Here is a 576,716-nt window from a genome sequence, read left to right on the forward strand (position 1 = left end):
AATCATCAGCAGTGCAGGTTTGAATCATCAAACCTTGGTAAACCCTTAGGATTTCAAAATTATTAATAAGTACCTCTAGGGGCAAGACATGTTATTGAGTTATAACTAATTTTCTAACATGAGGGAAAACAAGCGTACCAGCCATCTTTAAAAAATATCCCAACCACTGCTTCTCAATATAGAAAGACTATAAACTACATATGGTTTATCATACAACAAATCCCATCTCTGTCCTCTGAAATTCCTGAATTACATTCATTAGAAAGGGATTTAAAAAATATAGCTTAATGAGCACTTTCCAGCAGCATTTAGCGGCTCCAAGATGGCTTTTATAGATAATCCCACAACATATTTTCTGCCTTTTTCGGTATGTAAGATCTAAAAAGGAAAAAAAAACTGGTATTCTGTAGAGCCAGAAGCCTTTTCTTTATCTGAGCCATCATCTGGTTACTGCAACAAGGAGATGGAGCTGAGGAGGCCCTTGAAATCCTACTGTGAGCATCCATATTGTGACATTTAAATTCTTTCTGCAGTATACTGATCTGGTTACTTTTTATAATGTTTTCAGATAGACTATTGTGCGCTTTTTTGTTATTGTTGTTTTAATGTAGTCTTTAGACTAGGTCCTGTCCTTGCATCTACCACGATTCCAGTTTTGTGGGTTTTGTTTCATTTTGTTTTTGTTTTTTGATCCTGATGGTAACTTTTTCCATCTTTTTATAAGCAGAACACAGGCCTTGCAGATGTCTCCTGAATGAGTCTCATGCAACCCAAAACAGCTCCTGGAAGTCATTTTCATAACGTTTACTGTCAGTAAATTGAGAACTGGAGGACTCGGTTCTGCAAATACAGCAACCTTCTATACTTCAGTACATCTTTGGCTTACAAAAACCAAACTCAATTCACAATAGCTAGACTATGGAATCAACCTAGGTGTCCCTTAATAGATGAATGGAATATTACTCAGCTTTAAAAAAGTAAAATTATGGAATTTGCCAGTAAATGGTTGGAGTTAGAGAACATCATGCTAAGCAACATAAGCCAATCTCACAAAACCGAAGGCCAAATGTTTTCTCTAAAATGCAGATGCTAATACAATATAAGTCAGGGGGCACTAGAGAAGAATAGTGTTACCTTAGATAGGTAGAGGGAAGTGATGGGAGGGGATGGGAGGGGATGTGGGGATAGTAAAGATAGTAGAACAAAACAGACATTATTACTGTATGTATATATGTGACTATATGACCAATATGATTCTGCAGCATGTGCACTGAGAAAAAAGAGAAATTATATCCAATCTACATATGATATATCAAAGTACATAAATGCATTCTACTATCATATGTAACTAATTAAAATAAATTAAAAAATAGTATTCCCAAAGCAGCCGATCCACATGCAATAGCATCTCCACCAGGCTTACTATCCTTTAAGCACTCTCTCCTTCTCAAATGCCTTATCTAAGAAGATTGTCTCCTGCAGTTCTGCAGTTGCTATGGCTGGACAGAAGGTGTAGATTCCTCCTCTCTCTGTACATGTGTGGCTCCTTTATAATGATTGTGTGTGTGTGTGTGTGTGTGTGTGTGTGTGTAACTTTTTTATTTGTTCTTTTTAGTTATACATGACAGCAGAGTCTGACATATTTATACAAACATAGGGTACATTTTATTCTAATTAGGATCCCAGTCTTGTGGATATACACAATGGTGAGATTCACTCTAGTATATTCATATATGAATATAGGAAAATCTTTCTTATTCCTATCCCCCCACACTTCTCTTCATTTTCCCCTGTCTAATGCACTGACTTTCTGTTCTTCCTCTCTGAGCCTTGTGAGTTAGCATACAAACTCAGAGACTGTTCAACCTTTGGGTTTTGGGATTGGTTTATTTCAATTCTCATGATACCCTGCAGTTCCATCCATTTACTGGCAAATGTCATAAAGTCATTCTTTGTGGCTGAGTAATATTCCATTGTGTGTATATATACCACATTTTCTTTATCCATTCATCTGTTGGGCAGTTAGATTGTTTCTTATAAGAAACTAGGTAGGCCAGAGGAAGTGGAATAAATTTTCAAAGTGCTGAAATAACTACCATCTCAGAACTTTATATCCATCTCAGAACTTTATATCCTTCATAAATTAAATAAAAACATGAAGCAAAAACATTCTTACCCTTAAAATAAATACTGACAGATGTTTTTCACACAGAAATGAAATTATAATAGAAATAAAAATAGACCATCAAATGCAAAAAAAGAGCAAAAGAAGTGGTAAATATCTGTATAAATATAACAGATCATTCTTATAATAAACTATTTAAAATATATTTGACACTTGAAGAAATTTATACCATTTTCTGATGATGGGGTTTTCAATTTATATAGATGTATTTAATAAGACAATTGCAAAAGAAGTAAAGGAAGGTAAAGTGGTTTTTAAAACTATAAGATTATGTATTGTTAAAAGTTACCTATGAGACAAGTGCAGTGGCAGACACCTATAATCTCAGCTACTTGGGTGGCTGAAGAAGGATGATCATAAGTTCAATGTCAGTATCTGCAACTTAGTGAGACTCATTGTAAAAAAAAAAAAATATATATATATATATATATATATATATATATATATATATATATATTCTAATCGATAGAGCAATCGCTAAAAATGCAGAAAAATATAGCGAAATTAAAAAGGAATGCAAAAAAAGTTGAGAAGAAGGCAGGAAAGGGAAAACAGAGGAATGAAAAATAGAAAAATCAGAAAAAATAATTAATAATAGTCCTAAACCCAAACAAATCAATAACTCTACATTGACTGTAACTGTTTAAACCAATTAAAACTTAGAGATTGCCAGAAAGGATAAAAATAATAATAAGGGCTTGGGATGTTGCTCAATGGCAGAGTTCTTGTGGGTTCCATCCACAGCACTGATAGATAAACAGATAAATAAATAAATAAATAATAAGGTAGTCACCTGTGGCCCTAGCATCTCAGGAGGTTGAAGCAAGAAAATTGAAAATTCAAGGCTAGTCTGGGTATCATTCATACATAGCAGGACCTGCCTCAAATAATAATAATAATATCAATAGATATATCATCAAAATACAATTAAACTTATAGTAGTATCAGAAAAATTATACCTCAGAGTACACAAAATGATCATGAAGAAAAGATAATATTATATGATGATAAAAGGATCAATTCCTAATGTGTGTGCATTTATAAATCATGGTTTCAATATATATGAAACAAAAACTGATAGATAGGAAATGAAAAATAGATGAATCTACACTTAGAGACTTTAACTCTGATCTTTAAGTAGAAGACTAGAAATAACACTTTCAATCTGAACTCAAATTATTTGCCTGAACAGATTTTTGCCAATATTCATTCTCTCCCTTTCAATTTGCATTTATTTTATACTCTTTTCTTGCCTACTTGTTCTAGATAGGATCTCCAAGCACATTGCCAAATAGATGGGGCAAGAGGAGTTATCTTAGAACAAAAGTTCCTGATCTTAGAACAAAAGAATCCATCCTTTGAACATCAAGTAAGATGTTAGCTGTGGAGTTTTTGTAGTTGCCCTTTATCAGTTTGGGGCCATTCCTTTCTATTCTTTGTTTGCTGGGTGCTTTTTTTTTTAACATAAAGATGTGTTGAATATTTTCAAATCCTATTTTTACATCTTTGTAGATGATCAGACAAAATATATCTTAGAGAATAATGATCATGTGCCTTTTGTCCTTTAGTAATATGGTGTATTATATTTATTTTTATTTTTAATTATTTATTATTTTTTTGTATGGATCTAGGGGCACTTATCCATGGAGTTATATCCCCAGCCCTTTTTAAAAATATTTTCTTTAGAGACAGGGTCTCACTAAGTTATTTAGAGTTTTTTTCAGTTTCTGAGGCTGGATTTGAACTTAGGATCCTGTTGCCTCAGCCTCCTGAGCCACTGGGATTACAGGAGTATGCCACCATACCTGGCTCTATTGATTTTTATATGTTGAAACAATTTTACATTCCTGGAGTATATCCCACTTTACCAATCCCAAGGTCACAGTCATGAAGATTGTATTGTATTAGCAAAAGAACAGATGGAAAAACCAGTAGAACTGAGCTGAATCGAGAAACAGCTAACATAAACACGGCTGATCAATTTTTTCCCATTGAGTTTTTGATAAAGTTATAGAGGAAACTGAACAGAGAAAGAGAAGCCTTTTCAACAAATATATCAGAACAATTAAACATTCATATGCAAAAATAAAACTTGACCTAGAACTGATACCTGATACAAGGTTAAGTTAAAGAATTCTTTAACACTTTAAGGGTTTCTTGAGCCAGGCAAAAATGTCCCTGGTTAAAAACCACTAATCCCAATATTTTTAGTCTTCTTTGGCATCTCTCTGACCAAAAAATACCTGACAAAAATGATTTAGAGGAAGAAAAGTTTATATGGGGTTATGGTTTCAGAGATTCAGTCGGTGGTTAGCTGAGTTCATTGCACTGAGCCTAAGGTGAGGCTGAACATTATGGTAGAAGTGGAGAAAAGCTGCTTAGAACATGACAACCAAAAGAAGAGAGAGCTCTGCTTACCAGGGACAAAGTATAAATCTCAAAGACACACCCCCAGAAACCTACTTCCTCCAGCCATAACCCACCTGCCTATAGTTATCACCTAGTTATGCATATCAGTGATTTACATCGCTCATAAACTAATCATTTCACTTCTGAACAATCTTGCACTTCTCTCACACATGAGCTTTTGGGACACACCTCAAATCCAAACTTTAATACAAATAGAATAACATAAAGTTATACATCTTTTTGCAGAAAATATAGGAAAAAATATTCATGACCTGGGGTTATGCAAACAGTTCTAGATGTGACACCAAAGGTATGATTGATGAGATAATTAATAATTATTTGCTCTGTGAAAGATACTGTTAAAATGGACAAAAAGGCAGGCTTCAAACATGGGAGATAAATCTTGCAAAGCATACATTGTACAAGAGATTTTTGCGCAGAATAAATTTTAAAAACCCTCAAAACTGAACAGAAGCTGAATGTGGTGGTGCACAGTTGTGATCTGAGTGACTTAGGAGGCTGAGGTAGGAAAATCACAAGTTTGAGGCCAACTAGGTAATTTAGTGAGACTCTGCTCAAAAAAAAAAAAAAAAAAAAAAAAAAGGTAAAATTGTCAGGGATGCAGCTCAGTGGTAGAGTGATCCTGGCTTTAATCACCGGTACTGAGAAAAGGAAAAGAAAATGAGCAAAAGAAATGAAGAGACATTTCACAAAAGGTATGGATGGCAAATAATTCCATGAAAAGATGTTAAAGATGATTAGCCATTAGTGAGATGCAAATCAATGTAGCCATAAGATACTATGACACACTTATTAAAATGACTAGAATTTTAAAATACTGGCAGTACAGAGTGCCCTTGACAGGTTGCAAAGCAACCAGAATTTTCCCACATTGCTGGTCAGAATACAAAACTTTATAGCTATTTTGGAAAACAGTTGACAATTTCTTGTAAAGCAAACTATACATTCATAATGAGACTCAGCAGTCTCACTCCTAGGTAATTAACCTAGGAAAAAATATATTCACACAGACACTCATAGAATAGTCATAGCAGTTCTATTTGTTTTGTTTTGTTATTGTGATGGTGGTGGTGCTGGGGCTGGGTCCCAGGGCCTTGTGCATGCTAGGCCAGCACTCTATCACTGAGCTATATCTCCAGCCCCTAGCTCTATTTGTAATAGCACAAAACTAATAACAACACTATGTCCTTCAATTGTTGAATAGATTAACAAACTGTGGTACAACCACATCACTATTCAGCAATAAAAGGGAACAAAGTGCACATTCACACAGCAACATGGATGAATCTAAGACGTATTATAATAAGTGGTAGAAGCCAGTCTCAGAAGATTACATAACATAGAATTTCATCCCTTAAAAGACAAACCATGGTTGATAAAGAATAGATCAGTGGTTATCAGTGTTTGTGTCGTAAGAAGCAAGTGTCATTATAAATGAATAGCACTACAGGGTTGTTTTGGTTTTTTTTTTTTTTTTTTTTGGTTGATGGAAATATTCTGATTATACAAATTTATTCCTATATTTAAACTCATATATCTGTCCCCCAAAATCAATTTTACTGTATCTGAGTTTAGAAGCTGATAAGTATAAAATATGTTCCCATTGTTGAATATTCTAAGGAATACATTTTAAATTTACATACCACTTTATAAAATGCTTTCATGTATGTATTCATCCTCACAGTGAAATGAGAAATGGGGACATTATTTCTATACCACATTTTTATGGGGAATGTGGGACAGTGCAATTGACTACCCCATTATTACATATGTATATAGTCAGTGGCCAAAGCCAAAGTGAAACTCAGCTTGTCTGATCTCCCATCCAAAGTTTCATCCACTGTTCATGCTACTTCTTCTGACTCACAGACCTCTAACTTCACAGGTCTGTCACTTGCCCTTCTAGGGAAAATCACTTTAATTTTCTGGGCCTTAGTTTCCTTCTCTGTAAAGTGGAAATGATGGCATCCATTTGTCAACGATATAGTGAGACCTGTTATGTTTTTGATGCTTCTTTCTTATGAGAGCAGCCCCTCCCCCACTGTGTAATTCCTACCAATTATGAATCAGCAGGAGTCCATTTCCACCACCAAAGAGCAGGACATTTCACTCAAAACATTCAATCTTATGGTGCCTTTCTTCTGGACACAGTGATTCAAAAGAGTACAAACTCCTTCATCAGAGACCTCTGGGGAAGAAAGTTGTGAGAAAAAAGGCCCCTGTCCTTCATAGCTTGACTTGTTCTTTAAAGACTGTGTGCACACATTAAGAACAGCTGGGCGACATATTTGCCATCATATGAAGAGTCTATTTGAGAAAGATGTCAACCCCAGAGCTCACAGAAAAAGGGAAGACACACAATTTCTTCTTTCCTTTCTGCTGGTGTGCTGAGGACAGAACTCAGGGCCTCACACGTGCTAAGTAAGCACTTCACTCTGAACCACAACCCAGTCCCAAAGTCTTAATGACACTGTTTGAGCATTTCAAATCCAGTTGTACCTGAAGCCAATTTTTTTCTTAAACTAATTAGATTTCTTTTACTTGTAACCAAAGGCTTACAAAGGTTGTAGACAGATTTTACATATATGTAAAATATATATATATATATATATATACACACACACACACACACACACACACACATACATGTTTAGCCCAACTCCTGACAATTAGCTAACACAGAGTAAATATTAATTCCTTTTGATATCTAACCACCTTCCCTAAATATACATAATTAAAAATAAATAGATCCAACACTATGAAATTTTCCCCTTGCTCCTCAACTTAAACTACATTCTACTTGTTGCCTATTTTTTTCCAGAATTTCTGAATGTATCCAGATGGAAGTTTCAAAACAATGGGACAAGGCACAGAAGAACACATCTCCACACACTGGTCCTATCCGGGACCTGTTTCCTACAAAATATTACTAATTATTCACTGTTTAGACAGTTTAGAAATTACCTATGCTTGATATTTTATTTAACCAGAGTCATACAATATATTACCTTTTTTGTCTGGCTTCTTTGCTTTACCACAATGTTTAGAGTTTCATCCACATTGAAACATGTACTTCATTTTTTTATGACTAACATTCCATTCATATATTTACCATACATTTTTTATCCATTCGGAATTCATTGGTTGACATACAAATTGTTCCCACTTTTTGGCTATTGGAAATGGTGCTGCTCTGAACATTTGTGTACAAATATTTGTATGTTTTACACCATTTTACAAATGTTTATAAAGAGTGAGCTGCAGTTGGACATGGTGGTGTACCCCTATAATCCCAGCTACTCAGGAGACTGAGGAAGAAGGATCACAAGTTTGGAGCCAGACTGGACAACTTAATGAGACCTGGTCTCAAAATAAAAAGTAAACAGGTCTAGGGATGTAAGCTCAGTGGTAGAGCTGGATTCAATGTCTAATACGGGGGGCAGAGGTGGGGGGAGAGTGAGCTGCATATATAGTCTCACTTTTTTTTAACTTTCAGAGCCTTAATTATATACTTGTTCATTTATATATCCATTTATTTAGCATCAATTTATACAAAACCCTGTTCCTCATAGCATTAATTTTATCTATTTTCCTAATGCTTTATCTTTCCCCATTTCTTTCATTCTTTTTTGTTTATTTTATTTTTACAACTCTCTTTTTTATTTTACATTTATTTATTTATTCTAATTTGTTATACATGACAGCAGAATGCATTTCCATTTATATTACACATATAGAGCACAATTTTTCATTTCTCTGGTTGTACACAAAGTAAGTCACACTATTTGTGTTCTTTATACGTATACTTAGTTACCTGTAATGATGTTCATCTCATTCCACTGTTTCTCCCACCCCCCTGCCCCCTCCCTTCCCCTACATCTCTTTTGCCCTATCTAAAGTTCCTGCACTCCTCCCATGCTCCCCTACCCATCCCCATTATGGATCAGCATCCTCATATCAGAGAAAACATTTGGCATTTGGATTTTGGGGATTGGCTAACTTCACTTAGCATGATATTCTCCGGGTCCATCCATTTACCTACAATAGCTATGATTTTATTCTCTTTTAATGCTGAGTAATATTCCAATGTGTATATACACCACAGTTTCTTTATCCATTCATCTATTGAAAGGCATCTAGGTTGGCTCCACAGTTTAGCTATTGTGAATTATGCTGCTATAAACATTGATGTGACTGTGTCCCTGTAGTATGCTGTTTTTAAGTCCTTTGAGTATAAACCGAGGAGTGGGATAGCTGGGTCAAATGGTGGTTTCATTCCAAGTTTTCTGAAGAATCTCCATACTGCTTTCCAGATTAGTTGCACCAATTTGCAATTCCACCAACAATGTATGAGTGTACCTTTTCCCCTAAATTCCTGCCAACACTTATTGTTGTTTTATTCTTAATAGCTGCCATTCTGACTGGAGTGAGATGAAATCTTAGTTTTGATGTGCATTTCTCTCATTCTTATCATAGGCAGTCTCATAGGGTAAAAGAAGCATGCACCTTTTACTTAGGCAATCTGGGGTCAAATTCCAGCTTTGTTAAAGGTTAACAATAAAACCCTTTGTAGGGTTAAGAATTATGGTGATCAATGATATCCAACTATATATGCACTAGAATGGCTAAAATATAAACACTTGGTGTTTAAAATTTATAGATATAAACTTATACTACAAATTTATAAATATAATTATAAAATTATAAATATATAGTTGTAAATATCAAGTGTTACTAAGAATATATAGAGAGCAATGGATTTTTCAAACCCTGCTGTGGTAGTATAATTGGCACAAGTGTTTGGGAAAATGATTTGACATTTTTAAAAATATTTTTTAGTTGTTGATAGACCTTTATTTTATTTATTTATATGTGGTGCTGAGAATCAAACCCAGTGCCTCACACATGCCAGGCAAGTGTGCTACCGCTGAACCACAACCCCAGCCCCGATTTGACATTTTTTTGATAGTCAAATATATATTTACCATGTTACTCAACAATTCCCTTCCTAGTTATCGATCAACGGAAATGAAAACATGGCCCACTAAAAATCTTAAACATGAATACTCATAATGCTGAGTGCGGTAGAGCATGCCTGTAATCCCAGCAGCTTGGGAGACTGAGGAAGGAAGATCACAAGTTTAAATCCAGTCTTAACTGCTTAGAAAGGCCCTAAGCAATTTAGCAAGACCCTGTCTCTAAATAAAAAATAAAAAAGGCTGGGGATGTGGCTCAGGACTTAAGTGCCCCTGGCTGGGTTCTCTCTCTCTCTCTCTCTCTCTCTCTCTCTCTCTCTCTCACACACACACACACACACACACACACACACACACACAAATGCTCATAACTGTTTTGCTTCTGATATCAAACAAAAAATAATCTGTGTTAATCTCATCATCTGAGAAGTCGATGTAAAATTAGATCAAATATGCGAGTGATCCACTAGGGAAAATCCTGTGAAAGCAAATGAAGGGGAAGCTAAGAGAGACTGGGAGGGTATCAGATCATGATGCAGGTCTTATCCTGAGTGAAAAAGAGTGAACCTGTGCAGTAGTGCAGTTCCTAGCAGCTGTGGGGGCTGAGGCAGGAAGATTGTGAGTTCAAAGCCAACTGAGCAACAGCAAGGCGCTAAGCAACTCAGTGAGACCCTGTCTCTAAATTAAATACAAAACAGGGCTGGGGATGTGGCTCAGTGGTTGAGTGCCCCTGAGTTCAATATCCGGTCCTTGACATACACACACCCCCCCCCAATGAGAGCGAAGGAGGAAAGTTGGGTGGAAACATCTTGGACTTCAGTGCAGTTCTAAGAAAAGTCCCCCATGGTGAGACCCTGTCTCTAAATTAAATACAAAAAAGGGCTGGGAATATGACTCAGTGGTCGAGTGCCCCTGTGTTCAATCCCTGGAACACACACACACACACAAAAAAAAAAAAAAAAAAAAAAAAGAAAGAAAAGAAAAGTCCCTCACACTATTGAGAAGTCCTTAAACAACAATCACCCATCAGAGAGGACCCCCTTCTCCCAGGAATGGGCCTTAGAATCCCGCTCACACTCAGTCACTGCAGGGAGCAGCCTAGGGGAAGAGCAGCTTTGGTGAGAACTCAGTGATGAATTTTAGAGCACAGATGAAACATCCATTAACAGAAGAATGAATTCATACAGAATGACACTACTTTGCAAGAAAAAGGAACAGACTGATGTGTGCAACGACAGGTATCCCAAACATGCAGAGTACAAGAAATCAGATGGGAGAAATCATACATAATTCTAGAATAGGAAGAATTAATCAAAAGTGACAGAAAGCAGATCACTGATTACCTGGCACCAGGAATGGGAGGAGATGGATGATAAATGGACACAAGGGACCTTTTAGAAATGATGAAACTATTCAATATCTTGATGGTGGTTGTGAAAATATTTAGAGTTTCATGTGACTCTTCACAATTGTCAAAACTCATCATCAGCCTGTGCTTTGAAAAATGAGTATTATAAAGCTGGCGATGAAGCTCAGTGGTAGAGCAATTGCTTCATATGCATGAGGCCCTTGGTTTCATCCCCAGAACCACAAAAAATACTTATATTTAAATTATCCTTAAAATAGATTAAAACAAAGGAGGATGTGAGCATGAGTTACTGCTGTATTCAATATTCAGTCCCTCTTCTTTAATAGCCATACTCCAATATTATTTGGGGCAGCAATGAACTAACCTGTCAGTCTGCCTCTGAAGCTATTTGCCCATGTAGTTCAATTCCCTAGCAATGAGATATAAGTAGAAGTGCTGTGCTCAGCTTCTAAGAGGGTAGCTCAAAGGGAGTTAACTAAACTGAGAAAAACTGCCCTTTTGTCCTTCCCGCCTTCTAACATTGTTCTGCTATGCAGATAAAATGAATTGGGCACCTGCGACTAGGCAGTCACCTTTAGGAAGGAAACTAATACTATAATTGGTGACACAAAGAATTTGGAGCTTAGGTCCCATGTTGCCAGGGAACCACCATGCCAGCCCTGGAGTTCTTCCCTTTAGCCTTTTTTTTAAATATGAGAGAGAAATAAATCTCTATATTATAGAAGCCACTCTTGTTTTGGATTTTTCCATTCCATGCAGCCTATGTTTGGCTAATTCTAACTTAATGTGTTCTCCAGAATCAGACCTGATTTCAAGTCTCAACTTTTGTCACTGACTAGTCATGTGGCCTTGGGCAAGTCACTTCACTTCTGCATCTCTGCTTCCTTATTTGTGAAGTGATGATAATGATATATGTATCTTGAGGACTAATATCAAGAAGGACTCAGTGAGAGTATATACCAATGCCTCTCCCTTGGAGAGTAGCAAGCTTCTTACCTGGAGAAGACTGTCAACAGACAGAGCAAGTGATTTCATGGGCTGTCAATACCTGAGCACAGTGAAGTATCTCTGGGCTGAGGTTGTGGCTCAGTGGTAGAGTGCTCACCTAGCACGTATGAGGCACTGGGTTCGATCCTCAGCACCACATAAAAATAAACAATAAAATAAAGGTATTATGTCCACCTACAACTTAAAAAGACATTTAAAGTATCTCATCTCTGGGTTCCCACTGCCTTTGTTCATACCTCTATTAAAATGCTTTGAATATAATAGTTAAATCTCTTTACCTGCCTCTATTCCCTTAAATTTCTGTCTTTACTTAATTCTTCATATTTTCTGAAAAAAATCAAGGTAATGACCCCATAGATTTAGTTTCAGATGAATATACTGTGAAAATTCATTGCTTGTTTTTGCTTCATTACCTCCTCCTCTTTCTGGTTCCTTTTAAATTCCTGCCCTCTAGCAATGCTATTCTGGTTGTAATCAAGACTATGTCAGTGATATCATGTCCTCTCAGTATGAATGGCATCTATTGACTAGAATTTACATTTTTAGCTATGACTTCTACCCTGCAGACTCATATGTCCAGTTGTCTGTAGAATATCACTGCTTCTGTAGCCAAGTCAGCACCTACACAACTATTCTTTTTTTTTTAGTTGTAGATGGACACAATATATTTATTTTTGTGTGGTGCTGAGGATCGAACCCAGTGCCTCACATGTGTGAGGCAGGCACTGTACCACTGAGCTATAGCCCCAGCCCCTACACAACTATTCTTGGCACACCTTGCTTGTAGGCTTCTGACTTACAGATTCAAGACACTGATCTTTCTCTCTTCCCTCTACCTTCCTCCCAATCCAACTGCTCACCATGTCCTCATTTATAACTTTGAAGTCACGTTTGGTAAGGCAGTCCCTTGTAGACATCCTATTTCCCACCATGGTGAGCCCTAACCACACGAATTCTCTGGTTTTCAATACTTAACCTTCAATTTTGTCTCAGCTAACTCTGAATTCACTTCAACATTTGAGTTCTCGTTAGAAGGCTTATATTAATATAAAGTACAATTTTCCAACTGCATTTTTTAAAGTGCTGGGGATGAAATCCAGGGCTTTACACATGACAGCCCTCCCTCCCATCAGCCTTTTTAAATTTTGTGACAGGGTCTAAGATGCCCACACTAGCTTCAAAATTGAGATCCTCCTGCCTCAGCCTCCCAAGTAGCTGGGATTATAGGTGCACACCAGTTTCCGGTTTCCAATTGCATTCTTGAGACTGACTTTGTAACCTAGGACACATTCTTTCACTTTTCTGAGCCTATTATCTTAGCTCTAAAAACTCATTGGTTATATTTACTTTGCAGAGTAAAAGATATAAAATTATACACAGGACAATATGCCACACTGTCAAACGTGCAGTATACAGACCTACTCGCTCCAGATTACCTTTGCTCACAAGGATCCTCCATTTAGAATGCTTTTCCTCTTCTCTTCTCAGATTACACCAATTATCCCAACTCTTCAAAGGCTCCCTCCTCTGATATTTTAGGTACCAAAATTAAGAACCATGACTTTTCAACTATGTTATGTAGAACAACAGAGAATTCTCTAAGTTGATTCTAAACTAAAAAGACAAGCAGGTGTTGTCTCCAGAAGACCAAAATCTCCGTTTCTCACCAAGTTCCTAAATTGACCGATTTACCTGAATTAAATTCATTTAAGTGAGTAGATATAGTTTTAACTTGGCAAGGAATTGACGTAGGAAAGAGGCTTTAAGAGTCATTAAAACCCAAGTTTGAATACTGGTTGCACCATTCCCTACACAAGTGGGCGATTTAACTTCCCTGAGACCCAGATTACTTAAGATAAGGCTAATACCACCTACCAAAAAATGTCAGCCCTTTGGCAGATACTTCTAGGGACAATCACCTATGATTGAAGTGGGGAGGACTGCCCCTTTAAATGACTGTAAATGTGCTTCTAACTTACAAGAAATTATAAGAACCCAGCCTAAGTCATTGAAGTCATTCTAACTATCCACATTTAGATGACCTAGAGTAAACTTTGCTCAATTTAATATCAAATTCTCCGTCAAGAAGGATTTCTGTCCACCATTTTAATCTCACAATGTGAGAAGAAGCATGACTTCAAACTGAGTATGTTTAAGAATGTGCCCACCTCTACATGTGATGAGTCTTTTCTGTATGAATATGTATGATTTTCCCCATTAAAAGCCCCATGCTTGCTTTATTGAGGAGATACTGCTTTGGGAATTACCCCCAGTTCTCCTTGCTCCAAGTTATAAACTTCACTTAAGTTTTTAGTTATAGATGAAAACACAATGTCTTTAATTTTATGTGGTGCTGAGAATCAAACCCAGGGCCTCACACATGCAAGGCAAGTGCTTTGCCACTGAGCCACAACCCCAGCCCATAAACTTCACTTTTTTATCTCCTGGTTATCCCTTTCAGCTGCTGTGATTAAATGTGCTGATAATAGGCACTCAATAAATGTGACTTCCCTTTCTAGTGTGCTCCCTGTGTAATCCTACACAGCATTCAATACTGTCTGATGGCCATATGCACATCTGCACATATATATGTATCTGATACCAGTATGCAGTAATATCTCTGTATCTTCAGCACAAGGATAGGCACACAAAACCACTCATTTTCCAGTGCTTTTATTTACATATTTAACATTCACAAACCAAGTTACAGGTTTCTTCTTTTCACAGGTTTATTATTTATAGGAACAATCAGGATTAAGATGGGAGTACCGGAGAGGACCACAAAATTACCAGCAGTGATGGCGCAGAGTATACAGGCTCTGCAAGGACAATAGAGTGAATAAGAGTGGTGTGTGGCCACTTCCTACCAGGGGTACACTGACTTCATTAAGGCAAAGTCTTGACTCTGACATTTCTTCCTCTTACCTAGTTTAGCCCATCTAGAAAGGTATTCTATTCCTGCATGCCTACTGAGGTGTTAGGAATGTTAAAAGGTATGAGAAATAAGTATATGCATCCCTTGACTATAAACACCTGAAGAGATAAGTTACATCTGATGCATTTACCATCCCTCTGGGAAATTTAAGAGGCAAAAGTTTGAGTCTTAAAACTTTGAGAAAAAAGGTTAAATGTGTGTGGTGGTAGTGGAAGAGACAGGAAAGAATTCAAAAAGAGGCGAGGGCAGCAAACCGAACTCTTCTTAATGTACAACTAATTTCGTGTTCTCAGAGGCTGCTGATGTGTAGTGTTCCACTACTCAGAAAAAAGGATCAGCATTATCTACCTCCAATCAATTCTAAGGTGGAAAGTCTAATAACAAGGGGGCAATCCCTGGGGAAGGGGTGTGTTCTTTTTCATGTATACAATAATGCAATCCAAAATTGTGTACTACTATGCTTTCATCTGTTATTCCTATTGTAAATTAATTTCCTGTGTGACCTCAGGCAATTTACTTAGCTTCTTCTGTGCCTCAATTTTCTACATGTAAAATGAGAACTCTGCTTGCACTTTATGTCTAGGAGTAGAAGAGACACACCATGCACTGAAGAACAGTGCCCAGCCAAATCAATAAAGACAAAGCAGATTGGTGGTTGACAGGGGCTGAGGTGAATAGGTAGTGGAAGTGACTGCTCATGGATGTGGGGTTCCTTTGTGAAGCGATAATGGTGTTTTAAAATTAGATAGCAGTGATGTTGTGCAACTCCATAAATACACTAAAAAACACTGAGTTGTACACTTTAAAAGGGTGAACTTCATGGTAAAATGTATCTCAATAAAGCTGTTATAAAAATCCTTAAAAAAATAGAATAGTGCCTGGTACACAGTAAGTGCCCAATAAATGTTAGCTAAGATTAGTAATATTATTGTCATTATTATTGACTTGGCCATCCTATGGTCTAAGTAAATCCCTAGAAAGTCTCTATTTTTAATAAAAGCCCATGGAATCTAGAAAAATGTGTCTAATTTACATACATAAATTAACATTCATACATTTACTTCCATCCAAATGTCTCAGAAATTAACAGTCTAGTTAAGAATCACAAATCAGTGCTTTGTACTGGACTAATAGCTGCATGCAAAGAAAGTCTTATGAAATCATGATAAGCTTTAGATAAATTCTGAAGACTTGATGTTCCCCAATTTGAGCTGACAGATTTTTCATTTTCCTCTCTGGGAATAAACAGGCAGTCCAAACAACAGTTAAGTCAATAGTATAAAGTACACTGTTAAATCTCCAAATACAGCCATGCCTGCCTTCTGATCACATTTTGAGGAATACTGTTTGTAAAAATAAATAAACAACCCCCCCAAAAAAAAAATAAGTGGAATGAAAAGAGAAATGCTTACCAGTCTCATGCTCTGTGACCTTATCCAACAGAAAAATCCCCCCACAATAAAAAAGATCAAATTCAAATTCAATTCATGTAATGAAACTTTTAAGAGGCAAAAGACTTAATGATAATGGTTGACTTTTAAGACCAAACTGCACATTCAAGTATGTTGTCATCAACTGAGTTTTAAAAATCTGAACAGCAATTGTCAAATCTTCACCCTTCCTATTGCTAAAGAAAAGAAAATGGTTCTCAGTCTCAGAAGTGGGAGCAGCAAGTGATCATCCTTAATGGTGATGATGGCTCATGTCCTACAGTGATGCTCACATGCTTCAATTTCATCTCAAGCATAAAACTTTCCAATTCCTGTAACAGGGCTTCCTCTCTTTGAGCCTCCTACCCTTTCTAGCCCTCATTTCTATTATCAGCCATTGTGCCTTTGCAGCAACTCAGGGAAAGTTGTGCTGAGGGCTACAACTTCCAGACACTTAGGTCTTCTGAGACAGAAGACCAGTGCACTTTCTGCATATATTAAAAACGTTTATTTATACCTTCTAACTGACCATTCACTTTCAGAAAAAAATTAAACCTCCAATTTACCCACCTTTCCCCCACCACATTGCTGGGGAGGGGACCCAGAGCTTTGCACATGGTAGGCAAATACTCTACCACTGAGCCACCCCCCAGCCCTACACCTTTGCTTTAATCATATAAAACCATTTGCTGAGTCCCCCCCCAGAGAAAATAGACTAATATGCAGATCAAGCCGCCTTAATATCCATTATGTATAACTCCTCCATTGGACACCTCCCCCCCCAAACACACAAGTTGTGGCCTTAGGAGATTCTGACCAAATGTTTCACCTAAGTAAAATTCAGGAAAGACTTAATTCCCTTTTAAAAGCATGGTTACTTCTCTAATTTTACATTGTAATCATTGGGGCAGATTACAGAGCAACTTTGGGAGAGATATATTAGTAGGAAGTTAGAAAATTTCAGATAATGGAAATTGATAACTTTGAAATTAGGATCAGTTTCAAAGTATTTTACCAACTCAAGACTGAAACATTGGGTTTGTCCTTACTAGGGTTTACTTCACAATTTAAAAGCTAAACTGAAATAAATACAAATATGTAATCAAAAACTCTGGACTAGCTGGGACAGAGGGGATCAACGCTGCAATGCTTTGTGTAATTGAGAATCATTTCAACTAGTTTAGCCTAGTATTGTTGTTCACTTGGTTAATCTGGGCATGGATAAATTATGCTCTTAGAATCATATATCTATGTGTAGGTAGTCTTTAAATACAAAACAAATAAATATTTAAATTCTATGATAAAGAAAAAATGTGGAGTAAGAAATTCCTATCTTTATACGTAACGGCATATTTACAACGAATGTTTTCTGCCTGACTCCTAATCTTCATCTATTAAGAGTTCTTTAATGTGCAATTTATAGAAGGCAACAGCTCATATTACCTTAAAGGAGGCCTGTTTAGCTCAGAATTAGCCTGTTCCAGATGCTCTGCTCCCTGAAAAGCCTTCACATTTGTGTGCATAAATAGCTGAGAGTAAAAGTAGGTGCACATGTGCAAAATGTACTTATCTATAAAGGGGAGGAACTAATAAGCTTTATAAATAAACCCTAAAAACCCACAAAATAAATTTCTATTCCCCAACCTGAAGAAAACATCTAGTGAAAAAACTGCTAAGCCCACTATGGAAAGGCAGCAGCTGTAATCTCAACTTATTCTACACCATGCTGTAAGTGCCTGTTCTATTAAACAGCCATTGGAACATTAAATCTCTCCATGTTCAATTGGTTAAATGAAGAGAAGACTTCTGCTTATGTTATACCTTCTGCTCAGAGGCTAGATTACACAAAATCATAAAGAACTCCTTGTAGCTGTGCTATATCCAAACTCCTATACTTTAATGCATAAGCATTAAGAGAACCACTAGTCTAAATGTCTGAGGCCTTCCACTTGGATAAGCACCAATATTGGACCACTGTTAACTGCTGACATCTTAGATTGCATATTAAGAACTAGGGAGAGCAAGATTAAAAACTAGAGTGCCAACTGAGATGCTGTTAAGCATGACAGAAAGGTGACTATATGAAAAAACAAAAGAGGTTGATTCTTTACCTATACTCTGATCCTTTTTTAAAGCAACTTGTGTAGAATTTCCTTTGCTCAAAATCTGAACATTGGGTTAATGCATATTTTCTCCTCCCACATCTATAAACCCCCTTCCTAACCTCTGTCATTGCCTTTTTAAGCTAGAGAGAGAGAGAGAGAGAGAGAGAGAGAGAGAGAAAAGAAGTTGGATATAGATTATTCTTCTTTATGAAAGAGAGGCATATTCTAATAGTCATAAGGCAATGTGTTGAAGAACTGCACCTGAACTGGAATTCACAAAGCTGAAAATAGTCACCAACTCTATTCAACTTGTAGGATGTATCCATGTGTTTCCCCAGTCATTGGTTATCACCCAAATAGACCACAGTGACCCCATCATGCCTTAAGGAGGCATCATACTATGTGTAGTATGCACATGTATTTGAAATAAACATTAAGAGGAAAAGACAGCCTTACAAACATCAGTTCCTTACATAAGTGACCACAGTGCTGCACGGCTCCCTTTTAATACCACCTCCAAAACTAGACAAAAGAAGGTTAGTGTCAAAGTTCCATGGTGAATCGTATCTTTCAGGTGAGCCTTGAATTCACTGGTTTCAATTTTCTGTCTCCTGATTTATTGAGGAGTGAAGGTGAGAATCATCCAACTAATGACAAAGTAAAACAGGAAAACAGGATACACAGCAAGGGCCTTGCGGTTTGGAGGTTGGCTATCAGCAAGAAAAGCTGTAGAGGCTAAACAAAACCAAACAAAAAGGAATATTTAATACAATAATTTTATCACAACTATTAATATTTACGAAACTTCAATCTGGAACATAGAATTAAAAGTTCAGTTATATCTGTGACCCACAGAGAATCACACTATAAACTTTTTATGTGGCCTAGGGGTGTAGCTCAATGAAAGAGTATGTGCTTAGCATGTGCAAGGTCCTGGGTTTGATTCCCAGCACCAAAGGGGGAAAAAAAAAAGCTCACTTAGATTTGATAACCTCAGAGAGCTTAGGGCTTCTTGTTTCAAGTTCTAAAGCTTTAAATAGTTTGACCATTTTGAAGAGAAAACTATCTAAAAGAGGTTTCTTAAAACCTTTTTGAAAAGTTAGTGAACTGTGTTGAACAATTATAAAAGACATGTGAGGTTATTTGTTCCCATGGTGAATACCCTCTTACTGTTACAGATTTTAGGTCCATTGGTCTTTTTACATCATTAGCACTTTTAAATACCATCTCTCTGTTCACCCAAGAAAAGTCTCACTCATCTTTCTATTCATCAAGGATAAGACCTCTAGGAAATCTTTCCTGAATCACTTGGTACCCTGTGATCTAAGGAAAACTGCTCACTTCTCTCTTTGGGGTCCTCACTGTACCCTGAATAGATGTCCATTTCCCATATGGAACACTACTGCCCTTGTGTATTTTTGTGTCTGCTGCTCCACCAGACTGAACAAGGATCATGCCCAGCATAGGGGCTAACACTTAGTTTGTGATTACTATTCTTGCAAAATTCAAGTCTCTCTCTCCTAAAATTCTACTTATCTGCTGTGGGCCTGGACACTGAATATATAAGCTAGTTAGAACTACGTGTATAGTTAATTACCTAACTCTGAGGGAAAAAGGGCTTTCCCGTGGATAAAGCACCCAAGCTTTTAAACACCAATTCTTTGGAACATCAATTATAGCTCTCTCAAAAGGTTTTTCTTATCAACCATGTTCCAAGTAATGAGATATTACTGTATTTAAAAACATTAGGTAGTCTGTTTATGCTATTAAACCAGAAGCTAGTGAATACTTCTAGTTTAAGCTGGAATTTAAAGAAAATTTTAGGAATGTAAAAACAATGGGCATAGTGTTCACTGCCATTGCCATGTCTTTCCTAAACTTTCTACTGAAGCAGAAAACTACTATGGGTACTACTGTTGTTTTTTTCTAAGGTGGGGGAGTGTAACCAGGAATTGAACCCAGGGGATCTTCGGGGATCTTCACAACTGAGCCACCTTCCCAGCCCTTTTTATTTTTTGAGACAGGGTCACACTAAGTTGCTTAGGGTCTTGCTAAATTGCTGAGGCTGGTTTTGAATTTGCAATCCACCTGCCTCGGCATCTCAATTTGCTGAGATTACAGGCATGCTCCATCATTTCTAGCCACTACAGTACTTTTTAAGATTTCTAATCTGGAAATCTGAAATGCTCCACAGTCCAAAATTTTTGAGTGCTGATATGTTGATATGAGTGGAAAATTACACACCTGACTTCATGGCACAGGTCAGTGTTAAAACAGGTATACTAAAAACAGGTGAAAGGCCTCTACAATGAAAACTACAGAACACTAAAGAAAGAAATTGAAGAAGACCCTAGAAGATATCAAGCTCTCCCATATTTGTGGATAGGCAGAATCAATATTGTCAAAATGGCCATATTACCAAAAGTAGTATGCAGATTCGATGTAATTCCTATTACAATTCCAATAACATTCTTCATAGAAACAGAAAAAGCAGTTATGAAATTCATTTGGGAAAATAACAGGCCCAGAATAGTTAAAGCAATACTCATTGAGAAAACTGAAGCAGGAGGCATCACAATACCAGACACCAAATTATACTACAGAGCTATAATAATAAAAACAGCATGGGGTTGGCACTAAAATAGACATGAAGACCAGTGGTACAGAATAGAAGACACAGAGACAAACCCAGATACATAGAGTTATCTCATACTATGAAAAGGAACCATAAATATATACTGGAGAAAAGACAGCCTCTTCAACAAATGGTGCTGGAAAAATGGAAATCTGTATGTAGCAAAATGAAATTAAACCGCTATCTCTCATCCTGCACAAAACTCAACTCAAAGTGGATCAAGGATCTAGGCATTAGACCAGAGTCCCTGTGCCTAATAGAAGAAAAAGCAGGCCCAATTTTTCATCATATTGGCTTAGGAACTGAATTCTTCAATAATACTCCTAAAGCATTAAGAAGTAAAATCAAGAATCAATAAATGAGATAGTAGCAAACTAAAAAGGTTCTTCACAGCAAAGGAAACAATCAAGAATGTGAAGAGAGAGCCTACAGATGGGAGAAAATCTTTGCCACTTGTACCTTGGATATAGCATTAATCTCCAGGATATATAAAGCACTCAAAAATCTTAATACCAAAAAAGAAAAAAATAACCCAATCAATAAATGGGCAAAGGAACTGAACACACACTTCACAGAAGAAATATGATTGGTCAAAAATATATATATAAATGTTCAATATCTCTAGCATTTCGAGAAATGCAAATTAAAATTACACTGAGATTTCTTTTAACTGCAGTCAGAATGGCAATTATCAAGAATAAAAGTAACAGTAAATGTTGGTGATAATGTTGGTGATAAGGTACATTTCATACATTGCTGGTGGGACTGCAAATTGATGCGACCACTCTAGAAAGCAGTATGGAGAGTCCTTATAAATTTGGAATGGTACCACCATTGGACCCACTTATCCCACTCCTCGGTCTATACCCAAAGGATTTAAAATCAGCATACTACAGTGATGCAGCCACATCAATGTTTATAGCAGCTCAATTCACAATAGCTAAGCTATGGAACAAACCTAGGTGCTCTGTGATAGATGAATGGGTAAAGCAAATGTGGTATATATACACAATGGATTTTACTTAGCCATAAAGAACAATAAAATGATGGCATTTGCCAGTAAATATCATGCTAAGTGAAATAAGCCAATCCCCCAAAACCAAAGGCCAAATGTTCTTTCTGATATGTTGATTCTAACACACAATAAGTGGGGGGAGGGAAGAACAGAAGTTCACTGGATTAGACAAAGGAGAATTAAGGGAAGGGAGGAGGGATGGAAGTAGAAAAGACAGTACAATGAATCAGACATAACTTTCCTATGTTCATATATGAATACATGGATCAATGTAACTCCACATCACGTACAACCACAGAATAGGAAGTTATACTTAATTTATGTATAATATTCCAAAATATATTTTTCTGTCTTGTATAACTAAAAAGAAGAAACAAAAAAATTTAAAATGCAGGTATAATAGCCAGGCATGGTGGCATACAACTATAATCCCAGCAATTTAAGGGACTGACTGGAGGATAGCAAGTTTGAGGTTAACCTCAGCAACTTAGCAAGGCCCTAAGCAACTCAGACCCTGTCTCAAAATTTAAAAAAAAAAAAAAAATTTAAAAAGGGCTAGAGATGTAGCTCAGTGGTCAAATACCCCTGGGTTCAATCCAGAGTACTCTTCTCCCAAAAAACAGATATACAAAAAAAGATTGTATACAATTACTTTTAATCTATGTGGATAAGATGTATATGAAACACAAATGAATTCTACAGCTGTGTTATCTGCTTGGGTTTGAATCTTGACTCTGATACTCACTAGTTCTGAGTTCCTAGGGTAGGTGTTTAACCTCTCTGTGACTATGCCTCATCTGTAACATTGGACTAACAATAGTTATTTGTTCATTAGGGTTGCTATGCAGGTTCAAGGAGGAAATACATATAAAACAATGTGCTGTGCCTGGCCTAATGAGCAGTCTATAAGTCTATAAGTGCTATTACTTTTGTTAAGAAAAGGTCCATGTCATTTCACAAGTATTCCTTATTCCTGTTATATACCAGTGCTGAACTGAACATAGTATAATCTACTTTCACAATCTTGCACATTATTTAAGTGAAAAAAAAGACATGTGACTCTACATAAGTCCAGATAATCAACTCAGATAACAGACACCATCCCCATTGATGCTTGCTTAGAGCAAAGGGTTCTACAGATGATACTGGCAAAAATCATATCATTCATATCTGACTTTGGAGTTTCACTGCTCCTCATCTGTAACTCAAGTTTTGGTCTGTTCTGCTACTACAGAGAAATGTACACACTTACCCACTATAGACCAGACAAACATCACGATCACCACAAAAAGCCGAACCATGAAGTTCACTGGTCCTGGATCTGCCAATAGTACCAGGCGGCAAACCAGCATTGCCACAGTCAAGGGAAGTATACAGTAACCCAGCACACAGAGGCTCTGAAAAAAAGATCTAAACACAACATACATCCACAAAGATCATAAATATAGCTGAATGGTAACATGACACAACTTATTACATAACTCTCTGTATATTATGGACTGCTGCTTCCTCCTTGTTATATTATACCTACACCCTAACATTAATTTTATAAGGTTAGTCCTCTCTATTAACCACACATTTTCAGCTTCTTTCCCCATATTCTTCCCTCCTCCCCTCTTAAGCCTCTTAAGATTCAACTTTCTAATATCAGATGATCTACTCTAATTCCTAGAGATCTCCTTCCTCCACTGAACCTCTAAGATGGTGGTCCTTAATCCTTCTAGTTACAGACTTACTTGATAATTTGTTGAAAGCTATGGCCCATCTGTTTCCCACAATGTATATAATTTTTTAATACACACACAAAAATCCTGCCTGTGATTTTAGGGACTGGTGAAAACATCTAAAGCTTATGAAAGGATCCCAAATAATTTAAGATAACATCTGAAACTTATCAAAGGACCCCACATAATTAAAGTTAATTTAATTGAGCTAGGTTATATCTGCTCAGTGTTTTTCGTTTTTCTTTTTGGTGGTGCTATGGATTAAATCCAGGGCCTTGCACATGCTAGGCAAGCACTCTACCACTGAGCTACATTCCCAGTCCCTACTCAGTGGTTTTAAGATAACTTTTACTTTGTTCCTCATTAATTTTGATTTGTCTTCTCTTTTCTTTTGAGACAGGGTGTCATTAAGTTTCCTAGGCTGACCTTGAACTCCTGCCTTAGCCCTGAGTTGCTGGAATTACAAGCATTCACCACTATGGTCAACTTTATATCAGTTTTTCTTTGAAAAAAATCTAAATAGGCCAACTTCCTTAAAATCTAAGACAGTTTACCTTGCAAGGGAAAAGTGGTATATTTTAATGATACTCACATGTTTCCTCCAAGAAGTTTTGAGTTGAGGGTGATGGTAACCGCACCAAACCAAACAATGACAAATACTTCCGCAAACTGGGGCCCTCCATCGTTTTCACCGTCCACAGAACCTCTTTGCAGCATCCTGAGACAAGGAAACATGAGAATTGCCTGATCTTTAACTTAGAACAACAAAGTTAAAGTATGGGTTATCAAATTTTGAACCAGATTGCTGTGCTATACCTCATCTGAACATCGGTAATATGTAGGATGTGCTGAAAAGAAAATGCAAAAAGTATTTGGCAAGGATCCCTTACTTCAAATTCCAAATGCTGCAGAATTATAAGGGGTTCTCCATTTGACCTTGCTGGAATATTTAAATTAATTACTGTAGACTTTTTTGTTCAAGCAGAGGTTATAAACTGAAAGGCCGAATGTGACTAACAGACTTGAAGTTTGAAATTCATACAATACTTAAAATAGTTTTAAATTTGAATTTGTTTTAAAATCTGGAGGTTTCACATATTTACTTCTGAGGCTGGTAGAGTGCTTCTCTAAATAACATCCATGAGCCCTGGGTTTGATCCCCAGCACCATGCATGCACACACACACACACACACACACACACACACATACAGAAGTCAACATGGGGAAATTCAGTAGTCCTGATTAATTATGTGCAGGCCCTGTGTTTAATGTAGAGTAGCAAAAAAGATGAAAATAAATAACAAACATTTCTGGATTTTCTTGAAAAGTCAAAAGACTTTCTCACACTGGGCCTGCAATCCAATACAGCAACAATCAGGCACAACTGTCATAGCAACAAGAGCCAGATCACCACTATGTGTATTTAGGTTACTTCTATACTTCTTCTCTCATTCTATGGCACCATTGGACACATCTGTATTTGTAATTCTTTGGTTAAGGTTTTAGTTCAGATTCTTAAAAACAGAAATTGTCTATAAACCTATTTAGGTATTGATTTTGTATGTATGTACATGAATGTTACACTAAACCATGTTAACTTGTACTTACCATCCAAGTTAACCTGCACTAACAACCTGAGGTTTTCTGTCAAAATAGAAAACACTACTGAGTTCTTATTATGAGGATAAAATAAGAGAAATATTTAAAAGTTTTTTGAGAACAGAGAAAGTCATTTTATAAACTTGTGCACACTAGGCAAGTGCTCTACTACTGAGCTATATCCCCAGCCAAGTTGTAGATTGTTTTACTCAAAACGTACAGATCATTAATAGACTTTACTTTGAACTGAGTAATTGAAGAGTCACTTAAATATCATTTCTTTGTGTATGAATTTTACAGATAAAAAAAGTTTTGAATTCTAAACTTAGAATACTTGAACATGGTGTTATTTTTTTTTTCCAGAAAAACAGTGTATTCATAACCTCTTCTTATTACACAGTATAGAGAAGTCGCACAGTAAGTCTTGCCAGCCTATGCTACGTGCCAGTATGTGCAGGGTTTTGTAGCTATGGCTGTGCATATTCCATTCCAAGTCCTGACAATCAGATGCAAAGAATGTGCTGGCACTCATCATTTGTTGTCTGGAATTCTGACTACTTTAGCATGGTATGATGGAAAGAATATTAACTAGTCTGGAAGGCTGAAGAGCCAGATAATGATCCTGTTTCTGTCATTAGATAAGGCACTCAATGTCTTGGGACTCCAGTTTTCTCTGTAAATAAGTGGGGTTAATCTATATCATATCTAAGAAAGGTTTCAAAATGTGTGTGTATGTGTACAATATAAGCCCTTCCATCAAATTACAGAAATGATACCTGTGATATGGTTTTTAGAGGCATAAAAAATAAGTCAGGGGCTGGGGTTGTGGTGCTCAGTGGTAGAGTACTTGCCTAGCATGTGTGAGGCACTGAGTTCGATCTTCAGCACCATATAAAAATAAATAAATAAAATAAAGGCCTATCAACAAGTGAAAAAAAAAAGATAAGTCAGATGCATGCTTGAAATCCCAGTGAGTCAGGAGTTTGAGGGAGAAGTATGGCATGTCTGATGCCAGCCTCAGCAACTTAGTAAGACCCTCTTCTCAAAATAAAAAAATAAAATAAAAGGGCTGGAAATATACTGAGTGGTGGAGTGCTACTGGGTTCAATCCCTTCAAAAAGGCATAAGAATTAACAAAATTATGGTGTGAATTAGTATTATTCTCATTTATGTTAAAAAATTAGGGGTAGGTGTATAGATCAGTTGGTAGAACACTTGTCTACCATGCCCAAGTCTTCCAGATTCAATCCCCAATACAGCCCCCAAAAAATTCAGTAGAGAAGCCAATAAGGAATTTGTTAGAATCATAAAGGGTTTTGCCTGCCAAAATAAATCCTTTTACAAATATAGAAGAAGCGACCCAGAGTGGCTAGGTGGTAAGAGTTGTAATAATTACAGAAGCAGAGAATAAACCAGTCAGGAAACCTGAGGTTGTGATTTTGGTTAAATTCGCAATCTCTGTGAACCTGAGCTTATTTTTCAAAATTGAAAATAAACCCAGACGGTCATCATTATATAAAATTCATGTATGAAGATGTGAATTTGGTGTCAATATACCTTATTTATACAGAGATTTGATAAATTGTGGTATAAAGGTATATTAAGAATTGCATGCAAAAAAATTATGAATGTAATGCACTCCTCTATTGTGATGTATGTAAGAAATAATAAAAAATAAATTTTTTAAAAAGAAAAGAAACCCAAGTTCTCATTATAAGAATAAAATAAGAGAAGGTATATACAGCTAGCAATAGGAGAGTAAGGATGATGACCCAGAATTGAATCCTAGTGCACTATTTTTTCCACTCTATCAATGGCTACATTCCCCTCTACAATGGAACCTTTCTCTCCTCCTTCAGTCCTCCTTCTTTATATACACCATATATAGGAACACATAACAGTCTGAAACATGATCTTGTTTTCAACTCTACCACTTCTATTCTTATTCTCATTCACACTTCTAATAAAATTTAAAAAAAATATTTGTTTGCAAACAATGCTTAAATCTATAGATATTTTATTCCCTTGCTTCAATGATAGGGAGGCACATGAAAGTAATAGATATGTGGTAAATAGACATGGCTAAAATAAACTAAGAAGTCATTGGTCAATGAAGTGGGCATAATTTTCATACCTTTAATTCCATCATTTTTAATTGATTTGCAAAGCTTCTTCACTTTTTTTAGGGTTAAATATATAAGGAGTACTATAAGCTATAGAAAAGCTATAGAAATCCTAAATGAACCATTCTGTCAAAATCCCCCCATAATTTTGAAACTCCACCAAAAAGTCTAGTCTAGCTCAAATTACAAAAAAAGGAAATGTAAGTACTTACAATGCCAGTGTCACACAAAGGATCAAAGGTCCCCACAAGTCCCCTATAAGGCAAGGAAAGACAGAAGATTTCTAAAAAACAATATGTAGTATTTTCCGTCTTTATTCCAATATCTACTTCCCCCACACCTGGGATTCAGACAGCAAGGCATTCTGTCTGCCTAGACCCACCCACCTCTCTGTCCCTCTACTTATGTTTCCTGCTCCTCAATTCTAAATGCAGTTACGCCGATATCCTTTGTTTCATTCACTTCATTACCTTGCAAGTCACTATTCTCCCCATCTACTAAGCCACATTCCAGCATTCTATAACTAAAGTCCAAAGAAGAAGCAGTTGGAAGACCTATGTGCCTTACTTTGCATCCTCAGGAAAAAAAAAAAGACTACAGTCAAATCATTTCACCAATTTGAGGCTGTGTGAGAGAAGGCAAAGATAAACCTGTTCACTTCAAAAAATGATAAATGAAACTGAGAAGGAAGTGGCTTGAGCTGGGGGTGGAGCTCAGTGGTATAGCACTTCCCTAGCATATGAGGTCCTGAGTTCAATGTCCTGCATCACAAAACAAAGAAAAAAAGAAGGGGTGACTTGAACAAGTTTACATGTGGAGGTGGGACCAGAACCTAGGTGTGCTAATTCTTAGTCCAAAACTCTTGCCATTCTTCCAGACTGCTTCCCTTTCATAATTATTACACTGAACTAATACAGAATTGCTATTGTTCTAGGTGAAAAAAAAAAAAACTCAGCCCAATATTGGTAATTTCATAAGGTTAAATTTTAAAAACATGTTAAAGAGCTTTCTGAAAAATATAAAAGGCTCAATCAATAGCTGTTGAGTGATTAGTATGCCAACAATTCATAAATACATGGCTCAGAGCACAATTACCTTCCTCAACTAATCCAAAAAGGGTCCTATGTCTAACCTGAACCTTATACATACAAACACACACACATACACCACACAGATAATTTTACCTAAGAGAGGTATGCATATGTACATGTTTACACTGTTTCTTTTTAATGATATAGTAATTTGTATATCAATGCAGAATTTGGAAGAGGGAAAAAAATCACAATCCTACAATTCTAATCAATGTATTTAACTGCAAAACTATATTAAAATAAAATAATATTAATGTGCTGTTTTTTGATGCACTGGAGAATCTTTTAATTCATACAAAATCACTCACAGAAGCTAGGTATGGGGGCATACACCTGTAATCCCAGTGACTCAGAAGGCTGAGACAAGAGGCTCACAAGTTCAAGACCAGCCTCAGCCACTTAGCAAGACACTCAGCAACTTAGTGAGACCCTGTCTCAAAATGAAACGTAAAACATAGGGTTAAGGATATAGCTTAGTTGTAAAGTGCTATTGGGTTAGATCCCATATCACAAAAAGACAAAAAGGTACTTTTAGTTATTTTCTTATTGTAAAATATATAACACAAATTTATCATTTTAACAATTTCTACATGTATAATTATTGTACACCCATCATTATCATCCATCTCCGGATATTTTTTCATCTTCTCAGAAAAGGTAAAATGTTTTAGCGAAGATCATACACCTAGTGATGGGACCATTATTCAAATCCAGATTTACCCATGCTCTTTCCATTATACCATCGATAGCAAATCAGTTTCAAATTACGCATCAGCTCCAACCCACAGTGCAGAAGGATTCTGATGCTGCATCCAATCTCCACACACAGCAATGGCATAATTGCCACTTATTTGACATTCCTATATTATAGCTGAAATGCTGCCAAAACAGAAGGCCTACTCATGTTACATCATCATTACCAATGACTTGGTTATTCTGACAAAGAGTAATAAGAAAACCAAGGCTGCTTAAAAAGAAAAATGAGAAACCTAATAATTTCAAGAAAAAGTTCTAAGTACATAATTTATTACACTGTATTGATAGACCTCTTTAACAAAGAAAGATAAACATACTAAATGATAATTTTGAAAAGAGAAAGAAGTTAGGCTTCTTTGAATATACATTGTTCTCTGCATATGACCTGAAGCAATTTTTTTTAAGTTGAAGCACTTTTAAATGCCAATAAATATATTATTAATTTGTTAATCAAATTTGCTAATGGGTATTTGTTGTTATCATCATTTAACATTCATACATTTGGAGATTGTTAGTTTTTTGGGAGAAGAAAGTCCCTATGTGTTAGCAGCTTCTAGCAGAGGCCGCTAAAGCCCATAGAGCAGAAGTGCAATAAAAGTATGGTCATTCCAACAGGAGATTGCTAGATTACTTTTTTTAAAAATATTTTTTGTTCAGTTGGAGATGGACACACAATATCTTTATTTGTATGTGGGGCTGAGGATCTAACCCAGTACCTTACACATGCCAGGCAAGTGCGCTACCACTAAGCTACAACCCCAGGCCAGCTAGATCACTTTTTAATAGCATTTTGACATCATCTGCTACAGCATTTTCCAGGTGAAGGTAGGCACTATAGATGAAGATAATGTGATAAATAAAATCTTCTCATCTTTAAGTTTCCTTCTAAAGTTCCTCCCAAAATTTCATTTACATATATTTTCATCTTGCAAAATGGTGTCAGTTTTATTATTGCACAGTCTTTGCCTTATAAAGCATTAACCCTAAGGTATGATAAGATGAAGTAAATCCTCAAAAACCACATACTTGGGCTGGGATTGTGGCTCAGTGGTAAAGCGCTCGCCTAGCACATGCAAGGTCCTGGGTTCAATCCTCAGCACCACATAAAAAATAAATAAATAAAATTGGGCTGGGGTTGTGGCTCAGTTGCAAAGCACTTGCTTCACACATGTGAGGCTCTGGGTTCAATCCTCAGCACCACATAAAAATACACAAAATAAAGATATTGTGTAATAAATAAATAAATAAAAGATATTGTGTCCAACTACAACTAAAGAAAAATTAATATTTAAAAAAAACACATACTTACAGTCTCTCAAAAGAGTATTACTTTTCCTTGGATATAAAACATGCATGAATTTTTTCCCAACAGCTTTTAGATCACGCATCTGAAAGACATAAACAACTCGTATTGTGATGACCAAGGCAGCCCCCTCACTTAATTTACTGTTTCTACTCTTTCAGTCTCCTCCAAACTCTTCATTGAATTGTGCAGCTACTTTTAGTTTGACTCCTTCATTTCTTTGAACAACTTGGAGAAGTAGGACATGATTTTTCTATTAGCTCCTTAAGCAAACATCTAACACTTATTCCACATCTACCAGTTCTACTTTGATTTTGAAAACTCTGTAAATGAGAAACAAAGTCCTCCTGATATGCTACTTAATTTAAAGAAACTAAAAACCACAGCATGTGACATTTGGTTTATACATGATGCAGTCCCAAGGGCCATTTAGCCAGCTCCCTACCTACTGAATATAAATAAAGTTTTTACATTCACACTTTACCTGATAAATGAATAAATCAAGACATTTGAGCTCATTCAGTAATGCAAATATAATCTCTCAAAATACAGTGGAGATAATTCCACCTTAGTCTTCAATTTTTAATTGTTTGGCATTTTACTAAAATTATTTACTTAACCAATATCCCATCTTGTTGTTCATTGAAGATGTTTCCAAATTTCCTTTATTATAAAAATGCTAAAATGGACATCTTTGCATATTGAATGTTTCTGTCAAAAATCTTTGTTTTATTTTTCATTAGACTATATATACTATATTTAGTGAAGCAGAATTATTGGTTTCAAAAGATTTGGACATTTTAAGATTCTTATACCCATTACAGCCAAACTGTTCTCCAAAAAGACTATATCAAATGATTCCCTAGGGGAGAATCTTTAAATTTCAATAAATAAAATACACCAAAAGTCAATGAATTAAACAAAATATCACGAAGTACTGTTAGTTATTTAGTCCCACGATGCTGAAGAGATAGTCTCTCATGTCATCTAACTTACAATAGTGTTCCGAACAGATTCATTTAATGTGGAGCTGTCTGATTCTCGAATGCGAGATCTCACAGGAATGGTGATTTCTCCTTCTATTGGGATATCTTGTGAGATGGAAATATCTGAAAGGCCTGCAAACTGAGAAGAGTTGGGGGAGAAAATTAAGCCTATAGTAAACTGTAGAATTCCTCAAAGACATCATCATTTCCTTTATGAGGAACCATGTCTTTTATAAGGGTTTTTCCCAGTAGTTACAATGGGTGTTAGTTCAACAGACATTAAGTAATGCAGTTATCTCTAATTATCAAACACTTCTTTTTAAAGGAGATGTAATATAATAAAACAAATATTGAAAGTAAATGCCAGAGACACTATCTTGCCCTCCAATATTTAGTTTCTTTCAAGTATGAAATCTCTACATGACAGAAACTAGTAAGGTTGAGATGATAACTGCAGAGCTATTAAAAAGTGATCTAGCAATCTCCTGTTGGAATGGCCACATTTCTATTGCACTTCTGCTCTAAGGGCTTTAGCGGCCTCTTCTGGCTAAGAACAAGCATTACATGAAATGGAAAGTGAACTGGGAAGAACAGTAAAAAAACAACTTTATGAATATTGTTTTTACCAGTTTACTTGGCAACCACAGATCAGGTAAAATTTTCAAAATGAATAAAGAATTTGAAACTTTGAGTTCTTATGTTCATCTGCCACATTCAATTATTATGACCAAAACTCTGAAATCAACAAATTCCTAAGAAAAATGAAGCAATCCCATCTTATATAGTTTTTGGTCCAGTGGATACAAAAGACAAGCAACTTATCAAATACATTTAGAATGTTTTCTTTAAAAAAATAAGGAATAAACTATTTTTTAAGGTTTCCTATAGAGGAAAGGAGGAAATTTCATGGTAGAGCAGAAATGAAATTCAACAGTCAGACCCCTTTAAATATTTGCTGTTTTCTGTGTATGACTTGAAATCATTTAGTTCACATAATGATAAAACAAAATTAAAATTTAAATGAAATGATCTCTGAACTAAGTGAGGGCTAGAGTTGTAGCATCAGTAGTGAAGCGCTTGCCTGCCTTGTGTGAGGCACTGGGTTTGATCCTCATTACCACATAATTAATTAATAAATAAATAATAAATAAATAAAGCTAAAATATTTTAAAAAGAGAAACTAAGGGAAAGATTGAACAAATAAACCTACTCTATACTGAATTAAATACACAACCACACAGAGAACAACTATTTCAAGTGACTACATAATACTGTAACTTGACTTCTGACTAGAATATAGAAAGCTGGAAAGATCAAGCCCCCACACCAGAATGATGAAGAAAAAGCTAGATTAAACTATAAATCATAATGTTCCTTAAACCCAAAGAGCTGAGGTTGTGGATCAACTGAGTATAATCTGAGGAATAACAGGTGCTTCCAAGAAGAAACAGGACGCCAGCACTGGCTCAGCTGTAGCAAATCCTGAGAAGATGATGCCATCAGGCACCACACAGATAAGTAAGAATTCAACTAAAATTGTAAATGAATTGCTAAAGGTCAAGTATGTGTGAGCACAAAAAAAGTACAGAACTCTTGGAAGTGACAGACACAAGGGGCATTCATACTCACTTGCAGAGTTCCATTGGGAGTTCACAAGAAAGACTAGATGGGGAACAGTATGGCTGGTGTAGGGAAAGGGAGGGAGGAGTTGGCATTCTAAGAACAGTACTCCACCAATTTCCAGGACAGGAAACCACCTGGGCCCAGACCATTAGAGTTTCCTTCAGCTGAGGAAGAGACAGGATCACTGGGAAAGTCCCACTCAGGGCACCCAGAGACACATGATCTGCCTAAGATGGAGGCTGGATCTTGATGACAAGGAATCGCCAGCACCACCAAGTAAGCATAGAGTAACAAGTAATAGCCAGCTACTGCTGAGGGAGTAGAGCTTAGACAGGCCCATTCTGAGGTGCAAAGTCAAAGACAGATGAATGAACAGGAATGTTATGAAAAAAATCAATAAAAAGGGACACTTTTCCTACTATATGGAATAAAGTGTTCCTGAACTCTGGGATCAAAAATAAAACCAATGAAGATGCTTTAACAGAAAACTACTGGAACAACCCAGCACCCACCCTAAGCCCAAGGTAACATTAATTATATTTGAAACCCGTGAATCTTTGAAGGTCCCCTTAGCAACAAAACCCAAATAAAATTCAACTCCTTACTAGAATGACCTAATTCCCACAGTGACAACTTCAGCTATCTCTTCTGTTCTATACACAATATCTAGCACTCTATTAAAAAACTGCATTTGGGGCTGTGGTTGTGGCTCAGTTGTAGAGCACTTGCCTACCATTGCTAGGTAGCACCACATAAAATAAATAAATAAAATAACCTTTTAAAAAATACTGCACCGATGAGGCCAGTTTTTAAATTATAAAGACATGATTCAGGAGGTAACTGAAAATTTGAATTCGATGACTTCATTGGGGACGTAGCTTAAGTGGTAGAGCACTTGGGTAGCATGAACAAGGCCCTTGTATTTCTTAATTGTGTGAGGTCAATATTAAGAGCAGCATCAGTAAAGGAGCCTAATTACAAAAGATTGAGTGGGAGAATAAAGAGAAGTTGGATCAGGAAAAAGCAATGGAGAGTAGTTTGAGAGAACAGTAGAAACAAGGGAGCTAATTCCTGCTTTATGCTTCCCCTTGTTGTTGTTTTTTTTAGAAAGAGAGAGAGAGAGAATTTTATTATTTATTTTTTTAGTTATCGGCGGACACATCTTTGTATGTGGTGCTGAGGATTGAACCCGGGCTGCACACATGCCAGGCGAGCTCGCTACTGCTTGAGCCACATCCCCAGCCCCTTCCCCTTGTTGTTGATTCCTTCCTCCCTCGCTGGCCCAAGGCCCAAGGATCCTGAGGTGGGGCTGTAGTCCAGTGGTAGTATATTTGCCAAGCATGTGCAAGACCCTGGGTTCAATCCCCAGCACTGAGAGAAACGAAAGGAAGAAAGCGAAATACAAAGTTCTTTTCTCAGTTTTCATCCTCTGAATACTCTGCAGCATTTCATGCAATTTTTTTTTTTTTTTTTTTTTTTTTTGCAATACATTGGGTGGAAGCCAAGGGCAATGTGCCTGCTAGGGGAGTGCTAGACACTTAGCTACATTCCCAGGCCTAAACCACTCTTTTTTTTTTAAAGTCATACTCTCTCTTTTTACTAATTGGACACCATTATTTCAAACTCTAGGATCTTTTGATTTGTGTCTTTGCTTCCTGCTATTACTAGGTAGGTGGGGCAGCTGGCAAGAAGGACAGATTCTAAGGACAAACAGGGTTCTGTTCTCACCTGGTAACAATATTGCCATAAAAATCAAAGTAACACCTGCAGAACACCCAGCACACAATGTTTACTCTATTATTTGGAGAATAATGGTGAAGATTCTAGCTGGAGCCAAACAGCTTGGGTTCAAATTCCAGCTCCATTGTTTACTTCCTGTGTGACAGTGAGCAGATTACTTAACCTCTCTGTGCTACTGTTTCCTCATATGCAAAATTGAGACAGGGTACCACCACCATAGGGTTGTTGTAAGGAAAAATGTACTAATCCATGTAAAGTACATAGTATCAGACACACAGCAGGAGATAAATATTAGCTCAAGATTACCAAGGGAGTCAATTCCACTTCTTTTACTATTATCAAATAGTGGCTGGTCTTTGTCCTGTTTTCTGGGATGTAGTCTCTAAATTCACAGAATATGCTAAATGATAGGAGTATTTTTGTTACTGATGGTGGGCTCTGATAGTTTATGCCAACAAGTGAGTCATGGCAGCCCTATTTAGATAATTTATGCTAAGATGATGACGACTGAGGAAAGAGGCAACTACTACAGAAAGACCAAATATATGATTAGAGGATTGGGGCTTCAGTACACAAGATCAAAGCCCAAGCTTTGAGGAGAGAAGAGGAGAGGAGCAAGAGATTGAGTTCATTTACGTAGCCAATGATCCAATAAATCATGCCTATATAAAGAGACTCCAATGAAACCTCAAGACACAAGGGTAAGCTTTCCTGGTTGGCAGTGCTCTTCATATGGTCACGTGGCAGGGGATAACATGTTCTGACCCCACAGGGAGAAGACAAAGAATCTTTGTGTTTGGGATCTTACCAAACTTCACCTTATGCATCTCTTCCTTTTGCTGGTTTGGATTTATGACATTTTGTTATAATACATCCATAAAGTGTAGCACTGTCCTCTGTTCTGTTAGCCATTCTAGTGAATTATGGAGCCTGAGGGGATCATAGAAACCCCTGAATTTGTATCCAGTTAGAACAGGTGGTTCTGGGAACCATCGAACTTGTGGCTGGTGACTGAAGTAAGAACAATATTAACCTGTAACATTTGCCCTAAACTCAAGTAGTTGTGGTACTAAAGGGCCACTTGGGTCTCCACCTGAGCTCACATTCCAACCTCTCCTAAATATCACCTCTCAAGAAAATTAGTGAAACTGTTCCATGGGCTGAGTCAGGATCTATGGCAGCCTCATAAGAAAAATAGGACTACCAGGCCCTCAGCTAGTAGAGACCCTGTCCTCTGAACTAGTCCTCAATAGGAAAGAAAGATTGGAATTCATGACCCTCACCTTTCCCATGTGAATGCAGGCTCCTATACATATACACACATTGAGCAGAGAACACATGCATTTTACTGACTGGCTTGAGCCAGTGAGGGAGAAAGGGATCCACAAGGGGGAAGCATGAAGCAGGAATCAGCTCAATGACACAGTCTCCGGCCAGCCCTGTCACCTGGGCCAGCTTCCTTAAAGACCCAGCTTGCAGCCATTATTATAGCTCTTTCTCCTGGCCCCTAATCATGGATGGGCATTACCCAAGATTTTGTCTTTTCAACTCTGTGTAGATGAATCTTACATCAACAGTTCTAGTTCTGACCTCCTCCTCCTTTTCTCCCCTATGCTAGAGATGGAATCCAGGGCCTGATACATGCTAGGCAGGTGTTGTACCACTGATCCACACCCTCAGGTCCTGACCTCTTCTGAGCACTTAAGAGCAGGTTTGAAAATCTGACTGCCTATTGAATATCTACTAAATGGCCTGCCTTTATGTCAAACTAAACATATCCAAAAGTGAAGTAATCACTTTTTTTTTTTTTTGAGATGGAGTCTCACTATGTTACTCAAGCTAGTCTCCAACTCACCACTGAAGTGATTCTCTTGCCTCAGCCTCTGGAGTGCTGGGATTACAGACATGTAATGTGCCACCATGGCTGGCTTTGTCATGCCCAGCTTTGAATTAACAATGTTGAAGGCCCTCATCCAGCTAACCTTCCAATGTAATTTATTTTTGTTCAGGTTATCACTATTCTCTCAGATGTCTATATAGCCTTGTTTTTTAAAATGTGGCACTGAGAGCAGCAGTAGCAGCAACATCACAGGAAACTTGTTAAAAATGCAAAATCTTTGGCCCCACCCCAGACCTACTAAATCAGAACCTACAATTTAACAAGATTCCCCAGATGACTGACATGCATGTTAAAGTGTAGGAAAAACTGATTTTAGACAGACCCTCATGGATTCTGCCTTGTTTTTTCAAATCCTCAAATCCCCCACCACTGTTGTAGACTAGATTCCCCATTATTCCCTCCCTGAACTTTCTGCAACTTTATTGATAGATTGCAGACATCCCCATTATAACGCAGTTCCTTTATGTTGTCAAATTCTTGATTTCAAACCCTTCCCTCCTCAAAAATTTCTATGGTCTCTTTTTAGCCTAACAAACCTGCCAGCTTAGCAGTCAAGAAGAGGAGGGGTTAGGGTATAGCTCAATGGGTAAGAGCACTTGCTTAGCGTGTAGGAACTGTAGAAAGCCCTGGGTACAATCCCCAGAACCAAAAAAAAAAAAGAAATAGAAATGACATTGCATGATTACTATGTGCCACCAGGTACTTTCTTATTTAACCTACCTAAAATCCAATGAATTAAGTACTGCAATAGTCCCATTTTACAGATGGGGAATAAGCATAGAGGGGTTTGGTAATTTCTCCAAGTGATAGTGATTTATGCAATCTGACTTCAGAGAATACATCCCTAATCTCCATTCCATACTGCCTCCCTGATTGAGTAGGCTTATTTTTTAAGTCTTGCCTCCTAGTAATTTCCTGCACTTCACCCAAAGTTATGTTGTTCTGTAAGAACATCAGTCCTAGCACAGTGGCCCAGCAACTTGGGAAGCTGAGACAAGAGGATCACAAGTTTGAGACCAGCCTCAGCAACTTAGAGGGACAGTCTCAAAGTAAAAAATAAAAAAGACTGGGAATATAGCTCAGTGGAAAAGCATCCCTGAGTTTAATCCCTAGTTAACCTCCCCCAAAAGTATCTTGGCACCTACCTCTGTGCCTTTGTTCAGAAAAGCCTGTGTAGCATAACTGAAAATGGTCTGGGTTTCAGAGTCATACCTAGGTTCAGATTTCAGAACTGGCCACTAACAGGATGTAGATCCTAGGGAAATCAAACCTCTCCGTTTCGTTTCCTCACCCATATATAAAATGAAGTTAAATGCCACCTAATTAAAATGGTTCCTGTGAAATTTAGAAAACATGCAGATGTTTAGCACAATGCCTGCCACCTAGCACTAATAATTCCTATGCTTAGCTGGAATTTCAAATCCTATCCATCCTTTGAGGCCCTCTCAAATACAACTTCTATCATGTAGCTTGCTTGGTTACCCCAAATGAACAGGAGTATCTTCTCTTAAATTTCACTAATATTTTAATGTGTGACTTACTCTTACATACTCCCTTATCTTAGCATTGTATATTTGTTATCACCCCCTACAAATTAGACTGTAAGCAACCATAGGGGCAAGCCCTTCAGATTCCCTGAGTCAACAAGCACAGTGCATTAAACATCATGGGAGTTCAATAAGCATTTGTTGACCAGAAGTAGATTTGATACTGAGTAACGAGTGATCAGAACCACTGACGTTAATTGGGGATAGTTTCACAGAAAAAAGAGCGGGGGCAGTTTGGATTAAAGGAATTGGAAACAGCTAAACACCTAAACACCTCTAATTACTTCATGGTAGGTACTATGTGTATATTAGCTCACTTAGTCCTCTCAGTAATCCTGTGATGAGTATCTATTGCCAATTTACAATTGAGGAAACAGGTTCAGAGTGATTTTACTCAAGGTCACAACTGCTCCATCAGAACTTGCCCCAACTCATTTTTTTGGTGTGTGTGTGTGTGCATTGTTGGGGATTGAACCCAGGGTGTTGCACATGCTAGATAAATGCACTACCACTGAGCCACAAACCTAGCCTCAACTTACTTTTCATCGTTATGTCCCCAATTCCTGAAAGTGTGTCTGGAACATGACTGATGCTCAATAAATATTGCAAGAGATGAACAAATGAGATGAAGGAAGAGATGAGCAACTAGAGCTAGTAAGCAACAGAGTCAGGACTAGAATCAAATTCACTTGAATCCCAGTACAGTTCTTCACTATACTAAGTTGCCAATTTAAGAGAGAAATGGAGATGTCATTTATTGAGCAAATAAATGAACACTGGGAGAAAAGACATGGGGTAGAAAGTTGACTTAATTAAACGCTGCAGTTCAAGGCACTGATTGTATTATACACTCTGAATAAACTATGTTATTTTATCATCTTAACAACCTTTGAGGCAGATATTTTCATCTCCATTTAACAAAGGAACATCTCCCTGAAAGGACTTGCCCAAATTCACACAAGAAGCAGAGTGGATGGAATGAAGCCTAGGTAAGTAACTGCAAGGCTTGTATTCTTAAATAGTAGCAGCTTTGGAATTGTATGCAAAAAAAAAAAAAAATAAGAGAGCTCATGTATAATGGCATAATTTGGCGTGAACATACTTTATATACAGAGTTATGAAAAATTGTGCTGTGAATGGATAATTATGAATGTAATGCACTCCACTATTGTCATGTATGTAAGAAATAAATAAAAAAATAGTAGCAGCTTTGGGATTGTACTTGGAATAGAAAGTCTATCCCCTATAGACAGAGCAGCAAGAGTATCCTGAAGAGGATGGCAAGGAGATTGGATTAAACCTAGCCTACGTGGGTCACTAAACAAGTAAAGACTCAAATTATAAGCAATAGAATGTTCACGTCCCATGAAAAGTAATCTCTCATTTCTATTCTAGAATGCTACTATTCCAACAAGGGCTTATGACAGGTCTTGATAAAATCAGGGGTCAGTGGAAGAAATCAACTTAGGCTCAGCATTTAACACAATGTAGGAGACAGAGGGCGACCCCTGAGAGTATGGGAAAGGAAACAGGAGGGGAGTTTGAAGAAGAGATGGAAGGAACGAAGAGGGCAGGGGAAAACTCCTTAGCCCAAGGAACAGGTGCGGTGTTGAGGCTGGTTCTAGTATTGGGTACAGCAAACGCCTGTCGGGAGAAGGGGCTGCGGCTATCTCAGGCCTTGAGCCCATCCCCCGACTTCTTAGGGGGCACTCTGCCTCACCCACGGTCCCTTTTATGTCGCAATTCCCCAGCTCACCAGGGGCCTGGACGACGTTGTTCCCGGGTCTCCAGGAGACTCCGCCGCTTCCGCCATGACGGCCCTCCTTCTGCCGGGTCGCTCCCACAGGCCTTTGCGGAACCTGAGACGTGGAGGCCGCTGCCCGTCAGAGCGTCGTCGCGTGGAGGCGGCGTCACTGAAAGGCGCCTGGTAACGGCTGGTGACCCAGATCAGCGGTCCGGACCGTTTGCTCTCCCTCGTCCTGGGGGCGTAGGGGAGAGAGCTCCGCCGTCGCCTCCCTTCTTCGGAGCCACGGGTCCCACTACGCACTCCACCCCTTTAACATTCAAACCTGATCTCAAATCGCTCCTTCCGCCTCCGGACCAGGACGCACTCCTCCACCCCACCGGTTTCCACGCACCGGTTTCCCCTTCTCCGGAGGTGGCTCCCACGCCAGTCCACCGAGCACGCCGCTTCTCGGGAAAGGCCTGTTCCCTCCCCCACCCTACCGCGGCCGCCTAGCAACTTCAAGTTTTCGTGCTCCCAAATGCAGACATCATCCCTTCCCGGACAGCTCCCTCCACCGCTGCCCCTGCCCCGCTGATTCCCAGCGCTTCTCGTCCTGCTGCCAAGCCGCCTCCTAGTGCTTTGACTTTTCCAAATCTCTACCGACTCTGCCTACCCTCCAAAATTACTTTTCTCCCTCAACCCCCCCCCCGGGGGGGGCTTCATTGGGCAAACTTTTAAATTCCACTATTTGGGGCAAGTAGTGAACACGTTCTCAGTCTAAAAGACGGTGACTACTGTGAGATTCAACTTAAAAAATGAAATAAAACCCTGCACATTTCAACTCTTTCACATACCTCATCCTTGGGCTGTGTAGGTGTTTCTGACTCTGGTTTGCCTCGGTACACCTTGGCCTGTGGCTAAAATGAGGTAGGACAATATAGCCATTGTTGACGTAGTTTTTTTTTTTTTTTAAGGATATTTAGATGCCCTTAGGAGGAGTGTTTACCAATTTAAGCATTTGACCAACAGAGTACCACATGTGGTGTGAAATTACTTTGTATTTTTTGCTGGGCAATCCAGGAAGGCACCCAAATAGTGAATCTTAGGAGGAAAAATGTGAAATGTGGAAGGAAAAAAAACTCCCAAACTAATGGAGTGCGTTTTTTTTTTGGGGGGGGGTGGTGGGGGGGTTGTGGTTATCATATTGTTTTAGATATTGTTACAGTAATTCTTTTTCAGACCAAGCACAAATCCAGTACTTACATAAATACTAGTGCAAGTGATATTAAAATTTAGGCTAGTACATATGAAAACTTTTAAAATTTCATGAGAATAGCATGTACAACTGACTCAACCCCAGGGATGTCCTTCTACCCCATCCACCCTTCCCCCACTCCCTCCCCATTCCCCCTCCACACTTATAATCCTATCCCCAAGTTCCTTCCTACTTCTCTGAAGCCACTGATAACCCTTCCTATTTCCTTGCCAACCTCCCAAATTAGTTCTTTCCCTAACCACAAGCGCTCAACTTCTACGACAATCTTATCTTTTGACCTCTTAACCACTCTTTCAAGATGGTCTTAATGCTGTTAAGAGGAAAACAGGCAACTAAAAAAAAAAAAAACAGTGAAACAGTGTTAAGCCAGTGTTCAGATTACCTGATTCCAGACAATCAATGCTCATTTCCTCATTTAACTGATAGGATACTTGGTTGGTTGTCACACATTGAAGAAAAGCAGGAAGGAAGGTTATGAAAGAAGGGGGCAGAATAGTGAAAAACTCCTAAAATAGGAATTCATGTATGTTTTCAGTTGCAAATGTATATTGCAAAATTTCTAAACTAAGTAGTTGTTTTCCTTTGGGTATCCCTAACTTGACAAGGCTAGCCACATATTTGCGATTCTCCTGCCTCAACCAAATAGCTTGGATTACAGGTGTGTCCCACCTCTCTTGGCTCAGTATTCTTTAATATACCTTAAAGTCATTCCTTTCTGTCATATCATGGATATCCACAGAAGAACTGTCATGACTTGCCCAATATTGCTTAGAAACTTTGTGAAGCAGGATTAATAATTAAGCCAATAGGTATAGAAAATTTTGTTGCTTGTTCTGTATTTCAAGACAAAGTAAATGTACAGTTCTAAAAAAGTCATTGGAAAATACTGAGGAAATAGTTTCCTAAATGAATAGTCAAAATTGACTTAAAGCAAGTAATTAGAGCAAAATTTTGGAAGAAAAAAATTAAGTATATGAAAAGATGCAAAACAGTTTGTTAGTATACTACCATCTGGGTTAAAAGTAGGGAAATGGAAATATAACTACATACACATATATATAAATATGAATACAAACATATATTTATATTTCTATATACCTAAATATTCATAAACTACTACAGAAGGCTACCCAAGAAAGTGGTATCTGGTTGCACAAGAAACCAAGTGTCTGCAGTTATCCCACTCCTCAGTATATTCCCAAAGGATTTAAAAATCAATATACTACCATGACACAGCCACATCAATGTTTATAGCAACTCAATTCACAATAGCTAAACTATGGAACCAACCTAGGTGCCCTGCAACAGGTGAATGGATAAAGGAAGTGTGGGGGCTGGGGTAAAGCACTTGCCTAGCATGTGTGAGGCACTGGGTTCAATCCTCAGCACCACATAAAAATAAATAAATAAAATAAAGGTATTGTGTCCATCTACAACTAAAAATTTTTAAAAAAGAAAATATGGTATATGTATTCAATGGAATATTACTCAGCCATAAAGAACAATGAAATTATGGCATTTGCAGGTTAATGGATAATGAAGTATACTTTGGATTAGACAAAGGGGAATGAAGGGAAGGATGGGGGGATGGAAATAGGAAAGATAGTAGAATGAATGGGATATTACTTTCCTATGTTCACATAGGAATACAAGACTAATGTAATTCCACATCATGTACAACCAGAAGAATGAGAAGTTGTACTCCATATATGTATAATATGTAAAATACATTCTACTTTCATGTGTACCTAAAAAAGAACAAATGAAGAAAAAAAAAAAAGAAACCAAGGGTCTAGCAATAAGGGATGGGTTGACTTTCACAGGGAGATCAGTCCTATGTATGGCTGAGAGGCTCATTCTTCCCGTGACCTTTATTGCAATTTGAAATATGTACCATATGTGTTACTTTTTAAAAAAAAAATGAGTTGTAAATGAACACAATAACTTTTTAAAAAATATTTTTTTATTTTTATGTGGTACTGAGGATCAAATCTAGTGCCTTACACATGTTAGGCAAGTGCTGTGCCACTGAGCCACAACCCAGACCCCCATATGTGTTACTTTATTAAAGTTACCAAATTTACCCAGATGTTATCACAGGCTATTCATTCAAGCTGTCAAGAAAGAGATACTTCCAATACTGTATAGATGTTTCCATTTAACACAAAGTTCACAAATCTATTTTGGGGACCTAGTGTAAGCACAGTATCAAACCTGACAAAGATAGCACTAAAAGTCCTATATGTTAGTCTCACTTATTAATATAAGTAAAAACATATTAAACCATTGGCAAATAAAATCTGTCAGAATAATATAATACTCCATGACCAAAAGGAGTTTTTCTCGAGAAGTATAAAGTTGGTTCAAAAGCAGGAAATGTAGTGATGAAAATTGATCATCTTATTACATCAGTTCTGGGGATTGAACCCAGGGCCTCACACATGCTAGGCAAATGCTCTACCACTAAACTGCATGACCAACCCTTTTAAAAATATATTATTTTGTGACAGTGTCTTGCTACCTTGCCCAGGCTGGCTTCAAACTTGCAATCCTCCTGCCTCAGCCTCCCAAATAGCTGAGATTACAAGTATGCATGACCTTGCTTGGCAAAACCCATCATCTTGATTTTGAAAATTCTATTTTTTTTCCTGAAAGAAAACACATTTAGTAGGATTAGAAAGCTGCTCACTTAATGTGACAATAAATGCTGGTCTCCAAACCAACATAGTATACTTGGCATTCCCATTAAAACCAATAATAAGACAAAATGCCTATTATAGAAATTATTAACACTTTTCTGGAAGCACTAGACAATGCAGTTAGTTTCTTCCTCTTCTGGGAAGCAGGGTCAGCCTTATCTATGCTCTTTAAGACCATTGGCTTCACTGGGTCTTCTCGCCCTCTAACACTGGCTTCGCATATCTCCAGTACACAAGCAACCCTCCAGACCTGTAAACTGCACACATCTGTTTCCCTATCACTATTCCCTTTTCTTTGCTCTTGCCTTTCCCAAAGTACAGCACTTTTCTCTATAAACACTCCACCCTTCCTGGGGTAAACATAGTTTCTCTTCTCTTCAGTCTCAGAGAATTAGTGACAAACTCCTCTCTAACCCCTCTATTTGTCTCCATTTCCTTACCTTCTCCATTCCTGCCATAGAAAAATCCACTCCTTACCCCATTCTCTAGGCATTTCCGCCTCCCATGAGGTTTATAGTTTTATTTCCATATCAGCCTCCAAACTAATTTTTTTCTCTAGCCCCTCTATGGTATCCTCCAATCCTTGGGCTTTTTCAGTATTCTGGACTCAAGATCACCTTGCCCCTAGGCTAGGAGGAAGCCAGATTATAAGGCAATGGTGGGTGCAGGCAGTATCTGGGTTACCTGGGTACTATTTCAGACTATGCGTATCTGTTCCCTGCTGTCATGCAGGTCCTCAGAACCAGGACACAGATTTGAAGTTCTGGCAGGTGGAAGATGATTCAAGACACTTAGGATAGTAGACATGCTTTCAGAGGTGATAACAGCCTCCAGCTTCAGCTTCAGCTTCAGCCCCCAGCCTGTTCCATTTTAGTCCTCTATTGGCTCCTGAGTCTTTTACATAGGCTCTTTTTATATGCAGGCCAAACAAAGAAGGCACACTGCCAACAGATTACATCAGTGGGCACATCACACAAGCAAATGTTTATGACCTGGAGTGTTGAATACACTGAATCAGAGTGTTTTGGGCCTTGACTAAACATAATATAGCCAGTTCCCAGCCCTGGATACATACTAAAAACATTACAGCCCACCAGAAGCCTTGGTGAGAGAGCTTAATTATAGCCATTATGGACCTGCCCCAACATCTGCTTAACCAAAAGGTAGGAGACAGGCATTAGAGAAAGTTGAATGCTCTGTATTTTTGCATAGGCATCCCTCAAAAACTCCAAAATACCTCTAAAGCTAAAAGGATGTGAATAAAATGAACAAACAATAGGAATTACCACAATATTTTTGTCAATTACACATATATCCAGGAACATTTGTAACTGTATATTCATTTTAATTACTCTTTCAAATCATGGACATTCTCAGTGGAATAGTTGACATTTGCTTTTTATTTTAAAAATTTACTTAGGAAAAAAATACATATTCAAGGGATAGTGCAGGCTCTCTCAAGAGAGAGACACCTTTTGGGGTAAAGCAAGAAATATACATTCAAGGAATAATGCAAGCCTTCTTGAGAGCAAGAGACAGCCAACATTTTCTTTTCTTTAATTCATAAAAATATATCCAAAAACTTTACATGTATCCTAGTTCTAATTTTGTGCAAAAGTATAATTTTCCAATTGATTTTATACTTATACATTTCTGTGAATGATTATTTAATTTCATTAATAATTTCTGTCAATATTTTACAATAAAATATTCAAATAAATGGAAAGTTGAAAAAATAGTGTAAAATATGAAAGGATAGTATAAAGAAAACCCATGGATACAGCACCTAGATTCTATGATTCACAATTATCTGTTTCTGCTTTCTCACAACTTGACCATTTATCAATGCATCCCTAGGCATTTCTCCCCTCCCTGAGGTTTACAGCTTTTATTTACATATCAGCCTCCAAACTAATTATCTCCCTAACCCCTCGATCATATACTCCAATTCCTGGGCTTTCTCAGTATTTTGGACTCAAGATCACCTTGCCCCTAGGCTAGGAGGAAGTCAGATTATAAGGCAATTGTGGGTGCAGTCAGTATCTGGGTTACCTGGGTACTATTTCGGGCTATGCATATCTGCTCCCTACTGTCATGCAGGGCCTCAGACCATTGATCCATCACCCCCTAGCTTGTTTTTTGTATCTTTCAAAGTAAGTTTTGGGTGATAGTACACTCCTAGTATGAATTATAGATATTGGTGTATTGACATATTAAATGTGATGTATTAAATGAAAAATCAGCTTATGAAAACACTATGTAAATATAAAGACTTATTTTCTGGGTTGGAGTTGTGGCTCAATGGTAGAGACACAATATTATTTAAATATAAATAAATAAAATAAAGGTATTGTGTCCATTTACAACTAAAAAAAAAAGAATTTGCTTTCATAAGCAATATCCATTTTTCCTTATGCTTCTTAATAGAACTCCACTTTTGTTTAATAAGGCAACATGTCTAGGCCCAGGCAATGAATCATGATTGATTCAAGTCAGTTATAGTAATCATGTGCTCCAATTTCCCAGCTTCTTTTTCCAACAGGGATGACTATATGATTTGATTTCTGGCTAATTAGAATAAAACAGAAGTTATGCAGGGAGTCTTCTGAAAAGTTTTTACTTTATTGACTAGATGAAGACAGACTCAGCTTGCATAGCTTACCCTTCTCTCAATCTTCTTGTCTTGACTACAGACATGATGTCTGGAGGTGCAACAACTGTCTTGCTAGCAAGAGAAGATGAAGGTGAGGACAAAAGCGCATGTGCTAAGGAGTTTCTCTGCATGGTCTATGTAAATTTTTGGAAAGGAATCATCACATATATTCTTTTAAAAAATCAATAGCAATATCTTCACTAAAAGCGGGGATATATGAGCTTAGAGTATAGCTCAGTGGTACAGCGCTTGCTTAGCATTCACAAGGCCCTAGGTTTCATCCCCAGCACCACAAATAAGTAAAAATTTTAAAAAATTAATTGGGATATAATATTAATACTATATTCAGAGGAGTTTGGGGAGGTTTGAATGATAAAATAACAAAGTGCTAAAAATAAAGTTAAATACATCTTATTTTAGTAGTAGTCTGTCTATTCCTGGATTTTCTTCAGAAAATAGAGCCTGAGACAATGACTTTCATGTACACGTTGATGTTGGGAAGTAATCCACACAGCAGAAGTAGGGAACTGGAAAGAATGAAGCAGAAAAAGAAGCCATTAGAAGAACATGTTTTCCAGCTGGGCCACTTGGGGTCAATCCTACTGATGAACCATGTAGAACACTGTTGAGAGCCACAGCCGAAGGGGCCCCAGCAAACTTTCAGACTGCCAGCTGATGATTGGCTCACAGCGGCCCCAGCAACATCTAGCTGATTGGCTCCTCTGCGGTGATGCTCATTGGGCTGTTTCCCTGCCCTTTCAGGCCACGGAGCTGCTCATTGGGGGACTTTTTTGGCTCTGCCCATGCGACCCAGCCAATCGGCCTCAAGAGCAGGAGGATTGTGGGAGGAAGAGGTTGTTGGGGTGTGTGGCTTGTGGGAAGCCGGTGGTGGCAGTTGGGCTCTGAGGGTTTTTTCCTGAGGAGCTGTTTTGTTTATCGTGTGTGGTTCTAAAAATAAAGTTAGTTTCTTTTGACAAGTGGCTCCTGAATTGTGCCCAGCCAGACTGCGGCATTTGGTGGCCCGTACGGGGAGCGACTGAGGGTAAGTAAACCGCTCACCCCTGAGGGCAGGGTGAGAGGATGGGGAGCCATTTTAAGATTCCTCTTTTGTTTTGCTTCACTTTTGTTTTAAGTTGCCTGTCCCTGGAGATGAGTGAGACGGAAGAAAAACCGCTCACTTCTGAGGAAAAACTACTTACGTCTGAGGAACAGATAGGGAGAAAGGACGGATGCACATGTAAGGAGGATAGAAAGGCTATAATGAATTTTTGTTGTTCCATTTTTATTTCATTCTGTCTCGGTTTTGTTTGGTGTTATCTTGTTGGGTTGTATTATAGTAGAAATACGGGATCAGAAACTAGTAAAAAACAAACTGAAAGAGTGTTAAGTAAATTGTTAGAGGAAGGAGGCATCTCAGTAAAAACAAGAACAGTGAGGGCATACGTTGATACAATGCAAAAATGTAGCCCATGGCTTTTTAAGGAGGAGTTGTTAAATATATCACAATGGAACCATCATGGTGAAGATTTAAAAAGAATAGAAAAGAACAGCCCAGGAACTCTGCCAGCTGGCACATTGGCATTGTGGGCGTTGGTATCTGGTTTTCTTAGTCCAAAGCCTTCAATTCAGACAAAGGTAGAGGAAGGAGAAGACATATTGATTCAAGTAAAAGAGGAGGTCTCTCAAGTTAGTCAGAAAGAGGAAAAGATTCAAGTAAAAGAGAAGGTCTTTCGAGCTAATCAGACAGAGAAAGAAAGTTTAGAGCAGAAAAAGCCATCAGGGGGAAAGTTACAAAAGGAGACTGCTACTAAAACCTTTCTATCACCAGAGGACGTAAGTGTCCAACTGACAAGGCCACCTCCATATGCTGAGAGGCCCCCAACCCCCGCAGTGGATAGATCAGATCCTGAGACAGGATCTCAAGTATTAACATGCCCTGTATTTGAGGTAGGAGGGCAGCAAATTTACCATACTTTAAATTTCAAAACAGTGAAGCAGCTAAAAGAGGCTGTAACAATCTATGGTCCTCAAGCACCCTTCACTGTAAGCTTGGTCGAATCCATTACCAACTTGAACATGACGCCACCAGATTGGGCTAATATGTGTAAAGCTGTGCTAAATGGAGGACAATACCTGTTATGGAAGGTTGCCAATGAGGAATTTTGCAAGGAGACGGCTAGGCGAAATGCAGCAGCTGGTTATCCTCAGAGAAATCTAGATATGTTGTTAGGAAAGGGACCTTATGAGGATCAGCAGCAACAAATTGCATATGATCCTGGTATATATTTACAAATTGCTGTAGATGCAGTTAAGGCATGGAAGACTTTACAAGGACATGGAGGTTTACAAGGTCAATTATCTAAGATAATACAAGGAACTAATGAATCTTATGCTGAATTTGTAGATAGGCTTATTCAAACAGCTACCAGAGTTTTTGGGAATACAGAACAAGCAATGCCATTAATAAAACAACTGGCTTATGACCAAGCGAATCGTTGGTGCAGAGATATCATTAGACCATGGAAACATGAAGATTTAAACACATATATTAAATTATGTAGAGACATTAATGAACAAGGGAAAATTGTGGCAGCTGCAGTAAAACAGGCTTTAGATGCCAGAGACATTAATGAACAAGGGCAAATTGTGGCAGCTGCAGTAAAACAGGCTTTAGAGTCCAGGCCAAGAACATGCTACAATTGTGAACAAACAGGACATTTTAAAAGGAATTGCCCCATAGGAGGAGGGTTTAACAAAACTAGGTATCAAAGGAGTAGAATACCGGGTATTTACCCACGATGCCGTAGAGGGAGACATTGGGCTAATGAATGCCGTTCAACGAACAAGGACCAAGTGTTTATCCATGATATCGTGGAGAAAGGCATTGGGCTTCATTGCCAAAAAATGGACAGGGGGGCCAATGCTCCGGGGCCCAAAACCACAAATATACGGAGCACTGGAGGAACCCAGCAACCCCATCAGGGTAGTGCCCAGGACACATTGTCCATCAGATCCCTCATCAGACAAACCAGAGGGAGCGCAGGGTTGGACATCTGTGCCTCCGCCAGATCAGTACTAACTCCAGAGATGGGAGTTCAAATCATTCCCACAGGGGTGAAAGGACCTCTTCCCAAAGGAACAGTAGGCTTATTATTGGGACGCAGTTCTTCTACTCTAAAAGGACTTATGATAAGTCCTGGGGTAATTGATCCCGATTATGAAGGTGAAATAAAAATTATAGCCAGTTCTCCAAATGGTATATCAGTAATTTCACCAGGAGATAGAATAGCACAGTTACTAATAATACCAAGCCTACATGATAAATTTTCCAGTCGTGCTATAGAAAGAGGTTCCAAGGGATTAGGCTCCACAGGTGTAGATTGGGCTATGCTGTCTTTAAATTTAGATTCTCGCCCCATGCTAAAACTAAATATTCAAGGACATGAATTTAATGGGCTACTGGATACAGGTGCAGACCTTAGCATCATCTCTCGTCAAGAATGGCCAAAACATTGGCCATTACAACAAGCCACTCAAACGCTTCGAGGCCTAGGAGTGGCGACTAATCCCCATAGAAGTGCAATGCTATTAGATTGGAAGGATCCTGAAGGATGTGAAGGAACTATACAACCATATGTATTGGATCATCTTCCTATAAATTTATGGGGACGAGATGTCCTAGATCAATTAGGTTTGACATTAACAAATGACATCAACCAAAATGCACCCACTATTATGACTAGACAAGGTTTTAGGAAAGGAAAAAGATTAGGAAAACAAGAACAAGGTATAGCAGCACCAATACAAATAGATCAAGGAACAGACAGACATGGGTTGGATTTTCAGAAAGGGCCACTGAGACAATAAAAAATACTTGGAAATCAGAAAGACCAGTATGGGTTCCTCAGTGGCCCCTGACTAAAGAAAAGATACTAGCAGCCCATGACCTGGTCAAACAACAATTAGCAGAAGGACATATACAACCTTCTGTATCTCCCCATAATACTCCCATTTTTGTCATCAAAAAGAAATCTGGCAAATGGAGATTATTGCAAGATTTAAGAGCCATTAATAATGAGATGGTTATTATGGGACCTGCTCAATCAGGGATTCCTCAATTGTCTGCTTTGCCAAAAACTTGGTATGTTTTAGTTATAGATATTAAAGATTGTTTTTTTTTTCAATTCCAATTCATCCTGAGGATAGTCCACGTTTTGCACTTACTATCCCTGCACTGAATCATGAAGGTTCTGATCAGAGATATGAATGGAAAGTACTCCCTCAAGGGATGGCTAACAGCCCAACTATGTGTCAAATTTATGTTAACAAAGCAATCCAGCCACTTAGAAATCAAAATCCTGAACTACAAATATTTCACTATATGGATGATGTATTATTAGCACACAAAGCTAAAAACACATTGCTAGACTGTTATGCCACACTTACAAACTTATTAAAAAATTATAATCTAGAGATAGCAATAGATAAAGTACAATTAAATTTTCCAATTAATTATTTAGGAGTTCTATTATCCTCAACCATGGTCCGTCCACCAAAAATTCAAATACGAGTAGATCAACTCAAATCACTTAATGACTTTCAAAAGTTATTAGGAGACATAAATTGGATAAGGCCTTATCTAGGCATACCAACAGGAGAGTTGGGACCTTTATTTGATATCCTAAAAGGTCCATCAGATCCAAATTCACCCCGAATGTTAACGCCTGAAGCAAGAAAGGCATTAAAAATCATTGAAACATATATGGAAAATATGCATTTGGATAGAATCGATATAAGTTTGCCTTTATTATTTATTGTACTACCAACAAAAAATATTCCTACCGGAGTATTTTGGCAAGAAGGCCCATTATTATGGATACATTTATCTTATTCTCCTAACACTATTCTTACTAGGTATCCTGAGGCTGTAGGACTGTGGTGAGCCGCTTCTGCAGATTATGGTCGCCATTGCAGGATGGCGCTGGCTCCACTGTGGTCTGTGACAAACAACTCCTTGTTTGGGAGAGTTGGTGCATGGTTTTTCAGCACCCTGTGAGAAAGTTCCACGTGGCAGCTTCGCATTGGGGCTTGGGATGCTTTATTAAGGCTGGGAGGGGCATCCGACCAGGAATTAGAAGAAATATCAAGGGCCTGAATAAACTGCTGAAAGAAGATTCCTGAGTTGCGACTTCCTTGCGGGCAAGGGGTCGCGACAAGTGGTGCTGAAAACCCGGGAACCAGAACTTTCAGTAGTCAGGGGTGGTGCACCGGTTAGTCCCAGGTAAGTGGGATCCGCGATCAAAGCGGGGATTAGTCCCAGGTAAGTGGGATCTGCGATCAAAGCAGCAGCTCCTCTGTAAAGCCAGAGAGAGCATTACATCTTATTGCAGCTGCACTGTGTACTTTCGCTCTTACTTTCACTTTTGTTTTTTGTGTGTCTTTTGTTGTGTCATGGGTGCCGTATCTTCAAGTCCGCTTCTCCTGGCCCTAGATGACCTGTTACGTTCCAAGGGCCTAGAAGTGAAACGTAGTACTTTACAGAGATTTTTACAGAAGACAGATATTGCTGCACCGTGGTTTGCGTTCTCGGGCAGCCTTACTATACCTAGCTGGGATAAGTTAGGCACAGATCTTGACTTTGCTTCTGAGCAGGGCATATTAGAGGGTGGGGTGATACCCCTTTGGAAGATGATCCGTAGTTGCCTCGCAGATGGCAGATGTCAGGAAGCACTTACTAAAGGACAAGAAGTTTTAGAGCAATTACATGAGGAAAGATCAGAAACGGCAGGCAGTGAGGTATTTCAGGAGGGTGGGAGTGTGCGGAGCGAGAAACAGGGGAGGAGGCGATTGTCTCTGGCACGAAGTGAGGTATTTCAGGAGGAAGGGAGTGTGCGGAGCGAGAAACGGGGGAGGAAACGCTTGTATCCAGATCTCAGTACGCTGCACACACTCCCATGCAAAAGTGGGTCAGAAGAGGAGGAGGATGAGGAGGAGGAGCTCGGGAGACTGTCTCGTCAGCTAGGGAATCTATCTATAGGAGAAGGGAACAAAAATAAACAGGAGCTCAAGAAAAATGATCCTCCGGATCCGCCGCCGTACGGTGGGGGTGTTTCGAGGAGAGCTTTCCATGCCCAAACATGGAGGGCTGTTAACGCTGAGATGGGTCTTGCTTATCCAGTTTTCCAGGATGACAATAGGGGAAGATTCCATGAGCCCTTAGATTTCAAAATTGTGAAGACCCTGGCGGAGTCTGTGCGCACTTATGGGGTGGATGCCGCCTTCACACTAACTCAGGTGGAGAGTCTGTCTAGATACTGTATGACTCCCTCTGATTGGGCTAGCCTTGTTCGGGCTTGTGTCTCTCCAGGTAAATATTTGGACTGGAGAGCCTTTGTGCTAGAGGGCGCTGTAGAGCAGGCCACCCAAAACTATGCGGCGGGACACCCCCATTGGGACAAGGATATGCTTTTGGGACAAGGCAGATTCGCTAATCAACAGACAGGATTCCCTCCTGAGGCATATGATCAAATTAACAACATTTGCATTCGGGCATGGAAGTCACTTCCAAATAGAGGAGAGGTGTCTGGTAACTTGACTAAGATTCTGCAGGGCCCCACAGAACCCTTTTCAGATTTTGTAGCAAGGATGGTGGATGCCGCTGGAAAGATTTTTGGGGACCCTAATAGGCACCTACAGGGGCGTAAGCATCCTGTGCAAGGTCATCAAAAGCTTAACAGGTTTGGTCTGGGTTTTTCCTAGGGGCCACTGGGGCTCAAATACCCATAACATGGCTCACCGAGGAGCCTGTTTGGGTGCCTCAGTGGCCTCTTCCCTCGGCTAAACTGGCAGCAGCCCATGATCTAGTCAAAGAACAACTTGATTTGGGTCACATCCAACCTTCTACTTCTCCATGGAATACTCCCATATTTGTCATTAAGAAAAAATCAGGGAAGTGGCGCCTACTGCATGATCTATGAGCAGTTAATGCTCAAATGCAACTTATGGGGCCCATTCAAAGAGGGCTGCCTCTGCTCTCCTCTGTTCCTCAAGGCTGGCATATAATTGTTATTGACATTAAAGACTGTTTCTTTTCCATTCCTTTGCATCCTAAAGATTCACAACGTTTTGCTTTCACCCTTCCCTCGTGTAATCATGAGGAACCAGATCAAAGGTTTGAGTGGGTGGTGTTGCCACAGGGGATGGCTAATAGTCCCACGATGTGCCAGATGTATGTGGGGAAGGCACTCGCACCTCTCAGACGTAAGTATTCTTCCACCAAGATCATTCATTATATGGATGATGTGTTATTGGCCGCAAAATTAGAACAGACAGTTAATGAGGCTTATAAAGAACTCGTGATGCTGTTGGCTCAACATGGACTGCACATCGCACCTGAAAAGGTTCAAACGGGGGATTCTATCAGGTATTTGGGAGTGACAATTGGGTATGACAAATTAAAACTGCAAAAAATTACCTTCAGGACTCAAGATTTCCAAACTCTAAATGATTTTCAAAAATTGCTGGGAGATATTAATTGGATAAGAGGATATTTACATATTCCTAATATTGTGCTCCAGCCTTTGTATGCTACTCTTAAGGGTGATCCAGATCTTGCTTCCCCTCGTAGCCTCACTACTGAGGCTAGAGCAGCCCTTATAAAAGTAGAACAAGCTATACAGCATGCCACTCTATGCAGGCTCCAGAGTGATAAACCTTTCCAGTTATGTGTGCTTGCCACTATGCGGCAGCCTACTGGGGTACTGTGGCAAGATGGGTCTTTACTATGGATCCACCCACATGTATCCCCAGGAAAATCCTTAGAATATTATCCTGATGCTGTTGCAGCGTTGGCACTTAAAGGGATTCAACAAAGCATTCAATTTTTCGGCCAATCACCTTCTTCTCTTATCATACCCTACACTAAAGCTCAACTTAATGTTTTATGTGCTACTCTAGACAACTGGGCTATTCTGTGTTGCTCGTTTCAAGGGGGTATTGATAATCACTACCCTTCTCATCCATTACTCCATTTTGTTAAAGAACATCCCATCATTTTCCCTAAGGTAACTTCATCCAGTCCAATTCCGGGGACTGTTAACATTTTTACTGATGGTTCCAAGTCTGGAATGGGAGCTTATGTAATTAATGACTCTCCCCCTATCCAGCATCAATTTGCTCCTGGAAATCCACAATGGGTAGAACTACAAATTGTTATTGAAGTTTTTACACAGTGTTCTTTTCCTTTTAATCTTATTTCGGACTCCAGCTATGTGGTACAAGCACTAAAAGTCCTGGAGGCCGTGGGAGCTATTAGTGATGCCCACAATGTGTCTGCTTACTTTAACTCAGCTTCAACAGCTTATCTCTAACCACACTGCTTCTTTTTATCCAATGCACATCCGGGCTCACACCTCTCTTCCTGGTCCGTTATCCCAGGGTAATGCCTGTGCGGACTTAGCCACTAGAGGTCAATTGATATGCTTGGCTTCCTCCTTAGAGGGGGCTAAGTTGTTTCACCAAAACTTCCATGTTAATGCATTAACGCTGCGCAGGCGTTTTTCCATTTCAAGAGCGGATGCTCGGCAGATAGTATTGCAATGTCCCCATTATGTCACATTTCTTCATCCCCCTAATTATGGAGTAAACCCACGGGGATTAAAGCCATTGGTTGTTTGGCAAATGGATGTGACACATATACCTGACTTTGGTAACCTTAAGTATGTGCATGTTTCCGTTGATACGTGCTCTGGAATTATCTATGCTTCTGCTTTATCGGGAGAAAAGGCACGTAATGTCATTACTCACTGTTTAGAGGCATGGGCAGCATGGGGTGCACCTGCATCCCTTAAGACTGATAATGGACCTGCTTATACTGGCAGACAATTTACAGCTTTTTATTCTACTATGGGAGTGCAACTTACTCATGGTTTGCCTTATAATCCTCAAGGACAAGGCATTGTTGAGCGTGCTCATCGCACCTTAAAGGAAACTTTACAAAAACAAAAAGGGGGAATAGGAGCTGAACACACTCCTAAAGAACGCCTGTCCTTAGCTCTCTTTACCATTAATTTTTTGAATTTGGATATTCATGGTCGCTCTGCGGCCGATAGACATGTGTCCCCTCAGCCCTCTGTGATTGGCTATGTTAAGTGGAAGGATGTTCTTACGGGCCAATGGAACGGCCCTGACCCCGTGCTGACATGGGCACGAGGATCTGTATGTGTTTTTCCCCAGGATCGTACGGAACCGTTGTGGGTCCCTGAACGCTTGACAAGAAGAGTCTCGACATCAACTGACCAGCAACAAGAGATACCACAACAATCCTGTGATGAGGATCTTCATTCTGCTAAGTGCTCTGGCTCTGGTGCTGGTGCCGATGGCACAGGCAACACCAATGCGGTGGTGGGCAGTGGCACGGGCATGGCCAATGCCGATGCCGGTTCATGGTAATTCTAGTGTCCTCCCCACTCTTTTTTCTACCTCATGTGAGATGTCTGCTCCCTGTGCCTCTCCTAGAGGGGACATGGAGAGAATTTTTAATCAATCTCAAGTTAATCTCACAGGAGTTTTTTGTTTCAGCCTTAGAAACGCTAATTGCATTAGCCTTAAGACCAAAAATTTGACTAACTGGGAGGACCCATTGCGGTCCAATCAGGTCTCAGGAAGCATTATCAGTGCTGTATTGAGCAAGGTAGTTTCGGGGAAGCAATCAGGCTCAGGGACCCCTGCAAACAGCGGCTCTGCTCTTAACATAGCTACCTTGGCTATTATCTCCGAGGTACTAATCCCAGTGCCTCCTTCTTCTAGTAATATTCATGATGCCACTCATTTCAAGGCCTCTCCTTACTGTTCCCCTAATCTTGGTTTCCCCCCAACATTTACGCCTTGTCAGGATCATTCTTGGGAGAAACATCAAGTTGCTAAAGGTTTCTCCCTTTCCCCCTCTCTTAAGAGGTATGTTTATAACTTTAACAATAGTGCCAGCTCCTCTACAGGAGTAGGTTGGTCCTGGTTTCAATGGCTGATTTCCAATGAAAAGGGGGCTTCAGCCGATATTTCTGCACTGGCTCAGTTGGTAGGAGCCAAAAGTTGGCTGGCTAATGTTTCTGGTACTGTTAGGGAAAGTGAACGAGGTAATAGACTTACATCTGTTTCATTCAACTCTGTTGTATAATGCCACATTGCCTCCTGCAATGGTCTGTGTCCAATCCCCCTTCTTATTCCTTTTGGCTAAGGCCACCTCGTTGGGGATGCTGGATTGTTCTCATACTACCTGTCTCTTATCTGAGTGTTGGAATGGTTCCTGGACTGTAGCAGTGGTTATGAAAATTCCAACTTTTGTCCCAATCCCGGTCACTGCGGATCCTGATAAATTCCCTATTGTTGAGCTACTTAGAGTCCGCAGAGATTTTGGAATCACAGCGGCTATAGTGACAGCCGTGGCGGTATCTGCTGCTGCAGCGGTTACGGCCGGAGTGGCTATGGCCAATCAAGTACAAACTGCTGCCACCATTAATCAAGTTGTCCAACAAACTTCCACCATACTTGAATCTCAAAATACAATTAATCAACATATTTTGTCAGGGATTTTAGCTGCCAACCAAAGAATAGATTTACTCCAAGCTCAGGTAGAAGAATTGGCTGACTTAGTACTTTTGGGTTGTGTTGACCAACGTGCACATTTATGCATAACCTCTGTCAGATTTAATGATTCCAGGAATGCTTCCCGCATCATTGGCGAATATTTGGCTGGAAATTGGTCCATGGAAGCAGAAGACATGATCCAGTCTCAACTAACCCAGATAGCTGTCTTGAATAACACCCGTGTTGATCCCGTGACTTTGGGTCAATTCACCGATTGGATATCTTCTGCTTTTTCCTTTTTTAAAGAGTGGGTGGGGGTAGGCATTTTTGGTGCAATGTGTTGCTTCGGTATGTTTCTCTGTTTGTGGTTTCTCTGTCGCCTCAAGGCCCGCAATGCTCACGATAAGGCTATGATCATCCAAACTCTTGCAGCTTTAGAAAATGGCAATTCACCTCAAGTCTGGCTTGCGCATCTTAAACAGTAAATCTTTGACATGGTCGTTGCACCCCAAGTTATTATAACATTGCACTGGGATCGGCATGTCTTTCCTCGTTATTCTCTTAGTGTTGGAAAGCCCTTGCACTCTGCCGGTCTCACTGCCATTGCACGCAGGTGGGTTTCCACACTAATGCTTCTCTATCGCCTTAAAGTCCGTGCCTTTCTTTCAGGGTGCTGTCAACTCATTTGTCATTGTGTACAGCCACAGTTCAGCCTCAGCTGTCCCCCTTCATCCACCTTCGTCACGATACAGGATGCGAGGCAAGGCACTGCACTTGAGTGATCCTTGAAGTGGACCTCAAGGAGAGCATGTCCTATTGCATGCGGGTTTGATGTCCACGCCCCGCCCCACGAAAAAGGCGTCGGCTGATATGGCTTCAGATCTGGGGAAGGGCCCTCCTTAGGACTGAGCCATACTATGCAGCCACTTCTGCACAGTGGGATAGGACCTCTACTCTCGCCTGTATTGTTTTCAGAAAACAGAAAGGGGGAACTGTGGTGAGCCGCTTCTGCAGATTATGGTCGCCATTGCAGGATGGCGCTGGCTCCACTGTGGTCTGTGACAAACAACTCCTTGTTTGGGAGAGTTGGTGCATGGTTTTTCAGCACCCTGTGAGAAAGTTCCACGTGGCAGCTTCGCATTGGGGCTTGGGATGCTTTATTAAGGCTGGGAGGGGCATCCGACCAGGAATTAGAAGAAATATCAAGGGCCTGAATAAACTGCTGAAAGAAGATTCCTGAGTTGCGTCTTCCTTGCGGGCAAGGGGTCGCGACATAGGACAATTAATACTCAAAGGAATAAAAGCAGCAAAGGGAGTGTTTGGAATTTCTCCCAATAAAATTATTACTCCATATACTATGAATCAAATTGATGAGTTAGCTAATGAGTTAAATACTTGGGCAATAATCATGTGCAAATCTAATGTTTCATTTGATAACCACTTACCATCTAATCCTTTATTGTATTTTTGGTCATCGCATCCTGTAATTTTTCCAAAAATGACAAGAAAAACACCTATCGGGAATGCTCCAAATATATTCACTGATGGATCAAATAATGGTACAGCAGTAATAGTTACACCTGATCAAACTTTTACATTTTTAGTACCCAAACAATCAGCTCAAAAGGTAGAGCTTAAGGCAGTATTACAGGCTTTTGTGATGTTTAAATATTCTGTATTTAATTTATTTTCCGATAGTCAGTATATAGTTAATGCTATAGTATCCCTTGAAGATGCTGGTAGGATTTCCCCTTTCTCTACTATTTTCTTTTTGCTTTCCACTATACAAAGTCTAATCTGGGACAGAAAAGATCCATTCTTTATAGGACATATCAGGGCACATACAGGATTGCCTGGAGCCCTTAGTTTGGGCAATGATTTAGCAGATAAAACTACACATGACATACATATTTTCTCTACACTAGAAGAAGCTATAAATTTTCATAAAAAGTTCCATGTCAATGCTAATACTTTACAAAAGCATTTTAAAATAACTAAGGAACAAGCTAGACAAATAATAAAACAATGTCAAAATTGTGTGACCTTTTTACCACAAGTTAATCTTGGAGTCAATCCTAAAGGATTGATACCTAACCATATTTGGCAGATGGACGTCACACACTTGCCAGAATTTGGAAAATTAAAATATTTGCATGTTACAGTTGATACTTCTTCTGGATTTTTGATGGGCTCCCTTCATGCCGGAGAAAAAACTAAAGATGTTATAGCTCATTGCTTACAAAATTTTGCCACTGTGGGTGTTCCAAAACAGTTAAAAACAGATAATGCCCCTGGTTATACTTCTACCTCTTTTAAACAATTTTGCTCATCATTTGGCATTACTCATATAACAGGAATCCCATACAATCCACAGGGACAAGGCATAGTTGAAAGAGCTCATCAAACTATTAAAATGTACTTATTAAAGCAAAAAGAAGGAATTGGGAAGGGGTATATATTCCCCAAAGATAAACTTAAAAATAACCCTTTTTACTCTAAACTTTTTAAATTTGGATTCATCAGGGCTTAGTGCTGCGGAAAGGCATATGTGTCCAAAAAATGTATATAAGCCCAAGGTACTTTGGAAGGATATTCTAACAGGACAATGGAAAGGTCCTGACCCAGTAATTGTCTGGAGTCGGGGGTCTGTTTGTGTGTTTCCACAGGGAGAACAGCAGCCGATTTGGATTCCAGAGAGATTAACTAAGGTCCTGACCCAGTGATTGCCTGGAATCGGGGGTCTGTTTATGTGTTTCCACAGGGAGAACAGCAGCTGATTTGGATTCCAGACAGATTAACTAAAGCGATTTCTACAGACCAAAAAGAAGATGTGATATCCAGAACTCCAGTTTGGTTATTCTTACATCTGTGACAGAACCAGAATGCTTTTTTCAATATCTATTTTATTATTGCCCTTTCCCATATTTTTTTTTTTTGAGCTCATACAGACCTAGGTTAATGTTTTGCTGATCAGTCCTATTTTTTGACTATAGAGTTTTTAAACATTGCAATGAAGATTTCACCTGTAAAAAGTTATAAGGCCTTTACTATTATGTTATGTGTCGTATGTATTATGTGTGCACACTTGTGTTTTGTGTTTGAATGTACGTATGTCCATATGTCATATATGATGAGCGCTCATAATGTTATATAATTTTTCTTTAGCCATTATTGCCAGAATTACTAATTTCATCCCAGTGCATGAAGACAAAGATAAAACCAATCTACAGCTTCTGCAATAGCCATCACTGAACTGCTTGCAGAACTTGCCTGGACTATGTATCACTTATATGCATTGTGAACTCACTTGTATGCATTGTGAACTATCTGTTGGTGCAGCAACTTCTGGTAGTGTTGGGGTATTTATGCTGATGGTGTCATCGGTGGTACAATTTTTCCAAAAGGAGCCGTCAGCTGGCTTGGTGTATCTTCCTCCCTTCTGTTTGTCATGATCATTCAGCTAAAATTTGGGGGCCAACAGAGGTGAGGCAAAGAACCTCACCCCCCCGCTGGTACGAAGACCTCTACACAGGTGTGGCTGTATACTGGACTGGTAGTCAATGACGGGTCAGATCCAATTACTATGGTACCAACCTAAGACAGGAGGCTGACGCCTTGAGGTCAGCTCATCCGAAAACGGGTAAGGACCATATGTACTATTGGACAACCTAAGGCAGGCACAGTCCCTAAGCCACATGCTTGTTGTTTAAACAGAGAGGGGGAGATGTTGAGAGCCACAGCCGAAGGGGCCCCAGCAAACTTTCAGACTGCCAGCTGATGAGCTGAAGGGGCCCCAGCAAACTTTCAGACTGCCAGCTGATGATTGGCTCACAGCGGCCCCAGCAACATCTAGCTGATTGGCTCCTCTGCGGTGATGCTCATTGGGCTGTTTCCCTGCCCTTTCAGACCACGGAGCTGCTCATTGGGGGACTTTTTTGGCTCCGCCCATGCGACCCAGCCAATCGGCCTCAAGAGCAGGAGGATTATGGGAGGAAGAGGTTGTTGGGGTGTGTGGCTTGTGGGAAGCCGGTGGTGGCAGTTGGGCTCTGAGGGTTTTTTCCTGAGGAGCTGTTTTGTTTATCGTGTGTGGTTCTAAAAATAAAGTTAGTTTCTTTTGACAAGTGGCTCCTGAATTGTGCCCAGCCAGACTGCGGCAGAACACAATTCCAAATTGTCCACTGGAAGGGCAAAAGAAGGGAAGACCTTTCTACAGTTCTCATATCTCATTGGTGATGGGTCACTGCATGGAATGTTAACTCCCTTTCACCTTCAGGCTGGCAGAATGGGTTCCCACAGGCAAGAAGAAACCCTATGATAGAAAGAGAGAGCCAGCACGGAGGACATGTACCATCAGATTCAATCTGCTTGTAGAATAGCAGCTGAGAGAACATGAGGCAGAGCATGAAAGGTGTTCAATGCCTTATATAAACAAAAGTTGCTATTTGGGAAATAGTGGTGGCAATAGGAGAATCAAGGAAGAAATTTTGTGTTTGTTTTCTTTTTTCTAACTTTGATTAACATATAATAATTTTAACATATTAAAGGGATACAGTGGAATATTTCAACACATGAATATGGTTCACCCTGATCAAATCAGGGTGATTAACATTTCCCCCTCCTTATCATTTGTAAATATTTTTGAGGCTTTGATCTCCTCTGTTATAGTTTGTTAGAATTTAGTTCATGAATGGCCTCTCCAATGGCCTTTGTGTTAAAGGTTTGACTCCTTACCTGTGGCACTACTGGGGGTGTGAAACCTTTGGGAGCTGGCAGAAGGAAGTTAGGTCATTGGGACCACATTCTTGAAGGGAAGGTTGGGACCCCAGATCTGCATCTTCCTTTCTGTTTCACTTGCTGGCTGCCATGAGTTGAGCAGCTTCCTCTGCTACTCACTCTATTCATATTGTGCTGCCTTACCACAGATCCAAAATTAATAAACCAAACAACAACGGACTGAAACCTCTAAAACTGTGATCCAAAATAAACCCTTTCTCTTCTTAAATTTATTATCTCAGGTATTTTGTTATAGTAATGGAAAACTGACTAACACTTAGTTCTTTATAAAATATATACAAGGTTATTGTGAACACTAGTCATCCAACTGTGTTGCAGAACACCAGAATTTATTCCTTCTACCTAACCATTTTTTACTTATTTTTAGTTTGCATTTTCAGTGCTGGAGATTGAACTCAGCTCCTCATGCATGCTAGGCAAGTATGCTACCATTGAGCAATATAATTAGTCTGTCTTTAATTTTTATATTTATTATTATTTGGTACTGAGGGATTGAATTCAGGGGCACTTTACCATTGAGTTATGCCTCCAGCCCTTTTAATTTTCTTTTTTTTTTAATTGAGAAAGGGTCTCATCAAGTTGTTGAGGCTGGCCTCAACCTTGCAATCTTCCTGCTTCATCCAAGTTAATTCTCACAAAAAGAAGAGATTAATAAAGTGAATAAGCATTTAATTTCTGGAGCCAGACATGTGGATTTGAAATTCAACTCCATCATTAGTAGATCATGTCATTTTCATCAAGTTACTTTACCTCTCTGTGCCTCAGTTTCATCATCTGTCAAATGGTGATATGACCTACGTTATAGAGTTGTGAGGACAAAATGAGTTAAGTGTTAGATATTAATATTTACAATAAATATAAATGTTTACTGTGAGAATTCAGAATACAAAAGTTTATTAAATACAAAGTTAAGTATCTTGTATGTGTTGGAATGTGCTTTTAAAGTAAGAGAAAATCAATCCATACTGAAAGTGATGGGCTTGAGAGAGAAAGATCCATTGATGGAGCACTGAGGTGGGAAAACTTGGGCTCAGGCAGTTGGACATAAAGGTATTCTGTCAGCAAAGTCAGGTCTAAGGGATGAAGGAACACAAGGAGTGAAATGGAACTTGAATAAACTAAGTGATAAAAGTTAATATCTAGCTAGTCAGGGGAAGGTGTTCCTTCCCCTACTGTCTTCCATAGTTCCTTTTGTTTCTTTTTCTGGCCCCTTCACTACCTTGCTTCTTAGCAGCCATAACTTTCCCTTTTGTAATTAGGGGAAAAGTGGGTGCATAGTGACACTGTGGAAGAATTCCTTGGCTTAGTTGGTAAAAGTTAACTGAGAAAATAGAATGTCTGGTCAATGTTTGTTCTGAATAAGTTCATCTGAAAAGTACACATCTGAAAAGCAAACAAAACCTACACAATTAGATTGCCATTAAAACTACAGAGCAAAGAGCAATGTACCTATTGGACTACATATTCCTACTACCCATTCTTCACCACATCTCTTCCTAAAGAAGGAAAAGTATGAATGAGAAAAAGGAAGAACAGAAAAAGAATGGATACCCTATGTAGTATGGAACAGCAACTCTTCCCATTTTTTTGCTGTAAGTAAACTTTGAAAATCACTGTATAGGAGTCATTTTAAAGTAGATTTCCTCAGCCTTAGAGAAGAATAAAATTATGGGATTTGCCAGTAAATGTATGGAACTGCAGAGAATCATGTGAACTGAAATAAGTCAATCCCAAAGACCAGAGGCCGAATATTTTCTCTGATATGAGGATGCTAATTCACAATAAATTATGGGGAAGAATATTAGCATTTTTGACTAAACATAGGGGAATAAAGGGAGGGGAAAGTGCATAGGGGTAGGAATGCTATGTGCATCTGATTACATGACCTGTGTAATTCTACATCATGAACAACCGGACAAATGATAAGTTATACTCCATTTATGTATGATGTGTCAAAATGCATTCTACTGTCAAGTAAAATGATAAATATTAATTTTGAAAAATTTAAATTTAAATTTATTAAAAACTATAATTAAAAAAGTATTTCCTCTCTAATAAGGCTGGAAAATGGGAATGTTATGTGTGGGCATGGCAAAAGGGGGAGGAGGCCACTTGTTTTCCTAGTCCTTATAGTCCCTTAGATTGAATAGGTGATTCACTAATATCTGAGCTCCTTGTATGTACCTTTAAAATATAACTAAGGGCCATAAACAGTGGTTAATGCCTATAATTTCAGAGACTTCAGAGGCTGAGGCAGAAGATCACAAGTTCAAGGTCAGACTTAGCAACTTAGTGAGTCCCTGACTCAAAAATGAAAAATAAAAAAAAGTTACGGGTGTAGCTCAGTGCTAAAGCAACCCTGGGTTCAATTCTTGGTACCAAAAAAAGGTATAAATAAATCTTTAAAATTACACACACACACACACACACACACACACACACACACGGTTACATGATTTGTCTTCCCTCCTTACTCAGCTTAACTCTATTTGCAATCTCTAAAATGATTCCTTTGCGGCTCTGTCCATTCTCTTTGATATTATCAGACTCATTTGATATAAATCCAACCCTAGTTAAACCCAGAACTCTATGTATGTATGTGATTGATATATATATATATATATATTAGCAGGTATAGCTGAGTAGCAGAATGCAGAATGGTTGCCTAAGGCCATGGATCTGATTACTACCACTGTAACAAGTAAATAAAGTTCTTCAGTCCACCCCTTCAAATTATTTCCTGCTTTTGTTGATGTGTGAATTCTCAAAAAAAGTGCACTGCTTTAGTGTATTTGGGGCAAGGTCTAAGAAAAAGTAAGCAATTAAAACTCATGCAAAGAAACAAGACCACATTGCTCTTTCTATACTTTGATCCTGATGGGACCTCAACCCATTGATCTACTAAACTTTCATTCTCCCTCATTCCCCTATGTCCTGTTTTCCCTCCTTACTCAGCTTACCTCTATTTGCAATCTCTAAAATGATTCCTTTGCAGCTCTCTCCATTCTCTTACACCTCTTTGATTTTATCAGACTCATTTGATAGATATCCAACCCTAGCTAAACCCAGAACTCTATGTATTTGGTGCCTGCACAGCTGGCCAAATGTGAGCAGAGTAAATAAAACACACAACTATGCTGACTGGTCTCACTTAAAGTGACTACAAAGCTTCAAATACCCTTAACACTGGGTGTGATCACACACATTTCTTAAATCTATACACTTGTCCACTCTACTTAAAAGACTGTATCATACCTTCTTTTTTCCTCAAAAACTTTAACATCTCCTCATCAGTCCTGAATTTCACATGACAACTTTACTTCTTACTTCACTGAAGTAATAAAAGCAATCAAAAGGCACCTTCTACAGATTCCCACCACCACATCTATCTATTTGATAACATCTTCAGTCACATTTCAGCCTTTGCTTTTCATAATCATGAGTACTATCTAAGGCTAACCCTTTTACTTGTGCCAGAGGCCCCATCTTACATCTTACCAATAATGTATAACATCTGAAAGTTAAAAAGAATTCAACATTAATGAATGACTTGATTAAAGTCATCTAGCATGTTAAAAAATAATAACTAACATCTACATGGGTTCTATCAGTTTTTTGTTTGCTTTTGCAGTGCTGTGGATAGAATCTAATGCCTTGCATGTGCTAGGTAAGAGTCCTATATCCCCATCCCTCCACTATTTCACAAACTAATTTCATATACATTATTGCATCTGATCTTCACAAAATTCTATTGGTAGGTTTAATTATTATCTCTATTTCATAAGAAAACAAGACTCTGAAGAGATAAGTGATTTGCTCCAATTGCAAAGAAATTTTGTTAGTGGTAAAGGTGGTATTAAAATTTAGGTCAAGAGTAATAATTGTGAAATAATTTTATTTTTAATTGCCATAAGTATGCTATGAACGCATGGGAAGAACAAAAATGTTTTCAACAAACGATGTTGGGATAACTTCATATCCAGCTATAAAGTTGAACTTAGTTATGTATCTACACCATACACAAAAATTAACTCAAAATGGATTGTAGACCTAAAAGTAAGTCCTAAAACTAAATTCTCAGAGGAAAATATAAGAGCAAATCTTCATGACCATGGGTTAGCTATGACACCAAAAGTATATGCAACAAATCAAGCTTCATCAAAATATAAAACTTTTGTGCATCAAGAGAGAGAGAGAGAGAGAGAGAGAGAGAGAGCGCTCAGTGTTCTACCACTTAGCTACATCCTCGGTCCTGTTTTAAAATTTTGCGACAGAGTCTCACTAAGTTGCCCAAGCTAGTGTTGAACTTGAGATCCTCCTGCCTCAGCCTGCAAGTCACTGGGGTTACACATATATGCACCACCATACCCAGTGAGACAGATGTTTTGTATATATTTTCTCCAAGTCTGTGGCTTATCTTCTCATTGCTATAATGATCCTTCCTTCCTTCCTTCCTTCCTTCCTTCCTTCCCTCCTCTCTTTCTCTCTTTCTATCTAGTACTGGGGGATTGAACCAGCTACATCACCAGCCCTTTTCATTTTTAAGATAGGGCTCACTAAGTTGCAGAGATTGGCCTCAGACTTGCAATCCTGTGCCTCACTGGAGTTATAGGTGTATATCATCACACCCATGTGTAATGTGTGTAATGATATCTTTTGATGGTATGTATGCATTATCATCATTCAGTTGGGTATATTGAATCTATTGATCTATGTATTCATCAGTTTTGATGATTTCAACTAGTAACTCTTTATTCTCTGTCCCAATATCCTTGTTTTCTTCATTTGGTCTCAAATTAATCATAGTCAATGAGATAAAAAAATAAGGGCTCAACACTTCCCAAGAGGTACTTTTTGTTTTCCTATCTTTCACCTATGATTTTTGTTTTATTTTTCCTTCCTTCCTTCCTTTCTCTCTCTTTTCTCCTTCTCCTTCTTCCTCTTCACTGGGGATGGAACACACGGCCTCACACATGCTGGGCATGTGCTCTTGATCTGAGCCCCACCCCTCTTTCTTCCATCTTTGACAGTTGTAGATGACCCAAACACCTCCCAGCTGGACATAGCTACAGCAGACACTCCACAACTGCTCTGGAAGATTTTTGCTTTGTCTGCTTCAGTCAAAGGCCCATCCAAGATGAGTCTGTCCCTCAGCATCTCTAGATAACTCCGACCCTCTGCAACTGCTTCAGAAATCCTCACTCTGGTCCAAACGGAGCTGCTTCCATACCCATGACTAAGTAGAAAGTTGGTAGTTAGCTGCCACAACACTGAGCATATATGTGAACCTACTTTTTTTTTCTAAATAAGCAAATTTCCCCTTACCCTTATTGGACTACCCCTTATGCTGTATCATAAGTCCTAATAAAGGCTCTTTCAGATCATTTTATTTTCTATATTTATAATTTCTCTTTTTTGTTACTGGGGATTGAACCCAGGGGTGCTTAGTCACTGAACCACATCCCCAGTCCGCCCCCCCCGCTTTTTTTTTTTTTTGTATGTTATTTAGAAACAGGGTCTCACTGAGTTGCTTAGGACTTTGTGAAGTTGCTGAGGCTGGCTTTGAACTTGTGATCCTCCTGCTTCAGCCTCCCAAACTGCTTGGGATTACAGGCGTGTGCCACTGCACCCCCCCCCCCTATTTGTAATTTCTGTCTCAAGTAGAGCAAGTGGGCTGACATGGTTGTACTAAGAGTTAGTAATGCGGAGGGTATCTGGCACTGAGAGTTGCCAGCAGCCAAAGCTGATAACAGCAAGGGCTGAGAATGGCTAGAAGCCATAGAACTATAGAGAGATACCAGAGGCTGTTGGGAAAAATTGCTAGCTCTGGCTCCAAGAGGAGATGTTAGCTCCAGCTTCTAGAATAGCAATGAAGAGAGCTGATAACTCTCAAAGCTCAGAACTGCTAACACTAAGGGTGCTACACTTGACCTATTTGTGATTTCTATCTGAATTGAGAAAACAACCTTCAGCTGATTGATGAAAACTAGATTTTCTCACTGAGTTCTCTATTTTGTTGGGCTTTGGAGAGAATACCCCAAAGTTTCGTACTTTGAAATAAAGAAGCAGCCTTAGATCCAAGGTCTCTCTAACTTCCTATTCCATACCAACCCTCTGCTTTTCCTGAAACACAAGCAGGGACTTTCTCTGAAGTTTTTTTTTTTTTTATCTGACTAAGGGAAGTTCTTCCAGAAGATATGCAATTGTCATAAGCCCCTATTCTTAGGCAAAGGAGTTTTTTGTCATGAGTAACCATTTATTTTTCTGAGGGCTGTTACCTGGGAAACTTTATTTCCATAGCAAGACAGTTTTGATTCTCAAGTGTATCTTTCCATCACTCTCTCATGGCTTGTCTTTGTCACTTGTCTCCCCAAAACTCTAAGCCTCTATTTTTTTTTGGTAGCTCTGAATGCTATTTCAGCTTCAAACATCTGGCCTTCTTTGAGTCTCATATTTTGTTTGGTTCCTGTGCACATAAACATGTACGATATTTGTATACATTTTTCTCCTGTTAATGTGTTTATCGTGTTTATTTCATAAGGCTCAAATATTGAAACTTCAGAGGCCGAATCACTACAATCTCTCTTACCTTCCTTTCTGTCTTTGATCTTTCTCTGATGGTTTGTGGATAGTTTCTTCTAATTTCTTTTTCAGTATACTAACTCTTTCTTCAACTCCGTAATCAGCTATCAAATATGTCTACTAAGTTTTCTTTTTCTTTCATTTTTATTTTAAATCTCAAACTTGTTGAAAGTACAGCACATAGCTTATTTTTTCTGGCCTATATGGAATTAAATTTTCAATGAGCTGCTCTAAGAGTGCTGAATATTTTAGTGTGTATTTCATAAAAACTAGGACATTCTTCTACATAACTACAATGCAATCATTAAAATTAGGAAATTATAATTGATACATTACTGCTTTCTAATCCTCAAACACACTAAATTTATCCAGTTTCCCAATATTGTTCATTAGAGCAAAATTATCCAATTCAGGATCATGTTCTGTATTATTATCTCTCTAGATTCTTTTCTTTCCTTGGTCTTCATAATCTTGATGGTTTTGATTGTAGGAAAACTATTACGTAGAATGCCCTCCTCAATTTGGATATTTCTCATTTTCTTCTTGATTGTCATTAGTCTGTCACAAATGATATATTATTATTGCATCATATCAGATTTCATTTGATTTTTCAGTTGTTCCATTACAAATTATATTCACATTGATGTCTTGATTAAGCTGATTTCTGGCAGGATTTTCCAAAGTAAAATTACACTTTTCCTTTGCAAGCAATAAGTATTTTGTTGGAGGCACTTTGAATCTATGTAAATATCTCTGTTTATTGTACTTTTCAGTTTACTTTTTCAGTATAAACTGAGCTTTGTTTTAGTCAATTTTTCATTGTGGTGACAAAAACTCTTGAGAAGAACAACTTAAAGGAGGACAAGTTTTGGGGCTCATTTTCAGGAGCTAATACTGATTCTCCAGGTCTGAAGTGAGGCTGAACATCATGGCAGAAGGGTGTGGTGGAGGAAAGCAACTCAGCTCATGGCATTCAGCAAGCAGAGTGAAGGGGTTGGGGGGAGGGGCAGGGCACAAAGAATACCCTGCCATGAGCTGAGCAGCTCTTATTCCATCCCCCTGAAACACTGCCTAGAGGTCTCTAGTCATTGCCCTAAATCTGTAGTCACCTTGCATTCCAGGAATAGCAGAGCCTTGAAGACAGATCACCCTAGGATGCAATCATCATTCTAAGTTGGAGCAGGTATCCCATGACAGGAACTGAGGCTGTCCCCTTAAGCAGGAGTAATAAGAGGAAACAGATTGCTCCCTTAAGCAAAAAGGACTTCATCAGAGCTACCTTGCAGATCCAGAATTGAGATAATGACCAAACAAATCAGAGTTTAGCCAAGAATGCTAAATAATGCATACCTATTGCCCTTGCACTTAACATCATTTCAACCTAACACTCATGTCAGTACCCTTAAAAACAGGGCTGAAACATTTGATCTCACTGGCCTTGCCCATATAACCATATTGCTCAAAGTTCCTTTCCTGCTTTTCACCAATACTTTTTCCATCTGTTTTTTAGAGCAAGTGGCAGGAACTGAATTTAGGGAACCCCCAGAGTTGGGCCTCTGACTTGGGCCACCACAGTTCTGGTTAACTCTAGTTCAAAGCCTACCTTTCCTTGTAGCTCCTAATGTATTTTGGACTGAATTTTTCTGGGAGGAAAAGGAAAAAAAAATATAAAAGGGAAGGAAAGAATAGAGTAAGAAAAGGAAAAGAGGAAAGGAGAGTGTTGAGGGCAGGAGAGGGTGAAAAAACAAAGGAAAGAGAAAATGGAAGGGTAAAATAAAGTAGAATAGGAAGGGTTCCATTGAATTCTTATTTGCACTTACTGTACTTTTTAGTTCTTTCTATTTGGATCTGTTTTTCAAATCTCCTGTGACCTTTTAAGATAGTTATTATGGAAAATGTCTACCCATCCCTCAGCTTTGACAGTTTTCAATTCACACACAATTTTGTTTCACTTATTTTTCCTACTTTCTCTGACCTGGATTACTTTGAACCAATCCCTGACATCCTATCATTTTTTAAATAAACTTTTATTTTAGAACAGTGTTAGAGTTAAATTTACAGAAAAATTGAGAAATCAGTCCAGAAAATTCCTATGTACACCATGCCTAGTTTCCCATATTATTAAAATTCTATATTACTATGATGCATTTTTAATGTAATTATGAGAGTCCATATTTTGTTCTTATTTTTTTCCATTTTTATCTAATGTCATTTTTTTGCTATAAGATCTCATTTAGGATACTACATTACATTTTGTCATCATGCCTTCTTAGGTCCTCTTGATTGTGATAGGTGATTTATACCTTTTTATTTTTTCATATTTCTAAGTATATTTATAACTATAAGGACTACATAGAGGAGAAAAAGTAATTTTTGTCTCTAGCCCCCATAGTTCTTAGTTGGGATTAACCCTTGTAACAAAGACTGAATAATAAGAAAAAACAAATAGGGGTTTATTAATACATATATTTCATGTATACATGAAATATTCCCAGAAAATCTCAAGTAGGTGGCTTTGAATTTTATGTTAAATGCCATCATCTACTGAAAACAAGAAAGAAGGGTGTGGAGAAGGCATATTATGGGTAGATGGCTAGGAAAAACACAATAAATAGGAATAAGTTTTATGTTATGGTTTGGATATGAAGTGTTCCACAAAGAGTCCTGTGTTGAATGTTGGGGTCCCTAATACATCAAGGTTCAAAGGTGAAACCTTTGAGAAATGATTGAATCATTAAGGCTCTGGTCTCACCAGTGAAATTATTGGTAGTGGGAAGTGGTGGAAACTACAGGCAGATGGGGCATGATTGGAGGAAGTAACACACTGGGGGCATGCCTATATGCTTATGGGGACTATATATTATCCCTGATCCTTCTCTCTCTCTCTCTCTCTCTCTCTGTCTCTATCTCTATCTCTATCTCTCTCTCTCTCTCTATCTCTGTCTCTGCTCTGGGATGCTCTTAGCTGAACAGCTTTCCTCCACTGGTACACCCTTCTACCATGGTGGCAACAGAGCCCACTGACCATGGAATGAAACCCCTGAAAATTTTTCCTCCTTTAAGTTGTTCATGTCAGATATTTTGGTTACATCAATGAAAAGTTGACTAATACTGTTCATTAGGCAGATTTAACTCAGTGCCTTCCCCATTGATGACGGTCTTTAGCGGCTTAGTCACTTTTGTCTTCCCGGTATAGAGAGGAAAATATGCTCACAAAGAGAGATTTCCTTTGTAGACATAAATTTCCTTCACATAAGGGTAACTTCCCTTTTTTCAAGACTTCCTCTCTGCCTGCATTTTCTCAAAATAACCATCTCAAAATAATCCTATGCCAAGAAACTGTATTTTAGGGTTGGTATATCCTGGTTTCCTATAACCCTATTTGGGGGTAGCATTATTGAGGTCTCCTGCAATTCCTTGTAAAAATACCCATAATTAAATTATCTTTATTACCCTATGTTAAAGAATGAATCCTTAACATCATTGAATATCTAATTAGTGTTTAAATTTCTCCAGTTGTTTCAAATTTTGTTTTTACTGTTTGTTCAAATCAAGATTCCCAAATGGCCCATGTTGTGTGATTGATTGATGCCCTTGAGGTTTTATTGTTTGTTTGTTATTTTTCTTTTTACTTTTATTTTGAGATACAAGAATGAAACTCAGGGTTTCCCACATGCTAGGCAAGTTGTTCCATCTCTTAATTGTGCACCCAGCCACTAAGTTCCTATTAGTCTGTAAGTTCCTCGTCTGTTTTTTTCCTGCTATCAATTTTTTGCTATTGAAAAAACTATCCTCCATAGCTCCCTACAACTTGGATTTTGGTAATTTTGCTCCTACCAGGTTAACATGTGTCTTTGTTTTCCCCAAACTGGTAGTTGATTCTAGAGTCTTAAACAAATACAAATTAGACTACTTCCTAGGTGTTCTTGGCACTTCCATCAGGAGACACCTAATGTTGTTTCTCTTTCTGTGATGTTAGTAGCCAGTGAAGATCATTGTCTAGAGCCAGTATTCTATTAAGGAGTTGCAAAATTGAGAACTCTAAGTCAAGCAATCTTTTCAGTGTGTTAGCTGGAGTACCTTTATAAAGAGAAGCCCCAAATTGTCAATATTTGGTCACCTTGAATTCATAGAAAAAGTGCAGAATGGGTGTTTGATTCTTTCCCTTAAGTTATTTCAAATAGTGAAGTTATTCCCCAACATCCTCTAAAGGTCACTAGTGAAATTTTGTTTTACTATGATTATTAACTTATATATTTAAATATATTTGATATTCTTCAATCCACTTCAGCTATGATTTTTGTTCATGCTTAAATTGTCCCATTTTAGCCAATGGGAGTCTCTTTACATTAGCTATGAGTCAAGTTGACGTGATTCCAATAATTTTCAGGACCTTCATTTCTTTCTAGTATGATAAAATATTTCTGGCTAATCTTATACATTTCCTAAACCAGAATCATAATTTGTCCAATGAGCCATAGTTCCTTCACACTGCTATCAAGTGTACCATAGGTTCTAGATTATTTTTGTGGTCAAAGTTCAGAAAAATATATGTATGTATGTAGATAGGTAGGTAGATAGACAGATTCATAGCCTTTTGTATCCATGGGTTCTGCATCCATGAACTCAACCAATTATGAATAGAAAGTATTTGAAAAAAATTGCATTTTTATTTTACATATACAGAAACTTTTCCTGTCATTATTCCCTAAATAATGGAGTATAACAAGCATATGAATAGAATTTACATTGTATGAAGTATTATAAGTAATGTAGAGATAATATGTGAGAAAATGTGTTTAGGTTATATGCAAATACTATGCCATTTATATAAGGGACTGGAGCATCTGCATATTTTGGTAGCTGAGGGTACCAAAACTAATCCCCCATAGGTACCAAGGGACAACTGTAGCTATAGATATATATATACACACTCATACACATAGATAGACATATATGTGTGTGTGTGTGTGTGTGTGTGTGTGTGTGTGTGTGTCAATGGATATTTATTTATTTATATGCAGTGTTGAGAATTGAACACAGTGCCTCACACATGCTAGGCAAGCACTCTACCACTGAGCCACAACACAGCCTGTCATACAGTGTTAAGAGAAAATGTCACAAATTAATCTGAAGTTTCTAAGGTAAACACATTTTTACTTGACCTTGTTGATTTTGTAGTTTCAACTCTTTTCTCTTATAATGAGAACCTGGGAGTTTCCAACATTATTAAGATAATTATATATTTTCTTTATCATACTATTAGCTTAAATATTATTACTAAAAATATAAATATGGACAACAGCTCAAGTTTTTTGTCTATTTGTTTGGTTTTTGCAGTGAAGGGGATCAAAACTAGGATTTCAAGAATGCAGTCTACTAATAGGCTATACATCCTGTCCCCTTATTTTTCTTATAAGAGACAGGATCTTACTATGTTGCACAGGCTGGCCTCAAACTTTTGATCCTCCTGCTTCAGCTTCCTGAGTGTCTGGGATTGCAGCAGCACACATCTGTGCCTGGTTTAAGAATTGTTGTGGGCCATTATGTTGTTTTAAAGGTAGATATGTTTAGGAATGTATAGTTAAATGACTGTATTTTCAAGTTAACTTGATAAAATTTCCATTTGTAGATTATGTCACCAATTTGATGAATGGGTTAGTTAGTAACTTTGGGCTCTCATGAGCTTTAAAATTATTTATAAATAAATGTTTACTTGATTCCAAAGTGAAATCTACAAAACAATATATATTCAGAGAGGTGTAGCTTCTGTCGTGCCTCCCCTAACCTCTATTCTCTTTTTTCTCTTCTTCTATAGTTAACTACAGCTAACCCTTTTTGTTTGTTTGTTTATATTTATATCCACAAAGTATGTTACTATTACTCTCTTTTCTTTCTTTTGAAAATAGCTGCATACTATGCACACTTTTCCTTGTCCGGTTTAAAACATATGCTGGTCAGATGCTATGGCACATGCCTGTAATCCCAGCTACTCAAGAGACTGAGGCAGGAGAATCATAAGTTCAAAGCCAGCAGAATACAACAGTTACTAATATGGCATTATGTAAAAATGTGGATGTGTAACCGATGTGATTCTGCAATCTGTATTTGGGGTAAAAATGGGAGTTCATAACCCACTTGAATCTAATGTATGAAATATGATATGTCAAGAGCTTTGTAATGTTTTGAACAACCGATAAAAAAAAACAAAGCCAGCCTCAACAACTTAGTAAGACCTTGTCTCAAAATAAAAATAAAACATAAAAGAGCTAGGGCTGTAGCTCACTGATGAAGTGCCCTTGGGTTCAATCCTCTGTACTGCAAATATATATATATATATATATATATATATATATATATATATATATATTTTTTTTTCCTGGAGATCACTTTACAGTAGCATCTGGAGATATTTATTATTCCTTTCCTCAGTGGTTTCATTGTTTCTCAGTAATTCATTTTGAATATATCATAATTAGTTCAATCTGTCCCATATTGATGGGCAATAGTGTTATTTCCAGTTTTTGATTGTTATTAGCCTTAACAGTCAAAGTATGTGATTGTTGCATGTGTCTTTTCATAAGTGCCTTTGTGATAGACTCTTAAAGGTGAACTTGCTAGGTCAAAGGCTAATCATATATGTAATTTTGCTAGGTCTTGTCAATTGTCTCTCCATAGGAGCTATATCATCTTACATCCTGACCAGCAATATTTGAGAATGTCTGTTTTCCTACTGCCTCACCAACAATGTATGTTACTTGACTTTTGGAATTATTTCTAATCTGATAGTTAAGAAATTATATTTCAGTGTAAAATAGTTTTGTTTCTCAGTACTGGGGATTTGAACCCAGGGGCTATTTACCACTTAGCTGCATCTCCAGCCATATATATGTATAGAATCAATAAATGGGATGGACTCAAATTAAAAAGTTTCTTCTCAGCAAAAGAAACAATCTGTGAGGTGAATAGAGAGCCTACAATTTGGGAGCAAATTTTTACCCCTCACACATCAGATACAGCACTAATCTCTAGAATATATAAAGAACTCAAAAAGCTAAACACCAAAAAAAAAAGTAAATAAATAAATAACCTAATCAATAAATGGGCCAAGGACCTGAAGAGACACTTTTCAGAAGATGATGTACAATCAATCAACAAATATATGAAAAAATGTTCATCATCACTAGCAATCAGAGAAATGAAAATCGAAACCACTGTAAGATTTCATCTCACTCCAGTCAGAATGGGGGGTATTATGCATACAAAGAACAATAAGTGTTGGTGAGGATGTGGGGGAAAAATACACTGGTGGGACTGCAAATTGATGTAGCCAATATGGAAAACAGTATGGAGATTTCCTGGAAAATTAGGAATGGAACCACCATTTGACCCAGCTATCCCTCTCCTCGGTCTATACCCAAAGGACTTAAAAACAGCATACTACAGGAACACAGCCACAGCAATGTTTATAGCAGCACAATTCACAATACCTAAACTGTGGAGCCAACCTAGATGCCCTTCAGTGGATGAATGGATAAAGAAAATGTGGCATATATACAAAATGAGATATTACTTAGCAATAAAAGAGAATAAAATTATGGCATTTGCAGGTAAATGGATGGAGTTAGAGAAGATAATGCTAAGTGAAGTTAGCCAATCCAGAAAAACTAAATGTGGAATGTTCTCTTTGATATAAGGAGGCTGGATAAGGAGCTGGAGCATGGGAGGAATAGACTAACTCTAGATAGGGCAGAGGGATTGGAAGGGAAGGGAGGGGGCATGGGGTTATTAATGATGGTGGAATGAATGATCATTATTATCCAAAGTACAGGTATGAAGACACAAATTAGTGTGAATATACTATTTATACAACCAGAGATTTGAAAAAATGTGCTCTATATATGTAATAAGTATTGTAATGCATTCCTCTGTCATATATAAATATAATAATAATAATAATAATAATAATAATAATAATAATAAAAAATTGGGAGTCCATTAGACTAAGGCAGCTCCAATGCCTTGGGTTCCTACATAAGTAAAGACAAACCTAACCCTGACTCAGTGTAAATTATCACATTCTGAGAAAACAATGCTTAAGTTGAACCAACCAGAAACCACTAACTAAACTCTAAGTTGGTACTTTCCACTAGAATTTTTTAAAATATTTTTTTAGTTGTAGTTGAACACAATACCTTTATTATTTTTAATTATATTAGATGTTGATAGACCTTTCCTTTATTCATTCATTTACATGCAGTGCTGAGAATCGAACCCAGTGCTTCACACATGCTAGGCAAGCACTCTACCACTGAGCCACAGCCCCAGCTTCCACTAGAATTAATGCAGGACTCTGGGAATTTTTGACCTGTTGATGATGGAAATGAAATTAATTCAAGCTAGCAAACATGAAGGCAAGGCTTTGATTGGGGCTTCCACTTAGGAAGGTTGACAAAGTTCTGACAAGAAGATGTTAGGCTGATTCCTTGAAAAAAAAAAAAAAAAAAAAAGGAAGGAGGAGGTATCCTTGTATTTCTTTTCCTTTTCTTTTTTAGAGAGTGAGAGAGGAGAGAGAGAAAATTTTTTGATATTTATTTTTTAGTTATCGGCGGACACAACATCTTTGTTTGTATGTGGTGCTGAGGATCGAACCCGGGCCGCACGCATGCCAGGCGAGCATGCTACCACTTGAGCCACATCCCCAGCCCCCTCCTTGTATTTCTTATTTGCCGGGGTGGGAATGGGGAATGTTTATTGGCTTTAGGTGTACTCAAATCAAGAATTTTGTCATGTAAATCTTTGCCACCTGGACCTCAGATAGAGCATTAATATGCAGGATATATAACAAACTCAAAAAACTTAACATCAAAAAAACCAAATAACCCAATCAATAAATGGGGAAAGGAATTGAATACACACTTCGCAGAAGGAGAAATATGAATGGTCAAAAAATATGTGAAAAAAATTTTCAACATCACTATCAATTAGAGAAATGCAAATTAAAACTACACTGAGGTTCCATCTTACTCCAGTCAGAACGGCAATTATCAAGAATACAAGAAACAATAAATGTTGGCAAGGATATGGGAGAAAAGGTACATTCATACATTGCTGGTGGAACTGCAAATGGGTGCAACCACTCTGGAAAACAGTATGGAGATTCCTCAGATAATTTGGAATAGAACCACCATTTGACCCATTTATCCCACTCCTCAGTATATATCCAAAGGACTTACTACGGTGACACTGTCACATCAATGTTTATAGCAGTTCAATTCACTATAGCTAAACCATGGAACCAACCTAAGTGCCCTTTGACAGATAAATAAACTGTGGTATGGGTACACAATAGAATATTACTCAGTCATAAAAAAAGAATGGAATTATGGCATTTGCCAGTAAAATGGATGGAGCTGGAGAATATGCTAAGTGAAATAAGCCAATCCCCCCAAAACCAAAGGTGGACTTTTCTAATATGTGGATGCTGACTCACAAGAGATGTGAAGTGGTATGGGATAGAGGAGTGGAGGTTCACAGATTGGACGGGGCAGTGGGGGAAAGTCTGGTGGAAATGGGAAAGACAGTAGAATGAATCAGACATAACTTTCCTACGTTTATATGTCAATACATGACCAGTGTAACTCCATATCGTGTACAAGCACAAGAATGGAAAGTTATACTCCATGTATATATGATATGTCAAGATACATTCTAATGCCATGTATAACTAAAAATAACAAATTAAGAAAAAGAATTCTGTCATGTACTGAAGATAAGCTGATGCAGCTATTCAAGTGAACATACCTGACTCCAAAAAAGCAAAGCTGATACTGCTTGAGGGTGGCACAGACCAAGTCTCCCAGGGTCTAACAGTCAGGACATGAGACAGGCTAAGAACTGCATTTGTCCTTTGTCTCTATGGTGGTCCCAGTCTCAGAATGATCCTAATAAGGCTACTTCACCATTTCTAACTAATCAAATATTTGCTTTGCTTTGCTTCCCTCATTCAACTTATAAAGGATTTCTCCTCCTGCTCCTTGGAATAGTCTGATTTTAATTTTTTAAAAAAAATTTAATTTTTTTGATATTGGTTATTGAACCCAGAGGCTCTTTACTACTGAGCCACATCCTCAGTCCCTTTTATTTTTTATTTTGAGGTAGGGTCTCACTGAGTTACTTAGGGGTCTGTGTTAAGTTGCTGAAGCTGTCATTAAGCCCGTGATCCTCCTCCCTCAGCCTCCTGAGTCGCTGGGATCACAGGCATGTGCCATCCGGCTTGGAGCTTGCTGGTTTCTGTTGGTCAAATAAGGGCTTTAAAATTTTAATATGGCAAAGTTTACATTTTAAAACTATTTAAGGAACTGGACACAATGGTACAAGTTCAAAGCCAGGGTCAACAACTTAGCAAGGACCTAAGCAACTTAGTCAGACCCTATCTCTAAAAAATAATTAAAAAGGGCTGGGGATGTGGCTCAGTAGTTAAGTGCCCATTGGTTCAATCCCTGGTACCAAAACCAAACCAAAACAAAAAAACCCAGCTGTTTTAGGTGAGTTTCTTTAAGGTTGCCATCTTTTTTTTTTTTTTCTTTGCAGTGCTGGGAATCAAATGGCGGACCTCCTAGATGCTAGGTAAGTGTTCTGCTATTTGAGAAGCACCCTCAGCCCACAGTTGCTACCTTAAAGGAACAGAAAGGCTGGTTAAAGATCCCTTTGGCTGGAGCCCTACATTTTGACTTTTGCCTTCTTCTTCAAACAAGTCTACCAAACACCAACCTCATCTTTTCAGTTGTTTACTAGGAATTGGCTAATGCTCTCAGGGTGAAAGAGTTGTGGAGTGAGAATCTTAACTCTGAGATTTTTCTTTTTTTAAGTATATTTATTCATTTATTTAGGTGCTGGGGATCAAACCTAGGGTCTTCAGCATGCTAAGCATCTGTTGTACTACTGAGCAACACTCCTAACTAGCCCCTGAATTTTTCTTTTCTCCTACATTTTGACCCAGTAATTTTTAGTATCTTATGAACATTTTATGATTTTAAGAAATTGGATATTTTTAAATAATTTTTTAGTTTTAAATGGATGCAATACCTTTATTTTGTTTATTTATTTTTTTATGTGGTGCTGAGAATCAAACCCGGTGCCTCACACATGCGAGGCAAGCGCTCTACTGCTGAGCCACAACCCCAGCCCCAAGAAATGGGTTGTTGTTGTTATTGTTGTTGCTGTTGTTGTTGTTGTTGTTGTTGTTATTATTATTATTATAATATTTTGGTACCAGGGATTGAACCCAGGGGCCCTTAACCACTGAGCCACATCCCCAGTCATTTTTATGTTTTATTTAGAGACAGGGTCTCACTGAGTTGCTTAGGGCCTCATTTAGTTACTGAGGCTGGCTTTGAACTCTTGATCCTCCTGCCTCAGCCTCCCAAGCACCATTGGGATTATGGGCATGCACCACCACAATTGGCTTGGGTATTTTTTCTTAAGTTTCTCAGTATTTCTTTTATGTGGTGCTGGGCATTGAACTCAGAGTCTTATACCTGCTAAGCAAGTACTCTATCACTGAGCTACATCCTCAGAAACCTTGCTCAATTTTGTTTGTCTTTTGAAAGAGAGTTCATTTGAATTATCTAGTTTGCCTTATTGAAATTGGAAATCCCTCTTGTTTCAATTTGTATTTGGTTTATTAAGGAATTTAAGCATCTATTTAAATGCTTTTCAGCCTTTTGGATTTCCTTTTAAATAATTTGCCTCATGTTATCCTTTGTCCTATTTCTTTATCAGAATTCCTCTTTTTCTTGTTGATTTGTAGTTATTGGCATATTCTAGAATTAGTTCAATGATTTAAGAAACTAGAAATACCTTCTGCCAATTTGCTGTTGGCCTATTAACTTTATTCATGCTTTCCTATATAAACAGAAATCCATAACTTTTACATAATGAAATTCACCAAATTTTTTTTGCCATGACTTGATTTTAAAAATAATAAGTCCTTCACCATCTGTGGATCATGAAATAGTTTATATTTTCTTCTGAAAGCATACTTTCACCTTTCACATTTATATTATTCATATACCTGAAGCCATAATTTTTGTGTGATTTTTAGATAAGAAAAAGCAGTTAGATAAAGAGAATATTTTTTTTCCTGTTTTTATAGTGAGGCAAAATTTCCCATACTTTCTACTGAAGAGCCTATTTTTCCATTAATTAGTAATGTCCATTTATTAAATATTAAAATCCCATGTATGTGGTTTTATTTTTAAAGGGTCCATTTTGTTCCATTAATCTATGTTTTTATATGACTTTACTACTTGGATAGTTACCTCTTTCCTTTTAGTGTGTCTGGTACGGCAAGCTTCTCTTCATTCTTCTGTTTCAAGGTAAACTTAGTGACCTTTATTTTTCTATGTAAAGTTTACAGCAAGTTTATAAGGTTATTTTTTGTGGTGCTAAGGATGGAACTCAAGGCCTCACACATGCTAGATGAGTGCTGTATCACTGAGCTAACCCTCCAGTTTCTTGTTAGGTTCTTTAAAAAAGTTGGAATTATTAGATTACATTGACTTCATAGATTAATTTGGGGAGAATTGATATATTTATGATTTTAAGAGCATTGAATGCCTCCCAATTTATACAGAACATATACCATTTATTAATAAAATGGCATAAACTCTTTAAGATCTTTATAGAGGTGTTGTTTATTTTCAGAAAAGTTATTTCAGGATACTCTAGGTTTTGGTGCTATAGGAAATAGTATTTTTAAAATCATATTTAAACATTTTAATTTTTGTGGACTTGAAATGCATTAAATGGAGATAATCATATCATTGCTTCATGACACATACGCTCTAAATGGTCCATGCATAAAGTTGTTTATATTATTCATATTAATCAATTATGCTTTAAATAATGATTATTAGAGTCCCTCAATTTGAAAACTATTTCATTAATTATATTTTATACCTACCTAAGGTTTTCTTCCCTAAACCACCTTTTTGTCTCTCGTCCCATGGCTATCTGATTTTGGTGTTTACCATACTCCCAACTATTGTATTTATAGTGCTGCATGTTAGGCAAGCTCTATCACTGAGCTATCCTACCTCACCCCAACTTGCCTTTTTTTTGAAGGATCTCCCTAAGTTGCTGGCCTCAAATTCAAACTTATAATCTCCCTGCCTCAGCTTCCACAGTAGCTGGGATTATGTGAGTGGGACACCACATCCAGCATGGGTTTGCATTTTTGATTCAACATTAAAGGATTAATCCTCATTAATATGTAGAACTACAATACCTTTGTTTCATGTAATGTATAATGTTTGTATAAATAAATACTTGTAATTTATTTTCATAAATTGTTTCATCTGCATTTGGGCTATTATAAACAGTGCTGCTATTAACAGTCTTATATATGTCTCCTTATATACGTGTGCTAAAGTTTTCATCAGTATCTAATTAGAAGTGGAATGCAAAGTTCAGCTTTACATAAGGCCACACAGTTTTACAAAGTTGATACATCAATTCACAATGCTAGAAGTCATATTTAAAAGGTCATATTCCAAATTTGATATTGTCAGAATTCACAACTTTTGGAACTAGTAAAATGGTATCTCAATTTTGTTTGTTTGTTTGTTTCCATGAGAAATCTTTCCAGTGATTCAAGTAGGTCTCAAACTCCTCCCAAGTGGCTGGGACTATATGTACTCACCACAATGATATTTCTTGGCTACTGGTTCAGTGCTAATTCAAATGTTGATTAAACGTGTATTTCTTCTCTATAGTGCTTGCTCAAGTCTTCATCAAGTTTGTCTCTCTCTTATTGATATATAAAACTTTATTATAAGGCTTCATTATAGCTCAGTGGTAGAGTGCTTGCCTAGTATGCAGGAAGTCCTGGGGTTTATTCCCAGAACCCCAAAATTTATTATATATTCTCAATATTCCTCCTTTTTACAAATTTATATATAAGCATATATGTATGTATGTATGTATGTATGTATATATGAACTCTTGATCCTTTGAATCTTTGAACTCCTCCTGTCTCAGCCTTCCAAATAGCTAGGATCACAGGGGAGTGCCACCACACCTGGCCTAAGGGCTTATTTATGAATATGTGATTCTATTCCTAAATATATGATTCCGTTAACTATTATTTTGTTAATTTCTAATTTTATTTCATGATTGTTCATTGATATATCTTTCCTTTCTTCTCCCCCTCTAATCTGTTGGAAGTTTGTATATATATGTTAAATATGTTATTATACATATATGTATATATGTTTTTAGTAGTACTCTCTTTAAGGTGCACTTTTGGGATGGGGGTGTGGTTCAGTGATGCAGCAGTTTCCAAGCATTCATGAAAGTCCTGGGTTCAATTCCCAAGACTGGAGGGAAAAAGCAACAGAAGTTCGTGTTTTTAATATAAATTTTTTTCTTAATCATATATGTTAGTCAACTTTTCACAAGTGTGACCAAAATACCTGACAATTACAACTTAGAGAAAGAAATGTATTTTGGGACTCATGGTTTCAGAGATTCAGTCCATCGCTGGCTGACTACATTGTTCTGTGTGTGAGGTGAGGCAGATCATGGTGGAAGGGCATAATGGAGGAAGGGGCCATGGGCAAAAATAGTCCATGCCATGCCCTATCTGCCTACAGTTAACACCTAGTAGTTCATTCAAATTATTCATCCTTCAAACTGATTAATCCATTAATTAGATTACAACTCTAATCAGCTAATCATTTTAGCTCTGAATATTCCTGCATTGCCTAGCTTTTCAGGAAACATAAAAGATGCAAACAATAACATAACACATTATACATTTTGAGTCTTGTTTATGAAATCTTTTTCTACAACAGTATCCAAAAGATACTGACCTCTAATTATTTCCAAAAGATTTAAAGTTCTTGATTTTGTGTATGATTTAAGTAGACATCTATTTTCATTTTCTTCAATCTGGATAACCAATTTTTCCAGTATGGTTTGTTGAACATTCTGTCTAATCTACAGTTTATCAGTGATCTGTTTTGATGTCACAACCAAAATGGAGCAGTACAAGAATGGGAAAGCACAAGCCCATTTCACTTACGACTTTCTGTTACTAAATTTCCCTCGGTATATGCATCCATTTGTAGGCATTAGGATCTACACCATTAATTAACTTGTCACTGTGCATACTTGTTTCCAAACACTGTCCTAATTGATCTAGTTTGAATAAAATTTTTCTTTTTATTTTCTTCTCTATTACTGGGTATTGGGCTACATCCTCATTTTTTTTTATTTTGAGACAGGGTATTACTAAGTTGCCCAGGCTGGCCTTGATTTGCAGTACCTCGCAATGTTGTCCAGGCCAGTCTCAAACTCTTGGACTCAAGTGATCTTCCTCTCTCAGTCTTCTGAGTAGCTGAACTATAAGCATGCACCATGTCCCCTGGCTTACTAAGAGTTTTTAATCAATAAAATGTGTTGAATTTTCATCAAATAATCTTGTTTACAGAGATAATCTAATGGCTTTTCTTATTTATTCTAAAAATGTGCTGAGTGATACTGAGATTTATTTTTTTACTGTGAAATTGTCTTGCATTTCCTGATGTAGGCTCCCCTTAGAAATGATCTGTTGTATTTTTATATCCTGTAATATTTACATCTTTAATATTTTGTTTAGGCTTTCTGTATCTATATTCATAAGTGAAATGGGCTTGTGCTTTCCAGTTCTTGTGCTGCTCCATTTTGGTTGTGACATCAAAATTATTTTCACTGCATAAAATGAGAAACTGAAATATTTTGTGAACATTGAAGTGAGATTTTTGTTTAATGTTTAGAAGAATTTTCCTGTAAAAAAATGTGATTTTTGTGTTTTATTTTGGGAAGATTTTAAACTTGAGCTTCATTTTGTAAAATAGTTATCAAATTAACCAATAGTTCTATTTTCTTCTTGAGTGAGTTTTAGTAATTTCTACAAAAAAAATTGCCATTTCATTTGAGCTTTCAAACTTCTCTGTTGCTAACCCCCTTTCTTAGCCATATTGTTATATCTTCCTGTCCTTTTTTCCCCCTCTAATTTCCAAGAAGTTTGTATACTTTGTTAGCTAGCTTTGAAAACTAACTTTGAATTTGGGTTTTCCTCTTCGATTCCTTGTTTGCTAAGAGTTATTTAAGTCATAAATTACTATACAATTTTGCCAAATGTATTTAACAGCATATGATTTTTTCATTTAGTCTATTAATGTGTTAAATTATACACATAGATTTTATGATATTAAACTTCCTTTTATTCTTGAGAAAATAGATACTTGATAGTCATGATGTATGATTTTTAAAAATATATTCTTTTGTTGATTGTATGGCATTAAGGATTGAACCAAGGGCATTGTACGTGTACACTGAGCTACAACACCAACCCCAAAATAAGTTTTTTAGGATTTTGTATCTCTACTCATTAGTCAATTATTTTTTCCATTCTTGTATTATTGCTGCATCCTTATGGAATCAAGAATTCTGGTGCCTTATACAACTAATTGGGTAGGGATTGGGGTATTGCTCCTTGTTTTAGTGGAATAATTTGTATAAAATACAAGTTTAGAGGTCAGCAAAACTTGGTGGAGCTCACTTGTAAAACAATATGCACCTGGGAACTTGTGACACGGAATGTCTTTGCTTACAACTTTGGTTTTTCTATTTAAGTTCTCTTTCTTTCATGGCATTTTATATATTACTATGAGTTTTGTATTTCATCTATGCTTTAAAATTTATTAGCACATAATTGTTCATATTACATTTTTATTATTTAAAAATATTTTGTGGTTATTCTGCATTTTATTAACCTGTTGTTTTAATTATTTGTATTATTATCATCATTTCTCATGTGTATGGTTCTGAGAATGAGATGCAGGGCATCATGTATGTTGTACAAGCACTCTACCACTGAATTATACCCCAATCCTTTAATCATTTAAAAAATTATTTTGACAGTTCTATCTTTCTAATCTTTGTACAGAGCACAAGCTTAATTCTATAAATATGTTGTTTTCCTCTTCTCTCTTATTTTCTCTTACCATTATTTCTTCTCTTTTATATTAGCTTTATGTACTTTTTTCCAATTTAAGAATTAAATTTTTGGGTGGGTGTGTGGTACCCGTAAATGTGATAGACAGCTCACCTAGTATGCATGAAGTTTTTTTAACCTTTCTTATTTCCTGATCAACTAGTTTTATGACAAATTTTGCCCTGTTTACCTATGAAACTTCATAAGGCATGGCTTATATGTTTTGACACGTGTAGTTTTTTTATTCTGGTATTTTTAACTACCTTTTTAAACTAAGGACTTATTTATTTATTATTGTTTTCAGTATTGGGCATTAAACCTAAGGACACTCTACCATTGGGCTATATCCCAGTCTTTTAAAAAATTTCGTTTTGAGACAGAGTCTCCCTAGGTTACTGAGGCTGATACTGAATTTTCAATCCTCCTGTCTCAGCCTTCCAAGTAGCTAGGATCACAGGGGAGTGCCACCACACCTGGCCTAAGGGCTTATTTATGAATATATGATTCTATTCCTAAATATATGTGATTCTGTTAACTATTATTTTGTTAATTTCTAATTTTATTTCATGATTGTTCACAGAAGTATTATAAAATAAAAATAATAATGAATACTGGAATAGCTTAATACGTTAAATGACTCAAATGTCCATTAACTGATGAATAGGTAAACAAAATATGGACTATCTGTACAATGGATTATTATTTGGCAATAAAAAAGCATATTGAGCTGATGCATACTCTAACCTGGATGAACCTTGAAAACATTATGCTAAGTGAAAGAAGCCAGACACAAAAATACTACATGTTATATGATTCCATTTATATGAAATTTCAAGATAGGAAAATCTCTAGAGACAGAAAGTAGATTAACAATTGTAATACACGGGGTGGGAAGGGAAATTTGGGAGAAAGGGGATCTGATAGGTAATGGGTATAGTTTTTTGTTTGTTTTGAAGTGAAAAACATTCTAAAATTTGCTGTGATGATGATTACTCAAATTTTTAGTATACTAAAATTCATTGAATTTTACATTTTAAATGGATGAGTTGTATGGTATATCTCAATAAAATTATATATTATAAAAGTCTAGGGGCTGGGTTTGTGGCTCAGTGGCAGAACACTTGCCTAGCATGTGAGGCACTGGGTTCAATTCTCAGCACTCATATAAATAAATAAATAAAATAAAGGTTCATTGACAGCTAAAACATATTTAATTAAAAAAAAAAGTCTAGGGGCCAGGCATGGTGGCTCACCCCTGTAATCCCAATGGCTCAGGAGGCTGAGGCAGGAGGATAGGGAGTTCAAAGCCAGACTTGCAAAAGCAAGGTGCTAAGCAGCTCAGTGAGATCCTGTCTCTAAATAAAATACAAAGTAGGGCTGGGGATGTGGCTCAGTGGTTGAGTGCCCCTTAGTTCAATCCTTGGTTACCCCCCCCCCACCAAAAAAAAAAAGTCTAGGGTTGTTGCATGGAAATATTTATAAGACATAAGATTGACAGAAATTCTCAATTCTCCCAAATTGTTATAGGTATTTAAAGAACTGAAGAATGTACCTATCATATTTGTTTAAAGTAATGGTTTCAATTTGCTGCTTATTGATAAAAGCAAGATAAATAAAATATTTTATATTTTCTCCTCACAGTTCTACTAATTTATTTTTATTTTACTAATATAGTTTAGTAAGGTAGTTTAACCAAAGATCACATCAATAATAAAAAAATAAATACATGATGTAATATTTTAAATTTGGCTCTTCATTGAATAATGCTTATTTCTAAATTTCCTTGTTAACCAAACTCTTCCTACACTGTTGGGTTTAGTTGGACTTTTAATATGTTATTGCTTGATACCAAGAAATAAGGGACAGAGAGGTGGCTCAGTGGTAGAGTACTTGCCTACCATGGGCAAATCCTTGGGTTAAATCCCCAACTATCAAAAAAGTAAATAAATAATAAAAATTGGTTATGCAAACTGGTATTAGTACATTTATTACATTGAGAAGAAAATGTAAAATCGTGTTACATTGAATGTGCAACAAAACCAACTTCTTTTAGTTCCATCGTGACTTAAATCAATGTTTGTCCATCTACAAATTATCAATGGGTTTTTAAATAGAAAAAATATAAAGTCTAAGAATGGAGTGTGTGTGTGTGTGTGTGTGTTTGTGTTACTGGAGAGTGAACCTAAGGGCTGTTTTACCATGGCCCTTTCTTCTTTTTATTTAGAGTCAAGATCTCTCTAATTTGCTGAGGCTGACCTTGAACTTGCAATCCTCCTGTCTCAACCTCCCAAGCCACTGGGATTACAGTCCTGTGTTACCACACCCCATATAGTTAAGTACTGAGTGAAAAATTTGTACAAGACAGGAAACCCAATGAAGTACATTGTCTGGGTATGTTCCAGAGTTTGAGACTAGGAAAAGGGTGACATAGAGTAGATCTTTTATTTTTTTATTTTTTTTAAAGTGAGAGTGGAGAGAGAGAGAGAGAGAGAGAGAGAGAGAGAGAGAGAGAGAGAGAGAATTTTAATTTTTTTTTTTTTTAGCTTTCGGCGGACACAACATCTTTGTTTGTATGTGGTGCTGAGGATCGAACCCGGGCTGCACGCATGCCAGGCAAGTGCGCAACCGCCTGAGCCACATCCCCAGCCCTAGAGTAGATCTTTTAAAGTCAAAAGATATTCATATTCATCTGTCCTAGTTTAAGAAATTATAATCTCTAAAGTCTGAAAAAGTAGCTCAGTGATAGAGTACTCACCTAGCATGTGCAAGGCCCTGGGTTCAATCACCAGTACTGAAAAAAATTAAAAAATGAAAATGTCTGAGTTGTGCTGAATAGTTTGAAAAACCTGGGCTTGTGGGTTAGATAAGTATTGCGCTGACTGGAGGTGGTCTACTGTATACAATAGGGTCCCATTTGGATAATGGTGTCTAGTAGGGCCTGCACCTATATCAGCGGAACAAGTTGAGGTCTATTTTGGGATATTAAATTATTTAATGGGTAGTGACCAACATTTTCAAAATGAAATAGAAAAGAATAAGATGGAATCAAAAATATTAGACTGCAATGCATGTAATAAATACTATTTTGTGAAACTTGTTTTAGCTATGTATACACATACACACACACACACACACACACACACACATATATATATATATGCATTTTTTGGTATATGGAGTAAAATATATTTCTTCATATGCTCATGGTCAAAAACATTCAAAATTTACTGAATTATTTTTTTTATTTTATTTATTTTTTTTTCTAAGCAAATTTCTAATTTTATTTTTTTATTGGTTATTCAAAACATTACAAAGATTGCAGAATCACATCGGTTACACATCCACATTTTTACATAATACCATAATAGTAACTGTTGTATTTTGCTACCTTTCCTATCCTCTACTAATTATATGATGTTCCTTGAATTTTTTTGTTTTTATTTTATTCTTAATATAAAAGACTTGCTCACAGTAAAAATTCAAACAGGAAGAGTATAAAGTGACAGTTCATTTACTCTGCCTCATTCCCATTCCCACATATCAGAGCCATTACAATTATTTGTGAGGAAATACATATACACACTATTTTTCCCACTTTTATTGCAGTATCATATATGTATATGTGTGTGGTATGTGTGTATATTCATATATATGCATATATACATCTTAACACACAACAGATGATTATAATATGGATATAATGTGCAACTCTTTTTCAACTAGTTTTGTTCACTTGTATTCTTTGGATGTATTATTATATTAAATCATTCTTTTTCATATGTGTGTAATTTCCCAATATATGGATATACATCATTTACATAAAGAGTCCCATAATAAAGGTCATTTCAGAGGATTCCAGTTTTTGCTACTATAAAAAGCTCATGTTGTAGCTAATATACTTGTTCATCTCCATGCATGCTTCAGTAGTGAAATCTTAAGTACAAATTCCTAAAAATAGAACTGATGGGTCAAGGAGTACCTGCTTTTAAAAATTTGGTAGATATTGACAAATTATCTTCCAGAATGTTCACACCAGTTTACATTATCACAATTAGTCCATAATGCTTGTGTTTTATTCCTTGTTAACATCAGCTTTTAGCAAACTTTTGAAACTTGTTCAATGTGATGAAAAGGGTATTTCAATATAGAGACAGGCTAATATAATAGCTAAGAGTGAGATTTGGCTGGGTGGCATATGCCTGTAATCCCTTGTGATGCTGAGGCAGGAGTATTATAAGTTTGAGGCCAGTCTCAGCAGTTTAGCTAGTCTCTCAGCAACTTAGCAAGACTCTACTTCAAAATGAGAAATATAAAGGACTGGGATGTAGCTCAGTGGTCGAGTGTCAATGGGTTCAATCCCCATATGAAAAAAAAAAGTTTGATTATTAGGTGCAATCACTTCCAAGCTGTGTGACTTTGAACATGTTGCCTCACCTTTCTAAGCTTCAGCTTCCTCATCAGAGAATAAGAATGACATAGTAATATCTAACTCATCGGGTGGTGGTTGTTATAAAGATTAAGTAGGTGCCTCATACATAGTCAATGCTGGTATTAGTGTTTTGTTAACTTTTCAATATTTAACAATATTAACTTATAATTCAAAATTTTTCTTAAGAAAAATAAGCAAAGTAATTGAGTGTCCTAATCAAGTTTTTTTTTTTCATGGTTGAAATGTGAATTCACCCACAATTAATTTTTAGTAAAGGTTGTAAAACCAGTTTCCTTCCTGTGGTAATGTTGTTTTAACATGTGATAGGGAAAGCATGATTGGCATGTATTGGATCCTTGCCAGGGCATTGCCACTGATGCCTTCTTATTTATGTGGTGTTGTGGATGGAACCCAGGTCCTCATGTGTGATAGGCAAGCACTCTACCACTGAGCTGCACCCCCAGCTCCTACTATTACCTTCATTGGACAAGCATCTCAGTGTCCATTGCCTTGAGTGCTATATCTACTTTAAAAATTACAGATTTAAAATGTATTAAAGATTTGTGGACAGACTAATATTACTCTAGAATCTTTTGTTGAAAAGCTTCATTTTGCATCTTTGTATTTTACTCTACATTAAATATAAATGCATATTCATTCACAGTCAGCAATGTTATTCTGAGCATTTTTCTAATGCCAATTTTGTTGCTGAGAATTAGAAATTGGAAAGAAATGCATGGTTTACTTTATTTTATTTTTTGTGGTACTGGGTATTGAATCTAGGTCCTTGCACAAGTTAGGCAATATTCTGCTACTGAGCTCGATCCCCAGCCCTTTTAATTAACTTGTTATTTATTATTATTATTTATATATATTTATATATTTTATATACATATTCTATTATTATTTATTATTATTATTTATTATTTTGAGACAGGTCTCACTAAGTATAAAAGGCTACCCCTGAACTTGTGATACTCAGCTTCACAAGTCTCAGGGATTACAGGGGCATGCCACCATGCCCAGCTCCTCATGTGGTTTTACTTTAAGAAAAACTAAAAGGCTCAATTGTCTGAAGACTTTTTTATATCTTCCCACTGTAGGGTCAGAAACCTGTTGGAAAATACTTCAGTTTTTAAATTTTTCTTATTATTCTAGTAATTCTTTTACCTGTTTATAATGTGCTATGCTATGAGTGAAAATGACCACATATAAAATGTTATGTAAATGCCACAGTTATTTAATCATATTTATTCTATTATTAATGTAGAGTCAGATGTAAGATGACCTAGTACGGAAGCTACAAAGCCTAATTGTTACCAAATGATGAATGGAAAATTTCACCCATTTTATTAATCAAAACCATTGATGTAAGGAGACTCTCAAGTGTCAACCAGTTTTTAGTAGATAAAACCTTGGGTCAATGCAGAAAAATTGTATGTTTGGATTATGGTCCCCCTCTATCGTAATCACCTCTAGTACTTGTTAAAAATTCAGATTTTAATCCCAGCTATGTGGAAGCTGAGGTAGGAGGACCAAAAGTTTGAGACCAGCTTCTGTGACTTAGTGAGACCTGTCTTAAAAGAAAAACTAAAAAAGACTGGAGATGTAATTCAGTGGTAGAGCATCCCTGGGTTCAATAGCCAGCACTAAAAAAAGCATATTTCCCAAGGCCTTGGTTACATCCCCCTTCACTATTTTCTCATACTTTGTTATTTTCAGATCTCCGCTCATATCTCAACATTTTTCATACTATCAGAATCTCTGGGAGAGGGTTTCAAGAAAATTTACATTTCACAAGTACCCTTGGTGATTCTTATGCAAATTCAAGTTCAAGAACCATCAGTAGAAAATTGTAAATTAGGTTTCTCTGTTCAGCAGGAGGTTCTAGGAACTCTTGAAAAATCTGATCTTTTAGTAGAACATAAGGTAAGAACATCTTACCTTCTAAGATGCTTTAAATGGGAGAGCACAGTGGGTATCAATATTTTCCTGAGAATTGGAAAGTAATATACCTCTGTCTTCATTACTTGTGCCTTATAATGTCTCTTAGATTCAAAATAGAGTTTGTTTGTATTTTCTTTTGTACTGGGGATTGAACTCAGGGGCAGTTTGCCACTGAGCTACATCCTCAATCTTTTTAAATTTAATTTTATTTTTAAAGAGGGTCTCACTGAGTTGTTGAGGCTGGCCTCCAAGTTGAGATACTCCTTCTTCAGCCTCCTGAGTTACTGGTATTACATGCATAGGAATCAAAATGGACATAGCAAAATGTCACAAGGAAAAGACCCCTAAGTATTTACTAGTAGATTGTTTCCATATGGACCTGCTAATGTGAAAGTGTCATGAAAATAGTGAATTCTATGAATAAAGAGGTTTTTTTGGTAGAGAGCTGGGGGTTTATTGCTCAGTGGTAGAGTGCTTGCCTGGCATTTGCAAGGACTTGGGTTTGATGCCCAGCTCCATAAAAATGAAAACAAAACATAAATAAGGGTTTTGGTGGCCATTTAATCACTTAAATTAATATATATATATATATATTTTTTAATGGGACCTAGATATATTTCCCAGGGTAATCTGGAACTCTTGAGCCAAGGATCCTCTGACCTCAACCTCCTGATAAAACAGATACATTTTAAAGCTATAAACTGAGTAATTTTTTTTTTTTATCAAGGAACATCTTAAGGGTGAGGGCAATTGGACAGTTGGATATATGAAGAATTATGGAAGAGGATTTTTTCCTTCCTTCAAACATTTACCACTTCTAGCTCCTGAAAGTTTAAAAATCTTTGGCTTAGGCTAAGGAAAGAAATTAGGCCAACTCCAGTGAAAGCAGAGAACTAGCCAAAGCCAAGACTGGAACTGGGAATGGTGCCAATAGTAGTAAAGGCTTTAGGCCAGGCCAGAATTAAGGGCAAAACTAGAAGTGTGGTGAGGCTGAGGGGCAGTTATGCACTTTATGTCCCATGCATTGCAAATCTGGAAATTCTAGAGAATTAGCTTATGTAGTAGCATGAAAGCCAGTTCTGTCAGCCAGCTCTTCAGTGACTTTCAACATAAATCCTTTATTAATTCTCATATCATTTGCTGTTTTTACCAGCAAGTGACCATGAACTATTTTTTCCATATTAAAGTTCCAAGTACATTCAGTCACAAAGCAGGAGAGAATGGAGATTAGATGTTGATGTGTTAGAGTGGAAGCCATTGTAATACAATGGCAAAAATAATGGCTTCAGATGCAAACCTGGATTTAAATCTGTTACAGCATTTATTAAATATTCCCACCTCAGCCCAAGAGTATAACGTCTCTGAGTTTCAGCTGCCCCCTAAATAAAATGAAAACAATAATAGAACCTTCCTCATAGAATTGTTGTGCAAAATAAATTGGATCATTTATTTAAAGTGCCTAGCATGAGAGATGCCATCAATCTTTGCAGCCCTTCTCAGTCCCTTCTCACCCTAGAATTCTCCTCCCGTTTCTCTTGTTATAGAGAAACATGATCCATTACAGAGAAACTGTTAACATCTTTATCTTCTTTTGACGGAAGTACTGTAGCATTTCAACACAAAGATCTTTACTGTCCTTTTAAAGAAGCACAAAGATTAGAAAATATTATTTCATATCTTTAGGATAAAACTTTCTTCCTGAGTTCAAACTCAGGGCTAGGCAAGGACTCTACCTTCAGCTACATCCCTATGTTTCTGTTAAGACACATTTGATAGAATAGATTACTGAAGCCTAAAATGTTATTTGGAAAATTACCGTTTCTTTCCAGCTCCACAGACCAGTTTTTTTTTAAGCTTCTTCCATTTTTTTTTTCATGTGGAGAAGAATAAATGATTAACAAGCATTACAAAGAAAGATTGTAATGAAGCTATCCTTGATCCTAAATGGAGAGACGAAGCAGAAACTAACATAATGAATTAATATTGGGTATTTACTTGGCTTTTGTAGGCAGGTCCATTACATTTTACTAGAACTGTAACATCTGACTTCTTTGTTTCTGTTTCTTTCAAGTTGAGAAAATGATTTGCAATTTATATAAGGCTATTCCTGACTGTGCTGCTTCTGCTTTATTAGGCCAAAGGGTTTTGGTTCTTATTCCAGAATGAAGGTCGGGTAGACACAGCAAACTACAAGCATCAAGACCACAGTTGGTTGGGCTGGGGGATGTAGCTCAGTGGTGGAGAATTTGTTGAGCATGTGCAAGGTCCTGGATTTAATCCTCAGTACTTTCAAATGATAAAAGAGTGATGAATTTTGAATAGTTTTTTTAAAAAAACATCCATTAAAAAAAATGAACATCCATTAAAAAAAGCCCGTAGCTTGGTAACACAGGCTAAACTGTATAAAGTCTCCTGTCCATCCTATGACTCCACCTTAGTCAGTCTGCTTAAATGATTGACTAGAGAATTTCAGGTGCTAGTTCTTAAACCCCCAAGGAGGGTATTGACCCATGTAATGCTGCAGGCCCTGGGAATGACTGGGAAGTTGAGATAGTAGCATATTAACCAGATCATAAACCAGGCCACAGGAGTGTGTGTGTGTGTGTGTGTGTGTGTGTGTGTGTATGTGCGTGTGTGCCGTTGTTGGAACCCAGGACCTTATGCATGCCAGGCAAGTGCTCTACCATTGAGTCACACCCCCCTGGGCTATAGTTTTTATTTGAGTCAAAATGTAAATGCTTATAAACAGAAGCATGGCTTTTAATTTTCCCATAATGATAATGAACAGGGGTCACCTTGTGTTGTTACATCAATAGGAATAAATGCTTTTCTAAGAATATCATTGTGAGCAATCTAATTTCTTTCTGCTACTGGTGCTATCAGATCAAGAACCATGAAAAGGCATGGATTCAATCAATAGTTAATAAGGAATTTTTATGTGCTAGAAACTTCTGCATACATTATTTATAATTTAATCTTTGAAACGTTTTTGAAGAAGGTTTTATTCCAGGTGTGGAGAATTTAGGTGCTAGAACTTCTAAGGAGTTTACCTGACTTTAGGACTGTATTGCTGCAAGCTCAGTGTTCTGTGGGTAGCATAACATAATGTTGTAGGAAAGATACTGTGTTGTATTAAGGTTGTGTGAGTGGTGTTACCTTGACATACAATAAACACATAAACACATGGGAATGGGATTTCCCCCCTCCATCATTTTATTATGAAAAATTTAAACAGAGCAAAATTGCAAGAATTCACTTGACATATCCCTCAATTTCTCCATCTTTCTATTGATAAACCAATGCAACTTATCCTTTAGGCATTTTAGAGTAAATTGCAGACATTAATACTTTCCTTTAAATATTTCAGCATGAATACCATTAATAGAACTCTATATATATACATATAATTTTTCTTTTGGTGTAAGGCATGAATGAAATGTAAACATCTTAGATATCCATAAGTTTTGACTAATGCTTACATTTATGTGACCTAAGTACCTACCAAGATGTATAGAACAGCCAGGCATGGTGGTGCTGGCCTGTAATCCCAGGGGCTTGAGAGGCTTAGGCAGGAGGGTTGCAAGTTTGAGGATAGCCTGGGCAACTGAGCGAGATGCTGTCTCAAATTTAAAAAATAACATAAAATAAAAGGGCTGGAGATGTAGCTCAGTGGTAGAGTGCCTCGGGGTTTAATCCCTCATAGAAAAAGAATGTGTATAACATTACCATTACTACAAAATGTTCAGAATGGGATTGCTTTTGCTACTTTGTCTAATGGTCATAAATTTTTCATTTGTTCTTTTTAGATACATGACAGTAGAGTGTTTTTTGACATAGTATACATACATGGACTATAGCTTATTCTAATCTTGTGTTTGTATATGATGTGGAATTACACTAGTCGTGTAGGAAAGTTATGTCTGATTCATTCTGTTATCTTTCCTTTTCCCATTCCCCCTCCCTTCTCTTCATTTCCTTTTGTCTAACCCAATGAACTTCTTCTATTCCCACCAGCCTTATTGTGAGTTAGCATCCGCATATTAGAGAGAAGATTTGACCTTTGGTTTTCTGGGATTGGCTTATTTCACGTAAAATGCTAGTCTCCAGATCTATCCATTTACTGGCAAAAATCATAATTTCATTCTTTTTTATGGCTGAGTAATATTCTATTGTGTTCATGTACCACATTTTCTTTATTCATTCATCTGTTGAAGGACACTTAGGTTGATTCCATAGTTTAGCTATTGTGAATTGAGCCACTATAAACATTGATGTGACTGCATCACTGTAGTATTCTGATCATAAGTCCTTTGGAAATACACTGAGGAGTGGAATAACTGGGTCAAATGGTGGTTCCATTCTAAGTTATCTAAGGAATCTCCATACTGCTTTCCAGAGTGGTTGCACCAATTTGCAGTCCCATAATAGTGGTCAAATTCTGCTTCCATATCCATGCACATGTGTATTCTTTCTATTGCTGCAGACTCACATTCCATCTAACTAGTGGAACAACTTTAAACCTTTACTAGCTGCCTCAGATTGGGCAGTTACAGAAACTCTTTGAGACAATTGTTCCTGGAGTGTAAACTGAGGATAATAATATTTTAGTAGCTGTCGTTTTGTCTGGAGTACACCTAGCCCTGGGTATACTTAGTCCATTCGACTCAGAAAAATATAGATTGGTTGACTTATAAACAACATAAATTAATTTCTCAGTTCTGGAGGCTGAGAAGTTCAAGATCAATGAACTGGCAGATTCAGTGTCTGGTGAGGGTCTTCTTCTCAGTTCTCATACAGTGGAATGGACAAGGGAGATTCTTGAGCCTGTTTTATGAGGGCACACACTAATCCCATTCATGCAGATTCTGCTCTCATGACCTAATCTTGGCCATACCATCACCTTGGCGGTTAGGTTTTCAGCACACTGTAATTGAATGCAAAAGTTTTACCTCTTGGTGAATGCAGCCTATTAGGCACAACCAGGAGATTAAAGAATGAAGAGAGGTTTATTATTGCAGCAAGTGAGGAATATATTGGGAAAAATTCCCAAACAAGTGTCTCCTGGAGCAAAGAAGGCAAGGAATTTTTGTTGGGGAACTCATAATATTCATACAGAAAAGATTCACCATGGCATGTAGAGGCAGGCATATTCTTGAACATGTTTAATGAGATGTCAGTGTTCAAAAAATGGAATATTTAGCTAGGCATGATGATGTGTACCTGTAGTTCCAGAGCTCAGGAGGATGAGTTGGGAGGATCCCTTGGATGTGGGAATTGAAGAACAGTATGGGTAAAACAGCAAGACCATGTCTCAAAAAAAATTGTAGATGGGCATGCATCTGGGCAGAGAATTCAGTATTATAATAATCAAATTTTCTCTAGATCATCTAAAAGTGGTAGAGTGGGATGACTAGCAATTTTGGTGGGCTACTTGTAAGTTTCTCTGGAACAAAAAGCAACTTTAGAGAAAGGCTTATAGTAATGTAAAGGTGCAGGAAGTTTTTAGTGCAAGCATAAGTTATTGACTCTGGAAGTACCTAGTGGCTAACAGTGTGAATTTAGAGTTAGGGGATGCAAATATTCATTCCATATTAAGGTACATGAAGACTCTACAAGAGTTATGAGGTCATCATTGCTTAAAGGGATCCAATTTCCAAATCCTCAACTTTTTTAGTAGTATTTCCTAAAAATAATTTGCTAAGAAATCACTTCCAGGTTTTCCTTCACAATCTAAGAAAAAGCATAGCTCTCAGAAGTCAGCAATATTACTATAACACTTTGGCCCAGAGTGTCAAAACCTGTGGGGCCAAACAAAGTAATAATTTCAATACTGATGTCTAGGAATCTTCTTTAACTCAGGGTGCTATAACCTACTCCTTCTCTATGCATCTCACTAGGAGGTCTATTTCCAATAAAAGTTTATGTTTAATAATAGTTGCAATACATAATATTTTCATGTTATTATTTATCTATATTGAATGCATAATTGCGATTATAACTTAATCTAGAAGATCTTTTTATACTTGGAGCCTTATGGTCAGAAGGAAATAAAAATATTTTCTATTTATGGACATACTTTTTTTGCAGAGAAAGTCAATATGGTAATCAATAGCAGACTTTCAAGTATAAATATAGATGATAGGATAAATTCTATGGGGAGAATATAATGGACATTTGATTTTAATGAAAAAATGAACAATGGAAATGTTTTTAGAGTTAAAGATGTGTTTACACCTTGTTTTACTTCAAGTGTTTGATGGTAGGCACAAAACTAAATGTATATGTATGTGTGTGTGTGTGTGTGTGTGTGTGTGTGTGTATTTGGGGGATTCTGGGGATTGAACCCAGGGGTGCTTAACTACTGAGTCACATCCCCAACCCTTTTTATATTTTATTTAGGGACAGGGTCTCACTAAGTTGCTTAGGGACTTGTTAAGTCGCTGAGACTAGCTTTGAACTTGCAATTCTCCTACCTAAGCCTCCCAAGCCACTGGGATTACAGATGTGTACCACCATGCCTGACCAAATTAAATATCTTTAAAAGAGTGATGAAATTATTTCATTTTAGAATAGCAATATTTACAATTCCAGAAATGAATCCTTTTGTATCTATTTAGCCATGATGAAAAAAATTTGGATGTCAACCTGAATATGTGTAAGGAAGTACATAGCTTCTCAAAATTCTTTTGGGGTTTATGTGAATAAAAATCTAAAGGCCACAGGGCTGGGGATGTAGCTCAGTGGTAGAGTGCTTACCTAGCATACAAGGGCCTTGTTTCAATCTGTACCACTGCAAAGCAAACAACAAACAAACAAAACAAAACAAAACAAAACAAACCCAGTCATATAGGGCTATTGTAAAGGTTAGGGATAAAGAATACAAAGTACCTAGCAAAATGCTCAATTAAGACAGCTAATTGAGCTGAATTCTAGTTTTAATTCTCTTTCTTTTTTGATATGTAGTCCAGGGCCTTTTTCTCTGTGTTTTTGTTTCATTGCCTAGATGAAGGATAACAAAGATGACTGTAAAACCATTTAAGTATAGAAGTTAAATGAGCATAAATTTACCTGACTTCATTAATGTTAATGGTGACTTTCATAGTGATGCACTCTATAAGTCAAAACATGTAGCAAGTAAAAAAAAGAAATGCTTATAAGAGCTGGGCACAGCAGCACATATTTGCAATCTCAGTTGCTTGAGAGGCTGAGGCAGAAGGACTACAAGTTCAAGGCAAGCCTCAGCAAGTTGGTCAAATCCTATCTCAAATAAAAAGGCATGGTAGAGCACTTACCTAGTGTGTGTAAAGCCCTGCGTTTATTCTCCAATACCAGAAAAAAATGGTTATCTAATGAGTGAAAGAATGACCAAAGGAAACTTGCTAGAGTGAAAGCTCTATTCATTGGGCACCTTCTTTTTATTTCCACATTTTCCACCTGGGGTGCACTTAAAGCCCATTTTGGACATTTTCCAATAAGTTAAACTTGAAGATAAAAACAGAGCTGGTCAGTGGTAGAGCACTTGCCTAACACATGCTAGTTCCTGGGTTTGATCCTCAGCACTGGAAAAAAAAAAGTTAGGAAACAAAATCTTTCCCTGGAATGTGGCTATGTCTTATTTTTCAGAGTATGTTCCCTCAGTGGACTCTTCATTTTGCAATATAGTGAACTAGTTAAGAACAGTGCCTCTAGAATCATCTGGGTTAGGCACAATTTTAAGCACTATTGCATAACTAGCTGTGTGTCCTTGGACAAGTCAATATATTTGACCCCACTCTCCATCTTTAAATGGACATACTAATATCCTCATAAGATTGTTTTGAAGATTATGGGTTGTGTGGCAGATAGAAGAATACCTCTACAAATATACCCATGTCCAAATCCCTGGAATCTAAGAATGTGTTATTTTAAATTGCAAAATGGGACTTTGTATGATTAAATTAGGGATCATGAGAAGATATAATTTATTATCCTGTGGATTTGATGTAAGTATAGGGTCTTTAAGGAGAAAGGGGGGAGATAGGAGAGTCAAAGTTATGCAGCATGAGAAAGATTTGACCAGCTATTGGTAGCTTCTTCTCCTCTCCTCTCCTCTCCTCTCCTCTCCCCTCCCCTCCCCTCCCCTCCTCTCCTCTCCTCTCCTTTCCTTCTTTTTTTTTGTACCAGGGATTGAAACCAGGGGCACTTAACCACTGAGCCACATCTCCAGCCCTTAGAAAACATATATACATATATATATATATATATATGTGTGTGTGTGTGTGTGTGTGTGTGTGTGTGTGTGTGTGTGTAGGGTATTTCTACATTGCTGAGGCTGCCTTTGACCTCCTGCCTCAGTCTCAGGAGGGGCTGAGATTACAGGCATTGCTAGTTCTGAAGTCTGAGGAAGGAGGCTATGGGTAGAATGATGGGGCAACTTATGAATTCTCCCCTAGAGTGTTTGGAAAGGAACACAGCCCTTCTGACATCTTCATTTTAGCCTAGCATGATCTGTTTCTGATTTCCAACTCCCAGCACTGTAAGATAGTATTTTTTTGTTATTTTAAGCCACCAAGTTTGTAGTAATTTGTCATAGCAGCAATAGAACATGGCTGGGTAGCCATTATTATTCTATTGACAACCCTCTTCAGTTCTGGCTTTTCTTGGTTTTCTTCACAGGACAATTTAAACACTCCTCAAAAAATAAAAATGAATCTCTTTTTTCCCTAGTACACATTATTTTTCAGTTTGAACCTCTGTCTTAATCTCAAGGCAGCTGCCTTCACCAGTAGCCCCAGTTCTCCAACAATGGACAAGAGGCCTTTTAGTTATACTGCAAGACAACTTATAATATCCTTTTCTTAGGTTTTCCATTTACATGTGGAAAATCTTATGATTTAATCATCAGCCTATGCAATGATTTGGATCACACACACACACACAAACATGGTCTGAGGTGATATTGAGGAATAATTTAACTCCTAATTATAGTCTCCCTTTCTTTGTCAGGGGCTCTGAGTCTAACAGCCCCTTTAGATCGAAGGCCCATGGGAATTAACGCTTTGAACCAGGAGAAATAGGAAAGAAAAAGAATTTGGTAGGTCAAAGGGAGGCTGGGAAGAGAGGAAAAAGGAACATACAATCTAGACTAATAAACGGGAAGTGAGAGAGAATCTCCCACCATCCATTCCTCCTGGGTTCTTGATCCAGATGCAGAAACTTTCCATGGATTCTCCCGAGCTTCGCACCTGTCCCTTGGGACTGGGTGCTGCCAGGGAGCCTGGCAGAGACTGGGAATGCCGATCTGGGAGAGCGACCGCCCTAGTGGGGTGGTGGGGAGACCGCAGGGAGGAGTCATGAGACTTGCAGACTGAAAGACTACATCTCCCAGGCCGCCACGCTTTCCAGCTGGAGTCCTAGGGCGCTGACTGCTCCCCAGTTTCCGTAGGGAAGCGCCGAGCTACCGCGGCTATTGTGTGCCGCGTTGTTGCCCTCCGCTTCCCGCTTTGGTGTCTAGGGAGGAAGGCTACGTTTCATTGCCGCCCCCGGGCTTAACCCTTCTGGCTCCTCACAGGACAGCAAGCTTGGACTAGGAAAAACTCTCAGCAGCTGCCGGACCCGGGTAACGAAACCCTAGGGTACAAGGAAGACAGTTGAATAGAGAGCTTGAGCGCCCAGGCTGGGATTTCGGGCTTCGCTGGGGCGGGGCGGAGGCGCTGGCTTTAAGAAGGGGGAGGGGACAGTGCGATCCGGGTTGCCCGCGGAGTTCGGCGTAGGAAATCTTCAGCTAGCTCTGGAGCGAGGAGCGAGGAGCTAGGGGAGGCGGCTCCCAACCCCAGCGCTCACCCCCGCCTACACCCTGGGCGGGCCGAAGTGTCACGTTTGCGAGTGCTCAGGAAGGATCCGGCCCGTCTTCGGAGGCAAGCCGGTCAGGCTGCGGTTTCTGCTGCCTATAAGGAGAGGCGATGCCAAGCGGGTATGCTGCTTACTAGGCAGCACCCCATCAGGATCCGACTGCATTAATAAGCCTTCCCAGTCACCTGAAGCCACCGACGGGCTGCGCGTTCCTCGTACGCACCAGCCACTGCTTCCCAGGAATCTCATTGGAACAGGTACTTATTTCCAAAGGGAGGGAGGCTAAGAGCCTCCTTAAGGTTGTCCAGCGTTCAGTCCATCCCTTCTGCTCCCCACACTGTGCCACTGATGCTCTTGGTCTTTGTGTTTTTCCTCTCTCCCACAATCCCGGTCATCAGAACCATGGGGCATCCTCCGCTGGAGTTCAGCGATTGCTACTTGGACAGTCCCGACTTCCGTGAGAGGCTCAAGTGTTATGAGCAGGAGCTGGAGAGGACCAATAAATTCATCAAAGACGTGATCAAAGACGGCAACGCGCTTATCAGCGCCATGAGAAGTAAGTGGAAGGCTTCCACGAGCTGTTTCCCTGAGCCGGTGGCTCTTGCCTTTAAATCTTTACTCACAGCAGGGTGAAGGAAGGGAGGCTTTAGGGTGACTCCTTCCAAGCGCGTGAGGCAAATGGGTTTCCCACCCTTTGGGATGGGGGTCAGTAGAGGTGGAAAATGGTGGATACAACCAAAACTTTCAGCCTTTTTCTTTAGTGGACTTGACCTTATAAGACATGATCTGTAGCTGTGCCAAGAACTCTCTTGCTCTGCAGTTAGCCTTACTTAGGCAGATGGTTGTTTGAAAGGATAATCTGAAGGTACTGTGAGACATATTCACCACCCTTGTCAGGTGCCAGATGACATCCAGGCTGACCAAGGAACTCCCTCAGGCTCCTAAAGATTTGGGGATTAAGGCCAACAGCTGGAGTCATGATTTTGTCCTGACCTTTGGTTACTACAGATAAGTAGTACAGTAAAAAAATTCCCATGGCAAGTTATTTTCAAAATAAAACACCTTTGCCCTAGTGATTTTTTTCTTTAACATACTGAGCTATGGCCTAGGTCAAGGTCAGTCTAAGTTCAGAATTATTGGTTGGCTTCACATGCCACTGAAGTCTGCTTGAGCTTGGAACAAAGACCTGCCTGCTCCCTGGCACAAGCAGTCTAACCCCCAGGGAATAAAATACAGTGTTAGGGATGGGGGCCACTACACTGAAAGGAACCTCACCTAACTTGGCTTTTCTAGTGGTCACAGCTGACTTGGCTGTGGGACCCTATTTCCCTCCCCCTCTGTGTGTGGAGGTTTTTATTTCTGCTGGTTGGCAGGAGGCTTGGAGTAAAAGAAAGAATAATAAACATCCCCAATGAGAGTACAGCAAGCCAATGCTTTGTGCCAAAATATATACCCAGAAGAATGGAGGGTAATGATTGAGTGGAGTGATAATTAATTTTTTCTCTTCTTGGCTGAAAGATGATTGCAAAAAATAAAGTCACTGGCATATATGTCCCTCTATGCTTATAACTTTTTTCAAGTGGATTTATTCCCAAAATAGTGTGTCTATGTTCAATGTGGGGACCTGATTGTAGCCAAGCAAGAGATGGGGAGAACCTTAGGAGCTTTAGTGTGATGGTAACTGCTACCAGCTGGTATTTCTTGTGCAGTTTTTTTAGGATTGGCCCCTTGAATTTTGTGCTTTCTCTGCACATCTGTCATCTCTCCACTTTTGGTCAGAATCTATAAACCATTTAAGTTCCTGCAGGTCCTTTGGTTGAGTTCAATCATCTATTGTATTCTTATCAAGAGTAAATGCCTAGTAGCACCTTAAAGATGGGGTATTTGAAATGCTGATCCTTCCAGATAGACATATAGATCAGGCTTTGGGGTGTGTCTCCACTTAATAGAGTTCCTTGAGAGGTTAAGAATAGATTGTGCCACAGAAATAGAAAGGCAAGGTTTCTCTAGGAAGAAAATGGGGAATGCTTGCTTTGTTGCTTGTTTTCTTCCTATAACAAACTGCTTGGTAAGGAATCCAGATTGAATCTCATTAAAAGCCCTAGGAAGCAGGTAGCTTTGTGAAATAGATGGTAAGCTGAAAGTGTTTGTGCTAAAAAAAATGATCAGCTAAGGCATATCAAAGAGATTAAGGTTTGAAAGGAAAAAAATGCAGTTTAATAAAACATTGAAATGTTTTTCAAGCTAGAGGAAAAGAGTGATTTAAATTCTTTCCTTCTTTAATTTATTTATTTATTTTTGGTGGTACTGGGCATTGAATCCAGGGACACTCTACTTACTACTAATATACATCCCCATCTCTTTTAAACAACAACAACAACAACTTTGAGACAAGGTCTTGTTAATTTGCTCAGGCTGGACCCACAATTGAGATCCTTCTGCCTCAGCCTTCCAAGTAGCTAGAATTTCAGGTATGTGCCACCATCCTGCTCTGTCCTTCTTTGGTAAGATTAAAAGAGTAAGAGTCAACAATTATGCAGGCCCAAACCTTTGCACATGGTCAAAAGATCAAAAGATATTCTAGGCTAAGGGGCTTTTTGATATTTGTTTTTTTTTTTTTTTGAGTATACATAGAAATCCAAAAATAGAATGGGTCGGAGTTAAAAGCTAGCTCCATTTCTTTAAGTTGGATGAATTAGAATTGCTTGAGTAGTGAGATGCAAACATGGATGTTTCCCACCGTCTAGATCACAGTAATGTTTATACTCCTACTGTTTCCTCACACTGTGCCAGCTGGGTGGATTTCTGAGAGTAAGTAGGGTCGATACAAGACAAAGGTGTTCTTTTGCTTCATGTGGAGAAAAAATGGAGAAAGAATACTAGAATTGGAGTTTGAAGACCTAGGTTACAGTCTTGGCTTCCCCATCTTGGGATTTGGTACAAATCACTTCATCTGTAAAATAGGAGTAATTAATTTTTTTGATGTTAAGGAGAGGAAATGTCAAGTATTGTCATTGGGTTATTAGACACTACACATTTATCATATTATGATACTGTACTCCATAAATTTGTGCAATTAAAATGAAAAGTGGTGGCAAACTGGGCACAGTGGTGCACACCTGTAATCCCGGCTACTTGTGAGGTTGAGGCAGGGAAATGAGAATTCAAGGTCAGCCTGGGAAATGTAGTGAGACCTTGTCTCAAAAAAAAAATGGTGGTAATTATATCTTCCTCACAGAGTTGTTGCAAAGCTCAGCAGAATTAATGGATTCAAAAAGTGCTTTGTAAATGGAAATGGCAAAACAATGTACATTGTTGATAATACATCTTCTGGTCACTGATAAATCTGTTGGTGAATGTGTAATTTTCAGTAGATTTCAGGAGGGAAATGCATAAGCAGAAGTAGTTTAAAACAGAGACCATTTTTTTGCTGTTCTCGTTGGAAGTGTCACCCTCTACATTGGCATGTCTCAGCCATGGGTTTTGTATTCCTGTGCATGGATCCATCTTGGGTAGCATCAGGAGTCTGGCATTAAAAGGCAGGAGAATGATTGATACCTTTTAATTTAACTAATTAATTTGACCACCAATTCAAATAACTAGTGTTTCTAGGAACCAATGAGATGTGATGTACTGCGTTGCAAAAATCATTAGCAACTTTTAAAAAACAGTTGTTAATGCAGATGGAATTTGATGTCTATGCTTTATCCTTGTTTTGTATAGAGCTTTAGATAAGGGCTGTAGTCACAACTGTGTGTGATGATTAATTCATTGAATGTAGGTCCTGCTCAGAGGTAATTGATGTTATGAGTGATATTCACCTGACTCCCTTGAGGAAGTGGTTAATTTCCCCCTCCTCCTTTAAATGTGCTCTAGTTCTAATTTTTGGAGCACAAGATGATTATAACTTTAACTAATGGGAAAGAAAAAGACCATCATTCTGAAAGGTGACTGTATTGCCCATTTTTCTGTTTGCCCTTGTTTTCATGATGGCCGTTTTAGTCCTTGATGTTATTTGAATATTTGCCAAGCACTGAACCTAGGCATTATACAGAACAAGTGTTGTGACCCCTTACTTATCCCTAAGCAATATGAGACAGCTAATGCACGTTATATATAGTTCAGCAAACACATACCATTCATTCAATAAATACTTGTGCACATACTATGTTCAAGTCATTGTTCAGAGGTCTGTGAGACATACAGAGTGAGTCACAGATGAATTCTGCCCTCAATAAGTTCCTGGGCAAGTAGTAGAGAGAAATTACTGTTATATAAGGTAGTAGATACAGATTAGAACCTAAGAGAGGGATAAGTAGGCATAATGGTATGTGATACAGGGAGAGCTCATTTCCCAGTGGGAGGACAGAGGAAAAGCAAAGGAGGAGGGTAGGATTGGATTTAAGCAGAAGTAATAACACTTATCACTTATTTAGCTGTTCCCATATGCCAGGCGCTCATCTTGTAACAGTTTGATGAGATAAGTAATAGTATTGTTATTATTTTGTGGTGCTGGGATTGAACCTAGGGCCTCACACATGTTAGGGAAGCACTCTAGCACGGAGCTACATTTGCAGCTTGGGATAAGGATTATTGTTCACATTCTATAGATAAGAAAACTGAAGTTCAGAGAAGTTAGCTTCCTGAACTAATAAGGGTAAAAATCTGAAATACAACCTAAATTTGTCTCTAAAGAACCTGCTTATTTTGCAGTACAACACTGTATTCAGAACAAAGAATTTCATATAGTAGGAATGACACAGAGTGTGAAGGGATGACAAATGATTCAGGTCATCTGGTATATAAGATGCAAAAAGAGAGGTTTGGAAAATGAAGTTGGAATGGAAGAGTAAGATAAGACCATACAAGATCTGTCAAGAATTTCAGACTTTATAGGCAAAAGATGCTTTTCTTTCTTTCTTTTTCTTTTATTTTTTTGTGGTGCTATGGATGGAACCCAGAGCCTTGCACTTGCTGGGCAAGTCCTCTACCAATAATCTATACCCCCCATCCCCTAGGGAGTGCTAAAAGAAGATTTTTGGTAGGACAGGGGTATAATTTGAACTGTATTTTAGGAAGATTCATCTGAGAGTGATGTATAAGGTATTAGTAATCCCACACAAATATTTGTGACTTTTTATCACCGAATTTGAAAGCTTGCATTTTTTAAAATAGTATATAAATCTTAGGACCAGCAAACCTTTTCTATATAGGAAAATGTAGTATGTTCTGTAGTCTTTGAGTGCCATGCAGTCTCTGAAAACTACCCAATTCTGCCTTTGTTGTGAGAAAGCAGCCATACAAAGTAAGATGAGCATATTTTAATAAAACTTTATTAATTGACATTAAAATATCAATTTCACAAGCTTTTCATATGTCATGAAATATTCTTTCTTTGATTTTTTTCAACCATTTAAATATAAGAAAACCATTCTCAGTTCAGCTGGGGTAGGGATATACAAAAAATAGCAGATTGAAGGATTGCCTCAGTAGCTGTAATTTGCAAATCTCTGGCATATCTAGTTAACCTAAAAGATTTAAATGGATTTTTACTGGTAAGGTAGTGAATGTAGCTGTTGATAGAATGTAATCCCATATCTCACATTTTCCATTAGCTAATTTTACTTTGATGTTCTCCTAATTATGCCTACACTGGATTCAAGGATACCAGGCTCAAATGGTGTCAGAAGTTAAGGAGAAACCAGAAGTATGTAGCTGCTCAAAGTAGGGTAATAGAGACACAGTTATTATAGTAAAATATAGCTGTCTCACCGTATTCAAAAGGCCTTCACATTTTTAGTTTTAGCCAAATAAAACATTTTTTTTTGCAGAAAGATTCAACTGGATTGCAATATTTGAGCTAGGTGATCTCTAGTTTTATCTATCTATGAGACTTACACTCTAATGAGCTAGGAAAAATGGAGAGTGACAATTTTCAGATAGAGATTTCTCTGAGGGCTGGATACCATTTACAAATTAGCAGAGGTGGAATAATGTTATAATGGCAAAAAACCCTGGATGTGGCATCTGGATAGCTGGATGTAGTCCTGGTTCTGTTATTAATGTGATCTTTGGCTTTGGTAAGTCATTTCACAGGGGCTGTGGGGTCTGTGGCTTTACAAAGATGGGGATGGGGGAAGGGGCTTAATATAGCTCACTTTCAGCTCTAATACCCCATGATATACTATTTTTTTTTTTTGCATTGCATACTGTGGTTCAACAGTTTCAGAAAGGAATGATAAACCCAATGATAAGTTCCTATTTTTATGTTTACATAAATTTTCACATTATTTTTGTAGACATGACAGTATTTAAACAAAAATTCAAATAATTTAAAAATGACTTTTCAAAACCAAGGATAATCTATTTTATATGTAACATATTTTGTATGTAAATGTGTGTATATATAAAACAGATGTCAGAAAAAAATTGTATTGCTAAACCCATACATATACATATATAACCATACATACCAAGACTGTCTTGGACTAATTAAAATTTATTTATTTATTTATTATTTTGGTACCAGGGATTAAACCCAGGGGCACTTAACCACTAAGCCACATCCCCAGCCCTTTTTTAGGTTTTAAAAGAATCCCAAAGATGCCTTCTATACTAAAAATAAAGCACATAAATTTGATAAAGTAGAAATGATAAGATTTATATAGCTTTACTATTACAGTCTTAAATTTTTAAAAGAAAGCCACTTTCTTTATATTCTATACTTTTAAGTAAGAGACTTAGATATTTGCATTAAGGTCACCTTTTGGGGTGCTTTTCAAGCTCTTGCTTTGACATCTGGGCACCTACCTGTTGAGTGTTTTCCTGGGAGGATGGGTTGGTTCTAACTCTGCCACTAACTAGCTGCATGAATTTGAGTAAGTCTTTGACTTTGTGACCCTTATTTTTCTCATTTATAAACTTAGGGGCTTGGGTAATAATCTTAAGGTTTCCTTCTGGTTATATCATTCTCTGTTTTCTAGTTACCACCGTCTTATTCAAATACTTAAATATCCTGAATTGATTCTTCAGAGCCCATTTATCTTTACTCTAGGAGACTAGGCAAAGGGACAATCCAACTGAAATACCCAGCATGAGTAGATGACTTGATTCATGCTGGCCTATTTGAGTAGCCACTTGTTGACTACTGCTTAGGAGATGTCAATCAGATTCCCTTCAGTTCTGCCCTGAATAACTCTATGGGGACGGAATCCAAAGCTTTTGCTCCCTTTGGGGTGGGTGTAGTGTCATGTGTATAGGGAGGAGTTGGTGATATAATAGACATTGTCATTCAGGAGATATCCTGTCATTATCCCAGTGATATTTAATCAGTGTCTTTGAGCACATGGAGTTATTTTACACCTCCAGTGTAACTCAGATCAAAGGGTAGTATATTTTTCAGTATTACTGTTAGTAGATGTGAATACTTAAATTCCGAAGTAGCTGAAGTGGGGTACTGGGGGAACTAGGGTGAAAAAGTGAACCAAATTGGCTTTTTAGTGTGACCATTTATAAGGAACAGTTCTTTCTAGGGTTTTGGGATGGTGTTGGGGTAGGGTATGGAAGATTTTAGACTTGCCCATTAAGAAAAATTTTCCAATCAGACTTAAGAGTAATGAAGGAAAATTACTTTTCATTTTCACAGCCTTATTTTTTTTAAAGCGTGGCCAAAATCTTTTGTTTAATCTGGCATCTGTTTCTCTAATCACTTACTACAGACATTTCCTAAAAGCCCCTGAGGATCTGGAAAGACATACTTTTCCAGGGGAGTACCCTTGAAATCTCAAAATAATGTTTTTCTAGTGGGTTAGAGGGCCCTCATAAAGCTTTACCAGGCTTGCATAAAGTGCTAAACCTGGGGCAATATAAAGGCAATTTGGAAATACAATGGGGAATGAGGCTGCTGGAGGCTCTGCCAATAAATACCTTATTGGAACATATATTAAATACCTTATTATCAATTTAAGTAATCACAGCTGTGAGAGCTATGAAGAGGAAGTTCAGGGTGAAAAATATATTCCATCACATATTATGAAGTAGAGATATGTGGGGTAAAATAAAGGAGCTAGAATATGGTGATGAAGCTGTTTATTGGAAAGAAGGATAACATAAGAAGGAAGAGTTCCTAAGTCAGAGAGACCTGTTTTACCACTTTGATAGTTAATTGCCTTGGTAATGAGGAAGACACTTTAAGTGAATGGGTAGTTTCTCAGAAGCATACAGAATACAGTATATCTCATGGAATCTTTGGGGGAAATCTAAAGCACATACTTATTCATTCTTCTTTTAGAAGTATATTAAAATATTTCAGGGTAGTAATATATGAACATGGCACAACAGTCAAAAGCTACAAAAGGGGTCTGGGGGTATAGCTCAGTGGTAGAGCACTTGCCTAGCATGCCTAAGGTGCTGCGTTCGATCCTCAGCACTACATATAAATAAATAAGTAAGTAAGTAAGTAAGTAAATAAATAAATAAAGGTATTGTGTTCATCTACAACTAAAAAAAAATTTAAAAATCTACAAAAGGGTAAACCTTTTCCTTCCTTATATGTCCCCATTCCCCATTTCTCCACTATAGTTGTAGCAACTGTCAACATTTTGTCTACCCTTTAATAAAGACTTTACCCCAGCACTTCTTTTAACCTGTGCCTGCTTAAGAGTGATTTCCATTGTAAGCAAATTCTCAGCCATTCCAACAAGATTTCTTCAAGGGTGTACATGAGAGGGGTTGGGATTGTGGCTCAGAGGTAGAGCACTTGCCTAGCATGTGTGAGGCACTGGGTTTGATCCTCAGCATCACATAAAAATAAAATAAAGGTATTGTGTCCACCTATAACTAAAAAATAAATATTAAGAAAAAGAGTGTACATGAAGAGACTATGACCTGAAAACTCTGAAAATCCACTCACCCATAAAAGCAAAAAGACACTGGCAAAAGTTGTCAAAAGCAACTTTTTCAGAGCTCTGAAAATTTACCAAAAGCTTGCAATGACTTAAGATTGTTTAGTGAAGAAAAACTGCTGAATCTCTATAGTAGCAGATTAATGACAATTTAGCTTATCTTGCTTCCTATTCCCTTCTCCCTAGCTTTGAGGAGAACCAGCAGCTTCTTAACTATAGAGACTATGAAAATCAGCAGGCTTGCTGCACATGACAGGAAAGATTAAGTTTATAGCTCCACAAAAGTCCCATAGTCAGAGCCTTGTCAAAATTTGATTTATTTAGAAGATAACTAGAAAAGCCTCCTTTATAATTGACATAGCATAAGCTTGGTGGGAAAACCCTAATTCCAGAGTGTTTAAAATCACGGCTGAGATGATACTATACAGGGCAAATAAGAGCCTGGCCAAAAACATAAAATAAATAACTGGGAAATGAGACATTCACAGGGAATTTTGAAAAGTTGAAATATTCTTGGGGATTTAGAGAGCCACACATATGCCCAGAGTTGTCTATGTGCCCTGAAAATACCTGAGAGAGTCACAATTTCCTATTTGTAGTTGAATTTGAGGCAGAATTGTAACTTATCTCTCTGAGGGTTGAAGGCATGCCCCAACATGCACATCAAAACCCCTTAGCAAAAGGTAGAAGATCTCGTGGTTAGCTGACCACTAAGATAACCAAGCTGAGGCTTTAGTGCCTGAATACCACAAGAAATACAGACATTACAGAATTAGTCCAAGAAAGATGCCAAGCAAAAAATAATAACAAGAACATAACAATAGCAATACAACCTTTGGGGGCAGGAGGTGATTTCAAGCACTACCACATTATATTTTCTGAAATGTCCAATTTTCAAAAACAACAACCACAAAAATCAGACATGTAACCAGATAGGATAGTATGGTGTGTACAAAAGAAAAAAATGTCAATAAAAACCGTGATGGAGTCTAAAGTTTGGAATTTAGATAAAAAAATTTAAATTAGCTTACATGTTAAAAAATAGAAGGAAATCATGTCTAAATACTTAAAGGAATACATGGAAATAGTGACTTATCAAGGGGACAGTATAAATGGATGATTATAAAAGAAAACTAAATAAAAAAATTCTGAAGTTGAAGAATAAAATCACTGAAATGAAAACATCACAGAGGATGCTCAACAGTAGATTTAAGTTAGTGAAAGAAAGCATCAAAGAACTTGAACATAGGTCAATTGAGATTATTCAGTATGAGCAAAGAAAGAAAAGAAATGAAGAAAAACAAACAAAGCCCCAGAGATTGTATCAGCATTCCCTGGTACCAAACTAGACAATGACACCACAAGAAAAATATAGATTGAGTTCCTTTCAGAATATAGATGCAAAAATCCTCAAGATTATATTAGCAAACCAAATCTAGCAACATACAGAAAGAATTATATGCTATCATCAGTGGAATACATTCCTGGAATGCAAAGATACTTTTAATGTCTTTGCATTTGGATCTGGAATGTCTTTCAAAGGTTCAAGGATCGAGGTTTCCAAAGCAGCAGTGTTCAGAGGTGAGGCTTTTAGGAATTGCTTGGATCATGAGGGCTCTAACAATATCAGTAGGCTGATCTATTGATAGATTCATAGTTTGACTTGACTGTCAGGAGGAGGTAGACCTTCTAGGAGGTGGGACCCAGTTGAAAGGAGTAGGGCTTTGGGGGTCTGCCCTGTGGGTAGTATATTTACCCCTGGTCCCTTCTTCTCTCTTTGCTTCCTACCTTCCATGAGGTATCTTTCTTTCACCCAAACTTTCCTGCCATGATGTTTCTGCCTTGCCATAGACCTGAAAGCAATGGATCCAGCTATGAACTAAAAACCCTAAAATCATGAGTCACAATAAACTTTTCTTCCTTTTAGTTGATTTTTATGAGGTGTTTTGTCACAGTGTTGAAAAACTGACTAACATATAATTAAAATAAAGGGGAAACCTCATTCAGTTACCTCAGATGATGATAAAGTATTTTTAAAACTTCATTACTTTATTATGTTAAAAACAAATTAGGTACAAAAGGAAGTTTTCTCAAACTGATAAAGTGCATTTATGACAAACCCACAGATAAGATTGTACTTAGTGGGGACAGATTTAATGTATTTCTTCTGGGATCAGGGATAAGGCAATGAGGTCTGACCTGATCTATCTTCCTTCCTTCCTGCCAGGGATTGAACTCAAGGGCACTAAATCACTGAGCCACATACCCAATCCTTTTAATATATATATATTTTTTTAAATTTTGAGGGGTCTCACCAAGTTGCTCAGGATCTGGCTAAGTTGCTGAGGCTGGTTTTGAACTCGTGATTCTCCTGTCTCAGCCTTCCAAGCTGCTGGGATTATAGGCATGTGCCATTGATCCTGATATTTCTATTCTAGAGGTACTAGACAGGGCAATTAGGCAAAAAAAAATAATATCCCCCCAAAACAAAACAAAATAAAAAAAACAAAGAAAAGAAATAAAAGACATTCAGATTTGTTAGAAAGTAGTAAAGCTATCTCTAGTTACACATGAGTGATCTTGTATGTAGAAAATCCTGAAGAATGTATTGGTAACTATTCAGTGTAATAAATAAGTTCATCAGGGTTTTAGGATGCAAGAGCAGTATACACAAATGAGTTATATTTTTCCTTCCACCCCAGCCCCCTACTGGGGACTGAACCCAGGGGCACTTTACCATTGAGCTATATCCCCTACCCTTCTTTCATTTTTTTTTAATTTTGAGATAGGTCAAAATAAAATAAAATAATTCTGGCTAAATTACTTAGGGCCTTGCTAAGTTGTTGAGGCTGGCCTTGAACTTGGCAGTCCTCCAACATCAGCCTCCTAAGTTGCTGGTGTATGCCACCATGTCTAGCTAGGTTGCATTTCTCTACACTACGAATAATCTGAATTTAAATGAGGAAAAAAATCTATTCAAAGTATCATCAAAAAAGGTAAAATATTTACAAATAAACTTAAAAAATCATTGAAATAGATTAAAGATATAATAAAGGAAAAGAAATACCATAGTTATGGATTCAAAGACTTAATATTATGATGGCAATAGTCCCAAAATTGATGTACAGATTCACCATTATTCCTAGTGAAATAACCACCCAGCTTTGTGGTAGAAATTAGTAAGGAAACCTTAACATTCATATGGAAATGAAAGGACTCAGATCAGCCAGTCTTGAAAAAGAACATAGTTGGAGGCTTAACCTTTCTCAATTTCAAACTTATTATTAAGACAATATGGTATTGGCATAAAGATTGGCATGGAGATCAATAGAATAGAATTTAGAATCCAGAAGTAAATCCTTATATTTCTGGTCAATTGATTTTCAAGAAGGCTGCCAAAATAATTCAGTGGGAGGATGAGTAGTCTTTTTCAATGAATGGAGCTGGGTCAATTGGATATCTGCATGCACAAGAATGCAGTTGGACCCTTACCTTAAACCATATAAAAAATAACTGAAAGTGGATTGGATTACTAATTGTAAGCTTAAAACTAAAATCCTTAAAAGAAAGAAATGGTGTAAAACTTACTGACCTTGGATTAGACAATGTTTTCTTAAATGGATACCAAAAGCATAAATGATAAAAGGTAAAAAGGGTGGATTGGAGTTATACAAATTAAAACATTTTGTGATAGAAATGATACCATCCAAAACAAAAAGGTAGCCTAGTTTCCCTGTCTAGAACCTCTCGCACATTCCCACAAAGAGGGAAAATATTCAAAAACCACACATTTGCTATGAGACTACATGTAGAGTATATATAGAAAGCATAAAATTTAATAAAATAAAAATAATTCAGTTAAGAATTGGAAAAGTTTTTGAATGGCTGTTTTCTAAAGAAGATATACAAATAACCAATAATGATGTGAAAAGATTCTTAACATTATTAGTCCTTAGGGAAATACAAATCAAAACCACTATAAGATACCTCATCCTTCCCATTAGGATGACTATTATAACAAAAGACGAACACTTGTTGGAGAGGATGTGAAGAGTTTGCAGCTCTCATATTGCTGCTGTGAATGTAATATGGTACAGCCACTTTGGAGAAAAGTTTAGTAGTTCTTTAAAATGGTGAACCATATACTTACACTGAGGCCCAACAATCTACTCTTCATGTACCCAAGGGAAATAAAAATACATGTCACACAAAAATTTCTTGATGAATTTAATCACAGAATTATTTACAAAGGCTAAAAGGTGGAAACAACATAAAGGTCCATCAACTGGAAAACAGATAAATAAAATATGGTATATTTATACCATGGAATAGTATTTGACAATGAAAAATAATGGAGTACTGATACATGGTAAAATATAGATGAGCTTTGAAGACCTTGTAATAAGCGAAAAAAGTCATAAAATACTACATATTGTTTATTATTACTTTCATATGAAATGTTCAGAAAAGAAAATTTATTAGAGTACAGGTTAGTACTTGCCTAGGGCCAGAGGGTCTGGAATATATTGTGACTACTCATGAGTAAGGAATTTCTTGTTGTAATAAACATTTTCTAAGAGTAGATTGTTGTAATAAACATTTTCTAAGAGTAGATTGTGATGATAGTTGCACAACTCTGTGATTTTACTAAAACCCACTTAATTTTACACTTTCTGTAAATTTTATGGTAATATCTCAGAGCCATATCAAAAAAGCTATATTGTGACTAGAGAAGGAGAGGTTCTTGTCTTTTATACTTAGATCTACCTTTGACCCTTCTTTACAGAACATTGGCCCTGGAAGATTATTTAGAAACATTTACATCTGCTCCATTGGGTTTATATTCAATGCAAAGGAAGCCAAGAGAGAGAATTACTCCTCTAGGGTCCTAGAGCTAGAATCAAGATTGGGATCAGAATAATATTTCCCACCCTCCCATTCAAGGTTCTTTCTGCATTGTACTTCTGAAGCAGGTACTTTGTATTTAGACTCTCTGTATGCTCTTTATTGGGGATGGTGGTGTTTTTGTTTGAAATTACTCAGTGAAGCACTGTTAGTGGAAGGTTCCCTTTCATTTTTTGCTCCCATCATGGCTGAGATCAGGTGTTTTCCCTGCTGAGCAATCTAGCCCGGATTTAATTAGGATCTGATTGTGTTTTCTTGCCTTTGTTGTAAAGAGCTGACAATACATCTTGGTGGTGTTGTGACACCCTGTCCTCTTTTGTTTCCTGCCCTGAGTGTCTAAACCAGCTGATTGGGCAGTTCCAGGGGCCTCCACTCTTCTTGCTCGTCTGTTGACCTCTTATGGCAAACAGCTGCTTTTCATGTAGTTAGTAGTATATATTGGGAAATGTGTGGCATTACTAACGGGTGACAAATTCCACCTTCATAGTATTTTTATCCTAAGGCAGCATGGAATTTCTCACAAGTGGCAAGCAGTGGACCCAGCATGACAGTACCATATTAGGAGCATCAAGGCAGTTTTTGCAAATGGTTTTCATTAAGGACTTCCCAGAAGCAGGAGGGCCACACTTCAGCTTCCAACTCTCTTTCCAGAGCCAGGCTGTCGTGGAAAAGCCATGCCCTGTGATTGGAAAAATATGTATTATGCATGTGGCAGTTGACAGCTGGAGACTAATCCTAAATTCATCCATCCCGAATTCATTAGTTGGGGGGTAGGGTGGGTAACAAGGCATGGAGGTGCCCCTTACAACTTTTGTTTAGAACAGAATGTACAAAAAATAACAGGAGAATCTTTTAAGAAATATTTATTTATTTATTTATTTCAGTTTTAGGAGGACACAATATCTTTATTTTATTTTTATATGGTGCTGAGGATTGAACCCAGTGCGTCACATGTGCTAGCCACAAGCCCAGCCCTAACAGGGGAATCTTAAAGAGAATGTTCCTACCTCCATTGTCACCATGCTGAATTCTCTTGTTCTTAAACATGGGAAATATTGATATCTCTCCCACTGTGGTTGATCTGGAGAGCTTTGCCTTCTAGAGCGCATGCCTAGCACTTCAGGGTTTAGTGGGATGAACATTGCATAATGTTACTAAATGGGAAAGCAAAGGGGGCCAATGTGCTAATTGGACAGAAGATCAGCCAGGGATTGTATAGCCACACTAGCAGAATGGAAAGGGAGAGAAAGAAAGCTGGGATTTCTTGGCATTGTGTGCTTTTCCCTTGTGAAGAGTAGTTGCTATTTAACCATTTCCTTTGCTTTTTTTTTTCCTTTTGAGATGGAGGACTCTCACTATGTTGCCCAGGCTGATCCAGAGCTCCTGAGCACAAGTGATCCTCCTGCCTCAGACTCTCAAGTAGCAGAGACTACAGGTGTGTGCCACCATGCCCAGCTTCCTTTTCTTTTTGATTAGTGGGCAGTATCTTGCTGGAAATGAATTAATACAGTTCAAGGGACTGTTAAGAGAAAAAAATGCATTTAAGTCTTTCTTATTTTATTGTGAGGAAACTGAGGTATTCCCCTGGGTCACAGAATCAGTTAACCATAGAAGTCAGTAACTGGTTTTACTCCTGGGCTCTATTCACTGTCACTGTGCCTCACAAAAACAGCTCTTCTCAGCTCGGCACAGTGATGCATGCCCATAGTGCTAGTGGCTCAGGAAGCTGAGACAGGAGGATCACAAGTTCAAAGCCAGAATCAGCAATTTTGCGAGGCACTAAGCAACTCAGTGAGACCCTGTCTCTAAATAAAATACAAAATAGGGCTGGGGATGTGGCTCAGTGGTCAAGTGCCCTTGAGTTCAATCCCTGGTACCCACCCCCCACCCCAAAACAACAACAACAACAAAAACCCCAGCTCTTCTCTTCATCAACCTCTATTTGCTGAGCCTGTGCATTCCTTCCACCCCTGCAATTGATTTCACCTTGTGAAAGAGGACACTAGTTTTCTCTTCAATGCCTTTTGCCAACACTGCATCTCCTGTGTTGGCCTGAATGACCATTTTAGAGACCTTCAAGTGTGGGGTAAAGGAAGAAAGTTCAGGGAGTCTGAAGTTACTTGCTGTAGTTTTTCTGTTTGGTCTTTGCTTTGTACGAACTTTTTTTAAAATTAAAAAATAATTAATTGTATATGGACACAATACCTTTATTTTATTAATTTATTTTTGTGTGGTGCTGAGGATTGAATCCAGTGCCTCACATATGCTAGGCAAGCGCTCTACCACTGAGCTACAAACCCAGCCCCCCAGTAGGATCTTGATGAGACAGAAGAGCCAGAGACACACCTTTCACTAATTGACCATCCATCCCCATTCTGTGGAATTTAGGGAATCCACTTATAAATGAGGAGATAATTCTTAATAAGAATCAAATTGGGTTTTAGGAATGGTGATGTTCATCCTGGGCACCAAGAAGTCTAGGATGTGTGTATATGATTTCATTAAGGCTGACTGATATCCTGGATGTGGACACTGATATAGATATGGGTGTAAATATCATTTGCCACTGGGCACAGTGATGCATACCTGTAATCCCAGTGACTTCAGAGGCTGAGGCAGGAGGATTGCAAGTTGTAAGTCAGATTCAGCAGTTTAGAGAGGTCCTGTCTCAAAATAATAAAATAAAAAGGGTTGGAGTATAGCTCAGTGGTAAAATGCCCCTGTGTTTAATTCCTAGTATTAAAAAAACAAATCAAAACAAAGAAAACCTATCATTTTCCAAGCACTTTATAACATACAAGTCACTTGAACAGACATTTTGTAACTTAATCTGAGAAGGAAAATGTTATTACCTCCATTTCAGAAATGAGCAAACTAAGACTTGGAGAACTTTAGTATCTCTAGTCTGTAGTAGAGCTAAGTCCTAAGATTTTCTGGAGATGCCCACATTCTCCCTTGAATGTGTATTTCTTGCTTTACCCTAAAGGAATGTCTCTCTCTCTTTAGATTGCCCCCATTTTTCCTTGTATATGTATTTATGTTCCTAAATAAATCTTTGTGCCTTTAAAAAAGACTTAGACTTTTGAATACTTTTTTTCCACTATCAGTGAATGTTATATTTGGGGGCTAATATACATATTGCTTGACAAAAGTTTTATCCTTAGATGGAATTGTGTTTGTATTGATGTCACAGATAATAATCCTTAATAAAATAATGACAGTGGGGGCTGGTAGTGTAGCTTAGTGATAGGGCACTTATCTAGTATGTGCAATATTGTGGGTTGATCCCCAGTACCATAAAATAATATTAATACTTATAGCTTCTTTGTGTTTGTGTGTGTGTACACACACACACACACTCACACACATTTTTTGGGGGGGGTAGTGAGGGTTGAGCCCAGGGGTGCTTAACCACTGAGCACATCCCAAGCCCCACCCCTTTGATTTTTGAGACAGGGTCTCACTAAGTTGCTTAAGGCCTCACTAAGTTCCTGAGGCTGGCTTTGAATTTGTGGTCCTCCTGTCTCAGCCTTCTGAGTTGCTGGGATTAAAGGCATGTACTACCCTGCCCAGCACTTAGTATTTTTAATTTCACCAAACAGTTTCACTGATCATCAACTTGATCTTGCAACCCTATGAGCTAATCTAGCAGGGTATTATTAGTTTGTTATACAGGTGAAGTAACCAAGGGCATGTAATGTTCCCTCTGTTTTATAGATGAGGAAATTGAAATTCAGAGAAGTTAAGTCATTTATTCAAAGTTACTCAGCTAGTGTGTGGCAAATTGGGTTCCAAACCTGAATTTTCTGGTTCTTAAGTGCTGCAAATTTTCTACTATATCATGATGTATTGCAGAAGGGGGTCAGTGATTATGTCTTACACAGTGGGTTTAGAAAGTCTGTGTCTCTGGGTTGTCCTGCATAATCCCTTGCCATATTGAAATGATTCTCCCCGCTGTGTACCCCAGCTCTGGTCTGGCTTGGTGCTTAGCCTTTTCTTGTTCCTTGAGCCTGTCTCCCAAACACCATTTCTTTATGCAGCTCACTCTCTGTAAAACCCTATTGTGCACCCTCTTCAGAGTTGCCTGTGGCCTGCTGACATCTCCTTCTCCCCCTGAAACCTGAGGAAGCCCTCTCAGAGGCCTTACTTTACTGTGCTTTGTTTTTATTTTTCCCCCTAGCCAATTGTCATACTTTGACGATTCATCTGCCACACTTCAAATTGTGATTTTAAGTCTTTTGGATCCTCTTATTGCCACATGGTAGAAAACTGTCATTCAAAGGGGCTCATGAATATAGATAAGCCATAGTGACATTTAGGACCATTCCTTTTGCTTTCCTCTTACCCATGTGCCTTTAATCAAATTCTATCCCACAGGCAGTATGGAGATAATTGGCATTTTTTTTTGAGTGGAGCCCATTATATATATTTCTATTGTAGCAGGCAGATTTACATTAGCCCATGCATGGCATTATTTTTAAAAATAGATATTTTAGTTGTAGATAGACACAATACCTTTATTTATTTATTTATTATTGTTATTTTTTGATACCAGGGATTGAACCTGGGGGTGATCAACCACTGAGCCACATCCTCAACCCTTTTCTGTATTTTATTTAGAGACAGAGTCTCACTAAGTTGCTTAGGGCCTCACTGAGTTGATGAGACTGGCTTTGAACTTGACATCTTACTACCTTAGCCTCCTGGACCTCTGGGATTACAGGTATGCTGTGTCACTGTGCCTGGCTTATTTATTTATTTTTATGTGGGGCTGAGGATCAAACCCCCAGTGCTTCACATGTGCTAGGCAAGCGCTCTTCCACTGAGCTACAACCCCAGGTCCCATGCCTGGAAATCTTACCAAAGCTATTGCTGCTGTTGGGTCAAGTATAATCAGTCCAGGAAGATCTGGCTAATGGATACATTGAATTGGCCACTGGGCAAGATGGCACTTGCTTATTAGGTTTTCTCTCCAGAGAAGTTTTGTTTTTGTGTTGTTTTGTTTTGTAGTGGTCCCAGGGATAACAGTTTACAGGGATAACAGTTCCCTTTGGAATAGGTTTTCCCAAAGTGTAGCCCTCCAGTAGCTTTTGGCTCTTCTGAAACTGCAGGTGAATTATGGTCTTGATGCTTCCCATACTGGGATACTTTCTGAGTTTCTGAACAAGAATGAATTAATAACATGATGTTTTAAAGAAGTCTTTTAAATTAAAGTAATAATTATACATATTTATGGGGTACAGTGTGATATTTCCATACATGTGTACAAGGTGTACTGATCAAATAAGGGTGATTAATATTTCCATCTCCTACCATTTCTTCATGTTTGGAGCCTTTGAGTCCTCTGTTCCAGTTTTTCATAAAGTATATAGTATATTATTGTGAACTGTAGTCATCCTATTGTGTTAGAGAACACTAGAATGGGGTTTTGGTACCTGCTGTTCAACCTCTCTCTCTCCTCACTCCCAGTTCCTTCCCAGACTCCAGTAATCACTATTCTACTCTTTGCAGCTCTGAGATCATTTTCTTTAGCTTTCACATATGAGAGACACTATGCAATCTTTGTCTTTCTGTTTCTGGTTTATTTTACTCAATAAATATCCTTCAGTTCCATTCATTTAGCCAAAAAAGTTAGGATTTCATTTTGTGGCCAAATAAAAATTTCATTGTATATGTATACTACCTTTTCTTTAAAACATGATGTTTAATAGCCAAAGAAAACAAAACAGAAAAACACGACTCTTCCTATTGGCACACCACAGAAATTATCCCTGGTCCTGCCTTTGAACCACATGGACATTTTTATTTTCTAATGGTGACAAGGAGAAGTAAATTGAATGGGAACCCATCATTAACTTTGAAGTGTTTTGTAGCTTTTGCCTTTGAGAATGATTAATTGAAGGAAACTTCTTAGTCTTATACCTTCACTTTCTGCTCCTCCCAGAATTCTCCAGTAGAAAAATAGGGGTTAATGAATAGTATCTTGATTTCTCAAAGGGGGGAGGTCCCTTAGCTCTCAACTAAACTAGGCATTAGCATGCTATGGCCAGTGGCTAAGCACTGTCTAACACTTGTTTTTGTAAATAATATCTGTTTTTGAAAGTAATATCTGTTTTTGTAAATAATATCTGTTTTTGTAAATAACATTTTATTGACATATAACCACACCCAAATGCTTATATATTGTCTATAGCTGCTTTTGCAATAAAATGGTAAAGTTGAGTCATTGCAGCAGAGAAACGATAGCACTCAAAGACTAAAATAGGCTGTGCAACATTAGTTGGCTGTTATTGGGCAGGGCAAGGCAAGGAATTTCTTGACTGTTCCTTGGACTTTCTTGTTTGTGGCCAACTCCAGCTGAGTTTGTGTGGACAGGTGTGCAAGGAAGTGGTTTTGGAAATGACCTACTTCCTTATACAATGTGAAGACCTAGTATCCAGATGGTGTTTCTAGGTGTTTTCCTGTTTGAATGATCAAAGTATCCATAATCAATGATATATTTCTAGTTTCTAGCCCAGGACCTGATGAAATCTCAGTTCTGATACCAACAAACTATGATCCAGGGATTTTGTTTTCCCCATTGCCCAATCAGAAACACAGTGGTTCTTTAGCACATAAACAGTTTTTTATAATTGTCTTTGAGTATTTAGTCATGAAATTCTCTTTCCTTGGGACGTTTTACAAAACCCCTGAATTATTTGTATGTGTTTTGTTGATGTTGAAAGTGGAACTGGTATATTTAACCCTAAGAGATGTGTTGTATACTTAGGTAATATATAGAGAGCATTCTATATCTCTGATGGCAGAGAAAACCAAGGTTTTTATTATTTGACATAGGTAACAGGATCCCTTTTCTCTCTCTGACAAGTTTTGGAACTTCTGGTTCATTAAAGGGGCCAGGCAGCAGTTCCCTGTATAGTTAACAATGATGTAATGTACCAAGAAGTGAAGGCGACAGGAACCACAGAAGTCACTACAGGGCATGTTGCCCAGTCCAGCTTTCTCCAACTGGTCAGATAATATTTCACTGAAGTCTAAAGAAAAGAAATGTTATGAACAGGAGCACCTTTCAGCTTTTCTTGATTTTATTAATTCCTTGTGATTGATTGGTATGCTTTTGTTATTTCAGTATTATTATTTTGGTGTGATTTAATAGGGATTTTAAAAGCATGGCATTTCAAGATGCAATCTTATTTCTAGTAGTACCTTTACTAAAGTGGAGCAATCTAGCTTCTAAAACCTGGCTTTGAAAAATAATCACAGGTTCTCCTATGTAAGTAAGGCAAAGAGAATCAGAATTATAGTGTTGGAAGGGGTTCTGGGAGGTCATGGAGGCAATCCCTCTGTTTTCCAGCCACCTAGATTAGCTGAGACTGATGAGAGCTGGAGAAAAAAAAGGAATTAAGTTGTTGCCTTGTAGATATTTTCCATCATTAAATTCTGCCCTTTTGGGAATACAGGAAACAAGTTTGTTAGGGAAATGATAACCCTTGGACCCTAGGGCTTTAATTAATTTTTTCTATTTTAAAAAATCTTATGTACCTAAAGGATATTTGGGAATAAAGTGGTTAAAGATGTAGTCTTGGTTCAAGTTAGGTTTCTGAGCTTAAGTTTCAGCATATTCTCTGTGTAGGAAATTGAGCTCATCAGCAAGGAATGGTATGGCCAGGTTTCCATTATGGCCTTATGTAGCAGGAATGAGCATTAGCTTTGGAGGCACAGACCTGTGGCCACATTTCCTATATGCTATTGACTCACCTGGTGGCATTTGGCAAGCTCTGAGCTTCTTAAAGTCTTAGTGTAGTGTTTTTAAATGGAGACAGTAATACCAACTTTGATCATTTTGTATATAAATTAAATAACAATTGAAAATAATATGCTGTCAGCAAATGTTACTCTCTACTGTTTAAGTATATTGAGAAATGTATTTATGGCAATGCTTGTGCTATAAATAAAAGTCAATTGTAGTTATTGATAAATTAGTTGGAATTAGATCTGGATAATTCCTTGAGAACTCAAGAATTCATTTGAGGATGGGTATGGTGGTGTATGGCCCAGCAGCACAGGAGGCTGAAGCAGGAGGATTGCAAGTTCAAAGCCAGCCTCAGCAATTTAGCCACACTCTAAGCTACTCAGTGAGACCCTGTCTCTAAATAAAATACAAAAAAAGGGCTGGGGATGTGGCTCAGTGGCTGAGTGCCCCCGAGTTCAATCCCCAGCACCAAAAAAAAAAAAAAAAAATACATTTGACTATGAAAGGAGTAAAGGAACTTGAGTGCATAGTTTCTCCTGTCATACAGCCCTTTGGATACTCCTCTGATTAGTAAAGTAGGAACTTATCAGAGATCCTCTCGGGTAGCATATAAAAGCCACTACACTTACAAAAAAAGTGTCTTGGCTTGTCTGGCATGTTCTCCTTTTCCTAATTACCACTTAATAAAGGTTAGCAATAGTATCTGTATTGTCCTTGAGTGTGATGTTATATCTTTATGTGGTTCTACTAGTACTGAGAAAGGGAACAGTTTTTAGGTTTGGCCAAAGTGACTAATACAGTGCCTGGCCCAGAGTATACTCTTTAAGTATTTTATTTGAATGAATGATAAGACCCTATTTTATAGAAGATAAACTGAGACACAGAACAGCCAAGTGGCTCATCTAAGGTTTAGTAAGAGATAGTGCTGGGCATGATGGGAGCTATATGGGAGACTGAGACAGGAAGGTCACTAGTTTGAGGCCAACCTGGGTAACTTACGAGACCCTGTCTTAAAAAAAAAAAAAAAAAACAACAAAAAAAAAAACAAACTGAAAAAAGGCTGGGGCTTGGGATGTAGCTCAGTGGTAGAGGGAGTACCCCAGGTTCAATTCCCAGAAACAGAAAAGGAAAAAAAAAGGAAAGAAAGAAAAAGAAAAAAAGCAGGGGATGAGACTAGGTGGCCTACCTTGATTCTTACCACAGATAATTCCTTTTCCAGGCTATCTTTTCTGTTGCCTCATGAATATTGTGCAACATGCTGTACAGAGACTTCTTTCCCCCTTACCAGCTGGTTATTTGCATCTATCTAAACTGGGAGAGTGGGTTAAAAATGCAATGGGAGTGCCATATGGCAATTCATCGTACATTGTTTATCTAGAAATTTATTAATTTTTGAAATTGCAACAAAGAGAGAGAACCCCCTTTTTTGTTAGAGCTGAGGTTGAACAAAGGGGCCTGGATTGGAGTTTGGGGGAGGATGAGTGGTCATGGCGTGGATTTTATGGGCAGATGGTGTTGGTTTGGAAGAAAAGCACAGTTAATAGTAACATGTGGGTGTGGGTGTAGAGCGTTTGTCTCCTGCAGTGCTGAATCCTTGAATCTGCCTACATTCCCCAGGGACTTGACATTGATTAACTCACAGTTGGTTTTTCTGATAGACAAAGCCACAGAGCAGGGCTAATGTACATTAATGGGGATGTGTGTAGAACTCTTCTCACAGAATAGACAGACATCCTCTGTCTCTAGAAAGCTGGCCTCTTTTTGAACTTCTCACTATGCCCCAGTTGTTACAGAAGTAATTTAGAAACCCCAGAAGAAATACATAAACAGGGTCTATTATATACTAGGCCTGAACAAGTTGGAGAGGAATAATTTCACATTTAATGGCACACTATTTGGCTTGTTTCTCTTTTCTCTCCCTTTGCTTCCTGCCTGGCTTTGAGTCACTGTAGCAGCTCTTTGTGATGGTGGGGAGCCTTGGCCAAGGTGGGATGGGACCCAGAAAGGCTGATGCCGATTTCTACTATGACATCTGGACTCCCTTCAGAATGCTTCTGAAGCTGATATAAAAGAAGAAATGCTCTAAAAGATTATTATGTTCTTTTCAGTTCATAAAATAGCTTTTTTCATTTTCAGTTCTTCTCTGGGGGCAGGTGTAACATAAAAGTTACCATCGTAACTTTTTTTTTTTTTTTTTTTGGTGGTACCGGGATTTGATAGAAAAGTGCTCTACCACTGTGTTACACCTCTACCCCATATTAACCATATATTTTTGTGTACTGGGGATTCAACCCAGGGGTGCTTTACTATTGATTTAAGTCTCCAGCCCTTTTTAATTTTGAGACAGGGTCTAGCTAAGTTGCTTAGGGACCTGTTAAGTTGTTGAGACTGGCTTTGAAATTACAATTTTCCTACTTCAGCCTTCAAAGTTGCTGGGATTATAGGCATGTGCCACTGCATGTGACCTGTCTCTCATTTTTTTTTTTTACTTTTATATTTATTTGTGTGACTGTAGTGTGTCACTGTTCTGTAAGTTTTAGACTTGCTAAAAAAGCATGTTCACTTCTCCTTACCTTGTGTGATTGTAAAGATTCCTATTTCCAGTCTTCAGTTCTCCTTCCTCATCTCTTTAGACAAAACAATTATAATTTTTCTATAAGCACCTCATTTAAAAATGTGTCCATTGCTTGGTCAGTTTTGTGTCCTCTTTCTGAATTATCTCCAGCTGTCTTACGACATATTGAATTGTCCCCAGTATTCTAGGGCATTGCTGCATTCATTGCATGAAAGACATTTTGATTCGCAATATTTAAAATCCTCTGTCTAGGGCTGGGGATGTGGCTCAAGTGGTAGCGCGCTCGCCTGGCATGCGTGCGGCCCGGGTTCGATCCTCAGCACCACATACAAACAAAGATGTTGTGTTCGCCAAAAACTAAAAAATAAATATTAAAATTCTCTCTCTCTCTCAAAAAAAAAATTTAAAAAAATAAATAAAATCCTCTGTCTAGTGATCATCACCATCTTGTCGGGCCTGTACATTTTTATTTTGGAATTAGTTTACAACTCCTCCTTTCCAGGATTATAGTCAAGAAAATGTTCTTCAGAGATCCTGTATTGTACTTGCAGAGATCCTCCAGTGTGTTCTTTCGTTTTTAAATATTTTTTTACTTGTTGATGGACCTTTGTTTATTTTATTTATATGTGGTGCTGAGAATTGAACCGGCGCCTCACATATGCCAGGCAAGTGCTCTACCACTGAGCCACAACCTCAACCCCCAGTATGTTCTTGAGAGTCACGTGACCCAGCAGAATAAGCACTGGTTAGGATTTGTAAGACTTGGGTTCTACTTCAAAATCTGCTAATCATGGGTTCTTGGGTACAATTCATCTCTTAAAGCTTCAGTTTCCTGTATGTGAAACAATACCAAGTATGCTTGACATGCTCTCCCAACAAGATAATTCTGAGAATCTAATGAGATAAGGGAAGTGAAGTTTCTTTCTTATTAAGTACTGTTTGCAGCCAGGCACAGTGCCACATGCCTGTCATCCCAGCTATGTGGGAGGCTGAGGCAAGAGGATCGCAAGTTCCATGCCCACCTGGGCAACACACAGAGGCTATGTCTCAAAATTAAAATTAAAAAAAAATGAGCTGGAGATATACATCAGTTGTAGAGCACTTGCCCAAGATGTGAAGGCTCTGGGTTCTATCTCTAATACCACAAGAATAAAGAATAAATGTCCAAACCCCCATACCAAAAATTAACAAAAACCCCAATACATGTTATATGTCAATATGCTTATAGGAAATATTGATTAATTGGTACTGAAAGATTATAGAGTGCATCAAATAATTTTCATTCTCTGATAGAATTTCTTCTTATTTATAAGTCCATGGATTAGTTTGTAATTAGAATAAGTCACTTAACATATAAGAATTAGAATCTTGTCACTGCTGTCATTGCTGAATTACAGTAATACCTCTATACATTTGAAGGTCAGTTTTCTAAAGATCTCACCATTTAGAATAAAATTGGGAATCTAGAAGTTGCTTCATCCCAATGTCTCTAAGTAGCTAGAGTGATTTTTTCACTGGGCATTGTACTCCACGAGAGACACTGTTTTCCAAAGTGTACTGGCTCTTTCTTTAAACTTTGATATGGTTGATAACCCTCAGAAATTTATAAGCAGAAATAGGGTGGGTGTGGACATGAAGTGGGGAGGGGTCTGGAAATGAAAATAAGTGACAATTGAAATAAGTTGAAGTGGGGAGGAGCCTGAAAATATCTGAAAAATATAGACATAAAGTCTTAATGTAAAGCATTGTACTCTGTATCCATTTTATATAGGGGTCAATAGTCCTCTTATGTACTTGAACATTCCACACGTATATGACAGCCTCAGATTGATTACTGGTGTCAACATGATGAAATTGAGTCATCCAAAATCATTTAATAAGGCAGGAAATGATTAAATGTTAGTTGTCTATTACCACAATAAAATGACAAAAGTTCTCAATGTTTAAAGGAATAAAATTTATTTGAATTGAAAATTAACTTTCTTTAATGTCTCATTATCTGATAATGCTGAATAGTAGGGCATTATTGTATTAACATTTTATTGATCAGTATGTTACAAAAGTACTTTTATTATTTTTCCTAGTTAGATGATTTTATATACTTATACATAATTTATATGTGCAGAACATTGGCAAGGGACTGTTATGCTGATACTGTGGCATTATTTGGAGAGTAATGCATGGTTCTTATCTCTTTTGGTATGTTACCAAGTGCTACAATTAGGTTGTGTGTGGTTCTAGGAGGCTTTTTTGTGTGTGTGGGGGGGGACCAGGAATTGATCTCAGGGGCCTTTGACCGCTGAGCCTCATCCCCAACCCTATTTTGCATTTTATTTAGAGACAGGGTCTCACTGAGTTGGTTGGTGCTTCACTTTTGCTGTGCCTGGCTTTGAACTCTTGATCTTCCTGCTTCAGCCTCCTGAGCTGCTGGGATTACAGGCATGTACCACTGCGCCTGGCTGCCATGTGTGGAATGGAACCCAGGGCCTCACACATGCTAGGCAAATGATGTACCACTGACCTGCATCCCTAAACTTCAAAAATGTAAATTATATAGAGCTTTACTATAAGCATTGTCTCATTTTATCTCCACAGTGATCAACTGTTGCAACATATTTCTGTTTCCATTTTACAGGTGGAAATACTGAGACTTAAGATAGAATCAATGAACAATACATTAATGTATGTTTAGAGTAATGGAATATAATACAGATCTTTTGAGGGAAGTATTTGTTCTTTCCAAGTCTTCTATATGGGTGTCATCATTATTCTTTCTGTTTTGGAATGATCCTGGAAAGGTGATAGACCATGTGGGCATCATTACCAGCTATTTTACCACAAAATAGTACAAAGAATTTCAGTATATCCATCATTCAGCTTCACTGAGCTTAATATTCTGGTACATTTGCCTTATCCTGTCTCTAAATATTCAGGCATTATTTTTTCTAGGTTACTTGAGAATGCATATTATGCATATTATGCCCCTTTCCCCTAAACCCTTTAGCATGTATTTCCCAAGAACAGGGATATTTGTTTAATACCCATTATACAACTATTAAATTCAGGAAATTTAATACTGATATAATGCTATTATCTAATCTAATGTCCATATTCAAATTTCACTGATTGCCCCAATAATGTCCTTTATAGCTATTTTGTTTTCTGGCCCAGGAAATAGTCCAGGATGGTGAATTACACTGAGTTATCATTAGGTCATTGCTGTTTATGTAATAGTTTCTTGCTTCCATGGCCCACTATGTTCCAAGGGTTTAGGAACAATCTCTTGGTTGAAAGATGTGTGTAAAAGGAATTAAAGGTTAACAAGTGGGAATATGGAGTACTTTCTTTCCTTTTCACTTATATCAGGTTGCTTGCATCATCTGAGAATTAACCTACCATACAGACCTGATGAAGATAGGGATCACTTATTATGTAGTAGCTTCTTCTAACAGGGTGGGAATTGAGGTGCCTTCCAGCTTTTCTTCTGACATCTGGGAAATTCCAAGTGCTCACAAGTCTGATCTCAGCTGTAATGCATGAGTGTGGCTATGCCAAGATAGAGAACAAAGAAAATAATTTCAAAAACTATCATAAGTAGAATGGGGGAATAGCTGAGGGACAAGCAAATGCTACACATTTATGTAGGATTTTATTATTTCAATGTAAATAAATCACGTCAGTTTTGTGATCATGTTTGCATCTCACACCAGATCTTATTCTTTTTTTAAAAAAATACTTTTTCAGTTCTTGATGGACCTTTATTTTTTATATGTGGTGCTGAGAATCAAACCCAGTGTCTCACACTTGCTAGTCAAGTGCTCTACCACTGAGCCACAACCCCAGCCCTATTTTTCTTTTTTAAATGTGGTAAAGCCAGGAGTAGTGACACACACCTCTAATCCCAGTGAATCTGGAGGCTGAGCCAGGAGGATGGCAAGTTTGAGGCCAGCTGAGGCCTCTTAGCCAGATCCTGTCTCAAAGTAAAATAAGAGGGACTGGGATGTAGTTCAGTGGTAGAGTGCCCTGGGTGCAATCCCCAGTATCACAAAAAATAAATAAGTAAATAAATAGATAAAAACCCATAACACTAAGTTTACCATATGAACTATTGTTAATTGTGCAGTTTAGTCACATTGAATATATTTGCATCATTGGTGCAGCAGATCTCCAAAATATTGTTATCTTAAACTCCATACCCCCTAAACACTAATTCCCTCTCTGGCTTTCCTCCAGACCTTGGCACCCACCTGTCTACATTTGGTGTTTTTAATTTTTTTTTAGTTGTTGATAGATCTTTATTTTGTGTTTATATGCAGTGCTGAGAATTGAACCCAATGCCTCACACATGCCAGGCAAGTGTGCTACGGCTGAGCCCCAGCCCCAGCTCCTCTACATTAGGTTTCAATGGGCTTTCTCTATCTTGATCACTTCATGTGTGTAGAATCCTACTATATTTGCCTTTTTGTGACTTGCTTATTCACTTAACATAATGTCTTCAGTATCCATCTATGTTGTAGCATATGTCGTAATTTCATTCCTGTTTAAGCTGCATAATATTCCACTCTGTGTATGTACCACCTTTTGTCTTTTCATTCATCAATGGATATTTGGATTGTTTCCAGCTCTTGGATATTGTGAATAATGCTACGGTTGATCATGGATGTTCAAATACCTCTTTGAGATCCTCATTTGATTTCCTCTGGCAGTGTACTCAAAGTGGGATTATTGGATCATCTGCTAGTTCTGTTTTTAACTTTTTGAGGAAACATGATACCGTTTCCCATAATGGTTACAGCATTTTGTCATCACATGCCAATTCTTTGAAATAGGTACAATGGTTATCATGAAATCTGTTGTACAGATAAAGAAGCTGAATGAGTTATACATACAGAGTTACTCAGTGGGAAAACAGACTTGAATCCAGGTCTTCTGAGTGTGTATTCAGTATTTTATTGCCCTCATTTTTTATTCCACTGCATGTGCCAATCTCCATAAACAGTTCTCTTTTAGCATTTCCCCTGAGCCTTGGTGGGATAGTTGTCCATTTTGCTCAAGAAATTCTCTACCCTTCTAGCAGCGTGTCTTAGGCAGTACTCAAGTTCTCAGAGTTCCTATTGCTGTCCCTATTGATACTCATCATTGCTCCTTTCCCTGATCTTGAGCTGAGGTTCGTACACAAGTCACAAATGAGGAAGCAGTCAATTGGCACAGCTCTGTGTGTTTTTACAGCAGTAGATCTGTGATAGGGAAGTTTCTTTTTTAAAGTTGAAAGGAACCCTTGCTCTTTGATTTAGTTGCTGAGCACCGACTCCCACTTAGATTTCTGCAGATTGCAAGCAGATTATCATTTCAACATCAACACCTTTGAAAAGAAAACACGCCTGTACATGTGCAAAAATTGCTGATCTGGGGGGAAGAGTAGCAATTAAAAAAGGCATATGACTCCCATATTGCATTTGCAATAAACACAACCCTCTCTCTAAGAAAGCTTCTTACCAAGAGTTGTGTCTCCCTGATTTGAGATTTTTTCTTTTCTTTCTTTCTTTTTGTTTTTTGATTTGGTTTTTCAGTTTATTTGGTGCCTCTTTTCCTTCCATAAGGATCATCTGAGTATTCTATTCAGTTAAAATTAAACACATTCTACACAGGTTCTGTATCTAGCCTCTGAGGCTAGTGGTCTGAAAGCTTCCAAGACAAACTTCCTAAACCATCTATTGCTGAATAAAGTGTGATCTGCTGGAGTCTGTAGACTTGAAACATGTTGTGGTTGTGCTCCTTTTCCTATTTAGCACACAGGGACATTTGGCAGAGGGAACTGTGTCTTAATTCTTTCTTTGGCTTTGTTTTCTTCATCATCTTCCCACCTCACTGCCTGTGATTTAGTGCTGGTTTCAAATTGCAATCTTCTGTGACACTGTCATTCTCTCTAGTCAGCCTACCACAGTACTGAATCTGCTTTGGATGTGTCTGTGCAACCAAAGCTCTCTATTATGAAATGCCTCCCTCCATTTTATATTTTAATTTGTGATAATATGATTTTGTTTGTGTTTCTTTGGGGAGGAGAGTCCATAGTGTTCAATTGATTACCAAAGTTTAAGAACTGCCTGTGGTATAAGGTAACTATCTTTTGTTTGGGGCACCAGGGATTGAACCCAGAGGCATTTAACCACTGAGCCACATCCCCAGCTCTTTTTATTTATTTATTTATTTATTTTGAGACATAATCTGACTATGATGCCAAAGCTATCCTTGAACTTGCAATCCTCTTGCCTCAGCCTCCTGGGCTGCTGGGATTACAGGCATGTGCTACCACACCTGGATTTCTTGGTTCTTTTTATTATGAAAATATATGGAGTCTTTTGTAAAACGGATCTTACAAATGCTCTTCTGAATATCTCATCAGGTTTTTTGGTTTCTAGTTCTGTTTCTTTTCCTTTTTGGGACTGGGGATTGAACCCAGGGGCACTTAACCGCTGAGCCACATCCCCAGCCATTTTTTATATTTTATTTAGAGACAGGATCTCACTGAGTTGCTTAAGGCCTCACTAAGTTGCTAAGGCTGCCTTTGAACTTGTGATCCTCCTGCCTCAGCCTCCGAACCTGCTGGGATTATAGGCATGTGCCGCTGTGCTAGGCTCTGTTTCTTCTTTTTAACATGAATTACTTGTACACATTACTGAGATTCAGCATGATATATAGCACTTATTACCTCTCTTCCTGTGCAGTTGAAGAGTACAGATCATGAAACCTTTCAACAAGATATGCAGCAGGATTTATTTACACCTGGGTTTTAATGATTAGATTCAGACTGACATTTACTCATTTCCCTTGTCTTTCTTTGAGACAAAACCTAGCTAAGCATTTTCCTCACATGCCACAGACTTCCTTATTTTGGTTCATGGTATTGCTAGTCTGCCAGTTGGTCAGACATAAAACCTCAAAGGCAGCTTTTCTGTCCTTAGTCCCTCCCTCCCCTTCCTCCCTCCCCTCCTTTCTACCTTCATCATGACCCTTTGCATCCAGCAAATGGCCAAATCTGGTAGGTTTACCTCCAGCAGTGTCTTTTGCATGTATCTCCACCTTTTCCTGCCCTTTCTTCCTGCTGTATTTCAAACCCCAGTGTTACTTTTTATCTGAGCAAACACTAGTTCCCAACTAACTTTCCTCTAGGTTAATCCTATAACTACCACAGATGAACCGTTTCAAACCAAAGTACCCACCATGCCACTTCCTGTTGAGAAATGTTTAGTGGCTTCCCACACTGACAACTGTTTCAGGAAAAGAGTGGTCAACGTGGCCTTCACAGTTTTCCAGATTATAGGCCTACCTGACTTTTTCAGCCTCACTCCTTTTATCTCCCATTATAAACATTGCTGTCAAGCTAAATTGGACTTAGGAAACTTATGCTCAGGTCTCTTCCTCCTCAGTCCCTTTTACTCAGGATATTCTTTTTGTTTCCTGGAATTTTCTTGTTTGTTGACCCTTCAAGACCCACTTTGAATCTCACCTTGTCTTTGCATTCCTCCCAGATCTCCCTAGTTGAATGGGATCTTGTCTCATTGAACTCTTGTGGGACAATCTGTATTTCATGATGTTTGTAGCTTCATTGGTATTATAGATATTTCTGCACTCATCTTTACTACTACATTTGATGCTCTCAAAGATAAGAGTTGTCTCTTAATACTTTTTATATTACTGCATGATTGAAAGTATAACATCTTGCATATATCAAGCTTTCAGAAAGCATTCGTGGAACTGATGGAATTCTATTTAGCTTTATTTATTATTCCACAATCTATCTGGAATCTATTCAGGCCAGACTCCAGTGCCACCACCTGTAGAAGGTCCATCAACCATTTGCCCCTTGATAGTCACTTATATGTTATTTATACCATACATAAGTATATGTACTTATGAATCATCTTATTAATTTATTAATCTATCTTATTCATTTAGCTATATCTGTGAGCCTCTTCATCTCTTCCTTGGTGGGGAATTGGTTTTGATTCTTTAATAAGAATATTGTACAGTGCCTGGCTGATAGTAAACATTCAGTAAATGTTAGTTGAAATATGTAACTCTTTCAGCATACTTATCCTACATTAAATTTTTTTTCCTCACTTTCTTTCCAGGATAAGATATATTAGTGACTAGGTACATTTATAGTTTAATCAGTATATAAAATAACTTTTCTGGGCTGGGGTTGTGGCTCAGCAGTAAAGCACTCGCCTAGTTCATGTGAAGCCCTGGGTTCCATCCTCAGCACCAAATAAAAATAAATCAATAAAACAAAGGTATTTAAACATAACTTTTCAACAAGTATTTGAGATCCACTATGAGAATCCTGTCTTTGTCATTAATCATGATGAAGTGGGGCCTATATAAACCGGGGTAGAGATTATATGCAAGGGTAAAAAGATTAAAGCACTTAAAAATCTGTTGGAGAATCTAGTTTTAAAACCTGGTATAAATTTATGTCAATGAGGGTGGTCTGCATTATGCTGCAGTATCAAATAGCATCAAAATATTCATGGTTTATAACAACAAAGGTTTATTTCTTGGTCATGATGCCCACCCACAGAGGTTTGGCTGATGTCTCTCTCATCATAAATCTCAGAGGCTGAGGATGATGGTAACTCCATTTCCACATATGCTTTTATGATCACTGGGGCAGGGAGAGTTTGCTGCATAGCTCTCTAAATTTGTGTTGGAGCTGGGTGTGGTGGTGCACACCTATAATCCCAGTGGCTCAGGATGCTGAGGCAGGAGGATTGTGAGTTCAAAGCCCGCCTCAGTAACTTAGTGAGGCCCTAAGAAACTTCATGAGGCCCTGTCTTAAAAGTAAAATATAAAAAAGCATCAGGGATATGGCTCAGTGGTTAAATGTCTCTGGGTTCAATCCTTGTTTACCTCCACAAAGAAGTATTGGAAATAACACACATTACATCTGCTTATATTACATTGGCCAAAGCATGTCCCATGACCATAGTTGCCTTTGGAGGAAGCAATGCAGTGTAGTCCTATCAGGCACCTTGAAGGAAGAATCATCAGTATTTAGTGAGCAGCACAATATCCACCACACATGGTAAAGACTTTCTGAAAAAAACATAGCAGAAACCTAATCCAGGATTCTGGGGAAAGGCAAGGGAGAGGGATAAGGAGATATTCAATTCAGTCAGAACTTGAGTTCTTAAGAGACACTTATTGGTTGGGCACCGTGGTGCATGCCTGTAATCCCAGACACTCAGGAGGCTGAGGCAGGAGGATCATAAGTTTGAGGACAAGTCTGGTCAACTTAAAAATGAGACCCTGTCTGAAAACAAAAATTTTATAAAGGGCTGGGGATGTAGCTCAGAGGTCAGACAGGAGATCAAAGCACTCCTGGATTTGATGTTCAATTCACAAAAAAAGAGGTATTTATAAGGATACCTTTTATATATTATCTACTGGGATAGTGTAGCAAGTAAGGCTTACATGATCTCTGCCTACAGGGAACTTTTGTTGTAGAGGCAGGCATGAAAACTGTAAGCAGGCAAAATCATAGTAAATTGTGATAAAATTTTTTTCAGGGATAAACAAAGGCTTACACAGTAACAGAGGTGGACCTTCTTTTGGTAAAGTAGTCAGGGAAAGCCTCTTAGAAATGATGACCTTTAATTTGAGAAATAAATAATATGAAGGCACTAAGTCCTCATAGATATGGTTGGGGAATAGGGAAGAGCATTCCAGGCAGATGAAACAGTGTGCAAAGACTCTGAAGTTGAGAAAAGCTTGCTATTTTTCTCCTTCAAGAAACTGAAAGTCCACTGTGGAAGTTACTGAATAGTTGCCTAATCACTCAGAGGCTGTAGTCCAGACTAGGGAGAAACAGTGTGAACTATCAGAGGGTTTAAAATAGTAAGATTCAAGTGATGAAGCAAATTATATGTACTATATATATTTATATGTATATTATAAGTATATATAAAATATTTGTATATTGAGCTTTCTCTGGCTGCACAGTGGAGAGTGAATTTAACATGGGCAAGAATGAATGAAATGAGACCAGGTAGGTGTTAGTTGCAGTAGTTCATGAGTTCATGCAAGGAAGGATGATGGCATGGTTGAGGGTGGAGATGCAAAGAACTGTATTAAAGAGATACTTAAGATTTCACATCAGTAAGTGGTGCTTGGTGATGGATTGGAAATGGAAGGAAGGGAGACAGAAGATCAAGGATGCCTCTTGGGTTTTCACATGGATGGTAGGGCCATTCTCCGAGATGGGGAATCCTGTAAAGGAACAATTTCACGGAGAAGGTTGGACATCAGGGTTTATATAGATCGAGGAGCTTTCCTGACTCAGTCTGAGGCAACACACTGGCTCTACATGAGGGCCTTAGCTGATGGACACTGTGTAAATGTGATCCACATGCAAAGCAGAAAGACCAAGAATAAGTGATTTCTTTATAAGCCTGACTGTGCTGTGTTCCTTTGTGGTTTCTTTTCCACCATTAAATGCATCATCACCACAGCAGTGGAACACATAGAAGGGGTAGGGGAACATTTTGTGGGTTTGAAAATTTCAAGTGAAAAATATGTTGGCTTGAAATCTTTGGAAATCATCCCACGGTGTTATTATAGCTGCAGCTGAAATCAATTAATGGAGCAACAGCTAAAAAACTGAAAGAGACAAGCATTGGAGCGCTGTGGAAGAGGATGATCCTTAGGTAGGCCTCTCTTGTATTGGATAAAGCATAGGTTGAAGCACGTGTAGACACATGTAATCATGAGCAAGCATGAGAGTGTTTCCTACCAGTACTAGTAGATAAAGAGCTAGTGAATGAAAGGGCAGAGGAAAGGCAGGAGCTGATATAAGATCAAAGACAGCTTCAGTTTCTTTGCAGCACTTTGTTGCCTCAGTCTGGTAGTTTTCCTACAGATGCTCTGGTCTGGAAAGAGCTGCCCAAGGGCTGGCTTTCAAACCCTGAGCAAGATATTAAATCACCATTTTGTAAATGTTGAAGGATGGAGGGAGTCTGATCTGAGATGAAGAAACAGTACCAAGGAAGAGCAAGAATAAAGAAAAAGAATCTGGGGAATTTAAAAAGGGTTAATTAGTTAAAGACCAAAAATAACTAAAAGAAATGACTATTGCCCTGGCATGGTGGCACATACTTATAATCCCAGCTACGCAGGACAATTGCAAGTTCAAAGCCAGCCTCAGCAACTTAGCAAGATCTCAAAAACAAACAAACAAACAAACAAAAAGGCTAGGGATGTGGTTCAGTGGTAAAGCACCCCTCGCTTCAATCCTTGGGAAGGGGAAGAAAGGGGAGAGGAGGGAAGGAAAGGGCTGGGTTCTCAGGATATGCTATGCTAAGTCTAGTGTGAAAATGCATTCATATACCTGGGAAACTGCAGACTTGCCCATGAGAAATCTAATTGGCTTTACTGATAAGAGGCCTGGGGCACTGTTTGGGGGGCCTGTTTGGTAAACTCTGGGAATCCTTTAGTAAGCTTTTGTTGTTTGAGTTTATAGTCAATTAGATGTTGGAAGCAAAATAAATAAATAAATAAATAGATGAAGGGAAAGATCTTTAAGTTGCTATGATTTTATCTGAATAGAACTTTCAGACTGAGAGAATGATTAAAGAAATCTGGGAGAATTTGCTGGAGGGTGTTTTAATAAGCTCTTGCTAAGCAGTCCTGGTGTTGTTCCTAAGGCAAAAACTGCTTATAATGAGGAGGTAATTTTCACTAGCCACCCAGAGACTATTAAAAACAGGACCCAATTATTTGCAGTGAGCCCTTCAGTCCAGAGAGTCACATGCCTCTGGGAGCAAGTTCTCCTGGTGTGGGGGAGAAGCAAGCTCTACTTACCCAAGAGCCCATCCTGTGAGAGCAGGGAACTTACTATAGTATTCAGAGTCAAGGACTCCCCGCATGTCCCATCACAAGTCCCCTTGTCCTGGAAACAGGGAGTGGCCATGTACTTCCACAACTTTGATTTTCTCTGGTCATACAGGAAAACCTTATTATCTCAGGGAGGAATGTTTCTGGGTCCCACTAGCCTGTTTCTACCCTCAGTAATCTGTTCTTCTGAATCTTGTAGATACCTTCAAGGAAAAATCCTCAGGAATTCTGAAATCAGTTGCCTTTGTGTCAACTGGTCACAATCAGAATGTATAATAGAAGGACACTATTTTCATAGTAACAGAAAAGAGAAAATAAGAACAAACAGTGAACAATATGTAAGTCCCATATTTAAAAAATTACCAAGGAATGTAAAATAAGTTTCAGACTAATAGGAAGATAACATAAAAAAAAACTTCAATAAATTTATTAGGAGAAATTAAAATTAGTGCAAAATAAAGATACACTTTTTTGTTGACTAGATATGCTGATTCTTAAATGTATATGTAAAAGCAGGCAAGCAAACCCAGAGAGATTAGGAAAAGGGGAAATATTTAGAGGAGACCAGTTTTATCAGAGATGATAATACAACATGTTGTTAAACCACAATAGTTAAAATAGTGTGTTAATAGTGCATGATATTAAGGACAAATCAATGGAATTTAACAAAAAGCTAGTAGGAGATGGAATTCAAATAAAAATTTAATACCTGATAAAGATGGCATTTCAAATCAGTAGGGAGAAGATGAATTATTTATCAAAGTTTGTGAGGTCACACTTGGTAACCATTTTTATGGGGAAAACTTGCATCTATCCTTGATCAAATTCCTAGAAACAAATGGAAATATTTAAAAATTAGTTTTGGAGTACAGAAAATTTTAAAATGTGGTACAGGATTAAGAAGCAGCCAAAGAAAAGATGATTTCTTTGACAACAAAACACTCAAATTTCTATATAGGAAAAAATCATCATAAATAAAGTTAAAAATGAGTAGTTATTCATTCATACATTGCTGAAGTAGAAATTAGTCCATTCTCTATTGAGGGAGTTTGGCAGATTGAGCTAAAATTAAAAATGGACATACTTTTGATACAGGAATTCTATGATTTATATAGTACTGTTTATAAGAACAAATGAGTGGCTGAGAGCAGTGGCACACCCCTGCACTCCCAGATGCTCAGGAGGCTGAAGTAGGAGGATTGCAAGTTTAAGGCCATCCTCAGCAACTTATTGAGACCTTTTCCCAAAGTAAAAAAAAAAAAAATGGAGAGGACTGGGAGTGTAGCTGAATGGGTAAGCACCCTTGGGTTAAAAACAAAACAAAAAACCCCAAAGAACAACAACAAACGAGTGGAACAAATCTAATTTCCATCACTGTGTGGGGAAAAAGGCACATTCATACATTGCTGGAGGGACTGCAAATTGGTGCAACCACTCTGGAAAGCAGTATGGAGATTCCTCGGAAAACTTGGAAGGGGACCACCATTTTACCCAGTTATTCCATTCCTTACCATAAACCCAAAGGACTTAAAATCAGCATACTAAAGTGATGTGGCCACATCCATGTTCATAGTAGTTCAATTCACAATAGTTAAAGTATGGAAACAACCTAGGTGCCCATCAGTAGATTGCTGGATAAAGCAAATGTGGTACATATATACAGTGGAATATTACTCAGCCATAAAGAAGAATGAAATTATGTCATTTGCTGGTTAATGGATGGAACTGGAGACTATCATGATAAGTGAAATAAGTCACTCCCCCCCCAAAAAAAAAACAAAGGCCAAATGGTCTCTCTGATATGTGGATGCTGACTCACAATAGGCAGGTGGGCAGTGAGGTGTAGACAAGATTCACTGAATTGGACAGGAGGAATTGGAGGAAGGGAAGGGGGCATGGAAATGGGGAAGACAGTAGAATGAATTGGACATAACTTTCCTATTTCATATATGAATATATGATCATTGTAACTCCACAAAATGTACAACCACAAGAACAGGAAATTATTCTACTGTTATGTATAACTAAAAAGAACAAGTAAAAAATAAATTTCCATCACTCTAGAACTGGTTAAACAATTTCGTTTCATCTGTAAAATGAAACATTAAGAAGCTATTAAGAAGAATGAGGCAGATCAATATTTACTGATATGGAGCAATTTCCAAGACATGAAAAGGAATGTTTAGAAGAGTATTACATGATACCACTGTTTAATAATATGTATGCCTTGTATTGTTTTACTGTTGCTACTCTTACAAATTACTACAAATTGAGTGGATGAAAAGAAAAAAAATTCTCTCAGCTCTGGTTGTCAGAAATGTAAAAATCATTTTTAGTGCACTAAAGTCAATGTGTCAACAGCATTAGGGTTTTATTATTTATTTATTTATTGTGAAGGGTCGTGCGCATGCTAGGCAAATGTTCTACCAAGGAGCCACACTCCCAGTCTAGGTTCTTTATGGAGGCTCTGAAAGGACAATCTATTTCCTTTTTTTTTGTGGGGGGGTATGGGGTGGTTGAACCCAAGGGTGCTTAACCACTGAGCCATATCCCAACCCCTTTTTATTATTATTATTATTTTTAAATTTTGAAACAGTTCTCAATAGATTGCTTCCAGTCTTGCTAAGTTGCTGAGCAGGCTTTGAACCTGTAATCAGCAGGCTTTGAACCTGTAATCGTCCTACTTCAGCCTCTGGAGCCACTGGGGTTACAGGCATGTGCCACCACACCCTGCTATTTTGCTTTTTAAAAATAGTGCTTGCTACATATAGCTGCTGCTGCAGATGATAAGTTTTCAAGTGCTTTAAATACATTGTATCATTTCAATCCTTACAAAAACCTCATCTGTGAATATTATTATTTTTTTTGCCTCCTTTACACCATAAGTGGCATAAACCCAAATCTGCTAGACTCCAGATCCAATACTGTTCTCCACCATATTCAACAACCTACTTAAAAACTGGAACATTCTGCGTATGATGATTTTGATAGTTTGCTTTTTTTTTTACTAGGTCACATATTTGGTCATCTCCCCCATGTTGTTACAAATTTTATTCATTCATTCTATATAACATAATTTATAGGGTCACAGTCTCATTACTAAAAATTTTAGATTACAGTGTTTCCACTGTAAACTTAATTAAATTTGTTTCCATTTTTATATGGAAAATTTCAAATATACTCCACAGTAGAAGAGTATGAAGATCCCCATGTATTCATATCCAGTTTCAACAATTACTTACACATGGCCAAGCTGTTTTATGGATATCCCTCACCCAGTTACTTTGAAGCAAATTCTGAGATATTATATCCTTTTATCTGTAAGTACTTTCTCATTCAAAAAAATTTTTTTGCAGTGCTGGGGATCAAAATGGGGCCTTGTACATGCTGGGCAAGTGCTGTGTCACTGAGATACATCTCCACCCCTAAACACAGTTTTCATGATATTGGAGTGTAGGAATCGTATCCTCGTGTATTACTAATTCAGGTCATTGTAGAAATGAGTATTCAGAGACAACTTGGAAAGTGAGGAGATGACCTCACTTGGGCTTGGAAAAACACAAATGGGCGTCCATGGTCAAGAGGGGAAAATAAGCACGGGTTTTCAATCTAGGCTGAACAGTGCAATTACCTGGGGTGCTTTAAAAATACTGATGCTTGGATCACTCCCAGAGATTCTGATGTAATTGGTGTGGGATGGGTGCCTGGGCACTGAGATTTCTTTTTTTTATTGTAGTAAAATATACATAAAACAAAGTTTCTCATTTAACCATACTTAAGTGTACAATCTAGCAGCATTAAATATATTCACAAAGTCATACAACCATCACCACTATATATTTTCAGTACTTATCTCAAACAGAAACTCTACTAATTAAATAACAACTCCTCATTTCTCCCTTCCTGTAGACCTTGGCAACTACCATTCTAATTTTCTTTCTTTCTTTTTTTTTTTTTTTTTGGTGTGGGGGGGTACCGGGATTGAACTCAGGGGCACTTGGGCACTGAGCCACATATCCAGCTCTATTTTGTATTTCATTTAGAGACAGGGTCTCACTGAGTTGCTTAGCATCTCACAGTTGCTGAGGCTGGCTTTGAACTCATGATCCTCCTGCCTCAGCTTCCCAAACTGCTGGGATTTCAGGTGTGTGCCACTGACCTCTCTTTTCTCTCTATGAATGTGCCTATTCTAGATATGTAATATAAGTATAGTCATAATATTTGTCATTTTGTGTCAAGCATATTTTATTTAGAATAATATTGTCAACATTCATCTATGTTATAGCATTTGTCACAATTTTATTCTTTTTTATTGTTGAACAACATCTCATTGCATATATTACTGCATTTTGTATATCTAGTTATCTATCAATGAATATTTGGGTTGTTTCCATCTCTTCGATATTGTGAGTAATGCTGCTATGAGTGTCAGTGTAGAATTATCTGTTTGAGTCTTTGCTTTCACTTATTTTGGTATAAACACAGAGGTGGGTTTGGTGGATCACATGGTAATTCTCTGTTTGTCTTTTTTGAGGAATTGCCACACTATTCTACAGTGGTTGCATCATTTTATATTTCCACCAGGAAGCAGAAGGGTTCTAATTTCTCCATATCTTTGTCAGCACATTTTTTAAAAAATAAAAATAACCCTAATGGTTGTGAATCTCATTGTGGTTTTCTTTTCTTTTTTCCCCCTACTGGCAATTGAACCCTAGGGCGTTTAACTACTGAACCACATCCCTAGTCCCTATTTTTATTTTTATTTAGAGACAGGATCTTGCTAAGTTCTTAAGGCCTCATTAACTTGCTGAGGCTGGCTTTGAAATTGTAGTCCTCCTGCCTCAGCCTCCTGATTTGCTAGGATTACAGACATACACCACAGTGCCTGGCGCATTGTGGCTTTGATTTGAATTTCCCAAATAGTTAATTATGTTGAGAATGTTTTCAGGTGCTTGCTTTATTTCTATACCTTTTTTTTTTTAGAAATGTTTAAGACTTTTGCTGTGCTCGCTTTGGTAGCACATATACTAAAATCGGAACGATACAGAGAAGATTAGCATGGCCCCTGCGCAAGGATGACACGCAAATTCGTGAAGCGTTCCATATTTTTCGGACTATTCCCTGAAGACCTTAAAAGAGCGTATTACAGGGATACTGCCACATCGATGTTCATAGCAGCACAATTTACAATAGCTAGACTGTGGAACCAACCCAGATGCCCTTCAATGGATGAATGGATTAAAAAATGTGGCATCTATACACCATGGAGTATTACGCAGCACTAAAAAATGACAAAATCTTGGAATTTGCAGGGAAATGGATGGCACTAGAGCAGATTATGCTTAGTGAAGCTAGCCAATCCCTAAAAAACAAATACCAAATGTCGTCTTTGATATAATGAGAGCAACTAAGAATAGAGCAGGGAGGAAGAGCAGGAAGAAAAGATTAACATTCAACAGAGACATGAGGTGGGAGGGAAAGGGAGAGAAAAGGGGAAGACCCTCATTGTTATACTAAATTACATATAAGAGGTTGTAAGTGGAATGGGAAAATAAACAAGGTGAGAAATTACAGTAGAAGGGGTAGAGAGAGAAGATGGGAGGGGAGGGGAGGGGGGATAGTAGAGGATAGGAAAGGTAGCAGAATACAACAGTTACTAGTATGGCATTATGTAAAAATGTGGATGTGTAACCCATGTGATTCTGCAATCTGTACTTGGGGTAAAAAAGGGAGTTCATAACTCACTTGAAGTTAATGTATGCTAATGTATGAAATATGATATGTCAAGAGCTTTGTAGGGTTTTGAACAACCAATAAAAAAAAGAAAAAAAAAGACTTTTGCTCATTTTTAAAATTTTTTTTGAGTTATAGGAGCTATTCATATATTCTAGATATAAATCCCTCATTAGATGATTTGCAAATATTTTCACTTATTCTGTAAGTTGCCTTTTCAATGCCTTGATAGTGGTCTTTTATGTACAAACATTTTTAAGTTTGATGAAATTCACTTTATTATTTATTTTCTATTGTTGCTTGTGCTTTTGGTGTCACATCCACGAAATCATTGTAAAATCCAATGCCATGAAGAATTTTCCCCATGTCTTCTTTTAAGAGTTTTATAGTTGGATCTTAATGAGTAGCTCAGTGATAGAGCACCTGTGTAGCTTGTGAGATATTATGGGTTCAATCCTCAGAACCAAAAATTTTATGGTTTTAGCTCTTTTGCTTAGGACTTTCATACTTTTTCTTTTTGTAGTGTTGGGGATTGAATCCAGGGCTTCAAGCATGTTAGGCAGGGGCTCTACCACTGAGTTCTACTAACAGCCCCCTTTAATCAATTTTGAGTTAATTTTTGGTATATAGTAAGGTTCCAATTCATTTTTTTGTGCATGGATATCCAGTTTTCCCAGAACCCGTTGTTGAAAAGACTGTCCTTTCCCCGTTAAATGGTCTTGGCATCCTTCTTGAAATTCTATTAACAATATCCTCAAGGCTTTATTTCTGGACTCTATATTTTATTCCATTGGTCCATACATCTGTCATCATGTCAGTACCATACTTTTTTGATTACTAGTAGTCTTTTAGTAAGTTTTGAAATCAGAAAGTGTGAATGTTCCAATTTTGTTAAATTCTTCAAGTTTTTTTTTTTTTTTTGCATATTCAGGGTCTCTCGAGATTCCATGTTTTTTTTTTTTTTTTTTTTTTTTTTTTTTTTTAACAATACACACTCTTTATTTAACAAATGCAGATCATCCTTTGGGCCAAGTAGTACAGATTCAGGACCCAGCAGCAAATTCAGCACAGCCTCAGAGCCTCTCGCTCTAATTCCAATAAAGTTAGCACATCACCCTCATGGATGGGGCCTTTCACATTGAGGATGATGGAGTGGCTTGTGTGGTCCATAAATTCCTCGCGCACCTGCGTGCACTGTCCCTGCAAGCTGGCCCTGCCCAGCACCTTGGTGACCCTGACCAGCTTGATGGGCTGCACATGGCTTGTGTCCTTGATGGCAGTGCTGCGGCTGTCCATGGAGAGAGATTCCATATGAATTTTAGGATGAATTTTTCCATTTCTGCAAAACACTATTAGCATTTCTTAATTTTTTGGTAATATTGGGGATTGAACCCAGGGTCTTGTACATGATAGGCAGGCAGGCACTCTACCACTGAGCTACATCCCTAGCCCTGTTCTTTAAATTTTATTTTGAGATAGGTCCTTGCTAAGTTGCAGAGGCTGGCCTCAAACTTCTGATCCTCCTGCCTCAACCTACTGAGTAGCTGGGACATAGGCATGTACCACTGTGTCCGTTGCTATTGGGATTTTGGTAAGGCTTACATAGAATCTATAGATTGCTTTGGGTGCTGTCATCTTAAAAATAGTAATTGTCCAGCCATGAACATGCCATGTTTTTCCTTTTTTTTTTTTTTTTTTTTTTGGTGTCTTTTAAAATTTCTTTTAGCAATGTTTTGTGCTTTTCTTTGTACATGTCTTTTGACTCTTTGTTAAATTTACTCAAAATATTTTGTTCTTTTTGATTTGTAAGGGAAATTGTTTTCTTAACTACCTTTTTTGGTTTGCTAATTAATGTATAGAAATGCAACTGATTTTTGAATGTAGATTTTAATTTCCTATAATTTTTCTGAATTTGTTTATTAGCTTTAACATTTTCTTCTGTGGAGTGTTCTAAATAAAAGATTATGTCATCTGTGAACAGATGATGTTACTACTTTTTTTCCTGTTTGGGTGCTTTTTATTTCTTTTTATTCCCCAATTGCTCTGAATAGAACTTTAATAATCCAAAATTCAAAGGTTTCTGATTAAAGGTGGTAAAAGTAGGCTGGGTGTGGTGGCACACACCTGTAATCCCAGTAGCTCCGGAAGCTGAGGCAGGAGGATTGCAATTTGTTTCAGCAATTTGGCCCCAGGTAACTTAGCCAGACCCTGTGTCTAAATAAAAAATTAAAAACGGCTGGGGAGTTGACTCAGTGGTTAAGTTCCTATGTGTTTAAACTCTGGTACCAAAATAAAATTAAATTTTAATTTAAAAAGAAAACACAAAAAACAAATACCCCCCCCCCTCAAAAAAAAAAAAAGAAAGAAAAAACAAAGAATGCAATTTTTTCAAATATGGCCTTCATAAGACTGAGGATGTTTCCTTATATTCTTGGTTCATTGAGTGTTTTAATCATGAAAGTGTATCAAATTTTGTCAAATGATTTTTCTGCATTAATGGAAGTGATCATGTGTTTTTCCTTATTTTCATCATTAATGTGATACATTCCATTGATTGATTTTTGTATGTTGACCCATTCTTGAATTTGAGGACTAACATTCATTTGGTTATAATCTGTAATCTTCTTTTAGTATGCTGTTGTCTTTGGGTTGCTACTCTTTTTGTTGAGGATTTTCCCACCCCATCGTTTTTTTTTTTTTTTAATTGGGGATGGAACTCAGAGCCTTATGTATACTAGGCATGTGCTCTACCACCAAACTACACCTCCAGCCTTTTATTAAGGATTTTTCGATCAATATTGATGAGGGAATAATATTGACTTATGGTTTTGCTCTTTTGAAGTGTCTTTATCTGGTTTTGGTATCAGGGTAAAGTTGATATGTTAGTTTTCTGTCATGGTGACAAAATACCTGACAAAAGTGACTTAAAAGGTGGAAAGAATTATTTTGGCTCATGGTTTCAGTCTATAGTCATTTGACTGTTGTTTCTGGGCCTGTGGTGAGGCAGCACATTATGGTGGATGGATGTATGAGAGGAAATCTGCTTATCCCATAGCAACCAGGAAGTAGGGAGAGAGGTTGTGGGGAGAGAGATGGAGGAAGAGGAGGTGAGGGGAAGGCAGGGGAGGGGGAGAGGTATAGTGGGCCCAGGGACAAAATATACCTTTCATAGTCCCACCCTCAGTGATCTATTTCCTCCAATTAGGTCCTGTCTCCTAAAGGTTGTACCACCTCTTAATAGTGTCACAGGCTGGCAACCAAGACAGTGGCACATGACCTTCAGTGAACATCTTAGATTCAAACCATAACAGCTGGTGTGAGAATGAATTAGGAAGCATTATATCTTCTATTTTTTTTGTGGGGGGATTGCTTGAAAAAGGATTGATCACTGAGCACATGGTGATTCTAATGTAGCTTGGGCTGGGAACCAGAACTTGTAAAGTGTGCTCCCTGTATCAGCTGTTTTGGCATCATTTGGGAGCTTGTTAAAAATGTAACATCTCATGCCCTTCTCACATGGACCAAATCAAAAACTTGCATTTTAGCAAGATGCCTAGGTGATTCCTATGCACATTAAAGTTTGGGATGCTCTGTAGTTTATTAGGATACTGACAGGTGTTTCAAATTCTGAGATAAGGCTCACACGTGGTAATTGTTTCCCAGGCCCTGATAAGACCCACTGAATCAGTATCAGGTGTTCTTCCTCTCCCTCCCCCTCCCCTCCTCTCCCTCTCCCTCCCCCCTCGCCCTCCCCCCTCCCCTCCTCTCCCTCTCCCTCCCCCCTCGCCCTCCCCCTCCCCTCCTCTCCCTCCCCCCTCTCCCTCCCCCCTCCCCTCCTCTCCCTCTCCCTCCCCCCTCCCCTCCTCTCCCTTCCTCTCCCCACTCGCCCTCCCCTCTCCCCTCCTCTCCCTTCCCCTCCCCCCTCGCCCTCCCCCCTCTTCCTCCCCCTCCCCACTCGCCCTCCCCCCTCTTCCTCCCCCTCCCCACTCGCCCTCCCCTCTCCCTTCCTCTCCCCACTCGCCCTTCCCCCTCCCCCCTCTTCCTCCCCCTCCCCACTCGCCCTCCCCTCTCCCTTCCTCTCCCCACTCGCCCTTCCCCCTCCCCTCCTCTTCCTCCCCCTCCGCACTCGCCCTCTCCCTCCCCTCCTCTCCCTTCCCCTCCCTACTCGCCCTCCCCATTCCCCTCCCCTCCCCTCCCTTTCCCTCCCCTCCCTTCTCCTCTCCTCCTATCTCTCACTGTCACACTTTGGAACAATGACATTGGATGAAAGGTGGGGGGATAGTGGTATTTGTCGATGCAGGAAAATGGGGAGAGAAATTAGTATTTTCGACTCATACTCATCTTACAGGTTGACTTTTTTCCCCATGGACATGTGTTGCTTTCACAGGGAAAACAATTTTAAAACATAGATTCTTGATTTCCATTCTGAAAAATTTAGATTTAATAGTTCTAGGGGATGTGGCTCAAGTGGTAGGGCGCTCACCTGGCATGCGTGTGGCCCGGGTTCGATCCTCAGCACCACATACAAACAAAGATGTTGTGTCCGCCAAGAACTAAAAAATAAATATTAAAACTCTCTCTCTCTCTCTCTCTCTCTCTCTCTCTCCCTCCCTCTCTCTCCCTCTCCCTCTCTTACTCTCACTCAAAAAAAAGTTAAAAAAAAAATAGTTCTAGGGTGGGGCCAGAATCTATGGTGTTTAAAAATCTCTCGGTTGAATTGGCAGCAGTTTTCTAATTTCTCTCTCTCCAGTTTCTTCCCTACTCTCGTGCACCCTTGTCCCTGTTGCTTGGGTTATCATTTCTGAAAACCCAGTCTGACCAGATAATCCATATTTGTTGAATGGATGCATCCTTTTCACTCCATTGTCTGTAAGAATTAACACCAAATTTTTTAAAACTTTTTTTTGGAACCAGGGGCTGAACCCAGGGGCATTTTACCACTGAACTATATCCTCAGTCCTTTTATTTTATATTTTGTAACAAGTTCTTCCTAAATTGCTGAGGCTGGATTTTTTAAAAATTTTTTATTTTTTTGTACCAGGGGTGCTTAACCATCAGGCCACATCCTCTGCCCTTTTTCTATATTGTATTTTGAGACATGGTCTCCCTAAGTTGTCTTGCTAAGTTACTGAGGTTGGATTCGAACCTGTGATTCTCCTGCCTCAGACCCCTGAACTGCTGGGATTACAGGTGTGCACCACTATGCTGGCAATACCAAACTTCTTAAAAAAATGCATACATACAAGGCCATTTATAATTTGACTGTGGTATACCTCTTCAACCTTCCTTTACTCTCACATACATCCTTCACTTACCCACCAATTGACTTAAATTGTTTCAAAAAATAATCCCCAATCTTGTGCTCCACATCTTTGCTTAATACTCCGTTCTTTACTTGGCTGTTCCCTTTGCTGGCCATGCCCTTTCACACATTTTTTCAGTATGGAAAAATTTACTCATTCTTTAAGCTCCAGTTCAAATCTTGAGAAGTTTTCTGTATCACATCCAACAGTTAAATGACCCCTCTTCTATACTCCACTACCTTTGTTGTATGTATGTATGTATGTATGTATGTATGTATGTATTGGTACCATGGATTGAACCCAGGGTTGCTTAACCACTGAGCAACATCCCCAGCATTTTTTAGTTTTTAATTTTGAGACAAGGTTTGGCCAAATTTTTTAAGGTCTTGCTTGGGAGCTGCGGCTGGTCTTGAACTTGTGATCCTCCTGCCTCAGCCTCTTGAGGTGCTAGGATTACAGGTGTAATCCCACTTCGCCTGGCTTGCTGTATATTTTTATTATTGTGTTCACCATATTGTATTATAATTATTTAAACTTTCTACTTTGTATGAACCCCTTCAGGGAAGGGACCATGTTTTGTCTGTCTTTGTCACCCATAGCCCCAGCACAGTTTTGCAGATAAGTGCTCACTAAAACATTGTTGAATATTCGTTTATTGCACAAATATTTATTGAGTATCTCCTATATGCCAGGCATAGTTCTATGTATTGCTGATACAGTGTTGAAGATTGTTAGCAGGGAAATCAGTTAGGAGACCATTGCCATTATCTGAGGAAGAGATAATGATAGCTTAGACTAAAGTGGTGGTGGAGGTAAATGTGCAGATTTAGGCTATATTTGGAAAGTAGAGCCATCATTACTTGCCAATGCATGAGAGAGGAAGGAGAGACAGTGAAGAGAATTTTGTTTGTATATAAATTTGAAATTCCCATTTAAATTGAATAAGTCAAGCATAGCTTTTGATGGTCTGACTTTGTTACCCTTTGTTAATTGTTTTTTGATATTTGGGAGCAGAGGTGAGAGAAGAAAGCCTTCTGACAGTTAAAAATCAGTTCTCTGTGGTATAAATTGTTAGTTTACCTCAGGTTTTCTGCATTCCACCTTTTGCAAATATTAGATGGAGACAAGATGTTCGCCTCTCCCCTTCCTTATTGAGTTTACAAAATGAATTGACCCACACAACTGGCTTTTAAGAAGGACTGTGTAGGTTGATGAAGGCCAATAACAGCTGCAGACAGATTGGCTGGAAGAAATCAACTGGTGGGTGGCAGGGCCAATAATAGTTCATAGAGCCAAATATGGATATTAGTTCCCCCAGTATATAGGAGAATTTGTTGGAAGCAAAAGATTCTTAGAAGACACTGCTAAACAGTAAGGATGATTGTTCAGTATTGGGTTTGGCCTTATTTTGAAACATTAGACCCTAGAATTTGGAAACAAGCCCAGTGAGGTCACTGGCAAAAACGACTAGTGCAGATTCAGGATTTTTAAATTTCTGAAACTCTAGGCTGGATTTGGGGAGACTGCTGCCAAGGTGGGGCCAGCCACAGAGGTCTGCCTTTTCTGCCATAGAAAATAACTTTTTTCAAAACTAACTCCTTAAAAGGAAATGGTTTATTCACTGTAGTCTCTTATCTAGTTTCAGGAAGGGGTTAAATTTGGCTTTGCTTAGTAATGGGTTTGGATAGCATTATCACAATTTGTGTCCAGAAAAATCAAGAAAGCTATTTTTTTTCTCAAAGCCATGCCCTCAAAGATTCTATTTAGCTGTTGGCCCTTCTCTTAGGCTTTGATGTTCTCTCTCTCTGGCTGCTGGTTTTATATCAGTAAGTTAATTGCTGGTTCACAGCAGTTTGTGGTTAAGTCCTTGGAAATAGAAATTTTATTCCAACTGATTTACCTTGGAGTTGACAAGTAGCAGAAACAAAGAATTCATTGTTTAATCCATAAGGCAGAATACATAATGCAGATTTGTGGGAAGAATTTTGGAGCAAGCATTAAAAATACTAAATTAATTTAATAGGCAAAACTTCTCCAACTCCACCCTCTTGACTGTTGGGATGAAGCTGATAAACAACCACCCATGTTCTTTTGTTGGCTTCAAAACACATGGGACCAGCAGAGTGAACATCCTGCTGTCCTTTGAGTACTTTTCCAACCTTTTTTTTACTTGTCCCTAACTCAGACTTACTTGGATTTCAAATGTGAACAACAGCGTCTAATGGAATTTACTGTTTGTGGTTTTTTAAACAAATGGTTGTTAAGGAACATCTGGTTGCAGTTAATGAAGTTCCTCCTGTGTGTGTGTGTGTGTGTGTGTGTGTGTGTGTGTGTGTTTGTGTGTGTGTGTGTTTGTGTGTGTGTGTGTTTGTGTGTGTGTGTGTGTGTGTGTGTCACAGAGAGAGAGAGAGAGAGAGAGAGAGAGAGAGAGAGAGGGAGAGAGAGGGAGGGAGAGAGAGATCTATGTTGTAATCTTCACTCCCAGTTTCAGATCTTATTCTGAGTTCTATAAGAGGCTTCATTAATCAGCCATTTTAGGAAATAAAATGTAGTATAATTTCCTTTTTTTTTCTTTTCATCTAACAAGACTCGACAAGATCTTAAGTAATTATTCATTTATTTTTGGGGGGAGGGGGGAACAGGGATTGAACTCAGGACACTCGACCACTGAGCCACATCCCAGCCCTATTTTGTATTTTTTTTTAAAGAAAGAGTGAGAGAGAGAGAATTTTTTAACATTTATTTATTTTTTTTAGTACTTGGCGGACACAACATCTTTGTTTGTACGTGGTGCTGAGGATCGAACCCAGGCCGCACGCATGCCAGGCGAGCACGCTACCGCTTGAGCCAATCCCCAACCCCCTTATTTTGTATTTTATTTTGAGACAGGGTCTCACTGAGTTGCCTCACTTTTGCTGAGGCTGGCTTTGAACTTACGACCCTTCAGCCTCAGTCTCCTGAACTACTGTGATTATGGGCGTGTGCCACCACCTTGCTAAGATCTTTTTTTCCCCCTGAGAGAGGGCAATAATATGCCCTCAGCATTGCACAGGATGGGTCTCCATTGTGTATGTTCTGGGCATTGCTAGATGTCCAGTATTCCTAGCTTTTCCTACTCCCCTATCATAAATACCAGTAGTGTTCCCCAGTCATTCGTGCCAAGTATAGTTGCCTCCACACCTTAACACATGTCCCCCAGGAGTATTCAAGTAGTAGTTTTGAGTTTGAGAACTACTGACCTAGTTTAAATCCCTCATAGTTCAGAGAGGGAAGCTGAAGATCAGAGGGGCTTGCATAATGTTACACAAGTATTGACAAAACTGAATTTGAAACCCAGCTGTTTTGAGTCCTAGATTACTGTTCCTTTTTGCAATATGAGGGGGTCATTTAAATACTATTGAAATTTTTGTGCTCTTAGAACTTTTTGACTGATGGGAGGGTCTTCTGTAAAAGCAAAACCAAATGGTAATAGAATATGAAATTAATGAACAATATATTGCAGGTTTTTTTTTTTTTAATATATACTAGGAATTGAACCTGAGGAACTTAACCACTGAGCTACATCTCCAAAACTTTTCAGCCACTGGGATTCTAGGCATGCACCACTAGGCCCGACTATAAAAAATAATTGCATGTCTGCTCTGTGACCATCTGGGAAAATGGTACCTCTAAAAAGCTTTTATTTTTAAAATAATATAAATGAGAAGGAGTAGTGAGGTGAGGAAAGTTACTTAAGGATCTAGTGGGTGACCATTTTTTTAAAATTTGACATGCACTGACATCCTTGTAATCTGTTTTCTTCTCTCCATAACTTCTACCTGGTTTTTAATAGGAATTAAATATATTCACCAGCTTTTTTATTTTTAATTCACTCATCCCTCCCCCATAAATTGTAGATGACATATAATTTTTTCCTCACTTTCCAATTACTTAGCCCAGGTCAGAGTGCAGTACCTCACAGATTTTTCCTTGAGGTAATTATTCTGAATTTCCTTCCAGGTTAAGTGGAATCTAGATCTTGGCTTTATCACCATTAACACCAAGGCAAAGATATAAACATGACACAGTCTTCTCTGCTGTGGAGTTTCTGCCTGAGATAACTGAATGCAGTTAGATCTCTCATGGATGAGAGAACTGAAGGAACAAGTTGGAGCTCTCTGAGGATCCCTGGGGACTTGTCCTCTTCTGGAGAGCCTGTTGTTTTCCATTTATTTCCCCTTGTTTTTCATGTTGAGCTTCCCTTTGGAGAATTTTCCTCCAGCCCTGCCTGTCTGATTTCTTTTTCGTCATGCCAAAATGCTTTCTGAGTAGACTTAGGCAGTCTGCATTTGGTCTGAGATGAGAGGTGATCTGTCTTTCTGCCCCCTTCATCCTTTATCCCATTCAGTAGCATTTTCATTATAAGCTCCATGCTTACCATGATGACCCTCACCCTTCCTCCAGGGTGGGCCAAATACTACAAAGATCTTGCCTATCCTCCCTCAAAAGAAAAAGAAAAAGAAAGAAAGAAAGAAAAAAGAAACAGAAAAGTGAAGTTTGTGGATACAATTGGCCTTGGGCAAATATGTCTATGACATATTAAAAGCTGATAACTTGACTTTGGGGCAAGGCCCCTCCCTGTTTACACTGTTTCAATTTATTTATAGATGCAAGGCCTATTCTTTTGGGGGATTATTATTTTAAATCGTTTTTTGGAGATATAATTCATGTACCATAAAATTCAGCTATTCATGTTGTTTCATTCAATGTTTTTTAGTGTATTCATAGAGTTGTGCAATCTTTACCACAATTTTATTTATATATATTATTTTTAATTTTTTAGATGTTGATGGAACTTTATTTTATTCATTTATTTATATGTGGTGCTCAGAATTGAGCTCAGTGCCTCACACATGCTAGGCAAGTCTCTATCACTGATCCATAATCCCAGCCCCTGAGATTACTGAATTTTTATTTTTGTATTTATTTATTTCATGGTGCTCTGGATTGCACCCAGGGCCTCCTGCATGAGGTTCAAGCACTCTACCACTGAGTTTTATCCACAGCCTCAAAATAAATTTTAGAATGTATTTGTCATCTCAGAAAGATTTCCCATACTCAGTATGAAGGCCTACTTTTTTTTTAAGAGAGAGAGAGGAGAGAGAGAGAGAGAGAGAGAGAGAGAGAGAGAGAGAGAGAGAGAATTTTTTAATATTTATTTTTCAGTTTTTGGTGGACACAACATCTTCATTTTATTTTTATGTGGTGCTGAAGATCAAACCCAGCGCCCCACGCATGCCAGGCGAGCGCGCCACCGCTTGAGCCACATCCCCAGCCCCAAGAAGGCCTACTTTTAAACCTAGGTCAGCATCAATAACAATAGCTAATATTTGGTGAGAGTTTATTCTATGTACTAGACTGAGTGCTGCATTTGTGTTATCTCATTTAATACTTATTATGACCCTGTGAATTAGGGAGTGACATTTGTTCCCATTTTACAAACAGGGAAACTTGAGGCATAGAGAAGTTTAAAACTTATTCATGTTTAAATATGTATAAGTGGTAAAATCTGGATTCTAACCTAAGCCATCTGACTCCATAGCTTTTTAACAATTCATTACACTGTCACATTTTGGGCATGTGATATTACTAAGCACATTTCTCCATCTTCATATATGTGAAATATGATTTGACATTTTTTTCATAAATGAGTGAATCAGTATTTGTTTATCACTTTGAATATACCCCGAACTGGGACAGAAGCAATGTGGGATGTAGCATGCAGAGGGAGCAGCAAAGAAAGAGGGAGATTGATTGATTTTCTATCTTCAGGAGGCTTACAGTCTATTTGATGATTAATTGACAAAGTAGCACCACGCTTGAGAGATGCCACAGATGGTAGATAACTGTATGTTTAGTGGAAGGAGATATTAATGGGTCTGGGGTAATTAGAAAAGATTTCTTGAATGAAGTGGGCTCTGGCTGAACCTAGATGGGTCTAAGATCAAGTGGATAGGGGTAGGAATGCCAGAGACTATGTTCAGAAGACCTTGAGATAGATTGGAGGTGGGAGGGAGAACTTTGTGCAGGTCAGATTGTGGAGAACCTTGCATGTCAGGCAAGAGAGCCCATTTATTCATTTAATAGATATTTATTGAGCAGTTGATAGATACTGGAGGTAGAGCATGGGCAAAATGCCAAAGTCTCTTTTTTCAAAGAACTTTAATTCCATTTGGAGAGAGGAAAAAAAAACAACGAGTTTGCTATATTATTAGATAGTGTGATTTATAAAGGGGGTATAGGAAATATCATGTGTAGCAAATAGTGGCTACAGATTGAGTTTGGCATAGTGTTTATTGTGTGGAATGACTAAGAGTGTCTGGGAAATAAGCAGTGAGTTGTGGAGAGGCCTGGAGGCAGATAGGAAGGTCAAGGGCAAGTGGAAGGTGGACCTCTGAGTTTCCAAGTTGTGGTATGGTAGGAAAAGCACTGGATTGGATCCATATCGTTTGAACTTTGCTAGTAACCCCAAGTTTCTTCATTTCTCTTAAGTTTCCTTTCCTTTTCTGTATTGTGAGAATAGAAGTACTTTCCTGGGGCTGGGATTGTGACTCAGTGGCAGAGAGTTCGCCTAGCATGTGCGAGGCCCTGGGTTCCATCCTCAGCACCACATACAAAAAATAAAATAAAGGTATTGTGTACAACTACAACTAAAAAATAAATATTTTTTTTAAAGAAGTACTTTTCTAACAAGTGTATTATCATGCTTACTTGAGATAATATGAATGGGTCTTTGTTAGTTGTATTGTACTGTACAAATGTGAAAAGCTACGATTATAGACAGTGCCTATAAAAATTACATTTCCGTTTTTTTCCAGGCCTTCCAGGATTCTGATAGTAACAATTTAATTTTTCATGCTAACAATTTATCACAGATTGGAATTTTAAGTCACAAAATACAATTGATGCAAGGCACTCTAGAAGAGGTTCTATCTAGACACTGGGAATATATTGGTGACTGAAATTGCTTTATCCTAGGGAGTTTTCTCTCTACCTTGGTCAAGCCTGCTACCATGAAAGAAGTGAGACTATGAATTGACATTTTTCTATCATAAACAGCTCAGTGAATCAATTTGTGTGGCTAGTACTATACTACACATAAAAACAAAGAAACAACAAAAATGAAGTCAGATGTTATAAATCAAAGGGGTAAAGGCAGGAGAGTCCCAGACCATGACTGAATATGAAGAAAGTGAAGTATTAAATCTCCCTTTTACTGAATGCTGGACCCTTAACCTTGTTTAAAGGTGTGGGCCTTGGTCTTTTCCTTCAGAGTATTCTTCAGTTGCTCTATTTGGAGCTAGTTGCCCTCTGTTCTCTGAATGAATCCAGTCTAAGTCCATGTTTTGCTGTGAGCACCACAGCTTTGGTGCCAGTAGCCTGGTGGTGTGCCAGGTCCCCTTTGGGGAGGATTTCTGAAACATACTGCTCAGCAGAGCTGAAAAGGCTGAAGAACCCTCTCCGGAAGCTGATTGTGTCTGTGGTAGGTCTTGGACTGGGAACCCTTTCAAAAGCTGGGTAGCACTGCTACTTTGTTGATACTCACTGTGCTTCCTGGCACTCCATGCCATGTAGACTCCCCGGGAAGTCCTTAGTCTCTCTTAGAAAGAGCTGGCACTTGCAATGTTTTTTTCTTCTCTCTTGGACCGATATTTTGAGATCCTAGGTGAATAAATCTTCTGTGACAAGCATGTGTAAGATATGCTGAAATGAAGTATGCCATTAAATAGAAAAAAATGTAACCATGACCTGTCTGACCAGAGATACTTATCACTCTAGTCAAGTGGGATGTCTTGCCCTTATACAGTAGTGTCACTGAAAATTGGCATTGCAATTGAAATGGTCTCTAGGCTACTAGATATGACAAAACAAATATATTTTATTGCACATTCTGAAGACCAAATGAATATGGTGTTTCTGTATAAACCTCCAAGATATTAATGGTACCTGACTTCAACCATTTGTAGTTTAGAAAGTCCTGTCATGTTTCTTATTTAATTTGATGCTGATAACAAGAATGAAAAGAAATAGAGACAGGATTATTATTCATAGTTTGCAGATGTGGAGGTTGTTGATGAGGTAGAGCTAGAAGATGCTAGGATGTCATACGTAGTGAGCAATAATATGGGCTCTGAGGCTCACTGAGTGTTGCTTGAATATTTTTTTAATTTGGTAAAATATATATAATGTAAAATTTGAGACTTTCATCATTTGTACAGTATTTCCAAAATGTACAGCCATCATGATTGTTTCTCAAACTTTTTCATTATCTCAAACAGAAATTCTGGAAACAATTAAACAATTCTCTATTCTCCTTTCCCCTCTGACTCTTAATAGCTTTTAATTTACTTATCTGTCCTCCATGACTTTGCATATTCTAGATATTTCACATACCTATTCAATTGTATGTATATATCATCTCTTTATCCACTCAATTATTAATAGGCACTTGAGTTGTTCCCACATATTGGCTCTTATGAGTACAGCTGCTACTTACATTTGTGTATAAGTATTTTTGAGCCCCTGTTTTCTTTCTTTCTTTTTGGTATTATTCAACCCAGAGGTGCTCAACCAATGAGCCACATCCACAGCCTTTTTAAAAATAATTTTATTTTTTGTTTTGAGAAAGGGTCTCACTCAATTGCTCAGGACCTTGGTAAATTGTTGAGGCTGACTTTGAGTTTGTGATCCTCCTGCCTCAGCCTCCCAAACTGCTGGGATTAGAGGTATGCCCTACTGTGCCCTGCTAAGCCCCTGTTTTCAATTATTTTGGGCATGTGCCCAGGACTGGAATTGCTTGGTTATATGGTAAACATCTGTGTTAAGCTTTTCTAAGAACTATCAGTGTTTTCTCCAGCAGCAGCAACATTTTGTATTCCTACTAGAGGGAGAGGGGGAGGGGGAGGGGGAGGGGGAGGGGAAGTGGTATCATATGTGATTTTCATTTCTCTAATGACTAATGATGAACATCTTTTCATATGCTTATTGGCCATTTGCATATCTTCTTTGGAGACAACTTATTTGTCTATTTGTAAATTGCATTGTTTGTATTTTCATTGTTGTTTTCTAGGAGTTCTTTACATAATCTGGATATTAAATCCTACCCAGATATATGATTTCCAAATACTTTCTCTCATTTTGTAACATTGTCTTTTCACTTTGTTGATGATGTCTTTTGGTGCAGAACAATTTTTACTTTGATGAAGTCCAATTTCTCTATTTTTCTTTGCTGATCTTGTACAGGAGATGATGGAACAGAGCTCAACTGCCTCCATAACCACGTTGCCTTTGGAAAATTCTCCCTCATTTTTGAAGGACCATTTTGCCAGATGTAGAATTCTTGGTCAACAGGGTTTTTGTTTTGTTTTGTTTTCATTTCAGCATTTTGTGTCATTCTACTCTCTTCTGACCTTTCTGTGGTTTCTGATGGGAAAGTGGCTGTTGATCCATTAATTCCCCAGTTTTCAGTTCTGTGACTATTTTAACAACATTGACATATGTACATTAAAATTGGTCAGAAATGGCAATCTAGATCCTATATTATATTAATTAACATTACTATATTATAACCATTACATTATAATATAATATACAATTATATATTACATACTATATAAGTATTTATACATGTTCCACATCTGGGATGATGGGACAAAATGGATTAATAAAGATCCCTTTATGTGATAAGTTGCTTCTTATTGCTTTCAAGATTGTCTGGCATTTTAAAAAATATTTATTAATTCTAATCAATTATACATGACAGTAAAGAAAGCTCTTCAATTCATTGTACACAAATGGAGCAGAATTCAGTACTTCTCTGTGCATGAAGTAGAGTCACACTATTTGTGCAGTCATACATGTACCTAGCATACTACAGGGACACAGCCACATCAATGTTTAGAGCAGCACAATTCACAATGGCTAAACTGTGGAAGCAACCTAGATGCCCTTCAGTAGGAGAATGGATAAAAAAAGTGATTGAGATATATATATATATATATATCTTACTACCACTACAACCCCCCCACATACAATGGAAATATTACTCAGCATTAAAAGAGAATAAAATTATGGCATTTGCAGCTAAATGGATGGAGTTGGAGAATATCATTGTAAGAAAAATAAACCAATCTCAAAACCAGGGGCTGAATGTTTTCTCTGATAAGTGGATGCTAATCCACATTGGGGGCGCATAGGATGAGTGGAGGAGATTTGGATGGGGCAAAGGGCAGAGGGGAGGGGGCAAAGGGGTAGGAAAGATGATGGAATGAGATGGACATCATTACCCTATGTACATGTATGATTGCAGAAAAGCTCTGTCTTTGGCTTCTGACAATTTGTTTATGCTTTTTCTTACTATGGATCACTCTGAATTTAACCTACTTGGAGTTTGTTGTACTTTTTATGTCCAAGTTTTTTGTCAGACTATGGACAGTTTTGGACATTATTTCTTCAAGTAATCTTTCTGCCCCTTTCTCTCATTTTGCTTTCTGGCAGTTCCAAAATGTATTCATATCTGATTGACGGGATTCCACTGTTCCTTACTGCTCACTCTTTCACTTTTTAATTTCCATAACTGTAATGGTAGTCTCTTTTTGTTCACATATTGTTTTTCTGATTAGTGTTAGTTCTGTCTTCCTTCCTTCCTTCCTTCCTTCCTCCCTCCCTCCCTCCCTCCCTTCCCCTCTGTCTCTGTCTCTCTCTCTCTTTACTCTCTTTCCTTCTGTCTGTTTCCCTCTCTATCCCTCCCTCCCTCCCTCCCTTCCTTCCTTCCTTCCTTCCTTCCTTCCTTCTGCTGGAAATCAAACCCAGAGACTCATGCATGCTGGGCAAGTGCCTCACCACTGAGCTGTATCCCCACTTCATTTTTGCTGACCTTGAATTTATGATCCTCCTGCCTCAGACTCCAGAGTAGCAGGGATTACATGCATGCACCACCATGCCTGGTTCTATGAATTAAAAAAAAAATCCATTTTCAATCGACTTTTATTAATTTATATTTGGTACTGAGAATTGAACTCAGTGCCTCATGGGCGCTACGCAAGTGCTGTACCACTGAGGCACAACCCCAGCCCTTTTTGGAATTTTAATGAGCTCTTTTAACATATTTAAGATGATTGTTCCAACATCTTTGTCTAGGAAATTTGCTGTCTGTAATTCCTCAGGAACAGTTTGTCAATTTATTTTATTCCTTTTGAGTGAGCCATACTTTTTTTGTTTCTTTGCATAGGATTTATTGAAAAATAAATATTTGTATATTAATGTGGTGACTCTGGAAATCATATTTTCTTTCTTCTTAGGATTAGGTATTTTTAATTGTTGAAGTGTATGTAATAGTTTGGTTTATCAATTTTTCCAAAGTTTATTTTCAAAGAGTATAATTCTTTGTCCTGTATGGTCACTGAAGTCTTTTTACCTTAGCTTGTGTTTCACGTTAGGAACTAAAAATGGGCAAGTAAAAAAAAAACACACTTACCAATATTTGTTGATTTGTTCGTGTTCTTTTAACATTTAGCCATCTTGTACTGAATGTAGAAATTGGAACACAATGAAATATTGGGGGTTTTCACATCTTTTTCTGAGTGAATGTTGTCTTGGGAATTCATGTGACTTTCTAAATTCCCAGCATGATTGATTTTAATGTCATAATTTTCCAAGGAAAGCACTACCACTACAACCAGCTTTTGCTACCTTGTCTTAGGCAGTGTGGTATATGTTTCAACTGTTATCTTTTGCCACAGGTACTTGAGATTTGTTCGTGTTCTAGAACACTTGCAATGTTTTCAAGGAATACCATATTTCTAGTGAGAATTCTGTATTAGGTAAAACCAACACAAATGTCTGGCCTCAGTGTTTCAGGTAGCTCCCAGATAGGATAGCAAAATAACAAAACAAAACAAACAAACAAACAAAAACAACAACAAAAAAAACAAAACCCAAAACCCCACAATAATTTTTTAATAATATCTGCTCTGCTCCCTGTAAAACCAGGGTTCAAGGTCCCACATTTTAAAGACAGGCTGCCACTACTTAAAAACCTAAAATGCTACCCTGCTAGAGAGTAGTGTAGGTCAAAGACCAGTAAAAATGCCACAAAACTTTTGTACTATTTTGAGGTTGCTTTTTTCTTGATCCAGTCTTTGCTTGGTTACTGTAAAGTTTTGACTGTTTTCCAGATTTCTCATAAAGTTGATTCTAACAGTTTCTGCTTGTTTTTGATTTTTTCTTTTTTTTGTGTGTGGGGGGTAAGAACTGGGGGATGCATACTCTGCTGTTTTATTGATGTCACTCTGACTGTACTCCTAAATTAAGATTGCCTAATTATGAATCCTGGATTCACCTGTGTAAACTTGCACTAGTTACTTAACCTCTCTGTTTTCTCGACTGTGGATTTGAGTATGATAACAGTATCTACCTTAGAAGGTTCTTACAAGAATTAGGGTAATCTGTGTAAAGCTCTTAGAATACTATGTGGTTAAGTGCTCATTGAATGTTACCTATCTTTTAAAATTTTGCCATAATTATATGTGCTGGTAAGAAAAAAATGTCAGTTAAATTATGATATGCCATTGATGCTGAGGTGTTTCATGATTTCAGAAATGTTAACATGTAAAATATGTATCTTAAAACTTATGAAGTATGGTATCACCATCATCATGATCACCAGTATTATCTTGTTCAGGCTTTACATTTTGCATTTGGGGCAATTGAGGCACGGAGAGGGTAAGGTACTTACTCATGAATATGTAGAAATTTATGTCATAATCAAATTTGGAATCCTGGTACCTGATCCTTATTCTGGGTACAGTGTGCTCAGGGGCCTTGTTGTCTCTTATAGCTAGTAATTTGCTGTTTAAATACTGTCCTGCTAACCTCTCAGTGCTGCAGATACGTTAGATATGTGTCAGCAGTGTGCTCAAAGTGGAAAGAAAAGGAGGAAGTAGGATGTTTTTGAGTCTTCAATTTAGTTTTTTTGTTGGTACGCAAAATTTAATCCAAGGCCTCACACATGCTACATACATTCTCAATCTTTTTGAGTCTTTTTTCATGGTACTGAACATTGAACCCAGGCACAGTGTATCACTGATCTACAACCCAGCTCTTTTTAAAATTTAAGACAGGGTCCTGATAAATAATTGAGGCTGACCTTGACCTTGTGATTCTCCTGCCTCAGCCTCCTGAGTTGCTGGAATTATAGGAAAGTGTCAGTGCTTCTGGAAATCTCTTTTTTTAAAGGAAATTTTGCTATATCAAGATAAATAGGTTATTTTCTAAGAGCATGGGTGTGAAAATCAACATCAGCTTCTCACTTTATCACCATGAGACCTTGGACAGCTATTAAATAAATCATAGTTTTAGAACTCTCAAAAATGGGAATAACTATTGTTCCATAGAGTTGTTTCAAAGTGTGAAATGGCACCATTTCGAAGTATACTAATGAACACATGGTAGATGGCCACCAAATGTAATTCTCTTTTCTACTTCTCGGAGAGAAGTGGGTTTGCTGACATTCTCCACTCTCAGTTCATATCTTGCATATGATTGTGGGTGTACAGAATTAGATCAACTTTGTTCTCTTTGGTGAATTTGTTTGTGACCAAGGGAAAGGTAGCAGCTGGAAGCTATAATTCTCCAGGGAGACATTTCTAATGCTGAGTGAGAAGGAGAACACAGCTGTTTATGGAAAATGATCAAAATGGTAATTGCCTCATGTCAGCTGGTACATTCTGAGATTTTTTGCTTCCTGTTGATGTTTTCTTCAGAGATTGCTTTATGTTAAACATACTTCTTCCCCTTGCTGCATTGGTCTTGTCCCAGCTTCTCCAACATGCTGGGACCTTCAGACCTTTGCTCACATTGTTTCTTTATGCCTGGATTGTTTTCTTGATTTTTGTTTACCTGGCCAACTCCTGCATATTGTTTAAATCTTTGCTCAGATGCCACCTCCTTTGTAAGACCTTGATGACTCTTTTGAGGAATCATTATTGCTGTGTCTGGAATAGCACATTTTAATTTATTGGCTTAAATGTGTTTTTACTGTATTAAAATTTATGTCCATTTGAGACTAGTGGTCACATTTATTCTTCTTTGGATTTTATAAGCCCCATACCTAGAGCTGTAATTAAAGCTGAAGTCTATTTTGGTATGAACTTTCTTCATACTCATGCTTTGGAGTGGAAACTGTTGGCTTTCCCATTTCACAGATGTAGAGAGTAAGGGTTAGAGAGAAATTAGGTAAATTACCCAAGATATCAGGACTGGGGAGATTGACGAGCATTTAGTGGAAATTTGTTTTGAGGTCAAAGATCATGGTTTTACCTATAGTGCTCTAACACAGTACAGTCCAATAGAATATTATGGAAATATTGTCTATTTGTTCTTTCAATATAGTAACCATTAGCTACATGTGGCTATTAAGCATTTGAAATGTGGCTAGTGGGACTGAAGAAATGAAACTTTAATTTAAATTTATTTCAATGAATGTAAATAATCACATGAAAACAACTGAACTCTGATTCCTTAATGGCTATCTAGGAACTTTTCTTAGTTTTAACTTAGTAGTTCTCTAAACAGTGTGCCTTTTTTTTCTCTTTCTTTTCCTTGTGTGGTGCTACGAATGGAACTCGAGGCCTCATAAATGCTAGGCAAGTGCTTTACTACTGAGCTACATCCCCAACCCTTCCACTGTTCTTATTTGAACAAAGAATGACTCATGAATCAGGCATCACTCTGAACTTTGAGAGGTACAGAGAGTTCCACCCAGCAATGTAGGCCAACAGTATTTACAGACAGAAAAAAAAAGTTATATACTGAAACAGTGTGGTTGGTTACAGGTGTAAGAAAGTATTTACCTTATATATGGTCATAGTTTGATCAGTTGACAGCCTATGATTGGCTGAAATTTGCCTGCTGTGATTGGCTGAGACTCAAATACTTGTAAGAATATAATAAAGGTTAGCTTACAGTTTTTTTTTTGAATAATGAATTTGGTTGCAGTTCACTGTATATGGAGGGAGGTGTAGCCAAATTTAATTTATTTTAACACTATTAGAGAATCTAAATTTCATCCTGATGGAACCAACAAGATCACCTTTTATAAAGACAGATATAAATCTTCAAATACATATATTTGAAGAAGTCTATCATTATTGTTTAGATTTAGTGTTAAGACTATAGAAATATTAAAAGTTGTTGGAAATCAATCTTCTTTGTTATTAGTTTAAGACATAATTTCCTTGATGTTAACTAAAAAGCACAGCAATGAAACAGATTGCAATAGATTGTTGGAGGAAGATGTCATTGCCATGGCTAAGACACAAGTACGTAAAAATAATTATTCCAAAGTAAGTTTAAAAATATGAATATATTACAGTCTGGAAGCATCTCATCAAAAACACCTCCATCAAACTGAAGACATAGAGATTATGGAAAGCAACCAGTGGCCAAAGTCACTGCTGATATGTCAAGAGGTCTCCCAGAAGAATCCATGACATTCTGTCCTTGTGGGTGGATGTTAGAGATTGGTGAATGATATTTTTTTTATTAACTATTGAGGGAACTCAGCCTCCCACAGAGCACATACGTTGAGTAAGACCTGGGCGTCATGCTTTAGGCTATGGAATCAAACAACTTTGGGTCTAGAAGGATCCTTTTTATGTTCTTCTTGTATTTTAATTCACACACAGTTTTATATCTTTTTTATTAAAACTTTTTATTATGGAAAATTTTAAGCATATGCAAAACCAGAGCATCTAATATAATAAATCCTATGAATCCATCACCCTACATTTTTTCCAATCTTATTTATTTATTTTACTTTTTTGGTAGCAGGGATTAAACTCATAGGAATGTAATCACTAAGCCATATTTCCAACCCTTCTTTTTTTTCATTTTGAAGCAGGGTCTCTTTACATTGCTTAGGGCCTTGCGAAACTGCTGAGGCTGGCTTTGAACTTGAGCTCCTCCTGCCTCAGCTTCCCAAGATGCTGGGATTTAGGTGTGCACCACCATGCCCGGCTGCAATCTCATATCAAATACCTCCTCCTCCATACCAATACATACAGTATTTTTTTCCTGCAGTATTGAGAAACAAATTCCAGGCATATAATTTTTCCCATATTTCAGCATGCATCGCTGATCAGGATTCTTTATGGATAACCACTGAAACATCGTCATGCTAAATACATATTGCCAGTAAATTCTTAATAAATCCTTCACTATCCAGTCTACATTTATTGTCTCCTGATTGTCTCAAACTGTGTTTAAAAATAATGGTTTCCATTCTTTAGAGTAATTAACATTTTTCAGAAAATCTGAAGGTAAAGTACAGAGTCTCCATGCACCCATAACACTGTCCTCTAGTTTCTCCTATTATTAACGTCTGACATAGTAAGATACATTTGTTATTATTGATAAACAAATATTTACATGCTATTATTAATTAAATATCATAGGTTACATTGGAGTCCACTCTTTATATTATGTATGTTTAGATTTTTGACATATGCAAAACTTATATCCACCTTTATAGTATCATACAGAATGGCTTCCATGCTCTAAAAATCCTCACCTTCCTCCATCCCTCAGAGCCTCAGATGACCAATTAACTTTTTACTCTCTCCCTGGTTTTGCCTTTTCTGGAATGTAACAGTTGGAATCATATAGTATGTAGTTTTGGTAGATTATCTTCTTTAACTTAGCAATGTGCATTTAAGATTCCTCTGGGTCTTTTTGTGGCTTAATAGGTCACTGAATACTATTCCATTATTTGTATGTTCCACAGATTATTTAAACATTTACCTATTGAAAGACATCCTGGTTGCTTTCAAGTTTGAGCAATTATGTATAAAGCTGCTGTAGATATTCATGTTAGGTTGTGATGGGAACATTCATTTTCAACTCATTGAGTCAATACCAAGGAGTGTGATTTTTGGCTTATATGATAAGACTGTGTTTAATTTAGTAAGAAACTGCCAAACTGTCTTACAAAGTGGCTACACCATTTTGCGTTCCTCCCAGTAACAATTGAAAATTCCTTTTGCTCAATGTTTCTGCCCACATTTGATATAATCAATGTTTTAGATTTTTGGCCTTTAAAATCAGGCATGTAGTGACATCTTTTTTTTTTTTTTTAAATTTTCAATTCCCTAATATCATATAGTGTTGAGCATCTTTTCATATGGTTACTTGCCATGTGCGTATCTTATCTGATGATATATATGTTTAGATCTTTTGCCCATTTAAAAATTGGGTTGTTTTCATATTTTTAAGTTGTAAGAGTTATTTGTATATTTATGGTGCCAGTTCGTTATCAGATATTGATAATGGCACCCCCTTTCTCCACAGAAAAGTCTTAATTGGACTTCTCCAGAAATCTTGACCACGGCTGATTTTAGGACTGTCAGCAAAAGAGTCTCTGCAAAAGAGTCCATTGTAGATAAACTTCCTATTTTCATGTTACCCTGTTTATTTGGCCACTGGCTGAGAAGATTCCAGCACTCCAGGTGCTGGACACCCCCTTACTAGTTTTTCACAAAGGTATCCAGTATAGTACTTTGAAGAAATGTGCCAACAAGGTCTCTGGCCTTGAGCTGGGCTTCACAGAGATGTCTACATTTTTAAGATAAGTTACAAATGGGCTCCATGGTAACAGCTGGCAGGGGGAGGAAAGAAAGGGGAGAAGAAGCTCTCCCCCTTCTCAGGTGTTGTCCTTGAAGAGTTAACTTGCCCAGAACAGTGAAAGAAAAAGCTGCTTTTATGTGAACTTCTGCAGACTGTGAACTTCTGAGCCCCTCCCCTTACATGCTGGGTATAAAACTCTGAAACTCCCTGAACTCGGGGTTCAGGGGATTGATTGATTACAGCAAAAGCTGTGTCCTCGAACCTGGCTGCAGCCAAATAAAACTGTTTCCTGCTATCTTTGGTGCCTTGCCTCCTTTGTCCCTACAATATGTTTACAAAGATATTATCCCATTCTATATTTTAATTGTCATTTTATTATCTTAATAGTAGTTTTTGCATATCAAAAGTTTTTATTTTTTATACCTTTATTTTATTTATTTATTTTTATGTGGTGCTGAGGATCGAACCCAGGACCTTGCATGTGCTAGGCAAGTGCTCTATCGCTGAGCCACGACCCTGGCCCCGAAAAGGTTTTAATTTTAATAAAATTTATTTTTTCCACTTTTTGTTTCATTAATCATGCTTTCAATGTTGTATCTCAGAAACGTCATAACCAGCTAGGTACCCTGGTGTATGCTTCTAATCCCAGCAGCTCAGGAAGCTAAGGCACGAGGATCATGAGTTCAAAGCCAGCCTCAGCAACTTAGCAAGGCACTAAGCAACTCAGTGAGACTCTGTCCCTAAATCAAAAAAGGGATGGGGATGTGGCTCATTGGTTGAGTGCCCCTGGGTTCAATCCCTGTTACAAAATAAAAGTCATGACACAAGGTCACCTATATTTTCTTGTTGTAACCTTCTACCAATTTTAAAGATTTGTGTTTTACATTTAGGTCAATGAGCCATTTTAAGTTAATTTTTGTGAAATATCTAAGGGCACTATCTAGATTTTTTTTTTTTTTTTTTGCAGCGTCATTTTGAAAAGCTCATCCTTTCTTGGTTAAATTTCTCTTGCTCCTTTGTCAAGGAGATATAAACCCACACACATTCAGTCAACTGTATGTTGGCAGGAGGATCCCGAGTTTAAAGCCAGCTGTAGCAACTTAGCGAGGCCCTAAGCAACTCAGTGAGATCCTGTCTCTAAATAAAATACAAAAAAGGCTGGCAATAGGAAGTTTAGTGGTTAAATGCCCCACATACATTCAACTGTATGTGTGTGGGTTTATATCTCAATTATCTGGTGAATTTTTCTGTTTCTCTATGTTTTTACCAATATCACACTGTATTGATTATTGTAGCTTTATGGTAAGTCTTGAAGTTAGGTAGTCTTAGTCTTCGGACTTTGTTCTTTGTTATTGTCTATTCTGTCTCTCTTCACTTTTCATATGAACTGTAAAATTAGTTTGTTAATATCAATGAAATAATTTGCTGAGATTTTATTGGGATAATTAAATCTGTAGATGAAGTTGAGAAGAAGTGACAAGTGATAATATTGAGTCTTCCTTATGTATACACATATACTATTCCTGAATGTATTTAGATATCTTTGATTTCTTTCATCAGGGTTTTGTAATTTTCCTCATATAGATCTCATACATACTTTATTAGAGTTATATATAAGTATTTCATTATTTTGACCATAATGTACATGGGATTGTGTTTCATATTTCAGATTCCAGCTGGGCCTGGTGGAACACAACTGTAATCCCATATACCTGGAGGCTTAGGCAGGAGGATCCCAAGATTGGGGCCAGTCTCCAATTTAGCAAGCCCTTAAGCAACTAAGTGAGGTCTTGTCTCAAAATAAAAAGAAATCAAAAGGGCTGGAGATGTACCTCAGTGGAAAAAGCATCCCTGGATTCAATCTCTACTACCAAAAAGAAAAAAATCAAATTCCAATTGCTTATTACTGGTATTTAAAGAAATAATCAACTTTTATGCCTTAACTATGTATCCTACAACTATGCTGTAATCACTTTTCAGTTCCAGGATATTTTAATTGATTTGGAGGATTTTCAGCATAGATAATGGATGTCATCTGTAGACAAGAACAGTTTGTTATTTCCTCTCATATCTTTATAGCTTTTATTTCCTTTACTTGTCTTATTGTATTATTAAAACTTCTAGTTAAAAATGAACAATGAGGGGGCTGGGATTGTGGCTCAGTGGAAAAGTGCTTGCCTAGCACTTGTGAGGCACTGGGTTCAATCCTCAGCACTACATAAAAATAAATAAGAAAAATAAATGTGTTGTGTCTATCTACAACTAAAAAAATATTAAAAAATAAACAGTGAATCCCAGAGTGTGGGGAGGTTGAGGCAGGAGGATCCTGAGTTTAAAGCCAGCCTCAGCAACTTAGCAAGGCCCTGTCTCTAAATAAAATACAAAAAAGGGCTGGGGATGTGACTCAGTGGTTAAATGCCCCTGGGTTCAATCTCTTAAAAAAAAAAAAAAAAAAAAAAATTCGTTTTGAACAGCGAGAGGGGGTATCCTTTCCTAGTTCCCAGTGTTAGTGAGAAAACTTCTAATTTCTCACCCACTGAAGGGTGATGTTAGCTGTAGGGTTATTGTAGATGTTCTTTATAATGTTGAGAGAGTTACCCTTTATTTCTAGTTTGCTATGAGTTTTTATAATAAACAGGTATTATGTTTTGTCATGCTTTTTCTGCATCTGCTGATAGAGTCATATGATTGTTTCTTTAGCCTGCTGATATTCTTTATATTGATAATTACTTTTTAAATTTTTGGTTCTAGATATTGAATCTGGGGTCACTTAACCACTGAGATCCATTCCCAACCCTTTTACTTTTTTATTTTGAGATAGGACCTCACTAAGTTGCTTAGGGCCTTGCTAAATTGCTGAGGCTGGTCTCAAATTTGTGATCCTCCTGTCTCAGCCTCCCAAGTCACTGAGATTACAGGCATGCACCATCATTATATTGATTTAGAATATTATATCAGCCCTGCATACCTAGAATAAACCCCACTTGCTTATGATATAATCCTTTTTATACTTTGTTGGATTACATTACTAATATTTTGTTGATGGTTTCTGTACCTCTATTTGTGGGAGAAAGATATTGTTGTGTTTTTTTTTCCTTTCTAGGAATGCTTCTCAAACATTTACAGCTCAAGACATTCGTTTTAAGAGAGTTGATCTGATTTACCTAGTGTTATTGAACTAGTTTTTGAATTACAAACATTTGTTATATTTACTATTATGAAATTATAGACACTGCTTTAAGCACTTGTTACATATTATATACATATTAACTCATTTAATTCTCATAAGAAACCCTGTAATATTGGTATGATTGATCCTATTAGGATACACATTTTACAGAGAAAGCAGCTGAGGAATAGAGAGTTTTAAGAAACTTGCCTAGCTGTTTCTCTTCAGAGTTAACATTAGAACTTTAATAATCTGGATCTTGTGCTTGTCTTTGTATGTGTGTGCTCAGGAGGGGTTGGGTACTGGGGATTGAACCCATGGCTTGATAGACATAAGGCAAGTGCTCTACCACTGAGCTACATCCCAAGCCCATTTGTCTTGATTATTCTCAGCTAGTAATAAGACATTACTACTGCATGTGGGATGGTTTGTATATACCACTTTTTGGGTCTGTCTATAACCTGTTCAGAAGGATTATACCCCAGGGAAATTTCCTTTTTAGTTATCTTTTATATTTTCCTTCTATGAACCCTTGTGCTTCCTTACAAAAATAGAAAGTAACTCATTTCCTCTCTTAGCTGCCCTGCTTCATAAGAGCAACAGGACTGCTCTTAAAGATGTGAGACCCTCAGAAGCTTGCAGTGATTATAACAAATTGACAAATCCCTATGTACTCTAGAATTTATTTTCAGAATGATAGTGTGAATACTGTTTTTAAAATGTATGTAAATTATGAAACAACATGTTATACACTTGTATTTTCTTGCTTGATAGATGTTAAAATTTACAACTACAATCATATGAGATCCAAAAATTGATGAGGTGTGAAGTATGGGTCACCAACTTAAAAGTGGGTCACCATTGTTAATAGAAAGGATGGCTATGAATGATTTTAAATTTTTTTTTTCGTTGCAGATATCTTTATTTATTTATTTATATGTGGTGCTGAGGATCGAACCCAGTGCCTCACACCTGTGAGGCAGGCACTCTATCACTGAGCTATAGCTCCAGCCCCTATGAATGATTTTTTAAAAAAGCAGTGATCATTGAAAAGCAACCCTTCAATTAAAAAGGAACCCTTAAAATTTTCGCTCTTCCAGATGAGGAAATTTCTTCCAAACTGTAGGAAATGGGTGTTTTTTTGAAAGAATAGGCAAAAGAGATATATGTCAAGTGGTAATCAGTACACTAACCCTGGTTGCTTTTGGTTTTAGAATTCTTAGATTTGAATCATGTTTTTAATACTTAGTAGTTGTGTGATTTGAGACAAGTTAATTCAATCTCCCTGAGCCTTACTTTTGTTACTTGAAAAGGGTAGTTTTTATTCTACAAAGTAAACCACACCATAGATAATGCAGCAAATAGGTGGTTAAGAACTTACATTTTGAAGGCAAGAAGTCATAAATAAGATTACAGATATAAACATGTCTAGGTTAAAAGAAGATATTTGATGAAGTGAGGCCAGTATAAGGGTGATAGTCACAGAGCTTAGTATTGTAGATAGCAGTGACTTAGGAACTACCACATCCTGATTCCTTAACAGGTTTTGACTTCTTTATGTAATTTGGAAAGAATTAAATGGAGCTTTTAAGAGGTTACATGGCTCAATATACTGCCTCTAGTGAAAGTTCAAAATTCACTGATTTCCATTATTATTAACCCTGTTTTTAAGGATATCTAGGGCAAGGCACACATAGTCTCCCATGGAAGACAGTCCCTGTGTACAATAACTCATAAGCCAAATTGGAAATGGAACCCAGGGCCTTGTATGCTAGACAAGCTCTCTACCACTGAGCTAAATCCTAGCTAAATTGTTTCCTTCCTTCCTTCCATCATTTCTTTCTTCCTTCTATTCTAGGGATTTTACCCAGGGACAATCTACTACTGAGCTACAATTGAGAGCCCTTTTATTTTTTTTTAATGTTTATTTGTTAGGTGTAGTTGGACACAATACCCCCATTTATTTATTTATTTTTATGTTGTGCTGAGGATTGAACCCAGGGCCTCGAACATGCTAGGTGAGCACTCTACCACTGAGCCACAACACAAGTCCAAGCCATTTTAATTTTATTTTTAGACAGGGTCTTGCTAAATTGCCCAGGCTGGCCTGGAAGTTGTGATCCTTCTACCTTAGCTTTGGCTTACAGTCATGTACCACTATGCCCTACAACTTCTTAATGTAATTAAGGCTTGCTTCTTATTGTTTGGGTCCCTGAATACTATGTATTCTTAGAATAACTAACTTATTTTTGTCTTTTGGCTTTCAGATATCTTCATCTCAATAAAAACAGTCAAAACCAAAAGGTATATTATCAAAAACAGAAAAAAAATGCACATAAAACTTCCTTTGCTGAAAGCTGGAGAAATGTAAAAAAAAAAACCTAGAGGAATAAATAAATTGATAAATATGTATGCATGTGCATACAAACATTAATATATTTTAGATGCAATTTACATACAAAGAGCCATTTAAATTGCACAATTTACTGGCTTTTAATATGTTTATGGAATTGTACAATAATCACCACAACCAATTTGAGAACATTTTTACCCCCCAAAAGCCCCCTATCAATTAGGAATCACTCCCCATTTGCCCCCATCCTCACTAGCACTAGGTTATCACTAATCTGCTTTCTGTGTCTATGTATTTGCTATTCTGGACATTTCATATAAATGGAACACAGAATACATATGTGATTGGTTTCTTTCACTTAGCCTAACATATTCTAGGTTCTTCCAGGTTGTATGCATGAATCTTGGAGGTGGATGTGTATATGTATAGAAGGAGATTTATGTTAAGAAATTAGTTCATGCAATTGTGGAGGATTGGAAAGTCCAAAATATGACAGGGGAGGCTGGCAGACTAAAGATTCAGGAAAGAGTAGCAGTCCAAAGATAGTCTGCTGGAGGGCAGAAAGACCTGATACTACAGATGACATCCAAAGTTAGTCAGTTGGAGAATTTTGTCTTGCTGAGGGTGAGAGTGGGGTGTTAGCCTTTTGTTTTATTCAAGCTTTCAACTGGTTGGATGAACCCTTGCTCACAAGGGCAATCTGCTTAACTTAAAGTCCATCAATGTAAGTGTAAATCTAACCCAAATTTACCCTCACAGAAATATATGAAATGTTTGGTCAAAGAAATATTTGAGCACTGTAGCCCAGACCAGGTGAAACAAAAAAAATAACCATTACACTTGTCTATTTTTATGTGGCAAAGAGGCAAACTAACATTGAGAGTTATCTTTATTTGAAACATACTCAATTTAAAATTAGCACCAGAAAATTGCTGTGTGTTTTGAATCTCTTTGTATAATCAGCTTCTCTTGAGATAAAACATGACTTTTGAAAGAAGAATATTGATGTTATACCTTGACTTTAGAGCAAAGCCAAGTAAAGACTTCTTTTTTATTTTCTTCTCCTCCTCCTCCCACCTCACCCACCTCCTTCCTCATTGCCAGGAATCAAACCTGTGGCCTCAAATCCATGGCCTCACACATGCTAGGCCAAGTGCTCAACTACTGAGTTATACCCTCAAGCTTTCAATTTTCTTGAAATAGAAAAATATTTCAACTTGAAAGCATCTGGACCTTTGGTCCTGCCCTGGATATCCTACAACCTAACATGAACAGGAAGGGGAGAGATTAAGTTATATTTATCATCCAGAAACTCAAAATATCAAATGTCAGGACCATGTTCGAGTTTATTGGTCTACATTCTGTAGCAGACATTAATCTTCCACAGTGGCCAGATATAATGGTTTATAAATTTCTGTATTTTATACCTGCTATCCTATGCAGTTTTATTTATTGGTTCTTAAAGTGAATCTATTTTTTTGCAGATCCTAATGCAGTTACCAGGTTTTCTGATCCAGCTAGATTGATTTTCATTGGTCACAGCATTTTAAGAGGAAGCTTTTCTAGTCATTGTTGTACAAAATGTGAAACCATTTAAGGTGTAATAAATTATGGAGTTCTGCACAACTTGAATAAATACAGGCTGAATAATCTATAAAGGCCTAGCCTACTCACTCAGATTCTGTAGTCTGATGCTAACTTATGTATATCCTTCTGGACCCAACAGTCAGGACATATATGCAGACATGGTTTGGCTGTTCGTGCTAGCCCCAGAATATGTGCCCATAATATTTGAGAGAGTATTGGTTGGATGTATGGTATATTAGGGATAAGGACAGCCCTAGGGTCACACGGGCAATAAGTATGGCCAGAATTTGATCTATAAACCCAGGGTTCTACCTTATCATGACTTTTTATTTTTTATTTATTTTTAATTGATTTTTTAAAAATAAATGACAGTGGAATGCATTACAATTCTTATTACACATATAGAGCACAATTTTTCATATCTCTGGTTGTATATAAAGTATGTTGACACCAATTCATGTCTTCATACATGTACTTTGGATAATGATGTCCATCACATTCCACCATCCTTGCTAATCCCCTGCCCCCTCCCTTCCCCTCCCACCCTTCTGCCCTATCTAGAGTTTGTCTATTCCTCCCATGTTCCCCCTCCCTACCCCACTATGAGTCAGCCTCCTTATATCAGAGAAAACATTTGGCATTTGTTTTTTTGGGATTAGCTAACTTCACTTAGCATTATCTTCTCCAACTCCATCCATTTACCTGCAAATGCTATGATTTTATTCTGTTTTATTGCTGAGTAATATTCCATTGTGTATATATACCACATTTTTTTTATCCATTCATATGTTGAGGGGCATCTAGGTTGGCTCCACAGTTTAGCTATTGTGAATTGTGCTGCTATAAACATTGATGTGGCTGTGTTCCTGTAGTATGCTGTTTTTAATTCCTTTAAGTATAGACCGAGGAGAGGGATAGCTGGGTTAAATGGTGGTTCCATTCCCAGATTTCCAAGGAATCTCCATACTGCTTTCCATATTTGTTGCACCAATTTGCAGTCCCACCAGCAATGTATCATCATGGCTTTTTAAACACTGCTCAACAATGCCTTGTTCTCAGACATAATTGATGGCTGAGATCATGTTTATGCTCTTTCTTTAAAATCCATATATTGTCTTTGTTTAAATAATGATGGATGCAAAATGTCTATCATTGAATGAGAAACCCTGGTCTTTGAAGTAGTGTATTTTCTATGATTTTTTTGGATTTCAGTATTTATTTGCTGATTCTTCATCATTATGATCTGTGATGTTACCTCAATCATATTGAAAGCTCTGTCTGCCTATTTAGTTATACATGTCTAATTTTCTACAACATTCATCTTAGGAAGAAAAACAAAGACTGTCTATCTTGTGGTATAGCTGTACTGAGTGTATGACAAAACAGTTATGGATGTTATAATGAAGCAGTTTACAAGTAAACTTATTAAAGTAGAATGGAATCTTACAAATGTAGTGTCAGATGTTGTGATTGTTTTCTACATTATTTGATGTATATTATGCTTTAATGGTCTGAAAGTGTGTAATTTGTTTTAAAGTAGGAAACAGAAATAACAAATTTGTTTTTTTTAAAGAGAAAGAGAGAGAGAGAGAGAGAGAGAGAGAGAGAGAGAGAGAGAGAGAGAGAGAATTATTTATTTTTTAGTTCTCGGCGGACACAACATCTTTGTTTGTATGTGGTGCTGGGGATTGAACCTGGGCCGCACGCATGCCAGGCGAGCGCGCTACCGCATGAGCCACATCCCCAGCCCCAACAAATTTGTTTTTTATATTTTAAATGAGGAAATTTTATGGTATGTGAAGTATATCCTGTCAAGGGTATTTTAAAGAGCCTTCACTTAATTTCCCTGTTACTCTGATTTCTTTATATACCTTTCTAATGTAGAAATTTTCTGTTCCTTCTATGGGTAACCTCTTTCCCTCTTCCTTTTCTTTTTCTTTCTTTCCTTCTATTTTTCTTTCTTTCTTTCCTTCCTTCCTTCCTTCTTTTCTTTTTGAACTAGAGATTCAACCTATGGGTGCTTTGCCACTGAGCTACATCCCCAGGCCTTCATATATATTTTTTTTAATTTGGAGACAGGGTCTGGCTAAGTTGCCTAGGCTGGCCTTGAACTCGTGATCCTTCTGCTTCAGCCTCTAAAGTAGATGGGATTACAGGTGTCCACTACTGTATCTGGAATCTTAATTTTTCTTACCCCAAAGCACAGAGAACATCTTTCTGCTCTCTCTAACTAGTTTTAATAATACTTTTTTAAATTTGTATTTATTTATTCGATGTGTTTTGGGGGAGAGTTTGCATTTTTTCATCTGTTTTATTTGTGTGTGTGTGTGTGTGTGTGTGTGTGTGTGTGTGTTGTGGTGATCATATTAAACCCAGGGCCTTGTGCATACTAGGCAGGTGCTCTACTGGTGAGATACAGCCCTTGCCTCTCTTTTGTTAATTGAAACATATTAAAGGCCTCTAAATTCATTTTTTCACAGACTAGCTATAAATCTTCGTAATGGAACTTTTTTTTAGGAATGAAATTAATATACTTTGGGAATTTTTTCAAAGTTTGAGCCTGTTAAGAGGATTTTGCTTTTGGAAAGTCAGTTGGGTGTTTTAAAATTTATTTTTTATGGTATTGTGCTTTTTCTTTTTGTGATGTTTTGGTGTTGAACCTAGGCACATGCTAGGTAAGCATGCCACTACAAGTTTTATCCCCAGCCCCAGCCAGTTGGCTTTAAAAGACATTTCTTTGATGGCTAGCGTTAAGGTCCTGTGTTAGACCTAGAAGATAGAGAGATGAAGCTGCCACTAGGTCAGCCTACAGGTAACATGAGGCCTAATGGGACAGACAGGCATATTCACAATTAGGTAGACTATGGTGACCACGTTTCTGAACCAAATGTGAAATATGTGCTCTATTAATAGCACATGTGTACACATGGTAATAATGAGAACGAACTATTTTAAATTAAGACCGTTCCCTATTTTTTCTGAGACTTATAGTGTTATATATAGATATATTGAAATTTTGTGATTGTCTTTCAAGTGCACTCCTGACCTGATGGTCAGTTGTGAGGCAAGAGGAAACAATTTCTGTGCTTCTTTCTTTCTCCTCCTCTGACATTTTTCATGTGGATGAAATCTGGTTGAAGGAACACCAGAAGACTTTCTGTAAAATAATAAGGCACTAAAAGACAGTATAAGGTATAAAGGATATGAGAATGTGGCACGAGCAGTCCTACATCCAGGAAACACTTGGCATGTTAAATGGTTTTCCTACCATTAAAATAGGATTTGGTTCTTTATTGGTTCACAAAAGCTTTTATAACTTAAAGCTGAGCATGATGATGTATGCTTGTAATTCCAGCAATTAGGAAGGCTGAGGCAGGAGGATTCTAAATTGAAGGCCAGTGTGAATAACTCAGTAGAACCCTGTCTCAAAATAAATAAATAAATAAAAAGGGCTAGGGATGTAGCTCTGTGGTAAAGTACCACTGGGTTCAATCCCCAGTAACACACACACAAAAGATAAATCTTTAGAAGTTGCCTCTAATGAAAGAGCTCTATGATTTACCTGAAAAAGAATTTAAAATAACTGTTACTGAGATGTTCACTGTAGTCAGAAGAAGAATGCATGAACGAAATGAGAATTTTGGGGCTGGGGTTATAGCTCAGTGGTAGAGCACTTGCCTCACATGTGTGAGCCACTGGGTTCAATCCTCAGCACCACATAAAAATAAATAAAAAAATAAAGGTATTGTGTCCATCTACAACTAAAAAAAAATAAAAATGAGAATTTTTACAAAAAAGAAAATACTTAAAAGTATGAGATATTGCTGGGTATGGTAGTATACACCTGCAATCTCTGTGATTCAGGAGGCCGAGACATAAGGATTACAAGTTTGAAGCCAGCCTGAGCAATTTAGCAAGACCCTGTCTCAAAAAAAAGCATGTGTGTGTGTGTGTGTGTGTGTGTGTGTGTGTGTGTGTGTGTGTTTACATCCATCTATCTAACACACACACACACACACACACACACACACACACACATACACACACATATATAAACTGGGGCTGTAGCTCAGTGATAAAGAACCCCTGGGTTCAATCTCTAGTACTAAAAACAAAATAATAAAAATTTAAAAAGGCTTTCATAAGTTGAAAATTAAACTTGTGTGGAATTCAAGTCTCTTCCCAATTTGTCTTCTCTTTATAAAACTTCTCCAGGTTTATCTCCTGTGCCTCCACATACCCCCTAATTGTCAACTGCTTGTGACCATGAGGATATTTCTATTTTTACAAATTCCTTATGTATTTATCTGCTATATTCTCTGCCTGGGATTTCTTCCTCTTTTCTCATGTGGATGAACATTACCTTAACATTAAAGTCACAGCCAAATATCTGTCACTTTTGTGAAGCCTTTCCTATGCCAAAATTATTGTCTTTGTATCTCTGTCAGAATCCATGACACAAAATAAATGCCGAGTAAGCATTTTGTGTGAGGTTTGTTCTTTTCCCTCTGTCATAGTAATTACAACATATGTTTCTTAAGAAACTTTAGAAAGTGCAGAAGTGTGTAAATGGGAAGGTAATGATCACACACAGCCCCACTTACTACCATTTTTTTTCACACATTTTCTTCCAGTCTTTTTTGAGCATGTCATTTATTTTGTAGATAGTTGAGGTTATTTTGGCAAATGCTGTATGAGTTGCTCCCTTTATTATTTCTTCACACTCTCATGTTTCATGTTCTCCTAATGGACTCCTTTTTCTGGCCAAGTTCATGTAATTGCTACAGTGTTTCTCTCTTCCCCATCTTTCACTTTCACACTTGCTAGTTCCCTCCTCAAATCCTAAGTCAATGTTCTTCTTTCTACCAGCTATGCCATCTTCCTTCACTATTTTTTTTTCTTTAAAACTTCTTAGAGGGCTGGGGTTGTGGCTCAGTGGTAGAGCACTTGCTTAGCATGTGTGAGGCACTGGGTTCGATTCTCAGCACCACATATAAACAAATAAATAAATAAAGGTCCATCAATAACTAATAAAAATTTTAAAAACTTCTTAGAAAATCAATATTCACAATAAATTTTACTTGAATGAGTGTTGAATCCTAAACACCAGTGGAAATTCAATGTGGATATTTAAGCTGGAAAATATCTTGGGGGGGTTTGTTCACCCCTGTCAATTTTGGATAAATTATGTGCCTGGCATGTAGTAGGTGTCCAGGGAAGGTTTATGCCCTTCATTCTCCTGGGTGTTTTTCTAATATCACACAGCTGGTAATTGGTAGCACTGGGACTAGAGTTTAAGTCTACTGATACCCAGTCCAACAATGTATCCCTTTACAGGTTGCTCTATTAAAAAGTGTTGTTTGGGGGCAGGGGTTATGGCTTACTGGTAGAGCGCTCACCTAGCACATGCGAGGCACTGTGTTCAATCCTCAGCACCACATAAAAATAAAATAATGGTATTGTGTCCAACTACAACTCAAAAAATAAAAATATATATATTTTAAAAAGTGTTGTTTGGTTGTTGAAGATATCATTACTCTCCAAAATCCATGTCTTTTCTCTGTCACCAAAATTTCTCCCATACATTAGCCTGGCTTACCAACTGACCTGGGATGGAATAGTTTCTTGCTTTGGAACCTCTCCAAGCTCACCTGGGGAGCTTCTTAGCAGAGCTAGGAGTATGATTTATAGCTTCAAACTCCTAGGTTTCAAACTTAGGCCATGAGGGCCAGCCTATTTCTCTGAGGAGAGTTTCTAATTTTCTTATGAAGAAATATGCATCTGTATATGGGGGTGTTGAAATTTTGATTGATAACAATATTAACTCAGGGTTCACAGAATCATAAAATGTTAGAACTGGGAAAAACATTTGAAATCCTCTAGTGTAGCCCCCTCTTTGACTGGTGAAAGAAATGGGGCCCAAGGTTATATAGCCATAAATGGCAAAGAGAATACTAGGAGGAACTCAGCTATCTTGCCAATTTGTACTAAAGGACACTGGAAGATATGGTAGAGCCCTTTCCCTGAATGAATTTTATTAATGATGAAGCTTTTAAGAATGATGTTTTTAAAATTCAATATTTTTACACTCCTATGTACATTGCCTATAAACTCCTATAAATAATTTTAAGAAAAATGTGCAGAGCAATTAGGAAACGAAGGTAACCTGAGCAATACCATTCATTATTCATTAAAAGAATATTGTGGATGATGAAGCTCATGTTCTGATTCTTGTTTTCCATATCCCTCTGTATAGTGCCTATAAGGGACCCATATGTACAACTGAATGACAGCTCTCATAATTGATCCCAGGGGCAATTTACCATTAAGCTACATCCCCAGTCCTTTTTTTTTTTTTTTTTTTTTTTAATTTTAAGACAGGGCCTTGCTAAGTTGCTGAGGGGCTCTTAAATCTCAGGACTACAGGTGTGTGCCACCATGCTTGACACCATTGGCTTTGAATAAGGCCATTCTTGCTCTCTCAGCCTCAGTTTCCCATTATGTAAAATCAGAGGTTACATTAGTTCCTCTCAAGGGGTTTCCTGTGTCAAAATGCTACTTGTTAAAGGCACTCTTAACATTCCTCTTCAGAGAAATCAGCCCTTTCTTCCAGCCAGTTGCTACGTAGATTCCAGCACATGTTCCCATTCTCTCTTATTGCCTAATGTGATTTTTTTTCCAGTGCTGGGAATGGAATCTAGGGCCATGTGCATGCTAGGCAAATACTCTAATACTGAGCTACATTCCCAGTCCTAATGAGATTGCTTTCTGTTGCAATCTGATAGAATGCTATGTTTTTTGTTTACATAGATGTCTTTGTTTTCTCTCACATTTCACAGTTGTTTCTTTGCTGGTTCAGTTCTCATCTGACTCTATTGTTCTTTGATCCAGATGCCTATTAATAGAGATTTGTCTCCTTGGCCACAGTTTTGAGAACTCTGCCTTTCATTCAGTGCTCAGAGGACTTCACTCCTATTTTATTTCATCTGGGATGCTTCCAAATGTAATATTATGTATATTTTGAAGGCATGCCATTTGTACTTCTGCTGATAATATTCTCTGTGCTTTCTTTAAAGAGGACATTTTATTTATCCAAAATGCTATTAAATGTGTTTAATGATTTAATACATTAATTACTATTTAATATATTAATCACCATGTGGGGCTGGGATTGTGGCTCAGTGGTAGACTGCTCACCTAGCATGTGGGAGGCCCTGGGTTCGATCCTCAGTACCACATAAAAATAAATAAAATAAAGATATTGTGTCCAATTACAACCAAAAAATAAATATTAAAAAATATATTAATCACCATGAAAACATTGTTATAAGAGTAAAATATTTACCCCAAGCATAGTTCAAATATTAAAATATTTTCAAGTTTATCCACACATGTTTTATATATTTGTTTTTGAATCATTTTTCCTATATAAAAATAATATAAATACATAAAGTATACCTGTAAAATAAACAGAGGAAAACAAATTGCATAAGAATGATACAATTCTTCTTCAACTACTGTCTTAGTTTGGGCTGTTATAAAAAAAAAATTCCCTAGACCTGGTGGTCAAAACAACAAATATTCATGTCTCACAGTTCTGGAGTCTAGAATGCCTATGTCCAAGGTGCTAGCCAATTTAATGTGTGCTGAGGCCTCTCATCCTGATTTGCCTTCCTGCTGAATTTTCACATAGGGTTTGGGAGAACAAGAGAGGGAATGCTGGTTTCTTCTACTTCTGTGGGCACTGTCCCATCATGGGTCTCTAAATTCATGACTTCATCTAAACTTCAGTTCCTGCCAAGGACCTCACTTCCAACTAGTATCACACTGGGGATTTAGGATTTCAACTTACAATTTTGGAGGCGGGGGACAAGCAGTCTGTTCATGACAACTACTACAAATATTATAGCATATTTCCTTTTACAAATAATGCAGCTCCCTATGACTTGGGAGGCTGATGTAGAAGGAAGATTTCAAGTTCAAGGTCAGATCCTGTCTAAAAAAATATCTATCTATATCTATCTATCTATCTATCTATCTATCTATCTGTATATATGTATGTATGTATGTATGTATATATAAAGGGCTTGAATGTAGCTCAGTGGTAAAGTACTCCATTTGATCCCTAGTACAAAAATAAATAAAAATAATATAGCTTTGTTATAAATACCATTTTGAGGGTTTTCATTAAAATAGTCTTAAATACTTATAATTTATAGAATAGTTCTAGAAATAATACAAAGAATTCCTGTGTGTTATGTTCCTCACTTAGATTCTTTTTAAATAAGTATTTTATTTTTTAGTTGTAGTTGGACATAATACCTTTGTTTCACTTATTTATTGTTATGTGGTGGTGAGGATCAAACCCAGGGCCTCACACATGTGAGGCAAGTGCTCTACTGCTGAGCCACAACCCCAACCCTTCACTTAGATTCTTTAAAATTTCCTACATTTAAAAAAATCATTAAGTTGCTTTCTCAGTACTTTTTTTCTGAAATGTTGAGATTCAGTTGCAGACACAATGCCCTTTTATCTCTAAATATTTCTGTGTGTTTCCTAAAAGTAATGACATTTTCTTGCATAACCAGAGTACAACTAAAAAAAATTAAGAAATGAACATTGATAAAATAATGTTGCCTAATCTGCAGATTTTCATTTTTGCAAATGCAGAGTGTTTGTTTTTTTAGCTATATATGACAGTAGTGTCTACTTTGATATATTTAGACAAGCAAGGAATATATCTTATTCTAACCTTTCAGATTATGTCCTTAAGGTGTAAATTCTCACTGAAGGTTTTTGGCTCAAAAAGTACAGACATTTTGGAGCCTTTGGCCAAGCCAAACTCAAATCTGTTGGGAACACATTTGTACAGGGGTTGAAAGCAAGAGCACTGGAATGAACAGATTTTAGTTACAATCCTGGATGTCTCACTTATCAGCTGTGTGACATCTGTTAAGTGAATTTCCCTTTCTGATATTTATTTTCTTCATTTGCAAAAATGAGAGTAATGAGTTAGGTATGGTGGTATATGCTTGCAATCCCAGCTGAGGCAGAAGGACCACAAGTTTGAGGCTAATCTCTACAATTTAGCAAGACCCTGTCTCAAAATTAAAACAAAACAAAACAATACAAAAAAAAGACAACAACAACTTAAAAGGGATGGGGAGATAGTCCCTGGGTTCTATTACCAGTGCCCTCCATAAATGAGAATAATAATTTGTACCCCACAGATTTGTTTGAAATTTAAATTAAAAACCTTAGGTAATGTATTCAGCACTTTGTAATAGTAGGAAATATTATTTTCCCCATAGTGGTCAGGTTGCAGTGTGCCAGGTACATGTTGTAGGTTCTATTGGAGAATTCATAATGCTGAGAGATGCTGCAGATTTTAACCCCTAGGGTCCTTCTCAAACACCTGCCCACAGTAGAGAATTTTCCCTAAAGACTTCTTCATCTTCTTTAGCTGAGAAACCAAGTACCAGAAGTCGGATTTGGTGACAATGCGATTAGGTGCAAATATTTTCACTTGGTATGGAGATGGTAGTGCAGTTTTAGGGGACGGGCACAGAGCAGCCCACCACCTCATACTCTTGAAGTGTGCCTTTGGCCTTCATGGTGCCACATTTGTTGCCTCCCATAAAGGGATGTTTATTATTTCTTATGCAAAATTTGCTCATATTTTGCTTGGCTCCTTTGCTTTTCTCTTTGTTTAGTTTCATATTGGTAGAGGATAATTGATTGACTTCCAACAGTTATGCATGTTCAGTTTTGCTATGAATCACCTACATTTGCAGTCCCAATTAAAAAAATAAAAAAGTCAGTCATTACTTACCACAATTATGACATATCTGTTACATTTCAATCTTAGCATATGCCCTACAGATGTAGGATGGAGATGGGTATTATTCTCCCCGTTTCCATTAAGCAGTTTGGGCTTTTCAAAGAAAATATTTTTAGTTGTCAATGGATAATATATGTGTATGTGTGTGTATGTGTGTGTGTGTGTATATATATATATATATAGTGTTGCTGAGAATTGAACTCATGTTCTTGTGCATGTGGTGCTGAGGATGGAACCCAGGGCCTCACACATGCCAAGCAAGTGCTCTACCACTGAGCCACAGTTGTAGCCCTTGAGGCTTCTTTCAAATGTGCAACTGTGAAAGCCATTGTTTAGTGTTATGGTTTGGATGTGAGGTGTCCCCCCAAAGGTCATGTGTCATACAATGGGAGAGGGTTCAGAAGGGGAAATGATCAGGCCGTGAAAACCCTAATCCAGTCAGTGAATTAATCACCTGATGGGATTAATTGAGTGGTGGTTGAAGGCAGGTAGGGTGTGGCTGGAGGAGATGGGGCATTGGGAACATGGCTTTGGGGTATATATTTGTATCTGACAAGTGGACTCTTTCTCTGCTTTCTGATCACCATGTGAGCTGCTTCCCTTTGCCACACTCTCTGACCGTGCTGTTCCTGACTCACCTGGAGTTCTGAGGATTGAGATCTGTCTGTGGATTGAGACCTCTGAAACTGTGAACCCATAAATAAACTTTTTCTTCTCTATAATTGTTCTGGTTGGGTCTTTTAGTTACAGCAGTGGAAAATCTGACCAAAACAGTTGTTCTGTGAAAAGGGCTGGGTTTTCATATTTCTATTTTTTCATTTTTAGAATGAATATTATTCTTAGAATAATTTGAACTAGTGGTGCAACAAACACACTAGACTACATCTTTTTGCTTTTCAAAAAATGGGGTTGAATTGACCATCACACTTTGGATAGTCATCACATTCCTACATGTCTAGGACTTGCTAAATTGATAGGCTGGCTATACTATTGTTTTTCAGAATTGAATATGTATACAAATCACCTGGGGATTTAGAATGGTGACTGATTCAGTCGGTCTGGGTATACATCAAGGACTCCATCTGGGGGTCTGGGGATCACAATAGCAAGGATATAGACTACTTATAAAGGAAAAAAAGTGAGAGAGTTCAGTAGCTGAGGCAGTTTTAGGAATTCATGGAGGTTTCATTTTATTTGAGGATATGTACTTAATGAGGTTTTTTTGATCCAGTGAGTTATGACTACACTGTTCTTATCTGACTTCCATGCAAATTGAGCTTTTCTATATACCAAAGGGCTTTCATAGCCATTGGGTGAGTCAGTATTTCTTAGCCTTTATTCACTATTGCCCCCTTAAGGAAACCCTTTATAGATATTTTTCTCTTAATTGCAACCCAAATGGATTTTTTAATATAATAGCTTCAAAGAAATATAATTCATATCTCTTCTAATCCACCTTTTAAAAACTTACAGCTCAATAGTTTCTAATATATTCACAGAGTTGTACAGTTGTCACCATGATCAACTTTACAGCATTTCATCATCCCAAATAGAAACCTTATAGCCAATAGCAGTCCCACCCCATTTCCCTGCAACCCCACAACACTTGGCAATATCTAATTTTTTTTCACTCTTGATTTGCCTATTTGGGCTCTTCTATATAAGTGGGATCAAAACAATATGTCATATTTTATAACTGCCTTATTTAGCTTTTTATAGTCTAACTTTATTTTTATGGTATATGTTTACACTTGTTTATTTTTAAATACATTATTGTTGAAAATTTCAAACATACAAAAGAAGAAATAATAATATAATGAATCCAGTGTGTTCATTACCCTTCAACAATTTTCAACTTACATCCACTTTTGTTTTTTAATTTCCTTTTTTTTCCATTGGAGTATTTTGAAGCAAGTTTCAGACAACATAGTACATTTTGAGTATTTGCCTCACAAAAGAACCTTTAAAAATAGAACTGTCACTGAATGTGGTGAAGGAGTTCCTGGAAAGGGAGGGCCTCAACTCAGGATGATGGAGTCCTTGATGTACATTACAGAAAAGAATTTCAGCATAGTCAGATATTGAGGCACAGGGAATTCAAGGGAGGATTCGGACCATCTTGGGAGTGCTGGATGCTTTTGGGGTTCTTAGGCTCTTCTTTTAAAGAAAACTTAGTGAATTGTGGTCATGGGAAGGTATGGGGGGATGACTTTAGAGTGATCACAGGATGGTTTATGGTGGTCTGGCAATTTTCAAGATCTTTAGGCTGATGTGGTCTCCATTATCTGATCAATAGATAGCATTTAAAAAGTATTATAGGTTTCGTATTTCCTTTCACTCATTCTGTTCTAAAAATACATGTGTTACTGGGCTAATTTACAGAGACAAGTCCATTTTTTAAGTGGATGAATTTCTACTTTAAGATTGTAAGTAGATTTGTAGATTTCTCAGAAATTTGGGAGTGTCAGGAGTGGGAAGAATACTGACTTTGGGAATGAAGGTATGAGAATTTTAGCACAAGCTTTCAGATTGAAGTTATAATCTCTTTGTCCTTCTTTCCTTTTGTCTCTTTTTTGCCTATTTTTAGTTTATTGTATCTTACCTTACAACCACAACTCCTTCTCACATCTAAAGCACTTAAAAATATTTCCTTAAGCCTGGCATGGTAGGCTGAAGCAGGAGTCCAAGAATTTGAGATCATTTGGGCAACATAGCAAGATTCTGTCCTGACAACAAAAAAAATCGAATATGATAAAATAAGAGAAAATATTCTTTTTTCATGATTTGAAGTTCAAGTTCAAACAAGGTCCATACATAGCACTAGGTTAATATGTTTCTTAACTTTCTTTTTTAAAAAATCCTGTTCTTTATTTTCTCACCTATAATTCTCTTGTTGAAAAAAAATGTTTGTATTATCTGTGGAGTTTCCCATATTCTGCATTTTGGTTATCCCAGCATCATGTTTTCATTTATCATGTCCCTCTGTCTTCTATATATCCTTCATATGGTTGGTAATTAGACATAGATATTTGATTATATAGGTCTGCTTATTTAGAGGGTACTGTGTGTATTTAGGGGGTACTATGTGTTTTCTAATTGCCTTATAATAGGACGTACTTGATATCTGATGGCCTTTTTTTTGTGTGTTTTTATGATTGATCTGTGTGCAGGAGTTTTCACCTTGATCTTTCTATTATAAAAATTTCTATTAGCTTTTTTTCCCCCACCTAATGGTTTTGGCAGATATTGCTTAGATGTGTTAATTATAGGTTGCAAAGTGGTAATATTTGAATTCTAATTCCTTCATTTTTAAAACTATTTTTGTTGTGTTTGGGCTATGGGCAATATTAAAGAAATCATCGCATAATCCAAGGTCATGAGGATGTGCATATATTTTATTTGAAGTGTTTTATAGTTTTAGATCTTGCCTTTAGGTCTCTGGTCCATTTTGTGTTAACTCTTGTGTATAGTGTGAGGTAGAGTTTCCAGTCTCATTCTTTGTCGGTCGTATCCATTTGTGCCAGTACCATCAGTACCATTTATTGAAGAAACCACTCCCCCATTAAATTGTTATGGCAACTTTGTTGAAAATCAATTGATCACAAATGTGAGGGGTTATTTCTGAACTCTCAATTATATTTTATTGATTAAAAAAGTCTTGAATACTATAGCTCTGTAGTAAGATTTTAATAAAATTAGGGAGTAATGAGTCCTTCAACTTTGTTCTTTCCCAAGATTGTTTTGATTATTCTTAGATTCTTTAACAATTCTTTAATATGTATTTTGAGAAGCGATTGTCAACTTCTGCAAGAATGGTAATTCGGATTTTGATAGAGAATACAATAAAACTGTAGAACAATTTGGAGAGTATTTCCAATTTAACAATGTTAAGTCTTCTGATACATGAACATGGGAAGTATTTGTATTTATTTAGGTATTTTTAATTTGTTTCATCTGTGTTTTGTAGTTTCCAATTTACAAGTTTTGTATTGTTAAATTTATTTCTAAGCATTATTTTCAAGCTATTATAAATAGAACTGTTTTCTTGATTTAATATTTAGATTGTTTATTACTGAGTATAGAAATACAATTAGGTTTGTATGTTGATTTTTTATCTTGCAACTTTGCTGAACTTGTTTATTCTAATAGGTTTTAATTCTTTTTTTCTGGATTCTATTGGATTTTTTTGTGTACAAGCCTATATCATCTGCAAATACACTTTTTATTTCTTGCTTCCCAATCTCTAGTACAATATTGAGTGGAATGGAGTTAACACAAAATGGATCAGAGACCTAAAGCAAACATCCTTATCAACTTGAAATTATAAGGAAAGTATTCAGGTTTTCACCATTAAGTGTGAAAAAAACAGTTAGATGTTTTTTTCCCCCCCCAGCGGGGTAGATTCTTTCTTTTTTATGAGATTGAGGAAATCCTTTTTTATTCCTAGTTTGTTGAATATATTTAGAAAAAACACTGTTGAATTTTGTGAAATACTTCATCTGTTTCCAGTGTGATGATAATGTGCTTTTTCTCTCTTATTGGTGTAGTATATTGCACCGATTTTTTATGGTACATTCTTAGGATAAATCCCACTTGGTCATTATATATAATTCTGTTTATATGTTGCTGGGATCAATTTATTCTTTGTTGTTCAGGGTTTTGCTTTTATATTTATAAGGGATATTGGTCATTAAGTTCCTTTTTTTGTCATTACTTTGTCTTATGTTTACATCAGGGTAATACTGGCCTTATAAAATGAATTGGGAAGTATTACCTCTTCTATTTTTGGAATAGCTAGATAATAATTTTTATTAAATTCTTGAAAAAATATTTGATAGAATTCACCAGGGAAGCCATCTGGGCCTGAACTTTTCTTTATGGGAAATTTTAAAATTGTATATTCAATCACTTGACTTGTAGCTATAGATTTTTAAGATATTCTTGAGTTGGTTTTGACAGTGTGTTTCTTTCAAAAAATGTGTGCATTTTCTGTTAGTTTAATTTTTGGCATATATTTGTTCATAGTATCCCCAAATAATTATTTATTTCCTTCATTTGTATTGCTGTCCTTTTTTTAAAAAAAAAATTTTTTGTTTACTTGTCAATGGACCTTTATTTTATTTATTTTTATGTGATGCTGAAGATCAAACCCAGTGCCCCACACTTGCCAGGCAAGTGCTCTACCACTAGCTACAACCCCAGCCCTTCATGTTCCTTGAGTTGGGTGGAATTCTCCCAGAGATCATTTTGAACCTTCTCTCTTTTATCTGGGTCAGTAAGTTAAAGGTTTGTCACTTTCCTCTAAAAACTAAATTTTAATTTTTTCCATATCATTTTTCTATTCACTATCTCATCAATTTCTGCTCTGGTCATTATTATTTTATTATTTATGCTTGTTTAATATTTATTTTTTCCCTTTTATGTACCTTAAGATAGTAGGCTAGGTTAGTCATTTGTGATTTTCCTTTTTAATATAAGAATTCTAGACACAAATTTCACTTGAAGCACTACTTTAGCTTCATGTTGTCAGGTATTTTGTGTTGTGTCTTCATTTTAATTTACTACCAAATATATTCTAATTTCCCTTGTGACTTCTTGTTTTACCTACTTATTACTTAGTATTATATTGTTTATTTTCACATATTTGTAAAATTTTCAACCTTTTTTCTCCGATTTACAATTTCATTTCTTGTGGCCACAGGACATACATTCCATGCCTTCAGTTCTTTCAGATTTATTGATGCATTTTTTAAGATTTTTTTTTTTTAGTTGTAGATGGACACAATATCTTTACTTTGTTTATTTTTATGTGGTGCTGAGGATTGAACTCAGTGCCTCACATGTGCTAGGCAAGCGCTCTACCACTGAGCCACAACCCCAACTCCTTAATAAAGCTTAATAACACGCTTTTATGTATATCTTAACATAACAGGACTCATATGCATTATTCTGTTATTGTGATTGACCAGGGCTAGAATGTGAACTGAAGTTGTAGTGTTTTGATTTATTTTTCTTTAAGCTTTCGGATGGACCCAGAGGCTAGCTAGTGATAGAGTAGTCATTCTCTGGAATCTATTGTTTCCCTATGGCTAAAGAAACATATTTGTTTCAGGGGAGGTTTGCTATTGGTCCTGCACCCAGGCAGCAAAATCTGCCTCCTTTCCTGAAGACCTGTGTACAGGCACAGCAGCTGTCTATGTTCATAGGATTTGAAGGCTGTAAGCTCTCGGATCACTCTTTTTAATTACCACTCAGAGGTAAGAGAAGTGGTGGGGAGGTTATAAAGTTTTCCCATCTGTCTTTTTTGGCCCAGAAGCCCTCTGCTTTGTTCTCTCAAACGCTGAGTCTTTTGCAGAAGCTCTGCCAAGGAGAACTGGAGTTTTCCCTTGGGAATCAGAGGAGGGCCCAGTACTCAGCAAATCTGAAAAAGGCAAGCTTTTCAGATGTTAATAAGTCTAAACTGGACCCAGGAAGCTCTGGAGTCTTGAGGGCAGATTAAATACCCAAGCAGTATAACCTTTCCCTGGGCCTTGGCCAGATTCTTACTGTTGGTGATAACTTTAAGAAAGGATCACAAAGGTGGAATTCTCCCAGAGGTCATTGCTCTGAACTTGGAATTCAATGCAAGTTTCAAAAGTTACAAGAAAGAAGTAGCAGCAACAGCAGATGCCTATTTGGGTGCCAGGTTTTCACATTTTCTTTGGGTTTCTCTCCTTGTCCCTTATGACTGCTTAACTGCCAGTTGCTGCCACAAACATCATGTAAGAAACTGGAAAAAAAAGTATCTGCCTTGGAAATAGTATAGGGGCCATAACAAAAAGGCAATTGTTTATTATCATCATAATTATTATCAATGCAAATTTACAAGTACAGAGAGTTTTGTAATAAGCATCTCCAAGATGAACATTTTTGTCATTTGCTTCATATCACTCTCTTTCTCTAAACAAGACATCACAAAGATAGTGAAATTAGCCTTTACTCATCTTACCTCACTCTCTTTCACCAGAAGCAATCTAATTCTGAATTTGGTAGGTATCCTTCTTGGCCATGTTTTCTGTTTTATATATGTGTATATAATATGTATACTATAATATATAAATAATATATGGCATATAGCAGATAAAATAGATAATATATTTTACATATATGATACATATAAATTATAGATAGATTATATATAAATATATTTAATGTATATATATATATATGTATAGGTAATAGGATACACACACACACACACACACACACACACATACAGCCAAGAAGGATGCCTGCAATATATTTGTGTGTGTGTGTGTGTGTGTGTGTGTGTGTATGTACACTTTTTTAACACTTTTTTTTGTGGTGCTTGGGATTGACCCAGGGCCTTGTACATGTGAGGCAAGTGACCTACCAACTGAGCTATATCTCCAGCTCTAACATTGTTTTTATAAGTGGAATCATTCCACAATCACTATTGAACTTGTTTTTTTTTTTCTGACTAAGCATTATTCCCCTTATATGTTTAGATAATTCCATGATGGTATATAGAGATGGAATTCATTTTTTATTTTTGCAGAATTGAGCCCAGGGCCTGATGTGTACTAAACTATACTCTGGGCCTTCTTTCACTTTTAATATATAGTAGTACACTTTTGTTATTAATATAGTTAGAGAAAATTAAAAACAATTTTCTTGCTTGTCCAAAAAATCCCCTTCACAAATGTAGAAAAGAAAGACAACCATTTTATTATTAAGTAAACGTTAAACCTGATTAGGATGTGAGTGACAGGCATTCCACTAATGATATCACAAGGACAGAAAGAAATCTCATCATTTTATATATAGCTGACCAGATATAATCCATTATGTACATGTTCTGTACATATGTACAGAACATGGCAGTCTGAAAGTTTGCTGGGGCCCCTTCGGCTGTGGCTCTCAACAATTGTCCTTATTTGCCATCCATATATTTTCTTCAGATAAATATCTCTTCACATCTTGATTACCCTTTTCTGTGGGATTGTTTCAAATTTCCATTTTGAGTATTCTTTTTTTAAAATATTTTTTTTAGTTGTCAACAGGCATTTTATTTATTTATATGTGGTGGCGAGAATTGAACCCAGTGCCTCACACATGCTAGGCAAGCACTCTGCCACTGAGCCACAACTCCAGCCTTTCAATTTTGAGTATTCTTTATATATTTGAGACAAGAGCCTTTGTGAGTTATGTGGTTTGCAAATATTTTCTTCCAGTCTGTAGCTTGTCTTTTTCCCATCTTAACAGTGTCTTTTGAAGAGCAAAATTTATAATTCTGGTGGAGTTGAATTCACAATTTTTTTTTCTTTTATAGGTCATGATTTTGATATTATGACTAGGAATTCTCCAGCAAATCCTAGGATCCAAGTTTTTTTTCTCTCCCAAATCTTATTGTTGTAGGTTTAAGTCCATTTTGAATTAATTTTGTGTAAGATATGAAGTTTAGGTTCAGGTTTATTTTATGTTGTCACATCTCCTAAATCTAAAGTGATATCCTGGATGGTATTTTGCACAATAAAACTAGAGTTAGGTAAAAACTAAGGATATCTGAATAAAGTATAAGCTTTAGTAATAATAATGAACCAATATTGATTCATTGGTGATAAAACATGTACCATGCTAATATAAACTTTTAGTAAAGGAAGAACTAGGTGTAGGGTATATGGGGACTCTCTACTATCTTTGCAATTTTCTTGTTAATCTAATATTGGTCTAAAGTAGCTTATTAATTTTTAAATCAAGTGGCCATATTTGTGTGGGTCTGTTTTTGGGTTCTCTATTATCTGTGATTGATCCTGTGTCTGTCCCTGAAGTAATACCAAAAATTCCCCATTACTGTTGCTATATAATAAGTCCTGAAATCAGGATTTATTATTTTTAATGTTGTTGGAGCTATTTTAGTTCCTTAGTATTTCATATAAATTTTAGAATTATTTTCTATCCCCCAATTTTTTTGGCTAAGGTTTTGACAGGAATTGCCATAAAACTGTATATCAATTTGGCAAGAATTGACCTCTGGTTTCTCTGTTTGTTTAGACTTCTTTGGCTTCTTCATTAACATTTTTTTTGTTTGTTTTCAGCATACAAATATCATGTGTTTTGACAGATTTACACACATTTCTTTTTTGAGCAATTATAAATGATATTATTTTTTAAGTTTCCACATGTTCATTGCTATTATATAGAGATCCAATTGATTTTTATTGTTGGTTCTTATATTAGGCAGTCTTGCTGAGCTCACTTGGTACTTCTAGGCATTTTATTTATAAATTACTTAGTTTTTTGGTTAGCACCTTATTGGAATCATTATGTCATATTCACACATGCACATAACACAGTTTAATCAATTGCATTTCCTTGCACGTTCCCTTTCCCTCCCCTTGCCTGCTTGCCCCATCTACTTAATGTGCTCTACTAACCTCCCTTCTATTATTATTTTTTTTCAATTAGTACGTTATAATTATATTTAAAAACTCTATTCATTGTTTTGTGTTTTCACATGGACATATCATAATTTGATAGATTTCATCACCCAGTGTTTCTCGATGACTTCCCTTCCTCCCTCCCTCTCAATACATTTCCTCTATTCTATTGCTCTCCTATTTTCCTGAGATTCCTTCTTTTAATGCCTTTTTTCCCCTCTAGTTTTCACATATGAGAAAATATTTGATCCTTGACTTTCTTAATCTGGCTTATTTCACTTAGCATAGTGTTGTCCATTCATTTCTAGCAAATGACATAATTTCATTATTCATTGCTGAGTAAAAGTCCATTGTGTGTATGTATGTATGTGGATATATATATATATCTATATATATATATATCTATATAGATATATATATATAGATATGATATATATCTCTATATATGATATAGATATAGATATAGAAATATGGAGTTGCTGTAGTCCGGCTGGGTTAAATAACCGAGAGGTGACAAGCAATTTGAAGGAACTACTTTATTGCGAGTGAACTCAGCAGGAACTGAGAACTCAAAGTAGCGGGCACTCAAGGTGGCAGGAGCCACTTCTCTGCCTGACTGCAGAGGTACATATACCCAACTAATTACACACAGCTTAACTTAAATGACATCATCTAGAAACAGCAGTCAGTCATTAAGGAATCCTCATCATCTTAATGGCTCATTGGCATTGGCTCAGAAACCACTCCTCCTAGCATACTGCCAGGCGCCATCTTAACTTGGTTGTGGCCCTCATCATGGAGTCTTATATATAACTAGGTATATATATATATAACTGTAGATAGATATGTGTGTGTGTGTATACACACACACACAAGGGAAGGGAAAATTAAGGTTATGAATGCAAATAAAGTTGCTAGTAGCCTAACCTTGAGATGGGTAAAGTATCATGGATTATCCTGTTGTGACCAGTATATATATGTATCTCACATTTTCTGTATCAGTCTGTTGATGGGCACCTAGGCTGCTTCCATAACTTGGCTTTTGTGAATTGTTTTACTATAAACAGTGGTATGCTTCTATCACTGTAGTATGCTGGTTTTAGTTCTTTTAGATAAATACCAAAGAGTGGGATAGATGGGTCATATGATGTTGTATTCCTAGGCTTTTGAGGAATGTCCATGCTGCTTTCCAAAGTGGTTGCACTAATTTGCTGTCCCACCAAAAGTGTATGAGTATACTTTCCCCCACATCCTCATCAGCATTTTTTATTATTTTTATTCTTGATGATTGCCATTCTAACTGGAGTGAGATGAAATCTCTGTGTAGTTTTGATTTGTGTCTTCTTGACTGCATAAATTTGTTGGTTATATTTCTTCTTTTGAGAAATGTATGTTTAATTCATTTGCCCATTTATTGACTGGGTTATTTGTTTTTGTGGTGTTCAGGTTTTTGTGTTTTTTATATGATATATTCTGGATATTAATACCCTGTTAGAGGAGTAGCTGGAAAAGATTTTTATCTCCTTCTGTAGACTTTGTTCATTCTCTTAATAGTTTGTTTCCTTTGCTTTATAGAAGTTTTTTTTTTTTTCTAATTTGACGCCTTCTCACTTATTGATTGCATATTGGGAATGGGATTGAGGGTATTGCACAAGCTGGGCAAGCACTGTACAACTGAGCTACATCCCAGCCATTTTAAATTTTGTTTTAAATTTTGAGACAGTGTCTGGTCAAGTGCCGCAGTCTGGCTGGGCACAAATCACGAGCCACTCACAGTTTTGTAGATTCAAACAGCAATTCTTTATTCCCAATCTCACACCGGCCCTCTACAAACACATTCTGGGGAAATCCACGTTCTCTGCCCAAATCCACACCTCCACTGGGCTTCTGTCTCCCAAAAATACTCTCTGAATCCCGGGAGAACACAAGGGGAACTCAGGCAGCAGGATACACCCTATTCCCAGCAGGAATAATCTTAAACCTGGAACCGCCCTAAACCCGGATTGTCCTAAACCAGGAACGCCCTAAATCCAAGGAGAGCCTAAAACCCTGATCCTCCCTAAACCCGGATCCGCCCTGGTCCTTGAGCAAGGTCACCTTACATGCAATGTCACTGCAAAATGTCCAAGGCAAGTCCTTCCTGTAAGCAACATGGGGTACGCTGGCAAGGAAATTGTCATACCTACTTGGCTAATGGCTCTCAGCATCCAAGTTGCCCAGGGTGGTTTTGAATTTATGATTCTCCTCCTCAGCCTCCTGAGTAACTGGGGTTAAGGGCATGCATCACCACATATAGCTACATGGTGGTTTTTTAAATAGACCATAAGTTATCTGCAAACAGGGACAGTTTTGATATGATATAGTTTAACTTTTACTCAGTTCAGTAAATTTTTAATTTTCTTTTGACTTCCTCTTTGCCCCAGAAATTATTTAGGAATGCGTTTGGAAATTTTTCCCAGTCTTTTTCTATCATTAATTTTTGGCTTGTTTTGGTTTGACCAAATAATACCCTCTATATAATTTCAAATCTTTTAAGATTTCTAAGATTTGGTTTATGGCTCAGAATTTGGTTGTGGTAGATAGAATAACACCCTCCAAAGATGTCCACATCCTAGTCACTGAGATTTTTCAATGTTAATATTGTATGGCAAGGAAAAATTTGGGTTATGAATGCAATTAAAGTTGCTAGTGGCCTAACCTTGAGATGCGTAGAATATCCTAGATTATCCTGTTGAGCCTAGTATTTTTGCAAGAATAATTATAAATTGAAGAGGTAGCAGAAAAGACAGAACCAGAGATATAGTAATCTGACATTGCTGACTTTGAAGATGGATAAATCATTGGCTGCCAGAGAAAGAATATAAATGGGTAGAAAAGATAAGGAAAGAGATTCTCTCTTAAAGCCTTCAGAAGGAATGCAGACCAACTCACACTTTGATTCTAGTCTACTGAGATTCATTTGGAGCTTTTCACATCCTGAATAGTAAGCTTATAAATTTGTATTGTTTGAAGTCACTAAGTTTGTGATAATTTGTTATGGTAGCAAATAGAAAACTTATTACAGTGGTCTTCATTAGTAGTATATTGTGGATAGTTAAAAAGAAAAGTATTCTGCTGATGTTAAGTGGGGTGTTCTATAAATGTTGATCAGATCTTATAGGTTGATACAGTCACTCAGTTCTTCCATAGCTTTGTTGAATTTCTGTTCAGTTCTGATAATTGTTGATATATTGAAGACTCCAGCTATGATATAATTAGGGATTTTTCTCTTCTTACGGTTCTATCAGTTTTTACTTCATGTACTATGAACATCTGTTTTATTGTGCATACACATTTAGTAATGCTGTCTCTTCTTCATGGATTGGTTCTTTTATCATTATAAATTGTTTCTCTGTGTCCCTAGGAAGTTATTTGCTCTGATGTCCATTTGATATTAATATAATCACTTCTGTTTTTTTTAAATTAATATTTTCATGCTATTTCTTTTGTTATCATTTTATTTTAAACATACTTATATTATTGTACTTCAAATGAGATTCTGGGAGATGTCATATAGTAGTGTTATTTTTTTATTCTACTCTCAATCTCTTTTCAATAGTAAATTTAGACTACCTACATTTAATATAGTTATTGATCTTAGGGCTTAAGCATGCCATTTTTCTGTTTGATTTCTCTTTTTCCTCTATGTTTCTTTTACTTGCAATTCATTGGGATTCTAGAACACATTTTAAAATTCCATTTTAATTTATCTATAAAGTTTTTGAGTATTTTTCTTCTTAAAAATTTAATTGTGATGAAATACACATGTTATCGTCTTAACTACTAATTCAGTAGCATTAAGTATACTCACACTATTGTACAACCAATCTCAATAACTTTTTTATCTTGCTAAACGATACATTTCTACTCATTGCCCAATGACTTCTTACTTTCTTCTCGCCTAAGCCCCTGGCAAACCCACATTTTACTTTCTGTTTCTTTGAGTTTGATTATATTTAATACCTTATATAAGTGAAATCATACATTATTTATTCTTTTGCAATTGGCTTATTTCATTTGGCATATGGTCCTTAAGGTTCATCCATGTTGTGCCATGTGTAAGGATTTTCTTCCTTATAAAGATACAATAATTATCCATTTGGTCTAGGTACCACATTTTCTTTATCCATTCATTAATTGATGAACACTTGGATTGATTTCACCTTGTGAGTATTGTGAGTAATGCTGCCCTAAACATGGGTGTGTAAGTAGCTTAGTACTCTGCTTGAATATATCTCCTTGTGTAGAATTTTTAGCATTTGATCTAGGTATTATGTTTGTATGTGTACTGTGTTTAGTATAGATCCATATATACATTGTATAATTATAATAACTATTGTGTGTACACACACAATCACATCCCAATTTTGTCAGCATTTTATTATTTCAGATCAAGTGTAGAAAGCTTACTTCTTTTTATATGCCCTATTCTTTACATTTATAGTTCAAGTATATTAAATCTCTTCTTTTCCAAAAACTTCTATCCTTATTACTTCTTTTCCCATTTTAGAGATGAGTTTCTTTTCATAGCTTTTAAAATTGGATACCAATATCTTTATTTTTCACTTATTCTATTTTTCTAATACCTCCATCTAAGGTATAAATTTCCTCAAGGAACTAATTACCAACATACTGCAACTTTTGATATATAGTTTTTAAAATGTATTATATTTTGCAATTTTTAAAATTATTTCTTTTTTAATAATTAATTATTTTAAAGGGTATCTTTCAAATTCCAAATGTATTGTGTCTTTTTGCCATTTTTATTATTGCTTCCTGAATGCATTGCTTTGTGTTCCCAAAGGATAATTTGTGTAGTAATGTTGGTATCCTGTTGAGACTTTTCTGTGATCTGTTATGAAGTAAATTTTTGTTAATGTTAAATATACATTCAAAAATATGTGTGTAATAATGCTTATATTAGATTATGCTTATTATTTGTGTTGGTCAAATATTTTAAATTTATACCAATAATTTTTCTTCCTGATCCATCAGTGCAGTTAAAGTTTCCCATCATGATTGGGAATTTGTCAATTTATTATTTTATTTCTTTCAACTTTATATATGCATGTATGTATGTGTATAATTGACATTTTATTAGGTACATTCAGATTTAAGACTGCTATGTATTCTTGGTGCAGTATTCCTCTTCCTGAGTGAAATTTTTAAAACACTTTTTTTTTTTAAATTTATTTTTTAGTTTTAGCCAGACACAATATCTTTATTTTATTTTTTTATGTGGTGCTGAGGATTGAACTAGGTGCCTCATGCATGCTAACAAGCACTCTACCACTGAGCCAGAACCCCAGCCTACACTTAGTATTTTTGTTTGCTTTATATTGTCTGACATTTGTGCTTATACTAATTCCATTTGTTTGACAAATGATTAATAAATATTTCCTCCCATTCTATGGTTGTTTTTTCACTATCTTGATGGTGCTTTTCCATGCACAATTTTTTTTAATTTTATGAAGTCCAGTTTATTTTTCCATTATTGCCTGTGTTTTTGCTATTATGTATAATAAATTATTGTTGACTCCATAGTCATGGAGATTTCCTCAATACGTTTTTAAGAATTTCATAGTTTTAGTGCTTATATTTTAAGCATTGATCTATTTTTGAATTAATTTTTTTGTATAGTATAGGTAAAGAGTCCAGCTTTTTTTTTTTTTTTGCATGTGAAAATTGATTTTTTTCTCAGTTCCAATTGTTAAAAAGAACTTTCTATATTGAATAGTCTTCCAACCCTTGTTGAGAATGAATTGGACATAAATGAATATTTTCTGGGCCTTTTATTCTATTCCATTGGTCGAAATATGTGTTCTCATGCCAGTACCATATTGGTTTGGTTACAATGCTTTTGCTGTAAATTTTGAAATCAGAAAGTGTTAGAGATCCTTAATTTTGTTCTTGTATTTCAAGATTTTTTTTTTTCTGTTTGGATTCCCATAGTGATACCACCGGTTATTGGTGACAAGTCCTGCTTCCCCATATGTTGAAGTTTGAACATTAGAGAAGCACACCAAGGCAAGCATATAAAGCAGGGTTTATTTAAAAAGGGTAACATAGACTTCTCCCTGGAGGGAGAAGGGGGCTATATCTGGTATCCTGGTATCCCAAGAGGCCAGGTGTTCTGCCCTTTTTGTATGTCCTAGGCTTCCTTTGTTCTCCTGCCCTCTTCCCCTTATCTTTCTTCTTCCTGCTTATACTGGCCTAGGAATGCTTGATGCAATAGACCACAGGTGGGAAAGTGATGGGCTGGAGGGGGAAAGGCAGGATGGAGTAGACAAGGACACATTAACAACCTTATAACTCCCAGTAGGGAGCAGCAGTTTCTGGGACAGATTACCTTGGCAGCAGGTTGGAGCAAGGGCAGGTTCTTGATAAGGGTGGAGGATGGGCTCTGAAGGAATTAACATTTCAATCTCTCAGGGGAGAAGTCTCCAACTTCCCAGTCTCACTCAAAATTGGCCTCCTTGATCCTACTTGATTTACCTATCTGTACTGACTGCCTGTCTAATTCTGGCTTCAATAGTATTCTATATGAATTTTAGGATGTGTTTTTTAAATTTCTGTTAAAATATCTTTGGAATTTTCATTGCACTTGCATTGGATCTGTAGATTGCTTTGAGTAGTATTATTGTCTTTACTAATAAGTCTTCTATTTTGTGACAACAGAGGTCTTTGCATTTATTTATGTCTTTAAAAAATATTTTTAGTTAGAAATGGACATAATACTATTATTTTGTTTATTTATTTTTATGTGGTGCGGGGGATTGAACCCATTGCCTCACATGTGCTAGGCAAGTGCTCTACCACTGAGCCACAACCCCAGCTCCTGTGTTTATTCATGTCTTTTTAAAAATTTCTATCAATGTTTTGTGATTTTCAGTATTGATAAGTCTTTGATCTCCTTGATTAACTTTATTCCAAAGTATTCTATATTTTTACACAGTTATAAATGGACATATTTGTCCATTTTCCTCTTTTATATCTTTATTTATTTATTTTATTTATTTTTATGTGGTGCTGAGGATGCAACCCAGTGCTTCACATGTTTGAGGCAAGTGCTCGACCACTGAGCTACAGCCCCAGCCCCTCATTTTCCTTTTCAAATTGTACTTGGTTAGTGTATGTAAATCACCTCTTTTTTGTGCTTTAATTTTGTATACTGAACCATTGCTAAATTTATTAGCTCTAATATTATTTCTGTTAATATATTTAGGATTCTGTACATATAAATTCATGTTGTCTGTGAACAGAGAAAATTTTACTGCTTTTCCAACTTGAATGGCTTTTCTTTCTTTTACTTGACTAATTACTCTGGCTAGAATGTCCAATTCTATTTTGAGTAGAATGGATGTAAGTGGGCATCCTTATTTATTCTTAATCTTAAGGGGAAAGCTTTCAAACTCTCATCATTGAATATAATGCTGCAGGTTAAACTGCAGGTTTTTCATACATAACCTTTTTCATGTTGACACTATCTTTTATTTGTACTTAATTGAGTATATTTATGATGAAATGGTGTTGAATTTTGTAAAATCATGAATCATCACTGAATGCTCTGTTCCTTAAGTTCCTGTTCAGCTCATGTTTTGAGAATGCCAGGAGCTGAAACAAAGAAAAACCTCAAAAGAAATAAAACTGAGAGAAGAGCTACTTATCCCAGTCTTTGCAGATTGGTTTTATGCTAGAGCATTTATTCACTGCTTAGCTAGGATTTCTCTGAGCCTAGGAATCAGACACTGTTTTAACATAGTTCTGTTTTTATTTTATAGGACACATATGTTCTCATTAGTTCATTATATCAGTTCAGTCAATAACAGCCTAATTTTAAAATAAAAATTACTAAGTGTATTTATAAAATTATGTCTATTTTAATACACTTAATATGCCTTTTTATTTTAATACCTCCACAACCCCCTGAAGTAGATGATATCATCCTCATTTTACAGTTGTAAGAACCAAATATAAATCACAGTAACTGGTAAATAGTGGGATTTTTTCTTTTCTTTTTTTCAATTTTTTTCTTTTTAAATGTACATGACAATGGACTCTGTTTTGGCATAGTGTACATATACTAAGTATAACTTATTCTAATTAGGATTCTACTCTTCTGGTTGTACATGATGCAGAGTTACCCTGGTCATGTATTCAAATACAATGATAAGAAAGTTATGTCTGATTAATTATAATTTAGGCCTGGAGAAGAAAGGTAAATTATCCAAACCAATAAAACTGATTTGTTCTAGAGGCAAGACTTGAAATCTAGTCTTAGTGATATCTGCATTTCTTCTGCCTTGTAAAAGCATATAGACCTACCAGGGTGTAAAGGAAGGATTGATTTAAACTGATAAATGTATTTTTCAAAAAGTATTTGATGAATGCCTACTCTGTGAAAGGCATATTTAGGTGTTGGAGATATAGGGTCCTTGCTGTCATTGACAATATAGTTTAGTATTAGTGTGTTGGCTTAATTACATGGTTGGTAAGTCTGTTGGTTGCTGGGGGCAGAGTCATTCCTCTTGAATTGAAATGAGTCTCCCACTTTAAGAAAACAACAGTATTTGTCATCAATAATAAAATTCAAGTTTTATATGAAGCTCCAGGTTTGATCTCTAACACATCAAAAAATCCAGTTTTCAGGCAAAAATTGGAACTATGGAATGTATGTACCCACTTTTGTGTGCTTCACAGCTTTCCAATAGACTTTTTGATGAGGTTGGTGTGATATTAGCAATGTGCTCTTTATGTTGAATAATGAATATATATTGAATCAAAATTCAAAGATTTGCATAACCCAGTGGACCAGTATTTTCAAAAGGACCAGTGTATGATATGACCAAATCACGCATAGGTAAAAGATTCAGGCAGTGCAAGCAAAAATCTGTTCATATGACAAGACTGGCCAACTTTTTTCAGTGGATGATGGTATAACAACGCAATTGATAAGGTCCTTGATACTACATTGCAACTAATTTTTAAGAAACTACCACTTGTCCAGTTTTGGTTTGTGCTCTGCTTTGGATATGATTTGAATATGTCCCTTAAAGGGCCATGACTTGGAAGCTTGGTCCTTAGTCTATGTTGGAAGCTTGTGAAATCTTTAAGAGGTAAGGGCCTAGTGGAAGTTAATTGGGTTATTGGGCATGCTGTTATCAGGTTTTAATGTAGGTATTATAGGACCCAAATATTTCCTGTAAGAGTGGGTTGTTATTAAAAGAGTAAGACTGGTCTCTGCATCACCATGGCTTCCTATCTTGCCATGTAACTTCTCTTTCCCTCTTGTATGCACTCCTACCATAGTGCCATCCTCCATGTTGTCATATTTCCAGAAGGCCCTCACTAGAGGCTGACCAGAGGAGTCCACTTCACTTAAAACTGTGAGGAAAATAAACTTATTTTCTTATACATGTCCGACCTTAGGTATTTTGTTATAGCAGCAGGAAAAATATTACAATCTGTGTGTAAATAGGATTTCTTTATATCTTCAGCTGAACCAACATATCACAACAAATTGAATGCAGAAGCAGATATGACAGTCTAGCTGTTTTAAGCCAGACATTAAAGAGATTTATAAAAATGTAAAATAATTCCAATTCTTGATATATTACTTGCTTTTTAAAACATTTTTTTCCATAAAATGTTATTTATGTTAACATACAATTAGTTTATTGGTGTTATTTAAAATAAATTAATACATGTTTAAAATAATTTCAATATCAATAGATAAACTAGAAGTAAACAAGGTTGTTTAGAGTCAATAATTGAAATTATAAGAGGGATGTAAGACCAAAGTGCTTCAAATTATATAAATTAAATTTTAATGAAATAGCAGTCTCTATCAGATGCCCTCCTTTTATCCACCAAGTAAGTGTCCCATGTAGATGATTGCAATAACAGCTTTAGTCAATTCAATGAAATCTTCTTTGATAGTGACTGATAATATACTTTAGAGGGCTTGTCTTCTAAAAGTGGCTTTTTAGATCATGTTACCCTAGACCACCTGTATCTTGGATGTGACATGGAATTATACTTAAACCCTAGTAGAACACCTGGATTTCTGTTAGGCTAGAAGAAGTTGAATTTCTCTTCTGAGCTCCAGGGTTTGGAATGGCACAGGCAATACTCAAACATGCTAAATTAGAAGGATTTTTTTGGGGGGGGGAGTAGTACTTACTGGAGATTGAACACAGTGCCTTGTGCATGCTGGGCAAGTAATCTACCATTGAGCTACACCCCTAGTGCATTTCATTTCATTTCATTTGTTTATTTATTTACTTATTTTGCTTCTTGGGATTGAACCTAGAGGTGCCTTATCACTGAGCCATATTGCCAGCCCTTTTTGTTTTACTTTACTTTTTAAAATTTTGAGACTGGGTCTTAAGTTGCTCAGGGCCTCGTTGAGTTGCTGAAGCTGGTCTTGAATATGCAATCCTCCTGCCTCAGCCTCCTGAGTCTCTGGGATTACAAGCATGTGCCACCATGCCAGACTAATTTTTAAATTTTGAGACAGGGGATCACTAAATTGTCCTGGCTGAACTTGAAATCATTATCCTCTGCTTTAGCCTCTCAAGTAGCTGGGATTATAGCTGAATGGTACCATACCTGGCTAAATTTGCAGTTTTTATTAGGAAAGGGAGGAAAGAGAGGATTTATATAATTTTTAAACTATATAAATTAAATTTATATAAATTAATTCTTTCTATAGTAATCTGGGGTATTTTTGAGGAATCTGTTTTTCATGGGAGGACAATAAAAGCCAGTGTAGACATGAAGATGATACCAATTTTCATTTGAAGGAAGCTTCAAATTCACTTGGATAAATAAGATATGGAAAAACATTTTACACATTTTGAATTTTAAAACAATTGTAGATTTATAAGAAGTTTCAAAATAGAGTCATGTGTACCTTTCTTTTATAAAAATATATTTTTTAGTTGTAGATGGACACATCCTTTATTTTTATGTGGTACTGAGGATTAAACCTGGTGCCTCATGTGTGCTAGGCAAGTGCTCTACTACTGAGCTACAATGCAAGCCCATGTGTACCTTTCTTAATCAGACATCTTGCATAAATATAGCCTAATATAAAAAGCAGGAAATGAACATTGGTAAAGTGGGTATGTCTAGTTCTGTGCCATTTTGTCATGTGTAGATTTGCTTAACCACCATTACAATCAGGATCCAGAAATATTTTTATCACTGCAAATACCTGCTTTGTGCTACTCCTTCTAGGCACACCTATCTCCCTTCTCAATTTATATTTTTTCTTTTGTTCCATTCATATTTTAATGATAGCTTTATTGAGATATAATTTTACAGCATAAACTTTACCTCAAAAGTGTACGATTTAGTGTTTTTAGTATATTCATAGATGTGCATCCATCAAACTATTTCATTCAACCATGTATTAATCACATCATCAAACACTCATACCTGTTAGTAGTCTTCCCCTTTCTCCCTTGCCCAGAAACCACTAATATGTCTCTGCATATTTGTGTACTTTGGATATGAAACTTAAATGATTACACAGCATGTGATGCTTTGTGTCTGTTTTTTTTCTCTTGACATAGTATTTTCTTTTCAAAAAGTTTTAATTAGCACAATTATTTACTACACAATAAATAGATGCCATATGCTGTTTTGAAATATGTAGTTTTAGCAGGATAGTTTCAAGTTTCATCTATGCCATAGCATAGGCTCCTCCACTATCAAAGTTCTGCACCAGAGTGGTACATCTTTTACACTTGATGAACTATACTAACATGTCTTGACAAACTAAATTTCATAGTTTATATCAGGGTTTGCTTTTGGCGTTACATATTTAATAGGTTTGGACAACTATATAATGACTTGTATCTACCATTGTAATATCACTGCCCTAAAAATCTTCTGTGCTTTGCCTATTTTCCTTACTCTTCTCCTTCACCTGTAAAAATTGCTAATCTTTTTTTACTGTCACTATAGTTTTACCCTGTCTGGAATGTCATGTAGTTGGAATCATACAGCAATTAGACTTAGACTTTTTTTTCTGTTAATATCAGAATCATTTTATAGACTTAGACTTTTTATATTGCCTTCTTTTACTTAGTCATCTGCACTTAAGTTTGTTCCATGATTTTTTTATAACTTTTTTATACTGAATAATATTTAATTATCTGGCTCTACCACATTTATTTATCTACTCATCTATTGAAGATCTGTTGAAGGAGATTGTATTCATCAGAGTTTTCTAGAGGAACAGAACCAATAGGAAATATATGTTATAAAAAGGGGATTTATTAGATTGGCTTACATAACCAGAAGCTGGATCATCCCATAATGGTGGTATGTAGGCTGGAGAGCTATAGGAACCAGTAGATGCTGAGTCAAAGAAGCTGAAGTCTCAAGACAAGAAGGAACAGTGATGCAGCCCTATTCTGGCCTTGGCCTGGGAACTCCCTGGAGAGTCACTGGTCAGAGTACACTTTGGAAGAGTGAAGGGGCTAGAGTCTGATATCCTCAGCAATTGAGAAAGGAAATCTAGAAAAATAGAGGAAAGAGAGTGGGGGGAGGTAGGGGGATGGGACAGGAGAGAAAAGGTGTGGATTCTGAGCTGAAATTGAATTCCATGCATGTATGTGTTTGTTGGGATGATCCTGACTACTATGTATGACTAAAAAGCTCTAATAAAAAATTTTACAAGTAAGATTCCCTATGCCAGGTAGATACGTTTAAGTTCTTCTATAGTGCTTGTATTAACATTACCAAATTTTTTCTTACTATACGGCCATGAAATTCCTTGTATCCTTTTCTTTCTTTTTTTTAATAATTTTTATTATAGATGTAATTTAAAAAAGGAACCTGTTCAAGAAGAACGAAGCTCGTTTCTGTTTCTACTTTCTCGTTCTTTTGACTTTTTATTCCATCTGAGCCTCCAATCTATTGGACTGTGCTGCCCTCACTTAGGATGGGTCTCTGCTTTAGTTCACTGTCCCAAATGCCAATCATTCCTAGAAACACCCTGACTGAGACAATCAGAAACCTTTTATTCTTTGATATCTTTGAATCCAATCAAATTGAGAATTCAGATTAACCATCACATAGATCTTTGTTGCTTTCAAGTTTTATCAATAATGAATAAAACTGCAATGAACACCTTTGTGCACTTTTTTAATATTTATTTTTTAGTTGTAGTTGTCAGTACCTTTATTTTAAATTTATTTTTTATGTGGTGCTGAGGATCAAGCCTCACATACACTAGGCAAGTGCTCTACCACTGAGCCACAACCCCAGTCCCCTTTGTGCACTTTTTTGTGTGCACATGTTTTTGACTCATTTGAGTAAATATCAAGGAGTGCAATTACTGTATCTTATAACTATAGAGCATGTTAAGTTCTATAAGAAATGGTCAAACTATCTTCCAAAGTGGATGTGCCATTTTGTATGCCTACCAACAATGAGAGTTCTTATTGCTTCACATCCTTTGTAGCATATAGTGTTGGGTATTTTTATATATGCTAATTTGCCCCCTATAGATTTTCTCTAGAGAGTTATATTCTCAGATCCTTTTCCTAATTTTTAATTATATCATTTCTTTTCTTACTATTAAGTTTTAAGAGTCCTCTCTATATTTTTGATACCAGTCTTTTATCAGATAATTCTTTTGTACATATTTTCTCCCAGTCTGTCACTTCTCTTTGGAGTTTACTGACGCTGTCTTTCAAAGAGAAGCAGCTTATTTTTGAGACAGGATCTTGCTCTGTTGCCCAGGCTGGTCTTGAACTCCTGGGCTCAAGAGATCCTTCTGTCTCAGTCTCCCGAGTAGCACTACAGGGGACTACAGGGGACTACAGGCTTGTACCACCATGCCTGACTGAAAGGAGAAGCTTTCAAAAAAATTGAATGAAGTCCAGTTTATCAATCATTTATTTTATTGATTACACCTTTGATATTGCATGTAAAATGCCATTGAAATATCAAAGGTCATGTTGAAAACTAGATATCCATATGCAGTAGAATGAAATTTAACCCCTAAATTACTTTCTAGGAATGTTATACCTTTATGTAGTATGAATATGGCTGTTCATCCACTTATGGCCATAAAACACTTTGTGTAATTTCAATCCTGTTAAATTTATTGAAGCTTCTGTTTCAGCTTACCAGATAGTGTATCATAGAGAATTTCCTTGTGAACTTGAGAAGAATGTGTATTTTCTTGGTAGAATTACATAAGAGTGTTCTATAGATTTATGTTAGTTCTAGATGATTTACAGTGTTCTTAAAGTCTTGTGTTCTTTCATTTTTCTGCCTATTTATCATCGAACATGGAACACTGAAATTTTCAACTATTTTTCCTTGGCTCATCTATTTCTTCCTTCATTTCTATAGGATTTTTGCTTCATATATTTTTATCAGTTATTTGGTAAATATATCTTTATAATTATAATGTTTTTCTGATTAATTGATTCTTTTATCATTATCACATTCCTTTCTTTGTCTCTAATCATAATTTTTGTCTTTTAAACATTTTGTCTTATAGCCATTTCTCAACTCTTTTGGTTGCTGATTTATGCAATATTTCAGGGACAGTTCTAACTGATTACATATTTTTCTTGAATATGTACCAATTTTTCCTATATGTGTCTCATAATTCCTGAAAAGTGAACATTTGAATGTAATAAACTGTGACAGTTTTGGAAATTAGATCTTCCCCATTTCTCCAGGATTTGGTGTCATTATTTAGGATTATTGTTTATTAACTTTATAGAATAATTATGTAAAGTCTATATAATTGTTCTATGAAGTCACAGAAATGTCTAGTAGGTTAATTTACTGGAAACCTAATGTTTGGACAATGGTTTCATTAAATAATAGAAACTAGTAAGGCTCTTCATCTTTACTGAAGGAGTTTGGATGTGTGCATGTGGATAGGGGTAGGCCTTTAATACTCAGATAGGAAATCGAAAATTTTGCCTTACCATTTTCTTTTTATTTGTGCAAGATTAGTCAGGGATGAGAAATTAGGTACTCAAATCCTTCATGAGCATACACACAACCCAGGGTATGCATAAATGTCTTCACATGCCTGTCTTTCTAGATTTCTCAGGATATGTTGGAGCTTTTCAAAACCTCATGTTGGCATTCATTGTCTAATTGTCATCATCTGTCTCTTTTTTTAACCAAGAGTTAACCCCAACTTGTCAAGTTGTCTAAGGCCACCACAATTTTGAATAATTTGAGTCCTAAAATTCATATGAAAGAATAAATAACCCAGAATTACCAAAACAATACTGAACAGTAAGCCTGATGCTGGAAGCAATCATAAAACTTGATTTTAAATTGTAGTAGAGAGTCATAGTAACAGAAATATCATGGTAATGGCATCAAAAGAGCCATGAACACTAATGGAATAGAACAGAAGACACAGAGATAAACCCACATAAATGTAGTTATCACATACTAGACAAGGTGCCTGTAACATATATTGGAGAAAATATAGCCTTTTAACAAATAGGGCTGGGAAAAATAAAAAAATCCATATGCAGTAGAATGAAATTTAACCCCTATCTCTCACCCTGCTCAAAAGTCAGCTCAAAATGGATTAAAGACCTAGGAATTAGATCAGAAACCCTGCACCAGCTTGAAGATAATATAGGCCCAGCACTTCATCATATTGGCACAGGAACTGACTTCCTTAACAAGATTCCTAGAGCTCGAGAAATAAAAGCAAGAATCAATAACTGAGACAGCATCAAATTTAAAAGCTTCTGCACAGCAAAAGAAATAATTGAGAGCATGAAGAGGGAGCCGACAGAATGTGAGAGTCTTTGCTAGTTTTCTGACTGGTGATTAATACCCACCATGTATAAGGACCTCAAAAAACTTAACACTAAAATCCACATTAATAAATGGCCAAATGATACAAACAGAAATTTCTCAAAAGAAAAATATAAATGGCCAACAAATATATTTTTAAAAATGTTCAACACCCTTAGCAATCATGGAAATGCAAATCAAAATTACACTATATTGGGGCTGGGGTTGTGGCTCAGTGGTAGAGCACTTACCTAGCATGTGGGAGGCACTGGGTTTGACCCTCAGCACCTCATAAAAATAAATAAATAAAGGTATTGTGTCCAACTACAACTAAAAAATACACTATATCATCCCCCTCCAGTTATAATGGTAGTCATTAAAAATTTTGGATGATTGTTTTCGAAAAATACTCTCATGGTAGTGTTGTTTTCACAGAATGGGCTTCAAGTTGGGTCAAGCAAATATAAGCCCTGACAATGAAGCTTTCAGGACCTGTCAAACTGAATAAATAGTGATAATTCTCTGAGGGGGAACCTTAAGAAACTCCAATCACATTTTTTTCTCCTCCAGTGGCTGCTAAAATGTTGGTTTTCACAGTTATTGCAGCTGTGAGGCTGTTGATTTTCAATGATGCTGGGGAGACATTGATATGATTAGCATAACTTAATACAGCAATAAAGGTCACTGTTCTTACTTAGGTTCATTCCTTTTTCTAGAATAAACATTACTCAGATTGTGAAGCCTTTAGTTGATTTAGAGAATATTTGTTGTACATAGTCTGATGAAAAACTTATATCTAGAATATATGAAGATATCTTTCAGCTCAATGATAAGAAGAGAAACTATCTAGAGGTTACTAAAATCCAATTGGCATATAAGATTGTACCATTATTTATCATGAAAGTGCAAATTAAAATTACAGAGAGATAACACTGTACTACCATTAAAATTTCTAAAATGAAAATAATTATGTAAATTGACAGGTGTTGGTAAGTATGTGGATCATCTAAAATTCTTATACATTTTTAATATAAATAGGAAACAGTAGATTACTTTGGAAGACATTTTGACCTTTTCTTATATAAACATAATTTCCAGCTTATCATATAACCCACTTATTGATCTTCTAGGTATCTACCCATAAGAATTGAAAACGTATCCTCGAAAGTCTTTGCATGATATTTTTTCAGTACCAGGGATTAACCCAGGGGTGCTTTACCACTGAGCTACATTCCTCAGTCCATTTTAATTTTTTTTTTTAAATTTTGAGATTGAGTCTCAATAAGTTGCTGAGAGTTTTGTTAAGATGCTGAGGCTGACTTTAGTCTTTCTGTCCTCCTGCCTAAGCCTCCCAAGTAGCTGGGATTATTAGGTTTGCACCACTGCACTCAGCCTTGTGAATGCTTATAGCAGCTTTATTTACAATTATGAGAAAAAAGACGTAAATATGCATGAGTAGATGAGTAAATGAACGCATTTTAATATTTACACAGTGGAATATTACTTAGCAATAAAAAATGAATTGCTGATACACATGACAATGTGGATGAATTTTTGAAGTATTGTACAGACTTTAGTTGGACATGAAATGTATGTTTTATATGATTCCATTTTATGAAACTCTAGAAAAATGTAGTGTTGGTATTAGTCCATTTTCTGTTGCTAATAACACAACACTTATAGACTGGATATTTTAAAGAAAAGAGGTATATTTTGGTTCATGGTTATGGAGGTACAAATATGAGTGACTACATGCCTTCTTGTTTTCAGAGTTCTGAGGTGGTACAGGGCATCATATGGGAAGGTCAAGAGGCAGGGAGTATGTGTGAATGTCTGTTTATCTCTGTAGTTTCTTCTTTTTCTTATAATTCTACCAGGTTCCAATCATGGGGGCTCTACCCTGATGAACTTGTCTAAATCTGAGTACCTTTGAGGCCCCCTATTCATACACCTTTATCAAATTAAGTTTCCACTCTTATAATAATCTAGAGCTTACATATTGTTTATTATCATTTGGAATGATAATAGATTGTGCTATAAATAGGACATTAAGACAACATAGTATCTTTTACATATATAAACTGTTGTATAAATAGGACATTGTGTAAATATGATACTGGGATGCTGGGACAAAATGGGTTAACAGATACATGAATCCCCTAAGAATTGTGTTAAAAATGCAGTTTCTGATTTAGGAGGTCTTGCATGGGGCTTCCAGGTGATGATGCTATTGCTGACCTAAGAATCATTTTTGGAGTAGCAAGAGTCAAGAGGTTGTTTGGCTTAGAGCCCTGGCAGAAAGTCATATTTAAAAATAATTTCTTAGCTGGGCAGAGTGGCACATGCCTGTAATCCCAGCCAGCCTCATCAACTAAGTGAGGCCCTAAGCAACTCAGTGAGACTTTTGTCTGTAAATGAAATACAAAATAGGGCTGGGGATGTGGCTCAGTGGTCAAGTACTCCTGGGTTCAATCCCTGGTACAAAAAAAAAAATTCTCAAAACTGTAGCTAAATAGGATTTTATTTTATACCATCAGTAGAGCACTTGCCTCGCATGTGTGAGGCACTGAATTCCATCCTCAGCACAACTTAAAAATAAGCAAAATAAAGCTGTAAAAAAGATAAAATAAAACTAATTAAAAAATTATATACTAAAATTCAAAATAATTGACCAAAAATAAAGCATTTATCCATTTAGATCACTCTGACACACACACACACACACACACACACACACACACACACACTATTCATTGCTTCCTTAGGCAAGGTCCCTTGGTAAATACCCTGTGAACAAGCTAAATCTGTTCTCCTTGTAGGCAGTGTTTTAACCCAGGCTGTCATCTGGTTTAATGTGTAAAATGTCCAGGTTGCACACATGTTGTCATGGGGAGGCCCCTGTAGAGGCAGACTGACCACCTGGCTTCTAGTTCTAGCACTGCCACCTAGGTCTGGGATCTTTAGTGTTATATCTCTAAAGTGGAGATACATTCTTTCTTTGTAGATCGATTGTGCATATTTTTATATGAAACATAAGAATGAATTGATTTCACTGCTTATAATTGAAGTTTAACAAATCCTTAAAGCAGGCCCTTTAGAGTGCAACTATAGGGCCTTGGGCTGTAGCTCAGTGATAGAGCACTTGCCTAGCACGTGTGAGGCACTGGGTTTGATCCTCAGCACTGCATAAATATAAAATAAATAAAAAGTAAAAAGAGTACAACTATAGCCAGGCATGGTGGTCCACACCTGTAATTATAGTGGTTCAGGAGGCTGAGGCAGGAGGATTGCAAATTCAAAGCCAGGCTCAGCAACTTAGTAAGGCCCTAAGCAACTTAGCATGACCCTGTCTCAATAAATAAATAAATAAATAAATAAGAAAGGGCTGGGGATGTGGCTTACTGGTAACACAACCCTGGGTTCAATTCTGGCACCAATATAAATAAAATACATAACATAAATAAAAAGAGTGCAGCTATGTAGTTTCAGGTCTTCCAGGCTTTGAGTAAAACTAGTCAGCGAGGAGCAGGGTGTAGCCATGAAGCATATCTCCTAATGTTAAGAAGGACTTCACTAAGCCATCCCGTTCTCCTGTTCTTTAATTTATAGTTTAGTTGCTTAAATTTCCTTCTGAAAGTATGATCTTTTGTTTAACTTCTTTAAGTGCAAGTTGCTACCTGTCCAGAACACTTCCTTTGTTCTCTATATACTCTAACAGACATGACGAAAGCAATTAAAGGGTAACAGTGTTGACTATTTCTCCTGTTTTCCTTTCTTTGCAGATTACTCCTCTGCTGTTCAGAAATTTTCCCAGACGTTGCAGTCCTTTCAGTTTGATTTTATTGGAGACACTCTGACTGACGATGAGATTAACATTGGTGAGTCTTCAGTTTCATGTGGCCATATACCTTTCTCTCTCTCTCTTTTTTTTAAACCAAGGATTGAACCCAGAGGTGCTTTACTACTGAGCCACATTCCCAGCCCTTTTTATTTTTTATTTGTTTAATTTTTAATACCTTTATTTTATTTATTTGTTTTTATGTGGTGCTGAGGATGAAACCCAGTGCCTTACATATGCAAGGCAAAAGCTCTACCAACTGAGCCACAACTTCAGCGCCCCCCCCCCATTTTTATTTTTTTAACACAGGGTTTTGTTAATTTGCTTAGGGCCTCAATAAATTGCTGAGGTTGACCTTGAGCTTTTGATCCTCCTGCCTCAGCCTCCCAAGATGTTGGGATTACAGGCATGGGCTACTGTGTCCTGTACCTCTTAAGGTAGGTCCAAGGCTGGGTAGCTTCCTTGGTTTGCAGATACTGAACACTTGCATGTCTTCATTTTGTCTGGTCCAGTGTCCAGTCCCTGGAAGGCTGCTTAGGAAAGATGAGGAAACTTTCTGTTAGTGATTTACCCACAACACAAGCAATCAAGAGCAGGCATGGTGGTGCATACCTGTAATCCCAGCACTCAAGAGGCAGAGGCAGGAGGATGGTTCCCCAGCCTCAAGAACTTAGCAATAACCTGTCTCTAGATAAGATATAAAAAATGGCTGGAGATGTGGCTCAGTGGTTAAGGGCCCCTGGGTTCATTAACCCCAGTACCAAAAGAAAAAAATAAAAGCCCTAATCAAGACATCTGTAAACCTCCACTGAAGCCCTTGACTCAGTCTGCAGGGGGACTTCCTTTAAAGCATCTAATGCAGTAAAATAAATATTTCTGTAGTGGATGATGTAAAGAGTGATTTTGTGTATTTTTAAAAATGACCTTTAAGTAGTGTTCTTATAATGAACAAATTCCCCTGGAAAGCTTAAAAATTAGTTTTTATGTAAGTACATGTTTTCAGACAACAGGAAGTTGGCATCTTCCTTGGTAAATGGATTGAACAAATTGTTCCATTAGCTGTGTGATGTTGGAAAAGGTATTTTCCCTCTCTGAGTCTCATTTTTGTCCTCTATAAAATGTGGTGAACATCTCAAAGATGTTACCAATGGCTGGGGTTGTGGCACGGTGGAAGAGTGATTGCCTAGATGTGTGAGTCACTGGGTTTGATCCTTAGCACCACATAAATAAATACATGAAATAAAGTCATTGTGTCTATGTACAACTAAAAATATTTTTTTAAAGTTTATTTTTTAGTTGTCCACAATACCTTTATTTTTGTTTGTTTATTTTTATGAGGTGCTGAGGATCAAACCAGGGCCTCGCACATGCTAGGAGAGCGCTCTACCGCTGAACCACTACCCCAGCCTCCTAAAAATATTTTTTAAAAAGATGTTACCAAGATGAAATTAAACAGTGGAAGTAAATGAAACTCTGTGTTTGCTTTAATTGTTATGAAGTTAAAGCAAGAGTCAGCAAACTGTGGCCCTTGCGCTAAGGGCAGTCTATCACCTATTTTTGTAAATCAAGTCTTATTGGAACACAGTCACCATTATTTTCAAGTATTATCTATGGGTTTTTTTTTTATGGTACAACAGCAGCATTGAGTGGTAGTGACAGTGATACATGGCCCTCAGTGACTAAAATGTTTACTTTCTGGTTAAGAAAAAGTTTGCTGACCTTGAGTTAAAGGGTTAGTTTAAAACATTTGCCAGATGAGAACATTGAACCATAGAACTATTATGGATGATCTGATATTACTGGAAAATGTTAATGGTTACATTTATAAGCCCCAGAACTAAAATATAGAAGTGTATTATTATTAATAAGTGCCGGGCTGGGGATGTGGCTCAAGCGGTAGTGCGCTCGCCTGGCATGTGTGTGGCCTGGGTTCGATCCTCAGCACCACATACAAATAAAGATGTTGTGTCTGCCGAGAACTAAAAAAAAAAAAAAAAAAATTAAAATTCTCTCTCTCAAAAAAATAGGTGCCTCCTGTAGTATATTTTAATAACAAAGTATAAAATTATGATAACAAAAAGGGTATTCCCTGCATAGAAATAGCTTATTGGATATTGTTTTGTTCACTCTTGTTTCCCCTGCACATAAAGGAGTTCCTAGTATATAATAGGTGCTCAATTAATGTTTGCTAAATGAATAAATAATGGATATATTTGTATTATATTAATATAGAAGTTACACTTTATTTGTTTCAAAAATTTTACTATTACAATTAGAATTGAAATTAATATTTTTTATGAGAGTAAGATTGGTAAATATTTTGGTTAACTGGCTAAGTGAGGTAGTTATTTGTATTTGGATTATTTCCCTATTGATGCCCTTTCATTCTACTTCTGTGTATCTATCCTTGTTCAAGGGCATGACTTATTAAAAAGACAGATCATGGGCTCTGGAGTCAGACAGCCCAAATTTGAATTGCAGCTCTGCAGATTATTACCCACATAACTTTTGGCAAGTGATGTCACCTCTTTGAGTATTAATTTTTCTCATACATAAATTGGGGATGAGCTAATAAATGCCAAGTGTGCACAGTGCCTAAGTAAATGTTAGCTATTTCAACATTATTGTTAATATAAGATCTGATTTTTTTTGTAGTGATAGAGTTGGAACCCAGGATCTTATACATGGTAGGCAAGGGCTCTGCCACTGAACTACATCCCTAGTCCTGTATTTATTTCTTAAAATAGATTCTGTTTTACCTATCAGTTGATGACTTTAAAGAGTGGAAGATATATGGCACATGCAATTTCATAAAAATGCTTCCCATTTTTGCTAGAATGGTCTGACTTTGAACAAGTACCCATTTGCCTCAAGGCCAAGCAGTAGGCCTGAGACATTTCCCATGTCACCCTTTATATTGAACTTTGTGTTTCAACTCTGTCACCCCTCTGAATGTCAGCACAGTTGTCAACTAATGCCATGCTGGACAAAGTGGGTGTGTGAGCTTGAGTATAGTGACTTTCAGACCAAAATAAAATCTGGTACTGCCAGATTCCTGTGGGTGTCTGTGGGCTCCATGAGAGCTGTTGGCTGTGACATCTTTGCTTCTTGATGTATGATTTACAATAACTCTTTAACTCACTCATCATTTGCCTGCCAATTTCAGGAACTCCTAATTATCATCTGACCATTACTCTAAGGAACTTTTATTAATGGGAACTGAAGAGAGATTTTGAAAATCCATTGGCCTATTATGGTCATTATCCTTGTTGAATTTATCATTTTAAAAACTGGGATTTGTGGTGGGAGTGAGAGGAAGAGCCAGTGCTCCAACAGCTGAGGCTGAGACTCTTTGGGGCTTTGAGAAGAAATCTTGGGGGCCCTACTGGGTGGCTATTGTTGGGAAAGTACAATTGCCTTGGAAGCTGAGACAGCAGAGTGTGCCAACCCTTTAATCACCAACATTACTGGCCTTGTCTCAGTACATCTTCTGTTTCACTGGAAAAATTCATAAAAAGTATAGTAAGATGGAATATTGGGTTGCATTTTTAGATCTCACATTATATGTGCAGAGGGCCTTTCCATAGTATATTTTTGATGACGGCTCCAAGAGGTAACTCAGTAGTGTAAACCCCATTGCAGATCCTAGGAGAGATGGCAGTTACTCTAGAGCACACAGAGGAAAGCCTAAGGCTTCTCTGAAGAGTTTCTTCCCTTGACGATGAACTCTAGGACCTCTCCTGAACGCTCTGTGTATAGAAAGGACTAGTGGGAGTTGGTGTCTCACTGCATATTTGTCACTTCTTTAGAGCAAGATATGTATGCCTTTAGTTGGCATTCTCTGGCTTTTTCTTGACCTCTTTGGCTCAGAAGTCAAAGAAAATCTGACTCAGGTGTTTATGGAATCTGCTTTAGATTTGAGTTTTATTTATTGGCAATGGGATCTTGGCAATGTTACTTGCATTTGTTGAGTTTGTTTTTCTCATCCATGAATTGGAGAGTATAATCTACCTTATAAGGTTGTGAGGAGTGAATCAAAGAATGCACACACACACACACACACACTCACACACACACACACACACACACACACACATGCATATCAGAGAGTATATGTAAATCATTTAGCTCAATGTCTGGCATTAAATTGGTACTCAGTAACTTGTAGTTGTTATTGACTATACTAGAAATGTAGTAGAACTTAATTTATAGGCAAAGGTGATGGTTTGATGATACTTCCCAAATTAACTGCCAAAGGAAAATGTAGAAGCATAAAATGTCAGTACTGGCAGGGACCTTAGAGTATCTAGTTCAGTTATGTCTAATATAGCTTCATATCAGAATCTCCTAGGGATCTTATTCATCCAGAATCTTAGGACCTATCTTAGACCAAAATAATCAGAATCTCAGTGGGCATTGTGGAACCCAAGCACAGGTCTCAGGCCCTTTCAAACTGTGCTCCTTGGGTCCTCAGTGTCTTCCATCCACACAAGCCCAAATAAAGTAGCTGTTTGTACAGTGCTCCCATGTACAAATTTGCTTGAACAATGTAATTTACAGATTAAAAGAGAAAAGAAGTTGATAACTTTTAGATTGCTTGACAAACACATTTTACACAAACTAATGAGAGAGAGAGAGAGAGAGAGAGAGAGAGAGAGAGAGAGAGAGAGAGAAATGTTGAGTTAGTTCATGCTCATTCAACATACTGCAAACTGAGACTTAGAGGTAGGGAAGTAATTGTTGAATGTCTCACACAGCTAGATACTGCTAGATTACTACTAAAATCTGTGTATTCTAAAGCCCAGTTCATTAAATGAACATATTTGGGGTTACTGGGGATTGAACCTAGGGGTGCTTAACCACTGAGCTACATCCCCAGCCCTTTTTTATATTTTGTTTAGAGGCAGGGTCTCACTGAGTTGGTTAAGGCCTCGCTAAGTTGCTAAGGCTGGCTTAGTTAAATATTTTTTTTTATTGAGTACCTACTATGAAATATCCTGTCCTCATAGAACTTCCATTCACTTAAGTTTCAGGATGAACTTCAGGCAGATATACCATCATGGAACTAGGAACAAGAAAGAAGAATGTTTCCCACTTAAGAGAATCTCCTTCCTCTTCTGAGGATCCCTGATAGATATTCATTAATTAGAAAATACAGAGTGTCCAATAAATGCCATAGACTAGGGATTCAGAGACATGAAACAAACCTCTCTGCCCTCAGAGGAACTCATTGTGTATTGAAAGAGGTTGATGAGCAGACAGTTGCAATACAATGTGAAAAGTTCTATGGTAGGGGTAAGCACATGGTAGCCCCTAATCTAGATTGGGGCCATGTGTGTGTTGGTGGGAAGGGGCAGGGTGAATAAACATGGAGGCCTTCTTAGAGAAGTTATATCAGAGTCAGTTCCAGAGCTAGGGTGAGGCAAGTCAGGTGGTCAGTGCTCTTATTTAAGGAAGCACTTACTCTTGGCTGACACCTGAGAGTGAATATGCCTTCTTAACTTTTGCAGCCTAAGTGCCTATTCTGCCTCATCCCTGTGCTGGTCCTGATCTCTGTTGAATTTCTGAAGAATGAGTGAGATTTGGGATAAAATAGGCAGAGAAAACAAACATAGAGTGAGATTATCTCTCTTGAAACTAGAAGCAAATTGAATGAATTTAAAGAGTGGAGAGAGGATTCAGGGATAACAGAGGTATGTAGGGGATAGATTCTCAACAGGTGATGAAAATAAGCAACGGAGGCTAGATATAGAATGGTAAATGATAATCTGTCTCAATGACTTAATAATGGGGGTGGGGCTTGTGGCACAGAAAAAGACAAGTTCCAATTAAAACCAATATCCTCAAACAGACTCCAGTGATTGTTGCCTTCTGAAATTTGAACCCAGTATAGCCAGAGTATCAGTTTTTTTTTTTTTTTTTTGCCAGAAGGAAATATCCAGAAATTATGTCCATAGCATCTCTTTTTAAGTGTTGGCTAATTACACCAAATTTAAAGCACTGTTCAGACCAGACAAAATATACATATGGGCCAAACATGTATATTTGTAGGCTTGTGACCACAGTAGGCTTGTGACCTGGGTTAGATGGTCATGTCTTCAGGACCTGAGATACCTAATGAAAGACTTAGGGTTTATTCTGAAGCTTATCAGGGAGCAATAGACAGATGGGAAGAGATCAGGAAGGAGAATTCAGACAGATTCCCTTAACCTTAAATACCAAATATTTGGTGTGTTCCATTTGAGAGCCTCATATTTTTACCCCAAGTTTCAGTCTTGTCATTTTCAGAGCAGGGTATCTACCAAGTGAACCCTGGTAGCGAGCATTGCCCTTCTGTGCAAATAGGTTGCTACATTTTCCTCTAAAGTGGCCACTCTTTGGGTTTATCAGGTTGTTTGTTTAAAATCAGTATTTCTTAATCTCAAAGTGTAAATTACATTTCCACCTTAATGACCCTAACATATGTGAAGACCAAACAGATTAAGGTCAGATAGAATGTTCCATCAGCCTGTCCTTAATGCTTTCTGGGAGCTGAGGGCTTAGATAAAGTTTCACATTGTCAGTGAAAAGAATGGGCACATTCTTGGCTTGTTCTCAAATAAATGCACACACGAATGGAGAATTTTGCCAGACTCCTTTAGTCTAAGCAATGGCTTTTCTGTGAAGAATTCTAGCCCACTTCAGGGTTTGCTTGGTGGCAGGACCTTGTGATGGTTTATGTCAAGTTTTGGGGCTTCAGTTCACATGGCTTCTTCAGATTTTGAGGGAAAGGGACCATGCAAAAGCAATCCAGGGTACCTCTGGAGCCTGGTCAATGAGATTTTAATTCTGCATGAGTTGAAGCCTTAAGGGAAGAGGGAAATTAGGAGTGTTGGCTTGAAGGATTATATAGCCAGATATTGAAGGAACTGGAAAGAATTGAAAATTTAGTAAGAATTTTGGGTTAGGGTAGCAGGATCTAGTCCAATTTAAAGGTAAGTATCCAAACTGGTTTTGTGACAGGGAATGAGAGGAACTCAATTAAATTTCAATCAGAGAAGACAGAGATTGTATGCTTATCCATTGCTCACAATTAATGACAGGTGAAAATAGTTAACTACAAAGAACAAGGAAATCTGATAAGCCATTGTTTCCCAGTTTAAAAAAGAAAAATCAATCTCTGTGGATTAGTTAATCTCGAAATAATTCTTTTAAAATGTTATTTTATTTTTAATTGTTCTTTTTAGGTAAAAGTAAAATAACATTGGTCTCGTTACACTTGGCATGATTATTTACATAGTTGCTTCAAGAATGGTAATTTATCTTATAGGTCTTCTTAAGTTTGCTTTACTGAAAGTTTTCCATGAGGAATCTCAGATCAAGCTTTAAAAAAAAAATCTCATGAGGCCAGGAAGCCAAGTCAGGAATTCCCCACCAGTTTTCACCTGCAGTACCTGTAAATTTAGGTGAATTCCAATCTTCTTGAGGTTCCCAAATATCTTAAGGTTTGTGTACCCGTCAGGAAGATATACTTTCCCTATTCATTTATAAGGTTGGGAATCTGTATGCCAAGTACCAGGTCAGTTTTTTTTTCCAAGAATGCTTTATATGCATTGGCTTAATATAACCCAAATTCCTTACAAGGGTCTGATCATATATGATTCAGTGAGCATAATTTTCAAATGTCATTCTAGGCAAAGCCTTTGTTGTAAAACCAATGTTTCGAATCCTGTCCTGGTAACAAAAATGATGGATTCTTATTGACTCCATGCAAGTAATTATACTGCTATGGAAATAAGAAACTTTAATAAGAGTTTCTAAATCCAGGATGGGTTTGGAAGAGAAAATAAGGTATTATTCATGAATGTTTCATTTCAGTTTACAAAAGCATAATCTATTAAATTGTTATGAGTTATAGATAGCTTACAAAGTAAGAGAAATATATCCTTATATATCTAAAAATAGAATACTAAACTGGGCGTAATAGTCCACACCTATAATCCCAGGAACTCAGGAGGCTGAGTCAGGAGGATTGCAAGTTCAAGGCCAGCCTCAGCAACTTAGTGAGACCCCAAGCAATTAAGTGAGGTTATATTTTGAATTAAAAAATGAAAAGAACTGGGGATGTAGCTCAGTGGTTAAGTACCACTGGGTTCAATCCCAAGTGTTCTCCCTGAAAAGAAAAGAACACTAAAATATCGGTATTATTCCAAATAATTCCTGAGTCACTATTTATTAGTTAATTTAGTCTTATGTGGTTACTTCTTGTTCTCTGTGTTTATTATCTTATTAATAGGTAGCAGTCTCATGAACTCAGCTAATTTTCTTACTAGAGTTCTTGAAATTCTTGTTCATTGCTATGGTCTCAAAATTCTTTAAAGGATGCCATCGGCAGCCTGTACACAAAAGTACCTGTCATACCCTTCTTCCATGGGATTCTCTTTGTTAAAAATGAAGCATGTTGGCCTGTGGCTGATTTTAAATGTTTTCAGGGAAACATCACACTAAAACAAAAACTGTTTATAGATGAGAAAAGTCTTAAAATAGCTGTGGCTAACTTATTACTGGTCATTTTTTAAAAAGTGAAGATCTGATGGAATTGTGTTACAAGGATAGTAATGCAACTGAAAAGAACATGTGGTTTTTACTATGGTATACAAAACAAAAGTCAATCTAAAAAAAGTTTCTACAAAAATATCTATAAACATTATAATTTACTATGTTTAAAGAAGAATGGATATTGTATCTAATTTACAAAAATGGATGAAAATAATATTTTAAAGAAAAGTTTTTAGATATAACAGAATGATTCTGACATGATATGCCATGAACATATCAAGCATAGTTAAAATATGTTAAAAATATGTCAAGAATATCAAAGTGATTCAGTAATCTAGAGTAGGTCCTAACTATCTGTATATTATCACATTTCATTGGTAAGGAATATGAATCCCTGATTGGAGCCACTGATTTGAAGATGCTAATTTCAAAGAAGTAAAGTTGTATCAAGTTAACATTTAAAAATAACTGAAATTGGGGCTAGGGACATGGCTCAGTGGTAAAGCACTTGCATGGAATGTGTGAGGCCCTGGGTTCCATCCCCAGTACCACACACACACACACACACACACACACACACACACAAAACCCTGAAATTAAGACTAGCCACACTATATAGTTATTGTCTAATTGGATCAAGCAAGGCAGCACCAGGACTTTGATCAATAGAAATATACAACAGAGAATGAAGGCATTAACAATTCTCTAAGAGCTTCCCATATAGCATAGAATTTACACACACACACACACACACACACACACACACACGCATTCATACACTCTATGTTATAAATATATCTTTGGGTTGCATAGGAAACACTATAAAATCAGAAGAGATATTTCATTTTCCCTAAGTTATATATATATGCAACCCAAAGCATGATATAACCAAAAGCATCAAAACTGCACACTGACAATTAAGTACATGATTGTATTCAGGCTATGGCCATAAGGTATGGCCATAAGGAAAACTTTCATTAATGAGGGACATTTCAAGGAGAAGGAAGGAAACTTGGATTATTATAGCAGGAGGCATTATGGTTTGGATCTGGAATGTCCCCCATAGGCTCCTGTATTGGAGGCTTGGTCCCTATGCAGCAATGTTCAAAGTTGTGGCTCCCAGGAACTGATAGGAACTGATTGAATCACAAGAGTTTTGGCATCATAAGTGGATTAGTCCATTGGTGGATTAATAATTTGATGGAATTACCAAGAAGTGGTGTAAACTCCTAGTTAGGATCTAGTTAGGATCTAGTTGGAGGAAATAAGTCACTGGGGGCATATTATGGAATGGTATGTCTTGTTCCTGGCCCCTTCCTCTTTTTTTTTTTTTTGTTAGTAATGATTGAACTCAGGAGTGTTTAACCACTTCCCCAGCCCTTTAATATTTTTATTTTGAGACAAGGTCTCGAAAAGGTGCTTAGGGTCTTGCTAAATTGCTGAGGCTGACTTTGAACTTGTGATCTGGCTGCCTCAGCCTCCTGAGCAGCTGTGATTACAAGTATGCATCACCCAGATCTTTTCTCTTTCTCTGTCTCTGCTCCCCAAATGCCATGAGCTGAGCAGCTTCTACCACATCCTTCTACTATGATATTCTGCTCTGCTCCCAAACTATGGAGTCAGCCAGCCATGGACTGAAACCTCTGAAACTGAGCCAAAATGAATTTTTTCTTAACTGAGTTGTTTATCTCAGGTATTTTGTCCCAGTGATGAGAATATGACTAATACAGCATGTAAATAAGTCTTATGGGAGTCATGAGGAAGGAGAGAAATGATCATATATGTAAGGAAATGGTGGTCCTTGGCTGGGTAGCCATTTTTCAGAACACAGGGTGGTGAGAAATTTCTTAACAATCATTTTTTCCTGGAGCCCAGGGCTATATTTAAGGTCTAAGGTTTATAAATTGGAGCATAACCCAGAATCCTGCAAATAATAATGCTAGTTCCCAGGTTCTCTGAGGTCTCACAGAAGCATTTGACTTAGGAGGAAAGTATCCACGTAGAGTGAGGAGAATGCTTGGCATGAGTCTTACCCTCTTTTACTCTTATGGACATTTTTTTTTATTCTAATTATACATGACAGCAGAATGCATTTCAACTCACTGTACACAAATGGAGCACAGCGTTTTATTTCTCTGGTTGTACATGATGTAGAGTCACACCAGTATCTCATGGATATTTAATAGCATACTGCTATGCTTCCTATCTGACTAGTCTGGGGACTATTAGTTAGGTGCCAGCCAGGGTCTATCAAGTGGTATAAATCCATCCCAAAGCACTCCTGGGTATTGACTTCAAGAATAAGTGAAGTGTCAGGTCCTTAGTAGCATCCTTCAGAAGACCCAGGTGTCAGTCCTGATTGCCATCCATTCCTTCCCCATTAAAGGTCTTGCTGATTCTAGTAATCTATCCAGCTAAACTCTGTTTTTCCATGACACAATCATCATTATATACTCATGGTAATGATACTTTGACCACTCTGGTTCACTTTTCCTCCTGTGGAGATTTTAGGAGTTAGGTACATGGTCTTGAATTTGGCTGTATCTGGATTCAGACTCTGGCCTGTACATTCATTAGCCATATGATCTTTGGAATTTTTAAATTAATACTTGAGTTTATTGGTATCTTTGCATTATCATATAAACATACTGTATTATAAAAATATGGAAATAGAGGAAAAAGTATAGTAATAGCTATCATTTGCTGAGTAGCTACTATGTGCAAAATGCTTTGTAAACATTACTTAATCTCAGTGCAATTCTAAGGAGGTAGTTTCAGTCCATGAGATGTTAAGAAACTTGTCCGGGATCACATGGCTAATCGGTTGCTTAAGTGTGATTTTAAATCAATTCATCTAGACACCAGAGTTTACACATACACACACACACACACACACACACGCTTTCCATAAAGAACAACAATTATTTTGATATACTCCCTGCTTGACCTTTTTTTGTCCAAGCATATTTTCTGTACATAGTTGAATTATATGTATAATGTTTTTAAAAATTCTTTTTAATTGTAGTTGGACACAATACCTTTATTTTATTTTATTTTTTACTGTGGTGCTGAGGGTCAAACCTAGCACCTCACACATGGTAGAGCACTCTACTATGTGTGAACACTCTACCACTGAGCCACGACCCCAGCCCCTCATATATATAATTTTGATATTCAAATGTTTGTATTCTTTTTTTGTGCAATATGATATCATAGGCATTTTGCTGTGTTCATAAAATTTTGTGTAATGCTCCTCCTTACTAGCTATAATATTAGTCCATTAAGTAGAGGTACTCAATCATTATACATTTAATTTTTAAAAATTATTCATTAGGATTAATAATGTTGAATGCCTACCTCGGACATGAATGTTTATCCTCTTGTCATCAGAATTATTTTTTAGGCATGACTTCCCGGAAATGAATTTATTAGTTAAAAAGGTATAAATAATTGTAAGTAATTTGACCCATATTGTCAGCTTTCATCAGAAATGTATAATATTCCAGGCCCAGTGGTGCATGGCTGTAATCCCAGTGGCTCAGGAGGCTGAGGCAGGAGGATTGCAAGTTCAGAGCCAGCCTTAGTAATGTAGCGAGGCCCTAAACAACTCAGTGAGACCCTATCTTAAAATAAAATATAGAAAAGGGCTGGAGATGTGTCTCAATGGTTAAGTCCCCTTGGGTTCAATACTCGGTATCTCCACCCCTCAAAGGAAGAAATTCTTTTTATTTTGGAAGACAATGTAGACAATTTACCTGACCTTGCTGAACCTCAATTTTCTCATCAATAAAATCATGATGAGTAATATAATACCTGAGAAGCATATAGCATAGTGACTTTACCTTCTCACTTCTTTAACTTCTTGCTATTTTTCCCTTGAAATTTTCTAGGGATAGTTAACTCTTACTTGGATCTCCTTTTAATATTCTGAAACTTCTAGATATTATTGAAGTATATTACATTTTGTTTTGTAAGTCATGCTTGGGGGATGGTGGTGGGGGTCAGGGGATGTTGTTGTTGATGGTGATGTTGGCAGTGGTTGTTTTCTTCCTTTTCTTAGACATTTTTTTTTTTTTAGTTACCATCATTCTAATATAAAGAGACGGCAAGATCCAGACCCTTTCTTCTTTCTCTTTTGTAACTATTCTCTCCCATGGCACTTTAATGCAAAGTCTAATCTCCTCAATAATGCTTTTATTTCCTTTCAGTTAACTATAGAGAACCATTTGTAAGCTTGGCTCTCAGAAGGTGCTGTAATTATCCATGACATTTGGTTGAAAATATATCAGTAAGATACCTGATAAAACCTCATGACTCTCAAGTCAGAAATAAATGTTGTTCAAATGTTTTGCTTTTTATCTTGAAATAGTTTCCAATTCACTGTAGACAGGAGCAAAAAAAAAAGAGTGAATGTCAGAACATTTAGGGAAAGAAAACACTATTTGTGGAGCAAATGGATAGACAGAAAAAAGGATGTGACATGGATGCTTTGGCTGTGTCCAGCAACTCTTTGTTATCTTAAAACTAGAGAGAGCATTGAAATGAATTTCCTTATTAACTATGCAGCTAGTTTTGTGACCCGGAACAAGCAAGTTATAACCTCTTGAACTTCGATTTCCTCATAAAAAAACGTGGTAGTTGGAGTAAGATAGCATATCTGTAAACTACAAGATCTTTAGATAGTAAGTGACCAGAATGAAGAAGATATCCTGACTTTCTTAAGTAGTTCTTATGTGGTGTCATATACCTCAGTAGACTTTTGACATATTCTGTTCAACATATAAATAAACTTATAGGGCTTCTTGGAGGCCAGGCAGACAATAATGAACATGATTTTTTATTCTATAACTTAATTTTAAATTGATTCAATGATTATTGAAGCTCTTGGTAATTGAAAATAAGGATCAAAAAGCTCTGACCAGGTTACCTCAGTAGGACTGGTAGAGAAATTACCTCCCAAAATCCAGCCTTCCATAAAAGTGATAAAAACACAGGTAAATATTTTCAGACTCAACTTTTTAATAACTGTGGAATTGATCAAAATATTGCAAAAATAAAAGGCATGTTTATTGAAGAAAATGACTAAATAATTGGGAGAAAGGTGAGTTTTGTGGTATTCTATCTTGCTGTATTCCCATTGCCTTTTTTCTGTTCCACAGTAGCTTTGAAAAACTAGCAGCTGCACAATCAAGGAAAGTGTGAAAACCACAATTCTGGCAGCCATTGGAGAAGGCAGAATGGGTTTGAATTTCCCTTAAAGCTGGGAAATATCACTCACAGGGCTTGTATTATTTGAATTGACTCACAGATTGCTCATTTCAATTTTTTTTCTTCAGGGAATTTCTCTAAATAATCAGCAGTGATTGTGCAGTACTGCTGCTTCCACAGGAAACAAAAAGAATAAAATTGCAAAGAGGGAGCTCAACAATAAATCTAAAAGGAAAAAAAGTGAATAATAAAGTAGCCTTAGAGAGCTTTGAAAATCTGCGATCTGTCCTTGAAATCCAAAAGATCACACACCCAACATGTGTACCTGTCTAGAAAATAACTGAGAAGACTCTAATCTCACAATTCTGGCTGACCTTGATACTTTTCATAAGAAAGATCTGATGGCTAAGGCAGAGTTATAACTGCCTGTCTATGTGTTGAAGGCATACCTCAAAGTATTGAACCCTTCAAGAAGGTTCATAGACTTATTGGTTCAAACCATTTAAAAATATCTGTCTAATTATTAATTATTTGCTAACCATAAAGTTTAACTGATCAGAAACTTCAGTAGCTTCATATAACAATATAATATTAGTCTATGTAGTGTATAATAATATTATTATATAATATATACACTATAATATATATACACTAATATATAATATACATACACTATATATAATATACACTATATAATATACACTATATATATAATATACACTAATATATACACTAATAATATTAGTGTATAATATTAGTCTATGAAGTAACTAAGCCAACTGCAATGTCAAGAACAACAAACCTTGGGGAAGAAGAATACTCCTGCAGAATACTCTACCTAAGAAGAATATGTTATTTTCAAGTGCACATGGAATATTCTGTAGGAGAGACATAGCTGCTTTTTTCCCCAGAAATTTTCAAAGTAATAGTAAAATTCATATGGAAGTTCCAGGGACCCAGAATAGCCAAACCATCTTGAAAAAAGAAGAAAGTTGGATAATTCATACTTCCCCATTTTAAAACTCAGTATGCAGGTGCTGTTATTATGATAATGCGTTACTGGCATAAAGCCAGACATAGAGATCAATGGGATAGAGTGAAGGGTCCAGAAATAATCCTGTAACTTATGGCCAGTTGACTTTGACAAGAGTCCTAAGATCAGTTGAGGAAAAAAAAAACGTTCTGCAAATAGTGCCAGGGCAACTGGGTAACACATGTGAAAGGAAGAATTTGGATTTCTGCCTCATACCATATGCAAAACTTAACTCAAAATGGATGAACATTAACAACAAAAACAATCTCTCTGACTTCTTTTGTAGCATTAAGTGTTTGTGGACAAGAGATCAATGAACATTTCCATTTTTTCCTATTGACTCTTTCTGAGTAAAGTATTTATCTTCTCTATGCTAAGGGTGAATCTCGAATGAATTTGTGGTATTTTGTAAGGTAACTTCCACATGTTCCATAGTATATGTCACAACTTAATCCTAAGAAGAAAGAAATGTCATTATGTTGTGTCCTCTATTGGCTCTGAATATAGTTTCCTTGATACCAGGAATGCTGAACTAGTTTTCCAGTTCTTATAGGAAGGGAAATCTATTTAAAGGTTTTTTTTTTTTTTTAAATTAAAAGTATTAACTTGGACACATTGTTTTTCTAGGCTTTCCATATGTTCTCTGTAATTAAAATACCATTTGATGTTATACTTCATGTTATTGGGAGGAAGTTGGAGAATTTAAAGGATCCTTAAAGGCACTAAAGACTATTTATCTTAGTTCTGCTTAGCTTAACTTAGTGTGTGTGTGTGTGTGTGTGTGTGTGTGTGTGTGTGTGTGTGAGAGAGAGAGAGAGAGAGAGAGAGAGAGAGAGAGAGAGAGAGAGAAAACACACATTGGCTCTAGAAGGGTAGAAGGTTGGGGAAGGGCGGAAGGGGTAATGTGTATTGTTTACTAGGTAATGACACTCCACAGTTACCACTAATTTTGTTCTTACAGCAACACCCTTACATAGGTATGATTATGTCTTTTTGACAGGTGAGGAAATTGAAGCTCAAATCATTTATCCAATGTCACAGAGCAAGAAGATGATAGAATTAGGTTGTCAATCTAGATCTATTTCTCTCTAAAATGTATGCCCCTCCTCTTTCTCTGTGATGTCTCCTCAAATAGAATCCTCATCATCTAATACTCATCTATTGTTTTTTTTTCTAACATGTGTCTTTATCTACAATCCTGTAAAATCTTTCTTCAGGTACCTGAGTAGATATGAACTAGAATGCAGAGAGATGGATTTGGGCTTACTATTAAGGAAAGAGTTTTTAATAGAGTCATCCTGAATATATGGAATGACCTGCCTTAGAAAAAAGCATGTGCTCTGTTACTTGGAAGATTAACAGTCCCAGACAAACTGAGTCTGTCAGTTTTTCCGGAATGTGGAGCTTTTAGTTTTAAAACTGGCATAGTCCTGTGCACACTGCTTCAAGCTGATTACTACTACCATCACTAAAGTTGTATGATTGCGGGCTGGATGGCTGCAAATAGTAGGTATTGCTAAAGGTTTGAAGCATTATGTGAATGGTTTTATAATACTATACAACTTGCCCCTTTTACTGTGGAACTAGCATCACCTTGTTGCATGTGATTTTGAACCTAATGTCTAAAATCTGATAAAATTGGGCCAGGGTCAGGTGGGTAAATATAGCAAAAATAAAGCAGAAAGGGAACAGGAGAGAAGTTGAATCTCAGTACTGTCTGTACCATGAGAACATAGCCAAGATTTCATTATCATTGTTTTGTTCATTCATTTTTATTGTTTTGTGTTAATATAATAATATACTCCTAGGTGGTTAAGCTTTATTTCCAACTTGAAACCTGGGTGTTCCCTCCTGCAATTATGTTGTGTTTAGTCCTGTAAGATTCTGGTACTTAGTAGGTTGTGATATTGTGGTATAATAAGCATATATTTGGTCTTTGTCCCTGATTCCTCCATAAAGCCCCTAAACCCTTGGAATTTCCTGAGTGCTAGAGGTCAGACAACTGTCTTGATATTCATAATCTTCTTTAGCCACTCCTGAGTTTATGTTGATGAGATGACTCTTGCAGTATGGAGGTTGATTTGCCAGAGGAACCAACCATGTGGCTAGAGGGTTAGATCTTTAAACCCCACTCTCCAACATCCAGGGACGGAACGGGGCCTGGAAAATGACTGAGCTTCAACCAGTCAGACATGCATAATAATCCCCCTGTAGCAACACTAAACAATGGGGTTTTTGGAGATTCTAAATTGGTTAACACATGGGAATTCTGGGAGGTGGCACTTCTAGGAAGAAGGGACTCTGCACCCCACAACCTTGCCTTATGCATGTGTTCCGTTTGCTGGTTCCTGAGTTGTATCCTTTAAAATACAAGCTTGTATTAGTATTTTGCTGAGTTCAGTGAACCATTCCAGGAGGTTATCAAATTCAAGGAGGGGTTTATGAAACCCTCCAATTTATAGCTGGTTGGTCAGAAGTATACAGTTCACGTCCTGGAACTTGTGACTGATGTGGAAAATGGAGGGGGCAGTTTTCAGGGGCTGAGACCTTTAGCTGTTGGGTTGGCACTTACTCTGGGTAATAAGTATCATAATTGAATTCTAGGACACACAATTGGTTTCTGGAGAGCTTGAGAATTGCTTAATGTTAGGGAAAACCCCACACATTGGTGTCAGAGTGTAGCATAAATATAGGAAAACAGTTGACTATTTTCCTTTACAGGTGAATCTGGGTTTAACTTGTGTAGAAAAGGGCATGACATTGATATTTTTTAAGCTCCCCAAGTGATTCTAATGAACCATTGTTTAGTATTACTGCTTTAGACCCAACAAGGAACAGAACTAACATTTATTGAATGGTTACTATGTGTGTTGGGAAACTATACATGTGTTATGTCATTTAACCATCAAAGCAACCCTGTGAGACAAGAAGTATTTCTAGATAAATAAAATGGATCTCAGAGAGATTAAGTAACTTTTCTAATGTTACACAGCTAATAAGTCAAATGTGTTTTTTACTTCACCACAGTGCTTCTAAAATAAAGACAAATGACTCAACACTTTGCAAAATCTTTTTGCAAACCATGTTTCATTCCATTTCTATAACCAGTCTGAAATAATAAATTAAGGCATATAAAAGGTAAATGAAGAGAAATTGTTCTAAGTTGGTTACTAGTGGAGCAGGTACCCAAGCTCAGGTGTTGAAGTTGTAGAGCTGCCATTTTTTATACAGCAAACCCATTGCCCCTTCCTACATCTTTTTGCATGTCTATGAAATGAGAGAATTCCTAGCTATTCCTAAGGATGACTATGATGAATAAATAAAATATTAAAGAAGTTTTGAAGGGATATTAATCAGCTTATTGCTGTGTTGAAAATACCTGACAAGTACAAGTTAGAGGAGGAAAAATTTACTTTGCACTCATGGTTTCAGAGGTCTGTGGTTTGTTGTCTCCATTTTTCTGGCCCAAGGTGAAGCAGAATGTGGTAGATACGGTGGTGGGAAGCTGCTCAGCTCATGGCAGCTGGGAAGCACAGAGACCAAATGTTCTAGGGACAAACCATAAATCCCAAAGTCCTGCCCCCAGTGATCTACTTCCTCCAACCAAACCCCACCTGCCTATAGTTACCACCTAGTTGTCCATTCAGATGATTAATCTATCAAATGGTTACAGCCCTAATCACTGCCTAAAAGCTCTACCTCTGAACCTCACTGCATTGGGAATTAAGCTTCTAAAACATGAGATTTTGGGGGGACATTTCTAGATTGAAATCATAATAGTAGGAGATTGGGGAGAAAAGGAAAAAAAATGAGAAGCATTCAATCAGCCTTGGAGACATTCTCCTCGCTATCTTAGATTTGATGCCTTCCTCTACTAGTTGTGTGAAGTTAAGGCACTGATCTCTACTTGTGTAGGACAGATCTCTTCCACTTGTCTACCAAGAATCATGATTAATTTGCTTTGTCTTTTATTCTCTCCTACCAGCTGAATCCTTCAAGGAGTTTGCTGAATTGCTCAATGAAGTAGAAAATGAAAGGATGATGATGGTAGGTCACTTATCTGGAGCTGAGATCATGGCTGATATTGGGATATTTTTGTCTTTTTTGGTTGGATTGATCCTCTGCTATTTCAGGTGCTGTTTAAAGGGTTCTGGGTACTCTTACAATAATTAATTAATTAATATCGTTATTCTATCTGAAGCTCCCACCCCCAAGAGTTTGGCATTAGGCAGAGGGAAATTAATGTGGAAATTCCATCCCTATTCATTTCAGTGAGAAAAATTTTCAGAGGAACTTAAAGTGAACTTTTGAACACGTTAAATAAAATTATAGTCTTTAGTGTTCTTAATCGAATTTTTTAGTAATCTTTTTCTCTGTTAACAGAAATACTAGCATAAGTTTATTTGTATTTGATTAATTAGTCTTTTATTAAAAATCTATGCAGTGATTTTCCTCCCCTTATATTTAAAGACTAATTTTGTAAAACGAATAGACAAAGTCCATTTTTAGAGTACTTTAAGTTTTGTGGAAAAATTGAGTGAAAAGTACAGAAAGATCTCATATATCCCCTCATCTCCCCTATTATTAACATCTTGGTAGTGTGGTTCATTTTTAATAATTAATGAGTTAATATGGATACAGTATTGTTAACTAAAGACCATGGTTTACTTTTAGGTTTACTCTCTTTATGGCACATTCTATATGTTTGATAAATGTATAATGGCATTCCTCCATATTACCATACAGAATAGTTTCAGAGCCATAAATATCCCCTGCTTAACCTGTTCACTGCTCCCTTTTTCTTCTGCGACAAAACCCTGGAAAACATTTTTCTTTATTTATTTTTTCTTTTCTCTTTTTCCCTTGGTGGTACTGAGGATGGAGCCCAGAGCCTTATACATGCTCATTAAGTGCTCTATCACTGAACTACACCCACAACCCATTACTGTGTTTTCACCTTTTCAGAATGTGATACAGCAGGAATTATATAGTAAGTAGCCTTTTCAGATTGAACACTTATAGTTAGCAATATGCATTTAGGGTTGTTTATGTCTTTCAATTCTTTATAGTTCATTTCTTTTTATAATCAAATAATATTTAATTTATGATATATCATAGCAGATTTGCTGATTCACCCACTCACACATGCCAGGAAGGTGTGGTACCGCTGAACGGTATCTTGGTTGCTTCCATGTTTTGCCCCTTATGAATAAAGTTGCTATGAACATTTAGTGTGTAGGTTTTGTGTAGAAATAAGTTTTCAACTCTTGTGGGTAAATACTAAGGGATACACATGCAAAATAATATAGCTAGAATATGTTCAGTATTTTAAGAAACTATAAAATCATCTTCCAAAGTGTATTATTTTGCATTCATACCATCAATGTTCCCTGTCCTTGTGAGCATTTGGTGTTGTCAGTGTTTCCAACTTTGGCCACTCTAAAACGTATGTGGTGGTATCACAGTGTTTTTAATTTGTAACTTTTTAAAATGTCAAATGATATTGAACATATTTTCATAAGCTTAATTGCTGTCTGTGTATGAAATATCTTTTGTCAGTTTTTTAATTGGTAGTTTGTTATTGAATGTAAGAGTTCTTTGTCCCAATGGCTTGGGAGGCTGAAACAGGAGGATTGCAAGTTCAAAGCCTTCCCTAAGCAACTCAGGGAAACCCTGTCTCTAGTGGTAGCACACCTTCCTGGCATGTGTGAGGCACTGGAGTCAGTTCTCAGCACTGCATATTAATAAACAAAATAAAGGTCTATCTACAACTAAAAAAAATTTTTAAAAAAGGCATTGGGATGTGGCTCAGTGGTTAAGTGCCCCTGAGTTTAATCCCTGGTACTAAAAAAAAGTTCTTTGTGTATTTTGGATGCCAGTCCTTCATTCAATTTGTGTTTTATTGAAATTTTTCTCCTAATCTGTAGCTTGTCTTTTCATTCTTTGTGTGTGTGTGTGTGTGTGTGTGTGTTGCTGGGAAATGAACTGAGTCTTTTCATTCTTTTTTTAAATATTTTTTTAGTTGTCAATGGACCTTTACTTTTAATTTATTTATATATAGTGCTGAGACTCGAACCCAGTGCCTCACACATGCCAGGAAAGTGCTCTACCAGTGAGCTACAGCCCCAGCCTGAGTCTTTTCATTCTTAATAGTGTCTTTTCCATAGCAGAAATTTTTATTTTTTTATATTTATTTTTTAGTTATAGGTGGACACAATATCTTTACTTTACATTTATGTGGTACTGAGGATTGAACCTAGTGCCTCATCCATGCTAGGTGAGCACTCTACCACTGAGTCACAACCCCAGCCCAGAAGTTTTAAGTTTTAATGAAGTCCAGCTTATCACTTTTTTATAGAGCATAACTTTGGTGTTTTATCTAAACACTCATTACAAAATCAATGTCATGGGCTGGAGTTGTAGATCAGTAGTAGAGTACTTGCCTAGCACATGCAAGGCTCTGGTTCGATCCTTAGCACCACATTAAAAATAAAAGAAAACCAGAAAATGAGGTCACAGAGTTTTCCTATGCTATCTTCTAGAACTCTTGTACATCTAGGTCTGTAATCTATTTGAGTTAATTGTTAAAGGGTTTAATATATGGGTCTAGGTTCATTTTTCCATGTGGACATCCAGTTGTTTCAGCGTCATTTGTTAAAATGATGAGAGACTTGTCTTTTCTCCATTTAATCACTTTCTCTCCTTTATCAAAGATCAGTTGACTATACTTGTGTGGATCTATATCTGTAGCCTGTATTTCTGTTGAATGGATATATTTGTCTATTTTTCTCCAATAATGCATTGTCTTGATTACTTATCTTTATAGTAAGACTCAAAGTAAGGTATAATCTTTATAATCAGTTTGTCCATATCTACAAGATAAGTTGCTGGCATTTTGACAGGGATTTCATTGAATCTATAAATCAAGCTGGGAAGAATCTAGTATCATAAAAATATTGCCTCCTGATATTCAGAAACTTGAATTACTTCTCCATTTACTTATAACATGTTTGACTTATATCATTAGAGTTGTGTAGTTTCCTCATACAGATGTTTTACATTTCTTGCTAGATTTGAACCTGAGACTTTCATTTTTTAAAATTAATTTATTTCAATTAGGCATGTATGACAGCAGAATGCATTTTGATTCATTGGACACAATTGCAGCACAACTTTTCATTTCTCTGGTTGTGCATGATGTAGAGTTTCCCCATATGTGCAGTCATACATGTACCTAGGATAATTATGTCCATCTCATTCCACCATACTTCCTGCCCCCATTCTCCCTTCCCACATATCATCTCCCTCCCCTTTGCCCAATCAAAGTTCCTCCATTTTTTCCATGCCCCCCCCCACCGTTAGGATCAGCATCCTCTTTTTTTTGTTGAGTCAAATTATTTTAACAGTTTAAAAAGTAATCTTTGTGTGGTACTTAGACCGGCAGCACCAGCAGCACCTGGAAAATTGTTAGAAATGCAGGTTCTACTGGGAATTAAATATGGAAAAACCAATGTTTATCAGTATTCTTTTTTTAAAAATTTTTTATTGGTTGTTCAAAACATTACAAAGCTCTTGACATATCATATTTCATACATTAGATTCAAGTGGGTTATGAACTCCCATTTTTACCCCAAATACAGATTGCAGAATCACATTGGTTACACATCCACAATTTTACATAATGACCTATTAGTAACTGTTGTATTCTTTTTTATTAGGACCATGAGGGTAAGGTGGGAACTCTGTAGAGAATAACAAAGTGATCTACCTTCTGTTTCTCTTGTGGCATAACTTTAATTAACATCTCAGTTTATAAAACTCATTTATTTCAATAATAAGAGTAATTTATCAATCATCCATCTTTCTTTTCAACAGAGGGTTCTGACTTTTCAGAATGCTGCTCCTATTTTATCTAGGCTCCTAGAGAAGCAGGTTTGAAAGCAGAATTTCGATGTAGGGAAATTGGAGAATTAGACTCTCATTCTAGCTTGGCCCCTAAGTTACTTATTGACTACAGACTAATCATTTTGTTTCTGTGTGTCCCCCTTTTCTTATTTGTATAGCAGGAGAAATTCTCCCTACCTTTTATGGTTATTATAAAGTACACAATATGATATAGTAAATATGTTAGTGTTTGTAAAGGGAAAAACTGTCAATTCTTTAAGCATCATTTTTAGTTATCTTTGGTTATTCTTAAGATTTTCCACATGTGGATATGTGACTTAAGAAATTTCCTAGCTTAAGAAATTGGCTAAGTGTACTAAGGAGAGACCAATGTGGGTGGTTTCTCTGAAACCTCATAGATGGTCCCCTAGCTGATCCAAACTCTACTAAATATTCTCTTCTCCCCAGAGAGTTTGTGGATGGCTGCCCATGTTGTTTTCAGAGGCATTCAACCCCATTTTCATTCAGATGCCACTAGATGCTCAGCTGTACTACTCTCCAGCTCTTATTGTTTCATGATCTCTTTTATTTATCCAATAACAAAACTCTAAAATATTGAAGGAGAATATTCGTCTTTTGAGATGTTGTTTTTCTCACCCTTCTTGCTGGCTCTTTACCACATGACTGACTCACTTGTTTCTGTCTTTAATTATGTGCACCCTTTTGTTCCCTACATTTTTTCAATCATGTATTGAGTGTTTGCTCCCCATTTCCCACTTAATTCCAAGAATGTTGTGAAGGTTAATAGGAGCCTTTCACACCATGCCAGGAATTCATTGCTTGATGGCACCTTTCCCTTTTCTGAGGACCATGAGTCCTCTACCACAATCTGTATGATATGAGAAGTGTTTAAAAGTTGTGCATCCTTTTAAAATTCAGATTCTAAAATATGAATTGTAATAACAGCAAAGGTTCTATGGCCCTAGAATGTGAAAATGACCAGAGCCTCATTATTTCCATAAATAAATATAAAATGTGGCAGGAACCATGGAGGGAAGAATTGCAGAACATCCCAGCTGTGATGTTCTTCATGGTACTCTGGGGGAGGTTGTATTATCTCAGAGGTGACCTTTTAGTGTCTGTGTGGCAGATTTCCTGTATAAAGAGGAAGCTTTTCTAGGTGCCTTTCTGACTCTGAAGAGGGCCCTGTTGGAAATATGCAAGATCTGTCTTTAAGACTTCTAAAAAAAAAACAAAACTAAAGAATCTCATACTATTTTAATATTTTAAACAGCATAACCTCAATGCCATCTTTCAGTAATTTTTTCTTAACAAAGATTCCTGAACAATTCTGCTGTACTAGACTGGCTGCTATCTCTATTCTTTTTTTAATTTTTTTTTTTAGTTGCAGATGGACACAATACTTTTATTTTATTTATTTACTTTTATGTGGTACTGAGGATTGAACACATTGTACCTCCTGCATCCTAGGCAAGTGCTCTAACGCTAACCCCGGCCCCACCATCTCTATTCTTCTAAAGACCTTATCTCATGTAAATGTGGGCATATTTGATAGGAAACTGATGAGATAAACTAACGTGTTTAGGAAAAAAAAATTGTGGTTCTGAGGATTGAACCCAGGGCTTCATGCATGTGAAGCAAGTGTTCTACCACTGAGCCACATCACCAGCCCAAATTATGTGTTCAGGATGGTACTTCTCATGGTGGATATTCTCCCCTGATATAGCAGTTAAGAATTTTTCTCTCAGAGAGCTCATAAAATGGAGGCAGTGATCAGAAAGTGGATTATAGACCAGATTTACTTAAAAATGTTTCTTTGAGTAGATGGTAGATTTCTAAGGGTTTTAAGGGTAAAATAGAATGAAGAAGAAGAGCCAAGCTTCAATATGGCCTGTCTACATCCCTAGCTGTACGTTCTGTCAGAAGATAGCATAATAAAAAAAATGAGTATAAAAGAGAGGAAAAGGTTTAGAGTGTCTATCTGTGGTGTGGGAAGCTGTGAGTAGAATTACCAATGTGATTGAGAGAAAACTATGGATTCCCATTTCAGTGAATCATCTACTACTTTCTTAGACTGAGCAGGGACCAAACATATCAGTGGCAAGTTGCTTGCATACTTGTTTATGCAAACAGTCCCTCTTGGAACATTAAAAGAAAAACATAAACTGTGCTGTCCTGGGAGTTCCTGAATATGGAAAGGCACAGCTTGGCATCCATACAGAGGCTTGGTATATGCTATTCTTTTCACAAGTGGCATGCTCACTTTTTATTTAAAAGAGTTTCTGAATTTTCCCAGATGGTCACTTTTTACATGATACTTTGTAAAATTGGAAGTGTTTTCTAGTTATCTATTTCAGGATACTAGCTTATTCTAAAACCCAGTGGCTTAAACTAAAACAATTTAATGAGTTTGTGAGTCAGAGATTCAGACAGGGTCAGTGGGGTGTGTTTTTCCACACAGTTGGATTCACCTTGCAGCTGAGTTGATATGGAGAATCAAAATGGCTTTCCTTATATGTCTGGTACCTTGACAAGGATGGATAGATTTGACTGATACTAGACATTGACCAAAATGTCTACCTTTAACCTCTCCAGCTATTAGTCTCAGGGTACTTCAATTTCTTACATATACTGTCAGGGCTGTCAAAGAGTATTCCTAGAGAACCAGGTGGATACTGATGGCCTTTTATGACCTAGCCTCAGAATCACCTAGTATCACTTTTAATTTAATCTTTTGTTTCAGAACAGTTACAAGTCAGCTCATATGCAAGGTAAAAGGGACTAAGACTTCATTGTTCAATAGGAAGTGTGTCAAAGAATTTGTTTCAATTTGATTCATGCCTGTAATACCAGTGGCTTGGGAGACTGAGGCAGGAGGATCATAAATTCAAAGCCAGCCTCAGCAACTTAGCAAGGCCCTAAGCAACTCAGCAAGACCCTGCCCCTAAATAAAATATAAAAAAGGGGTTGGAGATATGGTTCAGTGGTTAAGTGCTCCTGGTTCAATCCCTGGTACCAAAAATCAAACAAACAGAAATTTTGGCCATGATTTTAAAGATTTCTATAATAGTAAATAGGAAAAAAAATGACTTTCTACTCTATCTATGACAATGATGACTGAAATTGTTGTCATGTGGGTACAAAAATTGATAGTATATCATCCATAGTCCTGGGAACTGAAAAATATGTTGGGTATGATGTCTGGACTAGTACTTTTAGTACAAGGATTCTTGTTTTCAATCAAGGAGAGAAGGAGAATCACTAATGTTTTTCTTTACTTTTTGGGGGGAGGTACAAGGAATTGAACTCAGGGGCACTAGACCACTGAGCCACATCCCAGCCCTATTTTGTATTTTATTTAGAAACAGGGTCTCACTGAGTTGCTTAGCATCTCTCTTTTGCTGAGGCTGGTTTAAACTCACAATCCTCCTGCCTCAGCCTCCCAAGCTGCTGGGATTACAGGCGTGTGCCACCATGCCCAGTGGATGTTTTTATTTTTGATGCCAGAACTGACAGCATAAGTTTGATTGGATCAGAAATCAGTGTGAAACTTTGTGAGAAAAAGGGACTTCTATAGAAAAACCTTTACAGAGGAGTCTTACAGGTGTGTATTTGTGAACTTTCCTGCCTTTCTCTAATGGTCACACTTAGGGCTATAGGTAATGTCAAACAGGGAGGTAGATTATATTATGAGTAGGATCAAATGGAGCCTGAAAAACAGTTTCATAGAAGATGAGAAGGGATGTGATGAAAATGAGAAAGGTTCCTTGAATGGATTTTAAAAAAATGTGGCATATGGAACATTACTCAGCGATAAAAAAGAATAGAATCATGGCATTTGCAGGTAAATGGATGGAGTTGGAGAAGATAATGCTAAGTGAAGTTAGCCAATCCCCCTCCCCCCCCCCCAAAAAAAACTAATGCCAAATGTTTTCTTTGATATAAGGAGGCTGACTCATAGTGGGTTAGGGAGGGGGAGCATGGGAGGAATAGAAAAATTCTAGATAGGGCAGAGGAGTGGGAGGGAAAGGGAGGGGCAGGGGTTTAGCAAGGATGGTGGAATGTGATGGACATCATTATCCAAAGTACATGTATGAAGACACGAATTGGTGTGAACATACTTTATATACAACCAGAGATATGAAAAATTGTGCTCTATATGTGTAATAAGAATTTAATGCATTCCACTGTCATGTATTTAAAAACTAAAATCAATAAAAAAATAAAAAAAATTTAAAAAGTGGCTTGTATTTATGAGAGTCAGCAAGGGTAGGGAAGGGTTATGTGATTTTAGAAATCTAGGCTTGTGGCACACGAGTGTTTTTAGAAAGTCAACCATAGAAACATTTGTGATTAGGAAACAAAAACTTTCTTGCCTTAAGGCAAAGACTTTGTTCTTGTTTAATTTTATATTTGCTGGGTATTAATCCAATTTCTGTCACTGCAACAAAATATCTGAGAAAATCCACTGAGAGGAGGAAGGATTTATCTTGGCTCATGGATTTGCTGATCAAACCTCGGCTGTCATTACTGTTTCTGGGTTTGCAGTAAGGGAGGGCGTGATAGCATAAGGGTGTGTTGAAGCAAAGCTTCTTACCTTATGGCAGCCAAAAGCACAGAGAGAAAGAATGGAAAGTGACAATGACAAAATAAAACCTTGAAACATATTCCCCTACCCCACTAGTTCCTCCAATTAGAGCCCACCTCCTATTGCTTCCACCATTTCCCAATAGCACCAGAAACTGTGACCCAAGCCTTTACCACATGACTTGTGAGGGACATTTAAGATCTAAACTGTAACACTAGGTGTTGCCAGTCCTGGAGGGTAGTTTTAGAAGCTGTGGTAGATCAAGATATCAGGGATCACCAGGTTATAAAAAGATTAACATTGTTTGTTAGGAAGTTTCCTCATTTAGGTTATCCTAGGCATATAACAGGCCCAAAGTACCTGCAGCATATGGATAAAATATATACTTTGCCCTGACTTTCCATGCATTTTAGTGGTAGGCTAAAAATTTCTTCTTACTTTGAGAACTAGTCAAAACTAACTTTCTATTCTGTTTTCTATGTTCATGTGTGTTTGTGTGTGTGTGTGTGTATCTATGTGTGTATCTCTGTGTGTGTGTGTGTGTGTGTGTGTGTGTGTGGTGATAGGTATAAAACCCAGGGCCTCACACATGCAAATCACATACTACTACTAAGCTACACCCCAACCCCATCTTTCAGTTTTATTATGAAGATACATTTTGTTTTACCGACATTTTATGTTTCATCCAACAAGGAAACTAGTCCCTTATTTTCCCTTTTTTTTATAATAGATCAAAATTAATGCAATGGGTCCCAAAAGCCAGTCCTTGAGAAAACAAACCTCACTTGTTGCCTTGGACAGATACCATCTGCCAAGAGATTTCTATGAACAAAAGGGTTTGTATATCTTTATTTGCTCACAGAACAAGTACTTCTCTCTGGATTGGATGATTTAAAATCTCCACAAACTATTAATGCTAATATTTGTAGAATTTTAACAAGCCATTCCTATCAGCTTCTGTGCATGTTTATTTATGTAATATGAAGACCAGGTCCAATTTTCTCTGATGCTGACATATGCCCCAAGTTCTGAAGGAAACACTCTGGTTTTATGACATACCAGCTTAGGACTGGAAATGATTTATTCTAATGCTATTGCTTCTAACTCATTTGCCTCCCATGAAATGGTTTTCACATGGTGTGATTGGCCTTTCCATTTATTTCCATTGTTTTTTCTCTCTTTTCCACCTATATATCAGGCTCCCTGTGTCTGCTGCTGGGCATGTGGACATGACTCTAGATATTTATTCATTAAAAACTCAGGTTAGATTACTGTTAAAGTTACAGAGAAATGTCCCTAATGTTCTTTCTCTCAGCTCTTCCCAAAGCATTTGATTTTCAGAGAAAATGTAGAAACAGAATAACAAAACTCAACAAACCAGCAAACCAGTTGACATTTTATAGGATGATGTATTCACACGAAAATGCCCTAGCAACAAGGAATCTTGCATCTGAAACTTGATAATCTAAAACTTGTTTTGTGCTTTCTCTCTCTCTCTTTTTTTAGGTACAAAATGCTAGCGATTTGCTGATCAAACCCCTGGAAAATTTCCGAAAGGAGCAAATAGGTTTCACAAAGGTACATTTTCTCCATATTTGTAAGATATTTTTTAAAGTGATTGAGTTGTTGTTTGAGCTACCACTCTTCACTCTACAATGGTATGATGATACATTTTATGTATCAAAATATGGGGCCATGGGATGCCCAAGTAGCTGGTTAAACACCAATGGCCAGAAGAGATTAGCATTTCAATCCCTGACCCTGTTCTTAGTAAAGGAGATTTGCCTAACCATTCAGGGCTTGAATATAGAACAAAAAGGTAGAGAATGTTTGAAATAACTCTGCCTGACTGTATAACCAGAGGTGTTGATTTTCTCAAGACACCATACACTGTATAATAAATCTCCTGGGTTGGTTGATCAATATTTCTTTCTTTTATTCTTTCTTTGTGTATAATTTTATTTCTGTTTCTCTGAAGAGCACAGACTAATAAATACGTACCAAGAAATGAGGTGCTGCTATATCAAATGACCATTTATCATTTAATAATATGGATGTATTCTGAGAAATACATCATTAGATGGCTTTGTCATTGTGAAAATACCATAGAATGTACTGACACAGACCTAGATGATACAGGTCAATCATTCAACATTAGTACTTCGTGCAATCAAGAGATATAGTAAATACAAGTTGTACAAGGTTGCTGACAGCATAACACGGTATACTGTTTTATAGTGAATTTCTTTAATCAACAGAGTATATTCCAAAGATAAAAAGTGTATTAGAGGACTGGGGTTATGGCTCAGTGGTAGAGCGCTCACCTAGCATGTGAGAGGCTCTGGGTTTGATCCTCAGCACCACATAAAAATAAATAAAATTAAGGTATAAAAATGTATATCATAGTAAGTACATACAATAAACAGGCATTTATTATCAAGTATTAGGTCTCTGGTTTAATTCCTAGGTCCTTGATTCGCTTTGAGTTGAGTTTTGTGCATGGTGAGAGATAAAGTTTAATTTCATTTTGTTACATGTGGATTTCCAGTTTTCCCAGTACCATTTGTTGAAGAGGCTATCTTTTCTCTAATATATGTTTTTGGCACCTTTGTCTGAGATAACTGTAATTATGTGGGTTTGTCTCTGTGTCCTCTATTCTGTGCCATTGGTCTACAGGTCTATTTTGGTGCCAATACCATATTGTTTGTGTTACTATTGCTCTGTAGTAGAGTTTAACATTTGATAAAGTAATGCCACCAGCTTAACTCTTCCTGCTAATGATTGTTTTGGCTATTCTGGGTCTCTTATTTTTCCAGATGAATTTCATGACTGCTTTTTCAGTTTCTATAAGGAATTTCATTGGGATTTTGATTGGGATTGCATTGAATCTGTATAGTGCTTTTAGTAGTATGGTCAGTTTGGCAATATTAATTCAAAGAATAAGTTAGATCTTTCCATCTTCAAAGGTCTTCTTTAATTTCTCTCTTTAGCATTCTGCAGTTTTCATTGTAGAGGTCTTTCACCTCTTTCATTAAATTGATTCCCAAGTATTTTATTTTTTTGAGGCTATTGTAAATGGGGTAGTTTTCTTATTTTATCTTTCTGAGAATTTGTCACTGATGTAAAAAGGCATTTGCCTTTGATTTATGGGTGTTGATTTTATATCCTGCTAATTTGCTGAATTCATTTATTACTTCTAGAAGATTTCTGGTTGAATTTTTTGGGTCTTCTAGGTATAGAATCATATTATCAGCAAATAGTGATAATTTGAGTTCTTCTTTTCCTATCCATATCCCTTTAATTTCTTTTGTTTAATTTCTCTGGCTAGAGTTTCAAGAACTATGTTAAATAGAAGTGTTCCAGTTTTTAGAGGGAATGCTTTCAGTTGATCTCCATTTAGAATGATGTTGGCCTGGGGCTTAGCATAAATAGCTTTTACAATGCTGAGATATGTTCCTAATATATCTAGTTTTTCTAGTGTTTTGAACATGAGGGGGTGCTATATTTTGTCAAATGCTTTTTCTGCATCTATTGAGATAATCATATGATTTTTATCTTTGAGTATATCAATGTGATAAATTACATCTATTGATTTCCTTATGTTGAACCAACCTTGCATTCCTGGGATGAACCCTATTTGATTGTGGTGCACTATCTTTTTGATTAGTTTTTGTATTTGATGCCAGAATTTCATTGAGAATTTTTGCATCTATATTTATTACAGATATTGGTCTGAAGTTTCCTTTCTTTGATGTGTCTTTTTCTGTTTTGGAATTATGGTAATATTAGTGTCATAGGATGTGTTGGCAATTCTGATTATAAAGTGGCAAAGACTTGAATTATATTTATGTTCTAGTGTTTTAAGGATGGCAGGACTTGTGTGCAATGAAATTGGATATTTAGCTGAGGATATTTCTAAGTATACTGTTGAAGGAGCAGCTTATTTCTTCTTTCCTGCTTATAAGAAAATGCAAGAAGAGAGAAACTGAAGAAGGAAGTCTTAAGCAACAGTGAACCAGAAGTTAAAGTGTTGGAAAATTCTCTATTCATATTGCAAAGAATGAGAAAGCAGGTTCCAAAGAAAACATGAATAATGTGGCTGAATGACCATTTGATATGTTTAGTTTGGATTACTGATTAGATCCTGGGTTTATACTCAAAGGAAAGCCTACATAGAGATAGGATTATACCAGCAGAATCACTGCCAGGTGGGACTAAAGGAAACAGACAACAGGATGAATGAAGTCTCTGAACATGAGCTCTTCTTCAAGAAAAGTGAAAGGACGCATAGGTAATTCAGAAACCATCAGGTTTGCCACACCCATAATAGGCCCTGGGGGCAGATCTAGTTCCTTCTCTGTTGCAAAGGGTAATGTTGCCTTTCTAGTATTGAAGACTGTGATACTGCTGCACACTGACTCAAGGAAGGGACCACTGCAGAAAGCAATGTGGCAGCCCCCTTTCTACTGTCCACAGTGTCATTGACAGTTTCCCACCTGGATAAAGGGGCATAACCTACCTGAAGATGTGTAAAGGTGACATTGCCATCCTAGTGGGCCTGGACATCAGAGCATCAAGGCAAAGAACCTCAAGATGTCATTCAGTTTGTCTTGTTAGATTTTGGTCTTGCTTGGAACCCATCACTCCTTCTTTATTTTATCTTTCCCCCTTTCAGAATGGGAATGGCTTCCCCATCCTGTCTTATTTTTCCCTTGGAAGTACATTATTTGTTTGGTATCACAGGTTCATAGCTGGGGAGGAATTCTGCCTTAAGGTGAATGTATCTTCAAGATCACCCATATCTGATTCAGATATTTAAATGAGACTTTGAGCTTTAGATTTTAGAATGAAAGAGTTAAGACTTCATGGCTTGTCAGTATGAAATGATTATATTTTAATGTAAAAAGAATATGAATTTGGGGCTGGGGTTGTGGCTCATTGGTAGAGCGCTCGACTAGCAGTGTGAGGCCCTGGATTTGATCCTCAGCACCACATAAAAATAAATAAACAAAATAAAGGTATTGTGTACAACTAAAAAATAAATATTTTTTAAAAAAGAATAACATGAATTTTGGGGGCAGTAGGTAGAATGTTAGAATTGAATATTTGTTCACCCACAAATTCATATTTTCATATCCTATCCTGCAAAGTGGTTGTTATCAGGTGGTAGGGCCTTTGGGAGATAATGGGGTTGTGCTGGTATAGCCCTCAGACATGATATTAGTGCCTTTAAAAGAAGAAGCATGAGAGAAGTGATTTGTCTCTAGGCCACTTGAGGACACAATGAGATGATGGCCATTTGTGACTAGAAAGAGGGTCTTCACCCATCATCATTCTTTTGATGCCTTGAGCTTGGATTCTCTTGCCTCCAAAACTGTGAGAAATAAATGTTTGTTACTTACCACCCAGTCTATGGTGTTCTATTATAGTAGCCCAAACTGACCAAGACAAAGAGTGAAGGAGGTTAGTCTCTATAAGAAAAATAATTATCATAAAACATGGGAAGGCTGGGTGTGGTGGGGCATACCTGTAATCCCAATGGCTTGGGAGATGGAGGCAGGAAGATTGAAAATTCAAAGCCAGCCTTAGCAACTTAGCGAGAACCTAAGAAATTTAGCAAGACCCTGTCTCTAAATAAAACATCAAAAGGACTGAAAATGTGGCTCAGTGATTAAGCAACACTGGGTTCAATCCCTAGTTCCAAAACAAAACAAAACAAAGCAAAAACATGATAAAATATGGAATTGGCTCCTGGCTGTGTGGTCAGGTAGCTCTGTAACTATGGATAAGTCACTTCTCTTTTCAGAATTTCACTTGTTCCATCTGGAAAACCGGGAGCTTGATAATAATAGCTATCATTTACTTATTATCTGTTTTGTACCTAGCTCTGGGGTAGGTGCTTTACCTTCATTGTCTAATCACAACAACCCTATGAGCTTCTAGTGTTATTCCATATTTCACAGGTGCAATAACTAAGGTATGTTCAAGATCAATAACACAACCAAAAATATGTAGTTGTGAAAGTGGTCTATATTTATATCTGAGGGTGTTCTTAGCTTCTGTTCCCACATTCTTTCATTTAGTCTAGGTTTTCTAGTTCTGTGCTATTAGTTATGATACTCAATAGCTATTTAAAATTAATAACTCAGTTCCTCAGTCTTGTTAGACACATTTCAGGTGCTCATAGTGACATGTGGTGGTGCTACTGTATTAGGAAGGTCAGATATAGAACATTATTGAAGAAAGTTCTGTTACACAATCCTCTGTCAGATAATCTCAGATTTATTTCAGCTTGTCTATCCTTTGGATCTCTATGAATCTTTGGTGTCCCATAAAATGGAATGTATAATTTTAATTTTTAGTCTTTTTAGCTAGGTGCAAGTCTGTTCCCACTGTGTATCTCATATTCACCAAGTTATGTGGTCTTTCCTACCAGGGCTGAAGTATAGCATCTTCACCAGCCCTTTTAAGAGTAAGAATGTACCATCCAGTAGGTATTACTTGAAATATCATGACAATCAATTTGGATAAAGAATATGAAAGTATAAAGACCTGAGAATAAAGGGCAATCTATTATATGTACTGCTACTGTCTGATAGCGAAATTGATATGGGCATTATTTGTAATGACTGGAATTCGAGCAAAGTGAGTTCTTTAGATAGTGCAACAATGGTAGATTCCACTAGTTCTAACTGGAGTCTTATTAATGATCAATTGGGAAAGGACAAAATTGAAGGACAGAAGAACCTTCAAAAATTATAGTAATCACTTGGTAAATAACATTACAGTTGATATAGAACACTGTATAATGAGGATGAGGTAGATCATACGATATAAAAACCCTCATGCCTAATTTTTTTCAATTCCTGGATGAGACTAACAAGAGAAGAATAAGGATATGCTGCAGTGGTTAATCTTTTGTCAAAGAGGAGGGAAATTAATTCTGTTGTTTATTTTTTATGTCCAAGGCCTAGGCTGAGGATTTTACATATGCTGTCTTCCTTAATTCTCACAGCCAATCTGTGAGGTAGGTTTTTTTTTTTTTTAAGTTTTTTAGTTGTCAATGGACCTTTATTTTATTTATTTATATGTAGTGCTGAGAATTGAACCCAGTGCCTCACACAAGTTAGGCAAGTACTTTGCCACTGAGCTACAACCCCAGCCCCAAGGTAGGGTTTTTAATATCTGTTGTTGCAATGAAAGAAGGCTGAATATTCTCTCTGGTATGTGGGTGCTAACCCACAATAAGGCAGGGTGGGGAGGGGAAGAAAAGAAGTTCATTGGATTAGACAAACAGGAATGGGGGGAAGACAGTGGGGATGGAATTAGGAACAACAGTAGAATGAATCAGACATAACTTTCCTATGCTTATATATAAATACACGACACTGAAACTCCACATTGTGCACAACCACAAGAAAGGGATCCTAATTAGAATAAGTTATACCGCATGTATGTATAATATGTCCATAAATGATATACTGTCATATATATCTAAAAGGAACAAATAAGAACATACAAAATGAATAGGAAATAAAGATATTCCTAGATAAACAAACCAAAACACACACACACACACACACACACACACACACACACACACACGGAAAAGAAACTGAAACTCAGAAAAGTTAAATGCCTATCAGTCTATCAGTCTTCTTTTCTACTTCTTTATCAATGAAATCAACCTGTTCATCAACAAAGACTTAATTTAGAGTGAGTCATGTCTGTAGTAGACTATCTAGAATTATTTAAGTAGTGAAGTATCTCAGTAATGAAGTTTAAGACAGAAGAAAGAGCACTTAATTAAGCACCAAGAAATACTGCTTCTAGCCTACTTTTATGTGTTACCAATTTATTGCCTCTTGGTTCAAAATTCACCCTTCCCCACCTTCTTAGTGGTAATGTACAGATTCTTTGAAGCACACCTCTTTTTTTTAAAATAAAGATCATGTTGTTAAACTTTCTCAGTAAGGATACTGGAGGAACACTGCAGGAGGAAGGGGCTTTCTTGAAGATTACAGCAGCTGCATGGTAGCCTAATAAAGTTGTGGTGAGGGCATTGCTGGAGCTCTGTCTCAGCCTCTCTCCAATAATGCATGATATCTCAGTGATGTTGAAGCTTCTGACTGACCTGGCAATAACCTGTTGCAGGCTTCTTTACATGGAAACAGGCTCTTCAAAGACCTTGTGCCCATTCTATCACCCAGTTTCCCTTTGTGTGCTCCACATATTGCCTGTCTGCTGGCTGAAGGGTTAAAATAGAGTTGTTGCTCCTCTGCTCTGCCCCCATATCGTCTGTTTTTTTCCTGGGGATACCTACTGAGCCAGGCTGTTCCTATGAAGCTTTGCTGAAACCAGGAGTGTTCTTATTCTCTTTGCATACCTACTCAATTGGTTGCTGGTTGTTTGCCTGCCACCTGTGCTCTGCAGAATTTTCACCTTCTTACTTAGTGACTGCAGACTACCAAGCCAAACTGCAAACTTTGGTACTATCCAGTGAGTTAAAGTATACTTTTTTCAGTGAAGTCTGAACCACCATCCAAATTTGCCTTCCTTGAATACGTTCCCTTAGCCTTAGGTTCCCATGTAGATTTTCCTTATATTTTATTTCATTAACTGCAATTAGTTAATTTCTCCTAATACATCCTATATCCTGATTGGGTATAGAGTGATATATCCAACACTGCTGCTAGCTCTCTTTGTGCCTTCACTGATAGTGGCAGGTTCTATGTTAGGACCTTATAGACTCAGGTGCATGTTCCAATTGAAACCTCAGCACAACTCTGGAAGATAGATGTTATTATCTCCCACTAACAGAGGACGGTAAGTTCAGTGAGTGTAGTATCTAAGGTCATTCAGCCAGGGAGTGGCAGATTTTGGATTTGAAGTCAAAAAGGAAAGAAGGAAGGAGAGAAGGAAGGGATAGAATAACAGAGAATTCTGAGAGCTAATAGGTAACACATTCTGAATAAACTCATCCTGTTGTTCAACTAGGATTAACCTCTTCAAGTGGAACTGATGCTAGCCCCACATAAAATAATGAATGTCTCAGAGGAAATTTGTTGAAGTGTGATGGGACAGGCATTCTTCTCTATTGTGCTCTGTAGGGACATATTTCAGTTGTTGGTCAGGGGTGGTTTTGCTGGCTAATGCAAGTCACTCTGTTTACAGAGTCCATTTGCAGGCCAATAAACTCTGTTGTCAGTTCAACTTGAGTGGCTAGGTCCCAGTGGATAGGCACTCTGAATAACTAGAATCTCAGAAGGCTATTTTGTAACTGAGTCATTTCATAAAGACAACAGTTCCCATGAACTGTGAGCCAATCCTGTGATGCTTGGGCACTAGCTTCTCTTATACAGTAACTTCCAAATGGCTGTCAGATGGCTGGTTTCCCAAGCATAGAGTCATGGCACAGATGAGCTCACAGGTATCATCTCAATCAGAGGCTTTTATGTTCAGGCAGAAACTGTTTGGGTGGGGCTTCTAACTCTTACTTCAGCCAGAGCACTTTCCCTTGGATCTGTTTTATATAGTGGGTTTGGGGGATAACAGTTCTTTTAAAATAGAACTCTGTTGGTCAAAATATATTTGTGAACCACCTTTTTGTGCTGGAATCTGACTTTTTTTCTGATTAAATAGGATGTTTCTTTCAGCCTATTTATGGCAGTTTGGATATTTATGCAATGAGATTGGCTTTTTTTTCAATTCTAATGTAGTACCTATAATTTTGTCAGATTAATTCCATTAATTTTTAAAAAATCCTAATTTTTGGGGGGTGCTGGGGCTGGGGCTCAGTGGTAGAGCGTTCACCTAGCATGTGCAAGGTTCTAGGTTCGATCCTCAGCACCACATAAAAATAAATAAATAAAATAAAGATATTGTGTCCAACTACAACTAAAAAAATTTTAAAATTTCTAAGTTTTTGGAAAAAAATGGTGTTTAGTCTTTCTATTCTAAAAATTGAAGCTATATAACATACATATACATTTGCATATGATTAAAAATAAAATAGTACTTGGAACTATAAAGAAAATCAACAGTCTTCCATTCCTCATTATCCAGCAGCATCCATTTTTAACCATTTTATTTATTCTTCTGTTAGTTGCTTTCATAGTTAATACACACACACACACACACACACACACACACACACACATATATGTATATTTCATTCAGGGTATTAAACTCAGGAGTGCTTTACTATGGAGCTACACCCCCAGCCCTTTTTATCTTAAGACAGGATCTCTCCAAGTTGCTAAGGCTGGCCTTGAACTTGTGATCCTCCTGCCTCATCCTCCCAAGATGTTGGGATTATACTTGTGCACTACTGCCCCTGGTACCATATCTTATATAACTTTAGAAATTATTTCTTCCTTCTGTGAATATAGATTATTGCCCATACTTCCCTCTTTTCTTCTCTTCCAGTATTTGTTGATTATAATATAAATTTGATTTTTCTATTGATTACCTCTATTACTTCAAATGATATACTTAAACCTTTATTTCTTACCCCATCAACTTTTCATTGTAGCTTTATAAGATGATTCTATCAGCATCTTTATGTTCCTTTACCTACTTTTAGCCTTTGACTTTTGTCAGCCGTCCCTTTACTTTTCACTATTAGGGCCTAGTAACTTTTCGATTCTAGTCTGGAACTTTAATAAAATCTTCTTGATGGCTACCATTTGGCTCATTTTACAGTGACAAATCCAGGATTTGATGCTGTTTCTTGGTTACAAGTCCCAAAACTTCAACATATGTTATATTAGGTTAATATACCTGTTAATTTCTGGTGGCTAGGCGAGGTCAAGGATAATCTCCTTCTTTACCTTGTGCTCCTAATTTTTTTGGTCTACTAGGCTTAGAATTATTTTTCCACCTAGCCTAGACTCTTTTTTGGTTTGCTCCTTTTCTATATCTCCCTCCTTTCAGGAGTCTCAATATATGGAAAAAACATTAAAATATTTTTTAGTTGTACATGTATTATGTCCATGTACAACTAAAAAATACTTTAAAGTTTTTTTATTTTATTTTATTTATTTCTATGTGGGGCTGAGGATCGAACCCAGTGCCTCACACATGCTCAGCAAACGCTCTACCACTGAGCCACAAACCCAGCCCCCTATGGAGAATTTTTGATTCTGCCCCCATGTGCACATTTTAGCTATTACTTGATTCACAGAACCCTTCCTGCCACTGTCTCCTTTCCCACTACCATTCAACTTCCCCCACCCCCCAAGCCAAGAACAAGGAGGACAAACAAGGCTCAGTCTAGCTCTGTTCATAATGAGTCTTTCATTCAGCAGTGTGGAATGCTGGACTGTCCACTAGGGATGGCAGAATAAATACTCAGTCATCCCCTCTAGACACATGACAGGGAGAGTATTTGTACCCTTTGATTCATATTTTTTGGGTCTTGTCAGAGTTGCCCACAGTATGATGTTTTCAGTTCTTTTGCAAGGATGCCCTTGCCAGAGAGGAACAACCACTGAATCGGGTCTTTGTATGGTTTCTGGTGGGACCAGGGCCAAATTGTCTGAGTCAGACATCTGAGTCTGCATTTAACCCACTTCTTGGAGAGTTGGAGCTGATGTGGAAGCTATGCTATAGTGTGTTCTTACCCAACAGATGGGAGGCAAGAGGGCACTGACAGAAGGACACAGGCTTGTCAGTCTTGTTTCTGTTTCTTTTCCACAGAGATCATAGAAGGAACTTTTTTGAAAAGAACCTGTTCTGGAGGTAGATGAGAGTGAAAAAAAAATATAAAAGGTGGAACGAGGCACAAACCTGGCAGTCGGATAGATGAAGCCAAAGGTGTTTGACTTGGCAAGTTTTCCCAAAGGCCATTGCATGCCCTGGGATAGAGGAGAAGGAAGCAGCAGCAAATGACCCCATTGACAGTTTCTAAGAATTTGAATTTCAGATTTTCCCATTTTTGGATGTCTGTGGATACTTCAGTGCATTCAAAGGGAAAGTCAAGTAGTCAATGTGACTGAGAGCTAAGCTCTATCACAGCAATCTTTGAATGATTTTCTTTTTTTATTTTCCATGTTAGGCAGGTAATGTGCCAATGTTGTAACAAAGTTTAGGGGGAGGCACATCTCACACAATAGCATGAACACCCAATCATCACACTTATGAATGAAGGATCTCTTTGAATGATTTTCAAGACAACAACAAACACTTTACAAGCTTTATAATAATAATTGTTGTTGATTAGTACTTACTGTATGCTATCTTAGTTAAGTAGTATTATTCCAAATCTCCAAAATGAGGGTGTCAAGACCCATAATGACCAAATAACTTGTTCAAAGACACATAGACACATAGTTATAGTTATTAACAGAAGAAAGCTTCAAGCAGAATTTTAAAATTTATTTTACTTTTTAATTTTAATTAATTAATTAATTTTAAAAATATTTTTTGTAGATAGACACCATATCTTTATTTATTTAATTTTTTTATGTGGTGCTGAGGATCAAACCCAGTACCTCATATGAGCGAGGCAAATGCTCTACCACTGAGCTATAACCCCAGCCCTTAATTTATTTTTTTTTATTCCTGAGACTGTGCTCTTTCAAATATACTGAATTCTGAACTCAGCTTTTTGGGACTGCTGTGGGAGGGTGAATAAAGGATTAAAAATAACTATTAATAATTAAGTGGGTGAATTTTGTGAATTAAGCGGGTGGATTCACCAACATTATGGTGAGTTTTCATTACTTTATAGAAATGAGAAAAAATGGATTAGAAGTTGTTTTATCCATCACATGGATGAATCTGGTAAACATATGGTTGTGGGAAAAAAAGCATCCCAAATGCTTACCTGCTATAAGACTCAATTTCTATAAAGTTCAAAAATAGGCGAAACTAAGTGATGGTGTTAGAAAGAAGGAAAGTTGTTGCCCCAGATAGGGGTGCTACTGAAAAAAAATGGGACCAAAGGGGGCCTCTGAAAGTGCTGATTATAATTTGTATTTTGATCTGGGAGCTGATAATATGGGTGTTTTTAGATTATAAAAATTCATTGAGATTTGTGTGGAGTATTTTTCAGAGCATGTAATTTTTTTAAAATTAAAAGAATATTAAAAACATCTTCTTGGAAGCACATCTTCCACCACAAGTCTAGTGTGTATGTATAAACAAAGAAGCAGTGGCTGAGGGAAACTTTGTGGGTTTATCTTCCTTGTTATCTTCCTGTAGGGCCTTCCTTCTCTGTTATGACTTTCCCTCCTTTTCACCTCATATGTGAATTTCCTTGAGCAACATGCAGTAATGCTTTACATAGGATAGTGGATCAGACTGCAGATTCTGGAGCAAGACTTACCTGTGTTTGCATCTTGGCTCTTCAGCCTACTAGTTGTTGGGTTTTAGGCATGTCACCTAACTTCTCTAGGCCTCGGTTTCCTTTTCTATAATATGGGATACATTGTAGTCCATGCTGAGTGTCCCTAATCAAAGAAACAGAAATCTGAAATGCTTAAAAATTTAAAAAAAAATGAGCACTGTCCTAATTCCACAAATGGAAAATTCCACACCTGATCCCATGGACTGGGTTATAGTTATTATGCAGACATATCAGAAATATCATATAAAATTACCTTCAGTCTATGTGAATAAGGTGTATATGAATAATAATCAATTTTATACTTAGACTTGGTTCCCATCCCCAAGATATCTTATTATATATGTGCAAATTTATTCCAAAATTGAGAATAATCAGCAATCCAAAATACTTCTGAAAATAAGCCTCTCAGATAAGAGATTCTCAATCTGTAACAACCTTACAGTGTTGCTGTGAAGATTTAAAAGATGTTAATATGCTTAAATGCTTAAAACTGTATCTCACACATAGTTAGCATTATAACAGTGTTAGCTGTTATTGCTTTTCATATTTATAAAATGGACTGATTCTGTTTGTTTTGTATCTTTCCTTTCTGCACTTTTGTAGTTATGAGGTCCATTTAAAAAATATTTATTTTTTAGTTTTAGTTGGACACACTACCTTTATTTTATTTATTTATATGTGGTGCTGAGGATCGAACACAGGGCCTCACATGTACTAGGTGAGCACTCTACCGCTAAGCCACAAAACCAGCCCATGATATTCATTTTTGTTCATATATTTATCATTTTATTTTTACTGTTGTATAGTATTCCATCATGAGATTATACATAGTACATGAAATAAGTACAATTCAGAAAATCAAGGGTCAAATGTTTTCTGTCATATGAAGAAATTACAGAGAAAAGGAAATAAAAAGGGATCACACAAAAATAAAAAGAACAATAGTGTAGAGGAAGGGGATTAAGAGAGAAGGAAGAGGAGAGGGAAAGGGGAGATACTAGGGAATGAAATAGACCTTGATTTCTTTAATCTTGATTCTGTTGATTGATGAGTTGGTTGCTTCCAATTTTTACAATAGGACAAACGTTACTCTTGTGAAAGTGTTTCCCATGTATTCTTGTGCATGTTTGAAAGTTTTTCAGGGTGTATTCCCATTAAAGGAATTTCTGTGTTATAGGATCTATGCATCTTTACTAGATTTATTGACAAATTGATCTTTAAATTGGTTGTATTAATTTATATCATCACTCATCACCAGCAGTTTAAAATAATCATTTTTGTGCTTGACATCCGAGGACAATATATGCTAATTCAGAAAGACCAAGAAAGTTTGGTTCAGTAAATGTTTACTGTATCTCTGTAGATGGAAGAAAGCAAGGTGCACGTGGATGACTGATGTGGTCATATTATTGATAAGATCCTTTTACAGGATAATTTTCCCCTGAAAAATAGAAAAGTGGTCACATTTAACCTGAAGAATGAAGAGTTAAAAGGAAATATCATCATGATTGTCAGTGATAAAGAATGGACTGTGATCTAGGGAAGGATCACATCTGTTTTCCATTTCCTTTGACGTCCTTCAGTAAAGAAAAAAAAATGCATCAGAGAACAGACACACCAATTTTTTTTTCTCTTCTGCAACCAAAGTTAGACTTTTATCTTTCCCTTCTCCTTACCCAGTGTGCTTTCCACTAGAACTGTTTGAAAGCATTTTTGTAATTACATGGGTGATCTTACTCAAATGAGCTGTGCCCATGTGAGCTTGTAACTATTTCTCATATCAGCTGGCTTCAAAGTCACCTCTGAAGTACTAGGAGAGCCAGGGAATCAAGAGCACAACCCTTTGAATTGGATTGTAATTTTAGGATTCCCTGTTTGAGTAAAAGTTCAAAATGTTCTATATGTGACTTGGCTACTAGAGTAGATTCTATCCACATGTGGGTACTGCACACTTAAAAAATTTCTAATTGACCAAGGAACTAAATTTGAAATTTTATTTAATTTTTATAAAGTTAAATTATTGCCTGTGGCTGTTGCCTCTTGTCTAGGTCTAAAAGTATTATAAAATATTTTGTAGATAGAGCATTGACGGGGAACTCACATTTATTCAATGCTAACTATGCATCAGGACCTACATTGTCAAGGCCTATATAATGCCTGTGAAAAAGATAGTATATTTTACAGATGAGCAAAGCAGGGATCAGAGAGGAGAAGAATTTACCCAAAGTCACACAGGCTGCAAAACACCCAAGCCAGGATTTAAATCCAGGACTGTTTTGTTTCTTTTTTGATACTGCAAATAATACCCAGGAGTGCTTTACTACTGAGCCATATCCCAGCCCTTTTAATTTTTTATTTTGAGACAAGGTCTCACTAAGTTGCTTAGGGCCTTGCTAAGTTGCAGAGATGGGTTTGAAATTGTGATCCTCCTGCCTCAGCCTCCCAAGCCAATGGGATTATAGTCATGCGCCACCATGCTGGCGAGGACCCTCTGATTTCTTCAGTTTCAAAGACCATATTATATCCTGAATAGTGTGGTATAATTTTGTTCCTGTTACTGGCTCCAGCTATACATGAGAAAAATTTTAAATTACCTAACAGATAATTAAAATTTTTACTGTTAGTTTCATTAACAAAGGGTTTGTGGAGCTTCAGTATATTAATATTCCAAGGACTTTGACAGTGACTTTCTCTAGTAGTATATTCAGGAAGAGTAGTAAGTGACTGGGAACAAAGTGATAGAGTGAGTAAGTAAGGCTTTTTGTTAGCTCACATCTAAAACTCATTCCTAACAATGCATTAGATAATATATTAGGAAAAAGAACTAACAGGATGTATATAAGGATGGTTCTTGAAGCATTATGGCTCAACTTATGATTTTTCAGCTTTATGATAGTGCAAAAGCAATGGAAATTCAATAGAAACCATACTTCAAATTTTGAAGTTTGATCTTTTCCCATGAGGAGAAGCAATCAATATTCTACCCTGTATTGTGCTGCTAAACTTTAATGGGCAGTGTGTAAGGTGTAGTAAATGCATCTTGACAATATTTTCAACCAATGATGGGTTTACAAGGACATAAGCCCATCAGAAGTCTAGAAGTATCTATCTATCTATCTATCTATCTATCTATCTATCTATCATCTATCTATCTATCTATCTATCTATCATCTATCTATCTATCTATCTATCTATCTATCTATCTATTGATTTTAGGAATCAGTCATGTGATTGTGGGGGTGGGCAAGTCCAAATTTGTAGGGCACGCTGGAGATTCATGGAAGAATTGATGTTGCAGCTCAGATATGAAGGCACTCCTTCTTCTTCAGGTCACTTTAGCCTTTTTTTCTCCTAAAACCTTTGACTACTCGGGTGAGGCCCACATACTTTCTGAATGGTAATCTGCTTTACTTGAATTTATTCAAATGTTATTCTCATCTAAATATCACCTTCACAGCAATCCCAGACTAGTATATTATGAAATATCTGGATACTGTGGACTAGCCAAGTTGAAAATAAATTAGCTATCAAATACCAAAAGAACATTCGTTTTTTTTCCAAGGTTCAGTCACCGGGCTCTAGGTCTTATCTCTGCAATTCTCTTAGACTTTGCCTAAGATGGCTGTCACAGATCAACATATCACATTGTCACACATTAGCAGCCCAGACAGGATGTAAGGAAAAGGGCTTATTTCACAAATCATTTTTTTTCTTTTATCCAGAAAGGAAAATATCTTCCCAAAGCTGCCAGCAGACTTTCCTTGATACCCCATTGGCAACAGCTGAGTTGTGGGTCAACTCTTATGTCAATAATTGGCAAAGACAAATGAATGAGAATACTCAGACTTAGGATACCTGGCTCAAGAGAGAGACACACTTACCTTGAGAACATTGCTTGCCTGCCCAATATGTGAAGAAATAGGAAGAAGAAGGATGGCTATTAAGTTGGCTATGAACAGTGACTGTCATCATGGCCTTTTGAGAATGGAGATATTGGACTCTAACCAGCATCCCTTGGAATATACTCAAAGGGCGTGAAAGAGAAAAAAATCTGGTTTTCTGTCTTGAGTACTTTACTATAGTAATCACAGAGGAGCTTTTCCCATATCCTGTTTTCCAAAGAGATATTATATTGAAGACTTGGTGAAGGGCTGTGGCTCCTTGCAAGGTCCAACAGGAAGTTAGTGCCAGAATTAGGAATAGACACTATTTTCTTCTGACTCCTTTCTTTGTATTGTTTGGATCACATTTCATCATGCAGCAGATCTTAAGCACTTTAAGAACTTATATGGAAATACTTGCTACCTATATAATATAGACCTATTGTGTTTTTCTAATTTAAATTATTATTATCCAGTTTATATTGTAGTTTACATTTAGCACAAGATACCTTTAATGTTATGATTTGAAACTCATTTTTAGATGAGGGAACTGAACCCTAAAATATAAAGTGACCAAAGGGCACCATTTTTTAGTGAGGGAAAATGAGGCCTAAACCCAAATCACCTGACTCCTACTCAGATAATAACACCTTTCTTCAAAGATATTCCATAATTGTAATATTTTAGACATAGATCTTTTTTCTATTTATACACTAATAACCTAAAATCTTGATTCCCCAACACCTTAAACAAAATAAACCCAAAATACTTTGTAATCTTATGAGCAGACTTAAAACTTTGAATAGTGGTATAGTGCTGAGATAATTTTCTAGGCTGAAAGGCATTCCTTTGAATACTCTTTTCTGAATTAATATTTTTTTTTCAAGTGGAATTGCATGTACTTTTTCAGTTTCCTTAGCTGAAGAAGAGAACAGGAGTGACTACAAAGTTTATTATAAAGTTCTATGAATAATATAAGCCAAGACTAGAACCTAATGAGGTCTCCAGATTGCCATTCCAAAAGCCAAGGGATATATTTCTAAATTAATAGATTTCTAAGCCAATAGCTATCCAGACAACTTTGTTCATAGAATGTTCTATATACTTGCCTGTGTTTAACCAAATAATTTATTTGAGAGTTTTGTCTTTTTACTGGCACTATGTTATCAGGCACAATAGTCCTGGAGGAGGTTCATCTTCCAAAGCCAGACTTCCGCTGAAAAAACTCCCTAGGGTAGCATGTCCAGAGCTAATTTTTGCTTATTTATTTGTGTAGCTTAGTGGGTTTGAGAAAAATACACATAGCTGCTTCTTACATTCTTTGACACTTAGAAGAGTTTGCATTATCAGACAATAAGGGAAAATAGTCTTAAACCCCATCCAGAAATTTGTTTATTTATTTTGACATGCTGAGGATTGAACCCAGGGCTTTACTCATGCTAAACATGTGCTCTTAGTGCTACTGAGTTACACCCCAGCTGCACCTACCAGAATTTTATAGCCAAATGGAAATGTTTCAGTATGATGTTTAAAAACATTTTCTTTATTTCCTTGAGTATGTCAAGGATGGTTGTCATCAGTATCATCACTGTCCCTATCAAACATTCAATATATGTTAAGTAGGGCTGGGAATGTAGCTCTGTGGTAGAGTGCTTGCCTAGCATGGGAGAGGCCATGGGTTCTCTGTCCCTAGAATCACAAAGCCAAAAAGCAAGTAATACGTGTTAAGGATTTATCATACATTATATCTTTTGTCTCTTGCAACAATCCTGATGTATATCACAATTTAATTTGGACTACAATCTTTAGTCCTTTAAGAAATTTATCATGCTGAGCATGGGGGTGCACTCCTGTAATCCCACCAGTGTGGGAGGCTGAGGCAGGAGGATCACAAGTATGAAGCCAGCCTCAGCCACTTAGTGAGGCCCTAAGCAACTTAGTGAGATCCTGTCTCAAAATAAAAATGGGCTGAGGATATGGCTTAGTGGTTGAGTACCCTTGAGTTCAATCCTGGTACTAAAAAACAGAAAAGAAAAAAAAAATTATCATGGCCTTAAAATACTTTTCTGAGAACCCCAGAAAACCTTCCCATATGCCATCTATTAAAAGAATAATAACAGCAAATCAATTTAAACCTCAGTGGCAATAAGCATTTATTTGTAGCTCATATATCTGTGCATTGGCTGTAATGACTATTTACCAGAGTTAGATTTGATAGAGCTTGGCTCAGGTCCTGAGTTCCTTCTAGGTCTGTCCATGTGTCTATTTTTCAAGGACTGAGAACTCCCCAAAGCATGTTGTTCTCACAATGATGGCAGCAATGTATGATGGGTAAGCAGAGACATGCCAGGTCCTTTAAACTAGACTCATAGCTGGCACATTGTCTCTTCCTCACAAATTTAATTCACCAAAACAAGTGATATGGCCAGGCCTGATGTCAGTAAGGAAGTGAAATAATTTTTTCTTCTAGCGTGGAACCTGCAGTGTCACCTGACAAAAATACATGGATGGCAGTAGGATTTAGGAACAATAATTAAATCCACCATTCTTTGGCTGAAGGTCAGTGGTGATGAGGAGTCAGAATCAGAGATGCAGAAACAATGTTTTGATGGAGACTGACAGGCTTAGTGGGAAGAGGGTTGGGGTCAGGAGCTCAGGATTTGAGTCCTCACCCTGATAGTTTTTTGATAGACCTTGAGCAAAACTCCTTTTTCCTCACAATAGTTCAACATTAAGGGTCTACATAATTTCTTCATTTAGTATTTTCATTTTCTAGAAAAAAACAATACTAGATTAGAAGGAATGAACTGATTAACCTAAGTTCAAAAAGCTAGGTGGAAACATAGCCAAGACTAGAACCTAATGTACTATTTTAATTCTTAAGTCTTCCTCACTATAGAAGAAAAGGTAATAAGTGGGGGTGGAATGGGGAGAGGTTTCATCTCTCCTCCTTTCCTCATGAAATTAAGGCTGTATTTCTGTGATTGCAATTCCTTCATTGCCATGTTCATCTGTTTTCTATTTCTTCCTAGGACTGAACAAGGGGAGGAAGGGCAAAATCATCATAGCAAAGTTCAAAGTTCAAGTTGTGGAATTATTTCCTGCGTGTAATACTATTTAAATGTTTTATATTGGTAGGGAAAATTGGTAGCATTACTGTCCCCAGAGATCTGAGATGCATTTGTTGTTATGTGATATTTTAAGTGTAGTTATTTCTGGAAGCAGCGTAGTGGGCTAGATATGGTTCCCAGCCCCTCTTGAGTTTATGGCATATGTATACATATTTGCTTATTTGTCAAATGTTCATACAGTACACATTTGATGACAGGTATTCTTCTGAATACAGATGTTAATTGATTTAATCCTCAAAACTAATCTATGAGATAGGGACTCATTTGTTTTATAGATCAAAGTGAAGACATAAACAAACAAACGAAAACACAAAGAAGAGTGACAGCAAAACTCTAAAGCATGGGAAGGCTAAATAACTTTGCAACAGTCATGCACTAGAAAGGAACAGAACTAGTCCTTAAACCCAGGTAGTCTGACTCCAGAGTTTATGCCTTTCAACATTGGACTATGTAGTCGTACTGTCAGTATCATAGCAAATAGACTTCAAAACTGAAGTGACTGACTCTGCTACTTGCTAGTAATGGGACTGAGTCTCATTTTCAAGTGTCAAATATGGCTAAATAATTATACTTATCTCACACAGTTTGAAGGGTTAAATGAGATAGGGTATAAAATACACTTGCCACTGAAACATTGGTTCCATTTCTGTGAACTGCTTCTATAAATTTTTCAAATAATCTTTACGCATATTCCATTTAACTTGTAGACTACAATTTAAACCTTATAGGTTTTATAAACCTTAGGTCAATTGATTTATCAATATGATTTATTCTTTAGCAGTCTGCAAGACCATTTAGTATTGCCTCGTCTGTCTGGCAGGAGGAAAAGAACAATGAGGCTATTTCCCTCAGGGCACATAATAAGAGCCAGTTATCCCATGTGTCTTGATTGTCTGGGAAGTTGCTGAACTGTGTCAGCTATTTTTTTTCCCTACATTTGTCCTTACCTTAAAATAGAACGGAGGGCCTGGGTATGTAGTCAGTGGTAGAGCACCTGCTTGGCATGTATAAGGCCCTAGATTTCATCCCCAGTACTGCAAAAAAGTTAAAAGAAAGTACTGAATTTGAATTTTTGTGCATGGAATTGAGGGTGAATCTTATATGATAGTTCTGAGTTTTCTACTATGTTCATCATTTCTTCTCTTTACCCTCTAGTAGAAAGTTAGTAAATGTTGGTTGGAGTGCCCTTGTGAAGAAGTACCCTAGTATTTTGCTATACACTGAAGTCCATATCCTGCTCATAGAAGCATTACCCTCTGTACAAAGAGGGACACACTGCCTACACAAGATTCTGCCTATGTTGTATGATGGGATCACCAGGGACTGGTGCAAGTGGGTGGAGGAGGTTATATAAGCTTACATCCTCTTCCAAGTGGGAGGAGGAGAGAGAAAACAGCTGTCAGCTTCACAGCTGGTCTTTTCAGCCCAAGCGATCCCAGCTTCTTTGGCCAGAGAAAGAGCCTCCTCAGTACATAGAAGGGAGATTTGCTAAACTGGAACCAATGTCTTAAACCGTTGGCAACTTTTGTTAACTTCCTCTAGCCAGGACAGAAGTTTGTTGGCTCTGGTTGCCTGGACATGATGTTCTCTGGGCATTTTGTGTGGTCCTCAAGTAACCACCACCTAGTTGCTCATCTGTACAAGATTCTCATTGTAGAATTGTGCAAAGCTTATTAATATTCAGACTTTTGGTTTGTTCTTGCCTCAGTGTCTACTTCAGTACATCAAATGAAAAGAAAAAAGACTGAAAAGAAAGAAAAGAAAGAAATCCTTTAAAAGCAGATTACAAGAAACAACAATCTCCATTGTCACTTTGTTCTTCATTTATTTCAACTCTGTTTGTGAAGGACATTGCTGCCGCATTAGTTAACTTCAGAATTTCTCTTTACACCTAAAAGTAATATTGGCCTTTTGGGGTATCTTGTCCTTAATCTGGACTATAGGGATCTTGAAGGCTAGTTCCAGTGCCCTTTCATCTGGACTTACTTCAGAGGAAAAATAGTTAGCACAGATAAAATAATCTGTATGACTGAGATGATGAGTTTATGCTTAAGATGCAAAACTACTGAATAAAAGAATTGTAGTTTGAATATACCCTTAATGCCTTGATGAATTATTCTAATGATTTTTCTATAGCAATTCTAGTGCAAATAAATAATATTAATGTGTACTCACATAAAAATGATGCAGTGATAGTATTTCTATTTATTGAGCATCTAAATTACTAATATGTTAATATGATAATATAATTATTATATTATATCCCTCCTTCCTTTCCTTTCCTGAAATTTATCCATTCCTTTCTTGCCTCATATTTTTCTTTCATTCTCACATTCTTTCTGTCTCCATCTGTCTCCATCACTCAACATATACATATTTATATATGGGGTTATAGAGATAAACATGGCATGATACCTGCTCTCAAAGAACTCAGTATAGACAAGCAAATTGACAATGACAGTCCATTGAGGTTGATGCTAAGATATCATTATGCATAAACATTGAAGTAACAGACGGGACATAGAAAAGACTCTATTAAACTGGAGGCATGGAATATTAAAGGATGAATTGGAGCTAGGTATAGAAGTAGAGTGTGAGGGGAGACTGTGTTAAGTAAAAGGCACAGTTTATACCAAGATAGAAGGCTGGGCTGGGTGTGGTGGCACATACCTGTAATCCCAATGACTCAGGAGGCTGAGGCAGGAGGATTGCAGGTTCGAGTCCAGTCTTGGGAACTTAGTGAGGTCCTGAGCAACTTAGCAAAATCCTGTCTCAAAATAGAAAATGAAGGGGGTAGGGGATGTGCCTCAGTGGTTGAGTGCCCCTGGGTTCAGTCCCTGGTGGAAAATAAAAATAGAAGGCTATTAAAATACCTATCATGTTTGTAAAAGATTTTATATATCTTCTCAAGTTATGTTAACTTAGTATTGTGGTCAATACTGAAGGTATTTAAGCAGGGGCAGGCATGTGATTTATAGATTTCTCCATCTCTTACTGGCTGTATGACCTTGAGTAATCCATGTGAGGTTTAGTCTCCTCATTTGTAAAACAATAATATTCATGTTTATTACAAGGCATTGGACCAAATGCCCAGACTCTGTGTGTTATATTAGAGCTACCCAGAAAATATTAGATTCTTTTTCTTTGGTTCTCATCTTTGATTTTTCTGTACTACATGGTAGTAATGTATCAAGTGAATTGTGAGCATTTATTATGATAGATTATAGGGTTAGAGTTGAATAAAACACTGCTAATGGCTTTAAGGAGGTCAAAGGTATGTAACTATAATAACCACAGAAACCTGATTTCTTGTCTTCTTCATGCCATTAGTTAGGCATCAATCTCATTTTCTAGCCCTCTACAAAAATCCTTTCCATCCCTGCCCATATTTGCTTTCTCCTCCCCCCATCTCAGATAATGTCCTGGCCCTTCTCCTATCCATGGGTGATTTCTTCACTTGGGTTTTTTATCCCTTCCCCTTCATTTATCTTTTTCTCTGTATTGGAAAGCAATTATATCCATCCCTCCTGTATTAAAGACAGAGCCTCATGCTTTTCCCAAAGGCCAGGAGAGACCACACTATAACAATTGTGGCCCAACTGGTGATAGTCAAAAAATTGTAGCAAAAGGAATTCAGAGTGAACATTATTTAGAAATGGAGGTCAGTGGCTTCAGGTGGTCTGTTAACCAGGAGAGAGGTGCCTAGGTCAGTAGTTGAGAAGGAGAGAATTATGGGAAAGATCAAGGTTGTCTAGAACCAAATTGGATATAGGTGTAGTGGACCTGATTACCAGTGGAGGGCCCGAGGCACAGGAAGTTTGTGACTCATCTGAAATATAAAATAAAGAACTAGGTATTATGAACCAGGTAGAAATTCTGATATCTCAAATGGAATACAAAAGCAAAGTCATGAAAGAGGCTATGAGTGCAGAACTCTCAATCCATCTTCTCTCCTGGAAAGTCTGTTTTCAACCACTAGAGCCAGGCCAGCCCTGTATGGCATATCAAGTTGCCTCCATTCCTGGGAGGAGAAGGAACTAGATAGCTAAGATTTGTAATATTAATAAGGAACTATTGGAGAAAGGACATTCTAATTAGAGGAAATCACAAAGGCATAAGCACAGTATGAAACAGCGTGAAGCTGGGCATGTTGGCACTTTTAAAAGGTCAAAACACTAGTAATTGATAGAATCAAGTTTTGAGTTTGGGTCTGTCTCATCCTGAGCTTGTGAATTATTTTATTGTTATGAAATATATAAAGTTCATCTTTTAAATAATTTTTAAATTTAAAATTCAGTGATATGGTCTGTATTCAGAATGATGTGTTACCATCACCAGTGCATATTTCCAAAATCCTTTTTCTTATGCCAAGTAGAAATTCTGTGTCCTTTTAACAGTAATATCCCACTCTGATCTCCCTGTAGACCCTAGGAAATTCTGATTTAATTTCTGTCTTTTTGAATTTTCTTATATTTTTCAAATGTATTAGCATATAGCTATTCATAACTCATCTTTTCAAGAAATCTGTCATATCTGCAATATTTCACTTATTCTGTAACCTATATTGTATTTATTTTCATTTTCTCTTTCCGTGATCAGCCTTTCAAATGGGACCATACAATATTTTTCTTTTGTTGTCTCAATTAGCATAAATATTTTCTTTTTTTTAGGGAGGTGGTACCTGGAATTGAACTGAGGGGCACTTGACCCCTGAGCCACATCCATAGCCCCATTTTGTATTTTATTTAGAGACAGGGTCTCACTGAGTTGCTTAGTGCCTTTTTGTTGCTGAGGCTGGCTTTGAACTTGCAGTCCTCCTGCCTCAGAATCTGGAGTCACTGGGATTACAGGTGTGAGCCTCTGCACCTGGCTAGCATAATATTTTCAGCATTCATCTGTGTTGTGCCAGGTGTTAAAATTTCCTTCTTTTTTATTACTGAATATCCTTTCATTTTATTTATATACCATGAACATGGCAACAATTGTCTATTTATGTTCCTATTATCAATTCTTTTGAGCATACATCTAGTAGCAGAATTACTGGATTATATGGTAATTCTCTGCTTAAATTTTTGAGGAAATGACAAAATGTTTATCAAGGTGTTATATCCCTTTACATTTACAAATATTCCAATTTCTCCATATCCTCAACAACACTTCATTTCCATGAATTTTATTATAAGCATCATAGTAGGTATAATATGGTCATACCTTTGTAATTTTGATTTGCATTTCCAATGACTAATGATATTGAATTTCTTTTCATGTGGAGGATGTCCATTTGAATTTTGCCCGTGGTTTTGGCTTATTGTTGTTGATTTGTAAGTGTTCTTTCTATATTCTGGATACTAGACCCTTTTTAGATATATGTGCATATTTGTGCATAATTTTACATAAATGAGATCATATCACATTTATATGTTAGTAACTTTTTTTCTAGTGTCATAAATAACCTTTAAGTTATTTAATATAAATTTATGTCATAATTTGTAATGATGATTGATGTACCATTACCTAAATGAATCATGCAACTATAAAGTGCAAAAAAATTGGCACAAGAAAATTCAGACTTTGAGTAAAACTGATACATGTTATAGAAATTGAAATGGCACTCCAAAACTTCCTTTCCCTTTATGTCTGAACAAAAAGTTGTTCCTGTATGGCTTTTCTGTTGAGTTCTATCAAATTTTTTTTAAGAGAGAGAGAGAGAGAGAGAGAGAGAATTTATTTTTAATGTTTATTTTTTAGTTATCGGCGGACACAACATCTTTGTTTGTATGTGGTACTGAGGATCGAACCTGGGCCGCATGCATGCCAGGCGAGCACACTACCACTTGAGCCACATCCCCAGCCCAGAGTTCTATCAAATTTTTGAGGAAACAATTATTACGAGTATACAAATTTTAATTTTCTGGAAAATAGGAAAGTATAAAAATTATCTAGGACATTTTGTAATGGTACTGTATATGCTCAAGCTTATTGTATTCTTAAGATTTTGCCACTTATTTTCCCTGTAGCATTAATAGCAGTTTCTGAAACACACGTTAAAAAGTTCTATTACAATTGCTGCTTTATCTATTTTATCAACTTTCTATATTTTCAGAATTTCTGTTACAGCATTATTAATAATAACAAAGAAAAACTGAAGAAAATTTTATCCTAAAAGCAGCCTGAATTATGAGAAAAGGACAATATGAGAACATAAACAAAAGGCTCATTGTACTTATGAGTACAGTTTCAAAGTCTTAAATAAACTATCAACTCATTGAATCTAACAGTGTTAAAAATATATCATGAATAATGAAAATTTATCTCTGGAATTGCCCCTCCCCCAAAAAATCAGACTTGGAAATCAGTCAGTATAACTCCCTTCTTTCTTAGTGTAAAGAAGAAATATCATGTGTTTATCTTAGTAAACCTAGATTTGAAGGGAAATTTCTTAACTCAATAATTGTTATATGACAGAAGCCTACATCAAACATACCTAACAGAGAAATTCCTCTTAGGATGAGGAACTGAAAAGGATGTGCATTCCTCTGGTACCATTTAACCCAATTCTGGAGGACCTGGTTGGTGCTATGCAAATGTAGAGGTATGAAGGTGGTATGGTAATTTATAAACTTGGCATTATTTTCAGAAGATATAACAATTTAGAAAAAATCAGAATCATCAATAAATTTATCAGGCCTAATATGAAATTTAGGCAGGATAGAAATTAGAAGTCCTGTATAAAAATCAATATTATTTTTAGCACTTGAAATAATTAGCCAGTAATTGTGATGAGTGATAATATCATTCACATTAGCAATAAGAACTCTAAAGTATATAGCACTTATTTATAACAGGAATACTTAAGACCACAGTGAATAAAAATGTCTAGTAAAGGAAATGGATCAAAATCAAAATAAAATCTGAATAGACATAAGACATTTCATGTTCTCACACATTTTGCATTAATATTGGATAGATGTTAATTTTCCTCAATAAATTTAAAATTATAATTTAGTCAGATTTTGTCCTAATATTTATTTGTCTCTATTAAAGTTCACAAATAGCTAAGCCAACCTCAAAAAAAGAAAACGAAAACAAGGAGATTTTTCTTAACAGGCCCTATAACATCCTACAAAGTCAATGGAGTTGAAAACAGTTTGGTGGGAATGGAACCACCATTTGAACCAGCTATTCCCCTTCTCGGACTATTCCCCAAAGACCTTAAAAGAGTGTACTATAGGGATACAGCTACATTGATGTTCATAGCAGCACAATTCACAATAGCTAGACTGTGGAACCAACCTAGATGCCCTTCAACAGATAAATGGATAAAAAAATGTGGCATTTATACACAATGGAGTATTACTCAGCACTAAAAAAATGACAAAATCATGGCATTTGCAGGGAAATGGATGGCATTAGAGCAGATTATGCTAAGTGAAGCTAGCCAATCCCTAAAAAACAAATGCCAAATGTCTTCTTTGATATAAGGAGGGAAACTAAGAACAGAGCAGGGAGGAAGAGCATGAGAAGAAGATTACCATTAAACAGGGACGAGAGGTGGGAGGGAATGGGAGAGAGAAGGGAAATTGCATGGAAATGGAAGGAGACCCTCATTATTATACAAAGTTACATATAAGAGGAAGTGTGGGGAAAGGGAAAAAACAAGGGAGAGAAATGAATTACAGTAGATGGGGTAGAGATAGAAGATGGGAGGGGAGGGGAGGGGGGATAGCAGAGGATAGGAAAGGCAGCATAATACAACAGTCACTAGTATGGCAATATGTAAAAAAGTGGATGTGTAACCGATGTGATTCTGCAATCTGTATACGGGGTAAAAATGGGAGTTCATAACCCACTTGAATCAAATGTATGAAATATGATATGTCAAGAGCTTTGTAATGTTTTGAACAACCAATAAAAAAAGAAAATAAACAGTTTGGTATGGCCCTCAAATAGAAGACTAGTGGTACAAAACAGAGCTCACAGACACAACCATATAGTCTTTTAATGTAAGACTAAAACACTACTTCAAATTGTTGGGGACTGGAAAATTTGGGAAAACTAAATCACTAAATAGGGAAATATAAAACTGGATTTCTACCTAACACGAAAAACAGATATGGGCTCCAGGTGGAATAAAGGGCCAGAAGTGAAAGGTAAACTCAAGGGTGCTTTGTGTTGCCTATGATGATGGAAGAGGAAATTCAAGGTCCCAAGAGTTCTTCAAAACTAACAGGAATAATGCCTTTCCATGGTTTCTTGTTTTACTTTGTTTTGTGGACTCTGTACAGGTCTTGCTTCAATTTTTTTGTACTGGAAAACAAATCCTGGGGCACTTTTAACCACTGAGATGCATACCCAGGCTTTTTTGGGGGGGAGTAGGGGAAAGGGATCTCCCTAAATTTCTGAGGGTCTCACTGATTTGCTGAGGCTGGTCTTTAACTTATGATCCTCTTGCCTCAGCCTCCCAAGTTTCTGGAATTACTGGTATGCACCATTGTGCCCAGCCAGGTCTTGCAATTGAGTTTTAAAAGTTAAACAATTCTTTATACAGAATATTAGATTTTTAGTTCAAAGTAAGTGTATCTTATCAACCATACTTCCAGAAATGGAAATGTCCCCTTTTTTTCATTTCAGTCTATAGAGATTGAGCTTCCTGGTTGGGAAGAAAGTGCTGCAGTATATATTCTACCTCTTTTTTTCCTTGACCCTTCCTGCCTTGTGAGATTTAAGAATTCCTGCTGGAATCATTTAGTCATTTTTATTATTTTTGTTGTGAGAGATATGGAGTGTTAACAATTCATAAAAATACTCACTGATTTTTGTATAATATTCAAATTTCAAGAGAAAGTTTAAATAATAGGTGACATTTGCCAGACACAAGAGAATCTGCTCCTTTGCAGGCTTTTTGTTAAAGGACAGCCTTTGACTGTTTTGCCATATGAATCTCTGATCTACCATGAAGCTGGTGACTTTATTTCTAGTACATGTTTTGGCAGTACATAGTAAGTTTTAGATTATGCAACTAATTTTTGAGAAGGAAAAAATGTTTGCCACAATATCTGACTTCTCATGTTTGTTTGAAGCACATAGAATATTTATTGCTGAGTAACCCAACAGTTTAGGGCTGTAATGGTTTAGACTATTCAACAATACAGAATAGACTAAGTACAAGGAAACTAAGTTGGAAGCATGATTAGTACATCCTCTAACCCAGATTGAAAAGCATTTCATAGTCATATACACAATCTTCATTAATTGTCAGGTGTTGGAATTCACTGTGATGCACACACAAGAGGCTAATTTAAAAAAAAAACTATAACTATACAGCAGAAAGATCAGTAGAGATAAGGGAACAGGGGAAGGGAGAAAAAAAGGGAAAGGGGAAATACTGTGGAATGAATTACAACAAATTATATTTATTTTTACACTTTTTTTAGTTGTAGATGGACACAATACCTTTATTTTATTTGTTTTTATTTTTATGTGGTGCTAGGGATTGAACCCAGTGCCTCATGCCTGTTTGGCAAGCACTCTATTGCTGAGCCACTACCCTGGCCCCTAGAACAAATTATATTTCATGCTTTCTGGAAGTATGGTTGATAAGATACACTTACTTTGAACTAAAAATCTAATATTCTGTATAAAGAATTGTTTAACTTTTAAAACTCAATTGCAAGAACTGGCTGGGCACAATGGTGCATACCAGTAAATGAATCCTAATGCTAAAAAGAACCAATAGAAAAGCATTTAATTTCTACTAAGGCGTAGAGTTACAAGAACTGAATTTAAAGACTGAAAGGTTTCATCAAGTACCCACTAGGAGGGATGGAGAGAGACCTTTTTTTTTTTTTAACTTGAGGACTTATCAGGAAATCTATATATCTCTGAAATGATGCAGAATCCTATAAACTTAGAATTCTATATCTAGCCAAACTATCAATTAAAAATGAAAGTCAGTAAATAAATTTTAAACATGAAAATTTCTCAAAAACTCACATATATGCCCTTTTCAGGTATCTATATATGAATGGATTTTATGGTAACACAAAAATAAATAGGAGAAATGAACATGGAATATGGCAGAAAAATGGAAAAGTAGCAACATAGAAGAGACACAAGGGGAATCCTAGGCTCAAGGTGAAAGGAGAACCCTCCCCAAATGATAATTGGGTACTTAGACTACAGGTCCAGAATAGTACATCAGAAGTTTCTAGGTAATACTATTTTTAAACCAAGTGATATCAATGAACATATTGAGACTCAGAGAACTGGAAGAGAGGTAGAGATTAAATCAGTGAGTACTGAGCATGTTGAAAACTAATCAACAATTAATCAAAGCTAAACAAAAGTCGATTATTGAATTTAACAAATAAAAACATTGCATAGGAAGTAATATAAATCATATTCTACGTTATGGATCATCTAAAAATAATGTTTATATAGTCACAATTATGTAAATATTGAATAGATATCAAAATTACAAGAAGAGTACATAAGGAGTATGAGAGAAAGGGAAGTGTGTGTGTAGGGGGAAGTGGTATGAAGTGATGATGGTGCTGGGGATTGTAATGGTACAGGAAGAGGGGAGACAGCAGAATCCATATTTTCTGTAATGGGAAGTTAATAAATAATGCATACAAATTAACATTTAAGAAATTGCAACTAGGAATTTTATTCTGAGATGTTAGAGATGTGGAAGTAAATACTAAAAGAATTGGCTTAATGACGTGAAAGTGGACTGGGCACAGTGGGCAGAACTGTAACCCCATAGCTAGGGAGGCTGAGGCAGGAGGATTGCAAGTTCAAAGCTAGCCTCAGAAACTTAGTGAGAAACTGTTTGAACTCAGAGACGCTTAACCACTGAGCCGCATCCCCAGCTCTTTTTTGTATTTTATTTAGAGACAGGGTCTCACTGAGTTGCTTAGTGCCTCGGTTGTGCTGAGGCTGGCTTTGAACTTGTGATCCTCCTGCCTCAGCCTCCTGAGCTGCTGGGAATACAAGCCTGGCAAATATCCTTGGTTTTAATCAGTGTTGGGATATCCCAAAAGTAGTAGGCTTAGGTCACTGTTTGTTGAATTTAGTAGAATTAAATGTAAGTGCACTCATGAAGAAATATAAAATATGAATAGACCCATGACAAGCAATAGAAAGAAGTTAGAGCCTTATATTACACCATGGTCAAAAGTTAACTCAACATGAATATATAAGATTAAACTGTAAAATGTGAAACTCTGAGGAGAAATATTATGCAGCAGTTTGTTAGCTATACCACCAAAAGAATGAGCAACCATAGAAAAAATAGGCTTCACAAAATTAAAAACTTTTATTCTCCAAAGGATACTATCAAGAAAATGCCAAGATAACTGAAATAGTGGGAAAAATACTTGCAAACATAATATTGAGAATATGTAAAATGAATTCTTATAACTCAATAATAAAATGATAAATCTAATTTTAAAATGGCCAAAGTAGTTCAATAAACATCCTTCGAAGAATATATACAAAGGGTTCATTAATACATGAAAAGCCATGTTACATGATTAGTCAGTAGGAAAATGTAAATCAATCTTCAGTGAGATACCACTTCACTTCCATGTTAGTTACATTTTGGTGAGGATGTAAAGGTATTGGAACTCTATACATATTCCTGTGTGAATGTACTCCAATTCTGGAAAGGCAGTCTGTCAATTCCTCAAAAGGTCAATTCCATGGGATGTATTTGTGCATCTCTATAATCCCAGTGCTTTGGGAGGCTGAGGCAGGAATATCCCAAATTAAAAGATTGCCTCAGTAAGTTAGCCATACCCTGTCTCAAAATAAATAAATGAATTGAAAAGGGCTTGGGCTGTGGCTCGATGTTTAGGTTCAATCCATGGCACCAAAAAACAAAACAAAAACAAAAATAAAACAAAACAAAAAGTCAATTCCTCATTCCTAGATATACGCTCCAGGAAACTGAAAACATGAACACAGAAAATTCTGTACATGAATATCCATAGCAGTATCATATAACCAAAAGATAATAAAAAAATGTGCATCAGCTGATGAATTGATAACATATATAGTATATCCATATACTCAAATGTTTTCCCATCATAGAAAAGGATGATATACTGATAATGTGCTACAAGTTGGATGAATCTAGAAAACACGTTAAGCAAAAGAAGCCAGTCATGCAAGGCCATAATGCACGATTCCAGTTACATGAAAAGTCTAGAATACAAAAATCCATGTATTTTAGACTGTGGCTTTTTGAAGGTGGGCTTGGTAAAATAATGAGGAGTGACTGCTAATGTGTATGGGGTTTCTTTTGAGGTAATTGAAATATTTGAAAGTTGGATAGCAGTGATAGTTATACACATTTGTGAATACACTGAAAAAAATACTGAATTGTATACTTCAAGGACATGAATTTTATGATGTGAGTTATGTCTCATGGTTTTTATTTAAAAATGGAAGTATAGGAGAAATTGGCCCATGAAATTTTATCTATTCCTGGAGAATGTGCTGGCTCCCATGCTTTCCTCAAATAATCATTACTTTAAATTGTTTTAGCAGCTGGAGGAACAGTTTTCCCTATGTTTTGTGTGAAAATCTCTACCTTCTGTGTTTTGATGTTTTAGGGCCAGAACAATAGACCTGCCTCCACTTTGTTCACAGAACTTCCTGATCATTGATTTATTAGCCCCCCGAGTTTTATTTCCCCCATGATCATTTGGGCTGTATTTCACTATTGGAAGGAGTCAGATGGATCTGTATATTATGTGACTTTGAATAAGTTATTTCACCTCATTTGAACCTTCATTTCTTTACCATATCTACTTTTGAGTGTTGTTAAGACTGAAAGTGATAATAGATTTCAAATATCCATTATAATGCCCAGCCTGATGGAGTCCTCAGTTAATGTTGTCTTTCTCCCTACTTTTTTCTTTCCATTAAAAAAATAATGTAGTCAAAAGCATATTCCTTGTAGGAATCGGATCACAGGTCACTGATCACTCTGCTCTTACCTAGCTTCCTGCACAATAAACCATAGGTGAGGTTTTTTTCCCTTCTCACCTCTGCATCTTTACTAGTATTTGGAACATTGTAGGGAGGTGCTCAGGGAGTTTGGATTTCCTATGAATGAAGCAACATAAGCCCTTTATGTGGATTTCCTAACCTGGTGCTGAGAAAAATTGCAATGTCAGCAGTAGTCTGTGACAAATGGTCATTTTTAGTGTTATTTGGAGACTGTGTGACTTCGACTTGTGCTGAGCAGCAGAGAACTTAATTAAATATCATTTCCAAGCAGAATGAAGACCAAGTCCTCCATCACTTGTAAAGCTTTGGAATATTGCTTTGCAGCTAAATCTTCCAGGGTTCCCCCTCATCCCATTGCTAACGTCAGCTTTTAATATATAACAGTGAAATGCTGAATAATACTGAAGAATTCATTCAAAGAGACAGTCCTGGTTCCTATTGTCTTAAAAATGTTTGACATATTATGAGGCTTTCTGAATGCATTGTAGATAAACCTTTCCAAGATATATTTAGTTCACGCTTGTGTTCCTTCTTCCTTTTAAAAAATGAATGAGTGATTAATGCATGCATAAAACAATAGAGGGAAGAAAAGGTAACTATCACAGTGGCCCCTTTTAAATGCCATTTTCTGAGCTGCATCTCCCAGAGCCTTCAGCTATGCCAATATGACCTGACCTTTCTGGATTTAGAATGGTTTGGGGTTATATTTGAGGAAGTCCAAACTGCTGAGCCTGTTGCAAAAGCAAATTCTCTGCTGGCATTTTTCTTCCTTCCCAGGAGCTAGAGGAATTGACCACATGAAACCCGATACTCTCTTCTTCATTCACATTTCTAAGTCCACAGAACTAAAATGACATTTAATCTGTACCTTCTCTCCCATGTGTAGGAGCGGAAAAAGAAATTTGAAAAGGATGGTGAAAGGTTTTATTCTTTACTGGACCGGCACTTACATCTGTCATCTAAAAAGAAAGAATCTCAATTACAAGAGGTATGTTTCAGAAACCTTGCTCCTAACTTCTATTAGTAGCTATGCCTTAGAAACAGTGACAACTTTCTGTTGCAAGGATTTCCCCAAACTCTGTCTCAGGAGGGAACCATGTGAATTAGGAGCTCTTTTAGTTAAAAACCTGGCCTGGGAACTCAGGCCCTCTGATTTCTTGAGCCAGCTCTTCCAGCAACTCCCTGTTTGACCTTGGATAAGGTACTTCATTCTTGGCTTCAGTCCTGCTATGTGTAAGAGGAGTGGAACTCAGTGACAATTTCACGTTTCTCAGTCTCTGTTTCTAAATTCCACAAGAGGAAAGAACTAAATTAGTGCTGTGTTTGGATGATCAGGAAGAGATCTTCTATATTTTTCCCTGAGATCTTTCATTACCTTTTTGGGTGGGAGGGGAAGAGGAATGCTGCACTGGGACTACTACTTATATGGGACTTGCAGTGGCTGCTGTTCAAATAAGCCACAATTCAATGGGTACCTATCATATGCCAGTGACTGTGCTGGGTGCAACAGGACTACAGAGACAATAAGCAAGGTTCCTGCCATTTTGTTGTTTACAGTTGGCATTGTAAGACTATACATGTATTCTTTTTTTTTCCATTGCCTTTTTTTGAAAATAATTTCTTTTTTTATTGGTTGTTCAAAACATTACATAGCTCTTGACATCTCATATTTCATACTTTAGATTCAAGTGGGTTGTGAACTCCCATTATTACCCCAAATATAGATTGCAGAGTCACATCGGTTACACATCCACATTTTTACATAATGCCATATTAGTAACTGTTGTATTCTGCTACCTTTCCTATCCTCTACTATCCCCCCTCCCCTCCCCTCCCATCTTCTCTCTCTATCCCATCTACTGTAATTTAATTCTCTCACTTGTTTTTTTTTCCTTTCCCCTCACAACCTCTTATATGTAATTTTGTATAACAATGAGGGTCTCCTTTCATTTCCATGCAATTTCCCTTTTCTCGCCTTTTCCCTCCCACCTCATGTCTCAGTTTAATGTTAATCTTTTCCTACATGTATTCTTGATAATTGCCATTCTGACTGGAGTGAGATGAAATCTCAGTGTAGTTTTAACTTACATTTCTCGAGATGCTGAACATTTTTCCATATATTTCATGACCAATCATATTTCTTCTTCTGTGAAGTGCCTGTTCAGTACCTTTGCCCATTTATGAATTGGGTCGTTTCTCTTTTTTTCTGTTAATTTTTTTGAGTTCTTTATAAATCCTGAAGTTTAATGCTCTATCTGAAGTGCAGGTGGCAAAGATTTTCTCTCTCTTCACTTTCCTGATTGTTTCCTTTGCCATGAGGAAACTTTTGTTTGATTCTATCCCACTGTTGTTTCTTGATTTTACTTCTTGTACTTTAGTTAGTCCCTAAGCCGACATGATGTAGATTTGGGCCTATTTTTGTCTTCTAGTAGGGATAGTGTCCTTGTTCTAGTGCCTAAGTCCTTGATTTACTTGAGTTGAGTTTCATGCAGGGTGAGAGATGGGTTTAATTTCATTTTGCTATGTATAGATTTCCAGTTTTCTCATCACCATTTGTTGAAGAAGATATCTTTTCTCCAGTGTATGTTTTTCTTTATAAAATCCTTAGTAGCAAATGCTTTATTATAACAAGAAGGAATAGACTAAGACAAGGTTCTTATAATTCATCTTGTCCAAGGTCATGCAGATTGTGGCAGCCTGGATCTCAACCTCTAATAACCAGTTTATTGGGTATCTATCACATCTGAAGTGATTGAAGGTGGTAAGTCAAGAGCAACTATAATGGATAAAATTAGTATTGAATGGAGAAGGGCTGCTTCTCTTCCATAAACTGGATAAAATCTAGAGTCTTCCATCATTTTCCTCGTGTTTACTTTTATTTTCTTCCTTTTTTGACTATTCTGTGTCAGTGTACCTTTGCAGACAAGAGTTTACATAATAGACTTAGAACTGCTGTACTGAGAAAGGCATTTTTATAAGATTAGACTTTTGCTGATATCAGGAGACTTTTGAATGGTAAACAGTTCTCTACATTGATTGAAAAGTTTCCCTAAATAGTAAGAATGGCTCACTGCATAAACTGCCTATTTTAACAATGTGGCTTATACTGAACACCTTTTCTTCAGAGAGCCTATAATTCTAATACCTTTTATATAGAGGGTGCCCATGTTACCAGGTCCAAAGAGATTTTTTCTGAAAGAGATTATAAAGACTTGGCATCATTTTTTCATTAAAGGTCCAATAAATCCACCATTGAAGCCAGCTGGGCCTAGTGTTTCCTGTTTTGGAAGGCTTTTCATTATTGCCTCAATTTAGTAGATATAAGCCTCTTCAGATTTTCTGTTTAATCTTGTGTGGGTTTTGGAAGATTATGTCTTTCATGGTGTTAGTTTATTTCATCTAGGTTATTAAATTTGTGGGCATAGAATTATTCATAATTTACTTTAATTACTCTTTTAATGTATACGGCATCAGCAGTGATGGTCCCTCATTTCTGATGTTAGTTATTTGTGTCTTCACTCTTTCTGTCTTTCTTTCCTTCTTAATTAACCTGATTAGACTCTTATATTCTCTTCTTACTTTGGATAGAATTTACTATTCTTCTTTTGTTTTCTTAAAATGGAATCATAGATTAATAGTAATTTTTTTCTATTCTACTTTGTACATTTAATGCTATAAACATTCTTCTAAGCACTTTTTTAGCAGCATCCCACAAAGTTGTACTTCAATTTAATTAAAAATATTTTAAAATTTCCTTTAAGACTTTATGTGACCAAGGTGTTATTTAGAAATATACTGTTTAATCTTCAAATTTGGGGGCCCAGATTTTAGGTTATTGATTTATAGAATAACTTAATTATGGTCTGAGAGCATGCTTTGTATGATTTCTATTCTTTTAAATTTGTTCCAGTATTTTTTATGTATCAGAATTTGGTTTATCTTGATGATTGTTCCATGTGACATTGAGAATGATATATATTCTACTGTTGTTGGATCAAATATTCTATAGATGTCTGTTATATTCATTTGATTGATGATCCTTATTGATTTCATGCCTTATGAATGTGTCAACTACCGACAGAAGAGTACTGAAGTCTCCAACTCTGATAGTGCATATGTCTTTTTTTTTTACAGTTTTATCATTTTTTACATTATGTATTCTTTTTTTTAAAGAGAGAGTGAGAGAGGAGAGAGAGAGAGAGAGAGAGAGAAATTTTTTAATATTTATTTTTTTAGTTATCGGCAGACACATCTTTTGTTTGTACGTGGTGCTGAGAATCAAACCTGGGCCGCACGCATGCCAGGCGAGCACGCTACCACTTGAGCCACATCCCCAGCCCCTACATTATGTATTCTTAAAATAAATTTATTTTTATTTATTTTTTATGTGGTGCTGAGGATTGAACTGAGTGCCTCACACATGCTAGGCAAGTGCTCTACCACTGAGCTACAATGCTAGTCCTACCTTATGTATTTTGATGTTCTGTCACCTGGTAGTTTAGTCAGCTCTTTTGCTGCTGTGACTAAAGGACCTGACCAGAACAATTTTATGGGAGGAAAGTTTTATTTGTGGGCTTACTTTCAAAGGTCTTAGTCCATAGAAGGCCAACCCCATTTCTCGGGGCTCAAGGTGATGAAATATTGGCAGAACATCCTGGTGGAAGTGTGTAGCAGAGGGAAGTAGCTCACATAGTGATCAGAAAGCAGAGAGAGACTCTACTCACCAGATACCCCAAAGCCCCAATCCCCACCTCCTCCAGCCATACCCTACCACTTCAGTTACTACTCAGTTAATCCCTGTCAGGAGATTAATTCACTGATTAGGTTAAGACACTTACAACCTAATCATCTCTCCTCTGAACCTTCTTGTATTGTCTCACACATGAGCTTTGGGGGGATACCTCACATCCAAACCATAACACTAAGCATATTTATATTAAGGATTATGATACCTTCTTAGAAAATTGACCTGTTTTCATCATGTTGTATCCCCCTTTCCTGGATATTTTTCTTTGTTCTATACTGTCCTTTTCCCGAAATTAATATAGCTATTCCAGCTTTCTTTTGACTAATGCTACTATATAGTATATATCTGTCTCTATATGTTTGCTTTCACTTTGTTTTTACCTTTATATTTAATGTGATATCTTGTAGATAACATGTAGTTAGCTCTTATATGCTTTGCAATGTCTAACTTTCAATTGGTTTATTTAGACCATTGATATGTAAAATGATCCTTAATATTGTTGGAGTAGTATCTACCATGTTCAATATTAATTTCCATTTACTGCACTTCATTTCAGTTTTGACTTTCAGTCTTTTCCTAGCACATCTTATTTTAATTGAAAATTTTATATGGGTTCATTTTTTTTGTCCTTTCTTGGCACACCAGTCATATATTTTCTTATTTTTTATATTTTTTGTGGCTTAGAACTTATAATATTCATTATCAATTCATGGCCACTTTCAAATAACTCTGCTGGTTAGTATGGGAACTTTACAGCCGAGTTTTTCCAGTTTTTCCCTGCAGAACCTTATAATATTGCTGTTATTTCTTGCACTAATTAGTAAACTATAGTTGTCAGATATTTTGTGCAGTTCTTATTTTAGACAAATTCTTTATTTGTTAGATCAATTAAGAAAAAGAAATATATAAATTTCATTTTATCTTCATTTACTACCTCTGTAGTGCCCTTATTTCTTTATGTGAGCCCCATTTATGATTTATATAATTTACTTCTATCTGGAGAACAACTTAAAACATTTCTTATATGACAAAGTGTACTGGCAACAAATTCCTTCAATTTTTTGTTTGAGAAAGTCTCAAAAAAAGCACCCCTGGGTTCAATCCCCGAATCAAAACAAACAAACCCTAATATTTTTACTCTACTCTTTTATCTGCCTGCTTTCTTTTTATCTATCTATCTATCTATCTATCTATGTATCTATCTATCCATCTACTTTTATAGTCCTTATTTTATTCTTTTTAGTTATACATAACAATAGAATCTATTTTGACATACATCCATGGAGTATAACTTATCATTCTTGTGGTTATGCTGGTCGTGTATTCATATATAAACATAGGAAATTTAGGTCAAATTCATTCTACTGTCTTTCCCATTCCCACCCCCAACTCTTCCTCCCATTCCCTCCTATTCAATCTGGTGAACCCCCACCTCTCCCTCCCTACCACCTATTATGTGTCATCATCCACACATTAGAGAGAACATTTGGCCTTTGGTTTTTTTGGGGATTGGTATATTTCACTTAACATGATAGTCTTCAATTCTATCCATTTACCAGAAATCTACATGGTTTCTTATAAAAAATCTAATACAATTTTATCCTTGTTCCTTTGTAGGTAAGTTGTTTCATTGTTCCTCTAGCTTTGTGTAAGATTTCTGTCTTTCATTTTTTGCAGTTTGTGTATGTTATGTCTACATGTAGATTTTTAGATACTTATCCTGATTGGTAGTCTCGGAGATTTCAGGATCTGTGGTAGTATCTGTCTTTCATTTTGGAAAATTATGTTATTATTACTTCAAATATTTCTTCTGTTATTTTTTTGTCTTCTTCTTCTTCTGGTACTTTGAAAAAAATTATATATATATATATCTCCTTTTGTAATTGTCCTGTATTCTTGGATATTCTACTCCATGTTTTCATATTTTTCAATTGTTTTGCCTTTGGTTTTTGAGCTTTATGTTGATATATCTTCAAGCTCAATGACAATTTATTTTTTGTGGTTTTGGGAATGGAACCCAGGGCTTCACACATGGTAGACAAGCACTAGACCATTGAGCCACACTGTTAGCTCCCAGGTTCCCTGATTCTTTTTCCTCAACGTTGGCCTATCCACTAATGGACCCCTGAAAGGTAATTGCATGGAACTTTGATCATAAAGGTACTCTTCATTTGTACTACAGTGTTTTAGATTTCCTCCTTTTCCTTTGAATCCTTTCTTCAATTTTTCATCTGTCTGCTAATATTACTCATCTGTTTGTTGCATTATGTCTTCTTTTTTTTCCTTAGGGTCCTTATCATATTAATAATAGTTATTTTAAATTCTTATGATGATATTCTCATGATCTTAGTAATTTCATAATCTCTTCCTTGCCTGTGTTTCTGATGATTGTTCTTTTTGTTCAGACTGTGCATTTTAAAAAAGCATTTCAAAATTTCTTATTGACAAGCCAGAGATGATGTTTGGGTAAAAGGAACTGAGGTACATTGATTTTTAGTGTGAGGTTTTGCGGTTATCTGGCTTGACATTGGGTTGTGCTTAATTTGCAGTCTCTCTCAGTGTCAGAGGCTAAAGTTTACTCTGGCGTCCTTGTTTTATCTTTGGATTTCTTTAGAGATCTCTACTTAAATAAGTCTGAGGCTTGGCATATTTTGTTTAGTTGTAATCCCTTAACAGTTGGCTATAGCTTTTGATCTTCTGCTCTGGCATACACTGATTCTCTGTGTTCACCTCTATCCAGTTTTTGAGGGAGGAGTTTTTCTCTGACTTCAGTTCTCTTTTGACTCTAAGAAGAGTTGATTTTCCACTTGTTCAGCTTTTTTCTTGTTGTGAGGATGGGTGTGAAGACTTCTAAGCTTCTTACATGTTGGACTAGAAACTGAAAGTCTTGGGTTAGTTGTTTTTATCCCTTGACTTCATATTCCTTCTTTGTAAAATAAAGGAATAAGATTGTAATTAGTGGTTAAATTCTTTCCTAGCTCTAGAATTCTGTCAAGTCTAAATGAACTGACTTGTAGGAATGACAATGCCTACTTGTGACATATATTGCCCTTCTTCTACAGGCAGATCTCCAGGTGGACAAAGAGAGGCACAATTTCTTTGAGTCCTCCCTCGACTACGTTTATCAAATCCAAGAAGTTCAGGAATCCAAGAAGTTCAATATTGTTGAGCCAGTAAGTTCTGTCTGCTGATGAATATTCTAAAACTATTTCCCAAATACCGGGTAATTGCATGGAACTTTGATCATAAAATTGGATAGTTTGTTATTTTGCAGTGCTGGGATTGAACCCAGGGCCTTGCACATGCTAGGTGAGCATTAAGCCACTGAGCTGCATCCCCAGCTCTGATTACAAAATTGGAATATGAAAGAATGTGAAGGGCTATCAGTGCTTGATAATGAATGTCAAAAATATAGTCACACTGGCTTATGTTTTACCTGCTCTCTCACTAACATTCTATTTTTTCTCTTCTTCCCTCCCTGATTTTCTCTTAAGAGTATTTTATTTCTTCCAATTTTTGTTCTCCCTCGCTCCTTCCTTACCTCCTCCTATTCTTCTGCCACACTTCTTATTTTCTTCCTCTCCTTTCCTTTCCTTCATGCTTTCAAAAAGCTTCTGAAAGTCTCTACCATATACCAGGGCCTATGCTAAGAATTCATGTCCCTTGTACTTTATAACTTCCCATTTTACTATTTTCATGTCTATGGTATATAATTTTTGCATTTCTGTCTCCTAAATTTATTACAAAAGGCAGTGATCTTTGATATGACAAAGATGCTGAATTTTGATGACTATTTTTATTATAAAATAGTGTACTTATCATAAAAAGGTAGAAAAAATGCATAGGATAAGCCAAAGAAATGCAATAAATCCCTTATGTCATCACTGTTAATATTGTAACAATGTCTTTTCTGAATTATCTGTGTTTTTCTCATGTCTCTTCCTCTATGTGTGCTTGTAGGTGTGGCTGTGTGTACATGTGTGCACTTGTATATATATTGCACATGAGTGTGTGTATCTATGTACATGTGTATTGGAACTTGAAATTGTATACATCTGTATATGTATTCTGCAAATAAGTATTTATGTATTTACTCAAATTTTTTAAAAAAATTTAGTTATAGATGGACACAATATTTTTATTTTATTTATTTATTTTTATGTGGTGCTGAGGATCAAACCCAGTGCCTCATACTTGCTAGGCAAGTGCTCTACCACTGAGCCACAACCCCAGCCCTCAACAAATCTTAATATTAAGTTTCTGTTATATTCCGGGCTCTGTGCAGAACACTAGTTATACTATACTATAGTATATTATACTATACTATACTAAACAAAAAGACTCAGTTGTTTTCTTTATGAAGACTACACTCATTGGGTAGGCAGAAAGGAAAGAAGGATGTGCATAGTTAAAATAATTACTTGTTGTGATTAGGGCTATGAAAGAAATCAAAAAGGTCTAAAATAAATAACAAAAATTGGCATCTAGTTTAGATGAAGTAGTCATGAAGAATCTCTGAAAATGCCATTTAACATCATGCCTAAAGGAATAAAAGATGCAGCCATGGTAATAGTGGAAAAAGAACATTCAGACATACATAATGACATGTGAGCAGTCCTAAAGTTGGGGAAGAATGTTGTGCTGAAAGAATAAAACAAACAAACAAACAAACAAAAAAACGATTTGTGTCTTTAGATACTTTTGAAAGAAAAGGAAAGTGGTAGGAGATAATGTCTGATACAAGGGCATCAGTCCTGTAGGCATGATTAAGAGATTTAGATTTTAGTGTAAGTGGTGTGGCAGACCACTGAAGCATGTTAAGCAGCCCCTGATGTGGCCTGATTTTGTTGTCTGGAGAATGGCTTGAAAGGGCCCAAGAGTAGATGTGAGGAAACCACAGTTATGTGGCTACTGCAATGGTATAGACAGGAGGAGATATTGTCTTGTGTTAGGGTGGTGACAGTGGAAACATTAAACAATGGTTGGATTACTGATATATTTTGGAGGCAAGACCAGAAAAAATTTCTGATGAATTGGATTGAAATATAAGTGAAAGAAAATCAGGGAAGACTCTTTAATTTCTGGTTTGAATGACTGATGGATGCTGACTGATGTCATTTCTGGAGACAGAAAAACTTAGGAGAGAAATGTTAAGGAGTATATATATGAGTACACATACCTGTGCATGCACATGTCATAAATATATGAGGATGTGTACATCTTATATTTTTTATACGTAGGCTTGTGTTTATGCATGTTTATATGTGCACACCTATTTGTTTTCTAAATAAAGTGGAGTAATTTTTACTACTACCTATTATACTTTTCCAGCATTAAACACTTATTTAAGGGATATAATTAAAATAATCGTCAAACAAGATGAAAATTATATTTTCTTTATGTGTATTTGATTTTGATGGGTTTGAACATTTTGAACATTTCAAAAATATATTCTTGAACATTTGCAACTCCCTAAAACATTTCTAATTTGATAATCAATTCAGACTATTTTGATATTTTGGCATGATGACATTCTTTAAGGTAGATAATCTTACATTGTTCATTTATCTTTCACTTGTTCATTCATTGAACAAATACTTGTTGAACCCCTATCATATGCCAGTCTTGAGGCTATAGATTTTTAGAATCCATTATCTGAAATGATTGAATTGTTTTTGCAATGCTGGCTGTGTGTGTGTGTGTGTGTGTGTGTGTGTGTGTGTGTGTGTGTATTTTAAGATATCTTAGGTATAGGACCCAAGTCTAAACATGAAATTAATTTATGTTTCATATTCTTCTTATACATATAGCCTGAAGGTAATTTTATGCAATATGTTTAATGTATGTCTGCATTTTGACTGACACTCACCACATGAAGCCAGGTGTGGAATTTTCTATCTGTGGCATTATGACAATGCTCAGAATGTTTCAGATTTTGGAGCATTTTGGACTTCAGATTTTTGGGTTAGAGATTCTCACTGTGTATATAGAGAAAACAGTCCATTCTCGAGCTGTCCAAGTTATGAATGGCTTTGTTTGCAATTTGAACAGGATCTGGATCTGGATGAATACATTTGTTACTTACTTTCTGAAACTAAGTACAGGGTAAATATTCAACCTAATATGAGAATAGTTCTTTATACAACTGGTTGTGTTTGCATGACTGCTTTTTAAACTATACTGGGTAAATACTATGAAGTTTTGTTCTCTGGGTTCATGGTTCCTGTATTTGATTAATTAGAAGGAACTGCTGATAAAGTTGTTTTTGCATGTTTTCCTTAGGTCTTGGCCTTTCTTCATAGCCTCTTCATTTCCAACAGCTTGACTGTGGAGCTCACACAGGATTTCCTTCCATACAAACAGCAGCTGCAGCTCAGTTTGCAGAATGTGAGTTTCATGCAGGTTTCTTCACCTGTCTCTACAACTGAATTTTAGTCCCAGTGACCTTGAACTTGGAATTCTAGTTTATTGCATACCAACCAATTTGTCATGACATGCTGGTGTGGATCAGAAATATTTTAGTGTACTGTATTCTTCTTACTCTTCCAGTTTCAGCTCTTCCCTGTCTTTCCAGCTGAGTGCTATTCAAACCCACCCTTCCATCCACCAACATCTCCATTTAGGTGTTGCTAATTTATTAAGTGTTGCTAATTTGCTGCATCTCCTCATAACAGAATCCAGCTATAGGCTTATTTAAGTACAGATTGTAAGTTATTTCCCTGGTTTGCCAAAATAGTTACTCTGGGTTTTATTACCACGGACACCCATTTTTATCCTCTCTTTTGTCAGTACTTATTTCTAGAGTTAAAGAAACAAATTTCAAAGGTTTTTTTTTTTACCTTTATTATTATGCTGGTTCTTATAGTGGATGTAGATACAGGTTTTCCATGTTTTGGGGCACTTATATTGCCACATATTCTTTTACTCACTCACTTGTTTAACCCACAATTAATGAACATTTATGGATTTACAGTGAGCACATACTCTGTGCTAGACATTGTGATGCTGGTTCTTATAGTGGACGTAGATACAGGTTTTCCATGTTTTGGGGCATTTATATTGCCACATATTCTTTTACTCACTCACTTGTTTAACCCACAATTAATGAACATTTATGGATTTACAGTGAGCACATACTCTGTGCTAGACATTGTGAAATGCACTGCAAACACCATAATGAGGCATGTAAGTGTTTATGGAGGAGTGACAGAAGCACAGATGAATCATAATCCCTTATGATAAGTGCTAGAATCAAGAGCAAAAGTTTTAAAGAAGCACAAAGAATGGAACAATTCACTTTCTGGTAGAGTCAGAGAAGGCAACACTGAGGTCAGGTGATATTTGACTGGGTGTTGTATTGCATGAAACTTACAGATATATTTTCAGATTAAAATACCAATACAGCATAGTGGAAATAAGTCTCACTGGGTTGTTTAGGAGGATGTTATTTTTGCTTCCTGTATACTTTCCTCCTTTCTGGGTACTCTTCTCTAGCATGTGAGAACTCCTATCATCTACTGATATACAGAATGTATCTACAACCAAGTTAATCACTTGACTCTTCTTACATTTATAAATGACATCATTCCATAGTCTTGTGAGACTGGGCACTAAGGACCTATCTCTAATGGTTTTCATACTCAAACCTTTCAAACTGACTTGTCATTGTGTTTTAATTCTATAGTTTTAAATAGATTCTTTCTCACTATTAGCCTTTGATATTTGTGGGTATTAAAATATAAATTCTGTTGGCCTATTTTCAAACAGAGAACTTGCATATATTTTATCTTCATGGATAGAATTTGATTTCAGGGTCACAGTCATTATATTTGAGGAAAGATGTGGAAGTTGCCATAATAATATTATCTTTGAGAACCTTCTCTACAGTCTCATTTGTTGTACAGAGGACAATGAGGTGCTTAGTGGTCTAAGAGTCCTTATTTATTGGAGCCTTGCATAGCTCACATTGAGCAAAACATTCCCCCAGTTGTGATTTTTAAAAAATATTTTTGTTGAGATGGTCACAATACCTGTATTTTATTTATTTATTTTTACGTGGTGCTAAGGATTGAACCCAGTGGCTCACATGTGCTAGGCAAGCGCTCTACCACTGAACTACACCCCAGCCTCCCAGTTGTGATTTTATGAGTATATTACTGTCTATACCTTTTTGTTTCTCTACTGGTCGTCAGTAACATTAAACTCCATAAAATTGTTTTCTAGTTGCTGTGATATGAAGCATTTGTTTTTTGCTAGTTGTAGCACATGCTATAAACAGAAAACTCTGTACTGGAACTCTTATTCATACTTATTCATGATGATGGTGATGATGATAATGATCATGATACTGATGTCTCGACAGACAAGAAATCATTTCTCCAGTACCCGGGAAGAGATGGAAGAACTTAAGAAAAGGATGAAAGAAGCTCCCCAGACATGCAAACTTCCAGGACAGCCAACCATAGAAGGCTATCTCTATACACAAGAGAAATGTGTGTGGGAACACAGGGGTATTCACTGGGTTACAGAAGCCTGGCGCCTGCTGCCACTTGACCTTTCTGATCCTTGGGCACCCATATCATTCATAGATACCTAATAACTGAAATTCCAAGGAAGGTAGAATGAGAATAGTAAATATAAAAAAAGGAAGAAAATTCAGGGAAAATTAAGAATTCATCTTTCAAAGGTTTTAGAATGATAAGATCCAAGAATTTTCTCTGAGATTCAAAATTTAGGATTGTTATTTGTTAATCCTTCTGATGGCCCTTCAGGACAGAAAGAAAGGTAGGGCAAATGGAGGCAGAGAAATACTTATTATACCTACTATGTGCCAGGCAAGGTGCTAAGTGCTTTAACAGCACTGTCTCATTTAATCTTTGATTTCCCCTTATACCCATTTTACACATGAGGCCACTGAGGCTCAGAGAAATTACCTTATAAAAGTCACTCTATTAACAAATGACAGGCCTAAGATTAAATTCAGGTCTGTGAGATGCTGAAACTCATACTCCTCCCACAACCCCCAATACCATCCTCTAATTTTGGTCGAAATAATGAACGTTAACTATTACATCATCTAGTCACAGAGTGTCAGAGATAGTTCAAGCGTTTTTACTTCCTAAATAACTATTGAAACCCATATGTACTGTTTGAATTTTTTTCCTTTTGAAGTATGACACCCCCAAATTCTGGGGTTTCAATTCCTGCCCAGAATTTATAATAAGGTTTATAATGAGGGGAATGACATAAATAGAGATGTAATTTACCTGAGGAGTAAAGAGATGTGCTGGGCAAGCCCTCAGAGCTAACAGAATCAGAGAAACCCCTAGAGGTGACTAGTGGAAGAGGTACCCCTGGAGGTGACTTGTGGAAAAAATCATCACAATTTATGAAGCATGGCACATTAGCAGTGATATCATGCTCTACCTCCTTAGATCAATTAAATTTTGATGGTTTCCAAACTATATTCTCTCACTTGTTAGGTTTATCTCTTCAACTCTGCATTGAAGGATTTCCTCAATGTCAACACTATTGACATTTTGGGCTGGATAATTCTTTGTTTGGAAGACACAATCTTGTGTATTATGTTGTGTTTAATAGCATCCCAGGCCTCTCTTCAATTTATGTTAATAGGATTCCTAGGTATGACAATATAAATGTCTTCAGGCATTGCAAAATGTCCCCTGGGAGGCAAAATTACCCAGAGTTGAGAACCTCTGCTGTGTGCTGTGTGATCCTTCTGTGCCCTAGGTTTCTAATTGTCCAATGGGTACAACATTGTTACTCAGTTAAATGTGTGCTTAGCATCAATTCTTCCAGATACTGTGTAATGTATTGGGGGTGCAAAAAGATGACTCAACAGTGGATTTTTGTCATTAAGGAGTTCACAGTCTTATGTGTGATATAAACAAATTTATCAATGAAATGTGTTAGGCACTTTGGGGCATATATCTAAGGGGTTTATTGGGGAAAACATGTTTGAACTAAGACATTAGTGTTGAGTAGAAGTTTTAACAGGTAAAGAAATGGAAGGAGAAAATTCCATGTGTATACCACATACTTAAGAGTAAGTGGGGCATTATTAATATTATATCAGAACATGTATACATGAGTAAAGCCAACCAGCAGGGTGAAGGACTATGATTTGTTTGTAGGGTTCCAGTTTGCCAAGAAAGGCTCTGGTTGACACCTTTTGTTCTGATGTAATTATTAATAATGTCCCATTCACTCTTAAGTATGTTTTGGGTTTGAACTATAAATTATATGGTTACTTATTTATTTGGGATCTTAAAGTCATACAGTAAGACAGGAATATAGAGGGGAAGGTGCTTAAAGTTTAGAGATAGTGTGAAGGCCATGAGAGATTTATAATAAAAGGAATGACATAAATAGAGATATAATTTTCAAAATGAGTCTTTTTAACAAAGAGTAAAGACTAGACTCAAAACAGCAATCAGAGATGGGAAACCAAGAGAGAAGTCCACTGAAATTATTAAGTGGTAAAGTAGTGAACTTGTGTTTTCTATGAAATATGATATAAACATTTAAAAATACACCAATAAGGACCTTCAATAATTCAGTGCTAAAAGTGATGGAAGGCAGCTGAAGGAGAGACATGTGGAGGATAGAAGGGGCACGGCCCAACGACAAATCAAATGGAGGTTATTTGCAGAGAAAGAGGAGCAGAAGATAGAAGGTTCCAGATTCTGGAATGTGTGGTGGTTCCATTCATGGGAACATGGCAGGGAGAATGGGTTTGGAGCCAGCCAGGAGCAACTGAAAAGAAGTTGGTAAGGTTATCATCTCCAGATATACAGTGGGCAGGAGGCTAGGTAAGGCTGGAGCTCAGGGGAAGGGAAGTGCTGCATCTGGATCTGTCTGTGATGAGCAGCCTGTAAACAGCTGCTGTTTTGTAGAGCTGAAATCCTAATTCTGTTAGCTTACTTTTGCCTGTCTTTGTAGGGGCCTTGGGAATATCCTGGGTGAAATACTATTGCCGTTATGAGAAAGAGACCAAAACACTCACCATGACACCTATGGAACAAAAGCCAGGTGCTAAGCAGGTTGGTTCTTTTTTGTGCCATATTTTTTGAGATGCATCTGTGACTACAGCTCAGGAAAGAATATATATGGACTTAGTGTCACATAATCAAGTCTACTACAGTCATATGAATTTATTCTCTATGTATTCTCCCTGGCCTGAGTTTACATTGGGCCACATATCATTCAGCTCGGTAAAAAAAAATTAAAAAAACCTAAATAAACAAACAAACATACATAAATTACTCAATTAATTTAATTAACTTCAGCAGGCATTCTGAAAGTGTCTGTTCTGTTTCAATCTATTAGTATTACAAATGCCTGTTAGTTGTACAGAGAAAATATGCAAAAGTAGAGATGCATTGCTTTTAAGAAGGCTCTACTACTGGATTGTTTATTTTCTACAATTTTTATTGGTACATTTTAGTTCTACACAATGATGGGATTTGTCACATATTTATACATACACATGATGTAATGTTATAATTTGGTCAATATCACTTTCTGCATCCCACCTCTTGGACCCTTCTTTGTACTGATCTCCCTTAGATTTTGAGGAGAACTGTCCCCACCTCCAGGATTCTTTTAAGTAGCAATCTTATGAATCAACTTCCAGAATTGATTTTTGAGAGGAGTATGCCTGTTGCCTACAGTTGAAAAAACCTAAATCTGCATTCTATGTGATACTCAAGTTTTATCTAATATCTCTTCTTCTGCCTTTCAAATCTTTTCCCACTGCCTCAAAATGATAAGATCAATTTAAAACACTGAGAAGATAGTTTACTTACCTGCAAGGACCTGATATTTTTTATACATCATATCCACAAACACACACACCGTGGATGTTTCTCAAGCTGATTGTCAATACAATTGTTCATATTTTAAAGAAATTTAATATGTCAATTTCCTCTGTAAATTGCTTATATAATGGTCTTGGTGCATGATTTTTTCCTGCTGATAAATGTTTTTAATTTAACTGTCTCCGCCCAAAATCTCATAATTAATTAAAATCACAAAAAAGTAAGCTGTTGATAGGAAAACAGTTGGAAAAGTGTTGAAACTGTGATAGATTTAGATATATTCAGATATGGAAGGTTTAATAATACAACATATGAAAAGAAGGGGAAATATTTAATAAGCTTGTAGTCATGGCATCATTTTTGTTCTTCACTGAGCAATGAGATTATTAGTGTGTGATTTTTAAGTATTTTCAAACTGTTGGAAGCACGTTAATAATCACTTGTCAGCATTGAAAATAGTGCAAGAAGACCCAATTAAGGTGGGTAAGAATTTTCTATGGAAGATCTCTCTTGTGAGACTTGTTTATATAAGATGAGACAGGTCTGGAATTTTGATTGAAAACTGCTTCCTCCCAGTCCACTATGTTCTTTAACCATAGTATTTGTCACTTTGCCTTGAATATGGTTTGGAGATGGGATTGAACTCTGGGGACATGTACCAAACCTAACTTCTAGAATCCTCTCCCGTTCTACCATTCATGCTACTATTCTTGCATTTGCTCATTCATGACTTCTAACCAATCTTCAGTTTCTAGCCTGACAATTGTTGAAGTATCTTTCAGCACAGTTCCACTAAATTCATGTCATGTTGCAGCACAGAATTTGTTCCAAGTCAGTCAAAACTTAGCTGATATGTATCTGACTGGCAAGTGCTTATGAGCAACACTGCCTGCAGTCTTTTATTTTTCTACACATATGATTTTCCAAATCCTGGATATTCAAACTCCTTTTATAGACAGTATTATCATTTAGGCCTTTTATTTCCTTCTTGAATGTACATATTGCAAAGCCTAAGATAGATTTAACAGACTCCACTTTCATTTCCTCCTGGGCAGATGCGAGTAAGCCCCCCTAGTTTTTGTTTCCCTCTTTCCTTTTCATTGAATGGCTTCTTATAAAACCGCAATAGTGTCAGCATAAACTTTTTTAGTGAGGGATTCTTTCTGGAATGCAAAGAGGAACTCAGTTTCTCATTTAGAAGGTGGGGGTATGGGGCATAAGAGTAGTTAGTTCAATTTCCTCAAATTGGAGTTGGAAATGATTTCCTCTTGTTAATTCTCTGGTATAGTTCCTGGTACTTCTTTGTTTTTGAAATGTAAATAATAGAGGTAAATGATGCTCTAATAATAATAGTACCAAAATAACACTTTCTTGAATACTTGCTGTGTGCCAAACATTGAGCTACACATGTTCTGTTCTGTGCCTCATATACTCTCTCAGCAACACTGTGGAGTAGGTATTCTTTTTCCAATTTGGAGATGGAGGAATTGGCCTTTGTTCTGATCATAATACTTACTAGTGTCTTCTACATCTCAGCCCGTCAACTCTCATTTGTGTTGTACCATTGACTTTACTGATCACCTTCCAAATAGTATTTTATTGTATCCCCTCTCTTCCAATGTAGAAGAAATAAATACTACATATGGAGTCTCAAAACTGGGTTTAAATCCTGGCTTTGTGATCTACTTACTTTTTTGATCTTGTCTAAAGTATTTCTCAGTCTCAGTTTCTTTATCAGAAGAGTGACAAAGACAATAATTTAGCTCATAAACATTTATTGAACACTAACTATTTGCTAGGAGCTAGCGATAGAAAGAGGAATAAGACAATGCCCATGTCCTTGAGGAGTTCTCATTCAAGTGGGAGTGTTAGACACAAAACAGGAAAGTTTGATATAAAGTGCAAAGCATGGGGTGGGCAATGTATGGGGTTGGGGGAAAGACTTTGGAGGAAATTAAAATGGAAATGCAGTTTGTACTAAGTAAGAGCTTAGTCAGGCAAAACCAGACAAAATCATTTTGGGTGGAGACAACAATATATGTAAAATTGTAGAGTCATGAAAAAAACATGATATGCATGTGAATGAGTATTTTGGCACTGATGGGACAAACTTGTGGGGGGAGGCCAAAGTGGTGGGCAGGATATAGGCCCCTAACTGCAATGCTATTGAAGCTAATGTAGTTGAGAGTTTAAAGAGGGAGGTGAGTGCATGAGTCTTTCGCTCATCTTGAAAGACTAATAGGTAGCATCCCAAGTATTGGAATAAGGAAGACATATTGGATTTAGAGTTGAGGGTTTATAGTTACAGGAACAGCAAAAAGTATTGACCTGCAAGGAGTTGAGTGTGCAATGAGAGAGATGTATTTGATGATTAGACATATAGGCTGGTTTGGATGGCATGTTGCATAGGCACAAATCTGGTACTTGGGCAATGTTCCTGAATTTGAGATAGCAAATATTGCCATTTAATAGATTGTGAAATTGAGACTCAGAGAGGGAAAATAATTCGCCCAGGGTCACATAGCTCGCAAATGTCATAATTGAGATAAGACTCTAGGTCTTAGATTCCTAATTTTTTGCTATTTCCACTATATTAACTTTGGTTTCTTCAAGTAAGCCATTTTACTTCTCTGAACTTCACTTCTCTCAGATAGTTGTGGTGAAGAAAGCTGGTTTTAAACTACCAGCATAATATGGGACATTGTAGATAATAAATGTTACTTCTGTTTTCTGTACCACACACACACTGTCTGTGTTGAAATGATTGAGGGAAACTGAAAAACATAGGACAGGGAAGATTTAGTCTGTAGACACAGTGGGTTTCAGTGGCTTAAAATCCCACAGACTAAGCTGAGCCACACTGTTCTGTACATGTGGAACATCAAATGCCACCTCAACAAATACAAAATTTGCTTTTTTCTCTGACTCACCCTATTATTGGAGAGGTTGCTTTTATGATTCTTGTCATCCTCAAGAGCCTGGGGTAGGGACTAGAAATGTTTGTCCTCCCTCTTTCATCTGCCACTTTAATGAAGTTTCTTTGCTCAACTTTCTCTCTGGCATTCTAAGGATGGTTTCAAAAGCCACTTACCTTGTTACAGCCTCCTGACACAGAGGTCTCATGAAATTTTTATTTTGTATACTTAATGCTATTTAGATAATCCATTTCTCCTACACTGCCCTTTGGTGATGTATATTGAGCTTTCTATTTAATCCACTATGCTTGGAAAAGAGTGCTTGCCTGCCCTGAGCATTTTCTCATCTCAGCCATGCATTTGTGGAGCAGGGAGAAACCATCTGCCATCTTGCTGCAAGTATTGTTCAAAGGGACAGGATTTTCAGTGGGTCTATACATGGCTCCTGCTGCCTTCACAGATGCCTTCCAAATGATACCAAGGAAGCTGCAGGGGGAAGAAGTTCCTGTGTATTTTTTTTAATTACATGTTAATCCTTCTGTCATATCAGGGACCCTTGGATTTAACCCTGAAATACTGCGTGAGAAGGAAGACAGAGTCTATTGACAAGAGGTTCTGTTTTGATATAGAAACTAATGAAAGGTAAGTTATGCTGGTGAATTGGCAATGTTGCCATGTGCCAGATGCTGAGCCTGGGGAGGTCTTTTATTTTTCCTCTGTCATCTCTTGATGCAAATGAGCAAGTGTATTGAAACAGAGTGTCATCCCAGCTTTTCTGTCTGCCTTTCACAGAGATCCCTGTTTGATCAGCCCACAGCTGGTTTTCTCTGTACATGCTTCAGGCACATTTGCCTTACCTGTTTTGGGCAAAAAAAAAAAAAAAAAAAAAAAAAAAAAATCACTCCTAGGTTTTAATTTGCTGTCACACGTGTGAAAGTTCCATCTTTGGTGATGATGCAAAAAGGATAGGATGACAAATTTGATCTCTTAAAAATCTCTCAATATAATAAAAATGAGTGAATTGGCACACATCTTTGAGGGAAGGCAGATGGGGTGGAGGATGGAGGTACCATGGGGAGTCTTGTTGCCCACTTGGTGCAAAAATGTTGTAGACTTTCTCTATTTTGCAGTTATTTATGTCAACTGGAATAGTTTATCATGTCAGCTTTGCTTGCAAGACATGGCATGCAAATTTGAGACTTTGGTTCCAATATTTTTCTCCAATTGTCTTCTTTTTTCTTTCCTGAATCTGAACCATTTTATTGGAGGAGAATTTAACCTTTCAATTTTAAAATTAAAGTATTTCACATTATTTTGGAAAAAGGCCTGCTTTGGGAGGCTGATCAAAAATTTGACTGAATAAACATGTTTCTACATTTTATTTTAATCTACTGAGTAATAGAGTATAGACTCTATAGATTCCCTGGTCTGTAGAGTAGAATCTAGAAAAATGTTCAGTTTGCTAGAAAGGACCTTGATGGGTGAATTATAATATATGAACAAAAATAGTGACTGGAATTATAAAGATTAGACTAAGATGTGAGGACGCTTTTCTTTCCCAGGAATAAGTAACTACTAGTCTATTTCCCTATTTGAAAATTGGGATGTTATTATGGGACTCTCAGAATTTTGATTTGTGTATCTATATGACTTCTTTGTTAAAAATAGTATCACTATGATAGTAAATGTAGTTACCAGTAACCATGAGACTGTCACTTATTTTCCTGACAGTGTCAAGCCTAGTTAGAAGGGAAAAATGATTGCAGGTTCTTGTTTCCCCTTACGAACCTATAGTGTCTTTGGTTATGTTGCATCAAGGTGCTTAGTGTTAAAATTTTCCATGTCTAGTTCCATTCTGATTCCATTTCAGTTTAAGTTTACAAACTATACTAATTAGAACAAATTTAAAAAAGAAGAAAAAATCACAAGCTACATGCAAAGAGTTTCCCTGACAAAAAGCAGTTTTGCTTTGGCCCTGAGGTTAGAGGCTGAGACCAATTTTATTTTATTTTATATTTCTTGTACATTGTGTTATGCATAGCTCATGATAAGCAATACATTTGGTGTTTATTTTTAAATATCCTTTCTCTTCCCCAGAATGCTAAGGAATTTTGAGACTAGATCCCAGGAATTGAAATTCTGATGAGTCTGTCATATTAGTTTCCATATATTGTATACTTTAAAAAAATCCCTCATTTAGTCCCTTAAACATAAGTTATGGATGAAAAGACTGAGACCCCCAAAATTTAACTAATATTTAACTGAAATATTAAGTATTTAAGTTGCCCAACTAAAGCCACATTATAAATGGAGAGGCTGACCTCAGTCCCTGGTCTCTGAGTACCTACAGCCCATGCCCTTTGTTATTTTGTGCCATTATCTTTCATAAACGGAATGAACATGCTGTGAAATAGAGTGTTAGAGATAATAATGAATAGGTGATGAGGACCTCTCTGCAAGTGAAATTTTCTAAGATGTATGGCATCTACTTTCCTAGGTACTTAATGCCATGTAAGGAATGGAGTTATGCTTTTTAGCAGGCATCATATAACTGTTCATATTCCCTGAAGAACAGAGAAAAGTGTTCTTTGAGTTTCTCTTTCTTTCCTATCTTTCCCTTCCCTTCCCTTTCCATTTTCCTTTCTTTCTACTGAGAATTGAACCCAGGGATACTCTACCACTGAGCTACATCCCCAGCCTTTTTTTTTTTCTTTTTTCTTTTGAGACAGGGTATCACTAAGTTGTGAGGCTAGCCTCAGATTTGTGATCCTCCTGCCTCAGCCTCTTGAGTCACTGAGATTACAGGTGTGTGCCACTGTGCCCAGCAAGTTTCTTTTTTTTATTTCAGGAAAAGAGGGTAAACTTCTAAAATTTGAGTGTTTTTTTAACCAGTTTTTGGAAGCCCAAGCTCATAGCACATCAGACTGTCTTAATCATAACAACAATAGCAACTGCTAACTTTTGCCAAGTATTTACTAGGTGCCAGGAACTGTTCTCAGCCTTTTAAGTGCATAATTACCTATATTTCTCACTGTAGTCACATGAGATAGGGGCTGCTGTTATCCTCTGCTCATAAAGGAAGCCAGGGGGATGAAAAATTTAAGCAACTTGGGTTACACAGCTACTCAAAAGGTAGAGTCTGGGGTTCTGTTCCTGAATATCATACAGGCCTTTTGGTTCCAGATGGAAGGGCTGAAATTATAAAGGTAATTAGTGGAGGAGTCTCAGTTAGAACTTAGTACTTTTAATACTTTGTCATTCTGTTTGTAGTAATATTGTTCTTTAAATTCTTCTTTGGGTCACATCCAATAATCTCCAAATGTTTCCTCTCTATAAGGTCAAGAGAGGACAAATAATGACTTTTCAACTTCCCCAGTAGGGATTCTGAAATCCAGGAGGGCTCTAAAAGCATATATATTCTGCAGTGTTTGCTTTTATGTGTGATGTTCATTTGCTTGTTTTCCTTCCTTTTGACTTTGGATTTCAGATGATTAGTTATCTTTACAAAGAGCATTACACTTTTGAGCCCCACAAGATATATCCAAAAGATGGGTGTTTCACCTCTGAGAGAGGTGAACTCGGAAGAATTCTGTATATAGAACCAAGTTCTGTTTTTCAGTTGATTCTGCATTAAAGGCCACTTGGCTTTCCATTTAAGGGGTATTTTAATGAAGTAAGACATGGAAGGGTAGGTAGAACAGGAATCCCATGATATCAGCACTGGAAAGGAACTCCCTGCTCATGTGTTCTAAAACCCTTTACAGATAAAGAAACAAAGGTCCAGAGAGGCCAAATGACTTGTCCAGGGTCTCTTGTCATTGTTCTTATGATTCTTTTCCTCTGAGAGAAGTCTCATCTGATCATAGAAGAAGTGTGAGGAACTAAGAGAGAGATTGCAAGCTGACTTTATGTCTACAATAGTATGGTCAATCCCAATTTCCAATTTGGTCATGAAAGTTAAAAAAAATCATAAAGAATATACAAACCTGAGGTATCTCCGGGTATAGGTAATGTCTCAGTCTATTCATACTGCTATAACAAAATACTGGAGACTGGATAATATACACAACAGAAATTTGTTTCTCACAATACTAGAAACTGAAGTGCAAGATGAAATTGCTGGCAGGTTGGTGAGGGCCAAACCTCTGCTTCTAAGATGGCATCTTTTTTCTGCATTTTCTGTAGAGAACAATTATTGTGTTCTTACAAGGCAAAATGAAGGGAATGGAAGGAATTTATTCCATGAAGCCTTCTATGAGGCTCTTAATCCCATCCTTGAGGGTGTATACCTCCTCTTGGCCCCACCTGTTAATATTGTCACATGGGTGATTACTTTTCAACATATGTATTGGGAAGATATTCAGATCATAGCAGTTAGCAAGTAAATAGAATATAATTGAGTTTGAAACCAACTGCCATTTGGAAGAGGCTTTATAGTGTAGTGGTTAAGAATATGGCTACTGGACCATACTTTCTGTATTTAAACCTTTCTCTACCACTTATATGCTTTGTGATTTTGGATAGCTTCTGTGGGCTTCACTTTCCCTTTCCATGAACTAGAGATGATGAGTGTAGTAACTGCAGGAAGGACTGGATGAATTAAATGAGTTTGTGCATGTAAAATACTTAGAAGAGAACCTGGCACCTAGTAAGCATTCGAGAAATATTAATTGTTGTTATTCGTCATAAGATTGCTTCTCAGCCAAAAGCCTCCCCCCCTCCGTAGCTTAGCCAGTCTGCCTGTTGCTGAAATCTTTCAAACTGAAAATGTTTCTTGGACATCTAAGGTGGTAGAAGGAGCAAAGTTCTTTTCTGACAGATGAATGTGCCTGTGGTGTACATACTCACCCCGCAGAGTGTAGACCAAGTGACTGACTTCCAAAGAGGCACAAAGAGCTTTACTTTGGCTGAAGCACAACAGGGTCATTTTACATGGGTATTATGGTGAGGTATCTCAATATCTGCCTTCCTGTTTCTTTGCTCAACCCTGGCATGGAATCACCAAGATACCACCTCCCTCAAGGTCCTGAGAGTTACTGTTGTCTAACATTTCATTATTGTTCTAGTAAAAGAGCTTTTTCAGCTGGGTGCAGTGGTGGTGTACATCTATAATATAAGCTACTGGGGTCTGAGGCACGAGGATTACAAGTTCGAGGGCAACCTGGGCAACTTAAACCATGTACAAAATAAACATTTTTAAAAGGGCTGGAGATGTAGTTCAGTGGTGGAGTGCCCCTGAGTTCAGTCCCAAATACAGAAAGATAGATAGATAGATAGATAGATAGATAAATAAACAAACTACTTTTTGAAAACTTAGAATTCTGTAGGACCGTGGCTTGCCAATGGGACACTTCCCAGGGAAGCGAGGGAACCTAGATCACAAGACTCTATTCCCTTGGGCAAATATCTGCTTTAAACTTGTCATTTTTCCCCTCAGACCAGGTACCATCACTCTGCAGGCTCTTTCAGAAGCTAACAGAAGGCTATGGATGGAAGCTATGGATGGGAAAGAACCTGTAAGTTGCCTCAGATACTAGGAAACTCTCAGCAACGTAGTCCAATGTATGAGTGCCCTCTAGTGGTGTTGGTAGGTCTAAGACAATTAATTCATATTGAAATCGTTAGAGCTGGAAGGAATTATAACTTGCCCATCTCTTGTTTAATAAGTAAAGTAACTTGAATTCCAGAGGTGGCTAGGATCACCTTCTGAGAAGGCATCGAACTCCCTGCTCTAATGTTAGACTATAGCTATCTATGCCCATCATAATACCTTAAGAAAGGGTAATAAGCTTTTTTTCCCAAATTATATTATTAATATGTGTTCATAGAGAAGAATAGAAATAATTGTTATGGCTGTAAATAAGCATTTATTAATCACTTATTCAAAACAATTTTTATTCTTCCATTTTCACCCCTAGCTCAGCATATTCTCTTTCTTTTTTTTTAAAGAGAGAGTGAGAGAGGGAGAGAGAGAGAGAGAGAGAGAGAGAGAGAGAGAGAGAGAGAATTTTTTTTAATATTTATTTTTTTTTAGTTATCGGCGGACACAGGATCTTTGTTTGTATGTGGTGCTGAGGACCGAACCCGGGCCGCACGCATGCCAGGCGAGCGCGCTACCGCTTGAGCCACATCCCCAGCCCTCAGCATATTCTCTTTCAAGGTTCAACTACTGCAGGAGATAGAGTTGTCATTTTGTATCCCAGTATACTCCATTTAGAACACTATTAGGCAGGTGAACAAGTGATCTCTTTTTTTTATTGGTTGTTCAAAACATTACAAAGCTCATGACATATCATCTTTCATACATTTGACTCAAGTGGGTTATGAACAAGTGATCTCTTAAAGTGCATACATTTTCCTAAAAAGACCAATATGAGAAATCAGAAATCACTGAAGTGCATTCTATTTTCAGTCTCTTTCTAGTAGATTTCTTTTGGTAGCATTTATGAAATAAATTATATCAGCCTCCTAACATTTGAATCACAAAAGCATGGATTTGGGTCCAGGTTCTATGATTAAATTGTTGTGACCTTGGGTGAATTATTTTACCTCTCTGACACTCAGTTTTCTTTTCTTCACTAAAATGGCTTTAATATATTTAATAATTTTCATTCACAGGGTTACTTTGAAAAATCAAATGAAAACTTTTCTGTAAACTCTTATGCATTACACTCATTTTCATTGCTTCTCACGGATCTGAAGGATAGGTGCAAAGCTACTGAAATTCAAAAACATTTGTATACAGTCTAGAATCCTTGCTTTATTTCAGCCAAAAACAAACCACAAAGGGAAATGCATTTCAGGTTTTTCTTTCTTTGTGTCCTCAGTGCCCTGGTGAGTAAGATGAGTAACCAGATTCCAGGTTGCATTTATTGTAATCCAGCAGGTAGCAGGAGAGAAGTATTACTATGAGGACTGCCATTCAGGATGTAGGCAAGGGCCTGTCATCCTTCCAGTCACCTCCTGAAACCTGATGCCTGTGAAGTTTCTTGAGGAAGATGAAAGGTGGTCAGCTAAGCACTAGAATTTCTCTCTTAATTTTCTCGCCTGCACTTGTTCTTCCTTTAGGTTTTTAAAGATGGAAGGATACAGGCAATCCTTTGCAGAGAATGGTTTTAGAACATGGGCCCACTGAATATGAATCCTCACCTAACTTGATCATGGCAGACTTTTCATAAATGTCTTGTTTATTAAAGCAGCCTGAAAGGCTGGTCAGCTCTGAAATCTCTCTCACTGAATTATCCATAGGTATATACAACATATGCAGAAAAGTTTCTTTTGAAAGAAGAGGCTGTTAAAGAGGCCTCTAACAGATGACCTGTAAAGGGCTTATTTCCTGCAGCCTCACATTGCTAATACTGTTGCTACTTGACTAAACATCCCAAGCCACTGATCTTTACACATGATGTGCATCACTTTGATTAGAGCATCAAGGATCAGGGCTTGAGAGAACATCTATTCTAATCCTGATCATTTTACTGATAGAAATTTTGAAATCTAGAGAATGAAAAGGGCATGCTAAAGATGTCCTAATGAGGTAGCAGTGGAACCAGTACTACTAGATTTCAAGAAGTAAGAACCTCCTTTCAGGGCTATTACATGGTTACCACAATGTGTATTTCGAGACTTCTCAGGGCGGGCTGGGATTGTGCTAAGTGGTAGAGCACTTGCCTAGCATATGTGAGGCACTGGACTCAATCCTTAGCACTGCATAAAAAAATTCTAAAAAATAAAGGTATTCTGTCCATCTATATCTATCTATCTATCTATCTATCTATCTATCTATCTATCTATCTATATCTATCTCTCTATCTCTATCTATATCTTTATATATCTATATATCTCAGATAAATCTTGGTAAAAACATGAATCTGTTTCAGATTGACTCTTGCCTTTGCAAAGAGAAAAATCCATTAATTAGTCTTGGGAATGGAGTTTGGTATTGAAAAAATCATTTAAATTTTAGCATTAATGGCCATTACCCAGGCATCCATGAAAAAATCATTTCTTTTTTTTTCATGCTTTCTAGCTCCATCATAAAAATGCTCTAAGCTTTATATAAAGTAAATGTCTAAGATGGATTGACTATTGCTTCAGTTACAGTAATAAAATCTGGCACAATTTTCAGGGATTGGGAAACTATTTTCTCAGGATCTGGGCAAAGATGATTCTGTTTAGCCCACTTTCCTTTTTGTTCCAGCCCTGGAGTCAATATTTGCCCTGCTTACCTATAGTGATTCACAATAGCCATGACTCTTTCTGTTTCTCTTCTTTTGTAGATCTACCACAGCCCCATAACAAAACAGGAAGAAAGTGAGTCATTCAAATTTCTGTTCTACTGACATTATAAACTGTAGGCTGTCCCAGTCATACTGAATGCTGACATTAATGTTATGTACTAATGATGCAGCACTGAATGTTGGATGCCTCTGTGTGAAATGAAATTCAGCTTTATTTTTAAAATCATCTGTTGATTGAACTAAGGAAGTCAGTTCATTTAGCAAATGATGGGGATAGTAGTGGTGATGTAGAGAAACACATTATGTGTTTTTTTTTCTAGAACAGGATAGAAATCGTGTGTATTTCTGAGCTAACATTTCACATTTGAGGTCACTCATGCCTAAAGCAGACAAAATGCAATGGGCTCAATAAAAATATTTTGTGTTATAAGAGTTAAAACTCTAGATATTCCCTGAATAAAAGGATCTTTCTATTTAAAGGTGATTGGAGATGAGCAAAAAAAACTCCTTAGTTTTCTTAGTGTTGTCCCTTAGCATGATCATTGAATGTCTGATAGGAGGTGTCCATTGTAGTAGGATCTAACTCTACTTTCCTTTGCTTGAAACAGTGGAACTGAATGAAGTGGGGTTCAAGTTTGTTAGGAAGTGCATCAATATCATTGAGACTAAAGGTAAGATCTGAACCACAGTCTTGACATTGTTTAAATCTGGTCATTGTCATTTTATCCTGGCATTATTTCTCTAATGTAGTAATGAATTACCTATTGGTCAGGACCATTCTTGGGAATGACAACTACTAAGAAACTTTATGCACTGGATACAATTTGCATAATTTCAACAAATTCTAAAAACATTATCCAGACATATTTGCATAATTCGTAGTTTCTTGTTTTTAAAGAGAAATCACATCAAATGGTTTATAAGGTATTTTGAAATAGTATCTAGTACCTTCAAGCAATGTTATTATGGTGGCATTGTAGATAAACAAGATTTCAATTTCTGCTATAATATAGATATAATCCCAGCAACTTGGAAGGTTGAAACAGGAAGATCACAAGCTCCCTATATGTAGGGAGATTCTGTCATATAATATGAAATCAAAAGAGTTGAGGATGTAGCTCAGTGGTAGAGCACCCCTGGATTCAAAAGAAAAGAAAAGGAAGGAAGGAAAGAAAGAAAGAAGAAAGGAAATAAGAAAGGAAGGAGGGAAAAGAGAAGAGAAAACAAAACGAACAAACAAACAAAACAGCAACAATGGTAACAAAATATCATACTGGTTGAAAAGCTGATGGGGCCAAGCTAAACTTAGGCACATGTGAAATTAACATGGTTTCTTGTTGATGATACTTGTTGGCTTTCTTCAGAAGATATTTAGAATGTAAGTTGGTGTAGAATATGAACCAAGCCTCTTTAAACTTTGAAATGTTGTTTCAGTTTTTTTCTCAGTGCAGAGAATGACCTTTTGCTTCTTATCCGCCATACTCCAACCTCTCCTCCTTTATAACGCTGCTTGGGAGCAATGTGAGGGTTGATATTTCCTCATTGTTCAGTTGAACCCTAAGTTCTTTGCAATGCAGTAACACCATTCTAACCTATCTGCTGCCACTCACCTAAGCATGTGCTTCTATTTAGTATGTGGTGTATTCTCTTTTCTTCAGATTAATGGGAAATTGGTACAGTGCAAATGAAAGTATGGATGATTAGGAGGAGATGCTTCGGAACTGACTCTTGTGTACAAGAACAGAAAGGAAGTACTCAGGAGGAGATGGAAGTTCTAATTCTGTAAACAAAACTAACCTGATTTTCTTTTCCTAGGCATCAAGACAGAAGGCTTGTACCGCACTGTGGGCAGCAATATTCAGGTTCAGAAGCTGCTGAATGCCTTTTTTGGTAACAATTTTGTTTTCACAATTTTTATTGGAAGTAGTTGATATATTAAAGCAAATGTTATTGGAAGAGAAAGGAGACATTGTTAAGGAAGGTTGGAGAATGTATGTGTGTGTGTGTGTGTGTGTGTGTGTGTGTGTGTGTGTGTATACTTTTTGAAATGGTATCTCACTATGTTGCCCAGGCTGATCTCAAACTGTTGGGCTCAAGTTATCCTTTTGCCTCAGCCTTCTGAGAAGCTGGGACTTATTGGCATGGGGCACTCCAACCAGCCCACAGAAGGTTTTGTTTTGTTTTGTTTTTTGGTACCAGGGATTGAACCAGGGATGCTTAACTGCTGAGCCACATCCCCAGCCCTTTCTTGTATTTTACTTAGAGATAGGGTCTCGCTGAGTTGCTAAGTGTCTCGCTAATCCGTTGAGGCTCGCTTTGAACTCGCAATCCTCCTGCACCAGCCTCAAATTGCTGGGATTACAGGCATGTGCCACCATGCCCAGTTCCACAGAATCATTTTTATAATGTTTTATTTTTTATTTGTTCTAATTAGTTATGCATTTTCAAAGGTAAGATGTGTGCATATTTTGCTCACTGTGTGGAGAAAAAAGTACAGTCATATGTTGCTGGTGGGACTGAAAATTGGTGCAACCACTATGGAAAGCAGTATGGAGATTCTTCAGAAAACTTAGAATGGGACCACCATTAGATCCAGCTATCCCACTCCTTGGTTTATACCCAAAAGAACTTAAAATCAGCACACTACAGTGATGTGGCCACTGTAGTGTTTACAGCAGCTCAATTCACAACAGGTAAACTATGGAACCAACCTAGGTGCCCTTCAATAGATGAATGGATAAAGAAAATGTGGTATATATGTTTGTTGGAGTAGTAATCGGCTTTAAAGAAGAATGAAGGAAAGGTAGCAGAATACAACAGTCACTAATATGGCATTATGTAAAAATGTGAATGTGTAACCGATGTGATTCTGCAATTTGTATTTGGGGTAAAAATGGGAGTTCATAACCCACTTGAATCAAATGTATGAAAGATAATATGTCATGAGCTTTGTTATGTTTTGAACAACCAATAAAAAAAAAAGAAGAATGAAATTATGGCCAGTAAATGGGTGGAGTTAGAGAATATCATGCTAAGTGAAATAAGCAAAACCCCCCAAAACAAAGGCTGAATTTTTCTTTGACATGCAGATGCCAATCCACAATAAGGGTGGGGTACTAGGGAAGAATAGAGTTACTTTAGTTTAGGTCAAGGGGAGTTTAAGGGGGGAGGGGTTTGGGGGTAGGAAGGAAGTAGAATGAATCAGACTTTATTACCTTCTTTACATATATGACTGAGTGACTGATGTGATTCTATAACATGTACAATCTGAAAAATGAGAAATTATACCCCATCTATATATGATATATCAAAGTGCCTAAATGCATCATTCTACTGTCATATATAACTAATTAGAAACAATACAAAAATTGATAAAGAAAAAAATATTTTCAAAGGTAAAATACGTGCAAATTTTGCTCACTGTGTCAGAGACAGTCTTAAAGAAATGATTGTCATCTCTCCTCCTTCTCATCCCATTTATTCCTCAAGTTGTTTGCAATTTGCCTTTTACCCTTGCCACTCGACAAGAACTCCCTGGCCATGCTTAGCAGGTATCCATACCTGTGAAACCCAATGAGTGCTCTTTAGTCTCTATTTTCCTTGATCTCCTTGTTGACCACTTCTTTCATTTTAAAACTTTCTCCTTACTTAACTTCTATGACACAGCACTGACCTGATTCTACCTTCTTGTAGTATTTCTTGTCAATGGCTCTTAATGGATCCTTTTCTTTTTCTTATCTTTTAAATCTTGTATGGGTATTTCCTAGTGTTCTTATTTCCTGTTACTTTTTCTTCTCTCTGTTTTTCTTTTTTTTATTGGTTGTTCAAAACATTACAAAGCTCTTGACATATCATATTCTGTTTTTCTATTGATTGATTTTTATCCTTGTTCTGGGTCACATTTTCTTTATTTTAAATATATATCTACTTATTTTTATTAGATAATAGATATCATGACTTATGAAGTGTCTTGATTTTGTTGACATAGTTAAATGAGCATTAAATTTTGTTTTGAAAGAAATTATTTGTAGATAAGCCTGATCATTCAAGGTTTCTTTTTAAGCTTTGTTAGGCCAGTCATAAAATATCATTTTCTTGCTGGTTTAGTCCTGCTAGTAAGGCCTTACTTCTTGTCTCTACTAATTAGAACCCAGGCAACTCCCACCTTTTATATATATATATATATATATATATATATATATATATATATATATATATATATATATATAATTTTTGAGGGGTTACCAGGGATTGAACTCTGGGGTACTTAACCACTGAGACACATTCAATCCTTTTTAATATTTTATTTAGAGACAGGGACTCACTGAGTTGCTCAGGGCCTTTCTAAGTTTCTGAGGCTGGCATTGAGCTCACAATCCTCCTGCCTCAGCTTCCTGAGCCACTGGGATTACAGGCATATGCCACCATGTCTGACTAATTTTCAGAATTGTTTAGCTTAAAATTTCCTGGTACTTTTCCCCAGATTGTGGAGTTTCATCCTAGGCTTATTTTTCACTCATGACTTTATATTCAACTACTGATTCAAGGGAATCTATAGGTAGGTTTTTGTGAGTTCTTTCTCTACATAGCACCCTCTACCCTTGTACTCTGGACATTCTAGCTGTATCAGCCTCCAGCAACTTTGATCTTAGTCTTTTCAATTGAATAACACTTCCATGCTCAGCTTGAGTTCTCACTCCCTTTGCTTTCCTCCACAATGTTCTTTCAGGTAGCAAGCTGTGGTGCTAATAAGACATGTATCGTTTGTTTTACTTTCCTCACAGTCAGAGTCTTGTGCTATCCCTTGTTACTTCATAGATACTGTCTGATTTTCTAAATGTTCCACCAGGAGGGCAAGTTTGGGACCAGTCATTGTACCATGGCCGGGAGTGGAAATCCTTCTGTGTGGTTTGACTAGCACCTGTGTGCTGACAAGTCCCCCATCTCTATTTCAGATCATCATCTCATTAGTTCTAACTAATGTGTCTAGTTTCCCTTTGCATCTGAGATTCTCAACCATGGTGAAACCATGGTACATATCAGAATGATCATATTTATATAGCATGCCATCCTAATCATATCTATAAAGGACACTGAGGAAAATAGACATGAATGAAACAGTAAACCCTAAAAGATGAGGAATCAATGTTGGGATCACTGTAAAGGCTCTCTCTGCATAGATGTCCCATAGGTATCTGCATTTGATATCTCTAAAAGTAAACTCATAGTGCTCTTTTTGTGAGCGGTGGTAAGGTCAGTTTTCACAAAGTGTCAGAGAACAAAATGAGTGTGGAAAACTGCAGTTTGGATAAAGCACATTTTTTTTTTTTGGTCTTATCTCTCACAACCATGCAGGCCTGACTCCCTACCCTATTAGCATTTAAGGATGCTACAGCACGCAGTAATGGCAGGTGTGGTGATTTTGAATTACAGGTTACATCATTAGGGTCTAAGTATCTGTTTTCTTTAATGATGTTCTATTTCTTGATTTGAAAATTCAAATTGCCTTATTCCTGGCCAATTTACAACCCAACTAATTACCTAAAAGACACTTTTCATATGTAAAATAGCTGACAGGGTAGCTCAAGATATTGAGTCTCTGCAAAGTGATTGAACTTAGATCAAATGTTTAGAATTCTGTTTCCATTACCACTACATTTTTCTACCTGATGCATAATAAGGTAAAATAAAATGCTATGTCTGGCATCCTACTGATTCCCAAATAGGACAGAAATGATTCTCCCAAATTGCACATCAGTTCAATTTGAATCAGATATTTAAGAAAGTGGCAAGGTTAGCATATCTTATCTATTCAATATCATAACTCATAGGAATATTTGAAATATATTCCAGGAAGTTCTGGATATGATAAAAGAGTATTATTTTTTTTTTACTTAGGTATAAAACTAATTATCACAGATCCTTTCCCTAATCTAAGAATTTCTACATCTACTGATGATCATCATTCATTTCTTCTTTCATTCAGTCAACATTTTAGGATCAGGCTTTATACTTGGGGCTGTGTAGTAAGCAGTGAATACACTACCTACATTCCCAACTTTGTGGGACGCACATTCTACAGAGAAGGCTGTCTCTCAGCTAGCTCACATTTTCTAATCATAATTTCCTTTCTTCTATATACTTTTTCCTGTTTTGTCTTCTGGGGTTTCTTGCTGGGATCCTCAAAATTGTCTTGTCTATACCCCTCAATCTTTGTATTGCTTTCCTAATATATTCTCATGCCACTAGGGACTTGCTGCCTGAGTTGCATGGGGACCCAGCACAATTTATCCTGGTGGAAAAATATTCATTTCCTATTGTGTGTCCACCACTATTTCCTGTCTTCTTTATCTCTCATGGTGTATGCCAATCTAAAGGACACTTTTAGCCATTAACTGAAACTACTCACTGTCTTCTTTCCCTATGCCATCTCCTCTAATATATAACTATGGGATTTCCTCTATTGCTTACTAAAGGTTTTCTTCTTCTCCTACCTGAAAATTGGACTTTTTTCTTCAATACTGGGGATTGAACCCATAGGTACTTAAACACTGAGCCACATTCCCAGCTTTTTAAAAAATTTTGAGACATAGTCATACTATGTTTCTGAAGCTGTGAACTAGCAATATTCCCACCTCTGGCTCCCAAATTTCTGAGATTAGAGGTGTGTACCATTCATCCAGCATTCAACTTTGATCAGCATATTTAAACATATTAAAGATAGCTGAAAGGAAAAATAGGAAATCTGACTCCCTAATAATAAGGTGTTTTTTTTTTTTGGTACCAGAGACTGAACCCAGGGGTGCTTCACCACTTAGTCTCATTCCCAGCCCTTATTATTATTATTTTTATTTTGACACAGGATCTCACTAAGTTGCTTAGGGCCTTGTTAAGTTGCTGAGGCTGGCCTCTAGTTTGTAATTCTCCTGCCTCAGCCCCCAGAGTTGCTGGGATTACAGGTATGTGCCAGTATGCCTAGCAACATATTCATATTCATAGGAGAAATACATAGTTCCCTAAAAAATGAAACAAAAACATACCACACTTATGTTTAGGAGCTGCAGGACTTGAAATCTATGCATTCATTTTGAAAGGGAAGCTAATAGGATTTTTTACTTTCAATGAATATAAAAAACCTTTTACTTCTAAAGCCAGTACTTGTCTTTTATATATGTATGTATACATATATGTCATCAATAAGTTTTTCATATAGGTTCAATGCATTAATCACAACTAAACTTACTACTATAGATGTTTCAATTATTATCACATCATGTTTGCTTTATTTACCTCATTCTTCTTTTCCTTAGACATATGTTCCAGCTCTCCTCATCTCACTTATTGATTCTCACAGTGTTTATTGAATGCCTTTTATATGCTAGACAATAGTGTTTATGACTGCTATTTACCTTTGTTTTTTTCCCCTCTCATCCTTCACATGTCTCCCTTGTTTCCTGTTCTGACACAATTATCCTGTGACTATTGATTCACTTCCATGAGATCTCTCCATTAGCGCACATTGGAACTCTTCCAGATACAAGTAGCTAATCAATATGATCAGAAATATAAGACCAGTCTTCCCTAGATTAAATACATGCCATCTGGTAAATTACATTTGCAGAATTCCCAGGTACCTAGTAAATGCTCTAGCATTCCTCTGTCTATGCTTCTTAACTAGTTGCTAGTATCTCTAGGAATCTAATATTTGGCAAAGTGATTGATTCATAGGAAATAATCAATTTTGCAATGAGGATATGCATTAATTGTTGTTAATGATATCTCTAAGCCATACAATTTATGGCAGTGCTGACCACAATGCAATCCAGCCATATTAATATATTATATATTATATGTTACATGTATTCATATATTTCCTAGGTATTCCCAATAATGGCACAAGTTATAATGGCTAGTTACCTGTAGTAGGGTTCCATATACTTTTGCAAGTATAACCAAAGCAAAATTTAGAAACCAACAGAATTTATTTAATAAAAATTTTCAGTGAGTCTCATTATAGTATGAACATATATTCTAAATTGTTATTATGGGTTGATGAGGCTATATGTATCTTCACTCAGAATTTTCAATTCCATAGTAGGTGTATCTACCAAATACTGTAGAATACCATAATGAAAACAAACAAAATCATGACTAGAAATACGAACTTCACAAGCAATGGACAAACTTAATAAAGATTACTATGCTTCAGAAATAAAGCATAGCAATAAATGTTTCACTCTTTTGTATTAAATCCAGATCATGAAAACATTGTTTGTTGTGCTTGGGACAGAACTCAGGGCCTCACTTTTACTAGGCAAGTGCTCCACTACTAAGCTACATCATCAACTCCCTTAAATACAATTTTTGTTGTTGTGTTGCACTTATCACATATATGTGTATTGATTTTTGTTGTGTATCTCTCACAGCAGAATATTTATTTTTTTCTTAACAAGGAACTATTCCATACATGGTCAGACATCATACTGTAGAACAAAATTCCTACCACAGATATAGTGTCACAAAATATAGTTGCTATGAATCTCTATAAACAGCATTAGTACTACCAAGTTACCTGAACTGATATGTAATTAATACTTAGGAATAAGAGATAATAAAGAGGAAGTCAATAGTATTTTCCCAGATGAAGCCAGAATTCTCAAAAATCTCTGAATCCCAATCAGAAGTAATTCTTTATTTAACCTATGTAGCAAATAATGGACACAAGAAAACTGTTCCTCTTCCCTATTAGAAGGCATCTCTTATTTGTTCTTCCTATTGCCTTATCATCCCCAATGTGCTATCCCTTTACTTGATGGATATCCACTCCCACATTTCTTGTAAGCTATTCTTACCTAGTTAGTTTAGTGTTTAACATTCTTTCCTCCCATTTATCTTCCTGATTCATTCTCTTTGAGACCTTGATGTGCTTTCCCTTTAGTGGGGAACTAGCCATCTCAGAAAAAGCAAAATACAACCATGTCCTATCCAAAGTCAGGCTATGTTTTGCCATGCCTCCATATCTGTCTGCCTTGTAAATTTATCTTACTATCAAATTTATGCTTAGATATTGTAGGGAAAGAAACTTCATGAATTTTTACTTGGCTTGGACCCCTGTAACAAAAGACAGATTAAGAGAAAAACAAATAGAAAACTAACACACACACACACACACATACACACACATACACATACACATACACATACACATACACATACACATATCTTCATGATTAACTTTTGTTCTCTCTGGTAGATAGAGGGTATAGGATACTTTTGTCTACAAATCTGTGTCCTGCTTTTAGGCACATAGTGGGAGGAGGAAGACCGTTCCTGCCTTCTGTTTTTCTTAATTGCCTTCAGTTCCACAATCCTTCACATTTTGGGGTAACATATTCTTGTCTCCCACAACACTGTATCTTCTGAAGCCAAACCTATTTTACCCAAAACAGTTTATTACCTCCTTTTCTCTAACAGTTCTATAATTTGTACTGTTCTATTATTGTGAATTTTCTGCTGTGATATACTTATTTCTGGGTTCATCTGTTCTGCCTCACAGATCACCTTGAGGAGAATGACTGTTTCTTTTTTTTTTATTGGTTGTTCAAAGCATTACAAAGCTCATGACATATCATCTTTCATACATTTGATTCAAGTGGGTTACGAACTCCCATTATTACCCCAAATACAAATTGCAGAATCACATCGGTTACACATCCACATTTTTACATATTGCCATATTAATGACTGTTGTATTCTGCTACCTTTCCTAACCCCTACTATCCCCCCTCCCCTTCCCTCTCATCTTCCCTCTCTACCCCATCTGCTGTTGCTTAATTCTCTCCCTTGGTTTTTTTTTCCCTCTCCCCTCACAAACTCTTATATGTAATTTTGTGTAACAATGAGGGTCTCCTTCCATTTCCATACAGTTTCCCTTCTCTCTCCCTTTCTCTCCCCCCACTCCTCTCTGTTTAATGTAGTCTTTTCCTCATGCTCTTCTTCCCTGTTCTGTTCTTAGTTGCTCTCTTTATATCAAAGAAGACATTTGGCATTTCTTTTTTAAGGATTGGCTAGCTTCACTTAGCATAATCTGCTCTAATGCCATCCATTTCCCTGCAAAATCCATGATTTTGTCATTTTTTAGTGCTGCGTAATACTCCATTGTGTATAAATGCCACATTTTTTTTTATCCATTCATCTATTGAAGGGCATCTAGGTTGATTCCAGAGTCTAGCTATTGTGAATTGTGCTGCTATGATCATTGATGTGGCAGTATCCCTATAGTATGTTCTTTTAAGGTCCTCAGGGAATAGACCAAGAAGGGCAATAGCTGGGTCAAATGGTGGTTTCATTCCCAGCTTTCCCGGGAATCTCCATACTGCTTTCCACATTGGCCGCATCAATTTGCAGTCCCACCAGCAATGTACAAGTGTACCCTTTTCCCCACATCCTCGCCAGCACTTATTGTTGTTTGACTTCATAATGGCTGCCAATCTTACTGGAGTGAGATGGTATCTTAGGGTGGTTTTGATTTGCATTTGTCTGACTGCTAGAGATGGTGAGCATTTTTTCATGTACTTGTTGATTGATTGTATGTCCTCCTCTGAGAAGTGTCTGTTCAGGTCCTTGGCCCATTTGTTGATTGGGTTATTTGTTATCTTATTGTTTAATTTTTTGAGTTCTTTGTATACTCTGGATATTAGGGCTCTATCTGAAGTGTGAGGACTAAAAATTTGTTCCCATGATGTAGGCTCCCTATTTACCTCTCTTATTGTTTCTCTTGCTGAGAAAAAACTTTTTAGTTTGAATAAGTCCCATTTGTTGATTCTAGTTATTAACTCTTGTGCTATGGGCGTCCTATTAAGGAATTTGGAGCCTGACCCCACAATATGTAGAGCGGAGCCAACTTTTTCTTCTATCAGACGCAGAGTCTCTGATTTGATATCAAGTTCTTTGATCCATTTTGAGTTAACTTTTGTGCATGGCGAGAGAAAGGGGTTCAGCTTCATTTTGTTGCATATGGATTTCCAGTTTTCCCAGCACCATTTGTTGAAGATGCTATCCTTTCTCCATTGCATGCTTTTAGCGCCTTTATCAAATATAAGAAAGTTGTAATTTTGTGGATTGGTCTCTGTGTCCTCTATTCTGTACCATTGGTCCACCTGCCTGTTTTGGTACCAGTACCATGCTGTTTTTGTTACTATTGCTCTGTAGTACAGTTTGAAATCTGGAATCGCTATACCTCCCGATTCACACTTCCTGCTTTGAATTGCTTTTGCTATTCTGGGTCTTTTGTTTTTCCATATGAATTTCATGATAGCTTTATCTATTTCTACAAGAAATGCCATTGGGATTTTGATTGGCATTGCGTTGAACCTGTAGAGAACTTTGGGTAATATCGCCATTTTGATGATGTTGGTTCTGCCTATCCATGAACAGGGTACATTTTTCCATCTTCTAAGATCTTCTTCTGTCTCTCTCTTTAGGGTTCTGTAGTTTTCATTGTATAAATCTTCCACCTCTTTTGTTAGGTTGATTCCCAAGTATTTTATTTTTTTTGAGGATATTGCGAATGGGGTGGTTTTCCTCATTTCCGTTTCAGAAGTTTTGTTGCTAATATACAGGAATGCCTTGGATTTATACGTGTTAATTTTATATCCTGCCACTTTGCTGAATTCATTTATTAGTTCTAGTAGTTTCTTTGTAGACCCTTTTGGGTCTTCTAGGTATAGGATCATGTCGTCCGCAAATAGTGATATTTTAAGTTCTTCTTTTCCTATTTTTATGCCTTTAATTTCTTTTGTCTGTCTAATTGCTCTGGCTAGTATTTCAAGGACTAAATTAAATAGAAGTGTTGATAGAGGGCATCCCTGTCTTGTTCCAAATTTTAGAGGGAATGTCTTCAGTTTTTCTCCATTTAGAATGATGCTAGCCTGAGGCTTAGCATATATAGCTTTTACAATGTTGAGGTAAGTTCCTGTTATCCCTAGTTTTTCTAGTGTTTTGAACATAAAGGGATGCTGAACTTTGTCGAATGCTTTTTCTGCATCTATCGAGATGATCATATGGTTCTTAACTTTAAGTCTATTGATGTGGTGAAGAACATTTATTGATTTCCGTATATTGAACCAGCCTTGCATCCCAGGGATGAATCCTACTTGATCATGGTGCAAAATTTTTTTGATATGCTTTTGTGTTCGATTCGCCAGGATTTTATTGAGAATTTTTGCATCTATGTTCATTAGAGATATTGGTCTGTAGTTTTCTTTCTTTGAAGTGTCTTTGTCTGGTTTCGGGATCAGGGTGATGTTGGCCTCATAGAATGAATTTGGAAGAGCTCCTTCTTTTTCTATTTCTTGAAATAGCTTGAAAAGTATTGGTATTAATTCTTCTTTGAAGGTTTTGTAAAACTCTGCTGTATACCCATCCGGTCCAGGGCTTTTCTTGGTTGGTAGTCTTTTGATGGCTTCTTCTATTTCTTCTTTTGTTATTGGTCTGTTTAAATTGTGTGTGTCTTCCTGACTCAGTCTGGGCAGATCATATGACTTAAGAAATTTATCGATATCTTCACTGTCTTCTATTTTATTAGAATATAGGGTTTCAAAATACTTTCTAATTATCTTCTGTATTTCTGTAGTGTCTGTTGTGATATTGCCTTTTTTATCCCGTATGTTAGTAATTTGAGTTTTCTCTCTTCTTCTCTTCGTTAGCATGGCTAAGGGTCTGTCGATCTTATTTATTTTTTCAAAGAACCAACTTTTAGTTTCATCAATTTTTTCAATGTTTTTTTTTGTTTCAATTTTGTTGATTTCCGCTCTGATTTTAATTATTTCTTGTCTTCTGCTATATTTGCTGTTGTTTTGTTCTTCCTTTTCTAGGGTTTTGAGATGTAGTGTGAGTTCATTTATTTGTTGTTTTTTTCTTTTTTTGAGGAATGAACTCCAGGAAATGAATTTCCCTCTTAAAACTGCTTTCATTGTGTCCCATAGATTCTGGTATGTTGTGTCTGAATTGTCGTTTATCTCTAAGAATTTTTTGATTTCCTCCTTGATGTCTTCTGTAACCCATTGATCATTCAGTAACATATTGTTTATCTTCCATGTGATGCAGGATTTTTCCTTCCTTCTTTTATCATTGATTTCCAGTTTCATTCCATTATGATCAGATATGGTGCATGGTATTATCTCCACACCTTTATATTTACTAAGAGTTGCCTTATGGCATAATATATGATCTATCTTTGAGTAAGATCCATGTGCTGCTGAGAAGAACGTGTATCCACTTGATGATGGTTGATATATTCTATATATGTCAGTTAAGTCTAGGTTATTGATTGTGTCATTGAGTTCTATAGTTTCTTTATTCAGCTTTTGTCTGGAGGATCTGTCTAATGGCGAGAGCGGTGTGTTGAAGTCACCCATAATTATTGTGTTGTGGTCTATTTGACTCTTGAACTTGAGGAGAGTTTGTTTTATGAACGTTGCCGCACCATTGTTAGGTGCGTACAAATTGATAATTGTTATGTCTTGTTGGCGGATGGTTCCTTTTAACAGGATATAGTGTCCTTCTTTATCCCTTTTGATTAATTTAGGTTTGACGTTGATTTTATTTGATATGAGTATGGCCACTCCTGCTTGCTTCCGAGGGCCATGTGAGTGGAATGATTTTTCCCAACCTTTCACCTTCAGCCTGTGTATGTCTTTTCCTATCATATGAGTCTCCTGAAGGCAGCATATTTTTGGATTTGTTTTTTTGATCCAGGTTACTAGCTTGTGTCTCTTGATTGGTGAGGTTAGTCCATTAACATTTAAGGTTACAATTGAAATATGATTTGTACTTCCAGTCATGTTTATTTGTTTATTTATTTTAGTTTGGCTAGTTTTTACTGTTTGGTTATTTTCCTCCCCCTTTACTGAGATACCTCCTGCTGTTAGTTTTGGGCGCTATTTTTCAATTCCTCTTCTTGTAGAATTTTGCCCAAAATGCTTTGCCGTGCTGGTTTTCTGGCTGCAAATTCTTTTAGCTTTTGTTTATCATGAAAGATTTTAATTTCATTGTCAAATCTGAAGCTTAATTTTGCTGGATACAGTATTCTTGGTTGGAATCCATTATTTTTCAGCGTTTGAAATACATTGTTCCAGGATCTTCTCGCTTTCAAAGTCTGATGAAAAATCAGCCGTTAACCTAATTGGTTTACCCCTGAATGTAATCTGCCTCCTTTCTCTCGTAGCTTTTAATATTCTCTCCTAGTTCTATATGTTGGCTATCTTCATAATTATATGTCTTGGAGTTGGTCTATTGCGGTTGTGGATGTTTGGGGTCCTGTAGGCTTCCAGGATTTGGCAATCCATTCCATCTTTCATCTCTGGGTATTTTTCTAGGATTATTTCATTTAATAAGTTGTCCATTCCTTTGGGTTGAACCTCTGTGCCTTCTTCTATCCCAGTGACTCTCAAGTTTGGTTTTTTGATGAGATCCCATATCTCTTGGATAGATTGCTCGTGAGATTTAAGCATCTTTTCTGTGTTGACTATATTCTTTTCAAGTTGATAAACTTTGTCTTCATTATCTGATGTTCTGACTTCTACTTGATCTAGTCTATTTGTAATATACTCGTTAGCATTTTTAATCTGGTTTATGGTTTCTTGCATTTCTAAAATTACTGTTTGGTTTTTTTTTTTTTTAAGATTTCTATCTCCTGGTAAAGCTCATTCTTTGCAGTTTGAATTTGTTTTGTTTAGTTCGTTTTCAAAATATACTTTCAATGCTTGGACTTGCTGTCTCATGTCTTCTCTAAGATTCCGTTCCATCTGAGTTAGGTATGCCTTAATTTCTTTCCCTGTCCATGTTTCTGATGCTTCTAGGTCCTCCTGTAGATTTAAGTTGTCCTGCATTATCTGTAATCCTTTTTTCCCTTGTTTTTCATGTTGTTCACCTTACTTTCCAGCTCTGTTTGACTGCTTTGTAACTGTTTTCTCCTATACATTTGTTTTGGCTTTGTATATCTCTGTTGTCTCTCCTTTGTGGTGGGAGATTATGCCTAGAGATGTTGGGCTTTATTGTACTTTAGAGCTGATTCATTCAATTTATAAAGGGCTTCCGGATTTTGTATGCATATAGTGGTTTGTTTTTTGTTCTTAGAACTTTGGTTAGGTGCTATGCAGGTATAAGGGTTAGTATGTCTAGGCTACTTTAGAAGATTGCTCTACTGAAGGGGGATACTAACCGTCGATTGGATCAGGGTGTTGGTAGTAGCTAGGTACTTAGGAGCAGTATAGACGGCCTCGAAACATTCACCTATTTGCATTTAGTCAGTTACTCGAAATGGAGGACGTAATGCTTGGGATGAAAGTTGGGGGGAAGGGGAAGGAAGGTGCTCTTGAAAAGAAAGAAGGAGAGGGAGATAGATAGCATAGAGGAGAATGAAAAGAACAATAAAACTTGGAAGGGGAAAGAAAGAGGGAAAAAGGGAGAGAAAAAATAAAATAAACTAAAATAAGAAATAAAATTAGGTCTTAGAGATCCATTTTCTTCTCTTCCCATAGGCAAAGCTGTGCCCTCCGGGCTGAGTTTTGCCCTCAATGTGTCGACAGCAATCCCTGTAAGGCGGCTCCTGGGTGTCTCTCAATCCTGTTGGTCCAGAGCCGTTTCACTTCTACGGCCCCTCCTCCCCTTCCTCCTGCCAGCCAGTCAGAACCCGGAGGCGGTTCTCCAAGGATCTGGTTACACTTTCAGCCCCACCGCGTGTCCTATTTCCTGAACGACTGAGCACTTTCTCTGTCATTCATCTAAGCCCCAGTGCTGTGGAGCTGTGGTCTGGGAGTCAATAGTTTAATTTTTCCGGACCCCTTTGGTGGGCACACCTTCGGAATCTGGCGGCTAAGACCTTTGGTGTCACCGCTGGTGGTAATGGGAGTTGGGGGTCGAGGATCCCCTCTGCTTCCCTCAGCCCCTACAATCACGACCACTCTGCTGGTGGTAGGAGGAGTTGGGGGTCTGGAGTGTCTTCTGTTTCCCTCCGTCCCTACTGTCAGGCCCTCTCAGTTGGCTGTTGGGGGAGTTGGGGGTGGGGATTCTCCTCTGCTTCCCTCCGCACCTACAGTCACGTCCATGTCACTGGCATTAGGGGGAGTTGGGGGTCGGGAGTCCCTTGGCCCTTACAGTCACGCCCACGGAGAGATTTTTGAAGTTTGAAGTTTCCGTGTTGTTTGTATCTGATATGTGTGGGAGTCACACACCTGCTAAAGTAGATTCCACTGGGAAGGAATCTCGTTGGCCGAACTTTGGTGACTTCCCCTCTCTGGTATGGCAGGCCCCTGGCTCCTTGCCAGAGTGTCCGAAGGGAGGGCTGGAACTGGCTTGTCTTTGGTCTGACTCAATCTCTGATTTTAGTTTCCAGTTCGCTATTTCATAGAGGCTTGGTTAGATTCCCTTCACGTCGTCGCCTTCTGAGCTGGGTGGGTGTGGGGGGGCGTTTGCGGGGGGGGGGGGGGGGGGGCGTTTGCCGGGTGGGCGGGGCCGTTTGCCTAGCCGGGCAGGCAGGTCGGTCTCTGTGCGGGCGGGGATGTTAGCAGAGCTAGGAGTGCGGGGCCATCTGCCGGGCCGGGTGGGGACCCTTCTCGCCCTGCGGGGCCGCAGGGGGCTGCTTGCAGAGCGGGGCAGGCAGCAACCGCGGGACCAGACCTCTGTGCGCCGCGTGGCCAAGAGCCGAGCGGGCGGGGGCCGTTTGTCGGGTGGGCGGGGGCTTTCGCAGAGCCTGGCGGGTTGGGGGGCCGTTCGCAGCGGGAGTGGGGCCGGGAGGGTGGGGGGCCGTCTGCTGCGGGCCGGGTGGGGACCCTTCTCACCGCGTTGGGCCATCGGGGGCTGCTTACAGAGCCAGACAGGCAGCGACCGCGGGACCGGACTTCTGCGTGCCGTGTAGCCAAGATTCACTCATCTGGACAAACTGTCAGTTCTAACAAACTTACTAATTCCAGGCAGGTCTCCTTTCAGTGGAATTTTGCTAGTAGATCCTCAGTAGGTAGAATCTAGGTGTATTAATGGGTCTTTCTGATCCCGTTAATGTGGAGATACTGAAAGTGCTGCTTCCTCGCCGGCTGCCATGTTGGATCCGACTGAAGGACTGTTTCTTAACCTTGATTGAGACTCATGTATATATGATCATATCTAGAATTTACAGAATCTTAACTTGGAGGGAATTAGAATATTATACCTCATATTTCCCTTTGAAATTCCTAGGATGTCTGAAATTTGAGACACAAAATATTGCCACCCAATTATTTGAGTAATATTAAAAATTATAGGTAAGCAGAAGAAGTAGCAAAGCTTTTTGGACAGGGCTTATGTTTTTGACATCAACTTCTGTCCTTTCAAGGAGGCTGCTAGGACAGTCCATTAGATAATCCATTGCAAAACATGAATTGGGTCTTAGTATATGTTTTGGATATCAACTACTTAGACCTTCTAGATTTCTGAAAAGGCCAAAGGAAGATCCTATAGTTTCCCTTCCTTGTTTCTAACGTGTTTGCTACCTGAGTCTTAGGCTAGAGGCCTGCCTCTGGGAATCCAACAAATCAGGTCTGACCACTTTTTCCAAAAACCAAACAGAAAAGGAAAAGGTGAAAAGTATGAAAGGAACTTTAATCAGTGTGGCTATTCTGAGAAGACAAGGGGATCCATGTCCTTCACCTTTTCTTCCAGAACCTGACAATAACCTTGAGATTTATAGAAAGAGCACTGAGGGCAAGGGTTTGGGGTTTGCCTATCTGGAGGCTTTCCATAGCTGCCAAAGAGTGTGATCTTTATCAGGTGTGGTCTGATCCATCATGATCTCAGGATTGGTGCAATGGGGACTTGTGGCATGAGAAAGTTGCTGTTGCCTGGTGGGTAGTTTGGATTCATCATAAAATGTTTATTGATCATACCTGTTGTTCATGGAATCCAAGGTGACTCAGAGCAAAGGAAACAGGTGCAAAATGGTGTCAGATATGCCAAGCTTTTAATCCTGCTTTCAGCTACTCATTAGGCATGTGTAAGCAAAAGCAAAGAATCTACGTCCTTATGATAGTTCTACCTTGTCTTTTTTCAGTTTCTCAATCTTGAGGGAATCATGGCTTTGTAGGTTTCTTGATCCCATGTAAAGCTAGCTTTTAAACAATTAATGAAGCTGATAATTGAAAAAGGTTATATATTTAAGCCTAAATATAGTACCATTATAAATTATAAAGCAAAATACAAAAGGTAGTCAAATTCTGAAGATATTGAATTAAATAAATCAAGTAAATGATTCTTTCTCCTTTTGAATAGCTCTGTGAATATGTACTACTAAAACACATGTTTGGGATCAGAAACATAGTTTTTTTCTTGGTTTCTATCTCAATAGATGGTCTTTGTCTAAGCTATGTTTTCCATCTTCTGTGTGGAAGTGCCTGGCGGAAGGACCTTGGTGTCAGGTGATCATGTATGAGAACTCCTTAGCCATACTTGTATGCTTTACTGCCTTTTGGCAATACTGGTACAAGTTCACATCTCAAGTTACTTTTTTTTAAAGAGAGAGAGAAAGAGAGAGAATTTTTTAAATATTTATTTTTCAGTTTTCGGCAGACACAGCATCTTTATTTTATTTTTATGTGGTGCTGAGGATCAAACCCAGCGCCCCGTGCATGCCAGGTGAGCGTGTTACCGCTTAAGCCACCTCCCCAGCCCCTCAAGTTACTTTTAAAAGGCTCACTGTCTTTCCCTTTTTAATTGTTCATGCATGACTATTCTTCATACTCATATTAATACGTTTGTCTCTGGTTATACTTCCTTGCTGGGTGTTCAAGACCAAATAGGTAACCCATATTTTCACCCCCAAATCAACCTTTTTCATTCCTAGTGTTAAGATCAGCTGAGATTCCTCAGTCATTTCCCACTACCAATCATACCTTCTGGGACACTTCACGGTCTTCATGATGGTTAGTTAGGCTTCTCTTGGAAGTTTTGGGGAGATTCCCCTCTCCATTGAGCTTTCTTTTTACAGAATATGTATTGGTTGGTTCCTAATCTCTGGGATCTTCACAATCTTCCTAATTGGGAGGGTGGGTGACTCACCAGAATTTCAGGGACCTTTTAGAAGTTTCCCTGGGTCCTGCAAGACCTGGGTCCTGCTGACCTTGGAGAGAATGGGCCAAAATATTGAGTGTTTGCCTAGCCATTTTATTTTCCGATTTTGACCTCTAAGTCTCAGGTGTTGAACACAAAGAAGGCCAAGTTCCACGAGTCTTAAAGTGGGAGCAGAGGGCCCTAATTTTAACTTTTGGAATTTTATAGTTACCCCTTCCATTGAATTGAGGTCAGCATTAATATTGGAAGTCAATGTCATATCCTGTCTGCTCTACAGATGATAGTTGTCATCTCAAAATACAGATCAGTTTATTCTGATATAATTTGTACTTCTGCAGAATGCTAGTAGGCAGCAGTTACAAAGTTTTACAAGGAAAACACAAAACAAAATTAAAAGGAGTAAAAACATACTTTGTATAATAGTTCTGAATTAAGAATTATAATTTTAAAATAATAACACTAATGTACCTTTGATATTTGTTTAGCCTGTACAAAAACCCATAAATAATTTGTCAACTCAATTACACATAAAATGTTTTACAAGTTCTATTTATTTTTAAAATCATTTTATAACCTTTTAAACTTTAAATGGACTTAATTTTTTAGTCTACTTTGGGGGCCATCCTAAGATGAAGCAGGGCAAGAGGCAGAGCCTTACCCCAGGTGAGGCAGGCCTTTTGACAAATCTTAGCTAAGGTTTCTATATTTAGTCTTTGCCGCTTTCTAAATGTTATTTTGTTTAGGAATGTAAGTAAACAAAGTTCTCATTTATTGTTTTCTGAATCTTTTTGAAGATCAGTCAACATAGTAATATTGCATCTGAAACATGAATCAAACAGAAAGGCCAAGGAGAGCTCTTAATTTCTTTCCTTTGTAGAAAATGTTGCAAAACATTTTCATGTTCTGTTGCCACCTTTTAAATCAATCACACTCTCCAACCCCAGTGTGAACAATAATATAATTCTATATAAAACTTACTAATAACAGGTTAATTTTGCCTAATTATGAAATAATTATATAACACAAATAAATTCTCCTTTAATTTTGTTTTTAAACAATAAATTGAATGTTTTAAAAATAAAGCAGAACAAATAAAGTTGTTTACAGGTACAGTTCCTGAGTGATCCATCATTTTATTGATCAGAGTGGCTCAGTTTGAAATGCTAGTCATTTGGATACATCTAGTTATCTTTGTTCAAAAGATGGAAGTCATAATTCAATTAGGAGAACACAAACATAAACTGGAAAAAAAAGGCTGTCTCTACAAAAATTTTAATTTGGAGAGCACCAGAAAATGTTTTTCTAAGGTCTGCATTTTAGACAACTTGTATAATTGAGGAACATAAAAGCATTTAACATTACAAAGAAACCAGTGATAATTAGCATGACAGTTACACAAATTCTTACACACATGCTTTTGTATATTTTTACATATACTTTGATATACCTTATTTTATGTTAACTTTATTTTATACATTATATTTATTAACTTATTCTTTAAGCAAAATTAAGAATTCATATATAAGGAGGATAATTATAATATTGTGGCTTTGCCTTTAATAGGTCTACATAGGTTAACAGCACCAAGAAAATCAGATAATAACTTTAGACCTCTTGTAACTTTAGGAAACAATGCTAATAATCACAAATAGACTTATTATCTGATAGAAAAGTGTCATATGTACAGTACCAAAATGTTTCATTTTATATGATGAAGAATATTTTCCAGTAACCTAGCATATATCAAACCTATACATCTTCAATTTTACATATTCTTATATAACATTTAGATGACTGTCACATAATTGCATATTTAGTACTCAGATGTAAACACATCCCTAGATACATAGGGTGTCAAATACATCATGACTTTTAAAATTAGATTTGTTTATGTTATTAGAGTTATATATCATTTTAAAGACATAATATAGACAGGTATTTAAAAATCCCTAATTCTTTTAAGACTTGATTTCCCTAAGCAATGAAAACCTAAAGGACACAAGAAATTATCTTTACAAAATATAAAATCTTTGTTTTTTTAATCCAGTTTCCTGTAAATATTAAGAATAGGTCAGTGTTCTACAAAAATCTTATTGCTTGTAATTGACTGTGTTAATTATACTCAACTTAATCACACATACCAGTTTCCTAAGATTTATCTTCAATAAACCTTCTGAGACTGACTTAGACACTCTACAACTGATTTGTACCATTAGTTTTGTCTTCTCTTTTTCCCATCTTAAAAGATGAAAATCTTACTTTACCATACAAAATCCTTCCTTATCCAAGAACATTCCCCCCAAATATGTACTCATTATCTTCTTATATTTATTTATCTGACTTATTGATTCTTTTTTACTTTCTTTCCTTAGATTTATAATTTAAAATGATCATTATAAAATGTCTGAATTTAGGCAAATAACTCCTTTTCTAATGAGATAAAACATTTTGTTTTTTAATATTTTAAATCAAGACACACCTTAATTTTTTTTCTTGATACCAAGGATTTAATCCAGGGGTGTTCAACCACTGAGTTACATCCCCAGCCCAGTTTTTTATTTTGAGATAGGATCTGGCTGAACCAGAGTTTGAACTTGATATTCTCTTTCCTCAGCCTTCTAAGCTGCTGGGATTACAGGAGTGCACCACTATACCTGGCTAATTTTTGTATTCTTTTGCACATAGAACTAACTTGCGAATTAGAATTTTTTTAAATCTTGGGGTTCTTGCTTTTTAGTGAGGACCCAGAGATAAAACAATCTTGAGCTATTTTTTCCATATAACAATAAGTCATAAAATTATTTGTTAATAGTTCCAAATATGTAGATATAAACATATACAGAAATATATGAATATATGCACACACATATATGTGTGTGTGTGTGTGTGTGTGTGTGTGTATATATATATATATATATATATATATATATAGAGAGAGAGAGAGAGAGAGAGAGAGAGACTTATAGAAGTTAAGAAGCCAAGAATACTTTATTTTATATTTAGCAATTGATATTTCAGTATTTTCAATTACAAAATTACGATGATTCAGATGTTTTCTCTATCATAAACATTTGTAAATATTTATCCCTTTTAAATCTACCAAATTGACTCATTGTAACAGATGATTTTAGATTATCCGTGAAAAGCAAGACATGTAAGAAACATAGTTAAAATGGCTTTGGTTGTTTTTGTTGTTGTTGTTGTTGTAGATATTTTCAAAGGAAAACCCTAAAAGCAATGAGTATGGTGTTTTAATCATCTTAACAGAGATGAGTACTGTCCTGATTGACTGGTAACTGTTTTAGTTAGCTTTTTCATTGCTGCAACCAAAAGACCTGAGAAGAACAATTTTAAGGAGGAAAAGTTTATTTGGAGGCTTATGGATTCAAAGATCTCATTCCATAGATGGCTGACTCCATTTCAGGGCCCTGAAGTGAGGCAGGATACCAGGGCAGAAATGTAGAAAGGTGTGGCAGAGGAAAACAGCTGGGGTCATGATTCTAGGAAGGAGAGAGAGAGAGAGAGAGAGAGAGAGAGAGAGAGAGAGAGAGAGAGAGAGAGAGAGAGATCAAGCGAGTGAGCTTGAGCAAGCACATTCTCCTCACCATGGACAAAATATATACCTTAAAGGCATGCCCCCAGTGACCCACCTCCCCAACAACACCCTACCTGCCTATAGTTATCACTCAGTTAATCCCTACTAGGGGATTAATGCACTGATTAGGTTTAAACCTCTTATAATCCAATTATTTCACCTCTAAACTTTCTTGCATTGTCTAACACATGAGGTTTTGGGGACACCTAATAAATAAGGTATAATGGTAACATAGGAAAAAAATTTGTTTATATTTCTAAAGACATCAATCTTACCAACAAATGTAAATTAATTTAATTTAATTTTTAAGATTTACCCAACTCATGTGAACTAAAGGACATCTGGATTTTGCCGCAGTCTCTGGCTGGGCACAAATCACGAGTCTCCACACAGCTTGTAGATTCAAACAGCAATTCTTTATTCCGGATCTCACACTGGCCGTCTACAAACACGTTCTGGGGGAATCCACGTTCTCTGCCCAAATCCACTTCTCCCAAAATCCACTTCTCTGCCCAAATCCAACACTCTGCCCAAATCCACTCCGCATGGGCTTCTGTCTCCCAAATATACTGTCTGACCCTAAGAACTCAAGAGGAACTCAGCAGCAGGATACGCCCTATTCTAAAGGGGGAACACCCTAATCACCTATTATGCTAAACTGCCCTATTCTAAAGGGGGAACACCCTAATCTCCTATTATGCTAAACCGCCCTGGTCCTTGAGCAAGGTCACCTTTCAGAAGTCCTTCCACTAGACAGCATGGGAGTAAGCTGGCAAGGAGATTGTCATACCTACTTGGCTGATGGCTCCCAGCAGGATTTTATATCTTTTTGAATTTGTGAATGCTTATTTATTTATAAGCCAATTTGGTATCATACAGACTCACATAGGATACACATATAAATCCCAATATATATGAAAATAGAAAACAAAGATTTTATGGCTTTCATTTTGATTCATCATTTGTTGGAATTTTTTTAATGTTACACGGTTGGTATGATTATTATAGCCCTAAACAGTCCTGATTCTTGAATTTGCACTTCCAAAGGTGTATGACTTCATTGAAACATATAGAAATTTTCCATCTCAAAGGCACAGAACTCAGTTTAAACATCATTGAGAAGAGCATAGGAAGAGGCCTAGTAAAAGCAAAAGTTTTATTGGTGAGTCTTGTTGCACAAACTCTTTCCAATTTTATGACTTAATAGAGGAATAGGTAACAAAAATACCACTAATATGTTTCACTATAATGCAACAATAATTTTTTAGATAAAAGAGTTAAAGAGGGAGACACCCTTTGGAAATTTCTTTTGTAAAGCTTTAAAAAAGTCATATTTTGGAGAACTATCTAGTTGATAAGCCCTTCTGACCTAACACTTTCTAATCAGGTGCAGTCTTTCAGTGAGTAGAACAAAGATAACTTTCTATACACATTTCATAAAATGATTGTTTTAAAATTTAAAGCATTTCTTATTATATCAAATTTTAGATATGGCTGTTCAAAAATGTGTATATATTTCTGTGTGCATCTATATACAGCTATATACATATTTACATATATATGTATATATACATGCACACACATACACAAACACAACACCACACACACACACACACACACACACACACACACATATCTTTGTTTTACTGACCAAGGACTCTAGTTCAAGGCACAAGAAAACCAATTTGGGACTATTAAATATTCCTCATTCTTTTAGTACTTGCAAGTTGAGGTTCTGTAGTCATCAAACTTAAACCAGATGGAGTGCCAGATGGGGTTTTTCTCCAAACACTTTCTACTTCCTTGAATTTCCCCTCATTTTAGTCGAGGTACCCCTTCTGAAATTGCAGCCTTCTGAGCTAACTCAAGGACTTGGACAAGGCTGCAGTGATCAGAAGAAAGAGACAGAAAGCAAAAAGGTAAATTTATGTAATGGAGTGGTGGGAGAAAAAGACCAAATGCTTGCAAATAATGTTCTGACAAGATTTCTGAAACAAAAGATATCCAAATTAACCAACTCAAAATAAACCAAGGATTGTCAACTAAACAAAATAAATTTCCAGTAGGGACTATTGCTGCCAGCCATCAGGTTTTTTTTTTTTTAATTTTTGGCTTTTATCAAGTCAGTCATAATAAACACAGACTTAATATACAGACTGACAGAGAAAAAGGACACATAAAACAATTATATTAAACCAGAGTGCATTTTCAAATATAAAGGTCATACTGTACTATAATAATAAATCATCATTTTCATTTTAATAGCTATAAATAGAATAGACATCCAAAATTCCCCTTAGAGGGCATCAATACAAAATTAGTGCTTTCCATTCTTATGTGCATCTTTTCAAAACCCCCTGGGTTCTCTGAGTACCTTACTTATATCCCTTCCCTGCTAATTGGAATCACAAAGTTACAGAATCTAAATTTTCCTGTTAGAGAAACAGCAAAAGCCCAAATTGGTTCAAAAGAACCCAGCTTAGGTCAAAAGAGCCCCAAATGACAAGGAAAAGGAAGGGTGATGCTGGATAGGCACCATCAGGGAAAATTTACTAGGGGTCAGACTTAAGGACCCATAGCGTCCTTAATTTCATTTCTCTGTTTTTTTTTAGGGGGGGTGGTGGGTAGGTATCAGAGATTGAACTCAGGGACACTTGACCACTGAGCCACATCCCCAGCCCTATTTTTTTTTTTTTTTTTTTGTATTTTAGAGACAGGGTCTCACTGAGTTGCTTAGCACCTTATTTGCTGAGGCTGACTTTGAATTTGTGCCTCCTGCCTCAGCCTCTCAGCTGCTGGGATTATAGTTGGGCACCACCACACCCAGTTCATTTCTCTGTTTCACCAGATGATGGTAGAAAGCAGCCAATGCTATCCTGAAGTGGGAGGAAAGGGAGAGACCTTCAAATGAATATAATTTCAGCAGCTGCATGGGACCCTTCTTTTCAGTTTTTTTTTTTTTTTTTGGTCCTTGTTGGCTAGCTGTGAATGGCTAATAAACAAAGTGTGTGTTTTTCCTGGCTCAGGTTGCTAAAGCTGTAACCTGAGTCTTAGGCCAGAGGCCTGCCTCTGGGAATCCAACAAATCAGGTCTGACCACTTTTTCCAAAAACCAAACAGAAAAGGAAAAGGTGAAAAGTATGAAAGGAACTTTAATCAGTGTGGCTATTCTGAGAAGACAAGGGGATCCATGTCCTTCACCTTTTCTTCCAGAACCTGACAATAACCTTGAGATTTATAGAAAGAGCACTGAGGGCAAGGGTTTGGGGTTTGCCTATCTGGAGGCTTTCCATAGCTGCCAAAGAGTGTGATCTTTATCAGGTGTGGTCTGATCCATCATGATCTCAGGATTGGTGCAATGGGGACTTGTGGCATGAGAAAGTTGCTGTTGCCTGGTGGGTAGTTTGGATTCATCATAAAATGTTTATTGATCATACCTGTTGTTCATGGAATCCAAGGTGACTCAGAGCAAAGGAAACAGGTGCAAAATGGTGTCAGATATGCCAAGCTTTTAATCCTGCTTTCAGCCACCCATTAGACATGTGTAAGTAGAAGTGGAGATCTGAACCCTTGTTGCATGTTATTCCCCTAAACACATACATGCTCTGCTCATTCTCCCTTTGTCTCTTTCTTTATATCCTATCCTATTAAGAGTATTTTTGTCTTTAGAGGCCTTTCCTTGCTGGGTATAATGGCATATACCTGTAATCCGATTGGCTAGGGAGGCTGAGACAGGAGGATTGTGAGTTCAAAGCCAGCCTCAGTAAAGTGAGGCACTAAGTAACTCAGTGAGGCCTTGTTTCTAAATAAAATAAAAAATAAGGCTGGGTATGTGGCTCAGTGGTGAAGTGCCCCAGAGTTCAATCCCCAGTGCCAAAACAAAAAACAAAATAAAATAAAGGAGGCATTTCCTCAAATAGTTCATTGCCCCAGGACCTTCTATGTCCCTTGAAGTCCTTAGGATAGGTCTCACTTAATTAATGTATTACTGGTTGTTGCAAGTATGATAGTTCCCCTCACAGAAGACACTGACATTGTAAGGAAAGTAACCACAAAAGTTTTCTAAGTCAGTCCTAGGATTTGATGAAACTGTAGTTATTTGCATACTCTCAGTAATTCTGGTGCCAAAAATGCAACCACTACCCTTTGTTTATGCCCACCAGTGATCTTGGAGATCATCCCACTCTAGTTGTTTGGTAGTTGAATTACCTCCTTTAATATTTGTAGCCATACAGCCTCTGTCCAGGATTCTAGTGTGTGTCTGTGTGTGTGTGTGTGTGTGTGTGTGTGTCTGTGTGTGTCTGTGTGTGTGTGCGCGTGCGCGTGCGTGCATACATGCATGCACTAGGGATTGAACCCAGGGCCTTGTGCATGTGAGGAAAGCACTCTACCAACTGAGCTATATCTCTAGCCCTGCCCATGGTTCTAGACATGGGATCTGGGTATCACATGGATTTGTGCTAGAATTGATATATAAGTAGAAAGGGACCATAAGATAAGGATGGAGTAGGGTTGCCAAATGTAGGAAGTAAAAATACAAGCATAAAATTAAATTTCAATTTCAGACAAACATATTTAGACATACAGAGAAAGCATTATTTTTATGAAATTCAATTTAACTGCATATCGTTTATTTTATCTTGTCAATCTTAATCTAGTGCCAGGTCTTATAGGACTTTATCACTCATGGTAAGCATTTTATTACTTAGTATAATAGCCATGAGAAACCACAGAGGCATTTTGAATGAGAAATTTTATGAATAAGTCTCATATCTTGTCCACTGATGATTGTAACAGGCAACAAAAATAAGCCGCCTATCTAGAGAATCCAAGTTTGTTACACAGAGCATTATTGAAGGGCATTACCATGACAGCATTGTCTTAGTAACTTCATAGGAGGGGAAACTCAAATAATCATGGTACATATTTATAACTTTTTTGGAATATGATTTATAGTGGTCTTTGTTTGGCCTCCATAATTGAGATTTGACAAACTTAACAATATCAGAATTGCACCAATTTGTGATATGGTTTTTGATGATTTTGAAGAGCAGTTATGAAGAGTAAAGAGTCAATTGATATTCTGAGAAATGACTATTTACCCACATGAGTGTTACTTGATAGTTGTTGTTCAGATAAATGGATTTCCAGGAAATTTCTGAAACAAAGCTATTTGTAACTTCCTTTTATTGGCAGGGATTTCCTGGAATAGTAGTTCAAGTTAATACAGAGTATTAAAAAATAAAGTCATACTAATAGAGATAATAAATTGTACAGCTGCTTTTGGTTTCAGTCCTGCTTACCCACAGGTGTTATTCTTTACTCTGAAACAAGCTTCCCAAACTTGCTGAGTACATGGTACCCTCAGTTATAATCTCTGAAATTTCCCATGTTATTTCCAAGATCTCTATTTATTAAGAAATTAAGTCCAGACAACTTAAACAGTATGCATGTCCCCAGAACCTAGCAACCACATTTTAAATTATTTCATTACAGTATTATAGTTATACATAATAGATAGGTTCATTTTGACATAATCATACATGTATTGAATTTAATTTACTCCAGTCAGTCCTCAGTGCCCTCCCATTCCTACCCTCTTCCCTCCTGCTATTCTACCTTCCTCTCTCTTATGGTTTATATGTGTGGTGACCTGCAAAATCTCATGTTTGAGACAATGCAAGAAAGTTTAGAGGTGGAATGATTGGGTTATGAGAACCTTAACCCAATGAGTACATAAACCCACTGATATGGAATAACTGAGTAGTAACTATAGTAAGATAGGGTGTGACTGGAGGAGATAAGTCACTGGGGACATGCCTTTGAGGTTTATATATTGTCCCTGGTGAACAGAACTCTCTCTGTCTCTCTGCTTCCTTGTTGCCCTGTTCTGATTGCTTTCTTCTGCCACACCCTTCTGCCATGATCTCTGCAACCATGATCCAAATGAACTTTTCCTCTTCTAATTATTCTTGTCAAGACTTTTGATCACAGTGACAAAAAAGCTGACTAAAACATTGTATATTGCTGGTCTTCCTTCCACTCATCTATTTTTTTATTTTAATTGGTACTCTATAGATATGCATCAAAGTGGACTTCACTTTATGGTATATTTATACATGCACATAATGTTGTTTTTAAAGTCCTTTAACATTTTCTCCTCCTTCTCCCTCAAATTCTTTCGTCTATTCCATTGTTCTCTCTTCTGTTTTCGAGGCATAACTCCTTCACCTTACTGGGCTCTAGCTTCTGCATATGAGAGAAAATATTTGACTCTTGATGTTACAAGTCTGCCTTATTTCACTTAGCATGATGTTCTCCAGTTCCATCCATTTATGAGCAAATGATATAATTTCATTGTTCTTTGTGGCTGAGTTTATACACCACATTGTGTTTATACACCACATTTTCTTTATCCATTCATCTGTTGATGGACACCCAGGCAGGTTCTATAGCTTGGCTATTGTGAGTAGTGCTGCTATAAACACAGATGTGGCTATATCCCTATAGTCTGCTGATTTTAGTTCTTTTGGATAAAAACTAAAGAGTGGTATAGCTGGATCCTGTGGTGCTTCCATTGCTAATCTTTTGAGGAATTTGCTTTCCATCTGAAAATGTCAAGGAAAAGTTGGACTTTATGCTTACATTTATAAATATAAATTGGAATTTATTTATAAATTGGAATTTATATAAATTTTTTAAATATTTATTTTTTAGTTTTAGGTGGACACAACATCTTTTTATTTTTATGTGGTGCTGAGAATCGAACCCAGTGCCTCACACATGCTAGGCAAGTATGCTACCACTTGAGCCACATCCTCAGCCCAAATTTTTATAAATTATAAATTTATAAATTATAATTTTATTCATAAATTTGAATTTATATTTATATTATATAGAACATCATTTTATACATAAAAAGATTGAAAGCATCAGCCAAAACGTTCTTGAGAAAGGGAATTTAGTGAGATTCCTCATCACCCATTTAACATGAAGAAATTTATTTTTTGTATATAAACAATAAATTATATGATAAAACTTAAGAGATCCCTTTTATGTAAGTAACCAGATAAATAAAATACCTAGGAGCAAACTTAACAAGAAATGTATAAGATCTATATAGAGAAAACTTGGAAAGCTAAGGAGAGACTAGAAAGAAGACTTAAATGCATACAAACATAAAAAAGAACACTTTTTGAATTGGTTACTCAGAACAGTGATGTCGGTTGGTTAATGTATAAATACAGTGAAACAAAGAACAACTGGATATTGTTCTGTAACTAAAGAGTCTGTTCCAATCTTATATGGATGAATTGGCTTGTGAGGAGAGTTGAGAAATATTTGAATTAGAAAAAACTGTAGAAGGATAGTAACACATAAAAGGTATAATTGACAAAAACAGTTTGGAATTGGTACATGATTAGATAGTGAGAACATTCTGGTAAGTTCAAAGTAGATATGAATATATGTGAGAATTTAGAATATGCTTAAGGTAGAGTTTTAGATCATTAGGGAAAAGGTGATGAATCCAATTTTTGATGTTGGTAACTTAAGTTATTAATTTGGGAAAGGATATATTTCACCTTATAAAACCTTTGGTACTGTTTGATATTTTCTATCTTTCAATAATGAGCTAGTTAACAAAAAGTAAATGAAACCACAGTCTTGATACAACTATGAAGCTATTAAATGTATACTTACCTGTTTAAACCAAGTTTCCATATCCACAGACTAGGCAAAGCAATAAAAATGCTGCTATTAAAAAAGATGATAAACCCATCTACCATAGTATATTATGTTTTGACATGAGTATATGAGTATATCAGACTTTCAAAAAATTCTCCCAAGTCAAATGATAATAGTCAAATCTCCAAATTTTTCAAAGTTGAGGTAATGTAAAATAATATAATTGGTTATCAGTCAATTACTATAATACTACTGAACAAAATGTAGGACTATTCTATAGGGAGTTGACCAGATCATCCAGCTTGCCTGCATATTCTTAAATTTTTGTATAGAATTAAGCAAACACCCATTGAAAGAGTATGTATTTTTAAACTTTTTATTTTAAATTCTGATAAAATATACATAACATACAATTTACTACCTTAACCATTTTAAAGTTTACATTTCAATAATGTTAAGTACATTCACATTGTTCTGCAGCCAATATCTGAAGCTTCTTTTTTCTTCATCTTATAAAATTGAAACTCTGCAACAGTTAAAAAACAACTTTCTATCCTTCCTATCCCCTAGCTCTGGAAGTCACCATTCTACATTCTGTGTTTATGAATTTACCTGAGGTACCTCATATGGAATAATTAGGACTTGACTTTTTGTGGTAGACTCATTTCATTTAGTACAATGGCCTTAAGTTTCATCTATGCTGTAGCATTTGTAACAAATTTCAGTGCTTTTGAAGTTTGAATACGGTTCCATTGTTTGTATTTACTACATTTGATTATTGACCCATTTGTGGATGGCCGCTTGGGTACATTGACCTTTTGGCTATTGTGAAAAATGTTCATGTAAAAATGAATGTATAAATATTCCTTCAAGATCCTACCTTAACTTTTTTTGAGCATATACCCACAAGTGAAATTTCTGAAACTTCCAATAATTGTATTTTTTGATTTTTTTGAAGAATCACCATACTGTTTTCCATAGTGGCTATGCCTTTACATTGCCAGCAATGGTGCATAAGGGTTTCAATTTCTCTACATCCAAACTAACACTTGTCATTATTTGTTTTTGTTTTGGTAAGCAGCCATTCTCATGGTTATGAAGTAGAAACTCTTTGTGGTTTTGAATTGCATTTCCCTAATGATTAGCAATTTTGAATATATTTCCATATGCTTTTCAGCCATTTATATATCTTCTTTTAAGAAATATCTGATCAAATCCTTTGCTCATTTTCAATGTGATTTTTTTTTCATCATTGAGTTTTAGGATTTCCTCATTTATTTTGGATAATAACTACAAATCAAATATATGTATGCAAATATTTTTTTCCATTTCTTAGGGTGCCTTTTCACTCTGTTAATTGTGTACTGTGATGCATAGAAGTTTCAAATTTTGATGTAGTTAAACTTACTTATTTTTCCTTTGTTTTCTGTGCTTTTTAAAAAAAATATTATCTAAAAAAAATTATTGACACATCAAATATCATGAAGTTTTCTTCTAAGAGTTTTATAGGTTGAGCTTTCTTTTTCCAGGGACTTGTACTTGCTAGGTAAGTGCTCTACCACTGAGTTACCTTCCTACCCCTTCTGGAATCCATTTTGTGTTCTTTTTTGTTGATGGTGTATAGTTAGGGCCTATCTTTGTTCCTTTGTGGATATTCAGTTTACTTAGTGTCATTTGTTAAAAAGGCTGTTTTTTCCCCATTGAATAATCTTGGTACCCTTGTTAAAAAGCATTTCATCATATATATGAGGCTTTATTTCTGAACTCTCTGTTCTGTTCCACTGGTCTGCATGTCTGCCATTTTGCCAGTACCACACTATTTGGATTCCTATAATTTTGTCAAAGACAAGATGCATTAGAAAATTAAAGGGATGGGGGCTGGGGTTGTGGCTCAAGTGGTGGCGCGCTCGCCGGGCGTGCATGCAGCCTGGGTTCAATCCTCAACACCACATGTTGTGTCCACCGAGAACTAAAAAATAAATATTAAAAAAAAATTCTCTCACTCTCTCTCTCACTCTTTCTTTAAAAAAAAAGAAAATTAAAGGGATGATTTTATTCAGGCTATTGCAATAGGGAGAAATTTGCTATTGATAATTCTCAAAAGAAGAAGGGAACTTGAGGTTTTACAGACAAATAAACAGGGAGTCATCACAAAGTTTACATGAGTCATGATGAAGGAGTTAATCTATATGGAAGAGCAAGATGTTCCTTTGAAATTATTTTTTAGGATGCAAAAGGTCAAGGAACTCTTTTATAGTTAAGTAAACTCCTTTTCTTTTTGTAAATTTTGAGTAGAAAATAATTTGTTGTTGTTTTCTAGTTAGATTCTTAGAAAAATAACCCTGATTTGAGAACTTACATTTCTTTTTTAGTAACTGTACAACTTAATTTTCTCAACTAAAAACATTATGAATATACCCAACTATGTACTCAGATTACTCCCCCCTTCCAAAATAATACTTGTTGACTCAGAAGACATTTTTAAAAGTGTACTTAGGGAACATACTCATTTAGTTGGCAATGAGAAATTTGTTCCTAAAACCCTTTATTTTTGCAATTGAAAATCTTAGCTATAATGATGCTTATATCTAGTTTCTTCAGAGCAAAATTTGTAATTCTTTCACATAATTCTGAATATTTTGCATTTTCTTGGGATTTTTAATGAGCATTTCCTAAGAAGGCTGGTCTTAAATTCTTCTCATCCTAAATGTTACAATTATATTTTTTTTCTACTCTCAAATAATTGAAACAACTTTTTTTTTTACTATAGATAGGGAATGGATGTATTTTCTTATTAAAGACATACTAACTATGCAGTCATATTCTTTTGTTACATCTCTCATTTAAATTGTTCTTATATTTTGCCCTGTCTTATGAATACTACTTTTGGGATGATCTCAGTCAGTATTATGGTTTTTTTTAGAGCAAAATAGAACAGTTTTTGTCCTGTGGGCTCCCTTCCCCCATTTTTAATTGGGTTTTCCTTAATACGCAGAGAAATACACAGTTTTTAAATGTACATTTTTTAGTGGAAACTTTTTTTGTGTGTATGGTGATGGAGTTTGAACACAAAACTTGAACAGTAGGCAAATACTCTACCACTGACCCACACTCCCCAACCAAGAAATATTTTAAAAGTTTAATATTTATGCACTAAAGTACACAAATCTTATGAATTTTCACAAAGTGAACAAACCTATGTATTCATTACTCAGATTTAAAAAAAAAACAGAATATTGGGGCTGGGGTTGTAGCACAGTGGCAGAGTGCTTGCCTAGCACATCTAGGGCACTAGGTTCAATCCTCAGTACCACATTAAATTAATTAATTAATTTAATAAAGTTTATTCTGTCCATCTACAATTAAAAATATTTTTAAAAAGAAGCAGAATATTATCCAGGCATGGTAGTGCATGCCTGTAAACCTAGCAATTGGGAGGCTGAGGCAAGAGAGTTACAAGTTCAAGGCTCACCTGGGCAACTTAGTGAGACCTTCTTGGAAGGAAGGAAAGAGGAAGGGAAGGAGGCAAAGAGGGAAGGAGGGAAGGAGGGAAAGGCAGGGAACATAACTCAGTTTCAGAGTATTCCTCGCTTCATTCCTCAGTACCACAAAACACACACACACACACACACACACACACACAGAGAGAACATAAGAACATAAGTATACGACATCATAATCTGTAATTCAGATGTTCTCTTTCAACCCTTCCAGTCACAATCCCAACACAAAGTTACACCTTGTTATGACTTCTAACAATACTCATTAATTTTCCTTGTGTTTGTTTTTTTATATAGATAGAATCACACACGTGTACTCTTTTTTGAATAACTACTTTTCACTAAATATTAAGTTTGTATATTTTATTGTATGTGGTTTCATTTATTCTTAATACCTTATATTATTCTAACATATTAACATATTGTGTATATATATATAATGTTCCTTCACTGGCATATGTCTTTATTATGGAAGACAGCTTAGTGCTAGTTGTCTGACCCTTTACTAGTTGTCCCTTTCACAGAAAACTTGTTTGTACTGATAGATCTGCTGTGGCTTTTGTCTTACTTGTTTTCAGTTTATTCCAGGCAAGATAGCCACTCTCTAGGACAGCCTTAATTGGGAGAAAAATTAGGTCTTGTGTGTGAGCATGGTGTGACAAAGCATTGCTAGTCTGAGGGCAGAGTGGGCAATTTAGTGAGAACCTGTCTCAATCAATCAATGGTTGAGAATGTTTGTCAGTAGTTTAGACACAGTGGAGGCATCACAACCTAAAACATGAAAAACAGAGTTTCATGTTCATAGTTCGTGAGAGAAGAGGAGAGGGGCACAGATGAAGGACAGGTTGAAAGGGAAATGTACTCAATCAGCAGATAAGAGAACCAGAGAGATATGTCCATATGTGTTGAGGTCTTTATTGATGTTCAGGGCATTACTCAAGCAAATTTTCTATGGAGAATTCTAATGGTTGAGTTTATAGCAAGCAGGCATAAGTTCTGTGGGGTAATGCTATAAGTGAGAGAGTTAGTTACTATGTAATTTAAGTATCTATATACAGGGTGTGGGTATCAGTGGTATGAGTCAAATAGGTTGTATCTATATACTCCATAGGCAGGTGGTCACCAGGTGGGGTTGTGTAAGACAGATCTGTTTAATATTGACCAGACTGAGGAACTGGGAGGGCATGGAAAACTGGAAATTGTATCAAGGGTGACATACTAAGCCTTGATTCTGGTATGATACAGTTAAATTTATATTGAAAATGGATGCCTAGCTAACATAAAATTTTAAAAATTTACCTCAAGGGTTATTTCCAGTTTGGATTTATTGTAGCTATCACTGCTATGAACATTCTTGTGTGTGTCTTTAGGTGAACATGTGTGTTTAATTCTGTTGGAGCTATGTCTAGGAGGGCAATTGCTGGGTTACAGAATGTGCATATGTTCAGATTAAAAAATTGATTGAGGTATTTTTAACATATAAAAATACTAATTTCAAATGTACAATTCCATAATTTTTACTACCTTCCCTGAGTGAAGCACCCACACCATAATTCTGTTGAAGAGCATTTTTATGTCCCCAGTCAGATCATTCAGGTACATTTTTAAGTTAGTTCTTGTTTGTACCACTAGCCCTGAGCCACCAGTAATCTACTGTCTGTCAGTATAAATTTGTCTTTCTCTAAATATAAGAATTGGATCATATGATATGTGATCTATTATATCTGGCTTCTTAGCATAATGTTTTCTAAAATCTTTCATGATATACCAATATATTAATAGTTTTTCCATTTTTGTTGCTGAATAGTATTCTTACATATCGATATATCACATGGTACTCTCCCATTCATGAGTTGATTAGCACTTAGGTTGTTTCTAGTTCATAGCTACTTTGAATAATGCTGTTATGCATATTTATATTCAAGCCTTTGTATGGATATAGATTTTTATTTCTCTTAGGTAGGTACTTAGGAGTGAAATTAATAGGTTGTATAGTAAATTGATATTTAACTTTTTTTTCAGTATTGGGAATTGAACTCAGGGGGTTCTACTACTGAGCTACATCTGAAGTCCTATTCATTTTTTGTTTTGAGACAGGATCTTGCTAAGTTACTGAAGCTGACTTTGAACTTGTGATTCTCCTGTCTCAGCCTCCTGGGTTGCTGGGATTAGAGTCTATAAATCCACATCTGCCACCATGCCCACGTAATTAATTTTTTGAGAAACTACAAAACCAAGTGCCAAAGTAGCTGCACTGTTTTACATTTCCATCAATAGTAGATGAATATACATATCCTCATCAACACTTATTATCATATGTCTCATATTTGTTATAACCATGCAGGAGGGCTCTGCAGTGGGGCCTCATTGTAGTTTTAATTTACATTTCCCCAGTAAGTAATAGTGCTGATTTTTTTTTCCATATGTTTATTAGCTAGTTGCTTACCTTCTTTGACAAAATGTCTGGTCATTCTTTTGCCCATTGTTTTCACTGGGTTTTTAATCTTCTGATTAGAAGTCTTTCATCAGATAGGTGTTTTCCATGTATTTTCCGATAGTATGTTTCTGTTTTAATTTTTTAATGATGTGTTATGAAGTAAAAAAAAATTGATTTTTGATGAGGTCTTGTTCATCACTTTTTCTTTCTCTTATATATAAGCAATGTTTTTGGTGTCCTACTGAAAAAATCTTTGCATAAGCCAAGGTCTCACAGATTTCCTCTTATGTTTTCCTTTAAAAACTTATTATAATTTAATACCTTCATTTGATTTTTTTTGACATTTGAGTTACTTTTTTGTGTAGACTTGAACTGAAGATCTAAGTTTATTTATTTATTTTTGACAGTTAGATATCAATTGTCCTGACAGCACACCATAATCATACATAATTTCTCCAATGAATTGCTTTGATGCCTTTGCTTGAATTCAGTTAACTATAGGATTCTTATTCTGGGTTTTAAATTTTGTTCTACTGGTTCATATGTTTATCCATGTCCTAGTAGATTTGAAACCATTAAGTGGAAGTATGCCATATCTTTCTATTTTTCAAAATGATTTTCATCATTTTAGATGTTCTGCATTTCAATTTAATTTAAGGTTCATCTTGCCAATTACTGAAAAAAGCCTATTAGAATTTTGATGGGAGTTGAATTAAATGTTTAAATCAAAATTTGGGAGAGATTTCTTGTCTTAATATTGAGTCTATCAATCCACAAAATAGAATGTTCCTCCATTTATTAAGAACTTCTTTAATTTCCTTCTACACTTTTGTTAATTTTCAGTGTATAAAATTTTATTTCTAGATATTTCAATGTTTTTTCCTATTATGAATGAAGTTAATTTATTAATTCTATTTTCATATTGTTCCTTGGTCATATATAAAACACAATTGATTTTTGTATATTGATCTTGTGTCCTGTGACCTTATTGAACTCATTCATTAGCACTAATAGTTTTTTTGTGTGTATGTGTGTGTATGTGTGTATGTATGTGTGTGGCTTTCTTAGGTTCATCTATGTATAGGATGATGACCTTGAAGGATGAAAGTTTTACTTCTCCTTTGCAATATAGGTAACATTTATTTGTTTGCCTGATTGCTTTAGCTAGAACATCTCATATTATGGTGAAAAGAGAAGGCAAGTGTGGACATCTTTACCTTGTGCCTGCTCTTAGGAGAAAAGCATTTATTCTTTCACCATTATGTCCTTTATTAGGTTATTCCCTTTTAATCTGTTCATTAGTAGTTTTATTGCACAAATGGGTGCTGAATTATGTCCAACGTGTGATGGTATTGTGGTTTTGTCCTTCATTTTATGAAGGTGGCTTGTTGCTTTATTCAGTTTTCAGATTCTAAAGCAGTCTTGAAATCCTAGGATAAAACCCACTTGGTCATCATATTTAATATCTTTTATATATGTTGGATTTGCTTTGGTAGTATTTTCTTAAGGATGTTTGCATTTACACTTAGAAGAAATATTGGTCTATAGTTTTTCTTTCTTGTGATTGTTTATTTGGCTTTGCTATAATAGTTTATAGAATGAATTGGGAAATATTTTACCCTTTTCTGGATTAATTTATGGATTACTGGCATTAATTATTTTTTATATTTTGGATAAAATACACCAGTGAAGGGGCTGGGGTTATGGCTCAGCAGTAGAGTGCTCGTCTAGCATGCATGAGGCACTGGGTTTGATCCTCAGCACCACATAAAAATAAAGATATTGTGTCTACCTAAAACTAAAAAATAAATATTAAAAAATACACCAGTGAAGTTTTCTGTTCCTGGCCTTTTCTTCATGACAAGAATTTGAATTGAATTAAGTTCATTTATATAGAGCTATTTGGATTTCATATTTCTTTTAGTAGTTTATGTCTTTCTAGGAGTCATTCATTCTCATCTAAATCTAATTTGATTGCATACATTTATTCATAATATTTTCTTATAATCCTTTTAAATTCTAAGAGGTTAGGGGTTATGTCTCTGCTTTCATTTCTTATTTCTGGCATCTGTATGTTCTCTGTTATCTTCTTTTTTTTTTCTTGTGTAATCTAGCTAAGATTTGTTGATTTTTTTTTTTGTACCAGGGATGGAACTCAGGGCATTCAACCACTGAGCCACATCCCCAGCCCTTTTTTGTATTTTATTTAGAGACAGGGTCTTGCTGAGTTGCTTAGCACGTCACCATTGCTAAGGCTGGCTGTGAACTTGCGATTCTCTTGTCTTAGCCTCCTGAGCTGCTGGGAGATTTCTTGATTTTTTTTTCTTTTCAAAGACTCAACTTTTGGATGGATCCATGGATTTTCTATCAATTTTCTTCTTTCTGTTTCATTAATTTCTGCTCTAGTAATTATTATTATTACTATTTTTGATTCAGCTTGATTTAGTTTAATTTGCCCTTCTTTTTCTATATTTTAATGTTAATGACTGGTACACTGATTTGACCTTTTTCTTTCATAATATTAGCATTTAAAGCTGTAACTATTTCTCTGAGCACCAATTTAGTGGCTTCCTATGAATGTTGATACTTTGTATTTTTTTTTCTTACCCATAAAATACTTTCAGTTTTCCTTGTGGTTTCTTTTTTGACGGACAAGTTACTTAAAAATGTATTAATTTCCAAATATTTCTAGATTCTCCACACTTTCTTTTTTATATTTTTATTCCATTGTAGTCATAGAAAACACTTTGTGCAGGTCTTTAATCCCAGAGGCTTGGGAGGCTGAGGCAGGATCACAAGTTCAAAGCCAATCTCAGCAACTTAGCGAGGCCTTAAGCAACCTAGCAAGACTATGTCTCTGCATAAAAAAATAAAATGGACTTGAGATTTGGCTCAGGGTGTTTAACCCCTATTACCAAACAAACAAACAAACAAAAAACCTCCAAAACAAAACACTTTGTATGATGTAAATTTTATTAAGTGTATTGATGCTGGTTTTATGTTCTATCCTGAAAATATTCTCTGAGTATTTGAAAAGAATATGTATTTTTCAGTTATTGGGTGAATTGTTCTACAGATATCATTTAGGTCAAGGTGATTAGTAGTGTGTTATTCCAATCTTCTATAGTTTTGTAGATTTTTGTCTCATTATTCTTAATGGGAGTGAAATATGAAAGTTTCCAACTGTTATTATTGAATTATCTATCCCTTTAATCTAGTCAGTTTTAGTTTCATGTATTTTGAGGCTTTGTGGCAAACAACAAATATATTGATAATTATCTCTCCTTAGTGAATTGACCCTTTTATTATTATAAAAACCCCTAATTTATCTCTAATAATAATTTTTGTCTTGAAGTTTGTCTGATGTTAATATAACCCCTCCAGTTCTCTATTCTTTCTGATTGCATGGTATATGTTTTTCCATCCATTTACTTTAAAACTATTTGCACCTTTGCATCAAAAGTGTGTCTTCTGTAGAGAACACATAATTGATTATTTCTTTTTATAATCCATTCTGGTAGTCTCTGTTTTTTGTATTTAATTAATTACCCTTAATATGTTACTGAGAAGGTGGAATTTATGCCTACCAGTATAATCCAATTAAAGTTTAACACCAGAACTTAGAGTCTAACTTTTAACATAGCATTCCTTGATAGATTCTAGTACAGTCACCATTATCATCTTTATGATGGTTCCTTTCATTTCATCTTCTAATTTTATTTTACAGAACTACAGAAATAAATGCCAGATTTGATTACTCTTTATAGGTTTTAGCTCCACTTTTCTTCATGCCTATGTTATTGATTATTAAAAATTTATCAATCAATGACATTCATTTATAATTCTTTATACCATGAAGGGCATACTGATTTTTAATCACTTTTTCCTGGTCCTGATTTAAGTTAGGGAATTCAGTGAGAATTTATAACTAAAAGTACTTAGTAATGATCACATTCAAAAACATAATTAATTCTCATTCCAACTTTTTTTTCTGTTCAATGCTCTTAGAGTTCCTCTGTGATGCATAAGGTAGTAAAAAGTTGTTTCTTCCAAATAAGGTGTCTGAAGCATTGAGTTAATAAGTATTAACTTCCATTTTGTCACTGGAAAGAGTAATGAGGGACAGTGAAGCCTTCATTCATCCCAGGGATATTGTGAATACCAGTTATTTAGTATTCAGATCTTAATTCATGTATTTACAGCTGTAACTGAACTTTTGCATTCTAGTACTTAAATTCAATATTTCCCTTGTTTTTCATTATATACATTTAAGATGTACAATATTATGTTTTGATATACATATATACAACAAAGTAATTGGTCAAGTAAATTAACCTATCCATCATCTATCATAGTTATTTTTCTTTTCAAATTTATTTTGTGATGAGAATACCTAAAATCTACTCTCTTAGCAAGTTTCCAGTATGTAATACAGTATTATAAATATGATCATCATGTTGTGTGTAAGATCTCTAGACCTATTTACTGTGATAACTTTATCTTTGTATTTTTTTATTGGTTGTTCAAAACATTACAAAGCTCATGATAAATCATCTTTCATACATTTGACTCAATTGGATTATGAACTCCCATTTTTACCCCAAATACATATTGCAGAATCACATCGGTTACACACTCTCCTTTTTACATAATGGCATATTAGTGACTGTTGTATTCTGCTATCTTTCCTATCCCCTACTATCCCCCCTCCCCTCCCCTCTCATCTTCCCTCTCTACCTCTTGTGCTGTTGTTCAATTCTCTCCCTTGTTTCCCCCCCTTTCCCCTCACAACCTCTTCTATGTATTTTGTGTAACATTGAGGGTCTCCTACCATTTCCATATGTTTTCCCTTCTCTCTCCCTCTCTCTCCCCCCAATCGTCTTTGTTTAATGTTAATCTTTTCCTCATGCTCTTCCTCCCTGTTCTGTTCTTAGTTGCTCTCTTTATATCAAAGAAGACATTTGGCATTTGTTTTTTAAGAATTGGCTAGCTTTGCTTAGCATAATCTGCTCTAATGCCATCCATTTCCCTGCAAATTCTATGATTTTATCATTTTTTAGTGCTGCGTAGTACTCCATTGTGTATAGATGCCACATTTTTTTTATCCATTCATCTATTGAAGGGCATCTAGGCTGGTTCCACAGTCTAGCTATTGTGAATTGTGCCGCTATGATCATTGATGTGGCAGTATCCCTATAGTATGCTCTTTTAAGATCCTCAGGGAATAGTCCGAGGAGGGCGATAGCTGGGTCAAATGGTGGTTCCATTCCCAGCTTTCCCAGGAATCTCCATACTGCTTTCCATATTGGCCTCACCAATTTGCAGTCCCACCAGCATTGTACAAGTGTACCCTTTCCCCCACATCCTCGCCAACACTTATTGTTGTTTGACTTCATAATGGCTGCCACTCTTATTGGAGTGAGATGGTATCTTAGGGTGGTTTTAATTTGCATTTCTCTGACTGCTAGAGATGATGATCTTTGTATTTTTTGACCTATATCTCCCAACATCCTCCTTCCCCAATCACCACCACTTCTAGTAAACACTTTTCTATATTGTTTCCAGCTATTCATTTTTTTTACAATGAATTAGAACCTTTTGGGGCTGGGGTTGTGGCTCAAGTGGTAGCGCACTCTCGCCTAGCATGTGTGAGGCACTAGGTTTGATCCTCCACACCACATAAAGATAAAGTAAAAGTACTGTGTCCACCTAAAACTAAAATAAATAAATGAATATTTAAAAAAAATCTTCTGCAAAGCAAACAATTAAAATGAAAGGCAGCCAATGGAGTAGGACAAAATATTTGTGTGCCCTATATCATATAAGAGATATACACAACTCAATAGCAAAAAAAAAAAGTATTGATTGAGAAGTAGGCAAATAACAGTAATAGACATACAAAGAAGACATAAAAATGGCCAAGAAGTATATGAAAAGGTGATAAAAATCACCTCTCATCAGGGAAATCAAATAAAACCACTTTATTACCTATTACAGTGGCTATTATTGAAAGGACACTAACAGTGGGAATATAAATTTGTGCAGCCATTATGGAAAGCAGTATGGATGTTCTGAAAGAAATTAAAAGTAGAACTGCTGTATGACCCAGCAATCCCTCTTTTGGTCATACACCCAAATGAAATGAAATCACCACCTTATAAACATACCCAAACTCCCATGTTTATTGCAGTATTATTTACAATAACTGTGATATGGGAACAATCTAAGGGTTCATTGACAGATAAATGGTTACAGAAGTTGATATATATACACAGTGCAATATTATTCAGCTTTTAAAATGGAGATAATGCCATTTGTGACAAGGTGGATGAACCTGTAAGACAATAACTGAAAGAAACCAGACATAAAAAGACATACACTACATGATCTCACTCTCATAGTACAATCTAAAAAAACTTAATGCTTTTTTATTAAATCAGTACAACAGAAGATCCCATTTTTTACAACTTTAAATTAGCAACACATTCCTATGATTTTTAAAAACCATTATAATTTTTCTTCATTTTGAAATCTGAACCTTTAGATGTAAAAATGCAATTTACAGCTTAATTTTTGTTCTTTTTATGAGAGAACTATGTGTCTCTCAGGTTTTGTTTACTTACTATTCAGGCAAACTCTTCTTTTGCAAGTACTTAGACCAAAGAGCTGGAAGATTTTAAACTACACATGATTTATTATCTTTTTAGTTAGATGTTTAAGTACAAAATATAATATGCTTTTACTTAAAAATACACTTTATTTTTTAATAAACACAGAAGTTGTTTCTTCAAGCAAAATGCCTGATAAATATACTCAAGTATATGATCAACTCCTCTGTAATATAAAACTATGTCTATAATGTGATCTCAGTTCTTCACTTGATTATGTAACTTAATTATCTAATTCACAATATAAAACATATTCCTAAGATCTTTTCATTCTTTGAAATATTGAAAACCACTATTTCTCTAAATTCACAATTTAGAAAATATAATTTTAAATTCTAAAATTATCCTTTGTGTTTCTTGGCAATTTAAGTGGAATGATTTCCATAGACACTCCTTTTAGCCTGCTCATCTTACATACTAAAGTTGATTTTATATTTTTCTTTGATTTCAGCAGTATTACCCATATTTTTTATACTATCAAGAGGCTTAGTTTTTTTGCCACTGGAGACATCTATTGACTGTTCAATCATATTTTTAAATTTGTTCTAGTTTGTAATACATGCCAGCAGAATGCATTTTGACAAATTTGTACACAAATGGAGGACAACTTCTCATTCCTCTGGCTGTACACAGTGTGGAATCACACAGTCATACAATCATACATGTTCCTAGGATAATAATATCTGACTCATCCCACCATCTTTCTCCCCCCCCCACACCCACTACCCTCCTTTCACTCCCCTCTGCCTTATCCAAAGTTCCTTCATTCTTCCCTAGCACCCTTATCTATGGATCAGCATCTGCATATCAGAGAAAACATTTGACCTTTGATTTTTTGAGTCAATCATATTTTTAAAAAGTCTTTTTATTTTATTGTATTTTATAACTATTACTGATAATTTATGATGGAATTTGGTTTATGTAAAGGACCTTATGCAATATATGTACTAGGTATAATGAGAAATACATTGATTGTACAAAAACTCTTCTTCAAAAATAGAGTATTACTAATAGCTTGAAAGCTCCCTTCATAGCCTCATAGATCACATTCCTTTCTTTCTCCCCCAGTAGATAATCAGTATCAAGAATTTAGTATTTAACATCCCCTTACTATTTTTTTTTCTTGTTCGTAGGCTTACTATACATTTTAGGTTGCAACAAACAAAGTAACCACTACTCAACGGTTTTTGGCCTGTAACTATGACACTTTCAGATGGTTCAAATGAATACACAAATACATAAACACACACACACACACACACACACACACACACGAACACACACACACACACACACACGAACACACACACACTGGCCTGTGTTTGAACATTACATAAATAATATTGTAATATTCTCCCATGACTTTCTGTTTTCACTCAACGTGATCATCCAGAGATTGATCCATGTTGCTGTGAAAAGCCCTGTTTAATTCATTTTTGCTGCTATATAGTATTCCAGTATGTGGAAATTCTATAATTTTTTAAATTCTCTTGATTAATGGGTATTAGCTGTTACTTTCAGTTTTTTGAGATTTTAACTTTTTAAACTTCTTTATATGATGCTGCTATGCACTTTTTTTGGCATATGTCCCCAGTAGTATCTTTAGGTAAGTATATAGAGCAGCGAAATTAGAGACCTAGGGTATGCACACATTCATTTTTTAAATATACAGTACTAATTTTTTAAAAGTAATTGACCAACAATATATTCTCATCAGCAGTGTGATGAATGTGTGTGTGTGTGTGTGTGTGTGTGCGTGTGTGTGTGTGTGCGTGTATTTGGTACCAGGAATTGAACCTAGGGCCCCTTAACAAATGAGCTGCTTCCCTAGCCCTTTTTCAAATTTTATTTAGATTCAGGGTCTTGCTAGGTTGCTTAGGTCCTCACTAAATTGCTGAGGATGGCTTTGAACTTATGATCCTCCTGCCTCAGCCTCCTGAGCCATTGGGATTACAGGTGTGTGCCACAAAGCCTGACGAATATTAATGTATCTTTACCAACAACTTTTTATTTTCTTTTAATTTTTGCCCTTCTCATGGATATAATATGGTATAGTTAGGGTTCCATTTACTAATGAAGCAACGAAGTGGAAAACTTTTAAATGTCTTTATTGTCCATTCTTTTTCTTCCATTATGAAGTGCCCGTTTATGTTGTTGCCTGTCTTGGGTATTAGGGTAATGTTGGCTTCATAAAATGAGTTAGGGAATGTTTTCTCCTTTTCATTTTTGGGGAAGTTTGTGAAGTATTCATATTAATTTTTCTTGAAGTGTTTGGTAGAACTGACTAAATTAGAAATTTAATCTCTTTACTCGTTATGGGCCTACTTAGATTTTTTTTTTTTTTGAGTTTGTTTCAGGAGTTTGTACATTTTTTAGGAACTTGTCCATTATATCTAGGTTTATATAAATTTGTGTCAAATATATTTTCATAGCATTCTATTTTTTGTAAGGTAATGTAATGTTCCCTCTTTCATTCCTAAATTTACTAATTTTGAGGGTTTTTTTTCCCTTGGTCAATATTTCTGAAGATTTATTCATTTTGTTGAAATTGTTGTATATTTTACATATTTTGTCACTTATATCTATTGTTTTTCTACTATTTCTTTTTAAAAATATTTATCTTTTAGTTGTAGTTGAACACAATACCTTTATTTTTTAATTTATTTTTATGTGGTGCTGAGGATCAAATTCAGGACCTCGCATGTGCTAGGCAACCCTCTACCACTGAGCCACAACCCCAGCCCTACTCTCATTTCTTTAATTTCTGCTCTCATCTTTATTTCCTTCCCTCTTCTTGCATTAAAGTTTAGTATGTTTTTCTTTTTTCAGTGCCATAGGAGAAAAGTTATTTATTTCTCCTGTAATATAGGCATTTACAGGTATAAATTTCCCTCTAAGTACTGATTTTACCTGTATCACAGAAGTATTTGCATGTTGTGTTCATTTCCACTTAATTCAAAATATTTTCTAATTTTCATTGTGACTTTTTCTTTGTTTCCTTGTTCTATCCCCCACCACCCTGGGGTATGTGTGTGTGGGGGGGAGTGTGTTGTTTAAATTCCATATCTTTGTGAATGCTCGAACTTTCTCTTTTGTGGATTTCCAATTTATCCCTTGCAATCAGAGATCATACTATATATGACCCCCATCTTTTTAAATGATTGAGGCATGTCTTATGGATTGGTATGTGATATACTCTGGAGAATGTTCCATGTTTAACAAAAATGCATATTCACCTGGGATAGATTGATATGTTCTACAGATATCTATTAGGTCTACTTGGTTTATGATACTGTTTGTGTCTTCTATTTTTTGTTGTTGTTGACTTCTGCCTACTTGTTCCATCCATTGTTTAAAGAGAGGTATTAAAGTTAACAACAATTATTATTGAATTATCTTTTCATCCTTTCACATTTATCAGTTTTGTTTCATGTATTTTAGTACTCTGATGTTAGTTGCATATATATTTTAATCATTATATCTTCCTGATAAACTGATATTTTATTATTTGAAACTATCCCTCTAAATTTCTGGTAATTTTTTTTGTTGTTAAAGTCTATTTTGTTAGCATTATTGTAGCTATTTCAGCTTTCTTGTGTTTGCTGCTTGCATGGTAAATGTGTTTGTCTCCACTAAAAAGACTATGGGGGTGGGATTGTGTTTCAATTCCACTTAATTCAAAATATTAAGTAGAGCGCTCGCCTAGCATGCGTGAGGTACTGGGTTCGATCCTCAGCACTACATAAAAATAAAATAAAGATATTGTGTCTACCTATAACTAAAAAATAAATATTTTCAAAAAGAATATAATTGGATCTTGTTTTTGTTTTAATTTATTGGTTCTTTTAGTCATACATGAAAGCAGAAGAATTTTGATATAATTATATGAGCAAGGAATATATCTTATTCTAGTTAGAGTTCATTCTTATGGTGTACATGATGGGAGGAGTCACTGTGTGGTTTTCCTATATGTATATGGGAAAAATCCAGTCTGAAAATCAATGCCTTTTGATTCACTTGTTTAATCCAGTATCATTTAATGTCATTATTGATGTGGTTGGCTTATGTCTGTCATTTTCCTTTTCATTTGCTATATGCCATATTTCTTTTTTAAAAAAAATTGGGTTCTCTGTTTCTCTTACTGTCTTCTTTTGAATTAAATGAATATTTTCTGGTGAAACATTTTAATCCACAAATGAATTTGATGCTACATATTCTTAAATTTTTCTTAGCTGTTGATTTAGGACTTATAATATACCTCTGACCTTACCAGAATCTGACATAATACATATATTGCTTAAAGTGAAGTATTAAAGTTTGCAACTATTATTATTGAATTATCTTTTTCTTCCTTCACATTTGTCAGTTTTGCTTCATATATTTTAGTACTCTGATATTAGTTGTATGTATGTTTTAATCATTATCTCTTCCTGAAAAACTTACATTTTATTATCATAAACTATCCCTCTAGGTCTCCAGTAATTTTTTTTTTTGTGTGTGTGTGTGTGTGTGTGCTGGGGATTGAACTCAGGGCCTTGTGCATGCAAGGCAGGTACTCTACCAACTCAACTGTATCCCTAGCCCCTCTAGTAATTTTTAATTTTTAATAATTTTAGGAAGAAGTCAGTGAAATATAGAAATGCCACTCCTATTCCCTCTTTTCCTATTTTTCTTCATTTTTGGTGCAATTATTATTATAAGCATTGCCTAATCATATTATAAATCCATCTATACATTGTTATAATTGTAATCTTATATAATTTTACATCTCTTTTTAGAACCTGAGAGAATGTAAGCACATATTTATAAAATTTTTTAACTTTGACTTTTCATTTGCTATTTCTATTCTCTTTAATTTTTCCTTTATATTCTAGTTTATATTTTATTAGATTCTCTTACATAATATAGCTTCATCACACTCTTTCAAATAAAGTCATTTCCTTTACAGAGAGCTTTGGAACTCTGGTTTTGATGGCCCGTCTCTACCATTGGACAGAACTTCTACAGCAATGCTCTGGAAGCTGGGGGTGAGAGCAGTGGCATGCTTCTCTCAGGAAGACACCCACACTCTAAGATCAGGGCACCTTCTTTGATGCCTCTTCCCTGCATCAAATCTGTGCCCTGTGAGTGAGCTGGGTCCAGGATAACCGGGATCCAGTAGTCTCAGATTATCCTTCCTAGGTTAAAGCTTCTGCTCTATGAATGGGGACTGGGTTGAAAAATATAGCTCCAGAGCTGTCAGTCATGTTTGTGCAATGTGGGCTGAGGATAGGATGAAAAATTCTGAAGTTCTGTTAGAGAGACAACCCTATGTTCTTGGCTGCATTTGGTAGGAATAGAGCTTCTATCTTATTGAGCAGGCGGGGAAAATTTGGGGCAGAGGGGATAGGTTTTGGCTCAAAAACTCTTGTGTTTTTTACTGAGATTTCATAGATTTTACTAAAATTGTTTCTCATTTCACTTTTTACCATCAGAATAGTTTCTAGAGACTCTAGATGGTTGTGTTTTATAATTTTCTCCAGTTATGGTTACTTGTCTGGAAAGAGGATTTGTAGGACTGCTCATGCTGCCATTTCAGATATACCTTTTCTAACTTGGAGAATCATGTGACATACAAAAATCGTTCTGTCATAGTAAAAATCTAATTAGACTTTCTAAGCTCTGCCCTGTGAGTGAGATTCCTCACCCCAATTTCCAGCACAATTGCTTGTATTTTGGTTTTACTCATTCATGTATCACTGCCTTCCAGCCACAGAAGCATGCCCAGCCTATACTTGCCTCAGGCCTTTGTAGCAACAATTTTCTCTTTCTGTAATGATTCAATGCATACATCCTTAAGATTCAGTCCCCCTTTTCTTCAGATCTCACATAAAGTTCACATATCACAAAGAGCCTCTAGACCATTGTATTGAAAATGTAGCTGGGCATGGTGTTATATGCCTGTAATCCCAGCTGTTTGGGAGTCTGAGGCAGGAGGATCATGAGTTCAAAGCCAGACTTCGCAAAAAACAAGGTGCTAAGCAACTCAGTGAGACCCTGTCTCTAAAATATAAAAACATAGAGCAGCACTGTCTAATAGAATTTTCTGTGATGATGAAAATGTACTCTATCTGCATATTCCAGTATGATATCTGCCAGATTCATGTAGCTGTTGAGGACTCAAAAGGTGGCTAGTGCAACCGAGGAGCTGCATTTTTTAATTTAATTAATTTACATTTAGATCAAAATCACCCAAATGCAAGCATGGTTACTCAACAGCACAGCTCCAAAGAGCTATATTAGTTCTTGGTGAACCTTTATTTTATTCATTTATTTATATCTGGTTCTGAGAATTGAACCCAGTGCCTCACACATGCTACGCAAGTGCTCTACTACTGAGCCCCAGCCCCAGCCCCATTTTTCTTGACCACTTATAAATTCAGGTTCAGTAGAACTAAGATGGGAATCTGTATTTTAAAAAAGCAACCCAAGTGATTCTGCTGCAGATGGCCAATGGACTTCTTGAGAAACAGTGCCTCTCGCAATGATGTATTTCTTATTTTACTTTCTTTAAGAAACATGTGATAAAGTCAGGGAATACATAGGTTTACCCTAGTTTTATGCCAATATCCTAGCTTCTTTTTATAATAGTTATTTCTTGTTCTAAACTTTTCATATCTTGATGATGCTAACACATTTTTTTATAGTACTCCCCACTGCTACTTTTGGCAAATCAATTGCTGTATGGCACCTAGATATCTTTATCTCCTCATTAGATACCTCTTTTCATTCTTTGTATTTGTTTTTCAAAAAATAGGATTGGATTTGCCATAGTGTTCCCTTGCAAAAGGTGTTTCAGGAACAGTAAAGACTCATTTTTCTGCAGTATCTCATTCAATAGTAGAAACTCTTTTTTTTCTTCATTATCTTAGTCTTCATATTTTGTGATGTGCTTTCTAGGCAGGATTTCTAGTAGGATATCAGAAACACAACCTAGTCCACATATGGTGGTAGACAACCTACATCTGAATCATCTGGAATATTTGTTAAATATTTGGGGGCCTAAGAATCAAAATATCTGAAGGTAGAGCCTGAGAATATGGAAGACTCTTACGTATACTGATGTTTGAGAACCACCAACTTAGGTAATGATCTTTGCCTTTGAATTTTCTAGCACACAGCTTCAGAACTGTTTTTTTTTCTTTAGAAAGTTTTATTGATATACAATTCTTGTATTATGCAGTTCACCCACAATCAAATTGTTTTTGGAATCTATGATCATAGAATTGTGCAACTATTACTGCAAACAGTTTTGTTTTTTTTAAATTTTAGTTCTTTTCAGTTATACATGACAGTAGAATTCATTTTTATATAATTGTATAAGCATGGAATATATTTTATTCTAGTTAGGACCCCATTCTTATAGATGTACATGATAGTAGGATTCACTATGGTATATTCATGTAAGTACATATGAAAATTATTTCAGATTCATCTACTCATTCATCTTTCACACTTTCCTTTCACTGTTATTCCCTTTTGTCTAATCTACTAAATAGTTATTTTTCCCTCTCCTGTTTTTTTTACCACAATCAAAATTAGAACATTATTATTACTTAAAAAAACCCTCCATAATAATTAGTAGTCATTTCCCATTTTTCTCCCCGCCCCCCACCATTTACCACCTATTTTCTTCTCCTTTCTCCTCAGCCCCCTGACAATCACTACATATTTGGTCTCTACATATTTTCCTATTTTAGAATCATTATAATTTAAGTATACATTCTATCTAACTGTATTTTTTAAAATTTATTTTTTAGTTGTAGTTGAACACAATAACTGTATTTATTTTTATGTGGTGCTGAGGATCGAACCCAGGGCCTTGCATGAGCTAGGCAAGTGCTGTATTGCTGAGCCCCAGACCCAGCCCTCTAACTGTAATTTTATGTCCCTTCATTAATATCTCCTTATTGCTCCTTCTACCTCAGAACAGCTTTTAAATTCCTTCAAACTCTTTTTCAACATGTACATTTTATTTGCTTTTCCTGGGAAAGTTAGAATTTTGCTGCCTTGCTTTGAAATTCTCTTATTTTTCTCTCTACTTGATCTTGCTCTTCTATTAAAAGCTGTATTTTTGTATCCTCTAGTCATGCTTTTAGTCCCCCCAATCCTCATACCATTTTCCTTGATAGGATAGAATTTATTTTGCTTTATAGGAAAGCAAACTTGTGTGTGTGTGTGTGTGTGTGTGTGTGTGTGTGTGTGCGCGCGCGTGCGTGTACTTACATGCACTATAGTTTCTGTCAAGTTTCTATGCATGATTGAATGTCCTTGGAAAGCTATTAAAACTAAAGGATATTAATATTAGAATTTTAAGCATATATCACCTCTGGCCTTTTTGATTTTTTAGAAATATTGACTTGAACATACCTCAGTTGCTATAATTTCAGACATTTCTCGGTAGTCTGAAAATTTGCAGGACCTTATATTGCAGTTACAAAGGAATGACTAAGAACTATGATTTCAGAATCAGAATGGTAGTCGATCAATTACAAAGTGCAGTGTCTAAAAAGCTAGGGCATCATATTTATGATCCCACTATTTATAGTCCATATTGAATATTAAATATGAGAGAATTATTCCAAGAAAGACTTGAAATATTTGATATAATTATAACTGGCAGAGTTTAGGAATATGTTTATTTATTGGTCCTAATAAATTATGTACTGTCCTTTAGTTGATATGTGTATTTAAATGCTGCCATTTTGTTTTAGAATTTTTCATAATATATAATTGATGAATGTAAAAAACCCACACACAAAACACTTTTTACATTTTCCAGAAAAAGTCAATCCCTCTATATGTCAGGGAGAAAAGAAAAAAAAAAAAGAAACCACAAAAAACTGGGGTCCAAACTCCCAGGGGTCAGTAGCTGCAGGGATTTGAGAGCTATGATTTGTTACCATCGCCACTAAGCAAACTTCTTGCCATTTTGTTTTGATAACAACCAGAAGCAAGAAATGATGAAGGAGAATTGTGTAGCTCAGGCTCTGGAATTATAGTGCCTGCTTTAATCTTGTTCCTGCTATTTCCTGGTCATGCTGCTAGTTCAGTTGTCTAACCTACCTGAGCATCTTTTTCTCTGTAGGCAAAATGGGGAGGAAAATAGTGCCTTTCTAATAGAGTTACAGTGAGGAATATATGATATAATGCTCAGGAAGCACTTAGCATAATGTCTAGTGTATATAGTAAGCACTCAGTACTGTCATCTCTGTTGTAAATATTATCAATGTTCTTATTTTTGTTTACATAAGTATTTCAACCATTTGAGACCTAAGACTTTCCTTTCATAACAAATATTTGCTTACTTCTCCTTTAATATTATGAAATGAAAGTCAAATATCTATGACCTATACACATATAATTTTGCAAAAATTAATATTCTTTAATGATAATATAAACAAAACATCCAGGATGACAGTATGGCCACTGTATCAGGTATCCCCAAGACCACTGTCACATTTATAGGTTTACTGGAAAGACTCACAGGACTCAGCATATACATGAATTCATGACTAAGAGTTATTATAGTGGCACAATAAGAACATACAGCCAATCATAAGGGAAAAAGATAAGTAGAGTTTGGAGCAATCCTCCTGTAGGCTTTCTGATACTTTCTCCCTCTCTTGAGGAATTAGTCAGGACCCATTAGTCCCCGTGCAGTGAACATTCAGCAGTGCATATGCAATATTCCTGCATAGGGAAGCCTATTAGACACAAAATGCCCAGACTTGTTACTGGTGTCTGGTCACATAGGCACCCTTTGTCTAGTATTTACCAAAATTACAGATGCCCAGAAAAAAATGTTATTCAGCAAACAAACCACATTGTTTGCACAGTCTAGGGATAGCAAGCCATCCCTATTAGTTAGCTGTTGACTGGAAACACTGGGGAAGCCAAGTTCTCAGATGCCAGCCATGGGTTGACCTTGCAAGCAGACATTTCTAGGGACAGCAGTTTCAGGCCTGCTTCACAATCTCAGAAGCATCATTTATGCTGTGTCTATGAGTGATAAATCCTGTGCCTGTGCAGCATGTTAACTGCAAAGTTCTTTATAATAAGACAGCATAGTCATAGCACAGTGCTTGCTATGACTACACTAGAAGAAACAGGGGGTTAGATGCTTTTGTCAACATGTAGCACCACTGTGTCTGATACAGACCCAGATGTATTATATTGATACCTGAAGCCCATAAGTGATAATGTCCATGGAGGTATTATTTTTAGAAATACAAACAAATCTCAATAATATACTACAAAATGAAGCACAGTCTTCCCTCAATTTATGCAGTAGTTCTATTCCTGGAAAATTTTGTGTACATTGAAGTAATATTGTTTGAAAAGTTGGAGGTGGTATTTGGTGGTCTAATAGCTTTTATATGGAATTTCACTCAATTTTCATATGTTCAGGTATACTAAATTTCCCTACCTAGTTCAGTTGTCTAACCTACCTGAGCATCTTTTTCTCTGTAGGCAAAAAGGGGGGAGGAGAGAAATAGTGCCTCTCTAATAGAGTTACAGTGAGGAATATATGATATAATGCTCAGAAAGCACTTAGCATAATGTCTAGTGTATATAGTAAGCACTCAGTACTGTCATCTCTGTTGTAAACATTGTCAATGTTCTTATTTTTGTTTACATAAGTAATCCCAGTCAATCTGCCTTTCTGAGATCTGGTACTACAAATCAACTTATTTACTATTGGTGTCCTTCTTGTAAACAAGTTAATTTGAACTTTTTCTACTGAGGTAAGTTAAAATCATTTGTCCATACACTTTCTAATTTGCAACATTTTATTGATAGTTATTGTCTGGAGTTATGTCCTCCCCTACTTTCTTTGACTTTTTGTCTTTGTAAATATTGTCATTCTTATATTGTTATTTTATAGGGCTTTCAGAGGACATAGGAATAACTATGTGTGCACATTCCTCCAGGTTTAACTGGAAATCAACATGAAAAAGATTACATGCTACCTAGAAGGAACTAGTGGAATAGAAGTAGATGAGTTTATTAGAGGGAAGGGTCAGTGAGTAGGGTAACGTACTGAGAAGACCAAAGACTCTGAAATGGAGCACATGTAGAGAGATGAGGTTTTGGTAGGAGGAAGGGCACCTGTTTCCTTAACCTGTACAGGAGGATAAGAGGAGAGGCTTGTGATAGACACAAGTAGCTTTATTAATTTTAAAAGGAAAGACATGGGGGAAATGTGGGAGCTTCTGCCTTATGCATGTAGTACAATGAAATGTTACCTGCTATGAGGCAAAGGAGAGGAATTTCAGGTTTGAGGACAGTGGAGGAAGTTAGAATGAGCTGTTCCATGAAGTAGAATAGTGAGTTTACTAAATAATACAGACTTACTAGAAGGTGTAGAGCACCCAAGGGAGATTGGTGATTATGAATCATGTAGACAACAGACTGATAGGCTGTGTGACTTCTTCCAGTAGTACCCAGCTATTCCTGTGTCAGACTTGACAATGTGAGGTTCATCTCACTCAAGAAGCCATTTTACTTATAGGTTTTCCCTGTGGGATGTTTTAAAAATTGATGATACAGTCAGGTGTAGTGACACATGCCTGTAATCCCAGTGGCTTAGAAGGCTGAGGCAGGAGGATTGGAAGTTCAAGGCCAGCCTCAACAACTTAGTGAACCCTGAGCAACTTAGTGAGACCATGTCTCAAAAAAAAAGGGGGGGGCTGGGGATGTGGATCAATGGTTAGGTGACCCTGGATTCAATCCCCAGTACCAAAATCAATTTGTTGATATAATTATAACTGGTGAGAATGTTACTGCCCAATGAGGTGAGGAACTTTCTTTCTTTGAATAATTTTGTTTTCATTAAAGTTTGATGGGGGCTGAGTTTCAATATAAGTCTTTCAGCCACAGTTGACTCATACTCACTAAGGAATTGGAAAGTCACATGCTTTGGTCAGCTGTCATCTTGAGCAGGTATCTGTTATGTGTTTTTAGAATTAAAGTTTTAATGAAACAAAGCTGCATCTATTCATTTATTCATTGCCCCTGGCTGATTTTGTTCTATAATACCAGAACACAATAGTTTCAAATCAAACTCTATGGCTGGCAAAATCTAATGTGTTTACTATTTGTCCCTTTACAGAAAAAAGTTTTGGCAACCTCTGATTTAGAGGCATGTGTCTGAAGCCTGAAACTAGAGCCACACTGTAGGCTACTTTTTGTTATTCTTTCACTTAGGTGGTGTACTGGTGCTGCATTTCTGGCTTATTTTATAGGTCCTTACTTAGATATAATTCATGCACTTTCTATTCCTCTGTTAAATATCTCTCTCTCTCTCTCTCTCTCTCTCTCTCTCTCTCTCTCTCACACACACACACACACACACCAGGACCCATGCAGATACCAAACTCTACAGATACTCAAGTCCCTTATTCAAAACAGCATAGTTTGGTCATATAACATATGCACACATTTTGTATGCTTTAAAGCATCTCTAGATTACTTATAATACCCAATATAATGTCAATTCTATATAAATAGTTTGTGTATATATTGTTTACAGAATAATAGCAAGTCTGTACCTTTTCAGTACAGATACATTTTTTTTTCTGAATAGTTCTCATCCATAGCTGTTTGAATCTACCAATGTGGAACTGGTAGATATAGAGGGCTGAGTGAGAAAGACTAATATTTTAGAATGAGTTGAATATTTCAGAGAAATGTGAAATCATATATAGGAATATTTGGGAATATGCATAATTGTGTGTTGGACAATGAACTGAAGATGAGAGAAGGCGCATTTGAGAACAATTAAGAACTTGAACATGAACTTTTGTTAGACAGTAGTATCATATCAAGTTAAAGTATTAGTTTTTGATTTTGATAATTATACTGCTGTTATATGAGAGAATTCCCTTTTTTGTAAGAAACCCACACTGAAGTATTTAGAGGAAGGGAACCAGGATGTTTCCAATACATCATTAGAAAAAAATTTGTGTATATGCACATGTGTATATATAATTTATATGCCAAAAGAATGAGAAAGCAAATTAAGGAAAGTGTGTGTAATGCCTATATCTGGTAAAAGCATATAGTAGGAATTCCTTGGATTATCCTCTCAAATATCCTTTAATTTTGAAATTATATAAAACTTAAAATTTAAAAAATAGTAGACATAGCAGACTGGGGTTGTAGCTCAGTGGTAGAGCACTTGCCTAGTACATGTGAAGCACTGGGTTCAATCTCACCTTTGGAGGTGATTTAAATGAAATGACTTTAAAGAGTTCTGTTTTTCCAGCCATTTCTTTAAAGTCTTAGAATCTTTTTACTTAGCTGAATTTCCTGGCTTGATTGTATTTGCTAATTCATTTCAACAATCAATACCTGGCAAGTCCAAGTGCACTCATCAGCTATTAACTTTTCATCCACTTTAGTCATAAGTAAACAAAGGCTGATTCATGTTCTCAGATATTCTTCTAAGTTTTTTGTCCTGCTCTTTAAATTTCCCTCATGTAGGTTCAATCGTTAAATGTCCTCTCCATCATTATTGAACAAACTTTTGCTCTTGAACTTTACAATTAAAATAGTGATGCTAGATTTTCACTCACGATTTATGGTTATTTTGTTCCATTTTAGTCCATTCTACTCTACAGTATGCACCTTCTCTTCAAGACAACTCTTTGTATTCACACATATTTCAGAGTGGCTTATTTCATCCTTTTTTTGAGGTAAAATTCATATATTAACTATTTTATTTTTATTTATTTATTTTTTTAGGTTTAGCTAAGTTTTTTTATTGGCTGTTCAAAACATTACAAAGCTCTTGACATATCATATTTCATACATTAGATTCAAGTGGGTTATGAACTCCCATTTTTACCCCAAATACAGATTGCAGAATCACATCGGTTAGGACCCTTACAGTGTTTACAACCATCACCTCTATCTAGTTTCAAAACTTTTGCAGTACTCCCACAGGAAACTTTTTGCCTGTTAAATAGTGGTTTTACCTTTACTTTTCCCCAGTAACCATTAGTCTTATTTACATCTCTGTAGATTTGCCTTTTCTGAATATTCTATATCGAGATGATTATCTATAGGTGAAATTGTACATTAGGTGATCCCTTATTTCAGGCTTCTTAAAATAATGTTTATAAATTTCATCCATGTCATAGCATGTTCAGTGTTTTGTGTGTTTTTATTACTTATCTCATTATGCTGCATGGATCAATGTACTACATTTTGTTTATCTATTCATCCATCGAACATTTGGGTTACTTCCACCTTTTATATCTTCTGAATATCCCTGCTATGTTCCTGTTACAAGTATTATGATGTGGAAAAATTGTATATGCGTGTACTTGCTAGCATCCCTGTTTACAATTCTTTGGGTATGTAAATAGGAGTTTAATTGTGGGGTTATATGAACATTCTTTATGTAACTGTTTGAGGAACCATTAAAATTTTTTCATAGCTGCTGAAAATTTCTATATTTTCCCAACCCAAATATAAGGGTCTCAATTTTTCCACATCATAAAACTTATAATTTTTGACTTCTTTTATATAGCCATCCTTTAATCAAACTTTTATTGGGGCATATTAATTATGCAGAATGATGGATTTCATTGTGGCATATTCAAACATACATGAAATAGTAATTTGATCAATCCTCGAGTATGTGAAATGACATCTCACTTATTTTTTTGGTACTGGGGATTGAACTCAGGGGCACTCAAACACTGAGCCATATCCCCAGCCCTATTTTATATTTTATTTCGATACAGAGTCTCACCAAGTTTCTAAGCTCCTCGCCATTACTAAGGCTGGCTTTGAACTAGCAATCCTCCTGTTTCAACTTCCCAAGCCTCTGGGATTACAGGCCTGCGACACCACGCCTGGCCTCATTTTGGTTTTGATTTGCATTTCCCTAAGGATTAATGATGTTGAGCATCATTTTATGTGTTGGTTGTCCATTTCTATATCTTCTTTGCTGATGAATTCTTGTATATGTTTGTCCATCACAATTTTAAAGAGACAAGGTGCATATAAATAGCCATGATTATAAGAAAAATCATGCTGGAGGAAAACTCTGAATCTTCAGATCAGCAGTTTCAAATCTCTCATGAGCAATATACTCAGAAGTTAATTTAATAAATGTTAGCTAAAACTTTGATAAATGTATCATAAATTGGTTTGTACCATATTCATTAGAGCCTGCCACTCAAAGATATAATAATAATTATTTTGAATATTTGCAAGGGATTTGTAAAGGTCAATAATTAAAATAGTGCATGAGCCTCTAAAAATATCAAGTGTCCTATGCATTATACCTACAGGGTGTAGTGGATCTCATTCTTGCATATCTGAATATAGCATTTATGATGTTGAGCAGACATTCATTATTTTTATCATTAACATGCGATTTATTGACAGTTACAGTGATGGTTCCCTAAGAATAATGTGCTTTATACAGCTACGTTGAAATGTCCATTGGATAAAATACAGATCATAATAAACTTACCCTTTTCCCTTAGTTTTGTTAGGGACTCACTAGCCTTTTATTAACTCCACTTATTTCATTCCATGTTTATTTTCCTCTTCACACCCTACTCACTAACATTTGAGATCTCAGATGCTAGAAAGCTCTTCTCAGACCAGGCCTTTGACTTGGCATAGCAGTTTTTGGCTAAATGGATTTAGAAGGTTAAATTTCCTGCCCATTATATTTCTGCTGGCAGCACCAAGGTGACTTGACAACATGTGTTGGCTAGACAGGAAAAATTCAATATCCTTCCTGCTCAGAACAGTGAGAGGCCCTAATGACTTAAAGTGACCAGTTTCATAAAGACAGTTCTGTACAATGTTGGCTTGAGTATTCCTGGTACTAGCAAAAACAACAGACTAGCTTGAGATAGTGTACAAGTCAATTACTAACTCTTGTTTTATGTGTATTGCATGTCTTTAACCTCTGTGTGTTTTTTCTTAGGCCATGGTTAGTTTCTCTAATATCATTGCCTGTCCTCATCTTCCTTCCATCAATCACATTTAAAATTAATCTCCCCCTTTCTCTTTTTCCATGGACAATCTATAATAGCTTCTAGAATTCTCATTTGAAATTCCCATCCGTATTCAAGGTACAGTCATAGCACTAAACCTTCTTTCTTCCTCTGTCAAGTCTGAAGATAAAATATTTCCCAGGGAACCTTCCTTAATTTCCCTTACTTAGGGATGATGCTCAAGTCAAAAGCATAGCAGCTTACTTAGGAAGAAAATGCCTTAGAAATCTTTCCTTCCAGGAAATTAGGCAACATGTTGACCTTTAGATATTAATTTTGGAGATAGCCATGAATCTTAATCAAACTAATGTCAAAAATATTATTTTAAGACATTGAGTAACCATAAGTTGAATCTTAGACTTACTTTATTTCACTACTTTAACTCCCTTCAGATTTTCATAATAATATCAGTAGCAAATTATCACTAGTAGCAAATACTTGTGTAGTGCTTACTGTACATTGGATTCCAAGTTTTTCATGTATTATTTAATTCTCATAACTCTCACAAACTAAGAACCATTTTTAAAAAAGGAAACTGAAATGCATTTTTTACATAAATGGAGTATAATCTCATTCTTTTGGTGGTATATAATTAGAATCACACCAGTCATGTAGACATATATGTACATAGGGCAATAATTTCAGATTCATTCTGCTATCCTTCCTACCCCATATTCCTCCCTTCCCTTTATTTCCCTCTACCTAATCCAAAGTAAATCTATTCTTCCCTAGCCCACCCCATTATTGTGAATTAGCATCTGTATATTAGAGAAAACATATGGCCTTTGGCTTTTTGGGACTGGGTTATTTTGGTTAGTATGATATTCTCCACTTCCATCCATTTAATAGTAAACACCATAATTTCATTCTTTTTTTAAGGCTGAGTAGAATTCCAGTGAGTATATATACCACATTTTCTTTATCCATTAATCTATTGAAGTTCATGTAGGTTGGTTCCATAATTTAGCTATTGTGAGTTGAGCTGCTATAAACATTGATGTGGTTGTATCACTGTAGTATTCTGATTTTAAGTCCTTTGGGTATAAACTGAGGAGTGGGATAGCTAGGTCAAATGGTGGTTCCATTGCAAGTTTTCTGAGGAATCTCCGTACTGCTTTCTATAATGGTTGCACCAACTTGCATTCCCACCAGCAGTTTATGAGTGTACTTTTTTCCCCACATCCTCACCAAAATTTATTGTTGCTTGTATTCTTGATAATTGCCATTCTGACTGGAATGAGATGAAAACTTTAACCTCATTTCTTTTAAGTATAATAACTTGCCCAAGGTCACACAGCAAGTAATTTGGGACTTAAACACAGAATGTCATTTTCTGCTATCTTTCTTATAAGGTATTTTCTATTTCTACAATCTTTGGACATCTCTGTTTTCTTCTTTGAAAGCTAATTCATATATTAACATACCCAAGAAAACCCATCCCAAATACTCAATAGGGAAATAAAAATCAAGAATTGTCTTCTTTAAGTTTAAGCAGGGAAAACACACTTGGGATTGTTTTAATATAACTCTCTCCCAAATCACATTGAATTCTACAAATCTAAATACCATTTATTTCAATGAGGCTGTCCCTAGTGTTGATAAGATATATTTTGGAACTTTCTACTTTCTGCCAAATTGAGCATCTCCTTGAACAACATCCTTTCAAATTCTCACTGTTAGTTAGAGTGGATCCTGGCAGGGATGCCATTTGCCAAGCAACATGTCTGCTACAACCCCTAAAATAGTTGTATAGCCTGCTTATCTTGGGAGTGGTAGTACTGAACTTGGAAGATAAAAGGTCTTACTGTTATAAAATATAATTAATATCTTTCAGTCATCTTTTTTTTAAATTTTTATTTTTAACCATCCTGAGAATTGAAACCATGGCCTCATGTGTACTAGGCAAGCACTGCATCACTGAGCTACACACCTCCAACCCCTCAGTCATCTAAAATAAAATTTGTACAAATATGAGACCTTATGGAGATCTTAGGGAAAGTACTAATGACCATGGAATTTCTGGTTTTCAGCCTACTTATTTATGACAGTGTTTCAGTTACATATGTAGATGGACTTGTGTATATGAGTGCTTGTGTGTATACATATGTGCCTTTGTGTACACACAAATACACACACACACCACCACCACCACCACCACCATCATCATCATCTGTACAGGTGGTTCATGGTTACCATAATCTTTCAATTGTTAGTGGCTAAAGTCTTTTTGAAAAGGAGTATGATTTCCATTTATGGCATGGCAACTACATCAATCCTACAAAGCCTCAGTATCAAGACTCTTTTATAGTTTCCAGAAGGTCTCCTAGGCCTCTCTGTGAACCTAATTATCTTGTCCTGGGTAATATATTTCATCAGGTGGATTCAGAATATTTTAAAACTTGAGATGAGGGCCAGATTTATCAATCCATATCTGAGAGTATGGCCCAGAGTATGTTTGATAGCGTGAGAATGGGAGTTTAACTCTCAACTCTCTGGCTAGGCTTATATGACATAAAGTATACATTTGGATTCTCACTGTTGGCATATTGTTTAGACTTTCTTTTCATTCTGTTTACTAAGAAGGGTTCAGTTTTGGAATCTAGTTATTGCACTAATAAAACAATATTTATGTCATTAACAAAACAAGGAGAAACAATGGTGGGTAGAAAATGCCTTCATAGGACAGACAGGTGAATAAATCTCTTAGGCTGGGTACATAAAGAATGTAGCAAGTACTTAGTCTCTACATTCTGTAGCCTGGCTAGAATATAGGCTTGGTTCTACAAGAGATTCTGATTTTTCAAGAAACTTAAGGGATTGAGATATTTGTATGAAATGTGAATTTTCAATGTTTGCATTTAAAAATATTGTGTACTACAGATAATTATTTTCAAAATGTTGTGCAATGTGGACTTGAGAATGTTCACAGAAGTGAGATTTCCGTGGAAAAATGAAAGAAATATAGGTGTCTATTAGTATGTGTTAAATTTATCCAACAGAGTAGGTATACAATCATTAAAATGAATAAACTATTATAGGAGTTGACAGAATTTTTCTTTAAAGGGCCAGAAAGTGACTAGTTTAGTTTTGATATCAATATGGTTTCTGTTTCAACTGCTTCATTCTGCCATTATATAGTTCAAAGACAACAAAGGACAATAATGAAAGTGGCTGCGTTCTGATAAAATTTTATTTTCAAAAACAGGAGCAGGCATATTTTGGCCCAAGGGTGGTGATTTACCAACTTTGAACTAAAGTAGGACATATCAAATCATGTATAAATCTGAGAAACATAATTTGACTAGATGATATAAGTTGTGGAAGGAATCATACATTTCATTACCATTTGAATAAAATTTCCATACATTTCATTGCCATTTGAATAAAATTTAAAGAACTGAAAAATGTTAAAATATTTATGGATGGAAGTGTGTGGACACACATGTTTGTGTATGCATGTGTATGAATGCATGCATGGAGTGATAAACATTGAATTCCCACAGCCATTGATACTAGTTATTTCAGGGGAGGAAGGGATAGGTGCCTAGAGAAGATCAATTTATTACAGTATTTAATTTCTTTATAAAAATGATCTGGTAGTGGGCTGCAGTTGTAACTTAGTGGTAGAACACTTGCCTAGCATATGTGAGGCAATGGGTTTGATTCTCAGCACCACATAAAATAAATAAATAGAATAAAGATATTGTGTCCATCTACAACTAAAACATTTTTAAAATGATCTGGTAGAAATATGATATAAGATATGATTATCACAGTGATTATGCCATTTTTTTCTCTTTTCTGTTCTTAAAATATTTTCCATATAAAAGAAAACAGTACACAAGTCAATCAGGACATGTTTGCAGGCTGAATTTGACTCAGATACTGTTACTTTATGAACTGTGCTGTGCATGCATGCAGGCATTCTATGAATATCAGCATAGTGGAAAAGATGAGTCTTTATGTCAGCAGATTGGAATCTACTCATAGATATTCAGAGGCTTTTAATGCAATAGAAGTTCATGATGGGTGATCTGGATTTTAACCAAGAAGTAAGATGGTTTTCATCAGACTATATTCCTTCATTTCTTTTTACAAAATTATTGCATAATTTCTTGACAATAAATGCACATTAAACCTACTTTTTATGACCTGGTTATCTATCATAATTCATGTTAATATTCTGTTTCCCCTGTGGTTTCATGAACTCATATACAGATGCAGCTTGTTCTGATGAGATAGAAATACTTGATAATCCAAGAGACCACTTCTCATCATCATGGAAGTCTTCTCAGACTTGCCTCTGGCCATCCCAATAGTATCCTAGCAAACCTGGAAAGTATTATGCCTTTCTAATAATACAGTGTTGTATAATTGTTGTCTTTCTTGTGCCAAGATAAAGGCTCACATGCTTTTCTGTAGACCTTGAACTCTTCTTAGTTAAGAATCGTGAAATGATCCATGTATTGAGCTACAAGAGGACAGAGATTGTTTTCATTTACTATATATTCATAGCACCTTGAAAAGAACAGACACAGAATAGCTACTCAATATGTGCTAAGGAAATAAATTAATAAATAATGGCCATTCCTTTCATAGGGCATTATTTTACATGGCTTGTGATGGAATGTGGGGATATTTCAAAGGCAATTTTAGATACCATAATGGCAGAATGAAACTTTCAAAATTCTGAGTTTGTGATTTATTAACTTCAAGTTTTACCCTGGGTTCCTTCTTGCTTTAATTGTAGTTTGAAGTTTAAGTTCCCAATGTTTTCTTTTTATTTATTTTCATGAACTTTAATAATTAAATGCCAACGTGGCTCCTTTTCTTAACTGACACTTGTTTGTGTGACTGTGTGACAACTTTTGTGCTATTGTCCTTTCAGTGTTATTTTTAGTTCATGAGTCTGTCATCACTACCCATAATGACATAATATGCCTAGTCAAATTAAAATGAATACTCATTATATTTATTACTTTTTTGCTTTTATATATGTTTGTGTGTACAAATGACTCTTTTTTCACAGACACATATTGAGCATCTGCTTTATAATAGATACTATTTTTGATACTAGGGGTATGGGGATATTCAAGGCAGTCTCTTTCTTTGGAGTGTCAAATAGTAGATAAAACTTAGTATGTCATCAAAGATGTATTTTAGTAATTTGAGACCTTATGAGAATGCTCAGCTTTCAATGTTTATGTTGTAGAATGATTGTCTCCTAAAAAGTAAAAATTAAAGAGTATATTGGCAAGTAGGAGGGCTAACTTGTTGTATGGTGTCAGTTAAAGATGTTTTGAAGTAGATGGAAAAATAAATGAGGAATTAAAAAAAATGCCTAGTCAACTGAATGACCCAAAGATTAAAAAGAAAATTGGGCATCTTCCCGAGCAAGTCCTGAAAGTGTGTTATCCACATGGGTTGAAGATCTCCAAAACTACCTCCAGTTTGGGTAATTTACTAGAAGGACTCATAGAATTTAACACAATCAGACTCCTGATTATAATTTATTATGAGCAAACAATAAAAAGCAAAATTAGCAAAGAGAAAAGGTACATGGGATGAAAGCCAGAAGAAACCAGGAACAAGCTTCTAGGAGTCCTCTACCAATGAAATCACACAGGATGTACTTAATTCCTCTATAGGTTGTGACAGCACATATGAAGTGTGGCCTCAGGGCAGTTCATCATCAGCAACAGTATACCCAAGGTTTTTTTGTTTTAAATATTTTTTTTAGTTGCAGATGGGCATAGTAACTTTATTTATTTATTTTTATGTGGTGCTGAGGACTGAACCCAGGGCCTCACACATATGAGACAAGTGCTAATAACCACAGAGCTACAGTCCCAGCCCTTGCCCAAGCTTTTTACTGGAGGCTGACCATGAAGATAAACTTTGCCTAAGCATGTACTAAAATTTCAAACCCCTCCAAAGGAAAGCAGGTATTCAGCATAAACTGCATTCTTTGTGAAAGCAATCTACACGCAATGAACTACTTTATCAGTTCCACAAATGAGGATTCATCCAAAATCCAAGTTCCCAGACTCCAGCCAAGGGTCCACTTTGCAAGCAGACTTTTTAAAGAATAGTGGTTTGAGTTTAATGTTAATCTTTTCCTCATGCTCTTTCCCTCTGTTCAGTTCTTAGTTGCTCTCCTTAAATCAAAGAAGACATTTGGCATTTGTTTTTTAAGGATTGGCTAGCTTCACTTAGCATAATCTGCTCTAATGCCATCCATTTCCCTGCAAATTCCATGATTTTGTCTTTTTTAGTGCTGCATAATACTCCATTGTGTATAGATGCCACATTTTTTTTATCCATTCATCTATTGAAGGGCATCTAGGTTGGTTCCACAGTCTAGCTATTGTGAATTGTGCTGCTATGATCATTGATGTGGCAGTATCCCTATAGTATGCTCTTTTAAGGTCCTCAGGGAATAGTCCGAGGAGGGCAATAGCTGGGTCAAATGGTGGTTCCATTCCCAGCTTTCCCAGGAATCTCCATACTGCTTTCCATATTGGCCGCACCAATTTGCAGTCCCACCAGCAATGTACAAGTGTACCCTTTTCCCCACATCCTCGCCAGCACTTATTGTTGTTTGACTTCATAATGGCTGCCAATCTTACTGGAGTGAGATGGTATGGGAGGGAAAGGGAGAGAGAAGGGAAATTGCAAGGAAACAGAAGGAAACCCTCATCGTTATATGAAACCACATATATGAAGTTGTGGGGGGAAAGGGGGGAGGGAGAGAACAGAACAACAACAGATGAGGTAGAGAGGGAAGATGGGAGGGGAGAGGAGGGGGGATAGTAGGGGATAGGAAAGACAGCAGAATACAACAGTCACTAATATGGCATTATGTAAAAATGAGGATGTGTAACTGATGTGATTCTGCAATTTGTATTTGGGGTGAAAATGGAAGTGCATAACTCACTTGAATCAAATGTATGAAAGATGAAAAAAAAAAGAATAGTGGTTTGAGGCCAGCTGCATTAGCTTCTTTCTGCATACCACAGGAATACAGTTCTTCAAGTGTTTTCCTAGATTGTTAGCCTCAGAAAAAAGCCATACTGGCAGATTGCTTTCCCCAGTGCTCTTGGGGTCATCAGTGCAATGTAGAAGATAGAAATTTGTAACTCTACTAAAGTATTCATAAAGTAAATAAATATTAAGCAATATTAATTTGTCATCTTGTGACTCTATCCAGGGCCACTTTCCCATGTCAAATTTTAGATCTGGGGATTATAGATTAACTTCCAGTGGCTAATATAGATGACTTCCAGTGGCTAATATAGATGATACTTTCTTTTGGACTAGCTTGATTTTCCCTTTCAGATGCCTTCAGTGTGATCCTAGCAATGGCCTCTTTCCTGAATTTTCTGGTAGACAATATCTCTTCACTTAGTCCCACTGTCTCAGCTGTGGATGGGCCTTTGTCATCATTGAGTGACCAGTTTCCCAAAGATGAAGGAATCCATTTTGTTTTGCTGTCACTTGGTGTCTTTTTCTAATTTCCCCACCCCCAGACATCATTAGCTCTATACCTTTGCTACTAAATAAGGCTTCAAATTATCTCTATAAATCTTCTCTTGGTAACTAATATAAAAATTCCTTTTCCAATCTCCTATCTCACCATTGAGGTTATCATAAATCATTAATATATGCAACATTTATATTTGTTCTTTTAGATATATATGGCATACATGGAGTATAACTTATTCTAATTAGGATCCCATTCTTGTGGTTGTACATGATGTGGAGTTTCACTGGTCATGCATTCATATATGAACATAGGAAAGTTTTGTCTGATTTATTGTACTGTCTTTCCTATTCCTGTCTCCCTCTCTTCCCTTCATTCTCCTTTGCCTAATGCAATGAACTTCTATTCTCCCTCTTACTCCCCTTGTTGTGGTGTTAGCATCCACATATCAGAGAGAACATTTGGCCTTTGGTTTGGGGGATTGGTTTATTTCACAGAGCATGATATTCTCCAGTTCCATCCATTTACTGGCAAATACCACACTTTCATTCTTTGTGGCTGAGTAATATTTCACTGTGTATATATACCACATTTTCTCAATCCATTAATCTGTTGAAAGGCATCTAGATTGGTTCTGTAGTTTAGCTATGTGAGTTACAAATATACTACAAATAAATATATATAAATTTATATATTGGCTGTGTCACTATAGTATGTTGATTTTAAGTCCTTTGGGTATAATGAGGAGTGGGATAGCTGGGTCAAATGGTGCTTCCATTCCAGATTTTCTAAGGAATCTCCATAGTGTTTTACAGAGAGTTTGCACCAATTTGCCATCCCACCAGCCATGTTTGAGTGAACCTTTTCCCCACATCCTCACCAACATTTATTTTTACTTCTATTCTTGAAAATTGCCATTCTGACTGACATGAGATGGAATTTCAGTGTAGTTTTGATTTGCATTTATCTATTTTCTAAAGATGTTGAACATTTTTTCATGTATTTGTTGGCCATTCTTATTTTTTCTTCTGTGAACATGTTTTTTTTTTTTTTTTTTTTTTTAAGTGTCTGCTGAGGACCAGCATTGGGCAGTTCTCCCTGCACTCATGTTGTATGCCAGAGATAGGGAATTATTGCAAAGAATAGTACCACATCTTCTTGTTATTTAAAGTATACTTGGGGCTTCCAGAATTTTTTAAAAAAATTCTTTTATTTAAAAAATTTAGTTGTAGATGGACACGAAGCTTTTATTTTGTTATCTATTTTTATGTGGTGCTGAGGATTGAACCCTGTGCCTCATACATGGTAGACAAGTGCTCTACTACTGAGCCTCTTCCAGAATTTCTTAGCAAAAGAGATCTTTCAATTCTGAATCCAGGATAATGGAACTTATCTATGTAAGTTACCTTGGTAAACTTACCAGAAAAATGTGTTCCAAAGAGTCTTAAGATAGAAAACAAGAAGCCACAAATCACCTTTGGATACAAAGGACAATGAAGCAATCTAAATAAGATGTAACAAGCTGGGTATGGTGGTACACAGGGGCCATCTCAGTGGTTTGGGAGGTCGAGGTAGGAGAATTGCAGGTTCAATGCCAACTGGAAAACTAGTGAGACCCTGTCTTAAAACAAAATGACTGGGGATGTAGCTCAGGAGTAGGGCACCCCTTGATTCAAGCCTCAACGTAACAAAAAAAAAAAATTAACCATGACAAAAAGATCCTTGCAGGAGAATAGATACTAAGAGCAGTGCCTAATTCTCATCCATTTTTTAACTATGTTTTTTTTTCCATTAGACCACTTATTTTTATTGTGTGAAATAATTCATGGGCTTTCATTAAAGAATATAAAGCATAGCCACAATTCAAGTGGTGACAATAACCTATCTTTGCAAAACATTCACAGACATTATGTCTCAAGTATCCTCAATACTGTTATCAAGAATTCCTTAGCACTAGTTTGAATTTCACAGAAGTTAAGTCAAATGAAAACTGAGATTAGGGAAATGTATAAAATAAAAATTTTTAATTGATGATTCCTGTTTGTAGTGGTTACCATATCCAGATTTTTTCACATAATTTCACTATTCCATAGCTGTTCTCCAGTTTTATTTTATTTACCACAAATGATCCAGCAAAGAATGCCTAATATATCTGAGGATTTTTATTTCATAAACTTCCACAATAATGATACTGTTTACCAATAAAAATATCTGGTTTTCCCCAAATTAAATCTCTCTGGGGAAAAAGACCCATCATTAATTTTAATAACTAATTGCATACTTACCCTTATCCCACTGTGTTGGAATAATTCGTGACTGTCTCCTATATTACACTGTATGTTCTTTAAGACTTTGGATAGTCCTTTTTTCATTTACATTATTATATAAGCATGTTCTTACAAGAAGTTCCCATGGTACCAGTGGCCTGAATATTGTCATCTAAAACATGGACTAAGAACTCCTGGACTTTAGTCAGATGAGCAGTTGTTTATTTAAAATTTGAGAAATTATGTATGAGAATTAGGGTCAGAGCTTGATGGTAAGACTCAGGGGTTCTGTGACAGAGGGCCTAGTTGTGGGCATCATTTCTAGGACTTTCCAGACCCATGGGCAATTCTGTCATCTGTGACTCTTCCAACCTTGGCCCTCACCTCTCTAATTCCTTTTCTTCAGTAGTACCATCATTTCATCTATTAAATTGTCACTATCTTCATATTTTCTGTCTCTTTTGACTTTTTCTTTCCTGGACAGAGTGTACTTCTGGTTTATTTGGGGAATCTTATTGTCTATAAGTTTCAGTACCTCTCTCTTTCTCTTTCAAAAATTTAATTCACAATTTATTAAAATCTAACAATTCCTGCAACCCTGAAAATAGTATTCCATCATACTATTATGTTGTTTCAGTCAATTTTTTTTGCTGCTATGACCAAAAGACCTGAAAGGAACAATTTTAAAGCAGGAAAAGTTTATTTGAGGCTCACAGTTTCAGAGGTCTCAGTCCATAGATGGCTGATTCAGTTGTTTTGGACCCAACATGAAGCAGAATATCATGTCAGAAGGACATGAAGGAGGATATCAATTCAGAACATGATAATCAGGAAGCAGAGAGAGAGAGCTCCCCTCATTAGGACAAAATATAAACCCCAAAGGCAGGTTCTCAGTGACCCACCTCCTTGAGCCACACCCTGCCTGCCTATAGTAACCACTCAGTTAATCCATACAATAGATTAATGCACTGATGAGATTAAGTCTCTCATAACCCAATCATTTCACCTCTAAACTTTCTTTCATTGTCTCACACATGAGCTTTTGGGGGACACCTCATATCTAAACCATAACTTATATAACTTCATTGATTTTTATCAAATTTCAGGAAGTATCTGATTAAAAAATGCTTAGATTAATATTGTATATGTTTAGTAATTTATGAAACTTTTAAAACAATTTAAAATGTCATTTATTGTATCTTATAGACAAAGCACTATAGACATAGTGGGAAAGGGCCTATCCACAAAAACAGAGACATCGTATTTCATTGATTCTAAATGTCACACTTTTCCACATTTTAACATCTCTTAAATTGGTATTCATTTCACAAATTGTGGTATGTCAGTATAATTATAAGATTTGGTAATAATATCAAAATAATGGTAGAACATCTATTAAAGGCATATTAGATTTTAAGTATTCATGGTTTTAAAAAGTGTATATTGGGGCTGGAGTTGTGGCTCAGTGGTAGAGTGCTCGCCTAGAATGTATGAGGCACTGGGTTCCATCTTCAGCACCACATAAAAATATTATGTTCACCTAAAACTAAAAAAAAATATTTAAAAAAGTGTATACTCAGATTGATAATCTTTATAGACAGAAATTCTGTTTGCAAGTAGTACCTCTTTTCTTCCCTAACCTCCCCTTGTTGCTTCATCATGGGCTGTTAAATCAATATGACAAGGTCCCAGCCTGTGTGTGATTCCTGTTATACTGGACTCTCCTGATTCTTTCAGTTAAATGTTAATAGGCCACATTATTCACTTGTTTCATTGGTGCCTGTATTTCTCAATCTTTCCATGTTCCATGAATAAGGAATCATTCTAGGTGATAATTTAGGATTCTGTGTCCCATAACCCCATGTTAGTCAAATTTTAATCACTATGACAAGATCCTTGAGGAAACCAACTTGAAAGAAGAATATGTATTTTGACTTACACTATCAGAGGTTTCAGTCCATCGTCAGTCTGCTCCATTGCTATGTGCCAGAAGTGAGGCAGAGCATCATGGTGGAGAAGGCATGGCAGAACAGAGCTGCTCACCTCATTGTGGTCAGAAGGCAGAGAGGGAAAGTGGTCAGGAACAAGTGATACTCTTCCATGGCACACCTGTACAGATCCAGCTCCTCCAACTAAGCTTCACCTCCTAACATTTCTACCACCTCCCTGTAGAGCCACCAGGTGGGGCCCAAGCCTTCAACACATGAGTATGCATGGGACATTCCAAATCTAAACTCTAAATAGATCCTGTAAGGGCATGGTAATAGGCATCTATCTATCTATCTATCTATCTATCTATCTATCTATCTATCTATTTGATACTAAGGATTGAACCCAGGGATGCTAAGCTATATGTATAGCCATTATTATTATTATTATTATTACTATTATTATTTTAATTTTGAGACAGGGCCTTGCTAAGTTGCTAAGTTTGGCCTGGAACTTGTGATCCTCCTGCCTCAGCCTCCTGAATTGCTAGTATTATAGGCATATACAACTTCTCCAGAGTGCTATGGTGATAGATTGGGTTGACTGCTTAAAGCTTTTTAGCCGCCTTTATGGCTTCATCATTTACCTCTGTGTTTTTCTTCCTGGTGGGTGGATCTAGTATATCACCTCTATTTTTGTCAGATTTCCAAAGAATTATATTAGGTTCAAATGGAGTTAGTTGCATCCAGTATTTAGTTTTTCTCTCTACTCGCAGTGATGTATATAGCTCCAGGGAAGAACCCATAGGGAATGTAGCAGTTGCCACTTGCTCCAGCCTACCGGAAAGTTGTGATTTCATCTCTTAAAATTAAGTTATCCTTAAGAGGTTGGTGTCTGTATAGAGTGTCCTACCTGTGTTGTTGTGGTTGTTTTTATTATTGTTCTTCTCCTTCTCCTCTCCTTTCTCCCTCTTTCTCTCCTGCTCCGTCTCCTACCTCTTTCACTTTCTCCTTTGAATTAAACCAAGGGGTGCTTAACCACTGAGACATATCTCCAGCCCGGTTAATTTTTTATTTATAGGCAGGATTTCACTAAGTTGTTCAGGGCCTGGCTATGTTGCTGAAGCTGGCTTTGAACTCATGATCCTCCTGCCTCAGCCTCCAGAGTCACTGAGATTACAGGCGTGTACCACCCTGTCCATTCCTTCCTGTTTTATTAATGTTCTCTGCTTGAATAAATAACCAGCTCCCTTAGGGACAGCTGGTAGTCAACATATACTCTCTTGGTAGCTCCTTGCCTATGTTGAGGTTTTTCTTTTTCTCTTTTTTAGTTTAATTAAATTTTGCATAGGTTATGCACGTATAGATATTCAACTTATGATACAGCCTCATCCCAATAAACCCTTTGTAAATTAAAAAATACCATGAATCAAAGATTCACTTACTACACCTACCCTACCAAACATCATGGCTTAGCAACACCTTACAGAGTATCAGTTGTTTCCTCTTGTGATCTGACCAGGAACTACAGTTTGCTGCCGTTGACCAGCTTCATGAACATCTTGTGCTACATATTGCTTGCCTGGGAAAAGTTCAAAATTCAAAGTATGATTTTTACTGAATGTATATGGATTTTGTACCATCATAGACTCAAAAAAATAAGTGTCATCATAAGTTATAGAGTCTATCTGTGCTTTCTGCAAAATTCTGAAATATAGAAGGTAAATAACAAAAAAAAATGGTATGATGAACCTCCCCATACTCATCTTTGATAATCATTGACAAGTGGCCAGTACAATCTCAAAAATTCCCACCCTTTGATTTCTCTTTTACCCACTGGATTATTTTAAAGCACATTTCAGATGTCATATTTCATAATTAAGGATTGTTTAAAAAAAAGGCATGTTATCAGTTTTGCTCCTAAAAATTGTTCCAGTGGTTTTTAAAACTTTTTATTTTGTTTTGTTTATAGTGTGATTATTTGAAGCAAGATCCAAACAAGGTCCACATGTTATACTTGGCTCAGTTTCAAATCTTTTCTCTTTAATCTGTAGCTTCCTCCTTCTCTTTTCTTTCTTTTCATTTGTTTGTGAAAATAACTGGATCATTTTTCTTGCAGATTTTCTCACATTCTCCTCATTCTATCACCAAATACAGTTTGTTGACTGTCTTTCATATAAATTGGCATTTTTATGTAGAGGTTTGATCATTTATAGGTTTAATATTTTGGCAAAAATTCTTTATAGTTGTTAATATGCATATATATTCAGTTTTAATTTTATAGATAAACTGGGAATGTTCCTTGGTTGCTTTTGTTTGTTTCATTTTTTATAACAAAATAGGCTTTATGAGATGGATACATATCACAGATCTACAACTTAGTAGCTACCTGATCTTGGGCAAGTCATTTCCCACTCAATGTCTTTCCCCTTATTTGAAGATTGTGAATAGTATTAGCATCTAAATCATAGTATTATTTTGATTGATAACAAGTCAAGTATGTGTAAAACATTGAGAATAGTGTCTGGTATAGAGTAGATATTCAATGTACTTTATTATACTATTATGGTTTTAGGTCTCTATTATCTGGTATGGCAAAGCCATGGATGCCATACTTCCCAATTGCATGAGCACTGTTTGTTTTGTGGAATTGTTAATGTTGATTATCATGGTGGTGTCCAATGTGTGGTCTATATGTGGCAGTCCTGGGTTTAGCATCACATCATTCAAGTTGTTAATAGTTTTCAGTAGCACCAAGATTTTTTAAACAGGTTTAATCTCCATATAGATTGCTTGTTAGTGAACTCATGCGTCATATGTTTGTTTCTGTTTCCTTGTTCCTAAAGTATGTATATATTTGTGTTCATAGATTACACCATGTATAGTTTATTAAATTTTTTTTTGCCTTTATTCTTTTATTTATATGTGGTGCTGAGAATCGAACCTAGGGCCTCACACATGCTAGGCAAGTGCTCTACCACTAAGCTACAGCCCCAGCCCTACACTATGTGTACTTTGGAAGTGAGAACTAAACCATGGTTCTTTTATAAGTTCCCTCCCCACTGCATGATATCAGTATCATACATCTTTTACTTTTTGCACTTAACACTCCAAAGTACACAACTTCGAGAGTTGAGGTTCTCAGCCAGATACCCACAAATAGGAAGTGAATCAAGTAGCAGCATTCCTGTGGACTAGGTAGGCATGTTCAGCAATCTTATATTTTTATCTATATCTGTCCTTGGGATCTGACCAAGGGTCCTTGATATTTTAAGCAATATGATAGTCATATTCAATAGGAGGATCACACAGTGTGGCCCATAAAAATGTGGACTTCATTGATGTCAAACCTAATAGTTTCTCTGTGAACAATTTCCTTTTTTTCCCTTCTCCTTAGATCTGACATGGAAGGCATTCATGGAAAAGTATGCCTTTCTAGACTGCAGGAGGGTTAGGCCTGGATAGAGGAAAGAAGAGATTAGTCATTAGTCAGACATTACTCATGTCCTTTTTAATTGAATAAAAAGCCAGCATTATTTCTATGGATGTGACACCAAGGAATTAAAGAATACAGGATACTGAGCTTTATGTTTTCAAATTCCAAACAAATTAACTCATATTCACACACCTATATACACACTTGCTCAAGTACCCATATAAAACATGGTTACAGTAATCCTTTTACAAGAAGTTAGCTCTGATCTTAATCAAACTAGTAGCAGATTTAGTTCATGGGGTAGTTTTAGACAGAATGTGCCCAGGAAGGTCCAATTTCATGAAGCCTTTAGTCAGATCCCAAGAAAATTCATAGGCCTTTCTGATGATTTAATTATTCTTCCTGGCTTAATTTATATTATCCATCAGTGTCAGGCTGAAGCAGAATATGTTAGATTCTGAGGTAGGGGTTATATTTGTGTTTGGGTTTCCAGGACAATTAGATCTAACATTGAATTTTATACATGGAGTTGTATTTGTTAATCCATATCTTCTAATGTCACTAAATCTTAAGTAATTTCCAAACAATAGAGCCAAGATGATAAGCCAGGCATTTTGACTCTAGTATCCATGATCTTAACAGTACATTATATTTTATACTGCCACTTTTACTACTAACATTCTGGCTTGTTAGACTTCCATTTATTTCTTCTTATTATATCTTGTCCCATGGGATCTAGCATAACACACTCTAGTAGAACTTTCTATGCTGATGGAAATGTTTTTTATCCATGCTGTCCATTTAGGGAGGTGTAGCTGTTGAGCATTTGAAATGCAGCTGTTTAGAATAAGGAACTGAGTGTTTGGTATTATTTAAATTTAATCAAGGTTCGAATTGCCATATGTGGCTAGTGGTGGCCATATTGGATAGCACAGGTTTCAGCACAACACCTGACCTAGGGATGGCACTCAGTATGCCTTCATTAAAGGAAATAATAAGTCCCAGGTTTACTTCTTCCCAGGTCTCTTCACTTATCTTTAGACTCATGTATATAAATTTCCTATTGACATTTTCACTGAGTTTCTTTTAGACATTTCTAAACTTAACATGTCTAAAATAAACTACTGATCTCCCCTCCAAACCTACCCTGTCCACAGGATTCACCATTTCAGTTTCTTCTACTTGCTCAGGCCTGAAACTTTAGAGTCATCATTCTTTTTCTTCTTCTTCTCATATCTAATCCACCAACAAATTTTATAGGCTCTTATTTCAAATCATATCCACATCTGACCCCTTCTCAGCACATTTATCACTGTCACCCAAATTGAAACCATAGTTTTTTTTTTATCATAATTATTACAGTAGTCCCCTTATGTGTCTCTTTTCTTTGCTTCCCTTCACCTTATTATTGTTTGCACAGCAGTTAGATTGTTCCTTCTATAAAAAAAGGTCGGGTCATAACAGGCCATTATTTTGTTCAAAACTCACCAATTGTTTCTCATTTCATTCTGAGTAAAATCAAAATCCTTCCAATGGTCCAAAACCCCTATATAATAGGCCCGTGCAACCTATTACCTCTTTTGATATCATCTTTTGCTAATCTTCCTTGCTGATCTACTTTATGTTTACTACTGTCCTTGTGTGTTTTTTTTTTATTGAGATACATGGCCAATCCTTGTTATTTGTGGATTTGTTATTAGAAAATTCTCCTACTCCCTTTGATTCTTTTTTTTGTTTGTTTGTTTGTTTTGGTGCCAGAGATTGATCCCAGGGGCGCTTAGGCACTGAGCCACAATTCCAGCTCTTTTTTTTTTTTTTTGTATTTTATTTAGACATAGGGTCTTGTTTAAGTTGCTTAGGGCCTTACTAAGTTGCTGAGGTTGCTTTGGACTTGCAATCCTTCTGAGCCGCTGGGATTACAGGTATGCACCACCACAGCAAAGTCTTTAATTCATTTGTAACCCCAAAATCAATACAGTATATTTATAGTCACTTATGGACATATGCACAACTGCAAAAATTGTAAGTAGGCTAATATCCATACTCATACAAGGTGCGTTTTTGCAATTTCGTTTCAGCTCTCATACTAAAAACACATATCCTTTTCATTGTCAATTTAGTTCCACATTTTCATACTTTTGGGCTTTTTACTGATAACTTCACTGTTTAAAATTGCTGACAAGTGTAGTGTCAGGTTTTATCTAGTAATCTTAAGGAAAAGAAGTCTGGGACATGCCTAATGGACATAAGTAAGTATGTTAGATAAGCAGGCATCAGTTTTTGTACTGCTAGCCATAAGTTCAGCATTAGTCAATCAAAAACAAAACAAACAAACAAACAAACAAACAAACAAACAACAAAAAAAAATATATATATATATATATATATATATATATATATATATATATATATATATAATAAGATGTCTTTAAACAGAAACACACATAAAACCAGATTGTGTATTGGATGATGCAGAAGTTGTGACCAGGGGCTTATGGGAAATTAATTCTTTTTTTCTGCTAAGAGTAATAGTTCAGCAACTACTTATTTATTTATTTATTTATTTATTTTTGTGGAGCTTGGGATTGAACTCAGGGCCTTGTGTAGGTGAGGCAAGGTCTCTATCAACTGACCATATCCCCAGCCCCTAATTTGTTGTTTTTAAGGACTTTATGGGACATATGTACCACGTATGAAGAGAATTGACTGATTTTTCATTTTGATGAAGTTCAACTTATTATTTTGATCTTTTGTGAATGTCAGTGTTATATTTAGGAAATAATTGCCCCATCCAAGGTCAAGATTCATCTCTATATTTTCTCCTAAGAATTTTAACATTTCAATTCTTACAGTTAAGCATTTGATGAGTTTTCTATTATTTTGTATATATTTTGAGAAAGGGGTCCAAATTTATTTTGTTGTATGAGCTCTCCAGTTGTCACTACACAATTTGTTGAAAAGAGTTTTCTTTTCCCATTGCATTGTCTCAGTACATAGAATGGAGAAATCCAATCCAAAATTTATAGATTTATTTCTGAATTCTCAATTAATGGAATAATTCATCAGTTGATCCCTGTGTTAGTACCACATTGTCATGATTATATTTCTTTTGAAATTTTTGAAATGGGGAAGTGTGAGTCCTTCAACATTATTCTTGTTTTTCAAAGCTGTTTTAGCTATTTAGAGTTCTTTGCCATTCCATAAGAAATTTAGGAAATGAATCAGCTTGTCATTTTATTAAAAAGTGCCTTCTGGGGTTTTGTAAGGGGTTTATTAAATCTTCAGTTCAGTGTGGGAAAGGTCAATACATTAACAATATTAAGTTTTCCAAAACCCTTTAGGAAAAAAAATTAACAAAACTAAGAGTAGTTTTGTTTTAAATTAAATCAACAACCTTTAGCTAGACTAAGAAAAAAAAAAGAAGATTCAAATGAATAAATCAAAAAAATGAAAGAGAATGCATTATAATTGATGCTATAGAAATAAAAAGGGTAAGGGACTATTAAGAATAATTGGTTGGGCATGGTGGCACATGCTTGTAATCCCAGTGGCTCAGGAGGCTGAGGCAGGAGCATCAGGAGTTCAAAGTCAGCCTCAACAAAAGTGAGGTGCTAAGCAATTCAGTGAGACTCTTTCTCTAAATAAATACAAAATAGGACTGGGGATGTGGCTAGTGGTCGAGTATCCCTGAGTTCAATCCCCAGTACCAAAATAAGTAAATAGATAAATAGATAAATAAATAAATAAAAGAATAAACATATGCCCAAAGTTTGGGTAATCTGGAAGAAGCTGAGAAATTTCTGGAAACATGCAGTCTTCCAAGACCAAATGTAGAAGAAAGCCTGAATGCACCAATAACGAAGAGATTGAAGTAGTAATCAAAAACTTATGAACAGAGAAAAAACCCAGGACCACATAGCTTCATGGTTAAATTCTACCAAACTTGAAATAAGAATAAAAATTCTTTCAAACCTTTTCCAAACAATATAAGTAAAGGGAATACTTCCAATCTCATTATATGAGGCCCAAATCACTCTGATACCAAAGATAGAGAAATACTACAAGAAGAGAAAACTGCCGGTCAGTATACATGGTAAATAATAGATACAAAGATATTCAATAAAATACTAGCCAAATTCAGCAACACATCATTAAGATTATATACCATGACTAAGTAAGATTTATCCCTAGGATGCAAAATTGGTTTAAAATACATAAATAAATGTGCTATACCTCATTAACAAAATAAATGATAAAATCCACAGGATAATCTCAAGAAATTCAGAGTAAGCATTTGACAAACAGCTTTAGAATGTGGACATAATGCCATTTATTCAACAACTGGCCTATGTCTGAGCATAGATTAGATTGTTTCTAGTATTTTGAACACAAAAAAGTGCTATAATAAATTATCTCATGCTCATGTATTTTCTTTTAATGATATGTCTTCAAGATAAATTTTTAAAAGTGGGATTTCTGAAACAAAAGATAAGTGCTTACATAGTTTTCCTAGATATTTGCAAATTCATCTCCAGAAATATTTTATCAATTTGTATTTCTACCAGCAATGTAGGGGAGTGCCCATTTCCCCAAAGCCTTGCTAATGGAATATAGTGCTATAAAAAAATCTTACTCATAAGAAATGGTACTGTGGTGCATGTTCCATTTGCATTTATCTTACTCTGAGAGTTTCATTGTCTTTTTCATATACTGTTACATGCATACATTCTCACACACAGATGTATATATATTCTGTACTTGAATAGCCTGTTCATATTTTTTGACCATTTATCCATCAGAGTTTTTATTTTTCTTTTTTAAGTTTTTTTGCCCCTCAGTATTTGAGTTATCTCTATATTAGGGATGTTGGCCCTTTATCTTCTATGTATGTTCCAGACATTTTCTCCCAGTTTGTCAGTTAAAATATGATGTTATTTGTGACAGTTTTGACATATATTTTTTAAATATTATATAGTCAAATTTATTAGTTTAGTCAGCTTTTTCATTGCTATGACCAAAAGGCCTGACGAGAACAATTAGAGGAAGAAACATTTATTTAGGGTTCATGGTTTCACTGGTGTTAGTCCATGGATGGCTAACTCTATTGCTCTGGGCCCCAGATGAGGCAGAACCTCATGGTGGAAGAACATTGCAGAGGTAAGAAGCTCAAGAAATGGCAAGCAATAAGGAAGCAGAGAGAGGTCCACTTGCCAGATACAAAATATGAACCCCAATGTCACACTCCCAGTGACCTATCTCCTTTGACACATCCTACTTGCCTATAGTTACACCCAGTTAATCCATATAAATGGATTAATCCAGTGATTATGTTAAGTCTCCCACAAACCAATCATTTCACCTCTGAAAATTTTTGCATTGTTTCACAGTTGAGATTTTGGGGGAAATCTGATATCTAAACCATGATATTTATCAACATTTTACTTTACTGCATCTGGATTTTGAGTGATAGTTTCAAGCCTTTCTTCACATGCAAGATAAATAGAGAATGGTCTGTTTTTTTATTCCAGTACTTCTGTGGTCTTATTTTTTTCACATTATATCTCTGATCCCTTTAAAACTTTATTGTTGATGGGCATGGTAGCACAGGCTTGTAATCCCATTGACTCAGAAGGCTGAGACAGGAAGATCCTGAGTTCAAAGCCAGCCTCAGCAATGGCAAGGTGCTTAGCAACTCAGTGATGTCATCTCTAAATAAAATACAAAATAGGGCTGGGGATGTGGCTCAGTGATCCAGTACCCCTGAGTTCAATCCCTGGTACATAAATAAATAAATAAATGTTTATTGTTATATATGGTACAAAATATAGATTTAAATTTAGCTTTATCCAAATGGTTCTTTAGTTCTTCTAGTACCATTTAGTAAAATACCTGCCTTTGCTCTCAGTGATCTAAAAATGCCATTTTTATAAATATTAAATTTTTTTATGAATACTTGGGTCTATTTCTGAACTATCATATTCTACTATTTTGTGTCTTCCTTTGCTGAAACTGAACTGGTTTATGTATATAGTCTTCATAGTATGTCTTAATGTCTGACAAAACTTGACTTCCCGTGTACCTTTTCTCTTTCAGTGTTTTCATGACCAGTCTTTCTTATTTTCTATATGAAATTTAATATCACCTTATGTAGCCATGTATAAAGGTTGTTGGGATTTTCTTAAATTTATAGAATAATTTAGGGAGAATTTACATCATTGTCACATTTAATCATCTAGAATAAGGGGCATTTTTCCATTTGTTCAAGTCTGTTGTCCTATTGTTGTGTTATTCAGGAATGTTTTATATTTTTCTTTGTGTGCATCTTGCACATTTTGGTTAATTTTATTCCTGAGGATTTCCTCTTCTTTACTACTGTTGTAAATGAGATTTCTACTACTTGTATAATTTCTGTGTATTGTTTCGGTATGTGAATGATACTGCTTTATATGTTAATTTTTATATTTTGCTTATTTATTGAATGTTCATTTTTGTAGTGGTTTTATCATTGGTTAACTAGGTTTTCTAGATATATTATCATACATGCAAATATAAATATTGATTTTTCTTATTTACAATTCTTAAGAACTTCTCTTTTTTTGCATATGTTTGTGTGTATGTATGTGTGTATGTGCATGCTTCACTCTATTAAGAATGCCATTGTAATTGGTGTGGTGACACACACTTGTAATGCCAACTACTTGGGAGGCTGAGACAGGAGGATCAAAGCTTTAGCAATCTAGCAACAGCCATCGCAACATTTAAAAAATTAAATAAAAAAAGACTGGAAATGAATCTCAGCTGTAGGGCATCCTTGGATTCAATACCCATTGCCAGTGTAGGGAAATGGCAAATCTATGAAATTTGATTTTTGAAATATTTTATAATACTGGGTATTGAACTCAGGGCCTTTCACGCTGAGCTACATTCTCATATCTTCAGTCCTTTTTAGATTTTTTATTTTGAGACAGGATTTTGCTAAGTTGCTGAATTTGGGATCCTCCTATTTCACCCTCCTGAGTTCACCACATCTGGCTAATTTTAACTTTAAAAAATTAATAGTAGATGTTGAATTTAGTTGTTGAAGTCTTTTACAGCATCTATTGAGAAAGTCATAATTTATCTCTCAATGTAAATCTATAAAAATTGTATATATTTCCTAATATTTAGCCATCATTTCATTCTTTCATTTCTGGAATTAATTTAACTTGGTCATGATATATTTTCTTAGTATGATATGGGATTCAGTTCACTAGCATTTTATTTTGAACGTTTGCATTGCTATTCACAGATAGTATTGGTCTATAGTTCTTTTGGTACTTTCATTTCCAGGTTTTGATATTAATGTTTAACTTGCTTTGTAAAAAGCATCACAGTTTTTCATTCATTTTCAATGCGCTAGAATAATTTGTGGATACCTGGGACTTTGCTCTTTGAATTTAGTATCATTTTCTCACTGTGTGTGTGTGTGTGTGTGTGTGTGTGTGTGTGTGTTGTGTTCTATTTTTATTTTGGAATTTTTTTTCTGTTTAAGGTTTTAATCATTTTTCTTTATTGTTGTTTGTTTGTTTTTTGGTGGGGTGTACCAGGGATTGATCTCAGGAGCACTCAACCACTGAGCCATATCCCAGCCCTATTTTGTATTTTATTTAGAGACAGGGTCTCACTGAGTTGCTTGGACTCAAAATCCTGCTGCCTCAGCCTCCAGAGCTCCTGGTATTATGGGCGTGTGCCACCATGCCAGACAGTTTTTAATCTTTAATGATGTCAATTTTGATGAAAATTTCATTGAGGTGTTCAAATTTATTGGTATCAAAGTCTACAGATTAGTCTCTTGTGATTTAAATTTTCTTCTCTTTTAATGGTTTTCCCCCTCTTTGTTTAATTATTCTTGTGTATTTCCTCATTTTTGATGAAGTTAGTTTGTAGTTTATATCTTTGTTGATCTATTAAAGAGTTAGGTTTTTGTTTTGTTTTGTTTTGTTTTGGTAGCAGGAATTGAACCCAAGGACACTTAACCACTGAACCATATTCCTAGCCCTTTTTTTATATTTAGAGACAGGGTCTCATGAATTGCTTAGAGCTTCACTAACTTCCTGAAGCTGGTATTGAACTCATGATCTTCTTGCCTCAGCCTCCCTAGCTGCTGGGATTACAGGTGTGTGCCACTATGCCCTGCAAAAGTTAGGGTTTTGATTTATTAATTAGATACATTTTTCTGCTCTCTACCTCCTTATTACTATTTGCTTTCTTTTCATTTGCTTTGTTGTTCTTTCTTTAGCTTGTTGAGCCATGAGTAAATTATTTTTTCATTCTTTTATTTTATTGATGAACATTTTTAAGTTAGTGAATCTTCCCTGTTCACCTTATTAAAGGAACCTCATAGATTTTGATATGTAATATTTTGGTTAGCATTTTTTAAAAGAAGTTCTGTTTTTTAATTTTTATTATTTTTTACAGTGCTAGGAATTAAAACCAAGGTTTCATATGTGTAAGACAGATACTGCACCACTGAAAGATACACCTCTAGGCCAAGATGTTCTATGATTTCAATTTGTATTTCCTTATTTACTAAAGAATTATTTGTAACTGATGTGATTCTGCAATTTGTATTTGGGGTAAAAAATGGGAAAAAAAAAGACGACTAGAATGCCTTCAATGGTATCAACACTGTCACAGCATTTCCAAAGAGCAATGCTATTTATAAACAGTTTTAAAAGAGCCTAAATAAAGTTGAGCCTGCTTCTGGGAAAAAAAAAAGAATTATTTTCACAGGGAGTTTCCAAATTTCTAAGTGGGATGGACTTTTAAAAATCATTTATAGTTTTATTGTATTATGATTACAGAATATTTATAATATTTCAACTTTCTCATTTACTGATATTTTCTTTTTTAATACATGATCAAGTTTTGGGACTTTTTCATGTGCAATTAAGAAATGAATGGAGTATCTATTATCATGGTACAAAATTTGATACACATCTGGAAGACTGACCTGATTATGTTGTTCAAGTCTTCCATTTGCTTATATGTTTTTTGCTTACTTGATCAGTGTGTCATTAAATTGATGTGATAAAAACTCATTATTCATGTGTTTCTCGTGATGTCTCATTGTATTTCCTGTATTTTTGCTTTATAAAGGTGGTTGCTGTGTTATTCAATTAATAGATATTCAAAGCTATTATATCTTCATTTTATCACTAAAATGTGTTTTTTGTGTCATTCTATAGTCTTTAGTTTGAAATCTATCTCTTTTGCCTGGTAGATATTTGACCATCACCCAGATTTCCTCTTTTGTATTAATTACCTTTAACTACCTGCACTTCAGTGATATCTACCTCTTAGGTTTTGCTTTCTCTCCTAGAAGCAATACCTTTCATAGACTGTCTTTTGACAATTGCGTAGAAAGACCTTCCCCAAAGTCCTCTGATCCATCCTTACTGTTTTTCAGCCATTTAATACTTGTGTAGTCTTTCTCTTTCTGGTGGGATTTTGGATTAATATTCCTCTAGCATCCTCATTTCTCATTAATGCACTTGGCCTAGACTTGTCCTTGTGCTCCAAAATTTTTTGGGAAGGAATGTAAATGATATCTCCTGGGACTTGGCATCTATTTTCCTGCTTAAATGTAATTTAAAAATGTAAGTGTTCTCTTTGTTATGTGGTGGGAGAATATAATTTTATGAACTCTTGTTTTTCTGGTGGCTTTATATTGTTTTATGGACAATGTGTTTGGTGATATTTACATGCCTCCATTAACTTGATAGAATGTTTCCCATGTGATTAAAAATGCCTTGCAAATATTTTAATGGTCACATAATAATGTGATGGGAAACAGAACCATAATTCATCAAATAATTTCTCTCTTGTTGAGCTTTTCAGTTGTTTCCCTTTTGTTACAATCTATTTATACAGAATTTCAAAGTATACTTTGGGTAGATTTGCCAAAGTAGAATTATTGCCTCAAGGTTTTATTTGTGTGTGTGTGAGTGAGTGTGTGTGTGTGTGTGTGTGTGTGTGTGTATGTATCTTGATATCATTTGAGTCCAGAGGAAAATCAATGGGCCTCAGATAGGTTTATTTTAAGCTGATAACCAGGGTTGCCTACACCCTTTTATGAACTAGCAACCTTGTCTTCTACATATATATATAGAGAGAGATATAATGTGTGTGGGTAGGTGTGTGTGCACGTGTGGGTTTATGTATGAACAAACACCCATGTACATTATATCTCTATGTCTATCTTGTTTATATCTCTGTGTCTATCTTATTTATCTATCAATGAAGCATCTCAGAAAACTGACCTGAAATACTTGATAGACTTTTTCTGTGTTTATAGCCAGAATTTCTTCTGAGTGAAAGAAACATGTATCAACATTAGTAACTAAGTATTTTGAAGATCACCCATTGCCATATTCTGTGGATGAATTTTGTTTTTAACTTGAGGCATAAATATATCTTGTATTCAGTAATAACTAATAAAGGGACTTTTATTTCAGCTACTATTTAGTCTGGCATCTCTGGGTTTTATAATTGAAGAAGTAGAGTGATCAAGAGCCTAATAAATAGCTGCCAAGATATGTGTTGAAAGTAATCAGTTATTACATTAGTCATTAATTCCTTCATAGCTTGTATCAGAGCTTGATGGTTTGTAACTGCCCACACTATCTATTAGTCACTTGTCTTGCAGCCTTTCACTAGATCAGGTTTATCAACTTCACTAATCAAAGCTGGTCTTACTATTCATGCAACTAGAATTTTCACAGTAAATAGCATATTGTCTACCATTTCTTTGAATTTGCTTTTGAGATAGGAATCTAACTTACTTTGACCAAAATAGTTCCTTGTGTATGTATGGTTATGGGGATCAAACCCAGGTCCTTGTGCATGCTAGGCAAGCATCCTGCCACTGAGCTCCATTTCCAATCCAGTCCTTTTTAATTTGAGGCAGGGTCTTGCTGAGTTGCCCAGGCTGGCTTCCAAATTGCAATCTTGCTGCCTTAGTCTAATGAGTATTCTTGGGACCATGGACATGTAGTACCATGCCCAGCTTTGAATAGTTAATTTTCTAAACTCCATTTACTGAACAATTCTGCTTTTTTTTGAAATTTAAAATGGGGTTTTGCTTTTATATTAAATCCATATACTTACAAAATGATCTCTTTTTGGATTTTTCATTTTTCCACTGACCTCACTATTCTGACTAGTAGGACTTTGTTAATATAGCATCATTAATCATTTTTCCATCAACTAGCACAGATTTTTCATAATTATTCATGTTAAAAATTCTTTCAGTCATTTTATTAGTCTACTATTCCATATAAACTTCAAAATTATTTTATCATGTTGAAGAAAACAAGTTTGTAAGTAGAATTTTATTAATTCTGTAAAGTGGGATCAAGTTGACAACTTTGCAATATTATTCTTTCTATCCAGGAGCATGGCATTTTTTTATTTACATCAGTTTTATTTTTATGTTTTACATTTTTCTTTAGAAAAGTCTCAAATATGGATTTTTGCTTATGTAAATATAATACACTGTGCCTTTTTTCTTATTATAATTTTGAATTGTCTAAAGGTAGAATATAGGATGCTTATGAGGTTTAGTGTGGGTTTTTTGTTGTTTTGTTTTTCACTTGCTCTGGCTAGGGATTTTAACAAGGTTTCTTGTTGATTTTAACAATTTTTCAATTGTTTCTCTTGTGTTTTTCAAGTAGGCAATTATGTCATAGAGAAATAACAAATAATAATCATTACCTGCTTTCCAACACCTTTAAATTTTCTGTTTCTTGTTTAATTAAATTAGATAACCCAGTATCTCAGCACATTTACTATTCATTCAAACTGCCTCACGAATTAAAACTTTTTAAAAAATCAGAATTCACTTCTACAGATTCTAGTTTAACTGATAAAGGAAGAGCATGGTATTACCATTTTTAAAAGCATCTCAGATGTTCCTAGAATCTGTATTTAGGAATCTGTATGTAGACCCTTTGATCTAATGATTATACTAGTGACAGCAGATATCTTTGTCTTGTTCCTGATCTTAGAGAAAAAGATTTCAACTTTTCACCATTGAGTATGATGTTAGCCAAAAGCTTGTTATGCATGACTTCTATTGTGTTCAGGTACATTCCTCTTATGCTTACTTTTGAGTTTATTTTAATCATGTGCACATGTTGAATTTTTCAAAAGCTTTTTCTGCATCTAGTGAGATGATCATGTGATTGTTGCTCATATTTTTATCAATATGATTATTGGATTTATTGAATTGCATATGTTGAACCATCATGCCATTCCTGGGATGAGTTCCACTTGATCATGTTGAATGATTATTTTTTTAAGTAATGGGGATTCAACCTGGTGTCTCACACACTTAGCTCCATCCCTACTCCTTTTATTTTTGTTTTTTTTCTTTTTTTTATTGATTGTTCAAAACATTACAGAGCTCATGATATATCATCTTTCATACATTTGACTCGATTGGGTTATGAATTCCCATTTTTTTAAGATGTCCTTAGCATGTTAATCATACTTGCTTTAAATTACTGGGATGATAATTCTGATAATATTGCTACCATATCTAAGTTTATTTCTGATGTTCACTGTACCTCTCAAGAGTATATTTTCTGTCTTTAGTATGCCTTTTCTTTTTCTTTTCTTTTTGCAGGTTAGATATTATTTAATAGGTAAAAGAAATTTAGGTACATAGGACTTTAGTGTGATGTTTTATGTTTATATGGCTAAAGTTTAGCCAGTGTTAATCTTTGCTGTAGCTGTAGGTGATTGTGGCTAAGCTTTCCTCTGCTATTCTTGTTTTTGTCTCCCATTATCTTTGATTTTCCATAGATAATTTGTAAATATTATGTGAATGGTACAGCTTTTAGTCATATTTTCCTGTTATTATACAGGCGCCCATGTGATGTGGTGGTAAGGTGTCATCAGAGGGAAAATATTCTATAAGCCTATGATTATATCTCTTTTAGTAAGCTGTGGCCTTTGACCTTCCCAAGTGCTTCTCAGAAATGTTTTGTTTTTCCCCTTCAGGAGACATAGGAAAGCAGGCTGAGTCTTGAGTAGAATATTTCCCTTTAGCCAGGTCAGTTATTTTGTGGTCAAACTGCAGTAGATTAGGGTCTATAATAGTTTCTCTTCAGGGAACTGTTATGAAGAACAGAAAGATTGGGCATAAAGATGACTACTTTTCTTCTGCCTTTCCAGAAGCATAGAAGAATGAGAGGATTTTTCTCAGATCTTCACTGTAAGAACCTCATAGGGCTCCTGAAGATAAAAATTAAAACAAAACTGGGGTTCCTTCTAGGATCAGAAGTTTTTCTCTCAAACTCTTATATATAGGGCCTCCAGCAGTTAGTCAATTACAAATTAAGTTTTTCTAACCTGCTATTTATTTCTTAGGAGATTTTTGCCCCTGGGCTTCTGCTACAGTAAGTTTTGATTCTCAATTTCCTCCTCTATATCTCTATAGTTTCTTTTTTGCAGGGGAGTATAACAACAGTTTTCCCCATGATTCTTAGTTCTATTAGTTCTATGATGAATCTATGAATAGTTGATTTTCAGTGTGTTTAGATTTTTTTTCTTGTAGTGTGAATGGAAGAGATCACTTCTAAGCTTCTTACATGCTGGACCATAATGCAAGGGACTTGTTGAAATATCAAAGACTTTCTTTTTGTAACATTTTGATGTCTTGAGAACTCATTTGAGTAACTATCTTTTAATAAATTCACTTTATTTTGTTAGAAGAGTAAAGGGTAAACTCTAGGGAAGATTAACTTTTTTGTTTACTTTTCTCAAATAGATCCCAAATGCCCAGGAGATGTTGATTTTCATAATAGTGACTGGGACATTAAGACAATCACCAGCTCCTTGAAATTCTACCTCAGGTATGCCTGTTTTAAATTGGGATTTTGTTCTTCATAGATAATGAAATTTGGGTGGAGATTAGAGGTAACCCACAGTTTCAAAAAGTTAGATAGTATTACTAACCACACATGCACACAAAGAGTATGAGAATTTCTGTCAAATAAGAAAGTACATTAGAAGACCTTTTCTTTAAATCTGAGAAATTAAGCAAAGGAAACATGGAAATCATAATTGTTAATGAAAATGTTTTTGAAAAAAATACAGTATTTAACAATGTTCTTGGAATAATTGAAGGAGTTTTTCCATTGTTGCAGATAAAGTTAGTGTTATGATGGGTTCACTAATAAAATCACAACTTGTGAAAATTCATGATTATTAACATATTTTAGTGAATAACAACCATTTTGAAATATCAAATTGTATTGGGCAATGTGTGTGTGTGTGTGTGTGTGTGTGTGTGTGTATGAGAGTACCATACCTTAATATATATGATGAAAACAAAAACCAGATCAAGAAAATACAGTCACAATCATAAAATTATTAGAGCTAAATAAAGTGGCAGCAGTAAGAAAAAAAAAGTTAACTTACCAGCAAAATTTGGAGTGCTCAGTGACAATGAATATATTATTCTATATATTGGCATAAATTTATATGAAAGTGATTCTATATACATATATAAGTATGTATACATATATATGATGTATGTATGTATGTGTATATATATATATATATATATATATATATAATCTCTCGAACCCAAGGGCTCATGCATGCTAGGCAAGTACTCTACCACTGATCTACATCCCCAGGCCTTTTATGTTTAATTTTTTTAAACAGGATCTCACTAAGTTTCTGAGGATGGCCTCAAATTTGTGATTCTCCTGCTGCAGCCTCCTCAATAGCTGGGATTATAGGCATGCACCACTGTACTCAGCCAAGATAGATACATATTTAAAAATCCATTTTATTTTTTTTACCTTTTTATGTCCCATATTATGTGCCACCATACTTGATATGCTAAAATATCTTATTTTTCAATTACCATGCTCTTTTGGCATCACAGAACTAATTCCCAATAGATTATATTCTGTTAAATGACCTCCTGCTATAGCATCATCATCTTAGAAGTTAACATCATCATGAATGTTCTTTCCATAAGTATATTTCCTTAATCTGCCAAAGAAGAAAACAACTACTGTTGGAAGGTTTATTTTATGCTAGGCAATATGCTAGTTGGTTACATTGACAGTGTCATTGTTTTCTCTCCTAATAACTGAGTACCATCAGTGATGCAGTATCCATTTTACAGATGAGGAAATTGAGGTGCACTCTTACCACATTAAATAATATCCATGATCAAATCTATATTTTTGAACCTTAGTGTCTCTTACTTGGGTTGCTGGTAGTGGGATGTCTTCTTACCTTGTCCTCAATTGCTGGGGACTGTGACCTTTATGGGATTGTTGGCTAATTTAGTAAAAACAGAGAACAATATTCTATGAGTACTTTCAGAAGACTTGTGATGGTGAGAATAATTGATACTTTCTCTCTCTCTTCCTTAAAAAGAATCAGTATTTTCAAAAGTGTTTATAGGTTAAGACTATTCCAACCCTATATCATTTCCAACTCATCCCATAATTTATAATATTGCCCTTTTGAAAGATAAGATGCCTGAAATTGTGAGTGAGCAACATCCCCAATAAGAGATATTCATTCTCCAGACTTTTATCTGTGAACTTTTAATATGCACCAGCTGATCAATACCTTTTAGATTTCTTAAAGATAAAAGTGTTCCTAGAGTGGTTTTCCATCTGTGTTCTGAATTTTTAAATAACTTCTTGTGGCTAACATTTCCAGGAAAGTTTTAAAACAATCACTCCCTTCTCTCTTCTGTGTCTATCCTCTTTTATTTAACTGGCTCTGTCATTCCAGAAGTGCTCATCTTTAAATTAGCTAACATTTTCTGAGTGCCTGTTATATGACAAGTAGGATATTATACAGTAAACATACAGTTGAGAGGAGATATGGTCTCTGATCTTAAATAGTTTATATTGAGGAGCACAAATACAAGATAAATAATCATACAAATATAACAAACAATAATAAGTTTCTGAAAAGAAGGTATAGTGTTCTTTGAAGACATTTAATAGCATTTTAATTAGCTTTTTTTTGCCTTTGTGACTAAAACTCCTGGCAAGAATAATTTTAGATGAGAAAAAGTTTGCGTGGTGCTCACAGTTTTAGAGGTCTCAGTTCTTAGATGGCTAACTCCATTCTTTGGGGCCTGGAGTGAGGCAGAACCTCATGGTACAAGGGCATAGGGGAAAGCACTGCAGAACATGTTAATCAGAAAGCAGAGAGAGCTCTTCTCACCAAGGACAAAATATAAACCCCAATGTCACACTCCAGTGATCTACTTCCTCCAGCCAGTTAATCCCCATCATTGGATCAATCCACTGATGAGATTAGGACCCTCATAATCTAATCATTCACCTCTGAACATTCTTGCATTGTCTCACACATGAACTTTTGGGGGGCATCTGTTCTCATGGTTTTAACCACCATTCTGGGTTCATGATTTCCAAATCTGCTTTTTAGACCTACAAGGGTCCTGCTTTCACCTTCTTAATAGTTATTTCCCCCTGGCTAACTTAGAACTCCCTCTGGTTTAGCCTCTCGACTTCCCTCTTAATCCATTCCTATTCTGTCTACTCACCCAAACCAAATTAGTCCTTCCCTCACCATCATACCCAATCAATAAAGGAATTGTCTTTTTAATATCTTTCAAAGGAGCCTCTTCACCTTGTCTTTGTATGTTATTTCCACTATTTCTATTCAGGTCTCTATTACCTATTATCCCCTGATTGCTACAATAATAATGGCAGGCCATGTAACATAGTAATTGAGAACAGGGAGTCTGGAGACAAACTGCCTTGTTCTGACAGTTATTAGTTATGTAAACTTGGATGAATTCTTTAACTTTTGTGAGTCTCAGTTTCCTAATCTGCTAAATGGATATAATCTTCGTATTTACCTCATAAGGTAATCATAAGATTTAAATGAGTTAAAGCACACAATTCACTTAAAATGATGCAAAGTTCACTATTATTATTATTATTTACTTCCTTCCTTTCTCACAACATATATTTATTTTTTACACCTGTCCCACTGCATGGAAAATTTTGTTAATGATTCTTTCCTCCACTAGAATTAGCTCCTTGGGGGGTTTGGACTATACTTATTCATCTCTGGATCCACCAAACCTGGCAAAATTCCAGGAACAAGTAGGTACTCAGCAAATATTTTTTGACTAAATGAAGAAAATTTGAACCTAAGTTTCTTCTTCAGTTAAATAATGACTTGAATAACAGTTCCACCTGATGGGATCATTGGAAAGATGAAATGGAAGAATAGATACAAAAGTTCTTGGAAATTCTATGCATATATCAGATTGTAAGGGATTCATGGTAGCATTTAGAACGTGTCTCTTTTGGAACTTTTCAGGACTTATTTATACTTCCATTATCTTTGGGTAGCAATTAGAGACCTTTTTAGAAGCTTTAGTCTATATTTTTCTAGGTCTTCTGTTGAATTACTAGGAACTGTTTTAGGAATAGAGAAAAATGTATGCAATCACACTAGGCTGTGGGGCTCAGAAACATTGCCCTCACAGTCCACAGAATGAGAATCCAAGGTCTGGCTACACCCTCCCCAAAGGAACTTACAGTCTTCATTAATTTCAGGAATCTTTCTGAACCTGTCATGACCTATAGGCTTCACAAAGAGCTGGTCTCTGCTGCCAGTAAGTATTTATGTTACTAGTTACTGTGTTGTCTTGGTTTCTTAGTAAAGTTTGCAACAATAAATCTTGAAAACTACTTGAGGGACAAAAACCAAAAACACATACACAGATTTTGCCCACTGCCAAATGAAAATATTCCTGCTTGTTAACTCGAGTTATATGATTTTTCATAAATCAATGTTAGCTGAGTTGGTTGGAAGAAATTGGCTAACTTGAAGGATTTGACATGTATAAAGACTTTGGTTTATTTATTTATTGTTTCTTACTTCAAAACAAGAGAATTGGCTCATATTAACAAGGGACAGCAAAATGGTTACATTACAACTGCTGTTTCAGCTTCCTTTAGCACTTTGCCTTTTCAAATGCCTTTTCAATTATGTTGTGAGTACTTACTCTTAATCTGTTAGCCCAAGATCACATTTTCTAGATATGAAAAATGAGGGTGATGGTAGAGGGGTATATGTGAACTAGGATATATAGAGTCACCCCAAAGATTGGCCATTAAGGAAGCATTAACCATGTTGGGTGAGACCACTTTATGACTGTCTCTCCTGCCTGTACACAGCCCTTATCCTTCATGGTGATCTGTGTAGGGAGAATGATAAGGATTCAGGGGATTTGACCTCTTGACAGGTCTTTGAGGTGAGGGAGCCTTGCTCAGTGCTTCTGGGCTCTCTCATTGATTTTCATAAGAGCCCAGAGGCAGCAAAAGTACCACAAGGAAGGTGGGTGGGAAAAGGTTGTCAAACAGAGGTTTACATGTGGGATTTTAGGAACAGTCTGCTGTGGCTAGAATTCTGATTGCCTTTAAAACAGCCTTATCATCTCCTCTCCTCCTCCTCTTCTATCTTCAATTTTTCTTCATCTTAAAAGGCCTATTTTTTCTCTCTGACTTTTGTTCTCTTTCTTCTTGGACTCTCTTTGTCATTGTCTCTGTACCTATTTATCTCTTCATCTTTTTGATTCTCTCTGTGTCTCTGGTTGTCTTTCTCTGTATCTGTGTTTGTGTGTGTATCTCTGCTTGTGTGTTTGTATGTGTATGTGCATATGAGAGTTTGTTCAATGCAATTGCCCACAAAGCCAAACATCTTTCACACTCTTCTTTCTGACAGAGTCTGATAACCTGGATTATCGGCTAGGAGCTATTCACTCCCTGGTTTATAAGCTACCAGAAAAGAACCGTGAGATGCTGGAACTTCTGATAAGACACTTGGTCAAGTAAGTAACTGTAGTTTTCAGAAAGAGTTCCTGTTGGAGGAGGACTGGGTCACGTGGGAGAGCTACAGAGAAACTGCCTCTCAGATCCCAACTGCTTCCTGGTCAGGCTGAGTGCTATGTGAGGAAGGTGATTTTGCCTTTACCATTGTGTGTATCTTCTCAGAGCCATCATGTAGCTAGATTGTCTTAGTTGAAGTGTAACACTCAGGTAGTTGGACTGGGAAGAGGTTTTACTGAGAGATAAACCTGGTTTTGAATCCTAGCTCTATAACTTATTTAGCTGGGTAATCTTAGTCAAACTGCTCTGAGACTCTATTTTGTTGTCTTTACAATGTGAATAGTAATGCCTACCATACGAGACTTATGTATTAGAGTGAATACAGTATCCAGGTGCACATCTGTAATCTCAGCAACTCAGGAGGCTGAGGCAGGAGGATCACGAGCTCAAGGCCAGCCTTAGCAATTTAGTGAGACCCTGACTCAAAAGGAAAACAACAACAAAAAGAAACCTAAATTGGGCTGAGGATATATTTCAGTGGAAAAGTACTTATGGATTCAATACCCAGTACAAAAAACAAAAACAGAAAAGAGTAAGTAATGCCAGCTTGGCATGGTGGTGCATGCCTGTAATCCTAGCTACTCAGGAGGCTGAAGCAGGAGAATTGCAAGTTTGAGGACAGCCTGGGCAACTTAGTGAGACTGTATTTCAAAACAAAAATAAAACAATTAAAAGTCTGTGGTTATAGCTCAGTGGTAGAGTGTTTGCTTATGCATGAATAAGCCCCCTGGTTTCAAAACAAAACCCAGTGAACAGAGGTATAGCATATGGCACAGGCACATAGGTGGCTCTCAACAAATCAAAGTTGTTAAGATTTTGGTCAATTTCTTGCCCTGGTGGCAGAAAGAAACAGCATTACAGACAGTAAGCCTGGTGATAGGCTCTGAGATAGGTGGGTGGAAGGGGCACTTGTGCCCCACAGTGGTGTTTCCTGGTCAAAGAATTTAGTGTTGTAAATAAAGATGAATTTACCTGGCTCAATAAAATGTGGAAAGCACTGTGTTCAGGAGTCAGCATGCATGGATTCTAGTTTCATTTCTGCTGCTAGCCTGCTCAGCAGGCAGGTCACTCTCAAGGCTTCTCCTGGTACATTAAACAGTTTTGTGTAAGCTTAGAGGAATTGCAATGCATTTAAAACATATATTTAGCAAATAAAGTTATCCTTATTAAAAAATGTAATCATGAGACATTTTAACCTTATTTGGAGAGGACTTCAAACACCTAAACTTGAGTCCTTTAGTGAGGGTGAGCCTCTGGTTAATGACCCTCTCAGCGCCCCACTGTGAGAGATTCTGAGCACTCTGTCCATCTGGATTTCAGGTCTTTCTATGATATCTCACCAAATATCTAATCCAGGTTTGACTTTTTCTAATTTTGGATTTTTAAACATTTCCTTAGTAAATGAGTGTTACATACACTGATATAGATAATAAGTATAATTTACAAGAGGATAGCGTTTATATTTATATTTATTGCCAATGTTTGCATTTTAGCCTAATATACAACATTAAGGGATGTTTTATCTCCAAAAAGTAGTTTGTGGTCATCTTAATAAAAGTAGAGAAGTAAGAAAAAATAAAATAAAATAATAGAAAATATGCATATTAATTTGAAATTTCCCTGGGCAAAGAAATATTGGGTTCAAGTTACACTTTTACCTTTAATTTTTATGTGATCAAAAGAAAGTGTCTCCCATTTTTTGAACCTCAGTTTCTTCATGTGAGGGTACAGAATCCTATAATCTTTAAAGACAATTTAAACGGTGATTTTATAAGTGTCTCAACATGTGACAAGAGCCAAGGACTCATGAAAATGTCCCTGTTGGTAGTGGGTAACAGGGTGCCTGCTTCCACCCATCCAGAGGCTAGCCACCTGGCTTACTTCAAAAATCTTGGTCCTCAAAATCCATAAAACAGCCAGGCGCAGTGGCACCCATCTGTAATCCAGGCAGCTCAGAAGCCTGAGGCAGGAGGATGGCGGGTTCAGAGCCAGCCTCAGCAAAAATGAAATGCTAAGCAACTCAGTGGAATCCTGGGGATGTGGCTCAGTGGTTGAGTGCCTCTGAGTTCAATCCTGGTACCAAAAAAACCCCAAAAAACAAAACAAAAAAAACAAAAACCCAAAACACATAAAACCAAAAGAGACATGAACAGATTAATCACAGAAAGACAGGTGCCTTTAAATATGTGGAAAACTACTGAAGCTCACTCATTAGTAATAAAGATGCAAATTAATCTTACACTGAACTATCATTTATTGGAAAATTCTAGTGCACAGTCTCTGTTGATGAGACAATAGGGAAACAGGCATTCGGATACATTGCAGTACTGATTCTCTACAGTCTCAAAGGAAGAGGATTTGGCAATATCTAACAAATTTGCATATTCAGTTACCCTTTGAAGTAGCAATCCCACTTCCAAGCAACTACTCTAAAGACACACCTCCACAGATACAGAACAGAAAGTGTACAGGGTTTGTCACTGCAGCATAATTTTAATAACAAAAGGTTGCAAAAATGAACTTGTAGAGTAAATGAGGGTACATCTGACCAGGCAGTCTTGTATGGTCATAAAAAACAGAAAGAGGTAGGTATAAATTAGAGTACATAATATGCTAAAGTTTTTGTAAGAAGAAAGAAGAAAACAAGAATATGGAATCACTCTACATATCTATATACATATTTTCTTATTTTGTCAAAAGAAATACAGTAAATTTTTTTTTAAAAAATGACTCTCTAGAATTCCACTCAGTGGTATATATCCAAGATAAATGTAAACACATTGTCTGTTCAAAATCCTATGCAAAATGCTCATAGCAGCATTATCGTAGTTGTCCAAAGGTGGAAAATTTCCCAACATCTATCAGTAGATGAATGGATGAATAAAATATCATATATTCCATACAAAAGAATACTATTTAGCCATCAAAAGGGATGAAATACTGATTATACATATATGATATAATATGGTTGAACCTTGAAAACATTATGCTAAATGAAATAAGTCAAACACAAAAAATCCACATGTGAATCCATTTACATGAAATAATAGATCTATAGAGACCGATACAAAGTGGATTAGTGGTTGCCAGGGGCTGGGAAGTGAGGAAGTGAAAACTGACTGATAATGGGTATGGGGTTTCTTTTTGGAGTAATGACAATTTCTGGAATAATTAGACAGAGATTACAGTTGCACCATTCTGTGAATATACTAAGAACTATTGAAAAGAGGGGGATATATGGTATATGAAATTTATCTCAACAAAGTTATAAAATTAAACAAATAATATGTTTATATAGGGAATCAGTGGTAAATAATGCTGAAGGGGAAGGGATAACAAGCTAGATTGCTCTAAGTCTACCTCCTTATATGATTTTGACTTTTAATTCATATTGATGTTTTTCACACCTCAAACTAACATTAAATCAAAAAGAAAAATATTATTAATCCTAAAACTGAACACCAAAAAAGTAAATGAATCTAAATGTTTATTAACTTGAGAACATAATCACATAGAGAAAGCCATTATTTCAACTAATTTGTCAACACAGTCTATGATTCATCCTTCACAAGATATACTCTAAAAATAAGAAGAGCTAATAGAAGTTTTAAACATGATCTAGTAGGACTTTCTTTTTGCAGTGATGTAATTATGATTTGAAATGTATATCTCACAAGGATAGAATAAAAATAAATATATTAAAGTTGTTAGAAGCCAAGATTTATGGTTTAAGAAAATATAAATACATATATAAAATTAAAGATGTAAAGAAAATTTTTTATAGCATTACGGTAAAATTGGGAATGTCTATATGAATTTATAATTTAAAAATAAAACAATAAATCAAAACTTGTATTCATTGTACCAGTCTTGAAATGATTCTACCCAAAAAGCAATGCATACACTTAGTGCCTGATTTCTTTGGTTATAAATTACATTCCCTTTTCAAAGGCACCAGGCATGCTTAAGAAATGGCTGAGTTTAAGTATATATGAAGGAAAATAAATTGTATCCAATAGAGTTGGCTAAGGAAGGAAGACTTGAAACGCTAATACAATCATATCCAAAATGGACACAAGAACCTGCTTGAAAGGACTAACACTTGATGACATTTGGAGGCAACATGAGTAGCAGCATATGATATTGACCCATAAAATAAACAAAAACTCATGGTGTTGATAAAAGAAAGAAAAATTTTTATTATATAAGAATACTGGCTAATAAATGTAGGAGAAAAGATAGAAATGGAGAAATCACTAATTTGCAACCTTACTACCCTGTTTTAGAGATTGATCAGAACTATTAGGTAAGAGAATATTGAGGAACGGTATAGTCACATAATTTCAGTGTATTACTCAAAGGTTAATTACTAATTGCAAGTGGAAATAACGGATCTTTACAGTGAAGCCACGTTATAGACACCACTTTAAGTAATTGATCAAAGTTAGTATCACTGATAATGGTATAAACTGATCACATTTGCCCCCTAATTTGATTTTGTGAGAAGTATCAAGCATGATCTGTAGGATATGTTTGTAAAAAATGTTTAACCTGATTTAAATTAAGTGTGTCCAGTGTATAGGCAATAAAAAATATAGAAAAATAGAGTGTTTGACATTTTATGAGACAATGGACTTGGACTTATCAAAAAGTCAATGCCATGGGGAAAAGAGGTGGGGTACTGTTTTACACTAAGAGACTAAAGAAACAAATTCAGTACATGAAATTTGACTGGATCCAAATTTGAGCAACTTAATTATAAAAAGACATTTTGTGTGGGCATTTGAGAAAATTTTTACATGAATTGGATATTAGATGATATGGAAGTACTGTAAATTTCCTTAGATGTGAAAATGTTGCTCTGATTTGTAGGTAAATATGCTTGTTCTTTGAAGGTAATTGCTGAAGTATTTAGGTTTCAATCACTTTTCTTTCAAAAAGTTCAGAAAAAAACATACACAGTGAGAAAGCAAATGTGGCGAAATGTGAATTCATGAATCTAGGTATAGACAGTGAGTGCTTATTGTACCATTGTTTCCAATTTTTTAATATATTTAAAAACCATCTTAATCAAAGTTGTAGATAAAATGTAAATTACAGAGAATGGTTAGGTCTATTTAGGAAATTTACACAGGAGAAGAAACTTCATGTACTTTAAAAATGCACATAATTATCCTGCCTGCCAATTGCTGCATTCATAATCTATATGATGATAATAGCTATGCCTTCATGATGTTTACCCACTACCAGCATGTTTTCTAGAGTAATAATAGGCAGAAGCAAAGTGACATCAGCCAATTTGTGGTTCCCAATTATCCAGATCTTTTTGGTACCTGTAACTTCTATTAGTCAGAGATAGGAGAACACTAAAGGCTCATCTCCTCAGCAATCTCACTACTAGTGGAATATTATAATAGAAGTAAGCCTCAGGACTAATTTTCCCATTCATACATGTATTTATCAGTAGGCCAATACACAAAGAGTCGTACAGCCTGTTCTGTAAATTCAATGAAGTCCCATTTTCCCATCCTTTCAGATGCTCTGATAGTATCTTCCATGAAAGTTTCACTCAGAGCAGATGAGATAATAATATAGTGACAAATTTGGAGTCCGGCAGTAAAAGGATATGCTGCAAATGCAAGAGTCTTTCATAATCTTAGGACGGGGCTAGCATCCTAATGATTGTGGGCTGTTACGCTTACTGGATGATTCTTATTTTTTAATAATACTTCTGTTATTTTATAAGCAATACTGTGCATTGTAGAAATTAGTAAATACAGAAAAGCAAAAACAAAAATGAACTTCAAAACCTAAAAACTTTTTACTTCCAGCATTGAATAATCACCCCGGACATATATAATACACATTCTTTCAAATCTTTCTCTCTGTGTGTATATGTGTACACACACATAATTATATATTTTTTTACCAAGATGATATTGTGGTATTCTTTAACATATGTTTTTCAGTTCAACAATTTCCACCTTTCCAGACAATATTAACATTTAGCGACTGAACACAAAAAGTACACATTATAAGTGTTTTCTGAACTAGTGGTCAATTTTCATGACTTTAATCAAGTACAGTCCACCATATCACCTGTTCATGACATTGAGTTGTTGACAAGACCTGTTTTCCTGCAAACTGTTACTACTTTTGCCTAATTTCTTCATTGTCTTATTTTTTATCTTGTTCCTCTATTGCCTGGATATCTTGTAAAGTACAGGTTTTATCTAAAGGCAAGATGGATTCAAGCTAACCATCTTTTTGTTGGAATCAATCCTAGGTGACAATGTCTACCTTATGTTCCATCACATCTGAAGTACATTATATTGTTTAATCTACCTTACTAATTAATGTAAGATCAGTTAAGGTTATATTTTACTACACTGTTCATGCAAGCCTGGGAGATTTTATACAATAGTCCCACGCAATCCATATATCTTGAATACATCTTGGCACTGAGAAATCATTTTTACCATCTATCATGATATTTAAAGTTATAGTGGGTATGGGGATTTGAATTTGACTGGAGATGAAGTTAGCTAAAGCTTATAGTAGTTGCTCTGGCTTATAATTACTCTTTAGGTACTGAATAGTTACCCTTAGAATATGTAAGTATGTATTCATAATTAGAATACTATACTTATATCTAAACAGTTCTAGAGTACACATAAGACTAAGAACCTATACCAAATTTCATCAGTTCTAGGGATATTTTTCTTTTTCAAATTCAGAATTCTGGATGCATCTTAGAATCAATGGTTTCTTAAAATCACTGTCAGGTAGCTGTTTTGTTGTAATTATCATAGTCTCTGCATGCATGAATTTGATAATAGCTGCTCACATTGTAGTCATTTCAGTTATATTAGTTCATTGTTTAGTTTATTTTCTACTTAAAATGTCTTCAAAAATATTATATGATGATTTCTCAATGAAATTATTTTTCTTTCTTAGTGGTACCTAAGTTAATGCTGTGGTTACCATTGATGGCATTGATGAGGTTCAGGACATTGCACAGACTATGTTTAAGTATTAAACTAAATTATAGATAATATAACACCAAGAGAGAAAGCCAAAACTGTCTACCCTGAACAAAGGGCACCATCCTTAGGTGGGGAGGGGACTGCTCATTTGTGACATTGACTCACTCTCCCAACCATAGTTATTTTCCTTTTGAAGTACATTTTATTATGTCAGATTTCAAATATGTCTGTAGAAAAATAGAGGAAACTTACAAAGAACTGCCGTGTGCCTATCACCCGGTTTGAACTATTGTTTACACAGTGCCAGTATTGTTTTATCCATATCCCCATTCATTTCTCCTCCTCCCATACTATTTTGAAAAAAATATCCAAAACATCAGAATTATTTCATAATCTATAAATGTATCACTTTGTGTCTTAAAAAGAAAACTATGAACATAGCTATAATAAAATTATTTGGAAATGAATAAAAATTCTAAAATATCATCAAATATTCTCTGTTCAATTTTCCAATGGTCTCAAATATATTATTTTTTTCCTTTGAATCAGGATCCAAATTGCATATCTACATAACAATCTGATGCAATGATTTTTTTGTGTGTGTGTGTTACTGGGGATTGAATCCAGGGGCTCTGTGCCACTTAGCTACATCCCCAGTCCTTTTTAATTTTTTTCATTTTGACACAGAGTCTTGCCAAGTTGCTGAGACTGACCTCGAACTTATGATTCTCCTGCCTCAGACTTTTGAGTATATGGGATTACAGGTGCATAACACTGTGCCTAGCTTGATGAAATGTTTTTGACTCCTTTAATCTCTAACAGAGGTTGACAAATATTTCTGTAAAGGATCATAAAATGCATATTTTAGGCCTTGTGAATGATATGGCCTCTGTCACAAGTACTCAATTTCATCATTATAGCATGAAAGCAGCCATTTAAGTCACTATGAAAGCTGTGTTCCAATGAAACAAGTATGACAAAATAGATGGTGGGCTGGATTTAATGAGTTCTTTAGTTTGGTGATACTTGATCTACAGCAGTGGTTCTGAAACGTTGGTGTGTACCAGAATCACTACAGAGCCTGGGTGTCATGATGCATGCCTGTAATCCCAGTGCCTTGGCAGGCTGAGGCAGGAGGATCATAAGTTGAAAGCCAGCCTCAACAACTTATTAAGGTGCTAAGCAATTTAGTGAGAACCTATCTATAAATAATTTTTTTTAAAAAAGACTGGGGATAAGGCTTAGTGGCTAAGTACACCTGGGTTCAGTCCCTGGTACTGGGAAAAAAAAACAGAGGCACAGACTTGATGTACTATATAATTAGGGTCTATATTTTTACTGTATTACCAATGTTTTCTCTTCACCCTTCTTTTTTTCTTGTAACTTATTTTTTAAAGTAAACAAATCATTTGTCCTTTAAAGTTTCCCACATTTGGGTTGAAAGTCTTGCTCTAGTTGTAGTTATTTTATTTTGGTGTGTGTGTGTGTGTGTGTGTGTGTGTGTGTGTGTGTGTGTGTGTTCATGTAGAGTGGAGAGAACAAGAATACTTAATAGATGACTCAGTAGACACATAATTTGTGACACCCCCTCCCATTCACTTCAAGAACAAAACTCAGTTGGAACTCCTCTCTCTCTGCTCCTGTGTTAGTAAGCTTTTCATCCATGTGATAAATACTTGATACAAACAACTTGGAGGAGGCAAGATTTATTTTGGCTCAAAGTTTCTAAGGTTTGAGTCCATGATCAGCTGGCTCCATTGCTCTGGGCTTGAGGTAAGGCAGAACGTCATGGCAGAAGCATGTGGTGGAGGACAGGTACTAGCTCATGGCAGCTAAGGAGAAGTAGGGAAGAGAGGATGGGAAGGGACAAGGCTAGAGACAAGATATAGTCCTCAAGGGCATACCCCCAGTGACCTCAGATATCCATTCATTTGTTTAAAATATCAGTGTTGAAGTTGTATGCCTTTTCTCTAATCCATGTTGAATAAAGGACTGACAATTCTTTTCCCTAATTTACTGTTCACTATACCCTTGTTTTGGGGTTTCATTTGTTTTGTTCCCCTACAATATGAGGTATGACATACTACTGAATGGTATTCAAGATCTACAGGACAGTGGATGTAACTCAGTGATGGAGCAATGGCCTAGCATGCATAATTTCCTGAGTTTAACCCCCCATCCAAAGCACTGCAAGAAAAATAAAAAATAAGAGAAATGACACATGCAAAGAACAGCTTGTCTTCCAAGTCTCATTAGAATGCAAAGAAGGAAGAGTATCCTAAATGGGACACTAGGAGCCTCCTTCAGAGAAATAGTAGGTGGCTTTGGCTTTAAAAAGCTTCCCACAGAAACTTTGGTTTTTCTAACTTTGAAACTAGAGAAGCAGGCAGCAGGAGGCCATGGGACTACCTTAAGGTTTGGAGACCAACAAATGTGGGTGTGAACTCCTGCCTTGCCCTGTATTCACAAACTGTGATCTTACTAAATAATTTGCCCCTAGTGAACATGGCCTTCAAAGCTAAAATACTCTGCTGTTTTGCAGTTCTGATGATTCAGAGAACTGCTGAACAATGAACAAACATCAGTGCCCTTCTGAGCTCTCAAAAGGAGATAAACCAGTGTTCTTGCTTTGTCACTAGTGGTTTAGCCATTCCAGATCACTTGGTGGCAGCATGGAGATACTTTTCCATTTTAATATCTGAAAAAAAAAATCTGTCACTAAAGAATAAAGGTTAATTGCAGAAGTATTTAAGCTGTTGAAAGGGACCCATCAGCTGCCCTGCAATATCAAAGTCCCTGAGTGGTTACTGCTTATTACCATCTGAATGGTAACCAGCCTTTGTCAGGGGCTTAACAGACTTCATTAAGATTTGTCTAAGGATTCTGTCCCCCTCAACTACCACTTAGTGTCAAGAACTTGCTGGTTGATGAGTCAGTCTTTTAGAATTCTTAGCTTGGGTGGGTTTGGAAAATTAGTGTTTTGAGTGGGCAGCTGGCCTGTCCCTTATTTTAATCTCCCCACCCCCATAGCCAAACTGACCGAAGGGCTGCATACCTTTTATTTGGCTGCTTCCAGGACTATTTAGAACAGCATTAGAGGAACTGAGTTCCTTCAAAAATATTTTATTATTTGTACCAGGAACACATTTGGAAGTTATTTATAACCGAATAGGAGAGTGAGATAAGTAAACAAACAAACAAACAAACAACAACAACAACAAAAAAACTCAGCTTGTCCATGGTATCAATTAAGTTGAGGACAGTGCTCTATGTTTCCCTTGAATGTGAATCTGGAAGGATAAATCGACATTCTTCAGATATGGGGAAGATGGACTTTATAAGCAGAGGGACTGGCATCAGCAAAGATATTGAGGTCTGTCTGAAACAACCTGAGGTAACCAGAAAATCGTAATCTAAGCAATTTAATGAGAGTGTCAATGGTCAGCATTGCCTAGAATGGAGAGGTAATAACAGATATTTCTAGGGTGTGTGGTACCATGCTGAAACAATTTAGCTCTATGTCAAAACTCTCGGAAATAGGTAGCATTTAAACAAGTGGGAAACCTAAAGCTCAGAGAAGTTACAGTGAGTTAACATTTCCTGGTGTAGAGCTGGTGAGTGTCCACCCATGTTGGGATTTGAACCCAGGGCAACATCATTGTCTAGGCTGTGCATATGGGTTATAAATAGGGAAAAAGTTACAGAAAGCCTAAACTGCCACAGTGAACACAGCTGGCCCTCTCCTTTAAGTGATAGGCAACCATTAAAGGAAATTTAAGCAAGAGTGACTAGGGCCTGAAATTCTGAGATTACAGGATCTACTCCATAGCTAACTGAATGACTTCAGGCAGATCCCTTTCCTTCTCTGGGCATTTTTTTCATCTGTGAAGAGAAAGATGATGAAAGGATGATCTTGAGGATCCTTTTCAACTTTTTCAGATTTTTACTTTTCTATGGATGAGAAAGGGCCAGATTACTAACTACAAAAAATGGAAGATGCTCTTTCCATGTACTTTGTTGTTCCTCTTGTCTTGAATGCCCTCTTGCTTCTCTCTTACCTCTCCAAATCTTTTAAGTTAGTCTTAAATTCTCCTGACTCTTAACTCCTTTAGCACTGCTTACTAAATTCAATATGTCTCACTTTGGCTCCTAATTCTATGCCATCTTATGTTTTTGGTGAGTTATTTCCATTGGAATCCTTTATTTCCATCTATACTTTGGACTGTCATTTCCTTCCACTTTTTAGCTTCTCTTTCCCTCTATATCAATTAAAACAGGCTTGGTTATAAGGGGGGTATTGGAGGAGATCTTGTTCAACATTTTCTTTTACTTCCGGCAGTGTGTGTGAGCACAGCAAAGAGAATCTCATGACCCCTTCCAACATGGGGGTGATCTTTGGGCCCACCCTGATGAGAGCTCAAGAGGACACTGTGGCTGCCATGATGAACATCAAATTTCAGAATATCGTGGTTGAAATCCTAATTGAGCACTTTGGCAAGGTATGTGTTTCCTATCCTTACTATCATTTCTCTAAACACTTGACATTTCCCCAGCTGTATATAGGCTGGGTCTTCCTTCTTGGCTTGAGTTGACAATGAAAGGAAATCCTATTGTGACAAAATGACATTTAATAGTATTTTGACCCTGGGAATTTCAGGAACTATTGCTTGAGCATGTCACTATTTTATTATCAGGCACTATGCTAAATGCTAAGGTTACTGAAGAAGAAAAAGTCACTGCCTTGAAGGCGTTCACAGTGTAATATGGAGATGGACATGCAAACAGAGGAGATGCTAAGCATGAAAGTGGTATGACCCATGACAGTGTATGGGAGAATAGTTATAGTTTCTCACCTATCACTACGTTCATGACTGAGAAACCCTACAACAAAAGACAGATCAATAAGAGAAAAGCTCATTTTCTGTAATTTATGTAATAAGTTTTATGTGACTTGGGAGCCTTCCAAAGTGGAGACCTAAAGAAACAGGTAAACTTATGCATTTTTATAATAAGTCTGATGAAGAAGTGGATGGTTTTGAAGAAATGTGATTAAGGATTTATGGGTATAATCTAATGGTAATAGAAGGGGGGAACTTGGCAAGGACTTTGTTCAGGTTCTTCTTGGTGTTTTTGGTCTTCAAGAATAAGGATGTTCATTTCTTCAAGGTATATGGAGAGTACCTATGGAATAAAATTATCATGACCTGCTTTAAAGGAATGTTAAGGATTCACTTGTGGCCTACTTTGGAGAAGAAGTATAGGAAACGATCTCAGAGTCCTTCTTATTTCTGTTATTTCCTCAAATGCCAAGGTGACATATTTCATGGTAGCAGATCCTGAATCCTGTGAAAACCCTACATAAATTAATATATATGCTTATTTAAACCACATCTCATTCCAAAAGAACTTAAGGTAGTAATATTGATATAGTATTTAACATACAAGGTAGCATTTATTATAATCGGATCAAATGAAAAAGGTAAAATAAAGTGAGAGACAGAAAATGAGCTCAGGAATCAGGTTAGGACAAGTCATATTTATTGACATGTCTTGTATACTTGACTACATTTGGCTTTAAGCTTTTTAGCAGCCAGTGCCATCGTTGGGAATCCTAATTCAGTAAGAAACTTTTCTACATGCTGAGGATGTTGATGAAGTCTATCTATAGTTCAAATCTAAGCATTGCCATTTGCTAGCTGCATTAGGTAGGACACATATATCTAAGGCTGGGCTGCTAAGATTCCACACACACACATATATACAGTGTTTTAACCTGAGAGTTGTTTATTTCATGGTTGTAGAATAGTTCAGGGAGATGGCACAGAGCTTGTAAGGTGATTTCACAGGTTCAAGATCCCAGGTTCATTCTTTCTTGGTGCTCTGGAATTCCTGAGGTGATGAAGAAGGAAAGAAAGGAAATAGAAGTTATAACCCTTTCCTTTAAGGCCATGACCTGGAAGTCACACATATCACTTTCATTTATATACCATTTTTTTCAGAATTGAATCTCATGGTCACACTTAGTGATGAGAGGCAGAGAGGTATAGTCTTTATGGTGTAGGTTACCCAGCCACAACTTAAAGAAGGAGAGAATGGATATTTAGTAGCAACTGGCATTCTTTTTTAAAAAATATTTTAAACAGATAACAACACTTTTTTATACCTTTATTTTATTTATACACTTTTATGTGGTGCTGAGGATCAAACCCAGTGCTTTTTTGCTATATTATCTGTGTCAATTTCAAACAACTTATTTGACTTCTTTGATAGTAATTTTTTTTCAGCTAAAATGAGTAGATGATAATAAATACTGCCTATGTGATGGTCACATGCACAATTTTATTTAGTTAATAAGTGGAAGAGCTGAATAACTTGTACCAGAATACAGTTAGATACCACAAATAAGATCTGTTGTTCTACAGCACAATAGAGTAGTTATAGTTTACAAAATATTATATATTTTATGTTATTATCATTGTGTTATATTATACATAATGATAGGGTTCATTCTGACATAATTATACATGAATGAAATATAATTTGTTCCATTTCAGTCCCAATTGCTTCTTCTTTACTTCCCCTTTTTCTTGCTATTCCCCTTCCTCTATTTTAGTGGTTTTCTATTCATTCATTTTAATTGGTTGTTTATAGATGTATGTAAAGTTGCAGTTCACTGCGCTATGTTCCTACATGTATGTTTCATAATTTGGACAGTTTCAAAGAAGTAAAAGAGAAGAATTTTTTGGCTCCCAATGATAAGAAATGATAAATGCTTAAAGAGATGAAAATGCTAATTACCTTGATTGGATCATTACATATTGTATACATGTATCAAATTATTGCCTTCTACCCCAATAATATGTACAATTATTATGCATCAATTTAAATATTTTAATAAGAAGTGACATTTAAATCCAATTATATTTGTTAAGAGTTAAGGCACTTAGTCATTAGCTTCTGCTTTATCACCAGTCATTTTGGTTCAGTAGTATTATTGGGAATATACAGAAGAGGTGCTTGAAGAGAAGCATGACCTATATTAGATAGCGTTTTAGTCAGGATTATTCAGAGAGAACTAATAGAATATGTATATAGATATATGACAGGGAATTTTAGGGGGATTGGCTCATGTAATCATTGTATCTCAGAAGTCCAAGGACAGGTCCACTTTATGCTGAAGGCCCTGAGATAGCATGGCTCAGTCCAAATTCCAAGGCCTCAGAACTAGGAAAGCTGATAGTATGACTCATCTGAAGCAGAAAGTCTGACTGTGGAGGAGAGTTGGATGCCCTGGAGTAAATCCTAAAGTTCAAAGGCCAGTGAATGTAGAAACCACATGTCTAAGGCAGCAGAAGAAAATGGTGGCCCAGCTTTCAGAAAAAGACCAATTGACCTTTTATATTTCTCTGATTTCAGCCAACTGGATAATGCTTGCCTGCACTAAGGCCAGATCTTCCTCACCTAGTCCACTCAGACTCACAAGCCAATCTCCTCTGGAAACACCCTTACAGACACACCCAAATTAATGATTTTTTAGGCTTCTAGCTACTCCTTAATCCATTCAAGTTGACACCTAAAATTAAACATCACCTATACTTAAAGTATAAAGAAAGAGACTTAGGGAAAGGAAATTTCAAGATGATGCAATGTGAACAAAGCCCCAGAACCTAAAAACATCATAGTGGAATATAAAGTGGAACTAGGAGCAAATAGCAGGACATGAGGAAAACAGGGACAGGGTTCTAAAAGCATTTAACTGCTTGGTTGAGGAATTTGAAATATTTAGAATTTTCTTGACAGTGATGCTATATTATGAGGAAGAAATAGTAGTCTGAATCAGGGTCAGTTGAGAGAGGGACAGGGAGGCAAAAACCATAGGACTTAATAATTGGAAACAGAAGATGTTGGAGAGGGAGATTTCTGAATCCTGAAATTCTGACATGGTAGGCTGAGTGAACAGGGCTTTTACATGTAAAAATTTCAGAATGAGGTACTGGGCATAATGGTGCATGCCTGTAATCTAAGCAGTTTAGGAGGCTGAGGCAAGAGGATCAGAAGTTCACAGTTCAGCCTCAGCAACTCAGCTAGGCCCCAAGCAACATGGTCAGACTCTGTCTCTAAATAACATATAAAAAGGGGCTGGGGATTTGTCTCAATGGTTAAGCACCCCTGGGTTCAATCCCTGGTATCTCCCTGAAAAAAAACTACAGAATGAGAAAGTTCTGGGGAGATAGAGAACTGCTCAGATTGGGGCAGTTTGAATTTGAGATTTGTGAAAGCTATCCAGAGAACAATATCTAGCAAGTAGTTGTATGAATTGAGAGCAAGGGTCAATGAAAATTTTCTTAAAGGACCATATAGTAAATATGTAGGCTATGTAGGCTGCAGATTTCTGTCACAACTAGTTGACTCTGTAGTTGAAAAGAAGCTACAAGACTGTATGTAGACAAATCATAATGGCCATTTTCTAATAAAACTGTTTATAAAACAGGCAATAGGCCTATAGGCTATAATTGAACCATTGTCTAAAGCCGAGATGTTATGTATTGATGAATTAATTCATTAAACAAATAAATGTTAAGTGCTCACTATGTGGTAGGTACTGCTTTATACACTGAGGTCACAATTTGCATGAAGATTATATTCTACAGCAAGTACAAAAATAGTACTCAAACAAAGTAAAATGTATGTTAGAAGGTAATGAGCATTAAAAAGATAAAGCAGTGCAGGGGAATAGGAAGGATTGGACAGTGATTTTTGTCATTGTAGTGCACTAATGAAATGAGGAAAGAAGAACCTGAAGTGAACCTCAGGACATGATGACCCTTGAACAGAGACCCATAGGAAGTAGAGGACAGATTCATTCAGCTATCTAGGGGGCAAGCATTCTAGGCTGAGGAAATGTTAAGTAGAAATTTCCTGAGGCAGAAACTTGCCTATCATGTTCAGGGGACAACAAGGGGGTTAAATTTCCTAGAGTGAGTTAAGGAAAAGACTAAATAGAAGATGACAAGCTCAAAGAGGTAATGGAGAAGAAAAGCTGTGTAGATTTATAGGAGAGTCTTAGAGTCCACTGTAAGGGTTTAGACTTTATTCTAAGATAGAAGTAGGGTTGTCAGCAGGGGTGTGACATGATTTGTCTTATTTTTTATACGACTACTCTGGATGCCATGTGAAAAGATAGCTGTAGGGGACAAGATAGAAACAGGGAGACTAATTAGGAGAGAAATAGTGGATCTTAGATGACGGTGTTAACAGTGAAGATGGTGAGAAGTAGTCAGATTCTACATATACTTTGAAGGCAAAGCCAATAGGATTGCTGATAAATCATATGTAAAGTGTGGAAGAAAAAGAGAATCCGGGAATAACTCTAAAGGTTTTTTTAAATCTGAGCAATTGCAAGAATTAAATTGCCATTTACTGAGGTAGATTGGACTGGAGGAGGAGTAGATTTGAAAGAGAAGAGCAATATTCAGTTTGGGAACATGTTAAGTTAGCCATTCCTATGGCACATCCAGGAGTAGTGAAGGAGGGTTGAACTTCATGGTCGCAAGTGGTAATTAAAATCATGTGATTGAATACTCTTGCCTAGGGAATAATTTTAAGAAAATAATGAATGTTATTCCCACTCTTGATCTAGGGCATGTCAATATTTTATTTTTACTTTATGTATTCAATTTTTGGTTCTGATTGAACCCAGGGTGCTCTATTACTGATGTACAGTCCCAGTCCTTTTTTTATTTGTTCCTTTTAGATATACATGACAGTAAAGTATATTTTAACATACATACTTGGAGTATAACTTCCCATTCTTTTTGTTGTATATGATGTGAACTGGTCATATATTCCTATATGAACATGGGAAAGTTATGTCTGATTAATTCTACTGTCTTTCTTATTCCCATCCCCCCTCCCTTATACTGCACTCTATGGAATGTCAATGTTTGAAGAACCGTCAAAATATATATAGAAAGACACGTCAAAATATATATAGAAAGAATTGTCATGGACCTCATGGATTTCCTGGGAAAGAGTTCTCAGAAGGAAGGGGTGGATAGTAGGATAAGCACTAAAAAATATCTACTGTTTTAAATATTTGTAACTTTTAAAAATAAAATAATACATGCACATAGTAAACACTTCAAACCATGCAATGAAAAAAAGGTCTTCTCTTTTACCTATAGCCAATCTTTAGTTCTAATCCAAACTTCAGTAGTTTCTTGTCTATCATCCAAGAAAAAAGGTACTTACATCCAAATATACATACATTATTAAATTTAAGAGATTTTAATTTTAGTGTATATGTATATATGTGTGTGTATATATATATATTATATTTTATATGCAAAAAATTTAAAAATCAATCTTTGTTATTTAGTAATGTGGCATTTCAGATTACAAGGTGGGGAACAAAAATGAACTTTTAATTAAAGGGTTCTGGGACAACTGGTTAGCCCTTTGGACAAAGATAAATTAAATTCATAGCACACTCCATCCATTTACCTGCAAATGTCATGATTTTATTCTCTTTTAATGGAATAATATTTCACTTGTGTATATACCACATTTTCTTTATTCATTCATCTATTGAAGAGCATCTAGTTTACTTCCACAGTTTGGCTATTGTGAATTGTGCTGCTATAAACATTGATGTGGCTATGTCCCTGTAGGATGCTGTTTTTAAGTTTGGGTATAGACCAAGGAGTGGGATAGCTGGGTCAAATGGTGGTTCCATTCCCAGTTTTCAAAGGAATCTCAATACTGCTTTCCATATTGGCTGCATCAATTTGCAGTCCCATCAGCAATGTTTGAGTGTGCCTTTCCCCCACATCCTCGCCAACACTCATTGTTGTTTGTATTGTTGATAGCTGCCATTCTGACTGGAGTGAGGTGAAATCTTAGAGTAGTTTTGATTTGCATTTCTCTAATTGCTAGAGATTTGAATATTTTTTTCATATTTTTGTTTATTGATTGTATATCATCTTCCAAGAAGTGTTTGTTCAGATCCTTGGCCCATTTGCAGGTAAATGGATGGAGTTGGAGAATATAATGCTAAGTGAAGTTAGCCAATCCCCAAAAAAAAAACAAATGCTGAATGTTTTCTTTGATATAAGGAGGCTGATTCATAATGGGGTTGGGGGTGGGGACATGGGAGGATTAGACAAACACTAGATAGGGCAAAGGAGTGAGAGAGGAAGGAAGTAGGCATGGGGGTAGAAAAGATGGTAGAATGAGATGGACATCATTATCCTAAGTACATGTATGAAGACAAGAATGGTGTGACTCTACTTTGAGTACAACCAGAGATGTGAAAAATTGTCCTCTATATGTGTAATGTGAATTGTAATGCATTCTGCTGTCATATATAACAAATATTTATAAATTTAAAAATGTTTTAAAAAGCCATACCACATACTATACATAGATAACAACAAACTCCAAATATAACAGAGATCTAAATGTAAAACTTGAAACTATACAATTACTAGAAGAAAATGTAGATCAATTCTTCTTTAACCTTACTATAAGAAAAGACTTTCTAAGTATGACTCAATATCCAGACATAAGAGAATAAATGAAAATTGATGAATTACATTATATAAATATAAAAATATTAACATGGCAAAAACACCATTAAAATATCAGAAGACAGGGGCAGGGGTTGTGGCTCAACGGTAGAGCTCTCGCCTCTCACTTGTGAGGCTTTGGATTTGATCCTCAGCACCACATATAAATAAATAAATAAAGTTTTAAAAAAAGTTTTTAAAAATACCAGAAAACAATCCTCAAACTGGAAGAAAATATTTACAATACATATCAAAGGCTTATATCCCTAAGTCTCTTAAAAATGGAAAAATAATTGACAAAAAGCAGGAAAATACATGAACAAACAGTGGAAAAAAGAGATAAAATAGCTTTTAAACATGACAAATGTTCAATCTTACTTAACTTATGAAAATATAAATTAAACTAACATTGACATAACTATTTTTCACTTAACAGATATGTGAAAATTAAAGTGTAACAATACATTTTATTGATGAGACTATATCAAAAAAGAATTTTCATACAATGCTTTTGGGAATGCAAATTACTACAACTAGAATGGAGGTAAATTTGGTAATACCTAATAAAATTAAAAATGCATTTAACTTTCACATTGCCATTCTATTTCTAGGAATCTTCTCTGAAAATACCCTAACAACAATATAAAAATACATTGCAAGTACAGCACTATTGAAAACAATTTTGCAGATTTTCTGTAAGTTAAATGCAGAGTTACTGTAGACCTAGTGATTCCTGTCTTAGTTGTGTACCCAAGAAAAATGAAACAATGTGTTTAAATAAAAAAAATTGTATACAGATATTTTTATAGCAGCACTAATCACAATAGCCAAATAGTACAAATGGCCCAAATGTTCATCAACTAATGAATAAACAAAATGTGGTATAACCTTGCAGCACAACATCATTCAGTCAATAAAATGAATGTAATCCTGCTATACATGCTCTAACATGAAAGAATCTTGAAAACATGCTAAGGGAAAGAAGACAAATATAAAAGGACAAATACTGTATGATTCCATTTATATGAAATATCTAGAATAGGCAAATCTATGAGATAGAAAGCATTCTATATTCTAAGGGATTGGAGATGTGGATAATGAGGAGTTAATGTACATGGGATTTCCTTTTGGGGTGATGAGAAAGTGCTGGAACTAGATAATGTTGATGGTTGCAGAGGATTGTGGATATCCTAAATTCTACTAAAGTATATGCTTAAAATGGACAAGATGGTAACGTTTGTTTATTTTACCAAAATATATATTGCAACATTGTTTGTAATTGCAAACTACAGTAAACATCTTAAATGCTCATATATAGGTGGAAGGTTGAATTTACCAGGTTACATTTTACACAGTGGAGTTCTATGTGGCTCTAAAAAATAGTAGGGAAAGGTGTTTGTTTCCAGAAAATGAAATAGGTGTATTTTTTGTAGTTTTCTACTGAGTACCACTCAAAACTCAACATGTTATGTATGAAAGAAGTATAAGAAGAATGAAATATAGAAAAAAGGCAGCAGACTGACTAGGGAACTTGGGACTTGGAGAATGACGTTGTCATGAATCATCTGGGTATCATTTTTTCTCATATACCCCAGAATGGTTATTGTAGATACTAACAACCTAAAAATACCAATGATCACAGACCAAAAAAAAAAAAATACCCATAAAAGCTTGCTGTCTTTAGACAAAGGGCCTGGACATGGATACCTCAACAACACAAAAATATAGACAGTGACCACTGTACTCCAGTAAACCTTTTAGGAAAAAAAAATGCCCTATTCCTCCCTGCCAGCAAAGACCAAATGGAGAACCTAAATAGATTTCTGCCTTTATTGGTCCATAATGAAACAAAGAAGTCCAGGTGGGTGCTGGACTTTAGTGTCCATATGGCAGTTATAAGACTCCTTCTCCTATTCCTGTGCTATCAGTGGAGACCCTATGGCATACCTTGACTCTCATGCACATTTAGCACTGGAGTAGTATCAAAATAGGCCTCGACTTTTACCACCACACTCCAGTGACAATGAAAGCCATATAGGAACAGTAATGGACATCCCTCTCCATCTAGGCCAGGTGAAGTCAGCAAGTATCTAGTGAGGAACCTAAAGTCCCAGTCTTGCCTACTAGTAACAAGATGCCCCTCATTTCCATCTTCATATCAATGGAGGCCAAGTTAGAAGACCTGGACTTTCACTCATCCTAGCAGCAATGAGGCAATGCTTCTCCTCTCCTGTGATGGCAGTGTCAGAGGAAGCCTGGTATGATAGAATATTTAAATAAGAATAAGGCAGGAGGATCTCAAGTTTCAGGACAACATCAGCAATTTAGCAAGATCCTGTCTCAAAATAAAAAGGGTTGGGGGTGTAGCTCAGTGGTAATGTACCCCTAGGTTCAATGCCCCAGTACCACAAGGGAAAAATTTCTCATAATACACAGAATGTTCAGGCTTCAGCTGAAAAATCATTTGTCATACCAAGAAGCAGGCAGATCTCAACATGAATGAGAAAAGGCCATCAACAAACAGCAGGATGACACAGCTATTAATTATCTGACAAGAATTTTAAAGCAGCTGTCATATAATGCTTTAATGAGCAATTAGGAATACATTTGAAACAAATGAAAAAGTAAAAATCTCAGCAAAGTCATAGAAGATACAAAGAAGAACCAAATGAAAATTGCAGAACTGAAAGATGAATCAATGAAATTAGAAATAATTCATTGTATGCTCAACATCAGAATGGAGGTGACATAAGAAAGAGTAAGTGAGTTGTAAGATAGAACAGAAAGCTTTGCAACTCATACAGCAGAAAGCTTAGAGAATTTATAGGTAGCAGATCTACCCTAAAGCAATGGTTTAAGGAAGTTCTCTGAGTAGAAGGGACACAATTAAAAAAGAATCTTACATATCAGGAAGGAAGGACTACAGAAAGACCATAATTATGAGTAAATTCAATAAACTTCTAAAATTTTCTCAATTGTGTTTGATGGTCAAAGCAAAATTTATAATGTGAATATATATGTAGAGGAAATATTTAAGACAAATAAAAGTTGAGAGGGTAAAGAACATCAAAGGGGATAAGGTTTGTACAGTACACCTTGATAGGTAAAATGTCCACACTACAAGCCTGTGATAAGTATGTAATATGTTAAACACACACACACACACACACACACACACACACACACACACTAAAAATTGGTACAGTCATATGCTCAAAAAATACTATAGAAAAAATAAATGTAATTCTAAAAAACATTCAAGAAGATATAATAATTCTAAAATCTAAAACTAAGTAACCAAACTCCAAAATATGTAAAATAAAATTTTGTAGAGCTAAAAAGGAAATAGGAAAATCCACAATTATACTTGGAGTCTTCAACACTGCTCTCTTAATAAGTGAAAGCAACTAGACAGAAAATTAGCAAGATTGAGAAGAGTGACATCAGCAAATGGGATCTAATAGGCATTTCTAGAACACCTCATCCAACAGTAGAGAATGTGTGAAGGAACACATATTCAGGTACACTATATCTTGGACCAGAAAATGAACCTCAAAATATTTAAAATAATTGAAACCATATAGAGGTTTTTCTCTGACCATAGTGGAATCATGAAGAGATGTTGAAATTTATCAAATGCTTTTTCTACATCCATTGATTTTGTCCTTGATTCTGTTGATTTTGATGTATGATATTTATTGATTTTCCTTTTAGAAATCAAAAACATAATGGTAACATGAAAATCTTTGGACACTTGAATACTAAAAACACACTAAAAAATAGAAAATTACACTGAACTGAATGACAATGAAAAGAACAACATATCAGAATTTATGGAATGCAGCTAAAGCATTGCTGAGTGGGAACTTTATAGGATTAAATGCTTTCAGTAGAAAAGAGAAAGAGTTTGCAGTCAATCTAAAATTGTACTTCAATTCACAATAGCCAAACTATGGAACTACCCTAGGTGCCCTTCAACAAATGAATGGATAAGGAAACTGATATGTATAGACAATGGAATATTATTCAGCCATAAAGAAGAATGAAATTATGGCATTTGCCAGTAAATAAATGGAGCTGGGGAATATCATGCTAAGTGAAAAAAGCCAATTGCCCCCAAACCAAAGGCCAAATATTTTCTCTGATATGTAGATGCTAATTCACAATAGGGGGGTGTTAGGGAAAAATGGAGGTACTTTGGATTAGGCAGAGGGAAATAAAGAGAGGGGAGGGGGTATGGGTACAGTAAAGGTTAATAGAATGAATCAATCTGATATTATTACCCTATGTGCATATATGATTACACAACTGGTGTGATTTTACATCATCAGAAAAATGAGAAGTTATACTTCATTTATGTATGATGTATCAAAATGCATTCTACTGTCATGTATAACTAGTTAGAACAAATAAAAAATAATAAAATAAGATAGGCATCCAAATATCAAAAAAGAGCAAAGTAAATCCAAAGTTAACAAAAAGAATGAATTAATAAATAATATTTAGTAAAGTCATAAATTCTTGTAATCAATGAAACCTCCACATGCATATATATTTATAATGCACTCATAAAAATAAAAATAATAATAACCACAAAAACAAAGGAAGATCAGTAGAACACAACAAGCAGATTAGGGTAGAGAGGAGGAAAGGGAAAGGGAAAGTATTGGGAATCATACTGATCAAATCATGTCACATGCATGTATGAATATGGCATAAAGCATCCCACTATTGTCTATAATTATAATGTGTCAATAACATAATGAAAAAGAAATTTCTAGAATCAAATCCAGAAGAACAATAGAGAAAGTCAATCTAAGATCTGGTTACACAGAAACACTATTCAAAGATCAATAAAATGGAAAAAACTTCTAGAAGTATTGACAAAGAAAGCCAGGCACGGTGACTACACTGGGATTACTCAGTGACTTGAGAGACTGAGAAAAGAAGATTGGATATTCTCAGCAATTTAGTGTGACCCTGTCTCAAAATAAAAAGGTGGGAATGTAGGTCAGAGGTAAAGCACTCCTCGGCTCAGTCACCAACCAGTACTGACAAAACTTAACAAAAATTGGCAAAGAAAAACAAATCATAAATTATCACTGTAAAGGACATATAGCAGTGTATATCAGTACTAACCCCGTGGACATTAAAGGGATAATAAGGTAATAATGTGAATAACTATGAAATAAATTTGACAGATAAAGTGGGCCATTTTTAAAATAGTACAAGTTCCCCAAAGTCAGCCAATGTAAAGTATATCATTTTAATAGCCATATAGCTATTAATAATATTGAATTCATAATTATGTAGCATCTGAAAAAATCTTCCAGCCTAAACAGTTTTACTGGGGAATCCTACTAAAAGTTTAATAAAAAATGAAAACCAATTCTCCACAACCTCTCCCAGAAAACAAAATAGGAGGAAACGCTTCTGAACTCATTTTTTGAAAGCAGCATTTCTCTGGTACTAAAACCTGAAGATGACAGTACAGAAAAAATAAAATCATTGATTAAATATCCTTCATGCACATACATGCAAAAATCCTTAAAACATTATCAGGAAGAACAGCAATACTATAAATATGTTAACAAACAGGTAGGGTTTATTGCAAGAATGCAAGTGTGGTTCAGTATTTTTAGATCAGTCATTGTCCTCTACCATAGTAAGATTGAAGAAGTAGAATTATATAATATCAACATATACAGAGAAAGCATTTAAAAAAATCAATATTCAAACTAGGAACAGGAGAATAACTTCATAAAAAAATCTGTAAAATTCCATGGCTAACTTACTTAATGGTGAAATACTTTTTTTATGATTGAGAACAAGGGAAGGATGTTTACTCTCACCACTGATATTCAGCAAGAAAAGGAAAGAAAACATGTTGTTTAAGGCAGTTTTACATTGATGTAACAAAATACCCGAGGCTGAATAATGTCTATAAAAAGAGGATTATTTAGCTTACAGTTTTGGAGGCTCAAGAACATGATGCTGACATCTGTTCAGCTCTAGTGAGGACCCTCCTTGACTAAATTATATAATGGATGGTAAGGTGAGAACACATGTGAGAGGAAGAGATCATATGGTGAGACAGCAAGCTGGGGTTGGGTTGGTCAGTCTTACTCTTTGAGCACAACTGTCTCACAAGAACTTTCCAGGATCTCATGAGAACTACATTTATTCTGAGGATAGTGCCCCCAGTGACCTAACTACTTTCAACTAGAATCCACTTTTAAAGATTTTGCCACCTCCCAACACTGCCACTCTGAGAACCAGTCTTGTAATATATGCAAACCATATCCAAACCATAGATACATACAGATTAAAAAGGAAGAAATACAACTTTCCCTATTTGAAGATAACACAATCATCTCCCTAGAAAATCACAGGGAGGGGGCTGGAGTTGTGGCTCAGCAGTAGAGTGCTGGCCTAGCATTTGCAAGGCCCTGGGTTCGATCCTCAGCACCACATAAAAATAAATAAATAATTAAAATAAAGATATTTGTTCAACTAAAAAAAAGAAAACCACAGGAGTCTCTTTTGAAACCCTACAAAATTCCAAGAACTAATAAGATTATTAAGGTTATAGGAAACAAAAATCAATATTTCAAAATAAATTGTATTTTTGTATACTTGTAATGAGTGTATGGAAACTGAAACTAAAAATATAATGGTATTTATAGTCACTCAAAGAAAATACTTAAATTTAAACCTATCTAAACTTTTGTAGAAATTTTATGCTAAAACTACAGAATGCTGGTGAGACAAATCCAAGAAAATCTAGAAAAATTGAGAGACATACTGTACTTATTTAGCAAAATATTCAGCATAGTAAAGATGTTGATTCTTTCCAAACTGATCTATAAGTTTAATGCAATCAATGTCAAAATCCAGCCAAAGTTGTTTTTTCTTTTTTTTTAAGATATGGAGAAAATCACACTAATTATATTTGGAAATGCATGCAAAGGAACTATAAAAGTTAACATAATCTTGAAAGAAAGCAAACTGGGAGATATTATTAATATCAGTGCTTACTGTATTATTTCAATAATCAAGAGAGTGTATATTTGGAAGAGGGACGAACACACAGACCATTGAAATAGAATAGAGAATCCACAAATAGCCCCACGAAGTATGGCCAAATTATTTTCCACAAAAGTACAAAAGAATCTTAAGGAAAGAAGATAGACTTTTCAGCAAATGATAGTGGAACAATTTTATACTATCATGAATGAATGTGAACTTCAACAAAACCCTCCTATCTAATACAAAAGTTAACTCAAAGTCAATTATACAGTTACATGTAAAATAGAAAGCTATAAAACTTTTAGAAGATGACAGATAAGAAAAACTCCAAGTCCTAGGACTTACTGAAGAAGTTCTTAGTTCTTAGATGAAGCATAAGAAGCACAATCCACTAAGGAAAAATAGATAAATTGTATTTCATCAAAATTAAAGGAGGAAATGAGATAAAACAAGCTTCTAACTTGAAAAACATATATCTGACAAAGATTCATATCTAAAATATATAAAGAACTCTCAAAACTTCACAGCAAAAAGAATCAACAATCTAGTTAGAAAGTAGGCAAAAGACATGAAAATAATGTGTGGATGGCAAATAAGAACATGAAAGATATTCAAGATCATTATCCATTAGGGAAATGTGAATTAAGACTACAATGAGGTATCACCACATAGTGATAGTATCAAATGCTGTCAAGCATGCAGAGCAAGCATCTCTCATACAATTCACATAAGAATGTACAATAGATCAGCCTCTAGAAAATAGTTTTTCAGATTCTTTAAAATCAGACATACCCTTCTGCTGGGCACAGTGACTATAATTCCAGTGACTTGGGAGGCTAAAGCAGGAGGATTGCAAGTGCAAGGTCAGTCTCAGCAACTTAGTGAGACCCTGTCTCAAATTAGAAAAGAAAAAAGGGATGGGGATATTGGTCAGTGGTAGAGAACACCTGGGTTCAGTCACTACTTACTGCCAAGAAATCCTGTACCAAAACCCAAACCAAACAAAAAACATATGTACACTTCCTACAGACACCATCTTTTTCTCTTTTGGGCATTTGTCCCAGACAAATAAAAGCTTCTGTCCCTGAAAAACATTTATATCTATAGGGGTGTTAATTGTTTGAAGCATTTTATACATATTAGCACATTTACACCTAATTTCACATAAGAAGAAATGAAGGCATGGAGAAGATAAGTGACATGTCCAGGGCCACAGAGTGAGCAAGTGTTGGAGTTCAGATTTCAAATGAAGCAGTTCAAATCTACACTGTACTACCTGTGTTCTTGAAAATGTATATCTGAAGTAAGTAGAGGAATACAAAGGCCAAGGAATGCTGAAGTGCCATCACATAGTGAAGATAAAGAACTTAGAAGATAGAAAGATAGACAGACAGACAGACAGACAGGCAGATGTTAGAAGACAGTCTTTGAATCCTAACATTTGGTAATTAGAGTATGGGCCTCTGTGCTTGCCTAAGGAGTGCAGACTTTATTCTGATAACAGTAGGAAGCCATGCAGGCATTTCAGTATATCATGATTCATTGTGTTTTAAAAGTTCTTATTCATTTATGAGTGAATAAATGGGTAACACTGGAATGTTTAGACTGTTATCATCAGTCTAGCATTATTGATTTTTTATTTTATTCTCTAAAATTTAAATGGAAAATGCCAACTACAGTTTTATCAAAAACCTGCTCTTCAGTGAAAGATCTCAATCCCAATCTGCTTCAAAATAGTGATTTTTCTCTGCTTTGGTCAGGCTACAAAAGCATATTGTGTGGCATAATTTGAAAAGAAATTTAAGTGCTGGCTAAATATTATCCCCAGGATCCAATAGGGGGTCCTTTCTACAAACCAGTGGTCAACTGTTGAGTGAATTTGTCACACCCTTGCAACCTGTAAATATGTGTTAATTGATTGAATTAAGTGACCTTTGTGAGGTACAAGAGATGTACTCTGGCCATGTTTTCCAAACAATAACAAGGTAACCAAGGATATCTTGGGATTTATGAATTTATTTCATGAGAAACATATTACCTGGAGAAGTGAAATGAAGTCTCAATTTATTATACATTTATCAAATTGCCTTTTTTGAAAAAGAGCAAACTGAGGTGTGGGTGAGATTGTTCCAGAAATTCTGGACTTTATGTAGGTGTAACCTCATAGAATGGTTGTGGGGATTAAAAGAGATAATATATGTGAGAGCTGAGGCTGCTCTACAAGTATCAGGGATTATATGTTCCTGCCGAGTTGTTCAGTTAATGGGATATGATTTTTCAGTTGACATATATTATCATTTCAGTAATGTGTTTTTTTCCATTTACACTTGCTCTTTAATAGAAAAGGGCTTAACCACACTGGTTTTAAGTTTCTTTGTATTCTCTTCATTCAGCCTCTCTTTTAAGAGTATCCAGATTCTGTAAATTAAATTTAAATGCATCAGGAGAATTGATACTGAAAGGAATCAATTCCAAAGTCTGTTTTAAAGATTCTTTAAAACAATTTGAATCATCTTCACTAACTTTCTTTTCTAAGTTGAATAGAAGAGGAATGATCTACTTCCATACTAGAACAACATTCTCAATTATTCTGAAATTCTCTTCCCAGCTCACAGAGAAGTATGAATCAGGGTTGCCCAAACTCGATGCTGCTAGCTTGAGACATAGAGATAATTCAGACTGATAGAGGAAGGTTGATTTCTGTTTGCTGAACATTTTGTTTTGGGGAGCTGCTGGAAATTTCAGGGAAAGAGAGAGGTCAGCAGTAGCAATAACACATTTGTATTTAACCAACTCCTCCATTCTGGTTGATTAACATGGAATCAGGCTATGTGCCCAGAGTGGGACCATGTACTCTTAGCTCATTTAGACCTTATTCTAACTCTGTGAATGATGATTATTATGCATTTCTTAGATTAGGAAACAGAGGTGCTGACTGTTCTAAGTAGCAAAGCAGAGACGTAAATCTATGTCTGTCAGGTTAAGGCTGCTCCTCAGGGAATGGAGACCTGTTTCATGTGAAATGTTAAAAACAGTAGTGAGTTGTGCCTGTCTTTGCATTACTAATGTTGACATGGCTATTCTACTATCCCTTGAGTTCCCGCTTCATTGCCATTCTTTACCTTCCTTCCTTCCTGTACTAGAGATTAAACCAGAGCCTTGCACATGTTAGGGAAGCACTCTACCACTGAGCTACATTCCTAGCTGGATCTTTTACCTTTTAGTGGATGGGTAGCTATGTATATTGTTCACTGCCTTATGTGTAGTTTTCTGGGAGGATAATTATTTTTAAGATAATTAGAAAATCTATTATCAGTATATGTCAAATGGATTTATTTTTATGTATAAAGATATATGGTCAGCATGATCAGCTGGTATGCTTGCTGAAGACAAAGGTAATAACAACATGGGTACTGGAAGAAGATAATTATGCATACCTGTTTTGATCACTTGGCCATTAAAGAAATTAAAATGGTAATTTTAAAACATTGTATGGTTAGAAGCCATAGTTAAAGGAACTGGAAAACTGAATGGTAGAGTTTTTTCTTCAGACATAGATGGCTGAGGGTAGTTCTTCCTGTAAAGTAACCAGAGAAAGCTGAGTTGTTCTCCATGTGGAGTTTGTGGGAATTCCAATGTTGTCTATGTTCCCAAATGTCCAAATGGGACCTCATCCAGGGAAAAAAAAAAACAAAAAAACCAATGTCGTAGCCATGTACTGGGTTTGAGGAGGCAAACAAGAGCCTCTTTTAAGAAACAACTCTGATTTATGTATTTTTCAGACACCCAATGTAGCAACCCAAAGGAAACAGACCCTTCCAGTCTGGTCTGTTGCTTTAACTCTGAAATGTGGCTTCTGTAAATTTGGGTCAGCCACCAGAGGGCAGCAAGAGAACAGATGAATTTGTTCCTCTTCCTCTGCTTTCTGGAATGATAAATGGATGGGTGGGTGGATGGATGGAAGAATAGATAAATAAGAGAGATAGATAGATGGATAGATATGCAAAGAAAAATAAGATAGACATACCTATGCACATACATACATATACGTATTTTAAAATATAAGTGAAAAAATATGTTATACTTATTCATTATACTGCATATGTTTATATTTTATATATTTATATTTTGAAATATATCTGTATCTACATTTACATATTTATGTATATTATATATGTTCATACACACACACACACACACACACACACACACTTTTAGGTATGTTTAAAGAGAGTGAGAGAGAGAAAATCTAATTAAGCCAGGTCTCTACTTCATTGCATTTAATTTCTGAAATGATAAGGTTAGGCTGAAAGTTATTAAGAATAACATTTTTATTAGTCTGTACATGGTAGGACATTTTCAGAGTCTAATATGTAGTTAGCTGGAAATTTGGCAAACATTTTCAAATGAATCCTCAGGAAAATATCTTAAAGTATGAATATTAAGATCAAAGTGTAACTTGAAGAAAAATATATTTGAGCAGAGAATTAAGATTGGGAAATTTCAGATGCATTCATTAGTTATAGTGAATCTGAAAATATAGCCTCAGATTTTGCACCTTGCCTAAATCCAAATCTTCACAAATTCTCCAGGAGCTCTGTTTTCTTAGGCTTTGAAGCAATTGTAGGTTGTGTTTGAAGTGAATAAATGTGTCCAAGCCTGATGAGATTGGGTGGTAAGTGTTGGATGCATCTGTGAGGATTTACCCACAATGTTCAGAGACCTGAAATGTTCCCCCTAGTCATCCTTTTGATTCTGGTCATCCATGAATTCTCTTCAGCAAAATATGAGAATAAATTCTTCTATTTTTTCTCTCTCTTCAGCTAGCACTGTAATATAATTATAATAGTAAAAACAAAATTTGGCATTTACTGAAAGCTTGCTATGGGCTAAGATTTGATATTTAATATTTCATTGAATCCTCACAACAAATTTATGAAGTATTCTCCCATTTACTAACAGGTATACTGAGGCCTGGGGATGTAGTTCAGTGGTGGAATTCTCCTTGGATCAATTCCTAGTAGTGAAAAAATCAAATATCTGTTTTTATTTTCTTTTTGTAAACTTTATACTTCGTGTGTGTGTGGGTGTGGGTGTGTGTATGTGTGTGTGTGTGTGTGTGTGTGTGTGTGTGAGAGAGAGAGAGAGAGAGAGAGAGAGAGAGATAGAGAGAGAGAGAGAGAGAATTATTTAAGGGTTGGGGGCAGAAAGAGAATATAAAATTATATTTTTGAGAATTTAAAAAAGATTTCCAAGATTATAGAGTCCATTTGTCTCAATGGACAGTGATTATGTCATATTGTATACTTCTGCCTTTTCTGTTCTATTTTGAGTGGTCTGAAATCTCCAGTTTGAACACTTAGAGTCTACAGAATGCAGTAAGACTGAGGTCAGTATGATAGAGGACAAGATGGATCAGACTTGAGTTTTCTCAAGTGCCAGTAGAAATTTCAGAGAACAGTAATCAGTGGAGATGCATTGAGAGATTGGGTGGATTTTTTCTTTGTCTGAGATTTGGGCACTGATGACTAGGTCCACGGTTACTTTTTTGGATTGTGATTTCTTATAAAGAGCCCTAAAAATGTCCAGGCTACCGTTGTAGGCTTTCCAAATATCACCAGTGTTTGGAAAGAATGAAAAGTAACTTTGGAACTAGATGGAACTGGGGTCATTTCTACTTTCATCCTTTACTAGCTGGGTGGTCTGGAGCAAGCACTTTACATCCTCAGTTCCTTCATTTTAAAAATGAGGCTAATAGCTGGGCATTGTGGCACATGGCTATAATCCCAGTGGCTTAGAAAGCTGAGGCAGGGGGATTGTGAGTTCAAAGTCAGCAAGGAGTATGAGAGAATATCATTGCTAAGACAAAGTTCATCTTCTCTCATTACAGGAAAAAGATGATGGCATAGGGAATAGAGAGGTGGTAAAATTTGGTGGTAAAATTTAGCAAGGCCCTAAGCAATTAGTGAGGCCCTAAGCAATTTAGCAAGACCCTGTCTTTCAATAAAATATAAAAAGGGCTGGGGATGTGTCTCAGTGGTTAAGTGGCCCTGGGTTCAATCCCCAGTGCCAATAAATAAGTAAGTAAGTAAGTAAGTAAGTAAATAAATAAATAAATAAACAAATAGACTAATGATTAGAAGTAATACCACCGGTTGTTGAGAGGTTTCAATGAGATAAATGTGTCAAGTACTCTGTACATAGTATATTGACCACCAAATCTTACCACCTCTCCATTCCCTATGCCATAATCTTTTTCCTGTAATGACAGAAGATGAACTTTGTCTTAGCGATGATATTCTCTCATACTCCTTTTGCCTTGGTACCTATTAAGATTTGTACTCAAAAGACACTTTCTTCAAGCCATTATTGACTAATGATTTTCAATAATAGAGAAATTCTTTACTTTTCTAGCTAGTCTGAAATGAAAACACCACTTGAAATCTACCATTCCATTCTTGTAGAAAGTACACAATCAACCATGCTGCACAGATAGTTTTTTTTCTTAACAGAATCAAACTTCTCTCTCTCTATGCCTTGGTATTCTCATCCTAAGGCAACTGGCCAGGGGAATGGAAAGACAATCAGAGCATGAATTATAGACCATAATTCAGGGGAGTATACAGCTGTTTCCTATAATAGGTGCTACATTTTAAGGGGAAAAGCTACCTTGAGCAATAGAACTCTTGGATACTAGTCTCTGTTTACCATCTACTTCCTTGGGGAACTTGAGCAAGTCACTTTCCCTCTTTGGACATCAGTTTTCCCTTAAGTATAATGTATGGGTAGGACTAGATAATATTCTAGAATGTTACATCTAAAAAGGCCTTAAAGACTATGTGTTGCTGAGTCCAAAGACAGACTTAGTGACAGCCCTCTTTTAAAAAGTTGGCTCTTTGAAACAACAGACGTGACATTTTCAAAGTTCTGTACATACTCTAAGCAAACTTAGTGACACACTTGATGTTTAAAGTGGTTTGTGCCAAATGCTAAGAGCTCATTATTTTTGACCCCATTGCCACCTTTGTTTCTAATGTAGTTCAGAATATGGTTTCTGCTAATATAACCAGACCCCAAAAAGCTCAACATAGCATCAGCCACAGTGTAAATGGAGATTCAGTGGAAAGCTGGGATTCATCAGGGCCAAGTATTATAGCTTTGATTTATAGAAAGGCGAGATGTTTTTTGTATAATCTGATATTTGCAACCCTGGAGCGGCATCTGGGGTAAATCTGGATAGTTGTTCAGGTCTGCCAAGATTTCCAAGAGTTGAGTCTGGGTCTCTTGACCTTTGGCAATTGGAAATGACCATCTTATATTAAATTTCTTCTCTTTTTCACACCTAAAGACATGACAGAGAAGAATTCAGAAGGAGAGTAATACGTGACCAAACTTAGGCAAGCAGTTTTTCAGCCCTCTTGCAAGCAGAGGTGATCCTTTTCTTGGCTGTGCCTCAAAGCCCAACAAATGGTATCATCAAGATTTAGTCCTCAGAACCCTTCAGAAGAGGAATTCCCAGGAGTTGGGCTCCTGACTACAACCTGGGCAACAGCCAAGGCCCATCAGAAAAGAATCATGTTCCTTGGATATTGAATTCTCTTACACCATGCTTTTAGAATTTAACTCTGCCTAACATTCACTTAGTGCCAACCATGTACCCAGAAAAGAAGTAAACACTGGTTTGCCCCTACACTCTACTCTGGCCATCCTGAGGATTTCTTTTTTCTGAAATCCCTTGTGAAGACTGGGAGACACCAGGTATCCTAATTATTCTCAGAAGGCAAATCAGTCTGTCTTTCTGTGTCTAGAGTTCAAAGGGTGGGAAAATATGTTCTACCTGATACTGTCCCCACTCAGGGAATGACTTTTGAACTTCACTGTGTGCACTGCTATGGAGATAGTGGAGGGTTAGCCTTGAAGTCAGACAAATCTGAGTTCATATCATAGCCTTCGCACTTACTATCAGGTGACCTTAGACAAGACACACTCTTTATTCCCAGTCAAGCCTTTGGTCTCCAATCTTGTCTAATTCCCCCCCCCCCCCAGTTAGTCTGTGTTGTGTATGAGTTAAGAATGCCTACTTAACTTTTTAGCTATATAAAAATTTATCCAGTGTGCAGAGGAGGACAAATGAGGACTGAGACCCCACCAATTATATCTCCAATTATTCTCTCTTCTTTTAATCCTAAGAAAAGGGTTGGATAGAGGAATCTTTTTGTGTGCTGAGCCTAATGTGCCAGTTAATCAACCATTTTCATCAACCCCAAGTTCTCTTTGGAGAGAAAAGAATTTGTGAACAGTCAATAAATGAATTAATATGTGTAAAACACTTAGAACTATTCCTGACATATAGTAAACACTGTATAGGAGATGACCTTTCAAACCAACTCTGACCCATGGCTTGAACTTGGGACAAGTTTTACCTTCAAATCCATATTTTAGTGAGTCTTCTGGGTCAGCATCTACAAACACCATTTCTACTTTCTTTTATAATCACTGTCACCTCCCCTTTACTATGAGTTTATGAGATGTAGGGGACCTTAGTTTTATATCTTATGCCACCTGGTATTTGGCACTGTAGAAAAGCCCTATACATTGCAAGTTTTGGATTTGTTTATTCTGTTTTCAAAGGGTGGATTGTTATTTCTTTATCCAAACCTACTTATAACTAGTCCTTGATACTCAAAAAGTCAGTGGGGAATTACATAGAGCAGGCTTAGTTTCTTAATTCTCTCTAAATCTCCTTTTCATCTCTAAAAGTTTTCCCATTAAAATTGTGATGACAACAGTAAGTCAAGAGACATTGGGATCATCCTCTCTTCCCTTCCCCCTATCTTAAGAAAAACTATGACATTTTCCCTAAGTGTTCATTCCCAACTCTACAAGTTGCAACTGTAGTTTATAGTCCTGTCTTCAAGGGACTAATGATAACTATTCACTGAGGACACAATCACTAAATTATTTTTTTTTAATTTGTGATGCCAAGGGATTGAACTCAGGGCCTCATGCATGCTAGAGAGGTGCACTGCCATGGAGATACATCCCCAAATCCTTCTAATTTTTTTTGGGGGGGGGTTTGAGACAGGGTCTTGCTAAGTTACTGAGGCTGGCCTGAAATGTGTAATCTTCCTGCATTAGCCTCCCAAGTAGCTGAGATGAGAGATGTGTGCCACCACACCTGGTTGTTATATTCGACATTCTTACTGTATGCCAGGTAAAATTCTAGGCACTAGGGGTATGCCTGTAAAAAAATAATGGCCCTTTTTAAATGAGTCTTATATGCTACTTGGGAGAGACAGATGACAATTTGGTATATTTATTAGGTGGTGATAAATGCTCTGAAAAAAATTGAAGCAAGATTGGGGGGGGGCTTGTTATTTTATAGTACATGGTAAGAAAAAGCATCTGTTGATGTGATATTTAGGCAGAGAATATAGTAAATACAAGACATGGTTGATTACTTAGGAAGAGCAAATCCAGCGATAGTGGTACAAAGGCCCTGAGGCAGAAATATGCTTGGCATGTTAAATAGCAAAGTGCTGTTGTTTTATGTCTCTTCCCAAAGAGAATAGCAATACCATGTAGGTTGTGATTCATCATTAAAAAAAAGAGATATGAAGTGAGTGAGGCCTTTTGGATAGCTCAAAAACACTTAGTAAGAGGAGTAAACAGGTTCTTTCTACCACCACAGTAATTGCCAACATTTGGATAATAAAGTTCAGCCACAAGGTTTTCATCTGTAGGAAGGGTGTCACAATCCATGAAGACTGTAGGGCTATGCAGGCCACATTTTGTTTTCAGAGAGGGCAGAAATCACAGATTATCCACTCTACTTTTCTAGAACTCTCTCATTAAACGAAGTATGGTTTTAAGCATACTGAATGTTTTCTCTGAGCCCTGCCCTGCCTACTAGCACATGGGTAGAACTGATCTCAAAAAAATCTTGTCCACTATCTTAGTCTATTTGGAAGTTTTACTGTAAGCTCTCACTACCAACTCTGGAAATTGGTGAGCTCATATTCATTTTAAGGACTAGGGGGTTCCTTGAACAAGAGCAGGTTGCAAAGAAGGGGTCTTGTCCATAACAAGTGGACAGTTTGTGGAGGAGAGAAATAGATCATTTAGTGTGGAATAGAACTTGAAGAGCCATTAAGTCCACATTCCCTGCTTTGTATAGCACAGAATCACTTCAGCCCCTCTTGTTCCAATCTCAGTCTTTCTCTTTATTCTTCCACCTCTCCCTATCTCTTTCCCTCTCAACATATGTGTTTCTCTCTGTCTGTCTCTCTCTCCAAGGAAACACAGATTTATGTTCTTTTTAGACTTGGTCAAAATTATAATATTTGCCATGTTTTGAGGGCTTAATATGTTCCAGATGAGGCTTTTAAAAGTATTATCTTATTCAGTCATCACAACTCTATGAGGTAGAGGGCATTATCTTAATTTTGCAACTGAAATTTTAAAATGCAAACTGAGCATCAAGTTTGAGACTCACTACAGTTTATGAATGTTGCCCAAGTTTCTATAACTAGTAAGTAGAGAAGTCTTAACACAGCTGAATCTGACTCCAACCTGATAATAACTGTTCTTAATCCCAATAACAGTTGGAGAAGAATAAGTGTGTGATGGGGAGCTCTATTATTTAATAGATTTTAAAGGACTTGATAGTCAAGATTTATCCATTTATTTATTATTATTATTATTATTATTATTATTATTATTATTAAGACTGGCTATTGGACTCAAGCACTCGCTACCACTGAGCTATATCCCTAGCCCTTTTTATTTTTTTTTTAATTTGAAATAGGGTTTTACTATGTTGTCCAGGCTGGCCTCCAACTTGTGATCTTCCTGTTTCAGTCTCCCTTATAGCTGGGATTACACATGTGCACCACAACACCCAGTCTCTATTCATTCCAAAAACTGTCATTGAGTTGTTACCTCTTGCCTATTACTCTATTAGGCCCTAGTTTCTAGAGATGCAAGAGAAAGAAATCTCTGTTCTCAGGAATGTCATGCTATTGGTGTGGAATCTGGACCAACCATTCCTCAGGAAGTAATCCAATCACTACTGTGATGATGTGCATTGGATGTTATAAGCACATGTGCAAATAACTTCTGTTTCTGTCTTGGGAATCAGTGAAGGCTTCATACAGTTGGCAGTGTATGAGGAAAGTCCTGAAAGTCAAAAGTGTGGATTAATTGAGATACAAGTTAATGTTCTCTATTAAGTTCCTCCTGTAACAGAGGACTGCCAAGTTAGTAGTTTAAGTGAGATAGAAATTCATTTTTGCCTTGTTTAAAACTCTAGGTGTGAACATTTCATGATTAGTGGGACAGTTCTGACATCCTCACCACTTTTAATCAATCTCTAGGTCACAGGTAGTATTGCATTTGTCTCCATTTGCCACCCAGAGAAAAAGCAAAAGGAGACAAAATAGAATATAATAGAATGTAGACAGGTTCTGTTTAAAAACTTGATCCAAATGTTTGTATATGTCACTTCAACTTGTATTCTGTTGTTTAAAACTTACATGACCTTACCTCACTATAAGGGAGACTAAGATATAAGTATGGATCTTCAGCTAAACCTCAGTGGCATCCACTAGTAAAAGGAAGAAGGAGAGGATGGTTACTGGGAAGCAATTAGCAGCCTCTGCCATAAGGAGCTGATTTATAGGCATAGAGAACTCTGGATTCACACATAAATGAGAGACTAATGAATTGAAGAATGGAAAGAAACCAAAGAATTAAAAAATAAGAGAATAATGAATTGTAATAATTCACCATGACTGTAGTATAAGGTGAATGTAGGAAATATGGGAAATAAGGGCTGGAGATTACAGGCAGTGACCAAATTATGAAGCACTCTGTGCTAATTGAGGAATTTGAACTTTGTCCCAAAGACAATGTGAAATCACTGAAATATTTTAAGCAGGGAATAACACAATTAAATTTTAATATAGAAAGGTCATTCTATGTGCACTTGGGTAGACACACTAAAGAAAGGGGTGCCTGGAAAAGGAAGGAACACTCAGGAGACTTTTTAAATCAGAAAAAACACAAGACTCCGAACTAAGGCAGTGGCAGTGAGCAGAGGGGATAGATTAGAGAGATGTTAAGGAAGTGTAATTAATAGAAGTTTTTGACTAAATGGAAGTGGGACATGAGAAAGGGGAGGATGTATGGATATTAATATCCAGATTTCTGACCTGGGAATTAGCATTGTTTTAGGTAATAAGCAATTATTAGGAAAGAATTAAATGTGTTTAATTCTAGAAATGTTGAGCTTGAGATATTCTGGGTTATCCAGATGGCAATATTGAAAAGACAAATAGAAATGTTGGTATAGAAATGTGTAGAGAAATCTGGTATTACAAACTGTGAAAGTGAATGAAACTGCTGAAATAGTGAACGGGTTTGATCAGTGAGATCATTAGAGGCCTGAAAGCACAGTCCTGGAGAAGATGAACATTTAGAAGAAGCCAGTGAAAGAGAGAAAGTATTCAGAGAAGTAAGAAATGGACATTCAGAATGGGAAAGGGAAAGGTGTTTTTTAAAGAATATGTAACTATTTCATATGCTGAAGCAAAGTCAAAATAAGATTGTGAAGTGCCCTCGGGATCTGGCATTTTTTTAATATTTATTTTTTAGTTATAGGTGAACATAATGTCTTTATTTTACTTTAAGTTGTGCTGAGGATTGAATCCAGTGCCTCACACATGCTAGGTGAGCGTTCTACCTCTGAGCCCCAATACCAGACCAGATTTGGCAATTTTTGTAAAGGCAGTTATAGAAGGGTGGTGTTGGTAGAGAAGAGGTTGAGGAGCAAAGGAGGTACAAAGCAATGGAGGCCAATCTCTACTGAAAGTGAGGAATGAAAGGAATGTGATGACAGGTGGGGGAATGCTTTTCAGATAGGAGAGACAGTTAGTGTGCATGATTTTGAGAAAGAATATTGTAATAGCCAGGGCCAAAATGGAGGAAGGGCCTTGAGGAGCCATGAAGAAATGAGATACAGAGCACAGGTAGAGGTGTTCCTTTTTAGAAAGTGAAAAGGAGATGAAGTAAGATCTTGAGTGTAAATGCCAATGACTTATCAGTATGTCAGTATGGAGTATGGGGATAGAAAGTTGACTTTTATTTCTAATGACCTACCTTTCTCTGAAGTATGAGGTGGGATCATTTGAGGGGGACATCTATGGGCCAATCATAGTGAATGCTCAGCAGGGATGACAACTGAGCAAGGAGAAATAACAGATGATGAATTTGTTTCCATTATCAACACTTCTTTTGAAGCAATCCAAAGGCATTTCATATTAAATGTGTATTCTGATTACCCGACTGAAAATTTTCAAAATATTTTCAGAAATTCAATTCAGGACAAAAATTTTCTTGATTCCCATCCATACTTATTAATTTTATTCTCATTTGGCATTCCTGTTCACATTTCTAGAGCAGGTTTCTCAACTTTTGTACTATTCTGACATTTGGGGCCAATAATTTTTTGTTGTTGTTATGGAGATTTCCTGTATATTGTAAGATGTTAACAAACATCCCTGGCCTCTTCTCACCAGATTTCAACCCCCCTTACACAGTTATTATAATAAATAAAATATTTCTACAGATATTACAAAATGTTTCTTGGAAGGGCCAGGGCTGTAGCTTAGTGGCAGAGCACTTGTTTAGCACATGTGAGGTTCTGAGTTCAATCCTAAGTATCACATAAAAAAATTAACAAATAAAATGTCATGCTGTCCATCTACAACTACCAAAACATTTTCAAAACAGTGTTTCCTGGAAGACAATATTTCCCTCACTTGAGAAGCTATATTCTGGAGCAAATGGAAAGGTCCTGGAGAGAGGGGGAAAGGATTTATACTATATAAGTACATATATATATGTATATACATATATATGTGTGTGTGTATATATATATATATATATATATATATATATATATATATATATTAATCAGTTGAGCATATCAATTATACATGAACATAGGCATGAAAAATTTTTGACAAATTAGAAAATTGATAACACAGGTTATAAGTGACTGAGCTGAGATTTGAACTCAGGTGTGTTGGATTTCCTAAAGTTTAGATCATTTAGATCATTTCTTAACAATAAAAAACAAATGCATTCTGGATATTAGGGCTCTGTCTGAAGTGTGAGGAGTAAATATTTGTTCCCATGATGTAGGCTCCCTATTTACTTCTCTTATTGTTTCTCTTGCTGTGAAAAAACTTTTTAGTTTAAGTAAGTCCCATTTGTTGATTCTTGCTATTAACTCTTGTGCTATGGGTGTCCTATTAAAGAATTTGGAGCCCGATCCCACTATATGTAGATCGTAGCCAACTTTTTCTTCTATCAGACGCAGAGTCTCTGATTTGATATCAAGGTCCTTGATCCATTTTGAGTTAACTTTTGTGCATGATGAGAGGAGGGGGTTCAGTTTCATTTTGTTGCATATGGATTTCCAGTTTTCCCAACACCATTTGTTGAAGATGCTATCCTTCCTCCAGTGCATGCTTTTAGCCCCTTTATCAAATATAAGATAGTTGTAACTTTTTGGATTGGTCTCTGTGTCCTCTATTCTGTACCATTGGTCCACCCGCCTGTTTTGGTACCAGTACCATGCTGTCTTTGTTACTATTGCTCTGTAATATAGTTTGAAATCCGGTATTGTTGTACCGCCTGATTCGCACTTCCTGCTTAAAATTGCTTTTGCTATTCTGGGTCTTTTATTTTTCCATATGAATTTCATGATTGCTTTCTCTATTTCTATGAGCAATGCCTTTGGGGTTTTGATTGGCATTGCACTAAACCTATAGAGAACTTTTGGTAATATCGTCATTTTGATGATGTTAGTTCTGCCTATCCATGAACAGGGTATATTTTTCCATCTTCTAAGATCTTCTTCTACTTCTCTCTTTAGGGTTCTGTAGTTTTCATTGTATAAATCTTTCACCTCTTTTGTTAGGTTGATTCCCAAGTATTTTATTTTTTTTGAGGATATTGTGAATGGAGTGTTTTTCCTCATTTCCGTTTCAGAAGTCTTGTCGCTGATATACAGGAATGCCTTTGATTTATGCGTGTTGATTTTATATCCTGCCACTTTGCTGAATTCATTTATTAGTTCTAGTAGTTTTTTTGTAGACCCTTTTGGATCTTCTAGGTATAAAATCATGTTGTCCGCAAATAGTGATAATTTAAGTTCTTCTTTTCCAATTTTTATGCCTTTAATTTCTTTCGTCTGTCTAATTGCTCTGGCCAGTGTTTCAAGAACTATATTGAATAGAAGTGGTGATAGAGGGCATCCCTGTCTTGTTCCAGATTTTAGAGGGAATGCCTTCAATTTACTCCTCACACTTCAGACAGAGCCCTAATATCCAGAATATACAAAGAACTCAAAAAATTAGACAATAAGATAACAAATAACCCAATTAACAAATGGGCCAAGGACCTGAACAGAAACTTCTCAGAGGAGTACATATAATCAATCAACAAGTACATGAAAAAATGCTCATCATCTCTAGCAGTCAGAGAAATGCAAATCAAAACCACCCTAAGATACCATCTCACTCCAGTAAGATTGGCAGCCATTATGAAGTCAAACAACAACAAGTGCTGGCGAGGATGTGGGGAAAAGGGTTCTCTTGTACATTGCTGGTGGGACTGCAAATTGGTGCGGCCAATTTGGAAAGCAGTATGGAGATTCCTGGGAAAGTTGGGAATGGAACCACCATTTGATCCAGCTATTGCTCTTCTCGGACTATTCCCTGAAGACCTTAAAAGAGCGTATTACAGGGATACTGCCACATCGATGTTCATAGCAGCACAATTCACAATAGCTAGACTGTGGAACCAACCCAGATGCCCTTCAATGGATGAATGGATTAAAAAAATGTGGCATCTATACACCATGGAGTATTACGCAGCACTAAAAAATGACAAAATCTTGGAATTTGCAGGGAAATGGATGGCACTAGAGCAGATTATGCTTAGTGAAGCTAGCCAATCCCTAAAAAACAAATGCCAAATGTCTTCTTTGATATAAGGAGAGCAACTAAGAATAGAGCAGGGAGGAAGAGCAGGAAGAAAAGATTAACATTAAGCAGAGACATGAGGTGGGAGGGAAAGGGAGAGAAAAAGGGAATTGCATGGAAACGGAGGGAGACCCTCATTGTTATACAAAATTACATATAAGAGGTTGTGAGTGGAATGGGAAAATAAACAAGGTGAGAAATGAATTACAGTAGAAGGGGTAGAGAGAGAAGATGGGAGGGGAGGGGAGGGGGGATAGTAGAGGATAGGAAAGGTAGCAGAATACAACAGTTACTAGTATGGCATTATGTAAAAATGTGGATGTGTAACCCATGTGATTCTGCAATCTGTACTTGGGGTAAAAAAGGGAGTTTATAACTCACTTGAAGCTAATGTATGCTAATGTATGAAATATGATATGTCAAGAGCTTTGTTGGGTTTTGAACAACCAATTAAAAAAAGAAAAATAAATAAATAAAATCTTATTGCTCTATTAAAAAAAAAAAAACAAATACAATCAGGTGTGATGGTGCTTACCTGTGATCCCAGCTACTTGGGACACTGAGGCAGAAGAATTGCAAGTTCCAGGCCAGCCTCAGTACCTTAGAGAGACCCTGTCTCAAAATGAAATTTTTGAGAAAAGCTGTGAAAGTATTTCAGCAATAGAGCATTGCCTAGTATGTGCAAGTCTCTGTGTTCAATCCCAAGTACCACTCATATACATAAGAAGACAAATACAAAAACTAGACAAATACACGTGAACACAAAAATACATAAAGCAATTTGTGAACAATGGCATCATACTATAGTAACTATTCTGTAAGCTGCTTTAAAATATTTACTTAATAATTTATATAAATCTATATTACCATTTTTTAAAAATTTTAACTGGCACATTAAAACATAAAAAATATACATATTAACATTGTACCATGTAATGTTTTGATACGTGTATATATCGCATGAAGTTTAAATTAGGGTAAGCATGTTTACCTCTTCAAACATTTAATATCATTTATTTATGGTAAAAACTTTGAAAATTCTTTCTTTTACCTTCTTGAAATATACAGTGCACCATTATTAACATACATTCACCCTTCTGCACAAACAGCACACTAGAAAGACTTATTCTTATTTAACTATAACTAATTATCCATTGATCAGTATTTCCTCATACCTTCCACCAAACTACTCTCCCCAGCCTCTGCTAACCACCATTCTAGTCTCAACTTCTATGAGATCAACTTTATCAGAGTCCACATATGTGTGAGATCATGTGGTACTATCTTTCTGCATCTGACTTATTTTGCTTAACACGATCACCATACATTTTGCTGCAAATGACAGGATTACATTTTTTTGTGGATGAATGGTATTCTAATTAGTATAGATACTACATTTTCTTTATTCATTCATCAGTTGATAGATATTTAGGTGATTTGTGAATAGTGCTCCAGTGAACATGGGAGTTTAGCTGTCTCTTCAACATAATGATTTAATTTCCTTTCAATATATAATGAAGAACAAAGCACCATCCCAGCCAGACTTACAAAGGTGACTATTTTACCTAGTCCTTTGTCAGTTCAGGACAATATCATTTTTAATAAATAGTATTAGTCTAATAGGAAAAATGTGATATATTGTTCATTTAATATGCAGGTTTTTATGATTACTAGTGAAGTTGTTTTTATGTTTATGAGCTGATTTTGTTCTTTTTAAATATGTTTTAATGCCTTTGTCCATTTTTCTATTTTAGCTCTTAATCTATTTCTTACTGATTTCATATTAACCCATTGTCTGTTAAGTATATTGCAAATGTTTTCTCATTTATTGCTTACCTTCAGAAATTTTAATGGCATATTTCATATTAAAGAATTTATAATGTTTATAAGTCACAGCTGCCATTATTTTCCATGGTAGCTCATATTTCTAATTTGTTTTGATAATTTTAAGTTTTATTTGGAAGTCTAGTATGGAAAATTGGTTATCCATTTGATAAAATTAGAATTATTTCTTTCTCACACCATAAACAAAAATAAATTCCAAGCAAGCATTATATATGTCTAAACCTGAAAGTAAGAAAACAGTACTTAAAATATAGGAAAACATTTTTATGATCTTAATATAGAGATATTCTTGCTAAAGAAACATTTACAAAGAAACAGCACTCTTAAGATAATTGGTGAGTGTATAAATTGTTATAATAATTTCTTAAACAGCTTTCTAGAAGTATAGAAGTATGGTTAACATAAAATAAACATGCATATTTAAAATATTCAATTTTATAAGTTTTGACATATACATCAAATATATGTGTATATATAATTATATATATTGTATATACAAAGTGTTTTGCAAAATTTTATATTCTAATAAGTATGTAGTAGTCTCTCACTATGATTTTAATTTGCTTTTCTCTGATGTCTTTATGATATTGAATACACACACACACACACACACACACACACATGCACACACACACATACACCTACATCTTTGCCACAATCAAGATAATGAACATGTTCATCTTTCCCTGCAAAGTTATGAGCTGATTTTGAGGTGGGTACTTCCCACGTACCCACCTCAGGCAACTACTGATGAGCTTTCTGTCAATATAGATTGATTTGCATTTTCTGGAGTTTTATATAAATGCAATCATGTACTATATACTTTTTTGGGTTTAGCTTTTTTTCATTCAGCATAATTATTCTGAGGTTAATTCAAATTGTTGAATGAATCCCTAGTTTGTTCCTTTGTTTTGCTAAGTTGTTTTCCATCACATATACATAATTTGGCTATCTGTTCATGCATTGATGGTCATTTGAGTTGTTTCCCAATTTGGGGCTATTATAAATACAACTGCGCTGGGCGAAGTGATGTGTGCCTGTAATCTCAGTGGCTCAGGGGACTGAGATAGGAGGATCACAAGTTCAAAGCCAGCCTTAGCAAAACTCACGTGCTAAGCAACTCAGTGAGACCCTGTCTCTAAATAGGCCTGGGGATGCGGCTCAGTGGTCGAGTGCTCCTGAGCAGGTTCAATCCCTGGTATTCCCCCAAAGAAATAATAAATTAAAATAAAAATAAAATCAACTGCAATGAATTCTTAGGTACAAGCCTATAGTCCTGTATTCTCTTTAGGTACATAATAATTATATGTTTAAAGTTTTTAAAAAATTGTCAAGCTATTTACTTAAGTAATTGTATCATTTTATTTTCTGAAAGAAATTACAAAATCCATGTTAATTGTTTATATGTTTGGTAGAATTTTCCAGCTAAAATATCTAAGCCTGGAAATTTCTTCTTCAGGAGTTTTTAAACTATGAATTCACCTTCTTTAATTATCTATTTCATTAGGTCATTTTTAAAATCCAATCTTTCAATGTACCATTTTATATTCCCACCAGCAATGAAAGTATAAATTGCTTCATATCTGCTGCATGGTGGTACAGGAATTTTTTGCAAAATTTTTATGTTCTAATAAGTATGTAGTAGTATCTCACTGTGATTTTAATTTGCATTTCCCAGATGTCTTTGTGATATTGAATATTTTTATGTTAGTCATGTATATGTCTTACTTATTTATTTAGTTTGTTGTCCTAGACTAGTCCCTGTTGCCCTCTCTTAGCCAGAAGAAGATTTATGAAGCTATTTTTGATCTTTGCAGGGTGCAATTTGGTCTTTTATATCACAACTATAAATGTCTTTTTTTTTTTAACGCAGCAATTTCAAGCACTCTTTTAGGTGCTAGAGGAACCACTGTGGATAAGGCAGAAAGCTTTTATAAAGCTTAAAATTTTATCAAGAGACAGGCAACAAACTAAATAAATGAGTAAAATATGTAAAATGGTAGAATTGATAACACATGCTAAGGAGAAAAAAGAAAAAGAACCAGGAAGGAAAAACAGGAAGATTTGGGTAGAGGGAGACATGTTAACTTTAGATAGATGAGGCCTGAAAAGCCTTATTGAGAAAGGTATATATGATAAGAATCCTGGAGAATGGAGAGAGCAAGAGCAAATTTTATGGATATGTGGAAGAAGACCATTCTAGGTTGAATAAATAGTACAAAAACCATGGTATGTTGGGGAATAGCATGGAATATTCATAAAAAAAACTATTATAGTGCCCAAGCAGATGCTCACAAGTAATAGCTATTTAGAATACTATGACCGGGAGTATGACCTAGAACTATATGTCTCAGTGCTGATCTTGCATATTTATGTCATATTGTCTCTTCCTTATAACCATGAGACATATACTGACTTTTCCTTTCCACTATTGTTCCTTGCCAAGGTCCAGCTTTTACACAGGTTTACTATGCATTTCAAATCATGTAATTTCTGTTTTGACTTTTGTATACTAGGATGTTGGGTTCTAACATTTCTCTTCACACTAATTTTTGGGATTGATATTGTTATTCTCACTGGCTGGCAACAGTGATTCCCTTCTTTCTTCACCATATGTATGTGTCATCCCAAAGTGGAGGCACACAGGCCAAAAGGTCAGTCTCCCTAGGAAGTGGAAAATTCTTAAATTCACATGAACTACTATAGAAAAATTCTAATTACAGCTCTTCTTCACTCCTCCAGCACTCTATATAGTATCCAAGACACTTTGTTTTAACTTTTTAATTATATGTTACTTTTATTTTTTTGAATAGGTAGGCAATGCACTGTGGTATGAAATTTTAAAAGAACAAAATTATATAGGAGAGAAAAATAAGTTTCCCTCCTTATTTTCCCCAGCCAATCATTATTTCTGCCTTGAGACTAATGATGTAACCAGATTCCTTAGTATCTTTTCAGAAATATTGAGTGCCTATGTGTATATGTTCATGAGGGTATGTTTACTCTTCTTCTGCATTGCAGTCCCAGATGATAAAAAGCATCTTTTCTTTCCAGGTTTTATATTTTCACTTTTCCACAGCAACTATATGATACATAGGTAGGGGCCTCAAGATTTTCTTCCAAGAGTGGCAAGTTGAACAAACAATTCTGTTTGGTTTGGTTAGATGTTCAGCCCATGAAAAATAGGCAAGATAATTATAGTTTTATCTCTTTTTTCCCAATAGATTTTTATTTAACCTTTTTAGTTATACATTAGGATTTATTTTGACATAATTATGAAAGCATGAAATAAAATTTTCTCTAATTCAGTTCCTAGTACTTCCCCTTCCTTTGATCTCTTTCTTCTACTGATCTTTCTGTTATTTACTTATAAGGTTTTTTTGTTTTTGATTTCAGTTAGTGTCTTGTGGAAATACTTGAAAGCGAGGTTCACTGTGGCATATTCACGTATTATGTAGGAAAGTTAGGTCAGATACATTCCAGTCTTCTTCCCTATCCAGTCTCCTCCTCCCTCCCCATCAATCCCCTTAATCACTTTCAAAAATCATTCTTCTACTTTGCTGAGGATTGAATCCAGAAACTTTATCTCTTTATTGAAACAATCTTTCACTTCCTGTATTTTCATCTTATTTTTTCTATTACTTTTTCTTTTAGTTTATTGATCATTTTAACTATGAACTTTCTACTTTCTCTGACATTTCTTCCACTGTAATGCCAATGGAGTCAGTTGTTGAAGTGTTATGTATTGTTTGGGGTAGTTTATTCCCTTGATTTTTAATATCACTTGTATATCTATCAATTTATTGGGGTGGTTTCTGCTGCTTTTAAGCAAGGGACTGCTTTGTGAACTTCTTAAGAGCCCTGGGTTTGGTGAATATCCAGGTGTAGATACTTAACTCATATCATGACCTTTGCTGATGCCAATATAAGCACCACTTTGAGGGAAGCCCAGAACCCTATTCACTACAATCAGTTCAGAGCCCAGCCACTTACAATTCAGCCTGATAAAAAGTGAATGACTTGTAAATATAGTGCTTCACCAGTTCCTCTATTACAGGTATAAACCTGTAGTAAAAAGTTCTGGAATGCTTTGAAAATTAGTTATTAAATATAGTGAAATTGCTGTAAAATTATACAAGGGCTGAAAGGGAGAAAAATGGGAAAAAGAGATTTTAAAAATTTTAAAAAAAGAAAAGGTAGAAAAGAATAATACTCAGTAAGGTAAAAAGGGTTAAAAAAGGTGGATAGGGGTATTTCTGGTACTGGCAGACAGTGTGAGTGGGAGAGTAGCAATTAAGAGGGTCAAGTATAAACTATGGCTAGGAAGTCAAAGATAGAAAGAATGATTCCAATTAGTGCTTTAAACCATTAAAAGAAATACGTTTACATGGGTTGAAGGTACAATAATGGCTATTAGGGTAACAAATCACAATCAAGATAAATAGTAATATTCATGATCAAAGTTGATGTTTGAGTTATTTATAGTATAAACCGTGCCAAGATGAAGAAAATTCTTTTTGAATCTTGGTTTGGATTTCATTTTAGGATTTGGGACATTTTAAAAATATCCATCATTATTTGTCTTCTAATTCCTCCAGAGATTCCTGGGTAGAGGAGTCCCTCCCCTAGATTCTTTTTTAAATTTCGATTTGTTATTTATGACAATAGAATGCATTACAATTCGTATTTTACATATAGACCACAATTTTTCATATCTCTGGTTGTACACAAAGTAAAGTCACATCGTTTGTGTCTCCTTATATATAATAGGGTAATGATGAACATTGTGTTCCACCATCTTTCCTATCCCTGTTTCCCTCCCTCCACTTTTCCCCTTTGCCCTATCTAGAGTTCATTTAATCCTCCCATGCCCACCCCTCCATAGCATATTATGGATCAACATCCTTAAATCAGAGAAATCATTCAGCACTTGTTTTTTGGGGGATTGGCTAATTTCACTTAGCATAATATTATCCCCTGGTTTCTATGGACCTCCCACTGGTCTGATTTGTTTTGTCAGCTCAGGGACCTGTGGCTGACTGCATTGAGTATGTGGAGTATGTGAAGTTGTGTCTGTTGGTTGTTTCTGTTTTGTGCAAGAGTTCAGGACACAGGGCTCTGGGCTATTGCTGCTATTGCTGTGGGTCATCATATACCCACTCCCCTCTACAGGATCGTTTTCATGAAGGCATAAAGCATAATGGCTGTCTGCAAGCACAGGTCCTGTGGTTGTGGATTCTCCATGGGGGATCTGTGGTACAGATCCTGGCCTATGCAGCTTACTGGGGTACTGTCTTTACCACTGAGTAAAGAGATTTCAGCTCACTCACCTAGGTTCCAGTTTCCACTGCCCCAGGCTGTGAAGGATGGGCACGGATTCCCTCTGCTGACTGTGACTGATGCAGGGTTGAGACAGAATCAAAACAATGCCCTTGGGCTGGGGTTGGGGCTCAGTGGTAGAGCACCTCGCACATGCAAGACCCTGGGTTTGATCCTCAGCAGCAAATAAAAATAAATAAGTGAAATAAAGGTGTTGTGTCCAACTACAACTAAAAAATAAATGCTTAAAAAAAAAGAAAACAGTGTCCTGTCACTCAGTACATGTGCCCAAGGGTCAGCTGCCTTGGACCCAGGCAAATGTTTGCCTTGACTGATCTCTTGTTGGCTTTGGTAATGGTCCAGGCCTCTTCCCTTTAAGCTTCCTGAAAACTCAGGCAACTTCTCATCCCAGCCTTCCACCAGCTGCTGCCATGATCTAGAGAACCATCACTCTATGCTGCTGGATATCCGGGAAGCTTCCCTCCAGGATGGCCTTATGCAGACTGTGACTGCAATCAGGGACAATCCCTCTAGGCTTCTTAGAACTCAGGCAACTCCTCTCTGTGTCTCATCCCAGGGACAGCAGGCGGCAGCAGCAGTTCTAATGGCTCCCCTTTCCTCTTTCTTCTGCTTGCTGCCAAAACTGTCTTGCTGCTTGGATCTGAGCTTTCAGTTCTGCCGCTGTGTGTGAATTGCAGGTGTCTGCTCTGTCTCTGCCCAGCCTTCCATGACAGCTGTACAGAGTGCTGATTTGGGCGAGCAGTTCCTGGGTTGGTTGTTCCACCCTGCTCCCCTTTTTCATGGTCAGAGGGAGGGGTTTCAGCAATTTTGGGCTAGTAGTGATCCCTCTACAAGTTCTTTCTAGAGGGATCCTTAAGAGAACCAACTACCCTCTAGTTTAACTTGCTTCTTTCTGGAAGTGGGGAGAATGCTGTGTTGATTTATGGGGGTGACTGTTCAGCTCTGGGCTCCACAAAATGGCTGTGGATCCTGGCATGGCTTTCAATTTATGATTTGGTTTTATACTGCTTGATCTGCTTCAAGGACACCGCTGTTGCTGCCATGCCTTTTTTTTTCTGCCTTTCTTTCCAAATGTTGTTAAGGGAGTGGACTTTGTGCTTTTCTGCTCCCTCTTTCTCTGCCTGTTGTCCCTCCCCATTTCTCCCACCCTGTTCCACATTTGGGGTTAGGGAATTCTGTGCTTATTTTCTACTCTGGTAACCAATCTTCAAGTCTCTCCAAGTCTTGGACATTATAATATTGAGTCTTAGAACATTTATGTCTCCCACCTGTCAGATCAACTGTTCCTTCACTGCCTCCTTTTTGTGTTTTTGCTCTCAGAATCCACTGCCTAGGTCCATTCTGCCATATGTAGGACTCTCAAAAAGCATCTTAATAACTCTTTGCCTCTGATTTTTATCATATCCTGTGAGGTAGGTGGTATTGCCCCTGTGTTACAGAAGAGAACACAGAGGCTCAGTGAAGAGAAATTACTTCCCTCAGGTCTCCCAGGCAGAAAGTAGAAAACCAGGACTGATGTTGTAGTCTTTTGTCTGCATTCTTTGTTTCACACTAAGGAGTGTTACATTTTGTTTCATAAACATGGGAAGAGATATCTAAACACTTGCTAGTAGAATGGTTTAGAAAGTCCCCATAATTCATTTAACCATATTAGCATATTTACAGCAGACCCTAAGTGTAATGTTAGCAAACATCAGGTGGTAGGCAGTATTAGGGACAAAAAAACTTGATATAATTGCCTCCTGGATATCTTCCTTATCCCTCCACAGATCTATTTGGGTCCACCTGAGGAGAACACTGCACCCCCAGTGCCTCCACCTCGAGTGACAGCAAGAAGACACAAACCAATCACAATTTCAAAGCGATTACTGCGAGAAAGGGCGGTTTTCTATACTTCTTCCCTGGATGAAAGTGAAGGTCAGTACTCATATTCACCCTTAGCTTCTAAATGGTGATTAGACACAAAGAAGTTGTTGAGGGGCAGAAGTGGGGGTGTGACCATTTTTATCCATGCAAATATAAGCCTTTCCTGGCTTCTAGGTTTAAAAGCATCTTGGAGAAGCAAAGCTTATACTTATTCCCAGAGAGGAAATTACTTTTTTGATTTTGGATAGGACAGGGATGACTTTGTAAAAGATGCTACCATGATCCTTTCTTTATAAGATCAGTGGAGGATTCACAATATTCTTAGATCTGTGTGTCTAATACATGGAAATGCATAAATCAGATGCTTTCTGAACATGCTTAGGTTTTAAACTCATATATGGCTAACATGGATTGAAAACCTACTATGAGCCAGGTACTATGCTAGGTGCCCAGTATTTATTCCTAAGGAGCTTCTGGGATAAAGTGAAATACATGTATGTGAACAAACAAATGCCAGTCAGTGGAATAATTGCTAGGAATGAGACTCTAAACATTCTACATGGACCTATGCCCCTCCCACCACTATTCCACTGAGAACATTCTTGCAAAAGTCACTAATAATCTCCATGTGATCAAACCAAATAGCCACTCTATTATTCTCCCCTTACTCAGCTTATGAGCAGCATTAGATACAGTTGACTACTTCCTCCTCCTTAAAACACTGAACTTGGTTTCCAGGACACCAACTCTCCTTTTGCCTTGCTAGATATTCCATCTCAGTCTCCTATATGGCTTTTCCTTCTCTCTGTTATATTCCTATGTGATTTTATCCATTCTTTTGGTCTTATTTTTTAATTTATTCTGATTTGTTATACCTGATGCCAGAATGCAATTCATTTCATATTACACATATAGAGCACAATTTTTGAAGACACTGATTGTAAACAAAGTAACACCATTCGTGTCTTATACATGTACTTAGGGTAATAATGTCTAACTCATTCCACCATCATTCCTCCCACGTTGCCCCCATCTTTCCTTTCCCTCCCCTTTGCCCTATCTAAAGTTCCTCTATTTCTTCTATTCTCCCCACCCCCAATCGCCATTATGCATCAGCATCCTCATATCAAAGAGAACATTTGACCTTTTGGGAGGGGGGATTGACTTGCTTATTCACTTAGCATTATATTCTCCAACTTCATCCATTTATCTGCAAATTCCATGATTTTATTCTCTTTTAATGCTGAATAGTTTTCCATTGTGTATACATACCAAATGTTTCCTATCCATTCATCTACTGAAGGGCATCTAGGTTGGTTCCATGATTTAGCTATTGTGGATCCTTCTGTTATAAACATTGATGTGGCTGTGTCCCTGTGGTATGCTGTTTCTAAGTCCTTTGGGTATAAACCGAGAAGTGGGATAGCTGGGTCAAATGGTGGTTCTATTCCCAGTTTTCCAAGGAATCTCCATACTGCTTTCCAGACTGGCTGCACCAATCAGCAGTCCTACCAGCAATGTATGAGTATGCCTGTTCCCCACACCCTCACCAACACTTATTGTTGTTTGTATTCTTAATAGCTGTCATTCTGACTGGAGTTGAGATGAGATCTCAGAGTAGTTTTGATTTGCATTTCTCTAATTGCTAGTGATGTTGAACATTTTTTCATATGTTTGTTGATTGATTATATATCCTCTTCTGAGAAGTGTCTGTTCCGTTCCTTGGCCCATTTATTGATTGGGTTATTTGTTTTTTGTTTGTTTGTTTTGTTTTTGTTTTTTTTGATGTTAAGGTTTTTGAGTGCTCTGCATATCCTAGATATTAGTGCTCTATCTGATGTGCTTGTGGTAAATATTTGCTCAGATTCTATAGTCTCTCTATGTTACCTCACTGATTATATCTTTTTATGAAAAGAAGCTTTTTAGTTTAAATCCATTCCATTTATTGATTTTTGATTTTAATTCTTATACTACAGGAGTTTTATTAAGAAAGTTGGGGCCTAATCTTACATGATGGAGATTTGGGCCTACTTTTTGATCCATTAGATGAAAGGTCTCTGGTTTAATTCCTAGGTCCTTGATTCTCTTTGAGTTGAGTTTTGTGCATGGTGAGAGATAGAGATTTAATTCCATTGTTATATGTGGATTTCCAGTTTTCCCAGCACCATTTGTTAAAGAGGCTATCTTTTCTCCAATGTATATTTTTGGCACCTTTGTCTAATATAAGATAACTGAATTTATGTCCTCTATTCTATACCATTGGTCTACAGGTCTATTTTGGTGCCAATACCATGCTGTTTTTGTTACTATTGCTCTGTAGTATAGTTTTAGGTCTGGAATAGTAATGCCACCAGCTTCACACAGTCTTTTGGTTTTAAATATCATTTAAGTGCTGAAGATGATTTCTAGTTTCCATCTGTAGGATGTTGTCATCTCAAACTGTTGTCATCTCAAACTCCCTGCTGAACTGACTCCCTTGGATGACTCGTGGGCATTTCACATTCAAAATGTTCAAAACATAATTCTTGATTTTCTACTCCTCCTTTACCTGCTCCTACTCCCACCTCTCCTCACCCCAGTCTAATTAATAGGCCACACCAGTCTCCTGATCGCTAAGGTTAAGAACTTTGACATCATCCTTAATTAGTCTTTTCCGTTTTTCATCATATCTGATCCATTGGCAATTCCTATCAGCTCTGCTAAATAAATTACATGCTAAATCTTTCTGCTTTCCCATGCTACCATCCTTGCTGAGCCTACATCATCTCTCACCTGGTATCCTTATTTGCTTTTTTGCCTGCCTCTAATCCATTCTCCACAGCAGCCAGTTAAATAGACATCTGGTGAAAATGTATATTGGATCTCATCATTCCCTCTGCTGCAAACTTTCAGTGACCTCTCTTCATTTTTAGCATAAAATTTGCATTTAATGCTGTGTTATATGATCCTTACTTATCTCTCTAACCTTCATTTCTGTGCTTCCTGCTCTCACTGTCCCCTTTGCTTTCTCTGTGCTAATCCCATTGGTCTTGCTGTTCCTTATAGATATCAAGCTTAACTAAGTGCCTTTGCATTTGCTGTTCTCTTTACCCTAAGTAGTCTTCCTCCAGAACTTCACAGGCCTTACTCCTTTATCCAGAGTTTGTCCAAATGCTATCTCCTTATAGAGACCTTCTCTGTGTATTCTAGTTAAATAATCTTTTCTCCTCATCCAATCACTGCCTATTTCTTTATACTACACTATTTTATTTATACACCTGCTACTATTTATTGACACATTTGTTTCCTGTCTTTCCTGTTAGAAAGTAACATCTATTTTATCACTAACCCTTAGAATATATTACATGTATATATTGCAAGTATTCATGTAATAAGAATGAATGAATGGATATGTAAGGAATAATGAAGAGTAAGGGATTACCTAGCTTAATGATCACTTTCATACAGAAGTTAGAATGTTAATCAGGAGAAAGTGGAAGGGAACATTGAATGCTTACTCTGTCCTACAATAATTTCAGTTTTATGGTATAAATTTATTTATTTATCCATGATGTCCCCAAACAGAAACTCTGTACCAGCAGAATTTTTTTATACTGTATCTCTAGCACCAGCACAGTACTTGGTACATAGTAAGCCCTCCATAATTGAGAATAATAAATGAATGAATTGGGTGTCAGTAGACCTAAGACTGAACTTCATCTTAACCACTATCCTACTGAGTAAAATGAGCTAGCCATTTTCTCTCTCTGGGTCTCAGTTTGCCCCTCTGTGTGGTGAGGGCTTTGTGCCAGAAAATCTCCAATGAGATCACCCAGTCTAGACATTTTTAAGAACTTTTTTAGACTGATATATAATTTAAATGCCATAAAATTCATTCCTCTAAATTGTACAGCTCAGTAATTTTATTACATTTTGTACAACCATCTCATTCCAGAACATTTTCATTACCATATTTTCCAATTTCCATTCCCCATAACCCTTGACTGTTATAATCTACTTTCTGTCTCTACAGATTTGCCTATCCTGAACATTTCATATTAGTTGAATTATATACTATGAAGATGTTTGTGGCTGACAAATCATTTCACTTATTATAATATATTCAAAATTTATCCACACTGTAGCATGTATCATTTATTCATTCTTTTTTATTGTCAAATAATATTTCATTCATCATTTGATAGTTGAGTACTATTTACTTTTTTAGCTATTATAATGCTTCTATGAGCATCCATGTACAAGTTTTGTGTGAATGTCTTTCAGTTAAGTATATACCTAGAATGAAAATTTTGGGGTCATATGGTTACTCTGTATTCAAACTTTTAAAGAATAGCCAAGCTATTTTCCAAGCAGATACACCATTTTACTTTCCTATTGGCAGTGGTTGAGATTTCTAATTTTTCTGCATCTTCACCAACACCTGTCATATCCTGACTTTGATTCCAGCCATCCTAAGTGGATAAAAATCCATAATCTCAATTAATATTTAACATTTATGTGTGAGATATTTATGTGGAGCTCTCTTTTGTAGGGCAAGCATTGGAAACTCAAAAGAGGGTTATTTTACAAGTTAACAATAGCTGCTAAGTGACAGAACAGCAATTTGTACCCATCTATCTTATCCTAAAGTACTATTACCTACTATTAAAAAATGGTGTGTTCCATATGACTTGTCTGAATATTGTTCTAAGAAGGAAACAATCCTTCTGCTTACCACCATTCTTTATCAGTAATATTTCATTTCCTTACCCCAAACACTATTTTTTTAATAAATAGTATTTCAGTGAATCCCTCCACAATCATTATGGGCTCCTTCATAACCCCATATCTAAGTCATGGCCATTTGACCTCTTTAATATCTCTTGATTATCTTTGGTGATTTCATTCCAGCTTAGATACTTCTCATCAACTATCCGCCCCCCCCACTTCCAGTCTCTCTGGTTCAATCTAATTTTCATAATGAACCCAGAGGTATGTTCTAAAAACACATATTTGAGAATGCTGCTTCTCTGTCACCCCAAAAGTAATTATCCCTTGTGGCCTAAAGATGAAGTACATATTCCTGAGGATGGCATCCATGATCTTTATGATATAGCTCCAATCCGACTTAACAACCTCATCTTCTTTTACTCAGAGATTCTCAAGTCAAACTAAACATTTTTAAAAATTATTCTCAGATAAACCCTGATCTTTGAATCTTCCAAGTTATTATTTGTGTGAACAATCTTGTTTTATCTATGCCCCTACCCAATCCCCAACCAGACATCAGGTCATTTCATCTGTGTAAAGACTCTTTATTATCAGCCTATCTAAAAGAAAATGATAATACCGCAAGATCAATTATCTAGTCAGTATCCAAATTCTCCTATTGTCTCATATTTATTTTTTAAAAAATGGAATCCATCTGTTGCAACAGACTAGTACAGCTCTCAGGAATCATTTTTCTGGCCAGAAGTATGTTTTCTACCACTTAATTCTGATCTGCATTTTCTATTGCTAAAGACGATGACAATTCCCTCACAGCAGGTTCAGTCTGGGGGGTTATTGACAATTTCAGGGAACTCTGTGGGTCACTTAAAATTAATTTTTTAAGTTTTGACTGTATTTATGAAGGTTAATTTTTCTAGGCAAGAGTACCTGGCTCTCATTATAGTTTTAGAAGCTCTGAGTAAGACTCAGAGTCACTGAAAAGCTTGCACTAATGTCAGAGGAAATTGTAGACCACAAAGGCTAGAGGAAGAACATAAAGTGGCTTTTTGAGGGTTTCTTTATGGGGGTGGAGAAAGAAGTTAAATTCTGTTATATTTATTAACTTGAAATTTGAGAAACATTAACAAATTACTTTTGAGAGAAATAGTTAAGAATTAACTCATGTCTTTATTTAGAAAGAATAGCATACGAAATTCATTGGGGACGCTAAGTCCCTTTTGAATTCGTTCCCCTTTGAATAAAACAGCCTAGTTTATTGTGGTTTGCTGAATTCTGGTGGTGAAACTCATACTCAGATCTTGAATTGAATTCCTTATTTAGATGGCACCTGTGACTCCTCTTGATTTAGGAAGGGCAGAGCCTAATCTTGTGGGTTATAATTTATTTGTGCCACAGTGTATATAGCAGTTTTGAAAATGCGTACAACTTTTAAAAATTAGGAACGTATGCATATATCAAAATGAAAGGGTTTTAGAGATTATCACTAATCCTTCCTCTTTGCACCAACTTTTTTCAGATGAAATCCAACATCAAACACCTAATGGTACTATCACTATCAACCTAGAACCCCCGAAGCTGCCACAACACCTCAAACTACCTATGCAGAGGAGTGGGGAAGCTGATCCCGGGAGAAAGTCTCCAAGCAGGCTTATTTCAGATGGCAAATTGGAGCCGTGTCCTGAGGTGGATGTGGGGAAGTTGGTGTCTAGGATACAGGATGGAGGGACCAAGACTACCCCAAAGGCCACCAATGGACCAATTCCAGGCCCTGGCCCCACAAAGACCCCTTCTTTCCACATAAAGAGACCAGCTCCCCGACCCCTGGCTCACCACAAGGAAGGTAAGTACTTGGGAATTCCAAGGGAATCAGAACTGAACCCATGTTTTTATTTATACTTGTCACCTTGAGATCCTTCAAGGATTGGAAATATCATAAGTGGGAATGTGTTCCACTTTACTAGAACTCATTCTGGAATGATGGTTGAGACCACAGAAACATTCACAATAATCACTAGAATATAAGCTCTACGAGGGCAGGGACTTGAGGCCTGTTTTCTTTTCTTCTATATTCCAAGTACCTAGAACAATGTCTTGCTGGCATATAGTAGATACTTGTTATTGTGGAATAAATGATGAATGATAATCATGTTATTTAAAGCAGTGTTTCTGTTGCCATTTATTAAGTATCTTCTGTGTACCTAGCATTGTATTAAGTCCTAAGTTTTATTATCATCATGATCCTTTTGTGAAGAAAGTATTATTCATGTTTCAGTTAGAAAACTGAAGATCCTAGAAATAAGTAACTTCCCAGAGAATCACATGGTAACTGGCAGAGCTGGGATCTAAATCTTAGCACATCTTGCAGGTGCCAAAAATCTGTGTTCTTTCCATGAATGCAGAATCCTCGTTTTGCCTTCTGATAAGAAACTTTGAATCTGTGAACCACTGTTTTCTCATTCTCATTTTCTCATTTGGGAGAAATAAGGACAAAGGGGTACAGCTTCTGTTCGTCTACACTTTTAAAATCATTACAAATTCTAGATGTAGTTGACTTCTACAATCTTTGTAAGCTATACACATGAGGACACATAGTGAGAGGAAGGCGCTGATCCAGAGGGAAGTTTGAGAATATGATTTCTATGAAAATAGTATGGTAAAATGAAAATATAGACTTTATTCTCAGAGGATTGAATCCAAATTCTGGCTCTTTTACTTTGTATCCGGATGACCTTCTTAACATGTGCCTTATGTATTTGTATCCTCTCCTGTTCTAGAAAGGATTTAAGGCATTTCACAATATAGCCAAATATAAAAATGTAAAATAGTAAGAATAATGCATCTGGAAACTATTGGCTCGGCACTAATAGTGTACTTGGTCCCATCCTAGGTGCTGAGGACACAGAAGTCAATTATACAAGGTTCCTGTCCTCTATAGGCTTAGAATAGAGCATGGCAAACTATGGTATGTGGGCCAGATCAGACCCATTGCCTCTTTTTTTTGTTTAATCTTTATTTGTTCTAATTAGTTATATATGACAATAAAATGCATTCTGACTCATTGTACATAAATGGAGTATAACTTCTGCTTCTGGTTATACATGATGTAGAGTTACACAGGTCATGTAACTATATACATACATAGGGTATTAATGTCCAATTAGGGTAATAATGTCCAATTCATTCTACTATCTTTCTTACCCCCATTCCCCCTCCCCTCCCTTCACTCCCCTCTGCCTAATCCAAAGTACCTCTTTCTTATATGGCCCACAAGCTAAGAATGTTTTTAATATATTTAAATATTAACAAAAGATACAATTTTTATGATGAATAAAAATTATCTGAAATTCAAATTTGTTTCTTTAACATAAATATACCCCTTCATTTACATAGTGTTTAGGGCTGCTTTCACACTATAACAAACTGAGAAGAAAAATAGAAACTTTATGGCCCTACAAAGCCTAAAATGTTAACTATGTGACCCTTTACAGAAAAAGGTTGCTGACCCTTGCCTGAGATTCTAGAGAACAGGCAAGAAAAATGAATTCTAGAGCAGGGGCATGGGAAGATAGGATAAGAGGGAAATAACAGGAAAGGAATCAGTACACAAAATGTTTGCTGTGAAACTTTACACACTTACTGGAATAGCGTCAGAGAGTTGGCTCCAAACTTTCTAGAGAAAACAAGAAGAAATAAACCTCAACGGTTATATAATTCCAAGTTCTTAAGGGAAAAATAGCCCGTTGTTCAGGTAAAACATAATTTTTCTGTTTTGGAGGCCAGGAAAATTTTTCTTCTGTGGACTGTGGCATATAACAACCTCACTGTGGGCCAATGGCATTGTCTCAGAGGACAATTTAGTGAAAGCCTATTCTGTGTGGGGGCCGGTACACATTTTATGAAGTAACTGACCCTATGAATTTTCTGGCTGGATCTTCTGATGCATCCATGTGTTATTTAACCTCTTTGCACATTGGTTTCCATATCTGTAAAATGGGAGAAACAGCTCACCCCACAGAATTATTGCTACAATAAAAAGGAATAAGAAAATATCTGGCATAACCAGCCTATAAAATATGATACTGATTCTCTTCCCCTGTCCCTCCCTCCCTAAGATTTGCCTCTTCTGGGAAGTAGAGACGAAAAAAATAAATAAATAAAGGCCAGGACAAAAAAATAAAGGCCAGACTTCTATGTGGACATCTGCTTCAGTTTATAATTTATATATTGACCTTCATATCAATCTTCTAGAAAGTTGGATAACTCCACTTACACTCATTACAGTAAAATTTGTCTTGCCTGTCGCCAAACCTTGAGATCAGCCAGGTTCTATCAGCTCTTCAGAAGAAGTTATTTAGCCCTCCCTATCATTTCTACCCTTACAATCTTCTACTTCAAAGTTCAATCCCAGTGGCCTTCTCTTCTTCCCCTTCTTCCACAGTACCATCCTCTGGGCTGCTGGTGGCACCTGCTGTCATTTAATGATGTCAGTTAATATAAGTACTGATCTGACCTGTCTAGTATCAGTCAGATTATCTAAATCTAGGCTGCAGCATTGCCAGGCTTTGATTTCTGCCCTAAATCAGTTAGCCACAGGCTGAAATGATTCAGCTTTTTTCAAAGGCCTCTAGCCTTGGCCACAGAATACAGAACTGAAGTGTCTCTGGCCTTGGTGGAAGATTAGCCACACCTCTGGGGTAGTTGCCTCTTCGAACCTTACCCAGGCCACCCCCTCACCACTGCCTCCCTTTCTCCCTCATCCCTCATGATTTTGGCTGCCATGCTGGTAGATTCACAGGTATCAGAATAGTTATCAATTAGGAAAACTCTGCAAATGGCCATGACCCTGAGCTATAGGTAGTGGCTGTTAACCCTTGTACTAACAGAATCACAGGAAGAAGCTGTCAAGTCAGCTGACCCACTCTGAACCTCAAAGTTGTCACTCCATTTCAGCTCCATTCTCCAGGATGCTTTATTACTTTAGGGATCCAATGTGCCACTACCCTGACACCCATCTTCACTTCTTGCAGTGATCCACCATTTAAGTGGACATGATATTCTGCACATTTTTTTTCCTCAGCAATTAAAAAGAATAAAATCATGGTGCCTGTTAAATTGCTTTCTTCCTTGACAGTCAGCTTTACAATAACATCAATATTGTTTGCTGGTGGAATTTTATCGAGGGCCCTTTTCTGTTACAGACATAAGCTGGATATTTTTTCTTTTTCCATTTCATCTAATCATTGTGACAGGCCTGTGAGGCAGGTTTTACTGTTCCCATTGCACAGATGGAAATACAGGCTCAGAGACATGAAACAACTTGCCCAGAGGAATTCAGATTGTAAAGTAGATATGGGGCTTGAATCCAGATCAGCTTGTTTATACCACATTTTAATTCAGCTGTTTAAGCTACCTTCTACTTTCTATTTTTTTTTCCCTAAAAGACACTTACTTTGGGAGTGACAAAATTATAACATCCTTTTACCTTTCATTTGATGTTACTTCTTCTTACCATTTCTGGCTGTGCAAAAGGCATGTGTAGTTCCCACAGAGGAATTTAGGACTATCCTTGGGGAATAAAGAGGCAGGAGGGCTATTTCCCATTTACTTACATGTATTTGCTCAATTATTCAGACAGTGCTAAGCAATGAGAGTGACCATGATCTTGCCTTCTGATGGATTATAGTGAGTCTGGCATGTAAGCAGCCAGTCGCAGCCCAGTATGATACATGATCTACTGGTGGAGAGAGTAAGTTTCAGTAGGGGCATGGGGCAAGGAGTTCTTCATTCTGCCTGAGGTATTGAGATAAAAGTGGAGACCACACCGCTCACTATAACCCTATGATTTAGGAACCCTTCTTAGCTCTTTTCCTCTGTCTTGAGAGAAAAGACTACATCAACTGAGGTCCTCCTGTGATTGCAGGAAGGATACTTCCAAGGTTTTGCTCAGTCATAGGGCCATCAATTCTCTACTGGGGTGACTAATAGTATAAGTGGCATTTCCATCTGCTCTAAAAGTATTAGGAACAGACTTGCTCCTGCAGTAATGAGTGTTGCTGGCCATTATCCATATTTTCTTGTTTGGACTCATTATGCTTTAATAATCTATTGTTTGATTTTAAATCTCAGTCCTAACTGCAGTGTAACTCCAACTTGTTCTTCATGGATAATTAATGGTTAAGGCTTTAGGGGAGCATGGAAAAGTGTCATAGGAAGAGATTCTTCTAGAAAACTGGGAGACTCTTCAAGTGGAAACAATCTTTCCCTACTGTCTCAGGTTAAGTGTAGATAGGTAAAAGGAAAGTTGGAAGAAAGTTGCTTAAGATTGAAGACTGATCACCATCAGGTCCCCCAAAATCTGCAAATTATAAGATTTTTTGGTTATCTTCATTTGACAGAGAATTAGAGAGGGAAACAAATGATTAGATTGGAGAAGGAGATCCAATTTAGAGTATTAGCCAAATTTTCAACCAAAGTTAAGAAAAAAAAATTAAAAGGAAAAACAGGTGGAAAGACTATAGGCTCAAGATGCTTTATGGTCCTTAGTGGTCTTAGTGGCCAGGCTCCAGAGTGTTCCAGCTATGAGTTTGAATCTTGGATATTCCCCTTCCAATCTGTGGGACATTGGGCAGTTCATAACCTCTCTGAATCTTGGGCTTGTCCTTGTTATAATGAGGCTAATAACTGTGTCCATTGGATTGCTATAATGATGAAGGGAGACAGGTGTGTGCCTGGCACATCATGAGTACTCAGAAACAGTAGCGAGTTTTTTTGCCCTTATTAGAGGTTTTACTAGCTGCACAGTTTTCATTAGGTCAGCTTCACATCTCTGAGTCTTATCTTCCCACTGGAAGTAAAGACAATACCTCTATTGCAGGCAGGTAAGATTTTTGTGGGGAATAAGTTAGTTGAGGTATAAAAGCATCTGGTAAGAAATGGTGGGCATGGAAGATAGGGCTGTCTGCTATTCTGATTATGGACCATGAGACACCTGAGGCTCAAAATGTAGATGGCATAAAAATACTCAGAGTGAACATGCAGAAAGAGGCATTATTTAGGGAAGGGGAAGAGGAGGGCTCCATTAGCTTCAGCTCAAGTCTTCTTTGGTCCAAGAAACCTCCTGACAATCTTGTTCTAGGGAACTCTCCATTAACCCATTCCTTGGGCACCTAAATTTGGCCCTCTAATGTGGATACTGAGTGATAGGGTTCACTCTTAGCTCATGTGAGTATGTCTTCTCTTCCCAACTCAGTTTTAAGAAGCCAGGGAACAATTGTGAGAATTCCTCATGAGAGCATAAGATGGGGCCTCAACAAACTCCTGATATATTGAATACCTTTCATCTTGTGTTACAGAATAGACCTGAATCTTGTTTATATTATGTTTGTGTATGTTTACATGTAGCCCAATGGGTTCCTAAAAAGGGAAATCTTTCTTTGCTGTCCTTCTAGTAGACTGAAGTGCAATATTTTTAATCAATAAATATTTGTTAAATATTCACCAGTTTTATGCAAAGCAAACTACTTGGGTCTCTGGGGAATACAGAGATGAATGCCACCTCTATCTTGCTCTCAGAATGCTCCAATTCTGACAGGAGAGATAGAGCCATGAAAACAAAGATCCAAACTACAGGATTCAAAGTACAAGATGATCAATGCCTTAAGAGCCAGAGAAAGAACTTGGAGCATTTTAAACATGTGGAGATTTGGAGCATTTTAAAGCATTTGGAGATACAAATTTGGGCATGAGGGAATAGGGTAAATAGCCTCTTAGAAAGACATAATTAATTGTAAGGCATATACATGGAACAATAAATACTACTGCTTGAATTGTAGGATATGTGAAGAAGAATGGTACAAAATTAGATCAGAAAGGAGAATTGAAGCCAAATGGAAGTGGGTCACAATTGCCAGGTTAAACATGTCAGTGTATATTCTGTGGACAGCAAGGAGCCATGAAGTCTAAATCTTCTGAGAAAGAGAGGCAAAATACATTGGGGTTTCTAAAGTACTCCCAATGTAGCATGTAAAAGTCAGCAGGGAGAGATAGAAGTCTAAAGACATATCATAGGCTGATTCATCTGGATAACAGTCCAACCCCGTGTTGTATTGTAGGGAAGTGATCTGCTGAAAATCATACAGCTTAGTTTTAGGACGAAGACTATATTTCAGGTTTCTTGACTCCAAGTTATATGACTCTTCCCTCCCAGCCTCACCAGTTTGGCATTGTGCTTTAGCAGTGACTGAGACAAATTTGAGGAAAGAAAGAACAACATTGGGGTCTTTCAGCCAAGAAAACCCTTTGCTGTCACTTCAAAATCATACTTGTAATGAATCATCAAGTTAAACCTGCAAATAAAGGGCAAAGGCAGACGCAAGGTTCACGATGTTTGTTTCCTAAGGCCCTAGGTTGTTGTCCATTTGGCTATGACTGTGAGTTAGGAATGAATGGGGTTCATATTTAGGTGGTGTCATGTTGTTTACTCATCAAGGGAAATGCGAGCCCTAGGATAGACATGGCTTCAGGTAGGAAATGTTTTCTGGCGCTGAGTGTGTGGCGCATCCTTCCTGCCCAACTCTCTTCCAGTAGGTAGTAGAAATGTGACAGTATTGTCTTCTCTGGTAATCTCTAAGCTACAGTGAAGAAGCAGTTGTGTGGCCTAGGGTTTCTCAATCCTGGCTGCACATCACACCATCTGGGGAGCACTGAAAATATATATGCCCAGATCCTACTCCAGTCAATTAAACTAGAACCTCTCAGGAGGATATCCAGGTATTATATAAATTTAAAGCTCTTCACAAATTCCTGATGTGTAGCCAGGGTTGATAACTACTGGTAGTTGGGACAACATGGGTTTCAGAAATCAAATGAAGCTGGTTTTATTGTTTATAAACTATGAGGTTACTACTTACCTTGCAATTTCTTTTCCTCATCTGTAGAATAGGGGCAATATTTTCTGTACAATTATGGCCAATGTTAAACGGGAAAAATAGGCATAAAGTGCTGAGTACGGTATCATAGTACCTTCAACAGAACAGGTGTTCAATAACAAGTTAGATAATTTATTTTACTGGTATTATTTTGTTACCACTGTCATTGTTATCATTTATAATTTTATATTCCTAATAATAACAACAAAACTGCAGATACTGGGGAAATCACTCGATTTAGAGACAAGAGATATAAGACAAGAGATGTAGGTTTCAGTCCTCACTCTATCAGTTATCTGACTATGTAGTTGTGGGTGAATTAGTTTACCTTTCAGAACCTTAGTTGCCTTCTCTATGAAATGCAGACAATAAGACCTATCTATTCTTCTTTACCAAGTTTATTGTGAACAAATATTTATCATCTGGAAAAGTGCTTTGAATAGGATGATACTTTTTGAAAAAAAATGGATTATTATCATTTTGATTATTTCTTCCTAATGTATTTCTGTATTTTCAGCCTGGGCTAAAGGGAATGGTGTGCCCAGAAATATAAGATGCAGACTAGATTGGGAGAAAGAATTTATGTATGCCCATGTATAATGTTTTGGTAATTCTTTCATCAGAACATAAATCCCACTATATTATCATTATCTCTGTGAATACCTGTCTCACCAGAATGCCTAGGTGGATGGATTCTTTAAAAAAAAATAACAATATCTAAGCACTTCAGGAACATTTACATAAATGGAAATTATATTTGTGTGCTGTGTTCAGAGGGGTGAGATTTGCACTATATCTTTAGGGATGATTATAATAGGTGAGACATGAGATCAGGGCACATAATAGTGAAAAAAAGCAGGAAAAAGTATATCAATTACCCTGTGTGCTAGACACTACCTATAGGGCATACAGACAATGTGTGTGTGTGTGTGTGTGTGTGTGTGTGTGTGTGTAAAACTAAATTGGAAGCAGGCGCTGTGGCGCATGCCTGTAATCCTGGTGTGAGGGGTGGAGCCGAGGCAGGAGGATCTCGAATTCAAAGCCATCCTCAGCAACTTGGGGAGACCCTAAGTAACTTATTGAGACCCTGTCTCTAAATCAAAAAATAAAAAGGGCTGAAGATATGGCCTCTGGGTTCAATCCATGGTACAAAGGAAAAAAATAAATTAAATAAGTTACTTCTTAAAATCACCTTGAAAGCAGGGTTAATTATATTCATTTCCCAAATGAGGCAATGGTAGTCAAAGAGGTGAAGTGATTGTCCATGGTCCCACAGTTAGGAAGTAGCATAACAGAACAAAGCCACAAAGCAGGTCTGCACAATTCCAAACTCTTTGTTCTTTCTATTATAACATATTATCTTACCTTTAAGTAAGAGTCAAGGGCTTGCTCAGATAAGGTGGTGAGACCAGTTTGATTTTAGTTGAGCTGGTGATTAAAGTTAAAGTTCAGGGTTTGTCCTTGGGACAGTGATTTGAAACTAGGCTTATGGAGGACTCTGAATTTACATTAAGGGTTTTGAAATTTATCCTGTGAATTTTTGAGCTTTTTGAAAGGTGTTAAATAGAGAGGAAACAGTATAAAGTAAACCTTACAACAGTAGCATATGAATTCAATTTAGTGTTTTATATTTACCTTGAACATTTTAGTAGAAAAAATTGAATATCAATATCTACTCACAAAAATTAATCAAATAAGAAGATCTACTAACACCCTTGCATAATTGTGTGTCTACTTCAATATTGTCTGCATCAATCCATGAGCACTTTTTGTGGACATTTTTTGTCACTTGATATTATTTTACAAGCATGTTTTTGTTTTGAGCTTGTCCAAATCCTTGTCAGTTTATGTATAATATGTTTGGTTAAATGCTTGTAAGAATCAAATTGTTTGCTTAGCTTTGGGTGTTGGCTCTGACTTTTTTTCTGTTAAGATACATGTGTTTGTGCCAATTGTTTTTTCTTTTTGTCTTGGATTAGTTCTTTTGGGCCTGTATCTCAAAGTGGAATTACTGGATCGATGAGTCCAAACTATCTCATATGTATGATGTTGTAGCTATCCACATTGTTCTAGAATGCTTAATGAGTATTTAGACAAAATAAAACTAGTTACAATGGCACCAGCAATGTATTAGTGCTCTCATTTCACCATAATCCTATCAGAACCATTTTGTAAGAAAGTGTTTATATTTAATATGTACTGACCAACCTGGAAGCTAGAGAAATAGAGGTAAGAAGTGACTTAGGATAGTATTATAATCAAGACCTAAGTGGAAAGACCTGAATATCTGTGATGATGAATTTGTCAAATTGAAATTTACTATCGAACATTGTTAAACATATTAATACCTAATTTAATTGTCTCAATACATCTGTAAGATAATGTAGTCTTAATCTTGATTATATGTTTGAGAAAAAAGAGACTTAGGAAGTTATATGACAAAACCAAGGTTTACTAAGTTATGGATCTGGGGTTCAAACATAGACTTTCTGAAGGGACAGCTGGCAGAAAAGGACAGAGATTTTGGTGATGAAGAAGAAATGGAGACCAAGGAAAATGGCTTCATAACTTGATTATTGGGTTCTTGTTCCTGAGTTGTATTCCATTTGGCTAATTATTCAAGTCTCTGGTATTGTTCTTTCTTCTAGGGGATACTGACAGTGTCAGTAAAGTGCGACCTCCAGGAGAAAAGCCAACAATCATCCGTCCCCCAGTGAGACCCCCAGACCCTCCCAGCCGGGCAGCTACTCCCCAAAAGCCAGAACCAAAGCCAGATATTGTAGCTGGCAACGCAGGGGAAATCCCATCATCCGTGTAAGTAGGGTTGTTCCTCAGTTTGACCTAGTGCCTATCTTAGGTGACCAGAAATGCTTTCAGGATCAACATATGGAATGTATATAATGCACAACTGTGGGGCATCATTCACTTTGTAGTCTGGGGGAATATAGGCCAGCCCTTTTTGAAGTATTCCATTCAGCACTCAAAGCTGAGATTTTCCTACGGATGAAGACTTTGATTCTTAGTATCTATCAGAAGACTCATTTTTCTTAGCTGCCCTGATCTATGTAGTGTGATAAAATCACTTTCTGATTTTAACCCACATGGCTTTGGAACTTACTTTCTTTCTTTTTTTGGCAATTGATGTGTATCTTTTGTGTATTTTAGCTTTAAAACAAATTTTGCACAATATGTCAGTGTATTTCTGAGAAGTTGAACAGTTATTTAAAAAAAGCTATTATCATCTGACTACTAGAAAAATAAAACAACAAAAAAAATGAATTACAATAATCCATCTCAGAAAACTTTTCCAATTCAAATTAGAAGGGCTCCAATTTATAAATCTCTTTTGAAAGGACAATATTAATGCAATGTACATAAGAACATCTTATAATATAATAAAAATAAACCACAATTTTGTTATATAAATTAACCCATTTATTATAACCTAGGGATGTCTCAAATGGTAGAACTTCTACTGGTCTTTCAATTCCTTCAGCCTTCTGATTGCAGACTTGACTGTGATGGCAGAAGTGGTGTCATATGTCGTAGGTCCAGGCACCACCAGCCTCTGTTTTCATGCAGGAACCACAGTACCAGATCCCCACAGCCCGTCTCTTTATCTTGTTTTTGCCACAGAAGGAGCAAGTGTACTTGGCATGCTGGCTAATTTTAATTTTCTTCACCATTTTCAAGATGGAGGCACCATAGCAGGTCCCAATGATTCCAACCTTCTTAGTGTGTTCAGCCATATTGCCGTGACTTAGGCTCTAGCCCAGAAAATGGAACTTACTTTCTTATTTTCTTGTTATTGCTACTGGCTTTAAAAGTAATTTAATGAACACATTAAAAAAAAAAAAACTTTCAAAGTCCTCCAAAATGACTCAGGTTCTCCAGAGAGCCTCTTACAGGGTAGGAGCTGAGCTGACATCCAGCAGGCTTTCATGAAGCTGGGCTGTAAGCCACGGAACCAGGGAAGGAGCAGCCAGAATGGGACCACAGCAGCACTCAGGGACTAGCCTGGCTGGTCTTCAGCCAGCTACTGGGACTTCTTTCAGCAATACTACCTCCTGACCTTCCTTTTTCTTGTATCACTTGCTTTCCATAATTGTAAAATTGGGGAAAGAAGAGCAAAACCTCCACTGTTCCAGATAATTAGCTACATATATTTACCAAATGCCAAAAATTATACTTTGAAACCCAAGAGTAATTTTACATATTTAATTTCACATATTTTCCCCAAGAAAAGCTGAAGTGGGCAACAAAGTTAGACCATTTTGGACCCACAGGGAGCAAATGGGTTCATCTGTGGTTTTTCAGGTGCCTCTGGGCTCAGGGCCATTATACATAACTTTTTTTTCCTTTTTTTCTATCTTCTTTTTTTTTTTTTTTTGTAATGGGGATTGAACCCAGGGGCACTTAACCACTGGGTGACATTCCCAGCCCTTTTTGTATTTTATTTAGAGACACAGTCTCACTGAGTTGCTTAGTGACCCTCTGAGTTGCTGAGGTTGGCTTTGAACTGTTATCCTCTTGCCTCAGCCTCCCTAGTTGCTTGGATAATAGGCATATACTACTACACTCAGCTTGGCCATTACACATTCTGATATTTGGGTTTCTCCTGAGACCCAGGCCCATTGCTGGCAAAGGCAAGGCCTTGCATTGGCTGCCTATCTAGTTCAGTCTTTTGTCCTTTTCATTGGTCATTGGTTTTCACATGTATTCCAGAACAACTCATGGGACTTAATTGACTTCTGTTTGCAGGGTGGCTTCCAGGACCCGGTTCTTTGAAACAGCTTCCCGGAAAACAGGAAGGTAAGAGACAAAAGGGACAGAAGAGAAACCAAATCATTTTTTAATAAATGCATTATGAACATCCCATGGGTTCTTGCTCTTACCTTCTTTTGTTCTCTTTCTCTATAGAATACTCTCTCTTTCCTGCAACTTTGTATTTTCATCTCTTTCTCTCACTTATATCTCTGTTTTTGTCTGTCTCTCATGCTTTTTCTCACTTAGTATCTCTCATTCTGTCTCTTTCTGTTACTCTTTGTCTTTCCTCTATGTTTCTTTCTTTATGTCCCTGTCCTGTTTATCTGTTTTTCTTTCCCTATGTCTCTCATATAAGATATCTCTTCCTTCCACTTTCTTTCTCTCTCACAAATATGTGCATACACACACACACACTCTCATGCATACACACCAGACTATACTGCAGAAGCTCATACCCAATGTAGATCTTCTTTTTGTTTGTTTGTTTTACTTATCTAGACACTGTTAAATTCTCAAAGGGCAACTGATAGGAACATGTAGAGTATAGTACTCTACCTTAAATAGCCTTAGAATAAGCATGGCTCCCATTTCAAAGGTAAATAGTAGCCTCAGATAATGGTTCTCAAACTTAGTGCATATCTAAATCACCTGCAAAAACTGGAGGGAAAAAAATCAAGGATTCCTGGCTTCTATTCTAGACCTGCTAAAGCAGAATTTCTAGGAGTACAGACTAGAGATCTGGTTTTTGTCTGTTTGGTTTTTTAATTTTCTTCATTTCTCTCCTACCTTCCTCCCCCTTCCTCCCTCCCTCCCTCCCTCCCTTCTTTCCTTCCTTCCTTCTTTCTTTCCTTCCTTCCTTCCTTCCTTCCTTCCTTCCTTCCTTCCTTCCTTCCTTCCTTCCTTCCTTCCTTATTTTCTTATTTTCTGACTCCCTCCTTCCATTCCTTCCATTTGTGTTTAAAACTTCTCAAGTTCTGGAACAAACTGATCAATCCCTGGGCATTTGGGGCCCTTTGGACTAGAACCTGGTTAAATGATTGCTTAGCTTTTAAGGTATTTTCTGTGAGTTGTTCCATGTTGTTATTGAGAGAGTTTTAAATTGTACTCCCTAAAATGTAATGGAAGTGTTGTTACTCTTCTAGGTGGTAAATCAAAAGCAAAATAATTCACCTTTTCCAGAAATTCAGCTTGGGATAGGTTAGACATCCTCTAGTCAAAACTGTAGATCTAGACTAACCAAGACCTGGTTCTGCATAAGAAACCCTAGTACTGTGAGCCAAATTCTCCTTAGACATGATTTTCCATTTGTTCTACCATAGCAGATGAAAGTTAGGTCAAGGCCCCAGATTTCTTTTACAAATAGCATGAAGATGAAAGGTTTTACCATGGAGGTTTTCAAAAAGGCTTGCCTTGAGAATGAAAAAAAAATGAAAAGAAATAAGAGATAAAGAAGCAAGAAAGAATGGGCATGCCTAATATTCTTAATGATGTACCCCTCCAGCAAGACAATTTCCTGGTCAACCCCCCCTCCCAGGGAAAGCCTTTTAAGAAATACATACCAAGGAATTTGAACAATGTAAACTGGAATGAACAGAATACAATGGGAATGTCTAAATGAAAAACTTTTTTAGAAGTGATGATTATCTAAGCTGGAGCTTGAAGGATAAGTAAAAATGTACAGAAAAATGTTATGGGATTGAACTGCATCTCTAGATGGGAACCAAGGCTTTGAGAAGGGAATATGTGAGAGGCATGAACAAAATTCAATAGAATCTTCAGGGCAGGCAGACTTTCAATAGGGAAGCAATAGACAAACTAGTGTTGAGTGTGTACAAGTCTGATAACATTGCCAATTGGGTGGGCTTTGTCAGCCAGTGCTCAGGGAAGCCTTAGAGCAACTATAACTCAAGTGGGCTGTGACCAAATCAGGCCCTTCAGGACACTGTACTACTTTATCTATCCTATATTCACCCTTCAAGAACCTAGACTTAATTTTGGTCTTTATCCCCAGATTCCATTTTGGAAGGAGTATAAATAAGAACAATGTGGATACCTGCTCTCCAGTATGTCATGAGCCCCCATATCCCACTGGTTCCTCCCACTCAGTATCCAAATAGGGAAGCATCCATTCCGTCTAGACCCCCACCTCAAAACCATCACTTGCATTACTAAATACAAATGCCAGCCTCTGAGCAAGATCCTTGGACTAGTCACACAGTCAATCCTATCCATGGTCACTGTGGCCAAACTCTTCCCTCATTTGTAATGCTTCCCATTTGCATAACTAACTGTATCCTGCTATTTGAATGACACTCTCCCTCATTTCTTTCCATTCTATAGCAATTTTAGAAAAATAACTGAAAAGAAAATGAGTAGAGGGTAATCAAGAAGAGAAGTGAGGGGCTAGGGTGTAACTCAGTGGTAGAGTGTCTACCTAGCATCCTCAAGGCCCTGGGTTCAAAAAAAAGAAGAGGAAGTGAAGACTTCAAGAGAGGATATTATAGGGAGGCAGACCATCTTTATATAATACAGGTTCAGAAGAGATTATTGTTTCACTTTGGAGAGAATGTGGGAGTAAAAAGAGGAACTATAGGTGAGATTGGAAACATGACTTGGGGCTAGAACATGAAGGTCTTATATGACATATTAAAGTATTTAGTCTTTACACTATAGTCCATTGGAGGAGGGTCATGGAAGATACTTAAGCATGACAATTCATATTCTGAGCTGAGTTGTGAGAAGATCACCATAATGATAATGGGGAAGATAGATAATAGTATAGAGACTGGAGGTTGGGAGACCCATTAGGAGACTAATCATCTTGGCAGGATTTGATGAAAGTCCTGGCCTATGGCATTACCTATTGCATTGGAATAGAAGGGACAGACTTGTGGCAGGCTCAGTAAGACACTGCTGACTTTTCAAATGTGGGATGTTGCAGAAAACTTGAGAGGGAATAGTAGACTTGAGTAATTAAGTAGATGATTCAAGAATCATCAAGGAGTAGATTTTTTGAGAAAGATTTTGTGCTCAATTATAGATGGTTATTTTGAAGACACTCAGGGGAAATCCTGGTACAGATCCACTGGGTAACTGCAGCCTTAGGCTAATAGTTGTGGCAGGGCATAGATACATGGAGGAATAGAACTATTGAGAACTGACACCATATAGCTTCAGTATGGATCATCCACATATACTACAATATGAATAGTAGCACTTTGAGGAAAGTGTCCCAAAAATTGGTAGTAATTGAAACCATGAATGGGAATGAGATCATTCAGGCAATAGTTATAAACAGTTACGAGAAAAACAGAAGAGGACCAGCTGTTGTGTGGGATGCACTGCTCACATTATAGGGGAATTGGTTCTATCGGATTTTTTATAATTCCCAGTTGTCCCCAAGCAATGATAATTTAGGATTGATCTGAACACATTAAGAGTCTGGGCAAGGTCGGTTTAGTCTTCAAGATAAAAGATGATACATTTTTACATTTTTACATGCCCTGACACAGATACACAAAGGATTGTTCTGCTACCTGAATAATGTCTTTGTATTAGGAGACTGTGCTCTCTTAACATTCCAGAGAAGCTTTAAGATATCCGGACAGAATCATTTTCCCATTTTTCAGATGACCTGTTTGGCCTTGGTCTGGAAGTATCCCTCATCTCCTTGCTTTGCCTATGTCATCCTGATTTCTAGAGTCTTAGTGAACTTTATTTCTTCTTTGTTCACAGTTCTCAAGGCAGACTTCCTGGAGATGAGAGTTGAGGCCACAGGTATGTTGTCTCCACCCTGACTACAGAACCTTTACAAAGACCCTGATTATGGAGTCTTTAAGAGCTAATACACCAGATTTAGAAGATGGGGACTCACTTTTATGCTTCAGTTCATTACCCTAAATTGCATGACCCTTGAACTTAGTGCTTTTTAATTCAGAGGTTTTGTGTGATTTTAAATTACTTTCTCCTTTCCTTTCTTTCTCCTCCAGTCAGACGGTAGTATAGTTGTACAGGTTGCCTTTGAACTAAATTCATTATGAGTCCTAGCTATAACATTTGGGGCAAGTACATTTCCTTTTCAGAGTCTCAGTTTCCCAGTCTATAAAATGATAAGTTGGAACCTTTGTAACTTTCACATTCTTTGGATCAAGAAGGAAGCAAATAACCTCCTTTGGGTATTGTAGACGGTTCCAAGAGGCTACCTTAGTATCTGTACAGGGACTTCATTTCTTCAGACCAAATTACTATTTCAGTCATACCTACCCGAACTTTTATCCTTAGTCTTTTGTGTTTGTCTAGCACAAAACACTTTCATATCCATTATCTCATTCAATCCAAACCAGATGCCAGAAGTAGATAGGATAATATGTGTTCTGACTCAACAAATAAAGGAATTGAAGTTCAGAGGAGATAAGTGACTTACTAAGGTCAAAAGCATCTTGGAGGTCAGGAAATGCTTTTCTCTACCTAGGAGTTCCAGATGCTTAACTATCAGATTTCTGGCATGACATGAACCAATATACACATAAATGATATCCAAGTATCTGGAGCTTAGCTTGTCATATGCTCCTTAGCCTTCCTTGTCTTCCTATCACTATCAGTCCTCAGAGGTCCATAGGTTGATAAACTTCTCCTTATCAGCCAACATAAAGGTGACGCCCCAGTAAAAGGAAGTTTGAAGATACTGAAGGCCATACAGGTGGGGGTAATCTCAGAAGTTCTAGTATCAGACTTTTGCTTTCCCAAGTACACCTTTGGGAAATTAAAGTTGGAAGGCACAAAGTCTCCAGACCTGATTACTATTCCACTGTAGGTCTGTTCTGTGGGATCTGAGCCCTAATGGCCTTTTCCCAGCCAGCCTCTGTTTCTCAGAAGATTAGCTACCAGTCATAGGCTTTGCTACTTACCTAGCAGGCTCCACTGCCCAGTGGCTGTTAAGTGTGTAACAAGTCCTAGCTAATTCCTTTTCTTCTTTTTCTTTCAGGTTTTAAAATCCTTGGCCTCAGGGATCCTTTCCAGGTCCTGAAAGGGTCTACTTCAAAGCCTTGTGTCCTGAGACATTTTGTGCTGAAGAGCAGCTCCTTCTTGGCCCTGCACCTTCAGGCTCATGGGAAGCCAAAAATAAGGGGCACATGTCCTAGACACATGTTTATTTCTCCTTTGTATTCTGTCTTCATCCCCTCAGAAGGTCTGTATTAAGCTCCTGTAACACTGTGAATGTCTGGATTCCCTCAAGCCCCAGACTCTGCCAAAACCAAGATATCCACTGACCTGAGTCGAAGAAGAGAGCCTAGTTTTCAACTCTTCTCTGAACTTCCTGCTTCCTCAAAAGGCTGTCGAACTCTCAAAATTGGGGGCTAAAGACTGGCCTTGGAGTCTTGCTCTGAACTAAAGGCAACTTGATTTGGGGTCATTGCTTACCTTGGCTGAAGGGGAGTAGGAATGTTTGCTGAATATTGGAGAATGTTAACATGTCTCTTACTGAGGATATGGGCACTGGTGCCAGGTTGGTGCTCTGGCATTGCAATATGTTGCTAAGAGCCTGTCTGCTGTGGGACCAGACAGCATGGGTTATGCCCCTCACAGTGCTAACACCCTGCATGGACTTAGGAAGGGGGCCTTCCTGCTCTTGCCTACAGCCACTTAGGACAAATCTGCAAAGCATGTTTTGCATGTCAAAGCCTAGGTCTATTTGGATTATCCTTCCTGTTTTCACCTGAAAGCTTCCTTTCCAAGCAAACAAGAAAAAGTGAAAAACAAACAAAACTACTCCAAACTGAAAATATTTCTTTAAAAAAGGCATATTGTGTTTGTCATATTGGAGCTCCATTCTTGAGTCAAATGTTAGGAAAAATTGTTAAGATGGAGGGAAGCCACGTAGTTATTGCTGTTGCTTCAAGTTTGCCTTCTGCTGATAAGCTATTTTATCTCCTGAAAAGCAATTTTTTATCAAGTGTCCATGGATTCAGGAACTCCATGATGCCCCTGAGATGTTATGCATGATTCCATGACAATTTGCCTTATCTGGGCAGATAGTCCATAATATTTTACTAATTTAAAATGGGCCTATGACCCAAAAAACATTAAGAACCACACCTCATGAGATAAAAGACTCATTTTACAGTCCATAAATCATTTGATTAGAAGAGGTTCTCAAAAGCATTTAGTCTAACAGCCTAGTTTTACTGGCAGAGCAAGTTAGTGACCACAGCAGAACAAGATCCCAGGTCCCTGAGCTGGTATGTGGAGTTCTATTACACCACACTTTTCTAACCAGGGGCCTTAGGGTTGGTGGCTTTAATGACCATCAGTTTGGGGGTTGGCCTTTTACCTTTTTTATTGACCTCACATTTACCACCAAGGGGAAAACTTCAAAAAACAATCCCCTGATCCCCTTCATTGATCATCTCAATCACTGGAAGGGAATTAAATCAATGTAGTGGATCAGAAAGCTAAGAAATAGATATTCCCGAATCCTGTTTGTTGAAAGAAATCTTCTGAAAGAGTGTCAGTGTTCCCAGGCAGATGCTGGGGCCATATCCTGTCTTTAAGGTCCATGTGACTATAACATGGCCCAGTATGGGAGGAAGGGCTTTCCCGCTTGCACTCTTCTAACATGAGCCCACTAGTACACTGATTGTAGTACTTAGAGAAAAGCATAGATATGGAGAGAGAGAGAGAGAAAAAAAAAAAAACATACATATGCCCAATCCCAACCAAATCTGAGATATCTTTGGGATGGTGTTACTAAATGGCAAAAGTCACTTTTAAGACTGAACTCCAAGCATGGTTTATTGGTGAGTAAGGAACATGTAAGCTAAATATATTAAGATCTTTGGTCAAAGTTATTGAGTAGAATCTTGATGCCATTCTAAATCAAACATGTTCAGGTGACTCTTTCCACCCTACCCAGTTTTGAAGGCCACATTGCTAAGGAACCAGGAGCAAGAAAGTTATCATTTCACCCGCTGCTTAGCCACAAAGAAAATCTCTGAGACTTGCTGGTCTCTTATTGAGCCCTGGTCTCAGAGACCTGGGTTCTTGCTCTGTCCTGTTACATGATTGACTAAAACAGGCAGGTGTGCAGAATTTGATCATGGAACCAGTGGCCAATGGAACCTCAGAACCAGGGAGGATGGTAGAGAGATGGTTTGACTCTAGTTTTCTTGGGTAGAAAATACCACAACCACCATGATGAAATTGGGAGATTATTGAGAAGCAGAGAAATGTATGGCAATCCCAGTGGAAGAAATATCCAGAAACTTGGTAGTGAGATTGCTGTGTTGCCTGGGACACAGACCTAGATCCTAACATGAAGGACAGGTACCATCAGTCTTATTGGAGGAATAATGGCTGAAGTTGTTTTGGCCTTGTTCTAAGCTATCCCCAAAGAATGAACCACATTGCTCCTCCTGGTACTCTGATTTAAAGAGCATAAGACTCTGACGAGGCATGCTATCATGGAATGAGATTGGCTTGGCCTAAGCTTGATGGTCTTTTAGAAGAGGCAGTGGGATAAAGGAAATAATCACAAAGTGGCAGCTATAGGAAATAATCAGTGTACCTTAGCCAGTAGGTTAGAGAAACTGGCAATGGATGAGCTGTAAGTCTTGAACTGGCAGTGATAACAAAGGAGCTAACAGTTATTAAACACCTACTAAGTACTAGGTGCTTCATGTATATTATCTCATTTCATCCTTAAAACAGTCATGCAAGTATTCATCTCATTTTAAAGATAAAGGAAGTATAGCCCAGTGGGCTGAAGTAAACAGCTCAAGGGCATATAGATTATAGTAAATAACAGAAACTGTGATTTGAATCCAGGCCTCTATGACTCTACCCCATGATATATATATATATATATATATATATATATATATATATATATATATATATATATATATATATTTTACTTTTTGTCACACTGAGTTAGGTGTTTAAACAGAGGTCACATTACTGGAACTGGCATGATTGTTGACTCTTGCCTGCCTAACAAAATATTAAAAGGTAAGCATTTGATGGAGGAAGGGGAGTTAAGTCCACTTTACAGGGAAATGAAAATTAGTCTGGAAGATATTTCTGAGTTGGGCTTTCTCTTCACCTCTAGAGTATCTGTTTGGTAATATTTTTAAAGGATCATCTAGTTTTACCTTGTGAAGTAAAAGATTTAATTTTAGTTGATAGTTGGTAAGTCCTTGGCCTAGCTATTTTTCAAAGGGAAAAGATCCTTTTGTATGTCTATGTACTTTGCTGATACTTCGCCAATGTTGTAGCATGTCCAGTTTCAATCAAAGAACTTGTGGCATGCATACATGCAGTTTAAGAAGCAGGAAAGGTCTCTGTGCTCTGTGTTACTTCATGCCATGGGGTCAAAACCCTATGCAGTTTTTCTGTGGTAACAATAAACATCAGGAGATGGTTTCAAAAAATATTGAATTTTTATTTTTGAAGTTAAAAAAGTGCATAGGGGTATGTTCAGCCACTGAGGAGCAAAACTAAGCATCCAATTTCAATAATAAAATACTGTCATATCTAAATAATTGGCTATCATGGGGAAATGACCTTCCCTTTTCAAGAAGTTCCTTGATGCTATAATAACTAGAACAAATAACGTAATAGAGGGAGTAGTTCTGTAACTATTAAAAATTGCTTGTGAGAAAATGTAGATCAATGATGCTACTATTAAAGTAGCTGCAGACAAGTGGCCTTGACACATTAGAAGCCCAGAAAAAGCTTCAGAAACAATGAATATGCAGAGATGCAAGATAACTTGAAGGAGATATTTTCAGTGAAGAAAAGCTTTCATTTTCATAAGGAAATGAAACACTTGATGCCAAGGACATTAATAGAGGATTCAAAAGATCACCTATGTGAAATATATGTGTGAAATCAGAAAAAAAATGAGATTCTGGGGCCCATTCATGTGACTTTCAATAAAACATGCAGACTGTCTAGTACAAATGGTTTCCATCTACAGTTTCATCATGAATACAATTTGTGAACATATTAAGCATGATGGTACAGCCACTATCTACTGTTTGTGTTGTTTTCTACAAACCTAGGAAACTTAGGCACAGAATTATTTTAGTCCTATGAGTCTTAATGTACTTTCTACTCTGCACTGTGGCCTTCTCATTCCCTTAGGCCTCACAACATCCCTATGTGATAGCTGATGGTACCATTTTTATAGATAAGGAACTTGAAGCTCAGGGAGATGAGAAATGATTTGCTCAAGATCACACACTAGTGACTGATTTAAAAAATAAAAACCCAGGACTAGAAGTTACAGAGTGCGTTCTACTTCTAATATACCTCACTGCCCCCAGTATTAGAGAAGATGAATCTCCATGGTAAATAGAGAAGATACTTAGAAATAGGACTGCTGAAAACATAAGGTAAGTCTTGATACTCATAACATGACCCAGCATTCTCAACATCAACATTACCTGGGAACTTGTTAGAAATGAAGACTCTGTGGGCCTACCCAGACATCTGGATCTGTATTTTAACAAGATTCCCAAGAGATTCCTATGTAAAAGTTTGAGAAGCCTGAATGAGGCTGATTTGATGTGTTGGGAATGATTACAAAAATTGAGTCAATAGCTATCTGCTTCTTGTTTTGCTTTGCCCATGACCTTGAGCTTTGGTGACAAATGAATGAAGTTTCTCCACCTCAAATAGTGAAATCAGCATCGTGAATAAGAAAACTAAAAAAGTTACCTGGCCTTCAAACTCTGAGCAATGGAGGCAGTGGAAAGGCAACAAGGGGCAGTTGGAAAAAATTCATTTCATGAGCCCTAAGGGACTCAGCTTTGTCACTGCCTCTCTAGAATGCTGAGCAAATCCCTCTCCCTTTTAGGCCTTGTTGCCTTTAAACAAGGTGATCTTATAGCACCTTTTCAGCTTTGATATTCTGTTATTCTTGGGTTTGGATTCTACCAAAGCCTTCATTGTAATGAAAAGAGACTACTACTTTAGTATCTTCAGTTTATATAAGAAGGGGTAAATTTCAGAGTCATAGTAAAGCAACATTAATGGAAACTGCAAGGATTTAGGAGGGGTATTACTTCAATTAAACTGCTCATGGTACCAGCACAAGGTTCTTTCAAACCTTTCAGCATTTCTTTCAACAGCAAGAGTACACATGAGGTAGGACAGATAGGCTTTATATCTGGTGGGAGCTTTGCCTCCATTACATGTTCATGCTCATTACTTCATTAGAGCCTCACACAGCCTTATCATCTAGTCAGAGCAAGGATAATTATCCTCATTTTATTAAAACTCAGATGACATAGCATGTCCTAGGTCATATAGGTAGGAAATAGAGTGGAACTTAAGTGTGTGATTTCTTCTAGGCTGTACTAGTCCTCTAGGAAGGAGAAGCAGCCCTGAAAACCCACAGCTCTTCTCCTGGGAAATGTTATGTGCTCTAAGTATTAATTCCATCAATCGAGTTGCTTCAAAACATTGATTGATTTTATCCTGTTGGAGCATATAACAGCTGTATGACTTGAAACTTTGTGGAGCACTTTTAGTTCCCTTACATCATTTTGTTCTCATAGCAGCCCCATAAGGTGGGAAGGTATTTTGCCCTTGCTTAACATATGCAAAAGTAGAAGCCCAGCAGCATTGCATTAGTCTTCTATTGCTGCTACTAAAACAGATTATCATCAGTTTAGCAGCTTAGGACAACATCTGTGTGTTACCTAACAGTTTCTGTTGGTCAGAAGTTTGCTGGATTCACTGCTTAGGTTCTCACTGAGTTTAAATGAAAATATTATATGATAAGCCTGTGGTTGTCATATGAGGTTCAGGGTTCTCTTAAAGGGTTGTTGGCATAATTAAATTCCTTCTTGTTGTAGGACTGAGGTTCTCATGTTTTGGATGATGGTTCCTTCCATCTTTAAGTCAATAACAACATGTCAAATTCTTTTGATTCCATTTCTGCATTTCAAAGACTTCCTCTTCTGCCTCTCCTGTTTAGTGTTTATTCCATATCTGGGATAATTTCCTTTGGGTCATTCAAATAATGCAGGATTGGCTCCACATATTGAAGTCAATACTAACCTTAATCACATCTTCAACATCCCTTTTGCGATATAATCACAGTCCTGGAGTTTAAGGCATGGAAGTATCTTGTGGGCCATAATGGATGTTTATAACAGCCATGAAGTACCCGCCTATAGAAGTTCTGGATCTTCATATGAAGACACATAGTTGTCAACTAAATCCTGGAGAAGAAAAAATGACCACTCACATGCTACCTACCTGGGTAGTTAGAAACCCCAGGGTATTTCAACCTCTCTCTTCTCTCATAAGGAAAGAGCAACAGAGCAGTATTCCAAAGAAAGGGAACACTCACCCTCAGAATTCCCCCAAAACAGTGGTAGCAGAAGTACAAGTGTAACTCTTTGGGAGAAGATGGTATTCCTAGGTGGCACTTTGGTGCTGGTGACCTGCCACTTGTCTCATTCTATCCAGGTCTCGGGGGGGGGGGGAGGTTCAGCAGAAGTGGTTTCCCCAAAGGTCCAAGATGAGAAATGTATGTATTCAGCCATAGGACATGTGTACTACATGACAAATATATTTCTAAGCTCTTTTTATTGGTTTACGGATTTTGTTCTAATAACATTCCTATGAGTTAGGTCCTGGCATTAGCCACGTTATAAGGCAGAATACTGAGACAAAGAATTTTACATCATTTGCCCAAGCTCCCACAATCAGGAAATGGTGACTTCAGAACTCAAATTCCAACTATTTTCTTACCTAACTTCCTGGGAAAATCCTAATCCGCCAGTATGGGGAAATTCCCCTAGAGAAGAGATTGAGCCCATTTAATTTCAAATTTCCTTAAAGCTTTCATCCTCTAAGCTTCTCATTAGTGTCCATATTCTGGCAGCACAAATCATCACAGATAGTTTTCCTGAAGGCTTCTGTTAAATTTAGAGATTTAAAGACATCATAACCCCAGGAATGCATGCTTCAGAAAGGTAGCTCTGCTTGGGGGTCTCCCATGAAATATGGGATCTCCCTATTTTGGTACATATGTTAGCTTGCTTTTACTATAAGAAATACCTAATCAACTTATAAAGACAAACTGTTTATTTTATCTTAGAGTTTTGGAGATTGTAGTTTGGCCCTGTTGCTTGGGGGAGGCAACACATCATGGCAAGAGTACATGGTAGAGCAAAACTGCATAACTCATGGTCAGGAAGCCCAGGAGAGATGGAGAGGAAGAGGCTGTGATACTACTATCCTCTTCAAGGGCACATCCCCAATGACCTGAAGATCTCCAAGTAGGCCCTACCTCTGAAAGTCTCTACCACCTTCCAAGAGCACCACACCAGGACCAAGACTTGCCACATGGAACTTTGGAAGGACATTCCAGATAGAAACTATAGATGTGTTCATTCAAGTTCTACCACTTTCTCAGGAAAATTTGTGAATTCTGAAAACCCAGGCCCTCAGAATTCCCCAAAATAGTACCTTGAAGTAAGAATGAAAAAGAGGACAGTGGCCTCCTCTATGCCTGCTCTTCCAAATCTTTTGACAGGCTTGTGGTAACTGGCTTTCTGCTAGTATTGTCAGCCCCAAGTTTATACCTCTGGTTTCTGCTTCTTCAACTACTCTCACCTAGGTCCCCTGGTGCATGCAGGTACCATCTTCTGGTAATTCTCAGAACCATGTAAGTTGGGTATAGACAACTTCAGTCTTGACTGCTCCTCACCTCTTTCTTCTCCCTACTACAAGCCTGTGTGATTCAGGGTTATGTCTCCCTTCTGGGACTGAGATTTACAGGGACTTTAATAGAGACTTGGTTTCTCTTTTGCTCCTCCTGCCAATCAGACCCTGGCCTCTACCTCCCCCCAAGGAATGTGAGTACCTTTCTTACATATATTTATGCCCCATTCCATAAATCATAACTTTTGCCCTCATTCCTCATGTTCTTCTGCATTTCCATGGTTAAGAGAAGGGAACCTAGAGACAGATTATGTCATTTTATTCCCACTGTGCCACCTGGGAGTTATACCAATATGGGAAGGTTTCTTCACTCAAACATCCATGATTGACTCTTAATAAGTGCTAAGTTAATATTAACAAGTAGTGGTGATAGCAGTGGAAGTGGTAGAACCTGCCTCAGTTGCTATCCAGGAATGGAATCTTCTGTATATCCACCCACGACGCTGCCACACAAGGTCTTCGAATGTTGTTTACCACCTGATTCTTGCATTCCTTATTGTGGTGTTAGTCTACTCATTGAAAAATGTCATGTCCCTTGGTCCATGGATAATGATCCTAACCCCCCACACACACCATCCTACCTAAACTGTGGATTAGTTTCCTCCTTTCTTATTCTATCATCATGAGTTTCATGACAATAACTCAAGCCTAGCTATTCTTCCCATATGCATAAGCCAATAATGATACCTGGAGGATTCCTGTGTCTTGAAGTTTGATAAGGGCTCCTTCTTCTTATGATAATTTAACTCCTGGTAGTGCAGCTTGGTTGTCTTCACCCTCCCTGAGCATCATTCTACTATTCTGGGAAGCAGCTGCCTCCCACACTCCATTACTCCCCTATCCTCCAAAATTTTGCACTCTTGTTATTATAATTGTACTATGCTGTTCCTTTAACAACATTCAGTGAGGGGGTGGATAGGTCTTAGAGGGGAGAGAGGAAAGAAGCGCTATCATGCTTCTGACTGATTTCACACTTAATTGGAAATTAACCTTGAACACTTGTCTGGCTCAGGCATACTTATATACAGCAAGAAATCAAATTATTTTCCTTGAAGTGAGGAAGGTATCAAAAAATGCCCTAGGAAATGGATCTAAAGTTTATTTAAATGAGCTCTGGGAAAGAAGCATAGTTAGCTAAGTAGTTAGACCAACCTCACTATGACAAAGAGGGGAAGGGAACTTGGCCCTGATCACAAGTAAACAAGATATGACAATCAGATTCAGAGCTTTTGTATTATTTATGCTTTTCCAATTCAAGGCCTTTGGGGTTGAAACATGACCCGCAGTGGAAGTGGAGTCCTCTAGGACCAAAGAAAGAAAACAATCATGGTTGAGCATCAATTGTGTGTCAAGCATGAAGTAGGAGAGGCCTGAATCCCTGGGCCTTCCCAGTGTGCCAGGTATTAGAGTTAGTATGGTAATTGGATGAAAAAAATATATAATTTTCTGCCTTACATATCACATATATTTTGTTGCATTGACTTATTTGAGTTTCCCAACCTCCTCATTTTAGTCTCATTTTACAAATAAAGAGAATGGATCCAGAAAGATCATTACCTGCTCAAAATCACATGGTGGATTTATGGCTTTTTAATAGTCAAATACCCCAAAAGACAGTGTTGGACTGAGGTTTAGGAAATAAATGTTTCATTGTACTGTGTAGTACAGAGCAACAAGAGTAATTAGAGCAATAAGAGTAAATAAGGGTTTGGCCAGTGCCTGAAGCAGGTTGGGGATAGCGGAAATATAAGACCACCTATGGATTATATTCAGCCTTGTGAGATTTGGAAAAAGTACTCCTGTTCAAGATAATTTATAGTCAAATACTGGAAAAATTACACAAATCTCTGATAGAAATCTGAAAGATATCCCTACATGTGACTATCGTGACTGTAATCATTGGTTCTAGGAAAGTGCTCCAGAAGAGTATCTAAGACCTAGAAAATTATTATATAAATCAAAGCCTGTGTGACTCCAGGAGAAGGAGATATGGTGGCTCAGTTAGTAGAAAGAACGGGATTTGAATTTCTAATTCAGATTAGAAATATATTAACTTACATTTTCAAATCCGTGACAGCTTTAGGATGCTGATTTTTAGCTTAGAGAAAAAAAATGGTGGAGGTAAAAGACTTCTGCTAGGCACTCTTACTTTGAATTTCTCATTTAAACCTCAGAAAAGCACTGGGAAAGTTAGTGTTATACAAATTGTAGATATGAAGTAACTGAAGCTTTGCAAGGTAAACTAACTTACTTCAGATGACATAGATATTACACGGTGATGTTGGTATTTGACTTCAGCTATGTACAACAACAAAAACAGTGTTTTTCTTCTTGTACATTAGGGTTTTCCAGAGAACAGAACCATTAATAGATGAGAGAGAAAGAGATAATTATTATAGGAATTGATAGAAACTGATAATTCCCATGATTCTGCAAAACGGAGACCATGAAAGCTGGTGGTGTAATTCAGGCTATCTGAAAGACCTGAAAACCAGGAGTGCTAAGGGCAGTAGAAGATACATGTACTAGCTCAAGTAATCAAGCAGGAATGGAAAGAGTTGAACTACTCCTTCCTCCATTATTTGCCATATTCAGGCTTTCAACAGATTACATAATATCCATCCACATTGGGGAGGGTATTACTTTACTGAGTTTAATGTAATTCAAATGCCAATCTCAATGAGAAACAACTTCATAGACACCCTGAGAAATAATATTTAACCTGGACACCACTTTGTATAATCAGATTGACACAAAATTAATCATTATACTTTCACAGCATAACATAACTGTTGGGGGTTTGAGCATATTTTCAGTCAGTCAGTAAGAAGCATTAACTTGTGACAGAGTCTTGGAGAAGAATAAAGTTACAAAAATCCCATTCTGGAATCCATGTTTCCTAGCTGGGCAGAGCAATAGTCAGTGCCTAAGCCATAATGATGGAGGGTATACCTGTGCAGCCCAAATCTCCCAGGTGAACATCAGCTTTTCCCCACCCACACAGATGTATAAAGCTGGGAGTGTATACCACATTCTTCCCTCTCATTCCCAGACTTCTAGGAACCCCTAAGGAATCTATACACTTTTACACATTTATACATGCCATATATTTTTCTAATTTCTGTGTCAAGGAAGTGTGGATATGGATCCCCTTTTTTCCATTGCTGATTTCTGAAACCCAGATACACCTTTTATTTCTGAGCCAGGCATTGCTATAATGCTCAGGTCCAGCTTCCATATCCTAGTTTTGGTATTCCAGATGATTGTACCCTTTCTTGATATCATTTCAGCAGCAATCTGCAGATGTTACAATGGAAGGTATACTAGAGATAGCTGACCAAGCAACATGTATTTGCATGGAAGGATTGAGGGAGGATGGGCATGAGGATCCAACACCAGACATAGGCATCATGTACTTTATCTTTCAGCCCTCCAAAGATTTGCATAGCACCTACTCTGTCAGCACTAAGTACTTTACAAATATGAATTAATTTAATCCTCATAACAATCCTGAGAGGTAGATAGGTATTATTCAATAAAGATGAAACTGAGACACAGAGATATTATGGAACTTTTCCAAGGTCACATATAGCTAAGAAATACCAGATTCAGGATTCAAACCCAATCTCTTAATTCTGAGCTTTTGACTACTATGTTATCCTGATTACATAGTATGGGAGCAAATAATATGGGCTTTGGGAGTCAGGCAGCACCTGGATTCTAGTGCCTATTGTGATACTTGCTACCTATATTACATCCTGACAAGTCACATCATATGTGAGCCTTATTTTTTTCACTTATAACATGAGGGTGCTGACATATGTTCCTGAGATTAGAAGTGAGGAATTAACAGAAAGTGACCAGCCTGGAATATGTATTCATATTGGTTCCTCTTTTCATTTTCCTGAAACTTGATACCTAGCTGATTTGGTATCTAGATTCACTCGCCAAATCAACTTAGTCCATATCAGTGCTAGTAAGCATGGGTTGGTATTATGATAATAGAATGTATTGGACATTATTACTCTATATACATATATTGTTACATGATTTGTATAATTCTATATCATGTTCTACTACTAGAGTGCCAAATAGAGTGTGTTCAATAATGGTAGCTACTAATTCTGGCATCATCCATTCATCAGCTCAACAAACTTTCAGTAGTTCCCAACTGTCAACAAAATTAGTTTGTAAAGGCTCCTTATGACTCACAATTTTTATATGAAGGGTCATATAAGACTCTTTGGTATATATCCCCTGTCTCATCTCTTTTCTGTTCCTCATCTTCTCTGTAGCCAGATACCTTACATTCTATGAAAACTGGACCCATGGATTTTCTAATTTATATTTATAAAAGTTGTGGTGGGAAATAAAATTGAAAAATTTCAGAAGTTTAGGTAATGTAATGGATACAAACAAGATATGCTGAAGTCAGCAAATGAAACAATCAAGAAAGTGAGGAGAGAGCCTACAGAATGGGAGAAAATCTTGACCATCTGCACCTTAGATAAAGCATTAATCTCCAGGATATAAAAAGAGCTAACACAAAAATCTTAACACCCCCAAAACAAATAACCCAATCAATAAATAGGCTAAGGAACTGAACAGACACTTCACAGAAGAAGAAATACAATCTATGAACATATATATGAAAAAATGTCCAACATCTCTAGCAATTAGAGAAATGCAAATCAAAACTAATCTAAGATTTCATCTCACTCCTGTCAGAATGGCAATCATCAAGAATACAAGCAACAATAAGTGCTGGCAAGGATGTGGGGAAAAAGGTACACACATACATTGCTGGTGAGACTGCAAATTGGAGCAATCATTATGGAAAGCAGTATGGAAATTCCTTAGAAAACTTGGAATGGAACCACCACTTGATCCAGCTATCCAACTCCTCGGTTTATACACAAAGGACTTAAAATAAGCACACTACAGCCACATCAATGTTTATAGGAGCTCAGCTCATAATAGCTAAACTATGGTATTAACCTAGGTGCCTTCAACAGATGAATAGACAAAGAAAATGTGGTATATACACAATGGAATATTACTCAGCCTTAAAGAGGAATGAAATTATGATATTTTCTGGTAAATGGATTGAACTGCAGAATATCATGCTAAGTGAAATAAGCCCATGCCAAAGAACCAAAGGCTGAATATTTTCTTTAATATGCAGATGCTAATTCACAATAAGGGTGGGGGCACTAGGAAAGAATAGAGGTATTTTGGATTAGACACAGGGGAGTGAAGGGACAGGGTGGGGTATGGGGTTAAGAAGTATAGTATAATGAACTGGACATTATTACACTATTTGCATATATGATTACATGACTGGTATAATTCTACATCATTTACAAAGAGAAGAATAAGAAGTTAAACTCCACTTATGTATGCTGTGTCATAAATATATAACTAATTAGAAAAATAAATTTAAAAAAAGACATGGTGAAGCATTTAAAATCAAAGGATAACCCTTGGCCTGAAGTGATTAAAGACACAAAACAGTGTTACTACAGCCCACTAAGAGCTGGATCAGAGAAGTTCCTAGTAAGAACAGTAATCAGAGATGATTCTAGACAGTGCTAGAAATGAGGCTCAAAGCAGGAGAGGAGAGAAGAGGAGAGGGCGATGGAGAGGGCGAAGAAGTGGGAGGAGGAGGGAGAGAGAGAGGGAGAGAGAGAGAGGGAGGGAGAGAGAGAGGGAGTGTGTGTGTGTGTAGAACTTCTCTCATTCTGGATCTGCCAGTGCCTACCAATAGTGTCAAATGTAACTAGAAGCCAGTGAGAAAGAAGATCCAATTGATACAGTCCACAAGGTCATCCTCCTAGGACATAGAGCAAGGAACAGAAAGGCAGAGAGTGAATTTGGGGAAGGGGATGATAACCAGAGAATATTCAGCATGCTCATTTTTTTATGACACCATAGCTTTATGGCTTTCACACTTGATTCCCTAGACCTGTTTTGATCATCTATGAACAGATGATTACCTGTTCATCTTAAGACCTTAGTCACATAGCACCTCCTTAAGAAAACTTTCATCACTTCATTTTAATCATTCCTTCCCCAATCATATTTATTCCAGCATTGATAATACTATGTGCTATGAAGTTATGTGTATTTATACCAGTCATTATCAAGAAGACATGAATTTTTCATGGGCTCCAGTTTTATTTAACTTTGTGTTCTAATTCCTTACCACAGGATCTGACTCAGAACTAATCCCCAATTGAGTGGATTAAAATGAACTGATCATCCACACCCTAAAGTTTTAACAGTGAAGATTTTCAGACATGAAGTTAATTTTCATCAAAACTCTAGGCCCCTATTTTTTTCCTAACTAGGCAGTTGCTAAGGAACAAGTAGTTAGGGTTAGCTTGATTTGAAGGCTTTGAAGAAATTATCCCTTGGCATTTACCATTTCTCCCAAAAGAAAAAAATTATAATACCCTCCATTTGACAAATTACAGGAAATGCAAAGTGCTCTGACACAGGAAAATACATTGTCCACCAATTCCTGAATATTGCTTTACTCCTTACCTAAAGGCCTTACTCCAACCTAGGAGGCCAGACAAGAACAGTAGAGGTAAGCAATTTTGACAGAAAATGTCAGCTCAAGTATTCTTCTTCAGAAGACTATTTTTAGGTGGTCCATGGACTGCCTGATGACCCCTTAGCCTTCGTTTAAAGATAATAACTGTCAGGAGTAGAATTGAATTTATTATTTGAAGAAGGAAAAAAATGATAAGTATATCTCCCATGATTTATTTTTCATTGCTATAATGTACAAAGTCTAATAGGCTGCTTTTATACCATGACAAAGTCAAGGATTACTTCCTTCAAAACTGTTCTAGCCCAGAACCTTTGTTTAGATCTGCTTAATTCCCTCCCCTTCTTCCAGTCCCTTCAACAATTTCTGTGTCTCAGCAACAGCATCCATAGTGATAGGAATTATGAAAAGAATGTCGGGAATTTAGGCACTAGCTTTTCTGCTCACTTGTGAGATTTAGATTTCTTTCTCTAGACCTATTTTTCTTCATTTGCAAAAATTAGAATAGTGACAATATTTATTTAATTTATCCATTGATGTATTTATTTTTGCATTGCTGAGCATCGAACTCAGGGCCTTGTGTGTGCTAGGCAAGTACTCTACTACTGAGCCACATCCCTAACCCAGATAGTGATGATTTTGAACTCAACATCATAGACTGCATTGGAGAAAGAGGAATGAGAGCAATTAAATCTGCACAGCAGAATGGAAGGCTCTGGAAACAATACAATGTATGAATTAGGCTAGATATGCTAGGCATACAAGTATGGATGGGCATTACAGGTTGAAGAATCACCAAACTACCTGATACAATTATAGCTGACATGTAGTGTGCATGGAGATACTCAATTGTTTCCATGAAGCAGAAGGTGGGAAAACAATTTCAGATTCATTCTATGAAACCAGTATTACTCTGATACCAATATTAGATAAGGATACATCAAGGAAAGAAAAGTATACACCAATAACTTTGATGAAAATGGACACAAAAATCCTTAATAAAAAAGTAAATCATTTTCAAAAACACATTAAGAATATTTTACACTATGACCAATTTGATTTCATTCTAGGGATAGAAGGATGTTTCAATATACACAAATCAAAACATGCAATTCATCACATAAAGAAAATTAAGGACAAAACACATGATCATCTCAATATATTCAGAAAAAATAGCTTTAGGCAAAATCCAGGACCCATTCATGATAAAAAAAAAAACACTGAATAAACCAGAATAGAAGGGAGGAAATAACTTCAACATCATAAATGTTGTATGTGCCAAAACCAAAGCCATCATCCTACTGAATGGGGAAAAATGTATTTCCTATAAAATCAGGAATAAGACAGAGATGCCCATTCTCACCTCACCTATCCTACTGAATATAATACTAGAATTTTTAACCGGAATAAGTAGGCAAGAGAAAGAAATTAAAATAGTATGGACAGAAAAGGAAAAGATCAGGGCTGGAGTTGTAACTCAGTGATGAAACTCTTGCCTAGCATGTGTGAGGCACTGAGTTTGATTCTCAGTACCACATATAAATAAATAAATAAAAATAAAGATTCATTGACAACTAAAAACATATAATAAAGAAAGAAAAGAAAAAGATCAAATTATCACAGTTGACAAATGATATGATTCTATACATAGATGATCCAAAAAACTCCACCAAAATATTTCTAGAACTGATAAACACTTTCAGCAGAGTAGCAGGACAGACAACCAACATTCAAAAATCAATGGCTTTTCTATACACCAATAAACAATCAGCCAGAAAAGAAATCCTGAAAGCAATCCCATTTATAGTAGTCTCAAAAAATAAATTAACAAAAAATAAATACAATTGAGGAGATGAAAGACCTCTACAGTGAAAATAATAGAACAGGGAAGGAAAAAAATGAAGAAGACCTTAGAATATAGAAGGATTCCCAATGTTCTTGGCTAAACAGAATTAATATTGTCAAAATTGCCATATAACCAAAAATGACCTGCAGATTCAATGCAACCTCCATTAAATTACCAATTACATTCTTTTTAAATATGTATTTTGTTGCAGATGGACACAATATGTTTATTTGTTTATTTTTATGTGGTGCTGAAGACCAAACCCAGTGCTTCACACATGCTAGGCAAGTGATCTACCACTGAGCTATAACCCCAGCCCCACCAATGGCATTCTTTACAGAACTAGAGAAAAAAAAAGTAATAAAGTTTATGTGGAAGAATAAAAGACCAAAAATAGCAAAAGCAATTTTAAGTCAAAAAAGCAATGTTCAAGGGATTACAATACCTGACCTCACATTATGCTATATTGACAAAAAAGCATGATAATGGCATAAAAACAGATAGAGACCAATAGAATAGAAAGAAGACACAGGGACAAATTCATATGGATATAGTTTAGTCATCTCATCTTTGACAAAGATGCCAAAAACATATTTTAGAGAAAAGCAGCTTTTTGAAGAAATGGTACTGAACAAACTGAATATCCTCATGTAGAAGAATGAAACTGATCCTTATCTCTCACCTTGCACAACTGAAAATGGATCAAAGACCTAGGAATTAGACCAGAAATTTTGCAACTGTTGGAAGAAGACCTAGGATCAACACTCCAATATACAGGCACAGGCAATAACTTCCTCTATAGAACTTGTAAAGCTCAGGAAAAATTACCAAGAATTAATAAATGTGATGGTCTCAAATTATTTTTATTATTTTTGGTACCAGGGATTGAACTCAGAGATGCTTAATCAAGGACATATCCATAGCCCTTGACATTTATTATTTATTTTGAGATAGGGTTTCCCCTGCATTGCTTAAGGAACTAAGTTGCTGAGTCTGGCCTCAAAATTGTAATCCTCCTGCTTCAGCTTCCTGAATTGCTGGGATTATAGGCATCAGCCACCACACTCGTCACAGGATGGCATCAAATTAAACAACAACAACAACAACAACAAAAACAAAAACTTCTGCACAACAAAAGAAACAATTAAGTTTTTGAAGAGAGAGCCTACAGAATGGGGAAAAAAAAAACTCTCTGCTAGCTACTCTTCTAACAGAAGATTAATATCTAGGATATATAAAAAACTCAAAAAAACTTTGCACCTAAAAGTAAATTAACCCAATTTATAAAATGGGAAAATGAATTAAAAAGACACTTCCCAAAAAAAGAAATAAAAGGACTGTGGTGGTAATTCAGTAGTAGAATGCTTGCCTAGCACGTGTGAGGCACTGGGTTCAATCCACAGCACCACATAAAAAATAAATAAATAAAGTTATAAAAAAGAAGAAATACAGATGGTCAACAGTTGTGTGAAAAAAAATGTTCAACAATATAAGCAACTAGGGAAATACCAATTGAAACTACACTGAGGTTTCATCTCACAACACTGAGAATGGCAGCAGTCAAGAATAGGTACACTCTTACATTGCTGGTGGGACTGCAAATTGGTGCAGCCAATATGGAAAGCAGTATGGAGATTCCTTGGAAATCTGGGAATGGCACCACCATTTGACCCAGCTATCCCTCTCCTTGGTTTAAAACCAAAAGACTTAAAAACAGCATACTACAGGGACACAGCCACATCAATATTTATAGCAGCTCAATTCAAAATAGCTAATTTGTGGAGCCAACCTAGATGTCCCTCAGTGGATGAATGGATAAAAAAAATATGGCATATATACACAATGGAATTTTACTCAGCAATAAAAGAGAATAAAATCATAGTATTTGCAGGTAAATGGATGGCATTAGAGAAGATAATGCTAAGTGAAGTTAGCCAATCCCCAAAAACCAAATGCCAAATGTTTTCTCTGATATAAGGAGGCTGACTCATAGTGGGGTAGGGAGGGGGAGCATGGGAGGATTAGATGAATTCTAGATAGGGAAGAGGGGTGGTAGGGAAAGGGAGGGGGCAGGGAATTAGCAAGGATGGTGGAATGTAATGGACATCATTATACGAAGTACATGTATGAAGACATGAATTGGTGTCAACATACTTTATGTACAACCAGAGATATGAAAGATTGTGCTGTATGCATGCAATAAGAATTGTAATGCATTATGCTGTAATTAGTTTTTTTTAACAAAAAATCAGTAAAAAATCTATAACACTGATAATGCCAAATTATAGCAAAAAAACAAAGAATACACAGAAGCAGGATGCAGTAATCCTAGCAGCTCCAGAGGCTGAGACAGGAGGATGTTGGGTTCAAAGCCAGACTCAGCAACAGCGAGGTGATAAGCAATTTAGGGAGACCCTGTCTCTAAATTACATACAAAATAGGGGTGGGGATGTGGCTCAGTGGTGGAGTGCCCCTGAGTTCAATCCCCAGCCAAGAAAAAAAATACACATAAATACTTGGAAAGATGTGGAAAAAAAGGGAGCATTGAAACACTCTTGGTGGAATTGTAAATTGGTACAATAATTATGGGAAATTAGACTAGAGGTTTCTCAATAAAACGGAAATAGGACTACCATATGACCCAGCTCTATCACTCTTTGGTGTTTATCGTTCTACAGTAATGTATGCATTACTGTGTTTATAGCACAGCAATAGATAATAACCAATTTATGGATATCCTAGGTGTTCATCAGCCAATGAACAACATGATAAAGAAAATGTGGTACATCTACCCTATGAAGTTTCACTCGCAAATAAAGAAGAATGAAATTAGGTTATTTGAGATAGATGGATGGAACTGGAGAGCATACTAAGTTAAATAATCCAGACTTAGAAAGTCAAAGGTCATATATTTTCTCTTTCATATGTGGAAGCTCAAGAGAAAAAAAGAAAAAGAGGGATTTCATGGAAATAAAATGGTAGCCAGTAGAGTAGAGGTACTGAACAATGAAATTGACCAAATTATGTTATGTGGAAGAATATATCATAGTGAATTCCCTCACTACCAAATTAAAAAAAGAGAGGTGAGACTATAAAGGAAGAATTAAGACTGGCTATCTGTGAAAGTTTTTTGTTTGTTTGTTTATTTTGTTTGGTACTGGGGATTGAACCCAGGTGTGCTCAATCACTGAGCCACATCCCCCCAGCCTTTTTATCTTATTTTTTCATTTTGAGACAGAGTCTAGCTAAGTTGTTAGTGCCGTGCTTAGTTGCTGAGGCTGGCCTTGAACTTGTGATCCTCCTGCATCCTGCCTCAGCCTTCCAAATAGCTGGGATCACAGTCATGCAACAAATGTAATTTCTTTTTTTTGAGAGAGAGAGAGAAAGAGAGAGAGAGAGAGAGAGAGAGAGAGAGAGAGAGAGAGAGAGAGAGAGAATTTAATTTTTTAGTTTTAGTTTTCGGCGGACACAACGTCTTTGTTTGTATATGGTGCTGAGGATTGAACCCAGGCTGCATGCATGCCAGGAGATCATGCTACCGCTTGAGCCACATCTCCAGCCCAAATTTCTTAAAGGTTAGTTGGAATGTATAAACAGAACCTTAGCAAGGAACTTTGCATATTCTGTTACATTAAAACGTATTGATTTATTTTATACTTTGTAGCTTTCATAACTCATTCATGCATTCATTTTTTTAAAATATTTTTTAGTTATACTTGGACAAAATACCTTTATTTATTTATTTTTATGTGGTGTGGAGGATCAAACCCAGTGCCTTGCAAGTGCTAGGGGAGCACACCATAGCTGAGACACAACCCCAGCCCCTCCATACATTTATTTTTTCATGTTTTGCTTATGCATGGTTTTGTGGCTTTGGAAATTGGTCATTTGGAAAACATTGGTCCTCAGAATCAAGTTGACCACACATATACATTTTATTATACAATATTGTGAAATTGCATGTTAATATCAATTGCATCAAAAATGTGAGGAGACTGTGTTAAGCTCATGGTGGCAGATATGCATTTTCTAAAACTAATTTTCACTTGAAAAACTAAAATTTTATCACTGGCAACAAATATTGTCAGTTCTTTTTCTTGATGTGGCAAGCTCACATGGTTCATTTTCCAGAAAATCCCTGCCAAATAACCAAGTTTGAATAACGCTATTTTGTCATTTGCTATGTCAATTAAAAATGGTATTCCATGAAGAATACATCTAGTGGAGTATACAACTCACAAGTGCTTTTTCCTGTGGCAAATGATATTCTTGTTTTTTGTAGAGCTGAGGTGGTTTATGAATACTGAATACTTCCATTTTATCACACACAATATTCATTGTGTACTCAAGGGGCGACATTTAACATTTAACAATATTAATACATTTACTGCTTAATCAAGAACATTCTTAAGTGAAACTGGCGATTTTTTTTTCCTGCATGTTAGTGGTGATGAAGAATTGCTGGATAATACTACTAGTACAATTTGGTTTCATTGCCTTGATTGATGCTGAAGTGCTGGAAGATTTACTTGTCATACTTTTGTACCATCAAAAAATGTCAACACATTAACAAAAGCAAATGACATCTTAGAATTATTATGAAAATAGTTTTCACTTCAGGACACCCTGAAAGAGCCTAAGGAACCAAGGACCGCTGTTTGTGAATTGCTTATGCAGAAATGTTTTGAAGGAAAGGATAATGGGAGACAAGAGGACCAGTTAGGAAATTGTTAAGGATAATAAAGAAATGATGAGAATTTGAATTAAAGCAATCCCAATGCAATGGGGTGACACATATGGATGCAAAAATGATTAAAATATTCAATCAAAAGGACCTTAGTTCTTCTGTTGTATTTTCAGTCACTCCTAAACTGACAGCTTCTCTGAAGGCTTGTAAACAACTCAAACTTCTATCTTAAGTAAAAATTCTCCACCAATAATTCCTTCTAGCTATCTTCTCTGTCTCCTTTTGTTTCTTCCCTGTTGTTCTCTTCTGTATGTAACCAAGCCTTTTGACAGAGTTGGTTATACTTAAATTCCTCACCTCCCTTTCACACCTTAACTCACCACAATCTGATTTCTACTTTCAGCATTTGATAAAAATTGCTCTTGCCAAGGTCACCAAGCATCTCAGAGACATTAAATTCAACAATACCTTCATTGCTACAACTATTTGTCCTCTTGGCTATATTTGACCATAATGGTGACTCTTTTCTCCTTGAAATTCTTACCATGACAATATGTTAGGTCTCCTCCTGACTTCACTATTTTTTTCTTATTCTTCTCTGTTGATTCCATCTCTTCTTTTTAATTTTTAAAATGTTGGATTGTCCACAGAGTTCAGTCCTGGACCCTTTCCAACTCTTCGATAAACAATCTTTCCATGAACTTTGTACACACTCACAGCATTCAACAACATCTTTTTGCCAACAACTTTCATATCTCTCCAGTCCATCTGTATCTACTCAGTTCCAGGTTTACTAATCCAACTACCCACTTGACATCTTTATTTCACTGTCACTCTAACACCTCAAACTTAACATATCCAAAACCAAGCTCTTGATTTGTTCCTGTCTTTCCCATTTTAAGTGTCTTCTGCCTTTATCTTCCTTATCTCAGTCATCAGTAGTTCCATCTACCCAATGGTACATGCTAACATCCCTAGGCCTCATTTGAATCTACCCATCTCTTTCACTTACCCTTTCCTGTATCATGAAGCCCTGCCAATTCTCTATGAAAATGTATCCCAAATATTTGCACTCTGTCCTTCTCCATGGCCATCAGTTAAGTCTAAGCCCCCATTATCTCTTGCCTAGACTAATAGCCTCCTAACAGGTCTCATTCCTTCTCATCTCACCCTCTAGTGAATTAATTACATGGCAACCAGTGATATTTTAAAAATGTAAACCCATATCATGCCACATTTCTGCTTAAATATTTCAATGATTTCCCATTGCACCTTAAATCCAAAATCCTTAATATGCCATACAAGGCTCTGCAGTATGTCAGAGATTTCTTCTCCATCTTCATCTCAAAATATGTTTCCTCCTTGCTCAGCTTTCTCCATCTACGTTGGACATCCTTTTCCTCAAACATGTTATTTTCCTCTCTGTATATAGACCTTAGCTCCTATCTTTTTTTGTGTGGATCACTTATTATCTTTGGACTCTTTGGTTAAATGTCAATTGCTCAAAGAATCTTACCTTGAGGATCAAGCTAAACTAGGTGATATCCTCCTTGTTACATATCTTCCCATTTCTTGATTAATAGTACTTCTCATAACCTATAATTATGTTTTAATTCTCGTAATTATTAACTTCTGTTTCCCCAAAGTGCTGTGATGGGAGCTCCACCCACCAAGGAAGATAATCTTCAGGAAAGCTTCTCTAGACATTCCTTGAAGTCAATTTGTTTTTATAGAATTTCCATAATCTTTGATTTCTGTTTATTATGGTTTGATGTGGTGTCTCCTCAAAACTCACATGAGAGACAATGCAAGAGGGTTCAGAGGGCAAATGATTAGGTTGTGAGAGCCTTAAACTAATCAGTGAATTGATCCCTGATGGGATTAACTGAGTGGTGGCTGGAGGCAGGTGGTAAGTGGCTGGAGGAGGTGGGGCATTGGGGCCATGGCTTTCAAGTTCCTTTGTGTCTGGGGAGTAGAGTTTTTCTCTCTCTGCCTTCTGATCATCATGTGAGCTTCTTCCCTCTGCCACACTCTTCCACCATGATGTTCAGCCTCATCATGAGCCTTGAGGAATGGAGTTTGCTCTCTGTGGATTGAGACCTCTATAAATTGTGAGCCCCTAAATAAACTTTTCCTCCTCTCAATTGTTCTGGATGGGTACTTTAGCAGCAGTGAAAAAGCTGACTAAAACACCATTCCTATAGAGAACCATGTCTAGCTCAGACTACCTCCCTGCATTGACCCCTGTTGAGCAATTCTCCATTGGTACAGAACATTCACAATTACTTTGAGTTTCAGAAATGCTAGCACCCCTGCCTCAGTTACCACATGGCTGGTGCAGAACTTTTGGATTTTGAAAATTCAACAACCAAAACTTTAACTACTTGAATTTGATGCCTCAGTCCAGTGACTCATAGTCATTTATCATGATCAAGAGAGAAATTAAATCAAACAATGTGTTGGCATGAATTATTTAGTGAAGTGTAGGCCCAACTTTTGCATCACTGCTTGGCTCTGCAGTTCTCTACTTAGTGGTAGAAGGTGGTTTCATGGTTAAATGTGTGGTGTCTGGAGGCATACTGCCAGCTTTTCGTTGATGTTTGTGGTGATGGTGGTGGCAGTGGTGTATTTTGATACTTTTTTGTTTTTGTTGAAATATAACACACATATAGGAAAGTACATAAATCACATATGTGTAGCTCACTGAATTTCACAGAAGGTGTGCCTTCATGAAACAACACCCAAATCAAGAAACAGAATATTAACAACACCTCAGAAGTAACTCTCCATGCTCCTTTCCAGTTGCTATACCTCACTCCAGTGGAAACTATTACACTCTGTTTTAACATGGGTTATTTTTTCTTGTTTATATAAGTGGAATCATACCACATCTACTCTTTTTTCCCATCAGCTTCTTTTGTTCAGTATCATGGTTGTCCTATTCATCCATATTGTCCAAATAGTTATATTTGGCTCACTCTTTTTTTATTAATTTTGTTTATTTTTATTTACTTATATGTGGTGCTGAGAATTGAACCTAGTGCCTCACACATGCTAGGCAAGTGCTCTACTACTGAGCCACCATCTCAGACCTGGCTCACTCTTGTTGATGTTTAGTATTCTAATGTGTGAATACACCACACTTAATTTATTCAATCCATTGATAACTGGTGGCTGTTAAGAACTTTCAAAGTATTGGTAATTGTGAATACTGCTGTTATGAATATTTCTTTTTTAATTTTTTTTTATTGTTGATGGATATTTCTTTTTTATTGATTTTATTTTTTAAATATGTGACAGTGGAATGCATTACACGTATAGAGCACAATTTTTCATATCTTTGTATATAAAGTATGTTCATGCCAATTTATGCCTTTATACATGTACTTTTTTTACATTACAATTCTTATTACACATATATACACAATTTTTCATTTCTATGTTTGTATATTAATTAGGTTGACACCCAATTCGTGTCTTCATACATGTACTTTGGATAATGATGTCCATCACATTCCACCATCCTTGCTAATCCTCTGCCTCCTCCCTTTCCCTCCCTCCCCTCTTCCCTATCTAGGATTCATCTATTCCTCCCATGTTCCCCCTCCCTACCCCACTATGAGTCAGACTCCTTATATCAGAGAAAATATTCGGCCTTTTTTTTTTTTTTTGAATTGGCTAACTTCACTTAGCATTATCTTCTTTAATGCCATTCATTTACCTGCAAATACCATGATTTTATTCTCTTTTATTGCTGAGTAAAATTCCATTGTGTATATATGCCACATTTTTTTTATCCATTCATCCACTGAAGGACATCTAAGTTGGCTCCCCAGTTTAGCTATTGTGAATTGTGCTGCTATAAACATTGATGTGGCTGTGTCCCTGTAGTATGCTGTTTTTAAGTCCTTTGGGTATAGTCTGAGGAGAGGGATAGCTGGGTCAAATGGTGGTTGCATTCCCAGATTTCCAAGGAATCTCCATACTGCTTTCCATATTGGCTGCACCAATCTACAGTTCCACCAGCAATGTATGAGTGTACCTTTTTCCCCACATCCTCACGAATACTTATTGTTGTTTGTCTTCATAATAGCTATCATTCTGACTGGAGTGAGATGATATCTTAGACTAATTTTGATTTGCATTTCTCTGATTGCTATAGATGATGAGCATTCTTTCATATATTTGTTGATCGATTGTATATCCTCTTCTAAGAAGTGTCTGTTCAGGTCCTTGACCCATTTGTTGATTGGATTATTTGGTGTTTTTTTTTTTTTTTTTGGTGCTTAGCTTGTTGAGTTCTTTATATACCCTAGAGATTAGTGCTCTATCTGCTGTGTGAGGGGTAAAGATTTGCTCCCAGGATGTAGGCTCTCTGTTTATCTCACAGATTGTTTCTTTTTCTGAGAAGAAACTTTTTAGTTTGATTCCATCCCATTTTTTGATTCTTGGTTTTAATTCTTGTGTTATAGGAGTCTTATTAAGGAAGTTGGGACCTAATCTCACATGATGAAGATGAATATTTCTTTATATTCCTTGTAGTGAATCTGTGTGTGTTTCTGTGGGGGTACACACCTAGGATTGGAACTATTAGGTCATTGTATGTACATATATTCAGATTTAATAGATATTGTTGAATACTTTTCCAAATGGGTTGTACCATTTTGTGCCACCACCAGCAATGTTTGAGAGTTCTAGTTGTTCTATATCCTTATCACCCCTTGGAATTTTGGTGAATTTTTTTATTTTAGCTGGTTTTTTTTGTACTAGGGATTGAACACAGGAGCATTTAACCACTGAGCCACATCCCCAGCCATTTTTATATTTTATTTAAAGATAGGGTCTTCCTAAGTTGCTTAAAGTCTCACTAAGTTGCTGAGGCTGGCTTTGAACTCCTGATCCTCCTGCCTCAGCCTCCTGAGCTGCTGGGATTACAAGTGGGCACTTCCTCACTTGGCTAATTTTAGCTGTTTTGATGACGGTGTTATGGCATCTCATTTATGGTATTCATATGAATTTATCTCAAGTTTAATGAGCTTGATAACTTTTTGGTATGTTCATTGGCCATTTGGATAATTCTTTTGCATTGTTTTTATTTCTGCTTTTTATCATTGACTTGTAGGGTTTTAAAATATATTTTAGATATGAGTTCTTTGTCAAATAAGTACATTTCAAAAATATTTTTTTAAAAAAATGTCCTTCTTGATCTCTTAATGAGCAGAAATTGTTAATCTTAATATGTCCAATTCACCTATTTTTAAGTGGCTAATTTTTTGGTCCTGTTTTAAAAAATCATTGCCTCCTCAATTTCCTCCTGAGTTTGTGCTGGGAGCCATCATCCAAGTAGGTATGACAAATTCCTTGCCAGCTTACTCCCATGCTGTCTAGTGGAAGGACTTCTGAAAGGTGACCTTGCTCAAGGACCAGGGCAGGATCCGTGTTTAGGGTGTTCCCCCTTTAGAATAGGGCAGTTTAGCATAATAGGAGATTAGGGTGTTCCCCCTTTAGAATAGGGCAGTTTAGCATAATAGGAGATTAGGGTGTTCCCCCTTTAGAATAGGGTGTATCCTGCTGCAGAGTTCCTCTTGAGTGCTTAGGGTCAGACAGTATATTTTGGGAGACAGAAGCCCATGCGGAGTGGATTTGGGCAGAGAACGTGGATTCCCCCAGAACGTGTTTGTAGACGGCCGGTGTGAGTTCGGGAATAAAGAATTGCTGTTTGAATCTACAAGCTGTGTGGAGACTCGTGATTTGTGCCCAGCCAGAGACTGCGGCAAGTTTGAATACTAGCTTCATATCTTTCGACCTATATACTCTTGGATAAGTTATTTAACCTCTTCCGGCTTCCTTTTTTATCAGAAAATTTATTCATAGAATTGTTATCAAGATTGAAGGAGATGAAGCATATAAAAGAGTTCAATACAACATGAGGCACATAGAAGTAATCAATAGGTATTCACTGTGTTGCATAGTCTATTCTTCATTAATATTCATAATATTTATAGTATAATATTTTCCATATAATAACTCTTAAAGACTCATGATATTTCATTGATGTGGGTTGTAAAAGATAAGGATGTGCCAGCATAGAGGCATATGATTCCTATGCAATCATTTCCATGCAAGGGTTCTAAAGAAAAATGGAGAAGGTAATGACTTGGTTGTTCATGATTTGGCACATCCAGGTGGAATTCATGGGCAGGCAGGAGAAAGATCTTGGTAGGAAATAAACATTTTCAAATTTTTAATATATTTATATTAGTTGAAGTCCTAGAAATTAATGAAATTCCCCAGGGAGTGTATGTAGAATCTTATAGATTGAAAATGTTTAAGAATAAATTGAGAAGAGAAGGCAGTGGAGTAATCAAAATGGTAAGAGGAGAGCTAAGGGGTTGGGGTTGTGACTCAGTGGTAGAGCACTTGCTTAGTACATGTGAGGCACCAGGTTCAATCCTCAGCACCACATAAAAATAAATAAAATAAAGGTATGGTGTCCATCTTAAAAAAAAAAAAAGAGGAGCACTAAGAGAGAGTGGAATTGTAGATGGAAATAAGGGTGGAAACGAGCAATCAACAGTGTGACAGTCTACAATGGGTTGTAGAAAATTTAATTTGAGAAAAACCACTAGGTTTTGCAATTCCATGTTTATCTAAGTAGAGCAAGTAAGAAGGAAGGAATTTGTATGGCTCATTCTTTTAACAACCAATGATGTGATGTCAAGGACTTTTGGCCAAACCCCAGCAAGGGCAACTGTGGTTAAACAAGTTATGCTTATCACTTCCTACAGTCAGGGAGAATTATTCCAAGGAAACACAAGGCATGTCTGAATAGGGGGGTACTAGAAATAATCTACCATAAGACTTGGAATTTTTCAGTGAGTTTTGAGGAGGGTTGAAGGAAAATATTTTCTTTTTCCAGATTGTATAAGGCCAGAGATTGGGAGCCATTTTATGATCTTGTTTTAGTCTATAGTTAGATGAAATTATGAAGTGCCCTTGGTTTGCTTCATTTTACTGTGGTCTCAGAGTAACCTTGTCTGAGTTTGTATTCTTTGAGAGATTATTTATGCCCCAAAGTAGGACAAAATACCCTGGTTATGATGTCAGAACAGTTTTTAACACTTTTGAGGTGCAGCTGTGAATGCCAGATTAGTTCTGGATGTCAGGGGCTGATTATTTCATTTTTCAATCCTCGCCTTATGGCCAAAGACACATAAAATGAAGCTGCAAGGCATTAATCCATAATCCTGATTTTCACCATTGTCAATATTTTGTTGAGTGAGATCAGAAAAGCACCTACTCCTTGTCATCTATAGCTGACTAGTATTAATCTTTATTTTTCTATTGTAAAATGAGTTTTTGAGCCATAAGACCTGCTTTTGGCTGCTTTGTATGTAGCATTTAAGAGTCTGTGCAGGATGCATCAGACAATGTTAACACAAGTAATTGTTAGAAACAAAATATGTATTAGTCCTTGTTACAAGTATTGAAGTCAGGGGCCCAGATTATGAAATCTAGGGAATGAAAGTGCATCCTAGAATTCAGCAAGGCCTGTTGTAGATATCCATTTGCTTTTTCTTTTAGCCTGTCACATACTGTTCTACTTGTCCTTAGTTTTTATATAGATGCAAGAAAAAGCATTTGCTATAACACAAACTTTTCCTTTGCTGGTCAAGAGGCAATTAAAAGCTATACAGTTGTCCATGATAGCTCTAGTTAATGAATTTAGACTAACATTTTCTGGCTTCCAGACAAAATAGTATTATTTAATGACTTCTACTATATAAAGTCAGAATCAAGTTTTGAACCACCTTTTCTACTTGTACATTACCACCATAGAAATTATAGCTCACATGAGAAAATAAATTATCCCTCTTAGAAGTTTGTTATTATATTCTATGCTTGTCTTATTTTGTATTTTGGACACTTCTAGCTTCTCCTTTTAATGATACATCATTTACTAGAGAAATGATAGTTTTAGATATCTGGAAATCTCTAGCAATTGCTTCTAATACACAGAATAAATTAGAGGGCAGTAGATAGGTATAAGCCAGATGTCTGTGTAAGAAATAGTATCCCAGTGGAACACAATTTATATTGAGGTCATAAGTATCATTTATTATAATACGAGTGAATGAATTTTATGTCCCTCAGCATGCACAGATTTATGCAGTGGACTCAACCAGTTTCTGTAACGCCAGCTTAAATGTCTCTGAACAGACCAAACTGATTGTGGTAGCTATGATATCCCAATATGTATGCCTATTTTTGATTGGTGAGGCTTTTCCTGATAGGATTGTAATGACTTCAACATTCTGTAAATGGGAGATCAACGTTTAATTTTAATAACACTGAATGATGGAATTAATAATTTGAGAGAAACCTTAACTCCAGAATGTGCCAATTGAAGGGGAGATGTGTTTTGAAATATTTAAAAGAACAGTTATTAAATTTTTGTCAGGAGATAGGTAACAGGTCTAGCAACCTATTACATTCAGAGCAGTAGCTATGGTCTGGGAAAATGTATAAAAGAGTTTTGCTTTCTCTTAAGTGGTGGGAGACTGCAGGGATCAGAACTAATACGATGAAGATCAATGAGTTTTAGAGGGTAACAACGTGGAAAACTCAGCCTGATTAATAGGAAATTGATAGCATTGAAGAATCAAAAATTAATTTTGTTCTAAAGCCTTGGGATGAAGCTGTCTATCTTTGAAGTCAGTGGATTCTGAGGATTTCCTAATAACCCTTAGTATGTTATTTCTAGATGGAATGGATGTTCAGTTGTCAGGAATAAAATATAGATATTTTGATCAGAGAAATATGAATTATAAGAAACATTAGAGTTTTATTGCTATATCAGTTGTTATAAGTACCTAATAAAATCCTTAGGTTTTTTATTTTTTTGAGGGGGGTACTGGGGATTGAACCCAGAAGTGGTGCTTAACCACTTAGCCATATCTCCAGCCCCTTTTATATTTTATTTAGAGACAAGGTCTTGCATGTTGCTTTTTGAGCCTTGCTAAGTTGCTGAGGCTGGCTTTGAACTGGCAAACCTCCTGCCCCAGTCTCCAGAGCTGCTGGGGTTACAGGTGTGCACCACCGTGCCTAGCACCCTGATGAGATTCATTTTAATCAAGGCCTAATAGCACTTTTTTTGTGTATGTTTTGCAAAAGATTAAATATCATGGTTGTGGATCATGTAGAAGCTATTTAGGTGGGTGTTTATTAAATGCAGCTCATGCTTACTGATGATAAAGCTAGAGGATTCATATGAATCTCTTGAAGTAATAAATCATGTCTGCTTGTAACACCAAATGCATTGTATAGTTTATTATTATTTTATGAGGAGATAACCTGTAGGTCCAAGAGGAGGTTGATCTTCTATATATTAAAGCTAATAATTAAAAAAGATAAAAAAAATAAGTAAAGCTAATAATTATACTTTAGGAAGTGAGAGTTTAAGGGTTTCTGAGGATAGTTTTAGTTTCCATATTCTATTAGTTTCCAGTTTTTTGTAAGGAATATAGATGAAAATTTCCATGAATATTTTGGATAAAAGACAAAAATGTATTTAGTTTGTTTATAAGAGTACTAGTAAAATAAGTAGCACCTGTCATTAGATAAATGGCAGTTCTCCAGGTTGGTAAAAGGAAATCAAAACAACTTGTAGGGATGGAGGATATGTGGGGAATCACATTTAGGGTAATAGCTCTCAAGTAAGGAGGTTTTACTTCATCCTGAGAATAAATAAACAAAACCCAGAACATATTCATAGCTATTGCAGGAGTCATTTGTGTAAAGTCCATTTGAATGTGTTTAAAGGATCTATGGATCATTGTTGATTGCTATCTATATGCCACCTGTCCAGTTTTATTTGGATTGTTTTGTTGACAGGTAGGATGTCTTCTGGACATCCCCAGAATCACATTAATCTCACCAATGATGATTCAATATCCTTGTGAGTTTATCTTTGTTATTATAGGTAATGCTGTGAAGTGTTTTTGCTAAATTCAATTTTAAATTATTTGGTGCTGGCAATTGGTGACCCTGAGAGTGCCAAATATTATCTTTATGGAATGAACATTCTAACTTTTCTCATTTTCTTTTTTGTGAATCAGGGTCTTGTCTGATAGTTAACAATAGTTACTTTGAATTTCTCCAATGTCTTCTCTCTGTGTGATTAGAAGTAATTATCTTCTTTAATGCTGTTTGCTTAGCATAGTAGTCAGTTAATGCATTCCTAAGGGATTCTGGATCTTTTTAAATTACTTTAATTTTCTTAAATTTATTTCCTTAGGTAACAGCAAAAAGTCTATAATTTCTTCAATTTGTCACCTATTTTTTTCAATTATTATAAAAATATTGATTTTTTCCTTGATTTACAAAGCAGTCTAAATATTAAAATTGGTTGGCTACCACCAGAACATATTGACTATCCATATTAATATTTTCTTTTACATTTCCCAGTTGGCAGGCCAGGGTACGGGCAATTATTTTAGTCATCTGAGATGATTTAATTTCTGAGAGTGGTTTATGCTTTAAGAAGGAAATTAGGTCTGTGGTAACATTTCTTAAAATGAACAAATAAAACTAGGTCAGGGCTATCCAAGAAAATCTCTAATAAAATGATATACTAAAGGTACTGAAAGCTAGCAGAACAATTTGGTGACAAAAAGGAACATCTACTAGTTTGGGCAAAGGATATCTTAGACATTTTATCAGAAAAACTCAAATTCTAATTTTCTTCCTTTGGTATATTATTTAACAAATTCTAGTAAAGGCTTTACTATAAATCTGTATTTTAAACCAGACATACATGTAGACATATATAGATATAAATAAATAAGATAGATATTAAATATTTGCATTATTTATAAAATAAGGTAAATATGAAATATATAAATAATGTCAAGTTTTAACTGTAGCTTCAAAGTATAATTATTTATTGATTTATTAATATATCATGATATTTATCATTTAAATGTAATATAATTACATTAAAAAATATAAGCCAAACTTAGAAAGTCAAGGGATGCATATTTTCTTTAATATTTGAAAGCTAGAGAGAAAAAAAAAGGAAAAAAAAAGGGAAAAAATGGTGAGGGATATCTTATGAAAATAGAAGGGAGATGAGTAGAGTAGAGGAAGGAGACTGGGGGAGGGGGAAGGAGGGAACGGGGAAATATCAAAGAATAAAATTGATCAAATTATACAATTATATTGTGTGTACACATGAATATTTAACAACAAATCCTACTATTAAGTATAATTATAATGCATCAATAATTTTTAAAAGAAAGAATAAAGAGAATTACATCTATTATATAGTTCACATATCTGTAGGTCTCAGGTGTTAAACCAAGTATAATCACTTGTCTTACTATCTTTAATTAAAACCACCAATTTGTTTTTTCTATAGACACAAAAAATCCATGAGAACAGAAATTTAAAAACAATTTAACTATTCTTTCCAGCTATATTTATCTTATATTACTTTGAAAAATCTAGAGGGTAAAACCAGACATACAAGTAGTATTATTTAAATAATTTTTGTGCATTTTGTTAATCTATAGGCATTTTAAGAAATAAAGATAAGGATAAATAAAAATTAAGTTTTAAACCAGAGAAGACTGTGTGTGTGTGTGTGTGTGTGTGTGTGTGTGTGTGTTGTGTGTACTGTTTATTGTATAGGCATTTAAAGTTTACTTATTAATTATCTTAGGTTTACATTTTAAAAGTTTATTGAGAATCTAGAAATTAAAATTTAGTTTAAACATTGAATCTATTAATTGGAGCACTATAAGAAATTTACAAATTAAATCCATAAATCCATAAAGACATCATAATTATTTATTATATTTATTTAAATACAATTTTATAAATATGATTTTAAATTTTGAAGATATTATGGAAATAGAACTTATTTAACTCATAAAACTAAATGCAGGCTATTTAGGAAGTTTGAATCATGAGAAATTTAGCCTTGGTCTTGAACATAACAAAATATTATGGTAACATTTTTGTGTAAACTAATTACTGACAAAAGTATGTGAAAACTTTTTATCATGAAATGGAAGTCTTTTATTATTATTTCATAGCTCCAGTTATATAAAGGCTATTATATAAATATGCTTTTTAGTTTCTACAGAAAGTATAGTTAATAAGCATTCTTTCAAGAATTTTGACCATTTATCTGAATTTAAATATTCTTAGAATATGAACACAAAAACTGAATGATTTTTAAATTAATTAATCTTTAAAATCTTACAAGAGGGGCAAGGAGAGAAAATAGGGTAGACAAATGAGAGGAAACCAGCTTTAGACAAATAACTAATTATATTTTTTTCTTTGTAAGGAGAGAAAAGAAAATTTAAATGCAAAAAACCCAGATTTATGTATATATATATATATATATATATATATATATATATATATATATATGTATAGAAGAGAATGTATCATACAATTTTTTTCATATTTTGGCTTTTGGATATTTTTATAAGCATTACAATTAAAGATGCTGCACTTATCATACCACAAAATATAGAAACAAAGGAGGGGATGTTTTCTGTGGTAGCAAAATTATCTTTTAGACAAAACTTTTTTTCATGAGCTTTATTTTCCTTTCTGGTATCTAAATTCTCTTTAAATATTTTTTCAAAAGTTGGGGCTCATATAATAGGCTAACTTGCCTGTTTACATACCATATATGCAATTTCAGGTTTTAGTCAATTAAAACTTGGAAAGGACATTGGGTATGTTAGTATCAGAATCTAATCTTATGTTCAGTCTAAAACTGCTGATTAAGGAGGGTGTATCTCATATTTTACGATAGTTTTAGCTACAGAATATTTTTGGGAAGCATGTTTTTAGTATAAATTCCATCGAGAAGCCTCCTCATATCCATTCTTGAAAACAGACTATTGAACAGTCAAAATTTTGTTTTCTTTTTTGTTTTAAGTCATCTTTAAAGAACAATTTGTCCATATCAAAGTTCCTCCAGTGTGGCCACTAAAATTGCAAATTTTTCTTGATGAAATTGAGTGGGTTTGAAAAATATGTACAAGAGGGAGCATTATAATTAGAAAACGTAAATGAAACGGTATTTGGCCTAAAGAAGCTACAGTTTTAAATAAAAATTCCCATGAGAGCTGCCCCATCTCCATAAGAATGGGGCTTATATAACCTGTGTCTCCAGAGCTTGGTCAAATACCAGTAGTCACTGATCAGAGACTGGACAAAATCTCCAGATCCTGGGAGGTTTGAAACTAAAATACCAGAGGTTCTCAAGGACACAAAAACAAGACTGAAGAAATCCTTATAAGGGTTTGAATTGGTGACCTGGGGCAAAGTTTGTCGAAAGGACACTGGTCTGAGAAGAAACTTTCTGAACATGCCAGCCCTAAAACTAGCTCAAGGAAAGACTTACTGAGCCAAAGTCCATCCATTCCCTACAGGTTTTTAGTTTAAAAAAAAAAACATTGAAGGCATTAAACAAGCATACAGTTAGACAAGGCATTAGACAAACAGGTACTAGATTGCTGATAAAAGTCACCGAATGGTACAAATTTTATCTGATGACTCATATCCCAAGTAGAACCTATTCCTAAGAAAATAAAATAAAACCAATGCTGAAAGGCTTCAGTGAACTAGAAAGAGATCAATTTAACAGTGTATTAGTCTGCTTTTTGTTACCATAATGTGAAAGACCCCAGCCCAGAAACCCCAGGCCCCATTGTGAAACCATCAGGGCGTGTTGCAAACCCAAGCAGACACCAGAGATGTCTATCTGTTAATCAGTTAAGGGTAGTCTATTGTAAAAGGACAGGATGGTTGAGGAAGAACAGAAAAGCAGATCCCAAGGCATGCCTGAACAAACAGGAACTGATAATGATAAGCAGGAGCAGAAAAACCAGAGTGTTAATATGTAACTGTCATGAGGTTTATCCAGGAACATAAAGTGAAAAACAACTTTGCCCTTTAGGTAATCTATATGTTGGGTTCAAAATAACCAATAAGAAACCTGTCACTTCCCGCGCGCGCGAAACCTGCCCCATTATCCTATAAAAGACCTGTACCCCAAAGCCCGGTGTGCCAGTTCACCAAAGCTCCGGCTGAGGTTTTACTGAGCACCCACAGGCGTCTGTGTCTGAATAAACCTCTTGCGTTTGCAGCCAGTGCCTCGTGTGTTTTTCTTGGACAGGGAATCGGTGGGTCTTTCATTTGGCGAGCCAGCCAGGAGAACTCCTGTAACCCCGTCCGGATCCCTGCCCGAGGAACACCCGATAACCACTGGGAGGTAAGCTGGCCAGCTCGTGTCATTTTGTCCGTCATTTTGTGTCCCTTTTTGCAGTCTCAGGTTGATATCTGTCTGTGTGCGGCGTCCGTACGATTGCGCGTAATCGCTCTGTTTTCTGGGCAGCTCGAGAAGGAGTTGACGAACTCGGACTTCTCCCCTGCCACCCTGGGAGACGTCCCGGGGATTCCTGACACCCTGGGAGACGTCCCAGGGATTCGGAGGGCCCATTTTTTCGGGAGGCCTACTTTCGGTTTGTGCCAAGGCCGCGCAACATTCTTTGTGTCTAATCTGATATTTGTGTCTGTCTTCTTGTTTTTGTATTTCTCATTCCATCTGAAACTAACATGGGACAATCTATAACAACTCCCTTGAGCCTTACTCTTGATCACTGGCAGGACGTCCGGAACCGGGCTGACAACCTGTCAGTGGAGATCAAGAAGAAAAAATGGATAACGCTCTGCACTATGGAGTGGCCGGCGTTCAATGTTGGCTGGCCAAAAGAAGGGACATTTAATCTTGATCCCATTTTACAGGTGAAGTCTCAGGTGTTCGCCCAAGGGTCTCAAAGACACCCCGATCAAGTGCCCTACATCGTTACCTGGGAAAATTTGGTCTCTGACCCACCCCCTTGGGTCGCTCCTTTCTCTCCGTCTAAGCCTACTCCGCAATCTCCTCCCCCGACTTTTCCTCCCAACCAGCCTCTCCATCTGCCAACTTCCAACCGCTCCACACCTCCGCCATCTTCCGCTCCACTTATCCCTGTACCTACGCCTCCTCCCCCTTCAACCTCTAGACTCTACCCCATTCTCGATAAATCTAAAAAGGTGACTCCAATAGGGACAGAACCCAAAAAGGTTTTGCCGCCGGAAGACTCCACTCTCGTAGATTTGATGACTGAAGAACCCCCACCCTATGGGCCCCAGCCTGTACCGGCTCCAGATTCCATCCAGGCTTCCTCAGAGGAAGAAGAAGAACCAGCCGAACCAGTCACCAATAACCCTCCGGGCCCATCCCCCATGGTCGGGAGGCTCCGCAGCCGTCGGGAGCCAACCTCCTCGGGGGATACATCTAGAGTTCTCCCCTTGCGGCAGACGGGAGGCCCCGATGGGCTGTACCAATATTGGCCTTTCTCTGCCTCTGATCTCTATAACTGGAAAACACATAACCCATCCTTTTCCAGTGACCCTGTAGCTCTAACCTCTCTGATAGAATCTATTCTAGTGACTCACCAGCCAACATGGGATGATTGCCAACAGCTCCTACAGACCCTTCTCACTTCTGAGGAGAAACAGAAAGTTCTCCTGGAAGCCCGTAAAAATGTGCCCGGGGACGACGGGCGCCCCACTCAACTCCCAAATTTGATTAATGAAGCTTTCCCCTTGACTCGGCCAGACTGGAACTATAACACTGATGCAGGTAGGAACCACCTACGTCTCTATCGCCAGTTACTCATAGCGGGTCTCCATGGAGCAGGGCGGCGGCCCACTAATTTGGCTCAGGTAAGACAGACTATTCAGGGATCGACAGAAACTCCGACTGCATTTTTAGAGAGACTAAAGGAAGTTTACCGGAGGTACACACCTTTTGACCCCGACAGTGAGGATCAGAGAGGAAATGTTTCTATGGCCTTTATTTGGCAGTCCGCTCCAGATATTAGGACTAAGTTACAGAGATTAGATAACTTACAAGATTTTTCTCTAGCAGATTTATTGAGAGAGGCAGAAAAGATTTTTAACAAGAGAGAAACTCCAGAGGAAAAAGAGGAAAGAGTCAGGAGGATGCAGGAGGAGAGAGATCTCAAATTTAAGGAAGAATTAGACAAGAGAGATCGAAAGCGTGATAAAGAATTAAGTAAGATATTGGCCACTGTAACACAGGCAGGGCAACAAGGAGATAAGCTAAGTAGGGAAAGGGAACAAGGCAGACCCCGTGTAGACCGAGACCAGTGTGCCTACTGCAAAGAAAGAGGACATTGGGTAAAGGACTGCCCAAAGAAACCCCCCAACCCCAGAAGAGGTACAAACCGGACCTCTCAATTGCTAGCCTTGGATGAAGATTAGGGGAGTCAGGGCCAGGAGCTCCCCCCTGAGCCCCGGGTAACCCTGCAAGTAGGGGGGCAACCTGTAACCTTCCTAGTAGATACGGGAGCCCAACACTCGGTGCTAACACGGGCACCAGGACCTATGAGCCACAAGACAACATGGGTCCAAGGCGCCACCGGGAGCAAACCTTACCGATGGACCACCAAAAGAATTTGAAAATCAACAGGGATGGTTTGAACACTGGTTCAGTAAGTCCCCTTGGTTAACAACTTTGTTATCCGCGGTAGCTGGACCCTTGATTATTTTACTGATAATCTTAACGTTTGGGCCTTGCATTCTCAACAGATTAATACGATTTATAAAAGAAAGACTGTCCATTATTCAGACCATGGTTCTTACTCAGCATTATCAGTTGCTCCAGCAGCAAACAGGGTCACAGACCGATCTGGCTCAAGAACCTGAACGGGCAGAACAATGGATATAAGATTCTATCCATGAAATAGAAAAAGGGGGGAATGAAAGACCCCAGCCCAGAAACCCCAGGCCCCATTGTGAAACCATCAGGGCGTGTTGCAAACCCAAGCAGACACCAGAGATGTCTATCTGTTAATCAGTTAAGGGTAGTCTATTGTAAAAGGACAGGATGGTTGAGGAAGAACAGAAAAGCAGATCCCAAGGCATGCCTGAACAAACAGGAACTGATAATGATAAGCAGGAGCAGAAAAACCAGAGTGTTAATATGTAACTGTCATGAGGTTTATCCAGGAACATAAAGTGAAAAACAACTTTGCCCTTTAGGTAATCTATATGTTGGGTTCAAAATAACCAATAAGAAACCTGTCACTTCCCGCGCGCGCGAAACCTGCCCCATTATCCTATAAAAGACCTGTACCCCAAAGCCCGGTGTGCCAGTTCACCAAAGCTCCGGCTGAGGTTTTACTGAGCACCCACAGGCGTCTGTGTCTGAATAAACCTCTTGCGTTTGCAGCCAGTGCCTCGTGTGTTTTTCTTGGACAGGGAATCGGTGGGTCTTTCAAATGGAATGCCCAGACAGGCTAATTTTATAAGAAGGAGGTTTATTTAGTTCAGAGTTTTGTAGGTCCAAATTTCAAGATCAGAGGGCCCCATTGATTGGCCCCTTGTGAGGTTTGTGAATGGCATCACATTATGGCTGTAGCATATCACCAGATACAAACTCTGAGAGAAAACTGGAGTCACCAGGCTTATTTCTTTCTAAAACATTTCTCTTGAGAACTACATCAGACCCCCAACTAGGCCCCACTTTTTAAAGTTTCTAGCATCTTCCAATACTACCACCCTGGAGGGTGGGACCAAACCTTTAACACATGGATCCTTGAGGGACCCTCAAATCATATCAAGCATAACTTTATTGTTCACTCAAGAATGTATGATACCCCAAACATATAGACAAAGGAATCCAGATATGCATATTGTTATTTGCTAAGGATCCCTGTCTACGGTAGTGAGAGTCAACTGAGTCTTACTGAAACATCCAGTTATATCAATTTCCTTCAAACAAAGACAGCTAGGGGCACTTTGTAGTTAAACAAGTTGAATTTATTACTCATTATAGTGAGAAATAACACATACCATAAGGAACCACAGAAGTGCCTCAGTAATAGGATGTTAGAAAGACACTTTTATAGAACTTGGGATTTTTTTGTCTTTGTTTTTGTTATTTTGAGGAGTGTCAAAGAAAGTGTGAGTTTACTCTCCATTGAATTTTGTCAGTGAGCAGGTACAACTTTATGATTGGTTATACTATGGAAGGTACCACCTTGATTTTGTCTGTACTTAGATGAAATTATGAACGGGCCTTGTTTTGTTTCATTTTGTCATTGTCTCAAATTAACCTTGTTTGAGGTTGTTTTCTATAAAATTGTTTATATTAAATAGGAGAACAAAGTGGACTGGATGTGAGTGAGTTTAACTGTGAATATCAGATCAGGGTCATTTTTTTTTCTAGATCATTGCCAAGTATTATTCAATGTGCTGGCATGCAGTGATAAACAAAAGGAAGTTATCAACCTCACAGAGCCCAAATACTAGTGGTGGAGATTGGGGAAAAGAGCTGGAAAAGGAGAAGAGAGAACCGTGAGGATGGGTATATTATGTTACATAAAATGATCAGGGAAGGTGATGTTTGAGTGGAGATGTTAAAAAAGTGAATGAGTGAGAGATGGATGTTGAAGATAATTCCAGGCAGAAGGAATTTGGAATGATCCAGGCAAAGACTTTGAGAAAGACATGCTTGGTCAGGAACAGCAAGCAGGACAGTGTGATTGAGTCAGAGTGAGTGGGGGGCGGGTGTTGGTAGCAGGAGATGAAGTCAAAAAGTTTCTGTAGACATTATAATGACTAGCACTTTCTCTTTAGTGAGTAGGGAAGCCATCAGTGTTTCTGAGCAGAGGAATGTTATGACATGTGTATTAAAATAAATGGAAAGCACTTGATTTTGTTTATAGATTGAGGAAAAGGACAAAGTAGGAAGAGAGGCTGGGGTAGAGGGTAGAGAAACGGAAAGGGAGAATAGAGAGGGAAAGACAAATGGGCAAAAGAAGGAGCAAGAGGGAGAGGAAAAGGATTAGGAAGAAGGAGAAATTTTTCATGGATGGGTAATTTTCATAGATGCTCTTTATTTAGTTGAGGAAGTTCCTTTGTACTTAGTTTGTTGTGTGTTTTTAATTATGAAAAAGTGATGGATTTTGTCAATTGCTTTCCCTTCAACTGTTAAGAGAATCATGAGTTTTTAAAAATATTCTATTGTTGTTGTATTTGGTTTCATTAGAAATGCTGAATCTGTTGTTTTTCTTATCTTGTGATTCTTTGCTTTTGGTATCAGACTAATACTGGCCTCTTAAAATGACATGGAAAGTGTGTTGTTCTCATCTATATTTTGGAAACATGGGGAAATTTGATATATAAATTACTTTTCAAACATTTGGTAGAATTGAGCAGTGAAGCTGTGTGAGCCTTGATTTATTCCTGTAAGTAGATTTTTATTTTCCTATTAGTAATCCAATCTCTTTAGATCTATTTATCCAGATTTTCTATTTCTTCTTGAGTCAGTGTTGCTAGTTTGTACCTTCCTAAAAATTTGTCCATTTTGCTTAAGGTATATAATTTATTGACATATAAAAGTATATAAAATTCATTTATGATACTTTTTTGTTTCTATAAGGCCAATTATAATAGCCTGTCTTTTAATGCTGATCTGCATAATTGCATCTTCTTTTTTTCTTTCTTGGTCAGGATAACAAAAGGTTTGTCAATTTTGTTGATGTTTTTAAGGAATCAGCTTTTGATTTCATTTACTTTCCCTATTTTTAGATGTTATATCATTCATTTATTCTCTAATCTTCATTACTGGTATGTTTGCTTGAAACAGTTTTAATTTTCACTTATTAGTCCATTCTCATTTTTTTAACATTAGGCTATTGGGTTGAAATTATCCTTCTTTCTTCATATAGGCAGGTACAGAACTATATTTTATTTAGAGACAGGGTCGTGCTGAGTTGCTGAGGCTGGTTTTGAACTCATGATCTTTCTGCCTCCACCTCCAAAGCTGCAGGGATTACAGGTGTGCACCACTGTGCCCAGCTATGGCTACTTTCTTGGTGGGTCCTGAAATCTAATCCCTGACTTATAAAACTACCATAAAATAGTGTTCTAGCCAGGTGCCATGGTGTACACCTGTTATCCTAGAAGCATGGGAGGTTGAGGCAGGAGGATCACAGGTTCAAAGCCAGTCTCAGCAATTTAGCTATGCCTTAAGTACCTTAGAGAGACCATGTCTCAAAATAAAAAAAAAAAAAAAAATAAAAAGGGCTGGGAATGTGGCTCAGTGGTTAAGTGCCCCTGGGTTCAATCCCTAGTACACAAGTAAAAAATTTTGCTCTACTCTTTATTAGTGTCTTTCCACATAGAAACTTTGCCTTCTGTGCCATGTATCCCTAGTGTGTATCCATGACATGATGAGATATGGGTCATGGACTTCTGATCTTTGAGAGCCATACCAAAGGCTCTGCTGCTTTCTTTGTCCCCTAGCAGCAGCTTTCCTCTAGTGAAAATCTTGAATTCCCAATTTCCTGTCATTCCTAGAATAGAGAAATTCTCCTAAGGTAGAGATGGATAAAGATTCTTCCTCACTTCTCCAAGGTACTTTCTGTGCTGTTGGTCCCTCTAGTTTTTGTTGCCTTGGCACTTCTCTGTTGCCTTCATGTAGTTGATGTTGTTTTATTTAAATTTTCTAGTCACTCTAGATAGAAGCACTAGATATTATGATCTGCTGTATGTTACCATGAGTATGATCCAGTACAACAAAGTACAATATGTGGTTCAAAGTATGGGTGTGTAAGGATAGGGCTTTGGTTGAGGCATTTTCCCTTAGAAAAGGCAGCAAGCATATGGTAGAGACATCATAATTGGCATATCCATAACAAAGACTTAACCTATTAATTCATCCTAGGTCCCACTTAATATACAAAGGAAGGCAAATTCAGGAGCTTTAGAATCTCCTAATATTAAAGCAAAAACATCTACTTTGTGAAGAAGAGGATCTGGTGCAGAGGTATTGACAGGTGTATATAGGCTGTACTGGAGGTGGTAGAAGGGCCAGGGATTGAGATGCCTTCTGTTGCCCTGAGTTGTCATATAACTAGTCTGTGTCAAATACTGAAACCCAGTCAACCTGGGGGAGATATGGAGTGGGTAAGTCTGACCATTCGTTCATTCAACAAATACATATTAAGCACCTACTATGTTCCAGGTACTGTTAAATTGCTGTGAAACAGTGGTGAATAAATCAGACCAAAATACCTATCTTTATGGAGTTTACAATATAGTAGAAGAATAATAGCAGTAACAATTATTGAGAACTCACTGTGTACTTGATATCATTGTAAGCATTTACACCTTTTAATTAATTTAATTTTCACATGGGGTGGCAACTAGTATTATCACATTATAATCATCTTCACTGTTTTAGAATTGGGAAAACTAGTAAGCAGTAGGGTGGGGATTGAAACCCAGGCATGTGAGCTACAGATGTTCTGCCTTAACCACAAAGATTGACTTATTGAATCACAAACTATATGATAGCCTATGCCTGAAGTTCCTCAAGCCCTTTATGTGACAGAAAGGTAAACTAATGTGCATTCATTCAGTCAGTCACCAATTGCCAAATTCTTTCTGAGCCTCATTTTATTTAGCCCTCACAACAACTCTGTAGTAATGTACAACAATTCTAATTTTATAAACCCAGAAATGAAGGCCTAGAGAGATGAAGGTTCTAGCCCAAGGTCATGCACTTAGTAAGCAACAGAGTTTACATTTCAGCTGAAGTCCTATTATTCAAAATCCAACAATTTGTTTTCTAAATGGTACTGCCTTCTATAGCTGAGAAGAGAGATGTTGTCTGAGAAAAGTTGGAATTGAAAGTTTCTTTCTGGATTGAAATATAATGGGGAAATTCAGGAATTATCTGAGTTTTCAGTAGGACAGGTATGAAAGGGTCTTGTGCTTAGTACTCCAACAAGAATAATAATAGAATGTGTTGTGAATTACTTTTGCCTCATGAATATGCACAGATATGCTTAATCTGTGGTGTCTGACCACAGAGAATATTTTTTCATCTGTTGCTCTATAGACCAAATGTAGGCCCACATGTAGGCCCACATGTAGGCAGGGAAGCCACAAAGTATTCTGACACACGTTGACTTCCTTGAGCTCCTATCTCCTTTCTCAATTTCTATTCCTCTTCCTTGACACAGGCCCTAAGATCTTGGCTTGCTTTTCTCTACTTCAAACTGCCCCTTCTACTCTGTTCTTCAAGAAACCGGTCTCTAAAGAGCCTTCTTGGCTGCTTTCCCAGAGAAAAACCTATTGTGCTTGTAGGGTTTTAACTGTTATTCATTGTAAGCATGTGTGTGGGTTTAGGCAACAAAATGAGATAACACCATAGGGTGAGGAAAGAAGGAACACTGTAGAGAAGCCACAAAGAAACTATACAAAGAGGGCCAAAGAGCTATGCAAAGAGCTTAAGGAGTCTAATTATCTTGCTTAAACCCAGCGCCTTATTTTACTTTCCCTGACTCCTTTTTCAATACTCCTGGTGGCCTCTTTACATCCCATAATTTCTCCTTATATTTCCAAGAGCAGGTTCATCAACACCCCCTACCACCCCATCTTCTAAACTTTAGGTTCATGCCAACCTCCTCCTCTCTGAAACAAAAGGGGAAGAAATGAGGTAAAAACTGTTATTTTGGAGTACATACTATGGGCTAGGTCATTTGAATCTTATTTTAGGGGAAAATAAATTTCAAATAAATGAAGTCATTATTCTTTTCTTATTCCTATACCTAGTAAGTGATATAGTCAAAGTTTTAACCCAAGAGTCTTTTACTCAAAAGTCTACTATTTTCCATGTGCCAATGGCCTCTCACATGCTAGAGATCCACCTACAAATACATACAATACAGAACTATGATTGTCAGATAGAGGAAGAAATAGTTACCCTGCAGCATTTCATCACATGATGTATGAGAAGGGATCAACCTTGGCTGGTCTTATTGGGTGAATGATGTGAAAACTCTCTGGATTTTAAATGTCATTCTGGGTTTTGTCTTAAGAACACAGCATTCACAAACTTTATTGGTGACGGAAGTGGAGAGGTAGAATAGGCCAATAATATACACTATAGCTCAAAAACTTAAAATAAATGGTTTTATAAGTTTTTACTATAAATAAATGATGAAGAATGTTTAATGTAATTTAAACATTATACAATGCATATGTGTATCAAAACATCATGTTGCCCCTTTAACATGTGCAATTTTTATGTTCATGTAAAAATTAAAAATAAATTTGCTCTTTTTCCTGGTACTTCCTTTGAAATTTATTTTTCATTTTAATTAACTATTTTATTAAATAGTTAAAAGTGGGATTCACTGTGGTATATTTATATATGCATATTACATAGTTTGGTCAATTTCAATCACTTATTTCTTCACTTTCCCCTTTCCCCTTCCCTTCATACCCTTCCACTAATCCACTGTTCTTCCTTCTATTTTCATAAGATCCCACTTTCTTTTTTTAATTCCATACTTTTCTCTAGCTTCTGCATATGACAGAGAACATCAACCCTTCACTTTCTGAGTCTGCTTTACTTCACTCAGGATGATATTCTGCATTTTGGTTATTTAAAAAATAATTAAAAGAAAAAAAGAAAGAAATCAGATAATCAGAAAAACTGAACACAGTTGCAGATATTAAATATGGAGGTAGTGTTTATGGTTCAGATGTAAGGTGTCCCCCAAGAGCTCATGCGTGAGACAATGCAAGAAAGCTTAGATGTGAAATGATTGGTTTATGAGAGCCTTAAACCATAAGCAGGTAGGGTGTGGCTGGAGAAGTTGGATCATTGGGGTATGCTTTTGGGGTACATATTTTGTTCCTGAAGAATGAAGCAGTCTATCTGCTTTCTGGTGTCATGTTCCCAACTGTTTTCCTCTGCCACATTCTTCTGCCATGATATTCTCCATCACCTCAAGCCCTAAAGAATGAAGTTGGCCCTCTATGGACTAAGAATTCTGAAACTGTGAGTCTGAAAATTAACTTTTCCTCCTCTATTTGTTCTTGTCAGGTCTTTTGGTCACAGCAGTGTAAAAGCTGATTAAAACAGGCACTGTCAAGACAATGGTTAGCATGAGGGGAAGGAAGCCTTGTCAATATGAACTCAATTTTGTTTTTCTATTAAATTCACATTTTACAGATGTATATACTGAGTCTCAGAGAGGTTAAGTCACTTGCCCTCAGGCACACAGCTAGTTAGTGGCAGAGCCAGTAATTGAACTCAACTGTGTTTACCTGTAAAGTATAAATACACTGCTGTGTTATGACAGGGAATGTGAAGTGGGTATGATTGAGTAGTCTAGTCAATTAGAGTCAATTATATAGACTGTTGATTGCTTCCTTTTTTTTTACTGTTTTTGGTACCAGGAATTGTATTCAGGGGCACTTAGCCACTGAATAACATCCCCAGCCCTTTTTTGTACTTTTTTATTTAGAGATAGGGTCTCACTGAGTTGCTTAAGTCCTGGCTAAGTTGATGAAGCTGTCTTTGAAATTTTGATTCTCCTGCCTGAGCTTCCTGAGCCACTGGGATTATAGGAATGCACCACTGTGACTGGCTGTTGATTGCTTTTTAAGTGGCCAACCTCTAGTCATTTTTTATCCAAAGTTAAAGCATTACAGCCCAATATATATGAAAAGTGAAAGGGAGCTTGAGTGTCAGAAAGTGTGATTTCTTAGGTTGTGGAAATTGATTATCAATGGTGAAGAGGTGTTGGAGTTGTAGATCATAGAACCAATTCAGAAGCTTTGGAGAGGAGATAGTTCTAGGCACTGATTGTTTTCTTAGAACCAAATTGAGCTTACCATTTATTTTGTGACTTTGTAGGGGTAGGGGATAGGATAGCCCAACTTAAAGGCCTGGGGCAGAAAAACTAAAAACAACTCTCTCTACTATCTTACCACAATAATTTCATCCCTCTGGAGGATCAGGACTGGGATGCCTCCAAATTTGCCTACTTTATATTTTTCTGGATATTGTTGATTGAGGTTCCCATGACCACTCTGATACACAAAACTAGAGACCGGTGCTGGCAACACATGCTCATGGAAGTACAGAAGTTCTTCTACTGTGTTGTATGTGGTTTGGTATCCCATATTATGTTTTGGGGGCTAGGCATGGTGATATGGAATAGAAAGCAAAGCCCTGGTGGGCCAGGAAAGAGCAAATGATGGAAAATGGACTGAATCTAGGTGGTCAGTTAGATATTTGAATCTGTTATGGGACAAGCTTCAGGACATCTGTTGATTTTGCATAACCATAAGTAGTAATAAGGTTGCTTGGAGGAAGGGGTTCTAGTTACAGGAGAATGGTTAACTACCCTAGATGAATTATGCAGTGGAAAATTAGAGGTACATTAAATAAGTAGGGTGATATGGCAGACTGGCCAGGTGGATCTGTTTGGATAGTTCAGGAAGTGAAAGAGCATGCTGGACAGAGGGATCTTTTGGGAGGGGGTTCCTGAAATTGTAATGAACTTGGTAAATTTGAGGAGCACCAAAGAGAGGGAGTGGTAAGAGGGGCCAGACTATTAATGATCTTATAGGTCATTTTTTTATGAATGAAGCAGGAAGTCATTGGAGGCAAGGAGCATCAGATAGATAGATAGTATGATCTGCTTTGCATTGTAAAAAGTCTACTCTGATTACTGAGTGTAGAATGGACTTTAGAGGAGGTAGAGGGAAACAAAGAGACCAGTTAAGAGGCTGTTGAAGAAGTGTAACTGACAAATATTATGGTGGCTCACTGAAAGGTGGTATTTGTGAATGTGGTGTGAGGTGCACAGATTTAGGAAGTTTCAGAGGTCTAGTTGGTAGAACTTACTGAACAATATGGGAAATAAAGGAAAGAAAGGAGTCAAGGAAGACTCCAGGGCTTTCAGTATAGGAAACTGGGTGATATCATTAAGTACCTCATATTTTCCACAGACTTTGTATTTTTCTCTAATGACAGTGGAGGAATTAAAAAAAAAAATTAAGAAGGGAAGTGATCCAGTCAGGTTTTTGTTACATAATGATTACTACAATTAATCAAAGAATGGTTTGGAGAGGTGATAGTAAAGAAAAAATTAGTTATTTTCTGGCATTTTCAATACGAATTGGAATATTTCAGAAGAAAAATTATAAAAGTTTGAATTAAGGCAGTGGCTGCGAAAAGGGGAAAGAAGTGACTGAGATCTTAACAAGTACAAAAGAGAAGACACATCTATTAATGAAATAATTTGATGGGCAAGGAAATAGTAGGTTTGTGTCTTAACTTCACCACTTACTAGTTGTGTGCATTGGTGTATTGAATAAATGATAAAGGAATAAATGAATTTTAAACAAATCTCTTAACATCTCTGAGTTTTAGTTTTTCTTACCATAAATTAAGGATGTGATACCTGAAAATAATGTTGTAATAATATTGTCAATCCATGATATTTTTGTAATGTAACCTCTGCTGCCTATCCATGATCCTTACACATGTCAGGCCCTCATATATGTATATCTAATGTGAGCCAGGATATTACAGAACACTTATGATGAGATTTGTATCTTTGGATCATATGCCTTAAGGGAAAGTTATATGCTTGAAACAGGTCATAGGCTTGAAACAATGCCAATAGTTTGGTTCAAAATATTTCTCTCACCAATTTTTCATGACATTGCATGATTGGCCTATCTAGATTGGAATCTTCACCTATAAAAAATTTTCCTCTGGATAACATAACCACAGATGTACCCAATTTTCTGAGATGGTTATATTTCTTGTTCAAAACATGTTAGGATTGTATTAACCCTTAAGAACTCTTTAGGTAAGTAATAAAATATTTTAGGGCTTGACCCTTCATTCCAATATGGTTTTATGGAACATCCCTGTACATCAGATAAAGGCAGAACTTCTCTGGTCAAAGTGAAATCTGATCACCTCATACCTCTATAGATCATAGTTACAAAACTTAGAGCAGGCACAGTGGTGCACACTTGTAATCCTAGTGATTCATCAGGCTGAGTCAGGAGGATCATACATTCAAGGCCAGTCTTGGCAACTTAGTGAGACCTTGTCTCAAAGAAAACTAAAAAGGGCTGGGAATGTATCTCAGTGGCAGAGCATCCTTGGGTTTAATCCCTAGTACTGAAAAAAACATATTTAAAAGTTTTGCTTAGAGGATTTTCCCCAAATCTTCCTTCCTTATCTATTATAGAAGAAAGGTAAAGTACAGAGAGTTTATCTAAGCTCATAGATCTATAAAATGACAAGAATCAATTCTGTTCATTTGATCTTCTATTGCCTGAACACTGCTCTTTAATGTAAACCTTAGTTCGGCTCTCATTTTGGTTAGCTGCCTCCTTGAGCCCCAGAAAGCAGGATCTACCACTGGAAAATTTTATTTTTAGGGAATGGGAAGGATGGACTGGGTAGGAAGGAAGAGATAGGATCTGTTCTAATCCTTGAGCATAGTCCCAGAAGGCAGGGATTTTGTTCATGAAAGAATTGTGTTAACATGTTCCTGTTGTTATTAGAATAAATAAAACAGAGAGAGAGAGAGACAGAGACAGAGACACAGAGAGTGGAAGAGAGTAGAGGACAAATGAGAGAAGGGAAGGGAGGGGATAGGAAAGAAAAAATAAGAGACTAGAATCAGGACACAAGATCCTAAAATCCTGTCCTCAGTCAGTCTGTGTGGTTCTGGAGAGAAATATATGCAGAAGACATGATGTGAGAAAACAAAGATATGAGGAACAAATTTTACAGTTGAACTCTGGTCCTGTTGAGTTAGGGATAGACATCACAGAGCCAAGGAGACTCTAGTTTTCCATAGACCTGGTAGGTCTAAGTGACCTCCTTTCTCATAGTTCCTCTGCTATTTTCTACTTTGTTTTCTGTTAGGGTAGGCAGAAGAATTGGTTCCCAAAGTAGATAAGTGTATGTTTCCTTAAAGAGGAAACTGAAAAGCTGAAAGAACCAGGCTTTAAGTGCACTTCAAGCAATGTTTCACAATTGTTGATTGAAAATCTCCTTAAAATGATGGCAGCTTTTCTAACTCTCCTGCATTTTTTGTATCCATGGGAGGCAATGGAAAGTTCCTAGTTTAATAGGGCATCAGGAGTGTGGATAACAGAACACTAGTTGATTGCAACGCCTACCACATTAGGAGAGAAAATCATTTTTGCATTGGGGCAAAGGGATACAACATGAGTTCTTTGGAACTCATGTGAAAGAAACATTGAAGGAATTATTAAGGTGGGGTTCCCAGAAATGAAACCTCTGGAAGAAATGTGTGTGGGAACTTTATCTGAAGACTCTGCAATCATTCAACCTGGTATTATACAATTGCTGGAATGGTCCATATTAAGGAATACAAGCTCTTAAAAATGATGTGATTCAAAGGCCTAATATCACATGAACATGCGATATGGTCTAATGTGTTCCCCTAAAATCATGTGTCAGAAATTTCATCCTCTATGCAATAATGTTTGGAGGTGGCCTAATGAGAGGTGATTAGACTATAAAGGTTTCACACTTATGCCATTATCACAGTAGTGAGTTCAAAAGGGTGAGTTAACTCCTATTGTTTGTCTTTCTTTCTTTGACAACCTTTCCTTTTCTCCTTCTATTTCCCTCTTTTTCTTTTTGCCCTTCTGCCATGGGTTGGTTCAGCAGGTGTGCTTTTGCCAGATTTTAGACTTCACAGCCTCTGGAACCAAGAGTCAATGAATTTCTACTCTTTACATTACTCAGTCCATGCTATTATATTATTTCCTTCAAAAACATAATAAATCATGTTTCCAGGATATTTCATCACTGTACAGGGGAGAGTAGGTACTAACTGGCTAACTCTGACAGGTAGACAGGGGTAGTGTGTGATAGTTGCCATTTTTTGTTGTTGTTCAAAAGAAACATCTGGGAGGACTTTTAAAGAATCTACCCCCGAGTATTCTGATAAAAGAAGTCTATTTTCAGACTTAGGAATCTGCATTATAATAAATTTGATGAAACACTATTGTAGAGGAAAAATATCTGCGGCTATAAGGTAAGACACATGGATCCTAGTTTTGTCTCCATTTGAAACTAGTTATACATGTCTAAATAAATAACTTCCATGAGCTTCAGATTCTTCAAATATACAATTGAGAGAACTATACCCAACTTTCTTACCTCACAGATTTGTCAGAAGAATAGCATGAAATCATGGAAGAAAAAGCCAGTTCACTGGAATTACTGCAATTCATTACATGGAATGATGATAATAATGATGACACAATGACAGTGGAGAAAGGGGAAGCAGTAGACCTGTCACATAATTTGTGTAGGCTTAGTCAATGAAGGGAGGTTGCCAGTAGTGACAGTCCAGTTTGCAGACATGGACATATCAAGACTATTTGGCTAGGGTGAAGTAAACAATGGAAGTAGACCTTTAGGATGACATAATTAAACAGAACAGGGGTCAGTCAGAACAGAGTCTCAGGTTCAATAACAACTGGATTGAAAACTGTCAAAATCAAGGCAAGAAGAAATACTACTGAAATACTACTGTGCTGCTGAAGTAAAATTTTGTGCTTCATTTTCATGATTGGCATTCATGACTTTAGGTAGAAATGGCTGAGGATGGCAGAAGATAACAACTATAAGGATTTGATCAAGAATTTTCTTCAAAGCACTCTCTCTTTGCCCTGCCTATGCTCACTCCGTCTTCTGATCTTGATTTGCTTTCCCAAGTGTGTTTCCCTACTGAGAGGAGAATAAGCTGACATGAGTTCTCAGCTTGCTTAGGAGTGATATTACTCATTGAAAATTAATAAGTTTAATTTCATTTATAAATTTTTCTCTGGTGGTTTGGTAGGCATAAATCAATTCCTCAAGCAAGCTGCCTCCAGGGAAGCTGGTACAGTGGTGTTTATGAATCTACAAATCTTAAAGGCAAACTCTCAGGATGTAATGTGTTATCCAAAGGTAAACTAACTTAGGTGCAGTTTATATATGGCTTGACACATAGTGGTAGACATTGCCCCAGAATCATCTGAAAAGACACCTAGGAAATTCTTTCAAGAGAAATATCATGAAAATTCACTGTGAAATTCATTTTGGTAGTAATGATGTATAAACCTCTTTGTAAGCATTATTTAAATATCATTGCATAGTAGGAAACAGAACTGATTTTGAGTGCAAACTGTACCATGTAATAATTATATAAACTTATATATATCCTTCATTTAAAAATGTTCACTTTTAATTTATACAGTATTTCTTCCTATATGGAGGAACAAATTCCTAACAAATCAACTTTAGTAAAGTAACAACAATGAGCTTTTGAAAAATACAATAAAACAGATACCTAAGTTTTCTGGGGAACAAACAGAAGTCATATTTAGTAGAGGGATCCAAACTTGAAAAAGTGACCAACATAGAGTTTCAAATGTTATTGCCTTACTCTGGGGGAAGTCACAGTTGTGGCACAGCATGGGATTGAGAAAATTCTGATTGAAAGTCTGCTCTATTTTTTTGCTCAAAAAAGACCAGAGGAAGGCTCTCAGGGTAACTAAGGACAGGGTCTCTGCTAGAGACTGAGGGGGAACTCCAAAATGAGAAACCTATATCAGGGGACAACCACATTATATGTAAAAACTCTGCCAAGTCACTGCCTAAAACATACATCTGTGGAGCAGTTTGAAAGCAGACTGAACTGGGAACTGAGATACATCTGACTGCAGGCAGGACAGAGTTTAACAATTAGAGTCTAACCAATTTAATTGACTGCGAAAAGAAAATAACCAACACCTAAATGAGGAATACAAGAGAATCCAGTGTCTACAATATATTATTTACCATATCTAATACACAAATCAATATTATTCTATATATAAAAAGCCAGAAAAAAGTGAACCATTGTATTATTTAGCTTTTTATAACCGTGACCAAAAATATCTGACAAGAACAACTTAGGGAAGAAAAAGTTTATTTGGGTCTCACAGTTTCAGAGGTTCAGTCCATGGTTGGCTGACTTTATTGCTGTGGACCTGAGATAAGGCAAAACATTGTGGTTGAATGGTATGGTGAATAAAAGCTACTCAATTTGTGGCAACCAGGAAGCAGAGAGTGAGGGCGAGGAGGCAGGAATTAGATAATTCCCAAGGTTATACCTCCAGTGATTTACTCTCTCTAGCCTTGCCTCACCTGCTTACAGTTACTTCCCAGCAACCCATTCACATTATTAGTCATCTCACCTGTGAACATTCCTACATTGCCTAACAAATGAGTTTCTCAAAGAACATTAAAGATCCAAACCATAACAGCTACTCTCAAGACTAAATATCGCAATTCCAAATGACTCAGATGTTGGAATTATCAGAAAAGGAATATATAACAGCTCTTAAACCAATGCTTTGTGAATTAAAGGAAAATCTGTTCATGACAAATGAATAGTCAATATTAGCAGAGAAATAGAAACTGGAAAAAAGAAGTAAATGATAAATTCAATGGAAATATATAACTTCTGAAACAAAAATTATTAAGGAGATACTGAGATCTGAAAGTGTTCCCAAAATTTCATGTGTTGGAAACTTAATTCTCAATGCAAGCATTGGGACGTGGGGCCTAATGAGAGGTGTTTATATGATAAGGACCCCACCTTCAAAAATTGGTTGATACCACTATGCAAATGGCTTGCTGGTACAGGTTTTCCAATTTCTCCCTTTTGCCATGTGAGGACACAGAAAGAAATCTCTCACTAGATGCCAGTGCCATGATCTTGGATTTTCCAGATCCTATAATTCTGGGAGATAAATTTCCATTATTTATGAATTACTCAGTCTCAGGTATGCTATTATAATAACACAAAATGACTAAGAAAGAGATTGGTCTCAGAGGAGTGAAGTGTCAACATAACAAATATCTGAAAATGTTGAAGCAGCTTTGAAACTGAGTTATGTGTAAAGGATAGATCAGTTTTCATGGGAATGCTTGAAAAAAACCTGTATGACTATGATGGAGCATTTAGGGTGATTATGGTAAGGGCTCAGGAAAGAAGAGCTGTAGGGAAAGCCTATATATTCTTAGAGATTACTTATGTGGTCTTGATGATGTCTCAAAAGGAAAGGAGGAACAAAGTATTTGAAAATGAAAAAATAGTCATCCTTGCTATGAAATGGCAAAGAATTTGGCTGAATCTTGTCTGTGTCTTAGGATTACAAAGTCCTAGGTGGGAAGAACTTAAAAATGATGAACATGAGTTCATTATTTTTGGCAGAATACATCTCTAAGTACTAAAGGGTTTATGTTGTTTTGTAGTTTTCTTTTTATTCTTCAAAAATTAAATTGGAATTTTATTGCTGTGTAGTTTTCTTAACTGATCACACTAAAATGCAAAAAGAGGCATATACTTTAAAGATGGGAATTTCTAATAAAAAGAGGGCCAGAACATAAAGAGTTGAAAAATTCTTACTCTGGTTATATAAATAATAAAATAAAAGTATTTTAGGAGAGAAAACCAAGGGTATAGCCAAGAAACCTTTTGATAAAATTAATATGGATAGGGGCTGAGGTTGTAGCTCAGTGGTAGAGCACTTGCCTTGAATGTGTGAGGCACTGGGTTTGATTCTCAGCACCACATAGAAATAAACAAAATAAGGGCATGGTGTCCATCTACAACTACAAAAATTTTTTTAAAAATAATTAGGATAGGGATCCAGGTGCTATTCATCAAGGAAACGGGGGAATGACCCTGAAGGCATTTTAGAGCTCTTCCAGTACTAGACTCCTAAAGGCAGAAATGGTTAAAAAGAGCCTGTGAGACCTTGGGGCTCACTACCAAGGGATTCCTTGGGCTGCTTCTCCCCTATTCTAAAACAGCATTCTTCGTTATTCAGTGTGGCTCATGAACTCAGATAGGGATGAATTTATTGCTCCAGAGGATGCAAAGAGCAAACTGTGGAAGCACCCATGTGATATTACTTCTGAAGGAAAATAGAGTGCACATATTAAAAGGATTGTTCAGAAAACCTCAGCACCCAGGAAGACACCTGATGCCAGGGCAGAGCCAAGAGATAAAGCCTTCACCAGAGTAATGTCCAGTGGAACAGAGTCTCTGTGAGGATGATGTCTAGAAGAATATATGATCAAGACCACCACAGAGCATCTTTACTAGGGAATTGTCTAGTGGAGCCATGGGAGCAGAGCTTCCTTAAGATCTCACAACTGTAGAGCTACCAATGTGCAGCACAGTATAGAAAACACTCAGGCATGCAGTTCAAAAGCGTAGCTGAAGAAAGATCAGTAGAGTAGAGGGAAGGGAACAGGAGGAGGAAGGAGAGGAGGTAGAAAGGAAGTACTAGAGATTGAATTAGGGCAAGTTATATTCCATGCTTTAATAATTATGTAAAAATGAACCCTAATGTTACATAAAACTACAAATAACAAATAAAAAGAATAAAGAAGCATAAAAAGTGTAAGCTGTAGCCAGCAAAGCATTGAGGATCCTACCCTCACCCCAGTGTGTCTAGAATATAGAATATGAAGTCAAGGGAGATTATTCTCCAGCTTTAAGATTTAATGTTGTTTTCCCTGTTAGATTTTAGAACTATTTAGAACCCATTACCAGTTTTACTCTTTCCTACTAGTAGCTTCCTTTTGGAATGGAAATCTCTGTCCTGTGCCTGTACATCATTCTATTTTGGAAACACATAACTAGTTTGATTTCACAAGCTCACAGTGGGAGAGAAATTTGCCTCAGGATAAAATTTTCCTTAAGTCTCACGCATATCTGATGTAGATGAGACTCTGAATTAGACCTTGAAGTTGATGCTGTAATGACATAAAACTTCTGGGACTATTGGGATGGAATGACATGTGAGAAGCATACAAATTTGGGGGACTGGTGGTGCAATGCACTTGTTTGGAGGTTTTCCCCCAAGTTCATGTATTAGAAACATAAACCCCAATGCAAATGTTGGGAGATGAACACCAGTTGAAGATATTAATGTGAAAGGATGAATGCTAACATAAAAGACCTTGCTGAAGAGGGTTTGCTCCTTTCTGCTTCTTGCCATGTGAAGACCCAGCAGATACTGCCACCTTGATTTTGTACTTCCCAGCCTCTAAATTATGAAAAAAATCTATTGTTTATAAATTATCCAGTGTTAGGTATTCTCTTATGGCAGCACAAAAAGTACTAAAACTTAATAATAAAATACAAATGATGTATTAAAGTTTGAACAAACTTGGAGAATGAGCAATAGTAATAATTCAGTCTGAAAAACAGGGAAAATACATAGTATACACTGGGGGAAAAACAGAACATTTAGGACCTGAGGCACAACCCAATATTTTTATGTATACATAGTGAGATTCCTAGAAGTAAAGGAGAGAGAAAATGGAACACACACACACACACACACAGACACACACACACACACACACACTGTATTCAATAAAACAATGGCTGAAAACAGCCAGCCAGGCACAATGGTGCCCAGCTATAATCCCAGATACTGAGAAAGTTGAGGTAAGAGGATCACAAATAGGCAACTAGTGATAGGAGACCATATCTCAAAATAAAAAAGAAAAGAAAATCTCAGAATAAGTAAAACTCAAAAATTTAAGGGTCCTATGTTTTGGCTCAGATGGGAAGCTAGAGAGGAAAGAGGAAAACAAAGGTGGAGGTGGGTTTCCTAAAAATCAAAAGGAGATCAGTAGAGGAAACAGACCAAGGGATGGGAAGCCGGAATGGAAGGGGAAATGCTGGGGAGTGGTATTGGACAAATTATATTTTTATATTATGTGCATGTGTGAATATGTAACAACAAATTCCACTAATATGTACAACTATAATGCACCAACAAAATGTGGAAAATAAAAATACTAAAGATCTTGGGGTGCAGCTTAGTGGTAGTGCAGTGCAGTGCCCTTACATAGTATCCTGAGTTCCATTCCCTGTACTGAAAAAAAAAAAGGTAAAAGACATTAAATTACAGATTCATTCACCTCAGAGGACAATTATGAACAAAACCATGCCTAAGTATGTCATAATAAAATTGCTGTAGACCAAAGATGAAAAGTAATCTTGAAAGCAGTCAGTGTAAAATGACACCTTATATACGAGGGAGCAACTGAGATCAACATAACACTTTCATCTGAATCCAGGGAGGCCAGAGGAGAGTGGAAGAGCATCTCTAAAAGTGCTGAAAGAGGAAAACCTGTCAATTTACAGTTCTATATACAGTAAAAATAACCTTAAGGAATGGAGGTGAAATAAAGACATTTTTATGAAAATGAGTGCTAAAGTAATTCATTGCCTGTAGACTTGTACTATAGAAAATGTGAAATTGAATTCCTCAGGTTATGGAGAATGTTTCCAGAGGGAAATTCAGTATTAAATGAAGAGCATCACAAATATAAATATCTGAGTAAGTGTAATTTTTTTTCCTTTTAATATTTGTAAGATATACCTTACTATGTTGTGTGTGTGTGTGTGTGTGTGCATGTGCACACGCATGTGTGTGTTTAAGTGTGATATTGTCTTAGGTTTATAACGTATGCAAATATATAATTTATAAGTATTAAATATGTCATAGTGAATTATGGATTAGTTGGGGTGACGGAGATATATGGTTGCAAGATTTCCATTTTATATGAAGCAAAACTTGTTGATGAAATGTTAGGTATGCTTAATGTAGTTCTTACAACAACCACTATAAGAACAATGCAAATAAGATTAGTTAAAAACCCAATAGACAAATTACTATAACCATTATGTAATACAGTGTGAAGTTTCCTTTAAAATCTAAAAAAGTAGAGCTACTGTAGGACTTATTCTTCCCACCCCTGGGTACATATCCAAAGAAAATGTAATCAGTACACTGATGATATATCTGAATGCTCTTATTTATTGTGATTCTATTCATAATAGCCAAGACACAGAATCAATTGAAGAGTCAATTCACAGAGGAAAGGATAAAGAAAATATGATATATATCATAGTTTTATTCAGCCATAAAGAAGAATAAAATTATGACATTTATGGTAAGTAGATGGAATTGCAGTACAACATGCTAAATGAAATAAACCAGCCCCAGAAAATCAAGGATTGAATGTTTTATCTAATACATAGAAGCTAGAAATAAATAAGAAAATAAGAAATAAGAAAAAAGAAAATAGAAGTTGGATTAGTGGAGTAGAGGAAGAGGAATAAGGAAGAGGGGTGTGGAATGGGAAAAGGGAAGAATGGTGACATGAAAATTATCAAATTGTGTTATATATGAATATACCACAGTACATTCCACATTTATGTGTAATTATAAAGTGCCAATTTTAAAAGCAATATATAAACAGAAAGAAGACCACTAGAGTAGAGGAAGGGGTGCAGGGTAAGGGAGAGGGGATGGAAAGAGGAATTAGTGGGGATTAATGGAACAAATTGTTATTCAAGCATGTATATGTCAAGTTGAACCACACTATTATGTATAAATATAATGCACCAATAAAAAAGAAAAATAATTAAAAAGAAAGCAAATGGAGAATAGAAGATATGCCTTTAAAATAATAAATGTAATTCAATATCTGATGAAATGAAATTCAAATAACAATTATTACCCCAAATATGGATATTTCATAAAAATAAAAGATTAAATCATCAGGAAGACATAACAATTATAAATGTTTATGTGATTAATAAAACAGCCTAAAATACATATAGGAAAAATGGACAGATTTATAGGGATAAATAGGCAATTGCCTGATTGTAGCAAGAAGTTTCAACGAACTTCCTCATCAATGATAGAAAAGAGAGACAATAATTTCCGTAAAGACATAAAAGAACCTGAATGATATCAATCACATTGACTTATTGATGTTTGTATAATAGTATACGTAGAAACTGCCAAATAAATATTGTTTTCAATTATTTGTTGTACATTCAGCAAGTTAGAGAATGTATTTTTCCAAAACAATCAGTCTCAATAATATTAAAAAGCCTCAAGTCAGAAAGGAAACAGTTCTTTGACCATGATAGTGTTAAACTAAAAACAAATAATGAAAAAATATCTAGAAAAATAACACACGTTGGGAAATTAATCAACTTACTTCTAAATAGTCCCTGGGTGAAAGAAGAAGTCACAAAGGGATTAATGCAGTGAAAAAATATATCAAACTTATGAGATATCAATAAAGCATAACTTCATGTGCATTTATTAGAAAAGAAGAATGCCTTAAATTAAATAGAGTTCAGCATTGAGTACCTAGGAAAAGAGAAACTAAACAAACTCAAAGTAAAAGAAAGGAAATAAAAGATCAGGAGGAAATAAAAGATCAGGAGAAAATAAAATACTAATAAATAACTGAAAAGATAAAGAAAATCACTAATTAATTTTTTTGGAAAACTAACTAGATCAATCAAGAAAGCAAAAGAAGTCATAAACCATTAATATCAGAAATATAAGCAGGATTTTCATAATATTTTATTACAACAAATTTAGTAGTTTAAATGAAGTGGACAAACTCATTGAAAAAATTAATTTATCACAATTGTTGCAGGAGGTCTGAATGCTCTTATATCTATTAAAGAAAAGGTAATCTCTTCAACAAATGGTGCTGGAAAAACTGGAAATCTATACCTAACGAATGAAATTAAACTCATATCTCTCACCCTGCACAAAACTCAAAATGGATCAAGGACTTAAGCATTAGACCCTGCACCTAACAGAAGAAAATGTAGAACCAAATCCACTTCATATTGGCTTAGAAACAGACTTCCTTAACAAGATTCCAAAAGTGCAAGAAGTAAAATCAAGAATCAATAAATGGGATGGTATCAAACTAAAAAGCTACTTCACAGCAAGGGAAACAATCAAGAATGTGAAGAGAGAGTCTACAGAATGGGAGGAAGAAAGGAAGGGAAGAAAGGGAAGGAAAATACAGATGAATGTAATTTGTAAAACACAGATGCAAAAATCCTTAATAAAATATTAGCAAATTAAATACAACAATATACACATGGAAAGGCATGATGGTCAAGTGGTACTTATGCCAGGATTAAAAGGTTAGTTTTACATTTCAAAATTAATCACTATAATTCATCATGTTAAAAGAGAAAAACAAAAAAACTTATTTTAATAGATGCAGAAGACACATTTGACAAAAATCAGGACTATTTAACATCAAAATCCCTTAGGACAATGGGAATAAAGATTATGTCTATCTAAGGAAGGGCATCTATGGAAACACTGGTGCTAATATCATTCATAATGATGAAATATTAAATATTTCCCATTTCTTGTTAGAAAAAGTCAAGTATGTTCATTGTCAGCATTTCTAATCAATATTGTGTTGGAGATCCTATTCATTATAATAGCACAGAGGAAAAAGGAATAAATTTCAAAAAGGAACATGTAAAACCCTCTTTATTTGAATATGAGTGGTTATATAGGAAATCATAGAGAATCCACAAAAACAAATTTTCCCTCAAACCTACTATAATCATGACAACTAGCAAAGGCACATGAAAAAATATATGAAATAATGTTTTCACATAATTGCATTAAACAACTTGAAAGGTGACTTTTAAAAAATGAACAATTGGGAGTGATTTCAAGAGGGTGGACTAGAGCAGGGCACTTTCCTAGTTTCTCTGTGGCTTGAAACAAAATACGCAGGAAGCTTCTCAACAAGGAACCAAAAAAGGTGGGAGGGACTTTACTGGAATTTAATACTGAACACTCAAAGTAGGAGGGTTGGATATAATAAAATAAGGCACCAGCCAGAAGCGGTCCCTCGACAAGCAGAGTAGAGGGATAAGGGAATTAAAGGAATCCACACTTTTAGGAGGACTGAGGTTTGTGCTCTGCACAATAGTCTTGTATGGGAAAGAAATCACATCTCTCCAGGTGGTGTGCAGAGGACAGAGGAAGAAACTATTTTGCAGCCAAATCTCAGGGATCAGCAACTGAAGGAGCCAAGTCCTGGCAAAGCAGAGTCTGGCCCAAAATACAGGCTTCGCCAAGCCATACTGCATGACACAGAGTGTGCCTATGTGACCAGGAGAAAATCAAACTTGGGGAAAGATTTACACAGGGGACAAGTTGTTGCAGAAACCCACTGCAGAACTCTCCCCCTCACCCTCTAATAGGACTGCTTGCAGGACTGGCTGGGAGAAACATGCCTGGCTGGGTATTTGAAAGGGAAGGAGTGGGAGAGATTGAGTTTGGAAGCTGAACCCAAGACCAGGAAACTTGGGGTCTACAAGTAACATAGTGATCAAAGAATTGGCTCCTCCACCACATGAAAGGAACCCAGGGATGATCCTGGGGAGGAGTCTTCCAGTGTGGACTGGCAATTGCTGGCTCCTGGAGGTGCACTAATTTAGACTTTTTAGACCAATTTGTATCCAGTGAAGAGCCTGGAGCCTACCTGAGCCTAAACACTCCTTCCAGAAGTTCTGTCTATGGAATTAGCTCTCTCACCCTATTAACCCCACCCTGAGGGTGGAGCAAGCATCATACTCCAGACAACCCCACCTAACTGCTGAGAAAAAAGCTGAGAATCTTTTGAATTTTTCACTGAGAGCTTTTTTTTTTTTTTTCTGCTTGTGACCTTAATGGTTTATGGACATTTATACATATTCATACTTGTTTCTTTTTCTCTTTTCTCATTTCTAGCAATTTGAAAACCAGTTGTTTTCATAAATCAATTATTTGAGGACTAAGAAGTTTGATTAGTATATTTCAGTTTTGTTTTGTGCTCTTTTTAATTTTTAAAATTTGTACTTTATATTTTTTTCTCTCACTTATATGTTTACCTTGAATTAATTTCTCTCTTCTGCTAACAGCCAATCTGTATTATTCTCTTTTTCACTCTTCCTTTAATTTTTAATTCTATAATTTCTCCTCCTCCCTTATAATCATCACATCCTATATCACTTCAGGTCTCTTCCTGTCCACAATTCAAAACCATTTCAAACTCAGTTTTTATTGTAGGCAATAACTGAATATATCATTTCTCTTTCTTGTAATGACATTATAGATGTCATAGCAGGAACTATTTGTTGTAATGCTATGTATTGTTTGCATTGGTTGTTGTTATTATTTTTCTCACCCTAAATGGTGAGGAACTGGAAACCATCAGGGACACTATAAGTATACAGGGTAGAAACTACTGCCTCAGATCCATATTGTTAGATGGATGGACACACAAACAACTTGAAAAAGCAATGGGACAAATTCTCCCCCCGAAAACCAAGATACATCAATAAGAGAATCCATCACCACCACATTGGAAGAAATATCAGAGAAGGAGTTTAGAATGTACATAGTTAAACTAATCTCTGAGGTAGAGGAAAATGTAAAGAGTGATATAAGAGAGCAAATGTAACAAATGAAAGATAATTTCAATAAAGAGATAGACATACTGATAAAAATCAGAAATCCTCAAAATGAAGAAATTAATAAACCAAATAAAAAATTCAATGGAAAGCATGACAAACAGACCAGGCCACTTGGAAGACAGAGTCTCAGGCAATGAAGACAAAACATATAATCTTGAAAATAAAGATGACCATGGAGAAAAGACATTAAGAGACCATGAACAGAACTTCCAAGAAATATGAGATAACCAGAAAAGAAAAAAAAATGGAGATTGATTGGGATAGATGAAGGCTCGGAGATACAAACCAAAGGAATGCACAATCTTTGCAATAAAATTAGAAAACTTCCCAAAATGAAATAATGAAATTGAAAATAAGATACAGCAGGCTTACATGATCTCTAATATACAAAATTATAACAGACTCACACCAAGGCACATTATTATGAAAATGCCTGACATACAGAATAAGGATAGAATTTTAAATGCTGATAGATAAAAACAACATATCATGTTACGAGGGAAACTAATCTGGATCTCAGCTGATTTCTCAACCCAGATCCTCAAAGCTAGGACATCTTTGAATAATATTTATCAAGCTTTGATAGAAAATGGATGCCAGTGAAGAATACTATATCCAGCAAAATTAAGCTTTAGGGTTGATGATGAAATAAAAATGTCCTATGATAAACAAAAGTTAAAAAGTTCACAACTAGAAAGCCTGCTCTACAAAACATACTCAATAAAATGTTTCATGAAGAAGGAATGAAAAATAAAAGTGTAAAACAGCAAAGAGAATAAGAATGCCACTAGAAAAATAATCAATCAAAGAAGAAATTAATTCAAATTAAAAACTACAGAAATTCAAAATGATAAGGAATGAAAATCATATCTCAATAATAACATTGGATATAAATGGCCTAAATTCATCAATTAAAAGACAGACTGTAACAGAATGGCAATTATCAAAAAACAAGCAACAATAAGCACTGGTGAGGGTGTAGCGGAAAAGGTACACAGATTTATTCCTAGTGGGATTGCAAAATGGGACAACCACTTTGAAAAGCCATACAGAGATACCTTAGAAAACTTGGAATGTAACCACCATTTGACTCAGCTATAACACTTCTAGGGCTATACCCAAAGGACTTGAAAGCAGCATGTCACAGCAATGCAGCCATCTTGATGTTTATAGCAGCTTTATTCACAATAGCTAAACTGTGGAAACAGCCTATATGCCCTTCAATAGATGAATGGATAAAGAAATTGTGGTATATATACACAATAGAATATTACTCAGCCTTAAAGAAGAATGAAATCATAGCATTCATGGGTAAATGGACAGAGTTGGAGAATATCATGCAAAACAAAATAAGGAAATCCCCCAAAATCCAAAGGATGAATGATTTCTCTGATAAGTGGATGTTGATCCATAAAGGATGGGGGACAAGAGAATAATGAAGGAACTTTGAATTGAGCAGAGGGGAGGGAGGGGATGAGAGGGGGTGTGGGGAGGATGGTGGAATGAGATGGACATTATTACCCTTATGCATGGGTATGATTGCATGAATCGTGTGACTCTTATCATGCACAACCAGAAAAAATAAAACTTGTGCTCTGTTTGTGTAAGAAAACAAAGAAGAAGAAGAAGAAGAAGAAGAAGAAGAAGAAGAAGAAGAAGAAGAAGAAGAAGAAGAAGAAGACGACGACGACGTCATCGACGACAGACTGTCAGAGGCCAAGCACCAGCCCCACCAGACCTGCCGGAAAAAAAAAAAAAAACCTTGGGACCTTTGCTGGAAGCCCTGGGCCCATGCAGGCCCAGAACCACTCTGACGACCTGCCAATTGGCACAGGCACCCAAGCCCAGGCTCAAGACAAACTATCACATGGTGCAGAGGATTGCGCTGTGGCTCCTCAACACATAGCTCCTCTCAGCCTCCCTTCATCTTAGGACATTGCAGCCATTTCCATAGCCCTTTTCACATAGTAGCCTCCACCTTGGGACAACTGACAGGACATGGAGGCATCTGCCCCCTGCAGCACCACATGCCACAGTGCTACATATCCAAACAGGCATCCCAAATCCATCCTATGGCCGTCTTTTCAGCCTCATCTCTAAAAGTGGTCATTTCCATCTTGGGACACCTCCACTGCCATCTTGGTTTACCCCCTCCTCCACCAACACCACCATCTTCAGTTATGACAACTTCCACCTTTTGACACTGGCAGAGGACTGGAAGCCCAAAACCAAGGTACTTACAGTTTTGACACTACTGCTGCCACCAACGAGGGAAGTGACCACTTCCATCTAGAGAAAATATCCAGGACCCAGAAAACCATAACCAAGGACTCTACAGGCTTGGTTACACCAGAAGTATCCTTTCCAGGTGTTCTAATAGCTACCATTTTGTTGCAGAAGCAGGAGAAAGGCTTACATGGGGTCACCTCCTTCTCTCTTTTTTCCTGTTAACAGCCAACTTCTTTTGCTTCATATTTCACTCTGCCTATGATCTAATACCTCTATATTCTCACCTCCTACTTTATAAACACCCACACCCTACACCCCCACCCTACTTCTGTCTTTGTCCACCATTGGAAACTGTAGACCCTTTTGTAAACCTACTGTTTACATTGCAGTTAATAATTGAATACACCATTTCTGTTATGACAAAACTGTAATTGTCAAACAGGAACTACCTGGTTTAAAGCTGTATAGAATTTGCATTGGGACCTGTTAATATTGATCTCTCCCTTAAAGGTGAGACACCAGAAACCTTCAGGGACACTTTAAGATTATTGGGTGAAAACTGTAACACCAAGGATCTGTGCTGCTAGAAGGGAAGACACACAGAAAGCATGAAAAGACAAGAGAAGAAAATGCCCCAAAGAAACCAAAATGATACAATAATAGAATCTTTGACAGCACAGTAGATGAAATGTCAGAGAAGGAGTTCAGAACTTACATAATTAAAATGATCTAAAAATCAAATAATGACATAAGAGAGCAAATACAGGCAACAATTGATCACTCCAACAAAGAGATAAGAGAACAATACAGGTAGCAAAAGATTACTTCAAGAAAGAGATAGAGATTCTGAAAAAAAAAACAACTTACAAACATAATCCTGTGAAGTGAAGGAAACAACAAGGCAAATAAAAAATTCAATATAAAGCATCATCAACAGACTAGAACATTTCGAAGACAGAACCTCAGACAATGGAGTCAAAATATACAACCCTGAGAATAAAGCTGACCACACAGTGAAGATGGTAAGAAACCATGAATAGAACACCCAAGAATTATGTGATACCATCAAAATAGCAAACCTAAGATTTACTGGGATAGAGGAAGGCACAGATATATAAACCAAAGAAATGCATAACCTCTTCAATGAAATAATATCGGAAAATTTCCCAAACTTGAAGAACTAATTAGAAAATCAAATACAAGAGGCTTACAGGACACCAAATGTACAAAATGACAACAGATCTACACCAAGGCATATTAGAATGAAAATGCTTATCATACAGAACAAGGATAGGATTTTAAAAGCCACAGGAGAAAAGTTTCAGATTACACATAGTGGGGAAAACAATTTGGACCTCAGCAGGTTTCTCAACCCAGATCCTGAAAGAAAGGCTCTGAAAGAAATTGGATGCCAACCAAGAATCTTATGCCCAGCAAAATTAAGCTTCAGATTTAATGGTGAAATAAAAACCTTCCATGATAAACAAAACTTAAAAGAATATACGAGAAAGCCTGTACTGAAGAACATCATCAGCAAAATATTCCATGAGGAGATAATGAAATTCAACAATGAAAATCAGCAAAGGGAGGAACTATGCTAAAGAGAAAGCCAACCAAAGGAGAAAACAAGTTAAATAAAAACCAAAAACAGACCAAAATGGTCAGGAATATAAACTATATTTCATTAATAACCCTAAATGTAAATGGTCTAAACTCATCAGTGAAAAGACATAGATTGAGTGATTGGATTTTTTAAAAAAGACCCAACAATATGCTGCCTTCAAGAGACTCATCTCATAGGAAAAGACACCCATAGACTGAAGGTGAAAGGATGGAAAAAAACATATCATTCACATGGACTGAGTAAACAAGCAGGGGTTTCCATCCTCATATCAGATAAAGTGGACATCAAACCAAAGTCAGTCAGAGGGGATAAAGAAGGACATTTCATACTGCTTAAGGGAATCATATATGAACAAGACATAACAATCATAAAAATTTATGCCCCAAACAATGAAGCATCTACATATATAAAAAACCCTTCTAAATTTCAAGAATCTGTGTTATATATACATACAATGTAATATTACTCAACATTAAAATAATGAAATTATGGCATTTGCAGGAAAATGAATGGGAGAAAAATCTTTACTACCTGCACCTCAGATAGAGCATTAATGTCCAGGATACACAAAGAACTCAAAAACTTAATACCAAAACCCAAATTACCCAATTAATAAATGCAAAGGAATTGAACAGACACTCCACAGAAAAAAAATATGTTCTGTGAATGAATATATGAAAAAAATGTTCAACATCACTAGCCATTAGAGACATTCAAATTAAAACTACACTTGGATTTCATCACACTCCTGTCAGAATGGCAATTGTTAAGAGTACAAGCAACAATAACTGTTGGCGAAGATATGGGAGAGAAGGCACACTCATACATTGTTGGTGGGACTGAAAATTGGTGCAACAAATCTGGAAAGCAGTATGGAGATACTTTAGAATACTTGGAATGGAACCACCATTTGACCCAGCTATCCCACTCCTGGATCTATACCCAAAGGACTTAAAATCACCATAGTACAATGATACAGCCACATCCATGTTTGTAGCAGCTCAATTCATAATACATAAACTGTGGAACCAACCCAAATGCCCTTCAATAGGTGAATGGATGAAGAAACTGTCTTATATATATGCGATGGGATACTACTCAGCATTAAAAGAGAATGAAATTATGACATTTGCAGGTAAATGGATGAAATTGGAGATTATCATGCAAAGTAAAATATGCCAATCCTCCCCCAACAAACAAAGGCCAAATGTTTTTTTTGATACTGTATGTTGACCCATATTGGGGGTATGGGAAGAATGGGGGACGTTTGGATTGGGCAGAAAGGAGTGAGGGGGAGGGGAGGGAGCATGGAAGTAGGAAAGATGGTGGAACGAGACAGACATCATTACCCTAGGTACATGTATGACTGCACAAATGGTGTGACTCTACTTCATATAAATCAAGAGAAATGAAAAGTTGAGCTCCATTTGTATTCAATAAATTGAAATTCATTCTGATGTCATGTATAATTAATTAAAACAAATACAAAATAAATGAATCAAACTTTATCTCACACCAAACACAAAAGTTATCTTAAAATGTATCATAGACCTACATCTAATCACAAATACTGCAAATAGTTTGAAAGAAAACAAAGGACAACTTCTTTGGAGTAGGCAAAAATTCTTAGATACTGAATCAAACATAATACGTAGAAATATATGATAAACTAAACTTCATCAAAATCAAAAATCTCTGGTCTCTGTTTTTGAAAGACACTGTTGAACACTTTTTCAACACTGTTGTTGAAAACAAAAAGACAAGTCACAGTTTAGAAACTATAATCAAATCACACATTTATAGAAAAATGACTTTAAAAAAACATCACTACTGACTACTGGTAACTTTATTTTTTATTTGTTCTTTTTAGTTATGCACAACTTTTATTCATGATATATAAATCTTAGAATTCTTTAATAAGAAATGAAGAAACCAATGCACAGTGAACAAAACATTTACAGAGATGTCCAGAGAGAGGGAGAAGGGGAGGGGGAGAGGAAGGGGAGGGGTTAGGAGGGGGGAGGAAGAGGGAGAGAGAGATACATGAAAGGATGATAAGCACATTAAATGATGTTGTTCATCACTACTCATCAAGGAAATACAAATCAAAACCATAATTACATGTTAACCATTAAAATTACTATAAATAATGATTGAGTATACCAAGTGTTGTGATGATGCAGAAGATCTGAAACTCTTATTTATTCCTGATAGGAATATACATTAATAGAACCACTTGGGGAATTAGAAGTTTTAAAAACTTTATTCTAAAATAATTTTATATGCATAAAAAAGTTGCAAAATTATCACTGGAAATTTTCCTGTACCTTTCACCCCTATCCCCGCAATGATACTATATTTTAAATTTTTTTTCCAATTGATATGTAACAGTTCTACATAATAATGAGGTGCAGTCTGATAAGTCAATATATATACAGTGTATTATGATCAAATAAATATAATTAGTATTTCCATATCCTTATCACATCTTTGTTCATAGAACCTTCAAATTTCTTCTATAGTTCTTCATAAAATACATAAAAAGTTGTTGTACACCATAGTTACCCTACTGTGCTTTGGAAAATGGGAACTTATTCTTCCTATGTAACTGTATCTTAGTATTCATTATCAGCCTTCCTACATTTCCAAACCCCTCTTCCCAGCCTCTAGTAATCACTATTCATCTTAAATAGCCATAGTATAAATGGCAAGTCCAAGAACTGACATTGCCACAGTACTCTTAACTTTACAGATCTTATCTTGATTTCACTGATGTTATTCTTTTTTGTTTGTATGCATCCATTTAAAATACAATAAATTCGGGCTGGAGATGTGACTCAAGGGGTAGCGTGCTCGCCTGGCATGCGTGCGGCCTGGATTCAATCCTGAGCACCACATACAAATAAAGATGTTGTGTCCACCGAAAACGAAAAAATAAATAATAAAAAATTCTCTCTCTCTGTCTCTTAAAAAAATAAAAAAATACAATAAATTTAATCTACAACTAAAGCAATTCTAAAAAGTGCAATGAAATTTTCCACATGTATCTTTTCATGTAATCATCACCATAATGATAAAACAGAAATTACCTGTCACTATTTTTAATGTTTATTTTTTAGTTGTAGATGGACACAATACTTTTATCTTATTTTTATGTGGTGCTGAGGATCAAACCCAGTGCCTCACACATGCTAGGCAAGCACTCTACCACTGAGCCACAGCTCCAGTCCCACCAAATTGAATTTTTGATATAGCCTCTTTCACTCAGTGCAATTCCCTTGAGTTTCATCCACGGTTCATTCCTTTTTGTTGCTAAGTATTATTTCATTGTATGGATGTACTTCAGTTTATCAGTAAAATATTACTCCTGAGTACTGCTGACTGTATTTTTGTGTTTGTTCTTTTTAGTTATACATGATTTTTATTATATATCATTCTCTTTCCAGACTTTTCCCATAAATTTACAGACTGGAGATGTGTCATTCAGATATCCATTTTAGGGAATTTGTTGCAGGGAGGATAGGTGACTAACAACCTCATTTGTAGCATTTTTGGATCCAATGCATCATGGAGACTCAAGTCTTGTTTCCTCCATGCTGTCTGAACTAAAGACTGAGCATAGTGGGAGAACTAGAGGTCATCCAGTTCTGCTCAATGTGTGATTTCTCCAACCAGCAAATGTTATTCAAGGATGTCACATTGGTCTGGGCAAGATATTATCAGATTTTTGTTTTCTGTCACCATTTCCAAGTGTCAGCCCTGCATAAAGTCTGAAGCCTGCTTCTAACTACGGCTTTTTCCCCTCCCTTTATCCTACAGGAGTGTTGCCTCAATGATACTCTTGTTTGACGAATCGTGTCTTGGCATCTGCTTCTATGGGCATCTGAAATGACACATGTACAGATATATTTGTGTGTGCATATGCGTGTGTGTATATATATATGATTTTTATTTTTCCAAATTAGTATGTCCTCATTTTAAACTCCTGCATTGTCTTCCACATAATAGTTGTGCCATGGTTTATTTTTTCATTTCCTATGGTTTTTCCAGTTTTCTCTATTATAAACAATAGTGCATCTTACATCATTATACATGTTTATTTATGCATGTGTGAAAATACCTGAAATTTACAAGTAAAATCACTTCAAGGAAGTTTTCATACGTTTTAAATCTTGATAGGCACTAGCAAATTGACTTCCAGAAATGTTTGTACCAATTTACATTTTCATGAACAGTGAGAGAAAGAATATGAGAGAATTTCTCCCCTCAAATTTGGCAATATGAATATTATCAGCATTTAAAAGTTTTGCTATTTCGATGGGCAAAACATACCATTTTTATTAAATGGGGATTGCCAAGATTCTAAGGGACAGTTAAACATCGTCTTCTATGTTTATTGACTATTTGAATTCCCTATTCTGTGAGTTTCTTATCTCTTTGTTCATTTTCCATTTGGATTGTTTCTGTTCTTCTGTTTGGATTGTTTTTAGTCCAAACACTAATTTTTAAAAAATATTTTCTACAAATCTATCTGTTACTTTATTTTGCTTATATTATTATTATTTTTAACTGTAAAAAGCTTTCTGTTTTAAGGTTGTCAAATTCATAAATCTCTTCCTTTTATACTTTCCCATTTCATGTATATAGAGAAGAGCTTCCACACTTCAAATTTTTAATACTTATAATTTATTTATAAGTATTTATGATAATTATACAATATTTATAAAAATCTTTTAAAATTAGTTTTTACATAAAACTTTTTAAAATTAATATGGAATCTACTTTTTCAAATAGTGTCAGATGGGGTCTAGCTTTTTCCTTTTGCTAAAACAATAACCAATTATTCTCAATCCACATATTAAATTCAGTCACCTTTTCACCATCATCATGTATCAGCTCACATCTATATCTCTATCTGTATATTTAAAGTTAATTGCTCATCTCTACTCTGTCCATTGATACTTTGAAATTTTTTGCCAATTATGCAATTCAAATGATTATAGCTTTGTACCGTGTCTTAATATCTTGTAGAACACATCTTTTGTTGTCATTTTTATTTCCAAAAATATCTTGGCTATATTTATGCATTTTCTCTTCCAAATACATTTGAAAATGAGCTTGTTAATTTCTGTTTAAATAAAACATATTAGATTTATTGAGGTACTTTGAAATTTATAGAGCAATTTGGAGAGAATGGTCATCACATTAATACTGAGTCATTCTGTCCATGTCAATGACATATCTCTCCACTTATTCAGAGTTTTAAAATATCCTTAAGTAATGTTTTATAGGGTTATGTTCCATATTAGTATTATACATGTATTGTTAATTTTATTCCTAGATAGGTTTTTAGTTTTGTTTGACATAATAAATATTATCTTTTTTCCATAATATTGTTTAATTGGAAACTGCTGATGTACGTTGATTTTTTTATCTGAACTTTTATTATACACTGGCTGGCTAGGACTGTGTGTCAGTTTCTTGAACCCTCACATGCTAGTCCAAACTCCTGGGGGCAAATGTGTTTCTATCACTTAACTGGTAGGCCATAATTTGGCTCAGTTTCTTTTAATCCTCTTCTGTAGTAGGGGGGATCCAACTATTGCTCCCGTGGAAAGAAAATTGAACTTCAGTTGATTCCAACAACAATCAGTGTCTGATATAATCCTCCTGCTTTCCCCATTGATGTAGTGCTTTACCCCACTAAGTTCCTTTGGATCTTGATGCTTATTGGATTTACACTGGGTTTGCTTTCTTCTTTTAATATTTTTTTAGTTGTTAATAGACCTTTATTTAATTAATTTATTTATTTATATGTGGTGCTGAGAATTGAACCCAGTGCCTCACACACACTAGGCAAGTGCTGTATAACTGAGCTACAGCCCCAGCCCTTGGGTTTGTGTTGGTAGCCATTTCTAGGAAGGTAGGAGATACCTACTCCTGCTAATCTCTTATAACTTTCTGTCTCATCATCTGGAATGACTTCAGCTCATTCCCAGAATGCTGTTTTTATGGAGATTTTGGAACAGAAGAAGTGATTTGGAAATATGTGTTTTCTTGTTTCCATTTCTCACGTGGTTTTATAAAAAATATAGTAAAATACAATCCAAAAGAGTACTCAAATACTCAAATGGAGTAGGTTTCAAGTTCCCTATCCTATGGGAGCTCACCAATATGTAAAAGAATAGTAGTGTCATTCTCTAACCCTAGGGGAAGTCTAAGGTTTCTCATATTCCTCCCTTATTCATGAAAGAGAAAAGAATAAAATAAAGCCCTCTAGAACATAAAATGGGTCACTATTTTGGGGAACTCAAAGTCATTGATTTCAACACAAGTTCTTTGGTTTGTTTTCCAAGGACCCTTCTGGAAATTGGAGCAATAAGATCAAGAGGGCTATAATCTCTGCAAGGTTCTGAGGAGCCCATGTGAGAATAGGCCATAAGGCAGACTGCTTAGTTCTGTCCTTAGTCTCCTGATATCCCCCACCTGATGCAGTCTGATTCTGGGGTAAGAATGAATACATTTGAGTCCAGACCAATGACATGGAATAAAAAGTGTGTGTTGGCCTGACTGTCTGTCTGTCCACAGAGCAGTAGGTTCTTTGAGGACTTAGTATGATCTTCTGCAGCTGGTGAAGGAATCAGAATTTTGGGGTCTCAGCCAACATCTTTTCTCATCAGAGGCAAAAGGATATTCATGGCCAATATTTTTTCTAATTGTTGGCAGATGTGAACAGACATCCATTTTATTTTTAGTGACTAACTTGAAGTTGTGAAATGTGTTCACTATAATTTGGAAAGGGACATGGATTGAGATTCCAGCTCTTCAGAGTCCAGCCTATCTCCTAACAGCCTCCCTGATCCTCACATCCACTATCATCAATGATTCCCTGATGCCTGTGGACAGACTTCCAAGATGTTGCATGGATCTCAGTAAATCCTATTGCAGGTCTCTTCATTATAGTATTTCATAGGCCCAGTATTTCCTCCATTACTAACTGTTGGACCTTTTGTAATAAACTGATTATTTGGATCTTCACTTACTGCTCTTCTTTATCTCTTTTGGGTATTGTGTACTCTCTGAGGACTAGACATGTTGGACCTGTCACAGAGAGGAAGAAAGAAAGAAAGAAAGAGAGAGAGAGAGAGAGAGAGAGAGAGAGAGAGAGAGAGAGAGAGAGAGAGAGTCTGAGTTAGATGAACTGTAATTTTGTGTAATGCAGGGGGCATGGGAACTTATTGCTTTCATTTGTATTTTTCTGAACTCTGCTGAGGTTAAGTATTTTCTCACATGTCAATTAAACATAGATTTTTCTTTAGTGCATTGCTGATTCATGTCCTTTTTCAATTTTTTTCCTTACATGGGTTCTTTCCTTTCTCTTACTGATTTATAAAGAGACGATTTGCTTTAAATTTTTTTCTTAAACTTATCACTCCCTTTGAGCAGGCGAACCATGAAAAGAGTAAAAACCAATTACTGCCAAATAATAATTAAAAGTAATTTGCTGGGCCTGGTGGTGCATGCCTGTAATCACAGTGGCTCGGGAGGCTGAGGCAGGAGGATTGTGATTTCAAAGTCAGCTTCAGCAAAAGCAAGGTGCGAAGCAAACACCCAGGGGCACTTAACAACGGAGTCACATCCCCAGCCCTTTTTTACTTTTTTATTTGGAGACAGGGTTTCACTGAGTTATTTAGGGCCTTGCTAAATTGCTGAGGCTGGCTTTAAACTCAGGATCCTCCTGCCTCAGCTTCCTGAGTTGCTGGAATTATAGGAGGGTGCCACTGTGCCCAGATTGTATTGAGTATTTTATCCATTTAACAGAGACTAAACATTATTTTCCAGCACCCACTGAGCATTTATAATTGTGAAAATATTGGCAGTGTGGGGAGGGGAACTTGTGTAATCCCAGGGACTTGGGAAGCTGAAGCAAGAGGATCATGAGCTCAATGCAAGCCTCAGTATTTTGTCGAGGTCCTCCCTTAATATAAAATAAATAAAAAATTCTGAAGGTGTAGCTCATTGGTAAAGCACTCAGATTTAATCCAGAGTACCCGCCCCCATCCATTGTACAAATATCAAACGTAAACATATTAGAACAATTAGATCAAATACATATGGCAAACTGCTTTGAAGCAAAAAAACATTTAATTTAGCATAAACTGGAATAACTATACAATATTTAGTTTTAATTCATTAACATGATATATCTCTTCATTTATTTAGGTTATCTCATACCCCCATCAGTAAAATTTTAGTTTGTCCTTAGAGTCATGTTATGCTGCATTTCTAAATACATAAGTTTTGTGTTATTATTATGATTATAATATATTGCTATTATATTTTTTGTCTTTTCATAAATTTGCATGGTCCTATGTCATAATTCATACAAGTACAGTGTGTAGTGATCAGATCAAGGAAGTTAATATTTTTGTTTCCTTAAACATTGAAAATATTTTTATTAAGATATGATAATTGTACATATTTGGGCAGTAGAGTGTGAGACAGATACTTAAACATATGTATACAATATATACTGATCAAATCAAGACAATTAATATTTCCATCTCATCATTACTTTGGCATCTTCATGATCCTTTCTCTTAGTTTACTCATAGAATATATAATAGGATATTTTGAACCATAGTCACCTAACTCTTACTATTTATTTTATTTTTGAGGACAAAAAATACTTTATTTTATTATGTGTTTATTAGTGCATTATAATTATACATAATAGTATGTTTTTTCTATTTCTGTGAAGAATGTCATTGGAATTTTGGTGGGAATTACATTGACTCTGTAGAGTGCTTTTAGTATTATGGCTATTTGAACAATATTAATCTTCCTATCCAAGAATATGGGAGCTCTTTTCATCTTCTGTAGTCTTCTTCAATTTCTTTTTTCAATGTTCTATATATTTTTTGTTTTTTATTTGTCCTAATTAGTTATGTATGACCGTAGAATGTATTTTGACACATTATACATAGAGTATACCTTCTCCTTCTTCTGGTTGTGTATGATGTAGAATTTTGCAGGTCATGTGTAAAGGTTCTGCAGCTTTTTTGTTTGTTTATTTGTTTGGTATGAGGGATTGAATCCAGGGGTGCATAAACACTGAGTCATATCTCTGGCCTTTTTTCATGTTTTATTTAGACACAGGGTCTCACTGAGTTGCTTAGGGCCTCACTACATTGCTGAGGCTTGCTTTGAAATTAAGATTCATCTGCCTCCTCTTGAGCTGTTGGCATTATAGATATGCACCACCTGGGCCCAGCTCTTTCATCTTTTTTGTTAGATTGATACCTAAGTATTTATATGCACACACATCAATGTTTAGAGCCGTGCAATTCACAATCGCCAAGTTATGGAACCAACCAAAGTGCCCTTCAGTAGATTAATGGATAAAGAAAAAGCGGTGTGTGTGTGTGTGTGTGTGTGTGTGTGTATTTATGTTGTATGTGTGTGTATACACACACATAAACACACACACAATGGAGTATTACTTGGCCATACAAAAGAATGAAATTATGGCATTTTCCAGTAAGTGGATACAACTGGAGACTATCATGCTGAATGTAATAAACAAGTTCCCAAAAGTCAAAGGTTGAATGTTTTCTCTGATTTGCAAAAGGTAATCCAAAATAAAGGGGAGGGAGAAAAATCAGAAGAAAGAGAAGAAAATTTGGTGGAGTAGACAAAGGAGATTGAAAGGGAGGAAAGAGGGAGGAGGGTTGGGATAAGGAAAGATCAATGGAATGAATCTGAACTAAATTTCCTATATACATATATGAATATATCACAGTGAATCTCACCATCATGTACATTCACAATTAAATAGCAGAAAAAGGTAGAGAAGAGGGAAGGGAACAAAGGTAGGGAGGAAGGGAGGGAAAGAGGAGGTACTAGGGAATGAAAGAGAGCAAATTATATTCCATGCTTTTATAATTTTGTCAAAATAAATCCTAAAGTTATGTATATCTATGAAAAAAAGAAAAAAGAATGAACAGAAAAAATAATAGTATGATTTATTGTGCATATTCATATATACATATAACATAATTTGCTTCATTTAATTCCCAAGCACTTCCCCTTTCCCTCCCTTCCTCTCTCCCTCTGGTTTCCTTCCTCTATTGTGCTGGTCTTCCTTGTAAGTATTTATTTCAATTGGTGCATTATAATTATACATGAAAATGGAATTCATTGTGATATATTCATACATGCACATAGCATATTTGATCAATTTCCTTTCATAGTTTATCTCCTTTCCTTCTTCCTCCCTTCCCCCTTGATTCACTTTCTCTAATTCTTCCTTATGTTTTCATCAGATATCCTTTTTAAATCCCTTTTTTTTCCTGTCTAGCTTCTGCATATGAGAGGAAAAATTCACTCTTATATTTTTAATTGGCAAGGAGTGGTTTGTAGGAGACCTATTAAAGTTTGTATTTTGTGGCCATCTTTTTAAAAATTTAAGTTTGTTTTTCCTCTTAGAATGTGTCTGTCTTCTTTTACAATATTTGTATTTCTTATTTTGCTTACTTGTGTTTTTTCATTGGCTAGCATCTATAGAATAGTGAATAATCATTTAATAGTGGTAATAGTAAGCATTTTGGTATTCTTCCTGACTTTAATGAATGTGCTTACAGTTTTTAACCACTAAGATTTGTCTGTGCCATAGGTTTATTTAGATATTATTTCCTTTTTAATTTAAATGGTTTTATTATTTCAACTTTATGCTTCATTTGTAATACATATTTCAACCTAAGGATTTCTTTTATAATGTTACTTTGCCAAGATCTTTTTTCATGAAATAGTGGATGTAAGTTTATTACTGTTACAGTTTGGATGTGAGGTGTTTTCCAAAAGCTCCCCTGTGAGACAATGCAAGAAGGTTCAGAGGAGAAATGATTAGGTCATGAAAGCCTTAACCCAATCAGTGATTTAATCCCCTGATAGGGATTAACTGAATGCTAATTGAAGTGATAGGGTGAGGCTGGAGGAGGTGGGAATTGGGGCATGGCTTTGGATATTCATTTGTATGTGGTGAGTGGAGTGTCTCTCTGCTTTCTGATCATCATGTAAGCTGCTTCCCTCTGCCACAATATTCTTCCATGATATTTCCTCTCATTGTGAGTCCTGAGGAATGGAGGCTGCTCTCTATGGATTGAAACTTCTGAAACTGTGAGCCCCTAAATAAATCTTTCCTCTTCTACAGTTGTTTTGGTTGGGTCCTTTAGTGAAAAAGCTGACTAAAACATTACTTTTCCACATTTCATGAAATGATCAAATGGTATCTTGTCTTTTAATCTGTTAAAGATAGGCTTTCTCTTGTGCCAGGCTTCCATTGCTGAAATAAAACCCACTTAGTTTTATGTCATATTATTTTTTTAAGTAGTAGCTGGATTTGTCAATATTTTATAAGACTTATTTGCATTCAGAAGCAGCACTATAGCATATTGATTAGGAATGTGGAATTTGAAGTCAAACTACCAGAGTTTAAATTATGGCCTAATCATTCATTAGCAGTATTATCTTGAAAAACATACTCAACATTCCCCTTTCTTCATTTGTAAAACAGTTATTACATATAGTTATTAAGAAGATTAAATGCATTAATATGTATTCTGGTTTTCTGTTGCTGCATAACAAATCCAATGGGCATCTTTCTACAATGCTTTAAAGCACATTTCAACTGCCAATTTCTGTTTCTGTTATTGATTGCTGCATAAAAATTCACAAGATTTAGTGTATTCAATGAGAAATATTTTTGTAATGTCTTATAATTCTGTGGGCTTTGTTTAGTATTTAATCTCTCTACATGTCCGAGTGGTTGGGGTGTCAGTCATCTTGAAGCCCAATGGGCCTGGAATATCCAAGATGGCCCACTGGTATTTTTAGCAATTCATGCTGGAACAGCTGGATCTGTCATGAAGGGTGCTTACACATAGTCTCTTTATTTGACTGATCTTGTCGCAGCTATAGTCTGGATTTTCATGGACAGTCACAAAACAGTATAGAAAGGGAAACAGGTAGAAGCTCTGGGGCTTCTTATTACTTAGCTTTTGAAATCTTGGAAGATATTCCACTAATGCTCAGGGCTTTATGACAAGATTTTGGGAGTTATTGGCAGAGTGTTATTGTAGGACTGAGTTTCCACATTTCTTTGCCTACTATAAATTGGAGAGACGGGGGTTATTCTCTCTTCCTTGATATTACTCTTTGGTTCTAGCTGTATGACCCTCTTATAACACGTTAGCTTACTTCTCCAAAGCCAGCAGGAGAATAATTTCCCAGTATGTTATGTTAAAATCTTTTATAATGTAACATAATTATGGGATTGACAATCTCATGACCTTTACCTTAAAACATTGCAGAAGAGGGCATGTACCCCAGGGTTTGGGAATCAGGGGATCATTTAAATTTTTTTTTGTATTACAAGGTTCAAAGGGCATGACCAGGGGAATGATAAAAATATGGATTACTATTAGATATATAAAATAATAATAATAATAATAATATAAGTGGAATTTGAAAGGGAATTACTATTTTTATCTTTGTCAGGTTAATAAAGAATTAAAACTGAAGTGCAGTATTGAGCAGAATATGAAAAATTCGTCCATTCTACATACTCTCCTTGACAATACAAATCAGTAAATTATTCTGAAGGCCAACTTGGAGCTGAAAACTATTCTTATAGCTTGCTTTTCTAAGTTCAGAAGAAATTATCTTTAATGTTGTCAAAAATTTACTAGAAATAAGTTCATTGAAGTACTCTAATAGCAAAACAAATGGAGACTACTTAAGTGTACAATAATGTGGGTTTATTAATTAAATCAAAGTTACTACGAAGTAGACTCTATAGCCATATTTAAATATTTAGGAAATACTCTTAAAAAGCATAGAAATATTCATAATTACCTCATTAAAAATAATTTTTTTACCATGTACTGATGCTAAGCGTTCCTTGGGTCTGGGAATGGCATGTCATATTACGTTAGAAACAGCTCCTACACACTTCTCCAGCAATCCGCCTAGTCTAAGGTTGTGTGAGATGTGTGTGAAATAGGATGAATGGAAGGGTATTGGTGAGTTTTTAACCTTATAGAAGCATGTTTAATATGTATAGGGAACTCAGAACTGTATTAACCTTTTACATTAAGAATCTTGTTTCTGGTATCGGACACCAGAAAGAGTATGGGAAAAGTAATTAATGATATCTATATTCTAACTTTTTTCACTCACCTGCTATGATGCCTTGAACAATTCTTTTTCCCTTTGTAAACCTTAGTGCCCTCACATATCCACTGAAATGACAGGGATACATTAATGCTTATTAACTTGACTTCTCATTAGAATAATTACCTCGCTAACTTTTAAATGTGATAATTCCTGGGCCCTATCCATAACCAATTAAATATGAATACATGCCAGGCACAGTGGCACATGCCTGTAATCCCAGGAGCTTGGGAGGCTGAGGGAGGAGGATTATGAGTTGAAAGCCAGCCTCAGCAACTTAGAGAAGCACTAAGCAACTCAGTGAGATCCTATCTCTAAATAAAATATAAAAAGGGCTGAGTGTGTGGCTCAGTGGTTAAATGCCCCTGGATTCAATACCCAGTACCAAAAAACAAAAACAAAAAAATATAAATCTTTGAGGAAAGGGCCAAGAGGGCTGCAATTTTGTCAAGGTTCCTATCCTCACCCCAGGAGACTGATGTTACATCAAGGTTGAGAACCATTGAACAAGTTGATCTCTGTAAACTTTCCCAATTCTGATACTGAAGACCTCATGATTCTTTGAAAGACCAAGATCTGACTTTGAGGTCATCTTTTATTCTTAGTAGTTCTGACTGTCCCTTTTCCGAGTGAGACATACAATGTGTATATGGCTTATGGAATTCAAGGAGAAAGCCATAGAGCCAGCTACCAAATACTGGTGGGAGAACAATTCCTGAGTAGGATGGGATTGATGATCACAGCTTTTCAATCATGAATCTCTACCTTTTTCTGTGCCCAAGTTCACTAGCTTGTTCCAAGATGCTGAACATAGAAAAATTTGGCTGTATCTGATCTTACCCCTATCCAAGGTGAGTTGAAATGTGTTCAAATAATTTCTCCCTTAGCAGGGTTGAAGTTTTTCAAAAGGGATATTAATGCATAAATCAAAGAAAGGGAAAATAATAACAAAAGAAGAGAGTCATGATGTTTATAGAGAACATATCTTTTAATTCAAATATAGCTGTTGCATGGCCTGACTCACAGATTATAAGGCACGTGGCCTCAATTCTCATTCTTTGCCTCAAAATTGAAATTAAATTGTGTTGGAATCCAAGATAACCGAATTTAGCCCAGGGTAAATTCAGGCAGGTCATTAATTTGTCAGCTCCAATCTCCAGGCAGTCCCTTTTGTCTGAGGCTTTTACTACCTTTGATTCTGCTGCTTCCTTGGTCTCAAGATCACTCTTACACCTAGGGTAGATGTTTCTCTCAGTTGGGGCCCAGGTGAATGAATTTGATGGATTGGACATCCATCTCTTGCCACTCTTACTTTGAAAGAACTTAAAATCTCTATATCCCAGAAATCTGATTTTGTACCTTAGATCAGATCTTCCAGAGAATTTTCATTGACCTGAGGTACATTTATTTCATTATATTAAGATTATGCTGTCCCCTCTTTGAAAATGGAATCTATCACCTATTGATTGTAACTGATGGCTCTGGTCCTTATAACATTTTAACCAAGATGGTTTTACATGGAAACTCCAAATATTGGTTGGGAATCTCCAGAGAAAGGCTGGCTTTCCCAGGATAATTCTAAAGCTTCCAGGAGAAGAGCCACAGAAAAATCTAGAACAAGGTACATCCTGGGAAAAGTCAAGAGTCAAATCTGGAAAGACATATTCTGTTATTAAATTCAGTAAATGAGCATAGGCCACTATATCAGTCTGTTTTCATTACTGTTAAAAAATACCTAACGCTGTGTACTTATAAAGAAAAGAGGTTTATTTAGCTCCATCTCTTTAAGTTTCCAGACCATCATTCTTGGAACCAAACTTCAACACATGGACCTTTGGGGGACAAACCACATCCAGGGATGAGAGGAACTAGCAGATGATTGGAAGAAGCCAGGGACATTTTACAAGGCAACAACAAACAAAGATGACAGGATTGAAGTAAGAGTACAAAATAGTTGCCCTGAAAGGGAATTCAGTAGTGCCAAAGCTCATTTTATTGTCTGCCTTTTGAGTGAGTTGGCATTGTTAATTTTTCTTGGTAGGATGGTCTTAATCTTTTTATTAATCATTCATATCTTTTTTCCTCTTTGTTCATTTTAGTTTTAAAGAACATTAGGATTCATTTTGACATGATTATAAAAGCATGAAGTGTAATTGGCTATATTTCAGTCCCTAGTACTTCCCCTTTCCTTCTCCTTCTCCCCTTCATTCACTTCCCTTTACTTTATTGATCTTTCTCTTATTTACTTAGAGGTTTTTATTTTTCAATTAGTGCCCTGTGGATATACATAAAGGTGATATTCAGTGTGGTATATTCATATATGTATATAAGAAAGTTAATTTAGATTCATTCCACTATTCTTCCTTTATATAATTCACAATAGCCATGCTTTAGAACCAATCACCCAGGTGTCCATAAGCAGATGAATGGATAAAGCAAATGTGGTATATATATACAATGGAGTCTCACTCAGCCAAAAAGAAGTATAAAATTATGACATTTTCTGGCAAATGTGTGGAACTGGAGACCACCATGTTAAGTGAAATAAGCCCATATCATAAAGTCAAAGGTCAAATGATTTCTCTAATGCATGTAAGCTAGTCCGCACTAAGGGGAAAAAAGAAAAGACAAGACAAGGGAGAAGGAATTCCATCAAAATAGAAGAGAGATCAGTTAAGTAGAGGAAGGATGTCCTTATTTTAAAAGCACAGTATCTAGACGACTTTAAAACTCTTCTCATTTGCTCTTTGTCTGTCCCAGAGCTTGAAAGCTCTTGCCTCTCCTATCTGAAGGCCACTGCTTTCCTTTTCAAATGAATGGCCCTAAATGGTATTGATTTCCTTTATGGTTACCAGCCCTCACACCTCTCCATATATTGACCTTGACTGTTCAGAAGCCTCTTATTAAAGGCTCATAATTTTAAACATTTTAAGCTTGGAGAAACAAAACAAATGACTGACAATACAGTAAAGAGAAGTTTATCTCCTCCTAGTTGTGAGTGAAGCGCAACTTATGAACATTAACTGTGAGAGCAATGACAGCAGGACCTGACTCTGCACCTCTTCCCAAGATGGGGACTGAGTGGCCATCCAGTATAAAAAGAAAAGCTGAGCCCTGAATTTGTCAAGATGTAAGTCTGAATTCCAATATCAATCTCTCTTATATAAGAGTAATTTTAAGAGCATGATATTTAGATTAGGCACACCATATTGTCCTGGCTTAGCAACCCAGAAACTGTGTGATCTTAGGTAAGTAACTTCATTTCTCAGAGTCTCTGTTTTATTTTGTGTAAATTATTATATGTAAAAATTATGTGAAACCCACCTTCTAGAATTATTATGAGGCCCAAATGAGGTAATGTACATAAGTGTCTAGCAGAGAGTATGATTTAATAGATGGTAGATATTATTCTTGTTGGTTATTGTTGGAGTCCCTTGTGAGTCCCAGCATTAATCTTTTTTAAATAAAAAAAAATGGGGCTGACAAAGCTCTGCCTGCCTATCTCACAGGACTGGTGAGACCCACAAATGAAAGTAAGTCACCAGCTCCAATGTACTACCCCAGCTTGATTTTAACCAGGTATAGTCATTAAGTCAGCATTCATCTATCTGTCTCCATGAAGAGCCCCAACTACAACAAATTTTCTTTTCCCTCAGAAACTGGATTCATAGACATTACTGAGTGGTACTCTATCTAGAAGATAGTTAAACAATTGGAGTAAGTTAGAGATAAATATACCTTCTAGTAGACAACAAAATATTTGAGAAGATTGAATAAAATTTTGGATGCAAATATGGCCACCAAATGGCTGGAAAAATAGTAGCTAAAGATCTTTTTTGGTTATTTTCTTTTATTTTAAGAGATGGTAAATAGTATGAGTTTTATGTAAATACACGAAGCCCTGGCTGCAACCCACTGGCCATATATCTGAAACCATAGTTTTTGTTAGTTCCTCTTTGAATAAGTGTAACTGCATAGATTCACACCAAAGAAACTGGGTAATTTAGTAGAATATAATGATGGAATTACAAGATTATGTCATGTCAGAGTAGAAAGTGTCCTTAAACTATAAAGTTAGAAACATGCATCTCTTATCTGTAGATGGGCCACAGTGGCATTTGTACTTATGTATTGATTCACTTTCTCAGGAAAAAATTATGTGCCCACAATGTGGCAAAAATGTGCCAGAAGTTGGTTGTGCATTTTTAAGTGGCAAAATGTCTCAGCTCCCATTGAGTTTATAGTCTAAAAAGGGAGAAAGATAATTTATAGATAAATAAATGAATAAATAAAAAATACATATGACATTTGAAGTACTACCCAAATCCAAATAAACAAGCATTGAGGTGGAGAACAATTGTGTAGTGGGTGAGAGGAAATTTGCTAAGATTGTTGTATATGATATGTTCAGAATCCTTAGAAAGAATTTAATTTTTAAGCTGAAACCTGAAAGATGGAAATAACAACAACAAAAACAAACAAACAAACAAAATACAAAAATTTTGGGAACAAGCATTTCAAGAAGGGATAGCAGCATGCTCAACATTCCAAATCTGGAAAGAGTTAAAAGAGCTGAAGACCACTGGAGTTAGGGCTGTATTAGTGAGAAGGAGATAGCTATGAAATTAAATTAAAAGAATAAGTTAGTGAAGTGCCTTTTAGCCCAAGGTGTAGAGTTTGGGCTTTTTTCCAAACTACAGTGGGAAGTCATTGTAGAGTTTCAAAGCAGAGGAGGAATACCTAATTCATGTTTTTTAACATAAAAGTTACTCTGTTTATAATATGACAATTATTTACAGAAGAAAGGATAATAGAGGAAGCAAATCAAAGTAGTTCAAGTAAGAGGTGATGGTGGCTTAGAAAAGTGGTTGTAGGGGAGATGGAGGCAAGAATATGGGTATGGGGTGCACTTTATAAGTAGAATAAGAAGTAATTGCTAATGTAAATGGAGAGAGAGAGAGAGAGAGAGAGAGAGAGAGAGAGAGAGAGAGAGAGAGAGAGAGAGATATCAAGAAGGCAGGTTCCTAAATTTCTGTATTGAAATCTGGTCCTCAAAGTAACAGCACTGAGTCACAGTGAGATCTTTCAGAGATGGTTAGGTAGTGAAGAGGGTTAACCCCCTTTTTTTTGTGGAACTGAGTTCATTCTTGAAGGATTGTATCAGTTACCACAAGAGTGGGTTACTAGAGAATAAAGTTGACTGTTTTGTTGCTTTGCCCATTTCGCACACACCCACCTCATTTCTGTGAGCTATCTCATATCATTGAAGTAAATTCCCCCTGTTTTTGCTTCTGGTAGATAGAATATCTTTCAATACTAATTCAACAAATATTTATTGAATATCTGGCAGGTGCAGTTATATCCAAATCTCAAGATATGTCAATGGACTAACCAGAAAAAGAGTCCTGCCTTTAAAGCGCTTACATTCCAGTGTGTGGAAAAGATAAGAGGAATAAATTCACTCACTCACTCATTCACTCACTCACATTCATGTATGTTAGAGGGAATATGTGCAATGAATAACATGGAGTAGGCAGGAGGGAATGGAAGCTCTGAGAGAAGGGCATTTAAATAAGGTGCTTAGGTTAGGCCATACTAAATAATTGCCATTTAAGCAAAGATTGAAAAGGAGGGGAAGGAGGCAGAGATGTAGTTTTCTCCAGGAAGAGGCTTCTAGGCAGAGGGAACAGTTTGTGCAAAAGGCTTAAGGCAATAGCATGCCTAATGCGTTTGAGAAATAGCAAAGAGAACAGTGTGGCTGGAGCAAAGTGAGTGAGCAAGGAGGAGAGAATAGGAAAGGAACAAACTCGTGCAGGCCTTTAAAAGCCATTGTAAGCCATTTGGCTTTTCCTCTGAGTAAAAAGGAGATCTTCTGGAGGGTTTCCACTGGAGAAATGTCCTGATTTGATTTATATGTTAAAAGGATCACTCTGGCTGTGTTGAGAATATGCTGTGGCTTATTTTTGCTGCTTATGGCCAAATAACCCTAACTAATATACAGAGGACATAAAAGAATAAACAAAGGCATAGAAGCCGGAAATATCAAACTGTGTTGGGGAACACTTTGTCCAGGGAAATGGCAGAGGTCAGATGATGAATTTTGTGTTCCATGTTAAGGAGCTTGGTCTTTATAGGCAATTGGGAGCCATGGCAGGTTTTAAGTCGGGGCATAAAATGGTCTAATTTGTATCTTTAAAATGAGTCTAGAGTCAGGAGTCTTCTTAGGTTCCCTCATTTACTCTTTGGGGTGCTGCCCAAAAAGCCTTTCCATGTGCCTGACCTCCATCTCAGCAGTGGTTCCAGTATATTCCTTTTAGGTCTTTCTCTGTGGAAATGGTGAGCAGCTGATCCTCCTCAGCTGTATAACCAGACTTCAGCTCCTCCAAGTACTGTGGGATGCAGAAGGAGCCTTTTGGGCACAGCAATAAAATGGGATTTCAAACTTTCCTGCCTGTTTAATGACCTAGTTTGGGCCTTGTAACTGGATCCATCAACAGTTCTGTTTTGTTTTGAATTTTCTAAGAGAAACAATCTCTTGTCTTGGAAATGTCTGCTGACCTCATGCACTCCAGAGGCTCTCCTCATTCTGAAGTGTGTATCAATCTTACCTCACACATTTGGCGGTACAAGAATTGTCATGCTCTCTTTAAATTAAATTGCTCTGGGGTTATGGGAATTTTATCCTCAGTGGTGGAAGGACAATTCTCTTCCTTCAGGACTCAAGTCCAGCCTCCCAAGGTGTCCCATGCTACCATTCTTCTATAATGCCCTCCAACAACTCTAAGACTCAATCAGTGAGTAAAGTGTGGATCATCTCTGCCTGAAGGAACACAGACTTACATCCCTTTCCTAACTTAGGAGGATTTCTCTGTCTTGTTGTTTTTTCATATCTTCATGCAAGTCACCCACCTTACTGCCTACTTCCCTATCAAAATCCTTCCCACTCCAAAGAATACATTTAAGAGGAAAAAAATCAGAAAATTAAGTTCCCTGAAGTAAACTTATGTTTTTCGCCAAGAATACAAACTTCCCTTTTTTATGAGAGAATATGGGATCTTGATATTTCTCAAAGAACATACAGACTGACAATTATCCTCTAAAATCAGTTCTTCCCTTTTTCATTTAAATAGACCCATTATATTTAAGCTATGCCCATGGCTGCCCAAAATGAAAATTACATTCTCCAGCCTGTTTTTCATCTGAGTGCGTATCTGTATTTACTGAGTGGTCAACAGGCTATTTGCAAAATCAATTTGGGTGAGCACTTGAACTTCTCTTAAAGAGAAATAATGGACCTTTGATCCTTTCTCTTATCCCTACTGATGGTTGAAATGCAGGAATGAACCATGATACTTGAGCAATTTAAGTATGACAAAAATAACTATAAAGAAAAGGTCTGGTAAATACTGACGCATAAACAAATGGAACAGAATTGAGATTCCAGAAATAAACCCAAGCATTTATAGCCAACTTATTCTTGACAAAGGCAATATGTACAGAGTGGAGAAAGGACAATCTCTTCAATAAATGATGCTGGAAAAATCTGTACATCTACTCACAGAATATTGGAAATTGACGTCTCTCACCTATACTAAAAAAACAACTCAAAATGTATCAAATCCCTAAATCTAACACCTGAATCTCTGAAACTCCTAGAGGAAAACATAGGGAAAATACTTTAAGATATTGATACAGGCAAGGATTTTATGGGTAGCACCCCAAAAGAACAGGAAACAAAAGCAAAACTTGACAAATAGACACATATGGTTACATCAAACTAAAAAGGTTTTGAACAACAAATGAAATAAAATCATAATTAAGATACATAATGGGAGAAAATGTCTGCCAACTATTAATTATATGGGTGTTAATATATAGAATATATAAAAACTCAAAAAAACTTCTCAACAGAAAAGCAATGCAATTAAAAATAGATGAATTATCTGAATAGACACTTCTGTAGAGAAGAAATTCAAATGACCAACAAATATATGAAAAATACTCAATCACATTAGCCATCAGGAAAATTAAAATTAAAACTAAAAAGAGCACCATATCACTCCAGTTAAAATGGTTATTATAAAAATATAAATGGTAATGTGTATGTGGAATAAGAGGAACTTTTATATATTCTTTGTGGGAATGTAATTTCGTGGAGTCACCCTGGAGAACAGTCAGGAATTTCCTTAAAAATGAAAAAGAATACTACTATATAATCCAGCTATACCACTTCTGAGTATATATCCAAAGGAAATGAAGTCAGCATACTAATGATACCTACACACCCATGTTTATTGTGGCACTACTCACAATAGCCAAGTTATGGAATCAGCCTAAACAACTGTCAACAGTGTATATATATACACACACACACATTATATATATATATATATATATATATATATATATATATATATATAGAGAGAGAGAGAGAGAGAGAGAGAGAGAGGAGAGAGAGTATTATTTAGTAACAAAGAAGAATGAAATCCTGTCATTTGTCACAAAACAGATGGAACTGTTATATTAACATTATATTAATAATTATATTAATAACATAATATTAATGTTATATTAACATTATATTAAGTAAAACAAGACAGACACAGAAAGATAAGTACTGCATATTCTTTCTTCTAGGTGGAAGATAAAATATGTTGACTCAAACATAGAATAGAGATTAATAGAGGTTGGAAAGGGTATATGGTGGGAAGGTGAATAAAAAAAGGTTGGATTTCATTAGTACATGCTGTACGCACATATGGAAATATCACACTGAATCCCAGTAATATTTACAATTAATACATATTAACAAATATCAAAAATAAAAGGTGAAAAACTAAAGAACCTATAGTGTTCATACTTTAAGCATCCAATATTATCAAGTGTCCATATACTAGCCTTGGACCACTTACCTAAATTTTCCATGACAAAATAGCTTCTGTTGGGCTGGGGATGTGGCTCAAGTGGTAGCGTGCTCGCCTGGCATGTGTGCGGCCCGGGTTCGATCCTCAGCACCATGTACAAAGATGTTGTGTCCGCCAAGTACTAAAAAAAAAATAAATGTTAAAAAAATTCTCTCTCTCCCTCTCTTTCTCACTCTTTCTTTAAAAAAAAAATAGCTTCTGTCCATTGCATTTTGGGTGACTCAGTTATATCAATCACATTATGTATCCTAACAGAATTTGGTGCCAGATTTGAGGCACTGCTAGAGGATTTAGCAAATTAATTGATGTAGAGAAAGAACACAAACACAATAAACTAGAAATCTTATAATTCTAGTTATTTCACTGCAAAACATTTTTTAATAATTTTGTAAGTAAGTATACTTTATGTCAGACCACATATTAACAACATAGCCTCCAACTGTAGTGGCACTGTTTGAAAAATGTCATCTTGATATGTGTTAGTTGCCTGTTGTCACTTACAAAGTTCCACGAAGAAGATGAACTTTAGGTGGTAAGAAACGATGGCTTTGAGGAAATGGCCTCAGCAGGAAATAAGGTCCCCAAGCCTTTCCCAAGAAAGGCTTAAGAAATAACAAGTCAGACAATGTTAGGCAGCTTGGCCCAGATATGAAATGTAATGATTTGATAAACATATAACGTTGTGAAATAATTATCACAATCAAGTTCATTAGCATATCCATCAGTCACTTCTCATACTTACTCTTTTAATGTGGTAAGAAAACTTTGTTAATGTGGCGGGAGTTTTTTTAGAGAATTTCAAGCACATAATATGTTAACTGTAGTGACCATGCTATACACAAGGTCTTGGAACTTATTTTTCCTATAAATGTAAGTTTGTAACCTTTGACCTACATCTCCCCATTTTCCACACCCAACTTTCCTGGTAACCCCACTTCTTATTTTGTTTCTATGCATTCATTTTTTTTTGATTTCTCATATGTGAGATGATATAGCATAGACAGCCCTTTGTATTATTGGTTCTACATCTGTGAATTCAACTATCTATGAATTGAAAAAATTTGTATCTGCGCTAAACATGCACAGATATATTTCTCGTCATTATTCCCTGAACAATACAGTTTAAGCTTTTATATTGTATTAATTTTTTTTAGAGAGAGTGAGAGAGAGAGTGAGAGAGAGAGAGAGAGAGAGAGAGAGAGAATTTTTTAAATATTTATTCTTTTCAGTTATTGGCGGACACAACATCTTTCTTTGTATGTGGTGCTGAGGATCGAACCCGGGCCGCACGCATGCCAGGTGAGCGCGCTACCATTTGAGCCACATCTCCAGCCCCTATATTAATATTTTAAGTAAGATAGAATGATTTAAAGTATGTAGGAGGAAATGAATCAAATATATTGTTGTATTTTGTGCATGTGTGAAAAGGTAAGCAATAAATCTCACTATTATATATAATTACATTGTATCAATAAAATATACATTAATAAAAATAAAGTATAAAGGAGAATCCTAGTAAGTTTTATGCAAATACTATGCCATTAAATATTTGAGCATCTGCAGATTTAATTATCTGTGGGGGGACCTACAACCATTTCCCCATGGGTAATAAGAGAAAACTGTTGTTCTGTGTCTGGCCTATTTTATTAGCATAATACTGTCACATTTCCTGTATGATGATTTTGCTAATGGCAGGGTTTTTCCTTCATTTCTGGTTGAAATACACACACACACATACACACACACATACAGTTTAGTTTCATTCAGTCCCACATATTTATTTTTATTCTTGTTGTTTGTGATTTTGATGTCATATCAAAAAATAAAGGGCCCAGGGTAGAACTGGGACACACAAGCAATAGTTCTGATGTCTGTCAATGGTATAAATTCCTGAGGTTCAGCCATGAAATGAGAATCTGGTGTATAACAATGTATGTAATTGCCTGCAACTTCATGGTCTAAGCACATGCAGTGTTTGGAGGGATAGAGACCCTCGTTCCTGGGCATCACAACAGTGCCTCCTTCTTGGGGGTAGGCACAGCAGCCTCTGTGTATCTGGAGGGTCACAGTGGGGAAGGTTTGTGGTTACTTCAGTAGTGTCAGTGTCCTCTGTCCTCTGCAAAGCAGACTGCTGGGAATTATGTTGGCATCCACTATATAACTGATAATGAAGCTCCGATCATTTTCTTTTATTTCTCACTATCTCCAGACTCTTCAGGTATGTCTATCTCCTCAGTGGTTCTTTCTGTGTGGTTATTCTTTATCTTTACTCCACTGTGTTATTTCAGTCCTTAATTGGACTCTCTTAAGGCTATTTTTATTGGTAAATAGTAGCCTTTGTGTGTGTGTGTGTGTGTGTGTGTGTGTGTGTGTGTTTGTGTGTGGCTGAGTGAAGGCTGGTGTATATTCTACCCTGTTGTCTATTGATGTCACTCTCCTCAACCAGCAAATCTATATCAAGCACACTGGGTGTCAAAAATAAAAAACTTAGGACATTCCTAAGCAAGCTAAAACTGAGAGAATTACTTACTAGCAAAACTTCCCTACAAGAATTATCAAAGTAAGTCCTTCAGGCTGAAATGAAATGATACTATATAGTAACTCAAATCCACTTGAAGGAATAAAGAGGCATACTAAATGGTAAAGGTAAATACTTACGTAAATATAGTATATGCTACATTTTTGATTATATTTTTATTGTAGTTGGACTCAATACCTTTATTTATTTATTTATTTATTTATTGTTATGTGGTGCTGAGGATCAAACCCAGTGCCTCTGTTGTGCTAGGCAAGCGCTCTACTGCTGAGCCATAACCCCAGCCCCTATATACTATGTATTTCAATAATTATTTTTTCATCTTCTCTCATTTGAAAGACAAATGCATAAAACAATAATTATATATTGATTGGTCTACAATGTATAACCATATGATTAGTGGGAACATAACACAGGAACAAAGATATGTTTTGGGTAAATTGTATTGCCAAAGAAATTGTTTCCCTGGTCTGTAAAAATATCCCAATTTAATCTCTAAATTAAATATGAGCTACAGGCCTGAAACAGGAAGAAGACTACAAAAGCTGAATAATCCACAGGAAGGAACACTGTCTAATACTTCAGAATGTAGTATTACAATGTCAGAATGGGCCACAGATAATAATGAAAACTGCAAAAACACACTGGAAAAGCCAGGGACTACAGAGAACAACAGCCAAAAGTGATGTTCCCAGGAAACAGAGCCAGGGATCTCCAGAGCTAAGCAACAAACTCATCTCAATTATTGGTCCTGAAATTTTTGCAATTTCTGCTCACTGAGACATGATCATCGCTATGAAGCAGTGATGACTAGGTGTTTCTCATTATTCTCTTTTCCATGTGGAAGTATTAATGCACTTGCTTGTCCCTATTCCACAAATACATATGGAGTGTTGGGGTATGGGGGAGATATAATATCTCACTCATGGTGTATAGTTCACCAGCCTATATGAAACTACATTCAGATCTGATGGAAAGAATTACATGTCACTCGGAGATACTGGACTTTGGGTCAAAATTAACAAATGCAAAGACTTTTGGGTTACCTTTTCTGGAATAGGGTGGATGTTTTCTCTGTTCTGAGAGAAGTATTTGAGTGTTCAAGTCAAGAGGTAGTATCTAGGGGCTGGGTTGTGGCTCAGTGGTAGAGCACTTGCCTAGCACGTGTGAAGGGCTGGGTTCAATTCTCAGCACCACACATAAATAAATAAAAATAAAGGTCCATTGACAACTAAAAACTATTTTATAAAGAGGTAGTATTTGAAAAGAATAATAGTTGTTTCCCCATTATTCATTCTCTTCTTTATGATATTCTTCATTTTCCACTGACAAGAATGTAGGTATGAAGGGAGGAGCCAGAAAAATCATCCAGGAAGTCTCCTATTGAAAGATGTCAGATAACAAGGTAGCAGAGATTTAAGTTCCTGTCACTGTCAAATCTCTATACCTTGGATGACTCTATACCTTGGATATAGTGCCAGACTATCAGTGAGATAAATAAATGTCTACCTCATTTAAGACATTGTATTTGGGGGTCTTTCTGTCACAATTATCAGCCATGCATTCTAACTAATATAGTGTGTGACCATATGCAGAGATTAGTTTGGAATAAAGTAGTAAGAAAAATTACACAGAACAGAGCACAGATTAACAATTCAATAATTCTGGCTATAATGCTTTCATAGAGAAAAATTAGTACAGGCTTCTGACAAGTCTGTACCATTTAAGTTTTGTTAGAATCCAAATGGTTTAACAGTTCTTTCTCTAGGGTTAGTATAAAAGTTTGATTTTATTTTGGGCAGTGACTTTGGTGAATGGAGCTCTGAAATTTTAAGGAGGAATATTATTTTTATCTCTATCTGCTTTCCTCCTCTTCTCCTCTTATTTGGCTCCTCCAGGGCTCTTACCATGACTCAGAGAGGTTAAGTAATTTGTTGAAATTACACTTACAGGGAGACAGAAAGGCTGAATTGGGACCTAGGTGCTACTGACTCCAAACACTATTCTCTTTTCTTTTCCTTTTTTTGTTTATATTGGTGCATTATAGTTGTTCATAATAGTGCCTATCTATGGGAGATGTTTCCATCTGCTTGTGTTTTCTTCAAATTTTTTCTTCACTATTCAATAGATTTCATTGTAAAGGTCTTTCACCTCCTTGGTTAGATTTATTCCCAATGTATTTGTGTGTGTGTGTGTGTGTGTGTGTGTGTGTGTGTGTGTGGTTATTGTGAATTGGATTAATGGGACTGTTTTCTGATTTTTTTCAGTAGATTCATTATTAGTGTATAGAACAACTGATTATTGTATGTTTATATAATAAGTTGATCTTTTTTGCTGAATTTGTTTATTAGCACTAGCTTACTTCCAATGAAGATTTTTAGGTCTTCTAAGAGTAAGATCATATCATCTGTGAACAGTAATAATTTGACTTCTTCCTCTCCTAGTTTTATCTCTTTCATTTCCTTCTTTTGCCTAATTGCTCTGGCTAAAATTTATAGTACTGTATTGAATAGGAGCAGTGAGAATGAACATCCTTGTTTTGGATTTTAAAGAAAATGCTTTCAGTATGATTCCAAACCTTGTTCTCTTAATTATTGTGCTCTTATACCTATGACTGCATCTTGCTGCTCACTGATAGGCTGCCTGGATGGTAAATGAACCTCAATGTGTAGTGGGCACTGCTTGGTTTCAGTTCTGCTCAGCTGTCTGTCTGGTTGAATTCCAACTGAACCATGATTGTGTGTCACCCTTCTGCCCTTGTGCTTAGTCTGCCTGCCTGCACCTCCTTGGCCTCCTTTCACCAGCAGGTAGGAAACATATTAGGTATCTATTTCCTCTTTTGTATTGTTGCAAGTTAGTCTGATGTTATGTAATCCACACATTCTTCTATGCTGTGAGCTGTCTGGGAAGGCAAGGCCAGGCAGTTCTCATTTTATGGATACCTGTGGGTTGATATGTGAAATGCAAGGAAGACACTTCACCCTTCTTCTTCAGACTGAAGTAATGAATTTTCTTGTGACAGTGTCATCCCCTTGGTTTAACAATATCATTGTATCTTTTTAAGTTAAAAACAAAATTTATTAAATTATTTGTTTATTCTAATTTGTTATACATGATGGCAGAATGCAATTCATTTCATATTACACATATAGAGCACAATTTTTTTTCAAGTAACTGAACTCAAAGTATTTTAACACCATTCGTGTCTTCATACATGTGCTGAGGGTAACGATGTCTACCTCATTCCACCATCATTCCTACCCCCTTACCCCCTCCCTAACTCTCCCTCTCCTTTGCCCTAGCTAAGGTTTCTCCATTCCTCCCACGCCCTGTGCCTATTGCCATTATGAGTCAACATCCTCATATCAAAGAAACATTCGGCCTTTGGGTTTTTGGGATTGGCTAACGTCACTTAGCATTATATTCTCCAACTCCATCCATTTATCTGTAAATGCCATGATTTTATTCACTTTTAATGCTGAGTAATATTCCATTGTGTATATATACCACATTTTCCATTCATTTACTGAAGGGCATTTGGGTTGGTCCACAATTTAGCTATTGTGTTAAGTAAAAATTTTAATAAATGAATATGAGTACTTATATACCAAGCCCCAAGCTTGATACTTTACATATGTTACAATGATGCTAGCTAATTGCTCTCCTGTAGCCAAGATTGGTGATTTTTTGTACAATATCAATGCCCTCTTCCTTGCTTTCAAAGGATATAATATGCTCAATGGCAGCTCTTGATTTCTCTAAGTCAAAACTGGTGTTCCATTTTGCTTGCCAGTGAGTTTGAGGATAGGCCTGTAATTCAGTTTTGACCAATGAAGCATGAAAAGTCTTCTCAAAAGCATAAAAAAGTGTAACTTCTTTTCTTCTACTAGTTCAGAATTTCTCAATAGCTGTTTTACAAATTGATATTTGTGACTGAATTATTCTTCATTGGAGGAATGCTCTCTTGTATACTGCATGATGTTTAATAGCATCCATGTTCTGTACTGCTAGATACCAGTAACAGTTTCTCTGCATTGTTAACATCAAAACAAAAGTCTCCAAACGTTCTCATACATTCCCTGTGCAGGTTGGGGGAGGAGAGCGGAACCACATTCACATGAGAAGCATTCTACTAAATTTTGCTGGGTCTGAATGTGACACCAGAAACTGTGGCACCATTAGAAAAGTAGAGAAACCTCCAATCTTATATTTCAAGAGCCACTGAATTATCATCTTCTGAGTTTCTTACCTAGGACGTCATGTTTTGAAAAATAGTACAGCACTTCCTATTTATATCAGTAGGTTTGAGGATTTCTGGTTACAGTCTTCCCCTTTCCTCCTTCTTTAAGCTCCCCACCCCAAAGAAACCTTCTTGAAAAAATATTGAGAACTGAAACTTTACTAAAGATTATGTAGGGGAGATGAAAAAATATGTTTATCTCTCTCTCTCTCACACACACACATACACACACACACACACACACACACACATGCACACACAACAAGGGACTTTAAAATCACCATTAGACATGCTTTATACCTCATAGTCATCTTTTCTTCTGCTATCCCAAAGTTTTCTCCATCTTCTGTACCACTTTTTTTCTTTTTTCAACATGGGGCTCAGGGTTCCTAGACCCTTTTTATATAATATGAAAACTAATTCTGTTCTGCCTTAAACTTGAGTACTGTATTCATCTCAATGCTCCAAAAATAAAAAAAGAGACCTAGGTTAACAGTACCCATCATTCTCAGGTGGATGGATTATTTATTTTCATTTCAGCACACCCTTAGGGGTCTAAGGTCCTGCTCCATCAAGCTTATATAAAACAATTCTTCCAAACATGTGGTAGTGGTTAGGATCAAGTGTTAGCATGTCACTGAAAAACAACAACAACAACAAAGTATCTCTGGTTTACAAAAGGTAAGGAGTTGCTTTACTTTCACTTAAAAGATGACCAAAGTTGGGCATAGTGGCATACCTCTGTGACTCGAGATGCTGAGACACAAGGATTGCAAGTTTAAGGCATACCCTGGAAAATTAGCAAGACCCTCAGTAGCTTAACAACACTCTATTTGAAAAATAAATAAACAAACAAACAGATAGATAGATAGATAGATAGATAGATAAGATTTAAGATGTGGTCAGTGGTAAAGCAATCTCTAGTACCTAAATAAATAAAAAGACTAAAAGTTAAGTCAGGCCATGACTGGTAATTCAGCTTTATAATATTACAAGGACAAGGAGTCTTCTAACTTTTCACTCTTTATCCTTAAATTGCATCCCTCACTTACATATCCTCAAGATGATTGCCAAAACTTCCACTACCTTCCTGAAAGGCAAAGGACCAAATGTGCAAAACATCTTCTTTCAAAGAGACTTCCAGGATGCCTCACTCAAATATTTCTGCTTATGTTTTGCTGGGCAGAAGGTATCATATGACCACACCTATATACAAAGGAGGGTGATACATTTAGTGTTTTTTTTTAAATGGATAGATTTTTATCCCACACAAAATAATTACTATGAAGATAATAAGTGGCTTCTGAATAGAAATCTAGCAGTCTGTGTAGTTGCTACAATGTCTACTGTAAGAGGATTTTTTTCCCCATCTTATTATGCATATATTATCTTATTTTGTTCTTATAAAAGACCTGTAAGGAAAGGAAGCTCAAAGCTCTCAATATCATCCAACTCACAGATAAACTTAAGTTTACTTGACTTTAGAGTGTGTTCTATTTATATTAGGCCGCTTAAATATTTGGAAATAGAGAAGCAAAGAGATAATCTAATTAGATCTCCTCATTTTACAAATGGAGAAGTTGGGTCCCATAGAGAGAAAGGGAGGGGTCTAAGATCACACAAAAAGTTAATTGCAGAGCAAAAAGCTCAGAACTTTTTCCACTACATCATATCAGATGGTCAGGTAATGGGTAGGGCACAAGGCAGTTTGAAAGGAAAATATTCAAGGGAAAAGTAAGTTCTCATAGGAAAGAGAGTTGATTACAGGCAAGTTTCTGCTGTCTATCTAAATTCTTTATTCCATTTTCTTACCCACATGATTTATTGAAAACTATAAGGGATGCTAAGCTGAGAGCTCTGAGAGTAGTTACTGGTTCACCACCATTTTATTGTTTGCCTTAAGGAAAACTGCCTGACTATTCTGCAATCTGTTTTCCCACCTGGCTGATTGATAAGGACTCTTTAAAGTTTGTAATCTTAAAATGCAAGAAGGCTAGTTCTTACTTGGGATATAAGCTGAGATATAGTTATACAATTTGGAAGGAATAAGGGAGAGAGCAAGACCTAGAAGGTAAGAGTGATGAAAAGAGATGTAACTTAGCAACAGGCTTAGGAATTGAGGAGGCACACAGAGAAGCAAATAAAACTTCTTTGAAACAACTAGAGCCAGCAGGTCCTTGAGATTCCAAAAAAGGCATGCTACCAAAAGTCCAGTCCAAAGCTCTTGTCAGGACAGACAATATAGCTGAAGTAGCCTTGGATTATTTAACCTTTGCTGCCCATCAGCACGACTTTTTAAATTGTTGAACTATTTTCTGATTAAGGCAACAGAAAATGTAAGAGTCATTATAAAACTAATGTTTGAATAGAGACCTCTCTGACTAGCTTGCTAGGGAGAGTCGGAAGTGTCTAGGCTGTTTATGTAATTTCCCAGAGCTCTTGAGAGGCACTGAGGAGGCCCCATTGCTCTCTATTCTTTTTCACTGAGCATGTTGATTCCATTTGTTTGTGCCTCAGCATCAATGGGCCTTTAATAAGCTTCATTTTGCCACTTTTGTCATTATGTAATCTGATGGCTCCAGTAGAGATATGAATTCTTGCAAAGGGACGGAGAAAGCTTTGGGATAGAGGCAGAGAAAGAAGAATAAAGAAGTTAGAAAGGATTAGCACTTAAGCTGGACTCTGTCATTGAATATCTGATGGACCCTGGCTGGTCAGGTCCCTGTAGACTCCTATGAGTTATCTCATCATTACAGGAATGCTGGCCTAGATATCTGCATTTGAAAATGTACTCCTAAGAACCCTTAGATCTGTGGATTACTTCAAGTGTCTGTGCTGTGGTGTGTGTGTGTGTGTGTTGAATTCTTTGTGAGGCTTCAGTTTTGTACAGAGTATTTTTATTTTTTTGGTGCCGGGGACTGAACTCAGAGACTCTTAACCACTGAGCCACATCTCCAGCACATTTTTTTCTTTTGAAACAGGATCTCACTAAGATACTTACGGCCTCACTAAGTTGCTAAGGTTGGCCTTGAACATGAGATCCTTCTGCCTCAGCCTTCTAAGTCACTGGGACTATACGCATGCACTGTTGTGCCCAGCACAAAGTAGTTTTTGATCCCTTGATCTGAGAGGGCACAGAAAAATGACTGACTAAAAATACCAATGGTTCTTGCCAACAAAAATGGACAATGAATCACCAACTGTATTATGACTACGGTGTCTTAGGTAGAATACTGGAGTGCAGCACAAGAATATTGGACACCCTTTCAGGCCAGCAGATTCAGAAGGTTGAATAGAAAATGGGAGGGAATACACCATCTCTGCAACCCTGTCTCCTCAGTCAGGAATAACTCAGAATAAGGAGGAACTTCCCTGGGGGAAAATAATGGTAACTAAAAGGCACGACAAGTATCCATTAAAAGCACTGACACTTAAAATATTTACTGATATAGAATCTTGCAGTCCTCACAGTCCTTGAAGCTACATTATGGAGCTTACTGGAGTATACACCAATGCATTTCCTTAAAGAAGAAACTCCTTTTTGGTCCCCTACTTCTGTTTCCAATATTACTGTTGTATTGTACCATCTTGAGATTGGAACCATAGCTAGAATGAACCTTTCTCTGGGGGCATTGCAACACTGAGGTTCTAATTCCATTGCACCAGTGGTTTTGGTGTCTCAATTCTGGATTTTGGGAGTGGAGGCACAGTGAAAATGTTGTAACATTTGCACCAGAATCCATAGAGTGTCCTGCCCTCTAAAGGAATGGGTAATCATGCCTATCAGAGAGGAATCCAAGGGTGGTCCCGGAGACAGCATCCAGCCACTTGTGAATCCTGTTCCCAGAGTAGAGGGAAGACACCAGATACCCCCACATGCTAAGGAGCCCATAGGGGCAGCACTCCCAACATGAAGTTGGCTGTATAACACCCAGTAGAGCAACTGTGTTTTTAGTGCAGAGGATGCCATGCATTACCCAGTAAAAACCAGCCAGTCTTCAAACCTGAGAAAACTGTGAGGACTCACACTTCTCAAATTTTCACCTTAATACGAAATTACAATTATAAAACAGTGTAGTACTGACACAAGGATACACATATATATCAATAGGATATAATGAGAGTCCAGAAATATGCCTATAGATCTAGGCTTTATGTAGGGATAAAGAAGAGACTCTTTAACAAATGATACTGGGACAACTGAACTTTTGTGTGCAAAAAAAAAAAAAAAAAAGAAATTGGACCCTTACCTGACACCCAATGAAGGTTAACTCAAAATAGATCAAAGATATAAATATAAGAATTGAACATATAAAACTCTTAGAAGAAAACACAGGAGTAAAGTTTCCTGGCTTTGAATTTAGCAATGGTTTCTTAGATAACAGAATGAAAGGTAGATTAAGCTTCATGACAAATTAAAAAAAACAACTTTTGTGCATCAAAAAGTACTATCAGGGGCTGGGGCTGGGGCTCAGTGTCAGAGTGCTTACCTAGCACATGTGAGGCACTGGATTCAATCCTTAGCACCAAATAAAAATTAAACAAATAAAATAAAGGCATGCTCTTCATTTACAACTACAAAAAAATTTAAAAAGTAGTATCAGCAAAATGAAAATACAAACCCACAGAATTGGGGAAATATTTGCAAAACATATATATGATTAAATTCCTATATATAAAACCCACAATTTACCAAGAAAGAGAAGCAACACCATTTATAATTGGGGGAAGGCTTTGAATAGTCATCTTTTCAAAGAAGATATACAAATGGTCAAGAAACACATGAAAAGATGTTTATCATCACCAGTCATGAAGAAAATGCAAATCAAACCATAATCAATACTGCTTTACCATTGACAACTGTGATCAAAAAGAGCAAATAACTAGTGTGGTCAAAGATGTGGACAGATTGCAATCCTCATATATTTCTTCTGAGAGTATTAAAATTTTATGCATCCTCTTTGGAAAACAGCTCAGTGTTTCTTTAAATAATGAAAGACAAAATATACATATGAGTTAGCAATTCTTTTCCTAGGTATATATGCCAAACAATTGAAAACAGGCATTCAAACAAAAAGTTGTCAATAAATATTTATAGTGACATTATCCATAATATACAAGTGTTCATTAATAGATGGATGGATTAGGGGCTGGGATTGTGGCTCAGCAGTAGAGCACTTGCCTAGCATGTGCAAGGCCCTGGGTTCGATCCTCAGCACCACATAAAACTAAATGAATGGAATAAAGGTATTAAGAAATAGATGGATGAATTAAAAAAATGGAGGGAATAGCCTTATAAAAGAATATTATTTATAATAATATATAAATATATAAAAAGTTATATTTATATTTGTTTAAATTTTTAAACAATTTAAATTTAAATAATTTTAAATAATTTTAAATTTAAATTATATATTAAAAAGTTTTATATATATATATATCTGCAAGACAGATGAACTCTGAGAATTTTGGTATTTTGAATCCATAATATCCCCTCAAATTTTATGTTTTAAAGGTTTAATCCCTAGCCTGTGGCATTATTGGGAGCTGATGGAAATGTTAGAAGACGAGGCCTAATTGGAAGAAAGTAGGTCATTGAGGGTATGTTTTTGAAGATTATATTTTGTCCTTAGACTCTTTATTATTCCTTTTCTTTGCTTCTTGGCTGTCATGAGAAGTTCTGCCCCACCCCATCCTCCCTCCTTCTTTTTCTGCCTCACCAAAGGTCCAAAGTTACAGGACCAAGTGATTATGGACCAAAACCTCTGAAGCTGTGAGCAAACATAAAGTTTTCCTATTAAAAGTTAATCTTTTAAAAATAAGTTGCAGTTGTAAATGGACAGAATGCTTTATTTTATTTGTTTTATTTTTATGTAGTGCCAAGAAATGAACCCAGTGCCTCGCACATGCTAGGCAAGTTCTCTGCCACTGAGCTACAGTCCCAGCCCCAAAGTTTAATTTTTTTAAGTCAACTTAAAAATTTGACTCTATTAGGGATTTTGTCAGAATGATGTAAACCTGAGTAACACAATAATATTATGCTAAGAGAAAGAAGCCAGTTGCAAAAATCCATGTTACATGATTTTATTCATATGAAATGTCCCCAATAGGCAAAACTGTGGAGATAGAATGATTAGTGGTTTCAAGTGTTGGGAAGAGGAGTAAATGGAGAGAGAATAATTATACAAGTTTATTTTTGTGGTATTGTAAATGCAACTGGAGTAGAGAGGGATGATGGTTGCACATTGTGCATGAAGTAAATGCAACTTAATTTCAAACTTCAAAATGGTGAACATGAAAAATTAATATTACATATATTTTAACACAATAAAAAAGTAATTCATGGAACTCTACTTCTAGGGAATTTTAATTAAGCTATATCAGATTAACACTTTTATAAGAAAAACTAGAAAAAATGGAAAAATAAGTTGAAATAGAGTTGTAATGTCAGCAAGATCATGAAATGGAAAGCCTCCATCCATGCAGACACCGATTCAACAATAATACAGGGACCACCACCTTTTTATTGGTTATTTTTAGTTATATATAATTTGTCATTTTGACATAATTATAAAAACATGAAATATAATTTTCTTTAATTCAGTCCTTAGTACTTTCCCTTTCCCTCTTCTCCTCCTTTCTCCTGTTTCCTTCCCTCTACTCATCTTTCTGCTATTTACTTATAGTTTTTTTTTTTTAGATTAGTGCTTGGTGAATGTACATGATGATGAGACTTACTGTGTTATATTCATATATGCACATATAAAATTTAGGTCAGATTTATTCCTTTCCCTAACCCATTCCTGCCCCCCTCCTTCATTCCATTTTATCTACTATACTCATCTTTTATTCATTTTTTATATTCCCACTTTTTTTTGGATTAGTTTCCATATATCAGCAAAATCATTTGACATTTGACTTTTTGGGACTGGCTTATTTCACTTAGCATGATAACCTCCAGTTCCATCCATTTACCAACAAATTCATTTTCTTTATCCATTCATCTATCAAAGGGCACCTTGGTTAGTTCCATAGCATGGCTAGTGTGAATTGTGGTGCTCTAAACATTGGTGAGGCTGTGTCAATGAAATATGCTGATTTTAAATTTTTTAATATATACAAAGGAATGGGATAGTTGAATCATATGTTGATTCTATTCCTAGTTTTTTGAAGAATCTCCATATTGCTTTCCAGAGTTCGTGCACTAAATTGCAGTCCCACCAACAATATATGAGTGAACCTTTATCTCCATATCCTCCGCAACATTTAGTGTTACCTGTATTATTAATAATTGCCATTCTGAGTAGAGTGAGATAAGATTTCAGTGTAGTTTTAATTTGCATTTCTCTAATTGCTAGAAATATGAAATATTTTTTCATTTATTTTTTGACCATTTCTATTTCTTCTTTCCAGAAGTGTCTGTTCAGTTCCTTTGCCCATTTATAGATTGGGTTATGTTTGGGTGTTAAGTTTTGAGTTCTCTGTTTATCCTGGATATTAATGCCTTATGTGAGGAGCAGGTGGAAAATATTTTCTCTCATTCTGTTGTCTCTCTCTTCAGACTCTTGTTTCCTTTGCTGGGAAGAAGATTTTTATTACAATACTATTTACTTATTGATTTTTATTTCATGTTTTGTGGCTTAGGAGTCTTGTTAAAGAAGTCAGTTTCTGAACTGACATGTTGGAATGCTGGACCTATATTTTCTTCTAGCATTTTCAGGGTTTCTTGTCTTATTCCTAGGTCTTTGATCCATTTTGAGTTCAATTTTGGGGATGGTGAGAGAAAGGGGTTAAATTTCATTCTTCTAGGGGTTGGGGTTGTAGCTCAGTGGTACAGTACTTACCTAGCACAGATGAGGCATTGGTTTTGATTCTTAGCATCACATAAAAATAAATGAAAAAAGATATTGTGTCAAAAAAAGAATAAACTTTAAAAATTTCATTCTTTTGAATTTGCAGTTTTCCCAGCACAATTTGTTAAAAGGGTTATCTTTCGTCCAATTAAAATTTTTAGCAGCTTTGTCTAGTATGAGATAAATGTACTTATGTGGATTTGTTTCTGTGTCTTTTATTCTATTTCATTGGTTTTCATGCCTGTTTTGGTGCCAGTACTATGTACTTTTTGTTAATTATTGATTTGTAGTATAATTTTAGGTTCAGTATTATGATGCATCCTGCTTTGATTTTTTTAAAAAAAATCTTTATTTATTTATTTTTAGGTGGTGCTGAGGATTGAACCCAGTGTCTCATGCATGTGAGGCAAGCCCTCCACCACTGAGCCACAATCTCAGCCCCCTGCTTTGCTTTTCTCACTAAGGATTTCTTTGGCTATTTGGGGCTTCTTGTTTTCCAAATGAATTTTATGACTGCTTTTTCTAGTTATGTGAAGAATGTCATTGGAATCATGATAAGAATTGCATTGAATCTGTATAGCAATTTTGATAGTATAGCCATTTAGCAATATTATTTCTGCCTATGCCAGAACATGGAGGTCGTTCTATTTTCTAAGGTCTTCTCCAATTTATTTCTTTAGTGTTCTATCATTTTCATTGTAGAGGACCACAGGTCCTTCACCTCTTCTGTTAGACTGATTTTGAAGGTCTTTTTAAATTTTTAGGCTATCATGAATGAGATAGTTTTACTAATATCTTTTTCAGCAGGTTTATCATGGAAGTATAGGAATGCAATTGATTTGAGTGTTGATCTTTTATCCTGCTACTTTGCAGAATTCATTTATGAGCTTTAGAAGTCTTCTGGTGGAATTTTTGGGTGGTATAAACATAGGTTTTCTCAACCTAATTTGATTTTTCTTTTCCTCTTTGTATCTCTTTAATTTCCTTCTCTTGTCTCTTTGCTTTGGCTAGAGTTTCAAGGATTATATTGTACAGGAGTGTTGAAAGTGGGTGCTCTTGTCTTGTTCTTCCTTTTAGAGGAGATGCTTTCAGTTTTTCTTCCTTCAGAATAATGCTGGCCTTAAGTTTGTTCTGTATAGTCAGTACAATGTTGAGCTAATTTTCTACTATCCATAGTTTTTCTAGTGTTTTAAACATGAATGGGTGCCGAACGTTGTCAAATACTTTTTGAGCACCTATTGAAATAATCATATGATTATTGTCCTTAAGTCTATTGATGTGGTGAATTACATTGATTTATTTACCTTTGTTGAACTAAGCCTTGCATACCTGGGATGAAACTCACTTGATCACAGTGCACTATCTTTATGATGTGTTTTTGTATGTAATTTGTTAATATTTTATTATGAATTTTGTATCTAATTTATTCAAAGATATTGATCTGAAGTCTTCTTTCCTTGATAGGTATTTATCTGGTTTTAGTATCAGGATGATACTGACATTTTAGAATGAGTTTGGGTGTATTCCCTCCTTTTCTATTTCATGGAATAATATGAGGAGGTTTGATATTAGATCTTTTATAAAGGTCTGGCTGAGAATTCATCTGGTCTTTTTTTGTTTTGTTTTTAGAAGGCATTTTATAGTTGCTTCAATTTCATTATTTAAAATTGATCCGTTTTCTATATCCTCCTGGTTCAATTTTGGTAGGTCATGTGTCTCTAAGAGTTTGTCAATTTCTTCAAAATTTTCTGTTATTGGAGTATAAATTTTCAAAATAGTTTCTGATTGTCCTCTGGATATCAGTAGTGTCTGTGGTGGTATTTCCTTTGTCAATCTTGATTTTGATCATTTGAGTTTTTCCTTCTTTTGGGGAGGGTTTAGTTTTGCTAATGGTTTACCAATATTGTTATACTTTTAGAAAACTAACTCTTCATTTCTTTGATCTTTTTGTATTTTTTAAATCTCAAATCCATTGATTTCAGGTCTGATTTTAATATTTCTTGATCTATACTGATATTGGTATTGGTTTGTTCTTTTTCTAGGGTCTTGAGATGTAATGCTAAATTATTCTTTAAATATATGAGCTCAATGCTATGAAGTTTACTGCCTTCGTAGTCTCCCAGAAATTTTGATATGCTACATGACTATTTTCATTTACATCAAAGATTTAAAAAAAAAATTCACTAAATTTTTCTGCCATTCATTCATCATTCAAAATGTATTACCAAGTCTAGGTTTATAGTGATTTTTGATTTTTATCTGATCAGTGATTTCAAATTTTATATCATTGTGATCTGATAGAATTCAATGTATTATATCTATCTTTTATATGTGCTAAGATTTTCTTTGTGACCTAAAATATGATCTGTACTCCATGTGCTGCTGAGAAGAGAGTGAATTCATTCATTGTTGGATGAAATACTCTACAAATGTCTGTTAGGTCCATATTATTAATTATATTGTAGTTCTATAGAATCTTTACTTAGTTTTGTTTGTATGATCTACTCCATGGTGAAAGAAACATGTTAGAGTCAACCAGTAATATTGTAGTGTGGTCTATGTGATTCTTAATATTGAAAAAAATTTGTTTGATGTACATAGATGCTCCATTGTTTGGGGCATAAATATTTATAATAATTATATCTTGTTGATATCTGATTCCCTTAAGTAGTATGAAGTGACTATTTTTTCCTCTTATGATTAATCTTGGCTTTATGTCCACTTTATCTTACATTAGAATAACAACACCTGCTTGTTTACAAGCCACATGTGAATGGCATGTTTTTCCCTATTCTGTCACTTTCACTCTGTGGATTCCCTTGCCTGTGAGGGGAGTCTCTTGCAGATAGCATATTTTTGGGTCTTTTTAAAAATTCCAATCTGTATTTTGATTGAAAAGTTTGGATAATTTATATTCAATGTCATTTTTGAGAGATGATTTTATTTTCTGCCATTTTTTTATTTATTTCGGATGTTTAAATTGGACTTGATTCTCCTTTAATTGACTAGTCTTCTGGTGTGATTTATCCCTATGCCTCTTTTTTATTTTTACTTTTGACTTCTTTCTCATGAAATATTTTACTGAGTATATTTTATAATGCACACTTTCTAGTTATGAATTTGTTCTAGCTTCTGTTTATCATGGAAGGTTATTATTTCATCTTCAATTCCAAAGCTTAACTTTTCTAGGTATAGTATTATAGGTTGCCATCCATTTTCTTTCAGAGTTTGATACATATTATTCCAATCCTTATTGGCATTTAGTGTCAGCATTGAGAAATCAGTTAAAATCCAAATTGATTTACCTCTAAATGTGACATTGCTTTTCTCTTGCAGAATTTAAAATTCTATCCTTATTCTGTATGTCAGGTACTTTTATTATAATGTGTTTTAGAGTTGATCTATTGTGAGTTTGAATATTTGGAGTCCTATATGCCTCCTGTATTTAAATTTCCATCTTATTTTAAAAGTTTTGAAAATAACTTTCTCATATTATTTCATTGAAAAGATCGTGCATTCCTCTAGTTTGTATTTCAGATACATTATTGATCTGAAGAAATTTTAAATTTGGCATTTTCATGTTATTTTATATTTCCTGAATATTCTGTTCATGGTCTCTTAACACCTTTTCCTTGTGGTCAAATTATGTTCAAGATTATATTCTTTGTTGTTGATGACTGAACATCTGTTTAAGAGTGCTCTAATCTATTGGTGATGGTTTCCATTGAATTTTTAATTTGGTATACTGATTCTTTCATTATGAGGAATTCCTTTTCATTCTTTTTCTGAATCTCTTTCTCTTTATTGAAGTGATATTTCACTTCCTGTATTTTCTTTCTGATTTCACTCCTTACATCATCTTTTAGTTCATATAACAATTTAACTATGAACTTTTTAAATTCCTTCTCTGACCATTCCTCCACTGTGGTATCAATGAAGTCTATTTTGTTGAAGCATTATGGGCTATTTGGGATGGTTTTTCCCCTTGCTTTTTCATATTGTTTGTATGGCTATTCACCTATCAATATAGTTCTCGATTCTTCTTTTTAAAAAATTTTTCCTGCCACAAGTCATTTATCCCTGTGGTAACCATTCTGATACCTCCTGCTTAAAACCTAAAAGGTCAGAAGGACAGTGAGGCCCCGCTTTCACCGTCTGTATTCATACTGAAAATCCAGACAGAGCAAACTTTTGCCTTTCTGCTCCACAGGAGGTTTCTGTCCTTCCTGAGCTCACCTTAGGACACCTGCATTACCTTTTGACAGGTGTACCTCCCCAATCAAACTCCCCACCTGGCACTGTCCCTGGAGTGGGCCCATGTGTGGCACACACAGCCAGAAACAAAAGCCCCTGGGGGCTTCCCCCCGATGGGGTCTCACTCCTTCTTTTAAGTGACATACTATTTTGTAAGATTCCTTTTATTAAGAGCCCTGGGTTGGGTGAATATCTTGATAATATTTTAAGTCAATGTGTGACCTCTGCTAATACCAACATCAGCACCACTTTAAGAGATGCCACTGAGTCTTGTTTACTATAATCACTTCAGAGCCAAGGCTCCTTATCTTCAACCTTATAAGAAAGAAAAACTTTTTGCAATTGTTCTGCAACAGCCTTTCAGATTCAGGTATAAGCCTATAATAAAGTTCTGGAAAAGGTAAAAATTAGTTATTCAGTTTAGTAAACTTATTATAGCTTTAAGTGAGGGCTAAAATTTGGGAGGAGGAAAGATTGGGGGGAAAGGAGAGAGAAAAAGAGAGACTGTCCATCAGTATTTAGCTGTGGATCTTGAATGATTTGCAGGGGCACAGGTGCCAATTTTCTAGTAGCTATGAACCTCTTATCAGCAGTTTCTGGTTTGTCAGTTCAGAGACCTGCAGCTGACTGCTCAGAGGGTGAAGTATTGTGAGTTGGCTGTTTCTGTTGTGTGCAGTAGTTCAGGATGCACACCCTGGAACGTCCCTGTGATTGCTATAGGTCACCATGCAGAGAGCAGTCTCTACAAGATCCTTTTTGCAGTTGTGAAGGTTCTGGTGACTGTGAGTCCAGAAAGTCTGGTTGTGGATTTTTGCACTGCTGTTCTGTGGTGCAGAAGTATTCCTATAGCCAATGCCACTCTCTGAGGTACTGTAGTGAAGAGTCTCAACTGGTTTACCTGTACTCTAGTTTCTACTGCCCCAGGATATAAACGTCAGGCATTGATTCTCTCTATTTACTAGGTATAATGCAAGGTCTTACAAGTTTCCAAACATGCCCAATCACTTGCCAGCTGTGATCACAGTTCAGGTTGTGTGCCAGTTAAGGCTGGAAGCATACCCTTCCTGCTAGGTAGATTCTGGTAATATTCCATTGGGTCTCTATGTCACTGGATATTCAGGAGCTTCCCTCTGCTATGGCCCTGCAATACCGAGGACCATCTCTAGGTTTCCCATGATGCCTCCCCACAGTGTCAGTGGTTCAGGCCTAGTGAATCCGCTTTCCTCTGTTCAGGGCCAAAGCTGCTTCTTTGCCATCTATGTCTGAGTCCAGTAAGCAGATGCTGTGCAGAGCTTTCCACCCTTGCCTGGGTCAAATTGAGCAGAGTTAGACAAAGTTTCCATCAGAGGTCTCCACCAGTACAGTTTACCTTATTAGTGGTGAAGGGGAGGTAGAGGATATTTTAATGATTTTCAGCTCATTATGGTCCTTCTCGAAGTTCTTTCTGGCCAGATTCTTAAGAGGTCCCATTGCAGGAGACTTTCCTCTGGTTTCATTTGCAGCTGTCTATGTGTGTGAAGTCATTGTGTTGATTTTAGGAGGTGACTGGTCAACTGAGAGTGTAGTAAAAAGAGTGTAGTTCTCTGGTATAGTTTTCTTTTCATGATTTGGTTTTAAGCTGTTTGCTATGTTTTAAGGACCCTCCTGTTACCATTGCACATTATTTTTTCTGTCTTTCCAATAGTTTTTTTTTTTTTTTAAGTGAGTAAACTTAAAGAGATTTTTCTGCTTCCCTCCCTCTTTCTCTCTGTTTTCCCATCCCCCTCCTAATCCCCAGGTTCAGGTTTGGAGTTGGGTAATCTGAGTTTGTTTTCTACCCTGGTAACCTATCTCCCAGTCTTTTCAGGTCTCATAACTTATAATAGTGAATCTCAGAGCATTTATTTATCGCCTACCTCTCAATTCTGCTTTTCCTTAACTGCCTCCTTTCTGTGTTAGGAGTTCTGGACTCCTTGTCTAGCTAACTTCTGCCATCTTCCTTTTGAATCCAATGATGTATTTTTTACATAAGTAGGAGCAGTGGGTATCTAAATCAAGGCACCTTGATATTCTAGGGGCTTGAGAAATCCCAGGGAAAACCTGGCTTGCTTTGCCTTGTTACCCTACTCCATCAGGCCCCGAGGGGAATGTGCTGGGCACACAGGTTCTACAAAGACTAGCTCTACACATAAAAAGTACTGAAACACAACAAATACA

At 36.5% G+C, this 576,716-nt stretch overlaps 2 protein-coding genes, 2 non-coding genes and 3 pseudogenes across 6 annotated transcripts; 2 read left to right on the forward strand and 5 right to left on the reverse strand.

Moving 5' to 3' along the window:
- Nucleotides 1-208: 208 nt before the first annotated feature.
- On the reverse strand, nt 209-12,900 carry LOC143638543 (SIN3-HDAC complex-associated factor pseudogene; annotated as a pseudogene).
- A 1,725-nt stretch (nt 12,901-14,625) lies between these two features.
- Nucleotides 14,626-40,340, reverse strand: Yipf6 (Yip1 domain family member 6). Its single transcript, XM_077107099.1, has 7 exons — nt 40,238-40,340; nt 31,682-31,810; nt 30,692-30,770; nt 27,748-27,790; nt 24,405-24,530; nt 23,341-23,498; nt 14,626-19,173 (listed from the first exon to the last, which is right to left on the reverse strand). The coding sequence occupies exons 1-7, from the start codon at nt 40,292-40,294 to the stop codon at nt 19,055-19,057; spliced, it is 711 nt and encodes a 236-aa protein (XP_076963214.1). The 5' UTR covers nt 40,295-40,340; the 3' UTR covers nt 14,626-19,054.
- Nucleotides 40,341-101,998: 61,658 nt separating this feature from the next.
- Nucleotides 101,999-472,995, forward strand: Ophn1 (oligophrenin 1). Of its 3 annotated transcripts, none has more exons than XM_077106704.1 (25): nt 101,999-102,303; nt 102,445-102,602; nt 212,787-212,882; nt 231,607-231,668; nt 241,621-241,692; nt 274,384-274,485; nt 281,307-281,417; nt 284,527-284,631; nt 286,607-286,736; nt 289,207-289,307; nt 293,550-293,641; nt 298,437-298,515; nt 301,279-301,312; nt 301,848-301,910; nt 303,055-303,129; nt 389,220-389,304; nt 393,028-393,086; nt 394,199-394,304; nt 405,688-405,847; nt 444,951-445,098; nt 451,322-451,597; nt 461,333-461,498; nt 463,446-463,496; nt 467,187-467,228; nt 468,436-472,995. In XM_077106704.1, exons 2-24 carry the CDS (start codon nt 102,449-102,451, stop codon nt 467,218-467,220), a joined length of 2,361 nt encoding a protein of 786 aa, XP_076962819.1. In that variant the 5' UTR covers nt 101,999-102,303; nt 102,445-102,448; the 3' UTR covers nt 467,221-467,228; nt 468,436-472,995. The 3 variants fall into 3 exon arrangements, with proteins under 3 accessions (XP_076962819.1, XP_076962818.1, XP_076962820.1); XM_077106703.1 differs by having other exon boundaries at nt 451,274-451,597; nt 468,436-472,994; XM_077106705.1 differs by lacking the exon at nt 241,621-241,692 and having other exon boundaries at nt 451,274-451,597; nt 468,436-472,994.
- On the forward strand, nt 143,078-143,184 carry LOC143639608 (U6 spliceosomal RNA). Its single transcript, XR_013154751.1, has one exon. It is a non-coding gene; the product is annotated as a U6 spliceosomal RNA (small nuclear RNA).
- On the reverse strand, nt 144,870-145,103 carry LOC143639315 (small ribosomal subunit protein eS28 pseudogene; annotated as a pseudogene).
- Nucleotides 252,167-252,267, reverse strand: LOC143639598 (small nucleolar RNA U13). The gene has a single exon (XR_013154742.1). It is a non-coding gene; the product is annotated as a small nucleolar RNA U13 (small nucleolar RNA).
- On the reverse strand, nt 462,157-462,433 carry LOC143639282 (large ribosomal subunit protein eL43 pseudogene; annotated as a pseudogene).
- Nucleotides 472,996-576,716: the final 103,721 nt, after the last annotated feature.

Source organism: Callospermophilus lateralis, chromosome X (genome assembly GCF_048772815.1).
Source record: "Callospermophilus lateralis isolate mCalLat2 chromosome X, mCalLat2.hap1, whole genome shotgun sequence".
In the NCBI taxonomy this organism is placed as follows: domain Eukaryota; kingdom Metazoa; phylum Chordata; class Mammalia; order Rodentia; family Sciuridae; genus Callospermophilus; species Callospermophilus lateralis.

Coding starts and splice junctions, on each gene's coding strand:
- Yipf6 (XM_077107099.1), bottom strand. CDS start 40,294: ATGGCGGAAGCGGCGGAGTCTCCTGGAGACCCGGGAACAACGTCGTCC. Junction 23,499..24,404: donor AAACTTCTTGGAGGAAACAT/GTGAGTATCATT, acceptor TGTTGTGTTTAG/ATCTTTTTTTCAGAGCCTCT. Junction 19,174..23,340: donor GTTTGTCTGGTCTATAGTGG/GTAAGTGTGTAC, acceptor GGTTTTGTTTAG/CCTCTACAGCTTTTCTTGCT.
- Ophn1 (XM_077106703.1), top strand. CDS start 102,449: ATGGGGCATCCTCCGCTGGAGTTCAGCGATTGCTACTTGGACAGTCCC. Junction 298,516..301,278: donor CTATGGATGGGAAAGAACCT/GTAAGTTGCCTC, acceptor CTTCTTTTGTAG/ATCTACCACAGCCCCATAAC. Junction 389,305..393,027: donor TCCTTGAAATTCTACCTCAG/GTATGCCTGTTT, acceptor CATTAATTTCAG/GAATCTTTCTGAACCTGTCA.